Source organism: Eucyclogobius newberryi, unplaced genomic scaffold, assembly GCF_026437365.1.
Source record: "Eucyclogobius newberryi isolate DKJ021-1_F unplaced genomic scaffold, fEucNew1.0.hap1 SCAF_22, whole genome shotgun sequence".
NCBI classification, from domain to species: Eukaryota; Metazoa; Chordata; class Actinopteri; order Gobiiformes; family Gobiidae; genus Eucyclogobius; species Eucyclogobius newberryi.
The window spans coordinates 12,145,412-12,704,424 of NW_027315857.1; the positions used below are offsets into that span (position 1 = coordinate 12,145,412).

The window sequence follows — 559,013 nt, forward strand, 5'->3', positions numbered from 1 at the left end:
ACAGTATAAATCGGCAACGTGGATGTACCTGCCCATTTCAAATTATTAAGACACATACTCACTGTTGGCAAAGGCAGCTACATTAAATGAGCCCTTATTTGTTACATCACTTGCCCGAGAGACATTTAACTCACCCACACACCTACCTCGACACATTCATCTTTCAAATTACTGGCGGAAGGGATTTTTTTTTTTTTTCACATTTACCTGAGATGAACAGCTTCCTGGTCACTTGCAGAGGCTGCCTTGGGAGAGCCTGGAAGTTCTGGTAAACAAAAACGGCACACAATCAAGGCTTTAACAAGATAATAAAATAATAAAAGACTGAGTTTCTGCAGCTATTTTTTAATACTGGGCGAAATAATTAGTCCAGTCATTTTATATGGCTTTGTTATAGTGAGTCATCTTCTCACAAATCTACAGTTATACAGGTATGTATTCTTTTGTACGCGTTATCACCCTTAGAGCATAATTATGATGCTTTTCGCCCCCAAGGCAAAATGTAAAAGACTGGGCAGCATCAGAAATTACATTTATATCCATGTAAACAGCAAATCGAAGCCTTTAAAAAGTGAATTTATGGTACGGATTATAAATAAATGCCCTTGGTGTTAGTATTGCAGATTCAATCAATCAATTCAAAGAATCCACTCTATGAGATTGATTTGTATGAGATGACTTACGGTTCATAACTAAGTCCTAGCGGTGATTAAAAAGTACATGTACTTTATTTGCTCAGGGCTACGACTACAGCTGTAAGGTGGCCAGCCTCAGAGAGAAATCGACTCGCTGCTTTCTCTGTCCATTTATTATTCACAAGGGGAGGATAAATGCAGGACTGCAGAGGTAGGGCGTGGACAGTAGAATCCATGGGGCGCATGCCAAGGGAGGGGGCACAGAAAACGTGGCCTGCAGCATGTGTCAGGGCCAGTGTGAAAGGTGCAATCCAACAACAGTGTGGGCAACTGGCTGGTGATTCACTGTCAGATGTGAATGCTCAGCTTTTCCCACAATGCACCAAGCTGTAGTGACAATAGCACAACATTTTATCGTTGCAGGACAAACAGCATTTTCTACTTTCATAGCATAGTGCATCAAATGTTGACTGAAGATAAATAGTGGCAATAACATTATCTAATAAATTGTTTATTATGATCAACAATGTCTAATCTCTATGCATTGCAACGTTGATGCTAAATGTAAAGTGTCATTTGATGCTAAAAAGTTAAGTGATGCATATTTTTGTGCTAAACAGCTAAGAATATTCGACCAATGTGCAAATGTTACAACAAATGTTTTTTAAACTAAGCCTCAATCTGTGTGGCTGCAGCTACCTACATCTTGTTTTGTTTATGTCAAGGCATTCACTAAACTGCAATCTGTTTCCTCCATCTGAGCATAGCTATCTGTTTCCACATAAAAAAGCACAGGAGTCCAAAGACTGCAGGTAGGATGCAAATCAGAGGTAATAAACTCAACAGGAACAGATTGTGTGGTAATCATAAAGAACGATCTTCTTATTTTAATTACGTTGGTGTGTGTTATGTCGAGCTAACATAAATGCCTTTGTTTTCACTCTGTTGTACAATGCAAATAACACACATACACAGACAACATGAATATCTCCTCTGGCTTATTGACTTTAAGTGGATCTTCAAATCAGCAAAACAAAATATTCTTCAACTGAATAAATATAGCAGTTTTTGCCTATTTACTTGTAATTGTCATGTTGAATATCAAATAATAACTGCTTTAATATGTTTCAATGTTTGTTAATATGAGCCATGCAACCAGTGTAAAAATGTTATTCAGTTTTAGTCTTAGTTGTTTGACAAAAATTATTCTTCGTTTTAGTCGTCAAAAATGTCTTTTGTCAATATCTATAATAGTTTTAATCAACCAGAAAATATATATTTTATTTCAATTATAGCAATAATTGTCAATCATTGGATGCAAGAGAACAGCACTGCCGTTTGTTTATTTATAAAACTCTCATTGAAGTTTTGCCTGATTATCTTTTTACAAGTTTACTGAACATCAGATCAGGTATTCGCCGAATACTTAATTATGTTAGAGTCTCACAGTCAATACAGAGCTAGGGACCCATGGAATGAAGCTCCAAGGATCTTTTTCATTTTTGATTATATGTCTTTTAATTAATTTAAAGTCTTTTTAAAAGACTATCCTAAGTACCAGTGCTCTTGTTTTAAGTAATAAAATAATAAAATAAATTTTCAAATAAATAATAATAGTATTCTATTGATTAATTTATTTAATATTCATTGGTATTTTATCTATAGATCTTGTTGCCCTCCCTGTATAAATAAAAGTTATAAACTATGTACATATAGCAATGCACTACAATTCAAGATACAAAATTTTGGGGCTCTTCACGATAGTCCAACATCAAGAACTACCATTTGTTTGCTCTGTACTTGGAACCATCGGCCCAACATATTAGATAATAAGAAAAACTCTGAGTCGGCTGAGCCATTTGGAGGAAGTTGAGAATCCCTGGGTGAAATCTGTGCTTTTGACATGGAACAAGCTAATCCAAACAAATTAAAAAAACATGTTAAAATCTTAAATTGGATAGAAAAATTATAAAAACTGGACTGAATGGGACTTTTGTTTTGAACTTTCTTTTTTTTTGTTAGATGCCACACCTATCCTTTTGTTTACTTCTGGTCTTGCCCTGTTTGTTTTTGTTTTTGATAAGAATTTAAATTAAATTAAATATATATATATGTGCGTGTATGTATCTATATATATGTGTATCTATCTATATGTGTATCTAGCTATCTATGTGTGTATCTATCTATCTATCTATCTATCTATCTATCTATCTATGTGTGTATCTATCTATCTATGTGTGTATCTATCTATATGTGTATCTAGCTATCTATGTGTGTATCTATCTATCTATCTATCTATGTGTGTGTATCTATCTATCTATGTGTGTATCTATCTATATCTATCCATCTATCTATACATCTATATATGTGTATCACCATGTAACTAATACTCTGTTCTTCACTCCACAATTGGCTGGCTGCTGCAACTTGAGACACCACAGACAATACACCTGGATGCGTTAATTAGTTAGATGCAGTTAATTTAGGCCTCAGCCAATACTTACCTTATGTTTTAGTATTAACTGGACATTTATTGAACACGCTTTCAAAGAATTCCTCTGTGAATCATGGCAATAGAAAATTAATGATTTTTTTTTTTTTTTATTAAGTTGAAATACTGTGCAATGCAGAAAGTTGTTTTATGGTAATTGTTTTTAATTTATAAAGGCCAATTCATTGTAAGGCACAACATCTGATGGAGTATGAAATGTCTGAACCTAAAAGAAGTTTGTTCTTGTAGCTATAAGTGCAAGAACAAACATATTGATTCTTATGAAGTGGCCGTTAGGGCAGGACTAATCTAGCTGTATGAAATTCTAGCTGCTCTGACATTCAGAGGTGTCAACTATTCTCAAATAAATGATTGAAGATCAGTCACATCGGAGAACAAATCATCTTTTTCAAATGGCAGTTTAGCAACTAGTCAAACATAAACCACTATAACACAGTTAGTTGACTGTAATGGGGAGTAGCCTAGCTGGCAGCCTGGCACTGAAGGCCCTGAGCCCCAACAGGTTCAGACATATTTCAAAACAAAAAAGAAAATACAGCTTCAAAACATTTCCGGAATAATGTTTTGTAAACTTTTACATGGTTAATGGAACCTCATTGGGGGAACTTATTGTTTATAATTTTAAAACCTTAAAAAAAAAAAAGAAGAAGAAGAAATCGTACATACAATGGTCCTTTCTCAAACAGGCCCTTTTCACTTGCGCCGTACCCTACCACTTGACTAGTCCTTATGTATTTCAATGATGTAGTGTAGTGAATAGTGCATGCAGCAAAGAGGAGAAGCAAAAGTCTAAATTAAGACGGCTAGAATGTGGAAAGTTAGCCAAACTGAAACGGACTCTTCAGAGTGAACATTGTGCAGTCAATAAAGAACACTTCTGAAGTGCTTAAATCAACATTAACGACTGAATACAAACCGGTCTTAAACTAGTTCTTGATAAATGTTACAGGCCTTTAAATTATTGTTAATTACGCAAAGAAAGAAATAATACTGAAAGTTATTATAGACAATAGCCCATTATGTAAGGGATACCTATAATACAATCAATTGAGGGATATTAATGCCGTATCAGAAAGACCTGTCATAGGGATACAATTGGCCAACTTGATTGCTGATACTCTTGCCCATAAAAATGAACTGAGCAGCACCTCTTTTCATGCAGAATAAGCCTCTCCTAAAATCTGCTCCAGTTTATGACAGCAGCATCACTTCCATTGAAATGGTTCTTCTCTGCTTGGCATCTCTGAGCCTAAGTTATACGCTAAATCCTTTCTGCCACAATCCTAATGGACAAATGCAACATCACAAGCTGTTGACTGGGTGAATAATGCCATAATTTTAAACTTATTTTTGTGAGGTTGTCAGTACCCTGACAACAACCTCCCAAAAATAAAAAATAAAAGAAAATTGACTGAATATTTAAAACATTAATTTTACTCAATTATGCAACGTTAATAAAAGACAAATTGTATAATATTTTTAATTACATTGTAATGACTTATATGCTTCCTCGTGTAAAGTATTAGAAGTAAAACTAGACAGGAGATGGGTTTGCTTTGACCGGACCTAAAACAAATCCCAGTTGCCCATTACAATCTAAAAGTCAGTGAGTGAGATGAAAAGTCCAATGTCCCCGCCATTGTGGCTGCCTTAATACACCGTTTAAAAGCAAAGTATAGCTACTTACAGAACCACATTTAGGCCATGACAAAATGGTATCAATGTATACTACAACTACAAACACTACAAAAACAAAAACTTGCATGAAAAAGTAACAATTTATGTACTCATTTATAGTCCTGATTCAGCACCATGGCTAGCTCTACAAACTGAAATGCCTGTTGACTGGATTTCAAAACAGCTCATACTTCTTATTACTTACTGGATGTGAAGCTGAGATTCTCCCCGTCACTACACTCGTCTGGTGCCATGTGGAGGAAATGTAGTTCTAAAAGAAACCAAACAACAGTAAACTGAAAACAACTTTTTCAATACTTGGTGATGTTGTCAAAGTCAACAAAAAAACAACAGCTTGTGGCCATTATGACTCGTCGGTGGACTGCCAGATTCCAATTCTGAGTGCAGCTGTTTGAATGCAGAATTTAGTGCTTATTTCATCCATACAACTATAAAAGCAATATGTTATAATGCTGTCTGGAGATCTCAAAGAAAAAGACATGTGATTGGTGACCACTACAAAAGGTAAGACAGACAGATTCATTTGCAGCCTTGAATGAGCCCAGACAAACACAAGCTGCTGCTGTTTTGTCGTCAGGGAGAGGATGCCCATGTGGAGGGACGCTCTGCCACAAAGCAAACTGTTTATTTTCTACAAAGTGAGTGAAGTCGCCTCACATACAGAGCTATCAAAGCATCTGAGCATATGAACAAGAATAAGGAGGTCTTTCACACCTTTGCAGCCAAGAAAAAATAAATGCGTTTGGGCTGCATTCATACTGAATATCCTATCGCCAAATAAATACATATGTTTGAGAATAACACAAACAAGTATTTGCAGTAACTGTCAATAATCCTGTTTTGATATATAGTTATAAGTCAGTAGATGCATCACCTTTGTCATCATGCATGAAAGAATCCCATCAACAAAAGTGGACTTGATCTTGTGGATCTACAACACAATAGAGATTTATTTTCATCAAACAACTCTTAAGACACTACCTTGCAACCACATACTGATAACACTCTGGTGGTGCCAAGAGTCTCTAAAAGTACTGTAGGAGGTAGAGCGTTTAGCTACCAAGCTCCTGTGTTATGGAATCAGCTCCCGACCCATGTTAAATATGCTGACACAGTCTCTTCATTTAAGTCCAGGCTTAAAACGTTCCTCTTCGAAATCGCTTATGGTCAGAGTAGTTAGGAACAGAAAGATAAACCCACAGCTTCAGCTACGCTGCCCTAGGAGTAACTGTGCTGGGGGAAGTATGACAGCTTGAGCACTATCCTCTTCTTCTTCTGACTACTTATGCTATCAAACAATATTTATTTTTTGATTCCACTTGCAAACTGTTCACCGCCTTCTTTTCTTTCTCTCACTCCTGAGGACCTGTGGACCCAGATGCCCCTCCCCTGGTGAAGTGGTCCCTGCCCTGTGTGGACGGTCCCTCATCTGCCTGAAGAGTGGCTCCAGTTCGCCTCAGTCGGTCCCTCTCCTGCCTGAAGAGTGGGTCCAGCTCGCCTCCGACGGTCCCTCATCTGCCTGAAGAGTGGGTCCAGCTCGCCTCCGACGGTCCCTCTTCTGCCTGAAGAGTGGGTCCAGCTCGACTCAGACGGTCCCTCTTCTGCCTGAAGAGTGGGTCCAGCTCCAGTCTCCTCGTGTCCGTCTGTCCGTCTGTGAGAGTCGGATCTCTCCTTCACTGGAACTCCTCCAGGTTTCTACGCTTTTTTCCCAAAGAGGTTTTTTTTGTAGTTTTTCCTGGCCGAGAAGGAGAGTCTAAGGACAGAGGACCCTGGGACATCGTCCCTCGCCACCACAGACATTGTCTGACTCCATCGCCACCACAGACATTGTTGATTCATTTCTCCCTGTGGCCCTCAGAGGCAACTGTTGTTGTGATTTTGGGCCTTACAAAAATAAATTGATTTGATTTGATGATGAACATAAGATACCTGTCGATACTCCAAAATTATTTTTGGAAGAGGGTGAAGATCCTGAAGTTGTAACAACTGTTGGTAAATAATATATAATAAAAGTAGTTATATGCCATTCACAGTATGTCTATCGTATTACTGTGCAAATTAGCAGTTGCACGCCAAAGCAATGATTTGAAACATAGGTTCTAGTTGAGGTGAAATCCTACTGCAGCTTCTGATGTGGACTGCTGTTTGTTGATTGTCTTAGGAAGCTTCTTGTTTTCACATTGCTCATGCAGACGTAGTTTCTCAAAAAGAACCTGCAAGCATATAAACAATATAAACAAACAAAGATGAAAAGATCAAACACTAATATAATACAATTCTTAAAAAATAATGTGGTAGATAAGATCATTACTGTTAGTGATAAGTTGATTTTTGAGTACACAATACAGTAGGCAGATGGCATGACAGCAACAAATTGACTTGATCACCACATCTAAATAAATACTCATCCATGTAAAAATATGAAATACACATACAGTACGTAGCTGAGTGCTGCTGGTGAGCAAGAACATCTGTCCAGCTGCTTTGTGGGCCTCCTGCTCCAACTGTTTCATCTTTGTCTGACACAGAAACAAGTCAAGTGGAGAGTTAGTACTACAGGTCAATCATTTGGAAACTATTTGAAAACTCATTCAGCCTCATTCCAAAAAAAACAACAAACATCTGGTCTGCAATAACACTTGTTTGGACCATTCCAGCAGACTGACTGGAAGAGCATGCAACAGGTACAAAAGGGAGAGGAGGAAAAGCTTGTTAAAAGACATGAGTAGAGAAGAATCTGTGAGCTAGCCTAGATCAGTGTTTCCCAAGCAGGGGAACTGGGCCTATTAAAACAATTAAATTGATTCAATCGTTTTAATAGGCAATATACCAGCTTTCAGATTTACAGTTAATTAAGAAACACTGGTACACCATACTCTGAGGAGTACAAGACAAAAAAGGTTGCAAAACACTGAGCTAGATGACAATGAATGTGAAGTGATAAATTAAAAAGGCACTGAGCAGAAGGGTCCAGAGGTAAAGGCGAAAGCACTTAACACATAAGAAGCTTTAATAAGATGTTTGAGAAGCAGAAAATCCCAGAGCAACACAGCAAATGATGATAATGTAACTAAAAATGAGGAAAATAGAAATTCAGTCAATACAAGAGCTGATTCTTGTAGTTCATATAACATATTTACACACTTTTAATCAAAAGTGCTTGAATTATGAGAACATGTAATACTTCAGCTGTTTTTGGTCACACCTGAGCTCAAAGAACCAATATTGTACATTTATTTCTCAATGTTTACAAAAACAAAAACGTTTTTTGAATGCGGTGATTATAATTTTGCTGAAAACACGACTGTACCAAGTGACCTAGTAGTTTGTTAAAAATAACAAAAGCTGTTAAAAGTTTACATATTAAATACAATATAATTAAATTAATCTAAATTATTGCCAGTATTATATATACCGGTAATGTGAGCTTTGCATTTGTAGGTTGACAGTGATCCTTTCTTCTGCAGCAGCAACTACAAAAGACAGGCTTCCCTAGCCCTCATAAACCCCCAAACTCCAAACAGGGACAACAACAAGCCCCTGCCGGTACTAGCACCACTTCTGAGGCCGAGTTGTTACCATCAAGGCCCAAAAACCTACAGCAGTGAGTCCAAAGCATGTGTGGGGTTTTTAATGTAGTCAACGGAATTCATTTACTTTGGATGTAAATGGGACAGCTCCCCTGAGGACAACCACTAACCACATCACTAATGTTATGCAAGACGAAAGTCTTCAATAGTTACAATCTGTATATATTTTTTTTTACTATTTCAAAGGCTTACAGTTTAAAATATTTGTGTTAAACATAATGGTTTGATTATGTTCTTACTGATTTAATTAAACAATTTTTACTCACCCCCAGCAGGTCAGATGTTCTTCTAAGAGCCTCTTTGTCAACATTGATGTGGCCGACTTCCATAGCTGAAACAGCAGGCAGCAATAATGATAAGATTACATATTAGTCATAAGCGTATGAATAATTTTGTAATGTAAAAAATCCTATAGCAAGACTCCTTACATGCAAGCACTGGGATCATTTTCAGCTCCATGTCGACGTACAGACTCCACAGCCCCTGACTCTAAGCACACAAAGATACTAATTTAAATGAAATATTTCTGCTGGGGTAATTATTTTGTAATGAATTTAAAAGTACTACTGGCAAAGATTTTGAACATTGCTGTTTGTTATTAAAGTCAGTCTACTACACACACAACAAACCAGACACGTGTACATATGCACACAATCATGTTATTGTTACTGTGTTCTGCAGTTACCTGAAGTTTTGAACATAACTCTCTGTTCAACTTGTAGAGAGAATAGAGACCAGTGATGATTTGCGAAACCTGGTAATGAGATGGGAAAAAAATCTTGAGTTCAGATCAGGGTGTTTTCTTTCCATTAACGTAGGTGTGGACTGTCAATGCCCCTAACCTTCTTGCTCTCCAGGGCTGGTGTTGTGCGGGGATTTCTACAGTGTTTATTGAGAAGATCTTGGAAGCAGGTGGCTGGGTCTATGGGGTCCAAGAGCCAGCCTGACAGCTGGGGATCCTGGATTTGACAGCCTTCAACTACAAATACATAAAATAATTATTAGCGGTAGGTCTCAGGTCATTTCTAGCATCATTGCAGCAGCATGAACAAATGGTTGAAATAAACCATAGATTATAATTATAATATATTTGTGGCATATTTTACAGAGTAAAAGTGCATAATTGTCATGTAGTTGTATTCAATGCATGTTACGAGTCATGCCTTGTTTCCACGTGAGCCCCCTTTTGTAAAACTGCAGAAGCACATTCTTGGCTTTGTAGCACACCACCAGTTGAGAAGCTGAAAATACTCGTAGCAGCAAATCTCTGTGGGAAAGAGGAGCAAGCAACTCTTTTGAAAGCCCAAAATTTAAACAGTAAAATATAGAAAGTAACTGTACAGACTGCTGGAGCTGGTGTGTGGAATGCTGGGCCCAGGCAGGTGCATGCTCTAGCTTTAAGTAAACCACACTGTCGTTTGGCCCTAGAGTTTCCAGCACAGTGTCCATGTCAGTCTTGAACAACAGGAGAAGGCCGCACACAGTCTGAGTCGGCTTCTTTACAAAGAATAACAAAGAGAATTCAAACATATATATATATATATATGTATGCATGTATATACACATATATAAACATATAGACAGACGAACTTTGAGAGGTACGGGACCCCTATAATATATGATATTATTTGTGTTTGCACAATAATCTTTTCTTTTTGAAGAATTTAAGGGGACTTCAAAAGGTTCCGTAGAGGCTATTCAAGATTAAGTATAATATATATTCTAAAATACATTATAGGTAATACATTAGTTATTTAGACATTATTTTGACATATTCCTTCATGTATTAGCAATCAGATAATTGTCCTGCATTTGAGACAGTCAAAGGACCTTTTTCTATTATCAAGTTGTTTTAGATTAATAATGCAGTTTACAATGAAAAACAAATACCTGTACCTGTTTTGTATGTATGGGTATCACAAAACCATGTGACTTTCAAAACAGCAAGGGGTGAAAATTATTTTCATCTATGATCTTTTAATCCAACTATAAATACTCATTCAAGTTACACTTGTAGTTTTTCAACTTGTTTAGCTCGTGCCACCTACCGGCTCTGGATCCAGCTGCGTGGTCCCATCGCGGAACACCATTGTAAGCACCAGGGCCACTGACTGCTGGGCCTTCTTTACAATGGAGTCCATATCATCTTGGCTCATTTTGGATGCGTCTGTCACTCTTGGATCAGATGTCATACTTAATGTTATACATCCAGGTTTGGACTTGATTTGGATCACAAACTCTTTAGGTTTAGGACCTGGTCGATTTTTTTCTGGTCCATGTTTGCTAGGTTTAGTAATAAATCTGGACTGCTTGGGAGATTTACAATCAGCAGAAGCATAGCACTCTTTAATTTCTTCATTGCATTTTTCTTCATGTTGGCAATTGGCAATTTTATTGTCATTTGTATTTTTCCTTGCGTCTCTTTTCTGCTCTTGAGAGGATCGAGGTGGTTCCCACTTTGGGGGGGGTCGTGTTGAACCAGTTTTTGAAGAAATCTTATTTACCAATTTTGGCTGCAGTGCTTCATACTTTCTTTTCAAAGTAAAAGAAGGTTTCAAGGGTAGCGGATGGGGCAATTTAGATGTAGAATGAAGTAAATTGGAGCATTCATTCTGTGCCATAGAAGAGGAAATGAAGCAATGGGATGAGGAAGGCTTCAAAGGTGTCACAGCAGTTCTTTCTTGTGCATAGTTCATATTATCCCATTGAACCTTGTAAGGAACCTGGATAGGCAGTCGGAGAAACAGTGTTACTGATTATTGATTGCAATCATCTTCAAATAATCATCTTATTTCATTGTATGGTCTTATTGTTTCTTTTTTTAAATTGTGATCTCTGTACTCTCTACATGAAAATGAGGGTCATCCTCAATGAGATTAAATAAAGGTAAAAGCACACCTCTGTCATGGCACAAAAGTTGTAAAAGTATGACATGGAAGACAAGATTACCATAACCACTAAAATGGAGCACACTTTTGATAGATGTAATATAAAAACTTACATGAACCAAGTTCCTCTTATTTACTGCATTGCTATGGTCTAACACAAAGATGCAAAGTATTTATTTTCCCAAGAAAAAAACTTCACCCTTGGGTAACCCATGATTTTTGCATAATTTCTATTCTTCAAAACACCACTGCACACAGAATGTTAACAGTAGACTCTGTGTATTCCCTATATATGATGTGCTGTGCACAAATTCAAGTGGCTGTCAGCACTTGACACTGCATGAAGGACTTTCCTTGGGAGCATCTCCCGCATTTCACTGTAAACACAACCCGTTTTTTTGCTGACAGTCATGAACCCACCCAGGGTGCTGTGCTACAGGATATAGATAGAAAATCAAGGCAGTCCATGGCCCGTGGCCCAGTGCTGGGCAAAGCACTGTGGGTGACGGAAGGATTCTGCTGCTGATACAATGAAAATCAGCTCCTGTTTCAGGCTGTCTAAATTCAACATGGAAAATATTACAAAGTTTGGTTTGAACTTCTTTGTAGAGACATGCAGGTTGCATTTCCACCACCAGGAATCGAACACAGTGTTGTTTTATTATAATATAAAACAATTTTGCATGGACGTACTTTTAGGTTGATCAGATGTTGTTCTGCATCCTTTGGAACAGATGCATTTGTGTAAACAGCGTCATTACATTCACAGGACTCTAAAGGCGAAGTCAAGTGTGAATCCTCTGAAAAAAGATAAAAGGTTTCAACACATTTAGTAAATAGACCTTGTCCCTGAGCCCTTGTGTAAAATAAACTATGATCAGCAGCTGGTTCTATATGGAGTATACTTCTCAAAACTCAACAAACCATGCAACTTGTTCAGTGAAGTTAACTCAGAACTTTTAGAGTAGCTAAGATATAAGCTCCCACCATGACTGTTGAGCCTGTAATATGAGGCCACATCACTGCAGATTATCTGCTTTGTCTTGTCATCTCCTCTTGTGGACAGTGGAGGGAAAATGTGACAGGATGGGATGCTGATATAATATAATGTACATCACAATTCCTCTGGTATCATGTATGACCAAATGTAAAAAAAGTAATTATAGGCCAAGAGCCAATTTTAATTCTAGCTTTAACGACGATTGAACCTGGGCAAGATCCTGGTCTAATAGCAACCTCTGGTGGTGAATGTTAACAAATGCATGCAGATACATACGTTTAAGTACAAGTACCCTTTTGATTTATTAAATGTTTACACTCAACAAGCAAAGACTTACCTGATAGTAAACTTTCACTTTGGTTGTTTACAGAAGGCATCTTCAGTTTCTTGCCCTTTAAGATTAAGTCTTGGCCCTTAATGTCAATATCTATTGCTTTGCTCAGCCTGTCTTCAAGTTTAGTATCTGAACCACCATCTGGTACTGCCTCATCTGCTTCCTTCACTGTTGCCTCCTCTTCTACCTCTTCAGACTTTTCCACTTCCACCTCCATCACATCAGTGGCCCCTCCTGCCGTCAGGTAGGCATCAGCCATATACAAGAGTACATTTCTTGAATCACTTTGTATTAGTGAACTTCTTGTTGGGGGGGTGTCAGATGTTTTAATTACTGATACATTAAAGCAAACAGGCAAGTTATAGCTTTCATTTACATCTTTACTTTCTGGTATAGGTGGAGAAATCCTGTCTTCCCTCAAAGCTGGTTGCACAAGTCTCATTTCAACAACTGGAACTTGGGTGTGAGTGTCATTGTCACAGACTTGTTCTTCCTCTTCGACTTGAGAAATATTTTCACAGACATCAAGCCCTTTTGAAAACATTAGATTGGTAAGATCCAATCCACATTTCAACTCATTTTCAAGAGCTAAATTTAATCTAATTAGTTTAGTTGTTCCAGATGAATCCCTTTGTGAGATATTTTCCATTCTATCCATAGCAGGCCAGTTGTCTATCACTGAACTATTCATTTCACATAAAGATGGAAATATTGGGTCCTCAGATTTGTCTTGTTGACAGAGTGTCCTTGGGTACAATTCATTAAGACCCTCTAGCGGAAATGGGATTGTAAACGGTATTTCTTTAGAGCTGTAAGAAAGAGAAAATACAAAGCAAACTTCAATAGACAATCCTAACATTTTGCGCTAACTTCACTACTTATTTGTATGTAGATTGCATGGTCATCTATCTGCATTAATTCATTTTTCATTCGTTTACAAAACAATATCATAATCCAAAGATGGGGGCACAATTTTTGGAGTCATAAAATTTTACTTAATTTGTGTGAGTGTCCAAGCTATGACCCGGGGCAAAATGCAGCCATCAGGCTTCCTGCTACATTGGCTTAAACAACCAAAAGTAGTGCTTTTTTTTTCTATAAAATTAAAAAAAAATCTCCTAGGACAGCCAAAATAACAATAATCTTGATGTGATACAGCCTTTGTTTAATGTTCCATGTCTTATTAAAGCTGTGGAGCTTCAACTACATTGATTAAGTTCATTGTCAGATTGAGATCTGGGTTAGGGTTAGATGCTTCTATATTTTATGCTGTAAAACCAAACATTTATGCACAACTATTGGGGATATGGAACCTGAACCAGTAGCTTATGGTAGTATAGTTCCCCCATTCATAGAAAATGGGGAACATAGGTATGCACCAGTTGTCTGGGGCCCTCCAATCCGTTTACCCTATGTTTCAAAATGCAGCCCTCGGGGAAAATTGTTTCGACAACCCTGCTCTAATATCTTGTAATGTTAAAAAACGGTTTCCTTTAGTCTTTTTCTTCTTGAGGATGTAACCTGCCTTAGTAATTACATTTTTTATACATACCTTTTCCAAGTTGTCACCTGTTGTTCAGAGAGACGTTGTGGAGTTTGCAGAGACAGGGTGCATTGGTCAGTTTGAGATAAACTAGTGTCCGTCTCCACTTGTCTGTGGAGTGAGGCGTCCCAACAGGGGGAACGTGAGGCCTGAGAGTACTTCCACTGGGATCTATGTCAGGACAAGAACGCACTGGTCACTTGAATCTAAACCAGTGCAATGAAGTACATATATTACAATTTTAATGACCAATCTTACAACAAAGCACTTAAGACTTACTGGGAATTCCTCTCCTGAATTGTGAAGCTTTGAGACAAAGGCTCCCACTGGCCGCCATAATGCCCATTTCTCACTGACATATAGAATTAAAGACAATATTATACATATTTAGGAGCATGTCGACCCAACATTAGTTAGGTTGATTCTAACAACTACAAATAATATACCAATTGTTAAAATTACAGTTAGTCTCATGTCAAAATCCGATTACCCAGAAATGTTATCTTTTGATGCGTTTACATGCCCAAGAGAAATCTGATCAACACTTAGTTACATGTGTAGCAGTTAATCAATGTGTTTTTAGAGTAACTTTATTTGGAAGGCAAAGTGCAACGAACTTTAAAATACATCCTTCACTTCATTTTAGACTTTGCCACATTAGTTTGCTTTGTGAACAGAAGTAAATCTGATGACTTAATCAAACAATGATCAGATTTTTGGTTTGCATATAAAAACATAGCCACTGGTCTTCATCTTTTTCAGTATTTTAAATATTTAGCCGCTGTTCTGTACTCTTGACTCACAAAGATGATTGTCTTTGGAGTATCTGGGGTTTTGGCTAGCCGCATGTCGCCTTTGGACCTGAAGAGCCTGTAGGATCTTCTGGCCGTCTAAAGATAACGGCCCTGAATACAACCTAGAGTCGGACCTCTCCTTCACATGCCACATGAGAATTGTCTCTTCGTTTTCAGTGTGTGGTTAGTCTGTCAAAACATTAACACAGAAATAGTCTGTTTATTTCATGTCCCGGGATCTGTAAATACGGCCATTCATTCATTAAACATTACAACTGAAATGAAACATTCATTCATGTATTTATTTATAATTAACAGAACAAAACACAAAACTACACATTTCAGGATTGTTACATATTCTGTAACATTAAATCAATTTTAAAAAGTATAAAGGTATGAAATGAATACAGTAATTCAAAACCCTTAGGTGTACAAATAATTGCTAGTCTCGTATGGACATTTTGGTCTCCAAGTCTTCCACTACTTTCTGCAGTAGTCTGGCATCTAAATGGAAGTAGATATACAACTCCCTCTCCCGTCTAAGAAGTCTGTTGCGATCCAGCTGCAAACGTTTGGATTTGACATCGCTCATGATTTCTTGCATTACTTGCTGCAGACTCTGCAACTGGGACTCAGCTTTCAGGAGCTTTGTGCTCAGTTCCTGTCAAGAAAATACATGGAATTAAGGACCAACTTCAAATGCGACAATACAACCAAATAGTGGTGCCAATACAGACAAAAAAGTCATCAATAAAAGTGGCTCTCACCACTGAGCCCCGGTTGCCCCAATATTTAACACATTTTGTCCAGATGGTGCAACATAACATAAAAGCTTACCTCCAGACAACAATATACATTTACAATTGCATTTTAAAAGATTTGTAAACGGAAATGTAGCAAACTACCAGTTTTCCACACTATTTGTAAACCCAGTGGACCAAAATAGGAAGTGAGTTTAATAACAGTGCAAAGCCTTTAAGTGATGAAAATATTCAAATTAGTGCTATGCGTCTATCAAATAGTTTAATTGCATGTAGTATATCATATATTCATTCATTTGCAATTCTTGTCGTGATCACATGCAATGGTATTTATTTATTTTTATCTTTATTATTATTTTTCCCCTCCATCCCTTGTTGGGAAATGGGAGGTTTTGTCCATAGGAGTTTTTATTTATAAGAGATCTTCTACTGAGAGTGTTTTTCAAACTTCCTATAAGTGATCTGTTCTTTTCTTCTGTATCTACCTCTGTATCTACCTGCATTGCATCAATGAAATTTCCCCATGTGGGACAATAAAGGATTATCTTATATAACTATAATATTTTGGTTCATAAAGGGCCCTTTTAGTCAACAAGATTTGTAGAAATGGTCAAGAAAGGGATGCGGCTTTCACTAAAATATGCTAACCAGTATTATTTAGCAAAATAAACAGAAAAAAGCACAACGGATGAAAAGGCTCAAGAAATAACTAGCATGGTGAACAAACTTTTCAGGCTGAATTTACGTTCCAGATCTAAAATCTATATCAGAACTGTGTAGTAGCCTATTCAATAGGAATTAAAAAAGGATACTTGATTCGTAAAAGCATGCATTGCAATTTATCGGCCACTAACTAATTTTTATTTAACATCACATTTGGTTTTGCAATTATTTGTGTAGTTTTCAACCAGTGTGACGGGAAATACAAGTTACCGTAAAGTATTGTGAGGTGTGCCTTGACATAATGTCCACTTTGAGTCTTGAACAGATTTTGTACCAAAAAGATATCTCTGATAGAGATAGAGATATATAGCGTCGCCATGGATACACAGAGTAGGCAGTCCCTGTGCACTAAGTACATGCATGCGTAGTAAAGGCTCATTAAAAAGATTCATCCAAAAATATATTGTGAGGCAGAGAACTGAACGCCACTGTAGTTGCACTGTCCTGCGCCTGTGTCTTCGTGGTCCTCGGAACAACTTGCGGATTAAATTACATTAAGGCCAATGCTTTCTTTAATTGAGAAAAGGCTCGCTAAATTAGCACTAAGCTTTAGTTCCTTCTTTGAAAAATCACGAGGGAGGCATAGACCCTTAAGTGGTCCGCTCTGTGAACACACTGGGCAGGACACAGCGCAAGTGAAGCTAACGGCATGTTAATGTGCCCAGCCCTAATTCACACAAGGAAGCATGTGTGAGTGATAAAATAGCACCACCGTATACACCACTGTGCGATCAACTCTTAATTTAAAGTGTGCTTTTGGCCTCAATCTCCACGATGTATAGTACAAAAGGACTCACATTGATGGTTACTTTGTAAATCCACTGAATGTTTGTGAGTGTGCAGATAGAAAACACCCACCTGTGCGTTTGGACAGAGCTGTGGTTGGTCTGAGGCCAGTGGACGTACCTGAGGCCCTAAAACCAGCTGCTGGAGCTCTGTGTACATGGCCCTGTGCAGCGCCTCAAAGTCACCATGGAGACGTGCTCCTGTGTAGAACTGCTCATGACCAGATCCTGCCAAGGCGTCTCGAGTTGTCTTGACTTCTGCGAACAGGTCCCAGGCAGCCTGGTTTAAGGCTTCATATGTTCGAAAGGGTTCGGATCGACCACTGTTAGAGTTATGGTCAAGAATATGGAGCAATCTACGAAGAGAAATTATACATTTTGAAACCTGCCACTTATGCAGGTGAAGAGTTAATCTATATACCGGGTGAGCATTAATATTATATTTTTTAATTCCCTACCTGCTAAATGCCACATCCTTGCTACTGATAATAGGATTAGGTCTAGGATTGATTATCAGCTCAGGGTGAGCTAGTGCATCAATTCTGAGTGATGCAGCTTCATTGTCTTTCACCAGTTTGCTGCAGACTTCTTCCAGCTGCTCCAAGCAAGTTCTCCACCTTCTCAAATCCATCTCCTGAGCCAAATGCAGCAGATCAAATGATGCCTTTTGACGGAGGAGGTAGTCACGCACCTAGTAGGGTATCAAAGCAGGTGTAGAATTATGTACTGAAAATGATTTAAAGTACATATAAGAAAAAAATAACTGGAAAGTATTTAAGGTTAACAAAATGTAAAAAAAAAATTCAAGGTTTATTTTTAGAGAGAAACATGAGTGTGGTCTCTAGTCTGTAGGAATTTAACAAATATCTAAGAAATGTACAATGTGAGGTTATGCACCAGCATATATGCTTTTATTTTGAAAAAATGCTCATCAACATGAGGGGTATATTTATAGTTAGCGCAGCTGATAAAATGCATTTCTTAGCTTTGTTCAGCCCAATTCTTTTGTTTCGCTTAAATTAATTTTACAGGGCAAAACATAAATTGTAGTTTCTCCGTTGTTGCTGCAATATCTTTAATCTTTAATGAGGAAAAGAATGAGTTCAACTTAAATATGATCAAAGTCTGTATTAGTGATAAATGTGAGCATAGCCTGTAGGCTTTATTGGACAAGACAGCTTAGGATAAAATGGGGATGAGAGGGAAGGAAGGGAGGAAATGTTTGGGATTCGAACGCACAACACAGCGGCTGGCTACACATGGTGCCTGGCATGTGCTTAACCACTTGACCACCGGGCAACAGATGTCAGGTACTAACACAAAATATTTAGCAGAGATGTAGACATTTAGGTTTGGCATTAGATTTTAGCAGATCTTTCCCCTTTTTCCTTTTATTGTGAGCTCTTACAGGAGAAAACCATTTTTGTGCCACTCACTGCTAAAATTCAGAAAGCTATGGTGGAATTTATCTGCATATTAGGCATTTGTCGTTAGTTTCAGGAAAAAGGAAGGGCTTGTTATCAGTTCCTGTGTCTGTCTTTAGCAATATTATTTAAATGAAAGATTAATTGATTGTTCTTCCTCCGATGGTGATCGATGGGTGGAGGAGTTTCTCTCTCACACATACAAAAACAAAACTGAAAAAGAATATTAAAAAACTTGTGTGAACTTACCTGGTTCTGTCTTTGTGTGTAGTAGTCTTGTCGAGCTAGCTGCAGTGCCAGGTCTCCTCTCACAACCGGGACATTGACCTGACGGGCAGACTCTCTCAGGGCCACAGGGACTGGCCCTTGCAGAAGAGCCTCCAGTTCTGCTTCCACTGCCTGCAGTTCTTTTTTCAGCACAACATCACGAATGTGGAGTGAGGAAGACATTGAAATGCTCTGATTGAAATAAAAATAATAATGCATGTACAGGTGAGGCTAAAATAAGGGTAGAGTATATAATTTCATGACAATGTCAACTAATTAAATTTTGAAAATATATTAAAAAAAGTTCTACCTTGACATGAGAGGACTTCTCAGAGAGCCAGTTCAGCCCAGTTTTAAGGCTCGTTTCCTCAGCTAGAGCTTGCATCAGCTGGTAATGGGCCACTATATGAGCCCACTGGAGTCTGGCCATTTCTGTCCTCCTCCGCTCAACCACCTGCTCCTCACAGTCTTTGGCCATACTGTGCACACCCTCTTCCTCATCCTCACATGAGCTGAGGTCCAGCAGCTGAAGGCTCCCTGAATAAGAAGCCTGGACAATATCAGTGATGCCTTTGAAAAAATGCTTCTGTGTGAAGGCAGCAAGTGTTTTGGTATTAAGCTCCTCCTGTTGCAGATAGGGATCCAAAGACAGCTGGGAGAGCAGGACAGAGGGACACTGGGAGACGGTAGGTTCATTTTGTCCATTTTTTTCACGTCCAACATATGAACCGACATGTTTCACCTCCTCTGTCAGACTTTGTAAAACTGTGTTAGTGTGTGCATTTTGAGCGCCAACTGAAGCATTCATCTCCTTTAATTCACTTGCGGTCTTTTCCATTTCTGCAGCAAGCCGCAGGTCCACATCAGCCCGTGAGGTCGCCATAAGCTGTAATCTGTTATAGCGTTTTTGCTTCAAGTCCTTCTCTTTGCGCAGTGCTTTCAGCTGCGTTTCCAAATCCTCTGTATTCACTTCTCCATCTGGTGCAAACACCGAGGACGAAACAGAGTTCACGGTAGTTCCATCTGACAGCCCAATGGTTTTGAGGACATCCCCTAAAGCTGCCTCATCCAAAATAGGCTTACCAGACTTTTGTAGCTCCTGGAAGGCACAAGCCTCCTCCAAAGTAAGGGCATTGTTAGAGTTGAGAGTTCGACAAACAAAGTGCAAAAAATGAAGGTTCTCAGGAGCACAGTCAAACAGCCAGTCAAACTCTGATGCCTTCAGTGATGGAGCACCAGGGAAACCCAAGCGGCCCAGGGCCTCCACAAACTGCCCACCATCTAACATTGTAGTGCTGCAAGCTTCACACGGTGTTGAGTCGTCACAAAGTAACACAAACAAAAATATTTTAAATAAAAAGGGAGAGATTCAAATAATATACATCAGTCTTATCATAATAAACATATATTACATTTATATAAAAATGTGAATTCGTAATGTTACCCGCAAAACTCTCAAATCTTGAAAAAACAACAACTAGCATTTACAGAGACATTAGCCTATTAGCTCTAGGACGTTTCAACGTTGTTGCTGTCAACAACAGCATGGGCACGTTGTCAACTGTCGTAAAGCAGAAGTAATACATACATACATACATACATACATACATACATACATACATACATACATACATACATACATACATACAAACTGTCGCTGATATATGATTAAACGCCGTGGTGAAGTAGAAGACTTACAAAGTGAGATACTAGTCGCTTTCGTCCACGTCCAGCACGATTGGCCCGCCAAACACTCAAACTGACGTTACGTAAACGTGCCCACGTAAACGTACGTCCTTACGGTAGCGTGAAGGCGGGCTAAGCCAATCATGTAAAAAGAACTGCGCCCTTTGTCCCGCCTCTCTCCGTTTGGGTTTCATGCAATGTTTCTGCTTTGTCTTCAACCTCTACTTCTCTAGAAAAGGAGTGAGTACGTAATCGTTTCAGGGAATATTTCCAAATGTGGTGATGAAATATCAATACTTCTTCCTCGTAGAGACTAGTGAACACTGAACACTACAGATCCTAACACTGCCGCTTTTATGCATGTTGTGGTTGTGTCGCTGTGTATGGATCATGGATGTATTAACTTATGGTATGGATGCACAGGTAAATTAAAGATAAGATAATCCTTTATTTTCCTCATATGGGGAAATTTCATATATATCTAGCTATCCATTTGGCAAAGTTTTTGATTGTTTTTGGGGCTGGTTGGGGGGTTACGAACCTTCTGAGTTAATATATTTGTGTTGTGTTTTATTTATTTGTATTTAGGCCTGGAAAACGAGCGGAAGAAACATGGTTCAGGCTAAAACTTGGATCCTGACCAAACACTTTGATGGTTTTCCAAAGGACAGTGATTTTCAACTGAAAGTAGAAGAACTTTCTGAACCCAAAGATGGAGGTAATAATGATTTTAAAATTTGACATATACTGTGGTTTGAGTATAATTTTTATTTGTATTTTTCAGAAGTGCTTTTGGAGGCTGTATTCCTCAGTGTGGACCCATATATGAGGTGGGTTTCAGCTTCCTGGCAACATTTGAGGACTTTTTCCCTTTCAAAACATGGGGTACTTTTGCTTCATGCTATGGCAATTGTCCTATTTTTTATCCTTCTGAAACCCATGAGACGACTTGAAGAGATTTACTTAAAACCACACCTCATAAATTCCTGATGGTTTGGAATCACCTACATGATTCCTTGAATGTTTAAAACATTCTTCATGGAGATGGGGTAGTTTTAAGCCATTCTGTGGAGCTGTAAAGAAAAGCTAGAACATCTTCATGATAACTAGCAAGTGGTCACAGATTTATGGAGAGGTAATCCTGCTGACAATAGGAACACATGTTTTGTAAGGATGTTAATGTAGTAAAAACACCTATAATGAAATAAGGTATAATTAAAAGTTTGGTAAGGGGAAGTTTTGACAATTTACCTTCTTTTTTCATCAGGCCGTTCAGCCAGTTCCGTATGAAAGAAGGAGATGTAATGATTGGAACACAAGTGGCTAAGTAAGGAACACTAGGCCACATATTCCCAAAAACGAACAGGGTTCATGTCCTGTAAAATATGTAGCCTTTTTCCAGATTTGGAAATGTTATTGAAAGTCTAAGTGCACAGACTATTGTGACTGTATATTTTGTTCATCAATGATACAGCCCAGATTAATTGATTAAACTGAAAATTACATTTCTTAATATTTCTTGGGGGAGGACCCCAATCCTGCCTTGTAATCCTGCTTGATAAACAGGGCCTTGGCTATCGGGTACATGTTATATCCTTCAGTAACATTTTACTTCTGCCCATTTTTAAATGTAAAGTTATATGATAAAACATATTACACTCTACAATCTCACTAATTGCTTTGAAATTTGGCTACATAACTGTTCAAAACAATACATATTATTAAAATTTGCTGTGAAAGCACTGCTATTTTATTGATTTACAGAGTGATACAAAGTAAGAACCCAGCCTTTCCCTTGGGGAGCCATGTGGTGGCACCCAGCGGCTGGAGGACACACTCACTCAGTGACGGTACAAACCTCAATCCCATCATGCCGGAGTGGCCTGACAATGTGTCTTTTTCTCATGCGTTGGGTACCATTGGTATGCCAGGGTAAGTAAATACATACTTAGACTAACAACAAAATAAAATGTTGCATGTTTGTTTCACAATAAGCAATGAGGCTACCAGAGAATAGTCTCAACATTCCCAAATGAGTTCACCAGTGATCTTTCAGATTTCATGTTTAAGCAGTGAAGTAATACACAATGTTGCTGCATCAAGTCACTTTTTTTTCCAGACTAACAGCTCTGTATGGTATTGAAGAGGTGTTAGGGCTTAAGGCTGGTGAGACTCTACTGGTGAATGCTGCTGCTGGTGCAGTGGGATCTGTGGTGGGACAGATAGCAAAGATCATTGGTTGTAAAGTGGTGGGTTCCACTGGGTCTGAGGCCAAACTGGCTTTCCTCAAAGAACTGGGATTTGACCAGGCTTTCAACTACAAAACAGTTGGTTCACTGGAGGAGGCTCTGAGATCTGCTTCTCCAGAAGGATACGACTGCTACTTTGAAAATGTAAGTTATTAGGGTGATGCCTTCTATTCTTTCCACATTTCTTAATGCCCACTCTTGAAAAATGTTTTTGCACAAAATTAAATCAGGTTGGAGGAACCTTCTCAAGTGTTGCCATAAAGCAGATGAAGGACTTTGGAAGAATCGCTGTTTGTGGAAGTATTTCCACATACAATGACTCTACCCCACAAACCGGTAATCTTCTTTTTTATCCTACTTAAAAAAAAAACATTTGCACAGTTTAAGGTGTCTGAAGCCTGGATATACTGTATGGCCCAGTATTCTTAGGGAAAATATGGTTTAAATAATAAGTACAACTGATGTATTTATTTATGTTCAGGACTTTACCCTCATTTGACAATGATCACCAAGCAACTGAAAATGGAGGGCTTCATGCAGTCCAGGTGGGCCCACAAGCACCCAGCATCTCTGAAGAGACTGTTAGGCTGGGTAAAAGAGGTACGAGTTTATATACAAACACATGCAGCTAAGCCCTGACACTTACATATTTTTTATTTTACAGGGCAAACTCCAGTGTCGAGAGCACATCACAAACGGGTTTGAAAACATGCCAGCTGCTTTTATGGACATGCTAAAGGGTGGCAATATAGGGAAGGCCATAGTTGCTGTTTGAGATGAAGCATAAAAACTGCATCATTTATCAATTTACTACAACATTGTGATCAATAAGAATATTTTTTTCTGCACAGCTTTAAATGTAATTGAAGAATGTCATATTACAATAGAAAATAATAATAAAGCATCTCTGCTGAAGTCCATCCCTTTCCTCTAAGATTTGTATTCGGTCTCTCTTTAAGTAAAAATGTATATATCATCTTCAATTAATTTGTTTCTTTGGTAGAATTAGTTGTGAATATTTACGTTATTTTTTTATTAAAATAATCGTGACATGATACATTAATATTGATTGCATTAGTGAGAGCGCAAAAACAAAAGTTAGAAGGTCTGTAGGTCTATGCACAGCAGTCAAGGCAGGTTAATCGCGATCAAGTCCATCCATCCATCCATCTCCTTCCGTTTATCCGGGGCCGGGTCATGGGGGCAGCAGTCTAAGCAGAGACTCCCAGACTTCCCTCTCTCACGACACTTCTTCCAACTCCTCCGGGGGATCCCGAGGCATTCCCAGGCCAGCCGAGAGACAAATTTGATCAAATCAAAATAGCCTATGTAAGTAGGACTGAGCACAATTTTCTCTGAAAATAACAAAGGCCATATATTATGTAAAAAAAAAAAAAACTTATTTAAACCTCTACATACAAATTATTTTTCAGTTTTCTCAAATATTAATGCTTCTGGATTCTCTCTCAAGCTGAAAAAATCCTACCACAGAATGCATTACAGATCTGATGTCAGAAAAATTGCAATTAATTAATTTCACAGGTTTCATAGGTTTTCACAATAAAAACATCTGATTTCTAGTGAATAGGTTTAAAAAACAAACAGCCACTAGAGGACGTAAGTTACTTGGGTACCACACACTACACTGACCTGTCAAGTAAAGAAATAAGAAAATTATGTATTAAGGTTCAAATATAATCTGCTCAATCAGTGTTGGATCCCAGTGAAAAAAGTGAGTCTGAAGTAATGATTTAAAATGTTCAGTAGATTTAGCATTTAGGAGCTGCAACTGAGTCTTTTGCAACAAAGTCTGAGAATGGAGGGCCCGGCAGCAGCGTGGCTCTGGCAGGTGCATGAGGATGGTGCAGCTCAGACAAGTGGGTCAGACATTTAATAACGGTCATCAAAACCTCAAAAATAATTCTAAAATGGGTCAGAGTGAAGAAAAGAATCCCACATTGTGAAGCAGGTTTTTCTGGATCTTTTGGGTGTCTTGTGCGCTTTCTGGAAGGAATGCACAAAGACATGTACGGCCAAGTCAGCGGGGCGTGGCGCGGGGGGCGGGGAGGAGGCGGACCTGCGGGACCAGTGGCGGGACAAGTGGCGGGACACAGGGCGTGGTCAATGAGCAGATCCTGTTTCTTCTGCAACTTGCCGTGAGTTTCTGTAGCTGGCTTTGCTGCTCCATTTCATTCAAAAATGGTCAAGTACGTTAAGTCAAAGGTCAGTGCTACTGTTGTGTGAAATTACACTTTGTCAAGTTGTCTTATTTTACAGTCGGATCTTGTTTTGTGCTTGTCCAGAGTGACTTTGATGCCGAACTGGCGGCAGCTGGAGACAAGCTGGTTGTGGTAGATTTTACCGCAACTTGGTGTGGCCCCTGCCAAATGATCGCTCCTGAGTTTGAGGTAAGGGCCACTCGTTTGCCAGAGCCCGCCATGTGCGCTAGTCATCACATTATGGACGTGGTTATGCGCAGATCCACTGCTCTGCTCTCGTGTCCATTGCCCCGCATTCCGCCACTTTACAGTTCCGCGTTTGGATGATAATGACTGAGTTTAATGTGACGTTATCACGAGTTCAAACATCGGGACGTTTTCCTAAACCACCTGGTGAATTGTAATATCACTAAGTCTACAAGAGCTGGAATGTCCCTGGATCTTTCAAGTTGTCGTGACATCATGCAGTTCCATTGTAAGGGTGTGTACATAACGATTCAGTAGGTTGTGGACGAACTGATCATTATAGTAATTAGTAGAAAAATAACATGTAATATGAAGGATTTTTATATTCCTATTTCCTGTGTCTCCACTACCATTGACCGATAACAATTATAATGTTGCTTTATTCTTGAATCCTACGAGATCCAAGTAATATAGAAGTTGTGTGTGTTTCTAGTCTAAAAGCTGAACGTTCCATACACTTTGGATTGCCACATTGTAGACTTGAACCAAACTGCTTTTAATTGCCCTGTGTCCATATTCTATATGAATGTCGGTCCTCAAAAGGCAGGTTAAAGTGCCAGGACCTGATTTTGGACCATGACTCGGCAATATTTTGAGTTTGAACTGTCAACTCTGCCCATTTAAACGTTTCTGCCACTCTGATATTGCACCATGACGCACAATCGCCTGTCTTATCATACGGTTCTCTGTCCTCCTTGTGTTATTTTTTCCCCCCTATTTTTTATAATCTGGGAATAAACTGTCTGGGATAATGAAAGCAGTTGATATCCTGGGCAGTAAAGTTATTGCCCAACAGAATGCTCTGCTAAATGCATGGATTATGACCATTGTTTTCTCATCTAACTGTACATTGCACAAATATAAAGGGCATTTGTACTAACCATAATTAAAATCAGGAACGTTTTAGGGCAACCCACGTTCAGTGTGTTTTATGTCCTTTTTTAAACCAAGAGTAAGCATAGTTTAAGGCAAGGCAAGTTTATTTGTAGAGCACATTTCATACACAAGGCAATTCAAAGTGCTTCACACAGCAGGAAAAATGCATTAAAATCACAAAGAAATTACAGAAACAGAAATACGATAAAATTAACTAAATAAAAAAAAAAAAATAAAAAAAACCTTGCCACAAAGGGTAACGTGTTTTCGGAGTCCAACTCCTTTTTAAATCAGTCCAACTGATTGTCTAAACTAATGAACTCACATAAAAGAGAAGAGTGCAAATAAAAATCCTTTCAGTCATACGCGCAGCTAAACAAAACAGTTTTTAGCTTGGATTAGTTTAGGCAGATTTATGTGTAAAATTACTTTTATACTATACCTCCACTACTTTAAGAATACAAGAGAAGAAGTAGGGCTGTCTGCAGAAAATAGTTAATTTTTGTATTTCCCTTTCTTGTTTAGCGATTGGCAGAAGAGCACAAAGATGTTGTTTTCCTGAAGGTGGATGTCGATGAAGCTGAAGTAAGTTCCATTAAGAGTGACCTACTTTTCATTTACTACTCATTGGAACAATTGATACTAAAAAATCTCACATTGTACATTTTTTGAATAATTTTCCAATGGCCTTGGATCTAGTATGATTACAGTACAATTATTTAGTGTTTTAAAACTACACTTATCTAAGTGTATTTTTATAATTGTGATATTAAGCTTTTTCTTACGACTGAGTATAAGGGCCAACCCAAATAAAAAAAATTGCAGGGTCATAATTTATTTAGATTAAAGTCGAAGACTATTTACAAGAATAACCTCTTAATTTAACGAGGATAAACTCGTAATTTAATGAGAATAAAGTCATACATTTATGAGAATGAAGTTGCAGTCAAAATAAAGATGTAATTTTTCAAATATAAAGTTGACATTTTAACGTTAAGGGGGCAATGTTCCGATTCAAAGTGACGCTAGCAATTCACTTGAGCCACCACAGCTGGGACACAAAAGAATGGGCTTGGATGAGTAAACAAAAGAACTACACAAAAGCCTCCAATAGATGTTAGTCTGTTAAGATGTTAAGCGTTTCCTGGCCTTTAAAATTATGTCCCGCAATGCAGTTTAGCAGCACCATTCACAAACCGTTGGATCAACCCTTTGCTTTTCCATGGTCTAGCCGTAGTGTCCAAACACTAGCCGCGCTCCGTGCCACAGCCGCAGACAGGAGGAGCATCGCTGTTATATTCGAACGTTCTCTGCTCCTCTATTGCGTTGATTTTCTACTTGGTCACTTAGCGCACAATCACTGTTCATACATGCTCATTGCGGATTTTACTACAGCACCTGTAGCGACCCGAGGAGCCGTGTGCACTCTGACAAACTGTAAAACACACAGAACACCAAAACGGCTGTCCTCTCAGCTCCTCTTGTCTAATGCCAAAAAGTCATGTTTTGCGCACACACCATCATCCATACAACTCATTCCACCTCTTACAGCCGAGTAACACAACTACAGCCTAACACACCCATGTAACCCAGGCTGATGACTACAATGAGAGGATACTATAAAGACATATAGTGCTTACACGCATGAGCGCAGCTTCAACAACACGTGCATCCAACACCATGGAGATTATGTTGTTATATTCTATTCCTGAGGCACTGGCTGCACGGTGCACACGGCTCAATCGGCCCGTAGCGCTCTGTTGTAAAACCTATGCACACAAAAAACTCATGAACAGTGACTTTGTACAAAGTTTAGAAGAGTGAAGAGGCAGAAGTGGAGGGAGCAGATTATTGGTGGAAATGGTAAGGCTCCCTCGCCTGTTGTGGTTTGAGTGCGGTCAGTGTCCTGCCCAGTGTCCAGGACCTGAGCCACGCGCAGGCCATTAACCAGAAGGACATGGGGACACTGTCCGGGGGAAATGATTGTTTGTGATGTCTAAAAGACTCATTATAAAGGGCAACATCTATTGTGGGCTTTTGCGTCCTGGCCGTGATGCTGAAAGTGAAACACGTGGAGTTCCTTGAATCTTAATGTTGACTTTATTCTCATATTAATTTTTCCTCATAAAATTACAACTTCAATGTTGAAATTGTATGCCTTTTATTCTCGTAGTGCCCGCAATTTCTTTTGTTCAGGTTGTACGAAGTTTTAGAATTGTGACCACACTAAAGGACATTATAATTCCTTTTTGTCTCTATCCCTCACCAGGAAATTGCTCAAGCATGTGGAATTAGAAGCATGCCAACATTCCATTTCTACAAACATGGAAAAAAGGTACATTTAATGTTCATGTTTCAGAATCAATGATGAATTCCTTTGAAAACAATACGTATTTGTCACTTTTTCAGGTCTTTGAATTTTCCGGTGCTAGTGTTGAGAAACTTACCTCAACTTTGTTACAGCACAAGTAACTACATTCCCGGATCATGAGGCTAATATTTGTCATGTGTACAAATGTGTCACTTAATATCCAAAATGCAACTTGCTTCAATACAAACATGAAAGGAACTGTCTGTTTTTATTATTTCATTGTTCTTACAAAGCCAATTCTTTTATTCTTTTATTTTTAAGTAAATCTAGAAAAATAAAAGAATATGACCAATGTTCAACATTTTCAATTGGGCCTAAAGCCACTCTTTGTTTAAAGGTGTGCTATGCATCTATTTGGGTGGAGGGTCCACCACCTGCTTGTCTCCTGCAGATGTTAACAGGATGTTTGACAGGTGTAGTGAACATGATTACATTTCAAATTTTACAATACATTTTGCATAGTTGTGCCCAGTTTGACAATTTTTATGAAGTTTATAATTGTCCTTCCTGGTTGGGCAACAAACATGACACAACTGTAACCTAGCAACCATACTGAAAACCAGTGCCAAAATCCATATAATTGTACAAAGGCTTTGATTTGACAAACAATGGTACTTGAATGAAGACTCCTTCATTGAAAGAACTGTCAGAACATTGGTCACGTTCGTGTTTAGCTGCGCCTCGTCTTGATGATTGACGAAAGTTGAAGTGTCCAATGAGAGCGTTGAAAAAACGCCCAGCAGCCTCGTGCAGACCAATGGGGTTAAACTGGAATTTGCAATAACGATTGACACCAATCAGATTTGCAGTTTTTGCTTATCCTGAGCGCAGAAAAACGACCTGGAGTCAATTTGAACAGGTGGCCTCAGATGCAGCCCCTCGGGAACTGACAGATCTCTTGTTTAGTATGAAACTGGATGAAACTGAGAATCCTCCAGTGTCCTTCACACACCACGGACATGTAAATAAGACATGTGTCTGACTTTTTGAAATCATAATAATAATAATAATAATAATACAAATACAAATAAATCCAATACGGGTTTGGATTGATTTTTAATCAATGGAGAAAATGACTTCCAGCACACCAATATCGGGTATAAAATAAGGCAATATGGATTAGGTACAGAAACACATTGTTTCATATGTGTATTGTATTCATTAAAAATATACATATGTATAAATATATTTAAATCTAGTATAAATGTAAATAAAAATAGGAAAATTACATACTCTTATTTACAGTGTCATAAATATTACTCACGCTGTCTGTATTGTACAGCCTGGCTCTTTTCTTTCTCTTTTGGACCATCTGTGATATTAAAGTAGACTGAGGAGAGAGGAGGAGGAACTCTTAAAACTACAGGACGTTGCGTTCCTGGTCAGACCAGAGCTGGCCCAATCAGCTGTGAAAGTGCTGTCTCATTGACGTGTTACACAGAACTCCATTTTCCATCATGCATCTGGAATCGAGCGCTGCAGCTGCTTATCGACTGCACACAATATTATATTATTACAGGCGCACAGGTGTCATAAAGCTTGCTGTACCCATGACTACCCTGGTACACCCGCGCTAACGTCTCTGCCACTTACTGTAGTTGTACGTCTTAGACTTTAGACTATTCTTTAGACTTTATTCTTTAGACGAATTTTTGTATTTTTTACTGGAGAACCTAAGCAGTGTCACAGTGACGCAAACAACATGACACTTATGGCTCCTTTGATGCCATGGAACCTTCAGTGCTTTACAGCAGGTTAATAAAACCCTTAGTGACCATAATGTGAAAACCAATACACATGTTGACTGGTCAATATATTAAGGTTAAAACCGCACTGAAAATATCTCAAGCAAGCGAAGCAAAAAATCGTCTACCTAATTAAAAAAGAAAACCACTGGTTTCACCTCGTCCACATTTTGGGCTTTAATTTTGACACACACCGGAAACGATACGTCATATAAACGTCAGTATAAAAGAGTTTCTTCGGGCTGTTCTCATCTCGTCTGCTCCTCATCTTCGCCCTCGTCTCCCCGGTCTGCTGTCAAAATGGTCAAGGAGATCGGTAGTTTGGTAAGTTTTTGTCTCTTTACCCTTCATGGCAGCTCGACATACAGTATGATGATCTGGATGTTTCTGAACTGAAGGGAGATGTGATGCGTGCTCCGCAACGGCGCGTGTCCCTCGTGATGTGATTCTTGTCACCATTGAGCATAAACACTATAATAAGTATTATTCCTCCATGGTCGGGGCATTGGCACACGTCTATGCTAATAGATTGAGAAGTCTGAAATGCGGTGAATGTAGTGTATTGTAGTGATATAGAATAGTTTTCTGATTTATCCGCTAAGCATGGACTTTGCCCCAGGATCCGGGACCTGGCCCTGGGTTAGCAACAAAACCAGTTAACAAAACTTGAGTAGAGGAAACAAAACTGAAAGGGCAGAATTGACTTGGCCTTAATATAGCTGTACGTGATCTTTCCGTTATTTGAATATCATCGTGGCTCTTTCTCTCCGGTTAGCATTGTGGCTACACTGCCCTGGCTCACAGGCCAGAGACCGTTTTAAATGTTAAAACAATGAGTCTATACCTCTATATAATATGCCAAATAAAACCGTCTACTTTGTGTTTGTTTGTGTTAATTGTATACACGCACTGGTCTGTGTATAACTCCACGTAATCTGTGGATACTGTCTGTAGGAGGAGTTCAAAGCCGAGCTGGCTGCTGCTGGGAACAAGCTGGTGGTGGTGGACTTCACAGCTCAATGGTGTGGCCCCTGCAAAGCAATGGCTCCCAAGTTTGAAGTATGTATTACGTTTGTTACTGTATATTTTCGCCTGGTGGTGATTTTAATTGTTTTAAACTTTTTCAGAGACTGGCAGAAGACAACAAAGATGTTATTTTTTTGAAGGTGGATGTTGATGATGCAGGGGTAAGTAAGCCTTTTATTAAAGTCTTGAGTATCGTTATACCCTCACCTTTTTTATCTTAATTTTAGATTGTTTGGTGAATTTTCTATTTCTTTTCAGGACGTGAGTGAATTTTGTGAAATTAAATGTATGCCAACGTTCTATTTCTACAAAAATGAACTGAAGGTAAAAGGGTTGCTTTTCAAATATCTGGTATCCAACTAATATTATGGTCATTAATTATCTGATGTTTTCTTGCACCTCAGGTGGACGAGTTCTCTGGGGCAAATGAAGATACTCTAAAGGCAAAAGTGGAACAGCACAAATGAAATTCGTAAATATTCATATTTTTAGTAATCGTCCTCGTCATGGCTTCACACTCTGACTTTTACTTCTGTCACATGACCGTCTAATGAGCAGCATGTGCTTTCATTAACGGAGAATGTCATTTGCTCACCAAGTTTTTTCCATCCATCAATTCTGTTTTGAAAAATAAACAAAAGATTCACTGTGAAAAATGTAGCTAGCTTTGTTTTAAAGCGAGCATAAGGTCTCCAATAACAATATCTGTTTTCTTCTGTGAGTGACACGCCCAAGCTTCATGAGATAATAAAAATTGACATTTTCTTACTCTTCAGCGTGTCTTCTATACAATGTGTACAATACATTTGTCATTTTAACTTGATACGCTTAAGAAAATGTAATTAACGTCAAAATCTTATACAAATTACCCATTTTTAGATTTACAAGACGTTTTCTGGATCTTCACAGCTAGATGTATATCTAAATGTACATTGTATTTAGTAGTATAAAATATTTTCATTCCATTAAGCCTAGTTTTCTAAAATGTACATGCTTAAATCATTGATTTCCAGATAATAATGAGGAAACAAATTCAATTTCACACATTCAAATATATTTTGACACTGATTTAAGTATGAACTTTCTTAATGTGGGTTGAGTAGAAGTATTTTTATTTTTTTGGCTGGCAGAAAAGGTTGATTACAAAGTTTCAACACTAGTGTGTTTGTGCATTTTTCAAGTTGAGGATACTTTCCGATCATTTTGATGCTCGTCAATAGTACGTGTATTTTGTTAGAATTATTTTAAATAGTAATGTTATGGAATAACAAAATGACACAAATATTACTCCCGTGTTCAGCTACAACAATTACTGCATAAAAAAATACCAACAGAAGTATTATATTATCTAAATCTAACTGAAATATGAGCTGTATGGAAATGACCATTTAGCTTGATTTTTAGCTGTGTAGTGATGCTCTTGCATAACTTGCTCCACTCCAAACTAATTTTTATTTACAAAACACAATTGATCCATCAATTTCATCCTGGCTTCTATAATTAATAAAATCATAACTTTAAAGCTTAACTTTTTTCTCAGGCCTAAGACTAAACCACATGCAGAAAATTTAGTATATTCTGCCAGATATTTGAAATGTGCAGGACTGTGAAAACAGATGACAACATTAAAAGTGTGTTTTATGCTTTAATAAAAATGTGAAAATAGTTTACACATGTACAATGAACACATTTTTACACATCGTACATGTACAGTATAGCAGCATATGTTTAATACTGTTGGTTTTCTATGAAAAAATACAGCTTTATTTTACAACAGTTCTTGCTTTACTTTTGCAGTGAGGTGAATGAACACATGTATTATATTACACAAATCATTCTATAGAAAGACTTCACATAGAGCAGAGTGGATTCATTAGAAGTGAGAGTATACCGTTTTTCTTTTTCTGCAAAAGAATTAAAATAAACATGAGGTAGGAAATGCAGAGTCCTCCCTTGAAATGCAATGCTGTTCAAGCGGCTGTCTGTAAATAATTTTATACTCTTTGTTTAATTTCTTTAGATGAAAATAAATACTTCAGGAGCAGGTTTTATTATTACTTGTTTGGATTATAAATAAAATTTACAAAGCTAGACAGACGACCAATGTTGTCCAAGGAGCCATTTTAAGATTCCAAATGCAGTGCATAAATCATTGAATGAAGAGTATTGCTGTTCTTGGTCAAAGCTGTATTAGTCGCTCCCAAACACAGTGGAACTGTGAGTCAAAGCTTAAATATGTTATGCCTGGCCTTTTCCAAAACCAATTTTTCCTCCCTTTTTCTTCACAGTTTTACGAACTCTTCACACAGAGCTTTGAAAGCTTTAAGACACACTTGCCTTGCTTGAATAGGCACACACCTTTGCCATGAAAGCACAGCCCACAACTGGCGCAAATAACAAAGTCTGATTTAAAGATAGAATAAGATAGAATATTTTGATTACCGTCTCCCTCAGGCTTCCCTTTGATATGACCCTAAGGACATAAATGTTCACTCAAATACAGCTATAAAAACACAATACATTTGTCTTTTTTCCTAGATCTAAAGATCCATCCCTAAATCATTTTTTTTTTAAAGTTCCGAAAATGTATTAACCCAGTTTGAAAACTTGTACTGTAAAAACCTGCACTTCTAAAAAGGCTAGTTTTTCTAAAATTGTATTCGCATATTTATTTTTTTGCTTGTTCCCTATTTTTCTTTTACAGTATATCTCCTGAGATCTGTAGATCTAGATCTAGATCTGTAAATAAAAAAATCTTAAAACTTAAAATAAATAGGCCTGGTCACAAAAAAAAGCAAATAAAGGCATATTGTGATTCAGTGTGGGTTTCTCTTTCATTTATCAAGGCCCCTCACTCTCTAATAAATGCCAAAATGTAGACGTTCCCACCTCTAACACATGGAACTAAAGTTGTGTGGTGAGCCTTGCACATCGGGCTGCATCGCTGTGAAGGAGCTCATGAGCCACTCCTTCACCATGACAAGCAAAATGTGTGTAGGAAAATGGAGGAGGAAGTGGTTTTGGAAATGGTCAGTTTCTCTTTCATTCAACTGCTTTAGGTGACTAACTCAACTTTCTTCTATGCATTTAGAGGCATACAACGTTTAAGTCACAGTCCTCGTCCATTCATTTACATGTTTGTAATTACCTGGAGCAGTCGTGTCCGCTCCACCCCGGGCTGCAGTGACACCGGTTTGGTCTGACGCACCTGCCTCCATTCAAACATGGGGATGAACACACCGCTGAGAGGGAACAGTGAAACCACATCAGAGCCATAGAATTTAGTATTGCAACATCATAGTGTTATTTACTAATAGTGATGTCATGTGAGGACGGTGGTGACAAGGTTGATGATGTGGAGGGAACCCTGGTAATTAGTTTCTGGTGCATTCAGGCTCTTACCAGTGTGACACCGTGTGCCAGTCCATCCCAAAGGACACTCACAGTGGTAGGGGGCCACACAGCGGCCTCCATTTAGGCATGGCAGGATGCAAATGGCTACGGGACAAGAGAGCATATTATGGAAAGAGAAAAGTAAAAGAGGCAGAGAGCATAATGAAAAAATTTAAAACATGCAAAATCTTCAAAATGTATTATTTGGGTAGATATGACTATAATTTCTAAAAAAAATGGTTTTGTGGCATTATTATTTATTGAGTTATAGTGAAAAAAGGTCAAACGGATCCCAACTTACAAAAGTACTATAAAATATTAGTCTAGTAATATTGTTTTCTACATTATTAATGGCTAAAATCTTTTGTCAGCTTGTTTTATGTATTGTATTATGAAACTATTTCATTTTTTGGACCTCCAAAACACAAATTGTGCTAAATTTAAGAAGATCATTTTGGTTGATGTTATTAAACCCTAAAGCAGATGAAATCTTATATCACAAGCATTTACAATAGTTCTGTGCCTATTCTCTGTAGGTCAGGGGTGTGAATCATTCGAAATTTTGATGAGCCTCCACACCTTTAATAAGACTTGGAACATTAGTAATAGGTTGGTATAACATCAAAATGCTTGAATGTTTCCAATTTTACATTAAAGAGTACCAACTTGGCGGGAAGCCGGAGGGCCAACAAAAATTGGTCTGAGGGCCGCATTTGGACCCCAGGCCGTAGTTTGTTCATGCCTGCTGTAGATATTTACTAATAGAAATACCTATGTATTAACAACAGAATGGTTTTATTTTAGTAATACATTCCCACATTAGATATTAGATTAGATATAATAATGAATAAAAAAATGATTTGCAAGACCTGGAATAAATATTTGAGAGGGAACATACAGCAGCTTATCAAGCAGCTTTCAACGTCTACTTAATCAAAAATATTTTATTTTGAGATTATAATGGGATATTTTATATAAAATGTGCATTAAAAATGATCTGCAAGAAGCCTGGAGGGCCAAACAACACTGGTTCTTTGGCAAAATGTGGCTAGGATGGTAAAAAGAGAAAGTTGTATCATTTTTGTAGCCCTTATAACTTCTTTTTCAAAACATCTTGTGCTAAAGCAATATCTGTGGTCAAAATGACATTGTGTTTTTTGTACATGTACAACATGTACATTTTCACAATTAAGATATAAATGTTCTCGAACGCATTCACCCCACTTGCCTGACTCAACACATCCAGACCATTTAAGCCCCAATTATACATTTCACTTTTACACAGGGGCCAGGGATAGAACAGGAACGCTTTATAATAACTTCCATAGAAAAGAGTAAAGGGTCCCCTGGTGGTCTAGGGGTCTCAATGAAGAATGTAAAATGATTCAACTTAGGTTGAGATCGAATTTCATGATATCACATAATGCATGTCTTACAGCAGGGTTAAAAAGTGAGTTTATAATGGAAATCCATGGGGCACGTTTGGTTCTGAAGCGTACCAACGTAGGCCAAAAGTCTAGTTCAGAAATGGGAGGGTTTAGGTGAGATCTGAAGGTGTTATTTTGAAATGTTATCAAAAATAACATTATCTGAAAAAAAAAAAACCTGCTTTGCAACAGAGAAATAATATGTCTGCAAAATGTACACAAACGGCCCCCGGGAGCGTCAGAGGGTAAACTTACGCTCCTCACAAAGTCGTCCCATCCATCCCTCAGGACACGCGCAGGTGTTTGGTCTCAGACAGAAGCCTCCATTCTGACACTGCAACCAACACACTGCTGAGGAGCACACAGACATAAGTTTAATCTATCTTTATGAATATAGTAGAAGTACGTTATACCAATACAACAGACAGAACAACTTAACCATTGAGCGGAGAAAAAATATTTAAAGGGTTAAAATTACATTACAGAACACACCAGACATCCGCATTTACAGCTACAGAGAAGGGTTATTGAGACAAGGAACTAAAGCGTTCTTAGCAAATAAGTAGGTCAGGATTGTGTATCTTGGATCAGGTACAAAACACACTACCTTTAAAAAAGTAACAAACATCAGACACAATAAGCAACAAAGCTTTGTTGAAAAAAAAATGCTTTTTTAGAAATTATGCAAAAAATAAGTGTATGTACATGTGCATACTTCAGAATAAACTTGAGAAGTCAATCAATAATGAAAATGTGTTGCAAAAATATGTATTGCGGCAAATGGTTAGTTGGTTTTCAGTGAAAAGAGCTGCAAGGGATCAAGCAGACAAAAGCAGAGCATCAGAAGCGTCGGAAAAACATTAGTGTCCAGGAAGATGTCCATTGAGTGAGATGTACAGAGGGGGATACTCTCTCTACCTCTGCATGTGGGAGGGGGCGTCCAGGTGCCATTCTCTAGACACCTGCTCCGTCCTACGCCCTCCATGGTGTAGCCCCCAAAGCACGAATATACTGCAACATCCCCGAACTGGAAGACTGCCCCCCGCACTACCCCATTGGCCACATGGAGAGGGGGGCCACAGGACACCCCTGCACAACAGCCCACACGCAGCGCTTTAGTCACTTTTATGTTTGCATGATAAAAATATTCTGTTGATACTGTGAAAGATCATACAGAAACTCAGATTTAAAACTCTCTAGAACAAATTTTGAGTTCATGGTCAACATGCTAATAAAATAAAAGGCACAGAGCTGTAAACAATGAGTCACAGCAACATACATTAGGTTATACATGTTGTGTTTAAATAGAAGAAATGGGTGAAGGAAACATCAGAGGATTATGTGACAAAGGTTGCCATAGCAGCCCAAGAGGTACTCACAATTAGGCCAAAACACATGACGCCATGTTTGAAGGCACCTGGTTTGTTAGGATAAAAAGATAAAGGAGCGGAATTGCAATGAGCTCTTGTGCTTGCAGGCAGACTGAGCAGAAGCCGCACTAGTCATCAGATTAATGCAGGCCTGACTGAGCTACACAAATACTGTACTAGGATATGTGGCTACATTGCCTTGCATTTGTACCTATAAATGTAAATATAGTATAGTGTATAATATCATAACTTAAAAAGAACCCTGTACTCACTCTCACACACAGAGCTGACAGGGCTCCAGCTCAGGTCAGGTCTACAGGTGATAGTGCCATTGCCTTTGACCTGCTGACCTTTAGGACAAGTGACCCGCACCGACTGCCCCACGTAAAACGCCTGCTTGGAACCATCATTTGAGATGGGCTCTCTCCATCCTGGGGGAGCCTGGCAGGGCTTTGCTGTAGTAAACAAAGGGTTTAAAACAATTAATAGATATTACAGGTAAAAAAAAAATATTGCACAAACAAGAAACAGTGTTGCTGTGGCATCACTTTTTAAATGCAACAGGTTTCATAATTGCCCACTGCAAATTAAGCATGCACACACAAGTGTATTGTGTAACACTTAAAAAGTGGACCTAACCCTAACCCAATTAACTTCTTTGTTGTTGTAAAATTGCAGCAGAAGAAAAATTAGCGACAGCGTGGTCAATATATACAATATTTTGAACAGTATAAAAGTTTCTCACGTTGGCATGTGGGAAAAGTGGAGCTCCATGTGTTACCCCCCATGCACACCACCAGTGTCTCCCCCACCAGAATGTATCCTTTATCACACTGAAATTCCACAGCACGCCCCGTGTTCAAGCTGTGCTCTTGCACTTTGCCATGGGGAATACGTTTGGGACTGTTGCAGCCCTTGGTGGCTAAAACAATACATTTTAATTAGCAATGAAAACATTGTATTGTTATGTTTAAAACATGTTTGTGCCAAAATGACCACCTTCACAAGAGGGGACAGGAAGGCTCCAAGTACCATTGGCGAGGCAGGTAAGCGTTTTTGAGCCTGTAAGTTGCAGACCAGCATTGCAATCATAAGTGGCATTGTGTAAGTAAGTCTCACCGGTTGTGTGGACAATGGCATTTGTCACTGTGGGCGGAGGTCCACAGGTGTAGTCTGGAGCAAAGACACAAAGGAAAAACATCCATAGTTGACATTGTCAGTCATTCCAAAAGTTTGATTCATTATTCAAGAATTAATATCAAGGAGTGTAACAATGATAGTTGTCAAATAAGTTACTGAGCAACTGAACATGTAAATGTCACATATACAACCAAACCTACCAACACATACTGGCTGGGTGCCGCTCCATGTTCTGTCTCCTCTGCAGGTCTGAATAGCATCACCCTGTTAAAACAACAGTACAATTACAGATTACATATATTTGCATGCTTTCATGGTATCATGTATATTTTTATAATTGTACATCATTTTGTGTTGTTAATCTCTCCCTCTCCCCCCCTCTCTCTCTCTCATATAATCTCAATACAATATCTTTGAAATGGCTTTGGCTGCAGACGGTCTGTCTGAGGATACTGCTGTAAAGGCTAACAGGAAAGAGACCATCATCTCACTGTGACTCAGCTCTTTGGGTTGCAGAGAAGAAATCACGTGACGCTGTAATCTGATCCCCACAGACGTTTGCGTCTGTACCAAAGTGTTGCTAGAATTCCCCCTTTAGTTCATCAGTAATGATAAGGGCTAATGAATAATGGATCACATACAGTAAGTCTATAATCCAGCACTCTATCAGGAAATAGAATAAAATCTATAATAGAACCCCAGGAAGAGTAGCTATCAGTTTGGTAACAGCAAATAGTAATCTGAAAAAAATAAACAATACACAATAAAAAAGCAATATCGTGAATGTGGCTAAATTTATATTTCACCATCTTCAGCAGTTTGGAAAGCTTTGTTTGTAAAATGTGAATTGGACTGGAATTATGGCTCTACAAAAGCTACCTACTACTACCTTCATGTTGAATCCAGGAAGGCAAGAGTACATGACATAGTCTCCATAGTTGAAGCTGTCCCCCTCAATGACGCCATGGAGTAGTGGAGGAGGTGTGGGACACATCACAGGTTCACATGAAACAGAATTGATGCTTGGAGACCAGTTTCCACCCAGCTATGCACAAGATAAAAAAACTGTAATTATGTGTTAAAAAACAATGTATGTTTTACTTTCCAACCTGACACTCAATTTGTGCTGATCCCCGTAGGTAGAAACCAGTGGAGCAAGTCAAAGAAGCTGTGGCTCCAACAGGAGTGAGTAGTTTCCCAGTTATGATCAAATTAGGGAAAGAAGCATTGGTAGGGAGAGGACAAGGAGATGGGCTACATCGAATCCTGGGTTCTGACCAGGTGCCATCACTCATACAGGTTATAGAGGCTGCCTGTGTCATCAGGTCATATCCATCTTTGCAGCTAAAAGATAATGGAACTTAAATCAGACACATGGACAAAGAGACAAAAGGTCACACAAGTGGAATTACCTGTAAGTGACCTTGTATGAGTATGTGTAATTTTCTCCTGTAATGTACGCATGCTCCACATCTGGAGGTTTTCCACAACTTATTGGCTCACAGCTCAGTCTGGGCTCCCCCCATTTGCCATCTCTTCCACATGATATCTGTGCGCTGCCCTTCATCTGGTAGCCAGGACAACACTTGTACATGACAGTGTCTGGATAGGAGCCACTTCTCCCCAGGAGGACAGCATTAGGAACTGTTGATGGGGCAACACTACACCTGCCACGGCTACAAACAGGCACCCCTGGGCTCCACACTTGTCCTTTCTCACACATGGCTTGTGAGGGACCCAGCAGCTTGTAGCCTTCATCGCACTGAAAGTTAACACGACCACCACAGGTATCATCACGGCCCAGAACCACTCCATATTTTAGGATAGGGGGAGAGCAGAGACATGGCTGACACTTAGGCACACTCCCCAACCACTCACCCTGAGCAGAGCAGCGTAGGGTAGGATCTCCTACCACTTCATACCCTTCAAAGCAGACATATTCCACTACATCATCATAATTGAAACTGGAGCCATTGACAAAGCCATGGCTGATGTCTGGAGGAGGGTCACAATTGACAATGTCACAACGAGGAACAGGTTTGTCCCAAATTCCACTGGACTGACACAGAAGTGTAGCCGCTCCCTTTAGTGTGTATCCCTCATCACATTCATACTGAATTTGACTCTTGAAGGTAAAGTTAGAGCCAAGCACACGACCATGTTCTACAGTTCCAGGGGGCTCACACCGGGTAGGTACACATCTAAGGACCCCATGACTCCAGGACCCATTGGCCTGGCAAACACTCACAGATTCACCTTGTAACATGAAACCAGATGAACAGCTCAGCTTTATTTCATGACTATATGTGAAGTCATCGCCTCGACAAAATACATCCTCGGGGATCTTTGGATGACCACAAAAGACTGGTTCACATTGGGGCTTCTGCTTGTCCCATTTTCGATCAGCCTGACAGATCATTGTGGCGGAACCTATGAGCACAAATCCAGGATTGCACTTGTACTGCAGTGCCTGAGGAAACTCAAACCCCATTCCATGAACTGTGCCATTTTCAAAAGGTCCGGGGTTTCCGCAGGACACTGGACGACACACGGGGGCATTACTGGTCCAAAGAGGCCCAGAAACACAGTGCCTCACGGAGTCTCCCGTCAGCTCATAGCCCTCCTCACAGAAGTATGTGGCCATACTGCCTACAGAGGTGTCACTCACATTTACCCAGCCGTGCCCCGGACTGGCAGGACTTTCACACTCTGCTGGGACACACAGTGGAGCTGTGCCGTTCCAGCTCCCATTCTCTTGACACACCAGTCTAGTGTGGCTGGTGAGGTAACCTTTGAGGCAACGGTACTCAATCAGAGTTCCATGGAGGAAGCTTAAGTCCATGGGGGAAGATAACGGCTCGGCTCCCAGTTTAGACACTCGCACATATTCCCCAAAGTCAATGTGAGGAGGGAGACCACAGTCGGACGGCACACAGACAGGAACAGAACTGGACCATCCTGTTTCTTCACATGTCAGGTGGTCCTGCCCAACCAACTGAAACCCTGGGAAACAGCTGTAGAAAATGGTCACACCAAAACTGTGTTCCTGGCCTTCGACAAAACCATTTTCAATGGGTTGGGGAGGAGTGCAAGATATTTGCTCACAGGTAGGTGGTGCTGCATCCCATTCTCTAGAGGCCATGCATTTAAGAGTCTCTGGGCCTTGCAGACGGTAACCACGACGGCAGGAGTAGGAGGCACTGTGACCAAATTGTAGTTTTGAGAATACTAATCTTCCATTTGCAATCTGTTTAGGAACTGGACATTCAACAGGCCGACAGGAAGGGACTCCTCCGATCCAGAGTCCTTTATCCCCACAAAGCACACTGCAGTTTCCAACTAAATTATATCCACTCTTACAGCTGTACAGAGCTTTACTCAGATACATTAAACCCTGGACGTCCACTATGCCATAGGGGATCTCTGCAGGCTGATGACATTCTACAGGAACACACTCAGGGAGCGGGCTACTCCACTGCCCGCTGGCTTGACAGGAGACAGACACTTCCTCCTTCAATGTGAAACCATCCATGCACAAGTAGTTCACCACTGAGCCAAAATGGAAGGGACCCAAAGATGAAGAAGGACCACCAAATGATACTGCAGGTGGAGTGCTGCAAAAGACCATTTTACACACAGGGAACGAGTCGTTCCATTCCTGGGATGGGGTGCAGCGTAGAATGCGAGCACCTTCCAGGCTGTAGCCCTCCTCACAGGACAACTCCACTGTTCCTGTCTCAGAGTCGAGTCGTGTCAAAACCAGGTGGTTTTCCTCCAGCGGGGGCTCTGGACACTGCACTGGTGAGCAGAGTGGTTTCTTTGTTTTATCCCACCTGCCGTATTTTAGACAGGTCCAGATGGGTTCACCAATCAACTCATAGCCCTCATCACAGACATATTCTACTTTGCGCCCAACTTGGAACTCGGATCCTCGGAAATGACCATGGAAGATGTCAGGAGGACGGTCACAGGTCAAGAGGACACATGTGGGAGGGTCATTGTTAGACCACTGATGGTTAGCTTGGCAGACCCGATCAGGACGACCAACCAGTTTATAGCCCGCGTTGCAGGCATATGTCACTTTGCTATTGAAGGTAAATCGCCCTCTGGCCTGAAAGACATGAAATGCTCTATAAATTGCAATGATCGCGATCCATTACCAAAAAATCTAATATTCATGAATAACAATGTGTTTTGTTGCAAAGAATAATACATTTCTGTATGTGAAGTAGCATACCTGTATATACCCATTCTTTAATAAAGGTGGTGTGGAGCAGGACACAGGTACACAGGTAGGCAAAAGCCCTCCCCACGCTCCATCTGCTTTACAGGTTCTCCTCTTTTCTCCTCGAATCATGAAGCCCTTATCACAACTGTAGGCAACTACAGCTCCAAAACTGTAATTTGTTCCAATCACATAGCCTCGATCAATCCTTTCAGGCCTGGAGCACCTCACTGGCACACAGCTGATTTGAAAAGGTGAGGGCTCCCACTCCCCTCCCATCAGGCACCTCAGAGTAGCAGTGTTATTCAGCATGAAGCCCCCCTCACATTTGTAGCTCACTTCTGTGTTGCTGGCATACTTGGGTTTGCTTGTTGAATCAAAAATTGCATGTGGTAGGTCGGGAGGCCGAAGGCAGAAGTTTGCAGTGCATTGCGGAGCCTCCATGCCATTAGGAGGCGCCCACAAACCTTGAGCATTACATATCATTTTAGAGTTGTTGCTGGCAGTATATCCATCTGTGCAGTAGTAGTTGGCTGTGTCTCCAAACAGCTGATGGCTCTCATATGGCTCTGCATACTCTATGTCCGGCGGGGGGCCACAAGAACGGGGCACGCATTGAGCAAAGCTTTCACTCCACTGACCGGCTGGGAGACACTCTCTAGTCTCTGGACCAATCAGGGTGTATCTACAGAAAGAATAAATCTGTTGTCATTTAATCTACTAAAACACAATTCTAATAACGCAGTTTGTTTTTCTAATCACACATCCCTTCCCACAACATCTTGTTGCAGTTGTTTGTGTGGTAGGGATGACAGTATATAAAATTAGCACGTTTGCTTTTTTAATCATTTGAAAGGCCAATTTTTTTAATTATCGCATCAAAAAAAAGTGTCTAAATGCAATACCTAGATGCATGACTAGAAAATATTACTTTTAAATTCCATATTTAAAATTGTATTTTTTTTTTACATAGTTACATTCAAAGGTTTAAAAATGGAGTTATCCAGATTTAATGGGTGTTTTACTATTAAGATACACAATGGTGAAAACATTAGAAACCTTTACCCTTCTTTGCAGCGATAGAACACCTTGTTTCCCATTTCATAGTTCTCTCCAACAGTCTCTGCGTCTCTTAAAGTAGGCGGTTCACCACATTCTACGCTGACACACCGAGGGACAGGTCTGCTCCATTCTCCCGAGGCTTCACAAACCACCTCCATTGAGCCCTGTGGTCTTTGCAGGAACATTAAATTTAAGAGCACACTACAACACAATAAAAGAATCAACAGCACTGGTGGTTATTTCATACCTGTATCCCTCCAAACAGGTGTACGACACAGTTGACATGTAAGTGTTAGAGTTCAAGGTGTAGTCTGCATTTGCAACTGTCGGCAGCCAACCACACATGACTGGGTGGCAAACGGGTGGTGACCCACTCCATCTTTGGGTCGCCAGACATTGGAACTCGTAGGGGATCTGAGGTAAATAGCCCTCCTTACAACTAAATGCACAAAATAATGAATACACAAATAGTATTTCTACTTGAAATTACTAGAAATACTTGTAATATATCCTAATCATGTCAGAGATGCTAGTACCTGAAAGTCACCTTGCTTCTATAGGTAAAGTTACTTCCTGTCATAATGGAGTTTTCTGGAACGGTTGGTATTGGGCAGGAAAGAGCTAAAAGCACAGAAATCAAGGCTCTCTTAGAAACTATGTATTCATTCAATTCTATTTACAGTACCGGTATACCATTCATACATATTTGGCTTCAATAATAATGGTTAATTATCAGATTTTTCAGAAAAATAGTAATAGTCTCCTCTAGGGGATAGATAAACTAGTATATCCTGACAGTGGAAAAACCTACCTCTGCAATATGGACGTATGTGGTCCCAGTCTCCTGTCTCCAGGCACTTAACACGAGCTGGCCCTATCAGCTCGTATCCATTATCACAGCCAAATATGCTTTCACTGCCCATCAGGAAGTTGCTTCCATCTCTGTGGCCATTTTCTGGAGCACCTGGGTCTTCACATTTGACTGGCTCTGATATTAAAATAAAATCAATAATTCATTTACTCTTTACTTTTACTTATTTACATATTTTTGTTCTGCTTAATATTCATGTACTTGCCGGTACAGTTCTTGCCATCCCCACTGTATGGATGGATACAAGTGCAAGTGTAGGAACCCTCCGTATTTTGACATCTGGCATTCTCATCACAGTCAGATCCTAGAGCACACTCATCTACATCTTAAACAAAAGAGAACAATTTAAATAAATTGTATATATCTCTCTACAGTATTAGTAATTACTCTCAATGTTATTATCAACATAGGTACCAAGACACGCAGGTGGATTTCCTCCCCATTTTCCGCTGTTTGTGCAGTGTATTTTTGAATCTCCCAAAAGGTAAAACCCAGTGTTACACTGATACATGACAGAGTTGCCAGCATGGAAGTCTGTGCCCTGGAATAACCCATTCTCCAGTGAGTGGGGAGATCCACAAGAAACTCCTATTTAAACAGAATAATATAGTTAAGAGTTCATAATTTACTCATTGTTCTAGTAGTTTACCTTAACACACTTACGTTCACAAGTGGCCACAGGGTGGCTCCACTCGCCTTTGTTTTGGCACTGCAGCACAGGCTCCCCCACCAGGTAGAAGCCGGGGTCACAAGACAGTTGCACCTGAGCCCCAGGACTTAATTCCACAGTGGACACATGAAGGTGAGGCACAGCGTTTTCCAACTGTGGACAGTCTGAAAAGAGTTGTTTTTTAGCATCAATCACATGGGAGGAATTTATAGTAAACTTGAATAAGTCATCTATTTACCGGCACAGAAAATGCTATTCTGGTTGACTTTAACACGCCCCACAACTCCCTTAAGGAAGTCTGGCCAAGCAAGTACATTGCCTCTATGAGTAACATGAGAAGCTGGACAGCTGCTGGACAGGACCTTAATCTTAACACAAATAAATACAATTTAAGTTTTACCTTATTATGACAAAGTACAATATAATTACAACTAAAAGATAAAGAAAAGGAGGCACCTGCTGTGGGGTGAGGACCCTGTCCCAAATGTTGAGCTGACTGATAGATCCAACGAAGGACTCCACAGGATTAAAGCCATCGCCTCTTTGGTCCTGGTCTTGGCCTAATACCAGGGCCCCACCACCTACAAGGTTTAGACATTTAGACACTGAGATTAGATTAGATTAGACACTTATTAGCCAACCAGGTTATGATTTAATTTCATTGGGGGGGTTGAGGGGGTGATTGAAACAGAGAGTTAGTCTTATCTTTTATACAATGAAGGCCCCCCCGTTCGGTACCCCTGATAGAATATAGTACTACACCTGGGATTGTGGTGCCTACTGATAGGCCTTTGCCTCCATCTGACGGCTTTCCATTAATGTAGATTCTCCAGTCACCATCCCAGCTCCTCCATGACACTCCGATGTGGTACCACTGACCAGTGTTCACAGCAGGGCAGTCTGTGATCCGCTCCTTCCCATTTACATACAGAACCCAACTGAATCAGAGGAAAATAACTGATGCATCAAAGAGCAGTTATTTGTGGATTATGTGGAATGATTCATAAAAAGACTTACCCGTTATAGTCTATGAGCAGAAAAGCATTGTCACTGCCTTCCACAGCGTAAGAGATTGGTGTGCCATAATTGGTCGTGTCTGTGGATTTCATCCAAAAAGTGCAAGTGATCTCTGTCAGTGCTGGCATGACACCATCCATCATAACGTATCCATGGATGCCGGAAACTTCAAAGTCAAGGTTGAAAGCAGATGACATTTCTGGAAGCCAAAAGTGAAGTAAATAAATAGAAATAGTACAGATATTAAAAATAGTCCTTGTGTATATAGATGGATTACAGATCTATTTAGCTAAGGCAAAAAAGTCTCATTTGCTAAAACAATTTAGCAGTCTTGAACTGTCATCTGTTTGTCATACATATAGTACCTGTCTCACACCTGGTTCCATTGAACCCAGGGAGACAGCGGCAGGTGTAGGAGCCCAGGCCATCAAAGCAGTTAGCTCCATTTAAACAGGGATTAGGATCACACTCATTCACATCCACTTCACAGAGTCTGCCCATGTACCCCTCAATACAGTGGCACCTGTAAACAACACAAGGCACAAACACACAGGAATCATGACTATAAAATAGGCATATCTCTTATTAAGCTGCTTTCACCAAAGCTAAAATAAACCAATTATAACTATAATATAATCAGGCGTTACCTTAAGTTATTAACCATATCCAGACATGAGCCTCCATTGAGACAAGGAGTGCTGCTACATTCATCAATGTTGATCTCACAGCGATCTCCTGTAAAGCCAACAGCACATGTGCATTGGTAGCCTCCAGTCAGGTCTTCACAAACACCTCCATTAAAACAAGGATTCGAAAGGCATTCATCAATTTCCAGCTCACATCGAGACCCTGTAAAAGATATTCTTGTAATTTATCATGCTTATACACATATGGTCAGTGAATAATAAAATCCTCTAGACAAACCTGTGAAGCCACCAACACAGCTGCAGGTAAATCTATTGACTTCGTCCACACAGATACCATCATTTAAACAGGGAGAAGATGAACACTCATTCACTTCAGCTTCACATACAGACCCTAAAATATACAATACAAAAATAATTACAAGATCTTTTGTGAAAAATAACTGAAGCAATGAATTGATGGTTTTCACTTAATGTGTTCTGACCTATGATATCATCTATTGATGTGGGCCTGCTTTGGTAATAAGCTTACCTAGAAATCCAGCCTGGCACTGACACTGGAAGTCTCCCAGTCCGTCTTTACACAGACCTTCATTTTGACAAGGAGCAGAATCACATTCATCTATGTCCACCTCACATTTAGCACCTGAGAGACAAATATCACAGACATGATTAAATGGTTTTCATTTCAATGTCACCTATAACACCACAGCTCTGTCTATCATCAACTACTTCCCACTCACAGATGCAATTTCCTACTATGACAGAGTAGAATAATGTGTGTAAGGAAAAAAATATTACTTTAGAATTACCACAATAAAATGACAGAGCTACAGTATCACCTCACCTTAATTGTCTCCTCATACTGTAATAACACACACTGCCCACCTGTGAATCCTGGCATACAGGTGCAGACATATCCAGCTCCTATTTCTTCGCATGTGCCCTTATTCTGGCAGGGATTCAGGAAGCATTCATGGAAAACCTGTAGAATAAGTGAATACAGTTACTTTTCTGAGGTTGTTTATCATAAAAAGTCTGGAAACTGCTAATTAACATTTTTATTAAACTAACCTGACTGCTGGCTTGGTAGTCCTCAACCACCTCCACAATCGGAGCAGCCGTCACACTCTCCTCCTTTGGAAGAAAACTTGAGCTAAAGCCTGACAATGACACCCAAATAAAATACATACAATACAAGAAAGGGAAAGCTGGAAAAATAGCATGGAAATCCAAAATTCAAACTGTTCAACATCTGTGAACCCTCTCAACAAAAAGCTAAATACTTATTGGATGTGGCAGCACTTAACAACAGAGTTATGAAGTTCAATTTACACCACAGCAACATGTGTCATATTATTTAAAGAGGCTGAAGTGCCACAACACAGTTTGATCGCACAATTGTGGTCAACCCACTGTTTTTATAATTAATAATGCTGTTAGTGTCACTTACTAGAACAAAGCTGGATTGTTGTTGTTCCAGTGTTAGTGGTGGTCCCATAAAAGGGGCAGGAGAGGCAGTATGAACGCCCATGGTCAGGTTGATAGTAATCTCTGGGGCAAGGATAACAGGGAACCAACCCAGTCCGGGAGAAATGACCAGGTGAACAAGGAACTATAGTTTAAAAAGAAGTAGAGGATTGCAGTGTGAATATCACTCAAGAAGATCTCTTTACTAGTTGAAAAACATAATACAAGCTTCAAAATGCTGTGTTTTATTACAATCCAACTTATTCATGTGCAATTACTGTGAAATTCATGTGCAATCTATGTGCTGTCATGACACATATTCATGTGCAATTACTGTCGTGATCACATGCAATGGTATTTATGTATTTATTTATTTATTTGTCTATGGGAGTTTTTATTTATTTATAGGAGATCTTCTACTGAAAGTGTTTTTCAGACTTCCTATAAGTGATCTGTTCTTTTCTTCTGTATCTACCTCTGTATCTACCTGCGTTGCACCAATGAAATTTCCCCATGTGGGACAATAAAGGAATATCTTATCTTATCTTATATTCACAGAGAAATTAGTCTAATTAGTAAAGCAGAGCAGCGGGTGCGCCGTGAAACCCCCGGTTCAAAAGACGCATCACTACTGTGTTTATTTATGTGTAATATCTCATGTTACAACGTGGGCACCTGCAGTTTATTGATGTTTTTTGTAAATTTCGTGTGCGTGGCATTTATTCAGGCGCACTGTATAGCCCGAAAAGTACGGTCATTTTGAATGGGTCAGGTATTTTTTCCAGTTGAGGTGGATATTATAAAAAATATTTTCTCATGGTGAAATACCAAACAAATGGGAAAAAAGATTGTCCCTGGATTACCTCCACACTCTGCCTCGTCCACAGCTCCCCTGGTCACAGTTGAGGTTTTATCAGGACAGACAAGGCACTCCCTTGTCCCGTAGCCAGGCTGGAAGTGTCCCAGTGGACATGACTCGCAAATCTCCAGTCCATTTAAAGAGTGAGTACCAGGCTTACACTGCCCTGAAATATCCAAGACCAAAAATAGTTAATGAGTATGTGTCTATTACTTGTGATATGATGCATATAAATTCGGTTTTCAATTTGTCCAATGGTGGTGGTACCTTTGCATTCAGCCTTGCTGCGAGAATGGAGATACGCTGTAGATGATCCCTCAGGGCAGGACTTACACTCAAGTTGGCCCTCCTCGTCTTGGTACGACCCCAGCCAGCAACTTTCACATTCATTATATTCAAGTGAAAAGTAGGTACCTACTGGACACTGGACTGTAACACACCATTAAATAGCATTGTTTAAGTAGCATAGTAAGGAAATCATACATGAAAAACAAATAGCAGATACTAACCACACATTCTGCCTCTAAGAACTGAACCTGGCCGACAAAACAGGGAGGCCTTTCTGCTCTCGACTGATTTCGGGTCAGCAACAATCATCTGGGATGACAGATGAAAACTGGACAATGGCTGCTTAGCCAGGGTTCGCCTCAGTCTGTTGGTTAGTTGCTCCAGAGTGCGCAGGAGCCTTTTCTGATTGGCTACCTCTGTGGAATCATTCCTTGACAAAGGCAAAGGAATGCTTGCTGGGAAAATGGGTTCAGATTAGAAGATTTGAAGTACAAATATCATGAACAGTATGCTAAGCTTTGCACTTATCAAAGTAAATGTATACTTTACCTGTGATATTAAAGAAGATCTGAATCTTTTGGTCTCGTGTGGGCCCTCTGATCCTCCTGTGCCTCTTGGTGCGATGGTGAGTTGACACACTACTGCCTTGGCTCCGGATGGGCAACTGTCTGGTACTTGTAGCAAAGCCTGACTCAAAGTAGGAATAATCCTGATTACCCTGGGGACCCCAGCCTCCTGGAGCTTTAAGATGTAATTCAGGGGAGAAGGTTAGACCTTAAATTGGGTGGAGGATAGGATATATTCGTAGGCCCCACACTTACCAATTGAAAAGCCATTCTCATAGTCATAATTGTACTCCAGACAGTTTCCCTGTGACATGACCTCTAACTTGCAGGTGACGTCATCACTGCTGCAGAGGTTTGGGAGCTGATGAACAAACAGGTATTGAGGGGGCTTACAAAAGGTCAGAGTGCACGCCAACCCGGAGACAAGGTCCTTACCAAGCTTTCCAGTTTAGTGTTGAACTCTCCAGCAAATGACTTGACAAGCTCCAGATCATCACAACGAGTAGCTTTGAACAACATCTCAAATGGCTTGAATCCATTGTTTGCCACACGGTTCACTGAATTCACAAGATTTAACACCTCAGATTGAGCGAGCATCATCTGTTTGAATAAAAAACGTATTCTTACCTGAACAGTCAGGCCGGTCTGAGGAGGAGGGGGGCTCCCACACTCCATTGTAGGCACAGAAGTAACTATGTACTATGTATGTCTGAGTGAGGCTGTAGCCCTCTTTACAGTGAAGAGTACAGCGGAGCCCTGTGTCCTCTTCAGAACACACAAACTCTCCATTCACTGGCACGTATGGCTGGTCACAGGTGGTCCCTGAACAAGAATTTTGACAGCTTTAAGCGAGAAGGTCAAACCAGTAATTCACAATGTGAAGGTTTAAACTTACCTTGTACAGTTACAGTTAGGTTACAAGTGCGACTATTACTGCCGGCATCAGTGGCCGTATACTGAACCAGAGTATCTCCAACAGGAAACAACGAACCAGGAGTATGGGAACTGTTCACTATTAAGCGACCAGCTGCAGAGACATATAGAGAAAAAATAAATCTACCAAAAAATCTGTGTCCACTTAAAAAACACAAACACAAAATACAGCAACAAAGTATATGTTCCACTGTTAACATTTTAATATTATGCTATGCATTTAACATAAAAAAACAACATTTTAGTCTCTTCACAAATAGGATTTCAAAGATAAAGGCCCTCCAATAGAGGGCAGTATTGCTTCACACTTGTTCATGACTGAATCCTGAATTCTTTATCATTTTAGTAAACATAGGAGTTATGTTAGAGAACTAAAAGTTGAACCTAGGTATGTCTGGACATTTAATACAAAACAAAAATACAATTGGCCCTCCATTCTGCCCAAAGGGAGAAAAACATAAAGGAATAACAGAGCATTGGCACATGCATGCTGGTCAGTACAATATACTACAATACTGTGTATTGTACAAGTGTGACTCATATGTGAACTGCACTGGAAGCAGATGGTGGGATGTTACTACAGAGAAGGCACAAGTGGGAAAAACTGACAAATCAATAATCCTTTTTGCTCCAATTCCAATTTTGACACGTAGTAACAGTAGCAGCATCATTCCAGTGAGGCTGACACACGTCTGGCCTTCTGGGGTCTGGTGTCTACACTTCTATGCTGTTTATGTGCATCAGAGCAGCCCTATATATAGCACTGGCATCAGGGTGTGGGCCTGGAAAAACAAAACATTGACGTCGGAGTGCGTTGGTTTGACGTGGTGTGGCCCATGGCCGCCACAGGAACCTGTTATTACAGTATGTGTGTGAGACAAGTGTGTGCATGTGTATTTAACAGGAGGCACACATCTCCAGACTGGAGGAGAACCTACATGTCAGGACCTGAGATTGATATGTGAAAATATGGGCTTGCATTTAACTTGGTTTCTATAACAATGCCTTGAACATGTGTCAGAATGCTTAAAAATATGTGGACAGTGTTCTTTGTGTGCAAGTGGGCGTCAGAGCCAGTGAATTACATGGGTCTGGCTATGGGCTGGAGCCCCAAGTAGTCTGGTTTGTTGTCTGTCACCGCCACTGCTGTTTGGGTAGAGCGAGGAATGCCAGGAGAAAGCAGGCCTTGATATTTAGCCTTTGCGGGTGAATTGCCTTGATATGCTTCTTTAATCACCTTATTCCAGAGGTTGGCCTGAGCGCTGCCATCCGATGAAATCATCTTTCTGCTTGTATTAGTTAACATAAGGCTAGCAACCTCAAGAGAAAATAAGTTCTACACAGAATAACCCAGGGAAGCGGTGAATTTTTGACTCGTTGGTCATATGAACATTTTGCACAAATCAATCTACTTTTTTTTTAGCAGCGAGATTGCAGTGACCTGGCCTGAACCAAGACTGCACCAGAACTGCACCAAGACTAAACAAGGACTGACACAGGAGGACTATTATCAGGCAGGCCTGAATCAGTCCAAACCAAGACTAAACCAGAACTCTGCCAGCCACTAGCCTATAATGAAAAGAAGAAGAAAAAAGCAGCAACAGACTACATAGGACAGCAACAACAGGATAACTAAAACTTTTGAACATCTCTTTTGAATGTAGACATTGGTCAACTAATACATTAGAATATAGAAATAGAACACTGAGTTATTATTTGGGCTCCAGACTAAAAAAGTGAAAGTAATTTGGTCCTGCATACATAGCAAAAACCTCTTACTGCGGGCATCGCATGAGATTAACTGCAATTCAAAATTTCAATTGTTGTCCAGCACTACTTTATGCACATTTTCTAGAGTATCAACGGAAAAGAAGTATAATTAGTAGAAAACAGATAGGTGAAGAAGAAAAGATTATACTTGTGTGGGGTAATGAGCTGCCACCTGGCATACAGTACACTACATACCTGAATTGTCAGAAAACTGTGGCACTTCCCAGACCACTGCTGTCTCTGTGTCTATGACCTGGACCGGGGGCGGAGACCTGCACCTGTCAATCACTGGGGGCTCTGTGTCTAAAGTGATGATTTAGAAGAGGATCAAGAGCACATTTGATAAAATATGAAAAGTGTTATAAAAAGTGAATAATAGCAAACTATAGACTTCCTCTTAAATCAATCCATTTTTGACTGCAAAAGATGCAGAAGTGCTGTGTCTGGGGCATTAGTTAAACACATGTCTCCAATAAAAAACCTCAACGTTCCACCGCCATAATAACATATGGAAATGTTCACAGCTACCATGCTTGAGGTCCTCCCCACCCCGACTGCTATGATTATTGAGTGGCTGACATGGGACACCCCTGTTTTTCGCTCTTTACTGTAACCCCATTTGGCACCTGCTAAGGGGGAAGGGGCTGGCTGCTTATGTGTCAATTGGAGTTCAGAATGACAAAAATGTATTTCAAAGGGTGGGGCAGCAAAAACGTGGTCTGTGTACAGCAAAACTATTTGTACTACTTTATATACATTGATTTTACCATTTTCAAGATGTCAGGTGGACTTACCAATAATAGTGACAGTAAAAGAGCAATTTGCTTGATTTCCCGAGCGATCAGTAGCAATGTAAGTGATTGCTTCTTTTCCAATTGGAAGCAGTTGTGGAGGTGTGTACACAGGTTTCACTTGTACAGACACCTATAGATCAGGGAGTTTTGAAGTCAAATAAAAAGTGAATAATTAACTTTAATTGCTAAATAAAAAGCCCACCTCCTCCTTGGAGTTGTCCAGTGCAATAGGTACATTCCAGCTGACAACAGCAGTGTTGCGGCGCTCATCTGTCTCTGCAATAAGGTCATCTGGACACTGCATCCAAGGAGGCTCAGAGTCTGAAGAGATAAATGAATGCAATAATTACATTTACAGACACCTACTTCTTTGTACACAACAAAGTATGGAATTATGTTATTTTTATTGGGAACCCTCCAACCCTCTAAAATTTAAACTAAAAACTAAATCAATTGACTAAATAATGGTAGAGTGAAGCATTGGCTTCAAGAAAAAGTTTATATTCATGAAATGAATTGATTAGTCTTTGGTGAAGACTCCTTCTGTCTACTATTTTAAACTATTACCGGCAAGCAACCATTTATTTTAATAGCACCAACTCATTTGACTCATTTACACAATCCTGTTAAAAAGAATGCTATTATTTTACTAATTTGAAAACATATTTCAAATTGGGCGGCCAAGTGGATAGCACATGTGGACTCCACAGAGCAGTGAGTATATCTGCCTTCGAACAGTTTGCTGCATGTCCTGCCTCAGTCTCATCCCCATTTCACACGATACTGTCTAATAAAGCCTATAAGGAATCCTTATAAACCATTCCTTGAATCAATTAGTGATTTGGCATATCTAAATGCTTTATGCAGTCAATAGAAACAGAACAGTAATGTTTTTATTGTTATTGTTCATAACATTTGGTACTAAAATACTCTATACGTAAAAGTATACGCATACATAAAAAGAAAAGCATTTTTCTCTGAAACTATTCCCAAAGTATTGCACACACTTTTCATGAGTTCTACTTTTTGGTTAGACTTTTTCTTCTCAAAGAAGCTGCAGTGGCTTAATTAGGATAGGTTTAGTGAAATGAGGACAGGCCGAGATATGCTCCACCACCTGCTTCAGGACTGAGGCATCTGGAGGCCTGCATGCTATTAAACAACACTCCAGAGACCAGGCAGTGCTGAAATCCAACAGTGTGTGCTTTGAGTTAAAGTCAACCTGTTTCTCAAAGCCACAAAGAAATCACGGAATGAAACATGAAAAACCAACCAAACAACACCCTGTTTTTTTCCACATTGCATCTGCCCCTGCACATTGCAAGATTACACAAGTGAATTAATTACCTAAGCAGTGGGCTTTGAGGACATTGGCGCTCCAGTTGCCAGAGCTCAGACACACTGCCCTCCTGTTTCCTTTAAGGCTGAATCCTTGGCGACAGGTGAGTAGACAGACGGCACCAGGTGACAGAGCCCTCTTACCACAAGCAGGAGGCGACAGCAAGATGTTCTTCAGATTCACAATGGGAGGACAGCGCACCTCTAGGAAAAGATGACGAAAATAGAAAACATGTAATTTACAGTTTGACAAGAAATTTTCTGAATAATAGGTTTTAAATGTCATGTCTTTGTAATTCCCTCACTCCTTTGTGATGAATCTTACTTTTAGAACACTGAAATTAAAGCTATTTCCAGAAGCACGTACAAGAGAAATTTGGCCTGTGGAAACCAAAATGAGACCACAGGACCAAACAAAATATAACAAAAATGTATTTCAGTTACACATTCTCTCTAGCTTCAGAACCTACAGGGATATTTAACATGGCAGATTTGTATCCGATAAAGATACGTCCCTCCTCCTTGGAAAGCCAAGTGGATCCCATTCCACCACAGAGAAAACAAACAGAGTAACAAACCACAGAGAGGTGTAGTTGTGTTGAGGAGGCTGTGACAGGCTACAGGAAGGTGGTCAAAAAGATCCAAGTGCAAGTGCAAAGAGATGGGAGTTATCGATAAATACAAATTCTAGCTTTATAAATAGAGCAGAAAGCTGGTTGGCTGGAAAAGAGCTGGCCACAGAGGTTTGTGGCTGAACACTGCCATTTTTGTGTGTTTTAAGCCTGACCTGTGGCCGGCACCAGCATTTGAACTTAACTATCAGTTTTGACTTGTGTGTGCCACTTTGCTATGGGAAAGCAGATGTATCTATCTCTGACCCACGTTTTTAAGATCCTGTTATGCATGTTTGGCCTTTTAAACTACTATGGTTGCATTGTAATTTCCTGTAGTATATCTCAAGTGTAAGTCTATGTGTCTAGAATGTTCTCAAAGCAAAGATAAACTATGCAGGTTGTGCAAGTCCTGACCTTTAAAAACACAAAGGGCTTCATGGATTGCCATTTGTCACAATACTATAATATTTTTTATAGACAATACATTGTATTCTTAACATAAAATAATAGTACTTTCAAGGGATCGAACAATCAATTCTTATTGTGACTATTCAACTATAAAAATCATAATTGTAATTTGAACTATACAGACTATAACACTTTTTTGTTTGTTTTCTATAACAAAGACAGTGGCTTTGGTCAATGAAAATCTCAAAAAAGAATAAACTACAAATTTTCATAAAAAAATCACTATTCTCAAATATATCACATTTCAACCTTTGTTTGGTTGATAATAATTTTAAAAGTTTTGATGTACAATAGAAATAATGTTTTGACTAGTCAACTAATTGAAACATTCGACTTAAAATAATCTTCAGTTTCAGCCTTAGTACTTTATTTATGTCACCATCTGGTCTTACACTATTTCTGATACATTTCAAGATCATTCTAAACTGTTTAAGAAAGGTTGAATTTAGTCCTCAAATGAGCATCTAATTTGGTGGTAGAATGGTCAGATCCACTCTGCCACAAGTTGGCAGTGTGATTCCAGCTCCCTCAGGTGAATACTGTCGCTGTGTCCTTAGGCAAGACACTTAACCCGCCTTGCCCCCAGTGTCTACATACACTGGTGTGTAAATGTGTGAGTGGTTCCTTTATGGAAAGCATTTGAGTGCCTTGAAGGTAGAAAAGCACTTAAAGGTGTGCTGCCCAGTGTTCGACTGGTTAAGTCACAGCACACGTATCCCAGGCTCCAAGTGCAACCGGCCGCAGTGTCGTGAATTTGAATTCTGACTCCAACAATTTACTGCATGTCCTCCCCTCTCTCTCATTCCCCATTTCACCCTGTCCTCTCCTGTCTAATAAAGCCTACGGGCCACAAAATCTTTGAAAAAGAATAAAAGAAAAGCACTTAAAGATCTGACAATTTATCTGATTTTCAATACATTTAACAACCCTAATTACAACATTCTGGACAAACGAAATAAAAAACAAAATGCCAACAAGATTTTTAATGAGGATACTGATGTACATTACACCAACAAAATCCAGAGATACATTAAATATAGGCTTACCCACACACTGAGGCAGAATCCCACTCCACTGAGAGTTGGCCTGGCATATCAGCCTGGACTCCCCATCCAGCCTGTAGCCACGATCACAGCCCACCTGACACTCTGCCCTGTAAGAGGCGCCACCTTCCGAGCATTTCAAGAAGCCATGATGAGGTCGCGTCAGGGCCGGACAGGAACGAACTAGTGAGAAAGAAGAAAAATACAATGTACAAAATAAACAATAGCTGTTGTATCAAGAGTGTACATTATTTAAGTGTCACTAATATATATATATTGTAGATTAATTCAGTGCTCTGGCTGAAATAAATAAACAAAGGTTCATAAATCTGAAATATATTTATATATTCAAAAATATGAATATCTTTGTGTCTAATGAATTATGCTATCCTGGAGAGGCTGTGTAGAGTGTTATTTCTCATCAGCCCTCATAGGCAGGCAGTTAAGGGAGACCCCCTCCCTCAGGGCTATTCAAGCTGGGAGGTCCTCCCTGCCAATCCTAGACTTAGTGAACACATACCAGCAGACACATTTGAAAATATATACCAAAGCCACATACTATAAATCTCCAGCAAACGTGTGCATGTTTAATGTCTGCTACTGCAATGAGTCACAGTCTGACATTTAAACATAATTATCTAATAAAGATCTAATTTATCTCCACACCTCTCACTGTCTCTCATTTTTCAATTGTTTTTTCCACTGTGACCTTCTCATCAGCCTCAATTCCACTCATTTATTTCATGGGATTTGTTCACATCTGGTCTGACACCTAACGGAAGACTAGTGTAAGGAACTTTTACACAAACATGCTCACTAATCTTTTTTTTAACATCATAGCAACAACAATAGATGGTGACGAGAAATACATTCCCTGTGATTAAGTATAATTCAAATCTCCTTGATGGGTTTTATCTTGATATTTAGCATTTATATTTGGCAGCTATTACCATGGCAGGAGGCAGATGTCCCGGACCAGGTTCCGTCAGCCTGACACAGCCTGATGCTGGTTCCCTGAAGGTCATAACCCTGCTGACAGCGTACACCACATGCTGCGTCGTAATTATTGTTGCACACATTCTGGATGAAGAAACCGTGTTCAGGTGGATACAGAGGAGGACAGTACACCGCTGGAAAAGAAAAAAAACATTTTTTAAATGAATTATTATATTATGTCAAAATTAAAAGTAGCAATTATTAAAAATTGATTATGAATTATTATTATTCTAAATACATTAAAACAAATACTTATAATACTTACAGTTTGCATTGTCATTTTGATTCATACACATTTTATGATTATGAAAGTCTGAGGTTACTATGTCTTACGTTGGCAGGTCATTCCCAGCGGCTGGAACCCGGGCTTGCAGACACAGTCACTGAGAGAAGTGCTCCCTGGCTGGGACGTGTGCTGTTGGTCAGGACACACAAGGCAAGAGCTTGCACCACCTGGGCTTCCCTTGGGTTTATATGTGCCAGGAGGACATGCTGACAAAGAAAGGAAAAAAATATTTTTTCAAAAAATGACGATGAGATGAGATGATCAAGAGTTATCTGCCATGACATTTTTGATGAAATATTGGCCCAAACAGCAAATACTTTTTACAGAATTAAACAAGCAAAACTTATAAATAATGTTTTATAAGTAAACTACAAAATCAGGGGCCTCATCTATAAAAGATTGCTTAGAAATTTTGCAGAGCAAGTGAGTACCGCTAGAGGCTTACATCTTGAGTTTGGACATTGGGCTACATGTCGTGTACAGAGTCGAGTTAGATCATTTGAGTCAATCCAAACTCCAGCTTATGGTGTGTAAGGACAAATGAACGTGTTGGATCTGCGTCTTGTCACAGTGCTTCATTAAACCAAACCTCGCTCATTTGCTCCATCTGAAGGAGGAATTTTCTCTCAGGTCCGCTTGTTATTTTATAAATCAATTTACAGATTCAGAGGGATCTTCTCTGTAGGGTTGGCTTGGGAGAGTGCTGAGGGAATGTGCATGAGCTTGTGCACAAGTGCACACAGCTTCATATGTGTCATGTGTTCAGAATAATCAGAGGAATAAAAGCCTTTTTCTGTGTTTATAAGCCAACTTCCTTTTACATGTGATAATCTCTCTGAATAAAATTATTTTAGGCTAAAAGATGCATTTGCCGACGGTTTCCTGAACCAAACACTCCCTCAAACTCTCTTTACTTCTGCTTCTCTCCATGAGTGTCATCTTTTCCCTGTGTCTCCAGACTTTGCGCAGAATTTACAGGTGGGTCTCAGTTTGAGTAGAGATAAGCAACGTCCTGCGCCTATTGAAAGTTTTCTAAATACCACAGACGGCGCAGAGGGCGGCCAAAGCACTGTGGAGTGCAAAAGCAAAATATAAATGAGGCCTCAGGTCATGGCTTTATGCCATTTTTTAGTGCTTCATAGTCCGATGAAATCTTTGATTTAATCCAAATGTTCTCAATGTGTCTATGAGGAATCTTAGGTCTTCTTTCGCATAAAATAAAACATTGAAATATAATGAGCTTCATGTAATACACCTATGAGATCTATTCTCCCAAACTGGTTTGTTGAAGTCCAAGCAATGTTTTGAAGCAAATATTCATATAATCAAAAAGAATACCGGTAATCATAATAATAGGAGATTAAAAATATGTTCCATTTTGGTGCAAGTGTTATTTGACAAGCCTTACATTTAAAATGTGCATTTGTCTTGAACATCAAAATGATTCAAAATGTAGGCCATAGTTATCTAAAAAGCCTTAACAGTTTTATATCTGGCAGGTAAATAATTAAACACACTCTTATGATTAGAAGCCAAGTTGGCGTGAAGATGAAAAAATGAAACCCCTTCAAAACATATCACGGACCCCATGCTGAATCTAATGATCAGTGCAGCAGCCAAATGTGAAGTTTTAGGTCCATCGGGTTACTGCTGAGGGCTATGGAGTTTACTGCTTTCATTTGGGGGAAGGAAGTTCAGCCAGCACACCAGAGGACCATGAAACAGAAAGAGCCTGCTGTGTCTGGACTGGAAATTACCCAATGGAGCGACAGCAGAGGCTCAAAGAGAGCTACTGTACACTAATGATGTGAGGAAAGTCTACAACCAGCTCCTGTGATCTGGAACTATTTATTCAAAGCTACAGCAATATTTGGCTAATGCTAATCACTAACAATTATTTTAATGTAGATATGATAATGTGGAAAATGAAAATAAATGCAACCCAGTGGGGTATAAATGTCATTATAATTTAAACTGTAGAAAATTATTCCTGATTTCTCCAGATACTAATATGTTAAAAGACACAACATTCTAGACCACAGACCAAAACAAATGTACACTTGAGCAGATGGACTTGAGCAATAAAAAAATAGTTGTATAATGCCTTGTGGGTTTCTCTCTAGGATTAATAACGTCAAGGAGATAAGACTGCTTTCGGTAGGACTGTATATATGGAAAATAATCATTAGTAAAGCAAAAGTAATAGTAAATAGCAAATGGAACTTCACAAGGAGGCTTTCATCAGTCTCAAAGAAAGTGGACATCTGGTTTTGTGTCTGCCCCTCCTTGGATATAAAAATAGACGACGGAAACGGAGATGTTTAGTGTGTAAGCGTCTGCACAGATCGGGGTCACAGTGATTTTCCATTGTGAAAACATAGGTCATCTGAAGCAGAAAGTGTTTGGGAATCCCATCTTTGAAGAATGTCAGGAGGCTCTAAATCACCAGACCAGAGTCTCGTATAGGTCTGCAGTGCTCTCCAGCTGGACAGCCCAGGGAAAAGGGGAAAGGATGTCCACCTATGCAAGCTCCAAATGAGGAGGGGTTGGCTTCTGTAAACCCCGGATCTGTCAAGTCTCCATTATGACGCAAAGGAGTCTATAGAGATGGAATAGTTAATAGCTTTTGCGTGGAGTGCTGAAGTTGATGAGATTGATATGTCAGCACATTTAAGGTGAGACACTTAGGAGAAAAATCTTAAGATTTAATCAAAATTGCTCAAATTGCACTTTTTTAAATCTGAAAAATAAACAAAGCCAGTTTTAAATGTGGCTGTCTTGGTTTATTTGTTGACATATTAGATGCAAAAAAAATTACAGATGGGATTTTGGATATCTTAAACTCAATCTGACTGAAAATTGGCCTCACATTTCAAATTTTTCCTAATTTTTAAGACTTTGATAAATCAGGCTTAGAATGCCCAGTGGTTGATTGGTTAAGGCGGCGGCAGCACACAGTGTTGTAAGTTTGAATCCCTGCTCTGACAATCGACTGCATGTCCTCCCTGCTCTCTCATCAGTTGTCCTGTATTTTTTTTCAAATAAATAAAGTCCTTCTGCAAGCTCCGTACAAGTTTGGAAAGCTTGGTGTGTGTAAATTATATTTTAAGGGGTGATCTATATGTTCCCACGGGGGGAAATGCATTTAAGAAATGGCCTTGGAAGTGACAACGTCCCATAGAAATCTATGGATTGAAAATAATTTTAAAATGGAATGGCGCTGATAAACTAGATTGCTTTGCATTCTCTGCTGCTATTTTGAGCACTAACCCCGCAACTACTCAAAAATCTAGAAACCCTCATTGAGGCATGTCGCAGTCGAAAAATGCAATGAAAGAAAAGAATACATCAATATCCAGTCAGCAGAAGTTCACGGACTGCAACCTACGAGACAAGTTAACATGTAAATCTAAAGTTAGCTTGGAGGCTCCAGAGAGTGGGTCTGCAAGTGCACACAGCGTGGTACAGCAGGCGGAGGAGAAGAAGCGTGGAGGGACATAACGCTGGCACAAGTAATGGAAATGCTTGATGTAATGAAATGTGAGAAGGCATCAATAAGAGCCAAGATGAAGGTGGCGAAACATGGCATAAGATTTGACCAATTTGAGGCAAACATAGGAGTTCTGAGAGTTAACGTAGCTGGATGAAGCCGCTTGAGTCCAGATTCAGCTAAAACAACCTAAGACTTGTTGGAGTGCCGGAGAATGAGGAAAAGGATGGCTCGGTGGAACATTTCCTTAAAAAACTTATTCCAGAGGTCCTGGCCGGCTCTCGAGTCACAGTCCCTCAATTTACATTGGAGAGAGCGCACAGGGTTGGCCTAAACAGAAGAAATAAAGATCTCCGAGAGCCCTGATAATCAGGTTTTTGAACCACAGAGATCAGGAAAAGGTCTTACGGGCTGCAAAAAGTAAAGGAGATCCCCCACGGCGAGAAGGTTTTCTTCAGCCCAGACCAAGCTGTGGGGGTTTGTCACCAGCGAGCCGAGTTGCATCACATCTGTGAGGAGCTGTGTGAGGAGCTGTGTGAGGAGCTGGGTGAGAAGCTGTGTGAGGAGCTGTTTGAGGAGCTGTGTGAGGAACTGTGTGAGGAGCTGTGTGAGGAGCTATGTGAGGAGCTGAGTGAGGAGCTGTGTGAGGAGCTGTGTGAGGAGCTATGTGAGGAGCTGTGTGAGGAGCTGAGTGAGGAGCTGTGTGAGGAGCTGAGTGAGGAGCTGTGTGAGGAGCTGAGTGAGGAGCTGAGTGAGGAGCTGTGTGAGGAGCTGTGTGAGGAGATGTGTGAGGAACTGTGTGAGGAGCTGAGTGAGGAGCTGTGTGAGGAGCTGTGTGAGGAGCTCTGTGAGGAGCTGTGTGAGGAACTGTGTGAGGAGCTGAGTGAGGAGCTGTGTGAGGAGCTGTGTGAGGAGCTATGTGAGGAGCTGTGTGAGGAGCTGTGTGAGGAGCTGTGTGAGGAGCTGTGTGAGGAACTGTGTGAGGAGCTGAGTGAGGAGCTGTGTGAGGAACTGTGTGAGGAGCTGTGTGAGGAACTGTGTGAGGAGCTGAGTGAGGAGCTGTGTGAGGAGCTGTGTGAGGAGCTGTGTGAGGAACTGTGTGAGGAGCTGAGTGAGGAGCTGTGTGAGGAGCTGTGTGAGGAGCTGTGTGAGGAGCTGTGTGAGGAGCTGTGTGAGGAGCTGTGTGAGGAACTGTGTGAGGAGCTGAGTGAGGAGCTGTGTGAGGAGCTGTGTGAGGAGCTGTGTGAGGAACTGTGTGAGGAGCTGTGTGAGGAGCTGAGTGAGGAGCTGTGTGAGGAGCTGTGTGAGGAACTGTGTGAGGAGCTGTGTGAGGAGCTGTGTGAGGAGCTGTGTGAGGAGCTGTGTGAGGAACTGTGTGAGGAGCTGAGTGAGGAGCTGTGTGAGGAGCTGTGTGAGGAGCTGTGTGAGGAACTGTGTGAGGAGCTGTGTGAGGAGCTGAGTGAGGAGCTGAGTGAGGAGCTGTGTGAGGAGCTGTGTGAGGAGCTGTGTGAGGAGCTGTGTGAGGAGCTGTGTGAGGAGCTGTGTGAGGAGCTGTGTCCTAAATTGATTAAATTCCTTATTTGCCTCAAAATTCTACAAATAAAACCCCATCAGGACAAAGTGAAAGAAGGTTGTTTGAATTCTTTGCAAATATATCTAAAAATAAATAAATCACTTTCTAACAGCCTTTGCTAAATACTTTGCTGAAGCACCTTTGGCACTAATTACAGCCTCAAGTATTTTTGAGCATAATGCTACAAGCTTGATACACCTATTTTTGGGCAGTTTCTCCCATTCTTCTTTGCACACACCTTCCAACCGAAATAAGTTTGGTTGGTGAGCATCGGATCACAGCCCTTTTCAGATCTCACCAGATATGTTCAAGTCTGGGCTCTGGGCCACTCAAGGACATTCACAGAGTTGTCCTGTTGCCACTCCTTTGTTCTCCTGGCTGTGTGCTTAGGGTCTTGTGTCTTGTTGGAAGATGAACCTTCTCCCCAGTTTGAGGTCCAGAGTCTCTGAAGCAGGTTTTCATCAAGGATGTCTCTGTGCACTGCTGAATTCATCTTTCTTTTGTTTTTACTTGTCCCCAAGTTCTTGTCGCTGAAAAAACATCCCCACAGCATGATGCTTCCACCACCATGCTTCACTGTATGAAGAGTCTAGGTGGTCCCTACCTTTTCCATTTATGGATAATGGAGGCTACTGTACTCATAGGAACCTACTGTGCTCATAGGAACCAATGCTCTTTCTGAAGTCTTCCTCAGATCTGTGCCTTGATCCTGTCTCAAACATTTACAGATAATTCCTCGGACTTCATGACTTGGTTTGTGCTCTGACATGGGCTTTTAACTGGGACCTTATTTTGACAGGGAGGTACTTTTCCAAATCATGTCCAATCAACTGAATTTACCACAAGTGGAGGTCAAAATGTGGAAAAAGTGAAGCGCCGTGAATACATGAATATGCATGCACTGTAACTGCTAAAAAGCCTATTTGTTGTATGCATCTAACCAATATGTAAACGTTTTATTTTAGGCAACTAGTAGTTGTCTTATGCATTTAATGTTTCTGGTCGCACATACTCAAGTGTTAGTTGAGGGTGATGAGGTATGCGGGAACTGAGATCATTATATATATGATGTATATGATATATATATGAACAATAGCAGCAGAGAGCGGAGGTTTGGGTAAGTAAGTGTAATCATTCCTCACTTGTGTGGTTTGGTGCAAGGAAACACGGGAGGATTTACCCTGGAGGGCCCTTCATTGGGAATGGTGTTCCCTAAAAAAATGATTGGGTTTTGGGTTCATTGGATGTTTTTGACATGGATCCTCTTGTTTTTCATTTTGTTTTACATTTTTGGGGGTTTGTGCTTATGTTCTTTTGTTTATGTGTTGTGTTCATCAAGAGAGATTCATATTATTGGCAAAATACTAAGAATGAATTCAAAATAATTATCCAATGGCATTTAAAAAAAAGGGGGGGAAAGAAAAAAAATGACAATATATACTTACAAGAAACCCATTTAAAAGATATAGAACATTGGTTCTCAAACTTAGGGTTGCGATTTTTGATGGATTGCGTGAAGTTGTCAAGTGAAAAAGCAGTTTAATGCTCTTCCTCTACAGTGAAGTGCAGGAACAGGACTCCTGCTACCTAAGTCCAGTTCCTCCACATACACATAAAACACACTTATTCTCAAAAATGTTAACGCTGAAAGTCTGGAAAGTGAGTGATGAGACAAGCAACAGCTCCTTGCACGCATACTCACTCTTCTCCCTCTCTTGGTCAGGTTGGTTAAAGCTTGGGGATGAGTTTATCAGTTTTTCCCAAGGATAAAATACCAATATTCACCTGTGTGGGTTTCACATGGAGCCTATTCAAGGGGAATTAGCTGTGCAGATGCGGGGAAACTTGCCTCTGTCTGGCCTGATGCATGTTTGCATACATCAGATGCATGTCTGGCCTGATGCTCTTTGGAATGAGTTCCCTGTTGCACACACTGCACAACTGACTCGCACAACATGAATCTCAAAGGAAAAATATTGTGTAATATGGTGCGGGAGGTTAACGTACAGTTCTTACTGGCAGCTGACAAACAATTGGGTCAAATGGAGGAAATTGAGAATCCCTGGGTAAAATCTGTGTTTACGACCCTGAAGTAGCTATTCAAAAAATACAAACAAAGATGTCCAATCCTAATTCTACTCATTAGCCCTTTGTGTCAGCCCTACTCTTTCATTTTGCACGTTCACAAGAGACAACGGGGTAGCTTTCCCATTCCCTTTAGCAGTGAGGGGTAAGGATAACGCAAAGGGCTGTAGGGTGGAATCTCACAAGTAATTAATTATCACTTAAATTATGTTTATAAAGTTATACAAGTGCCCTTCAGAGCTGTATTTCCTATGTCCCACTGCAATCAGCTGAAAGTGGAATACATGTATGTCTCGCATTTATATGTTTCACATTATCATCTCTCTTTCACCACAGCGCACACCTCTGTCTACATGTTCTGCCACAGTGGACTTTACAAACGTTAGCCAACAGTGACATGTGAGCTAAGTCCTGGTGCGAGAAGAGATCTGCGCAGGGAGACAGCCTCTCTAACACCGCTGTGGGGCCATGGTGTGCCTGGGGTCTGCAGCGGGCTGAGCGAGAGGGTAGCGCGGGGAGACAACCTCTCTCAACCTGCTGTGAGGCTGTTGTATGTCCGGAGTCTGCAGCGGTCTGAGAGAAAGGGCAGAGTGACAGACTCTCTACCCGCTGTCAGGCCGCAGTGTGCCTGGGGTCTAAAGTGGAGCGAGAGAAAGTGATCCAACACAGACGCATGCATTGAGGAGACGTGATGAAGCAGAGATGGAGACTGCTTACCATTCTCACCGTGGACATGGACTATTTGAGCAACTCCCCTCTGGCACGAGGTTACGGTCCACTTGGACCAGAACCTCTCGCCACAAGAACATTTCCTTTCACTCTGCTGTTGGACACGTGAACACTACCTGACATTTTGAAAAGCACGTCAACATCTTATCCATTTGCACAGCTTATTTTGCACTATTGTCTGATCAAACTATATAGGCTGTGTTCTGTGTTATTTTTTGTTCTATTTATATACATTTAAATGCTGAAAAGAAAAAAAGGAATACATGTACATAAAAATGTGAGTGCAGATTGGACAATAGTGTTTCCACGTAAAAGCCTATATGTTGAGAGAGCAACTTTGTGTTGCCTGTGGTGTCGCTATGTGTCTCTCCTTAAAACACTATTACATTCAGCATATCTAGTAAAAGAAAAAAATATGAGTAAAACAAGAATTTGACTTAATTTTATTCATCTAAAAATTGTGACCTTTGATTTCAGTCAACAGAGATTTCAGTCAACGGCGCCTCATAAACCCACATAGAGTCAGGAAGGAAGGGCAAGGGAGAGAGGAAAGGGCCAAGGGTCAAGGTTTAATGAACCGTGAAACAATTTAAAATATATATATATATATATTTTTTTTTTAATTCATTGGTAATTGGGTCCCAAATTTGCCATGTAATTTGTCTTTAATAACATTCTTACGTTTTCTTGGTACTATAATGTCTGTTTAACCTCTATTGAACTGTACCATTGTCTAATTATCATTGCCCCTGCCAACACGATTACTTAAAATCAAAACAAATGAAGAGAAGCTGATTTATGTGAATTATTTTCTTTAAATTGATTGAATTTAATGTTATTTTTAGCTACTAATAAAAAGTCAGATTACATGCCACAGATCCTTATACAATCAAAGATATTGTAGGTGTCTCTGAACCAAAGTTCTTTTAAACGCAATATGAAACTCTGGACGCTGTTTCCATTGTGCCTGGCTCTATCCAACCACAGTAGAGGCGTCCACAGAAGAGTTAGTGCTAACACCACATTAACACAGTCCAGAGCCGCTGTCACTCTCACACGCCACATAAGAGGCTGATAAGTGAGGGTGACAGATAAAAACATGTTTTATAGACTCAGTTACTATGCAACCATTACAGTAAAGCAATAGATAAATATAAAACATAACAAGATAAACTATGAACTAAAAAAACACTTTAAATATTACTTTGCTCTATCATCGCTCTATTATCCACTGAAATAAAAGCTGCGTGTGGACCAAGGTGATAATAGAAAGATGGGCTTTTCAATGTAAGTTTTTTATTCAAACAATTACAAGTACCATGCTATTCAATTAAAATGTAATGAAAGATACATTCATTTGAAGTGAAACAACACAATGTTGTGGGGATTTGAGTCCCAAGGGTTTACCAACAGGCTCTATCTAGTGGAATTCCTGACATGTTTTGTGGAAGAGGCTGTTTGACTTGGCTGTTGACAGAGTAATGACTACAGGCCAATCAAAAATATTAGTCCACACACAGGTCTCAGGCTTAGTCATAATATATTCAGAAGTGTCAGATGCGGTTAAAATGAGAAAATTAAGAAGAAACAGTGTCACAATTGAAGTCTAGACCACAAGAGTCAATCCCACTTGGGCACTTTAGAGGCACATTACTCATACTTCATAGAACACCTCACATTTTAGTCAAGAGCATTAGGGTTAAAGCAGCAGCTAATATTAATGTGAGCTGTTCTGGGATTTCGCTTACTTATTAACCACAATCCTAATTGGTTTTGGAGCCAGCACTACATCAAATACAATTTCAGTAATGAGAAAATAAAGTGCTTAATAAAAGTAGTGTTAAAAACACATCTGAGGTATTTCACACCATGTTATAAAAACCATGCAAGGTGTTGTCGTAACCAACAGGCTGCTAAACTACACTCTCAGTCCCAGACAAGACAAGCATTTAAAGAAGAGCCTATGTCTGCATGAGAGAGTGCTGGAATAGAATGAAGCAGACAGAGAAAACAGTTCCAGTTGTGGTTTGAGCGTCGTAGTAATGTTTCTCCCTCTCATACAGAGCCAACTCTGTGTCTGTGTTCTCCCATTAATTAAACCATTAAACAGATTAATGAGGATCGTGGGACTCGGACCTAAAAACATCTGAGGAGAATTAAGTCGGCGTGCTTTTGGAATAATGACCTTATCACCTCTTTTCTTTGGTTTATTTAAAATCTAATTTATCCATGACTTTTGTGTTGATTTAAATTATTTAATCTAATCTGACACTGGAAAGGATTTTCATTCTCCTTATCCTTAAAAAAAATGGGCAGAAAAGGAAAGCCAGAAGGCAAGTACAGGCAGCATTAGCAGTCATTGTTTCTCATTAGGACCAGATCCTTATCAGGACTTTAACCAAGATTGTTATCTTTGTAGCAGCACCACTGTTTCTTCTGTACCACCCAACCTGCAGTCACTGTACACAAAGTGAACTGTCGAGCTGAGCAAGGTCCAATGCAGCACACTTCATCTCTCAAACAATCACACAAACTGATGGGCTCATCATTAAGAAGAGTTAAATCAGTGCCAGGTCTTCACATGTATACAGCAGAATCTCACCATAATTCTCAACAGTATTCATTGTAAAGGGAAAGAAATCCCGCACACTGTCAAACTTTTAAAATAAAAGTTTAATGGTACAGAGGCAACGTTTCGGCGTCTAGGCCTTCGTCAGGATTTTGCCTGACGAAGGCCTAGACGCCGAAACGTTGCCTCTGTACCATTAAACTTTTATTTTTGCAAGTTTGACAGTGTGCAGGATTTCTTTCCCTTTACAGTTCAGCGTCACGTACGCCCTTATCCTACGCACCTGGCACAGAACCTGATGTGCGGAGCACCGTCTTGATTTTCAACAGTATTCATTAAAATAAATATTCCTGGCAAGTGCGGCTGGTTGTTGCTTAAATTAAGTTTCTGACCATTCCAATATATTTTAGTTTAATTCATAGTTCATATCAAAGCTTCGCAAAGTGGGGGGTGAGCCCATTTAGGGGGGTGCAGAGATGTGCTAAGGGGTTTGGGCAAATGTGCACACTGTACATGTGAAGGATGGGTTTTCAGCAACAAACAAACACCCAGCCCCAATACTGGTTAAATGTCTAAGTAAAAGCGAAGCAGGATAGCCTTTAACCCTGTGCCTTGATCTCGCACATATCTGCCAATGGGTTTAGGACGAGCATCTTCTCTGTGAAATGCTTCATTCACCTCAAGGTTCTTCATAACCACCAGTTCTCCGCTGCCCCACTGCAGACAGGTAACACTGACCCTCCCACTGTCTGTGCAGCTGAGAGGAGCTCAGAGGAGAGGAGCACTATACTTGCAGAGCCATGAGTCTGTGTTGTGCCAGCTCATGGCTTCATGCAAACAAACAAATAAAAAACAGTCACAGTCAGAGAAAGCCTATTCTTATGACAAGGGCACAAAAAAATAAATGGCATTTAAAGTTTTAAACGCCCGAAGTTACTATTATTTTAGGTTTACGTAGAAAAATTTTGAGAAGCACAGGTTTATAAGACACATTTTTCACAAGATGAGACGAGGCACACAAATGGGTCCACAAATCCAGATTTGATGAGGGGTTTTTTTAAACACAAAGGAAGAGAACTACTAAGTTATGGATGAAGTAAACATATCATTGTGGATCATTTTTGAACAATGTTTGACCTTGAATAAAAGGTGAATTAAACAAATGTGTACAAACTTTAGCACTGATTTTCTATATCAATATTGGTCTAACACTACAAGTTTCCAAGTGGAGTCTTTTAAGTACAGCTGCTCAAAGATACACAATTTAACCCTTTCAAGTCCACACCAAATACAGTGAATCACATATTGCAAGATCATACTAAAGGGCACATAATCTCATGGCAATTCACATATTTAATAAATATACACTGAATTACAAGGTTCAAAACTTATCCAGAACCTTGTTTTGTAAAGCTGTGATTTGATCTTATGTTGCAGAGAAGCAGTCTCATACCTGTGCACTCGTGCTGCAGGCCCTTGCCGTAATAGCCCTTCTCACAGATGCAAGCATACTGTCCAGTGTGGGAGCCACACTTGCAGCTGGCCATCATATCACAGCAGTCTTTCCCTGCTTCACACAGAGACGAGCATCGCAGCAGGTCCTCCTGGATGTAACTGCCCATGGAAAGGTCTACGAGATCTGAAGGAGGACAAATCATTCAATCACAGTGAAGAGGATCAGTTGTTACTTGAACATATTTACATGATGTATCACACTATAAACAAAAATAAATCAATATTATAGATTTTAAGATAATCTTTAGCATTAGGCTTTATGACAAAACAACACAGAAGAAACTGGGGAATGAATTTTAGCATCAATCTTCTCTATATCTAATATATGTCTTATGACATTATTATGGTTTTAAAGTAAGTGGTTTAAGTAAGTGTGGGAAACAGATCTTCTTAATCATTGAGAGGCATTAACAAAACTGAAGAACCCATGTAAAATTAGTATCGTCAAATAAATCTAAAAGCCAACAACAAATTATGAGCAAGGTCAAGGCCTCCTTTGAGAAATATTACTGTTGGGGAAATATGATGACAGGGGCACTGAGACTTCAAAGTGGTGCCGTGCAATTTCAGAGTTTATCAAAACTGAACTTTCTTGAAAGAAATGAGTGTGAAATAATGTAAGCTTGGCACAGATGTGTCTGAAATAATATTGAATATTTTCAATGCTTATCTATAACATCATTCTTACAGTACCTTCATGCAACGCATGACGAGCTAGGGCCTCAAACTCCTCAAAGTTGTGGACAAAGTAGCAGTGCTGGTCTTTTGGATTTGATGCCATGTCATGGAGCTCTCTGATGTTTCCCTGCCATATGCCCAAAGTGAAGATCTCGACACCCCGTTCCCTCAGTGCTGCTGCTACAGGTCGAGGGTCCCCACCGTTGGAGTAGCCGTCAGTGATCAAGAATATGGCCTTACTAGCATTAGCACGGGAGTGACGGAGAATTTGCTGTATGAGAGAAGAAACATTAGTTAGAACCTAGATAATATAACAATAAATGTCTCAGATATAATAAATTAGATTAATTGTTAAAATGATAATCAAGAGCAAAATATGAATATAAGCACTAAACAGCAATGTTTTATATTACAATTATTATATCATGTTATATAATTATCTGAATTAATTTAATATTTTAATCAATTTTCAGTCCGGGTTTTGATCTTTTGAGTTATTTACTTCTTTCAATCAAAATCAAGATGTTGGATATATTATATAGGGTATTTATTGAACCCTCCAAAGCTTTTGATCTAGTGGACCATCATTTTCTTTTTGACAAACTATGCAATAGGTCTAAAATAGATGCAAATGCAATTTTGGTGTTCAGTCTGACAAATGTATAATTAACAAAGGGCTAATTCAAGGCTCCATTCAAGGGCCCTATTATTTTCCATTTGAATCAATGATCTTTTTATGCTGATATTAAAATATGTTAGATGTATCGTTCAAATCTTTAACATTAAATTACCGTTTATTTAAGTCTTCTTTGTTTACATACCTTAAAATGCCCTTTGGAGATGTAATGCTAGTCTACTCTTTGACCTTCAATTTATAAAAAATGAAGGAAAATGACAATGGTGAGGTTTCTCCACCTTTTCTCTGGAAGTAGAAGCTAGGGCAGTTTTAGGGGGCAATTGCTGTCGCCTCGGCCAAAACGAAGCCAGAAAAGGCAGAAAAAACAAAACGATTTACAGAACAAACAATAGCTGTCGGAAGCTAAAAATGCTGAAAACAAAGACCGTCAAATCCAACAGGAAATTAAAAATAATAAAAAGAAATTTGAAAAAGAAAAAAAAGAAATGCTCTTCACCAAAGATATTATGAAAATGGTTTATAATTCTCAAAATTATTAGATTGGAAGCTTAGAAAACAACAGGAAGAGAGAAAAAAAAATAATATGAGATGGGCAGCAATAAGTTAATTTTAACCAAACTAACCCATTGTTTGAATCCTTCTACAAAAACTGTTAAGCAAAATATCAGGAAACAAAGAAGAAAAAATACAATGTTTTCTGGATACTCTCAATCACCAAAGAGCAAAACAAAAATTAGGTGCTGTTATTTCAGCACCTAATTTTTAGTTTGCACTGAAATTCAAAGTGCAATCAAAAGACTAAAAAACAATAAATCTCCGGGTAGTGATGGGTTCACCTCAGAATGGTAAAAAGTTCTAAAAGATACACTTAATCCTTTTTGCTTTTATCAACTTTTAACTGGGCACTTAAAAAAGCTCAGATCCTTGCAAGTTGAAAGGAAGTAATAATATCCTTAATCCATCCAAAGAGGAGAATGATCGACTTGACTGTGCCTCATATAGACCTATTTCAATTCTGAATGTGGACCATCGTATATACACAAGCTCGGAAATATTGGAATTGAAATTGACAAAGCACTGCAGACTGTTTTTGACATTGCCACCCCTCTCAACTTTAGAATTATGTATTTGGGCCTCAAACTCCCGCCATGGAAACAACTAATAGATTCCTTCGGAACGAACTATTGGTGGCAGGAAAAAAGGCCATCACAAAGAAATGGCTGACACAAACTTCACCAACGATCAAGGACGGGAGTGACATAATAACAGACATCAGACAAATGGAAAAATTTGAAAAACTTTGGACCAAATAGGGCTTTTATTTAAGGCCGTGGCTGCAGAGCCGCGGCCCGCAGTCAAATGGCCGTGCAGTTTCAGGAACCGCGGGATTTCTCTTATAGCGTCATGGCTAACCCTAACCCTAACCCTAACCTTAACCCTAACCTTAACCTTAACCCTAACCTTAACCTTAACCCTAACCTTAACCCTAACCTTAACCCAAACCTTAATCTTAACCCTAACCTTAACCCTAACCCTAACCTTAACCTTAACCCGGCGCGGTCTAAAACGGCGCTAAAACGCAGTCAAATAGCGGCGCAGTTTCAGGAGCCGCGGCGCGCGGCCGGCACAAAAATAACATGGCAGTTTCGGCCGCGCGCCGCGGCACTGCAGACACTCCCTTTATTTAAATGTAATTTTTCCGTTTCTTTTGTTGTTTCGTGGATGTCTATTTGTATTATTTTTTTTATTTATTCACTCTCTGATCATTCTGTTTCTGTTCTGCGTTTTATGTTATACCTCTAAACACAAATATTTTTCTCCTTGCTGTGTCTGCCAAGTTATTTCCAGTTTAGTGACCCTGAACAACGTCATAGAAGACCACTAAAAACAGCCCTCAATTCTAGGGTTCCTCAAAACCCTGCATCAGCACAAGGGCACAAATGGCGAGATGGTGAGGAGAAAACTCTACAAATGTAATTATTTCTTCTTCAGACTGTGCAGCTGAAACCACGCCAGAACACTGGCAACACAACCCAGATGACCGAGTCCACCCCCGAGACCAGCTCCAGTTCTCAAACTAACTTTAGCCCTGTTTACAAACCACCACATACAATAAGACAATACATTAAAGTCGAAGAAACAAATCTTTATTTTCTTGAGAATAAACAAACCTAGACATCTTGCATCTTGGAATAAAAAATAATGGGGATATGAAATGATCCAAGAAAATAAAACCTGAAATAATATATTCTAGAATTAAAAGGTGAGCCAAGATAGTCCTTTAAGTGAAATCTATTTCCTAGTTTAGGGAGGACAGGGCATTCTACAATCCTTGCAAGAATTGATATAACAATACTGGATGTGCATTAAGAGGCTGTAGCCAATTTTTCTACATTCAATATCAAACATTAACAAACAGGTTTAAAAGTGCATTTACAAACAAAAGCTGAAAGTAGATCAGACACGCGAGACGAGGGCGTGACCGGAGAATAAAGCATGCATTGAAAGAGAGAAATCCCAGAGACTAATTGTCTAATGGTCCAAACTTGAAGCAGTTCTGGCAGCAGCGGGTAATTGCAAAATCTCTGGAGCGAGAAGCAAAGAGGGATAAGAGGGAGAAGATTGTGCTGCAGTGGTCTGGAAAGGGTCAATGCAGCCGCTTTCAGCTGTCAGCGTCAAGCACAGACCCTCCCTTATTCTGTATAGCCCACTACCTGTCACCACACTGATATGTGGGACTAGCAAATAGGGCACCCCCCGAAATGTATTTTATTTCATGTTATAATTGATTTAATATCATTTTTGTTTGTTTTAGAAAGGCAGACTGTGTTCAATTCGCTTTGATTTGCATTAGTGTAGTTCCTATGCCACACCACAAGGGGAGCTCTATTATCTCCGTATCTGGGGCGTCTGCTCAAAGAAGAACTGTTTCCTGTAACAACAGAAAGCATGACATGGACATTGACAAATGTTTGTCTTTGTTACAGGTAAAGTGGTAAAACAAATGTTTATATGGGAACTGTGAACATGAATAAGGCAATAGAGGGACAATTTAGGCCGAAATTGTCTGTAAGATTATGAAGTTGAAGCCTGGTTGTTGTTTTATTGTAACTTTGTGCTATGCTAACATTAGTATGCTAATATGCTAATCGAAACAAAGGGGATCACCAGGAGAGTTAAGAATGACACTTTTGCTTAATCTAAAAACGTTCTAAGAGAACAAACACACATGTCTGTCACAAATTTGTTTATGTATATGATATTTTGTTATTTTATGATTATTTTGAGCTATTGTACATTGAAAAAGAAGAACTGTTTCCTGTAACAACAGAAAGCATGACATGGACATTGACAAATGTTTGTCTTTGTTACAGAAGTAAACAACAATGAAAATACACTTTGAACCTCATATTTGAAGTGTGCAACAGATACATCTCTATGGACCGCCAACACTATGTGAAAACCAACCTTTTTTTTTTCATTTCATAAATACAAACAAAACAAGACCAGAGGGTAAAAGAAAAAATCAAAGTGAAAAAAGAGCAGCCCCGTTCCCGGATGTTGGCTGCTAAGCTTAGTCAGGTCTGTTGGGCTACGGTTGAATCTGTTGAATTTATCCGTCTAAATTCCAAGTTCATCTGGGGAGATATGATATTTCTGCGTGGGATCTTGGATGCTTATTTCGGGAACTTAAACTGAAGAAGAACAACACCACCAAAAGCCGCAGCGCCGGCCCCCACCCACACCAGGCCGCACTGGAGGAGCCCAGGAGTAAGATTCACTACTGATTATGGTGGCTTTGCGGGAGATAACTGATAAGATTTCAAAGTCAGTAGTGGCAAAGACAGATGCAGCCCTGGCGGAAATGCCACTGCAGCCGAAAAATAAATCTCTGATTCCATAACTTCAGTGATAAACATGGCTGCATCTAGACATCTCGCCTCGGACCAGACCAAACGAGCTCGATCATCTCATTATTCAATGACTACTCTGCGAGAGTGGTCAAAAAACACAAAACCTTTGATCAAGTGAAACTTCACCTGAGACAGAAGAAGTGGATTATGCTCTGCTTTATCCTACAACATTGGGGCTCAACGTAAAGGGAAAAATAAAAAGATTGACCACATTGGAGAACGCTTTGGCATTTAGAGAAATAGTGCCAGATATCTGAGCAATTCCACATTCCCCCCCCTTTTTACCTTTGTTCAATTAAAGGGTCCTGGACTTTACTGGAGACATGTGAGTATTTGCCCTATGTGGGAGTCCGTGGACAGGGTCACTAGCAGATAGTTAGAGAAGAGAGGAATGAGAGAAGAATTCCTGCTCCATCAGCCAGAGACCGAGCCAATGTTTCAACATCAACAGTACCACAACCACAGCCTCCACCAAAGGATTGATCAGCATCTGCTCCACCACCACCAGCAAAGGATTCATCAGCAACAGCATCAGAACAATCTTCATCACGGCCAACACTGGAGTTATTTCCCACAGGGTCCTCATCAAAGAGCTTGGACCCATCTGTGACAGGCCCGACAGCATCCCTGCCCTAAGAGCAGCCCTGGGTCCCCCCTACAACATCCACTTCCACTACAGATTCCTCACTATCCCATCTCCACTCTCACCCAGGGGCCTTCCCAGCCATCTTGAACATCTGATCAAATCAGGCATTAAGATGGTTCCACTCACGCCTACCGCCCTACCTAAATCTACCGCCCTACTTTAATGCATTTTTTTCCTGTTGTGTGAAGCACTTTTAATTGCCTTGTGTACGAATTGTGCTCTTTTTCTTTGCAAAGAATTCGAACAACCTTCTTTCAAGTTATCACTATGGGGTATTGTTTGTAGAACTTTGAGGCAAATAATGAATGTAATCCTTTTTGGAATTAGGCTGTAATTCCTCAGGTATTAACAGAATTTCACACTCCACATAGATTATTTAAAATGATAAATTCAAATGATTGTCTTGTATCAAATAGAGGCTAGAGCTGTTGTTAAAAGTATTTACAAGGTTTTCAGCATGTTTTATGTAAAGCGTCACTGATAGTGTGATATTGCATAAAGTAATGTTCAACATTTGCTTTGCTCCATAAAAATGGTTGTGGTTTCAAAGTTACTTTGCATTCACAAAACAGACACTTATCTGATTAGACTTCAAAGACTCACACCTCATTGCATTTGGCAGGGGAGATGGAGAAACCTTTCCACACCTTGAGGGGATAAAGACGTTGCCAAAGCAAGCCAGCTGTTAATCAAAGGGCTATTTATAAATGTGTGGCAGCTATGGCGAATGCTAATGAACCCAGCCCCTTACCGTTATATGATGACAGGAATAATGGCACTGGTGCCTTTTAGTTTTTGTACATTTGTACATTCTTTTTTAATCTTATCACAGACTGGAAATATAAGCTCATTATTTCTGGGCATAGTTTAGAAACCTCTGCCCTCTTTGCTCAGAACTTTAAATGCTTATTTAGACACTATCTGTGTTTGGCTTGACTGTTAAAAAGAATACAAACAGCTCTTGGGTGCGGACCAGATCAAGATACAGACAGAAAACGAAAGGCTTGACCCAACACATGACTAAATATAGGTGCATTTTCTTTTCTTTTTTTCTCTTTATAAACATTATAGGAATTATATAAGTTTGGATGAATTCAAACAGCACGAACACATATCTTAGCTGAGATAGGAAAACTGTAAAATACATTCCTCATAATGGTCGCACTGAAGTAGACATGGAATAACTTGGAATATTTTTTGCTTACTTAGATTTATTAAATATTATCTTTCCAGCAGAGTGCACTAACGTCTAACTCAAATGATTTGTTTTATTTTGTGGGTGCTGAAATTTGTAACGTTGTTCCAAATGCCACACACAATTTGATTCTTAAGCTTTACATAATAAATGAGAAATTACAGTAGTTTAGTTTAAGACTCCATTTGTATTTTACGCAGATACAAGGACCACTCTCTTGCTTCCATAGGCCAATTAGAAATTACTGTAAACTTTTTATGTATAACTAATGTGTAACTAAACATTACACAGAATCTGATGCAGACCCAGGCCCCTTACAAGTCATTTGGTGCTTTACACAGTTGTTAATGGGTAATTACTATGTGCAATGGAAAGAAATTACCATTATTATTTTTTGTATCCTTGCTACCAAATAAAGAACAGTGTGCAATTTGAGCCTGAGCTAAATGTAAAATGTCAGACTTATTCACCATCAAAATATCAGGCAGGTCATGTCTCACATCATGAAAGTGTTGCAATATAAAAATATACATATATATTGACAAAGTTTTCTGTTTCTTCCATGTACGTCTGGGTTACGTAATACGTGAGACTGTGTTGAATCATGACATTAACGGCTGACAGACCAAGATTGAGTGAAAATAAACAAAAGGCAACAGGGTGGTGAGGTGCGCTGACTCCAGGCTGCCACTTTATAACGTGCACATTGGTAACACATTAGGGACTGTCATTGTCTTCAAGCTCGAGATGAAAGTCCATCCCATATCTTCCAAGCTTACGTTAAACCGCAAAGACAGGCTTGCTTTGTTGATTGTTAATGGCTGCATTGCTCCATTCTTTCCTTCGCTGCAGGAGTTAATTCCTCCTGGCACCCGGTTTGGATGGAGATTTCCCCTAGTAAAACTGAGACTTCAAAACCTCAATGGAAAGGCTTAAACTTACTGAATCTACCGGTAAGATGAATTACCATAGACCAATGACGGAGTTTTGCGCAACATGGGAGGCTATTATTGAAAAAAGATGACAGCTACAAAGGAGTTATTATTTCTTTTGAGGTTGTACAGAATAATTTCCCATGGATTTTTAAAAACACGTGGATGTTTTAATAAATCAAGACACATTTGGCACATGCAGTTGTGCACTATCTCTTACTTAACTTTGGAACTATGCAGTTGGAAACAAATGCTTTTAGCTCATGTTTAGATACCTTACACCAGAAAGGGATGTTTATATGCCGCTTCAAGAGGAACGAAAGAAATTAAATAAGAAAACGAAATGCTATCGTAAAATATAACGTGATGCAGATGTGTGAGTTCCTTTATAGTCCCTTTAAACAAACAGATTTACAGACTTCGGGACAAATAAGTTGACTGCACAAAAGAAAGCACATCTACTGAGTTTGGCACTTTCAAATCAAACATCAACATTGCAAGAGGCTTACTAATAGACCTACAGACTGTAAAAACATGTTATTTAGTTTGCCACGACTGGAACGTAGGAACAATTTTTGTTTCTTTAGGTGCCAGTCCATGTCACTTCTGCTACTCGGCTCTGTCAGGAAGCCAAAATAAATAATTGTGCTAGAATCATTTGTATAATTTGTTGTTTAATCTGAACTGTGGGATTTTAAAGTCAGTGAATTTCATAGTTGAGATAATTACCATCACATTAACAAAATTACTAGGTTTCAACATCATGGTGGTCTAGCGGAAACATGATTTTCCAGTGAGTTCACAGCAACTATTTTATTATAATAATGCTTCTTAGAGACTGAAATACAGCAGTTAAAACTAGCACTGAAGATGCTGACAAGAGAGTGTCAAAGTGTTCTTTTGGATCTAACACAACATATAAATTACAAGAAAATGCTGTTCGAACTTCATAACGCCTGTGTCAGTATCACCTGTCAATCACTGCAGTAGCCTAAGAATTTAAGTGGAAGTGTCTAAAATGGAAATAAGTACAAGTGTTTTGGAGTGGAAAACAGAGCGAATCATAAGTGAATATTCTACACACTATAACAATGATTATGGTTAATAAAATCTCAAACTCTGACCATGTTTTAATTAGCAACCTTTTCTTTAAAAGTGCGATAACTATACGAAATGAAATATGTAATATAAATACAATATATAGCCGAGTCAACATTGGTCCATAACACAATAAACAAAATGTAAAATGGTTTTATATATAACCGATTCAGATGCCAACTTTTAGCTTTCTGTGTTTATCACTGGCTTTACCTTGTGCTTGAGACATTAGGTAGACAGCGTTCAATTTTACCTACGTTGTGGAATCTGGATTGGAATTGTCTTTTTTGGAAGGTGAAACTCGGAAGTAGATGGGATAACACAAAGCTAATAGATGGGAAATTCAGAGTATAAAAAAACATTGTTAACAGGCAAATGTGGTTTATTATTGTAGTCTGGGTCAAGAGACATAAAAATGTGCAGACATTGTGGCTGTGACACTGGCCTCAGTCACCTCATTTTCATTGACTAAGTCACTCTAACAGGACAGCCGGGGTTTGGCACCAGCAGCACAGCTTGGTTGTTCAGACCATGAGAGCATTTTCTAGGGCCAAGTAGGGCACGGTCACATATCCCAAATAGTAAACTCATTGGACACTACTCAGTGACAAGGAAGCTCTCCAGAGCTTAAAAAGTGTGAGCCGCTAATGTATCAAAGAGCAATATGATTAGTGAACAAGTTCAAAACCGAGAAGGTGAACTGTGCTACGTAATTCTGAGTTCACTACAATGAGAAAAACTGACAATATTCTTTCTAGCAATAGAGATGATATAGCAACATATGCAGGGTTCAGAATAAGCGGTATCGCATCGCAAAATGCGACGCAATTTCTCTCAAATGCGATGCGTTCGTCAGAAAAAAGTGCTTTTGTATCGCAGTTTTTGCGATATAAAAATGTGTGTTCAATTGTATAAACAAAGCGCCTAAAATGCACTGATCACTCGTCAATCGATCGTCAATAACATCATGACACACTTGACGGGTCCCGCTGCTGTCACAGATCGCGCGTAGAAGACTGCTGAGCTGGAGGAGCCACCGGGAGCGCGCGGAGGCGATGAGGCGCTTTACGAGCGTCGCGTCTCACTGACCTCACATAGTTATGTGTTACACATAGTTATGTGTAACACATAACTATGTGTAACATGTAGTTATTGTGTAACATGTAGTTATTGTCGTGAGATCAGTGAGACGCGGCGCTCGTAAAACCCCTCGCCGCCTCCGCGCGCGCTCCCGTTTTCACCCCGAGGATGTGGAATTCAAAGGGTCAAACTCACTCATGTCCAGGACAAAACCAAAACGTGTTGTGTGTGTAAGTCATTCTGATACCGACAGCTCATCGTCATGACGACTCTGGTGGTGATATGTAACTTGTGAGTGTAAAGACAATATGTAAATGAGACTCATGCAAATAGTCATCTGATGATGATGATATGGAAGAAAGTTGTAAATAAGACCATCTGACTTGGTGTTAATTAATTTGTTCAACAAATAATTTTATTTGCAAGAGTTCAAAAATAGATATATATTATAATATTTTAAAAATAGAATATTTACAAATACATTTGAAATAAATAATCTTGTTACATCAATGGAAAATATTGATTGTTTGTTACTTTTGTGTTTTGCTATGCAATTATCAAATTGCTATACAAATTTGAAAACAATTGCGGATTGTGTAGCAAGTGAAAATCCTTAATCTGAACCCTGATATGACAATCCTCAAAATTGTGCACCAAACACACTGACAGAGCCCTAAAAACAACTTGGTGTGTATTCTAAATTACCTGACCCTCTGTCAACAACTTCTCATAGATTTGGCACAAGCTGAAAGAGACACTCAACATGTGGAAATGGCTCAAAAACATTGGTCCTATTGTCAACCACGTTTTGTCAATTTGCAAACTAGTCAGCGGACTTTTGCCAGTTGGTAAAGAAGTAGCTGGGAGCTGTCTTCGTGTATTTTTTCTCAGAGTTGCATTATGCGCATGAAATAAAATCTAATGATGAAATAATTTGCAAAACCTTGGGGTCCAGCAAAGGTCGGAAAGTAGTCAACCATTTCTGGAAAATATTCAGTATCCATTTCCCAGAGAAACAGTCAAATGATAGAACAGAGAGAAAGAGCAGGCTGCTATTCAACAACATGTCAAAGCTCCTAAGCTCGATGAGACGAGGGTAACAATAACAATCACTCAAATATTTAAAATGTTTTTGGGGTTACTTAACTTAGCAAATGTTTGGAAGGCAGACGTGAATACTTCTCCACACCCAAGTGACCCAGATGAGCAAAACCAAATGTTAATGCAGCTCTTCCTTCAAACCCCAAATCAATTGAAACATCAGACACAGAAATCTTGACTGAAACCCTGAAGAGAGACTTCATCTCCTGAAGACAAGGAAGGCAGTGACATTGTAACGTGCCGTTATTATTTACTGTATCAGATTTATACCAGAAAGTTGGTTGGAACTAGTTATTGAATTGATTAATTTTCAATTCAATCATTCACCTACTCTACTACTGTCTCCTCACTTCCTGAGGTGAAGGAAATGATTGTTGAGATGATGATTGTTGAGACGGTTTTCTTACCACTTCATCACAGATAATCAGGGGATCAAACAGATGCTACTCAACATTTTGACCAAACCAGAATCACAGCAGATGTGTCTGACTTAAAACATCTGAACTGAGGGTAATTGTTATAATTTTCTTCTCCAACAGTAACATCTCATCTGCAAGTGCGTGTTTTATGCAAGGCAAGGTCCATCTCCATGGGCCTAATATAAGCAGTTTACACAAGCCAAGTTTGTAATAGACAGTGTTTTGAAAAACAATACCACATATTTGACTGTGATACGTCAAAGTCTGACCCAAATGTTCCCCTGCTCGGGCAGAGGTCTGTCTGCTCTGAGTGATGGGAGGTAAATGGAGGGAAAAGGAAAAAGTGCAGACCTGCTGGAATGAGACGGAGACCACACAAACCAGCCCCTTGGTCCAGTCTCTTTGAGTTGCTGTGGTCTGGCAGAGCCGGATAATGAAGGTCATCCTTTACAGACGAACAGCTTAGAGCATGACAAGTGTTCTGCTGCAGCTTTTAACTTATGCTCCTAGTCATTTTGCACGTGGCCCACATGAACTAATAAGAGTCACATGCCTTTATGTTGGGAATTCCCTAACAATGGAGTAAATACAATTATTTATGGAGTAAATACAATTATTAATAAATAATAATTGTGTAACTTACACAAATGCAAAGATGTGCTCTGGTTTTACAATGGATTCATTTGTTTCTAAGCATCTGATGCTGGACAATATTTGCCGTTTACCAGTTATTAAATGTGACCCCTCTTTCCACCAATTTTCCTGACATTCTACTTTGTGCCTTTTCACACAGTGCCTGAATGCAATGTCTGGTTCAACTATGCAGACAGTCTGACTCAGGAGGGCTGCCAAAACACAGTCACTTAAGAGTCTGGCATTGGGCAGCCTAATGGCAAACTCAGGTGAATTGTCACATAGATGAATTAATCTTCTCAAGCCGACTCTACAATGAATACTGCTTAGTGTTGAACTGTATTTTGAGGCACTTAAAAGCTACTCTTAAGTCCCCGTGGAAAAGGCAATAATTCTTGGATCAACAGAATTGCAAGCAATGGAATCATTAAAACATGTACTCTCGGAAGCCTTGAGACATTTGGCTCAGTTCGAAGAAAATTAATGGAAACTAAATATAAAAGCAGAAAAATGTATCAGAGTAACCTGAACTACAATCATCCAATAGATGCTTCTTAACACTCAGAAACTGTGATTTTGGTGGGGCAACAATTCTGGTCTTTAAAGTGCTACATTTTCAAGACTAAACTAAGAGCCTGTGTCGTTTACGTTTCTGCTGAATGAGACAGACACAGACAGAGACGCTGTCTGCTGGAAGAGCGCCCTGTCCCTACATGCACGGCTGGTGGAAAAATGTTTCTCTTAATGGATCCCAGCTTTCTGCAGAACTTTGACGTATCAGGCACAGCCAAAAGAATGAAATTTGCCATATTATCATTTCAACAATTAGCCGTTCTCCTCTTGGAATAGTTTGACATGGACTGGTTTTAGAGATCAACTACACACTTAATCCACATTTTGCTATGATCTGAGCACCTTGGAGGGTAGATTGATGACTAATAACAACTACAATGCTCCAAATTCAACAATCTTGGGCCATGAGACAGCTGCATCACAGTTCAGTCGGTGCACGATGACAAGCGGATGTGCGGGCTTTCGATCACTGTTAACAGACCACACATTTATGTAGCTAATGGAAACAGGCGATGGCCACCTTTTTTCTTTTTCCAGTGAGATTCAGACAGGAGATTTTTTTTTAACTACCAAAGATTATGGTGATAAATCACAGCTGGACTGTTTTTTAACACTGCTTCCTCAATCATGAAAAAACACACAGTAAATGTCAGACTGAATCCATCAGGTGAGGGCTACATTCAGGGGATGTGGTCAACCTTCTGAAACTGAGTTTGGTATCTGCTAGGCTCATTTATCTTTCCAAGGAGTGTGCACGTAGCTCTGCTATTACTCATGTGCTGCCTGGAGGAGCCTAAAGACTCAAACAAATGCCATATGAAATTCCGGAAAATTATTTTTTAATAATTAAAAAATAACTCATTAGGATTCAGGTTGATCAGGGGAAGGTTCCTGGGACTGTATGACTCAGTTCATGTATCCCCTATATCACTTAATGTATCAGCGATAACATTTTGAGTGTTTTTTAATGCAGATAAGACAGCAAGCTCCCCTAAAAAACAGCAGCCTCCTTATCAGCACTTAAACAAACAGGGTGTGTGGAGAACCTGTCCTGAGGGCCAAATTTTAAACACTAAGCTTAGGGCTGCTGTCCAAAACCATTAGTGCTAAAACCAGACCAGGGAAACTGCCACAGTCTTAAAATAACTTTAAAGTAAGGATTTAAAGTAATATCTTAACAATCTTGATTAAAAAAAAAGTAATTCTCCTATTGTCTCAAAGTTTAAATATTGCGTTTTTATGAATAGTAATTTATGTAGCTGTAGCTGTATCATGGTATCACAGACACTGGGGTTTGGGGCACATCAACATCCTCTTCGCACAAATCGGTGGTAAAATGTTTTTGGTGTTGCTTTTGTCACCTGAATGATGTACTGTGTGAAATGAAGCTCCTCTAATGATCAAATGAAGGACTGAGGTGTGACAGTTTTTGAACAGACTTTACAGCCACCTTGACTTGACAAATTAACAGATTTGCAATTTGCGTAAGAGATGTGTTTAGGTGCATGTAATCATGTGCCTGTTTCTTTTCTGTGTCTGTCTTAGTGGATAAGACCTAAAAGACATTTTGGAATGGACAGGGGTTTGACTCACCGCTGCTCGTTGGAAGGCCCCCTTGGTGAAGGTGCCTCCTCCTCTGTAGTTGATCGCTGGGATCTCCTGATTGAAAAGGGAGCACTTGTGCTGGTTGGACTTTGGCGCTGAGATGTGGTCAACCCGAGCCAAAACGTGAGTTTTGGAGGAGAAGGTGACCAGCGCAACTCTTGTGTTCTCAGGAGACACTGGGAAGTCTGACAACATCTTGCGTACAAATCTCAGCTCACTGAGGAAGTTCGTGGCTCCAACACTTGACGACTCATCTACCAAAAAGACTAAGTCCAGGCATAGGCTTTTCTCACGAAGCTCACGCAGGTTTTTCTTAAATGTCTGTCCAAGCCTCTCCACTTTGCGCTCAGCACTTTCAGAGAGGTTTCCTACAGGGGACACAGAGGTTAACGAAGACATGTGCCTTGACCTGGTCTGGAGCTGGGACTGTTGCCCAGCTGTTGTCCGTACATCCAGGATACAAAGAAGCAGAAACAAACAAGTCCATGACAGTGTCAAAGAGTTCCTTTGAAAAAACATAGTGATTTTATTAATAACAGGACAACTCGTGCAGCAGGACAATCAACGCTGAGGACAGTGCAAACTCGAAAACCAAAAGTGTCCAATCACTGTTAAAGTGTCCAGGAACATATCAGAGGGGTCCTGGTGCAGTTCCTCAAAGGCATTGCTGTAGTGAAGGTGGAGATTTGCTCTGCTTTAAAATGCTTCTTAGTCCATTTCCTTGGCTTAAGTTGAAAGCTGAAATAAATAGTCTTCCAATGCATCTGCCAGTCCCTCCAAAAAGATCTGTGTTAACTGCTTCTTCCCTGCTTCTTTCAAAGTGTTTAAGACTGAACTGCTGTAAGTCTGAAAAGGTCCCGGGTGTTATGTTCTCTGTCTCCAACTGTGCACCTCTGTGGCTGTCACTCAGCATGCATTTGATCAAAAAGCCTGTGCCCATTCAGTCCTGTTCAGATCTGCACTGCTGCTGGTTCCCCCTCTGAAGCTTCTGCCTGCACGGCCAGCCAAGCTCTGAACGCCTGCTCCCCTCTGCTCCCCAAATCATTAAAAACAGCGGAGGAGGAGAGAGGGGGAAAGTTACAAGGAAAAGGGGCCGTCCTGTCGCAGTGAAGTCATTCTCCCTCCTCCCCCTCTGCCCTATCGCTGCAGCAATTATCAATATTCTTTATCCCTTTAGTGCAGGGATGTGGATGGCACGTTGGCAACTAACATTTGTATCTTAGTATTTGTTAATATTAACCCTAACAATATAATTACATTATTATTCAAATAAAAACAAAAATCATATTTTGCCTCGCATGACAAACAGTAACAAGGTTCAAATAAAAATTCAAGCTGTGTTTTTATTTATTGGTATAACTACTATTTATTGCTTTTTAATGGTTCCTATTTGATTTTACTGGTTGTTATTTTTTTTATTATTATTATAATTGCGATTAGTGGAGCTGCATAGGCAATCTTTAATTTACATATGAACTAGTGTGCAACGCCTTGGGATTTGGGTAAAGAAATTACTGTTTAAAAATTGTATATAATTATTGGAAAATTTTCAAAAACAATCGAACCAAGTGAAAAGCGCGATTCATAAGAGTGAACATCAAACAGTGGGGGGATCTAAATTGTATGACTGAGGTGTGGAGATCAGATTTAGGAAGTGCTGTCTCTGCTGTGGAAAAGTGTTTTATCAAATCTAAACTCAATACTTCCCTCTTTCCGCTCCTCTCTCCTCTGTTTGTCCTGCTTAAGTAATAAAATACAGCATGGATAAATTGCTGTCTGGATGTGTCTATTTCCTCCAGCACCACAGGGATTTGCACAGTTAGAATTAGCTGCGTTTCAATATATTCTCCAATTATTACAGCCTCTCCTCTTCCTCCTTTCCTCCAGAGATGTTTTTCTTCCTGATACTATCTGTAACTGAAGCATAGGCAGACGCTGCAGAGGAACACTACCTAATAAACAACAAGAGCTCATATTTGGACAGAGATTTGACCTTTGCTCAACCATTAAAGTCCAACCAAGATTCAAAGAGCTATTTTATAGTTTGGAGCTACAGTAGAGAGAAGGAATGTTCAACAATGATTTTGTTTCAAAACCAGACGCATCATTTTACCTTTTCCTTCAGTCTGTGCCGTGAGATCAATTCCCAGACGCCATTGTTTTGGTGAAAGTCTCAGATCATCACATTTCACTCCAGTTCATATGTTCATGTATATTCTGTCCAATAAAGGGTAAAATGGGTAAAAGCATAACACACACATCTGAATATTAACACAATGTCCTATTCTTAGCGTTGACAGATACATTGTAGTTATGATTTAAGTAATACATTGGTTTTACGTAGCGCTTTTCAGGGTAACTCGAAGGCGCTTGCATAGTTAGAACAAACAAGAAAAGATGGACAAAAACAAGTAATGAGGAAAAGCAGGCACTAGTGGGGCCTCAAGGCTTTGAAGAAAAGGTGAGTTTTGAGCTGTTTTTGAAGGTCTCCTAAAAACACGTCAGGTTTAGATCCGACGGCTCAGTCAGGACTAAACTCTATCAACTATCTCAGGTGGATATTTACAGTATTTCTTTCATATTGCTTGAAAAGGGAATGAAACCAAGTGAACCATATTTTGTTTTGCTTTTTTCATAATCGACTTCTCCTGAGCAGGTGATATCCAGCACAGAGGCCATGGTGATGTAATGCTCACACATTTACAAGCTCTTCGCTGCGGCCAACTTCTACTGTAGATGTCTGAAAAACAGAACATAAAAACGGTCAGTTAGCATAATACTGGCCCCCTCTAATGGGTCAGTGAAAATGTGGGACAGGACCAGGCACACATGCCGATATGAAAACAGACAAAGTGAAAGGGGGATGAGCACAGCTGTGACTTCCTGCTTTTGGCCTCCAGACTTCTGTGGGGGTCCCGGGGGAAAGAGGGGGCAGCGTATGTCGATTTTCAATGGGGGTTGTGCTTTTTCAAAATTCAGAGAAATGACAAACCATCGATGAGCTTTTGCTGTACATCCTATTTCAGTTAAAGATATATACTGGAAATGTCCAAATAAAGCACTGGAAATGTGTTGTGTGATATAACAAAAGAGACTAAACAAACATGCGGAGAACAGTGTACTTACACAGTTCTGCTCAAATTTTACGTCTACCATCCGACAATTAAAGTCCTTTTCTTAGAAGTCCTTTTGCAAAAACAACAATTTGGACACAGGCAAAAGGATGTGTTACAAAAACAGCCAGACAAGCCCCACTGGAGGGAACACAGTTGAGGCCGGGACAAGTCAAAGATTACAGACCACAGTATAGACCTGCACTTAGGGGCCAGTTTTAAGGTCTTTAAAATAGATCGTCTGTGAAGGGTGTCATTCGTCCACGGTAAACGGAAATGGTCTTGACCAATTGGATGAAGGCATTTTAATAATCGTACTATTATGAAAGGCTCCTTCTTTAAGTTGTTTAAACACGGGCACACACCCAAAAATAAGAGAGGAACGATCAAGTCCAAGGTCTTTGGTTTTGTGACTTATGTTTATGTGGAACAGGCTTATACTTTGAGGGATTATTTTATATTTCTGTCCTAAAACAAACCAAAATATATGTACAAGTAAATTTACAACTTATCATTGAAAATAAATAATCCTGAATGAGTAACTTGCACTTGTAACTTCTGTAAGAATAGATCAAATGTAGCTGAAAAGTATGAGCATGGCTTTAGGAACTGAGATTGATTTTAATGCAGACTATTTTAGCTAGGTCAACAAAAGTATATTTTCTATAGAGAATATTCCACAATATTAAACGCAGGCTTGATTTTTCTCAATGAAGTGATGCCATTTGCCAATAAAATGTTGACTATTTGGGTGTGTGCAGTAACAAGCTGCTATAAAACATTGTAACATCTGAATTTGTGGTAGAAGAGTTTGTTTGGAGCAAACTTTGCTTGGATACAGAAACTGTTAACTTGCTTTTAACACTTTTTAACGTTTAATGTCTACCTTTGAAGTTTGTAAAAATAAATGTCTGTGACGGTCGTGTCATCATTTGGAAATGTTACAGAGCTATTAAAAACCCGATAGTCCACCACAGACAAGAATGACAGTGTTTTAACTCGTTAATGCTCTCATTTTGTTCCGCACTGAGTTAATTAGCAAGCTAGTCAATTATCTGCGTCATTGCAATAAAACTCAAAGCGCTTCCAAAACTGAAATGCGCACTATTCAGCTTAATTCACATATAATTTGCTACATTTTCAATAACACAATGTGGAAAACTTTCCCACTCTCAATACTACCATTTTACCTCATATCCTCAATTGTCGGCCTCGCTGTGCCGCACTGCTCTCTTCAGGAAGCCGCGTGCCAGCGCCGTGAGCGCGCGCAGCCGCAGGACTAAGTGCAATACATTGGTTTGACCACGAGGGGGCGGCGGTGCTTAAAATAAAATGTATGAATAAAATTATATGATTGTACGACGGAGTATAAGGGCCAACCAAAAAAATAAAAATGCGGGGCACTACGAGAATAAAGTCATTAATTAATGACTTTTTTCTCGTTAATTAACGAGATTTTTCTTGTTAATTAACGAGAAAAAAGCCATTAATTAATGCCTTTTTTCTCATTAAATAACGAGAAAAATCTCATAATTTAAAGACTATAAAGGCAGATACGCGGTTGTGGTTGCTTACTTATGTAGCACAGGGCTGGGTAAACGTTTATAGAGGTGGGGGGTGTTGGAGACTGAGCCGAGGATGAGGAGCAAGAGGATGTTCTAACGCGCTTTGACTTGATGGGCCTAGAAACGACAGAGTGATAGTGATGTTGTTGTTGTTGTTGTTGTTGTTGTTGTTGTTTTATGGCGGTTGGCATCCAATTGTTGCATTACCGCCAGACTTTATTCCTCAGACTTGGAAGAAGGACTTCTAAAGGATAAAACGACAAAGACGTCCCATGACCTCATGGGCTTTGTAAAACAACAAAGACGTCCCATGGCCTCATGGGCTTTGTACTTCCAAAGCAATGGAATAAGATTTTTTAAGGACTACGACAAAGTCTGAGGGGAGGAAGAACTTCTATAGGATACAATGACAAAGGCATCTCATGACCTCTTGGGCTTTGTCCTTTTCTGGAGGTCAAAGCACTGGAAGAACAACTTTTAGGACTACGACAAAGTCTGGGGAATAAAGTCTGGCGGTAATGCGACACTCGGATGCCAACCGCCATAAAACAACAACAACAACAACAACAACAACAACAACAACAACAACAACTTTCAGCACCATGTTACGTGCTCCCCCCTCAGTGTTACATAATGGTACAGTCCAGTAACAGCGCTGTGTTTTGTATGTTTAAAGCTCTGAAGCTGATCTGCTCTGAGTCCAATGCATCTGTGGAGTCTTCATAACACAAACACACCACCGCCAGGACGCAAATGGCACTTGGTTAAAAGTGAATACAAAAGCCCACAATAGATGTCGATCTTTATAATGCGGGTCTTTTAGACATTACAAACAATCATTTCCCCGGTGCAGTGCCCCCATGTCAGGTCCTGGACCTGTAACATGACGTACTCCGGTGTTGGTGCTCGCGTGTGTTGGAGCTCATGCCATGATGTATGGATGATGCATCTGGATGATGTATGAATGATGTATGGATGATGCATCTGGATGATGCATCTGGATGATGTATGAATGATGTATGGATGATGCATCTGGATGATGTATGAATGATGTATGGATGATGCATCTGGATGATGTATGGATGATGCGTGTGGGTAAAACATATCGCTTTTAGGCTGTACCAAACACGATCCGGGCGTCAGGAGGAGCTGAGTGGAAGCGCAGACGGATGTTTGTGTTCTGTGTGTTTTACTGAGTTTGTCCAAGGGATCACAAAAGGTTAGAATCCGGGCATAAAACTTAAGTGCACACAATGAGCACGTGAGAATAGTGACTGAGCAAAGTGCCCACGTAGACAATCAACTTAGAGGAGCAGAGAACCCAGAGAACGTGTGAATATAACAGCGAGGCTGCTCCTCCTGTCTGCGGGCGGCTGTGGCGCGGAGCACGGCTGCTGTTTGAGCCCTGGTGCATTACGGGTCCATCATGGAGAAAGTAAAGCCTTTTTCCAACAGTTTGTGAATGATGCGGAACAGGAAAGGTGCTGCTAAACGCGGTGTCTTGTCTTGTAATAAACACACGTAAGACATCGTTTTAAAGGTCAGGAAACACTTTAACATCTATGTCAGGCTTTTATGTAGTTCTAAACTGTCAACTCATCCAAGCCCGTTCTTGTGCGTCCTGACCTGGGGCTGAAAGTGAACTGCTCACGTCACTTTGAATCTGCGCCTAAACTACGACTTTTTTCTCATTAATTAATTACTTTTTTCTCGTTATTTAATGACTTTTTTCTCGTTATTTAATGAGTTTGATGTCGTTAATTTACGACTTTTTTCTGACTTCGACTTTTTTCTCATTAATTAACGTCTTTTTTCTCATTAATTAATGACTTTATTCTCGTAGTGCAGCGCATTTTTTCCCCCTTAGTTGGCCCTTATACGCCGTCGTATGATTGAAATAATAATAATAATAACAAATATTAATAAAGTTCATGTGATTACTTTTTATGAATGAAGGAAAATATATTAGATCAAAATAAGGAAAGGAAAAGTAATAATATAACTTTATATTATGCTGCATACATACTTATTTCTTTGCTCTTGATAAAACTTGATGGAAGTGCTCCTCAAAGGGAGAAGTAGTGTTGTTTAGTTCCCAGAATCACATCTGCTTCACTCCAGACGTCATCATCCTGTAGTTACTACTACTTCACAGTCTACAGCTGTCAAAGCACAGTGGTCGATAGGCTAGCCCTGTTTCACTCACACTGAATTGTGGACAAAGTCTGAGGAATAAAGTCTGGCGGTAATGCAACACTTGGATGCCAACCGCCATAAAACAACAACAACAACAACAACAACAACACTGAATTGTCAGTTAAATCAACCAATGAAACAGCTTTAGTCTAATATGTATAAAATGTAAATACACATATGCACATTGTCTTAATATGATCTCATCTGGGCTATATTTTGTATACATAGTTTCAAGTTAAGGCTTTTATTGTAGCCCATTATTAATTGCTGAGTATGGTCAATGGTGCTGGTTAGTCTATTTCAGCAGAATACTAACACATGTTCAGAATGCAGCATGTGTCTCATATCCACCCACCTGACAATATCTTTATGTCTGGGTGTGTAGAATGACATCAGAGAAAATAATGGTTTCATGTTTGCTGACTCTATTTATAGTCCTGGCTGTGATCACATGCAACGTAAATATTGCATAAGCCCCACCGGCCTACTACGAAAAAGTGTTGTCCTTGAAGGAGAAGAGAAGATTTATCATTCCACATGGACAAACCTCACACATTGTAATATATCCAGCTGCTTTGTAACACAGTATCAGTGATTGATTGTTTTGTTTTTGCTTTATGATCAATACTCTCCAATGAAATGGTTATATTATACAAATATACATGGAACATAATTGAAGTGCAGGGGTAAATGCTTCCTTAAGTGATTCATAAAGAGAGTTAAACATTATATTTATTGCTTATTCCTTTGCTCTATGGGCTTGGTACACAATCATATTAAGGTTTTTGTAAAATACAAAAAGAAACATCCACGTTTGGAGGTAGAAATTAATTATTTTTGAATAGATTTGATCAGATTAAAATGTAATGCTTTTGCACAGAATGATTAATTACCCTCAAGCAAGTAATCAATTATTCATCAAACAATGACAAAACCTGGAAACCAATCAAGAAATGCAAATAACAACAAGATGCAACAATCCAATTATAGTAACAGCTGGTGCATAAAAGCCTGTTCTTCATTGTTACTTTACAGCATGATTCTACAAATGTGTGAGTGTAACCGAGATGGTAGATGAATGCACCCCAGAACAGACTGGTACAATATTACCCCGAGGAGAACGCTGTCACGAGAAAAGTCTGTAAAACTACGGTGTCACATTCTACACCTTCACTGCAGACACACATCAGGTGCAGTTTACAAGGGCCATCTTCATTCAAAAATATGCGAGTATTGTGTTGTTCTGTTGGACACTGTTACTTTGAGAGAATCGAGGGGATGTGTAACTGCATGCAAACAATGACAAAGTGCGCAAATGGAGCAGCCATAGTTGTTTGCTGATGTATGTGCCACTAGGAGATTGAATTCTCACTGCAAACAAAGTGTATACTCAACAAAACTGTCTTTTCTTGTTTGATTCTGTCACACTATTTGCCCATGACACTTGGAAAATATGACACTGATTAATGTCTTGTCTTCTTATGTTAGTAATAGGGTTAGTTCAATAATTTATCTACGGGTTTAAGATGGAGTGCACTCTGGATTGTGTGAGAGTTAACTGAAAAATGGACTTGCTGTATTGCACAACAAAGTGTCACATATCCCCTAAAGAATTAAAAATATATTGTGGATGGAATTGCACGAAAATATCTCATATTGCTCTAAACTGCTGACCAGAAACAGGAGAGGAGAAAAACATGAGCAATACGATTTAGAGCATTCACAGTAAGTGGTGCAAAAACAAGGGAGAGACACTGAGAACTGGAGGTATAAGACCAGGAGTAAGATGATGAGGAGGTCCGTTCTTGAGGCGGTGGGAACTGGATTGAGCCAGACTTTCAAAACAGCTTCGTCAAGAGTTCTGAGGGGCGGGGCCAACGAGGGGAAATACTGGAAATATGCACACTTAGGGAACTAGGAGAGTTACTTTGGTGAAAACATGACCTGTTCACAATGCTCACCTAAGAAATAAGTGGTGCAGTAGCTAGTTTACTGGAATAACATTAGTCCAAAAGTCACACTAAAAGTAGGTGAACAAAGGATTAGGATGTTTGTTTGAAAAAAAAAAAAGTACGTAATCTCTGCTGTTCAGGAACCAGTTCTGCCAATGTGAAGAAGCATGTTCAGGCTTGACATCTGACACAAGAGTGAAAGTTGTTGGAATTGATTAATTTACAGCTTTCTCTTTACCCCTGCTGCTATAGTTTACTGCGCTAGAACTTGCTTGTTATAATCAACGCATTAACAAAATATATCCAAATGGCACGATGACAGCCACGCACCTTGATAATCCTGTTCTGTTTGACTGTCCCAGGCAAAGAATGCAGGTCACACTATCACAACAGTTCTTTTTGTATGTCAATTGACAGACAGTTGTCAATAGTGGTTATCAGCAAAAGCATGTGCAACCTCTGTCTGCGGATAAGGGGTGATAAAAAAATAGGCCCACTATAAGACCGCTACCTTTAGTAAGTACATTTGTAACGTGTCTCAATCCATATAACAAATTAAACGTTGAGCTTATTTACGGTACGGTATTTACGGTGCTTTACCACCTGCATCCCACAGGCTAAGACATATTCATTCGTCATTACTGTATAATCCCTATATTGGCAATCGACCCTTCCAACACAAAAGGATGCCCGTCCAGTGTATACAAAATATATATGAACAGAACAGCAGCACAAAACTAGTGCAGTAGATAAAGTGTTGTTGATGTGAGTTTAAGTGACAGTTATTTGTTGCACTGCTACTTTTACAGTGTTGCTCTGTCCATACTGTATATATCTAGTATTCATGTCTATTTTTGCAGTTTTTAATACACAAATGCTCTCTATACATACGTTTTCACAACAATAGACTGTGAATAATCTGAAGTACAACTTGGTCTGATTAATTCTTGGTCCAGCTCCTGAGCTCAGCAGATATCTGTACAAACTGTCCTGGGACGTTGCTTGTGGACTCAGTTTTTTGGGGGTTATGGTAAACACATGGCTCGTATTACTGTCTCACTGGAAGGGAACGCACACACTCAAACGCCCCCCCCAAACTCTTTACTTAGTAGTTCTCCACCACATTCAAACTTCCTTGAGTCTTGTATTTGAATTGATCTTCCTCGCTTCTATTACCCACCTTTAGCGGACCTTTAGCAACCCTTTCTTTAAATAGGTGTTTATAATTGTGAGGCTAGGGATAAACAAGACACCATATTATTGCATGACTTTCAAGGAATACATGGAAGACAAATGGGGAAAGCTTCCTAGAAACCTGGGTGGAGACATTTGAGTGTATCGTCTCCTAACATGGTCCCTATAAAAAAAAAAAAAAGGATATGGTGATTGAATTATGGGTAATTTTATCAATGTATTTAGCATAATGCATTTTTCTTTAAGTTGCTTATTTTGGGCATCTACGATACATATCATTTGGTTAAATTTATACACCATGTTCAAATCCTTTGCAAGATGACATAACATTACTCCTCCTTCCTCTGGACCAATCCAAGCTGTTTGTGGCTTTGTTTTCAGTTTACAAGCTTGATACTGCAAAACATTTGTTCTCACTTAGTGTAATCAAATTGACAATGAGATGCCTTTTCGACAGATATAATAAGATTACTCTCTAAACAAAGAGGTATAAATGAGATTAAATACATAGTTGAGACTAGCAGAACAGAATGGATTTTTGTGATAAACTCAGATAGACTTGGATTTATTTTGAGATTTATGAAATATTGTTGTGGCATTAAGTAGCATTAACAATGGCATTGGCAGTATTAGGCCTAGTAGTAGAAGTGGACGTTATTGTTAATACTAGTAGAGTATAAGATAAGATAAGGAAACAACCTTGGTTTGTCCCATCATGCAAGGAACGTATAACTTTTTATAATTTTCTTTTTTGCATTCACCTATTTATCAAGTAAAGATAAGAGTTAAATTGCAAAAAGAGATATCTTCATTATGCAAATGTTTGTCAAGTAGATTTGATCAAGGACGGATGAAATATTATTGTTGCACTACACAAAGATTAAAAGAGTAAAATAAAGCCCCAAATATTTCTATTTTTTTATTTGTATGGTATTCATTTGTTTTGCAAACTAACTCTTGATGCAAAATGTCTGCAGTTACATGTACAATCAATCAAAAAGCAGAAGGGAGTCAGATGTCCAGTGGTCTCACAATAATTCTGTTCAAACTTCCCCTCTGGTTCAAACTTCCCCTCTGGTTAAGCCTGCAATAATGTTTAATTCCTCTGATTTTAATCAAATAAATGCAGTAAACAGGGATATTTTTTATCATCATAATTGACTCTTTTTGATAGTAAACTGCAACAAAACAAGAAGAATCCCCCTCCCTCTTTGAATTGCATCTGTTGACTGTTTTGATCCCTGTGGTACCTGCCAGGCCCCCTGGCCATTACCTCTGTGTTTGCATGTTATTGCTCCTAATTTTCCAGCCACTGAGCAGCAAACAGCCTGAAACATCAGGGTTATTCATTAAACGGCCTTATCTGGAGAATCTCAAAGCTTTTTCAACCAGCAATCTATCACCTGCAGGGGAGCATGGATGCATGGGACCCTGTTACGTATGTGCTTGTTGCTGGGATGATTACAACAGTCTGTATAGTAAGGGAAGGAGTGGGTCACAGAGTATGGATTGCAACTCATTGACAACATAAATGCAATTTATATTCTCAAAAGTGTATAATTCTACTGTACACTTCTAACATAGACTACCCACTGAGGCATTGAAATAAAACGTACATAGTACAACCAACTAAGTTTGGGCATGCTAGGCCCATCTGTTGGAGTTGAAGAGCCCTAGAAGCACTTTTACCACACTGATGATTCTGAACATGCCTGGAGAGTTCATATCTCATCACCACACCTACTGTCAGACATTTCACACACAGATATATTGTCAATCAGAGCACAGTATAACAAGACCTGTATGCCTTGCAGGTCACACACACCACACCTCACCTGTCTCCAGCCTGCTAACAGCTTCCAGGCCACATGACAATTTAAGCCAGTGGAATATTACTAGGCAACATCACCCTAAAAATAACCAAGTAAAATATTTACTTAAAGTCACATTGCCTTGTAAAGTAGTAGTATAATTACAAAATTGGAACAATTAATAAACAGAATATCTATAATATATATAGTAAATGAACAAATAATATTGGTCTTGATGTAATCAGTGTGAGTTTGGGGATTAGCAGCGATCTAATCATAAACGAAAAGTAACAGATGATAACAAGAAAATCAATTACCTGTAATCCTGTAAAAAAAAAAATCTAATCAAATGGAACAGTATGCCTATGTTGAAGGGGACATATTATGTCAACTTCAAAATCAACTTCAATGAGCTTTTAAGAGTGTTTCCTCATCAAAGTTGCATTTTGATTTATTCCTGCATGTTTGAGTGAACCTGTATTTTCCTGCAACTGAGGCTCAAATGCTCAGAAAATGTTTGTTTTCCTCTACCCCCTATCCCCTCCCTCATGTACACGATTAGTACAGTGGACTTAGTTGCGATTATTCTTCAAATTCAGACTCTAAAATGTCACGTAGCCACTTTTCAAAAATAAAAACATTAAGATGACATGATGGTGAAATGACATGATAAGAGCTTATCAGTTGTGCTATTTTCAACAAGAAGTCAATGGATCTGTTTCTATTTCTAAGCCGTTTTAGATTAATAATGCATTTTATAATCAACTTATTGTAGTTTAATACCAAGGCACCTGAAACAAAATCTTATTATGTCTCCTTGAATAGGCTTTGTCCCACAATTTTACAGACTATCAGGCAGAACAAGGATGAGGAATCCAGTTGAGATGAGGATTTAAGTTTGTGGCCTAAATTTACTGTTTACAACGGCTCAATGTTGAAGCCTAATTTAACCAGGATATAAAGTCTTCTGCCCATTAAAGGTGTAAACAAACTGCCCTGCTGACCTGCTGTATTTCACTCGAGTGGTGCATGTGCAAAGTGAGTGAGTCGAGTCATCAGTATAGTATGTTCAACACAATACAAATACACACCTGCCCAAGTTTGCCAGTACATGTTTAGAATTTAGGTCACTGTTCCTGAAGGTAACCAGGTGGATTTAAGGTAAGTTCAGTTAAGTGTGCAAAAAGTCCCTAAAGTGCTATTGGGGCTGTTTAGTGCATGAAGCCTGTATTGTGGGCTTTTAACATATCGATTAGCATTTAAGTTATGTAACAGCCTTTTGTTCTGCAACACTTGTCATAGGTCAACAGTTGAACAGGAAACGCCAAGGTCTCTCTGGTGAATCTGTGTTTTTCTACAATAAAACACAAGTCTACAACACACAGAAAGTCATAATGTCATTGTTGAAAGACTCAGGTTCACAATTTTGACTAGCCTAGCCTATTATACACAAAGGTGAGGATTACAAAGTGACTTGTGCTCTTCTGATAACATGGCTCGAACTTATATAAGACTTGACATTATTTAAAGAATCTCTTAATCGTGCAGAAACAAAATCAGTTTATGGATTGTATCAATAAATCGTTTTGTAAATACAGTAGTATGCTAATGAATTATTTTATTTTATCTTGTTTAATATTGAGGTTTTTCTGGAAAGACAATTTTATCATACCCCTCTAACACAACTCCTTCAGTTTATCTGTGCATGGAGCTGACACAAAGAGCTCACTGGGCTGTGAGCTATTTGGCACTCACAAAGGTTAGTTTACATGCTTGATTATATAAAGCCTACTTTTCCTTTGACCAGTTTTCTGAGCACTCACATTATCTGCACATTTATAAACTTAATTTTAGAATTATTATTTAGGTTTGAAACTGTTTGTACTGTCATTTTAATCCATCTTTTCTTCTATAAAGCATGTTGAATAACCTTGCGGACAAACTGTGCTCTGCAAATAAACTTGCCTTGTCTAAACTGCACAAATGCTTTGATGTCCACAATAAGAACAAGAAGATAATGCAGAATGAGGGACGTTTTGGCAAGAGGCCTAAATTTAGACTCGAATGAAAGCAAACATGAACAAGTGTTTTGTTTGTTTTTGCAGATCTCTGAGTAATGAATGATAAATGTGTCTTATAATGGCTTAATTGATTATAATGATAATTAAACCCGCAGGCGGCAATGATCCGCCATCGCCACGCCAATACATTGATCGTTGTGAAGTGTTGATGGACAACTCCTGAAGATGAGTCACATCAAATGTCAGGTAAATTATGGCTAATGCCCAAGGAGGAGTTTATAAAAGTATAAGCACGTTAACATTTCGGAGATTTGGCAATTTTCCCATTGGAAAAACATGGGAGGTTTCTGTCATCACTGCGGTTACACCGTAATAATTATGACACGAGTCTCGTTGACTTTTTTTGTCAAGACGCCAAAATGGAATTTTGTGCCAAATTTCATAAAATTTCAGGCAGACTGCGTTGCCGTCATAATATTTTTTACTTATCTTGTCACCATCTACCTCTACACCGAATTTCATGATTCTACAATCAAGATTTTTTTGGCCATTTCCTATCTCTCAATATATTTTTTGTACCTTTGAAGGCACTGATGGGACAAATTTTCGAATTTTAGAAATAGAATACAGCCAGAATGCAGAAAGACAATTTTTCGAAGTGTGCAAAAAAAAGATTGGGTCAATTTTCACTGGTGAAAAATAGGGGGGTTGGTCCCGAGAAGAAGAAGAAGAAGATGATATAAATATCATAAACTATACATTTTCTCAAAGCACACATGCTTTCCTATGGTGTGGGTCCCTGGTCACTGATGGGCACCTTCGTTATTTTTGAGTGGGCAGAGCCCCGATCATCATGTAACCACCATGTAAAGCGCTCGTTTACTGCGTACTTTGTGCACACTTTTGCATGGGCTTCACCCATTTACAAAAATAAGGTTCAATTTTACTAATTAGTATGCACAGGACATACATGTGTGGAGGAGTGCATTAGTGAGTGTTTACGTTAAATTTTGTGCAGACTGTGCACACTTTCCTAATAACAATAATATAATAATAAACATTGTCCTTATCATACTAATCATAACATTCATAACCATAATCATGATCATAATAGTCATAATCATGATCATAATAAATATTGGTAGTCATAGAATAAAATTGTACAATTAATTATTTCAAACTGACTACTTGTTTTTGTATTGTGTATTAATATTAACACTTTTGCTCACACACACTGTCCGTTTAACTGTAAGTTTAAAAGAGATATCAAATAATTACAAATAAGATAAATATATTTTTAGGAAGTAGCCTACATTTTGGTGGTATTCTTTGGACCCCATGTGTGCAGTTGCTCCTTGTAAGTACTGCGCACACATGCCATGCTTACAGTGAATGGTGACATCATAGTGAACGTCTAAGTTTAGACTCTGCTGCTATATCTGGATTAATAAAGTATGAATGAGTAAGAAGACTGCTCCAAAGGTGGCAGTCATGTGTGTGTGAAGACTAAACTTAACTGAATAATAAGGACAAATGTTATGAAGGTTTGGTTGGTGCAAGAGATATAAAGTTTCAGTGGGAACAAAAAACAAAAACAAAAAAGTGACAGTGGGTGGGTCCAGTGGTCAAAACACATAGTAGTAGTAGTAGTACACAGGGGTTGTTATTCCCCATTGGATGTTCTGTTTTCATTCTAAGTAGGAAAAATACAGTAGGTCTACTCTATCCTCCACTTGGTCCCAAGCAGCTGATGGGTCTGACCCGGGAGGGAGTGGCTTGGGACGAAAAGCGGCAGGAAAACAAGCTAAAGGATTGGTGGACTGAACAAGAAAGGGTGTGGCTTATTGTACAAATTATGAACGAAAACGTGTAGGCCTATATTTGCACAAATATAAGCTCTCTGCGACAAGCTGGTCGGTTGTGTTGAGAAACGTGTGCAAAGCTGAAGTGAACGTTTTTACGCTGGAGTGTTTTATTTTGGGAAAGGATGTGTTTTTGACTCAAATCAGGAAAAAGGTGAAATTAACTTTTTGTTTATACTCTTCAAATATCTCCCCACAATCTGATAAAGAGACATTACATTTCTGTTGGAATATGCGGGGTATCAACTGTGTCAGGACTTGAGGGGGGCTTTGTTTTTAATGTTATTTTCAAAAAGCATAAAGATTACACAACATTACGGGATTGCGCATAAGAAAACGTTTGGGCACTCAGGGCATTTCTAAACACAACGCACGTGTGTAGGTCATTTTGCTGTTATTATCCACACTCATTTGGTGCTTTTTTTTTTTTTTTTTGACAACCCGAAAGCCTCCACTGTCGTAAATTGCTGACAGCGCAACTAATCAGATAAGTGCAGCGCGCAGTGGTGGAGCGCACACGGACTTACCCAGACGCACGCACAGCAACCGCGTCAACGACTGTCGCTCCCCTAAGCCAGAAGCGAGGGAGCCGGCGAGCGACACCATGTCAGACGGTCCGAGACAACGGAGCAGCACGTCGGGGTCTGCCAAGGATGCTGAGAAGGACTCTGGAGGAGGAGGGGTGGCGCTCAAGAAGGAGATCGGGCTCGTGAGCGCCTGTGGCATCATCGTTGGTGAGTCTTTTATGAAGCGTCTGTAGATCACACTGAATCATGAACGTTTAAACGCGTTGTTTCATTGTCATGTCATTCAGTGTCTTAAATGCAAACACTGAGGCATGTTTGAGACAAGGGTTCTGCAGAGGTGTGAGGATGAACTTCGTTACTGACATAAAGTTATCATTTTGTAAAGCATGCATGGTCACAATTATTTGCACTTGCTTTATTGAGAGCAAATTTGCAACCAGAAACGTCTTCTTAAACTGAGTTAAACTTTAGTATAACTTGTGGGGGAGTGAGGCCGTTTAATCAAAAGTGAATCAACAGTTGCCTTTTAATCCGTTCAAGACTTTGCATTGAATCTCAAAAAGATTAGTCCACTGGCTCACGTGATTCGTATAAAGTTAACTGCACACATATTTGTTTTATGTGCGCAGACTAAACTTTAAGATTGAATTATACAGTTGTAAATTGTCCAACATTACTTCATAAAGTTTTGCAATTTTCCTATATAGTTGTTTGTCACAATAATATTACACATTAACTAAATAGCATATTTCAAGATTGCTTAAGTGGACCAATTATTGAATTATTAAATATTTTGCATCAAATCTAGTTACTTACACACAACTAGGCCAACATGATTTAATTATAATTCTTTACCTAAATTCTAACATAACTCCTGATTGGATAAGGGTGCAAGGGTTAATGTTGAGTTGTTCAAAGAAGAAGGACTTGGACCTCATGTCACAGACTAAACACTTGATAGTGATTGGCCAATCTATAAACAATAGGCCTATTTGAATTTAACTTTATCGGGCTATATCATCATTACCAATGTTTGTATGAAGTATGACGCCAGTTTCCCTGCATGGCATGTGGTCAGTCTGTGAGATGACCTTGAGGTGATTCGGGAGAACGCTATGGACTTATTCGTTCACATGTTTCCACGGTAACAGGAGGCAAGACTGAAGAGGGAGTTCCCAGGAGGGGTGCTACGAGAGGTGGAAGAAAATAGAATGTGATGAAAGGAGTATCTCGTGAAAGTTGCTCTTATGTTGCCCCATTCAATATGTATTAATTATTTATAGACTTAACGGCAATTTGCCCGTGTGCCAACTGTGAGGCTTTATGGCAGTTCAGAGTCCATTCATGGTTTAATCAGGTCAACTTCTGATCATGTGTCTGGTTTTGACAGTGAGCATTAAGTCTTCCATGAAACAGGCACGTCGACATCAAATACTTTTATGGCTGGTGTACAAAGGACTTTATCATTTACCCACTCAGACATAAAGTCCAGAAACGTGCCAAGAATCAAGATTATCAAAGTGAACTTTTGGTTACTACAAAGACAGCCCCGCCCTGACAGTGATTAGCTGGATTGAATCAGGCAAATCTTCCTTACTGAAAAAATTAAAATTAAAACAAAGACAATCTGAACCAACAAGTGAGTGGATTAATTGCAACCAGACTTATGAATATCTTGAGTTTTGCAAGAATTCACATGCTGTGAATTAATTGACGTGCAATTGTGGCTGAGGGCCAGGTAGCGTGTCACTAGAGATAGGTAAATTGTTTGAATTAGACTTTCGCACTGAGAGCAAATGGGACTGTTTGTGTAAAGCTTTATAGGCTGATTATCAAGCTTCTCTGATCTTTAACAATGCAACTGCAAGCTTATTAGTATTCATTGTCTGCTGCTGGTGGTATAGATTTGCTTGTGCTCGATCACTTAGGATATATCATGAATAAAACACATTACATGCTGTACAATATAGAAAAAAAATCTTTCTCTTTAGATAAATGAAATACAACAAAAAACAGGATTAAAACATCTGTATGAAAATGCTTATTCATATTTCTGACTGTTAAAATTCTGCATATATATTTTTGGTGTGAAATTAAGACAATTTGCATAACACGGTAAATAATATCAACAACACATTTAATGTTGGATTTCAATTGTTGTCAGTTTGCGCTCACAGTCCCATAACAACAAATTGCAGAGACAATGAATTCTGGCAACAGTGTGTCAAAAGGAGTCCCTGACTAAAGACAAAAGGATGTGCAAGCGGCAGAAAGAAACAGGAAACTTACAGATTCCACATAAGTCAGCAGCTCTAACACTTTATGAACATGAATGAGATGCCCGGCGTATATCATCAAAGGGAAAAAGAGAGTGAGTGGATATAGGGTTGAACTAAGATATTCTAGATGTGTGTATGCCTGAAAAATGCTGCGTCACTCTACTTTTTGACATGCAGCAAAAGATCCCTTTACAAAGACCACCTGTGCAGTAAACATGTCAACTTAACAGCAGGTGGGATGCTATCACACTTCTGCCTTTTTACCTGCAAGTTACATAAGCGCACATATCTACAGCACATGATAACCATGGGATGAGTGAGTGGCGGTTGTATTGGTGGACCATGCACGTCCACAGTTGAGAGTCTGGCATGTGATCTGCCATATGTTTAGACTTAAGCCAAAGATTCTCATTGTGTTAAAGGGTCAAAATCAGCAGACGGATATGTTTTCTGATGCAATAAATAATACCACATTACCCTATGACTTCAGGACTATGGGAATGAGCGATGGTTTGAAGTTGAATTTGAAACGGAATTGAATCATTTCTGCTTCACATTTGACTTTTGAACTGTAAAATGCCACTGTGCAACATGTGCAAACTGTAATGATTCCAAACCTAACCTTTGCCCCACCACGCTAGTTTATTGCCTTTTGGATTCAGCGAGAATAGAACCATTGTCAACTCCAACGCCAATTGACCTTTGACTGGATAAAATAGATTTGACTTTACAGTTTTTTCTTGATTGGGAAAGGCACTTCACATAAAATGTACTTTCTCTCCTGAAAATGTAACACATCTGACCTTCTACGTTTGCTTGATTGTCTACTTCAAAGACTAATGAGTCGTAATTATGATGTTTATGAACAATGCAAGCCACTTAACTAAACTTAAAGTTGGGAAGTAGTTAGTTGAACCTTGGATTGTGTCATGTTGATCTTCATTTAGCTTGTCGTGATTGTGTTCTTTCTGCCATTGTGCGTTCACCTCTCTGCCGGTGGTTTGGACCCTCTACCAATTTGTCCTGTCCCGGTGCCTCAGTCTAGATACTGTCAGATTCAGCACTTTTCTAGTTCCTATTAGCTTTTATTACCAGCGCTCAGCTAATACTTCCCTTGCTATACATGCCATTATTATATTATGTAGGTCTGTTTGTTACAGATAGAATTGTCAATGCGCTGAAAAGACAAAGTCAGAAGATTTCAATGTAACACATGGGAAAGTATATGCAGTTGTTCATTGTACCACCTTGGGTATACAACATAACTCTATCTATGCAATTTAGTATTACATATCCAAATAGAATTGTATGTCATTTTTCTGGTGGAAGGTCAGCCAGCTGCTAGTCTCATGGTGATGTGCCACAGTATGGCATTAAGCGAGTCCATCTGGAAACAAGCAGGGGGCGCCACTAGGCCAAGTTTACAGGTCAGCTCGATAAAGAAGCATAAGACGAGCTTAAATACCATACTGTGAAACATTCCAGGCAAAGCAGTAACATCTCAGGAGGTCAGACTCTCCACCAGGAAAGCGACATTGTGTATCTTAAATTTGTTAATAGTTGTTAATTTACCCTTCTGTCTTGTCTTGCAGGTAATATCATTGGCTCAGGGATTTTCGTCAGTCCGAAAGGCGTCTTGGAGAATGCCAGCTCTGTGGGTGTGGCTCTCATCGTGTGGATCATCACCGGTATCATCACTGCCATTGGTGCACTGTGCTACGCTGAGCTGGGGGTCACCATCCCCAAATCTGGAGGAGATTACGCTTACGTGAAGGACATTTTTGGTGGTTTGGCTGGGTAAATATATATTATCTCATTATTATTAAATCTTCAAATTAAAAATAGCAGTGCTACCTTGTAATTGACTATGTAGCAATTTGAAAACTGCTGTGAAGTGGTTGGAGGTGTGTGTTGAGGTGCAATTCACAAATCATACTTTGAATGTATTGTGAATGAACACTAAACAATGGTAAGAATATATTTAATCATAGTAGAGCAGATTGACAACACAACTTTCCAATAAAACGCTGACCCAGTTCTCGGATAAGTAGGGGCTTCACAAACAAGATTCTGTTACAGTAGTAATAAACCTACAGTCCTATTTTCAGGCTATAGGATGACAAGAAACCAATATATTTATATCCAAAAGGGCTCATCCTTCAAAACATGCTTCAAAACAACTTTAAACTTATGTGTGGCGCACTTCATCTCACACTGCTTTCATTAAAGGCAGTGGCTGCAGAGCCGCGGCGCGGTCAAATAGCCCAGCAGTTTCAGGAGCCGCGGCACAAAATAACATGGCAGTTTCGCGGCTCTGTAGACACTCCCTTCATTAAATGTGTGGGAACATATAGTATTTTTTTTGTGCAAAACCATATAGCGTGTTTGTTTCACATACTGTGCCGGATTGTGAACATCTTAGACCATTGTTTCCAAAGCCTAGATACATTGTGTGAAGGTATTTTCGGGAACGGATTTGAGGTAGACAAAACAGCCAGTGGTTGTTTTTGCAGTAGTTACTTATTTTAAACTTCAATGAACATTCAGGTTCTGTTTTTAGATAAATAAACCTAATCCATAGATCATTTGTTTATCCAGGTCCAGGGTCTTTTGTGCAGGTATATTACTACAAAATAGTTTCATCACAGCTGTGCAAGTTCTTGGAAAAGGGGAAGCGCTAGTAAAACGGTTCCACAATGGTTCCAGTACAAAGGCTCTTTGTTGAGTCGGACTAACGCCGGTGGACAGGTTACACCCATGGCACTGTACATAAATGTACAACAAAAGAAATGCAAAGGATCTTCTATTTTTATCAGGTTTTTTGGCCTACTGCTTCAGAACAACATTTGTGAAAAGTTGTAAAAAGTGAGGTGAGACATTTAGCAAATTGTTGGAGCCTGGAATCCATCTCATAGCGGTGAGATTCTTGCCAAATGCCGTCTTCTAAACCAACATTTTCTACATTAAACTCAAAAATGCATACCAGCCGCATATAATCTGTTTAACCCAGTCAGGTGTAATGATCCCTATGTAAGCTTTCAGAGAATTTTATTGAAAAGCCACATGTTCCTCTCTGTTAGTGTCGCTCCAGTGGTCGTGGGTGCCACTTGTGACAGGGCTTACACTACTGCAGACCAATGTACCCGAATTCAATAAGGAATAGAGCGGCTAACCTAAAACCACAATCTGGCTTAAGGATATGTGGTATTGCATTCTTATAATTATTGCACATGATATGGTCACCTGAAAGACATACTACCTAACTAGTCCAATCCGTGGTCAATTTACAGGCACAAACAATTGTCGCATTGAAGAATACAATTTTTTAAGTTTGTCATCATCATTGTTTCTTTCTTCATTTCAGATTTTTGCGTTTGTGGATTGCAGTGCTGGTTATTTACCCCACAAACCAAGCTGTGATTGCCCTGACGTTCTCCAACTACGTGCTGCAGCCCCTCTTCCCCACATGCTTTCCGCCTGAGATCGGCCTGCGTATCCTGGCTGGGGTTTGTCTATGTAAGCATCACTTATACTGCAAAACAAATTGGTCTTTTATAGTGTAAGCATAATCGGTGTTTGTTTAGAGCTATTTATAGGAGTAAAAGAAAAGTTTGCTCCCAAAGTTGGTCTCTAAGGAGCTTAGACGGGTTGAATTTTAGGATGATTGCTTGCAAACCTTTTGTTCTACTTGCCCCAAATCTGACACGATTAAGACTTTTGAAGTAAATACTTTCAGATTAGAACTATAATAGACCTTTTGTTGTACTAAACAGAAGGTAGCAAACAAATAGCGTTTGTAAGCAGCCATACATTTGTTTTTTTTAACCTATTCAGATGGATGCAGTCTCAGAGTAATCTTTTCTGCATTTTAACCCTGGGGTCAACAGTCAGTCAGGAAGGAGACCTATGCTATGCTGAAAGAGCCAAAGCCGTAGTGACAAGTGACGTGTGTTAAGATAGATGGATAAATGTGACAATGTTACCTTTTAGTGCCTGGGTAAATTACACTCAAATGCTACATACCACACAGGCTCTACAGACGGACAACTCTGTGTGAAATATGTCTGTTCTCTTGCTTTGTTCCTTGTTCCATACATTAAACCCCATGCTCTGAATTGTTTACTTGGACTGATTGATTTAGTGGGGAAAAAACTTGTATTTGCTGTTAAAAAAAAAAAAAAAAAGTCAAGAACTACAAATCACAAGAAAGAACATCCTTTGGCATCAACTTGATTTTCAAATAACTGGAAAGAGAAATGCTACAAGTTTTATCATGTTTTTAAGCAGACCCACTTGAACAGTTGAAACTGTCTCCAGTTAAAATCCGCAAAGCAAACGGGTTATCAATAGCTATCGGGGAAAGCAACGAGCAAAGGAATTTAGTTTTGATGGCGTTGAAAAATTGGGTGATAGGTTGTCTGCTCCAACTGGCCATGAATTAATCTTTGTTTTTTGAAGCTAAAGATATATTTGTACCTTTTTCTATTACTGTTTTTGTGGATTACCTTACCTACCAATTCAGTCATAACTGGATTTCATATGTGCAACCAAACCAGACATGATGGTTGATTTATTGTTGCACTGGGCAGGTTTTTCCAAGGTATACCATTTCAAAAACAGTGACAAGGGGGGGTCTGTCCCTGGGGCCCCATCTCTTCCTACAGATGGCATAGCAAAGAGGTCATACAGTAACTCTGTCATGTTTTCTCTGCAAGCTTGTGGTTAACGTAGAAAGTTGAAGCTCACATGGGTGCAGAGAGTGCAGATGTGTATACTCAGCTTTAGGGCCTCTACATTTCAGAGAAAGTGAGATAGCATGGTATGTTTGTATATAATGTTTCTATTAAAAAACTATTGATGATCAGAGGGAAAAAAGCCCTGCTACTAGCATATAGTACCTTCATTATGACATATGCAAAGGATCAATACATGAATTAAATACAATATGACAAAAGGAAGTCTTTGTCCATACATGTATTTCCCATTATCTTGCATAATAATCCAGCAGTGGCCATTAATTAATAGAACCCCATTGATCTGAACCCTGAAGCATATGTTCCATCTATATTCTCCGCTCTTACTGTATGAGGGTAAAAGTACAAGCCCAAATGCAGCCATATTAATTTTCATAATTTGGTGAATTAAAAAAACAGTTTCTGCATTTTTGTACCAGATGGTCTGAAAAGATATTTAAAAAATAATTAGATTAAGGAGTCCAATAACAATGTTTCCTCCTATCTTCAGTGCTATTGACATGGGTGAACTGCTCCAGTGTGCGATGGGCGACCAGAGTCCAGGACATCTTCACTGCAGGGAAACTGTTAGCTCTAATGCTCATCATTATCATGGGCATTGTACAGATCTGCAAAGGTAAGCCCCCAGTATCTATTGCCAGTAAAAAGCTACAGAATACAACACATGCCGAAAACAAAAATACCATTGTAAACGTATTATCAGTGGAAAAAGTATGTAAAGGTAGGTTCTCCATATTTGCCAAGTCATTCTGAACATTTTGATGTGTCTTGGGACGACATCAGAGTCAGTGGGTTTTGTCAGGGCCTCATAGTTAAAACTCACAAAGCTAGAGTCAGCACCAGGCCTCTGTGGATCTGCAGTCACAACATGATGAAGGGCAGTTACCATTAGGGCCAAAGAACAGAATTCCTTGAAACAACAAGATGATCAAAGGGTTCAGTGAATGAGTTCAGTGAATGAGGGCAACAAGGGCACAAAAGCTTTTTAAAAAGATTATTGATTACTGATTGTGTAGGTCGATTGAAGTCCAACATAAAAAAATTACCTTACTTACCTTTTCATCTACAGGAGAGTACTATTGGCTGGAGCCAGCCAATGCCTTTGAGCCTTTCCAGGACTACGATGTGGGTTTGATTGCATTATCGTTTCTACAAGGCTCATTCGCCTATGGAGGTTGGAACTTCCTCAACTATGTCACAGAAGAACTGGTTGATCCATATGTGTAAGCACTGTCGATGAATACCAAAGCACACATTAGCATATATTGACTATACTTATGAACTTTTACTATATTGGTGGTCAAACCTTGTCTGTGCACTTCACTCTCCTCCTCCAATGTCTTTTTAATAAGCGATCATAATTATTTTGTGATCATTTTGTGATCATTTGCAAAAAAACAAAAAACAAAACAGAACTACGCCTTCGATTTTATACCCAAAATCCAGTTGTCCTGTCTATAAATGTTTCCTAAACGCCCCATATGGTATACAGGAACCTTCCTCGTGCCATCTTCATCTCCATCCCCCTGGTGACCTTTGTCTACGTCTTTGCGAACATCGCTTACGTCACAGCCATGAGTCCTCAGGAGCTGCTGGCTTCGAATGCAGTTGCCGTGGTGAGAAGTACTTTTGATCTGTGTCATCCTGAGATCCACCTTTGGGAGGAAAAAGACCATGACCAAGACTATGTTCCCCTCTAGTGGTGACAATTAAGTATTGACTTGCACTGAATTCATCTCCCAACATATGACACACTAATACAATAGAATAGACTTCCCTTATATCAGAACATGAACTCGATTATAGTATTAATACACCTATATGTTTATACAGACATTTGGTGAGAAACTCCTTGGTGTCATGGCTTGGATCATGCCCATTTCTGTGGCTCTTTCTACCTTTGGGGGAGTCAATGGATCCCTCTTTACCTCTTCACGGTCAGTTTGCATATTCATTATTTTTAATTGATTTATTGCTGCAATATTGTGCATGTGGTTGTATTATTATTATTATTATTATATTATTATATTATTATTATCATTTTTAAATATCACTTTCTTGTTTGCAGTTTGTTCTTTGCTGGAGCTAGAGAAGGCCACCTCCCTAGCCTTTTGGCCATGATCCATGTCAAACGCTGCACTCCCATCCCAGCTTTGCTCTTTACTGTAAGTAACAAGCAAGACAGTTGTTCCATGCCTTGTAATAGATATCTAGTTAAGACTTTTTTAACCCTCTCTTTTCTTTTTTCATCAGTGTATATCTACTCTGCTCATGCTGTGCACCAGTGACATGTATACTCTTATTAACTATGTGGGCTTCATCAACTACCTCTTTTACGGCGTCACTGTTGCTGGGCAGATTGTGTTACGTATTAAACAACCGAATATGCACCGACCAATCAAGGTAAACTAAAGTATGAATTTGAGCTCATTTGTACTAGTCACCTTCTGATAATTTTGTCAAGCAAATATCTCTTACGTGTGTCACAACATTCTTAAAAGTACATTTTTGTTGTGCTTTCAGGTCAGCCTTATTTGGCCAGTAATTTACCTTATCTTCTGGGCTTTCCTGCTCATCTTCTCCCTATACTCTGAACCCGTGGTGTGCGGCATTGGCCTGGCCATCATGCTCACTGGCATCCCTGTCTACTTCCTCGGAGTCTACTGGAAAAACAAGCCTCAGTGTTTTGACACTTTAGTTGGTGAGTCATAAGAGAACATATTTTGTGTTGGAGCTTTGTTTAAATAAATGCATGCCACTAACATGCAGTGTCATCACTTTTATTCAGACAAAATGACATACGTGGGCCAAAAGCTGTGTATGGTGGTCTACCCAGCAGAAACCAGCAGTGACAGTGATGCAGATGAAGGACAGGAGATGGCAGAAGCCAAATCTCCTTTGTCGAAAGAGGATGAAGACAATCTTAAAGCAAACAGCTAAAAAAGTGTCATTATTTTACACATATCATTCAATGTCTGGGCACACATACAGAACACAGGTTTCTGTACTCCATGCTGTTAAGTAATATTTGGTGTGGATATTACATCGTCATTTCCATGCCAAATATGGCACAGAAACAAATAATCCCATTTTTAAGGGATCCTTCAAAAGTGCAATAGATATCCTCTTACATGTGTCTTACATTTGCAAACTAACAGTCTATGTATCCCATCTAAAACCACACACTCTGTACACTCCAAAGGTTTTTTATTTTAACCAGCAAATCTATGACTATAATTTTGATAAATATTTCTTGCCTTTTCTCACAAATAACACACCAAAGCAGTATATTTTTTCAGACGTCTGTTCCCAAATCCAGTCATATAATATTCTACAGTGTTGTAAAGGCTACTGTGATTCCTTTTTTTAAATTGTGTATTGTATACCTTATGTTGTGTTATTAGTTTTGATAAGTTAATTAGTTTTGTGTATAGTCTTTTTCTATACAGTAGCACATATCGCTGGGTATATTGCAAACGTTTGTAAAGTGTGTAATTAAGGTTTTTGCCTTAAATAGATGATCTAGGGACACTACACTTGGGTTTAAATTTAATTTCTGTGTCTCTTTTAGACTTAAACCAACATTAATGTTTGTGTAAAAACTAATGGGCAAAGGCATTCTTTAGCTTGTATTTTTTCACTTTTACATATAGCTCTCTTTCGTTATTCTTTTTTTTTTTTCCAATTACATTTTAGATTTTAGTGCAATACACAGGCAGAGTGAAGTGATTTGAGTTGTCTGCCATTGTCTGAGTAGATGATAACTTCACTTCAATGCATGTGTCCTAATGTAATCACCACTACTTCACTGATACACTGCCAAAAAACGCACCATATGAGTTTAAAACATCCCTACCAGGCAGCCAGCCTATTCTACCCATATAAACAAAATGGGTGTGGCTCACTGGGCAAGCTAACAGTGCTCCTCTTGGTCTTTATCTGTTAATATCCTCCTTACAGCTGGTTTGAGATTTGCTTTCCTCAGGAATTACTCAATTCAAATGGTCACCATTTCAGCATGTATGAATGAATAAGATGAGGGTCAGAATGTGTTAGGGAACAAAGTGTCTGAAGTCCAATATGTGTTTCGGTATGAAGAGTATTAATATAAAAGACAGGTTTTATGTTGGCTTCAAATAAAAACCACTGACATAATGTCTGCATAATCGCATTTGTAACACATTGTAAACCATAATTTTTTCACTGTGTGGAATATAATAAAACTACTGTATAAATGTTTGAAGTTATGTAGTAAATGTATTTCCTCATTAGGATAGAATAGTAATATAATATTTGTGATATGAATTAAATAATGAGCTTTCTAAACTTGTATATGTCATCAACAAACGTTCATTAGTTCCCTGCAATAGCACATAGCAAATTATGTAGTGAATGGTAGGAATACATTTGCAAATACTATGTATAAAATGAGAAGAACCTGTACATTTATTACTTGCACGTTTCATTTACTTCTGCACATTGCAAATTGAAGCTTAGATTTGTTTACAAAAAATCAAAAGAAATATCAGTACCCGACAGGAAAAAACCCAAACCATCAATCACACAATGAAAAGAGTCCCTCAAGTAACAGCTTCAGGAAGATTGAGGATTATTAGTCTATAAATATACAATCAATCAAAACCATTTCTTCTCTTCTGTGATCAAGACTGATGTCTGTTTTAATTATGTTGCCATGTTGAGACCAACGTATTGATCAAATATTGAGAGCACCTTACGTTAAAAATCAATATCCAGTCATTTTGAGTCAGTAAAGCAGCATTGCCAGCACACCTTTAATAAGAGCAGACTCCTGCTTTGAATATATTACAGAAATAATAGTGCTTTCATTACCTCTTCTCACCGTTTTAGTTTGCTCATATACAAGTAGTAGGTCTGTGTGGTGCAGTGAGTTCAAAGTGATGGTTACAAAGACTTAGTATGTCTGGTAGAATAGCACTTAAGTCCTATTCGATCGTAATGAGAATACAAGATGAAGAACTGAGCCGCCCTGCCGTTTTCTCATCATTCCTGAAAGCACACGCAGTATAGTCAGTAATTAAATTAATATGTAATACACTTACTGTGTGCTTGTGTACGTGATCTTGTCTTTTTGTCATTACCGATAATATAAGATAAGATAAGATAAGATATTCCTTTATTGTCCCACATGGGGAAATTTCATTGGTGCAACGCAGGTAGATACAAAGGTAGATACAGAAGAACAGATCGCTTATAGGAAGTCTAATATAATAGATCCATTGTCATTACCGATAATATAATAGATCTATGGTCATTAACGATAATATAATAGATCTATGGTCATTACCCAAAGCTCATTACCATTGGTGAGGGTAGGAATGTAGATTGAGCGGTAAATTGAGAGCTTTGCCTTTCGACTCTGCTCCTTCTTCACAACAACAACAACAACAACAACAACAACAACAACAACAACAACAACAACAACAACAACAACAACAACAACAACAATTTACGCTAAACCTACGCACCTTTACTTTAATTAGCATCTTGTAGATTTATTTTAGAACAATGTGCGTAGTATACTGTATAATGTCGGTGTAATCCCTCATTCGTCCAGGCGTGTTCCATAGTAGAAAAAAAGCTTCAGTTGTAGTCATCTGGACTCGTACTGTTCTGTGGGCGGGTCTTACCACAGAACAGTATTAATACCGGAGTTCTCGATCTAAATTCTTTTATTGACAATGACTCTTGGATGAGAGTCGAAACGTCTATTTTTTCTAACTGAGTCCAGATGACTACAACTGAAGCTTTTTTTTCTACTATACTGTATAATGTGCGCTGTTAACAATGTTGTGCCAAAAAATGAAGTTGTGGAAGATTGGAAATATTTTATTTATAATTGGAAATTGTTGTTTTTTCCCCTAAAATGCCGATATTATAATAGATCCATGGATCTGTGCTAAAATGAAAGAGCACTTCCTGTGTTTTTCAGTAAATCGACCGACCCGCCTTGATGTTTCGGTGTAGAGTTCCGTTCCGGCCTTATTTTAATTCTGAGGTATTTATTGCTTACTTTATCACAAAAATTACACAATAGATACATATTTCATTATGCAAATGTTCAAGAACCGAAATCCCAATACATTTTAACGTGTGACATATTACTGAAAATGTCTTTATGGCAAGTAGCTCATGTCAACGTTTCCCTTTGTAGTTTTTTGTTCGCTGTGTGTCCGTGTTATAACCATGGATCGATCACTGAAAGAACTACATAGCGGATGACAGCAGCGTAACCGCCGCTCCGACGTGAACGTGGAAAGGAAGCAGAGTGCGTACCATACTTCGACAAAGCGAGTATCCTCTCATCGTCTACATAATATCCTCGAGGTAATTAAGCTTTTAGGACATGTACACTATTTATTATAGCTATTAAGACTATTTTTATGTTCTTTTAAAGGATGTTATGCGTACGTCTGTTAACAATTAACCTCGTTAGCCTACTGTTTGAACCGACCAACCTTGAATATTTTCACCTAGACTTTACCCATGTGGCGTGGTTCAATTGCTGAGTTTTTATGTTTTTGTGTGTGTTTATAGCTTGCTATTCCTGACATGGGTTATTGATATGTAATAACCATAACCTGGTACTAAAGTCCGATTGCATTTTTGGATTCTGATGACATCACAACTTTCTCTAATATAATGTTTAATACAGATAAGGGGGAGCTAAAATTGATGTGGTCATAATGCAGATTTTTGTTGTAATAAACACATTTCTTGGTCATTTTATCAAATATCAGGTTCAACATTTGTTAATTTGAATGTTGAAAATTCAAAGTAATCAATTGGTAAAACTCCCCATTGAGAGTATGACTTCACATTCAAGAATCTGAACACCACAGTGGGGTTGTAGTGATGAAAATCTAGCACTGTTGCTACAACAGAATCTTTTTCTACCACTGGTGCGAAAGCAATTTACAAGTCTAAGCAAAATATAATTACATCTTGAATGATAAGAAATATCACCTACAAACAGGACTTTGAAACCCATGAATACCAGTGAGCATTCAGACCTCTGATCTGACTGATGCTTCTTTTAACAGAACATAACTGGGCTGTGAGACTGTTTAATTTCAAAATGCCACGCATTGAAAATGATATCAAGCTCGACTTCAAAGATGTTCTACTTCGGCCAAAGAGGAGCACACTCAAGTCCAGGAGTGAGGTCAGTAAAGGCTGCTGTGTTGAGTGATTGTTAACTAAATCAAGAGTCAGTGTTTCTATTAAGATACTTCTCAATTTAATTAACATTTAGTATGTACATGTGTGAGATTATAGCCAGTGTGGCAAATAATCTAAAACATCCCTAGGCTAGTTGGTGTCAAATACAGGGAAAGAAAAAAAGACACCCACATACACAAAAGTAGGACAGTTAATTTGAAATTAGTCCTACAACCCTGTATTTAAAAGTTTAACGCCCAATTAATAAAAGTATATTTTTCAAGTATTTTGCAATAATGATAATTGTTTGGCTTTTTATCTAGCACCTTAAGTGCCACAGACTGGTTGTTGGGAAAGAATGTGTAGTGGACTTGTCAAACCACTGCACTCGACATTGGAATTTGTCAATCCATAACCCAATTTAGACCTATTCCACTCCATGTTCTCAAATCTAACATATAATTAAATAACTCAACTTTAATATGTTGTTGTCCTTCACTAATCACTTGTAATTGATTTATTATTTTGTATTTAGTTTATTTAATTGTTGTTCTGTGACTTTGAGTGTCTTGAAAGTCACCTTTTTATAATCTTATTTAAATATATTCATGTTTTACTAATAACTGTTATGATAGGTGGACTTAATGAGAAGCTTCACCTTCAGAAATTCAAATAAAAGCTACACAGGGATCCCCATCATTGCTGCCAACATGGACACGGTCGGGACGTTTGAGATGGCCGTAGTTTTACACCAGGTCAGTTTAATCGTTTGACTGTGTACCGCTCACTTCAAACCTATTTGCACATACTTCACAGGCCACTCGAGAAATAGTGCCATTGGTATATAATACAGTCATATTCCACGCAGTTGAACAATAAATTATACAGTTAATAAGACAAATAATAATATTGTTTTCCACTCTTTGTCCCCTATCAGTTTAGCCTTTTTACTGCCATCCACAAGCACTACTCTGTCGACGACTGGAAAGATTTTGCAAAGACTCACCCAGAATGTGTTGAGGTAACAATTAGTTTCATATTAGTTCTGCAGTGGTTTAGATAATATACAATCAACATTTAAAGAGTTTTTTAAAACATTTTTTTTATGTGTGGCAGAGTGTAGCGGTGAGCACAGGCACCGGTGAGGGAGATTTTGAGAAGATTTCAGCCATTGTAGCTGCATTGCCCAAGCTGAAGTATATATGTGTAGACGTGGCCAATGGATACTCTGAACACTTTGTCCACTTTGTCAAAGACGTACGAGAAAAATTCCCTTCACACACCATCATGGTAAGAATGTTTATCCGTCAGAAATAGTTCTCTAAATAATAAATACCAAATACTAAAATGTGTTTTCATTTCTAGGCAGGAAATGTAGTGACAGGAGAGATGGTCGAGGAGCTGATCCTGGCTGGTGCCGACATAATCAAAGTGGGCATTGGACCAGGTAACTATATTATTTTGCCGTACTATGTGGCAGTATTTATTTATAAAGACTTTTGAACATGGTGGTGATTTACAGGCTCTGTGTGTACAACCCGCAAAAAGACTGGAGTTGGATACCCTCAACTAAGTGCTGTCATTGAGTGTGCAGATGCAGCCCATGGTCTGGGTGGACATATCATCTCTGTATGTAACGGTTTTCTTGCAAATGTTTTGTCCGTGTATTTGCTTATAGAAAAATAACAGAATTGGTTATGCACGCAGGATGGAGGGTGCACTTGTCCTGGAGATGTTTCAAAAGCGTTTGGTATTTTTTTCACTACCTGACTAATAACTTTTTTGTTAAAAGATCATGACTTTTTTTATTCATTTTTTCCCCAAGGTGCCGGAGCCGACTTTGTGATGCTTGGTGGTATGCTTGCTGGTCACATAGAGAGTGGCGGCGAGACTATTGAAAAGAATGGCAAGAAATACAAACTGTTTTATGGAATGAGCTCTGACACTGCGATGCAAAAACATGCAGGAGGTGTGGCAGACTACAGGTCAGACTTTTTATGAACTACTTACGGTAAATAACAGAGATGGTTGTTTCTTGGAGTGTAAAGTATCATTTCTTCCGCTACAGAGCTTCAGAGGGGAAGACAGTTGAGGTTACATTCAAAGGGCCTGTGGATGAGACCATTAGGGACATCCTGGGAGGCGTCCGCTCTACCTGCACTTATGTCGGAGCTGGGAAACTGAAGGAGCTGAGCCGTAGGACAACCTTCATCAGAGTTACACAGCAGCTCAACACAGTTTTCGGCAACAGTTGAATGTCGGGCTCGAAACCCTTTTTATTGAAATGATTCACAGGGTAACACATTTCCTTTACTTTTCATTCCTTGTTATAATATTTTGTGAACTAAGTCGCCTTTAGACTATTCAGTATTTAAAGACTAATATCAGTCAATGTTTTGGCTGCTCTTGCATTCCTGATGTGTCAAACATTTATGCTTTATGCAAACTCAACAAAGGAGTTAAAATATAAGTTTGTCTTTATTGTTGAGAAACCATATTTACTGATTATACTGCCACAATTTATCAATTGTCACTTTTAATTTTTGAGCTGCACTTTGTAAAATGAAAGATATATATATATATATATATCAATAAAGTGGAAAATGTGTTCTGTATTCATTTTACTCATTTGCTATCACTGATTGACAATAAAACGCAAGTCATGTGGTATGATTTGTGTTATATTTTTGTTTCTTGGGAATACGAATCAAAGACACAGCATTTTTATTTATTTTTTTTAATCAGGAAAGTCCAAGATATTGAGAATATTCAAAACAAATTCAAATGAGTGGTCATCTATTTATCAATCACTAGAGGGAGCCAAACATTTAAAAAAAAATGCTTACTTTACAAATCACTTACTTTAGCCATAACTTTGAAAATACTGTAGACTCACAGATATCTTCAACTTACATTAACTATGGTACTGTTATTCCTGCCAATATCACAAATATTACACAAGTTTACAAATGAGCTCTGCGATGTGTATCCCTCTTGCTCGTTTACTATCGCATTTAGACAAACGATAGCCATTTTCTTTTCCCAGCTTCACAAAATGCTTCAGATCTTGGACAGTTGGGTCGATATTCTGTGAATGTATCAGTTGTCTTTGATACTGTCCTGATCTGCTAAAGTAGGAAAGCACAGAGGAGGTCAAAGTCACTTCAACTGTCTCTGGTTTGACCACTTCTCTTCTTGGGCTTGAAATCACAAGTGTGTCTGTTTGTGCAGAATTGGAAAATGTATCAACATGCTCAGTTGAAAGGACAGATATCTGATCAGCTTCACAGCTCAAGCCATAGACCGGTCCATGTTTTAAATTGTTCACACACCGTTTGTCACACACACCAATGATCCAATCGTAGTCCTGTGGAAGACTGATGATCCACCTGGTGATATCGGCGGAAGTTGTACTCTGGATTAAAAGAACTGCCGCACACTGACCCATATTACTGCAGTACAAGACTTCCCTTTTGTCTGAGGAAAGCAACATGCCAGAGGAAAACATCTGCGGCTCAAAGAGCAGGTCTTCACTGGTGGGAATGAGTTCCTGGTGATTTTCAGGGTCAACCATCTCCAGCAAAGACCCCCAGAAGTCTACAGCTTGTTCTATTATTGTTTCAGTACTAATTTCCTTAACCAGTTTTTCTCTATCAGGGCCAGGCTCTAATCCCTTCCTCAGGTCCACTACTTTGGCCTTCTCTACATCTTGGTGGACCTTAGAGTACTGCTGTAGAAATCTGTAGGTGTCCTTCTCGTTTTGAGCTGCCTGGATGCTGTTTTTGCTCGTCTGGATGGACACCATCCGAGCAGAGACTGAAGTCTGGACACTGGCCAGGGTGAGATCACGGAGGTTAGAGATAGCTTCGATCAGACGTACACTTGAGTTGGTCACCTTCGTATTTTCTTTCTTCTCCCACTTTTCCAGGCTCAAGTTATCATCATCAGTTTTAAACAGCAGCTCCTTCTGGTCAGTGAGAAGCTTCTCCAGCAGCTCTTTGTGTGCGGTCGAGAAAGTCTTCAAATTGTGTAACCTGTGCTGGTCCTCTATTGCACATGACACACACACACAGGTCAGGTCATCCAGACAGTAGTACTCCACCAGTTTGCCATGTTGAGGGCACTTAGTGGCCCCTCCAAAAGCCATGGGCTCAGTCAAAGGATGTGTTTGCAGCAGCACAGGAGTCGTGAGGTGGGCCTGAAGGTGATGCACACACATGGAGATCTCACACTTCATGCAGGTCTTCCGGGCTGGCTTTCTGTCCTCCTCTGGACACATTTCACAAAAAATAACAAGCACATCACTTGGTTTGAGATCATCCATGTTTGAAGCCAGCACAGTGTTGTAGAGTATATCGGTATGGTTTTCTTATTCCTCTTCTCTGCGATCAAAAATACTGGGCTAACATTGACACAAGCTCACAAAGTTTCGTTTTCCTGAATATCACGAGGTTTAATACACGCCCACTGCAAACACTGACGCAAATATGAATCTGCAGACCTGAGAATCAGCTGTCTCACACCAGCAGACCTGAGAAACAGCTGTCTCACACCAGCAGACCTGAGAATCAGCAGTCTCACACCAGCAGACCTGAGAATCAGCTGTCTCACACCAGCAGACCTGAGAAACAGCTGTCTCACACCAGCAGACCTGAGAATCAGCAGTCTCACACCAGCAGACCTGAGAAACAGCTGTCTCACACCAGCAGACCTGAGAATCAGCAGTCTCACACCAGCAGACCTGAGAATCAGCTGTCTCACACCAGCAGACCTGAGAAACAGCTGTCTCACACCAGCAGACCTGAGAATCAGCAGTCTCACACCAGCAGACCTGAGAAACAGCTGTCTCACACCAGCAGACCTGAGAAACAGCTGTCTCACACCAGCAGACCTGAGAATCAGCAGTCTCACACCAGCAGACCTGAGAAACAGCTGTCTCACACCAGCAGACCTGAGAATCAGCTGTCTCACACCAGCAGACCTGAGAAACAGCTGTCTCACACCAGCAGACCTGAGAATCAGCAGTCTCACACCAGCAGACCTGAGAATCAGCTGTCTCACACCAGCAGACCTGAGAAACAGCTGTCTCACACCAGCAGACCTGAGAATCAGCAGTCTCACACCAGCAGACCTGAGAAACAGCTGTCTCACACCAGCAGACCTGAGAATCAGCAGTCTCACACCAGCAGACCTGAGAATCAGCTGTCTCACACCAGCAGACCTGAGAAACAGCTGTCTCACACCAGCAGACCTGAGAATCAGCAGTCTCACACCAGCAGACCTGAGAAACAGCAGTCTCACACCAGCAGACCTGAGAAACAGCAGTCTCACACCAGCAGACCTGAGAAACAGCTGTCTCACACCAGCAGACCTGAGAATCAGCAGTCTCACACCAGCAGACCTGAGAAACAGCTGTCTCACACCAGCAGACCTGAGAATCAGCTGTCTCACACCAGCAGACCTGAGAAACAGCTGTCTCACACCAGCAGACCTGAGAAACAGCTGTCTCACACCAGCAGACCTGAGAAACAGCAGTCTCACACCAGCAGACCTGAGAAACAGCTGTCTCACACCAGCAGACCTGAGAAACAGCTGTCTCACACCAGCAGACCTGAGAAACAGCTGTCTCACACCAGCAGACCTGAGAAACAGCAGTCTCACACCAGCAGACCTGAGAAACAGCTGTCTCACACCAGCAGACCTGAGAATCAGCTGTCTCACACCAGCAGACCTGAGAAACAGCTGTCTCACACCAGCAGACCTGAGAATCAGCAGTCTCACACCAGCAGACCTGAGAAACAGCAGTCTCACACCAGCAGACCTGAGAAACAGCTGTCTCACACCAGCAGACCTGAGAAACAGCAGTCTCACACCAGCAGACCTGAGAAACAGCTGTCTCACACCAGCAGACCTGAGAAACAGCAGTCTCACACCAGCAGACCTGAGAAACAGCTGTCTCACACCAGCAGACCTGAGAAACAGCAGTCTCACACCAGCAGACCTGAGAAACAGCAGTCTCACACCAGCAGACCTGAGAAACAGCAGTCTCACACCAGCAGACCTGAGAAACAGCAGTCTCACACCAGCAGACCTGAGAAACAGCAGTCTCACACCAGCAGACCTGAGAAACAGCAGTCTCACACCAGCAGACCTGAGAAACAGCAGTCTCACACCAGCAGACCTGAGTACATTTTCATCATCAGTATCCCTTTTCCCCCCTGTTGTTATTAAACAAATGTAATCATATTTGCTCACTATTACCAGAAGTTTAAACCTAAAAGCCATTTCTACTTATGAAAACTGTGTGTCATTAAATGTTTTTGATGTATAAAATGTAACTGTAATTGTAAAATGCCCCCCCCCCCTGGTATTCCCTTAACTGTTTGTTATCTGTCATAAATGTTTTGTTATAAAGAATTTTGACAATAAAAAAGAAGGAAAAAAAAAAACAGCTCCCAATAATACTCCTAAAGTCCACTCGTATTAATGTTTATAATTTTACGTTGATATAATTTGAAAGACAAGACAAAGTAAATTTAACTGAGTAGCAGTGGTGGTCAGTAACTAAGTTGAGTACTTATTACTTTGATTACACTACCTTTGAGAGACAGATATAAAACTGTTTACTCTACCATTTTCACCAAAGTACCCCATGAATTTTGTCCCATTTAAAGCCTCATGATGCTCATTCCAGGACCTGATTTGTGAATAATGTGCTGTTACAGACTTATACACTTTCCCCTGTGCAGTTTGTTGAAACCTGTTCCAATAGTCAGTATCTGCAAATCTAACAAGCTTTGAGTTGGCTTATTTTTGCTTTTGTTTTGGATAGAGTAAATATACAGCACACAGGCCAACTAAATACCTCTTTTCAAATCCAACTAAATACATGAGTTGTCTTTCTAATAAAATATTTTAATAATTAATCATTTCTACTGAAAATCTTTCATTTCCTTTCAGATATAATAGATTATTTTGCTTATATTTGGAGTCATATTTGATGGGTGAAATTGTACTGATCATGTTTTCAAATGCTCGTATTTCGTTTGCGTTTCCACTGTATCATTACAAAAGTATAAGTATGATACAGTGGTGGCAGGTTAAAGCAGTACATGTTTAGATGAAGTAGTGGAACCAGACCAGAGAATCCACCACGTCAACCATCGCGGACCGAATTATTTGATGAAGATTGCGAAGGTCAATAAGGTGAGATTTCCAAATGATTGCAATTTCCTAACTTGCTTGATAAAAAATGAACACTATATAGCATTTTATCCGTCGTGTTTGGGTCAAGTTGATTTTTTGAAGTCAACGATCTTTTGTTAGCATAGCCATACACGAGTCAGGTAAAGTTAGCGTCTCATACACGACCAAGTAAAGTAAACAAAACAAAACAGCCCTGTAAGTTTTAAAATGTGCTATTTTACACGTTTTTTTATTTGGTAAAGTTCATAGAATTTAGTTTGGACACCGTATGCTAACTTTAGTATGCACTGGTAAAAAAAAAACATTTGAATGCGTATTAGCATTCAAATAGCATTAGTATTACCTAATCTTGTGCTAGCTATTTATACTTTATTTTATTTAAAAAAAATTCTATATCATTATTTTATTATTATTATTATTATCTCATTTTTATCTTTATCTTTATTTATTTATTTATTTTTTTATTTCATTTATCTATTTTATTTTATTTCCCCCCCTCCATTTCCTATTAAGATAGGAGAGGAGTTTTGTTAATAAGAGTCTTTTGGTTTTTGTTCATAAGAGTTCTATTAAGAGTGTGTTTTGAAACTTCCTATAATCTGTCCTTTCCTCCTGTTCTACTGCGTTGTAACAACGAAATTTCCCCTTGTGTGGATATTAAAGGATTATCTTATCTTATCTTATTGAGCCACATCTCATTGGTTAGCTAACACTTTTTACTTTACTTACTTTTATTTTTACCTGTATTTTATGGCATGATTGCTTTTGTCTTGCAGAATGGAAATTGGAAGGATGAGGCATAAGATGAATGAACACTTTCCCATCACCAGTGGCAGCACTTTTCAGAAGGCTGTGCCACAACCAACCCTGGCTCCAGCAGCTTTCAATACAAACCAGAATAGCACTGTATGCCTCCCCCTGATGTCTAAAAACCAGAAGATAATTTGGATACATTCCAATCAGATTAACATTCAAGAAGACAAAGTGGCCAAGCTTGACGAGGCCTTCAGCAGATTCCCATATTTAACCCGAATGCAAACCATCTCACTGGCGCAGAGCTGCTCCCTGCACCCTGACCAGGTGAAGGTGTGGTTCATGTCACAGAGACTCTGCTACGGCATCAGCTGGGACTCAAATGACATCAATGTGGTGAGAAGGAAAATGTTTGGAAGGATGACGCCCAAGAGAAAGCAGCAAAACTGTGAAAATGAAACCATGAAAAAGCCCAAGTTAACCAGAGAAGAGGAGGGTGATGCAGAGGAGAAGCAAAGAGGACGCAAAAGGAAAGTATTGAAGAGAAAAAATGAAGTCCTTGATCTCAATGCAACACAAAGTGAGACCACTGAAGACAATTCCCAGGCATTCTTAGGTTCCTGTTCCAAACCAGACATCACACCTTTGCAAAATGATGGTGAAAATAGTTTTAGTATTAAGGACGAGGCCCTTGATAGGAGTCCATCAGTCACTTTCCAGTCCCAGGTTGCATCTTCAGTGACATCATTACTCATGGAGAAAGAACAAATGGAAACCAATTGTCTACATCCTAAGAAGGAAGTGTCACCAACCTGCAGCAATCTCAAAATCAAAAAACATGGGTTGGTTTGCAGGCCTTTGAAGACAAAGAAGCAGCTGGCATTAATGAAGCTTGAATTTGCCAAATACCAGTATCCAAGTGGCAAACAATACAGGGAGTTGTCATCACTGTCCGGCGCTTCCCGCTTTCATTTAGTCCAATGGTTCAAGAACATGCGCTATTTAATCAAGAAAGTCAAACCAGGATGGTTGAGTGTGGAGCAACATAAGTGGGCCGTGGCCAACGTAGTGCGTGAGCAATCTAAAAAGATGATGTGGAGAAGTCCTCAAGTGGAGAAGTCCTCAAGTGGAGAAGTCCTCAAGTGGATATGTCCTCAAGTGGAGAAGTCCTCAAGTGGAGAAGTCCTCAAGTGGATATGTCCTCAAGTGGAGAAGTCCTCAAGTGGATAAGTCCTCAAGTGGATAAGTCCTCAAGTGGATAAGTCCTCAAGTGGATAAGTCCTCAAGTGGATAAGTCCTCAAGTGGATAAGTCCTCAAGTGGAGAAGTCCTCAAGTGGATAAGTCCTCAAGTGGATAAGTCCTCAAGTGGATAAGTCCTCAAGTGGATAAGTCCTCAAGTGGAGAAGTCCTCAAGTGGAGAAGTCCTCAAGTGGGAAAGTTTGACATCTAGAGTTAGAATCTGTAAGAAACATAGTCCTTGTTCCAAGTGTTTTACATTTTCTTCTCTTTTTCATTAAGTGTTAAGTTTTATTGGAATGATTGCACAGTTGTTTTTCAAATTCATTGTATGTGCAGTTTTTGAAAGTAATAGCATATTACCATTTATTTTGCATACAAGTGAATGTGTTCATTTTGACATTTCATTATAAAGATGTTAATAGCGATCAATAAAATGTAAATGTCTGAAATTATTTGGATGCAGCAATTTGCAATCTACATCTAATTCATTTTATACATTTTCCCTTTCAAAAGACATAAAGTTTGAAATTGTTAGCTGTTATTATGGTTACAGGTTTAAACCCATGGATAGGAACACCAACACGGTTCTTGAACACAAAATGGCATTGTACATAATTATACATTTGGAATTCATTATCAAACTAGAATATCTTATTTGATCGCGTATAACTTGAGTGATACTATATGTATTGTTAAACTATCCATAATAAATATAAATTCTCATTTACACAGATTGTTGTCTAATTAAGAGCTTAGCAGTGTAATATGCAAACAGCTGGTGGTTTCAGTTCCAAGTGGCGGTGTACTCTCCAACCCTCTGTGGCTGCCAAAGCTCAGCTCCTTCAATGATCCGCCGAATCAATGCCGCAGAGGTTATAAGAAGGTGTCCTGCTGCCTGAAGTAGCCCCGAGGCTACCCTGAGTGCCTCTCTAAACAGTAAGAGTCAAGTTATTGAATAAATTGTATAAAACTGTATAGAGTTACTGTTGTATATTACCTGAGAACTTTCTTTGGCCCCAAACATTGGAAATCTGCACTGACTGAATACAAGCCTTGAAAAGTTGCCTTCACACTCAGAGAACCAAACAGGTCCCTGGGGCTCATCTTGTAAAGGTCAAAGGTGACGCGAGCAATGTCTTTACCATTGCGGGGCTTGTTGTCAGGTTTAGCCACAACAGCTCCCTGTGAGAAAGATAAAGTTTTATTATTGATATAAAACATGATAGCCCAATCAATAAAGATAGCAGAGATACTGTGGCAGGGCAATGGTGTACTAATACTAAAAAGTGTAATCAGTCAGAAGAAGAATCTTAAGTATATAATTTTATACATGTCAAAACGTGAAAACAGTGTGATTGATTTTTTTATGTAATTGGTATACAGCTGCATAATTTGCAACACCAGATGTGTACTTTAAACTTCACTGGCATATAGTCCCCTCATCAGTGAAGTTACATAAGGGGATAATAACAACAGTGTTTCTCCCACCCACAAAATAGAAAGGATGGATGTTTACTTTCCCACTGTGACCATTTTCAAGTGGGTACTGATTATTATGCTTGGTACATACGGACTGAGGTTTCCAGATTTGCCCATGTTTCAAGGCCATGAGCATGGTGTTGTCGGGCAGTGAGATAAGGAACTCGTCGGAATCCACCTCTGTACCATCCTCTTCACAAAATAGAGACAAGGACATAGCTGATAGCAGCAACGCCTGGCAGGCCTGGGGCATAAAATTGATCAATGAATAAACTATCGAATATTAATAGATGTAGATTTTGGCTCACCCTCTCTTTTAGCTCCTCTAGAGTTCCAGCAACGACTCCTTTCTTAATCTCCCTGTTGGGACAGCACACCCTGAAGGGCCGCTGGGTGGGGGACCATACTCTCTTAGTTACAGACCTTTAGAATGTGAAGCAAATTATGTTGGCGTGAAGGCATTTTCAAAACATTTACACACACACACACACACACACACACACACCATGGTACCATTGCACATGATTTAGCTTAGTTTTGATAATTTTACTCACTTAATAAACGAAGAAGTGGAATCCATTCTTTGCTTTCCTCCTTAGCTTCTATTCTTGCTCTGTGGGTTGTTGTTGTTATGCTGTAACCACTTGGGATAGTGTCAGTTCTGAATAGACCAAGTTGATGAACTTTGCCCCAGGCCTGATGATAAAGTAAAGCTCCAATCAAAGTTCAACTCTTGCTTCACTGTATGGCTCCTTCCTCTTTGTAGTCATTGCAACTTGAATATATGAACAATGGAGCAAATCAACAATGAATAAACTCATAATAAACCTTTTCACGAATATGTTTTGATTCATTTCATTCATTTAAAAGCCTCCCCGAATCTGATTAATATTTAAATACTATTTAGAAATGTGGTTAAACATATAATGTTTACTAGCTTTAACATTTTTAATCGTATTTCATTTTTATTATTTGTTTCCGGAAAAGTAGCGTTCGCGGTTTATGGCGTCACATCCTGTTGCGCATTGCACTGTGTACGTTTGATTATTATCCTGGGTTCGTGCGGAGACGAGCGGAGACGCGCTTCGACTGTTTAGACACGCAGAACTCCGCCCTTGCGGGATGTAAAGGCGTGCAGTAGTCTGTATCTGCTGTGTTGACGGCGGGAGGATGTCAGACTGAAGTTTTGATTCAAGCTTGTTTTTGTTTTGTTTGCATCAAAATAATCTACTCTCTGCGATAAATATATAATAGTGCGTGGCCTCTCAAATGTTTTTGTAATCCAAACTGCACGGTAACGGTAGCTTACTGCACGCTATTTGTTGCGTAGCATTGAATCTTGTTGAGGTTGCTAAGAAAGCCAATTCTTGTGCCGTACACTGCAGGATGGCTGCAAGAAAGCCGAAGACACATGGTAAGTGTGACATACCAGTTTTGCCTATTACAGTACGTTGTATAGTACGTGCATTATGATATTTATTGAGTTTGTTTTTTGATGAGTTGACTGCACAGGTCAGAATAGCCTCCCCTTTGCAGCACTGAAGCTGCTGGCGCCTCCCGTGCGTCTGGTGTCCGCAGCTCTGTGGAAAGTAATGAAGGACAGGGATGTGATGCAGTATGGGATTGTGGAGGAATTTGTTACCTCGGCCTGTGACACCGTTTCTGGACTGCTCACTTTGAGGCACCAAGCTAAACTCGCCTTGGGATTTAGAGCACGGGTACATATTTGGGGAGATACTGTCCATTATAGAGTTCTCTAAAACCCTTCTGTAGTAAACGTAATTGACTCTTATTTTGTGCATGTGTATAGCTAATCTTGGAGTTGTGTAATAAACAGCCTGACCCGAAAACCATTGCTGTGCATATGAAAAGGATTAAAGTTTCACCTTCATCCTCCTCTGCTATAGATATGGTAAGTGCTTTGGAACATCATATTAAATGTAACATGTCAAATTTATAACAAGTCAATATTGTTTTCAACACCTTTGTTATACTTTCCTCATTCCTCAGAAAATTCAAAAGACAGTGGAAGAATTCCATGCATTAGTTTCAGTGTTGCTAACAGACAAGTCGGAAAGGGAGCGTTTTTTTAAGGTGGATAGAGCATTAAGTCTATAACGCATGGCTAGAACACTTAATATAAACTTTGATTTAATTTACAGGAAGACTTCCCTGTAGTTTATGGACAAAAATATGACCAGGAATTGGAGAAGCTGCTCTGGGAGTTTTTAATCCGTTTAGACCAGCTACTCCCAGTACCCAATCTTACACAGGTAGAAGTCATTAAAAATCTTAACCCTGTATCTGTAATTTGAAGTACCCTACTTTGCTTTTGATAAATGTGTTTGGTAGACTGTGTCATGGCTCAGTGAAGCGCCCCCTGTCTTGGAAGAGTGCGCTCAGGCAGCAACACAACCACAGCTTCTGAAGGTGCTTCTCCAGCATCAAAGTTGTTTAGGTCACCTGGAGACGGCAGGTAAAGGCACTTCTAAACAAGAGTTCTCGATGCTGCTGTTTGTTTATTATTACAGTTGCAAGAAAAAGTATTTACATATTTAGTTTTAAACTCCATCTGTGCCCTCAGCCCAGATTCAATGCAAATATGTTAAAATCAATAATCAATCAATGATTTGAACATATTTACCTTTTGCTGAATAGTAATTCTTAATTACAAAAAACAATAGACACAATTTCTTTGTTATAATTTGTTGTTTAATAATCCAAGATAATTATCCAATCCAAACGCAGAATGAGCCTCACATGAGTCTCTCAATTGGGATGCCAGTTTCAATGCTGAAATCCTGTTGGTTAAACCTGTGCGTCCTCTCTCGGATCAGAATCCTCACTACCTAAAGCTTAGCATCTGCAGCCAATCATGACTCTGCACTAGTGCAGTCTCTGCAGCTCGGTAAGAGAATTCTCGAAGTTCTTTCACATGAGGCATTGGCTGTTCACTTACTAAGATTGAGAAGAACTTGTATGTGTCCCCTATTATGTAAGTTAATGCACTGGCAACCCATGTGCAGTTGCGCCTGTATTAGTATTTAATATAGGCCCATAAATAAAGGCCCATACAGTTCCTTTTTATTTTTTTCAGATCATCAGACACATTTTAATGTTTCACACAAAGACAACACAAGCAAACAAAATGCAGTCACTAAATTATTACTTTATTTATTTTTTAAGGGAAAATAAATCCAAATCTATCTGGCACCTGTGTGAGTAAGTAATTGCACCTTGAACCTAATAACTGGCCAACCCTTGGCAGCAATAACTGGCACCAAGTGCTTGTGATAACTGGTGATGTGTCTTTTGCATCTGTGGAGTCATTCAGGCCCCCCTTTTTTTTTATTATTATTATTTTTTTTTTCCAGAATAGTTTTCTTTTTTTGTTTGATATGAACTGGGTCAAACTGCAGAATCTCAAAGTCTGCTCATTGTCTTGCAGCAGTACCTGAGCCTCTGAGCTTGAGGGAAATAAAGTTTTCCAGGTCCAGAAGTAGCAAAGCAGCCTCAGACCATCACACTCCTACCTCCAAGTGTGACTAGGAATGATGCTCTAAGTGCTGTGTGGTTTACCAGATGTAATGCACTACACAACGTTTTAGCCATAATCTCAAATCAAAATATTCTTGGGATCATCCAGATGTTTTTTGCCAAATGTGCCAACCCTCCCGTGGGTGCAATTTGTGATTGAGCACTGCCCTTAATTAAAACCTTCAGGTCTTTGGATGTTATTGTGGGTTATATGCTGTCCTGAATGAGCACTCAGGTTTTTATTTGTTTATTTTTGGAGTCTATTTGACTTCGACTGGCAGCTTCTACCACCTGGCAATTTGTCAATATTAATGCATTTATTTTTAATTTTTTTTGTACAGCATCCCTTCCTCCAAATATGGGAGACTCCATCCTTGCCTCCCTTTCCCTTCCACCATCTGGAAAACTGCCTTCAAATGAACAAACAGGATTTGGAGTATCAGATCAGTCTTCCATGTCTCTGATCGCTCACAAAACGGCATTCATCAAACCTGTGTTCGGACTCCTATCGAACGATAAAGTGCCCTTCATGATCTCGGCCTCCCAACGTTTACGGAGCAGTGAAACGACAAACTCCAATGATGGAAGCAGTGAAAGTCATCTCTCAGAATCAAATATTAAATGCACTGGGAGCAAAGAAAAGCAAGTTGGTGAGAATGTTGATCAGGTTGAAAATGGTGGAATTACTGGGCTGAAAAGAAAGCACATTGATGATGAAGACAGTGCATCAGATCAGGAAGATGTACTCAGAAAAGCCAGGTGTGTTAAAAGAAGGATGACCAGTAATGTACATCAAATCAGCGATAAGTGCAAATCGATAGAAATGTCATTTGACAGTAGGGAAATGCTGAAAGCCTGCTTGCATAACATTGGTTTGAAAATACCTCAGATCCCAGATGACAACTCGCTCTGTTCCATCTGGGTTTCCTGCCTAAAAAGTCAGCCCAAAGTGAAGGTTAAGAAACTATTGCCTAGTTCTGCGTGCAATCGGGACCAAAATGTTACAAAGCCAAGAAGCATTCCACCAGTCACCGTCGAGTACAACTGTGTGAGCGCCCAATCTCCAAGGACCAACGACAGCATCCCTGGTTCAGACAATAAAGAGTAAGGATTTTTTTTCCTGGGCAGACAGTTTATCTAATATTTTTTTTAATCTAATTTTATGAATTGCCTTCATTCCCAATATGCAAATGTTGTAAATTATACAAATAAATCAGTAGCTGAAAGGGGATCTGGAAATTGCTTGGTGTTTTCCTTTGACCTCAAGGAGTTACTGTTTTTCACAGAAATACTCCCAACCACCCACCCACACAAAGATTATCCCTACGACTCCAGCGTACAGGTACTTTTACTTTATTATAAACTTGACTACATGTTTAACTTTTTTTCACAATTTAATTTGATTTTGCAGAACATCAGGACTCCCCGGGAGGAAATGAAGACTATGTAGCTGATTCTGAGGATGAAGCTACAAAAAATTTTAAAGGACGGGTATGAACCCCTTCACGTCACGTTCAGGTGAAACTTTGCCATTCTATTATTATCAAACTCGTATGACTATTCTATTTTCCTACAGCTTTTTTCCAAACGCTATTGTAAAACCAAGCATGGCACATATGTTCCTACTTTGAGGGAGTATTGGAAACCATGTGCAGAGAAACGCACCCGGCTTGGTCCTGGCAGTAAACGACGGTGAACGGTTGTTTTAAGGGCTCTGGTGTAGCACTGAAGAAATCCCGCTTTTATATTGTTAATACATTAGTATTTCCAGTTTGTGGCTTTATCATCATGGGGGAAAACTAACAAAGCCATGCTATATTATGCAAGTAATTTTTAAGATAAATACATTGTAGATATTTTATTCTGATATCATTTATATTAAGTTGTGTTGTGTGTAAACGTTATAATCAAATTAAAATGTGTATTTTAGTTTGTTTTATTCACCATTCTTTCAAAATGAATATATTTTCACATCTGGTTTAGTTTTATTAACATAAACAGCAATTAACAGGAAACGCGCACATACAAGAGATATTCTTTCTCATATGCCAGTTGATTTAATATAGACTACTTTTGCCTCTAAATTTTTCAAGGCATTTGTTCATATGGGAGAAAAATAAATCAAAATAAGATTTGTGATTATTCAAATTAGTTTTATCTTTAAAAATAAATTAAAATAAAGCACTTTACAGTCGTCCACTCATTCCTCCAGTCACTGTAATTGTCTCTCCTGTAATATATGAAGCTTCTTCGGAGCACAAGAAGGAAATCACCCCACCAATTTCCTCTGGCTCTCCAACTCTGCCAACAAAAAGCCAAACAAGTATTTAACACATTAGCAATATATTGTTTATATAATTTAACAGTTTGCCTTAAAAAATAAATGACTACTGGAACAAAAATGTGTAGTTTGGAACATTTTAACTGTTTTAACAGAAATTGTACCTTTTAATACTGAGTTGCTTTTGAAACTCATCCATTACGTCTTCATTTTGCCACAACTAGAAACACAATATTGTGAATGTAACAATTTAAACACAAAAATGACCCTATAGTACACATCCATTCTTACAGCTGAACTGAAGCGTGTCTTGATTATTCCAGGTGCCACACAATTGACTCTGATGTTACTAGAGGCCAACTCTGGGGCAAGCACTCGAGTCAGACCGAGCAAAGCTGTTTTACTCACACTGTAAGGACCCAAGCCCTGGAAAATAAATCAGTTATTACAAAACATAGGTCACCTTTAAATACTTGTATTTATTTACCGGCATTGGTTGATATCCAGCTACAGATGAAACAAACACTATATTTCCGCCTCTATAAACAAAAACTGCAGCAATGACATCATTCTGTCTGGTGTTTAAGTGTGATGTACTCTTCTTGATGCTTACCCTCGTTTCTCCATGTGAGGCACCACCAACTTGGTCAACAGGAAAGATGCTTTCACATTAATGGACAAAATCTACAAAATCAGGCCATATAAGATTATGCACACTACAACATTTTGGCACCTGTAAAAGTATTTTTGTTCATACCTTGTCCCAAACATCCTCCGTGGAATCCAGTGTGTTTCCAAAGAAAGGGTTGACTGCTGCGTTTGATACTAAAATGTCAATGCCACCATACTTTTGAAGAGTCTACACAAGGAAGAACAATTTTGATTAATTGCTTATTCTAACACAGGAACAGTCTTTTTTCACTTTAGGTCCAAACTTATTCAGCAAGAAACCCATCACAGATTAATGATATAACATAATACATTCTATATTATTTGCACGACCCTCAAGGTGGTGCTTGCAACCCTACCATGGGCCCTACCAAGGACCTAGTTTAAAAGAGGAGGTCAGAGATAGAACCTACTGTGAGGGACATGAACTTTCTGAAAATGGTTGAAACCCCAGTTAGGTGGGGTTCACCTTCAAGAATTTATGAACTGTTTAAAGTTCAAATGGATGGCAAGGATCATAACAACCATTGCCAAGGAACTGAAACTGCGATCATCATTGGTGATTGGCTCAAACTTAAATATGAATACTATCGAAATTTTACCAGTAAAAAATAATTGCATTAAAACTTCAGTCAGACAGTAACAGTGGTTACAGCGCTTGTCACAAACCCCACTTGGACTAAGTGCTGTGGGGTTCTTAGGCTAGACTTACTAGTACTTCACCTATCTTGCCTAGTATGGATGGTGGGAAGGGGCTGATGGCACAAATTGGTAGCCTCACTTCCATCAATCTACCCCAGGGCAACTGTGACTATAGAAGTAACTGGAGTGTGGATGGCTTATAATTTAATGAATAAAGACTATTATTATTATTATTATTATTATTACCCAAACTATTTCTAGATATTTCGATTATAATTGGCCTTTAGGTCTTGCTGCCCAGTTTTAGATTTGACTCACCACTTCAATCAGTTTTTCTCTGTCCTCTCCACTACCCACATTACAAGTGGTACCAGTCACTTGGATGTTCTGACTCTGAAGCAAGGCCACAGCTCTGTCCACATTGGTCTGGCGTCGGCTGCTCACCACTACATGGGCTCCCTTCTTCCCCAAGGCTTGAGCTGCAGCCAGACCGATTCTAGGGACAGAAAAAAAGAAAACTAATTTGAGATAATTCTGTGCACATTCAACTTTTCACTTAAGTCAGCTTCTATATTTCAACCTTTACTAAAGCCCTTCACTGCATTTCACATATGTTTGGAAATTGCAAGTAATGTTAAAATATTGCATCAAAACATGAATAAGGTTTGTTCTTACCCATCTGTTGAGGCCGTTACAATGGCTACCTTTCCTACAAGACTGCTGGACATATTTCTTTTGCCAACAGGACAGATCCGAAGACAGCTGACCGCACTCCTGAACATCCCCTACAGGACAAAACAGTTTTTCCATGTTCTTGTATGGGAGTACAAAAGACACTGGGGCAAAGGGTAGGATGTATCTGTGTGTGCGTGTGTGCGTGTGTGCGTGTGTGTTATGGAGAACCAATTCCAATGGAACCAATAGTGTATGAGTAATTACTTTTTTAGTGGCTTAAATTTACACAATCTTCCCAATTATAGCAAACGCTGTCGATGTAAACAAACCACATGTAGTTGTTACCTGGTTGTAAAACACATCAAGCAATAGTATTTGTCATGCATCACAACTAAAGTGATTTAAAAAGATAGTCTCACCCACTGATGATCAACACCCGGTAAAAATATAGATAAACAAACTAAAAATGAGAAATGTTAGTTATTCTAACTCTTGAAAGACTCGATCAGTGACCCACGGAAGCCCGTACATCCCTGTTTCCGGTTATTTCAAAGTAAATTTAACACCCAGTTTAAAATAAATAAATGTATGTATAGTGATTTGGCTTCATAATTGTTGTTCTTTTATTTCACAGAAATCATTATGGTATGGAATATAATGGTTTTAAACTATCTCGACGATTTTGTGGCCTTCAAAACGGGAGCCAATCAAAGCACAGTGATCACTCTATTGCGGAAGTTGTTGCAATCTCCATAAAACTGGATTGGTGTAAACCGCTCTAAACCCGTGTCCTTTTCGCTGTCATCCAGGCTCAGTTGGTTTTGTACATCGGTACACTGCGTCAACCCCAAAGAAGGCGGAGATAATTGTGTTGACATCACCGATGATGATTGAACGCCGATGGTCGCAGATTTTCACGCCTCAAATGAAGTGATTTCGCTATCACGGAGTATATCTCGATGCAAAGCTATCCGTTTTACAAAAGGCCAGGTAAATGTACTCAAAATCCCGTGTGCACGTTCGTGGTGGTTGACTTACAGATTGGATTTCGGCTCAAGCTGGTGGCGCTATTGTTGATTTGAGTTTCTTTTTGGGAGAAGAACACCAACCAAGGCTTCGATCTGTGTTCATATTTTTGATATTCACTTATGCCCGTATTTGCGTTTTAAACTGAACCGCATGCTGAATGTGTAAGTTGTTGTATTTGCCCATTATTGTTGCAAACTTGCCTTTTTCCACGCAAACTATATTCGTGGGCTCACACATCATGTCACACATTCTCAAAGCTAAGCTAACATTAGCCTTAACGGGATTCATCTAATGTATTTTACGCTTAATGGGCGTGGAAAGTCGGCACAGGTGTTGGCGCTGTCAATAAACCTAAAGTGAGCCTTGGACGTAGGCATTTGTGTTCAGATCGTACTGTGGGTGTGTGTTAAAGCGTTGTCTTTGTGCACAGGATCCCAAATGAAAGGGCATTGGTGAAGCTCAATGATGTATCGACCCCAGATGCGGCTGTACCAGGGCAGTCTCTGCTCACAGATAAATCCGTGAGAGGCCAAAGACGACCTAAATGGATTATCCAGACTAACCACGAAGAGCGGGGATTTACTACATAGGAAATAATCATAATAATCTCTGCTACAATGTCTGTCTCTGTAAGTACCCCTTGCATGCTTTTTCTATTTAAATAAATGTTGTTCAGCAAGTCATTACGTTCACGTTTGGTCTGACTGATCAATTATGAAAAATTAATGTTTGCTATCAATGCATAGACTACCAAGATCCTACTACTGTATCCTCCTCTCCCTCCTTGTGTTGCCTCCATTACTGTTTGTAGGGGTCCCACATGGCTGAGGCTTTAGTTGTCCCCAGGGGCTTGGTTTAGAAAATGAAAGGGGGACTGACTCTTTGGCTTTAGGTTGGCAATTAAACTCCCCACAGTGAGGGACAGATGTGCCCCGTGCCCCTCCCCCCGCACCCTGGTTGAGCTCATTACCATTAGCCCGTGTCCATTCTATCATTGATCTGCTCTAACTGCTCATCTTTATCTCCACTTCATGGCTGACAGAAATTAGATTCATTATAATAGTCAGTCCATTTAGATTTCACTTTTGTACTGAACACTATCTAGCTGCTATTCCACTTCAGAGTACAAAAAGTTTCCCTATGTACTATTCAGCCTGCTTTCCAAAGCCCTGACAATCAGTCGTTTCAGTCTCTTGCTCATTCTATTAACATATGAATGATCTGGTCTGTGGCTTCTTGTCTGTTAATACACATTCATTTCATTGAGTCACTGCTTTTTAAGCCATTTCCCTGAGACCATTGCTGAACTTTTTTTGTCCTCTCTGCAGACTGTATTGGCAAAGGCCTTATTTGATAACACAGCAGAGAGCCCGGAGGAGTTGGCTTTCCGTAAGGGGGACATCTTGATGGTCCTAGAGAAAGAGCAGGCGGGTGGCCCAGGCTGGTGGCTTTGCTCTCTACATGGACGGCAGGGTATTGCTCCTGCCAATCGTCTTCGCCTTCTGCAGACTGCCCCAACCCCAGGTTCAGACGTTTACTGTGGTTCTAATGAGGACTCTGTTTATCTGTCACCTGGTCCTGCTTTTGCCCGAGTTGGAGTCAGCAGCAGTGCAGAAGATATAGACGGAGTCTACCGCTCTCCTCTGACTGTAGGAGAAGGAAGGCCAGGAGAACTCCGCAGAACTGAAGGTGGACGTCCACGTTCCCACTCGAGTTCTGGAACTAGGGCCCGACCTGAGTGGGATTTTGGCATAGCCGGGCGTCCTCGCTCACCTTCTTTAAGAGAAAGAGGAACAGACATATCAGGGACACTGTATCAATCTCCAGTAAATTCTTTCCCTGCAACGCAGCATGTAAAGCAACCAGGAAGTGTTTTGACCTCAGAGTCCGTTTACCTCACTCCCAGTGGAGTATCACGGTCCAGTGATGATTCACAAGAGGACAATACTTATTTAGTGCCCAGAGAAACTGTTACTGATGACTGCTACTTGGTACCTAAAGGTACACCCCTTGCAGATGATGATGTTTACCAATCACCAACTGGAGGAGTAATTTCAAATGGATCCTCCACTGTAAGTGGTTCATTCCAGCCCAAAGTGGCTCAAGATGCACCTGGATTCTATCAAACTCCTAAACCGCTTTGTACAAACCTTCAAAGGACTCACCAATCACCTGTTCAGTCATCGCCTAAATGTCTGCTGAAGGGGGCGTCTCTCATCTCAGCTGTTGGTAGGGGGAAGCCAGGCATTGCCATTCAATGTGGTTCTCCTTTACTTGTTCGAGCAGCGCAGGGCAGGCGTCCTGGTTCGCCTAATTCTGCCCGTAAGCCTCCTCCCCCAGCCCCTCCAGTACGAGGTGTCACTAGGAAAGATGTACAACAGTCATCGTCACTACCAGTTGATTCTAATTCTGCAGCCAAGGCCTCATCAAAGAAAGAAGACGATGTACAGAAAGTAAATGTTTCCAGGGAAGAGCCCATCAGTAACAGCAAAGAGAAAAGCACCACTGTACAGAACATTCAAGGAGAAATGTCAGACAATCAAGGCAGCGTGAACGACCAGGTAAATTGCCTCCCACTATTTGCTGATACACTTAAAGGAGAGAAATTGTGCAAAATCAACTTTTGAGAGCATGTAACCATGTTATAATTGCTTTCCCTTCTCATTTATACACTCGAAATTGAGTGATTCATGCCTGATTGAGTAATCTCTATTCCCTTTCTCAAAAAAATCCACATGCCCATTGCTCTGTACATACTTCGTTCTCAGATTAGTTTTTTCTATAACAGTGATCCACAAGATTCGCAACCCTCTCCATAGGCAGCGTGGTCCAGCTGCACAGTGTTTTGTAGTGATGACATTTGATGGCGATGCACTGCAAATAACTTTCAAGTCAGTTGTTTTGTTGGAAGTAATTTTAGTTCAATATTGAGATTTGAAATGTCCAAATAATATAATAAAGATCCATGGGTATCACCGATTGCAAGTAAAAAAAACAAGAGCATAATATGTCTTATTTAACACTGTACTAAGAGGTTGATTCACCAGTAACTTGCACATGAATATTTGATGTGTATATATGTATAATTTGATGTGAGAAACTTATGTCATTAAAGGTTTATGATACTCCTCCAAGTGGAAGGTGGAAGCGTACAGCACGCTCTTCTCTCCCTGAAGATGAAGGCATCTATGATACTCCCCGTAGTGTGCCACCGCAAAGTGATTCAGAAGTGGAGGTAAAAAAAAGAAAAAAGTCACTTAAATAAGCTGTATTAAGTAAACCTTTTTTACCCACAAAATGCTTTTACTGTTTCTAAATGCCACATACACTTTTAGTTGACCATTTCTAACATCTAACACAACAGTTAAAAGGAACCAGGCAGCCAAAGATGACTATATAAAAACATCTCCCCACAATTCTTCATGCTTCTTTTTCCCTGCCCCCTGCTCCAAGGCAAAGCCACACCTGTCTCTTCGGGAGCCTGTCTATCCAGTCCAAGGGCTGCTGCTATTTTTTCTCTTTCACACCCATCTGTTAGGGCCATGCCAAGGCCATATTGCCACCACTAACGCAAGGGCCACCCTGCCCCCAATGGATTCCTTCTTGTCAGTTGACCACATCTGCCAGCTGAAGTAGTTTTTTCTTCCACCTCTCTGTAATTACTGTAAACTAAACTGCATATTCAGATGTGGCCCACTTTTTGGTGACTGCTTATTCCATTTCAGATTAAATGTACATGGAATTTCTGTACCAAAGACTTTAAGCTTCTTCCCCTAGCAAGCCTCTACTCTCTGACCTCTGTCTGTCCAACGACAAACACTTTTAATTTATTTCAGACGATTTATTATTATTTGTATTATTGTTATTTATCTGATTTAATAGTGTTTTTTTTTGTTTTTTTTTCCTCAATCTTAGGTCTATGATGTCCCAACAATCACTCTGAATGTATGTACTTCAGATGTCCAGCACATTGGCTCAGTACCAGATGAGGTTGATGGAGTGTACAGTGTACCAACACTTCCTTTAAGCCAAGAGAGCACATCTATTACAATCGCTTCTGAAAAACGAGTGAGCAGTGGAGACACCTCTGAGCCTGACTGTGGCATTTATGACATGCCTGCATTAACTGCTGAAGTCCTTCACCTCACGTCCTCTTCCTCCTCCACATCTACTCGAAGGCTCTCTGTTTCTAGCAATGGCTCGGGCGATGTGCAATGGAAGACTGGTCTTTCGAGCCTTGTGCATTCACTTTTAACCACAGTGTCTTGTTCTCCCTCAACTCTTCCATCAAGAGACCTAGCCACTTCTTTGGCTGAAATCTTGTCCACATGGAAGGCCAATCACAATGGTGATCCTCCTCCCCCCCTTCAACAGGCTTGGGCCCGTTTATCGGACCTTTTACCTGCGTTGTCAGCAATTGGAAATGCACCTCCATCTGAAGGCCTCCTCACGTTGGTTCAGCGTTCTCTTGAAGAAAGTTCCCTTTTTTTGCAAGTGCAAAGTCGTCCTCGTCTGCCGTCCCAAGATTCGCTTTCACGTCGCCCGCTGCCTGCCCTGCCAGTGGCAGAGGGCATGTCCTCTGGTGTTGGGATGGGCCCCCGTAAAGGTAGCTGGATACAGGAGAGACCCCTGCCTCCAACCCCGCAGCCCAAGTTTCCCTTGCTACCTTCTCAGTCCCAAGTGACAGTGACTGTGAGTTCTAGTGATGGAGAAGACGACCCCAGTAATGAGTATGCAGGAATAGGTATGACTCCTATCCCTGCCCCGATATCCTCTGGAGACAGCGTGGGATACGTCAAACTTCAGGTAATTTTGCACAGCTAAACTTTTTCTTTTTTTTTTCCTCTGAATTTTACTCCAAATAAACTTTCCTGTTCCTTCTGTAGGGTAAACCTGATCTGCCTCCAAATACACTGGCTGAAAATGGACACACCATCAATGCAGAAACAAGGGTACAGCACCTTTTTTGAATTCATTAGGCTACAGGCATGTTATTCTATTCTAGTATAATAATTTAGCTTTTTACATTTCTGGTACACATGTGTTGCCTGAATCTTGGGGCTTTTTTCTAGTGAAACATTTCTTGCTGGATGCCTTGGTTACGCCATTTGACTGCCAACAATTGGTCACTTGTAAATCTTCACAATCTTTCCTTACATAGAAGGGGGCTACAGAACTACAATAGTGACAGGACAGCATAGTCATTCTTTCCTCATGTTCTCTAAAATGGTCTTGTCAAAGTCTGTGTGACAAACTTTGAATTGGGTCATTCATGTCTACCTTAACGTGCACATGTTGTCTACTGATTTTACACCATGACAAAATGTCTTTAATACTCAATTGATTGGAGCTGCGGCTGTGTGGGGTAATGCTTGCTCTTCCCCTGTCGCACTGCTTTGTCTTTTCTCATTTACCAGTAGATTTATTTATATGGATATTGTGCATCTACCTACTCTATAGAAATGCATCCAGTGACCCTAACATTTGTGTAATTGTTGGCATATACATATTGTAGTGAGAAACTGTTGTGATATACCTTGAATGGACTTATGGATTTATGAAATAATGTATTGAGTTTTCGCTTTTGATTTATTCCTGTAGATGACTCCATCACCACCTTTGCCAGTGTCTCTGTCTCTGGAAGACTCGGAGCTGCTGTCCTTTTACTCTTCTCAGAGCTTAGCCCATCTATCCTGCCTCGCAGATGCCATAGATGTTCTATTTAGTAGTGTACAGGGGAACCAACCTCCCCGTATATTTGTTGCTAGAGGAAAGAGTCTTATCGTGACTGCACACAAGCTGGTGTTTATTGGTGACACCCTTTCCCGACTCCTTTCCTCTGGAGACCTACGTACTAAGGTGTGTAGAACCACTCATCTTCTTATATCATCAAAACAAAGCTGTACCATGAATATGTGTTTTTTTTCTCTTTCTCATTTTAGATTAATACTTCAGGTGGAAGACTTTGCCAGGCCTTAAAAGCAGTTGTTGTGGCAACCAAGGGCGCAGCACAAAACTACCCATCAGTATCTGCCACTCAGGAAATGGTGGATTGTGTAGCTGAACTCTCACAGCATGCAGCAGGATTTTCAACTTTGCTTCAGCGTCTGGCAGAAATATCATCATAATAGAACTACTCAACCATTTTTTTTTTTTTTTTTTTGAAGACATTTGTTTTAAGGGGTCAAGTTACAGTGAAGTGGTTTTACCTGATCCTTCATTGTTTCTAATGTGTGGTTCATTGCCTTTGTTAATAAGATGATCAGTGTGCTTTCATGTCACACATGTGTTTTTAGTGTTAACTTATTGAATATGATTTTCATTCTGTGTGGACGGTTTAGCGATGCCCCTTTTCTGTAAGCAAGTCTTTCCTTTCCCATTACATACAGAACATTTCCTCCCTTTTTCTATTTATTTAGCCGTAGTATTTGGTCTAAATATGTTTGAAAAGGAGGCCTGATATCCTAACTTTAACACACTTGTTGCCTGTAATTCCTGAATTGCCTTTTGTGATAATTTTTGCTTTCTTAATTTTGTGTGAGCTAGAAATTAAGAGATCCTTGTTTATGTTGCACATTTGGCATGTGAAGTACTGATTATACAAATACAGAAACGATATATAACAAGCAGTGACTCTGGGGTGAGGGTGATTGTTAACTAGAAAATGGCCTAATCCTGTTCTTTTCCCACGGTCACATGCAAGCCTCATGATGCGTAAGAAACCTGTCTCCCAGGTTTAGTTGTCTGAACATGTCTGTTCTAATCTAGGCCTGCATTTACCGGTAATAACTTTTTCTTCACCATTTGCTAAACAGTTGAAATCTGAGCATGGGTTGGATCGACTACACTACAGGTCCAGACTAAAATAACTTATGTCATATCAGATCAAGCAGATCAATTTCATATACCTTGGGAATTATTTTAATTTATTGTGTTTTTCATGCCAAACGTTACTATTATTACCATGCTGTTCTTTTCCTGTTTGCCACATTATGCCACCTAGTGTTGGAGTCGACTATTACCTTTAGGTATATTACTACCGTATTACGACACAACTGCCATTCTTTAGTTGTAATTGTGCTGTAGAAATTATTTGGGGAGTTTGCAGCTGTCCTGTTTGCATGGCTTTAATTTACTTAAATTTTATATATCCCAAAGTTTACATAAACCTAACAAGTTACATTTTTAAGGCTACAAATGTCTGTTTTGGTTCATTTTGTAAGATTTTTTTACATTGTGTATATTTGTTTAATTACTGACTGAGGCAACACTTTTTTTACAGTGATGCAGGTCTGAGCACTACATGAAAAACAATTTTATTTTACTTTGGTTAAGATGGCACAATGCATTTTCGCAAATAAACAAATATTTGAATGTTTTGTGCGTTTTACTTTACTTTTCATGGATTCGAGGAAAATATTCGTTCTTGACTTGAGGAATTCGGATATAATTTGAAGAAAATCTATCAGTCGATTTTAATTTGTTGTTGTTGTTGTTGTTATTGTTTTATGGCAGTTGGCATCCAAGTGTTGCATTACCGCCAGACTTTAAATGCTTTTGAACCATATCTGAAGTCTATGCTTTGAACCCACCCACGCTTTGAACACAGGACATGCGACTCGGGAAAAGCCGAGTCTGTCCGAAAAGTCCCGAGTCGTGACGCAGGCAGCAGCCGTAGCGACGCTTGTTGGACAAGCCGTTGGAGGAAAATGGCGGACGACGATATTACGCTTGATGGGAAACCTCTACAATCGCTCCGTGTAGCGGATTTAAAAGCTGCTCTGGAGCAAAGAAACCTCCCCAAAACTGGGCAGAAAAATACGCTCCTAAAACGACTAAAAGGGGTAAGTTTTTGCTCATGAAAGCTTCTCTGTCGAGTCTTGCTAAGTTCAGCAGGAGGTAATAGACGTCGGGGGTTAACGTTGAGGCTAGTGTGATAAGCTTGAAGCGGGAATACATAAATTGGTAAATGTGTGCCATCGCACGTGAGCAGCCATCTAAGTTTGTAGTTATGCAATCACTGCTCAACTGCTTACTGCTTTACTATAGAGTTGTAATAACACAGTGCAATGTGTTGCACACCCGGTCTGTAATGTGCACCTGTCAAATGTAGGCCTGCGCCGCTGAGAGTAAACTGCGCACACAGTGTTCAGGCAGAGGCGCGCACTGTGGACGACACTCTCCAAGTAAACACATTGTTCATTTTTGGGGAAAAAGTTGCTGTTCATCGTGACTTGACTTTACATGCTCACTTATATAATATATTCCTTTTTATGCTACGTTAATTGGTAATATTTAAACTAAGTAGAGTCACTGACACAATGACCCCAAATAAGGATAAGGATCAGTGTAAACCATAAACAAAATGAACCACAATAATGAGTTGTATATATTAATTATTGAACCCTCAACAGCTCAAATGTAATATAGTTACTGAAAAAATACACACTATTGAGCTCCATAAATATTGTTCATCTATCATGTTTTGATAGTAAAACTCGGCCTACACACAGAGGGTGGCCATCTTCAGATCACAAGGGAGAATATGCAAATGTACTCTCCTCAAAAGTTGGCATTTCTAGTTCAAAGTAACAACTCGCTTTACACTTTACAGACCTTGGCTTTTAGGCCTAATGTTAAACCAATGGAGATTTAAGATGCTAAATCCTACACTTTATAGTATTCATGTCAGAAGTATTCTGATACGGAACCTCAGCCCAATTTTTGTTAGCCCTCAGGTTTTCTGCTAAATTGTCCCAAATTAATTAGTAGTACTTTCTGCTATCATAAATTAATAACAAACATTTTTATGTTATACAGATCTAAAATGAATGTTTTAATGTTGTTTATGGCCCTCCGCTCTCCAAAGGTTTCAAAATGCGGCTTCTGTGAAAAAAGTTTGGACACCCGTGCTATAGCGTAATAATGTATTTTCTTGTAGTGATACTGCAGGACTTGTTCTACGACTCTTTTGATTACTTCTTAACATTGTTTTTGCTAATGCTATGGACGTTTTTATGTTTAGTATGTCGCAAACATGAACTTTTTGGCGTTTGATCCCGAGCTCTATTCTGATTGATTGTATGATTTAATTCATGGGCCTAATTTGCGTTCCTGTTCTATCCCCATTTTTTGCAGGCTCTTATGTTGGAAAACCTGCAGAAGTCTTCTTCTCATGGAGGAATACAACCCAATTCCCAGGTTAGAAGGTTTTTGTGCTATTAATAACTTTACCTAACATGTTTAATACTTTGCTGTGTATTATTAATTGCGATTTTTAAATCCATAGATTGGAGAGGAGATGAGCCAGAACAGCTTCATAAAACAGTATTTGGCCAAACAACAGGAGCTTCTCCGTCAGAAGCTAGAAAGAGAAGCTCAGCTTGATGATGAGGAGGAGGTTGATGGTATGACGACTTTTCTATTCAATAGAATATTCGGTTAACTCGTTTTGTTTTATCACATTTACATCATAGTTATTGTCCTTCTCTCTAAACAGAATGCCACACTGGGGAAGAAAAGGACAATTTATTAGAAAACCCAGCCTATGACTCCAAGGTGAGAGGAAATTAGCAATGTTTATTACTTAATATGTAAAAATTGCTACATATTAACATTTTAATATGTAAAATTGTTTTCATTGGTTTAGATTACAGTATGGAATGACATGCTGTATTTTTATCACACAATTTTTTCTCTGTATTTACTAGCATTCTCAGGCCAAGACAGAAGATAGGCAAGTGGGGGGATCATTTGGTCATGGCCTAATGGCTTTGGGTTCTGCCCTGGGATCTGGAGATGGTGTATATGGTCTTCATGGTGTAGAATTTCAAGATCCTCCAGGACCAAAGTTTCAGCATTTTTATCCAGGACAACAGGAACTTCCAGCACCTTCTCCACCGCGGGCTGTGGCCTCTCTGTCAGTACGTGTGCTTGGGGAGCCTGATTGCCAAGGAGTTCCTCCTGCTGTACCCCGGATTCAGGAGAAAGCAAACACAGCACCCAGTGAATCAACTCCCCCTGTTCTTCACCTGAGTCGCTCTGCAGGAGTGGCATCCGCAGCCCGTGAGGACAGTGAGGAGGGGGAAGGAAGTGATGACGATAGCGATGGCGATGACTGGGGACCCGCTGCATCTCGCAGAAGCAGCAGAGTTGCCCCCCAGCCACAGCCTCCAAGTGCTGCTGCCGCCTCAGTTAGATCCAAACGAAAGCTTCAGCCTCCACAACACATCCCTCCTCCCCAGCTTCAAAGCCCGCTCCAGTTACGACATCCCACTCCTCCTCCCTCTCCTCCCCCAAACCTTTTCCCCCTCCCAGACACCCCAAAGCAGAGTCCACCGGATGCTGATCAACCCTCTGGAGAAAGGTCAAAGGGGGGCGCTCTTCCATCTGCTGCTATGCAAAGGCAGGACTCTGACACCAGCTCACGTTCCAGCAGCCCTGAGCCTCCTGCAAAGCGTCAACCTGGGCCTCTCTCTCTGCTGGTGCACAAGATGGAGTCAGAACAGGCTCTGGATGAGGCTCAGTCCACCTCAACTGCCAATATGTCAGGGGAAGAGTTGCAAACTCCAGCTGGATCTGTTAGCACTGTGGCTGTCAATGAATCTTCACCGCAAAGACTGGACAAGAGAAAGGTTGAAGAAGAAAAAGGAAAAAATGATTTGAAAAGCAATGAAAGAAAACCACCTGAAAGACAAGAGAAACAGAGGGACAAAAAGGAAAACAAAGAAGATGAAAGGCAAAGTTTAAAGTTGCCAACAAGGCAGCAGGCACCAGACACCAGCTCGGCTAAAGTAATGACAGAAGCCCAAGATTCTGATTCATCATCAGATTCTGACTCGTCTTCACGCTCATCATCTGAAACAATGGACGCTTCAACCAGGCAGATAAAGGTTTGTAACGAAGCCATATATGAATTATTACTTTTTTGCAATATTGCAAATTAGTTTCTAATTAAATAAACAAATTTCTGAGCACAGGAGGCACACCAACGACAAAGGAAAGATGAGATTGCCCGGTCTGAAAAACACCTTCGAAAAAGGTAAGTACATGTTGACAACAAGCGTAATAATAATGATTATGTACCAAGGTGTGTTGTCATGGGATTTGTTTTTAAAGGCGGTATGGACGATTTTTCGGCGATTTGAGAACGCAGGCGGAAGTGCGCATGCGCACTCCCCCTTGCGGACCGATACATCACACACGTGCGTTTGTTTATTAGCGCAACGGAGCGCATCGCATCGCTCGTCTCCCGTAGATTTCTGTCCACTTCTGCGTCAACTCGAACTGTCTTTCTCCGTCTTCATTTTGCCCCGTACACTGAGGGAACTATATTATGATAGATCCATGCGCTTAGGCACGCGGAAACGTGGGGACGAGCCTGACGCGGCTGCAGGTGAGCGGTAGGTGCGTTTTATGATTGATACGTGGCAGGACAAATGATTTATCCACGCCACGAGGAAATATGATAAAAAAAATTGCTGAAAAAAATCGTCCATACCACCTTTAAGTATATCATTTGAATATTTATTGTAAGAGCAAAACTACAAGATTTTTTTTATTTTTTTTTTTTCACATTTAAACAGTTGCAGATACACACAAACTCTCTCTGCCCAGTCACTACTTTGTACCCTCAAGTGATCCATTATTATGAATTCCAATTCTATTCCAAGTTTTGGTGACCATGGTGCAATGGTCACCTTGCTGACGTCAGTTTGATTCCTGGGCCGCATTTTTATTTTTATTTTCTGTGTGGACTCTGCCTCCTCATAGACCGTAACTTGGCTTGGTGGTCTAAGAGTAAGGGCAGAAGGTCAGATCTGTGCTTGTTTCCATGGAGATATGATTGGTTTACCAGTTTTGTTACCCAATATGATATAGAACTGATCTTTCTCAATGAAGATTGTTCTAAATGTTTGACTTTAACTTTACGGTATATCTCCACGGAGTCATGCAGAAGCCATGCTCACCACTAGGAATCATACAGTGTTGCTTTATTGTAACTTCTGTTAACTACACACGTTCATTAGTCAGTTAAAAAAAAACAATTGTCCCAATATAAACAGTTGTTCAAAACAGCAGTTTTGAGCGTTTTTGGGCGTCACACAACCGTTCACGTGAGCATGCTTTTATAGTGAAAATCATCGTGCGGAACTGGTTGTTTTATATTTTAGCGAGCGTGACTTTGGTCCCGGCAAGCCAACATGGCCGTCATGCATGCGTTGCATCCCTGATACCGACGCAGTGTACGCGAAGCAGCAGTAGACACAAACGTGACCGGGATTTTTTTTTTAATTCGTTCCCTAATTTTAACCCACAATTGACCGGAGTCATTGTCGCGAAGAGGAGGGGTTTCCTTGTGTGGTATCTTTTCACCCTGGGCGTTATGCTGTCGGAAGGCAACAAAAACGGGTAAGAATGAGCCAGAAGGCGGCACAAGGCTGCATGTAGCTGGCTCTGGTTTTCCTCAAACCAACCGGCTTGCTGTCTACGATGTTACTCGACGTTACATACCAAGATGGCAGCTGCATGTACATTAACCATGAGTTGGCTAGCTGATTCTTTTTGCCACTGTAACATTATGTCATGTACGGATCGTGAGAGCGTTACACGCTAGTCCATGTGAGCTGCGCGAGTTCGGAGCCTTTTGTTGGGTGCAGAAGCAGACAAGATTTTTTTGGGGGTGGGGGCACGACTAAATTTGCCCTTTATAATTCAGTGAATTCTTAGCACCCTTCATGTTCATACTCAACGATTTTGTGAGACTGGATGGAATACAGATTATGGCTTTCACACAGGTGGCTGAAAGTCCAGCTTGTTGAAGACATGCGGGTAAATTATTCGCAATCACCCATTGTAGTTTAGTGAAAATGCGGCATATTTGTATTTTTCAGCTGTGTAGCTGGTTGTAGCTGTAACCATCTCGGTTGTCAAGGGAGATCATTAAAGTAGACATCTGTTAGCTGTAGTCAGTGTGAATGGGTCCTTATGCTGTGATATCACTCTCTCAGTCACATCAGGACTCACCATGTCCTCTGGGAGTGGGCTAGGTGTTTCTTTTGCTTCATGAATGTTTTTGTTTTACTTACCGCAGATTTTAAATCTTAAGGTTTACAACCAGAGCTTACAACGTTAATGTATTTGTACAATTTTGAAATGCAGCCATGTCCTTGTTTGGACATGTATTCTTATTCTTAAATGTTTTGCATCTATGCTTGAAAGCAGCAATTATTTTTATTTGGCTCACAATCAAGATGAGTCTTTGACACAACTTGCCAGACCTTATCTCCTACATCAAGGACAAGAAAGGTGATGCAGCCTTGAGGCCTGTCTCCCTATTTACAGTATAAATCTGAGTTTCAGCCTCAGTTGGATATACTGGATTCCCACAAATGATGATCTAGATTTTTGGTTTTTGCCATGTGTAAAGCTAATTACTTATAGCAGTAGCTTGGAGGGTGGCTCTCCTGTGCCTTCACTTTTTGCAATATTACAGCAATCAAATGGAAAGAAGGCTTTATGTCATCATCTGCATCAACGTCACAGACGAGACAACATTTGTTTGATTGGCTGTTTCTCTTGAAATATACAAGATGGACGGTCAGTGAACCTGGGTGTCAGTTCTCTGCTGTGGTATTTATAGTAAGAGTGACCCAGATCATTGGTCTCAGCACCCTTCCTCTGCCTCCTTCACTGTTTTCCCATCTTTGTTTGTCCTGGACATCATGCTTATTGTTTGCGGTGGTTCTTCTTTTCCATCTCTCCTTCCAATGCATTCACTAATGTCCAATACATGTGTTACTCTTTAAACAGAGAACCCAGAATTGATTGAATGTGTTTGTTCTTGTATTGTTGTGTTCTACAGTGAGGTGTCAGAGCCTAGTGCAGCTGCCATCACTGAAGAGGAGCCGGACTCTGAGAGCTCCATGGCTTTGCCAGCAGCATCTGGGGCAGAGCCAGAGAACAGTGAGGGTCCTGTGGAGGAGGTAAGTTCACTCTGGGTGTGGGACGTTCAGGAATTTGTTCTGTGTCTCGCACTAACTTGTGTCCTCCTCCTTTACATCTTGGCATGTTCTTCACATTTAACCCATAGAGGAATCAAGAAACACAGCCCAAACATGCACCAAACCACACTAAATAACGATCAAGTTTGGGTTGTAATTGTATTTCTTTCATCTGATGATTAGGGGTGTAACGATGCATCGCGATTCTTAAATATCGCGATATGTATCGTACATGTGTCTCAAGCCAAATTGAGAGCTGCATGCTGAAAAACTATAGTATATCAGCGCCTGGGCCATGTCCTGTCAGCCTTCTGAGCGCATTTCTGTACTAATGTCACAAAAACAAATGCAAGCATTAAATTACTATCTCCTCATACAAGCTTGTGTCACGACACAGCTTTGACTGCTCGTGTAGTCAGAAACTATTCTCTGCACTGAGTGACACGCCGCTCTGACGGACAGAGCGCATGCGTGGACAAAGCAGACGGTGATCAACAACGTGTAAATATTTCCATCAAGTAAATATGGCAAAATATTTCTGCTGCAAAGCGCATAAACGCTTGTTTATGCAGTGAAAAAAATCTCACATGTGAAATATAATAAGCACAGGCCAAATGCATCAAGCAGTTCACCTTTATATGAAGAAGATATAGCCTAAATTTAAGTAAAATACAAGAGAGCCTATATTAAACCCTTTATGAAATAAAAACATGTCATAAACACAATTGGACTACAGTTGTGCAATTTACATGTTATCATTTACAATAACAATAAGTAAAATTTACTTAAAATGACTTCACAGGTTATTTGTAACCAAAGTGGGAATAATGACGTGATGAATCGGATGGCAGGTCCCGAATTGTGAATTGAACAGACTTGTGAGATCCCTGAATCGTTACACCCCTATAAGGACCAGATTGCGTGTGATTGGGTTGTGTTGCGATTGAGACCTCAAGACCCTTAGCTGACTTCTGTTAACCAGACTAGTAGTTCATCTCGTACACTATACGCTGCTTGTTTTGGCTATGCAGAGAGATGTTAAGTGCTGATTTTGCTAGAGGTTGTTGAACGACCCCCAAATTTCACTGCCTGCGCATCTGCTCCACTGAACTGCAGCACTCTCCTACAAATAAGCTCCTGTTGTTTTGAATGACAGTGTTTCCACAGCAGGCGCATGTCTGTGCAGTAGGACAAGGTTTTGCAAAGTGTCTCATAAGTTTACTAAATGATCTGATTTGTTTGATAAGACACAGCATGTAATTTAAAAACACTTTTAACAAGTCTGTATTTTCTTCCTCTGCTCGCACACACTTGTCATCTCCTGCACTTACTGCCACATTCTCTGCTTTATTTGCAATCTTACATTACCGTTCATTAGTGAAATTTTGACTGCAAAAAGCACTGAAGGATTCACTCCAATTTGTTTTATTACTGGTAATTATTCATATTGAAGGCCAAGTTGCTGAGGATATGTATGATATGAAGGAGACATTGTGAGGTCATTTCTGTTCCGTGTTATCCATTATATCTGTTCTATCGCCCAACTCTCATCCAGACTGCAACCATTACAGCAAACTTTTAAAAGCTTTAAATTATGTTTTGATAATCATCATTGACTTAGATTATTTGTTTTATTTAATTTATGCATGTCGGAGAAGTCCTGTACTGTCTTATAATGGAGATATTTATGTCACAGCATTTTGCTTGCCAGCTAGTCCCAAATATATTTCTATACAAAATGTGTTGCACATATTTAATGGCTCCTACTTTTGAGTCGTTTATGCAACTAGATTAACCCCCCCCTCCCGTTAGAACAGTGAGGTGGATGCTGCAGAATGTATCATTGTGTTTGCATGATTAGTTGTCTTTTTCCGTTTGCATGAGTAATGCACCTCACACCACATGGAAGGCTGTTTTTGATCATTAGATTTGTATACAATGCTTTCTCTCTGAGTTCACTTTGTCTTGTTCACTATCTGCCTTCTTTATCCCTATCCTCCCTCTGGCTTTTGTATCCCCTCATGAACACCTCTCTCACTATATATTTTATGGTGTGACTGCTGTTTAAAACCCCACTGATTGCTTTGTTATGAAGGTGCCCATGCCTCTTCCATTGCCCCTAATGGTACCTGCTACGTACTACTTCTACCATCACCACCAACACGATCACCTCCTCCACTCCTCTTCCTACTCCTACAAGTCCTGTCTCGCTAAGCCTGAGCGCAGCGCTGGTACCTGAGTTTAGGCCCAGAGTCTGCCCGTTTGTGAAACGCTGAACCAGCAGGATGTGCAGCTCTCATCAGACCAGCATCAGCAGCCACAGGGGCCGCCATGGCAACTGCAGCAGCACACAGTTGCCATGGAAACCCACACTGGTCATGGAAGCCTTTTCTGAACTGAACTATATTCAAAATAAGGGCTGAGGACACTTCAAAGGCCTACAGCGATCACATTCTGCATCCTCATTCTGGAACTTTCCCACCTGTAAAGCATTGCTGCCCTCTGCAGGTGTGAGGCTGTAAGGACAATGAGGAAAATAACCATCGCTAATTCTTTTGGATCAAAGTTTTATTCACAAGAAACAGGACACAAAAGATCCAAGACTGCAATTGTCTTGACTCGTCTCGATTTAACAGCTGGCTACATTTTGTGAAGGGACCAGTCGAATCCCTGTTCAAGTTGTTGGATGCACCATAACAAACTTTGACTTATTGCCACTGAAATGAGTTTTTCCATCCTATGGACATGTGTTGATGAACATTTTTCCTGATTCTGGATTCTGATTTGATCTGCCGCTGCATTTTTTCTGATATTATGGATGCTAGCCAGAATGCCACCGTTTGCACTTTGTGGTTTATTGGATCATAAGAAAACAACAGATTCTTATGGATTATTGTTTTGCTTTCATTCTTGATGGAGTGTTGAAAAGAACCTGCCAAGGCCTATGCTGTCCATTTCTTGAACATTGGAACTTTTAACATTTGGACATTCATCTGGATCCTTCTCAGTGCAGCCCTGCTCGTCTCACATCATGGAAGTGTACACTTGCTTTCCATAAAGACTTAAAAGTGACTTTTAGACCAACAGTCAATACGAAATACTGACCCTTGCTGAAAAAGGCAAATCAAGAGATCAGTTCCTGTCTGCTGACCATTCTGCACTCTCAAATCAAGCCCCGCCCATTCCTCTGCCTTGACTGATTGGATCCATGTTGCCTAGATACAGTGCACAATGACGTGCGGTGGGCCATAGTCGAGCCAGTAAGGAATCAGGTGTTAAATGGTACCACGATATGACTTATTCCTATAATTTACATTCAAATAGGATTAATGCTGTGAACAACTTTCTTGTATACTAAAATCCCCTTTGCACATTTAGAATTCCTTTTACATCAAACTTTATCATAAAATTTGGGTTTCATACAAATGTAAAAGATTTTTAAAAACATTAATACTGCTAAATACTGTAGGTCCTGAGACATACATTGAGGCGTTTCACCTCTGCTCATCGATTGTGCCTGCCCCAACATGTCACATGGCAATTAAACATAAATAATGCAAAGCACATGATGGGAATACACTACCCAATACCACTTTGACTAAACAGTCTTTGTAGATTCAAGTAATGGCTGCCTCATACTGTGCTTTTGCGAAGACAATGTTTCAGAGACTAGCCTGGATCTACTATTGAAACCCACTGTTTTGTCATCTTTTTATAATAGCATATTTATGCATCATCTATTAATTTGAGCTTTGTTTACCTAATCTGACCATGAAAAACAGATTTAATTTTTTTTCACTTGCTACTTCTCATTAGAAAACCGTTTTTAGTTGATCAATTTAAAAAAAAACAAAAAAAATTGGGTGAAATCAAACGCTTAAAAAGCTAATGCGTATATTAAGTCACTATGGCTACTGCGGAAGTGTCCTCCACAGCTTCCTAGTTTGGGCCATCTATTGTCAGAAGGTGACAAAGATTTGCAGTAGTTTCTTATGAAATCCCTTCATAGTCTAACTTTGAACACATCAGCTGTGAAAAACACCCACAATCTTCCCCAGCGCCCTCTCGAGTTCAGAGTGGGGACCGTGGAAGTGGCCCCAGACTCCTCGCGGAGCGATTTTCGAATGTTAGTGTGTTTTTAAATGGCAAATACAGAAACGGCCATTTTCTGTTTCTGGATTTGGATTCAACAGAGAAAATAATAACAAAACTTGGATAGATACATAGGTATTTCTGCAAATGACCCACTTGCATAGTTTATGTCTTGACTGAATATAAAGCTGCTGTTGTATGTACCCATAGAAGGGGAAACGCTGCTTGGTTATCTCGACTTCTTTGAGCAGAGGTGGAAGGCGGAAATGTGTCTGGAGAATCTGTAACGACCAGTAAACGTTAGTTTAAAATGGTTCAGTAGGAGCCTCCAGGGCTCTTGTTACTCCCCTGCCCCTCCCTCCTTCACTGTTCCTGCTTCACTCGTATCTGTGCTCATGTGTGCAACTTCAGGTTCTCATCTTGCCCCGCACCCGTGGGGTTTCTGTATTTTCTCTGTCTATTTCTGTTTCCAGAGCACCACTCCCAAGGCTTTTGCTGCCCGCAAGATATCCTTGACCAGTAAGTTATACCGATCTTTAATTCGTCCTCGGGTGCAAATCGTGAAGACACATTGATGTACCGGTACTTATAATATACCTTTTGTGCAGTACTTATTCTGTACAGGCATTAGTTGGTGACCACACATTAACCAGCCATTAACCTATCTCATATGTGCTCTGGACAGACAAGTGTGCCTACATTAAAAAAGATAAAATAATGTAACAATTAACACTCTGATTCAACTCCAGGCAACAAGATGTCCCCAGCGAGTGCAGAACGAGGAGCGAGTGAGTCTGAAGCGGCTAATGCCGGAAGAAAGCGACGATGGGGATCCAGCACAGCTGCCACTGCTAAGAAGCCCTCAATCAGCATCACCACAGACTCACTCAAGGTATCACAGAAATGAAGCAGGGCAAGAGAATGTAAACTGCACATACACAGTTAGACTGTTGCAGACAAGTACAAACTAAAACACTTCCAATGCTCAGTCAAAACAAAAATATTTACACTCTCCAAAATCTTCTCTCACCCAGCATCGTGCATCATTCTTTTCAGTATTTTGTTCAGAAAGTCTGGGTGATGTAGGTCTTGGTACCCATCCCTGCATGAGGTCCTACACTTTCCTCCATATTCATGGATAAATCAGCTTCCTGATTTATGCAGCATTTTGAGGAATTTTCTAATCTATCTTATCTGAGGCGTTCCACATTTAAATTTTTAGAAAAGTCGCCAATAAAGTAGTCAGTAATCACACCAGCCACCCGTTAGCCCAGACTACATTGCACGCGGTACAGCTCTGATGCGGTGACCACAGCCTTTCAGTAGCAATAATAGTACAAGAGTAGCTCTGCTGTGCAGTGCGATAGGGCTGCACACTTTCTTTCCGTTAAAAGGAAATATTCGGAGCCCACCGCAAGCCTTTTCTCTGTAATAACAATTAGTTATTATGTGAGCACATGGTCTCAACAGCACCACAGAGCTCCATTCCTATTGTGAACCATTCACCACAAGAATACTGCTCCAACACAGCAGCTGGAGCTGGGCCGCGTGCGATGTGAACCCAGGGTTAGCTTCTCAAACTTTCTGAAGTCCTCTGCAGACTGTTTTATGTTACTCATTTGAAATGCAGATTTAGTGCAAAATACTGTAAAACTCTCTTAAACTTACTCCACTCCTGTCACTTTTTCTACAGTCACACAAATGTCTTTAACCAGAGGTACGGGTCAAGTTAGTTCACTAAATAAGCCCATATTTTATTCAAACTAAAAGTGGGCCCAACTAATGAGTCAAATCCTCATTTAGATGTTTAGATTAGAAGAAAAGCAGTGGAAATACTTTTTTTGCCTATGGCAGTGGCCATTACTAAACTTTCACAGAGCTTCAGTTTAAGAAAATGTCCGCAAGCCAAGCTCTAGCACTTAACAGCATCTCTTTTATGTCACTTTTATAATATATAGAACATGGCAACAATTGGTTATTTGTCACAATTCAGCCTACCATTAAAATGAAATATTGTATTGCTTATTTAAAAGCTGATTTGATGTAGAATATAAAGCTGTGAGATCTGCTGTGGAGCAGAATTCTGCTTTCGCCCTGATCAGAACATTACAGACTTTCGCTCTGCACAAACCTTCACTGAATGCAGTTCCTCTCATTGCTCTAATAAGTGGACAAATTTAGTGTTGCAAACTCCAGCTGCGCTGCTCTCTGGCTGATGCAGGACGCTGGTAGGGCCAATAAATGATCATTTCATAGCAGGGTGAGATGGGGCTGAGAAAATGTATTCCCTTTTTTAAAGTGAATAATTGTGATCACAATTATCACTTAAATAATCATAATTATAAGTTTCTATAATCAAGCAGCCCTAATGTGAATGTTGTTTTTACTGTAGAGCATGTAAAATCGTAAGCAAAAGGTCTGTGGAATGACCTGATAAACTGCTGGGTAAACTTTGTTGCCTTTTTAGAATCCTAAAATCTCCATTCGTCAAGCTAAAAGGCTATTTCATTTAATTTATATTTATTTGGTCGGGACAGTGCATGTTGTTGAACATGCATGAAACACTTGATGCAAAGAGGGCGGAGTAGCAGTGGGCTAATTTTCATCCGTTGTCTCACTCTCACTTTCACAACACACTCATTCATACACATGTTTTTATTGGTAGGGGAAATAATTTTATTTTGTTATTGCCATAATATATTTTTTCTCGTTCAGTCGTTAATCCCTGACATCAAAGTCAATCAGGAGGCTGTGGTAGACCTTCCTGCAGAGGAGCTTCAGTATTCTGGGGATGAAGACACCATGGACAGCACCCACGACGACCAGGACAACGGCCTAAAGATTCAGCGCACGGTCACACAGGCAAGAAAAATGCCTCCCAAATACATTTCATACTTGGTAGTGTTATTGATCAGCCCCTTTTTTCCATCGACAGGTAGTTTCAAGCGATGGTCAAAAGAATGGAGGCAATGAAGAGGGTGAAGGAGAAAAAACTGATGGCGAAAAGCCCTTGAGAGTTTCCAAAGACGGAAGGGAGAGTAGTGTTTCTGAGGAGGCAACTGAGTCCACAACATCCCCCAAACTTGGAGAGGCCAAGAAAGGTGCAATGTTATGTTTCTCATATTAGTTTTGGCAAATTTGCACAATCTTACCACTAAGATGTCTTTTCTTTTTAGTTTCTCCCAGTGACACCCTGGTACGCCGATCCATCAGTCAGCAGAAGTCTGGAGTTTCTGTCACAATCGACGACCCCATCCGCTCAAACAGACAGCCATCACCGCCACGTGGAAAAGTCTCCAATATCATCCATGTGACCAATTTAGTGAGTTTGTGTTCAGATGTTGGGTAATCTCTTTATTATTAACAATTATTTGAATATTTCAAATACCTCAAGTTACTGAAATAAGTAGATATGAACTCAAGCAGCTTTTCCAAGGTTCTTTAGTGTCTGTGTTTATAAAGGAAGACCTTTTAATATTGCAAAAAAAAGATAATGAATAAACAGCTGTTATACCCTGTCTGTGACTAACAATGCATTGACAAGTCAAGTCAAGACACATAATGAACGTGTGTCATAGAAAAACTCAAACCTGAATGTGGATCAGGGGCAGTCGGGCAACCTGAGCACATTACTGCAACTTAGTAGAAAAAGCTTCAGTTGTAGTCATCTGGACTCAGTTTGAAAAAATAGACGTTTCGACTCTCATCCAAGAGTCATTGTCAATAACAGAATTTAGGTCGAGATTCTGTTATTGACAATGACTCTTGGATGAGAGTCGAAACGTCTATTTTTTCAAACTGAGTCCAGATGACTACAACTGAAGCTTTTTCTACTATGGAACACGCCTGGACGAATGAGGGATTACACCGACATTACTGCAACTTGCATTTTAAATTTTTTTAAATTTTAGTTTAGCTTGATCGGAGCCTCTTGTGTGTTATAATCTTGCTCTGTTTTGTGTAGGTTCGGCCATTCACCGTAGGTCAACTTAAAGAGCTACTAAACCAAACTGGAAGCGTAGTGGAGGATGGCTTCTGGATCGATAAGATCAAATCTCATTGCTTTGTCACAGTAAGTTATTGTGCTTATGTTTCTAATGTTATTTTGGGCTCCATGACACATCTTTTCAATTATCCATTCAGTATTCTAAAGAAGAGGAAGCGATTTCTACCAGAAATGCTCTGCATGGAGTAAAATGGCCTCAGAGCAATCCCAAAGTCCTCAGTGTGGACTTCAGTGAGCAAGATGAGGTTTTGTACACAACATTCTTATACAATCATAAACACGCTGAACATCACATTAAATTTGAGTCCAAATAATTACAACACTAATGCTTATATCAATGTTTTTTCTTCCAGTTGGACTTCCACAAAGGGATCCTTAAAGTCAAAAAGGAACCAGACCATAGCGTCCCATTGATTAGTGGACCTCAGAACCGTTTGCCTCCACTCATGCCAGAACGAGACAGAGAACGCGAACGAGACAAAGACAAAGACAGAGAACGGGAGCGCGACCGGGACCGAGGCCTGGGCGTGGTCCGGGACCTGTGGGCCGAGCGCCAGCGGGAGATGGAGCGGCGAGAGCGGGCCAGGGGGGAGAGGGAGTGGGACCGCGACAAGATCAGGGAGTTTGCTCGACCGGGGGAGGACACACGACGATCAAGGTCCAGAGAACGAGAGCGCAGGAGACGAGAGCGGGCCAAGAGCAAAGAGAGGAAGTCTGATAAAAAGGGTGCGTTGCTGCGTTCATCCACTTACAAAGCATTTTTGTCATTTTCCTTTTTTTAAATGCGAGTTATTGTTGTGTTTTTCAGAAAAGGGAGACGAGCCTCCAGCCAAACTTCTTGATGATTTGTTTTTGAAAACCAAAGCTGCTCCATGTATATACTGGCTCCCCCTCACTGAAGAACAGGTCAGTTTTTCTCTAGGCAATGTAGAATGTCGATATGTTCTGATTTACAACTGTTTACTTTAAGAAATTGAAAATAATTTAAAGCTTGGCAACAGTCTATTTACAGAGCTGTAGATTCAGTTCAAGTCATCACTAGGGCATCAACAGAGATGATTCAATACATGCCCCCCTAATCCGGCTCACGCCAGATTGTCTCACTTTGAATTGAGTTCTTCACATGAATCAATCTGGGAAGGTTCCCGCCAAAAGCAGCCGGGACGAAAAATCAAAATAGTTAAATCCAGTGTTCAGAAAAGCACAGTCTTTCTCATTCACAAATGTTCAAAGTTGTGTTATGTGCACATTTTTGAAAAAACGATCGTCTGTATTTCTCCTGAAATAAGCCGAAGTTTTGAATTCTGGTTAAACCACAATGCTGCTCTGTGATTGGTTCCAGTCCCGCCTGCGGGCCCTAAATGACATTTGATTGGCCCATTTACCACCGGTGCGGACTGCAAATGAATCAGCGGAAGCCTAACAAGATGGATTCTCAAGTGTTTGTGAACTCAGAAGAATTCATCTTGTTAATGCGCCCTAGGATGAGTGGTCAGTTCATCTAGTGCAGTCTCTTGGTGTTGAACATTCCACATTGAACGTTCCACATTTCATTTCACCGATTTGGTAATTTAGTTTTAGAAATGTACATTTTGCTGTGCCTGCAGTAAACTTCTGAACCAGGAAAAAAACACTACCATTAAAAAAAAATAATTAAAATCTAAAGCTAGACACAGCGGCAATCAAGATTGCCGTGACTAAATAGATGAACTGTTTAGCATGATCCTGTTTTTTTTTTTTACAGTATCTCTTAAGTTTCGTGTTATACTTTCAACAGGCAGCACAGCGAGTTTTGGCCCGCACAGAGCGCAAGAAAGAACGTGAACGAATACGTAAGGAGATGGAGGAGGAGGAGGAGAAGAAGCGCGAGGAGGAGAAGAAGGAGCGGCTTAAGGTTCGAGACAAGGAGATTGGGCCAGCTGTTGGTGGACCTCCTCGGCGCGTTTCTGAAGGGGAACGAGGCCGGGAGGGGGACCGGAGGCGGGACTGTGGTCGCGGACCCAGGCGCCTCTCAGCAGCAGGAAATCCACGACGCTCACGAAGCAAGAGCAACCCCAGGGAGCGGCGGCGCTGAGTGTCCCATCACAGGCAGCTTTAGAACAGACAGGAGGTCACTGGGGACGAGCAGTCGGTCTGAGCTCTGGTGGGGCTCCACACTACCCTGCGTTTGTTCTAATTGGTCTATTTCAAAGATGCTATGGTCTTCCACACGGTACCCACCTCGTAGAGATCACTTTCCATGAACACGCAGTTTTGTTCATGACTCTGTAGTGGTTCCTTTGTCTTCCTGCTGCAGATTACTGTCCGTCTTTGTCCTGTAGAGAGCAGTGTTCCTCCTTCTGTTTCATATTGTTTTTTTCCTCCAGAGGCCTCCCTCATTGTCCCACTGAGGGTTTAAGGTTTGACTGTTTTTAGTTTTGTGGGCACACACTTTCTCTGTGCAACTCTGTAATCATCCAAAATTCTGTACATTTGTTTTACATTGTTTTGATCAGCACTGAGATTTCTTTTACACCAAACTTTTTTTTCATAGTTTTGTTTGGCATTTTACTCAGGCATTGTCTCATCTACATTGTCAGCATGGTTTATGACCAGTACAATGTTTGACCGCCATTTTCACTTTGAGACAATTGTGAATTTCCTTTCCAATTGAAGGGTGTAATAACATGCTGTTAACCTCGGCAATAGTGTCCATTTAAGAAACTCACTTTGATTTCTTCATCATATATAATAGAAAGTAAAATAAGTTTGTCTAAGAGTAATGGTTACAGTTTTAATATTTTAAATTTTGCTTTTAGTTGAATTGTTTTAAGTGCTGAATGTGATGACTTCAAATTAATAAATTGAAATGTTATAATGATGGTAGTTTTTGTATCAGTGATACATGGAGACACATTTATTACTACATACAGAAATTACAGTGATTTCTCCCAGGTTTATGAATTAACAATCATTGTTACATTTAAGTGCAAAAGTTTTGCTAATAAGTATGTACACAACAAAAATCCCTTGTTCTTCTATAGCAAAGAGTAGCCACCTCTGGGTTGGGAGTTAATGGACAGTAGTTTGATTCCCATTCCCTTTTAAATGGTACAGTAAAATATTAAGAATTACAGCAGGCAGAACATCTGTCCGTGGGGCTGGTGCAAGCAGAAGAACCAGCTGAAATGTCTTTAACAGCAGTTTGATTTTGTAAGTTGTAGCAAAAACAGGACAACTTTAATACATTGAAATGTTAAGACCAGCTTAGACACATCCACAGGCGATCAGTGTGCATTTTGAGGGGGAATGTTTTGAGGGGCGCACGCTCTGCTTAAGTGGCAGGAGTGGCACAGTAGATGAGTGTCCAGCGGAAAGCACTGCGAGCCAGGTTTATCAGAGAGCTGCTTGCCACATTCCTAAAGGAAGAGCACAAACAGGAAGTGAGGTCATGGAACTGTAGGCAACGGTCAGTGAGTCACGGCTAAAGTCCAATTCAGTTCAAATTGGGAAACTACGGTAGTTAAAAATGCACATCCACAACTATTTGATCCAATAAAGCTAAAGCCTGTAGAGTGCAGTGTTTCTTCTAAAGATTAAACAATTTTATAAAATACTATATACAGTCAAAATTACTAATAGGTAGTTCGTTAATTGAATGTTTTGTAAAGCCTTTTCACACAGATCCAAAGGAGAGTCTATATGGAAATGGTCTTAAACACGCTGGACATTTGCTCTGTATGAAAGACAATGCTACTCTCGCTGACCCACTAAAAGTATTACTCTTGACTACCACAGGGGCCTTTAATTTGACTTAACATTTTCTCACATTTATTGCTAACATCTATTTCACTTTGACTCACCTCACAGTGATAACACTCAAAGTGATAGTCCTTGTTCATAGACACAACCCTGAGGATCTCTTCACTGCCCTGTGACAAAAAAAAAAAAAACATTTAGTACCAGAGGCAAGTGGGTTATGAAGTTTAAGGAAAAGTGAATCATTCTAAATGTATTTGTAACCATTTAAAAAAGCAGTATCCCTCCAGTCAGTGTGCATTTATTGACAGCGAAGTGACACAAGCCAAAAACAAGAAAATCAAACGCGCACTAACCTCAGACGGTAGGATAGGTTGTAAACAGGCGGCACATTTGGGAGCAAAAGTCCTGCAAAAATTAGAATGTGTCATGTTTAATTAACACATTTTCCAAAAATGACAAAACATAAAAACTCTAAACCAAGTGAGATTTTTGTTTCAAGATAAAGTCTTACTTGTTGTAATCTGTCACACAGTAGATATTGCTGTGTTGATCTACAGTGAAAGGCACGCCGTCCAGAGCCTTGGAGCAAACCACGCAGCGGAAACAACCTGGATGGTATGAATTCCCAAGAGCCTGCAGGATCTGAGACCAAACACAGAGATTATCATGTTAGATAAAGGCATGCCCGATATGTCTAATTCTAGGATGTGCTCTCAACGTGACAAAACCCCCCCGATAAAATCATTAATAGGTACACATTGCAAACATTAAACATTTTCACAATCTAAAATCATCTTCTGTGCCCTGCTTTTTTGGGAGAGCCTTTTTTTCAATGCAGTACAGAGCTTTATATAAAAGACAAACATTCCAGTGAAAACTTGTCGTGGGAACCCAAAGGGCAGCCAACGCAAAAATGTCAACTTTCTCCTGAGGGAATTCTTGAAAACGCTGGGAAACAGATTAAGTTTGTGATTCTTATCCCGCTAATAACTTTGTGTCAGATTTAAGTTGTTTAAGATCACCCATGTGTACATGCAAAGGCACACGGATCTCACCTGTTCAAGAATAAGGTGGCCACACACACTACACTTCTCTGCAGCCGCTTGGAATCCTGAAAACTGTAATTAGAGCAGAGATTATCATACAGATCTATCTGTGAGCGGGACGATGACAAATTACCATCACCTCATCTCTTACCATGTAATCTTCTTTACAGTATACAGAGCCATTGACATTGTAAAAGTCCTTGTTTCTCAAGGTGCGTCCTGAAAAACAAACCAAGAGTAGACAGAATTAGGAAAGTAAAACAAGACTGGGCTGCCGTAAAAAATTGCAATTTACATAATACAGATAAGCATTTCACAACTCTACCAATTCTGAATTAGTTATCTAGTATAATAGTGTTTATTAGATGGTACTTTGGGGAAATTTTGAAGGGTAAGTACCTTCCAGACAAGAACTATAATTGACAGATTGAACTGTACATCTGTAGCATAATTGAATTAACAAAAGTGAATTCACACAGGCAGTTCTGTGCTTTTGCTACGTATTTTTGACTGTTTTAGAGACCGCTCACCACAAGAGACGCAGGTGAAGCAGCGAGTGTGGTAGAGACTTTCCAGTGCTTGGCAGGCATTGTCTGCTCCATACACTCCTTTCCCACACTTCACACAGGTCCCTGCCGACACAAAAGGAAAACACAAATGCACACAAACAGGCATTAAGTCGAGAGTAATCGCTCAGCAGCTCTTAGCGCTTAGTTTACGACACATTCCAAAAGGATGTGTCTGAAATCCAACTCTACACAAAGTGTCAACACTTGTAAATCCTCTCTTTCGCACCACCTCGGGGATTTTCACACAGTAAACGTCCAGCTACCCATGCCAGCCTGTGTGCTCATGCAGTCGTTTGTGTGTCATCAAAGGGAAACTCCACCGGATATGACTCTTCAGATTGATAGATATCATCATCATTCCATCTGAAATGCTTCATATACCGGTAATTTAAAATAGTCAATGTTAGGCGTGGAGACTTTTAATCGACAGGTGTACGTCTAGAGTTAGACTTTTGTGGTGGGAATTAAGTCAGTCTTGTTTATATCCATGATACTGAGATTAAAAGTCTGATTTTTTTTTGGAATCCAATAAAGGAAATATATTGTGATGAGCTTCTTTGCCATTACACCCAGCCCAAACTGACTGCATCAAGGATTCTCAATGTCTTTTTGAAAATAAAACATTAAGATGAACAGAAATTACCATTTTTTTTGACAATAAAATAGTTTAACCTTTTAATCTAGCACAGGCTATTCAGATCTATTTCAGTTCATCCTGCGTCCGTTGCTTCTTATGTGGCTGCAGCGGTGCCACACAGATCGAAAATTCCTTCAGTTTGCGGCTGCTAGGCTCTTGGACAGTGCCCTTCAGTATGCAGCCAAAAACCAAAACCCGAGAGGCAGGACTCACAGTTAAATATACTGCTGGAGCTGCTGCATATAGAATAAAGGCTTGGAAAGAACAGGGCTGGGACCACTTCCAGGGACTTTTTAGGGTTTTAAACCAAGAGGAATTTTGTATACCAAACCACCCTTCTTTGACCAACACAAACTAAAATGCTGAAAACCTGTAGAGTTTTAAACCATTATTATCTATCACTGTTGCAGCAACTCATTCAAGTTTAATACTGAGGGGGATTTGGATTTTAGGCCTCCATTTGATAGCGATCACTTCACCTTTAAAGTGTGAGTTCGCAGATTAGCCACACACCTTATTTATCTTACTTAAGACAATCGTATTTTATTTTATTTTTTCAATTGAATGAAGATGGTCATTTTAATCAAGAAGCATCACTGTTCCTGACTCGGAGCGTCTCGTTTGAGCCTAATGTCTAATGGAGATCCGAGTACAGTATTGTATGTCCCCTCCGGGCACGCATACCTGAGCAGAAAAACAGGCTACAGCACACCGCCCATGCACACGCCACAGCAGCGGCATTACAGACTTAAATACACAGACACACTGCGTTACTGTGGCCTGAAGTCACTCCGCTGAAACACGCCCTGCCACAAAGAAACAATATACACATCACAGCGCACACAGCAGCCAATCACTAATCTGCAGTGACTCAGAGAGGAGGCTGAGGCTGCACTTATCTTGAGACATGTAATTTACGTTTGCGCTGAATTTTGCCGTTTAAAACCCATATGAACTCCCTAATGAGGCAAATTGAAAACATCCACCTTCAGCTGGCTTTACTTGACTGCAGGGTAGCTGTTCTCTGCTACCTTGAACTTGTCCTGATTGGTTTCAAAGACCTAAGCATTTTTCTCTTCTTTTTTTGCCTGCTTGTGCGTGCTGTAACCCAGCATGTCTCTGCAAGTTCTAAGGCCCTAGTCAATCATGCATACAGTATTTCAACTATTAATTTGTTCATCCATGCTTGCATCCAGCCACTGCACCCTTTCATTTGGAGAGAAACCTGTGATCTGACACTAAGCAGTGAGGAGGACAATAATAACACAGCCTGCAGTTTTAGGGCTCAGTTAGAAATGCATGAGATACGGGGCATTAACAGTGACGCTACAGTCCTGAAATAAGATAATTACTTAATTGCTGTTATGACTACTTTCCAGTCCAACTTTTTGTTGAATATTCAAGTCTCATAAAAACAATGTATTGTGTGTACAATGAATTTGGTGTGGGCCGGTAACTTATTTAGTGACACATTATATTTTTATCGTACAGCAAGTGACACTAGAAAAAGCCTCACCAAAGTACTCTTGTCGATTCTCCGTCCCCTCTCTTGGCCCTGTGGAGCCTGGATCCTCTGGGGCTTTGGCTGGGCCTGCATTGGAGGCTTGTGCTGGACTCGGCTTGGAGATGGCAGGAGGACATTGCTCCAGTTTAAAAGAGCCTGGGAGCCCTTCCCCTTCCAGCGCAGCATCCCGGATCAAGAGCCTGGTTAGCTCCTCTTGGTACCTTGTCCCTGGCTGGTCCGAGTATCGAGCCCTCTCCCCCAGTGCCGCTTTGCCCTGGGCCCCGACATGAATCTCATCCCACCACTCTGGACCAGTCTGGTAACACACTGCAGCAGGACTGCCTACAGCCGGAGGGTATGAGTGCCGACTGTCCTGACAGTTGGGGGGCACCCCTGCATCAAGATACTGACTCCAGGCCTCTACAGGGGTCATCCCGGGTCGACCTGGGGGTCCATATCCACACACAGAGCCAGTGGGTACAGAGGGGGACTGATGAGTGGCAGGCCCGCCAGAGGTAGAGTAGCGCGAGTCATAGCCAAGGCTGATACCACTGGTCCTGTTGCTGCTGCAGCGGCTGCCCATCGGGCTGCTGCCCCCCCCACCACCACTGGCCGTGCTGGACGCAAAACTGGACCTTGGGCTGACCAGCACAGACTCCTGAAGACTGAGAGAGGAGTAGGGGCTGAGAGCTGGTCCTGGTGGATAGAAAAATCCCCCTCCAACACCTCCTCCGCTCACCTCCGATGGCCGCTGGGGAGGATGGGACAGGGACGCGGGCCTGGTGCTCTCCCATAGGTCACTGCCAGTACTCAGCCGCTTGTAGAAAAGTGCCTCTTGCAACGAGAAGCGCTTGTGTCGCTCGGGCTCGGGGAGATATCCCGTCTCTCCCAGGCCCCTTGGGGATGAGCTGTATGCTGAGGTGGAGGGGTATGCAGGGGGCACAGACAAAGGAGGAGGCTGGGACAGGTACTGCTGCCTCATGACCAGCTGCTGGATTTCCAGGGAGTAGCGTCTTTGATTGAGAGAGGCCTTTGAGCCGAATGGGTCAAATTCAGGGCCAAAGCCAGACTCCCGCCTCAGGTGGGAATCAGCGCCTTCGCCCAGGTAGCAGGAGGCCCGCTGCTGTGGGGAGCGCCGCCTCACTGGTGCCAGGGTGGAGGGGTGCAATGGTGGCTCTGTGTCTGGGGGCAAGGTTGTAGAGCTCTGTGAAGGGGGAACAATCCCAGCTCCTGGTCCTCCTCCTGGGGGCACTCTACACACAGGGACAGATGTGTCTGTGGATGTCCCTGGGGGCAGAGTAAACTGTCCCGATCTGGAGGGTGAGGCGGTGGGAGCCGGGGGCAGAGAGCTGCCAGTGGACACAGCAGTGTTGGCGTTACTGTTGTTCGAGTTGCTGCTTGAGTCATGCTTTTTCTTTGAATTGTTGAATTTCACATTGCCAGAGTCTGTTAGCTTCAATTTCTCCAATAACTTGCTTATTGGCCTGTCCATAATGATACTTTGCGTTATGTCCTTTTATACAAACAAATCTGAAGGGAAATATTTCCTCAGATACAGTGTGAGGATGTTTATAACAATAAAATGGAAAATAAGTAAAAACTGCCCTTGAAACGTTCTCTAAGCCAAAGGACTTTTAGAATAAATACAAGAACTTTAAATAAGACTTGAGAGGCATAGATTGGGTGGTCCTCTGACTCATTTGGTTGGCCTCATGTGGAGCACACACAGACACAGGTAGACTGGGCTGGCGAGGCCATTGGTTTAGAAAATCTCAGCAGCTCAAGTCAGTCCCTTCAAGCGACACTTTCCGTGACCTATGGTCGTGGAGGGCCTTCTTTGTGGGCCCTCGTGTGGATCCACGTTTGCATTTTAGTAAAGTTTGCCAGTTAAGCATGTAATTTCAAGTTATTTAGATTGATGTACTTATCCAGTGAGGCATGAAAGTCCCGACGTATGAACGTCCTTTAAAAACACAAAGCGTCCGGTTTCAGCAGAGTCCTGCGTTGCTTCATGTGTGTCCAGTGTACACAAGGATATTCATTCGTTTGGGTTCAAAAAGTCTCACCACGCGTCTGCCATTCATCTCAGAGGCAGATGTGTTCAGAAAATGTAAACATACTGGAATGAACTGAATGAAAAATAAGGCACTGAGGTCCGTCTCCACTCGTCTGGAGGTTGTTTGATCATTCCCGTTTTTCAAAGCACAGATTCTGCCGGGTCCGAAGCTCGCTCACACAGTAGCGGAAAAGTTTTGCAGAGAGCAAAAACTGTGAAAAAAGTGCTCCTTGTGAAACTTCCTGTAGACAGATCCAAGCGAGTAAATAAAATCTCTTCCCGTGTGCCTTGCTCGGTCGACAACTTTGTTTCTTTCTTTCTTCCCCCTAAATAATTACTTACCTCCCCCTCTCTCCAGTGTGGTCAAGTCAGCCATGAGGAAAGCGCGTTTCCGGTTTTGGTTTTTCAAAATCAACTCCACACTGCTTTAAAAGTTGGAAATTATTTTACGTTTGGTTTATCTCAGACTTATACAGTAAATGTCCACATCAAAGTCCACTACTACACACTGTTACTTTTCACATCAAATTATATATTAGCTTCCTCACGATAAAACCACTACCTCTGAAATAAAGGTAATTTCAGAACACACATGTGCGGTGGCTTTTGTTGTTCTTAATGAACCAAGACGAAAATACAGACAAAATGTGTGTCTTCTTGTCAAACACGTACGTTGTTTTCGCTGAATAGCAGTTTTGTTTTGAAACCACTTCCGCCTTCCCGCACATTACCATTACCCCGACGTCACCTTGACAACTGATCTCTGCCCTTTATGTATGAGCGGCGCCGGGACACCTTTCCCCCCCAGCCCTGCTCTGTTTCGTCATTCATACGCACCGCACACTCCGCCAAAACTAGCCCTGTTCAAAATGAATTATAGGAACCTGTGGAAACCTGCGCTAAAATGCACTGCACGTTTTATAGCTGTTTAATAGCCATGGTACATCTATATATGTCAGTGTTCAAACAGGTCTATAAATCATGTTCTGTTTGGTTAAACAAGATATATCAGTTGGGGTACATATGTAATTGTTCACATGTTGTTATTCATCTTGCCAGGGTCATGACAGAATGCACAAGCTACAGTTACATTGTGTTGTGGAATAAAAGCTATGACAGGCATTACCTTTTTAATCTGCGTGGCAATTTAATGTGCACTATGTAACTTTTCTAATGGGGGTCTGCCTCCTAATTGTCTCCGTTGAGATGTTGTTGCTTTTCCTTGAATGTTTCACAGTATGTCATGAAACGTATCTTTCATGCATTGAAATGACAAAAACCCGGTGATTGGGGTACCTTCTCCACAGATCTGACTTACAACTTGGCCTGTTGGCATGGCTAGCTTCTCTTCATGGAGATAAACTGGTTTAATGCCACACTGCGGAACATTCCAGGCAACGAAATAACAGGTGGCAGACCACCAGAAAAGTTACAAAGTACATCTTCAAGAGATGGATATGAACAAATAACTAAAATAAACCTGCTTTACACGTGGTTTAAAACATACATATTTTCTGCCATTTACAATTATGATATAAAATAATTTTCATATTAAAATAATTGAAAAATGGGGCAGAAACTAAGTCAATCGGATGAACCATCACCACCAACCGGCCTGTGGTCGCTCAGGCAACGGCACTATTTTATTGTACCACCAGCCTTTGGAATGTGCGGAAGGATACAGGCTGGTGGTGCGGCAGGTGGATTTTTTGGGCGAGTGTGAGTTCTCCAAGGACGATACAGAGTAAACATCCCGCACTGTTTCTAAACCCGAGTGACCAGTGACCAGCCTCTCTGGCCGTTCGGTGGCAGTTAACGGTTACATGAAAAAACACATCCGCCTTGATAAAACACGGGTCACAGTGTGGTTCAGTCCCGTGGGCCCTCTGTCTGCCCTGAAGCCCCCACCTCTTCCCCAAACGGCCCGTGAGTCTTTCATGGCCTTGCGGTTCAGTAGAGTCACAGCAGCTTCTGCAAACCACAGCGTTTATCTCACGGCTGGCTGCGAGTGGGAACATGTCCCAAAAGCCAACATTGAAATTCTTCTGGGCTTAGTGTAGCGGCACTCTATAGACTTCAGTAGTTTATTAAAGATCAGGAGTAGGAGATAATCTGTAGACCAGGGCCTATTTATCATCAGCTGTAGCAATCAACCAATGTGACACCCACAGACCTTTAGGGGCGAAACAATGGGCCAGATTGGCACAGATGGAGCTGATTGCTGAAGCATTTATATTTAATTTGATATAATATGTCCATCTATCTGTATCCATCTAACTATCTATTTCTATATCTCTCTATATCTATATATAACAGACATAATAATAAGTAAGCAGTATAAATGTGTATATTTATATATGACATTTATACTGCTTACTTATTATTATGTCTGTTAGATCCATGGTTAGAACTGGTGAGTAATTGGTGAGTAGGCATTTCATGTATGTTTGGCGCCCTCTGCTGGACAGTGATGTACAGTGCAGTGCAGTCATCATGGCGGCTCCCTTTAGAGCTCTGTGCTTTTCAGGTGAGCCCGAGGTTATCGTCAATTTAACTTGTTTACACAGCTTTTGTGTAATCTAAATGGACTTTTTATAAGTTCCGAACCTATCAGATTGTCCCATTTGTTTTTGTAAATCCCGGTATTTTCCAATGACTGGTAAAAATCCACAGTTGCGCAGGGCTATCACTGATGCTAACAGCAGTAGCATGTGACTGAATGGTATTGTGTCATTGAGCTGAAGTGCTCATAATTATAATGGACTGTGTTGTTTCAGGACTGAGACACTGCAGGAGACAGCTAAACACAACATGTACCGTACAAGCTGGAGAAAAATGGAGGAAAGAGTAAGTTCACAACTATTCAGAGATTTCATAATGTGAATAAAATGCTTTCTAAACCTAACTAACAAAAAATACTCATCTGGAATGGGACTAGATTTGCAGATTTTAACAATTCAACAACTCTTGGATGACTGATGGATTACACTGAACACGTTTCTCCTTCTACCAAAAATACAATAATTTCTTGTTGCTCACTCTTGAATACTTTTAGGAATGGACTTTCGCGTTCAGGCTCTGAATTTGGACCCCTGACAGATCTTCCAGACTGGTCTTTTGCAGGTGAGAAATATTTTGTTCTTTTGGCAACTATAAACTTCAGTGCACGTGGATTGTTTACATTTTGTGTTGAGAAGAAAACACTGTATTTGTACCTGTTATATCCATAGATGGGAGACCAGCCCCGCCACTAAAAGGTCATCTAAGGAGAAGGCAAGAGAGAGAAAACCTAGCTGTAAGTTTAGCTGTTTGGCAGTTTGAGCAATTGAGTGCGTTCAGTTATATTTTCTTTGTGTTTTTCTCAGAGACGTATTGTGATGCTGAGCTCAGAGGTGGACAGAGGCATCGAGGTGTGGGAACAGAGACAGGAGGAGGCCAAACGACTGGAAGAGCACAGGAAATCTCAATTACTCAAACCCAAAGGAAGACTTTTAATGAAGAAGGAGGACCCAAAGAGCTAGATTCAGTATTGGTTTTGTTTGCATGTCTGGTTTTCTTATTTCGTGAAATAAAACAATTTAATAAATCTCTTTGTACAAACATGCCGTGATAGTAATTTATCATGTACAATGCACCTTAACATTGTTGCTTGACACACATCAGGAAGACATCAGAGGCTTGCATTTCACCTGTACTTGTCCTCCTATTAACATTTTTATAACACACTTGAGACAATAGTAGAATTTATGACGGATTACAGGACTCAATTGTTTATGAACCATATCTTCTGTTTAAAAATTAAAAAAAGAAAGTCTCTTAATATAATTTTACTTCCACTAGGATGCAGCACTTCTACAGCAGAAGCGGCTCCCAAGGCCCACACGCCATTTTGTCTGGTGCCTCACAGTGGAGTGGTGTTGAGCAAGCAGAGGAAGGGAGGAGCTGGTCAGCATAAGGTCCCTCTGATTCAGGTCTTCAATGTTTCTGTGTGTGTGACTGTGAGTGAGGGGTCATGCTTAAGCTCTAGTGAGATAATGTCAAGTACTTGAGTAAAGGCCTCTGCTTCTCTGGTGCTGTCACATCAACTTTTTTTGCCCACTTCTGATAAGCTGGGACTAATTTTCTTTGTTAATGAATTGTCTTACAACCAACTAAGACATACAGCTTTATATGTATATTGAGTACAAATTGAAGTATAGGACTGGAAACTAAGTAATTTTCTTTATGTATCAATTTTGTCCACTATTTCACAATATAACACACATTTTTTAACCCATTGAGGAAGTGATAGTGCATTATTTTTGTACATTTAGGTCTTACTTGCTCAGTCTCTCAGTCCTCTCCCCCTCCATGTGCCCGGGTCGTGTTGCAGACTTCAGCAAAGCCTCACTGTAATTAAGGCCACTAGCCGCTGACTTGCAGATTCTTTGCTGTGGAAATGGGGAGGTTTCTTTCCCCCCTCCTGCCCCATTCTTTGTCTTTTTACTGTGTTAAGAGCTGAATGTCTGTTGTCTTAAAGGGGTGTAGGTTGAACCAGCTGCAGGTGTTCAGGTATGAAAAAGTCTTGTAAGTGCAAAAGAGAGAAGGAACTATTAAAAGCCTGCAGGACAGAGTGGGAGGCAATGGCTCATTAGAAATAGAGCTTTAGTGTTGCCAGTTGTTCTTAATCTTTGAGTTGACCAAACTTAGAGCTTTTCTACTCTACATCTAGAGATCCTTTGCACTAAATATCTTGAACAAACAGAAATAATTCAGGACTGACTAATAAATCAACTCCTAATCCAAAAATCTGAAGTACCCTTTGTTTTAATCGCCCAAGACTTTCCCCCCCCTCCATTATATTAAGTACAGACACCACACTGCTGCACTAACACACTCCTACTAATAAATACCAACATAATTAAGAGCTTAAAGGCAATGAGCGACTTCTGCAAACTTTAGCTGAACAAACGCACATGAAGATGATAACGAGCCCTGAGTTTTGGGGGGCGCACGTTCCTGTTCAACTACTAAATTAGATGTATTATTATTATATAACCATCACTTAATATGGTTGAACATTTTATACTTATCTGATGATCACGCTGACAATTAGGACAAACTATGAGGATAAATGACCAACAGTCAAATTAAACAAAGGCAGGACAAACTTATTCCAATCTTTTCTGGATCCCACGAACATCTACCTTTCTCTTTCTGCACACACAATTTAATGTGTAGTTGTAATAAACCTGAGTTATTACTACATATACATTTGATATCCAGTGAGATGTTCACTCTGCACCATTCCACCTTCTCCTTTATTAGCGTTTTATAAGGTACATTTAGTTTCCCTTTTTCCCCAAAGACCATTATGTAGTATCGGTGCCTGGATGACTGCTATTGGCCACATAAAGGAGGATCTGAAAGATAAAAGCAGCTCTGTCCAGTGTTGGCGGGCCTTTTCGATTACACTGAATCATCATTAGTGGTGGTTTGAGGCATGCCAACTCTAAAAGGACCTGAAAGTCTAATCTAGCCCAAATATGTTTCTCTCTTCTGACTACTCCCATCCTCTCTACTCCTCCTCTGCTCCTCATGTTGTTTTGGTTTTGAGGAAATGAGATCCAGATGTGGCGTATTGTGCAGGAGTCAGCGGTGGTAGCCTGGTGAAAAGAAAGAACGTTCCTCAGTTAGGTGAGGTCAGCGAGGAAACTGTACCGAGCCTTTGAGGATTAGCCAGCGTAGTTGTCTGCCCACTCGCCAGACTTTGTGAGGAGGGGGTGTTCCTGGCAGATGTGACCGACGTGGAGGTTAGGGTTGGTGGGGTGCAGGGCGGGGCGATGGGCAGCATCCTGGCACAGAGTTGGGGGGGGGGTTGCAGAGAGTCTGATTCAGCAAGTCGTTTCAAAAGACCACTTCCTGACCTAAACGCACCCCCGCCTTTCCTTACACGTTAGAAAGCATTAAATTGCATGAGAAAATCTAAAAAAAAGGTCACTGATTGAAGCAACAACAAACAACAAAAGTCATTGTTTCGCAATATTGTAAACTAGCTACTATTTACTTTTTAGTTCACTGACTGAACCCTTATGGCCGGAGCTATTTTTCACTGTGTTTAACATTTTTACCAACATCTGTCCATTAAATCTTGTTCAAATACTGAATTGATTTGGTTTGCAAATGCGTCAAAGGTTAATTATTGTCAAGTAAAAGGTTTGTAAGCATTCTCTTGAGGAAAGCAGACTTCAGGGCTCTACTCTAATATTTGTTTTCAGTGCTTGTTTGTTCTTAGCGCCACAATGACTACCTCTGCTTCCAACATGAAAAGCTCCCATTTACAGTAGAAAATAAATGGTGCCATAATGTAGGTCACCCAAACAAAGTCTCAGGTTGAATTGCAAGCAGCTGCCACAGTCACTTCCTTCCTGGCATTGGAAGGAGTGCTGAGCTTAGATGGTGGATCCAGCAGGCCCCGAGTTCAGCACTAAAATGGCTGACAAGGAAAGAGGTGAGAAGAGAAATGGGACACCAAAAAACAATCTCACTATTTGACCTGATAGAGCAACAATGTTCTTTTTTTTCTCCTCAATTTTCATTTTTTTTGTTTTTGCAAGACCTAGTTCAACTGTCTCTGTTGATGTTTTCCTAGAGTGACTTATGGCTCCAAATAGTTACAGTACCTAAGAGAGACCAGCCGACCAGACAAATGTGAAGACCAGCTGAGAGAGGGAGCCACTGCAGGAGGAGAGTGGGGGAACAGATGTGGAAGATAAAAAAAAAGGTTGATTTGTTTTAGAGGTTTGACAGAGGCAAAAAGATCTTGCACACATGGTGAAAGATCAGGTGGGAAATGCCCAGTGGTCAGTACAAACATGTCTCTAACCAGATAACAAAAACATTGCTCTACAAGTAACAGACTTGCAGGAAATCTTCTGTTTTGTCTTCTCTGATTTGCATTTATGCGCTGGGATCTCGTACAAAACCTTAAATGTATGAATAATAATAATAATAATAATAATAATAATAATAATACATCTCATAATCTTTCAAACTTTGTATTTAGTTTTGTTCAAGAATTATTATATGAAGTAGAAAAATATGTCGTGATATTTTAGCTCAAGAATGCAAGTTTGGAAAGCTTTGACCTCTTCAAAGCCAAAGCCCACCCCTCTTCATTAAACCACAAATTATGATCTGGTTTTCCTCTGCCTTTGATTGGTTTAGCTGAATGTTACCATGACAGCAAATACCCCACAACTCTTAACTTTGTTCCTGACTTTTTTCACCCAAATGTGTGCTGCCATTGACCCTGTGTTAAGGTCACAAGACTAACTTAACCACGTCTTAAAGTCACATAAATGATCAACTAGTTTTGTTTTTATGTTTGTGGTTATCCAGCTCATACTTAGTGGTCTAACCAAATTGTTGTTTACCGTGAGTCTGACAAAAAAACGATCTTCAAAACGTATAACAAAGTCATATAGTTAATTGCAGTATATGTTTACTGTTTTTTATGAATCGTTTTGACTAACTTTGGAGAATGAAGGAAGTTGAAGAGTGAAGGGAGGAATAGAAAATGCAAAAACACATCAGATACTTGTGGTCTGGAGGAGGAGCGGCCTGAAAAAAAAGAGCGATTTTGCAGAAAGAAAGGAAATACAGATATTTGCAGATGTCCATAATTTTGCCCTGCAGCACTTCAAGTTCCTGATCACGTTTCTTCTGCAGTGTGCAAGTTTTCTTCACACATTGTTTCCATAGATTTTTACAGCCGAGTCGGGGTGCAATGTTTTTTAATACTTCTATAGGAACATTCCCTATACATACACACTCCAGGCCTCTTTTTGTAATCCAGATGCTGACTTGGAAAAAGTTCCCCCAAAAATTTGTGTTTCATCATTTTTTCCTGCCGGTTCCTCGACACATGATGCTGGCACCATGGCTAAAACATCCAGCTGTGTAACTGTATCCAGAGATCATCAGCATCTGTCTAAACTCGGGTTAAGAGAATGTGGAATGTGGAATGTGGAGTGGTCAATAAAACATCACCCAAGACTTAAATACTTCTAAAGGTAATTTTTTTTCCAACAGTGATTTGTCAGTTGACCCAAAAGAGAAAAATACATTATATTTTATAACACAAGCTTTTAAAAAACACACACAAATTTCATTTTTTTGTAGAAAAAACTTTAATTTCACTTTATTTGATGAAATACAAAAGTGAAAATAGATTTCCATTGCATTTTGTTGATCATTATAAATATCATTACCATTATCATTGTTAAAATCACTTTAAACAGAATTGATGTAGAAACTACAAAAGGTACTGAGCACTATCTATGTCCATAGTTCATAAATAGTATTATTGTGTGTAGATGTAATTTTTCTATTAAATTAGATCAAATTCATTATGAATGAAACAATTGAATGTAAACTGGGATTTATTTCACCATTGTCACCTAATGCCTCTGTCCAGCAGGACTCCCAGTGACAACGTACACAAACAAAACTTTACAGGAGAACAATAATAACAATAACCATACTTATAATAATAAAAGTATCCCAAAATAATTGACACTATTAATAAAATTGCACCATGGTTGTAAATCAGTACCGCTTTTTCACACATAATAAAGCAGCTGTGCTGACATAAAATTAACCTTTACAATCTAAAACATCAAGTTTCAGAATATATTTTTCCCATCTGACTGCTTGCTCTGAAAAAAGTTGATCTTGTTTGTGCATTCTGTTGCAATGTGCAGATATCACACAGAATAGATTTTTTCACAGACCTGTTTTGTGTTGTTTGCAAGTGGCTGTTGTGCTGAATGTTATAGGCATAAGAGCTGACATTTGAAACAATGGTCAATTTAAAAACTGACTGCACTTAGTGGTAGAAAATACAACCCCATAAAAACGTTCAGGTCACATCATGGCAGTGTGTGAAATAACAATTAAAATGCTAAAAGGAAATACAGTTTTGTCTAATTGATCAGACAGCAGTTCAGCTGGAATCGTCCAGTTAAAGCTGAGAAACATTTAAAACCCGGTTCATGACAGAGGTGATCGATGAAGTAACATCCAAACAGAACACGTAAATATTTAACATACAAATACACATTTTCCTGATTCAGTTCCTAGGGCTTTTTGCACTTTTGTGGCATATACAAACCACCAAATCTTAAAAACATTCATTCCTAGTTCTTTAGTCTCTCATTTCCACTCGTGTTCCTGCTGCTTTCCAACTTGTCTTCTAGTCCATCCTTCTGCAGTCACTCGTTCATAAAATTCACTATTTTTCTCTACACTTTGTCCAGGAGAGATCTCTGGCAGTAGAGCAGGCGCCTTGGCGTGCCGTACTTTCTGAAGAACAACAGCGCTCCCATAGTGATCACTACCAGCACCAACAGGAGGAGCGGAATAACCACTGCCACTGGCCCCGCCCCGCCCTGTGATTCGTCCACTTCTATAATGATAACTTCCTCTTCTTTGCCCCGTTTCGGCTCCTCGCTGTCGCAGCCCATCCAGTCACTGAGCACCGACTTGGGGTAACCAGACTCCACCTTCATGTACTGGTTATTGAACTTCCAGTATTTATTGGCTTTGTAGAAATAGGTGTAAGCTGACAAAAAAAGAGAGAATATTTAAGTTAATTGGCGTGTCTACTTTTTGCTGTAATAATTAGCCGGAGTGTACAGTATAACTTACATCCATCTTCACTCATGATGGCTGCTTTGATGTTGTCTGGTGCTCCACTCCATGTGCTGATGGGCTTAGGATAACCACTGTCCACCGAGCGAGTCTGCTCGTTGAAACGGTAGTATCTGTAAAGACAGAGCAACACATCCTTAGCCTATGTACTGTAAATGTTCTATTCCTTTCAAGTTATTAATAGTATTGAAGAATATAACATACACGTACAGATCATGCAGGATAGGTGAATTTGGTTAAGAAGGGGTGGGTGAAATATACATTTTGTACTAGTCAGACAATATCTTTCTTTAAACATATTAGTTGAAGTATAATTATCAGACGAATGTGAAATGACAAATGAATCACATAAATGTAGAAATATCACCTTATACCCTTATTTGAAAGCATCCAACATAAAGTTATTTTGTTTTTTAAAATAATTTGCTATATGCTGTGCTGTGTTATATTGAGTACTGACTTGTTTCCTCGGAAGTAGAACGTCTGCCCTGTCGGTGTGTAGAATAGCGCAGCGTCAATCTTGTCTTTGGGCAAACCAGTCCCCATGTCCCTCAGGCTTTTGGGAGAATCCTTATCCTTGGTCGACTCACTGTAGTCCCAGTATTTATCACCTGCTCATACCAAGCAAGAACATGTCAGAACAAAATGAATATTTTGCGGACATCACACTGCAGCTGTCATAATGCACAGGGCCTACCCTTAAAGAAGACAAATTTCCCATCATCCCTCTCAAAGGCAGCGTTGATTCCTGATGGCAGGCCTTTCCAGAAGTGTCCAATGGGCATGGGGTATCCCGGCAGGACTTTGTTGTTGCGGATGCGCCAAAACCATTTATCCTACATAGCAAACAAGTTATTCTTCCCATTTTTGTATTATTTGTAGATGGATTCCACACTTTGTCTTCAATATTTGGATGTTGGGATTTGTACCTTAAACGCAAACTTCTCTCCTCTCAAGACAGCGATAGTGTCGAAATGCCCCTCACAAATGTCAGGACCGTTCTCTGGTTTACTGGGATTTGTTGCTTTTGTGGGACGAGGCGGTGGAGGAGGAGCCCCAGATTTAGTGCCTATGGGGGAAAAAAATATATATATTTCCTTTTTAATATTGTAAACGTGAAACAAATTCCCACATTTCTGACTGAGTTGTGTCTTACCGTAAATTGCCTGGATGCCTCTGCGGTCGTCATCTGGAAGTTGGAAATTTTCTGTCTCAAACCACTGGTAAAAGGGTGCCATGATGGCCGAGGGGCTGTTGGAGTGCTCCAAACCAAGGGCATGACCCAACTCATGGACAGCCACCAGGAACACATCATTACCTTTACAGATGAAGAGCGTTAACAGAAAAAAGGGTCAAATGTTGGATACAATGCTGTGAAAAAAAGTCTATAAAATTAGGCATTCTATATCAAATTATTAGTTGTGGTAATACAAGGATCTACAGTTTTTTTTCATGTTCTGCTTTGCTTGTTTTAATTTTCCTTGCTTGAAATAACATAAATCAATGAATAAACAATGAATCAACACTCACCTCCCTGGTCGACATTCCCAGTTGTCCACGGCTCCGCTAGGTCAAAGTGCGTGTCCCCACCAATGCCGTTACCGGGGAAGTACGCATGGGCCAAGAAGCCACCTTCCCCATCGAAGGGTGTGCTGTCACCATGGAAACCCTCAGAAAATGACAGCATAATGTCGGCGAACTTGTCCACTTTGTCTCTGATCTGGCTGTAGGGTATCTCTCTGAAGGTGAGCGGGATGGCGCTCTCCCACACTTTGAAGGCTTTTCGGATGGCTTCATATGTAGCTCGTTCACCGATTTTGGGAGTGTAGTTCTGTATGCTGTGGACAGTTACATTAAACTGATGATTAAAATGTAACGTAAATAGAATTTGAGAGAAATGTGTTTTTTTTTGCTGTGTTTCTGATTTACAGTAATATAATAATATGTTTCAGCAGTAACTAACATTAGTTATTCATTACAGTATTTATAAACTGTATAGAGAAAGCATGTGCCTTTTCTGACCTGAAAGTGATTTCTGATTTGTCCCACTTCAGTCCCTGTATTGCATATCTCTTTCTCCTCAGGTTTGTTTTCAGTTCGGGGCCAAACTTGTCTGGTACACCACATCTAGGTCGGGTCATTGCTCTGGCAGAAGAAAAACAAATACAAATGTGTTATTTCATGTTATCCAGGAATACTATTTCATATTTTAAAACTTACTGTATTGTATTGGTATCTATGCTTCCTGTCACTGTTAATCCATAAAAGCTCTGCATAGCAGATATCGCTTCCTCGACAGACTTTGGAGAGCGGATCGCCTGAGCTCTGAGATCACCCGGGGGCAAGTAGCCATACTGCTGCAGCCAAGCCTGAAAAGAAGGGTTGACAATTTATACTTGTTTCTCTATTTCAAAACCAACATGACGCACGCCTAACACAAACACTCGAAAGGTTATGATTTGGTACATCTGCCCTCATTTCTCATTCAGTGAGAGCCACTTTGCCCACAGTGAAATAGGCTGTAAACATCTAAATACTTCAAACTGCTTAGTCAACATCAAAATGTCTGTATGAGCCTGTGTTTAAATGCAGGTCCTGTTTGGGCCTGTCACTGAGTTCAGATGTGTAACACAGATTTCATGACTGGTAGGACAAAAGCTCTGAATGCCAGACAGATTTCAACCAACAAAAACATTTGAAATCCTTCAGCTTTGCACACATTCACACACACGCACACACATGCCTATGGTTTTAAAACAACAGTAACCTCTCATATATGTCCCTGTATTTATGCTGAACTTGCAACAGAAAACTTTGTTGTGGGGTCGTAAGGCCGGGGGAGGAGTAGAAAGCCAAATAAAACACATATGCTGCAAGTACTGATGTCACACTGATCCAAAGTGCTGTCTAGACAAATGCAGCCAAAAACAACTGGCTAATGCTGGAAAAAGAAACATTTTAGGCAACATTTGGGATCGTCAAAGCTTAACATTTGGAGTCGTGTTGGCTGTCTGTCCTTGTAAACCAAAACCACCAAATCTATTTATCTTAACACGTGAAAAACCTGCCTATTCTTTCCACTGTAAGCTGCTGGTGGTCCAGGACTCCACACTTTTAAACACAGGCTAAGCATAGCTTAAAACACATATCACCACATTGTATACACTACTATAAAGTTTAACCTAAGAGTGGATTTAAGCTTGGCTGATTTGCCTTGGAATAATGTGTTTATGACCATCAAAGACACTTTATATTGCACTATATTCAGCCAAAACATGGGGCTGAAGAGAACGTGGCTGTCAGTCTGCGTCAACTCTCTGACCACCACCAATCACTCATTCACTCATTCACACACAACATTAATACATCGGTGAGTCATCCCAATATCATCACCAATGACCGAATTCAATCAAATGTTTTTCCTAATATGGACTTTTCAGACATGCCCAAAGTATCAAAATACATATTTGAGCAGAACCAGTCATTGCTATGTGATAAACCCTTAAAATGGTCAAATAACATAAATTATATTGTCCATCATTGTGAGCTAGGATAACGTGATTCCTGACTCACAAACAGCCACAGTATGTTCAAGGAATAAGGATCACATTTTTTAACATTTCATTCCACTGTTCAGTCAATTGAATTTTCCTGTAATTTACTCTGAATCAACCCAGCGCTAGCGTCTACTACATTCAGTTCACTTCTGAGAGCACTGACTACTGCTAGTGTGTCCGTGGCTCCAGTCTGCTTCTATAAAAACACACTACCACCTCCGCTTGGGACGCCAGATATCCCAAACTGCACCCCTTCTCCCTGGAACTCCGGGCAGCCTGAGTCAAAGCACCTATTTATTGAGGCTTGTATATGGCTGGTATTGTTGGCCGTGGGGTGGCTACGGTAGTCTGTGTGGTCAAAAGGCTGCAGACTGGTTTGGTAAACACACATCAGGCTCTGTGCAGTGAATGGAGTGACATGTGGTCCCAAAACCGAGGGGTAAATCTGGTGATGTCGGGATGTGCTATGGACATTTTGACCTCAATGTGACCCTTGTGCCATACAATGATACTTGTAGACTATTGTATAACAGTAAAGAAGCAAGACTTTTCTTACTTTTAAGTAGCATGTAGTATTTGTTTGTCCACACAAGTGGAGCTTCTTTCAATTTGAGTATTTTGAATAATGATTTTACAACATGCTGATACTGGTATGGCATGTGGAGGCTCTGCCGCCTGCTTGTCTCCATGTTATTGCTTTGCCTAGAATATTCCAATTGCTCAGCTTGTCTACATGCAGAATGATTAGTTTGATGCCATATTGTAGAAGATTTCAGGCAAGGAAGTAACATCTTTTTGGGGGCATGGAGGTGACCTGCCCTCCACCAGAAAAGTTACATAAAGTATCTTTAATGCTTAGTGTTTGAATATTCAGGTAAGATGGCCGTGCACATAATAACCAACAATAGTTAATTATTCATGGTCACAATACTTATATATATATATATATATATATATATACTGTTACCAAGACAACTGCAGTAATGCTCCAAATGCAAATGGAAACTGGGAAAGCCAAAAAGGATAAACAATTTACGATCATGAGCACCATAAACCTTTTGAGCACAACAACAGCTGCATTGTTTGTACGGAGTCCCTGTGGACTACATGGTCCAAACAGAAAGGTTTAAGTGGAGTCTACTCTTCCAAGACTGGAATAATCAAAAAGAGAACTAGATGGGTGATGCATCGTGACGTCTTACAAAGAACGGTGAATTCCACTTTAGGTCACACTTTACGTGGAAATGAGTTGTTTTCCCGCATGTTCCTCAGAGAGGAAGTAATGTAATAGTCACATATGAGAATGTTATGTTTATATTAGGCAATGCAGATAGCAAGACATGTTGGTATATAATGGTAGGCATGAAAATAGAATTCCAGCCAAATATGGTCAAATTGAAAATAACATTTGAGAAACGAAATTACTATTTTTGTCCTCAGAAACTCTACACTATGGGAATCAAAGGCATTAAAGGACAAAATGCCAAACTCCAGGTCGAGTGGAAAACAATCCGATATGTAGTTTGCTTTGGAGAAGGTAAAGACATTAATGCGATGAGGAAAAGTCAGAGAAGGGGCTATGAGTTTGAATGACTTTGAATATAAGGGACGGAGTCAGTTGTTCCTATCCCTCTGTGCCAATGGAAAAAAACTGAGAACTCCGGTGAGCAGCTGAAACTCACATTGCCTTCATTTCTTGGTGTCTGTTTGACCCATTTACCAATACAGCTAGCTCAAGGAACAGTTTTGAGATAAATCGTCACAAAGATGGTGTCTGATTACATTGTTTACTTGGAAGTAAATAAATGTTTTCAAGGTCAAATACTACAGATGTTCACTATTTTGCTGCACATATAAACATCCATTTATTTGACTTTGAAAACAAACATAAACATTAACCAGATGTCCATTCCTCTCCTGAAGCAAAACACCCGGGATTGTGTTGCAAATGAGATTGTGATTCAGCAGAGATCGACCCGTACAGGTTTTCCATGGCTGATTAAATACAGATTTTACAGAATCCAGAGCAAACGATGGTCGATAAGCTATGCCAATATTTTTGGGCCCATCTATTTACCTACTTTTGATAATTAAATGATATGATTTTCCTTATATCATCATAGCTGCTGTATGTAAGGTGCACTGTTCTATAAGACAAATTTAATAAGACAAAATATAATCTAACAATGATTGACATCCACTGGATTCCTTTTAATTTTAAGCTGTGAAGTCACATTTTGTTCAGTACACACTTCTTATGAACTGAAATTATACTGAATAATGCTGTTCCAGAGTTAAAACAAATCTTCATATATTTTCTTTAGTCAACTCAAACTAAATATACTGTGGGCCTGTGCTAGAGCTTTAAAGTTTATATTCTTAAAAAAGGGAAAATATTGGTTCTATCTCTAGTTATATATAAGCATCATCGTCTTATAATTTATGGATTCTTTAACACAATTGCTTAAACACTTCACCTTACTTTTAGTATCAACAAGGACTAAAACACAGTCATCTCTTTTGGTTTAACATCTGGCCTTCCAAAAACAAATAGAACTGTGGGCCCAACCATCCCGTCACTGTCTCTATTTAAAAGTGTCTATTGGCTCAAAACAAGGACTTCAGATGAGATAAGCTCATCCTCCCTTGAACTTCAGCAGTTCTTCATTAAACCTTATGCAGCTGATTACTTTTCCATTTTTTCCACGTGCCATGTGCCTGTCAGTGCAGTGTCTTTGAAGCAGCTGTAGTGGCGATAAAGAGAAACAGAGCCAGATGTGTTTTGATGTGTCCCTGATAAGGATCACCAGACGTGTGTCTCTTTATGGCAAGAAGAAATCTCCCGACAGATCCACTTTCATTTCTCTCACATGCAAAGTGCTTTCAAGTATTCATTTAAAAACATAAAAGTTAGACCAGGCAAAAAATATAAACTAATTAGCAGGACGTGGTTATCCTTTCAGATGTTTTATTTATCGTCTGGTGGAGCTTCCTTATCATTCAGTATGGAAAAAAGGGTTGCTCAAATCTTAACCAGCACTGATAGACCACATAATTCCTCTGTCTCTGTTTCATGATGCAAATTTCTGATTCACATCCAATTCTATCGCTATAATTCAACACCAGACAACAAAGCTGGGGTAAAATGAACAGGGAACGTCACAAATGACACTGTCCTATCCCACAAATGAGTTTATGAGTCAATAAAAATATATAATAACTAGGCTAATATTTCAGTCATAAAGTAGTCTCTAAATTACCGTAAATGAATGAGTTGCTGTCCAACCAACAAAGTAATGCCAAGAACGTATTTACCAAAAATACTGTTAAATATTCTAACTTCTACATCATAAATTATTGAAGGTTTAATTTCTTGTTAAGTTCTAGTTTCATCAACTTTCTCAAGTCCAAGTCTTTTGACCACAAGTTGTGTATTCCAGTCACAGGTGATGTAATGCCTATCCTATAATTACGGCTGATCCTCTTCTGCATCAGGGCTGGCTGCTCTAATATATATTATTTTACATTTAATCTGAGGTAAATGTCCGACTTGTTAAATTGCCATTGCAGTAGAAGAATAGGCTTGATTGACTGCAAAAGCATGGACACAGATGTTTATCCCAGCCCTGCTCAGGACGTGGTAAGTGTTGGTGTTTTTGACTGTTTGCAGACATTAATCAGTGTGGCCTCTTATAAACTGTCTGAGTTGCTTTGTGTCTGGTCTGAGTCACACTCCAGCATCTTGTGGTCAGTGACTAAAGTCTTCCTCCTGTGCCATGTATCCTATACACTACCACTACAATTATTTTACATTTAAATGTTGGAAATCAAATACAAGCTAACGCAGCTTTCAAAATAGAACTTGGTGACCCTTAACCTTTTCTAAAATAAAAGAGCAGTTCATTAATTTGAACTGTGAGAAGACAGGAAGTGATACCATATTGAATGTTTTTCGTCCCCTTTGGTAATTGGGTGTTCTTCGTGTCTTCTCATTACTTTGCACAGGTAAAGATGTATTCCCGCAATATTTCACAGTTCACAAACTCAACGTATAAGAACTGTAATCAAGAGTGACACATATCAATCTCGTTTATTCCATGTCAGTGATCTCATGCTGTGTCAGACAATAATTAGCCAAAACATTGCATGTAGTAAAAATATTTAGGGATCTTTCAAGCACAATTTAACGTAGACTACAAGAAAATGGAAACCTCAAGTGACGAGCTTTTTTATTGTTCTGTGTTCATCTGAGTGATATTTAGCCATTATTCTTGTGTGCCAACTCTACAATCTGATCTTATCTCTGTGGAAAATGTATGTATTTGGGATGAACAACTATTTGATGAACTAACTATTTTAAAGCCATTTTACAATTGGGTCAAGACTGAAGGCGCCCCTGGTGAGTGCATCCACTCATTTTGAGAGGATCACGAGACCTGCTGACATATATAATGTGTAGTTTAGTTGTTGACTTAAGTGTAGCGTCTGAAGCTGATGGACTCATGTCCTATTAAACCCTTATGGTATGTCCAGCTTGTTTTGGGGTAAACTTCCTGACCGAGCTGCTGCAATTCTGCAATTCTGCAAGAGCAGATGAAAACTATTACATTCCCCCTCCTCTTATACATAGCCACCCCTTTTTCTCAGAACAAAGCAACTCAGCTGTGGCTTGGTCAGCAAGGCTCCTCCATGACTGGAGCCCCACACAAAATAAAAAACAAAATAACACACCTTTAACACAACCTGTGAAGAAAATTAAGTTATTCGAATAATGGACAATAGATATTAAAGCACAAAGACAATACTATCAACATTTCATCATAAAACAATTAAATTTCATAGCACTTACTTCAGCTTTGAGTATATTGGCAGACACTGATGTGAAGCAGCAAAGGCCACAGGCCAGAGTTATGAGACTGGGCAGCATTGTGCAGCCTGCAGACTAGGCCCCAAAATGATACTTTTCTGTAGAGTACAAGTCCCACTACTGTCCTTGCAGCACGCGACGAGGAGGAAAAAGATTACTGCGTCTCCGTTGCACTTTTAGTATCCACATGGAAAAACTTTTCAAACTAAAAAAGTCCTATAGAAACCTTGTTAACAGTAGAATAATGAACTAAAGCATACAAAGTGCAGTGATAGGTTGGTCTAAAGTTGGCTCACATCATAGTTTGGCTGTGGCTCCTTCGCTCGGCTCTGTCTGCAGCGTGAGGACGTGGTGGAGAAACAGCGCACACACAGAGAGAGGGAGGGACAGGGAGAGCTGGATTTTCCTCTGGATCCTCCTACAGATGTGAAGACTTTTTTTGTGCGTGTGACGACAGCTCATCTACCATAACCACTTTAGTTTGCATTGCACATGTCTTTGCTATGGCTTTAAAGCACCGTTATTACTTAGTCATTCGTACTGTATCAAGCAAGAAAGGCAGACGTGACAATTTCAAGAATGACATACTTTATAATAAACAATAAATAATCAACAAAAAGTAGCAACGCAGACCAAATGTTAACATTAACATTAACTTTGTATGCCTACATTTTCTTAATGAACTGAATAGCATATACAAGTTTATGAATTAGTATTTGCTCAGTGGCGACACCTTGTGGCAAAAACTATTGTAACCGAAATAGATACTCGAATAAATAGTAATCAATGGGTTCAGTGATCAGTGTATATAAGTCCTGTCCTTGTATCTAAAATATTGTACTGTTACTTTTATTTTGACTGAAGTTTATGAATGGAAAAACGAACGTCACACTCCCGGCCTCCTGACATCACGGGCGCAGTCCCCGGAAGTGGCTCGGAACTTGTCAACACGAAAGGCCAACTGATGGTGAGACATTCCGCTGTATTTCTGTTTGTTTTTCGGTGTAGTTATTGCTTATACCCTTTAAATTCTTCATTTAATTGTTTCTTGGGTCTTTGATGCACACCCGAGCCGATTTCCCAATGGTGTCGTCCAACGAAATGTCAATTTAAAGCGGCGACAAAAGTGCTGGTATTAGCGTTAGCTTTAGCTCGACATGAAGCTAAGCGAAAGAACTGTTTGTTACTAAAGAAGGCGAGCTCCCGCTGTCTGCCGCGACCAAACTATAATCCCACGTTTCTCCACACCTTTCAGCGTCATCTGTTTTTGAGCTGCGTTTCCCCTTTAACGATATTATACTTTATTGTATACAAGGATTGTCAAAGCCTTCCAGTGCGGGGCCCATTGTCATTAATCTGAGCTGTTTTGGTTTTATGACAAGTAGTCTAACAGCTGTGTTTCTGAAAAACAGTAGCCGCGTTCTTTTCCCTTTATCCTCTGACATAATGGATTGTCTATAATCTCATATTACTGAAGAGTCCCATGGGTTAAATTCAGCTCATGATAACTACTGGTCTATAACAGGATTCTGTAAACCTAGAGCTTTTTAACATTATCTGACTAATTGATGAGCAGCTAAAATACTGTCTTTGCTCCACAGGTGATGTCTTCCTCCTAAAATGGAACTTATGTGACATTTCTTGACTTGCTGCATTGACGTTTTTTCTTGCAACATATTGTGGAGGAGCATTTTCCAAAATGTCAGTTGCTTGCAGCATCCTTGTCCTAATCTTTTCCATTTTAGGTAAGTAAAAATGTGCTGATTATACTTTCTCAATTAATGTAATTATTAATGATTTATTATGGTTGTAATTATTATGTCATTCATTCCTCACAGCATGCTGCTGTTTTGAGTTTACTCTTTCGTCTGGTAAGAGGCTAACTTATAGACGTGATATGATATATATTACAGTTGTTTACACATTATTATTATTATTATTTTTTACAGCACGCTGTAGCCGCTACCTTCAAGTTACAGACAACCAAGTGGGAGAGATCACAAGTTCAGCATACCACAGCTACTCATACCGATATGGCCCCACCTATGATTGCTGGGTCATCAAGGGCTCGGAAAACCAACCTATAGTTCTTAGGTACAAGATCACATTTTAAAAGAAATGAAAACACAAAGCTCTTTTAAGTTAGATGCCAAATTTTAGTGGTATGTATTTAATATATATATTTTTTCATTTATGTCTTTTCTTTTTTAGTTTTTCTCAGTTTTCAGTACGGTGCAGTAAAGAATGGTTGTCGGTTAAGTCATCAGTTGGCGGGGAGGCAATGGTCCTCTGTGGCAAATTGCCCCAGCCCATGGAGTTTCCTGGAGGCAATATTACTATAATTCACCATTTTCTCCCCCATTTGTTTCCCGTGTCATCATTTCGCTTGAACTATGCCAGAGGTAATAATTAATAATTTATGATTAATAAATATAAATATATTTGGCAGTTTTGCCATGCTCACCTTCTCTAAAATGTTTCAGATTCTGGTTTATGCCCTGAGACATCCTTTCAGTGCCTGGGAGGGCGGTGCATACCTCTTTCCTGGCTCTGTAATGGTCAAGTCGAGTGTCTAGATGAAGGCGTTGATTTTGGCAGTGACGAACAAGACTGTGAACGTGAAGTGAACACGCCAGAATCCACCATATACAGCCTCACACCAGCAGGCCAGAACAGCGTGGAGACGTACACGGAGAAGAACAGTGCGGTGGCTCCATCGACCACCATCGACACGGAGTCCGATCTCTGGGCTCTGCTTAAAGGGCGTGAGGAAGAGGAGAGTGATGTGGACCAGGAGCTCAGTGTGGTGACCCCCGCTCCCATCGACTGGCCATGCGGGGGACTGCTTCAAACATTCTATGGCACTTTCTCGCCCCCGATTCTCCGCGGCCCTGCTCTCTTCTGTGTGTGGACAGTGGACCCTGAGGACTCCAGGCCCCTCAGACTGGACCTACAGCAGCTCTTACTTGGCCCTGGAGACAAACTCACAGTGTTCAACAGAGAGCAAGGCAAAGGGGATATACTCAAAATGGTTAGTTTCCTAATGTGCAAAACTTAGAGAATATAAATTAGTATCTGTTGGTTTGTTGTTGAGAATGTAATTATTTAAAGGAAAAAAAAAATGTTCTTTTGATATATCATTTCAGATCACAAGCAGCTCTAATTACAAATCGATCCAAGTAGAGTCTCATACTGGTGTGCTCTCTCTGACATACCAAACTATTCCTGGGTCAGAGGGGAGTGGCTTCAATGCTACCTTCCGAGTGGGAACCTACTGTCCGCCGTGGGAAGGCCGATGTGGAGGAGCAGCGGGTGGATGCTTTACACAGGAGCAGCGTTGTGACGGCAAATGGGACTGTTCTGAGACGGGCCGTGACGAAGAGGGCTGCAGGGGCTGTAGTCGCAGTCAGTTTGCTTGCGGTGTTGCAGGGCAGAGGTCAGTGGCATCCAGCCATTTCACGGGCCGACCTGTGTGTTACCCAGTCACTGAAAGATGCAACTACCAGCTGTACTGCGCCGATGGGAGCGACGAGAAGGACTGCACCGTGTGTCAGCCTGGAACTTTTCATTGTGACAGCGACAGGTCAGCAAGCACCTTCAATTTCACTAACAGTAACTTTGTGTTGGAGAATTTCTGTCCCAAGAATTACTGATGTATATATTATTGTATATTCCCTGCAAAATTGGCAAAAAAAAGTGAATTGCAGGTTGAATCCAAACAATATCTAAATAATTGAAATATATGTTTTATAATATTACAGGTGTGTGTTTGAGACGTGGCGCTGTGACGGCCAGGTGGATTGTAAAGACGGCACTGATGAGATGAACTGCACGGTCATCCTTCCACGCAAAGTCATTACAGCTGCAACAGTAGGGAGCCTGGTGTGTGGGCTGCTGCTAGTGATAGCCATGGGCTGTACCTGCAAACTTTACTCACTCAGAACCAGGGAGTACAGGTATGAATGTTCTCCTCCTCCTCCTGTCTTCTTAAATTGCATAGGTCTTTTAAAGGTTTTCTAACGTGGGAATGTCAACTACATTTGCAGCATGTTTGCACCTATCAGTCGGCTGGAGGCGGAGCTGATTCAGCAGCAGGCCCCTCCCTCGTATGGCCAACTGATCGCCCAGGGCATAATTCCCCCAGTGGAGGACTTTCCAACTGAAAACCCTAATGAGGTCAGGAAAAAAGAACAAAATTAATTGTGCTGAATTGAAACATGATTAACCTGTGAACATTTTGTTCTTTCTTTATAGACCTCTTCTCTGTCTTTGCGAGGAATCCTTCAGCTCCTGCGACAGGATGCAGCTAACTCCCCACATCGCAGACGCAGGCCCAGGTTTGTGCGACGGGCCGTGCGAAGAATGAGGAGATGGGGTCTGATTCCCAGAACTTCATCCAGACCATCTCAGGCCTCCAGCTCCAGCCCCCCGCAGGCAGAAGTGGCTTCTGCTCCACATGGACCTGCTCAGTCCACAGCCACCAGCTCCTCTTCAGCTGTTGAAGCAGTCAACCAGCCTGTGCCTCAGAAACTGGGCTTGTTGGCTCAAACAGAGCAGCAACAAGGAGCTCTTCCACCACTGTCCCCTCCATCACCACCTCCTGCTTCCCCTCCACCTCCTCCATACGCACCCCCAGCCCCTCTTCCAGACACTCCTCGCACTCCTCCAGTCACTGTCCCTCCCAGCAGCCCTTCTCTGGCCTCTATTTTCCACACATTGGGTCTGAGCATTTCCCTGTTCAGGGCCTCTCCCTCCAACAACTCTATGGCTCTGTCTGCATCCCCTTCCTTCTCGTCGTCGTCCTCTGATGATGACGTGCTGCTCATCCCGCTGTCGGAGGACACCACCTCCACCACTTCAGAGGATGATGTGCCCATGCTCACCTGATTATCTCGTTCACATCTGTCTTCTTTCAGTAAAATCGTCTTTCCACAGTTGTTTGAACTGAAGCATGGGAAGGGGGAGCCTTACCCTTGCTGTGCAAGTCTGGTGCCTTTTGAATTACTTTGATTTGTTGAAAGTATTTTATCATTGAAAACAAACTTATGTGTTTTAGACAAAAAACATGGCTGACCTGTGTTTTGAGAGTATGTTGGTGAGTATTAATGTGCACTTAATGCTAGGCTGCACATTGAAGTAATATTTTGCACAGAATATTCTTCCCCATCTAGATATTAAGGCAGACTACTGTCAATTTTAGTGATTTCCTTTTAGAAGTATACATTTTTAATGTTTGGTATAAGTGCAGCCAAGTGAAAGCATTTGCATTTAGTCTTACTAAGACAATTATTGCAAAGGCACTCGGCATCTTGATCATCCTGATTCATAGCTCTCTGGCCATATATTTTTCCAATGAAAGTGCCTTTAGATTCACGTAGAATCATCTGAGAAGCCACATGGATATCACTTCAGGTCTTCACAGCAATCATAAACATTTTTAAAGCAGTTTTCCATGTGCCAAAATGCCCAACATTACATCTAAACATGAACACAAAATGCCAGTGAGACAAATCATGCAATATCCACTTTAAATCCAACAGTCTTAAATTAAACATTACACACCTGACCAAGAGCAAAATGTATGTTATATATTTGAGGGGGGCGTCTTTTAAGTAGAAATGTGGTTAATCTGTCTTTGAGCGTCCCTCTGCACAGTGCACACCAAAAACACGCACGTTTATTTTTTTACACCTGCATTGACACTGTTGGGTAATGAAACAAATGCATGTCTCCACAGAAAGTTGGCAATAATCTTTGAGACCCCTATTCATGTGCATATCCAATCCCCCCACTTGAATGTACAAAGCTGTTTCAAACACGTGTCATAAGACAATCTTTCTGGTGCCTGAAATAAAGTGTGGTTTGGGGTGATGTGTGGAGGAAAAGGTTGGTCGTTCCCAGGGGTTCCAAATTAAACCCACCCTCAGCTAGGAGTTATTCGGTCACAGCAGACTTGTGATGTGCCATTTGTATCATTTTTCTTTTATGGTGTTTATATTTTAGACAATTAACATTTTTATTGTTGCTTTGTTGAATGTATTAGGGTTAATGGAGGAGATTTAAATTTATAATATGACAATGAGAGAAAATAATATGATTTATTTGGGTCAACTTCACTGTATATAAGTAAATATGTGGCTGAGATTAAACAATTTGCACTTTTACTGTTTGGGTATTGCGTATTTAATTGTACTGTTTGTGGAAGAAAGCTCCGACACCCAACTGTGCTCAGGTGAGAACTGAAACTCTTTACGTAATGAATAGAAGCATTTGAAGTCATTGTTGCTTGTCTCTTTATATTCAAATGTACTTCAGAAAGCTAACACTTAAGAGTTGTGAGCGCAGAGACGGCTTCAATCCAGAGAACAGCATGACCAAGACTACACAGAGAAGTGGACAGGTAATTTCAAAGAACATTACGTTTTTCAGCATGGACTAGAAATGTAAGACTTATTGATCTACTAAAAACACACATTTCGAAATGTAAATGTTATTTTTTTCCTTTTTGTTATCAGTTAAAGTTTGGGTTGCAAAGGGCCAGAGGAAATAATTGTGCCCAGATGCAGTTGATGTTTGTCAGGATGATGATGTTTGAAACCACCCTTCAGAGCCCTGCTTAATGTTGACCAGGCTGCCAAAAAAACGTTCTCTTCAAACCCTGGTGGCTCATGGCAACTTTTGGACACTGATAATCTTTCGGCTGTGGATGTAACGACACAGATATAGAAGTGTATTTTTATGGTCTGTCCATCACCCCTGTTGAAAGACATATTTATTTGTGTTAATTCCCTATTTATTCCCATGGACAATTTCTAACTCCAAAAAATCATTCATCTTTGCAACCCTTGTTTAAGTTGAAGAGAAGGTTGCTATATACAATGACTCTATCTTATTCCGAGACACTTTTATGGTGGTGGCTGTTTCTGTTGCCTGGATTTCATGTTTCCAGACCAAAATGCATCTTTGACGAGGTTCAGACCCATGTCAGGCCAGTCAGAGCTGTTCCTCTCCAACAATCAGGTCTGTTCACTGAAGGCCACATCAGACAAGAGCAGTCTAAGGATCTACAAAAGCACATGCAATTCCAGTCACAGAGAAACACCAGGGAGACAAACGGCCCACAACCAATCCGGATTAGGACATGGTTCCCAGTGGAGAGCCATTTCCAGTCAGAGGAGGAGAAAAAGAAACTAGAAGCCGCTGTGGAGGGTGCGGTCAAAATAGTTTCATCTTTGCTCTCAGGTAACAAGCTGTAAACCTTTTTATAATTTTACATAATCACACGCCTTATCAGAATCAGTTTCATTGCCACAGTGAACTATTCACAAACTAGGAACTTGTTTCAGAGTTAAGGTGCAACAGAAAACAATGTATAATAATAATAATAATAACAATAGTAAAAAAATATAGATTATGCTAAGATAAGATAAAATACAATATATGTATTAACATAAGTCATAACTTCATGTTATGATCCTTCAATAGTTAGCAGAGTTCCTGGACCTTTACTGCTGAAGCGAGACGTCAACAAATACTGCAAGTTCCTTTGGAAAAACTCCAGTTCTTTGAACTACAACAGGTGATCCATTCACAAGAATCTTTTCATTTATTTAAGTCAAAGTTATACTTTTGTTTTCACTAGCAGAGTATTGTGTCCCAATGTTTAGATTTGCAAAGTTAAAAGATTTAATTTACTTTTTTACAAATGATGGTTTGATAAATTAAATTGTCCTCTTTGTCAAGGTGTGGGCGAGCAAATAAGACCTACAGAAACGAGACTTGCCTTGATGTGATGGTAATTATGTTTCCTCAAATTAACTGCATATTTATACATTAAAAAACTCAGGTATTTGGTCATATAGATCCCGGATGAGCACCTGGAGGGGTGTGTCATTTTTCCAGAGCTAGACTCGGCTCAAAGATCCGTGCTGAGGCCTGAAGGAGCTGGACTCCCTGACACAGACTTCCTGCTGTACCTTCATGTCCGAGCTACTGACAAGTGTAGAACAGAGGTGAACCATCACTTTAATCCATGACTCCAAACTATAAACCACAGAGTCACTGTAATTACTCTAATTTCAGTGAGACATTTTAATGGACAAAAAATGCCAGGAATTTGACCAATATTAAAATGGGATAAAAGAGGAACAAACCACTATAATTATTGATAATAATTACTTGTTCACAAGATTTCTTGTTGTTTTCTTTCCCTTGCTTGTATAATGTAGTGTATAGTGTTGTTGTCAAAGCATTGAATGCAATGAATACCTTTCATATGTTATTGCTCAGTATTGTTATTTACATGGTTTTATTTTTTTTACCCAGCCAAATGTACTGGCATATGCTGTCCATTGCCAAACTGACAGCACTGGTCGTCCTTTGGCTGGAGTTGTGGTAATCTGCAGTCAAAGGCTTGCTGGAGTTGCGTACAACCACCACATTACTGTTCAGGTATGATACATAAATTAATATATAATTTGTCAACAGTTAATTTGAATCTCCACTATTACTTTTTCTGCAGACCATAATCCATGAGCTGTTTCATGCTCTTGGTTTCTCAAAGAAGCTGTTCAGTACTTGGAGAGACTGCTCCACCTCCTCTCGCCCAGGTCACATTTAAGCTTCATAGAAAACTGCTGTGTCATGCATTTTATTCTTAGATGTATTGCTGTGACTGCAGGTTGTTCCCTTCGAGCCAAAATGATTCGCCCAGATGCTTCAGGTCAGATGAGGATTTACACCCAGTCTGTGACCTCAGCCTTACAAAAGCACCTGACGACCACTGATCCAGATGTTGGAGGGCCACTAGAAAATAAGGTACAATCACTAGGCCTTCTATTGAACCGAGCTTTTTGGCCATTTAAATGCCCATTTACAGTTTATACAAATAATTTATCAATATAATTCATTTTCTAGGCATTTATCATATGTTCGCAGGAAAACACAGCATTGCCCTCCCATTACAGGTTACAGTTTTTATTTAGAAACTAACCTAGTGAAATGTAGTCAAATTAACTCATTTACAAGTGTAGTTCCGTATGTCCCGGCCTATTCATTTGATCAGAATTGACTGCTTATGCGATGCCACAGGATGCTGGTCCTAGTGGGGTCTCGTCACACTGGGAGGCCCGGGTGATGCAGGGGTCCATCATGGCTTCAGTGCTTGATCCTTTCACTGTTCGAATCGACCCGATGACCCTGGCAGCGCTGCAGGACACCGGCTGGTACACGGCTGACCTGGAGCGGGCACATTGTCTGGTCTGGGGAGAAGGTCCGGATTCCACAATCTAAGTAATGCGTATATGAATGAAAGACATCCACAACCAAATGTGTATGTGTTTTATTAGGCCAAGGAAACAAGTTTGGCTTGCCCTCAACATGTAAACACAACTCGGCTTTCTTCTGTTCTGGCAGGTATATTTTTATGTTGTTGAATTGTTGCATGTAAAAAAATTGTTTATCACATATTTCTTATAGTGGTTCTGGATGTCATTACCTTCACCTCCACAAGGGCCAGTGCCAGTCGGATCCTTACCTGGATGGATGCCACATTTATAAACCAATCCAAAATGGAGTGAGTGGTGTACTTTCTTCTGTTCTATAGTTATTAGTTGTTACTAGTTTGCATTGATGATTACATATGCTTCCAGAGTGAGTGCTGGATGAAGGGAAATGCCCAACAGGCTGCTCAAGATGAAATGTTTGGATCCAATAGCCGTTGTTTTTTTTCTAGCCTCAATAAACAGGTTTGGTCAAATATGATTGTAAAATATAAAGTTAGTGTTTTTTGGCCTTTAACTTTTGCTTTATGTGATTGTGTTCAGGATCACGTGACAAACACTTCAGTGGTGGGTCGCTGTTACAAACACCGATGCACTGCCCTTAACCAGTACCAGATACAGGTGCATGATTCTGAGTGGGTAGACTGTCCAGCAGGAGGCGCTATTCAGGTAAAAAATAAAAATAGGCTGGTACTTTGGCAGCATAAATTGAGTTTACAGGTATAAAATGTGAGCTTGCTTACCAAAATAAGACTCTTACTTGTTTTTAAATGTTTGGTGCTCTTACTCTATCAGATTAAAGGATATCAGGGCTTTGTCTGGTGCCCTGATATGAGACTGTGTGTGCCAGACATTGCTCCTGTTCCGGTTTTGTCTCATAATACAAGGTACTTTTTACCTTCAGTTTTTTATTCATCAGTTTTTCGTTCTTACCTTACTCACTATGTTTGTCTTTTTACCCAGTGACCACAGCAAATCAAGGACTCTGAGTGTAGTTTGGTTATTTTGGACGACCTCTGCACAGCTCACAGTCTCTGTTTTAGTCATTGTTGCCTCGGCCTGTTCCCTGGTTCTGGCTGTGACCATTTCTTGTCGCTGCTGCAAGGTCAGGGTTCACAGCCTCATGCATGTTCAAACTCTGGATCAAACACTTCCATAAAGCCGTTTTTTTTGTTAGCTTCTTTAAGATTTTATGATGTTTTCTCTTGTCCTAGTTATATGTCTGTATAAAGTATATATTAAGAAAATCGATTGCTTTGTACAGTACAACAAATCATACACATTTTTATGCTAAGCATTTGTATTTGATAAAACTCATAACAAAACCATATCATTAAATCAGATTGATCAGAAAAAAAAGTCTGAATAAATATTGTCAGTTGAAACATAACATCATCTTTTACTCTTCATTGGTGTTCACAGTTTTCCCATCCCACACAGGTATAGAGGTCTGTCGAGGGGTTAGGCCACTTAAACATAATTCATAATGATTTTGACATTCTGGAAATAACTTTAAGCAGACAAAACAGAAGTTTGCCTTACATCTCTTACAAATAAGAAATTTACATTTCAATCTGCTGTGCTCCAGTAGTTTACCACACGAGGGACAGGCCCGAATGCAGGGGCAGCCTCGGACCATTTGTACATCCTTAAAATGAATAACGGGGCAGTTTTTCAGAATGCTTAGTTGCACATTGCAGCAATCCTCGTTTTCACAATGATCTGAAGCTGGAACTGCGCCTTTCCATGCTTGCAAGCACTGCCAGCAGAATTTGTAAGGATTGTTATTATTACTTGCTGTGCATTTTGGACATTGAACACACAGATTGTTGGGATCATCCCTTACAACAAGACACCTGCAGCCGGGACACTAACAGAAACAAGAAAGAAACAATAAAACACATACTACCACAATCACAATATACCTCAGTGTCATTATATTGACAAATACTCACAGATTTGACATTCAGACTGTTCTTTGCATTCCTGTAAAGCTTGTCCTCAAAGCTTTTTGTTTCTGCTGGTGTCAAAAGGGCCATTTTACGAACTTCTTCGTAGCTCCACTCTGCGTTACAGTTAGTTTGACCACAAGTAAATTTTGTAGAACCCTTTGTCAAAAAGATCAACACAACAACATAACTCTTTGGCCTTTTAATTTGTGTAAGCATTAAAACAATTCTAACCTCTTCCAACTGCTGCTGACACCAGTCGAAGAGAGACATGGGAGTCACAGTGTGGCCACAGGACATTCGTGCTCTCAGAGATTTGTAACCCATACAGAGAACTGTGACATATCGTTAAAGGATTTTAGAAATAAACAAAAAGTACAATCACAGTTATAATGGTTTAGTAAAAATGATCACTGTACATTTCACTGTTCTGTCTTAGTGTCACTTACAGTCCATTTCATCTTCTCCTTCAACAAATGCCAGCGTTTTGTCGTTGTGGTCATAACATTTCTCTGTTGTATTGAGTACTGGTTGACTATGCCAGCGAGTTATTTGACCAAGAGGGCCTGTAAAACACATAAAACTCTCACATAATCTCACTATATATTTTGTCCTCATCCTAAACCTAAAAAAAAGGAGGCCTCTTTCATTTTATACATTTTATAAATAAAGAGCAGTGGATGGTGCTGTTGTGAAAGCATTGAGATATAAACCTAAATTGCGTAGGTAAATTCAAGCTATTTATTAATTAAGTAATTAAAAGAACATATTATATTCAGATTTTGAAGGGAGAAAAAACGATTTCCTTTAGTTTCAAAATCATGGTGTTCACAATTTCACTGTCTGGTTGACATGGATAGAAGACTGATTAGGTAGAGATTCAGTTGATTGACAATTGAATGTTTGAACTGCCCGGAAAAACATGTTTCCTGTTTCTGTTCGCTGTCTGTTTGGCTACCATACTCATGTGTCATGCTCACGTGACGTCCTTGCTCCCATCTCAAGATCTGTTACAAAACAACATTCACAATTAAGTTGGACTGCAAACTCACTGTGAAGACTGAAAAAGAAACACCTGGCTCACCTTTTCGCTGGATATAATGGGAGTCCAGCTGGTCATCTATTTACCTGAAGGTGACGAAAAGATTATAAACCTGTGTGAGAGAGAAGATGAAATGAAAAAGATCACTGTTTCGGATCTCAAAGGGAAAATTAAACAGCAGCTGAGAATAAGTAAGTTTTTCTTTTAATTTCTTTTAACTGCATCTGACAGGGTAGACTACACATTTGACTTAAACGTGCTTCCCGTTTGTGACATATGTAGAGGTAATTCCACAACTGCTGCATAGCAACCATACTGTAAACTAGAGCCAAATCTTGTCTAATTTACACTATTGCCATATTTGACAAATTAAACATGACATCATCTTTATTCTATGTACTGACAACACCAAATTCTGTTTCCAAAAATGTCTTAAGAAACTGCCACTTAACTGGTGTAAAACACAACAAAACAACAAAACAAAATTAATGATGATAAGGAAGTAATACAAAATTAAAATATGAATGCCTGCCATACCCACTTTGACATCTCATTGTCAAGACATGAGCAATAATAAAGCACTATATTTTCTTTCCAGAGGAGGACATTAGATTGGTGTTTGGAAATGACACGCTGAATGAATCTCAAACTCTCACGCACTATGGGATCCGGCACCTTTCCACCATTCATACCCTTCTCATTCTCCACGGTGGCATCTGACCAAGCCTAATGACCTCTCTTTAAGTTCAATAAAATTATTTTATGGATTGTTGTTGTTATCTGTGTGATTTCTTGTCTAGCCTGATATGCAGGTTGCTGTGTAATTGTAAAGAAAAACAAATTAGCTTACCGAGTGTTCCAGAGAGTAAAAATTGGCTGACTTTCCGGACTGAATGTAAAGGTGCTTTCTGCCTCATCAGATTTCAGATTCCAGTCTAACCAGGGTCTGGGGTTGGTTTGATTTATTAACATTCTAAAAATGGTAACAGTCCTTTCAAGTCTTACGAGAAGCTGAAAACTAGTACCGGTAATTCAACATTTCAAAGACTTCCTTCTAACAGGAACATGCAAGACTAATTACTGAAAATCATTTCAACCCTCTGTCTCAAGAAGAAACATTGCATTTTAGTGACAGCTCAAATCTAGTAAGTAAAACTATCACACTGTCGTCATGTTTTTGATATAATAATTCACGTAATGTATGTATGATTTATCCTCCAGATGTGTCTTTTGTTTTCAGATTCATATTTTAGTGTCGCAAAAATGATGTCAAATTCAAATAAAGAACGGAAAAGTACGAATATTAGTGATCAAACATCTGCACAATTAGCATGTGCCTTTTGTGAAGTGTTAACGCTGTGTGTCTGATTGATAGCTCCATATGGCCTCTATAATCAGGGGATGACTTGTTACCTCAACAGTGTCCTACAGCTGCTCTTCATGACCCCACATTTTGGTGAAAGGTTTGTACTAATTACTGTATATTTGCAAACACTTTAGAAGGAAGCCATGTTCATATTTATGCAACATAGACAGTATGGCATTATAAAGTGTATAAGTTAGTGTCTGTGGTACTAGTTTGTTTTCTTTCTCAAGGTTGGATCCAAACAAGCGGACAGACCAGGAATTAAAAACGCTGTTTGAAAATCTGAAGAAGGGTTCATGTGGAACAGAGAGTATCACAAAGAGCTTTCAGATTCAAGATGGTAAGTTATAACATAGTAATGGACAGACACGGGAATTTGTAAATGTAATATTTTGCCACATTTGAATTCAAACTATTACTAAGCTACAGAGAAAGAACAATTTTCGACAAATTTAGACAAATTTCGAAACTTGACAATAAATATTTTTTTTATTTCGCAGTCCATAAACAGCATGATGTCACTGAATACCTGGACCTCATTTTAAACCGAATCAGTCAACGTGCATCCAAGGTTTGTGTCCATCTGGCTGAACGTACACAGATACAAGCTCTTAACAGTCTTAGTCCTTTTTATTTCTCTAATCTGCTTTTGCTTTTCTGATATTCTATTTTACTTTTTATGTATACGGTGAGTGTTCTTTTACTCTTACCTGTCGCTTACTTGTTTCTTGAGTGAAGCTTTGTGCTTCCTCCTGTATTAATAAAAAGTTCTGTGCAAATATGGTTTGAATGATTGATAGACTAGTAACACGCTGTCTTTAACTAATTAAACATGTTGCACACTTCTGAAGATCTTTTGTGGAATGATGTCCTACTCTACAATTTGCTGCCAAGGCCACAGCATCAATGAGGAGACAAAAACGTTCTGGACTCTTCCTTTACCCCTGAAAAACCAAATTAATGGAGTCTTCACTGTGGTGAGAACAATGACAATGTCTATGGGTGAGAAGGGTTCTTTGTGTGATGTGGTGTCATTTGTATTCATTTTGTGAACAGAATGGGGGACTCGATAGAATATTCACAACTCAGAAGTTTACTGGGGAGAGAAAAGTCTACTGCAAAGACTGTGGTAGAAATACAGATGCAGATTATGTACGTATTGAGCTGAATGTTGTTCAAGTAATTGCCCTTATGGACTTAATAACGCATGTGATGTTTTTCCCTTTACATTAGAGATAATAATTATGTCTTTGATTCTTTATTTTATTTAGAAATGTGAGACGAAGGATTTTCCTCAGGTCTTAGTTCTCCTTCTGAAGAGATTTGAGTTTGATCACAACACCAGTTCATACTTCAAATCCAACTGCGCAGTCGACATACCCACCACACTGAGTATGAAGGCAAGTCCACTCAGACTCCCGTAACTCTAAAGTCAACACAACTTCATTTTCTCTTTCTGTTTAGACTGTAAAGTATGACCTCTACGGCATAGTGCACCACTGGGGTGGACTCAGCGGTGGACACTACACAGCAACTATCCGGTCCAGTAATGATAAAACATGGTACAAGTTCAATGATGACTCTGTTGAAAGGGTAAGAATAAACCGTAAAGTCTCTCCACGTGTGTTTTGTGTCCAAATTCAGATGTTGCTTTTATTGTTTTTCCAGGCTAAGGATCCACCATCTGATATCTACAGCTCCAGCGATGCATATCTGCTTGCATATACAAAAGGTAATGTTTTCTTGTATTTACACATGGTATTAATGTACATAACTGCCATAGTGGTTTCTCTCTTTCTTCAGACCCACCAACCACACATGAAGGGATTCAACCAGAACCACCAGTAACGAGACCACCATTCAAACCATTTGAGATCGGTAATGATAAGAAACACAAGTTCTATCCAAGTGATGCATTTGCCTTAATTCATTTGTCTTTGTCTCTTTTTTTAGACCAACGCCCCCGGCCACCCTCCACTCACAGATCCAAAATTATACTGATTGTTGGTGGCGTAATGATTTTGGTGATTATATTTGTGCTGGGTTTAACCCTGGGTTTAACAAGGAAAAAAGGAAATTGACAAATGGTAATGGATGTTCTTTTACATTGTTGGTGTGGAATGTTTTCTGTTTACGTGTCCTGCTGTTCACTGTGATAGCTGCAATTTAATATAATGTGAACTCGAATGTATCCAATTGTATGAATCCATTTAAATGAAATTAGCCTACATAAAATGAAGGGTTTATGCAGGTGTGGAGGGGAACATGGAATGAAATAAAAACAGTATTACAAGAACTATTTTGAATTATGTTTATTGCGTGTGACCGAAGATACCATTACACCAATCGGTATTGCCCTTTGCGTTTGCCAAAATGGTGTGTGTGTATATATATATAGCACGTCCATTACTCTGCATCAGCTCTGGGACCAATGTTTTCATCATTCCATATTACTTGCACAACAGAGCCGCCAGTCAAATGACATTCTTGGGTTAACACACGCCTATCTCCAGATACAATCGAACATTTTGGAGGCGAAGTTCTACTGTATAATGGCAGTTGGGTGTGTAAGGCAGTCAGTGTTACAATATTTGAATCATGTAAACGCTTCAGACCGGCAGTGTCAGAGAAAAACACATACTATTAAATGTCACTAAATGTCACTGTTAAGTATTTAAAGTTTAGGATGTTTATATATATTGGTATTTAATAACGGTGGCATAGACCAGCAGGGGCCCTCAGGTCCTGTGCCACACTGGGATGGAGGTCTGTCGGGGGGCCACTCCAGCGCTGCACGGGATGAAGTAGGAGCTGGTCTTCCGACACTCAGACGTGAGCTTCAGACACACAAAGCAGAACTCCTTCCGGCAGCGAGGACAGATGATGTTCTTGCAGCCTGTTCTATCATGTTCTACTCTTTGTCCGCAGGTGGGACAGGCCCGGATGGAGGGGACCGCATCAGCCCCTTGCACCCGGGGCAGGTTGGTGAGTTTGCAGGTCTGGAGCAGCTCCAGCTCGTAGTTCTTGCAGCCTGAGTTGTCACAGCGGTCTGAGCGAGGCCCGTGTCCTTTCCACTGCTTCAGACACTGCCAGCAGAGGAGGTACGACTCGCCCTGGTTTGCCGAACATACATCGCACTTCACACACAGGTTGGTCATGTCCTTCCTCTCAATGCTAGTCTTACATTTGGGGCACTGCAGCAGACAAATAAGTGGACAAATGAAACTGCAATCACATACTTTACTTTGCATCAAAAATAATGAGTCAATAATCACATAAAAACCTATATGTGTGCAAAGTAAAGACCTTAAAGACCCTTACCCCCTGAATATCACTGTACTCCGCTACAGCCAGGCGTGCAATGTTCTCCTCAAAGTACTGCATCTCCTCAACAGTCAGAGCAGCCAGTCTGCGCACCTCTCGGTACGACAAGGGACTGTTACAGAGTCTGCCACCAACATGGGCCGAGCATTTGAATTTGTAATTACCCTTTGAAACAAAAGAAACAACATTGTAATAATGACAAGCTTAGGAAACAGTTATGATCAACTTTACTTCTTGTTATTTAATCTCAACAATCCATCATATTACCAGTAGGTGTCACCCTAGATCTTATACAATCCATGACAAAGCAAGTCTAATAGTTGTGATAATAACCAAAATGTACCTCATTTAATTGGGCGCGGCAGGCTTCAGTGAGAGATTCAGGGGAAACGACGTGGCCACAAGAGAGACGCGCTTTTAAGACGCCATCCTCCGACGCTAATAACACAACACGCTCGTTATTATAATAGCATAATATTAAACATGCATGCACAATAAAAGTAATGAGACTTACAGAAGGGATCCAAGTCATCTTTTCCATCTACCAAGTTGACTGTGCTGTCCAAAGGGTCGAAGGACTTTTCTGCTTCAGCTTCATCGGAACTCATTTTGTCGAGTCCTGTGGATCAACAAAGAGGAAACTGCCAGTAGTAGGACATTATGAGAAGCAGGAATGTCTCTCTTGCGATAAAGGTGGGGTCATGTCTATCAGTGAACACGTGACACAGCACGGGCCACCAGGTACTTCCCTCAGTGACCTACAGGGAAACTCAGCACTGGTTATAAATAAAACTGTTTATAACTGTAAAGAGCAGGTCTAGTTCAGATGACGACGTTTGGTAAGTGGAAGGAAAGGAAAGTGCATTATCATCAGGACAGATAAAAGCTACAGAAGAAGGTTACAAACACTTTAGTAAGCATAGTTTTGTATTAAAATGCACAATGTGTTTACCTTGCTTTACCTTCTTGGAATAAGCAGAGCGTGTGTCACTAAAGCTTGATAGTGTTTCTGTATCAGCCAATATCAAAAGTGAAAGACAAGACAGGATGTTGTTCAACCACATCAACTGACTTATTATATTAAACATGCAGAGCACCAACTCTGCATGTTTAATATAAAGAGTCAGATGACTTTTGTTGTCTGTTATTTGTTGTTTTCTACACTTATTATCTGACATTTAAGAAATTGGAAGGAAGTGATGTATTTTAGATAAAGACAAAGGAAATAAATGCACAAAAAATCTATTTCATTTTATTGCCCAACATTTTATTCATTGATATTCCATGAAGTTAACATTATTTAGGCCTTCTCCAGTTACATAATTAACCAAAACTTAAACAATCGTCTCACCAACAAACAAATCAACTTTTACACTCATTAATTTTGCTTATAGTGACTGTCGCCCCTCCCACAATAATGATAATATACACACAAAAATATATTTGATTTAACTTGTTCATGACCAACATATCACTGTTATACAATACACAAATTATATTATAGCTTTATATTCATGGACAAGATACAATAAAAATATGAATAAATCAAACAGGAATTCATTCTTAATGTGGCGGCTAAAACACTACAGCTGTCAGGTGTATGTACAGGATTGTGCTTTCTCTTTATCTCCCTCCACTGATGTGAGGCTTTCTTTTGCGTGACATTTTTGCATTGGACCGTCTCTTTCAGTAGAGCTAGACCTCTTCTGATAAAGTCCCTGATCATGGATTCTACGGAAGCTTCCATCATCTTTACAAACTTTTTCTCCCTTCTCATAATCTGAGATCAGCGTTTCACTATTTATATTTATCATAACTTCTTAACATAACATCTTTCCTGATTTGGGTGTATTTAACTGACCTGATCCGTTTTTTCAGACACAAATTTTTGCCTCATTTCTCATCATCACTAAACTCTTTGATTCTGCCACATAAGGGTCACACATTTGCAGACTTGAGGAGCTGCTTCCAATGTCTTGATCTTGACCTCTCTGATCAGAACCTTGCTCCTGTTTTGGTTTCTTCACCTTCTTGTTCAGCCTCGTCACATGATCCATCCCTCCTCCGCGCAGAACTGCCAGGCGTTTCTTCATTTTCCGGTTTGTTTGGATCTGGATCTTGGTCTTCCTCGGTTGTTTCGTTGATGTCTCCAGTGCCATTAAGAGGTGTTTCTGAAGTGGAGTATTTTAGAATGATCAGCATTATAATTACAGTTGTGTTTAAATGTCTGTTTCATATTCTCCTTCAGATGGATTTTTCTCTTACCTTTTAGTTTTTGGTAAAACAGTAGATAAGCACTTCGGGATCTACACGGATATAATAGTACCAGTAATAGGTTAGTAGTTGTAGTTAGATACTTGGTGACAGGAGTGTCTGCAAGTAATCCACTAAGAATAAACCTGTAATAGCTTTGACACATGAATTTGTAGGGATTTCTTTTTTATTTGCCATTTTTATACATCAACACCTCTTCGGGGCCACTGTAAATTATAGTTGATGATTCATACCTTTCCAGTGCTGGTGGAGCTTTGTGTGGAGCCTAAATAAGGAACACAGTTTTTTAACATGCTCATTGAATTTGATTTAAAACATATTTTTAAAATCTCTTCTATTCAATGGATTGATTTGTTTCTACATTTGCTTTGTTACATTCAGACTTACCACTTGAGAGTCATTAAATTGATACCATTTGCCATCGTCCTGGGACCTGATAGTGGAAATATAATGTCCATATCTCAGTTCTCCAGAATGTTCCACAAGGGCATATAGTTCATACGACTGATTCTGTGAAGAATATTGAATGAGACATAACACAGAGTACAGTCAGTAACTTCATTGACGTTTTACTTACAACTGACTATTGGGAGCATTTACCCCTGATATCTGCAGAGTGTTGGGCACGTTCACCGGCTGCTTGACTTTCACATACGTCATGTATCTGTAGTCAAACTCAAAGCGCTTTAACAAAAGCACCAACACCTCTGGATGATGTTTCACACCACAATCCTGGGACAAACACGGGTCAAAATCATGTCAGACGTCACTCACAAATATCACTGTTACTCACCAGAACAGCATCACATTTCTCATCACAGGTCTCACAGTACATCTGATCATCTCCACTGATCTCTGACGAACGGAAGAAGTCCTCAATGCCTTTTTCCTGAAAAGGCATTTCATTAATTTGAAAAAAAACTTTAACATTTCCTTTCTTGCTGTGTCTGTCAGAAAAGGCTTTATTTGCTCTCACCACGCTGTATTCATTGTTGTTGTCCACCAGAGGAAGAGGAAGCTGCCAGAATCCTGCTGGACTCTCAGTTTTAGTGTTGCACTTCTTACATGTATTTGTGTTTAAGAGCTCTCCATGGAAGATCTGTGAACAAAGACATAAATCAAACTATCTTAATAAAGAAAGAATAGAACCCAAAGCTCATATGTCACCTGGGACGCCTCTGGACTGGTCAGACGTAAGATCTTCTCATAGTGCTCTGCTGCATCACGCTGCTCATGCACTAGAGACAGACCACAATCATTACAATCATTTCAATAATAACGTATTTGCATTTTTAAATAAAGTACTCAACCATTTGTAATCTTGAGTTTAGTTGTGATTTTAGATGTGTTGGCAACATGTTCTTCCAAGTCAATAAAAAGGTCTCTCAGCTCTTTGTCAATGTGCTCCTCTCCTGCATTGTTTCTAAAAAGATAATCATAAAGCATTTGACTGAAGAACACTTTCAATTCTGAATAAATGTTGCTGACTACAAACCTTTTGACTCTTTCTCTGAAGTCCTCTGTCATGAACAGCACCTGCAGGACACTGTTCAGGTAGTCTGTAACTCCCTGGTTCACTAATCCATGGTATTTTTTCTCTGCTAATGGCGAGTCTTTTTGATGAAACCCTGTACTGACCTTACCAGCCATTTCCCCAGCCGCTCTGTAATTCTCATGTCCCAGGACTTAAACTTCAATAACTTCAAACAGTTTCTCTTTCATTTCTTTGCACTGAGTTCAAGGTGCACTGGAAAAACAGGTACCAGCTGATCGAGTGTAAGAGCTGTGTGGCAGTGGCACCATAAACTGTTCTTATCCTTCTTTCTTGTTTAATAATTTACCAGGAACTGCAGAGTATGTGTTTTATTTCATACATTTGTATTACACAAGAAATGCTAGATTACAATCTTTGTGCTCTGCGTTCAAAATGCACCGGACAGACTTGTTTTGTTGTTGTTGTTTTTTAAATGTTTCATTTTCAGGTTGAACAGTACACAATCTCAATACGAATGGGGTAAAAGAAAGTGCTTCATTTACCATTGTACAACCACAGTGCCTTCGTACATTAGATGTCTAAATTCGGGCCCTCACCCAGTGTTTGAGGACCACGTGCTTCAAACACACTTCCTCTTGAGCTTTACAGAAAATTACTTCTAAAAATATTGGAACGATTTAATGCCATTCCAGCACTCACAATATCAGGCCAAATAAATCCTTAGAACTGATATGGGCTACACATAGATTTGTCACAACCTCTGCACAAATGAACCCAGACTGGACCATATTTTAATTGACAATTGTTAATACCTTTTTAACACTCAACAAATGTATAAATTGGCACAGGTAAAGCAGGTTGTACAAAGTCATTTGGAAAAAAAAATCTGCAGAATATACCATATTTTTCAATGTTCAATGAATTTGTCTTTTTTGTCTGTTATTAGTTGTTAGTTTAGCTGTTCTACTTTTATAATCTGTAATTTAAAAAAACATAAAGACTGCAATGTAAGTGCATAGGAAGTTATGCATTTTAGTTTTGGCTAAAGTTTTATAGTCGGGCAAAAGAAATTAATGCACAAACAAACAATAAAAATGTTATCACCCAACATTTTATTCTGTAACATCTCAAAAGTAAACATGATTTTGGCCTTCTACCATCACCATTACAGACATTAATTATGATTATTGTGAATGTTGCCCCTCCCACAATATATATTATACACACCAAATATATTTGATTTGTTCATGACCAATATAACACTGTTTGTTATACTATACACATTTTGTTGCAGGGCAGAGGTCAGTGGCATCCAGCCATTTCACGGGCCGACCTGTGTGTTACCCAGTCACTGAAAGATGCAACTACCAGCTGTACTGCGCCGATGGGAGCGACGAGAAGGACTGCACCGTGTGTCAGCCTGGAACTTTTCATTGTGACAGCGACAGGTCAGCAAGCACCTTCAATTTCACTAACAGTAACTTTGTGTTGGAGAATTTCTGTCCCAAGAATTACTGATGTATATATTATTGTATATTCCCTGCAAAATTGGCAAAAAAAAGTGAATTGCAGGTTGAATCCAAACAATATCTAAATAATTGAAATATATGTTTTATAATATTACAGGTGTGTGTTTGAGACGTGGCGCTGTGACGGCCAGGTGGATTGTAAAGACGGCACTGATGAGATGAACTGCACGGTCATCCTTCCACGCAAAGTCATTACAGCTGCAACAGTAGGGAGCCTGGTGTGTGGGCTGCTGCTAGTGATAGCCATGGGCTGTACCTGCAAACTTTACTCACTCAGAACCAGGGAGTACAGGTATGAATGTTCTCCTCCTCCTCCTGTCTTCTTAAATTGCATAGGTCTTTTAAAGGTTTTCTAACGTGGGAATGTCAACTACATTTGCAGCATGTTTGCACCTATCAGTCGGCTGGAGGCGGAGCTGATTCAGCAGCAGGCCCCTCCCTCGTATGGCCAACTGATCGCCCAGGGCATAATTCCCCCAGTGGAGGACTTTCCAACTGAAAACCCTAATGAGGTCAGGAAAAAAGAACAAAATTAATTGTGCTGAATTGAAACATGATTAACCTGTGAACATTTTGTTCTTTCTTTATAGACCTCTTCTCTGTCTTTGCGAGGAATCCTTCAGCTCCTGCGACAGGATGCAGCTAACTCCCCACATCGCAGACGCAGGCCCAGGTTTGTGCGACGGGCCGTGCGAAGAATGAGGAGATGGGGTCTGATTCCCAGAACTTCATCCAGACCATCTCAGGCCTCCAGCTCCAGCCCCCCGCAGGCAGAAGTGGCTTCTGCTCCACATGGACCTGCTCAGTCCACAGCCACCAGCTCTTCTTCAGCTGTTGAAGCAGTCAACCAGCCTGTGCCTCAGAAACTGGGCTTGTTGGCTCAAACAGAGCAGCAACAAGGAGCTCTTCCACCACTGTCCCCTCCATCACCACCTCCTGCTTCCCCTCCACCTCCTCCATACGCACCCCCAGCCCCTCTTCCAGACACTCCTCGCACTCCTCCAGTCACTGTCCCTCCCAGCAGCCCTTCTCTGGCCTCTATTTTCCACACATTGGGTCTGAGCATTTCCCTGTTCAGGGCCTCTCCCTCCAACAACTCTATGGCTCTGTCTGCATCCCCTTCCTTCTCGTCGTCGTCCTCTGATGATGACGTGCTGCTCATCCCGCTGTCGGAGGACACCACCTCCACCACTTCAGAGGATGATGTGCCCATGCTCACCTGATTATCTCGTTCACATCTGTCTTCTTTCAGTAAAATCGTCTTTCCACAGTTGTTTGAACTGAAGCATGGGAAGGGGGAGCCTTACCCTTGCTGTGCAAGTCTGGTGCCTTTTGAATTACTTTGATTTGTTGAAAGTATTTTATCATTGAAAACAAACTTATGTGTTTTAGACAAAAAACATGGCTGACCTGTGTTTTGAGAGTATGTTGGTGAGTATTAATGTGCACTTAATGCTAGGCTGCACATTGAAGTAATATTTTGCACAGAATATTCTTCCCCATCTAGATATTAAGGCAGACTACTGTCAATTTTAGTGATTTCCTTTTAGAAGTATACATTTTTAATGTTTGGTATAAGTGCAGCCAAGTGAAAGCATTTGCATTTAGTCTTACTAAGACAATTATTGCAAAGGCACTCGGCATCTTGATCATCCTGATTCATAGCTCTCTGGCCATATATTTTTCCAATGAAAGTGCCTTTAGATTCACGTAGAATCATCTGAGAAGCCACATGGATATCACTTCAGGTCTTCACAGCAATCATAAACATTTTTAAAGCAGTTTTCCATGTGCCAAAATGCCCAACATTACATCTAAACATGAACACAAAATGTCAGTGAGACAAATCATGCAATATCCACTTTAAATCCAACAGTCTTAAATTAAACATTACACACCTGACCAAGAGCAAAATGTATGTTATATATTTGAGGGGGGCGTCTTTTAAGTAGAAATGTGGTTAATCTGTCTTTGAGCTTCCCTCTGCACAGTGCACACCAAAAACACGCACGTTTATTTTTTTACACCTGCATTGACACTGTTGGGTAATGAAACAAATGCATGTCTCCACAGAAAGTTGGCAATAATCTTTGAGACCCCTATTCATGTGCATATCCAATCCCCCCACTTGAATGTACAAAGCTGTTTCAAACACGTGTCATAAGACAATCTTTCTGGTGCCTGAAATAAAGTGTGGTTTGGGGTGATGTGTGGAGGAAAAGGTTGGTCGTTCCCAGGGGTTCCAAATTAAACCCACCCTCAGCTAGGAGTTATTCGGTCACAGCAGACTTGTGATGTGCCATTTGTATCATTTTTCTTTTATGGTGTTTATATTTTAGACAATTAACATTTTTATTGTTGCTTTGTTGAATGTATTAGGGTTAATGGAGGAGATTTAAATTTATAATATGACAATGAGAGAAAATAATATGATTTATTTGGGTCAACTTCACTGTATATAAGTAAATATGTGGCTGAGATTAAACAATTTGCACTTTTACTGTTTGGGTATTGCGTATTTAATTGTACTGTTTGTGGAAGAAAGCTCCGACACCCAACTGTGCTCAGGTGAGAACTGAAACTCTTTACGTAATGAATAGAAGCATTTGAAGTCATTGTTGCTTGTCTCTTTATATTCAAATGTACTTCAGAAAGCTAACACTTAAGAGTTGTGAGCGCAGAGACGGCTTCAATCCAGAGAACAGCATGACCAAGACTACACAGAGAAGTGGACAGGTAATTTCAAAGAACATTACGTTTTTCAGCATGGACTAGAAATGTAAGACTTATTGATCTACTAAAAACACACATTTCGAAATGTAAATGTTATTTTTTTCCTTTTTGTTATCAGTTAAAGTTTGGGTTGCAAAGGGCCAGAGGAAATAATTGTGCCCAGATGCAGTTGATGTTTGTCAGGATGATGATGTTTGAAACCACCCTTCAGAGCCCTGCTTAATGTTGACCAGGCTGCCAAAAAAACGTTCTCTTCAAACCCTGGTGGCTCATGGCAACTTTTGGACACTGATAATCTTTCGGCTGTGGATGTAACGACACAGATATAGAAGTGTATTTTTATGGTCTGTCCATCACCCCTGTTGAAAGACATATTTATTTGTGTTAATTCCCTATTTATTCCCATGGACAATTTCTAACTCCAAAAAATCATTCATCTTTGCAACCCTTGTTTAAGTTGAAGAGAAGGTTGCTATATACAATGACTCTATCTTATTCCGAGACACTTTTATGGTGGTGGCTGTTTCTGTTGCCTGGATTTCATGTTTCCAGACCAAAATGCATCTTTGACGAGGTTCAGACCCATGTCAGGCCAGTCAGAGCTGTTCCTCTCCAACAATCAGGTCTGTTCACTGAAGGCCACATCAGACAAGAGCAGTCTAAGGATCTACAAAAGCACATGCAATTCCAGTCACAGAGAAACACCAGGGAGACAAACGGCCCACAACCAATCCGGATTAGGACATGGTTCCCAGTGGAGAGCCATTTCCAGTCAGAGGAGGAGAAAAAGAAACTAGAAGCCGCTGTGGAGGGTGCGGTCAAAATAGTTTCATCTTTGCTCTCAGGTAACAAGCTGTAAACCTTTTTATAATTTTACATAATCACACGCCTTATCAGAATCAGTTTCATTGCCACAGTGAACTATTCACAAACTAGGAACTTGTTTCAGAGTTAAGGTGCAACAGAAAACAATGTATAATAATAATAATAATAACAATAGTAAAAAAATATAGATTATGCTAAGATAAGATAAAATACAATATATGTATTAACATAAGTCATAACTTCATGTTATGATCCTTCAATAGTTAGCAGAGTTCCTGGACCTTTACTGCTGAAGCGAGACGTCAACAAATACTGCAAGTTCCTTTGGAAAAACTCCAGTTCTTTGAACTACAACAGGTGATCCATTCACAAGAATCTTTTCATTTATTTAAGTCAAAGTTATACTTTTGTTTTCACTAGCAGAGTATTGTGTCCCAATGTTTAGATTTGCAAAGTTAAAAGATTTAATTTACTTTTTTACAAATGATGGTTTGATAAATTAAATTGTCCTCTTTGTCAAGGTGTGGGCGAGCAAATAAGACCTACAGAAACGAGACTTGCCTTGATGTGATGGTAATTATGTTTCCCCAAATTAACTGCATATTTATACATTAAAAAACTCATGTATTTGGTCATATAGATCCCGGATGAGCACCTGGAGGGGTGTGTCATTTTTCCAGAGCTAGACTCGGCTCAAAGATCCGTGCTGAGGCCTGAAGGAGCTGGACTCCCTGACACAGACTTCCTGCTGTACCTTCATGTCCGAGCTACTGACAAGTGTAGAACAGAGGTGAACCATCACTTTAATCCATGACTCCAAACTATAAACCACAGAGTCACTGTAATTACTCTAATTTCAGTGAGACATTTTAATGGACAAAAAATGCCAGGAATTTGACCAATATTAAAATGGGATAAAAGAGGAACAAACCACTATAATTATTGATAATAATTACTTGTTCACAAGATTTCTTGTTGTTTTCTTTCCCTTGCTTGTATAATGTAGTGTATAGTGTTGTTGTCAAAGCATTGAATGCAATGAATACCTTTCATATGTTATTGCTCAGTATTGTTATTTACATGGTTTTATTTTTTTTACCCAGCCAAATGTACTGGCATATGCTGTCCATTGCCAAACTGACAGCACTGGTCGTCCTTTGGCTGGAGTTGTGGTAATCTGCAGTCAAAGGCTTGCTGGAGTTGCGTACAACCACCACATTACTGTTCAGGTATGATACATAAATTAATATATAATTTGTCAACAGTTAATTTGAATCTCCACTATTACTTTTTCTGCAGACCATAATCCATGAGCTGTTTCATGCTCTTGGTTTCTCAAAGAAGCTGTTCAGTACTTGGAGAGACTGCTCCACCTCCTCTCGCCCAGGTCACATTTAAGCTTCATAGAAAACTGCTGTGTCATGCATTTTATTCTTAGATGTATTGCTGTGACTGCAGGTTGTTCCCTTCGAGCCAAAATGATTCGCCCAGATGCTTCAGGTCAGATGAGGATTTACACCCAGTCTGTGACCTCAGCCTTACAAAAGCACCTGACGACCACTGATCCAGATGTTGGAGGGCCACTAGAAAATAAGGTACAATCACTAGGCCTTCTATTGAACCGAGCTTTTTGGCCATTTAAATGCCCATTTACAGTTTATACAAATAATTTATCAATATAATTCATTTTCTAGGCATTTATCATATGTTCGCAGGAAAACACAGCATTGTCCTCCCATTACAGGTTACAGTTTTTATTTAGAAACTAACCTAGTGAAATGTAGTCAAATTAACTCATTTACAAGTGTAGTTCCGTATGTCCCGGCCTATTCATTTGATCAGAATTGACTGCTTATGCGATGCCACAGGATGCTGGTCCTAGTGGGGTCTCGTCACACTGGGAGGCCCGGGTGATGCAGGGGTCCATCATGGCTTCAGTGCTTGATCCTTTCACTGTTCGAATCGACCCGATGACCCTGGCAGCGCTGCAGGACACCGGCTGGTACACGGCTGACCTGGAGCGGGCACAGCGTCTGGTCTGGGGAGAAGGTCCGGATTCCACAATCTAAGTAATGCGTATATGAATGAAAGACATCCACAACCAAATGTGTATGTGTTTTATTAGGCCAAGGAAACAAGTTTGGCTTGCCCTCAACATGTAAACACAACTCGGCTTTCTTCTGTTCTGGCAGGTATATTTTTATGTTGTTGAATTGTTGCATGTAAAAAAATTGTTTATCACATATTTCTTATAGTGGTTCTGGATGTCATTACCTTCACCTCCACAAGGGCCAGTGCCAGTCGGATCCTTACCTGGATGGATGCCACATTTATAAACCAATCCAAAATGGAGTGAGTGGTGTACTTTCTTCTGTTCTATAGTTATTAGTTGTTACTAGTTTGCATTGATGATTACATATGCTTCCAGAGTGAGTGCTGGATGAAGGGAAATGCCCAACAGGCTGCTCAAGATGAAATGTTTGGATCCAATAGCCGTTGTTTTTTTTCTAGCCTCAATAAACAGGTTTGGTCAAATATGATTGTAAAATATAAAGTTAGTGTTTTTTGGCCTTTAACTTTTGCTTTATGTGATTGTGTTCAGGATCACGTGACAAACACTTCAGTGGTGGGTCGCTGTTACAAACACCGATGCACTGCCCTTAACCAGTACCAGATACAGGTGCATGATTCTGAGTGGGTAGACTGTCCAGCAGGAGGCGCTATTCAGGTAAAAAATAAAAATAGGCTGGTACTTTGGCAGCATAAATTGAGTTTACAGGTATAAAATGTGAGCTTGCTTACCAAAATAAGACTCTTACTTGTTTTTAAATGTTTGGTGCTCTTACTCTATCAGATTAAAGGATATCAGGGCTTTGTCTGGTGCCCTGATATGAGACTGTGTGTGCCAGACATTGCTCCTGTTCCGGTTTTGTCTCATAATACAAGGTACTTTTTACCTTCAGTTTTTTATTCATCAGTTTTTCGTTCTTACCTTACTCACTATGTTTGTCTTTTTACCCAGTGACCACAGCAAATCAAGGACTCTGAGTGTAGTTTGGTTATTTTGGACGACCTCTGCACAGCTCACAGTCTCTGTTTTAGTCATTGTTGCCTCGGCCTGTTCCCTGGTTCTGGCTGTGACCATTTCTTGTCGCTGCTGCAAGGTCAGGGTTCACAGCCTCATGCATGTTCAAACTCTGGATCAAACACTTCCATAAAGCCGTTTTTTTTGTTAGCTTCTTTAAGATTTTATGATGTTTTCTCTTGTCCTAGTTATATGTCTGTATAAAGTATATATTAAGAAAATCGATTGCTTTGTACAGTACAACAAATCATACACATTTTTATGCTAAGCATTTGTATTTGATAAAACTCATAACAAAACCATATCATTAAATCAGATTGATCAGAAAAAAAGTCTGAATAAATATTGTCAGTTGAAACATAACATCATCTTTTACTCTTCATTGGTGTTCACAGTTTTCCCATCCCACACAGGTATAGAGGTCTGTCGAGGGGTTAGGCCACTTAAACATAATTCATAATGATTTTGACATTCTGGAAATAACTTTAAGCAGACAAAACAGAAGTTTGCCTTACATCTCTTACAAATAAGAAATTTACATTTCAATCTGCTGTGCTCCAGTAGTTTACCACACGAGGGACAGGCCCGAATGCAGGGGCAGCCTCGGACCATTTGTACATCCTCAAAATGAATAACGGGGCAGTTTTTCAGAATGCTTAGTTGCACATTGCAGCAATCCTCGTTTTCACAATGATCTGAAGCTGGAACTGCGCCTTTCCATGCTTGCAAGCACTGCCAGCAGAATTTGTAAGGATTGTTATTATTACTTGCTGTGCATTTTGGACATTGAACACACAGATTGTTGGGATCATCCCTTACAACAAGACACCTGCAGCCGGGACACTAACAGAAACAAGAAAGAAACAATAAAACACATACTACCACAATCACAATATACCTCAGTGTCATTATATTGACAAATACTCACAGATTTGACATTCAGACTGTTCTTTGCATTCCTGTAAAGCTTGTCCTCAAAGCTTTTTGTTTCTGCTGGTGTCAAAAGGGCCATTTTACGAACTTCTTCGTAGCTCCACTCTGCGTTACAGTTAGTTTGACCACAAGTAAATTTTGTAGAACCCTTTGTCAAAAAGATCAACACAACAACATAACTCTTTGGCCTTTTAATTTGTGTAAGCATTAAAACAATTCTAACCTCTTCCAACTGCTGCTGACACCAGTCGAAGAGAGACATGGGAGTCACAGTGTGGCCACAGGACATTCGTGCTCTCAGAGATTTGTAACCCATACAGAGAACTGTGACATATCGTTAAAGGATTTTAGAAATAAACAAAAAGTACAATCACAGTTATAATGGTTTAGTAAAAATGATCACTGTACATTTCACTGTTCTGTCTTAGTGTCACTTACAGTCCATTTCATCTTCTCCTTCAACAAATGCCAGCGTTTTGTCGTTGTGGTCATAACATTTCTCTGTTGTATTGAGTACTGGTTGACTATGCCAGCGAGTTATTTGACCAAGAGGGCCTGTAAAACACATAAAACTCTCACATAATCTCACTATATATTTTGTCCTCATCCTAAACCTAAAAAAAAGGAGGCCTCTTTCATTTTATACATTTTATAAATAAAGAGCAGTGGATGGTGCTGTTGTGAAAGCATTGAGATATAAACCTAAATTGCGTAGGTAAATTCAAGCTATTTATTAATTAAGTAATTAAAAGAACATATTATATTCAGATTTTGAAGGGAGAAAAAACGATTTCCTTTAGTTTCAAAATCATGGTGTTCACAATTTCACTGTCTGGTTGACATGGATAGAAGACTGATTAGGTAGAGATTCAGTTGATTGACAATTGAATGTTTGAACTGCCCGGAAAAACATGTTTCCTGTTTCTGTTCGCTGTCTGTTTGGCTACCATACTCATGTGTCATGCTCACGTGACGTCCTTGCTCCCATCTCAAGATCTGTTACAAAACAACATTCACAATTAAGTTGGACTGCAAACTCACTGTGAAGACTGAAAAAGAAACACCTGGCTCACCTTTTCGCTGGATATAATGGGAGTCCAGCTGGTCATCTATTTACCTGAAGGTGACGAAAAGATTATAAACCTGTGTGAGAGAGAAGATGAAATGAAAAAGATCACTGTTTCGGATCTCAAAGGGAAAATTAAACAGCAGCTGAGAATAAGTAAGTTTTTCTTTTAATTTCTTTTAACTGCATCTGACAGGGTAGACTACACATTTGACTTAAACGTGCTTCCCGTTTGTGACATATGTAGAGGTAATTCCACAACTGCTGCATAGCAACCATACTGTAAACTAGAGCCAAATCTTGTCTAATTTACACTATTGCCATATTTGACAAATTAAACATGACATCATCTTTATTCTATGTACTGACAACACCAAATTCTGTTTCCAAAAATGTCTTAAGAAACTGCCACTTAACTGGTGTAAAACACAACAAAACAACAAAACAAAATTAATGATGATAAGGAAGTAATACAAAATTAAAATATGAATGCCTGCCATACCCACTTTGACATCTCATTGTCAAGACATGAGCAATAATAAAGCACTATATTTTCTTTCCAGAGGAGGACATTAGATTGGTGTTTGGAAATGACACGCTGAATGAATCTCAAACTCTCACGCACTATGGGATCCGGCACCTTTCCACCATTCATACCCTTCTCATTCTCCACGGTGGCATCTGACCAAGCCTAATGACCTCTCTTTAAGTTCAATAAAATTATTTTATGGATTGTTGTTGTTATCTGTGTGATTTCTTGTCTAGCCTGATATGCAGGTTGCTGTGTAATTGTAAAGAAAAACAAATTAGCTTACCGAGTGTTCCAGAGAGTAAAAATTGGCTGACTTTCCGGACTGAATGTAAAGGTGCTTTCTGCCTCATCAGATTTCAGATTCCAGTCTAACCAGGGTCTGGGGTTGGTTTGATTTATTAACATTCTAAAAATGGTAACAGTCCTTTCAAGTCTTACGAGAAGCTGAAAACTAGTACCGGTAATTCAACATTTCAAAGACTTCCTTCTAACAGGAACATGCAAGACTAATTACTGAAAATCATTTCAACCCTCTGTCTCAAGAAGAAACATTGCATTTTAGTGACAGCTCAAATCTAGTAAGTAAAACTATCACACTGTCGTCATGTTTTTGATATAATAATTCACGTAATGTATGTATGATTTATCCTCCAGATGTGTCTTTTGTTTTCAGATTCATATTTTAGTGTCGCAAAAATGATGTCAAATTCAAATAAAGAACGGAAAAGTACGAATATTAGTGATCAAACATCTGCACAATTAGCATGTGCCTTTTGTGAAGTGTTAACGCTGTGTGTCTGATTGATAGCTCCATATGGCCTCTATAATCAGGGGATGACTTGTTACCTCAACAGTGTCCTACAGCTGCTCTTCATGACCCCACATTTTGGTGAAAGGTTTGTACTAATTACTGTATATTTGCAAACACTTTAGAAGGAAGCCATGTTCATATTTATGCAACATAGACAGTATGGCATTATAAAGTGTATAAGTTAGTGTCTGTGGTACTAGTTTGTTTTCTTTCTCAAGGTTGGATCCAAACAAGCGGACAGACCAGGAATTAAAAACGCTGTTTGAAAATCTGAAGAAGGGTTCATGTGGAACAGAGAGTATCACAAAGAGCTTTCAGATTCAAGATGGTAAGTTATAACATAGTAATGGACAGACACGGGAATTTGTAAATGTAATATTTTGCCACATTTGAATTCAAACTATTACTAAGCTACAGAGAAAGAACAATTTTCGACAAATTTAGACAAATTTCGAAACTTGACAATAAATATTTTTTTTTATTTCGCAGTCCATAAACAGCATGATGTCACTGAATACCTGGACCTCATTTTAAACCGAATCAGTCAACGTGCATCCAAGGTTTGTGTCCATCTGGCTGAACGTACACAGATACAAGCTCTTAACAGTCTTAGTCCTTTTTATTTCTCTAATCTGCTTTTGCTTTTCTGATATTCTATTTTACTTTTTATGTATACGGTGAGTGTTCTTTTACTCTTACCTGTCGCTTACTTGTTTCTTGAGTGAAGCTTTGTGCTTCCTCCTGTATTAATAAAAAGTTCTGTGCAAATATGGTTTGAATGATTGATAGACTAGTAACACGCTGTCTTTAACTAATTAAACATGTTGCACACTTCTGAAGATCTTTTGTGGAATGATGTCCTACTCTACAATTTGCTGCCAAGGCCACAGCATCAATGAGGAGACAAAAACGTTCTGGACTCTTCCTTTACCCCTGAAAAACCAAATTAATGGAGTCTTCACTGTGGTGAGAACAATGACAATGTCTATGGGTGAGAAGGGTTCTTTGTGTGATGTGGTGTCATTTGTATTCATTTTGTGAACAGAATGGGGGACTCGATAGAATATTCACAACTCAGAAGTTTACTGGGGAGAGAAAAGTCTACTGCAAAGACTGTGGTAGAAATACAGATGCAGATTATGTACGTATTGAGCTGAATGTTGTTCAAGTAATTGCCCTTATGGACTTAATAACGCATGTGATGTTTTTCCCTTTACATTAGAGATAATAATTATGTCTTTGATTCTTTATTTTATTTAGAAATGTGAGACGAAGGATTTTCCTCAGGTCTTAGTTCTCCTTCTGAAGAGATTTGAGTTTGATCACAACACCAGTTCATACTTCAAATCCAACTGCGCAGTCGACATACCCACCACACTGAGTATGAAGGCAAGTCCACTCAGACTCCCGTAACTCTAAAGTCAACACAACTTCATTTTCTCTTTCTGTTTAGACTGTAAAGTATGACCTCTACGGCATAGTGCACCACTGGGGTGGACTCAGCGGTGGACACTACACAGCAACTATCCGGTCCAGTAATGATAAAACATGGTACAAGTTCAATGATGACTCTGTTGAAAGGGTAAGAATAAACCGTAAAGTCTCTCCACGTGTGTTTTGTGTCCAAATTCAGATGTTGCTTTTATTGTTTTTCCAGGCTAAGGATCCACCATCTGATATCTACAGCTCCAGCGATGCATATCTGCTTGCATATACAAAAGGTAATGTTTTCTTGTATTTACACATGGTATTAATGTACATAACTGCCATAGTGGTTTCTCTCTTTCTTCAGACCCACCAACCACACATGAAGGGATTCAACCAGAACCACCAGTAACGAGACCACCATTCAAACCATTTGAGATCGGTAATGATAAGAAACACAAGTTCTATCCAAGTGATGCATTTGCCTTAATTCATTTGTCTTTGTCTCTTTTTTTAGACCAACGCCCCCGGCCACCCTCCACTCACAGATCCAAAATTATACTGATTGTTGGTGGCGTAATGATTTTGGTGATTATATTTGTGCTGGGTTTAACCCTGGGTTTAACAAGGAAAAAAGGAAATTGACAAATGGTAATGGATGTTCTTTTACATTGTTGGTGTGGAATGTTTTCTGTTTACGTGTCCTGCTGTTCACTGTGATAGCTGCAATTTAATATAATGTGAACTCGAATGTATCCAATTGTATGAATCCATTTAAATGAAATTAGCCTACATAAAATGAAGGGTTTATGCAGGTGTGGAGGGGAACATGGAATGAAATAAAAACAGTATTACAAGAACTATTTTGAATTATGTTTATTGCGTGTGACCGAAGATACCATTACACCAATCGGTATTGCCCTTTGCGTTTGCCAAAATGGTGTGTGTGTATATATATATAGCACGTCCATTACTCTGCATCAGCTCTGGGACCAATGTTTTCATCATTCCATATTACTTGCACAACAGAGCCGCCAGTCAAATGACATTCTTGGGTTAACACACGCCTATCTCCAGATACAATCGAACATTTTGGAGGCGAAGTTCTACTGTATAATGGCAGTTGGGTGTGTAAGGCAGTCAGTGTTACAATATTTGAATCATGTAAACGCTTCAGACCGGCAGTGTCAGAGAAAAACACATACTATTAAATGTCACTAAATGTCACTGTTAAGTATTTAAAGTTTAGGATGTTTATATATATTGGTATTTAATAACGGTGGCATAGACCAGCAGGGGCCCTCAGGTCCTGTGCCACACTGGGATGGAGGTCTGTCGGGGGGCCACTCCAGCGCTGCACGGGATGAAGTAGGAGCTGGTCTTCCGACACTCAGACGTGAGCTTCAGACACACAAAGCAGAACTCCTTCCGGCAGCGAGGACAGATGATGTTCTTGCAGCCTGTTCTATCATGTTCTACTCTTTGTCCGCAGGTGGGACAGGCCCGGATGGAGGGGACCGCATCAGCCCCTTGCACCCGGGGCAGGTTGGTGAGTTTGCAGGTCTGGAGCAGCTCCAGCTCGTAGTTCTTGCAGCCTGAGTTGTCACAGCGGTCTGAGCGAGGCCCGTGTCCTTTCCACTGCTTCAGACACTGCCAGCAGAGGAGGTACGACTCGCCCTGGTTTGCCGAACATACATCGCACTTCACACACAGGTTGGTCATGTCCTTCCTCTCAATGCTAGTCTTACATTTGGGGCACTGCAGCAGACAAATAAGTGGACAAATGAAACTGCAATCACATACTTTACTTTGCATCAAAAATAATGAGTCAATAATCACATAAAAACCTATATGTGTGCAAAGTAAAGACCTTAAAGACCCTTACCCCCTGAATATCACTGTACTCCGCTACAGCCAGGCGTGCAATGTTCTCCTCAAAGTACTGCATCTCCTCAACAGTCAGAGCAGCCAGTCTGCGCACCTCTCGGTACGACAAGGGACTGTTACAGAGTCTGCCACCAACATGGGCCGAGCATTTGAATTTGTAATTACCCTTTGAAACAAAAGAAACAACATTGTAATAATGACAAGCTTAGGAAACAGTTATGATCAACTTTACTTCTTGTTATTTAATCTCAACAATCCATCATATTACCAGTAGGTGTCACCCTAGATCTTATACAATCCATGACAAAGCAAGTCTAATAGTTGTGATAATAACCAAAATGTACCTCATTTAATTGGGCGCGGCAGGCTTCAGTGAGAGATTCAGGGGAAACGACGTGGCCACAAGAGAGACGCGCTTTTAAGACGCCATCCTCCGACGCTAATAACACAACACGCTCGTTATTATAATAGCATAATATTAAACATGCATGCACAATAAAAGTAATGAGACTTACAGAAGGGATCCAAGTCATCTTTTCCATCTACCAAGTTGACTGTGCTGTCCAAAGGGTCGAAGGACTTTTCTGCTTCAGCTTCATCGGAACTCATTTTGTCGAGTCCTGTGGATCAACAAAGAGGAAACTGCCAGTAGTAGGACATTATGAGAAGCAGGAATGTCTCTCTTGCGATAAAGGTGGGGTCATGTCTATCAGTGAACACGTGACACAGCACGGGCCACCAGGTACTTCCCTCAGTGACCTACAGGGAAACTCAGCACTGGTTATAAATAAAACTGTTTATAACTGTAAAGAGCAGGTCTAGTTCAGATGACGACGTTTGGTAAGTGGAAGGAAAGGAAAGTGCATTATCATCAGGACAGATAAAAGCTACAGAAGAAGGTTACAAACACTTTAGTAAGCATAGTTTTGTATTAAAATGCACAATGTGTTTACCTTGCTTTACCTTCTTGGAATAAGCAGAGCGTGTGTCACTAAAGCTTGATAGTGTTTCTGTATCAGCCAATATCAAAAGTGAAAGACAAGACAGGATGTTGTTCAACCACATCAACTGACTTATTATATTAAACATGCAGAGCACCAACTCTGCATGTTTAATATAAAGAGTCAGATGACTTTTGTTGTCTGTTATTTGTTGTTTTCTACACTTATTATCTGACATTTAAGAAATTGGAAGGAAGTGATGTATTTTAGATAAAGACAAAGGAAATAAATGCACAAAAAATCTATTTCATTTTATTGCCCAACATTTTATTCATTGATATTCCATGAAGTTAACATTATTTAGGCCTTCTCCAGTTACATAATTAACCAAAACTTAAACAATCGTCTCACCAACAAACAAATCAACTTTTACACTCATTAATTTTGCTTATAGTGACTGTCGCCCCTCCCACAATAATGATAATATACACACAAAAATATATTTGATTTAACTTGTTCATGACCAACATATCACTGTTATACAATACACAAATTATATTATAGCTTTATATTCATGGACAAGATACAATAAAAATATGAATAAATCAAACAGGAATTCATTCTTAATGTGGCGGCTAAAACACTACAGCTGTCAGGTGTATGTACAGGATTGTGCTTTCTCTTTATCTCCCTCCACTGATGTGAGGCTTTCTTTTGCGTGACATTTTTGCATTGGACCGTCTCTTTCAGTAGAGCTAGACCTCTTCTGATAAAGTCCCTGATCATGGATTCTACGGAAGCTTCCATCGTCTTTACAACCTTTTTCTCCCTTCTCACAAGATTAGCGTTTCACTATTTGTATTATAGTATTATAACTCCATCACAATATGTTTCAGTTTCTGGGTGAACTGGTCTGCCCCATCTTTCCTGCTTTGTGTGTATTTAACTGATCTGATCTCTGTTTTTTCAGACACAAATGTTTGCCTCATTTCTCATCATCACTAAACTCTTTGATTCTGCCACATAAGGGTCACACATTTGCAGACTTGAGGAGCTGCTTCCAATGTCTTGATCTTGACCTCTCTGATCAGAACCTTGCTCCTGTTTTGGTTTCTTCACCTTCTTGTTCAGCCTCGTCACATGGTCCATCCCTCTTCCGCGCAGAACTGCCAGGCGTTTCTTCATTTTCCGGTTTGTTTGGATCTGGATCTTGGTCTTCCTCGGTTGTTTCGTTGATGTCTCCAGTGCCATTAAGAGGTGTTTCTGAAGTGGAGTATTTTTGAATAATCAGCATTATAATTACAGTTGTGTTTAAATGTCTGTTTCATATTCTCCTTCAGATGGATTTTTCTCTTACCTTTTAGTTTTTGGTAAAACAGTAGATAAGCACTTCGGGATCTATACGGATATAATAGTACCAGTAATAGGTTAGTAGTTGTAGTTAGATACTTGGTGACAGGGGTGTCTGCAAGTAATCCACTAAGAATAAACCTGTAACAGCTTTGACCTATGAATTTGTAGGGATTTTTTTTTAAATTTGCTATTTTTATACATCGAAACTTCTTCGGGGCCACTGTAAATTATATTTGATGATTCATACCTTTCCAGTGCTGGTGGAGCTTTGTGTGGAGCCTAAATAAGGAACAACATGCACATTGATTTTAAAAACATATTTTTAAATCTCTTCTGTTCAATCTATTGCTTTATTTTTTACATTTGCTTGGTTACATTCAGACTTACCACTTGAGAGTCATTAAACTGATACCATTTGCCATCGTCCTGGGACCTGATAGTGGAAATATAATGTCCATATCTCAGTTCTCCAGAATGTTCCACAACGGCATATAGTTCATACGACTGATTCTGTGAAGAATATTGAATGAGACATAACACAGAGTACAGTCAGTAACTTCATTGACGTTTTACTTACAACTGATAGACTATTTACCCCTGATATCTGCAGAGTGTTGGGCACGTTCACCGGCTGCTTGACTTTCACATACGTCATGTATTTGTAGTCAAACTCAAAGCGCTTTAACAAAAGCACCAACACCTCTGGATGATGTTTCACACCACAATCCTGGGACAAACACGGGTCAAAACCATGTCAGACGTCACTCACAAATATCACTGTTACTCACCAGAACAGCATCACATTTCTCATCACAGGTCTCACAGTACATCTGATCATCTCCACTGATCTCTGACGAACGGAAGAAGTCCTCAATGCCTTTTTCCTGAAGAAGCATTTCATTAATTTGAAAAAAAACTTTAACATTGCCTTTCTTGCTGTGTCTGTCAGAAAAGGCTTTTGCTCTCACCACGCTGTATTCATTGTTGTTGTCCACCAGAGGAAGAGGAAGCTGCCAGAATCCTGCTGGACTCTCAGTTTTAGTGTTGCACTTCTTACATATATTTGTGCTTAAGAGCTCTCCATGGAAGATCTGTGAACAAAGACATAAATCAAACTATCTTAATAAAGAAAGAATAGAACCCAAAGCTCATATGTCACCTGGGACGCCTCTGGACTGGTCAGACGTAAGATCTTCTCATAGTGCTCTGCTGCATCACGCTGCTCATGCACTAGAGACAGACCACAATCATTACAATCATTTCAATATTAAAGTTTTTGTAATAAAATAAAGTACTCAACCATTTGTAATCTTGAGTTTAGTTGTGATTTTATATGTGTAGGTAACATATTCTTCCAAGTCTATGAAAAGGTCTCTCAGCTCTTTGTCAATGTGTTCCTCTCCTACATTGTTTCTAAAAAGATGATCATAATGCATTTGACTGAAGAACACTTTTAATTCTGAATAAAGTTTGCTACAAACCTTTTGACTCTTTCTCTGAAGTCCTCTGTCATGAACAGCACCTGCAGGACACTGTTCAGGTAGTCTGTAACTCCCAGGTTCACTAATCCATGGTATTCTTTCGCTGCTAATGTCGAGTCCTTTTGATGAAACCATGTTCTGACTTTACCAGCCATTTCCCCAGCCACTCTGTAACTCTCATGTCCCAGGACGTTAACTTCAAATAGTTTCTTTTTCATTTCTGTGCGCTGCGTTCAAGGTACACCGGAAAAACAGGTACCAGCTGATTGAGTGTAAGACAGTGGATCTGAACCTTTTTGGAGATACTGAATCCCACCAGTTTCATATGCGCATTCACCGAACCCTTCTTAATTGGAAAAATCTAATATTTTTTTCAAATTCTGTGGCCCCATGCACGAACCTGACAACACACATTTTTGAAAACTATTTTGTGTGTTGTCAGGTTCATGCATGGGGCCACAGAATTCAAAACATAGGTATATTTTTTACTGGTGCACAAAATGAACCGTGCATCAGCATCAATGTGTTCAAAGAACAAAATCATCAAAACAAGATTTTCACACAAAAACAAAAACATAGTAATGAACTGCAAATCAGTGTGACTTCTGCTCTTGCCTTTCAGAGACCAGTTCAGAAAAGCCACACCTTTGCAAGTGCCACTCTCAAGTCATTTTCGCAAAACAAAGTCTGTTCCTTTTCTTCATTTTTATGTTCAGCATCCTTGAAAAGGATTGCTCACAAAGATATATTATAATAGTTATAGAAAAGGACAAGGGAAATGGCCCCAGAGGCTGACCTTTTGGGGCCATGCTGGTGCCAAGACTTAACCCTAAGGAGGGCTGAGATTCAGGGTAAACTCTGGCGCCTGTTCCCTATTCCTTTTGGCCTTTTTGGGCCAGGCTGGTGCCATGTCTTAGCCCAGATATAAGGGGATTTACTCAGGCTAGATTCTGGGGGCTCTGGCCTTGTCCTTTTGGCCCTTTTGGGGCCAGGATGGTGCCAAAACTTAGCCCAGAAAGGAGGGCTTTGATACAGGCTAGTCTGTTGGGACCCTGGCCTGGTCCTTTTGGCCCTTTTGGGGCCAGGCTGGTACAAAGACGTTGCCCAGAAAGGTGAGCTTTGATTCAGTCTAAAATATTAAGAAAGACATCACGACAGTCACAAGTCGACAACTGAGAGCACCAAATTCCCTTCAGCACAGACAGGCCAAGCGGGGCGTGTCATCACGAATCATATGAGTCGGATGTGTGTCTTGACCTCCGCCGAACCCCTGAGATTGACTCACCGAACCCCTGGGGTTTGATGGAACCCAGGTTAAGAACCACTGGTGTAAGAGCTGTGTGTGAGTATGAAGGTTATTTTGTGTTTTTATTAAGATTTTTTTTTTCCATCGATTTTTTCCACCCATAGATAACGAAAATAACAAAAAATTATCGTATTTATATACAATGAATATTTTAAGAAGATTCGATGGCAAAAAAAAATAAAAAATCAATGTAATATTTTTTTTTTTTTTTTAATGAAAACACAAAATAACCTTCTAAGCAGTGGCACCATTAACTGTGACTTTATTTTAATTACATTTCCAGGACTCTGCTCACCCTGTTTAAGCTGCACTTATGTTCTTCATGATGATGCCCTTTTTTTTTTTTAATCCTTCTTTCTTTTGTTTAATAATATGAACAGAAACTGAAGAGTACATGTTTTATTTCATACATTTAATGACACAAGAAGTACTGGAATACAGCCTTTGTTTTCCTGAACATTAAGGAAATAGAGAAGTTAAAGTAGATTCAAAACCATACTATATATACGTATATATAATCTGAAAGTACAGTATTTTAGTATTTGTGCAGGATGAAGAAACAAATCACCCAAACCAGGAACATAATTATAAAACATTCCTTACATCTGATACAATGCATGCCTAGTCATTTGTGTGAGTGAGTGTTTTCTTCCACAACAGCAATAACAATGACTAGTCCACCTCCTGCTTTTGTGACGATTTGTTTTAAGCACCACTTCTCCCTCAACCTTAATGAAAGTTTGAGGATCTTCTTCTGTTTTGGAAGACTCATTGATTGTTAAACGTTTCATCTTTTCAGCTAAACTATCAGGGGTTATTTCTGCCTCAGGATTTGTCATGTTTTTTAATGTGATTTATTTCTGAAATTATCACTAATTTTTGCATTTTGTTTTGGGTAATTTTTGCTTTTCCTTTCCATTGATTTGCACTCTCCATCTCCTCCTCTAACAGAGCTGTGACCTCCACCACGTGCACTATTCACTCTTTGTGATGGTTGGTTGTAACTGCTTCGAGTTGTTTTCTGGTTTGATCTTTCCAAGCATTGACGAGGAACATCTTGCTGAGGCTTCTGCACTGATGGTCCATTGTAATGTGCCTCTTCTTCTGACACTCTGGCAACATCCTTTATGTTGTTTTAATATTGCACATCTGCTCCCACATTTGTCATTTTATATACCGGTACGTGGATTCCTTTCTTGAAGTTCTCTAATTGGAGATCTTGTGAATAATACTTGCCTGATCCATGAAAACTATTATGCCTCTCCACTGTTTCACTTTTAGTCCATCCTTGGCCCTGATCCCTTCTACTCATTGGCTTTCCAATAATAATATTATCATGTCTCCTACTTTGACCTGGATCAACACTATGACTTGGTTGAACTTGTTTGCAGAACCTTTGAAAATTTTGTTTCGTGTATTCTGCTACTCCAGTGTCATGCTGACGGACATGTTGTTTGCCCCTCGTGGCTGAACTTTTCTGATGAATATTGTGCTTGTCTCAGCTGCTGCCTCCTTGTCATTGCCTGGTCTTTCCATTGCCCTCCATCATATTGTGGATCTACACTGTTCACTTGTGTTGACATGCCAGATAAGAATTTAGCATTATTAACGTTGGAGTCTCCGTACGATCTTTTTGCACGTGCATCTATATATTTTGCATCTTCTGGATGAAAGTTTTGACTCGTTTTGTTATTTTTACTTGGTTTCACATAAGTGTCGCCAGGCATTTCAATCGTAACGTTAGAGTTTCCGTACGATCTTTTGGCATGTGCTTCTGTATATTTTGCGTCTTCTGGATGAAAGTCGTCATAAAAGGCCTGTGTCTTGCCCAAGGACTCAGCAGAAAGCACTAAATGTGAGCACATCATTATGATTTGATAGTTAAATTACAGGGTTTAAAGGCTCAGATGACTTTGTTGATTATTGATGACATAGAGCAATTTGTTTTAAAAAACACTTCCCTCTAAACTTCCTGTGATTTTAAAAGTTACATTTTTTCTCACCATTTTCCTCTTGGTTGATGTAAAACTATTTACTAAATATTCACCATGATAATGGGAAAAACAAGCATTTCTGTGGTAGGCACTCCAGCTGCTCTTTATAGCATGGAGAAATAAAAGCATTCGCACACTAATCCAAAGGTCGGGAGTTTGATTGTCAATGTGATTTTTTGGCTCTGGCATTATATTGTGCGTACCTTTCTTCTGTCGCCGGTAAAACAGAAGATAAACATCGTTGGACCTGGGCAGATGAAACAGGAGGGATTATACATTGACTCCACATTAAATAAACTGATTAAAAACAAAACAAAACATACGTCTCTGTGGAATCCAGTTGGAAATGTTTGTAGCTCAACTGTTGAGAGAAAGAGATGCATTTTGACAGCTGTGTTTTGATTTAATTATGTTGAAAATTAGGATGATTTAAACATACCACTTGGACATTTTGGTCGTCAAAAATGTACCATTGTTCATCGTCCTGAGGTTTGATTCTTGCCATATAGTGTCCACTTTGCAGCTCTCCAAAATGATCCACAAAAGCGTACAGTTTGTATATCTTAGTCTAGAAAAATATTAAAGCGGCTAAATGTCAGTGGATTTAAGTCTGATACTGAAACAGCCTCTATAAAAATGTTCTACTTCACCTTCTTCATGTGCAGAGTGTCCGGCATCTTCACTGGGCAGTTGATTTTTACTTTTCTCACAGCCTTACCGTCAAATACCAGCTTAAAGCGCTTTAACAGGAGCACTAATACTTCTGGGTAATGTTTCACCACGCAATCCTGAGACAAATATGAGTCAGAAATAAGGGGTAAACTCTACACCAGGAATTTTCAAATTCATTTTCTCAAGGGCTAGATTTTTCAAAGGGCCAAAAGGGCTCAACACAACAAGCCACGACTGCAACATTTCGGGTTGCACAAAATATTCCCAACACTATTTCAATAAATTGAATTAATACAATAAAATACTGATGGATTTGATTTTTGAGCGGAAAAAAAAATACCAATATTGCTTTGCTAAATTACCCATGCAGTACTGAACCAGAATTAAACTAGACTAGGACCAACCAAATCTGAAACAGGACTAAACCTGAATCTAACCAAGTCTAAAGAAGAATTTAACAAGGAATAAACCAAGACTAAACCAGGTCTAAATTAGTGCTAACCAAGAATTAAACCAGTCATTTATGTTTTTGTTTTTATATTTAGAAGATAGGTTTGTGGCCAGATTAAATCGCTTGGAGGGCCTGATTTTGTCCCCGGGCCTGCTCTACACGTTTCATCTGCACTCACCAGAACTGCATCACACTTTTCATCACAGGTCTCGCAGTACATCTGGTCCTCTCCACTCTCCAATCTTGAGTTTAGTTGTGATTTTATATGTGAAGGTATCATATTCTTCCAAGTCAATAAAAAGGTCTCTCAGCTCTTTGTCAATGTGCTCCTCTCCTGCATTGTTTCTAAAAAGATGATCATAATGCATCTGACTGAAGAACACTTTCAATTCTGAATAAATGTTGCTGACTACAAACCTTTTGACTCTTTCTCTGAAGTCCTCTGTCATGAACAGCACCTGCAGGACACTGTTCAGGTAGTCTGTAACTCCCTGGTTCACTAATCCATGGTATTTTATCGCTGCTAATGGCGAGTCTTTTTGATGAAACCCTGTACTGACCTTACCAGACATTTCCCCAGCCGCTCTGTAATTGTCATGTCCCAGGACTTAAACTTCAATAACATCAAATAGTTTTCTTTCATTTCCGTGCGCTGAGTTCAAGGTACAGCGGAAAAACAGAGCTAAACAGAGTAAGAGCTGTGTGGCAGTGGCAGTGTGATTTTATTTGAATTAACTTTCAGAACTTCTCTGCTCACCCTGTTTAAGCTGCACTTATGTTCTTCATGATGATGGCCTTTTAAAAACATTTTTTATCCTTCTCTCTTGTTTAATAATATGACCAGAAACTGCAGAGTACGTGTTTTATTTCATACATTTAATCACACAAGAAATGTTAAAATACACCCTTTGTGCTCTGCGTTCAATATGCAACAGACAGATTTTTTTTTTTAAATGTTTCATTTTCAGGTTGAACAGTTTTCATACAAAACAATGCATCATACAAAGAACAAATAAAGTCAGTATACAATCTCAATATGAATGGGGTAAAAGAAAGTGTTTTATTTACCATTGTACAACCAGTGCCTTTGTACATTAGATGTCCAAATTCGGCTCCTCGCCCAGTGTTTGAGGACCACGTGCTTCAAACACACTTCCTCTTGAGCTTTACAGAAAATGAGTGGAGTTGGAGATGTCAAATCGCCAACGTGGGTTCAGGAGCGGGACCACGCCTCAACCTCTACTCCACCAGTAAACACGCCCCACTCTCTAACCACACCTCTAATTACCCAGAAGCCCTACTTATAAGGCATATTCACAGCATCTCTTGTCATCTCTCCTCTCTCGACTCCGCCCTCCAACCCCATGTCTCTATCATCTTCACCTTAACACATCACCATCTACGGGGGGAGGGTTCTGAATCGGCTGGGCTGATTACCCGAGACAGAGCCCCCGTCCTGAGTCCCAGCCAACTCTCGTTGCTCGATCGTCGCTACATCGTCGCTACATCGTAGCTCGAGCGTAGCTCGATCGTCGCTACATTGTCGCGCCCCATCGTCGCCCCATCGTTGCCCCATCGTCGCCCCATCGTCGATCCATCGTCGTCATTTATTAATAAACATTTTTTCATACTCCATTGTTGTGGCGTGGTCCCTACATTCCAGCACTCACAATATCAGGCCAAATAAATCCTTAGAACTGAAATGGGCTACACATAGATTTGTCACAACCTCTGCACAAATAAACCCAGACTGGACCATATTTTAATTGACAATTGTTAATACGTTTTTAACACTCAGCAAATGTATAAATTGGCACAGGTAAAGCAGGTTATAAAGAGTCATTTGAAAAAAAATCTGCAAAATATACCATATTTTTCAATGTTCAATGAATTTGTCTTTTTTGTCTGTTATTACTTGTTAGTTTAGCCGTTCTACATCTGTCATTTAAGAAACATAAAGACTGCAATGTAAGTGAATAGGAAGTAATGCATTTTAGTTTTGGCTAAAGTCAGGCAAAAGAAATAAATGCACAAACGAACAATTTAATTTTATTGCCCAACATTTTATTCAATACCATCTTTAAAGTAAACATGATTTTGGCCTTCTACTAAAAAAAAGACACATTTCCAGTGATATGAATAACTTAAACAATCATGTACTCAACAAACAAATCAACCATTACAGACTTTAATTTCGATTATTGTGAATGTTGCCCCTCCCACAATATATATTATATACACCAAATATATTTGATTTGATTTATTCATGACCAACATAGCACTGTTTGTTATACTATACACTTTCTTTAAATTATAGCTTTCCATACATAGACTAGAAACAATAACAGTATGAATAAATCAAACAGGAATTCATTCTTAATGTGGCAGCTAAAACACAACAGCTGTCAGGTGTATGTACAGGATTGCTGGAACTAATAAACAACTTATCTCATATTTTGTCTTTTCTTTGGTGTAATCTTTATCACCTCTGCATTTCCTTCTATTGTCACAACACACTTCTCATATTCCATCCCTGTAACCGTGACATGTCTTTCTAAATGACCTGCCATTCCACTTGAATGGACATTGCAGGAAGTGTCGAGAGCATTTTCCTGTTTAAATACTTCTTTATTTACTCCAGAACTATAGTATTCTGCCTGATTAGTTGTTGTCTTTTGTACTGGTTGAACAGTGTTGTGTTTTTCTCTGTCCCATCTATTTGATTGTTTCATTTCCATGCTATGGTGAAGATCATATTTAGTAATCAGACGACGTTCCACCTTGACCGTCTCCTCTGATTTCACACGTGCATCTATGTTGCTCCCTCCTTGGCCATTGAGACTGAAGTCTGATTTTTCAGTTATTTTCAGTTTCTCTAAATTAATATTATGATAATTTTTCTCTTTTTTTGCCTCTGACACTAATTGTTGCTTCATTTCTGACTGGGATTCCTGCTCAATTTTAACATTCTCCTCATTTAAGCAATGCTCTTTATCATCACTAAACTCTGTGTCAGTGATGCTATTATCAACTTTACCTTCACTTTCCTTCTTTGATTCTGCCACATAAGGGTCACATGTTTGCAGACTTGAGGAGCTGCTTCCAATGTCTAAATCTTGAAATTTCTGACCTTTCTGATCAGCCTCGTCAAATGGTCCATCCCTCTTCTGCGCAGAACTGCCAGGCGTTTCTTCATTTTCCGGTTTGTTTGGATCTGGATCTTGGTCTTCCTCGGTTGTTTCGTTGATGTCTCCAGTGCCATTAAGAGGTGTTTCTGAAGTGGAGTATTTTAGAATAATCAGCATTATAATTGCAGTTGTGTTTAAATGTCTGTTTCATATATTCTCCTTTAGATGGATTTTTCTCTTACCTTTTAGTTTTTGGTAAAACAGTAGATAAGCACTTCGGGATCTAAACGGATATAATAGTACCAGTAATAGGTTAGTAGTTGTAGTTAGATACTTGGTGACAGGAGTGTCTGCAAGTAATCCACTAAGAATAAACCTGTAATAGCTTTGACACATGAATTTGTAGGGATTTCTTTTTTATTTGCCATTTTTATACATCAACACCTCTTCGGGGCCACTGTAAATTATACTTGATGATTCATACCTTTCCAGTGCTGGTGGAGCTTTGTGTGGAGCCTAAATAAGGAACACATTTTTTTAACATGCTCATTGAATTTGATTTAAAACATATTTTTAAAATCTCTTCTATTCAATGGATTGATTTATTTTTACATTTGCTTTGTTACGTTCAGACTTACCACTTGAGAGTCATTAAATTGATACCATTTGCCATCGTCCTGGGACCTGATAGTGGAAATATAATGTCCATATCTCAGTTCTCCAGAATGTTCCACAAGGGCATATAGTTCATACGACTGATTCTGTGAAGAATATTGAATGAGACATAACACAGAGTACAGTCAGTAACTTCATTGACGTTTTACATAGAACTGACTATTGGGAGCATTTACCCCTGATATCTGCAGAGTGTTGGGCACGTTCACCAGCTGCTTGACTTTCACATACGTCATGTATTTGTAGTCAAACTCAAAGCGCTTTAACAAAAGCACCAACACCTCTGGATGATGTTTCACACCACAATCCTGGGACAAACACGGGTCAAAACCATGTCAGACGTCACTCACAAATATCACTGTTACTCACCAGAACAGCATCACATTTCTCATCACAGGTCTCACAGTACATCTGATCATCTCCACTGATCTCTGACGAACGGAAGAAGTCCTCAATGCCTTTTTCCTGAAAAGGCATTTAATTAATTAATTAATTTTTTAAAACAACATTACTTTCTTGCTGTGTCTGTCAGAAAAGGCTTTATTTGCTCTCACCACGCTGTATTCATTGTTGTTGTCCACCAGAGGAAGAGGAAGCTGCCAGAATCCTGCTGGACTCTCAGTTTTAGTGTTGCACTTCTTACATGTATTTGTGTTTAAGAGCTCTCCATGGAAGATCTGTGAACAAAGACATAAATAAAAATAAAAATAAATCTTAATAAAGAAAGAATAGAAGCCAAAGCTCATATATGTCACCTGGGACGCCTCTGGACTGGTCAGACGTAAGATCTTCTCATAGTGCTCTGCTGCATCACGCTGCTCATGCACTAGAGAGACAGACCACAATCATTTCAATAATAATGTATTTGTATTTTTAAATAAAGTACTCTACCATTTGTAATCTTGAGTTTAGTTGTGATCTTAGATGTGTTGGCAACATGTTCTTCCAAGTCAATAAAAAGGTCTCTCAGCTCTTTGTCAATGTGCTCCTCTCCTGCATTGTTTCTAAAAAGATAATCATAAAGCATTTGACTGAAGAACACTTTCAATTCTGAATAAATGTTGCTGACTACAAACCTTTTGACTCTTTCTCTGAAGTCCTCTGTCATGAACAGCACCTGCAGGACACTGTTCAGGTAGTCTGTAACTCCCTGGTTCACTAATCCATGGTATTTTTTCTCTGCTAATGGCGAGTCTTTTTGATGAAACCCTGTACTGACCTTACCAGCCATTTCCCCAGCCACTCTGTAACTCTCATGTCCCAGGACTTAAACTTCAATAACTTCAAATAGTTTCTCTTTCATTTCTTTGCACTGAGTTCAAGGTGCACTGGAAAAACAGGTACCAGCTGATCGAGTGTAAGAGCTGTGTGGCAGTGGCACCATAAACTGTTCTTATCCTTCTTTCTTGTTTAATAATTTACCAGGAACTGCAGAGTATGTGTTTTATTTCATACATTTGTATTACACAAGAAATGCTAGAATACAATCTTTGTGCTCTGCGTTCAAAATGCATCGGACAGACTTGTTTTGTTGTTGTTGTTTTTTAAATGTTTCATTTTCAGGTTGAACAGTACACAATCGCAATACGAATGGGATAAAAGAAAGTGCTTCATTTACCATTGTACAACCACAGTGCCTTCGTACATTAGATGTCTAAATTCGGGCCCTCACCCAGTGTTTGAGGACCACGTGCTTCAAACACACTTCCTCTTGAGCTTTACAGAAAATTACTTCTAAAAATATTGGAACGATTTAATGCCATTCCAGCTCTCACAATATCAGGCCAAATAAATCCTTAGAACTGAAATGGGCTACACATAGATTTGTCACAACCTCTGCACAAATGAACCCAGACTGGACCATATTTTAATTGACAATTGTTAATACCTTTTTAACACTCAACAAATGTATAAATTGGCACAGGTAAAGCAGGTTGTACAAAGTCATTTGGAAAAAAAAATCTGCAGAATATACCATATTTTTCAATGTTCAATGAATTTGTCTTTTTTGTCTGTTATTAGTTGTTAGTTTAGCTGTTCTACTTTTATAATCTGTAATTTAAAAAAACATAAAGACTGCAATGTAAGTGCATAGGAAGTTATGCATTTTAGTTTTGGCTAAAGTTTTATAGTCGGGCAAAAGAAATTAATGCACAAACAAACAATAAAAATGTTATCACCCAACATTTTATTCTGTAACATCTCAAAAGTAAACATGATTTTGGCCTTCTACCATCACCATTACAGACATTAATTATGATTATTGTGAATGTTGCCCCTCCCACAATATATATTATACACACCAAATATATTTGATTTGTTCATGACCAACATAGCACTGTTTGTTATACTATACACATTTTTTAAATTATAACTTTCCATACATAGACTAGAAACAATAAAAATATGAATAAATCAAACAGGAATTCATTCTTAATATGGCAGCTAAAACACCACAGCTGTCAGGTGTATGTACAGGATTGCTGGAACTAATAAACAACTTATAACTTATTTAGTTTTTTCTTTGGTGTAATCTTTATCGTCTCTACATTTCCTTCTATTGTCACAACACACTTCTCATATTCCATCCCTGTAACCGTGACATGTCTTTCTAAATTGGGGGTGTCTACAGAGCCGCGGCGTGCGGCCAAAACTGCCATGTTATTTTGTGCCGCGGCTCCTGAAACTGCTGCGCTATTTGACCGCGCCGGGTTAGGGTTGGGGTCAGGGTTAGGGTTAGGGTTAAGGTTAGGGTTGGGGTTAGCCATTAGGATACATGGCAGTGCCGCGGTTCCTGAAACTGCTGGGCCATTTGACCGCGCCGCGGCTCTGTAGCCACGGCCTTCTAAATGACCTGCCATTTCACTTGAATGGACATTGCAGGAAGTGTCTAGAGCATTTTCTTGTTTAAATACTTCTTTTTTCCCCCCAGAACTATAGTATTTTGCCTGATTAGTTGTTGTCTCTTGTACTGGTTGAACAGTGTTGTGTTTTTCTCTGTCCCATCTATTTGATTGTTTATTTTCCATGCTATGAAGGTAAAGATCATATCTAGTCAACAGACGACGTTCCACCTTGACTGTCTCCTCTGAATTCACATATCCATCTATGTTGCTCCCTCCTTGGCCATTGAGACTGAAGTCTGATTTTTCATTTCTTTTCATTTTTTCTGAATTAAAAATCTGATCATTTTTCTCTTTTCCTACCTCTGCCTCAACCTTCTGCACTGTTGAGAAAGATTCTATATCTTTGTGGTTCACAGATGTGCAATAACCAGCACCAGTCTCTTTATGTGCAGTTGTTGTGTCCTTATAATCACTTTGAACAATGGCCCCACCTACATCATCTTCCAAACCATCACCTGCCTTCTCTTTATCTCCCTCCACTGATGTGAGGCTTTCTTTTGGGTGACATTTTGGCATGGGACTGTCACTTTCAGTAGAGCTAGGCCTCTTCTGATAAAGTCCCTGATCATGAGTTCTACAGATGATTCCATCATCTTTACAACCTTTTTCTCCGTTGTCATCGTACATTTTACAACTGCTTTCACTTGGTTTCATTTCTTTTTTTGATGAACTGTTTTCCTCTTCAAACGTTACATCTACTGGACTGGACGATGCGTTCATCATATAAAGTTCTCCAGATTTTGTTTCGTCTGTGCTATACTTGATTTTATCTATGATTTCATCTGTTGCATTTGTTGTTTGCTGTTCTAAAGATCTGTCTTGGCTAAGAGGTCTATTACGACAGTAATCTATTATGGCTGGATCTATTGTGGCTGGATTTTCCCCTAACGTTGCTTCTTCCCGGTCACTCCCGTGCTCTTGCTTTTCTATTGCCATATCAACACCTGGACACGACAGCCGACCCTCACATCCTCCATTATCTTCTGATTTGATAGAACATTCTCCCCGGTTTTCTACCTCACCACGTTTTTGTGCCTCGGCCATAGTATCTTGTATGTTATTAACCCAATATTGTGAACCAGGATTAAACTCCACGACAGATCCATTCTCACCCCCACCACCTTTATCACCCTTTGCATTCACTGAAGTTACAGTTCCTGAACTAGGGCTTTTATATGCTTCTTTAGATCCTGTCATTTCTTCATTTATCGGATTTATATTTGTGTTGACATCTGGGCATGAGGGCATATCTTCACATCCTTCACAATGTCCACAACAATTCTTACTAATTTCATTTTTTTCTTTCATTCCTTGGTCTTGTTCATTTCGCTCAAAGTCTGGTTTTGTGGAACCGCCTTCCTTTTGTACCTCTGTCAGATCTGTCTGCATAATTATTTTACTATTGTGTTCATAACTTTCATTAAGACCATGATTTGACTCATTGACCAATCTTTCCTCACCACTGTTCTTTGTATTCACTAGAGTTTCACTGTTTGTATTTATTATAACTCCATCACAATACGTTTCAGTTTCTGGGTGAACTGGTCTGTCCCATCTTTCATGATTTGATTGTATTTGACTGAGCTGATCAGTTTTTCCAGACTCTAATTGTTGCTTGATTTCTGACTGGGATTCCTGCTCAATTTTAACATGTTCATTCTCCTCATTTAAGCAATGCTTTTTATCATCACTAAACTCTGTGTCAGTGATGCTATTATCAACTTTACCTTCACTTTCCTTCTTTGATTCTGCCACATAAGGGTCACATGTTTGCAGACTTGAGGAGCTGCTTCCAATGTCTAAATCTGGACATTTCTGACCTCTCTGATCAGAACCTTGCTCCTGTTTTGGTTTCTTTGCCGTGTCTTCTTGTTGAGCCTCGTCGAATGATCTAGCCCTCTTCCGCGCAGAACTGCCAGGCGTTTCTTCATTTTCCAGTTTGTTTTGATCTGGAACTTGTTCTTCCTCGGTTATTTCGCTGATGTCTCCAGTGCCATTGGCCTTATTGAGCAGTGGAGTTTCTAAAGTGGAGTATTTTAGAATAATAAACATTACAATCACATTTTTTGTCTGTTTCATATATTCTCCTTGGATTTTTCTCTTACCTTTTAGTTTTTGGTAAAACAGTAGATAAGCACTTCGGGATCTATACGGATATAATAGTACCAGTAATAGGTTAGTAGTTGTAGTTAGATACTTGGTGACAGGAGTGTCTGCAAGTAATCCACTAAGAATAAACCTGTAATAGCTTTGACACATGAATTTGTAGGGATTTCTTTTGTTGATTCATGATGATTCATACCTTTCCAGTGCTGGTGGAGCTTTGTGTGGAGCCTAAATAAGGAACAACATGCACATTGATTTTAAAATCATATTTTTAAAATCTCCTCTATTCAATGGATTGATTTGTTTCTACATTTGCTTTGTTACGTTCAGACTTACCACTTGAGAGTCATTAAACTGATACCATTTGCCATCGTCCTGGGACCTGATAGTGGAAATATAATGTCCATATCTCAGTTCTCCAGAATGTTCCACAAGGGCATATAGTTCATACGACTGATTCTGTGAAGAATATTGAATGAGACATAACACAGAGTACAGTCAGTAACTTCATTGACGTTTTACTTACAACTGATAGACTATTTACCCCTGATATCTGCAGAGTGTTGGGCACGTTCACCGGCTGCTTGACTTTCACATACGTCATGTATTTGTAGTCAAACTCAAAGCGCTTTAACAAAAGCACCAACACCTCTGGATGATGTTTCACACCACAATCCTGGGACAAACACGGGTCAAAACCATGTCAGACGTCACTCACAAATATCACTGTTACTCACCAGAACAGCATCACATTTCTCATCACAGGTCTCACAGTACATCTGATCATCTCCACTGATCTCTGACGAACGGAAGAAGTCCTCAATGCCTTTTTCCTGAAGAAGCATTTCATTAATTTGAAAAAAAACTTTAACATTTCCTTTCTTGCTGTGTCTGTCAGAAAAGGCTTTATTTGGTCTCACCACGCTGTATTCATTGTTGTTGTCCACCAGAGGAAGAGGAAGCTGCCAGAATCCTGCTGGACTCTCAGTTTTAGTGTTGCACTTCTTACATGTATTTGTGTTTAAGAGCTCTCCATGGAAGATCTGTGAACAAAGACATAAATCAAACTATCTTAATAAAGAAAGAATAGAACCCAAAGCTCATATGTCACCTGGGACGCCTCTGGACTGGTCAGACGTAAGATCTTCTCATAGTGCTCTGCTGCATCACGCTGCTCATGCACTAGAGAGACAAACCACAATCATTACAATAAATTCAATATTAAAGTTTTTTTAATAAAATAAAGTACTCTACCATTTGTAATCTTGAGTTTAGTTGTGATTTTATATGTGTAGCAATCATATTCTTCCAAGTCTATGAAAAGGTCTCTCAGCTCTTTGTCAATGTGCTCCTCTCCTACATTGTTTCTAAAAAGACGATCATAATGCATTTGACTGAAGAACACTTTTAATTCTGAATAAAGTTTCCTACAAACCTTTTGACTTTTTCTCTGAAGACCTCTGTCATGAACAGCACCTGCAGGACGCTGTTCAAGTAACATGTTGATCCCTGGTTCACTAATCCATGGTATTCTTTCGCTGCTAATGTCGAGTCCTTTTGATGAAACAATTTTCTGACTTTACCAGCCATTTCCCCAGCCGCTCTGTAACTCTCATGTCCCAGGACGTTAACTTCAAATTGTTTCTCTTTCATTTCTGTGCGCTGCGTTCAAGGTACACCGGAAAAACAGGTACCAGCTGATTGAGTGTAAGACAGTGGATCTGAACCTCTATTATAATATCATATGCGCATTCACCGAACCCTTCTTAATTGGAAAAATCTAATATTTTTTTCAAATTCTGTGGCCCCATGCATGAACCTGACACCCCACAAAATAATTAATCCAAGCAAAACAAATTTTAAAGAAAGATAATATGATAAGGTATGTTATCATAGTTACACATCATCATATCATAGTAACTCAGTGTTTTCAAAAATGTGGGTTCATGCATGGGGCCACCGAATTCAAAACATAGGTATATTTTTTACTGGTGGACAAAATGAACCGTGCATCAGCATCACTGTGTTCAAAGAAAAAGAAAAACATAATAATGAATATTTACTGCAAATCAGTGTGACTTCTGCTGTTGCCACTCTCAAGTCATTTTTGCAACAAAGTCTGTTCCTTTTCTTCATTTTTATGTCCAGCATCCTTGAAAAGGATTGCTCACAAAGATATATTATAGTAGTTATAGAAAAGGACAAGGGAAATGGCCCCAGAGGCTGACCTTTTGGGGCCATGCTGGTGCCAAGACTTAACCCTAAAAGGAGGGCTGAGATTCAGGGTAAACTCTGTGGCCTGTTCCCTATTCCTTTTGGCCCTTTTGGGGCCAGGCTGGTGCCGTGTCTTAGCCCAGATATAAGGGGATTGATTCAGGCTAGTCTCTGGGGGCTCTGGCCTTGTCCTTTTGGTCCTTTTGGGGCCAGGATGGTGCCAAAACTTAGCCCAGAAAAGAGAGCTTTGATACAGGCTAGAATCAAGGGCCTTTTCCGTGGTCCTTTTGGGGCCAGGCTGGAGCTAAGACTTAGGCAAAAAAGGAGAGATTTGATACAGGCTAGACTCTGGGGCAATTTAACTGGTCCTTTTGGCCCTTTTGGGGCCAGGCTGGTGCCCAGAAAGGGGGGCTTTGATACAGGCTAGTCTGTTGGGACCCTGGTCTGGTCCTTTTGTCCCTTTTGGGGCCAGGCTGATATCAAGACGTTGCCCAGAAAGATGAGCTTTCATTCAGTCTAAAATATTAAGAAAGAATCACAAGACGTACCATCACAACAGTGGGTTACGTCTTTTTCAAAACCAAAAAAATTGTAATGAAAACACAAAATAACCTTCTTAGCAGTGGCACAATTAACTGTGACTTTATTTAAATTACATTTTCAGGACTCTGCTCACCCTGTTTAAGCTGCACTTATGTTCTTCATGATGATGGCCTTTTTTATGCTTCTTTCTTTCGTTTAATATGACCAGAAACTGAAGAGTACATGTTTTATTTCATACATTTAATTACACAAGAAATACTGGAATACAGCCTTTATTTTTCCTGAACATTAAGGAAATAGAGAAGTTAAAGTAGATTCAGAACCATACATACAAGGATATATAATCTGAAAGTGCAGTGTTTTAGTATTTGTGCAGGATGAAGAAACAAATCACCCAAACCAGGAACATAATTATAAAACATTCCTTACATCTGATACAATGCATGCCTAGTCATTTAGAGTGTTTTCTTCCAAAACAAGTGCAAAAACATTTACACATCCTGCTTTTGTGACGATTTGTTTCAACCACTTCTCCCTCAGCCTTAATGAAAGTTTGAGGATCTTCTTCTGTTTTGGGAGACTCATTGATTGTTAAACATTTCATCTTTTCAGCTAAACTATCAGGGGTTATTTCTGCCTCAGGACTTGTCATGTTTTGATGTGATTTATTTCTGACATTATCACTCAATTTTGCATTTTGTTTTGAGTAGGTTTTGATTTTCGTTTCCATTGATTTGCACTCTCCATCTCCTCCTCTAGCAGAGCTGTGACCTCCACCACGTGCACTATTCACTCTTTGTGATGGTTGGTTGTAACTGCTTCGAGTTGTTTTCTGGTTTGATCTTTCCAAGCATTGACGAGGAACATCTTGCTGAGGCTTCTGCACTGATGGTCCATTGTAATGTGCCTCTTCTTCTGACACTCTGGCAACATCCTTTATGTTGTTGTAATTTTGCACATCTGCTCCCACATTTGTCATTTTATATACCGGTACTTGGATTCCTTTCCTGAAGTTCTCTAATTGGAGATCTTGTGAATAATACTTGCCTGATCCATGAGAACTATTATGCCGCTCCACTGTTTCACTTTTAGTCCCTCCTTGGCCCTGATCCCTTCTACTCATTGGCGTTCCAGGATTATCATGCCTCCTACTTTGACCTGGATCAACACTATGACTTGGTTGAACTTGTTTGCAGAACCTTTGAACATCTTGTTTTGTGTATTCTGCTATTCCAGTGTCATGCTGACGGACATGTTGTTTGCCCCTCGTGGCATTTGATTGGCTGAACTCGTCTGATGAATATTGTGCTTGTCTCAGCTGCTGCCTCCTTGTCATTGCCTGGTCTTCCCATTGCCCTCCATCATATTGTGGATCTACACTGTTCACTTGTGTTGACATGCCAGATAAGAATTTAGCATTATTAACGTTGGAGTCTCCATACGATCTTTTTGCACGTGCATCTATATATTTTGCCTCTTCTGGATTTCGACTCGTTTCGTTATTTTTACTTGTTTTCACCTGAGTGTCGCCAGGAATTTCAATCTTAACGTTGGAGTCTCCGTACAATGTTTCGCCACGTGCTTCTATATATTTTGTGTCTTCTGGATGAAGGTTTTGACTCGTTTTGTTATTTTTACCTGGTTTCACATAAGTGTCGCCAGGCTTTTCAATCTTAACGTTGGAGTCTCCGTACGAACTTTCGGCACGCGCATCTACATATTTTGTGTCTTCTGGATGAAGGTTTTGACTCGTTTTGGTATTTTTACTTGTTTTCACATAAGTGTCGCCAGGCATTTCAATCTTAACAGAATCAGTGTAATTATGAAATGTTGAATGTTTGTTCACATCATACACGCTTAAGTTCTCATGAGATTTTTTGTGATATCTATCTTGACCTGACTTGCTTATTTTCAGTTTCTTTGCTTCATTTTCTTCGTCCCTTGAATAGTTATTAACATTATCCCTTCCAGGTCTTTTCTTCTCGACCTTTATTTTTGGCCTGGCTGGTTGGTCTTTTGTGAGAAATTTCTTCTTGAAATCTTTTGACTGTGTTTTGTCCTCCTCATTTTTCTCTGAGAAGCTGTGCTCTTCTTCAGTCCTATTGCACGGTGATGTGGCTGGAGAAATTTCTGATGCATCACGTGTGTCCATATTTGCAAATGCAGTGTCTGGGAAGAGAAAACATACTTATTGCATTTAGAAAGCAAAGTAATCATAAACTAGTCAAAAAAGGCCTGTGTCTTGCCCAAGGACTCAGCAGAAAGCACTAAATGTGAGCACATCATTATGATTTGATAGTTAAATGACAGGGTTTAAAGGCTCAGATGACTTTGTTGATTATTGATGACTTAGAGCAATTCGTTTTAAAAAACACTTCCCTCTAAACTTCCTGTGATTTTAAAGGTTCAATTTTTTCTCTCACAATTTTCCTCTTGGTTGATGTAAAACTATTTACTAAATATTCACCATGATAATGGGAAAAACAAGCATTTCTGTGGTAGGCACTCCAGCTGCTCTTTATAGCATGGAGAAATAAAAGCATTCGCACACTAATCCAAAGGTCGGGAGTTTGATTGTCAATGTGATTTTTTGGCTCTGGCATTATATTGTGCGTACCTTTCTTCTGTCGCCGGTAAAACAGAAGATAAACATAGTTGGACCTGGGCAGATGAAACAGGAGGGATTTTACATTGACTCCACATGAAATAAACTGATTAGAAACAAAACAAAACATACGTCTCTGTGGGATCCAGTTGGAAATGTTTGTAGCTCGACTGTTGAGAGAAAGAGATGCATTTTGACAGCTGTGTTTTGATTTAATTATGTTAAAAATTAGGATGATTTCAACATACCACTTGCACATTTTGGTCGTCAAAAATGTACCATTGTTCATCGTCCTGAGGTTTGATTCTTGCCATATAGTGTCCACTTTGCAGCTCTCCAAAATGATCCACAAAAGCGTACAGTTTGTATGTCTGAGTTTAGAAAAATATTAAAGCGGCTAAATGTCAGTGGATTTAAGTCTGATACTGAAACAGCCTCTATAAAATGTTCTACTTCACCTTCTTCATGTGCAGAGTGTCCGGCATCTTCACTGGGCAGTTGATTTTTACTTTTCTCACAGCCTTACCGTCAAATACCAGCTTAAAGCGCTTTAACAGGAGCACTAATACTTCTGGGTAATGTTTCACCACGCAATCCTGAGACAAATATGAGTCAGAAATAAGGGGTAAACTCTACACCAGGAATTATCAAATTCATTTTCTCAACACACCACTACTGTAACAACATTTCGGGTTGCACAAAATATTCCCAACACTATTTCAATAAATTTAGTTAATACAATAAAATATTGATGGTATTGTGATGGATTTTTTGTGAGAAATAAACAACATTGCTTTGCTAAATTACCCATCCAGTACTGAACCAGAATTAAACAAGGACTAGACTAGGACCAACCAGATCTGAACCAAGACTAAACCTGAATCAAAACAGGTCTAAAGAAGAATTGAACAAAGACGAAACCAAGACTAAACCAGATATAAACTAGTGCTAACCCAGAATGCACTACTGCTCTGCACTCACCAGAACTGCATCACACTTTTCATCACAGGTCTCACAGTACATCTGGTCCTCTCCACTGATCTCTGACTGACAGAAGAAGTCCTCAATGCCCTTTTCCTGGACACACAAAAACAAACCACATGAGTCTGAAGATGTAGAGCTCTTCCAGGCCATAAGTATAGTTAAAACATGTTTTACTCCCTAAAACAGGCCATGAATAGGCTCATATAGTTTTGGAGTAGTAAGATTTGTATTTAATTTGGCAGCAAAACTTAAGGAATACAATTATTCTGAAGAAGTGATTCATTCATTCAATATGAAGTTGGCAGTATTTAGAAAAGAAAAAAGTAAATTGGCTTTGAACTACAAGTGCAAAGATTCTTACCACGCTGTATTCATTGTTGTTGTCCACCAGAGGAAGAGGAAGCTGCCAGAATCCTGCTGGACTCTCACTTTTAGTGTTGCACTTCTTACATGTATTTGTGTTTAAGAGCTCTCCATGGAAGATCTGTGAACAAAGACATAAATCAAACTATCTTAGTAAAGAAAGAATAGAACCCAAAGCTCATATGTCACCTGGGACGCCTCTGGACTGGTCAGACGTAAGATCTTCTCATAGTGCTCTGCTGCATCACGCTGCTCATGCACTAGAGAGACAAACCACAATCATAACAATCATTTCAATATTAAACTTTTTTGAATAAAATAAAGTACTTTACCATTTTTGATCTTGAGTTTAGTTGTGAGTTTATATGTGTAGGTAACATGTTCTTCCAAGTCTCTGAAAAGGTCTCTCAACTCTTTGTCAATGTGTTCCTCTCCTGCATTGTTTCTAAAAAGACGATCATAATTCATCTGACTGAAGAACACTTTCAATTCTGAATGAAGTTTGCATTAAACTTACTACAAACCTTTTGACTCTTTCTCTGAAGTCTTCAGTCATAAATAGAACCTGCAGGACGCTGTTCAGGTAACATGTAGCTCCTAGGTTCACCAACCCATTGTATTTAGCTGTAACTAATAGGAAAATGGGTCGTGCACGAGTCATGCTATTTCAAGTGTTTATTTAAAAAAAAAAAAAGATTGTTTCTCACCTGTTTTCTGTGTCGCCATTTCTCATTCATGCACATGTCACATACCTTTACGATAAACACAGTCCATGACAGGTGCCTTGTCTCTAATAGGTTAGAACAGTTGAACCAGTTGAACAGCGCTTGTCCCAGATCGTGCGTTAGTTTCTTTTTCCAATGCGAAAGTGACGGACGATGCGTTCAAACTGCGTCGGATAAAAGAAACGCGAGAGGTCTGTTGGATTTAATATGCATATAAAGTATTGGGCTTGTGGAATAAAAGACGAATACTAGTAATAGTGCCATCATTTATCTACCAAAATACATTTTGCATTCGTTTTTTTGACCATTTAAAATGACCGTTAACACTAAAAATGTGTACGTGCTCTCAAATAATCACGCTCTATCTGTAGTCTATCTGCAGCTCCTTATTGTGGCTATAAAAGATGTAGAATGGTCCAAAAGTCCAAAGGGGCTGACAGCATCATGTCCATTACCTCTGTGTGTGTGTGTGTGTGTGTGTGTGTGTGTGTGTTATATCATAATAGATCCATGGTGTATACTCAGAGTGTTAAGGGCTGACGTGGGGACGATGTGTGTTCTGAGGATTGTTTTTAAGTGCTGTAGTTTTCACTTTCCTTTTCTTGTAAATGCATTATGTGTCAAAAATCCTATAGCCCCTTTGAAGGCTAAATGTTGGACTAAATAAATAAAACAATTGTAATAATTATACATTGACTGGAATATATTTTATTTATACAATTTCAAATGATATATCTTATTTTGTGTGTAGATTGTTTTTCACGTTTCTTTTCCTGTAAATCATGAGTCAGCTGATAGTCAGGGAGTGTCACTCTCTGAACTTGTAAACAGATGGCAGGCAGTCTTTCCACAAGTGAAACCAATATGAATGAATCAACTCACAAAAACAGCAGCTTTTTCCAGATACTAAACATTTAATGAGAGAAACAAACATTGTAACCATGAAACAAAGATCAGTCGTGGTGCTGATGCCACATCTACACATTGTTCCCTCAAATACATCTACTGATTTAGAGACTTTAAAAGCAACGATTGTTTAAGTGATCAATCAATAACTCCCTTGTTTACACATACCACCCATGTCACAGTTTTAATGCCAGCTTTCTATTTGTCTAGCACTGTTAGAATCACAAGTTAAACATGTGTCACTAATCTGACCTCATGTTCTGCTTTTTGCTTCGTATTGCCTTGTCTTTCCTTTGGTTTAAACTTGAGTGTTTCTGTTTCTCCTGTTTGGGTCACATCCACACTCTCAACTCCATCAAATCTGGATTCATGAGCTAAAGCTCTTTCTTTACGTCTTGTATCTGTCCTCGGCTCTCTCGGCTCTGTTTGGCTGCAATCTGAGCTCTTTGACTGGCGGTTGTGACAAATGCTTCTCTTGCAGTCCTCATTGTCTGGATATGGCTGGGGAGAGGAATTAACCTCCTCTACTGGCTCACTTGTTACTCTTACCTGTGAACAATCCCCATCTATTGTCTTTTCATGTTCTCCTTGAGTTCCCATTTTCAGCCTAAAACATAATTTAATTTTTGGTCCACAGTGCTTTTGCCTCTCTCTTAGACCAGATTCATACAAGCTATTTGTCTTTTCATCCAATGTATTCATTCTCTCCCCATCTGATTGCTGGTTATAAAATTGGTCCCAGTTACTGGTCCCATGCGATTGGTTGACGCTGCTATTGTCACCTTGTGGGAGCATTGAATCCTTACATTCCGAAAAGCTCATTTTGCTAAAGGAATTTGTAAAACTGTCCATATCAATGCTGCATGTTTCCTTTCTGTCTGAAATCTTACAGTCCGCTTCTTTTCCCTCCTCAAATCTCTCTTCATGATCACGATTGTTCTCCGGGATCCTCAATATTCTCGGCGTTTGCTCATGAATAGCTTCACCGTTGTTGATGGTTTCATCCAACGACATTGGTTCAGCTCTGTCGTCCTTACTTTCAGGTGTCACAGTTGCATTACTAATACTCTCTTCTTCCCCCTCTTTCTCTTTCTCGTCATTAGTGTTTTGGTCTGCAATAGCTTCTTCTACTTCGTGAGCGGAAACTTCTTCTGTGGGAAAGGAAGTGAGTGGATTATTAAAATGTATGAGGTTTTTGCAAGTTGAGTCCTTGTTTTTCCTTGGTTCAACCCTATTTTGTCATTTAAACATATATGTAAAAAGGAAATCCCAATATTCACTGGTTTAAGTGCTTTTAGATCACGGTTCATACCTTTCTGTTTACAGTAAAATAGTAAATATGCGGCCGGGCATCTGCACAAAACAACAAAGTTATGTTGGTCAGTTGCTCTAAATGTGTTCACAATTCATGTATGTATGTTATTGTAATGGAGAATTAAGATAAATAAAACATTGGTAAACCTACTTGTAATCTGAATGTCCCTGAAAACTCTGAAGGTGCTGTGAAAAGAGGTAAATATATTATGATCAAGTAATTTCATCATTCATCTTCTAATCTTTGCACTTACCACTGAGATGTCATCAAAAGTGTAACATCTGCCTTCATCCCTGGATATGGCTCTTGCAATGTAATGTCCATAGCTGAGTTCTCCGCAGTGCTCCACGCAGGCATACAGCTCATACGTCTGCTCAAACACCCACAGTCAGAACCAGAATAATCTCTTGTACATACGCTCAACCTTTAAAGGCACAAAGATACTCCACCAGCGGCATGTGCAGAGTGAAGGGCACCGCCATCGCAGTGTTGTTTTTGACATTTCTCATATGTCTGGAGTCATACTCGAAGCGCTTGATCAGAAACACCAAGACCTCAGGGTGGTGCTTCAGCTCGCAGGACTGGAGGAAAATAGCACGAGTTAACTAGTTGTGCTCAGATGATATTTACAAATCTCAGTTACTCACTAAGGAAGCATCACGTGTTTCATCACATTTCTCACAGTACATCTGCACATCCTTATGGAAAAAGTCTACAAGACTTGTGAGCTGAAAAGATTAAGATGGTTTATAATTTTGTGAAAACATTCATACTGTATTGATTCATTGCAGTTCGGTTCAGTTGGCTCCATACCACAGAGCAGCCGTCCTCTGAGTCCACCAGAGAGAGGGGAAGATGCCAGAATCCTGTTGTGCGTTCTGTCATATCGTTACAATGCTGACATGTGCTTATGTTTTTTAGTTCTCCGTGGAAAATCTATGGAGGCAAACGAGAATCATTTTCTTATCAACTCAAAAGACTTAAACGTGTGCAGATGAAGTCAGTACTTGAGACGCCTCTGGACTGGTCAGACGTAGAATCTTCTCGTAGTGCTCTGCTGCATCGCGATGCTCATGCACTGCATAAAGCACAAACATGTTTTGTAATCAGTTACGTTTAATACAAGAGCTGCAGTGTGCGCACGAAGTACCATTGATGATCTCCAGTTTCCGTGTGATGTTGTACGTGTAAGCCCAACATTGTTCTAATTCACTGAACAGATTGCTCAGCTCACGATCAATGTGCACTGTCCAGGGATCGTTCCGTACATGACTACAGCAAAATAACACATTTAGAAACACACTATGTGCAAACCAAATGGAACTGTATCTTTCTACATACTTTTTGACGCTCTCTCTGAAGTCTTCAGTCATGAACAGTACTTGCAAAACGCTGTTCAGGTAACATGTAGCTCCTAGGTTCACCAAGCCATTGTATTTAGCAGCTAAAACGAAAAATGTGTTATTTCTTAGTTAAGGTAATCAAACCTAAACACAAATGTACCTGTTTTTTCTGACATTACAGAGTTGCTTAGTGTGAAAATGGTAAGAGTTTCATCTTGGGGTGTGTTAGAAATACCTTGGCACTAATGACACTGACTGAAAAGCACAAGGAAGTGCTGGTACAAGCTTTGAATAGCTTGAACCAGCTGGTGCTGTTTGATTATTTGCTTTGTCTGTTCCTCTTTGTTCTTTATCTATTCCACTACAATATTCCAAGTCTGGAGCCATGTTGACATCACAACTGTTTCAAAAATGTCTTGTTACGTCTACATTTTAATCCCTGAGCCTTAACAGTTTATTCCTATGGATTTTTAAATGTTTAATAAAGCCATAAATCTGGTTTAATAAAACATGACTCTTACCTTTACGTTTTTGGTAAAACAGTAGATATGCTGTCTGGGACCTGAACATGTGCAACAAGAAATCAAACGAAACCCAAAATGTTAAGAGGGACCTAAATGTGGAGATTGTCATGTGACTTACTTTTCCGTAGGATGCCACTGGAAATATTGATTCCTAGACTGTTTTACAAGGTGTACATTTTGAGCTGCTTCATATAGTTGTTTCTAGTATACATTACTTTCTTTCAGTAAAACATTTAAGCTTACCACCATGACATTTGAGTCGTCAAACGTATACCATCTTCCATCATGGTGTCCTTTGATTGTTGCTATATAACGACCAAATCTTTGCTCTCCTAAGTGCTCAACAAAGGCGTGCAGCTCATAGATTTGATTCTAGAAGAGATGGCAAACAAAAGCTGTTAGGATCCTGTGTTGTCTATACTGCATCTAATTCATCTGTTAACGTCACCTGAATGTTCAAGACTAAAGGCACATCCACAGAACTGTTGATTTTAATATAATTCCCAAGAGTCAAGTCAAACTCAAAACGCTTTAACAGAAGCACTAAGACCTCTGGAGCATGTGTCATTTCACATTCCTATGTAAAAAGGTCAATGATCATTTTAAATTGTCTTTTTTACTTCAGTAGATTCACTGTTACTCACCAGAACGGCATCACATTTTTCATCACAAGTCTCACAGTACATCTGATTATCTCTGGAGATCTTTGACGGGCGGAAAAAATCCAAAATGCACCTTTCCTGTAAAATGATTGAATTAAAAAAGTGAGTTCAATAAACGATAAATGGAACATTATTTTTATGGGCTGAATATGTGCCATGTGTATCTTTTATTTGCACTAGTCGGGACATTTTTGTATTTCTATATATTTTTGTATTTGATATGTACAGTATATGGTAAAAATGTACATGTAATGTAAATGTGATTATCCTGCAGTAGGTTTGCTGTATCCGTGGTATAAATATTATATTGTCATATTATTGCTGAGTGTGATATTTTCTGTAAATGGCATTTCAAAATGTTATATTGTAACAGGCCGTTTGTATTGACAGACATTGTGTAACATTATGACAAAGTGTGTTTGTCATCCTGGTATAATTTTGGGTGATTCCCAACTCAGCCAAACAGTACAACAACAGTACACAACCCAGATAACTTTGCAATTATGTTTATTTTCCTCCTCCTTTGTGATATTTCTTGTCGTGCTTTCGATAGTACTTTAGTTATGTCGTTTTAAACCAGACAGGACTATAAAGACTTAATTTGATTCTCTTGATTAAAGTCTGTTCTCTTACCACACTGTAGTCATCATTATTGCTGAGGGGAAGAGGAAGGTCCCAGAATCCCGCTTCACTCTGAGTCGGAGTCTGACACTTCTGACATGTATTCCTGTTTGTCAGTTTTCCATGGAAGATCTAATGACACCAACAATCGACATGAGTTTACATTCGTGTCACTTGTTATGATGATGTTTGTACCTGAGACGCCTCTCGATCGGTGAGACGTAAAATCTTCTCATAGACGTCTGCTGCGTCACGCTGCTCATTCACTGAGGAACAGAAATATTACAATAACAACCAAAGGGATGAATTAGTAAGTTATTTTGGGAACTTTACCATTGTTGATCTTCAGCTTCTTTGTGATATTGAGTGTACGAGCACGTTTTTCATCTAACTCAAGGAACAGGTCACTCAGCTCACTATCAATGCACTCTGTCTCTGGATTATTTCTCACGTGGCTGTGTAAAATAACATAATGCATTAAACATTTAATGAGGGAAATGAATATACACCTGATATAATGTATCATTAATTATACACTCAACAGGTTTATGCGTTTGACTAACCTTGTGACTCTTTCTCTGAAGGCTTTAGTCATGTAGAGCACCTGCAGGACACTGTTCAGGTAACATGTTGCTCCTTGGTTCTCTAACCCATAGTATTTATCTGCAAAAACATGTGTGGCAGTACGAGTATTTTGATATTGTTTGAATGGTAAGTTGTCCAACAACGCCACCCCAATTTAAACTGGGGAAAATTAGTAAGGCACGCAGATAAGGATTACTGATGAGACAGAGACAGTTCCATAAATTACAACATGTTTATTATTTAAATAGATAATGCTAACAATCTAAAACACATTTTAACCAAGACCATAATATTTTTAAACAATCTAACCTAAAAGCTAAAATGCTACCACTCAACACCACGCACACACACATACACATGAATAAACTCAATAAGACCGTTGGAGGGGGGGCTGAGGTTTAGCCGTGGAGGTAAACAAATGGGGCAGTAACCTAATAAGAAAACGCCAAAACAACAAAACAGTGCACCGCAAACCAAAACGCGGGAACCACCACCAGGGGAATCCACCACGGTGTCAGACCATCAGCCCCTATAACACAGAAACATGTATTAAAAGCGGTACATAATTTGAGTCCAGTGTAGGCACGGCAAAGGGATATGCAGGTAGAGCAGCAGAAAAATGTCTATATCGCGCCCATGCGCGTTAGCGCGACACACCCAGCGCAGAGCACGGGAGAGCACAGTCGGGCAGCGTGGGGGCACAATCATGCGCCGGCCTGCGCCGTCAGTCCGACCAGGAGGATGTTAGTCCGCGCAAAGCGGGTTACTCCGAGCACAGCGGCAGCAGCAAAGCGGCCAAGCGGAGCGGCAGCAGAGCGGAACGGCAGCGGCAAAGCGGAGCGGCAGCAAAGCGGCAGCTCCTACGTACAGCGGAGGAATCAAACACTGAATTTGGTTGTTAACACTAGTTTGCCACTGACCCAGGCATACTTACTCTTTGGAGCGCGACTTAGAGCTCCGATGAGGGAGAGGCGAGAGCGAACAGCTACGTCAAAGCCTATAAAACAGGAGAGCCTAAGCGCGTCAGACGATCGCGGATCTTAAAATGAGGGGCGCTTACCTAAGCTTGCGGTAGTGAGTGACCCGCATCTGTGGTTACAGGTGACTGTCCGTGCTAACAAAAAGGAGTCTAAGATTAGAAGACAGTCCACAAAATTTAGGAGGGAGACAGCGCTCCGCTTACCTGCCGTGAGGCGCTGGAGGAACGCGGAAGTGTGACGCCGGTGGGCGGGCACAATGCGAGAGGCCAGAGGGAGCGTAAAAATCAGGGGGGGCATTTTTATGAATGGCGACCGGCATGAATGGCCAATGAGAACGCGGGCTCAGATCTAAGGGCGGCCCAAAATGCGATATGGCCACACATGGTATAATCACATTTACACTTACTAGTATCGTGGTTAAAGGCTGAACATACCTCCAGACCCCCAAACCTCTGAAGGCTGACACATTCTGCCGAATAAAGTGCGGATCTTGTTCATGTTACAAGACATAAACCTCACTCACTGTGGCTGTATCAGTTTCTTTTTCACATAATACCGTGAGGGAGGAGGGAAAACACAAACCGGCTGCTTTCAGGGCGCAGAGGAATTACAAGCACCAATCAAGACTGTAGACTATATGAAGGTGCGAAATGGTGATTGTCCGCTAACCCTAACCCTAACCTTGACCCTAACCCTAACCCGGCGCGGTCTAAAACGGCGCGGTCAAATAGCCCCCGCAAAAAAACATAAAAATAAATATATATATAAAGGCAATACAAGAAATGTATACACACAATACAGGATCCGTAACACCATCAATAACATACTTTTATAGCCTATTCTATATCCATCCATCTTCTTTCGCTTTTCCGGGGCCGGGTCGTGGGTGCAGCAGACTGGACTCCCAGACTTCCCCCTCCCCAGACACTTCTTCCAACTCCATCCATCCATCCATTTTCTACCGCTTGTTCCCTTTTTTGGGGTCACGGGTGACTGGAGCCTATCCCAGTGACTTCGGGCCTTAGGCGGGGTACACCCTGGACAGTGGCCAACTTGTCGCAGGGCTGACACAGAAACATAGACATTACAGACAGTTCACTCTCACATTCATTCACTAGGGCCAATTTAGAGTCACCAATTTTTGCCTAACACATGCATGTCTTTCCTCCTTATATAATTTAACAATTTCCTGTTTAAAAATGTGTTTGCTTTTCTTTTGGCTTATTATTACTCAGATCGTGTAGTGTTCAAGCTTTAATGTTGTTTTTCCTGGTCAATTAAAATGATTAAAAAACAAAAAAAAGAAACCATGGCATGTATCAAAGGTTTATTTTATTACAACTAGAACACAAATGAACATGCGGTTACATAAGTCAGAGACAAATATCAAAGTGCGTGGGTCAGGAGCATGGCAGCAGCGGGAACAGTCCGGGTTAATTAAAGGGCCCTTCCTCCGTCCACTTGCAGCACGAGTTGTATCACCGACAAGTGCTGGATCCCGTAGTCCGTCAGGAGCTTGGTCTCTACATCCAGCCGCTCGTCTGCGAAGATCAAACTCAACCGGTCCGGTTCTGAAACGAAAGTCACAAAAGTCATTACAAATAAAGTTGTCTACCCCATTTAGGTTATTGTTAACTTAACGTTGTGCATTTACAAAAAGGAAAAAGTGAATATATATTTTTTAACAAATACCTGTGTTTGGAGGGAGTTTCGTTACTATTTTGTTCTTGAGCTGCAACACGGTCATGCTCCTCATTTGTTCGTCGGTGTTGCACAAATCTACCGTCATTCTTTCTCCTTTAAACCCGGTTACGAGCACTTGGTAGAGTCGGCCCATCCTGGTGCTGTTTTGGTGCGCGTGCTTCAAGTGTTCTGTGTCTTCTGATCTGCTGTAAGTGTCAGGCAAAGGCACAACCCGCGGATTTACCCCTTCCTGACTCACAATATACTTTCGTTTTCAAAGTTTTATGAATTATTTTTGTATTATCTTGCCTATGATATTTCTGCAAGTGCCACTTTATGTGACTTATTTGAGTGATATTTTGAAAATAAAACACTTTAAAAAGAAAAGAAAAAAGAAATCAACAACTTCTACCTATTTTTAGAAGCCTGTTATGTTTGTTTATTTAATATTCTCACGTGGTTAAAATATTTTTTTTATTTTTCGTCATTGATTTTGGGACTCTTTAGGATTTTAACTCTTATTATTTTGACCAGATTTACTTTTGCCTGTTTTTTCTGTTGAATCCACGTGACTTCTCAGCATCAGAGGCAAAACCGAAAGTCAGAGCAATAAGCAACATTCGGACAGCGGTGGTTTTATTCACCTGTAGAGTTTGGTCGACGGAGCAACAACAAAATGAGCGAACGTGATCATGAGGAGAAACGATACGACCCCAACGACACAACCCTGAAGTTTGTCAACAGACCGGATGACCTGGACCCTATGCGTAAGTGGTTTATATTCTTCTGGGGTTTGTAAATTATAGACTTTTATTGGGTCATAAGCACATCTATACGCAATAATGTCATATTCATGGTCAATACTCATACGCAATAATGTCATATTCATAAACAAGAGTGATTACTTTTGCCACTATTATTATTTTTGTCTTGTTATTTTATTTTTTTCTTTCTATTCCTTATTAAGAATATGAGAGATTTTGTCTTTAAGAGTTTTGTTTATAAGAGTTTTTCTATTAAAAGTCTATTAAGATCTGTTCTTTTACTTCTGTATCTACTTGCGTGTGGACAAATAAAGGCTATCTTATCTTATCTAGCTACATGTTTACTGTAATAGATGTTATTGTACTTTAGTACCGTTCATTTGTCTTCATATGTATTTTATTGTACATTCCCTCTACTCTATTCAGCTCCAGATGAAGGAGACCTGTGCCTGCGAGCAGAGATGTCCTGTGGCCATGCAGTTACTCCCGAGTCCTTGACTGGGTGGTGCCGCAGTCTGCTGGACCAGGTACTACATGTCCAATCAATAAAGAAGGGTTTGTTCATACTTGGCATACTTGACCAACTAATTTGACATTGCAGGGCCAGTTCAAGTTTAAGTGCCCCGCTCTGAAGAAGGGTACTCTGCAGAAGTGCAACCAGGAGTGGCCCTATCAGGAGGTGCGCAAACTGGCTGTGCTCACACCTGAGGAGATGGAACACTTTGAGGAGAATTTGGCCCGTCTAGCTGCTGCAACATATTTTGAGTACAAGACTGTGAGTAAAGTCAGTACATTGGTAATGCAGTTTTATTTATTGCTTATATTTGTACCTGTTCCTCTGCTTTTTCAGTGCCCTGGGTGTAAAACATATGTGGAGAGGAAAGATCTGACCAACCTTAATGTGGCATGTTTAGTGTGTGTAGCAGAGAATAAAGGTAACCAGTTCTGCTGGCAGTGCCTCAAACCCTGGAAAGGCCGTGCCCCTCGCTCTGACCGCTGTGATAATGAAGGCTGCACCAACCTTGAGCTGAGGCTGCTTTTGAATTGTAAGGTGACCAACCTCCGTGAGGTCGAGGGGGCACAAGAGGTCCCCTCCATCCGGGCCTGTCCCACCTGTGGGCAGAATGTGGAGCACAACAAAGCAGGCTGCAAGAACGTCATTTGCCCTCGCTGCCAGATCGAGTTCTGCTTTGTGTGTCTGAAGCGCACGCCTGAGTGTCTTCAGACCAGTTCCTACTTTAAGCCCTGCAGTGCTGGAGTGGCCCCCCGACAGACCTCCATTCCAGTGTGGCACAGGACCTAAACCTGCTCACAGGCCTTCAGTAACACCAATATATATATAGTTAATAGCTATAAATACATTGTTTATTCTGTTTACTGCTCATTTGCATCTGTTTCTGATGTGAATACAACATAATCCCTCAATCGCTTCTTTGTTTTTACAGTATATAATGTAATTTGTGTAAACACTTCCCATTGGTGTGTAAAATAAAGTTTGACCTGAAATTGCAGATGTAAAACTACATGTTTTGTCCACAATGATATAATGAGAGAGTTGAGAATTTATTGAATAAATATGAGTAAACTTTGAACTCTAAACACAATGAAAAAACATGGTTGGACAGCACTTCATTGTAACTGTGAACCTAAATAGAAAAAGCAACTTAAATGCTACTGAACCCAGTTTAGAATGTTTCGCTGCTTGAACTTATTACAAGCACCAATCACATTTTACAGCGTTTGTTTTCAGCCTGAAAAGTTTGCAAATTCCAAGCATATAACAAAAAAACGAATGAAACAAAAAACAGGTATTTGTTGTTTAGTCCGAGTACCTGAAAGTATTTACTTTCTTTTTAATATTTCCATGGTGAAGATTTTTCACATTTTGAGCTCTTCAGTGGTCTTTTGCCAGTTTTGGGGGTATATCTGTCCCCTCCCCGCTGACGCACGCTCTTTTGACTGTCCAATGCACTCACTGGTTTCACACTTGCCCTGCGATGAAGTTTTGAGGAATCCGGTTCTGTGTGGTTTCCTTTCCGACTTGAGTATAATAAGGGACTATTTGGTTGTGACTTTGACTGGCCAAATGTGTTCACGTGAGCCATGTTAAAGTCTTGAACATGACTCTCTCTTTCTCTGTTAGGCCTCGTCTCAGTCTGTTCATTTATCCAAGTAACATGTGTCTCATCAGCATCGGGTGTTTCCTCCTTATTTTCACTGAGGTTTTCAGGATTTCCGCTCTCTGTAAGTTAACGCACAACAAGAAACACATAGAGAATAAAACACATTAGATAATATATGGATTAAGTAAATAAAATAAACTGACTAAAACAGCTAAAACACAAAAGTGGTTTAATATTACAAATACGTCTCTTGTATCGAATTACATTGGTGTTGTTTTCTGATTATTCTTATTAGATACACCGTTTACAGCAGGGGTGTCCAAACTTTTTTCACCAAGGGCCGCATTTTGAAACTTAGTCGGGGCAGAGGGCCATAAACAACTTGACAATGTCGAATTTGTTGAATGACACATGTGAATAATTCGAAATTTTGCATTGGACATAATTGCGATGAGCCTCCACCTTTAATTAGACCTAGAACATTAATATTAGGTTGGTATAACATCAATATGCCTGAATTTTCCCAATTTCACAGTAAAAAGTACTACCTTTTGTTGTTTGGGCCGACATAGCAGGAAGCTGGAGGGCCAACAAAAAATGGTTTGAGGGCCACATTTGGCCCCCGGGCCCTAGTTTGGACATGCCTGGTTTACAGTGTCATGTCTCAATTCGGACACAACTGTGTCTCCCAGCACAGAAAAATGGGTGGATTTAAGGACGATCTGACAACAATATTCATTAACAATTAAATTACCTTTAGTAAAAGTAAGTTATAGAAAAATATAGTCTTGTAGTCTTGATTCCCAAGAGAGAATTTACAGTTCTGAACTTACTTTTCATATACATGAGAAGATAAGACGAGCACGATCTATAACACATAAAGGTACATTATTGTTTATTGCACTGCTGTGTATACTTTTTGGGTTGGCACACACACACACACACACACACACACACACACAGGAAAATACTTCACATTTTATAATAAACAATGCAGCGTTTGAAGGACATTGTTCAATAATAATGTAATTTACCTCAAATATGGCTTTCCTGACATGTATTTATTCTTCCTCTGTTGAGTAAAAATGTAAATACAATGAAATACTCATTAGAAAAAAACTACACATGTGGACAAAACTAGGTTACTTACCAGTTTAACTCGTTCATCGTTGAAATCATACCACTCTTTGGTTTGAGAAGAGAAAATATATGCTATGTAATGGCCTCCAGTTAGATTCCCATAATGTTTGACCATTGCATAGAGTTTGTAGGTATTATCCTGGAATAAGACATATTTGTGAATAACCTTTAAATTAGATTATTTGTTAAGGGACAAGGAGCTCAGGAGATCAGCTGTGTCATTACATACAGACAAAACATTAAAGGTATAATGTACTCTATGTATTATCAAATTCATATTACCTGTATTGTTAACGTGAGGGGCACTTCAGCCTCACAGTTTACTTTGACATTGCACTTAAGGTCAGAAATGTAGTGAAATCTCTTCAACAGGAGAGTCAGTACTTCCGGCGACTGCTTCATCTCATACATCTAGCCATCAACAGACTGCAGTTATACTTTACAGTGAATGATCTTTGTAGCGGCACAAAAATACACAAATACTTACAACAAAGGCATCTTGCTTTTGATCACATTCGGCACAGTAGATTTTGTTTTCACCACTGACTTTTTCTTTGTTAAAGAAGTCCTCAATACCTTTGTTCTGCATAATGATTCATTATTTACGGCACAATAAACATTATGATACATTTTGATTGAGAAGTTAATGGTTAGTACCACTCTGTAGGTTTGATGAGGGTCTCCTATAGACAGTGGTATGATCCAGAAAAAGCCTGGCGCATTATTTCTGGTATTACACCTGCAGCATGTGGTCATGTGATTCAGCTCCCCTTTGAATATCTGAAAATATATGGTTATGAAGCACACTATGATCATTCCTGTTTTCAAGTCATTTCAAGTCAGTGAAATATTACAAACAAACTCAAGTGTTTTTGTATCAACAAAAGGCTCTGGTCTGACTGGAAAGTACCTGCTCCAGAGCAGGAGCTAAGAAAGTCCCCAAGGTGTGGCCCCAGAGCAAAGGGTTTTATTTGTTCAAATGTGCATTAACTGGGGAATGATTAAAAAAAAAAATACCAGGAACTAAAACATTTTCCAACAGTGTGAAACCCCTGTTATGTCATCTGTACTTTGGAGGTCCATAAACAAAGACATGGACATGATTGCAATCTCAATAGTTCCTAAGTTCTCAAACAGAAAAAACAATTATACCTTAGATGCTTCTGGAGTAGTCTTACGCAATATAATTTCAAAATATTCAGCAGCATCTCGTTGCTCATAAACTGCAACAAAAGTAAATGTGTATAAACTCATGAGACTTAACTCAAGTTAAGTCTTCTTCTAATAATATATGTCAATTTCATGCATTACCATCTGCAATGTCTAATATCTTAGCAATGTCATCTGTTCTGGCCATTTCTTTCTCCAAAGTGGTGAATAATCTCTTCAGATATTGGTCAAAAGAGGTTGCATTGTCACTGCATCTGTGACAGAAGGGAAATACAATCACATTTCATTCATGAAAATATGACTGATATTTTGTTTCCATTGATAGAGATTAACCTTGTATAATTTACCCTGAAATGTAATAATTGTCTGTACAAGCGCTGCTCAACATAATACTAGTATTATAAGAAATAGAATTATATCTACAGCACTGATCCTTTGACAGCCAATGTGTAGGGCTCCCTCTGGTGGTCGTTGTGTGTACCTACATGCCTTTATACATTTTCACTGCAACCTGTTTGTGACTGTTTCCTGACATAGTTTTTATTGTCTTTCTTTTCAGATAATCACACACACACCAAGATTTACACACCCACGCACCTTTCCTCTCAAATCCATCTATAAATAGACCTCCTCCTCCCAATGTTTGCTCCCTTCAATAAATGTTCAAAGTGTGAACTGGAGTTGTCTGTTCCTTCTGACCGAGGAAGACTCAGTTGAAGATTTATCAGTAATCAGTGCATACAGGACGCACCTACCTATTTTTTAGAAGCCTGTTATGTTTGTTTATTATTCTCACTTGTTTAAAATATTTTTTATTTTTTGTCATTGTCATTCTGTCATTGATTTCGGGACTCTCTCAAAGGATTACAGGATTTTAATGATTATTATTTTTATCTGATTTACTTTTGCCTGTTTCTCTGTTGAATCAACGTGACTTGTCATCATCAGAGGCAAAACCGAAACTCAGAGCAACATTCGAACAGCGGTGGTTTTAGTCACCTGTGGAGTTTGTCGACTGAGCAACAGCAAAATGAGCGGGAGACAATACGACCCCAACGACACAACCCTGAAGTTTGTCAACAGACCGGATGACCTGGATCCTATGCGTAAGTGGTTTATATTCTTATGGGGTTTGTAAATTGTAGACTTGTATTGGGTCAGTATTGGGTGATAAGCACACATCTAGCTACATGTTTACTGTAATAGATATGTTATTGTAATTTATGTCGTGTTCTTGTGTTGACTACTTGTATAGCAGTTAAACAATTGCTAAACAATCCATTATTTTTTTAAAATTTGTATTGCAATTTCATGATTAAAAATACGAAAGTGACTAACACTCAATATTTCCCATTGATGTAACAAGATTATTTATTTCAAATGTATTTGTAAATATTCTATTCAAAAAAACACTTAACAAATTAACTTTTAAACACTTAACATTTTTCAAAATAAAACAGAAAATTAGCAAATTGAATTATGAGTTGAACAAATCAATTAACACCAAGTCAGATGACCTTATTTACATCTTTCCTCCATATCATCATCAGATGACTATTTGCATGAGTCTCATTTACATATTAATTGTCTTTACACTAGTCACAAGTTACATGACTCGTCATGACGATGAGCTGTTTGTGTCAGAATGACTTCTCTTACAGCTCTGGATTTTTACACACACAGGACTTGGTTTTGTCCTGGACATGAGTGAGTTTGACCCCTTTGAATAGCGCTCCGCGGGCGAGCTAAAAATAGCCATGTGACGTCACCGCGCCAACAGCGCGTACCCGGAAGTCAGTCAATGAAAACTGCGAGGCTATCAATTCCTGATCAATATAATACATCCATGATCAATTCCCATTGAAAACACTTCATAAAGCGAGGTCAAAACTGATTATTACGACCCGCAATACAGCCCGAACTACAGCCCGAACAGCTATACAGCCCGAACTACAGCCCGAACAGCTATACAGCCCGGAAGTTACGTAGGTTTGCTTCAGGTTTGCGTACCATGTGATCGTGCTGACCAATCAGAGAGAGTTACTTGAGCAGCGCAGAGCCCAGTGTAAGATAAAGTGAAATATTAAACAACTGGTTTTAATAAAACTGAAGGATTTTGAACCGGAAAAAAGTAAATGAACCGAGCACAGGACGAGGAGAGACCACGGAGCACTGGGCGAGGAGAGAGCAGCTGTCACTGCGTCATCATAAAATCAAGCCGTTTTCACTTATGGATCTATTAAAATATGACTCGAGCTTTACCTTAAAGTTCAGCTCATGGTCTAATGCTGTTGTGCTGCTCCTTTACTTTTACAATACATCAGATCATTTGCTCATGAATGCAATTTTGTTTTTATGCGTCAATTTAATTACATTACTACGGTGCAGAGAGATCTGGGCGGCAGTCGACAGCAGGGGCCTCGGCGACCAAATCTCCAGACACAGAGACTAACTCTGGGGACATGGAATGTCACCTCGCTGGGGGGGAAAGAGCCTGAGCTTGTGCGGGAGGTTGAGCGATACCGACTAGATATAGTCGGCCTCACCTCCACGCACAGTTTGGGCTCTGGAACCCATCTCCTCGAGAGGGGCTGGACGCTCCACTTCTTTGGTGTTGCCCGCGGGGAGAGGCGGCGGGCTGGTGTGGGCTTGCTTATAGCCCCTCAGCTCAGCCGCCACGTGTTGGAGTTTACCCCAGTGAACGAGAGGGTCGCGTCCCTCCGCCTTCGGGTGGGGGACAGGTCTCTCACTGTTGTGGCGGCCTACGGGCCGAACAGCAGTGCAGAGTACCCGGCCTTCTTGGAGTCCTTGGGAGGGGTACTGGACAGTGCACCGACCGGGGACTCCGTTGTTCTACTGGGGGACTTCAACGCCCACGTGGGCAATGACAGTGACACCTGGAGAGGGGTGATCAGGAAGAACGGCTTCCCCGATCTGAACCCGAGCGGTGTTATTGGACTTCTGTGCTAGCCACGGATTGTCTATAACGAACACCATGATCAAGCACAAGGGTGTCCATCAGTGCAAGTGGCACCAGGACACCCTAGGCCGGAGGTCAATGATCAACTTTGTTGTCGTGTCATCAGACCTCCGGCCGCGTGTCTTGGACACTCGGGTGAAGAGAGGGGCAGAGTTGTCAACCGATCACCACCTGGTGGTGAGTTGGATCCGCTGGCGGAGGAGGAAGCCGGACAGACTTGGCAGACCCAAGCGCATTGTGAGGGTCTGTTGGGAACGTCTAGTGGAGCCCTCTGTCGGTAGGGTATTCAACTCGCACCTCCGGGAGAGCTTCTCCCATGTCCCGGGGGAGGTTGGGGACATTGAGTCCGAGTGGACCATGTTCTCCGCCTCCATTGTTGATGCGGCTGCTCGGAGTTGTGGTCGCAAGGTCTCCGGTGCCTGTCGTGGCGGCAACCCCCGAACCCGGTGGTGGACACCAGAAGTAAGGGATGCCGTCAGACTGAAGAAGGAGGCCTATCAGGCCACTTTGGCTTGTAGGTCTCCGGAGGTCATCGACGGGTATCGGCAGGCCAAGCGAGCCGCGGCTCGTGCTGTCGCAGAGGCAAAAACCCGGGCCTGGGAGGAGTTCGGGGAGGCCATGGAGGAGGACTATCGGTCGGCACCAAAGAAATTCTGGCAAACCGTCCGGCGCCTCAGGAGGGGGAAGCAGTGTCTCACCAACACCGTTTACGGTGCGGGTGGAGGCCTGCTGACCTCGACTGGGGATGTCGTCGGACGGTGGAAAGAATACTTTGAGGATCTCCTTAATCCCTCAGTCACGTCTTTCGAAGAGGAAGTAGAGACCGGGGACTCGGAGGCTGGCTTATCCATCTCCCAAGCTGAAGTCACTGAGGTTGTTCGCAAACTCCTCGGTGGCAGGGCTCCGGGGGTGGATGAGATCCGCCCTGAGTACCTAAAGTATCTGGATGTTGTAGGACTGTCTTGGCTGACACGTCTCTGCAACATCGCGTGGCGTTCGGGGACCGTGCCTCTGGACTGGCAGACCGGGGTGGTGGTCCCTCTGTTCAAGAAGGGGGACCGGAGGGTGTGTTCCAACTACAGAGGGATCACACTCCTCAGCCTCCCGGGTAAGGTCTATTCCAAGGTACTGGAGAGGAGAATCCGACCGATAGTCGAACCTCGGATTCAGGAGGAGCTGAGTGGTTTTCGTCCCGGTCGTGGAACACTGGACCAGCTCTATACCCTCCATCGGGTGCTCGAGGGTTCATGGGAGTTTGCCCAACCAGTCCACATGTGCTTTGTGGATCTGGAGAAGGCTTTCGACCGTGTCCCTCGGGGTGTCCTTTGGGGGGTGCTCCGGGAGTACGGGGTCCGGGGCCCTTTGCTCAGGGCTGTCCGGTCCCTGTATGACCGGAGCAGGAGCTGTGTTCGCATTGCCGGCAGTAAGTCAGACCTGTTCCCAGTGCATGTTGGACTCCGCCAGGGCTGCCACACGGGGGGAGCTCGGAGTAGAGCCGCTGCTCCTCCACGTCGAGAGGAGCCAGCTGAGGTGGCTCGGGCATCTGTTCCGGATGCCTCCTGGGCGCCTCCCTCGGGAGGTGTTTCAGGCATGTCCCACCGGGAAGAGGCCCCGGGGAAGACCCAGGACATGCTGGAGAGACTATGTCTCTCGGCTGGCCTGGGAACGCCTCGGGATCCCCCCGGAGGAGTTAGAGGAAGTGTCTGGGGAGTAGGAAGTCTGGGAGTCCCTGCTCAGACTGCTGCCCCCGCGACCCGGCCCCGGATAAAGCGGCAGAAGATGGATGGATGGAATTTAATTACATTATATACATAGTGCTAAACTGTACATTTTGTATATGTATTTACCAAAATCTATTTATTGTCATGGCTCAATATTGTAGTGTTATTATTCAGTGTTTTGTGGTCTATCACAAATTGAAATATAAAACTATAAAAAAAATGATAATAATTTTCTTCTTTTTTTATAATTCAGAAATAATTCAGATTCTTATTAAGTACATGGAATGTATTATCTAAAATTTATTTCTTAAATTACTATTTTTTTTATCTGCCAAATGCCTATCATTCTGCAACATGTCAAATGTAATCAGATGACATGCTTATCTACATGCAAAACATGCAGAGTCATGATTGAGTCCGTATTTAGGTTTCTTGTCTGTGTAATACAGATAACAACACTGATGGACACGAAACGTAACATCGATTAGTTTATACATAGTTTATAACATTCATTTCCATAGAATTTATTATGTTATTTCGTGTTTTGGCATAAACATTTCAAGACATAGCTTCTGAGCAGTAGATCCACAGCCCTCAGATCAGTGGTGGTCATTAGTTCCATAATTTGTTCTGTTATTCAGTGGCGGCTGGTGGTACAAATTATAGGGGGGGCTATTTGACATGACCGTGTTTTTTTTTTTTTTTAAATGTCCAAAATAGAAATTTTTAACATTGACTGTATGGATACATATTTTAAATACACATTTACAACTGAATTAATTAAGTAAACACACTTTATTTCCACTTTTGTTAATGATAAGTTAGAAGTTAAGCGATACTTAAAGGTGGTATGGACGATTTTTTTCAGCAAATTTTTCATCATATTTCCTCGTGGCGTTGATAAATCATTTGTCCTGCCACGTATCAATCATAAAACGCACCTCTCGCTCACCTGCAGCCGCGTCAGGCTCGTCCCCACGGTTCCGCGTGCCTAAGTGCATGGATCTATCATAATATAGTTCCCTCAGTGTACGGGGCAAAATGAAGACGGAGAAAGACAGTTCGAGCTGACGCAGAAGTGGACAGAAATCTACAGGAGACGAGTGATGCGATGCGCTCCGTTGCGCTAATAAACAAACGCACGTGTGTGTTGTATCAGTCCGCACGGGGAGTGCGCACGCACACTTCCGCCTGCGTTCTCAAATCGCCGAAAAATTGTCCATACCGCCTTTAATGCTTAGCGTTAGCCTTATGCAAGTAATACACAAAAAAAAAACGGCGTGTTTGTTGTCATGGTAACGTAGCACGGGGTTTGACAGATCACATGTCTCGGCTCGGATTGATACGAAATCAGCCGCTTTCAACACGAATCAAGCCAGCAGACAGTTGAGCAGCTCATTCTGAGTCGTTTTGGACGTACCTTTTGTAACAGACATCTGTAGATGCAGTTTTAAGACGTAAACACGGAAAACACGGCGTGTGTGGCACTTCCGCGTAGGCGCGCGCACATGCCTCAGTCTCTAGCGTAAAAATCGTAGCTCCATTGCGTAACTCCTAGGTTCAAAAAGGCGCTTTCTGGAGCGCCCCATAGTCGCTATTTTCCTATGGAGAAAACCATAGTGACGTAGCCTAAAAATGAGGCTCTGGGGCGCTATTCAAACCGCCCCACGTCTACGTAGAAAAGTGACGCAGGCTGCACCAGGCAGCAGACCACGCGCCGCGCAAACAAAGTATACATTTATATATAATAATAATATATATGGATATATATTATTATTTTACACATTTACGCTCTAGGGAAAAAAAGCTTTCTGGGCCGCACAATGTCTTTGGCTGCAGTACCAATGGAGTGGCCACTGGGGGTGTCTACGACATGCTGCGGCTAGCCATACCCTATCCAGAAAAATAATATTAGAATATACCACATCTCCCTTTTTAACAAAACAAAAAAATAATACTCTTGTTTCTTAAACATATCCATGGACCAATAACACTTACAAATCAAACAAATCAAATGTTAATTTGATTGACGATATGCCATGTTCTTTTGTTTTCTTTCTATATATATATATTTTTTGAATCAGCATATACAACAGTGTTTGCCTTAAACAATATTATCACTTATAAACAGTTTTAGAACATCAGATTTGTTTTTGTATCCAGTCCAGTCTTTTAGGTTTAATCACCACTCTTCCAGATCTAGTTCTAACATCAGTGTTCATAGGTGAAACAGGAGTTACACTAGGTGTTATCTGCACTACAGGCAAATCAGATTTCTCATGCACCGGTGAATGTAAATGAATCAAAATGCATGCGATTACGCCTCACTGTCCCCTGTGGTTAATCCACTGTGTAAGATCTCGGTGTATAGTGACTCTGCACCACAGTGCCTGTTTTTTTGGTATCAGTCACCCACACTTGTTCTCCTGGTGATAATTTGCACAAAGGCTTTGCACGGTGACGCCTGTTAAAGTTTGTAATATCCAACATCCTCTTCTCCCTTTCCTTTTGAGCAAGTGTAGAACTGTCTGGCAGCGTAGGAATCAACTGCGAAGGAAGTGTTGGCACAGTTGTTCGCAGACGTCGGCCCATCAGAAGTTCTGCAGGGCTTTATTTGTTTTGAAGAGGTGTAGCTCTGTAGGCAAGTAGAGCTAGATAAGGATCTGCCGTTTTTTTCAAAAGATTTTTCACAGTCTGTACAGCACGTTCCGCCTCCCCGTTGAGGATACCTGGGGCTGCTTGTGGCATGTTTAAATCCATAAGCTGCAAAGTATGCAAATGTTTGTCCGGAAAACTGTGGCCCCCCCAGGTGGTTTATAACATCATTGGCTCGAGCCATTCCATGGAATGGAACGAGTCTTTGTTCTTGCCATGTTTCTTATTGGCTCGAGCCATTCCATGGAATGGAATGCGACGAGTCTTTGTTCTTGCCATGTTTCTTATTGTTATTATTCTTCTTGCATGGTCATTTTGCCACAACTCGGGCATTTTTGACCCCCTGAACATTGATGAATGTCACACATGGGGGCATAGACGCGATCGGCCCGAACTCGAAAAAAATGGAGGTTGAGAGAACGCCTGTCGCAACAGTGCCGACTAGTTCAAAAAAGAAAAAAACATGAAACGCTTAATCTTTGAGCTAGGCACACAAAACACACCTGGCAGCATCGCTCTATGATACACAGGAAGTCAGCCATGTTGAATCAAAGTGGCACCGCCACGCTTGACTTTTTTTTCTTCAAAATAGTACTTGTCTTAGGTTTTTTGTCCGATCGAGCTCAAAACAACACCTTTTGCATCTGAAGACATTGAAATTTAATAAATATTCAAAAGAATGTTGACGCGAACCAAATTGCTGAGTCAGCAATTTGGTTCGCGTCAAACTTTAACAAACTCCTCCTAGGGCTTTACGCCCACTGGCCTCAATTTGGTGTACGTCCTCTGGACAAGTGGGGCGGTCGCACGGAAAGGCAGTCGCGCGGGTGACGAGAGCCATCATCGCCGCTCCGCGGCTTTAATTAGATTTAGTTTTGTTTGAGAGCGCAATCTCCACAGACCTGGATAGATAGTCCAAAGCAAGAAGGCAGTTTTTCCTCACGGCTCAAAAAGATCTGTACCCACTCTTTGCCACGGGCGATCAGGACATTCAGTTGGCATAAGCGGGTGACTATGGTTGTGTCTTTCTTGAATGCATGCCCTGCATTGGAGCACCATTTCCATTACTTGTTTGCTCAATCCAGGCCACCATACAGTCTCTCGTGCACGAGCTTTGCATTTCACAAATCATGATGTCTTTCATGTAATTTTAGCAAAACACATCGTTACCCATAGCTGAAGGAATAGCAAGTCGTGAACCTTTTAACAACAAGCCATCTTCTACTGTGAGTGTGGCTTGGTCTGACCAGTAATTTTTCAATAAAGGCTCTTGTTTCGCATGGTCCCGCCAACCTTGGGTGCACATGTCCATTACACGAACACACACACTGTCACTTTTCAATTGTTCTTTGAGTGTCTGCATATGATGAACTGACTGGCATGTTTGCAAAAATGCTGTCCACATAATGTCGGTGTTCTCCATTAGTTCTTTGTCCGATTGAGTCATTTGAGTTTTCAATGGTGAGCGGGACAATGTATCAGCTGACCAGAGGGATTTACCTGGAGCGTAACTCTGATGGAGCGTAAACTCGGAACTTTCGGACTAGCGAACTTTCGGACCAGCGAACCTTCGGACAAGTGAACCTTTAAAACCTTCGGACTTGTGAACCTTCGGACTAGCGAACCTTCGGACTAGCGAACCTTCGGACTCGTGGGGGGTAACCAGGCTTTAAGCTAGGATTTGAAAACACCTCGTCCAAATAATTTTGTCCGGGGGCTTAACATTTTTTCGCTCTCGCCGAAATAAAGCGGCGCTTTTAACGCGGAGGCGCCTAACCGGCGATCTAGAGCGGCGCCCGCACGCCTCTCACATCATATTGACTTTCCATACTCTCGCGCCGCCTGCGCCTCTCGGCCGTGCGGATCACACTCTGCCACTTAGGAGCGGCGGTATTTTACATGGCCGTGGAGGTCCGATAATATAATACATCCATGTTCGACACACGTGGAGCTGCGGCATTTTCCAGACCACGGCTCGGCAGCCAATCAGAGCCAAGGACACAAACTTTGTCGACCAATCAGCGCGCAGCATGCACGTTTTCACTTGTAAACAATAAACTGTCATGGCGCGGACCGCGGCGGACTATCGTCAAACGCTTCCCGGCCCGATTTAATGATGGTATTCCCTTTTCTAAAATGTATTAATAAAAATTACACCGTCCTTGCACTCGAAAATGCCTGTCCACATGTCAAAATACCCCGTCCAAAAAACAGGAAGACGGCCCTCTAGCCTGGGGTACCCTACTCACAGATAGATCACTCGTTTGGCGAAATCTTTCGAAGCGATGGACCCACTTTGTCCGTTCGTGTGGTTTTTAGAAATCCATCTGGATGCTGAATGTTGCGCTGGCCTGGCAGTGCTGGGCGCACCTTTCCCTCTTCTTCACGTTTGACGCTTGACGCTTTTACTTTTTGGTTGTTATAAGCAACACAGCACTTCTGAAACCATGTCGTGTTCTTGTGTTGAACATTAATATACATTGGACCACTGCGTGCTTCAACAACATTTATTGAATACCCAACATGCCTCGTGCTTCCGCATTACGTCACTTCCAATCATGTCAGTATAAAACAATATTAGAATATACTACACTTTATACGTTAATTTGTCTTCATATGTATTTTATTGTACATTCCCTCTACTCTATTCAGCTCCAGATGAAGGAGACCTGTGCCTGCGAGCAGAGATGTCCTGTGGCCATGCAGTTACTCCCGAGTCCTTGACTGGGTGGTGCCGCAGTCTGCTGGACCAGGTACTACATGTCCAATCAATAAAGAAGGGTTTGTTCATACTTGGCATACTTGACCAACTAATTTGACATTGCAGGGCCAGTTCAAGTTTAAGTGCCCCGCTCTGAAGAAGGGTACTCTGCAGAAGTGCAACCAGGAGTGGCCCTATCAGGAGGTGCGCAAACTGGCTGTGCTCACATCTGAGGAGATGGAACACTTTGAGGAGAATTTGGCCCGTCTAGCTGCTGCAACATATTTTGAGTACAAGACTGTGAGTAAAGTCAGTACATTTCTAATAGTTTTATTTATAGCTTATATTTGTACCTGTTCCTCTGCTTTTTCAGTGCCCTGGGTGTAAAACATATGTGGAGAGGAAAGATCTGACCAACCTTAGTGTGGCATGTTTAGTGTGTGTAGCAGAGAATAAGGGTAATCAGTTCTGCTGGCAATGCCTCAAACCCTGGAAAGGCCGTGCCCCTCGCTCTGACCGCTGTGATAATGAAGGCTGCACCAACCTTGAGCTGAGGCTGCTTTTGAATTGTAAGGTGACCAACCTCCGTGAGGTCGAGGGGGCACAAGAGGTCCCCTCCATCCGGGCCTGTCCCACCTGTGGGCAGAAGGTGGAGCACAACAAAGCAGGCTGCAAGAACGTCATTTGCCCTCGCTGCCAGATCGAGTTCTGCTTTGTGTGTCTGAAGCTCAAGACCGAGTGTCTTAAGACCAGTTCCTACTATGAGCCCTGCAGTGCTGGAGTGGCCCCCCGGCAGACCTCCATTCCAGTGTGGCACAGGACCTAAACCTGCTCACAGGCCTTCAGTAACACTAATATATGTAGTTAATAGCTATAAATACATTGTTTATTCTGTTTACAGCTCATTTGCATCTGTTTCTGATGTGAATACAACATAATCCCTCAATCGCTTCTTTGTTTTTACAGTATATAATGTCATTTGTGTAAACACTTCCCGTTGGTGTGTAAAATAAAGATTGACCTGAAATTGCAGCTGTGACATGTTTTGTCCACAATAATACAATGAGAGAGTTGAGAATTTATTGAATAAATATGAGTAAACTTTGAACTCTAAACACAATGAAAAAACATGGTTGGACAGCACTTCATTGTAACTGTGAACCTAAATAGAAAAAGCAACTTAAATGCTACTGAACCCAGTTTAGAATGTTTCGCTGCTTGAACTTATTACAAGCACCAATCACATTTTACAGCGTTTGTTTTTTGGGGTTTCAGCCTGAAAAGTTTGCAAATTCCAAGCATATAACAAAAAAACGAATGAAACAAAAAACAGGTATTTGTTGTTTAGTCCGAGTACCTGAAAGTATTTACTTTCTTTTTAATATTTCCATGGTGAAGATTTTTCACATTTTGAGCTCTTCAGTGGTCTTTTGCCAGTTTTGGGGGTATATCTGTCCCCTCCCCGCTGACGCACGCTCTTTTGACTGTCCAATGCACTCACTGGTTTCACACTTGCCCTGCGATGAAGTTTTGAGGAATCCGGTTCTGTGTGGTTTCCTTTCCGACTTGAGTATAATAAGGGACTATTTGGTTGTGACTTTGACTGGCCAAATGTGTTCACGTCAGCCATGTTAAAGTCTTGAACATGACTCTCTCTTTCTCTGTTAGGCCTCGTCTCAGTCTGTTTATTTATCCAAGTAACATGTGTCTCATCAGCATCGGGTGTTTCCTCCTTATTTTCACTGAGGTTTTCAGGATTTCCGCTCTCTGTAAGTTAACGCACAACAAGAAACACATAGAGAATAAAACACATTAGATAATATATGGATTAAGTAAATACGATAAACTGACAAAAACAGCTAAAACACAAAAGTGGTTTAATATTACAAATACGTCTCTTGTATCGAATTGGTGTTGTTTTCTGATTATTCTTATTAGATACACCGTTTACAGTGTCATGTCTCAATCCGGACACAACTGTGTCTCCCAGCACAGAAAAATGGGTGGATTTAAGGACGATCTGACAACAATATTCATTAACAATTAAATTGCCTTTAGTAAAAGTAAGTTATAGAAAAATATAGTCGTGATTCCCAAGGGAGAATTTACAGGTAAAAAAAAAAAAAAAAAAGTATTTGAAGAGGATGTGACCAAGCATAATTCTCCAATTTTGTGTGATAACTTAACTCTACTATAAAGATTCAGTTCTGAACTTACTTTTCATATACATGAGAAGATAAGACGAGCACGATCTATAACACATAAAGGTACATTATTGTTTATTGCACTGCTGTGTATACTTTTTGGGTTGGCACACACACACACACACACACACACACACAGGAAAATACTTCACATTTTATAATAAACAATGCAGCGTTTGAAGGACATTGTTCAATAATAATGTAATTTACCTCAAATATGGCTTTCCTGACATGTATTTATTCTTCCTCTGTTGAGTAAAAATGTAAATACAATGAAATACTCATTAGAAAAAAACTACACATGTGGACAAAACTAGGTTACTTACCAGTTTAACTCGTTCATCGTTGAAATCATACCACTCTTTGGTTTGAGAAGAGAAAATATATGCTATGTAATGGCCTCCAGTTAGATTCCCATAATGTTTGACCATTGCATAGAGTTTGTAGGTATTATCCTGGAATAAGACATATTTGTGAATAACCTTTAAATCAGATTATTTGTTAATCAAGGACAAGGAGCTCACATCAGCTGTGTCATTACATACAGACAAAACATTAAAGGTATAATGTACTCTATGTATTATCAAATTCATATTACCTGTATTGTTAACGTGAGGGGCACTTCAGCCTCACAGTTTACTTTGACATTGCACTTAAGGTCAGAAATGTAGTGAAATCTCTTCAACAGGAGAGTCAGTACTTCCGGCGACTGCTTCATCTCATACATCTAGCCATCAACAGACTGTAGTTATACTTTACAGTGAATTATCTTTGTAGCGGCACAAAAATACACAAATACTTACAACAAAGGCATCTTGCTTTTGATCACATTCGGCACAGTAGATTTTGTTTTCACCACTGACTTTTTCTTTGTTAAAGAAGTCCTCAATACCTTTGTTCTGCATAATGATTCATTATTTACGGCACAATAAACATTATGATACATTTTTATTGAGAAGTTAATGGTTAGTACCACTCTGTAGGTTTGATGAGGGTCTCCTATAGACAGTGGTATGATCCAGAAAAAGCCTGGCGCATTATTTCTGGTATTACACCTGCAGCATGTGGTCATGTGATTCAGCTCCCCTTTGAATATCTGAAAATATATGGTTATGAAGCACACTATGATCATTCCTGTTTTCAAGTCATTTCAAGTCAGTGAAATATTACAAACAAACTCAAGTGTTTTTGTATCAACAAAAGGCTCTGGTCTGACTGGAAAGTACCTGCTCCAGAGCAGGAGCTAAGAAAGTCCCCAAGGTGTGGCCCCAGAGCAATGGGTTTTATTTGTTCAAATGTGCATTAAATGGGGAATGATTCAAAAAAAAAAATACCAGGAACTAAAACATTTTCCAACAGTGTGAGACCCCTGTTATGTCATCTGTACTTAAACAATATAACTATAACTATAAACAAAGACATGGACATGATTGCAATCTCGATAGTTCCTAAGTTCTCAAACAGAAAAAACAATTATACCTTAGATGCTTCTGGAGTAGTCTTACGCAATATAATTTCAAAATATTCAGCAGCATCTCGTTGCTCATAAACTGCAACAAAAGTAAATGTGTATAAACTCATGGGACAAGTTAAGTCTTCATATAATAATATATGTAAATTTCATGCATTACCATCTGCAATGTCTAATATCTTAGCAATGTCATCTGTTCTGGCCATTTCTTTCTCCAAAGTGGTGAATAATCTCTTCAGATATTGGTCAAAACGGGTTGCATCGTCACTGCATCTGTGACAGAAGGGAAATACAATCACATTTCATTCATGAAAATATGACATGATATTTTGTTTCCATTGATAGAGATTAATCTTGTATAATTTACCCTGAAATGTAATAATTGTCTGTACAAGCGCTGCTCAACATAATACTTAATACTTTATAAGAAATATAATTATATCTACAGCACTGATTCTTTGACAGCCACTGTACCATTTTACAACAAACCTAGAAGAAATCATCATGTAGTAATTTTGGTGCATTTTACAATATATGTAACTATTAATTTGGTTTATTTGAAAAGGGGAAAGAAACCTGCAGGCTTGTAACTGGAGCTATAAAACACTTGTCTCTGGATGGTTCTTAGGCGCCCTCTTGTGCCAGCTTTAGGGTCCGTCAAAAAGTGCAAATCTTAGTCAACCGATAGATTTGATTTTACAAACCTTTTAATTCTGTCTCTAAATTCGTCAGTCATGAAAAGCACCTGGAGGACACTGTTTAAATAACAGGTGAGGCCTGGACTGATGAGTCCATGGAAATCTGAACACAAACACAAACATCCATAACACATGATAGAAGCAGCCTACAGTATAAACGGGCTCTCTTACCTGAACCATCAAGTGTCTGTAATCGCCTCCTAATTATGTCCACAATGCCATCATTCATATTGACGTTTTCTTGACATTGTCTGGTGTGTTTGTGTTGTTTTCATGACAGGCCTAAAACAAAGATGAAAACACTGGGGTCAAATGGGATTATTACATTTGTATGGATTATTACACAGTCACAGTAATAGGCCTAGTATCACTTTGAGCCCATTGAAATCATCTTTAAACATGTAGAATTTACCCTCATGTAAATCTATTGTTGCCATCACTTAAATTCTAGACTGTAGAAATACATTTCGTACCTGCCTTGTACTTTAGATGCAAAAGAAGGCAAGATATGGATTAATTAACACAACTTGTCTGTCCTAGGATCTGTTCAAGTAGGAAAACAGGTTGTTACTTGGGTGCCATGTCAACACTTGCATCTTAAATCTGAACGAACTAAATCTCAAGGAAAAAAACGAAACAAATAGATGTGACTCCTGCAGATCAAAATAAAAACACATTTAAGGGCGTGGATCCTGATCCAAATAAAGACACAATAATCGGGTGATTTCCACACTCGAATAGGATTACTTACCATGCACAGCTCTGAGTTCCCGCCGCCGAAGAGCTAAGTTTAGTTTCACTTTCGATAAACTTGAAAAACAAGACAAATAAGGAAGAAGGCGGACGAAGCAGAGGCGTTATAAGCATTCGCATTTACAAAAAAGCAGGAGTCAGACTACAGCTCAACAGAGGTGTCTGTGTGCGCAAAGTGTTTTAAGGTAAGACTGATTAAGCCAGTCATTTTAATTAACCAACAGGTCTTAATGCCTGAATGCAAACAGCTCTGTAAACGTAAGTGTTATTGTTTCTTGAATGCTGCTGGTTGACTCTTCTTCAACCCTTCATTTCTTACAACACCTTGAATCTAGCTTCAAACATGATGATTGTATGTCTATAACTCAATGTAATGTGGTGTTATTGACGTTTCTGTGGTAGAAAACCTTGGGTCAAGAGGTCTGAGGGTCGATGTTTGACGTCACTGCTTTAGGATCAAAGTCTAAAGAATAAGGCAAAGAAGGAAAACCAAAAAAAAAACAAATCCTAAAGAATAAAGTCGGACAGTGGAGATGAATTACCAAGAGTAAAATCTGAAGTATAAAGTCTAAAGTCGTAACTGCAGTGAGTGGCGGTAATGTAACTCACCAAGCGCCATAAAACACCAAAGAAGAACGCTTTGCCTTCTGGTACCAACCACCGGACAGTCTAACGTCGAAATGTTAAAGTCTAAAAGACATACAACAGCAGTAGATGGCGGTAATGTCACACTTGGATACCAACCGCCATAAAACACGCAGTTGGCAACCACAAGCAATCCTTCTGTTGGTCTATCCAGACGAGCGAGCGATTGATCTGACAGATAAGATAAGATAAGATATTCCTTTATTGTCCCAGATCGGGGTGGAATCAGAGCTGAGCCTGAGAATGAGGCTCTGTGAGGCTCCTGAGCCCGTCCCCGTGTCTCCACATGGTCTCCACCTTCCCGGACATCCATCCGGGCTAAAGTGGTGCTCTGGCCGGTACTCAAGAGCAGTGACAGCTACACACCTGAACCAGCACCGTACAGTCCACCCAGTCTGGAGTTATCTCTCAACAGGGAGTTAAATGTTGACGTTGAACAGGTTGTGGTTTCAAATCGATTATGGCAGTTACCGCATCTGTTTAGTTGTTGACTGGGTGGAAATCCCCTGAGTGCCATTATATTGAGTTGTTGTGAGTCATGCTTTCACTTTCACAAACTGCACCATGTTACAACAAACCTAGAAGAAATCATCATTCAGTAATTTTGGTGCATTTTAAAACTATTAATTTGGTTTATTTGAAAAGGGGAAAGAAACCTGCAGGCTTGTAACTGAAGCTATTAAAACACTTTGCATGACTTTTGTGTGCAGGGCCCTTGCACAAACATGGCGGAGTCACTGAAGAGCTATGATCCCCTGGATGGCACTTTGGAGTTTGTTGAAAAGAAGGATGACTTGGATCCATTTTGTAAGCTTTTTCTTTGATTAAAATTAAATAATAAAAGGCTTTAAATTAATTATTTAATTATCAGAATGAATAAACTTCAATTTCATTGTTCAGCCTCCGAAGATGGACTGAAGGCACAGATGTCCTGTGGTCATGCTGTCACCCCTGATTCTCTGACAGAGTGGGCCCGCCATCAACTAGACCAGGTAACTGCTATCTATGAGTGATGAAAATATAGCACTGTGCCATGAACTCATACTAAAATGTTTTATTTTCTAAATAATATTTGTTTTGAATGGCCAAAAGTCCTCAATATATCATCTATAAACTGGAAGATGAACCCCATGACTAATAGTAATATTTATTTTATAGGGTATTTATAAATTCAAATGTCCTGCCTTAGTGGAGGGCACAAAACGTTGCAATAAGCCCTGGTCTTATCAAGAGGTGCGCAGACTGGCTGATTTGTCTGTTGATGAGATGCAGTACTTTGAGGAGCACATAGCTCGTCTGGCTGCCACGGAGTGCTGCGAGATTCTGCCTGTACGTGTCCATATATATCTTCGTTAAGTCAGATTTTGTTTTTTTGTAGCTTTTAAGTAACAAAATTATTTTCTTCTGTGCCCTTAGTGTCCTAAATGTAAAACTAATGTTGAGAGGAAAGAACCAACTAACCTGTGTGTCCAGTGCCCTGTGTGCACTGCTGATCAGGGGAAGTGCTATCAGTTCTGCTGGCAGTGTCAGAAGCCATGGAAAGGCCAGGCCCGGCGCTCAGACCGTTGTAACAACGACGGCTGCTCCAACAAGAATCTGGAGCTTCTGCAGACCTGTAAAACCATCGACCTGCCTCAAGTGCGGGGGGCCACAAACTGCCCCTCTGTCCGAGCCTGTCCCAAGTGTGGTGCAATAGTAGAACATAGCAGAAAACACTGTAAAAACCTAGTTTGTCCTCGCTGTCATGTTGAGTTCTGTTTTGTTTGTTTAAAGCGGAAAAAGATCTGTAACAAGACCAGTACACCATACATCCTGTGTAAGGGTGGAGTGGCCCCGAGACAGACCTCAATCCCAGTGTGTAATAAAGCTGGAGAGAGAAGAGTTTTAAATGATTTAATGGCTGCACATCTCAGAATGTTAGAAGAACTAGACATAGGTCCAGAGCAACTGAGAGCACTGGAAGAACTCTACGAGTGACCTATTAAGATCGACTTATTGACAGGTGTAGAAAGTAACTAATTACTTATACAAATTTTACTTTAATTGAGGCATTTTTTAGTGATTGTACTTTTTTGAATTTATGTTTAAACCTGCACTTGTAATTGATTATAATTTACATTTATAATTTAAAGTACATTTAAATTATAATTTAGATTTAAATTATATTTAAATGTAAATTAAATTGTACAGTATAATTGTACAGTTTGTTGTAAAGATTGTTTTTTATTTAGTTTTATGTTTTGTATTGCCTTGATTTTTATTGTGAAACACTTTGGTCACTTTAAGTGTTGTAAAAAGGCTCTATAAATAAAGGTTAATTGATTGATTTAAAATCATTCGAGCATGGTTCAATTCCCAGTTTTCAATGGGAGTTGGGGTTTGAGACAGCTTAATTCTATTTTACAGTTAAATTAATCAAGATCTTTCTAGAAGACTGGTCCAGAATGCGTTGTATTTTTCATGTATATTTTTAATTGAGTGCACTTTTACCAGCTTTTTTTGGAATTGTAACCGAATACATTATTAACCATGTAATTACTCATTGTTTTTTCAGCTCTTTACAGCCTTGTTTATTGTCAATCATTTTCATCATGACACTTAATTGTTGTAAAAAAAACAACAACAGCATGTCAGCAGAAAAACGCATACTGCTTTCTTTTTGTTTTCTTTAATGATACAAAATGTAAATATTCCATCTAGTATTATTTTTCTTTTATTTGTTGTATGATTGACTCTATTGGGTTATTAACATTTCGTGGTTGTGGTTTACTGTGCTTGTTGTTTGTTTCAATAACAAAGGTTGGTTCAATAAATAAACATAAAATAATAATAATTGTGGCATGCGCGTTTGTCCTACAGCGACAGTTTTGTCTGTTTGCGCACACCGTAGAGGGGGCTGTCGTACAACATGGCGGCCATCAGGAACGGGGTGACTCCGAGTTGTATAGCAAGGTGTATTTTGCGGCAAAGTGGGCAATCAAAACGAGGCACCAGTCCGTTTTCAGATGTCGTACATCCTGTAAGTCTGTTTATTCGTCATATGAATTGGACTTTATCAACACCTGTAAAATGACCGCTCTCTGCCCCTCCCGAGTGCTCCGTGGAGCGCGTGCTTATGTCACTAGTTATGTGACTTTGACAGGCAGTAGCGCACCTTCTGCAGTATAAATTTATCCAGGAACATTCAGAAATATAATAGCATTTTATCTCATTAAGTTTTAATTTGACATTTAGGTCTTCCACCGCAGTATCGTCAAACCCTCCGCTGATTTTGATTTGATGGCCAACGTCAAATCATCTTCCTTAATTTTCAACCCTCACGTTTAACTTGGTCCATGTTTATCTAGGGCTATGCAATTTATCAACCTTTTATTCGCGATTGTTTACTTTGCTGCGTCTTTATAGCGAGTGGTCATGGTCAATTATGTCAGTAAAAGCATGTGGTTTAGAGTTTTGGAGGAAGAAAATGAGACTTTTTTTTTTTTTAACGTTAAAGCCTTGCCCTAATCCCAACCTTCCTGGTTTTCCCCTTGTACATTTGTGATAGTTTCTCAATCGTCTATTATCTTCTTGCAGCATTTGCTTCTAAAGTCCCGACTTCACACAGTGTTTGAGTGTAGAAGTCCCGTAACAAAAACGCTACTTGGTCAAAGGCACAATGGAAAGTTCCTGTGGGTCAGTGCTGTGGCTGTACGACACAACAGCACACAGGTAAACTGAGTGAGAACAGACTTCTAAGTGCTGGTGTACAGATTTCCTATAACACCTTCTGATATTTGTAGATTTTTGTCGACACAGTGGATTCTGCTCCAGTGGTTGAAGCTGTGGACAGTCCTTCAGTTATTCAGATGACCCCTGTGTCCCTGCCTGCAGAACCAGTCCTCTCACAGCCAGTAACTGAACAGGTACATCATGTAACATTGTGGGAACTATGTGGTAAAACCAATAGTTTTACCTCAAAGTCAAGCAAGTTATTCTAAAATCCTAATTCTAAAATATTCTAAAACTCTGGAGTAGAGATAACTACAATAATTATAATTCTACTTTTCAGATCCCAGTTGAGGCTGTTTCAGTGGCATCTACTGAAGTGCACATCCCAGCTCTTCACACAGTGTTTACCACGGCCCCCGACCCTGTCCTCACACATCCAATCGCAGAACAGTTGGCTGATGTTGCCCCCACTGCTGTGGACGTCCTTCAGGCTGCGACTACTGAAACTAGTCTTGCAGAGCTCGGTTTGGCGGGTTCCACTCCAGTGGGACTCATCCAGAACCTGCTGGAGTTCATGCATGTGGATCTTGGTTTACCATGGTGGGGAGCTATTGTTGTAGGTAAGTTGTCTAAAATGTTGTTAATTTATATACCGCTTGTCTGACTTACTTAATATTTGACTTAACTATTTGACTTAACTATGATTGTTATGAATCCTTATTTCATAGGTACGGTAATGGCACGTTTATTGGTCTTTCCTGTTATTGTGAAGGGCCAAAGAGAAGCAGCCAAACTGAATAATGTCATGCCAGCGATGACCAAACTCACCAATAAAATGACTGAAGCAAAACAAAGTGGAAATAAATTTGAATGTATGTTTTTTGCTTCTTAAATCTTGCTTAAAAATCTGTTTACAATTTGGCCTTTTAAATTAAAGCATGTTTTGGTTGCAGTTGCCAAAGCCTACTCTGAATTGAATTTATTCCAGAAAAAGCATGATGTCAACCCGCTGCGTGGTTTCTTGATTCCTATGGTGCAGGTCAGCAGTTTGTTACATTATTGTAATAAAGTGTATTATAAATAAAATGCATGATTATTGTAATTGATTCTTCTTTATTCTTGAGATATTAATAGTTTCATTCTTTTATCACAGGCACCAATCTTCATCTCATTTTTCATTGCACTGAGGAAGATGGCATATCTCCCGGTGCCTAGCATGCAGACTGGGGGAATGCTGTGGTTTCCAGACCTCACTATGGCTGACCCTTACTATATCCTGCCTTTTGCTGTCACAGCAACTATGTTTTTTATTCTAGAGGCAAGTTTGTTACTTATTTAATTATTGCAACTTTTCTGGAAGTTTTTGGAAAGCAGAATCCTGAATGCCTTGCATTTGTTAAATGGTTTGCAGTTGGGAGCAGAGTCTGGTATTGACAACCCAAATCTGAAAACCATGAAGACTGTGTTTAGAATAATGCCCCTGATAATCCTCCCACTTACCATTAACTTCCCTACAGTAAGTTTCTGATATGTTTTGTTTGAGTGTTGTAGATTATAGTTCAATTGCTAACTCTCAACACTAATGATAATATTAATATCTCATATCCTTTTCTTTTTTAATAGGCTGTGTTCACTTATTGGATGACCTCCAACTGCTTCTCCTTGGGTCAAGTGGCCCTGCTCCGTCATCCATTGGTCAGAGACAAGTTGAAGATCCCTGAGAAGATTCAACATCCATCATCTGCACTCCCCCAGAATGAGGGCTTCATTCAGAGCGTGAAAAAAGGTTATTCCTGCTATTATAAGTAATTGCAAATACATAGTACATTCATATTAAAACATTTTGTACCACTGTGTTGTATAGGGTGGAAGAATGCTCAGGTGGCCCAGCAGCTTGAAGAAAGGGAGAGGAGGATCAAAAATCACCTTGACCTTGCTGCAAAAGGTATGCTCTGGATAAAAGTGTTGTAAATATCTTGTTTAAATTGGCTTTATAACATTATGTAAAAGGTTGGACGTAAGCGCTGGTGGGAGACATAACAGCAAGAACATACAAACTATTAGGCAGATCTTAAAATTCCCAAAACACCTCCCGATCACCGCCTCTGTGGATGCTTTACTTGACCTGAAACGATTGAGAACCTTTACCACCAGCAAAATATGACTAGCATATCAGATCCCCTACGTATAATGGTTGCAAATACAGACACTTAAGACCTCCAACATTCAAAATGGAAGTAAATTTACTTGCTTGCTGTAAAAAAATGTATTGCCTACAATTCACAATAAAATCAAGGAGCTATGCAAGGGTCAACTTGACCCATTTCAAGATTGTTCTGGAATTCTGGATTTAACAACCTCTATTTCTGGGCTACAAGAAATGTAAACAAGAAACTCCAACTCGAAACATCCAAGTCTTAATTGGACGTATGATCATCATGGGCCAGTGTCACACGCATGGAAGAAGCCTAAACATCCCACCAGGTTGCGCCCCATCACATCACGTTTGAGACGCACAGAAATTTAACAAATGTATAGGTCACTTCTAAAAATAAATAATTCCCCAAAGACCTCTCTATTCTTGGAAATGTGATAAGCAGTCTTCATTTAATTTTCCACATACAAAATAACAAACAAAAAAAGACCAAAGAGGTGTATTTATTTTCAACGTTCTTATTATATGATTATTAAATTCATTTTAAAAAACTGGTATTATCTACAAATGTCCTCACACAAACTCTGACCAGTCCACTTGTAGGTTCTACCAGTTTTTAATTCTTTGTTTTTACAGGCCCTCTGAGGCAGACCTTTACCCACAATCCTCTGGAGCAAAATTCACCAGTAGCAGCGGTATCGTCCAAAAATAAGACAACCAGCAGCAAGGAACGGCCATGGAAAGACACTTTGGGTTAAAACTGTATATCAGATTTGTAGTGTGGAAGACATATTATTATGTATATATTTATGGCTCAAAGAGATTGGGGCTTATCATTATCATGTCAGTGCTATTATGATTAAAATTAAATGTAACAACCACCACAATTTGTTGTGTATTATTTTTCCATACAGTATGTCACATCTTAAAAGTAAAAGTTATGATTTATATTGTTTAAGTAATTTATTATAAATATTTTTCAGCAGAAAAATGTCATGTAATATTCACAGCAGTATTTGGTCCAAAAAATGATAAAAAAGTAGCCCTTTCTTCACATATGAAAAAAGTAGTGCCTTTAGTTATACATGAGGTTGTGCATTGTCATGTCCTTTTCAGGTAAAATAAACACATGTCTAGATTTAATTAGTTAAATACTACATCTGTTGTAAATTAAATATTTTCTACTAAAATGTACAGCACTGTGACAAAATTGTAGATTGTTAAATATCCAGCAGGTAATGCATTGTATGTACTGCCAGGTAAGGAATGAAAGTAGATCCAAGATTTATGGGCGTTCAGCAGGGTGCCATTGTTGTGTCCTATTCCCCTTTGTCCATTTCAGTCAAAACAGAGAAGCACACCTTCTGAATCAAGAGCCCACATTTTGCTAAAAGAGAAAGGCACATGGTAAATAATGTGCATGGAAGAAAATACACAATAAAAATGTATAACTCTTACCTATAACTCTTCTTATCCATAGTGGCCTCTTGTGGGCTGGAGTGTAGATGCAGAGGAAGTAAACAGGCACCCCTGACAGAGCAATGCCAATACCAATAAGAGAGTTGATTGTGTCACTGTAAAGTGGCACCACTACCAAAAAGACGGTCAGGAGACAGAAGATGATTGGATAGAACAGACTGAGCTGAAGGAAAAAAAAAAAGTGTCTCAATGTTAGCCAGTATTTCAATATATAAACATCATGTATATTCATTTATACATATTCATTTATACATTAATACAACTTAAAGTCTCTGAGGTCAAGAACTAAATTGTTGTAATAGTGGTTACAATGTAGTGCTGTCTAGTGTTACAATTATATTGCTGTAAGTTTAGGCATTTTTTACAAGTAAATTTGCTACCAATACATGGTATCTTCTACTTGAGCTTTTAGACCTTTGTCCGCACATGTGCAAGGGTTCAGGCAGAGCCAGTGTTTTTACCTTTAGTGGTCTTTTGCGGTCCGGCTGCTTCCAGCGCAGATATAGTTGTCCCAAAATGGAGAGCCCCACAAAGAACCAGTAGCTGAAGCTGTAGTAGTTAATGAGCCTAAAGACATCTTCTACACATAAGTATATCAAAGCCATGACTCCCTGTAATGACAAGAGGGTCATGTTAGATAATGTAATGTAATGTTTTTCACTGTGTTTTGTGTGGCTTACATTAAAGAGCAGAGCAGGGACAGGAGTGTAGCGATGGACATGGATCATGCACAGATAGTCTGGAAGATGACCTTCTCTTGAGCCTACAAAGAACAACCTATCAAAAACAGAACATTATTAAAAGTCAAAAGTTAACACATAATGCATAAATATGTCTGTGTATCCCCTCATTAATTCAGCAAGGGTCAATAATAAAAGATGGTTGAATGGTTTCGCACCTGTAAAGATGTTGTTGTAAGAAGCTACTTGGATGAGTGACAAAATGTATTTACTCTTAAAATCTTTTGTCTAGTTCACAGAATTCAACCGTCTTTACCTATAACGGCATACAATCAAAAGAAGTTTCTCACCTTGAAGAGGCCAAAATTGAAGCATTGAGTCCACCAAAGCAGGACAGAGCCACAGCTAATGGAATAGTCCAGTTCATGACGCCAAACACTTTGTCTGCAAATGTCTATGAAATTTATGTTAAAAATCAACATAATTTTTTTTCTTTTTTTTCGCACTTATCTTATCTAAAAGCTTACCACTGCGACTGCATCACTGTCCAAGATGGCGTTCATGGGGAGGACGGTGTAGTAGGCCACATTGGTCAAGATGTAGATCACAGTCACAATGGGCATGGAAATGGCAATGGCCAGGGGCAGATTCCTGTAGTTTAAAGACACAGCCAGCAGAGGGAAGGAAAACATGAGTCAACTTCAACAGAGAATCCTCATAAGACTTATAGGTCAGAGACTGGCCCCTTTAGGTGAGCAAAAGCTTGGGTTTAGGATTAGATGGATGTTTGTCACTAAATCTCCCTGAGAACTGAGGCACAAGTAGTCATGGTTAAAGAAAAACACAGTCCTTTACTATCGTGAATCTTAGGAGTCTGTTAATTGTCTGCAGTTACTATTCTTGCTTTCTAGGACAAAACACAACAATGTCTAGTTTGACCTTCAATGATATATAATGATAACAAATATAAATAAAATTATAGTAACAATCAGTGGCTATAGCTTGTTTATGGTTAAAAAAAAGTCCAATCGCCTCTATTTTGAAATCACATAGGTTTATGTACCGCTCTGGGTTTTTTATCTCCTCTGTGACAAAGTTGAGTGTGTCCCATCCAGAGTAAGAGAAGAGGGCCGAGTACAGGGCCAGAGCTATTCCCCCTGGATCCTGGGACGAGCCGTCAAAGAGCCCCTCGAAGTTCTGTGTGTGACCTAAAAACATAAACAATGGTTACTATTACATTTAACTGTGAATGTTTTAGTCTCTAAAAATAATCAGGCTCAAATTGGCACCTTGTCCGATCTTGACCAGGCCTGTGATGATGACAGCAATGAGAGCTATAACTTTGGCGTATGTGAAGAAGTCTTGAACTCTGGTGCCCCATTTCACATAGGCACAGTTGACAAAGGTCAGCAAACCTATAGAATAAAAAACACATCATTTAGATTGAACATTTGAAAACATTTGAACAGTCTTATCGTCAGTTGTGACATTTGCTCTGTAAAGTGCACGTGTGCCAGTGCGTTTCCGAGGCTGATTTAAGGAAGCTCTGATGCTGACTGAAGCAGACTGTTGTTTTCAGAGCAGGAAACAGCTGAGCAGTTTTCACACACGCACACACACACACACACACACATACACACATACACAGAAGAACCGTCAAGCACAAGGACAATCAAGCGCTTGAAAAAGGTTGTGAAACCACTTGAGGGATTTTGTTAATCCTGATTTATCTGTGGGCTACTGTTAGTCACAGGAGAATTGTTAATATTACATCAGGTGCAAGAGAAATTTTAAGTAGTAACTAACTGGCCCATAACTAAGGTTTGAGTCCCACATGACTTGGTAAATATACACACACACACAAACATAGGAAAATATATTACAATGACTAGCATTCATTCATAATCTAGATCAGTCATTCCCAACAAGGGGTCCCTAGGTGTTGTTGCAAAAGGTCCAGACTAGATTGTGTGTTTTATAAAGGAAGGGCATGTTAATAGTTCATTAAAGTGTTTTATAATAATTACGGTTCTATCACAGCTATAACAAATCATAAAATAATAATGTTTTTCTTATAAGACAGAATAGGAAAAGGACGTTTAGTATAAATGAATGTATCTATGGGTAAAATATGGGTCACTGGGAGAAAAAGGTAGGAAACCACTGGTCTAGATCAGTCCTAACCTTAACCATAGTTACTACTTGCGAACGAATCATAACTTAAACCCTAACCTTACCCTCGTTTAACCTATATCTGAACTTTAAATCGTTTTGTCGCTCCAATAATAAGGTTTATGTCACAGGGACTTGTTTTTTGGCCCCGTAATGGAGGGTCCCCATGATGATGATGAGTGTATTTAGTCCCCACAATGTAATCAATATTCACCCAGATACACAGAGACCACCAAAACAGCAGCCAGAGCTAGCCCAACACTATCATGTTCCACGCACTGACAGAGAGACGATCATAACAAGGCATGAGTCAGTGGGAAACCAAGGAAACATAAGCAGTGGAAGGATGCAACCGCACAGAAGCAGGGCCCTGCTGTGTGGACACTGTAATGTAGACCAGTGGTTCCCAACCTTTCTTTGTATATTGTCAAGTCTTACTTTCTATATTGTCTATACTGGACTTGTTTTGTTAACGATATTGACGTCCAAAATCCTCCAAAGAATTCTAAAGTATATCAAATTCAAATGATTATGTATATTTTTCATTCCAATACGATAAAATGTGACCATTGTTTGAAATCTGAAACCATTCCAAGCACACCCTTAAAAGTGCTTGTGAACGGCTAGTTGGGAAAGTGATGTAGACGGCTGAGGGTTAGAAAAGTATGGTCTTTATGAAGCAGGGTATCTGGGAGTACAGGTGAGAGTGACGTCTGCAGTCACGTTTTGGTGGAAATCGAATATGAGAAGATAAAGATAAAGATAAGTCTGTCAGATTGTGTAACCTGTGAGGATCATACTATGGAAATGATTAATTACTAAACATAATTCATATATTTAAAGATATTTTGTAATGTAATGTCATCATCACTCTGGAAGTGAAAGCGCCAGTTCCAAATTTGCACAATCAAATGGTTTGTAATTAAATGGTGAAGTGAGATGATTCACTTGATGAATATTTGGCTGCTCAGGTCAGAGTCTGCATATGTGTCGGACTTTACCTCAAAGCTATCTGCGTTCTCAGCCCTTCTCCAGTACTTCTTATCACCAAAACTGTCTTTTTGTTCAAGGAAACTTTTCACGTGTGTGTGTGGGGGGTGGCTAAATAAGGAATATTTATTGCAAAAGAGCACAATATACTTTATCGTCATATCACTGTTTATCTGCACACTTCCATGAAAAACAAATCTAAGCAAGTGCTGTGTTTGGCAAAGTTCTGAATTTGCATTGATAGCACTAACTAGGCAATGATTATATTTCCCTTAGCTGGATTAATTGCTAACTAAGAGTTCTAGTTCCTTTTTTAAGTGCCCACTTTAGCTTTGTCACCATATTTTGCTTCTCCTGTCTGAGAAGAGCTCATGTGCAAAGTCTCATTTATCATAATGTGACACAATTCCAGTGACTCACTTTAGCATCCAATAAAGATCAAGGGAAGTACTTACATATACAGGCCGCTGCCAGGAACCTGTTAGCGATGTAGGGTGCGATACAGGTGGGGAAGATGGGCTGCACCATGTAGTTTGAGAAGGTGATGGCAATGACCGCCTGACTGGTGGGTTCAATGATCAACAGCGAAGTCCACAACCGGATGAAGGCAAGGAAACCCCCAAAGGCTTCTAGTATATAGGCGTAGGAAGCACCTGATTTGGTGATGGTGGTCCCCAACTCTGCATAGCACAAAGCCCCAAATACGGAGAAGATGCCCCCAACGGTCCATACCACCAGGGACAGGCCATAGGACGCACTGTGGATCAGGACGCCTTTTGGAGAGACAAAAATGCCCGAGCCAATCATGTTCCCCACGATAAGACACACACCGTTTAACAAGGAAATCTCCTTCTTCAGCTTCATTGACTCCCCTGAGGGCTCGGACTTTACTGATGAGGAGCTGCCATTCGAGGTCAAGCTTTCGGACGCCATTGCTCAAAATAGTCTGATTTTAATAAATACAAAATGTTCAGTCTTAGTTGTTTTTATGGGTCTCTCTTGTGACTTATTCCAGGTAATCTGCCATTGTGTGTGGCCACCTGTGGAGGCAAAATAGGTCAGGTTAGGGATGTTGTCTCCATAGCAACCGTTAGATAGCAGTGTAAATAGTTGTGTTGATGCAATCAGTCCCCGATCTAATCAAACACAAACACATTTACATGTTCGACTCAAGCAAAAAGACAAAGCACTCACAGCATTTGGTATACTGCAGTACCATTAAGTTGCACGGCAAATGGCCTTTTAAGGTTGAGTGTATTGACAGAGCAACAGGCAGAGGAGCAAACACGCACCACATGCCTGACAATACTAGCAGTTCTTCGTTAGTAACCCCTGGTCTAACTATGGAAAAGCCTGGCTGCTAAAAAAATCCACTGACTCTCACTCAAGAGCACGGAGTTTTACATGTCAGCACTATTGCCTGTCACATGTTATCTTATCCAAAGTTCATTATTCATCAGCATGGAAAAACAGATGTGCAATACACACATATTGCCTACAAACATGGATAAATGGGATTCTCAGTGATTCTTCTATTCAGATCCACCGTTTCACAACCAGGGGAAATCTCAAAGCCCATTTCCTGCGCCACAGAGAGCAGAATCCAGAATTGTCCCTCTCTCTGTTGCCGCCAGCACTGTCCGAGCAAACTCAAAGTGACTCAATGAGAGCTGTGTCTGGTATAAAATAAAATTACTTTTCTAGTCGAGGCATCTACACTGAAGACATTGGGGTTATTTTTTTTTTTTATCACAAACTTTGACAAAGTTCAGCTTGACTAATTTATGGACTACAGTATGGTAAAGTAGCCCACACAACTAAGTCATACAGCAGACCAAGCCTCTCTTACCTTGCCTTGTAGCACAGGAGTAGTGGCACTTGAAGTGAAGGAGCGACAGCCTGTAAAACAGAGGTCCATGTGATCCAAACAGCAGATACTGAGCGAGGTGAGGCCCTTACAGGAAGAAAGAGCAAGGTCCAAATGCAGCTGATAAATTGTCATCCTTAAGTGAATCAGGGCTCGATAATTAGATAATGAGATAATAAAAAGAATAAATAAAGAATAAAAATAAATAAATATATCAATACATTATAAATATATATATATATATACAGTATATATATATAATTAAGAAAGATCATTATATATCTTTAACACTACTTCACACTTAATATGGCAGCCTGCTATTCTTATTACAAACCAAATGAAACCAAATTACATTCTAGAACAATACCGAGATAGGTATAAAGTAGTTGGACTGTTTATGATTTTATTATGACATTATTGCACGTGAAAGTTAATGGACAACTAAAACATAAGTCAGATTTGTGTTTCAATTTTGCAGCTTGGATGACCATAGCTAAAGATCTGTTAAATAGTTACATAGTTTACTTACCCTCTCCAGTTGCGGTTCAGATTTGATCAGGGTGAAAACATGTGGCTCAAACTTGTGTCTTCATCCGTCTCATTCAGAAGTTGGTCCTCGTGCTCTGACTTTACGCAGGCGGTTCCTCTCGTCTTGACGTAGAGCGCGTCTCTCAGCGGATGAACCTGTGGCTTTTATGCACTTGTGCTTCTCTCTGCTTAATGTCTCTGCTTAATGTCTCTGCCAAGGAGACGACCCGGGGACCTCGAGAGGCGCCGGAGGGCGGGTAATAGCCTCGCATTGTATTTGCTGAATGATTTATCACCTTATCATAGGTTTTTACTCTAATTAGAGTATCGCGCACGTTGAACACAAAAAGCACCCCGATAATTACACAGCATTTAATTATCCCATAATATGCACACAATGTAGTCTTTATTTATCTACCAGATGTTTTTCTTTTCTCTTTTTTTTTTACAAACAAAAAATAGGCCATGATGTGCAATCTCTAGCTTTTGAACTGTATAAGGTAGATCTATGTTTGTAATTTTAAAATTGTCTGACTGACTTTAATCTACCTTTTCGACAGACAAATAGTAATTACATATGATTAAAATATACAAAAACAATACACTAAACAAACCAGAATTATTCCCTACAGATTTTATGACATTTGATTTACTGATCCCTCATGATCACGATAGATCCATGTCATGCACTCACCAGATCTAAAGGTTATAGCTCCCTCTTGTGGATATGAGGAGCCTTTTCATGTACCTGTTTACCTTTTGTACGATATTGAATTGTTATTTATAACTATGTTTACGTTTACCCCATGTAGCCTAATGATTAGTTGTTGGCTTTATAACCCTACATGAAATGCCAAAAATAATTTAGTTTCTTTAGATTCTTGCTTAAATTTGGTTTACTTAAAAGCCACACTTATTATCAAGTTAGATTAACCTTTCATAATCCACTCTTCTAGTATACTATGGTATGTTAAAACAAATAAGCACAAACAAATGACATTTTATTGTTTCTCTTTTCTTATGTAAAATTAGGACAACACATGACTTTTGACCTATGCAAATGTCCATCCTTTATGTAATGATTAACGACTATATTCTGATATTGATTAATGTTAATCCTTTGTGAAGATCAAAACTACTCCCATTCACACCTGAAGATTCCCTTCCCCCCTCAACATCACTTGGACAAAATGTATTGTAAAATGAATATGACTTTTTTTTGATGAAGACACATCTCGACGCATGTGGACAAACTTCTCACACATGGCTCCTTTGTTCGTCCATCTCGGCCTTGAGCATTCTTTCCTGTGGTAACCAGTTGTCATGGTTATGGGGCAGGGGGAAAAACTACAGGGATTAAAGACTGCCATTTTGGGGACAGCTGGGCCAGGTTGTTGCCCCCTGTCCCGCTCCCAGTCACTTTGGTGGGGGTGGCATTGTGTATGGATTAGAGCTTCCTGTGTGTCAGCTCATTACACGAGCATGGGATGGGGAGAAGGCAATAGAGTATAGGGAGGGGGGTGTACAGGGGTGAGGCAAAAGAGTGAGTGAGAGAAATGAAAGAGAAAATAAAAGAGGGCGCATTTGAAAGAGTATGACACAGAGAGGGGAGGGATAGAGGTGGTGGCCTCTACAGCTGCACCCTCAATTGCACTCATACAAGCAGTGATTATCCTTTTCACACACGTATACGCACACACAGTGTTGGAACTGCAACATATTAAAAGACACTGGCTGAAGAAAATCAAGAATTAGGAACAGCACACTCAGACAAAGGGCACCCCAATCCAGACACCCCGAGCCGGGACAACAAAAAGGGAAGAAAAAAAACGGTAAAACAGTAAAAATGCAATTGGTAAATGAAAGATTTGGTTTGCAATGAATATGAAACAAGTAACAAACAAACTCTTGTCACGTCTCCATTGTTTTATTTAACTGTTACACATCGTCATGGAAACATATTTTGTTTTGTTGCTACAAGAAGGGTTTACAAAGGGTAAAGCATACAAATACTATACAGGACTAGGCAGGAATGCGCAATGAGTGCAGAAAAACTCTCAAGTGCTTTGAGAGAGGAGCAGAGGGCATAAAAAGGGATTTAAAATGGACAAGTCTTGTCCTCGTTTCTGGTTCCAGCATGTATCCAAGTTGACAACAGAAAGTGTATCAACCAAGAACGTTTACAATCATAAGTGTACATAGACAACTGCTGCTAGAAATATTAACACAAAAGAACTGTTCACAGCATTACTGTAGAAAACAATCATTGCCATCATCTAGGGAATTCAGTTGATATTCTGGCAGCATGTGACACAGTGCAACCTACAGTGCAACTCAGCACATCAAAACATGCATTTAGCAGCAACACATTAAGAAAAAGGTCATTAAAAATGCAGGACAAATATACAACTTTGGCCCATACAAATGTGGCCTTATTTGGTATTGACTTCATTTAAACAACTCTGGATCCTTTTCATCACATCAGCTTATACTGGGTGTTACAGGGTCAAGTGGTGAGAAGGTCTGAGATGTAAATGCACAACTCATTTTGAAAAGTATAAAATAAGGCCTCACTGTGATCTTGGAAATACAGAAATACCTAGAAAAATACTACATTCACTTTTTTCCCCAATTCAACTATATGAATACTGCCGCTCTATCCAGCTAATGTAGAAGATAAACATATATATTACAAATGAATAAACCTAAAAATGAATATCATTCTAGAGTTTTAACATTCCCATGTCAGGACATTTTAATAACTGCCTCAAGCATTCAACTATGCTTACTTTTTACACAGTTTTACCCATGCACTCTTCTGTCCCATTTGAGCTTGCCATAAGTGGGACAGAATTAATGCTGTCACCTTTAGGAGATTCAGCCTCTACCTGCTTTTCTTCTAGCTGCTCGGGTTTGACAGTGTCTGTTTTGGGCTCCTCCTCAGTTTCATTTGGCTGAACCTTGGTAGGGGTGCTCAGGGAGACTCCAGGGTGGCTTCTCATGTGACTCTGTTATTTAAAAAGGAAAATGGTTATAAACTACAAATAACTGTGCTGTTTAAAGCAGTGACTAGACCAAAACTTACCTTTAGTCCGCTTCTGCTGGCATAAGCTTTGCTACACTGGGAGCAGCTGTAGGGCTTGTCTGGGCGGGCAGGCTGTGCTGGTGGAGGAGCCACAGCACTGCTACTGCCCTCCTCCGTTGGACTGTCCTCTTGTGCTTTTTGATCTTCTGCTTTGATCCCCTTTGTGGATGATTCTTCCTCTGCCTTTTCCACAGATTGTGGGATATTACTGGGACTGGCAGGAGGGGTGAGTGATGTGGCATTGGTTGGCTCTTTTTCTGAGCCGACTTCATCATTACCAACTTCATTGGGAATCTTTTCTTTCTCTGTTGTAGATTTGGAAACACAGAGGGACAGAGGAGCATCTTCTCCATCGTCTATGGCTGTATTAGTGCTTGTTGGAGGTACATTCATTGAGCCAGTGCTGTTTAACTCACTATTTGTCTCCTCTTCAGAATATGGAGAACTGTTATTAGGGCTAACATCCACCGGGGGGTCCTCGACTCCTGCTGAGGGAGGGTTTTGGGTCAGAGGTGAGCTAACACTTAAAACTGAACCTTCAGATTCTTTCATTGATGTCGGATCAGTAGCCTGCTTAGACACAGAGCTAACTGGAGATCGTGGCCCTTTTGTCAACGCCAGAGGAAGAACCTGCTCTTTAGATGACATGTCATTCACACAATCATCCAAACCAGCATTTTCTGTATCCAGGCCATCTTCAAGCGGCACTTCTTCATCAGGTGGGATTTGCCCTCCAAGGTGCAAGCGGATGTGGTGCTGAAGAACCAAGGCATTTGTGAACTTGCGTGGGCACAGGGGGCAGGAGTTGAGGGCACGTGCATTGGGTGGGCGCGCACGGTGAGTAGCAAGGTGAGCTCTCAGGCTGCCCTTGGTGGAGAAGGAACGACCGCAAAGCTTACAAGGGAATGGACGTTCTCCTAAATGTGTGGCTTGATGCAAACGCAAGGCTCTGGGACAGCTGAGGACCCGCAGGCAGACTCCACATTGGTTAGGAGCGGGTGCTATGTGAAGAGAAGCCATGCTGCTGGTGGCATTTACACTGGGGCTAAGACCAAGTGCTGCTAACATCTCTCTCCGATATGCACTTGTGGACAGGTCCTGGCCATTAGCATCACCATTGGCTTCAGCTGATGAGGAGGAGCCCCCTTGTGGTTGCTTCTCTAGTTTCTGAACAAGTCGTTGCAACTTGGAGGTGTCTGAGGTTTGGATAGAGGTAGTAGAAGAACTAGAGGAGGAAGTTGATGGCTTAGGGAAAGGTGGGAATGGAAAGGGCAGTTGGTGGTGGCCAGCAAGGTGGCCCGGGGGTCGAAGAAGTGCAAGATGGTGAGGAGTGGTCCCACCAGGGAAAAGGATTTTGGGAAGTTGGGCCAGCTGGGAGTATGGAGACTGGAGGCTGGTGTGAGGGGGGGTGTTTTCATCAAATCGCTGCTGTTTTGCACTCCTTGCCGAAGGCGAGGAAGACGTAGATGAGGAGGATGACGGCAGGACAGTGGTAGAAGCACTGGCTGCTGCTGAGGCTCGGTTCAACTGTAAAAGTGAATGCGCAGTGGAGAGTAGCGCCATGTCAACTGAAGGTGGCAATGGTAGGGAGGAAGGTGAGGGGCGTGATGTTCCTCCAGAGAGAAACCCCAAAGCCATGTTGTCTGCCATTCCAGGAATACTGCCCTTGACTCCATTATACGCCTCGTCATCCTCAGCCCTCCGCTTCCGCCTCCTGTGAGCGGCACTAGGAGCAATTTGAGTTTGCTCGGACAGCGCTGGCGGCAACAGAGAGAGGGACAATTCTGGATTCTGCTCTCTGTGGCGCAGGAAATGGGCTTTGAGATTTCCCCTGGTTGTGAAACGGCTCAAGCAAACGGGGCACTGGTAGGGTCGTTCTCCCGTATGAGATCTCAAGTGGATCTGAAGAGAAGAATCACTGCTTAACACCTTCCCACAGAAACGACACATGTGATGGGGACGCCCGGATAAAGATGCAGAGCCCAAGGAGGAGCTGGGTTGGTCTTGGGAATGGCTAGTAGTAGGAACAGGAGCTGAAAAACTTATGACGTTGCTGTGACCAAATGCTGAGGAGTTGGGTGGTTTTTCATGATGGTAGTGTGGTGGCAGGCCTAAAGACAAGGACAGTGGGTGTAAGGAAGCAATCGAAGAGCTTATAGTGGATGAAGAAGAGGTAGAAGATGATGACGCTCTAGTTCCATTGGCACTGCTTAGCTTGGGTGCAGGTGCATGCGAAAAGAGAGAGGATGGTAGCCCATTTAAAAGAGAGGATGTTGTCGTTACAGGAGTGGCTGTTGAGGGGTGAGTTGGTGATGAAGAGGTTTCACATGTAGATCTCTGGTTACTGTCTGAACCATTAACTTGCTGGCCATTTTGTTGACCAAAAACAGCCCCTCCGAGCCTTAAAACGTGCCTACAAATTTCCTCTGTTATCTGCATCTGGTGGATTTGGCGCTGTTGTAAAACCCGCAGCTCCTCCAAAAGCAGTGCCAAAGTTGGAGGCACTTGGAGTTGATCCTGCCCTGGAGAGACAGATGCTTGCAGCAGTCCAGGACTTATGCTGTCACGGTGGGATGGCACACAATTAGAGGATAAGGAGGAGGAAGACGTTGTGGTCATTGCAGAGCTGGCCATTGGTGGGGACGTCATGGATGAATGCGAGTTTCCTTGACTGCAGCTGGAGGTTTGGCCCAAAGCAGGTGGCGAGTGGGTTTGGGAGGACAGAGAGGGGTGAGGGAAGTCCGGGGAGAGGGAGGAGTGCGTGTTAGGCAGAGATGTGGTGAAGGGTGCAATGTTGTTGGGCCAGTGGGGAGGAGGAGAGCTCTCGCTGGGCAAAGATGGCGCGTGGAGCCCACCAGGGGATGGGCGTGGGGCCAGAGGCGGCTGGCAATCCTGAACGGAGGTGGGAGATGAGGAAGATGATCCGGATGAGGTTACTTCAGAGCCAAGAGATGTAGAGGGCGACTTCATGCCCAGGTGGTCATCTTAAAAAAAAAAAAATACAAACTTTTAGAACACAGTAAAGAGTGGAATAATACATGTGCTTACATGTGATGAAAAGTGCTTTACTCAATTATTTTCTCTTGGAGTTATGCACATTTGTAAATCCACAAAAACTTTCTTACCCATTACAAAGTGTTTATTTTACAGCTTCTAGTTATTGTTAAGCATTTTTGTAAGCAAATTTGTGCACATACCAGCAGATCATCTTACACCTTCAAACAAAATCCCTGCTTGGAGCTTGCCCCGAACAAGCAAATAAACAACTAGGGGAACTCTGCAGTATGAGTCTTTGTAATGTCTTGTCTCAATCTGTGCTCTCCCAAGCAAAACTCTTCAAACATCTTGCACACACAAAAAGCTCACAGACCACCTTGCTGCTATGGCAACACATTTTAGAGGACAATGGGCATCACCAGGCCAACCCATAACCCCTCTTAACCCGCCCCCTCCCTACAGCAGTTACGTCTTTCATCTCTCTATTTACCCTTCCCCCCTTACGTCACAGTAGAGGTCAAGGGTCAGGCCATACTAAGGGTCCTGGGCACTGTCCAGACACTCTGATTGGTCAATTTATCTGACCTCTGCGGCTATGGGGTCAAATTCTTTCAAAAAATCTTGAGCGCAGAGTGAGAAGGAGTTAAAAGAAGGAGAAGGGGGAGGGTAACAACAATGGTGAGACAAACTAACTATTCCCTCCTGGAGAGTTATAGTGATGGAATGAAGACTGTACCTTTGTGGATTAGTTTATAGTTGACTTCTAAGTAAACAAAATGGGAGTGTATAAATTATAAATACTTTTGTAGTTAGATTGAGGGAAATGTAGATATATACATTTCGGAGTTTAAATTTGACAGAAAACATGCAAACTAACATCTAAATCCTCACTCAGCCTTTTATTTCTCATCCATTGGTCTCCCCCCAACTGTGTAGGAGTATACAGTCAATAGAAGTGGGGGTGAAGAAGGGGGAGGTGTGAGAATGAGGAAGGTGGGGTGCTTATGAGAGAGAAAATGCATGGACAAACAGCAAAAGAAGAGCATAATAGAAGGGTGGAAGATTAATCTTTACCAAAAACACAGCCTCCCCCTCCCCCCAACCGGCCACTTTATTGTTAACAAATAAGAGACTTCTCCACCCTAATCAAAGACCTCCAGTAGTCAGTGCAGTCTGGCCTGTTGGTTTCTCTGAGGAGGGGCAGCACATGAAAATGGCCACAGATGTATAGGCTACTAGTTAATCCAGATCTATTCACTATGTAGGGACTCTTTATTGGCCCTGACAAAAGTGGCCAGGCATCCATTAGTAGGGCCCATACAGTCAGTGACTAAGCACAGGTTTTTTTTCCAATTCATGGACTTGATATTGAGTCAGGTGCACAAAGCAAGTTTTTTTTTTAAGAGAATAAATAACAAATACTTTAGAAAATTCTATAACATTTTTTTAGACTCTTCTCTATGTTAAACCGTGCTTTTTCAGTATCAGCAGACAAAAGAAATTGCACGTTTTATTCAGAAAATCCTCTCTACTAACTAAGGTAAACCCCGGTCAGCTAGGCTACGTAAACTTTCCCGAAAAGTTTCAGCGTAAACTCACATTGCAAATCTCCAAACACGAACGTCCAAACCGTGCGCGTAAAAGACCCCGGCTTGCGCGTAAATCCGAGACGGAATCAAACGCGTGCATAATTACGAAAAGTTTCTCACCGTGAGCTAGTAGTTTTGGGCCCCCCGGATCCGAGTTAACGAGATGCTGGGGACGCTTCTGTTTCCGGCGTGACATGATTCACGGCGAGTCAGACGGAAAGGGGGGCATCAGTTGAGGGACTGGAAACAGGCACGAGCCCCTGGACGCATACAAAGATCAAAAGTAGCACATTTGGGGGCCACAACACAAATTTGGTATGAGTTAAAAATAAATAAAAAAAATATGCAATGTGTTTTCTTAGAGGAAATTGAGAAGTCTGGACACAAGTCTGGATGTCCTGCCTCAGTCCAGCTCCGTGCCATATACTGGGGAGTGCGTGTGTGGCTGTTCCTAAAGTCTCCCCCCCCCCAAAAAAAAAAAAAAAACTTGTCCAATTTGCGCCCCTCCTCTCACACTGCTGTCCCGCTGCATGCACATACAGCGAACACACACACTCACATGCACAGAACCACTCCTTGTTCTTCTGTGATATTTGCATTTCAATGGCGAAGCACACAGCCTCCCAGATTCCCCTTTCCCCCTTCATTCCCAGCTTTATTTTGGCTTTACATACTCACTCGGCGGCAATGCATCTTTAACAGAACATATCAAATGAAAGACGGTTCAACAAAAACAACACAAATGAAAGACGGTAAAACAAAACCATGCCATGTGTGGATTTTAAACATTGCTAGCAACAGGTGCCTTTATGACAGGGCAATTCATCAATTTAGATTGTACACAAATGGCTTCTACAGTAGCACTTTGTTAGTTTATTAGTTCAACAGGTGTTTAGGGGAATGCGTAAAAGTCATAAACGACAGAGTTGGTGCGCTGTCACACGTCCCTTTGATTTCCATAGGGCCAATTATGAACTAAAGTGCAGAGTGGACATTGAGGGGCCACGCTCGTATGTAGTATTGCGTGTGTTATCGCCGTCCAAAAGTATAATACCCACCCTTCCACCCTGAGCTACCCCCCTTGTCCAAAAAGCATCTTACACTGGAGCTCTATTTAAAAGGTAGAGAATAGATGGGGATCTTTGACAATGGCCCGCTGGACACAGTTGAGTGAGCATCTCCCCTCTCTCACTATGAACCCCCGGATCCACTGCTGCTCGCCACAATGCGCCTCTTTCACCCCCCGCCTTTACTTCTGTACCACGTGGAGGAGCGGATAAAAGAGAAAGACAGAGAGAAAAAAGTAGGAGGTGTAGGAGGAAGAGTGGGTCATATTTAAGTAGCCTAGGTGTTTCGCAGTAGGCTACATGCCGCTGTTATGTTCGGCCGGGCACATGATGGTATTTGACGAAATAAAATTAAGAAACACTAGTTGACAAACAATAGTAAAAAAAAAAGAAAATTATTTAAATACATTTGTGATCATTTATTTACCTCTTTAGTTTATTTTGATTAAACGGGTCAGCTATAATCAGACTGGACTGGAGAGCTCATCTGTTGAGTGTCAGCCAATCAGAGTGAGGAGCAGGCTAATTACTTAGCGTCACCTGTGAAGCTAGGAAACGTTAATAACCGGTGAGTTATAGTTTGACCAAAAAGTATAATAAAACGTGTACAAATTTGATAGTTAATAGTAAGATGGTTAATAATAGGCAGATTTCATGGGTCATGTATGGATTATGACAAAAAAAGTACACGTTGAAATAATGAAATAATGTTTAAGCTAATATTGGCTAATAAATAGCGCTAGCCTGTCCAATCGGGCACCAGGTATTATTTTGATAATAGGCCTAAAACAATAAAAGTAATAACTGGCCCATTATGGATAACGAATATTAGGACAAACGCATTTTATCTGACTTTTATAGGTACACTCTTTAACTTTTCTGGCGGAGGGTCAACAACGAGTTTGTTTCCTTGCAGATTGTATTGTTTTGCTTGTTCCACAGTAAATATCTGTTGCATTTATTTTATTATAGATCAATGTTTCTATTGCTCAATGTTTCTCTTGCTCTCCACAGACCTGACCTGTAACTTGGTCCGGGGAGTTTTATAATATACTGTGGAACATACCAGGAAAACAATAATATCCTCATAAAGTGTTTTGTTTGTTTGAAGATAAATGCTGTGTACTTAAGGCTATGTTTGAATAACCTGGTTGAGTCGGATGTTGTGTTTTTCAGCTATGGCGATGACTCTGTGTGATGACACACTTCTCTGTAACTTCCCCAAGTGTCGGACAAAGCTCAGTGGTTTTGCGTGGGTCACGGCCTGTTCCCATGTGTTCTGTGACCAACATGGTTCTGGAGCGTTCAGCCACTCACCTGCCATCTGCCCGGCCTGCTCCTCTGCTTTGTCTGGGAAACTGGACATAGTTCGCGCTGAGCTGTCCCCCTCAGAGGAATACAAAGCCATGGTCCTGGCAGGTCTGCGGCCTGACATAGTTCTGGACATCAGTGCAAGAGCCCTCGCTTTCTGGAGCTATCAGGTCAGTCTATAGAAATGAACTTTGTGAAGTTCTACAAACCTAATTTGGTTTTCAAAAAACACATTTAATTTTGAAGTACACATTTACAGGTTCACCAGGAGCGCATGTATCAGGAATACAGCTTGTCCAGGGCTGAGGCTCAGCTGAAGCAAATGGATAAGGTCTTGACACAACAAAATCAGAGCAGAGGGTTGGAGCTCTCTGCCATGAGAGGAGAGATTGCATCCTTGAAAAAGGTAACACTGTACTGATAAGCACAAAAGCAGATTTAAGTCTTATTATACAAAACTATTCAAGAACATTTTTGGAACAAATTGGCATTACATTATTTAATCTAATATCATTGTTTCGTCTGTCCAGGTAATGGAGGAGTACAAGAGGAAGTACAGTGAGGTTTCTGAAAGGCTGATGGAGAGAAACAGACAGTATCAAAAACTACAGGGGCTTTATGACTCACTCAGGCTGAAGAACATGGTGGTCGATATGGGAGACCGAGAGATGCCTCACCAGGAACAACATCATGACTTCAGTGCAGGTAAAAGCTTCCTGCTGTTAAACTGACTGCAGAGAGTGAATTACATGATTGATCAATAATTCAGCTTTTATTGTGGATTATAGAGCAAGTACAAATGATTAGTGTGTTGATTGAGTAGAGGAAATGGGCACTGTGGGTGACTGTAGGTGGTTTGTAGTAAAGAGCTGATCATTCGAAAAGAGTTCTAGAAGTACTGCTTATTGTCTGCATAAAGGATTTAACAATGAAAGACATCTGTCAACTTCCCATGCCTTGTGTCTCCAGGGTTGGGTCGACTCACAACGCCCCAAAGGAGTCCACAGTTCCTCTCTGCAGGCCACGATGGGGACAGTAGGTTCTTCTCATGTCTCGAGCATGATGGAGCCAAGTCATTCTTTCAATTCAACACCCCTGCGAAGGACCGGGGCCGGACTCTGATCAAGAAATACTGAGGTGGCATTAACTGCAAATCTGGAATTTTCCCCAAGTGTTTCCTTAGGACATAGTCTTAATGTTTGTTTTGCTTTCAAGTTTGTTTAATGGTATACTATATGATATAGATCATTATCTTGTTTTGTTGTACTACGTATGTACATGCCATAACACAACTGGCATATTTACATAAAATGTACAGTTGGTGTTGTTGTTGTTGTTGAAAATTACACCAACTATCTCTTGATGTTTTGTTATTCACTACCAAGAGATCATCAACTGGCAACAGAAAAGCAGGTAAAATTAAATTATAAAAGTACAAGCTGAACATTTAAAGGGAGGAAAAAGTTTAATTGGAAATCACAATGTGTCCATTGCAGGCTCTTTCTTTTGCAAAAAGCATCCACCAACAAAAAGTAGAAAAATGTATAAATACAGAAGTTAAGTTTTACTTAAGACAATTGAAAGTTGGGTCTATTTACAATAAACACACAGAACAAGCACTAACATTTAATGTTTCCACACATAATAATTATTCATTCATAACATGCCATGCAGAACTCATTCGCTCTGGGGCTTGTAGCTGACAGACACAGCTATTTGACTTTGGATGTTTTGCTTCTTTCCGTTTACAATAAGGAGCAGCGGAGTGTCCACACGTATACTTCGGAAGTCAAATGACTGTTGGAAAATAAAGAGACAGTTCAGACAAATACACCCTTTGGTTGGGTCAAGTATTAGATTATATGCTAATGCAGACATACCTTATCTTTATGTGTTATACTGTGACGTTTGATGTGAGGTTCAGGAATGACAACAGTGTCTCCAATGAGAACTCCCCAGCTGTCTGCAGTATTGTACACCATCACCACTATGCATGATTCTTCACTGTCCACCATGCCAAAAGTACTGCAGAAAACATACGACTCACTTTCCAGTTTTTAACATTATATAGTGGTACAGTTTAATTATTAGGTATTTGAAGTCAATTACTTACAAAGCCATTCGCCCCGCCGAAGCCAAGCTGAACACCACTTTCCCCAGAGCAGCTACTCCAACGTTGTTTCCGTGGGACAGAGTAGAGAGGGTTCGTGGTTCCAGGCTCCCGACACGACCAGTGGGAGACCGGAACTGAGGGGAAGAGCAGGGGCCCAATGCTGAAGTGTTGAGGTTGGAGAGCATTGTACGTAAACGCCGTGCTTTCACTTTTCCCTGAAGAGAAAGGAGGTACTTTTTCAGACACAACTGTGCTTTGGTTCCATCTTGTGGACAAAATGTCAATAAACAGATGTATGCAACAATACAGTACAAAACAGCAAGGTTTACATTGGATCGTTTTGTTCAAATGTATGTCAGTTTTGTCTTTGCATGAAATGTATGCTTCTCTGGAGGTGAGGATATTGCAAGTATTATTTATGAAAAAAACTATGTACACACTTTATGGTAGCAACTATGTTCATGTTGCTGTAAATATACAGTGGCTTCTAATGTTCATACTCCTGGAACTTTTCCACATTTTGTCACTCACAACCACAGACTTAAATTGCATTGGTATTTTTGGGTGAAAAGCAACACAAAGTGGCACACAATTGTGCAGTAAAAGGAAAAGTATACATGATTCCTAGATTAGTACAAAAAAAGAAAAGAAAAGTGCAATGTGCAAAAGTATTCAGCCTTAGCCTTATTCAGAGTCAATACTTTGTGGAACTGCATTTCTCTGTGATTACCTTCTTTTTGGGTTTGTCTACCAGCTTTGCACACTTACAGACTGAAGTTGTTTCCAATTCTTCTTTGCCAAACACCTCAAGCTCAGTCATTTAATAGAGAGTGTCTGTGAACAGCAGTTTTCAGATCGTTCCACAGATTCTCAATAGATTTTAGGTCTGGACTTTTACTGGGCCATTCTAACACAATATGTTTAGTTTTAACCCACTCCACCAACAGGTTTTCTTCTTTGCCCTGTATTTGGCTCTATTCATCTTCCCATAAACTGAGCCTCCCTGGCCCTGCTGAAGAAAAGCAGCCCACTGCAGGATGTTGCACCACCATGTTTGAACACACCATCCCCACTGTCAGAGTTATCGGTATGTGCCATGTTATTTTTTCTCAGCGTTTTGCTTTTAGGCCATAAGCTGATTCTTCCACATGTTTCCTGGGCCCCCCATGGCCTCTGGCAAACTACAAACAGGGCTTCTTATGGCTGTCTTTTCCAACAATGGCTTCTTCTTGCCAGATTTGTGTAGTGCATGACTAATAGTTGTCCTGTGGACAGATTCCCTGTCCACCTGAGCTGTGGATCTCTGCAGCTCCTCCAGCGTTACCATGATGGGCCTCGTGAATGCATTACTGATCAGGAGAGCACTGATCAGCATTGCCTTATGCCTGTAAGTTTTGGTAGGTTTGTGGTTGTTCCATACTCTTTCCTTTTCCGGATGATAGAGTGAACAGTGCTCTGTGAGATTTTGGGAAATCTTCGTATAACTTAACGACAAAGATTTCCATGGCTGCATTTAAACGGAGATTAGATGACTCACAGGTGGACTCTATTGAATCATTAGGTCAACATTCAATCTTTCCACAATCATCAGGAAACTTCTGTCAGATACTGGTCGCACTCAGGGAAAAGGAACAGAATACTTTTGCATGCTGCACTTTTCAGTTTTTTATTTTAAGATATTTTTTCCTCCCACTTCACAATTGTGTGCCAATATATAATATGTAAAATTGTGTGCCAATATATCAAATAAATATGCAAATACAGTTATTTGTCAAGTTTGCGGTTGTGACGTGACAAAATATTCATAGGGCTATGAACACTTTAGCAAGCCACTGTATGTAGATGTAGACCAACACAGTAATTGGTACCTTGTTCAGTATGAGCTCTGTCACTTTTTCCAGGTATTCTAGCAGCTGCTTCTCTCTTTCTGGAGGGTCGTCCCAGCTTGGGTCAAGGGAGGCAGCGCGACTGTAGCCCCCCAAAGCAGAGCCAAACATCTCCTCGTACTGGAACAACGTGGCACGGTTAAAATGCAGCTCGGGATAACAGGAGGCTGCTTTGTCCACTTTTTCCTATGAAAAGACAAAACCATCGTTATATACTTCAGCGGTTGCAAATCCTACACCCAGTAAAGAATATATATTTGAACTTACAGATTGTGCATATGAACTTAAGGCTTGTTGAGATAACTGGGGATTTTGTCCACAGGTGAAAAATAGGGAAACATAAGCGTTTCCCAAAATATCTGTAAAACAAAAGCATACAATCTAAATTCAAACTGAGCACTTAAAATGGAAAACCTCTGATTGAGAACCATGATCTACTCACACCAGGATGTCCCATCGGTGACATCTAACTGAACAGCTTGTCGAGCCATGTCCACACTCTCCATCACCTGTTTGTTGTGACTTTCACTGTTAGTAGATGGCAGTTGCCTCAGCACCATGGAAAGGTTACGGAGGGACACTTTGTTTTTGCTCTACAATGCAGAAGAAGAATTTTAATATTATATTAATAAAAACATTGTGCAGCATACCCGCCAAATGTTACCTGCTGCAAGGCTCCTGTAAAGCAGTTCTTGGCACCAGTAAGGTCCCCCTTTTTCCAGTATTGCTCTCCTAAAATATTCCAGCCCTCTACAAGTGTAGGTTCTAGTTTTACAGCCCGAGAAAGGCTCTCCTCAGCAATGGCACTAAATTCTGGAGATACATTTAGACATCTACCTTTCTGTAGCAAAAACTCAGCTTTATGCTTACATCGATCTGTGGACAAAGAGGAGCACATTGTAGGTGATTTACAAGTCAGATAAGTAGCTCTCAATAAGTGATCAAAACATTACCCTCATACTCCTGAAGCCTCTTCAGTATTTCTTCTAACTCTTGTGCAACATCACTTTGTTTCTTCCCAGCATCGTCCACACTGTGAGTCTCAAAATAACTGTCTCTGAATTTATAAAGTCCATCCACCAGATCCTGTATCGCAGAAGACAAAAAAAAGAAAAAGAGAAAACAAAATGTACATGTATATTAAAATTTTCTTAAAAAGGTTTTACAATTGTATTTGATCATAATAATTGTGTTTTTGGTAAAGTACATAAACATGTATTGGTTTGATTGGGTCTATGGCTGAACTGGGTCTATGGCTGAATAATGAGTGTACGAGTAACATTTACTCCGACAGGATTATAATCTTTATCTTATTTATAAATGCAGGCTGCTATTACACTGCAGCAACACAATATGGGCTTGCTTGATGCAAACAGATTACAACAGAAATAGCAACTGTGAGGTCGATTGTATCTAAACCTAACTGAAGCATAAAATAAATGCTGAATTACCTTCACTATTTGCAGATCGTTTCCACTCTTCTCGTCTTCCGCCATCTTTACACACAATAACCCTATTCAAGCTACTACAGAGAGGGGCTTAGGGCGCGGGGAGTGAAGAAATATTGTCTTATTGGGATAAAAGAGGTACAAAAGACCACCTTTGTTTCTTTAAATCACATTATTTCAGAAAAGCCAACAGATAAATAAAAAGCTTTTAATTTCAGAAATGCCGGAAGTAGTATGTCCGTGACTTAAACAACTCCGACACAAACCTGTGCTTCGACACCAACATTGTTCATATTGTGGACATACAAGGCATATTACGTTGAAGCCAATACATTTTATTTATTTTGCCATTAAATGTAATCCCTAATTGAGTTTCATACCTGAAGCTCACAACTCTTTCAATAGCGGAACCATTGATTTAAAAATACTGCTCGGAGTGTTTTCAGTGTGGTACCATGCATTCATCCTCTGTTATTCTTTTGCTCAAGGCAAAGTAAAATCCAGCCACATTTTTTATTGAAGTACAATCTGCAAATTTGAAACTGTGATATTTTTTGTGTCATAAAAAATCATGTCAGACACATGGAGCAATATCCAGGCGCACAAGAAGCAGCTAGACTCCCTGCGAGAAAGGCTCCAGCGACGTAGGAAAGACCCCGGGCAACTCTCCACGGGTATGGCAAGTCAATTATTACTGTTACTGTTTTTGCGACTGAATGTTGTTCTTTTCTCGAATATTTACTTTCTGCTCAATTATAATGAAAAAAGTAGAAGAAAAATTGTCAATGACATTGACAATGTCAACCAACTCCAACTACTTCCTTTTGTTGGCCAGGCTGTTATTGTTCCATCAAAAATGTATTTACCCACTTAAACTATACATCATTGCAGATGCCACAGGCAGCACAGATGCCTCCACGGCGCGCAGTGATAGTCCTGCTCCTCCTGCCCTTGTCTCATCATCTCAAGAGGAACCTGAAAAGCCTCCTGACCCAGCATTGGAGAAGAAACTGCTCGCACACCTGTCAGACCTCAGTCTGTCTTTGCCAATAGATTCCCTCGCCATAACAAATGAGCTGAACAGTGTATGTGATGCATTCTGTTGAAGTGTTCTAGATCTAATTCGCAGTTTAACTACAGCTGACATGATTGTTTATTTTTCTTTTGGGCAGTCAGAAGGAGCTGTGACTCATGGATGTATCCAAAGTTTGCTGCAAAAATTTGCTGCACAGGAGCTTATTGAAGTTCGGCAACCATCTTTGACAGCTATAGGCTCCTCCTCCTCCACAATTGTTGTTGCAGTGGACCATCCAAAGCTTTGGGCTATGATTGGAACAGTGGTTGGTGCCCAAAGGACAGGAGTGAAGAGAAAAGCAGATGACCAGACACACCTTAAAAGAGCATCAGGCTTCTCTCCATCCCACAGCTCTGTATCCCCTCCCCACACCTCTTATACACCTCCTATATCTTCTTTGACGCCAGCGTCTTCTATACAAGCTGCAGGACCTTCATCATCAGGGAGTGGGGCTGATAAGAAAGGGAGGAGCAGTAAAAACCTGTCATCTCATGTTGACATGGAGATTGAGAGTCTTTTGAATCAACAGTCCACAAAAGAGCAGCAGAGTAAGAAGGTAAGATGTCTTGAATCACCATCTACTAATTAAGCCAGTGTGTTGTATTAATTTAAGAGCAATCTCGATTTAGGTGAGTAGAGAGATCCTTGAGCTCTTGAATGCCAGCACTGCTAAGGAGCAGTCCATAGTGGAGAAGTTTAGATCTCGTGGTCGGGCTCAAGTTCAGGAGTTTTGTGACCATGGAACAAAAGAGGAGTGCATGCGTTCTGGAGAGACGCCACAACCCTGCACAAAACTCCACTTTCGGTTAGTGTTCTCTTTTTGCAGAAATATATTGCATTGTTGTGATTGCAGAAATATATTGCATTGTTGTGATTTCTAATTCATCATCCTTTTTTCTGTCTATCTGACATCAGCTGTTATCTATTTGGGAAGAGTTATAATGTTTAAACAAAATGGCCTAACTGATTTATAATTTTTCCAGTCGTATCATCAACAAGCACACGGATGAGAGCCTTGGTGACTGCTCTTTTCTCAACACATGCTTTCACATGGATACCTGTAAATATGTCCACTATGAGATCGACAGTCCTCCAGAGGCTGAAGGCTGTCTGATGGGGCTCCAAGGTGGGAACACTGAGCTTAGCCTTCGCTCAGATGACGCAGACGGCGACGTGGGCACACTCTTCCCTTCCCAGGTATGATTAATGGAAACTGATCTTGATCATTGAACTATTAAATTGAATTTAATATTTTACACTTGTTATTCCTCTCTGTGTTAGTGGATTTGCTGTGACATTCGCTTCTTGGATGTCTCTATCCTGGGTAAGTTTTCTGTCGTCATGGCCGACCCGCCCTGGGACATCCACATGGAGTTGCCCTATGGCACACTGACAGATGATGAAATGAGAAAATTGAACATCCCCACTCTGCAGGACGATGGCTTTCTCTTTCTCTGGGTTACTGGCAGGTAACTATACCTCGAGACCAAAGTTAAGCTTCAGGCACAGAAATAAATCTTGTTAATTCCTTAAATTGGCATGTGTTCGTCTTATAGAGCTATGGAGTTAGGCCGGGAATGTCTCAGTCTCTGGGGGTATGTCATTCCCTGCTTTGCTGTTTTCTTGTGTACTGTATCTAAAATTACTTTGAACTTGTTTTGTCTCTCAGGTATGAGCGTGTAGATGAAATTATTTGGGTAAAAACCAACCAACTTCAGAGAATTATCCGTACAGGGAGGACTGGCCATTGGCTGAACCATGGCAAAGAGCATTGTCTGGTAAAGAATTTTAGCTCTTTGTGGCATTTTTAAAGTTTTCAAACTTTCAAAGTTTGCAGTTTTCAATTATTGTTTTTGTACATTTTTAGGTTGGTGTAAAAGGAAGCACTCATGGATTTAATCGAGGTTTGGACTGTGATGTCATTGTTGCGGAGGTATCTGGAGTTGCTGTATATATTTTTCAAACACATTTATCTTTAATTAGGCCCATTGCTTGATTTTCTTTGAATACTTCATAGGTTCGTTCCACCAGTCATAAACCTGACGAGATCTACGGCATGATTGAGAGACTTTCCCCTGGCACTAGAAAAATTGAATTGTTTGGTCGACCCCACAATGTCCAGCCAAACTGGTGAGTTAATCTCGTTTTGTTTTTTCTTATGGACCATCTCTATGCATTCACAAATACATACTTTTTTATTCAGGGTAACTCTTGGAAACCAGCTTGATGGCATTCATCTTTTGGACCCTGAGGTTGTTGCTCGCTTTAAAAAACGCTATCCAGACGGTGTTATCTCCAAACCCAAAACTATGCCTTGATAGAAGTAACAGGGTGATCATGGTTCATGAAAAGCCATGATTAATCTGCAAATGGACTATTTTTTATAGTAATGTCATGACCCTTTTTAATAAATGGTTTTCAAGGACTATTGTGGTGGCTTTCTTTGACAATTACATTGTTTAACTCTGGACATAGTACCTAAAATAATCCATGCTGTAAATTACTTTAAAGAAATTTTATCCGTTTTAATTTACTAAGCCCATAAAATATTTAGCATTCAATTAAGTTAGAAACATTTAATAAATGAGTTAATAATCTGTACAAAGAAATGTGCCTTGAAGCACTAATATCTAAAAAAATAAAGAAGAAAGCATCCTGACTTAATTTGTTATGACATATTATAGCAAGAGTGCATTGGAAAATGTAAAATTCTTTAGCTTTTGTGACATTTTCAAAATTAGTATTCCATATTTAAAAATACAAAAAAAGCACTTTATGGTTTTGAACACTGTAAACACGATATTTTCAACCTCTCCTTTGTCCATTTGAGAAGTGAAGCCACTCATCACTCACCCCATACATTGTTACAAAACTGAAACTAGTATCGACTCACATTTATCATTCATACATAATTATTCTTGCAGTCCATTTATAGTTCAGTAGGTGGCATCCACAGCATTGATGTTGCTGTCCAGCTGGTGCCTAAAGGACAGCCGGGCCTTGGTGGAGAAATATATTTGGGACCCTCTTGTCAGACTTCCATCACAGTCACTGCCCCAGGACGTTGTGGAGGACAGGCGTGGCGTCATCTCCTCTATGGGAACTGTTGAAGAAATACATTGATTATTTGACGATATTTCTTTATATTTAGTTTATTTCTTTATTTAATTATTCATACATTCACATTGTTAATAAGCCTTTTCTATTGTCTAAATAATGTTGTCGTTCTTGTACCTGCCGCTGGGGGGCACTGTCTACTTTTGCACCGCTCTTTGCATCGCCTGTAGAAGGGAAAGCACTGCAACATTTTCACTCCCATGCCAGCAGGAAAGTCTGTAAAGAGAAGACAAACCTCAGTAAATAACACATATTTTATCATTTTACATGCGTTTTTTTTCTCAGGGTTACAAGTGAATTATGATCGTAAGCAGGTAGGCCTATGTAAGCTGATAATATGCAGCAGTGACCCAGTCAGCATCAACAGAGCCATCATCACCTTGCACTCGTCTAATCTCAGGAGAGGACGTCAATAGAAGGAGGTACACACCAAACGGATTACTGTAATTTATCCCACTGACATGATGAACTGCAAGTGGACTGAAAGGGACCACACAGAGGTCTAAATCACAAATTTCAGGCCATTTTGTCAAATCAAATGAGAAGTAGTGTGACCACCCCTAACAATTTAATAATAGTAATGATTAATAATAATTCATTTAATTTATGGCTTTGCTCTCATTTTACACTGGCACTTAATGCCATGTTTTCCAGGTTTGAAACGTCAGGTTACTGCCCCTTGTGGCTACTCTTTGCAAAAAACATACAACCGAATACCATAGAAATCCAGATACTGTATGACAACATTCATATTGCATATTTGTGGGCGCTGTTCAACTTTTCCATTGGAATAAGCCAACTAGTGTGAAACTGTATTCAGATTTGGTGAAAACAGAATTAATTCAGTCAAACCAGGTTAAACATGGGTGTGGTAGAATTAGGACAGGGACCTGCATTGCACATTGTACATTAGTAGCTGTTTATGTAAGGTTATGCAAAGAAATTAATCATCAATGTGCAATCAAGCTTGTACAACATGCGTTACAAAATTTCAAATGGTCCTTTTACTTAATTTGGAGTGGAGTTGAATCACTAGTGTGACAAAGTGGGTTGGATACTTTAAAGTGATTTGGAGCAGTGGAGAGCTCACTCAAATCTGCATCACAAAATATAGTTTACTCTAAAAATAAAAAGTGCTAATCCTCTAAACCCCATTGTTCATTAATCTCAAGAGGAACAGGACTTAGGTCTCGCATAAGAGCTGTGCGTTGGCCCCCCTCTCGTCCTCCCCCCTGTGTCCCCCCCTGTGTCCCCCTTCTGTGTGCCTCCAGTCTGTTTGGCTGTTTCATGAGGACGTGACAGTTAACACACACAGAGACAAGCCAGAGTAGATCACGTTGCAGATGAAAAATGCTTGTCAAATCAACACCACTCCAAAAACGCTGTCTGATTCTGAGTCATTGATGTAAAGTGAATCAGGGCTAATTGACAAATATGGATAGAAGAACTTAGAAGAGGAATGATAACTATGTACTAATAAGGTTTTCATAATACAGTCTGCTGGTACATAAAAACAGGCCTGGTCAGTGGAGAGGAATTTCAGGCTCTGGTGATGTTTGGCTCTGGGGGTCTTAGAGCAGGGGGAAAACAATCCCACGTGGGCAGGCTGGAGCGCACGTAAGCCAAAAGCATGTGGGGATAGTAGTCCAAACTTACCACAAAAGTTTAAGAAAATACAATATTAGATGTGTTTTATGTGGTAATTTATGCATAGAAAAAGAAATGATTTCTAGTTTGAACTTGTGCCTTGGCCTCAGGGAAAAATTAGCTGTTCCCCGTGTTTTATGTAGCTTTAATTAATGCTGTGCAACTTGTTGTATTGAGCCCAACCTGGTTTAGATTTGTGTTTGGTATGTAATTACATAATATGATTTCTTTTTTTGATGATTCCTATCAGAAAACAAATGCAACCAAATAGCATTTGCATTTCAAATCACAGTACCAAATGTAACAATATTCGACAATTGATCCTTAGGACTGTGGCATATTCATGGGTTTCAGAATGATGAGAAATTAGAATGTTGTCATTGCCATTAACAATTTAAAAGATAATATCCTATTTAATGAACCTTGCTTTTGCATTTGTTATTTGAACTGACAGATCCAGCAAGTGAGCCCATATTGTTTAGGCCATGATATACATTTTGCCTTTTAAACCCTTTGCAGAGCTTGAGGCTTATCAGCTATGCAAACAGTGTCACAGGGCAGCAGATTGCCCGCAGTTTGAACGTCCTACTTTTTTTTTTCCCGGTCTCCCAAAGGTGGGCTTCATGCAACAAGCGCTGAATGGGTCCCTGCCCTCCACACAAAGCCCCAAACAAGCCTGCCAGCCCGGATGACGCACACACTTTCAGCTTACTGAGAGCCAGAGAGCAGTTTGCCACATGTGAGGTCATATTTGCAGTCTTTTCCGTTCACATTCTCAACTCTACATACTGTAATTCATAATGTCTTGATTTATAGTACTGGAACAATATTTGGTTATTGTTTGTTTTACCAGGCATTACTTGAAAGTTTTTCCTTTTGCTTCTTTAATGCTTAAATCACTTGAAATCACTGCATTTAAACATAAACATTTTGACTGACGATAATTCCAAATAGTATTATTACCTTTATGATGATATCATCAACAATATCAAGTCAAAAGTAGTTGATCATTTATTTTTCAATTCAAGCTACCAATCTTCAATCTTTTCAAAACAATAACATACATCTACAGTATGCTCTAAGCATTCTAATAATGTGACAAAAGAGAATTATTTGTGGTAAAGTTAATTAAGCTTCCATGGAAAGCTTTGGCCAACCGGTTAATCTGAGCATTTCATTCAGAGCCTCGCCAATCTCTTATCTCCCCATCAACAGGAATAAACAGTCAGCAAAATAAAAATAATTTTGTATATACAGTACTTCAATGAATGACTACCCTTTTAGTAAATGATACCCAGTCTTAAGCCACTGAGGTGTTGAAGATAAAGTTTGACAGGACGTTTCCAGTAGTGCTATTGTCTCAGCAGCATACAAGACAATGCACCTCCTACTGTGACACACCCCCAGTTACAAATCCCAGTTACAAAACTTAAAACCAGTCCAATTCTGTATCTGTCTTGCTTGATTTCATTTTCTTTTTCAGTCAGATACATCACATACCTGTACTATGTAACTGTAGACTTCCAAACACCAGTATCAGATTTGTCGTCGTCAATGTCCCAGGTGGCTATGCAAAATGATTTCCTTCTTCCAGATGTAGGATTTGTGCACTGCTAATATCAGCTCCCCTTGCCAGTGAGTCTGTCCTTATTGGCAACGGTCAAATGGAAAGGTTTTGTGTGTGGCGCGGAGTGAGTGAACTTTAAATAGCTAATCCTCGGAGTATAGTGAGTGAACACGCCTCCTCTCCCTGCCTCCCTACCTCCCTCCCTCATGCACTTAAAGGATGACTTCTCCCTAGTACTCTGTTTTGCCTCCATCACAGATACGTTTGTGTAAAGTCACAACATGAAATAGTGCTATAAATATTCAGGTTTTCCTTGAAGTCACAACTAGAAAGATAAATGTCATGCACTCCCGGAATTATTCCTTATCTCCTTTGTAGTATTAAGACATGGACAATGCTGTCAATTGTATTTAAACTAGAACTTACAAAGCTTTTGGGTAAAGGAACAATGCACGATCTTGCAGCCAAACTGGACATGTATGTAAACAATGTCATTACTTCCCATTTTAAGTAAAAGTGAAACACAAACAAACCAGAAAACATAACACCTACATTTTGTCATATCACTAAGACAAGTAATAAGACCACATGCTGTCATTATTATATATTTAAACAGAATTGTATATTAATGGGGTGTTTTTTAAGAGAAGTCACTGCAACTTATAATAGAGTTTAGACCTTTTGCCTTTTTACAGTGTTCAGTGGATCAAACCTACCAAGAAGGATCTACAAACAGACAATCACTCAGTTGACCATTGTAGACTAAATATTCAAGGTCACATCTTTATTTTTTGTTTCCCCACTCGCTGTCTTGTCATTAGGAGCTCCACATTTTATGAAAGTGGTTTATTGCACTGGTTTATTGTTGTGGTGGAAATTTACCCAGGGTTAGAGTGACTTGGCTGGTAAGCGATCACCCAGGAAACGCTGTGTGTCAAGCGACACGTTGTTTCCAAATCTCTTAGGAACTGCGGTTGGGACTTGCGACATTATCATTTGCATTTGATAAATGAAAGTGTTTTTTTGGTTTACATAATCTGAAGCACTTAAAAAATAGATTTAATGAAATGGACAGGGTCATTTTGGTGACACTGGAGGAGCATGTATATCACTGATCCTAAAAATCACGAATCATAAAATTGTGTTTCGTAAATTCATTTAAAAATGACCTGTAACTGAGTAACAATAAGGGTATTAATTATTTAGATGTGTGTTGCTTTTTAATTCAGTAAATGATGATGAATTGTGTCTATACTCTATTGAAGAATGTTAGCTCACATTCCTATGTTAACATATTTCCTTAAGTCTCACAAAAATGTTATGAATGGATTTTAATCCTGCTTAATTTAACGTTATAGATTTCAACTTGCTTGTGGCTTTTCCCTTTCAAGGTTGCTGCAGAAAATAATCTGAGAATGCTGTGATATAGATTTTGATGTCTATTTTAGACATTGTCTTCTTTTGAATTGTTATAGCCTCATTTGACAAAGAAAGTGCCTCGAAAATGATTTGTGTAATCCTGAGTACAACACGGCTTAAAGTACTTCTGCCTTCACACAGTCAAGTGGACCCTTCCTGTTGTCAACTCTGGCGCTCTTTCCTCTCCTTGTAAGGTGACAGCCTGGCCTGCAGATGCAATGCAGAAAGAACTCACTGTGTATACAATATGTAAAATCACACATCTCTGTCTCTGCCTGACAGAAGCACTGGTCAGGTGCATTGTGCATTTCGATGCAGTGTGGTAATTCAATCCCAAAGTGCCACTGCTCCACTGGCCCAGAGACAGGAATAACCAAGATATAAATGGAAAAGTGTCACACGTGTGGCAGGGGGTGTATTCCCAAAGTACACATTTGTATACATTATATTCAAATGACATTCTCCTGCTGTGAAATAAACTAGACAAATAGAAGATACTTAAGGAAGAAGATGTAGTGTTTATTACGTCATTATTGTATTTGCAATAATGACAATTTAATACTAATAACTTTTATAAAAGACACTTGATTGATACTGCTATAAAAATGGTTGGTGTCAGTTCAGTGGTTTTAGTTCCATGTTTTCAGTAGTTATGTGCTGCCACATTTGTGCTAGTTAGATTTAGTCATTGCTCAACAGATAATATTGTAATATGGTAGTCACTGGACATGGAGCATGTGCACATCTTGTCCATCAGCAGGTCATCTTTCGCAGAACATACTCTACTTTCACTGTCACTTACATTACGGTACATTTTATACTTGCCAATACAATTCGCCAATCAAATCCCAAAACAAGTTATTGCAGGATCCAGCCAGTCTGAGCTACTCTCGTCTCCTTCGGCCCCTCCCCCTCATCAGAGCACCAAATGTCCCCCAGCAGGCATTGTTGATGTTTTTGTTGACATTGGCTCACGTCTCACTTTGAGGGGGACAGCACTGAACTGCCTAACGACACTTAAGGCTCTTTTTTCCTTGAAGCTATCTGTATGCTACATAGAAAAGCATTCCTCTGTGCTCATGGGAAACTACATTATAGGAAATAGGAAACAGGGCAAATATTGAGAAGACTCCTTCTGAGAAAAGCAACGAGATAGACTGTAATATTGTAGTTTTAAAATGTCCTAATGTTCATAGTGAGGTCCTATAACTACACTATTGATAAAGAATAAAAAAAAATTCCAACAAACTAAACCAAGACATCAGGACCAAACAAAAGCTGAACCAACATTGAGAGAAAAACTATAAATTTTAGTAGTAGTAGTTAGTAAATAAAGGAAGTGTGGGCTATAATCCATATTTAAAAGAAGAATAAAACCAGGTATATAAAAGACAAATAGTCTTAATCCAGGATAGACTGGACTCTAGACATAAACCCAAATGTTCTGTATCAGTATGGTTGAACATTTGAATGTAAAATGTCATATTTTGACCGCTCTCTCTGCAGTGTGACTAAGCGTTTGTGTGTGTGAGTTTGGCTTAATCCTGTCATAGTGTGGTTGGTATAATTACACGGCGGTGGACTTGCACACAGCTGACTTATCACTTTGGTCTGGCTGAGGTAAAATGTCTGTTTATTTGCAGGCTGCAAGAGGGATTTTTGCATGACACTGCATTTGTTCATAAACTACAGTCCTATAATACACAATGTTGAAAAGTACATTTATTTCAATATGTATATATATATCAGTATAATATATACATAGCATTCCATAGATTTACTTAGATTACACTTCGTTTTATGACTTTGATATCACACTAGTCACTGGGATACAGTATAATAGTTTTATCAGTCCAGAGCCTGGCGGAATGGAAAAGGCTGCATCAGGACGAGAAAAAACTGTTTTATGGTAGTGATAAATCATTAGTATGATTGTATGATTGTATTATTCATTTGCCTAGTTGTTTTAGTAACCAAGTAAGAGAAATGCTGATTTTGAGTGTGTAGAACTTTGTCCATTCAGTTTACACTGCTCCAGTTCATACTGGTCAGTGTCTCTCCATCTGCTTTCTTCATGTTCAGTCGAGCCTAAAAAGAGGGCCAATTAGAGGGGGTATATTTTAGGAAAGAGCAATAAAGCTGGTTTCCCCTGGTTCGCTCTGGATTGGATTGGTACGGTCCAAAATGGTCTCTACTGTCTTAAATTAACCGATCCTGAGAGGTTCTAACTTCAAAAGTGTTACAACTCTTTGTTTTGCCACAAAAGCTTAATAGTTACTTCTGGATTCTTTCTCTGCTGCTGCAGTTTGCATGAGAAAAGCCCCTATGCTGTGCCACTCCAACACAAAATGCTCCAACACTGGGTTGAATTCAATTAATTCAGATAATGTAGTAATCGAGGCCCTGGAAAACATTAAATAAGTCAATCCTTCAAGTGTAAAATGTTTCAAATAAATTAGGATCTTGCATATACTGTATGTTCAAATTTTTTCTTTTTTTTTTCTTCTGAAAATGACAAACTAATTTTCCCCCCAAATCTTATTAGATTATTATAAATAAATTATCGTAATGATTGATTTCAAGCATTTTTACCGTGCCCCCTTGTTAAACATCTTATCTTGTCTATATTTAACTTATGGCAGCCAGGAGTTGTCCTCTAATTGGAAAGTTAGGTAACAATTACCACGAATGCGCTCCCTGGCAACAAAAGATTATGGGCTTAACTTGAACCCTATGTTAACATGGACCAGTTTGAACTGTTTACTGTGTGAGCAGCTGTAGTGAGTACACATCGTCCACAGGGGGCGTACAGAACTTTAAGGCTTGTCTCAGCCATGGATCTATTAGCGTACTACAATCCTGTTAGACCTGGCTGTCTGGCTCCAGGTACAGCCTGAGGTCAGTGATTGACAGCGTTACTCACTGTCCCATAAAGGATAATCAGGGTTAGTGAATGACACCACAGAGGGGAAGTCATTTTGTTCTGGTGCCTGTCTGTGTCAAATAACACAAAGTGTACAAAGAAGGAACAATGTCTTTTAATATCAGTAGTTTTACTGCGGCAATTAAGTACAGTTACATTTTGAAATGAGCCAAGATAAAACAAAGAGGCTTTGCAGGCAGTATAGTATTTATGTCTAATTTTCTTGTTGTTTTCTACAAATCCCTCATAGAATCCATTCTCACATTCAATATTTGGTTCACTCAGTCTCACCCACAGCAATATTCTCAAGAAAATTAATATATTGAGCAGCAAAAAAAGTTCATAATGATTGTGGACTGAATGCAATATGATTATGACTTATTATTTGAATGTATACATCTAAACATGTTTACATTCAAATGTATTGCCGCTGCTGGTATAACATACATTGAACATAACAAAAGATACAAAAATGACAGATTAGTAGCTGTAGTTTCACAGTTTTTTCTCATTTGAAATCCCAATAATATGGTTGACTAAATCAATTATACCTTCACTGTCAAAAGGTAAATGGAATATGGGATTTTAGATTTGATAATGATGATGAATCACGTTATCTTGAGTCAGATTTCTTCACAGTCCACTTTCATCCTGCAATGGAACAAAGTCACATGTTATTGTATGTTTAAACAGAGTATATAGTCAATAGCTTACAACGCTGTTAATGGATCAGCATTCTGTTAAAGGCTCAAGGCCAGCTCATCACTATTAAACATTCACCTTATGTCAAAAGTGGTCTTTCAATCGACAACCTCAGCAAAGTGTTTTTAGGCCTGATTTGGTTCTTATGTAACGCTGTCGCTTATTGTTCTACCGGTTGCTCCATTGTGCCTGACATTACGCAGTGACTGAATGGGTTCACTCACTGTAGCGAGCGCAGCCATTTGGTGCAGCGCTCTTATCAATCCTATAATAACAAATCTGCCCACTTCCTTGCATTTACAATATCAACATAAGATCAAAGTGTTTTCCCTTTTCCTGTTTTGTAAGAACAATAAATACACTCAAATCACAGTAAAAACAAGTTTTTTCTTTCTTTCACAGAAATACTCCCTACAAAGACCATATACTGTTGGCCACTACGTTTGTCCCTTTACTGGTCTTGTATGATTGAAGTAAACATACATCAAAATCTACTTAAGTAAAATATTGAAGGGCATGTTTAGAATTGTACTTTTATAGTAAAAAGTTTAAATGTTTTGTGCAGATCTATGATAACTATTATAGAGTGAATTGTGTTGATCTCGATAAAGAATGGTCCTGATTTTTTGTCAAACTATTTCTCAATGCTTCTAGACTTTTTATTATATGTATATTTTGTTTGCACAAATCCAAGACTAGAACTCAAAACCTTTTTGCTGGATGTCACCATAAACTCTAGAGTAGAAAGTACTTCCTGCTTCCTGATTCCTGCTCTCAAATGTAATAAAAAGGTATTCTCTGTAAAATGTACTTAAGTAAAGTACAAATACCTACATTTTGTTTTGTTACTTTCCATCTCTGGTAATATGTGTATGGAAAGATTTAGTCACTAACCTCCTTTCGGTCTCTGCAGTCCCCGCAGATGCAGCCTATGCAGCCGTTTACGGTCTGGATGCCACAGAGCACCAGTTGCACAAATCCCATGGCGAGCATGATGGAGAAGAGGACCACGTGCCACATCACTATGTTTTTAGGGTGTGCACATTCACTCCACATCTCCTGGTTCACAAGGTAGCTGCCATTTCCCCTGTGAAGGTCAAAATGTATGACATAAGGTCATATAAGCACACTTTTGTTACAGACAGATATAAAGCAACATAGTAAATGCTGGGTGAATATATATCAGGACCTCAGTCATAATGATCCACTCACACACCAAATGAAACAACATAAGCAAGCTGGAGAAATGTCTTGCCTAAGGATACAAAACACTTGCACTTGTCTGAGCTGGGATTTAACATGTGGGTGTGTGTGGAATGCACCTCTAACCACTGAGCCACAGCTTTTGGTCCCAATTGTGTTGACTTTACCCAGTGAGAGAAATGCATATGCCAAAGCAGAACAACATTGTGCAATCAAAAGGGGAAATATAAGCTGTCAAGAGGAAGAAAACTCAATACTTTACTTTACAAAAACACCATGTGTAATAAGCAAATCAATTAAAATTGTCTTTGATCACTTCCCAAGATTTACATGTACCATTGTAACATTGTTAAATACATGTTTATATGGTAATGAACAACATATTGGAGGATTTCACGCCAACAAAGCCTAAATTGTTTTTAAAGCATCACAATGTATATAACTTGGTGTTATATATATAAAAAATAACCCGCAAAAAACGATAAAGTGCCATTTAAAAAAGTCTTCGGAAGCTTGAATTTTACTCTTTGTCTAGTAATGTAAGCCAAATGTATTTTACTGCAATCAACATATCCTTGATAAATTCTACTCGACATCATTTCCATCGATAATATCTATAGAAGATGGAAACGATAATAAAAATACTTCTTGAAACAGATATATGTTTTTGAATTTGAACTCTGCATGTATGACTTAGGGTGAACACAACACATGTATAGAAAGGAAGGGATAGAAATTGGAGGCTCGCACCCAGGAAATGTTATTTTATAGTTAATAACTGTTATAACATCATAAGATTTTCCGTTTTTATCAATCGTAACACAGAGAGAGAGAGAATGGAATAGCAATTCAACATTTTACCATAAATTAAATTCATGTGACACCAGTGAAAAAGTGGCATAAGAGGGACAGGGGCCTACATGGATGTGCAAGACAACCAGAAGAGGGACAGGTGGTACTACATTTAGAACTACATTTAGCTTTAGCTCTTGGTCTATACTCCCCTCTGGTGAGTTATTGTGTGTACTGCATCCTGTTGTACACAGTTTATCATCCTTGATAAGACCAGAAGCAGTGGGTTTATATTACTCACTCTCCAGTGTTTTCAAAGGGATAATCCCACTTCCCAGAAGCCAGTTGACACTTTGGCCCAATAACCATGGCTGCTGAGGCCACACTTAGGCAGTAGATAGATCCCAGCAGGCCAAAAGCCGAGCAGAACACAGAGTTGAGCATCTGGTGGAAGAAGAATAAACACAGGAGATTGGTGTTTTATTGGAGTAGACATATTTTGCTCTTTGTTGTTTGGATAAAGTGAGCTTCAATTCCTTTTATAAAACATTTTGGTGTATTTTTCCCATGTCATTCAAAATAATGATTAGAATAATTGAGCATTGTGTATTTATGATATTCACAGCAGCTGATCAACAACATCATTGAACTCAAATGTTCAGATTCACAACTCAGCCTCAACTATCTTGACTGTCCACCTGTCACTTAACATCAGTTGTCCAGTAATTTCAATTTACTCACACGGCAACGGTTCCCGCAGCAACCATATCCGCAGCAACCCTTGCCCCCGGCTCGGATTGCGGAACAGCTAGGGCACAGCATCTGGATAATGAAAAGCAAACACTCAAACATAGTGCGTGGGTTAAAAATAACTTTTTCTTTTTTACTTTTTCTATTTTTTGAAACACAAAACAAACATACAATAAACAAACACAAACACAACACACACACACACACACACACACACACACACACATGGAGGGAGGGGGAAGCGTTCTACTACATCCAGACACAAACAACATTATAAGTATTTATGTTTCTTATTATTAACACAAATAGCCAGTTTTAGTTTTTAAAGTCCATGTTGAATTCCGGTTAGGCCTCGTCTTCCTTATCTCTTTTTCAAATATTTGTGAATTCTAGGTCTGAAGAGTAATAAAATAATAAATAATGAAATGATAAGACTTCTGGACTCTTATCATGTCCGTGTCACGCACAAACAAGATTAAATATTTAATAATAGTATATTTTCCAACTGCCAACTCATGACTGCAGAGTATAGCCATATATTTATAGACAATAGAAGCTTTTCAGTAGTTGGCAACTTATCAGTTGCCATGTTACTAAGGAAGAGTTTAAACACAGTAACAATAGTGATTCATAATAATCAATGAATCATATATACATCTAATCAAATATATACATTGCATGTCTTATTATGTGACATATTTTGAAAGACTAAATATGTTCTACTTTTGTTCTGTGATGTTACACGCATCAAATAAAACTGAGCACATTAAGTAAATGTTGATATTTGAAAAAACATATATTTCAGGGTTTTTATAAAATATAAACTGATAATATCTGAAAACTCCTCCAATTATTATTTCATAGTATTATTTCAAATGGTGATGGTATACTCACAAAAAGTCCACCCCCGAGCAGACCCCCCATGAGCCAGACTTGCAGTGAGACCTGGTCGGTGTCGAGCTGCTCTCCATTGGGGAAGAACAGCAGCACATTGGAGATGATACAAATGAAGGCTGAAGGTAGAAGGATCAGTCCAATTAGACGCGCACACTTCCCTGTACAACACATGGTGGTTTGTTCTCCTCAAACTCCAAACTAAATCCTTTAGTTGACAGGTATGGGAATCAGTGAGGAGTGGTGCAGATAGTGCAGTGGTTCAGCTTTAAGTCCTGCTGTAAACGCCCGGAAACTAAGCTTCTTTCAGGAAGGACTGTATGAACAAAGGCCAAGCGACGATGTGGCTATCGGGAAGAAGGACGTCACCATTATTAGTATTTTATGACTTCAATAAATCACCTTTGTTAGATGGCGAGACAAAAAATACGTTACGTCCCAAGCACACTAAAGTACAAAATATCCATGTTCATCTGGCCAGTGAAGGTCTTTGTCACAGAGGTAAATGCCCTTTGATTCTTGCTGATAATAATGACAGCTGCCTTTATCTCAAACATCAGCAAACATGATACAAGAAAGGATTTGGACCTTATTTACACAAAAACTGACTCATGTATGGGGAACGGTTTTGTTGTGGTGTATTACAGCGATTACCAGCGGGTGTGAACAGATGTACAGTGTGAAGAAAATCTCATTTGGCCACACAAATAATCGAAAGGTCTGCAGTCCGATCCCAGCTCCAAGGTTATACTTTTCCCTATCTACCAACCACCACCACCACCACCAAGCACTGGTGAAGGATGAAGGGACAGTGGAACAAACTGTAAATCATCTTTGAGCATCTTGGAAAGTGATATGTAAGATTAAAAAAAAGAAAATGATAATAAGGTATTAAGCTCAGATCGTTATCACTATTCCCTTGTTGGGAAATGGGAGGTTTTGTCTATAGGAGTTTTTGTTTATAAGAGTTCTTCTATTGTTATCTGTTATTTTCCTCTGTATCTACCTGCGTTGCAACAATGAAATTTCCCCATGTGTGGACAATAAAGGATTATCTTATGTCTTATGTCTTAATTTCTGGCAATTTTCTACTTAAGCTTAAACACTCCTAAACTTAAACATTCACATTTCACATACCAAAAATATTTAAGAGACCAATAACTTTCATAAGTGAGTGTGGCCTTTTGATTTCAGCTTTTGGATTTGTGTGTTTCAATTTGTTTAAGAAGAACTGGGGGGAAAGGATACTGATGATGACAATGTACTTTTATGAATATAGCCATTGCAAAATATAAGAATTAAATTAATTGCCATTTTCGTATTATAGTCTACATTTGTGTCATGAAAACCAAAAATAATATGTTAAAACATTTTAATCTAAAGTTGGAATCAATGTGAAGTGACATAAATTGTAAACAGTCTTTGCAAAAGTTTTAATAATAGCGCACATCCATGTAAGTCACCCAGCTGGTCTCGACAGGCGGCTCACAAAGGTTGGTGACGCTAAAGGTCAACCAGCCAATAACGTGAAGGTAAACAAAAGTGGCTCGCTGCGGTCAGCACGCTGCTCGTGGTCAGCTTGCTTGGACTGGAGGTCTCTACTTCAAACCTCGGAAAGTCAAACTTGGTCCGGTCCACGCGTGAGAGCCCAGCATGACAGGCGAGTCCCGTAATTCATATGAACCCGCTTTCAGTTTGAGAATATGAACGATACATTAGCTATGATGGTCGTCAAAGTAGCATCGGCATTGTACTTATCGCTGTACCTAATTATGTGTTCTGAGTTTATTGCAGATCAAATAAAAGAGCTCGTTCTGAAGTGCCAAGAGGCAAGAAGTATGGCATACTGCCCATACAGCAAGTTCCCTGTCGGTGCTGCGTTATTAACAGCAGATGGCGCTATAATCACAGGTATAGATCATTATAGCCACGTCTGTGTGTGTCTATATTTCAGGATTTATTTATTTTTTCCCCCAGCTAATCAAATATAGCCTGCCTTAAGATATTTTCTTTTCTTTCACATATTACTGCTTAGGACCACCATGAAAAGACACAAAATGAGTCTGTATTTTAGGGTTAATAAATGGCTATAGAACACGATGTGCATATGCGTAATTATTTGTTTTTACTAAATTGAATGTGTTTTAGGTTGTAATGTGGAGAACGCCTCTTTCGGCTTAACAGTGTGTGCAGAGCGGACAGCCATCCAGAGAGCAGTGGCAGAAGGACACAGACAGTTCACAGCAATAGCTGTGACATGGTGAGGATGTTAATAGTAGCAATACATTGACAATCATCACAGAATGGGCACTGGGCACAATGTTTTTACCATCTTGTATTCAGTGATATCAAGGACAGCTTTGTTGGGCCCTGTGGAGCATGTCGCCAGGTTCTCATGGAGGTAATCAAGAGATCATTCTTAAATTATAGTCAATGTTGTTTTCACTCAGAAAGCCTAATTTGTTTTTTCATTCACATTTTTATTCTCAGTTTGGATCAGAATGGGCTGTGTATCTGACCAAACCAGATGGCTCATACAAAGAAACTACCCTCAATGAGCTTCTGCCTTATGCATTTTCTCCTGCTCACCTTGGAAAGAAATAATGCACTCATAAATGTGTCTTGATATGCATGTTTTGTAAATGTAACTTTCAATGCCACTATTTACTTATGCTTAATTGATAGTTCTAAACTAGACTACTTACATATAGTATGCTTGATATCATGTAATAAAAGTGAGACCAGATAAAAGTTGCTTGTAAGCTTTTTTAATGTTCATTAATGAATTAATGAATTAACGAATTAATCAATTAATCAATACATTTATATGATTTGATTCCACAATAACAATTCGTTGCATTTTACTTCATAAACAAAGTTAAGGTGTATCATGTAAATTTGTCTTCTTCTTCTTTGTTGTTTTATGGCAGTTGGTATCAAAGTGTTACCACCATCCACTATAGTTCTACGCCTTTATGTTGAGTTTAGACTTTATTATTGAGTTTAGACTTTATTCTTTAGTCTTTATTTTAAGTGTTAGAGTGAAAGAATAGTGAAACAGAATATTCGCGTAAGAAGGCGCAAATAGTCACGTGCCCTAAAGTGGGCGTGTCTGGGCTGTATTTCCGGAAACATGGAGGCTGTGGTGAGCGATGTTGTCGCCCCCGAGGATCTTCTCGTAAGTATTTTCTTGTAATACGTTTAATATAGTCAATATCACATACTTTTATCAACGTATATATAATTGTGTGATCTGTAGTTTAAGAAATATTGTGTAACCTGGACTATCAATTTCCTTGTACAGATTAAAGCTAGCTCATGCTAGTTGTTGCTTTCAACTACGTCTTTGATTTTGCTGTGTTGTCTCATGGTTGAAATCAGATTGATTGTATTGTGATTGTTAGTTTTATGGTTAGGTTTTGTGGTGCCTTCGTCTTACACGATTGACCTTTGTTTTTGCCAGAAATTTGAGAAGAAGTACAACAATGAGCTGCTGAAAGGAGCAGTGTCCAAAGAGACCAAATTTGAGTACGCGTGGTGCTTGATTAGGAGCAAATACACGGATGACATCAGAAAGGGAACTGTGCTCTTGGAGGGTGAGTTCATGACAATTATTTGATATAGGAAAACCACATTTCTTTTTGGCCATTTGATCACATTTTATTTTGCAATATACTTTTTTCTGATAAATACGTGGTCAAAAGTCCGACAAAAATAACCAGGCTATTTACACTTTAAATTAAAACCTTATCAGGCAGTGTTTGCTACTAGTGTCACCATGGTAACAGTGAATCTAGGCTAGATTCTCTGAGATGTGACACTTCAAACTCAAGCGTTTTGTTTTTTTCATATTGTAAGTAATATAAAAAAAAAAGTGTTTTTATTTTGTTTATGAGAGCAGTGCCTTTGTTCTAACCCTAACAACTCTTTGTTTTTCTGCTTAGAACTTGTTCAGAAATCATCCAAGGATGACTCCAGGGACTTCCTGTTTTACCTGGCAGTGGCCTTCTACAGACTCAAAGTAAGTCCCACATTTGCGCCATTGTCTACGTGACTTGAAACAGATGGGTTTAATTATTAGATTCACCCTAATTAATAGTAAAGCTGTTATCCTTGTTAGGTAACATTTCCTTTCATTGATTGCATCCATTTGTCTTTCTTCCTCTCCTAGGAATATGAGCGTGCGCTGAAATACATCCGGACCCTTCTGAAGAATGAGCCTGGAAATAAGCAGGCTCTTGATCTGGAAAAGCTCATTGAAAAAGCTTTAAAGAAAGGTATAGTTGAAGCAGTGGAAGTTAAATTCACTTAACTTTTTATGAAATAATTTTGACTATAATGGGGTACTATTTATTTTACTGCCCTTCTTCAGATGGACTGGTGGGAATGGCAATTGTCGGTGGGATCGGACTGGGCGTGGCTGGTTTGGCAGGCCTCATTGGGCTGGCGGTGTCAAAAGGAGCGGCCAAATCGTAACATGGAGCTTGGGTTGGAGTGTCTCATTTTTGCTGGACTGACACACTGATTGACTCCTTCCTGCTACGTATAAAATAACCTGAAGAGAAAGTTTGATGTGGTTTACTACTACTGCACCCTAATGATAAACATCGTATTGTGGGGCCAGGAGTGTCTATAATCAACATATATTACAAGTTACGTTAATCATTTTGCACATGTTACATTTACGTACAAAAGGAGTGGTACAGCCTGCTTTATTTAATGATGATTTGCATGCATCGTTAACATTTAGTTTGATAACCTGTGTAGAAAACAAGGTGGTTGTAGAATGTGATGTTTGCAGAGTCATAGTAAGTGCAATGGAGAGTATAAATATTGCATAATCTTGAATGTGTCGTTTAATTTTCTGAAATGTACTTAAATTAACATTGTTATCTGCCCCATCTAATTTAGTTAATGTTTATTTACAGAAAACTAATAAATCTGCTGTGCCATAAGTTAAGATTATAACTACCTGTGTACTTTTTATTTGCACATTATTGGACATTTGGAAATGATAACGAAACATGTTTAGGTAAAACTATAAAACAACACTAGCGCTTTTGTCGGGCTCGAACAAGGAGGGTTTTGTTGAATCAAGGCCTTTGTTTCCACCCTGTCTAATACACCCACATTCAAGTTATATCAATTTATTTCCAGTTGTGTGTTGTCGGTTCAGAAATGGAATTGCATGCAATGTTTTATGCTGAACAGATGGAAAGAAGGGAAGTGAAGAGGTTTGTGTTGACTGTTAATGCAAAATTAGGAAGATGCAAGGTGTCTTTTGAGTTTGATGTTGGAGACAAAATAAGTCAAACAAAAAGAAGTGCCACTTTTATATAATAATACATTTCATATGACTCAAAGTCACTTTACATTTGAGCAGGAAAACTGTTCCTCCTTATTTGAAAAGGCTTTGAAATTCCCATGACATATTTTGCCTTGGCACTCAAAAGACAATAGTGGCAGATTCCTAGAGATTACATTGTGGCTGTACATAAAAACATCTGGCTTGTTTATGGAATCTGTGCCAGCAATGACCAAGTCCTACGCTTGTTCTCTATTGTGTTGAGGAACATCAACTATTTGTTTAACGGCAAAGCAATCCAAAAGCTGTAAAACCCAGCAGCGATCTAAAAGGAAGTCTAGTCAACATCTATGTTTAAATCTCCGGGTGCTATAACATTGCGGATGTTGTGGAGAAGGTAGAAAGGAGGTTTGGGTCTGGTACGGGCGATAAATATGGGGACTTGAGGGTCAGGAGTTTACATTTGAAAGTCCAGCATTCAATTGATGACAGATAACAACAGATTTAAGCAAGTCAAGATTGTGCCTTGAGCGGGACCCCTGCCACAAGTGAAGCTTTTTAATTTTGCATCCATGACATGCCATTTTAAATTATGATGTCTTTGGTACATAGTATTGAGTTAGCTTAAATAAATATAATTATGGTGTGATGTTTCAGTGCCGATGTACATGATGTTTTTATGTGTTACTCAATGGAAATACACTAGGCCTTATCAATTTGTGGCCTATTTATGGATACACGTTTATGGCACTTTGATTTGGATATTAATGACTGGTCCATTATTGTGTTGATGGTTAATGACAGATTAGGAAGACGTAAGGAGCTTTTGATCTTAAGGTTGTTGACTTTTAAGAACGTCAATCGAAAAGCTTGATTTAAGATTCAGCACAGACCATTTCCAGGAGCCAAATATTTTTAACATGCATTTCTGATGGAAGCTTTGCCACTTGCTTGTCTCCATGAACATGCTTTGCTAGAATGTTCCACAATAAGCCACGCCAAGCTACAGGTCAGATCCATGGCAACCCTTCTCGCTGTAAGATTGTTTTTCAATAAACATACCATACCATATTCAGTCACAGATTTTTTTTTAATCATTAATGAAGTTTATTTTGCCTACTTATATAAAAATGTGTTTGGCCTATTTTAACGGCTCTTGAGATTGAGGATGTTCTAGTTTTGACACCAGCAGTGAATCGAGTGCTGTGTTTTACAATAGGAAGGCTTAAGGAGGCTATCACAGGCGGCTTTATCAGTGTTACATATTAACCCATTTGACAGCACCGAAACTGGTCCAGGATGGATGACGGGGGGAAAAGTCCTTTGGTTTGAGTACGGGTGAATCTGTGGACTAAAGTGACATCCACAAAAAACACTAAAAACAAAATTGCAACAAAGATTAACTTAAATCATCATGACCGCACTGTGTTGACTGAATGATTTATCAAAATCTGTGTAATTTGGATGTGCTTGAGTGGGTTACAAAGGCCAATGTGCACAAGGCGCTGTCATGACAGGGACAATATCTGTAAGCACTTCTGAGAAATGTGTGGAAGAGCAATATTGGTTAAATAATAGCCCATAAGGGCAATTTGAAGTTGAACTATAATCCAGAGTTATTGCAGCCAGGGACAAACACTTTGGTGTTTCTTTCTATTTAACACATGTATTTATGATTTTCCTATGTTACACTTGTGGGTTTGAGCCGAGTATATGAAATCAGACATATGATCAGATAAGATTAGACTAGATGAGATTTAATGACACTGTCAATTTCTGTTATCTCAGTCAATTGTATGCACTCTGTACTTGTCATATGTTACCAAATGTGTGTAATAATTGTACATGCAAATCCATTACAGCTTCAAAGAGAATAGTGTGAGACCAGATTGTAGTCAACACACCTGTGCACAAAAATGTGTCCCTCAACGTCACGTTTCCTTCCCGCTGTGTCCACAACGCAGTTTTCTTGGAAAGAACTTAAAAAGATTTACTTTGTTCTGGGTATTACTTTTTACAAGCATTAGAATAATACGATTTATAAGATTTGTTTTCTTAAGTGAATCGGCCTCATCAAACATGACAAACACAGAACGGACAGATGAGCTGTAAAAATAACTCTTCAAACAAACAGTGAGGCCATAAAGAAGATTTTCATGGGGCTAGTAAATTTACACTATTGTAGAAAGAAATATATGTATATACAGATTATTATTTATAACAAAACGAACAACAAAAACAGGCAAAGTAAAAAAACAAATGCATTAACCAGTCAAAATATGCACAAAAATAATACAGACGGACATATCAGAGCCCACAAGACATTTACCGTTGTATTTTACATTATTTATTAAATTGGGTATTATTATTGACGCTGCGCTTTTTTGATGAAGGCAAAATTCAGTTTTATTGGATAAATAAGAATACAAAAATGTTGACCCCACAAACCTTTTTTTTTAATCTACAGATATATATTACATACTTGTACCAGAGAGTTTACTTTTTGGGAAGATCAAATACAATTTTGAGGCTAGAAAACAGTATTTTGTTCAAGCTTTTCAAAGACAAACAAATTTACTGACATTTCTTCTTAGTATTTTTTGTTATAAATGCTTACAATCATTAACATTTAGATTTTATGATTGTTAATCTTAAAACTGTTATGATCTGGTTCACTTGGCTTCCAGTTGCCTCAATTCCTAGAATTTTGAACATTCTGATGACATAGCAGTATAAAAGGTCTATTCCGTATGGCGGTAGTGGTACCGATAGGTATGGGCAGGTGGTAGAGGGTTTTATCAATCAAAGGGAGTTGGTTTGTCTGAATGATGGGAGTGGGACCCGCTATGATATGGGGACCGGTAAGGAAAGTGCAATAGATCTTACGCTTGTGTCCAAGGAGTTAGCTGGTGTTTGTAGTTGGGAGGTTCTTGGTAATCTTTCTTTTGGTAGCGATCACTATCTAGTCCGCACCGAGATTGGCTTTGGGAGCTGTGTGGTCAGGGGGACGAGGATCCAGAGGTGGCAGTTGGCAAGGGCGAACTGGGGGGCTTTCCTGAGGAAAGCTGATGATGGTTCTAGGGTTCTGCAGGAAGGAGGATTGACTCAGGTGGATGATCTCAATAGTGCAATTGTCTCGCTCATCACGCAGTCAGCGGTAGGCACGATTCCTAAGAGTGGTGGTAGTGGACATAGGAAGCGGGTGCCGTGGTGGAATGAAGCATGTGGTCAAGCTGTTAGGGCGAGAAATGCGGCGTTTCGCCGGCTAAGGGTTACCCACACTGAGGGTGCCCTCATTGACTACAAGAGGGCCCGCGCTGTTGTGCGGAAAACTGTGAGAACGGCCAAGAGTGCCTATTGGAGGCGGTATTGTTCCAAAATTGGGAGAGAAACGCGTCTCGGCGATGTTTGGGGGATGATTAAGCGGATGCATGGGGTTGAGCGCCGTCATGGGACCCCGGTCCTAATACTGAATGGTGTTGAAGCAGTCAGCGACGTTGACAAAGCTGAACTGTTGGCCAGCACCTTTGTGTCGGTGCACAGCTCTGACAATCTCTCACCTGCGGAAAGGCACTACAGGGAGAGTACTCTGGCCCAGAATTCTGAGCTGATTGGGCACCAGCCTTCGACTCAAGATGACCTTGACCTTCCGTTTAGTTTGTTTGAGCTAAGGAGAGCACTTTCTAAGGCGAAACAGACAGCCCCGGGTAAGGATGAGGTGTGCTATGACATGCTCTCTCATTTGACTGATGACACGCTTGGGCTAGTCCTGGGTCTTTTCAACCGTGTTTGGGATTCAGGTTGTGTTCCATCTGCGTGGAAACAGTCTACGGTGGTGCCGGTTCTGAAGCCGGGTAGGCCAGCGTCTGACCCTTCAAGTTATAGGCCGATTGCCTTGACGTCGCAGCTCGGGAAAACGATGGAGCGCATGGTTACCGAGCGGTTGGATTACTTCTTGGAGAGTCAGGGTTTGCTTCCCGCGCACCAGAGTGGTTTCCGTAGGGGCAGGAACACCATGGATTCCGTGTTGTGTTTGGAATCTGATATCCAGCTGGCCAGGGCTCAGAAAGAAAAGGTTATTGCGGTGCTCTTCGATGTGGAGAAGGCGTACGATATGGTTTGGAAGGATGGGCTCCTCATTAAGCTGCGGAAGTGTGGTGTGAAGGGTAAACTGTTTAACTGGGTCCGGAGCTTTCTGTCTGGCCGGCGTATCCAAACCAGAGTGGGCGCTGCTTACTCTGGGGTCTATGGGGTGGAGAATGGGATCCCGCAGGGGAGTGTGTGTAGCCCTATCTTGTTCAATGTTATGATTAAGGACATCTTTGACGACGTGGATGGGTCTGTTGGGAGGAGCCTTTATGCTGACGATGGCGCTCTATGGGTGAGAGGGAGGAATCTCCGGTTTTACGAGGCGAAACTGCAAAGGGCAATACAGCAGGTGGAGCAGTGGACCCTGAAGTGGGGGTTTAAACTGTCCGTACGGAAGTCTCAAGTGATCTGTTTCTTCAATGGGCATAGGGACGTCTCCCTTCGACTGCATGGGCAGGTGCTCGAACAGGTCAGGGAGGTGAGGTTCTTGGGGGTCACCTTTGACGAGAGGCTTAGTTGGCGTCAGCACATTGATGAGGTCAGTGGTAAATGCAAAAGGGTGAATAACTTGCTTCGTTGTCTATCCGGCCAGGACTGGGGGGCCAGCAGAAGGTCGCTCCTGGGTATTTATCGGGCCGTCATGAGGGCGGCTATTGATTATGGCTGTATAGCCTACATGTCTGCGGCTGAGACTAACTTAAAGAAGCTTGATGTGGAGCAAGCCCAGGCCTTGCGCATCTGCTGTAGGGCTTTTAGGACCTCCCCTGTCTCGGCGCTGCAGGTTGAGTTGGGGGAATCGCCGTTACGGCTCCGGAGGCTAGAACTTCTGTTGGCTTACTGGGTGAATGTACAAGGTCATACGAGCTCTCACCCGGTGAGGGACTTTCTCAGGGTTGATGGGGGGCAGAGTGAGGCTGGCGGTATGGTTTTTAGCCAGGTAGGAAATGCAAAGGCGCGGCTTGCGGGGGTTGGTGATCTGCGTGTGAGCCCGTCGGTGGCTTTGTCTGCTATAGCTCCGTGGAAGTTTGTCCCGGCTCCTGTTGATGTTAGCTTGCATGGCAAGCTTAGAGGAGTCGCTGGGAGGGCACCGCAGTTTGCCGTTCAAGCGCTCATCGATAAGCACTCAGGTGATGTGTTTATTTATACCGACGGGTCTAGGGATCCTGAGAGTGGGCGTACTGGCGCCGCTTATTTTGTGCCTGACCTGGGGCTGGCGGTCAAGAAGAGGTTGACAGATCGCCTTTCTGTTTTCACGTCGGAACTCATAGCGATACGGTTGGCATTGGAATGGGCGGAATCTGCTTTGCAGTGTTGCGGCATTGTGGTGGCCTCTGACAGCCTTTCTGCATTGCAAAGCATTAAATCTGGGAAATCGGATTGCAGACAGGATGTGTTGAATGGCATCTTCTGTCTGATGCTCTCCCTGTCCAGGAAGGATGTGAGGGTTTCCTTCATTTGGGTCCCTGCGCATGTGGGGGTGGATGGTAACGAAATGGCTGATGCACTGGCTAAACGTTCCCTTCGGCGGCCATCAATTGATGTGGCGGTTGAGTTGGGCAAGTCTGAAATCAAGCCCGTTATCAAGAGTCATGTGGTCGGCCTTTGGTAGGAATTTTGGAGCCACTGTGTTACTGGACGGCATCTCCATCACATACAGGGTAGTGTGGGTCCTTGCGGGTCTATGGGCAGGAACGCGTGGGAGGAAAGGGCCTTCGCCCGCATGAGGATTGGCCATACTGGACTCAATTGGTCACTGAGTAGGATAGGCAAACATCCGACCGGTCTGTGTGGTCACTGTCGGGTGCCAGAGACTGTCGAGCATGTGCTGATTTGCTGTGAGGCTTATGATAGGGAAAGGGCCGGGTTGGCCTTGTGGTTTCGGAATAATGGGCGGGAGTTCAATCTGCGGAACGTTCTGGCGATCCAGTCACAGGGTTTGTGTCAGGCTGTGGTTGCTTACTTATGTAGCACAGGGCTGGGTAAACGTTTATAGAGGTGGGGGGTGTTGGAGACTGAGCCGAGGATGAGGAGCAAGAGGATGTTGTTGTTGTTGTTGTTGTTGTTGTTGTTGTTTTATGGCGGTTGGCATCCGAGTGTTGCATTACCGCCAGACTTTATTCCTCAGACGTTTCGTAGTCCTCAGACTCTGTCGTAGTCCGTAAAAGTACTCCTCCCATCGCTTTGGCGTTACAAAGCCCATGAGGTCATGATGTGTTTTTGTGACTAGAATAGTTGTTGTGTCAGAGACCAACCGGCTTTATTCCAGGGAGACTCTTCTTCACCTTCCTCGCCCTCTTTGACGTTCGGTGCTTTGGAAGTACAAAGCCCATGAGATCATGGGACGTCTTTGTTGTTTTACAAAGCCCATGAGGTCATGGGACGTCTTTGTCGTTTTATCCTTTAGAAGTCCTTCTTCCATCACTTTGGCGTTTCTAGGCCCATGAAGTCCAAGCGCATTAGAACATCCTCTTGCTCCTCATCCTCGGCTCAGTCTCCACCACCCCCCACCTCTATAAACGTTTACCCAGCCCTGTGCTACATAAGTAAGCAACCACAGCCTGACACAAACCCTGTGACTGGATCGCCAGAACGTTCCGCAGATTGAACTCCCGCCCATTATTCCGAAACCACAAGGCCAACCCGGCCCTTTCCCTATCATAAGCCTCACAGCAAATCAGCACATGCTCGACAGTCTCTGGCACCCGACAGTGACCACACAGACCGGTCGGATGTTTGCCTATCCTACTCAGTGACCAATTGAGTCCAGTATGGCCAATCCTCATGCGGGCGAAGGCCCTTTCCTCCCACGCGTTCCTGCCCATAGACCCGCAAGGACCCACACTACCCTGTATGTGATGGAGATGCCGTCCAGTAACACAGTGGCTCCAAAATTCCTACCAAAGGCCGACCACATGACTCTTGATAACGGGCTTGATTTCAGACTTGCCCAACTCAACCGCCACATCAATTGATGGCCGCCGAAGGGAACGTTTAGCCAGTGCATCAGCCATTTCGTTACCATCCACCCCCACATGCGCAGGGACCCAAATGAAGGAAACCCTCACATCCTTCCTGGACAGGGAGAGCATCAGACAGAAGATGCCATTCAACACATCCTGTCTGCAATCCGATTTCCCAGATTTAATGCTTTGCAATGCAGAAAGGCTGTCAGAGGCCACCACAATGCCGCAACACTGCAAAGCAGATTCCGCCCATTCCAACGCCAACCGTATCGCTATAAGTTCCGACGTGAAAACAGAAAGGCGATCTGTCAACCTCTTCTTGACCGCTAGCCCCAGGTCAGGCACAAAATAAGCGGCGCCAGTACGCCCACTCTCAGGATCCCTAGACCCGTCGGTATAAATAAACACATCACCTGAGTGCTTATCGATGAGCGCTTGAACGGCAAACTGCGGTGCCCTCCCAGCGACTCCTCTAAGCTTGCCATGCAAGCTAACATCAACAGGAGCCGGGACAAACTTCCACGGAGCTATAGCAGACAAAGCCACCGACGGGCTCACACGCAGATCACCAACACCCGCAAGCCGCGCCTTCGCATTTCCTACCTGGCTGAAAACCATACCGCCAGCCTCACTCTGCCCCCCATCAACCCTGAGAAAGTCCCTCACCGGGTGAGAGCTCGTATGACCTTGCACATTCACCCAGTAAGCCAACAGAAGTTCTAGCCTCCGGAGCCGTAACGGCGATTCCCCCAACTCAACCTGCAGCGCCGAGACAGGGGAGGTCCTAAAAGCCCTACAGCAGATGCGCAAGGCCTGGGCTTGCTCCACATCAAGCTTCTTTAAGTTAGTCTCAGCCGCAGACATGTAGGCTATACAGCCATAATCAATAGCCGCCCTCATGACGGCCCGATAAATACCCAGGAGCGACCTTCTGCTGGCCCCCCAGTCCTGGCCGGATAGACAACGAAGCAAGTTATTCACCCTTTTGCATTTACCACTGACCTCATCAATGTGCTGACGCCAACTAAGCCTCTCGTCAAAGGTGACCCCCAAGAACCTCACCTCCCTGACCTGTTCGAGCACCTGCCCATGCAGTCGAAGGGAGACGTCCCTATGCCCATTGAAGAAACAGATCACTTGAGACTTCCGTACGGACAGTTTAAACCCCCACTTCAGGGTCCACTGGTCCACCTGCTGTATTGCCCTTTGCAGTTTCGCCTCGTAAAACCGGAGATTCCTCCCTCTCACCCATAGAGCGCCATCGTCAGCATAAAGGCTCCTCCCAACAGACCCATCCACGTCGTCAAAGATGTCCTTAATCATAACATTGAACAAGATAGGGCTACACACACTCCCCTGCGGGATCCCATTCTCCACCCCATAGACCCCAGAGTAAGCAGCGCCCACTCTGGTTTGGATACGCCGGCCAGACAGAAAGCTCCGGACCCAGTTAAACAGTTTACCCTTCACACCACACTTCCGCAGCTTAATGAGGAGCCCATCCTTCCAAACCATATCGTACGCCTTCTCCACATCGAAGAGCACCGCAATAACCTTTTCTTTCTGAGCCCTGGCCAGCTGGATATCAGATTCCAAACACAACACGGAATCCATGGTGTTCCTGCCCCTACGGAAACCACTCTGGTGCGCGGGAAGCAAACCCTGACTCTCCAAGAAGTAATCCAACCGCTCGGTAACCATGCGCTCCATCGTTTTCCCGAGCTGCGACGTCAAGGCAATCGGCCTATAACTTGAAGGGTCAGACGCTGGCCTACCCGGCTTCAGAACCGGCACCACCGTAGACTGTTTCCACGCAGATGGAACACAACCTGAATCCCAAACACGGTTGAAAAGACCCAGGACTAGCCCAAGCGTGTCATCAGTCAAATGAGAGAGCATGTCATAGCACACCTCATCTTTACCCGGGGCTGTCTGTTTCGCCTTAGAAAGTGCTCTCCTTAGCTCAAACAAACTAAACGGAAGGTCAAGGTCATCTTGAGTCGAAGGCTGGTGCCCAATCAGCTCAGAATTCTGGGCCAGAGTACTCTCCCTGTAGTGCCTTTCCGCAGGTGAGAGATTGTCAGAGCTGTGCACCGACACAAAGGTGCTGGCCAACAGTTCAGCTTTGTCAACGTCGCTGACTGCTTCAACACCATTCAGTATTAGGACCGGGGTCCCATGACGGCGCTCAACCCCATGCATCCGCTTAATCATCCCCCAAACATCCCAGAGACGCGTTTCTCTCCCAATTTTGGAACAATACCGCCTCCAATAGGCACTCTTGGCCGTTCTCACAGTTTTCCGCACAACAGCGCGGGCCCTCTTGTAGTCAATGAGGGCACCCTCAGTGTGGGCAACCCTTAGCCGGCGAAACGCCGCATTTCTCGCCCTAACAGCATGACCACATGCTTCAGTCCACCACGGCACCCGCTTCCTATGTCCACTACCACCACTCTTAGGAATCGTGCCTACCGCTGACTGCGTGATGAGCGAGACAATTGCACTATTGAGATCATCCACCTGAGTCAATCCTCCTTCCTGCAGAACCCTAGAACCATCATCAGCTTTCCTCAGGAAAGCCCCCCAGTTCGCCCTTGCCAACTGCCACCTCTGGATCCTCGTCCCCCTGACCACACAGCTCCCAAAGCCAATCACGGTGCGGACTAGATAGTGATCGCTACCAAAAGAAAGAGTATCAAGAACCTCCCAACTACAAACACCAGCTAACTCCTTGGACACAAGTGTAAGATCTATTGCACTTTCCGCACCGGTCCCCATATCATAGCGGGTCCCACCCCCATCATTCAGACAAACCAACTCCCTTTGATTGATAAAACCCTCTACCACCTGCCCATACCTATCGGTACCACTACCGCCCCACAAAGCGCTATGCGCATTAAAATCCCCACACCACACGGCCTTTCCCCGAACATCCTTACCGATACTATGTAAGGACTCTAACGTTAACTCACCACACGGATTATAAAGGTTAACCACAGTAACAGCTTCACCACCCAGCCAGACCCTCACCGCCAGGGCCTCCGGCGCTTTACTCACACTGACAACAACGTAATTTAGGTCATCTCGGACAAACACAGCCACACCTCCGCCTCTACCCTGCTCCCTATCATTCCTAACACACACATACCCTTGTATCCCAAAACCCCACCTAGGTCGTAACCAAGTCTCCTGCACGCACATAACGTGAGGCTTGTTCAACAAGGTAGAGACAAAATGCTTAAATTCCTGGCCATTAGCACGAAGACTACGCGCATTCCATTGCAAGACAACCACCGCCATTATGAGCCCCCGGAACCTGACGGCGCATCGGGAGCCCCCCCACTCCCACTGCCAGAATGGGGCAGGGCGCCCTCCCGCAGCGCATCCTCTATCTCCGTCCACTCGGGGCCCCCAGCTCCAAAGTACTTCCCTGCAGCCTTAGCGATGATCTTAGTCTTTTCGGATCTCTTCTTGGTTTGCCCAGTACAGTTAATCACTTCCACTATAAAGAGGAAGAAATCCTTCCTCTTCACAACCAGTACATCCTCCGCACCCACAGGGCCTCTGCCCGTGGAAGCCACACTCACAGGCATCCCAGTGGGGACCTCCCCCTGGCCGCGGGCAACGCTGCCCCCTCCCCTGTCGCCTAGGACACCAGCAGCACTGGCAGCCCCCACTGCATCCACCGTCACCTGACTACCAGACACCTTCTTGACCGCATCCGCGTAGGATATGCCTTGAGAGGCTCTAACTTTTTGCACCTCAGCAGCCCTCTTGCTGAACACGCATCCCCCGTAGGCAGAGCTATGCTCTCCCCCACAGTTACAGCACTTGAGTTTTGCTCCGTCGTCACACTTCCCATACTCGTGGTCTCCTGCACATTTACCACACTTCTGCTTCCCTCTACAGACCGTTGCAATATGCCCAAAGCGCTGGCACTTGAAGCAACGCAGGGGCGGCAGAACATATGGGCGTACGCCATAGCGCATGTACCCAACGCACACCACACGAGGCAGGATCCCACCTTCAAATCTAATCATTATCGACAGGCTGTCACACCTTACCCCATCCCGGGTCATCTTCAACCGCCTAGCATCCACCACCTTAGCTCCAGTCAAATTCTCCTTTATGTCATCCACAGATGTCGTCGTAGGGACGCCTACTATAACTCCCCTGACCGTGCCTCTTACAGCATCAGACACAAGAATGTCCTTCCCCCCCAGACACTTAGCTTCAATCGCCTTCCTTTGCTGAGCCACGTCCTTGCACACGACCAGCAGCGAGCCATCCCTAAGGACACTCGCATGCTTGACCACTCCCACAGCTACAGTCAGGCTCCTTGTCAACGCCATCGGATCCCACCCCTTAAAGGACGCATTATCCTGCGCGAGCTTTATGAACACCTTACACTCTGAACTCACATCCCCGACATCTGCAACCCCCCCGCCCTGCTCCTTACTGAGAGAGCCCTCCATAGACGAGCAAGAAGACGCCCTACGCTGCACAGGATCAGTGGCTCCAGGGGAGTCCTCCCCGCTGTTCATATCGTCACCGACCAGGTCACGCTTCCTCTTCTTCTTCTTCCCCGTCATACGGACCGAGGCGTTCCTCTATGTTGCCGTAATATCCAAACTGTTGTCGTTGTTGTTTTTTATGGCAGTTGGCATCCAAGTGCACGAGGTATTGTTGTTGTTGTGTCAGAGACCAACCGGTGTTGTTGCATTACCGCCAGACTTTATGGGCCTAGAAACACCAAAGTGATGGAAGAAGGACTTCTAAAGGATAAAACGACAAAGACGTCCCATGACCTCATGGGCTTTGTAAAACAACAAAGACGTCCCATGACCTCATGGGCTTTGTACTTCCAAAGCACCGAACGTCAAAGAGGGAGAGGAAGATGAAGAAGAGTCTCCCTGGAATAAAGCCGGTTGGTCTCTGACACAACAACTATTCTAGTCACAAAGACATATCATGACCTCATGGGCTTTGTAACACCAAAGCAATGGGAGGAGTACTTTTACGGACTACGACAGAGTCTGAGGACTACGAAACGTCTGAGGAATAAAGTCTGGCGGTAATGCAACACTCGGATGCCAACCGCCATAAAACAACAACAACAACAACAACAACAACAACAACAAAGTCTGAGGATACAATGACAAAGGCATCTCATGACCTCTTGGGCTTTGTCAAAGCACTGGAGGTCAAAGCACTGGAAGAACAACTTTTAGGACTACGACAAAGTCTGGGGAATAAAGTCTGGCGGTAATGCGACACTCGGCTGTCGACTGCCATAAAACAATAACAACAGCAACAACAGTCTAAGGAATAAAGTCTGGCGGTAATGTAACACTCGGATGCCAACCGCCATAAAATAGCAACAACAACAACAACAACAACAAAGCACCGAACGTCAAAGAGGGAGAGGAAGATGAAGAAGGGTCTCCCTGGAATAAAGCCGGTTGGTCTCTGAAACTTCAAGCGCTCATCGATAAGCACTCAGGTGATGTGTTTATTTATACCGACGGGTCTAGGGATCCTGAGAGTGGGCGTACTGGCGCCGCTTATTTTGTGCCTGACCTGGGGCTAGCGGTCAAGAAGAGGTTGACAGATCGCCTTTCTGTTTTCACGTCGGAACTTATAGCGATACGGTTGGCGTTGGAATGGGCGGAATCTGCTTTGCAGTGTTGCGGCATTGTGGTGGCCTCTGACAGCCTTTCTGCATTGCAAAGCATTAAATCTGGGAAATCGGATTGCAGACAGGATGTGTTGAATGGCATCTTCTGTCTGATGCTCTCCCTGTCCAGGAAGGATGTGAGGGTTTCCTTCATTTGGGTCCCTGCGCATGTGGGGGTGGATGGTAACGAAATGGCTGATGCACTGGCTAAACGTTCCCTTCGGCGGCCATCAATTGATGTGGCGGTTGAGTTAAGCAAATCTGAAATCAAGCCTGTTATCAAGAGTCATGTGGTCGGCCTTTGGCAGGAATTTTGGAGCCACTGTGTTACTGGACGGCATCTCTATCACATACAGGGTAGTGTGGGTCCTTGCGGGTCTATGGGCAGGAACGCGTGGGAGGAAAGGGCCTTCGCCCACATGAGGATTGGCCATACTGGACTCAATTGGTCACTGAGTAGGATAGGCAAACATCCGACCGGTCTGTGTGGTCACTGTCGGGTGCCAGAGACTGTCGAGCATGTGCTGATTTGCTGTGAGGCTTATGATAGGGAAAGGGCTGGGTTGGCCTTGTGGTTTCAGAATAATGGGCGGGAGTTCAATCTGCGGAACGTTCTGGCGATCCAGTCACAGGGTTTGTGTCAGGCTGTGGTTGCTTACTTATGTAGCACAGGGCTGGGTAAACGTTTATAGAGGTGGGGGGTGTTGGAGACTGAGCCGAGGATGAGGAGCAAGAGGATGTTCTAACGCGCATGGACTTCATGGGCCTAGAAACGCCAAAGTGATGGAAGAAGGACTTCTAAAGGATAAAACGACAAAGACGTCCCATGACCTCATGGGCTTTGTAAAACAACAAAGACGTCCCATGATCTCATGGGCTTTGTACTTCCAAAGCACCGAACGTCAAAGAGGGCGAGGAAGGTGAAGAAGAGTCTCCCTGGAATAAAGCCGGTTGGTCTCTGACACAACAACTATTCTAGTCACAAAAACACATCATGACCTCATGGGCTTTGTAACGCCAAAGCGATGGGAGGAGTACTTTTACGGACTACGACAGAGTCTGAGGACTACGAAACGTCTGAGGAATAAAGTCTGGCGGTAATGCAACACTCGGATGCCAACCGCCATAAAACAACAACAACAACAACAACAACAACAACTATTCTAGTCACAAAGACATATCATGACCTCATGGGCTTTGTAACACCAAAGCAATGGAAGGAGTACTTTTACGGACTACGACAGAGTCTGAGGACTACGAAAAGTCTGAGGAATAAAGTCTGGCGGTAATGCAACACTCGGATGCCAACCGCCATAAAACAACAACAACAACAACAACAAAAATGTAACAAATATTTTAAATAGATGTTGTTTCTGACAAAGAGGTTGTGTTCATATTCCAGAATTTCATGCTGTCACAATTTCCAATCTAATTATTAAATTATTCATAAATGTTGAATCTTATTATTTTTCAGGGATTGACTTCACAGACTTGGCTACCTTCTTTGCTTCCTGTTTGTAAACAACATTATTGCGATCCCCATTCAAACATTGGAATATTTTGTTGTGAATTGTTAATTGCTATGGCAACAGTGCTGGACTTTAAGATAAGATAAGATAAGCCTTTATTTGTCCACACAATGGGTTAATTGAAGTAAAAGAACAGATAACCTTAAAATAAATAAACAAAAATACTCTTAATAGAAAAACTCTTATAAACAAAACTCTTAAAGACATAACCTCTCACATTCTTAATAAGGAATAGAAAGAAAAAATAAAATAACCTAAGACATACATGATATAATAATAGTGGCAATATATATTATTTACAGCAGTTATATGCGCATGAATATTACATTAAGGACATTTCCAGCGCTAACAACCATTTATGACTAAAGATGTCAAGATTATTAGGTTAAATCACAATCGTGATTATTCAGGTCACACAATAATCATAAGGACAAAAAAAAAAATTGAACCATTTTAGTTTGAGTTTTTTTGGTTCTATAGTCTTTAAAAAAGACTGCTAAAAGATAAGATAAGATTACCTTTATTTGTCCCACAATGGGGAAATTCCAGAGTTGCAGCACAGATTGGGTACAGAAACAGATTAGGCACAGAAGTATAATACAAAAACAGATAACTTATAAAAAACCTCTTATACTCTTAATAAAAATAACACTCTTATTTACAGCTGTTATATGGACAGAGGACAGGATGATTGACATTATGCCACAGTATTGCACATGATTATGACAGTATTGCACATGATTATGACAGTATTGCACATGATTATGACAGTATTGCACATTATGAAAAATGAATGACACATTTTCAGGGCTAACAGTGTTTTTGTCATATTTAACTTTTAGACTTTCAAAAAGTTTAATTTTGTAAAGTTGGTCACAAACTTGAGGAAAAGTAAGATGTTAGACAATGGGAATGAGAGAGAATGAGAGATTTCACTGTTGTTTTGTCTCAATAATCATGAATACCGGTAATGGTGATGTTTATTTGCTCAACAATATTAGCATTAAAATTTGATATCGTGACAGTAACCTGAATGAAATACAAATACAAAATAAAGGATTTAAACCAATTAAAATGGCAAACAATCCTAAACAAAAGTGTTTTACTTCCCTCACGCTAGACCTCCAAATTGAGCTCACAGGTTAATTACCTTTTTCCAAGCCCAAGAGCCATGATTTATGTTAGCCTTATCTATATGTGTCGTGGGTTTAGCAACAGTGCTGCCCTGACTATCAGTCAGGTAATTCATATTCATATTCACAGACACATCATAGTGAACCCGATGGCTATCGGAAGTTTGTTAAAGCCAAAGCGAGTTGACACTTTTCCAAAATAATCTTACTAAAGCCAAGGTGTGGTGCTTAGTCACAGCGACCTTGTATCTGCAGCCTTGAAGAGTACAGATCCAAACAATAAAACATTGATTATAACTGCCCTTCATATCGACATAATACAATACATCATCTATGAAACAAGACTTTCCCATTACTTTCCCATTAGATGCACAAGGTTCCTTCTGTCTGTCAATTATCAAGATCTGTTTTTGTATTTAGTATTTCATTTTTCAAACATTCGTAATCTGGTTTGATGTATAAGAAGCCCAACACAGTGAACAGTGACTTCAAACTTAAAAGCTGATGCAATTCATCAACAACAACAACAGTCTAAAACATTTGTACATTCATAATCACATATGCAGCCACCACTGTAGGGTTAATTTCAGTTCCCATCCAACACATTTTATTCACTATTGTTTGACACACTGTTTGAAGTTGGTTCCCATTTCCCATATACAACGAGTGGGAAAATATTTAAAATGAGCTGCCAGCAAGTGGGACACTTGCACACATTTTTGACACAGTGAGTGAAGTCTAAAAGTCATTTTTTGCAAATAAAAAAGTCTTATTTTAAAATAATTCACAAAGAGTTTGCAATTCTTAATAAAGCAATAAAAAATAATGTAAGAATTAAGACCAGCAGTTAACCACTGGACCCAAGAGTGCCGATAAACACCTGTTCAGTTTCAGGGGTGTAAAAATTCAAAGGAAAAAAACACAGTGTGCGAGAAGGGAGGAGTGTTCTCACATAAATGATTATACATATCTGCTGAGGTGGAGACATCTCACACCATCAGAGGAGAGAAAGGCACTGACAACATCTTTACTGCCACTCAGGCCTATCAGACTCTATTTTTGGTTTATTTTGCATTTGGAAAAAAAGACCTGGCTTCTCCTCTGCGGCTACTAGACCTAAGGGGGTCATGGATCCAATTGTGGAAGTGGTAGCTTTTATTTTGAGCTTCGTCGGTTGGGTCATGGTGGGGCTGACCCTGCCCAACCGCTACTGGAGGACTTCAACGGTGGACGGCAATGTCATCACCACGTCTACCATCTATGAGAACCTGTGGATGTCCTGTGCAACCGACTCAACCGGAGTCCACAACTGCAGGGAGTTCCCTTCTCTGCTAGCTTTGAGCGGTATGTTTAAGTTCACTTTAAAGGTTTACTGTGCAACTTTTCTGGGGTGGTGTCTGCCACCTGCTTGTCTCATTGGAGATGTAATTGCTTTGCCTGGAAAATAAGTCACCAAGCCAAATTACAGGTCAGATTAAAACATGATTCATTTTAATGCCATACTGTGGAACATTCCAGGCAAAGCAATTACATCGCCATGGAGACAAGCAGGTGGACACCCCCTCCCCAGAAAAGTTACATTGTGCACCTTTAAAATGCTTTTTTTTTTTTCCTTTGTTACACCACATATTTGATTGTTTGATGCATTTATTACATCAGATCACCACCAGCTCCTTGTGCTGTTAATGACACAACCGCTGTGACCCTCTCTGCCACTGTCGCCCCATAAAATATTGTAAAAATCAAAAACTGCAATGTCAAAGTTGAAATATGTGTTGCATGTCTGTACAAGCTCTTACATTTATGCACATCACAAGACGGCTAACCAACCTTCTGAAGGAAAGTTATCTACCCTGGCTTGTAAAAAGGAGATAGCTAATATCTTGTGTCGGCGGGTTTTCATGTTGTGTCCAGGTTACATCCAGGCGTCTCGTGCCTTGATAATAATTTCCATCGTGTTGGGCTCCTTTGGCCTGGTGGCAGCCCTGATTGGGATTCAGTGCTCAAAGGCTGGAGGGGAAAACTACGTTCTCAAAGGGAGGATCACCGGGGCCGCTGGGGTTATGTTCATCTTACAAGGTAAGAGCATTATATTAAGTTCATAATATCATTTCAGCAGAATATTTGTTTCAACCGTTTTGGCATACAAGTTCTTAATATCAATTATCAATTATCAATTATCAACATCCGCTAGCCTTATATGTAACCCAGGTGCAGGTCCCAAGCTCATAAACACAGATATTCCCCATATCTGTTTTGAAAAGGGTCATCTTTTTTAAACTTTTGCAACAGCCAACAAAGACCTGAGTACATTATTTCAATTCTGAATGAAATCACAAATACAATGCAGATAAAATCATGACATTTTGATGTTTTTCACTTAAAAGGTATTTGCACAATGGTGTCTGTGTCATGGTATGCCTTCAACATCACCCAAGACTTCTTTAATCCTCTCTTTGTTGGAACAAAGTAAGTAATTTGTGCTGGTCGGTTGACAATAAGTATACATACGGTGTGGGATTTCCAGCTGACATGAGTCTTGATGCGGCAGGTATGAAATAGGAGAGGGCCTGTACATCGGCTGGTGCTCTGCGGTGCTGGCCATCGCGGGTGGGGCCTGCCTCACCTGCTCCTGCAAAATGGAATCAGACGAGAAACGGTGAGTTCAACCATCCAAGTCTGTATTTGTTTAGATTCTAGTTGATAAGACTACACAGAATATACTAGCCAACACTGCAGTACAAATGTTATTGATTCAGTTCCATCCAAACGTTTACTAAAACAAAAAATAATGCATTTTAGATATGAAGTATCAAGTATAAAAGTATCAAGTATAAAGGACATCAATAAAATAACTAATGGTTAACAAGAACTTGCCTTCTAACTTTTTTAATATTATATATTTCTTCATAACACGTATATAACTAAGTAGGCAGAAGTATCTATTCTCAATTCTCATGATGATAATCTCTTTTTTCTTTCATATATATATATATATATGTTTATATATATATATATATATATATATATATATATATATGTTTATGCAGCATATATATATTATACATGATGATAATCTCTTTTGCCTTATATATATATATGTTTATATATATATATATATATATATATATATGTTTATCTATATATATATGTTTATATATATATATATATATATATATATATATATATATAGATGACCTTTCCACAGTAACTGCACCTAATTTCATAAAGGTGTTTTTACCTAAATGAATGTGGATTCAGGATCTATTGCATTAGGTAAGAAAACCTAAACGATTGATTTTGTCTTACCACATTATAGCTCACTAACCTGAAAAAAAAAGACAAGCAGTGACAAGGCTTAACTCTTTTGCGCCTCTTAGTGGTGAATATTAAAATTCTAAGACATCAGATAGTTTTATCAAATAAATCAAAAAAGTTTTTTGCAAATTTACTAATTTACATTGACTACAATTAAACTTTTTAGAGTTGATTTATCTTCCCTTTTATGTGTGTTACATCTTCATGTTGGTGTTTCTTTATTTTCTTCTTTAAATTCTTATACCAGAATTGGTGTTTATGTTTTGTCTCTCTTACTAACTTATACAAATACACAACATTAAATCTGATGTCGCATCTACAGTGAGAGATTGATAAAAGTGATTTTTTAAAAAAGTAGCCATTAAGTGCCTGAATCCTCTGCACTTATCTGTAGCCTTTAAGGAACGGTTCACATTACTCTCTTTTTATTCTCAAGTAACACAATCTTTTTGTGTTGTTTTTGTGTGTTCAGACCGTTTCCGTATCAAAGCAGGGGGACTGCCTATTCTGGGGCAGCCCGCAGTGCTGCTACCAGTACTTATGGACGCAATGCCTATGTCTGAAAGAAGGATCAAGGCTGGACTCTGGGAAGTTTAAGGTCTACAAAATGTGCATGAGGTTTCCACTGGAGTTGTAAAATGTTGTACGAAGTTTTAGATTTTTTTTTTACCAAATCATGTTGGCATGCAAATGACATGCATATATGTGCTGTACAGTTTTATAGTTTATTAAATAAAAAAAATGTTCTTTGTTGTTGTTATTTTCTTTTCTTTTCTTTTATTTCTCTTACGTTTTATATTTTTTTATCCTTATCATTTTTAAAGAACAAAAATAGATACATAAACATGAAAAATCAAACAAAACACGACCAGAGAAAGAAAAATAGACGTAAATCAAAAGACATCCCACACATCAATAAACTACAACATCAACTGAACCAAAACAAATGTCCTACTTTGCCCACAGTCTGTCAAATTTGTCAATTTTCAAATTGAGTTTGAATGTGATTTTTTCCATTCGTCGAATGTCCATTATGATGTCAGTCTAGTCCTTAATTGTCGTTGTGTTTTGTGTCATCCATTTTTTTGTGATTGCCTTTTTCGCTGCAGCCAGAAGAATGCACCAGATATAGCTGAGTCCTGAGGCCAAAATACATCGTTCTGAAATCAACTGGAATGGTGATGTCATAAATTGTCTGTAAGGCTTTGTTGATCTCAGTCCAAAACTTGTGAACAACAGGACAATCCCAAAACACATGACAGTGATTTGGCTCCTGGCTGCCACAACAGTCTGTATTTCTCTGTGAGGCATGGGCACTTTGACACACTTTTCCAACAGAATTCCCTCCAAATATGTGATCCTGTGGTTCTCCAGTGAGATGTATATATACATTCCCATTCCTCATCAAGGGCTGACAACAACAACAACAACAACAACAACAACAACAACAACAACCATAAATGCATGCAAACATCAATTGAACTGAAATGACAGCAAACAAACAAGACCAAACTGATTCTACAGAATATTTTGTCCATTATTATTTATTTTACTCTGTACTAATTTTGTTTGTATTTAATTCATATTCTTAAATATTCAACAATAGTCCAGTAAGCTTTTGTAATGTTTAAGTTGGCCTGTGTGGACCTGAAATTGGCCTTGCAAGCGAAAGTGCGAGTCAAAAAATCGCTCCAATAAGAGCAGCCCACGTTTTCGGCCTAACGCGGAAGCGCAGCGACGGACCAATCCTGGAGATGTGCAACAGAAAGGGAGCGCGGCAGCGGGTGTCCAGTGAGCCCGACACGGGAAGGTTGAATGTAGGCGCTGCCTTGCTTAGGTTATAATGTTTAAAAGTCAAGTGAGGACTGTTTAAACAGACAAATATTTAAGAATTCGTATCATTGATTAGAGGAACCTTTTCGCTGAGGGGATTTTTCCGCACGGACCTTTGACACAGTAGGACTGTAAATACACCGTCGTTTCAGATTCTGCTGTTGTTCTTACAGAAAAGGCTCCGAAATGTTTGCAAGAACACCAGTGTAAATGACGTAAATATTTAGTTTAACGGTGGTGAGGGTTGTTTGGCTGTCTCAGTGCGGTTAAAGCCGGTAATGGAGGCTTGTCGACGGGCTGGAGTCAGCGGAATCCTCTGCTCGCTGTCACTGCTCTGTGTGCTCCTGGACCTCCAGCTGGACGGTGAGTCCGGGGCTCGGGTTACAACATGTTTAAAAGGGATACTGCTGTCTGGGTGGGTGAGGATCTTTTATGGTTTGTACTCTTCCAATGTCATGTTAACTGACACGGGATGGTGCAATTGAGATTATCTTCATCATTGCGTGTGGTTCGAAGTTGTGTCCTTGCTGTGTAGACACTGCCCTCCTGCAGAGCGTTTGATAAAGTATCTTCCAGATAAGGCTATCTTATGTTTGTAGATATACATTTTAGGACATTTAGCGTCTTTGGGTCACTGAAAAGCGCTATATAAATAAAAGTTATTATTATTATTATTATTATTATTATTATTCAACCACGGAGTTAAAAGTTAATCATTGTACTTATGGTAAATTAACTAAAATAGTCATTTTTCCTTTTTTCTTTTCTTATATATATATATATATATATATATATATATATATATATATATATATATATAATTCTTCAGGTTTTTCAGTTTAATAATACACACAACATAATAACAGGGGACAGGACCTGAGAGCAAAGAAAAACAATAATACAAATAATGGAAAATAATAATAGCACAATATGATAAAACATAAATAAAGTTACAAGTCAACAACATGCATTTCCCCTCTCGCCCTAAATATTTCAGTTTTTTTCCATCTTTAATCTCTCATTTGTCCAGGGAGTGTTTCTTTGTTGGAAAAGATTCAGTTGTAGTCATCTGGACTGACTAATTTATTTATTTTTAACTGCAATGTTATTAATAATGAATCAATTGATTAAATAATTATCACATTTCACATTGATAAACGTAAATAATATCATTTATTCCACTGCTTTAATCTGTTTTTGCACGGCAGGTGTCCTAGGTGCAACTCAAGTGGAGATTGAGCACCACTTGGAGATGGGCCGCAAACTGCTGGCCGCTGGTCAGCTGGCTGAAGCCTTGTCCCACTACCACTCTGCTGTGGGTAAGGTTTCACAGGCATGCACTTTTCTCATGGGCCATTAACTGGTGCTATAACCACTTTTACAATTTCATCTTTATGTTTTATTAGACGGAGATTCTAAAAATTACTTGACTTATTACAAGCGAGCAGCAGTGTTCCTAGCCATGGGAAAGTCCAAATCTGCACTGCCAGACCTGACCAAGGCCATTCAGCTCAAGCCAGACTTTTTAGCTGTATGTACAATTCTACTAAACTCTGCTTAACTGGTTGCTATCTTTATAATCATAATTTATCTCCTTTTTTCTAGGCCAGGCTGCAAAGAGGGAATATACTACTGAAACAGGGGAACTCTCAGGAAGCCCAAGAAGACTTTGAGATTGTGGTATGCTTTATTCCATTAGCTTTGTCATTTCATCTGGGAGAACTGGTTTCCCAGTTCGAGAACTCTCCTGTCTTTTACTGTTTATAATAACCTGAAGAAATATCTCTGAAGGTATTGTCTGTTTTTCTCCTGCAGTTACAGCGCAACCCAGAAAGTGAAGAAGCTCATGAGCTATTGAGGAAGACGAGGGAGTTGGAGGAGCTGCAAGAGGAAGCAAATGCTGCTTATCACCAAGGCGACTACAGCACCACAGTCAATCTGCTTGAACGGGTCATAGAGGTGTGTATTTTTTGTCTTACAAGACCCGGTGTTATAAAACAATGTATAACTTTGTATTTAGCCTATGAAGGTCTAACAAAACATGTGTTTAAAATAAAGTTCTAACAAGTTATTGAAACTTTCTCTCTCCTGTAGATTTCACCATGGGACCCTGAATCGCGGGAACTTCGAGCTGACTGTTACATCCGTATGGGAGATCCACAGAAAGCCATCCAGGATCTGACCCCTACCACAAGGCTCCGCAACGACAACCGTGCTGCATTCCTCAAGCTGAGCCGGCTGCACTACAGCCTTGGAGAACACCACGACTCTTTAAAGTACTTGAATGAACACATTATGCAAAGTGCCTGTTCTTTTCTTGCTCTCACGCTCTACTTTACATATTGTTTGCGTGCAGCCAGATCAGAGAGTGTTTAAAGTTGGACCAGGATGATAAAGAGTGTTTGAGCCACTACAGACAAGTGAAAAAGCTCAGCAAGCAGCTTGACTCGGCTGAAGAGCTCATTCAAGAGCAGAGGTTTGTTCTCCCACAATTTAGATTTTTGTACTACTTTGGTCAAAATCGTCTGGCTTAATGTAGATGTGTTTCTTAGGTTTCATGACGCAATTGGAAAATATGAATCCGTGATGAAGACTGAGCCAAATATCAAGCATTACACCAACCTGGCAAAAGAGAGGATCTGTTTCTGTCTAGTTCAGGTAAATATGTTATGTTTGCATTTTTCTATTTTAAATGTATGTAACATTTTTCTGGCTTTTTCCCCCCAGGAAAAAATGGCACTAGAAGCTATTGATGCGTGTTCAGAAGCTCACGAGAGAGACCCACGCAATGCTCATATTCTTAGGGACCGAGCAGAAGCTTATATTCTCAATCAAGACTATGAAAAAGGTAAGACCTGTGTGCTTTTAGAGCATTATCCAATGTGTTAAAATGTCATTTTTGATGTTGTATAATATTGCCCTTTAGCTGTGGACAATTATCAAGAGGCGAGAGAATTAGATGGCGACAGCAATGAAATACGGGAAGGGCTGGAAAAGGCACAGAGACTACTGAAACTTTCCCGCAAAAGAGACTACTATAAAATCCTGGGAGTTGGCAGGTAAAGAATCTAATTTATACTGACAACAAGAACTTTACCACATTATAAAGAAAGCAATTGCTTGAATCAAGTTTTATTTTCTTTAGAAATGCTAATAAGCAGGAAATTACTAAAGCCTACAGAAAGCTGGCTCAACAATGGCATCCTGATAACTTTCAATCCGAATCAGAGAAGAAGGAAGCAGAAAAGAAATTCATTGATATTGCATCTGCTAAAGAGGTCCTTACAGACCCAGGTAAGAGGCATCTGTAAATAGCAATGTTTAGCATATGCCATTTGTATTGGAAATTGAAACAATATTGTACGTATTTCCAGAAATGAGGCAGAAGTTTGATCAGGGCGAGGATCCACTTGATCCAGAGAACCAGCAGGGCGGAGGCGGCGGACACGGTGGACAAGGCTGGCCTTTCCATTTCAACCCATTTGAGTCTGGTGGCAGCTTCCATTTTAAGTTCCAATACAATTAAGAGACAAGCTCTTTACTGATTTTCTTTCTCAAAAATTGAGTGTGGGACATTGGATTGTTATGCTTTTATGGACTTCTACAGACTCCAGAGTTGTTTTTTAAAGACTGACTGCTGGCTACAAATACAGACTTGCAACAGCTTCAGCTGAACTGGCCGGCGTTTGTGTTTAAGGAAAACTATGCCTTGTTCTCATTCAAAACTGTTGTGTACTATTTTACCAATTGTTTTGTTTGTGCCATTTAACAGCACATTTCTAAGGGATTGTCTGCTCCCTTGTTTTAAAAGCTAGTTTGCAATATTACAGGCTTCCTTTTTGCAGTATTCCAAAAAGTTGTCATTTTAAGTTTGCTGCTCAACACTATTGACATTTGTGTCTAGGATGCAGAGGATTTTGGAAATCTGGTTGAGGTTTCTTCAATCAATTACCTGAAGTCATGTTTCCAGCACATTGGAGATTGTGTATTTCTTTTTGGGAAGTTTAAATTGAAAGGATCCATTGCAACATCAACACCTGAGGAAGTAGTTCTCTATACATAAGATAATTGCACCATTACCTTTTTCAACTGGTCAAATAGCCCAGCAGTTTCAGGAGCCGCGGCACGGCCATATAGCCTCATGGCTAACCCTAACCCGGCGCGGTCAAATAGCCCAGCAGTTTCAGGAGCCGCGGCACAAAATAGCCAAGCAGTTTTGGCCGCACGCCGTGGCTCTGTAGACACTCCCTTTTCAACCACTCCATTCAGTTGTTACTGTAGGCTTTTTAAAAGCCTTTTAATTACCTGGCAGATTATGTGACTCCAGTAGCTCAGAGCCTCATTCATGTAAAGGTCAAACTGATCTGTGTACTCAGATTAGTAAGTGTTACTGATCTTAAATTGAGCACATCTAGGAACATACTGCTAATTGATGCAAATATACCCTTTTAAAAGGTGCATTTAAAATTAAAAAAAAAAATCTTTAAGTTATTTTGCCAGCTCTACATTGTGGACGCTGTTGAACTGCTTTAAAATATGTAACAACTGCTCGATTGTGTGAACCCTATGTGATGTGTATTTAAATTGGTTACATTGTTTTTACGGTTGGGTGGGTACTGAAGTGGCAAACTCAATATGCCACATGCAACTGGGCTGGTAAGCTCTAAAGGTAAATAAAATGTTTTCAAAAAATGATGTCACTGGCTTCTGTATGGTACAAACCACTAATGACGATTTTATTGTACAATCCATTGAAAAAAAACAACACAAATCATAAGTATCAACTGTTGAGGAAACTTTGAAATTGGGATGAGTTATGAGAAAAATGAAACCAAGTTATTGTCCTTCTCATTTGGTTTCTATCAGCCACAGTCTAGTGCGCACTCAAGAGTGTCTTCCAAAATATGTCAGTGGTTTAAAACAAAGCCTTTTGTGTCCTCCAGACTGTCTACCTCCACTTCAATGGAAACAACATGGTGACCTGGAATCATAGCCAGTCCTAGGACTCGGGGTTCACCTTGGGAAAATGTGTCTAAGATGGAAAGAAAAGTATTTTAATAAAAATATAACATTGTTAGTCATTTTTATTTGTAAGTGGACAATTAACATACATCTAATACTGCTGTAGGTTGTTAAGACCTTTGCATGTAACAGTTAGGCTTTGGAGCAGACTTGCCTGTAGATTTAAGGAATTCTTGTGCTGATCCAAGGATGACATTACAGTCTCTGTCTGTGCAAAGGAAAAGTCCAACCAGAGTCCGTCCATCCGTCATTCGGATTCTCATATTCTTGTTGAGAAGTCCTTCTAGTTTCTGTCTGGCCTGGGACGACGAGGACACTTGTGGCTGCAGAACCAGAAGAAAAAGATGCAGTGACACACCTACTTAAATACTGTATTTGTACATTATTAACTTAACGTTGTTGACATTGATTTGATTTATACATTATATAATTAAAACGATATAAAATGTTCACATCTACGTTTCATAATGTAGGTTACACATTTAAGAAATAATATAAATTATAATGTATATGGGAAATATGGGGGAAATTATTGCTGGCTTGCAATACGTTTGCCTAATCAAAGACAACACCACAAAAAAATAAAATTACTAAATAATACATCCCTAGTAATGCATCGGTATCAGAACGTATTACATTTAACAAGAAGCAGTGGCTTACGTGCGTCGAAGGACCATTTTCTTCGAACATTGCTGCCATTCCCGTCCTTCTTCTTCTCCTGCGCTTGGTTTGTCTTACACGGAAGCATTTCTCTGACGGACCGTGGAAACCGGATGTTATACATAGAACCATAAAGAACAAAATAATATCAGTTCATAAACTTAAAACATAAGCCTATATTTTTAGTAGTTTTATTTTACTGTCACGTTGTATCATTGTGTGATAAAACCAACAAAATCAACCTTTTAGCGCTTGTGGCTGAAAAAAATATATTTTTTATGATCTTACAATCTTACAATCAAGAAATCAGTCGATGATAGGTGAGTAAAAATCTACTGAAACAAAAAGTTGGCAAAGAATGTCTAAAGTTTTGGATGAAATTGAATTATTATTGAACAATTGATTATTGTCCCTCAATGAATTAATTCTACATTCATACATTGATTAATAATTTTACACTTTTTAGTTAGTGCAAGGTGGTTACTCTGTTGGATTTGTGAGGAAATTAGCTTATCAAACACTTGACCTTTTAATGTGAACACATTGGCCTACATGGAGAGAGATAGTTTTGTCACATAGGCCAACAATGTTACAAATCACTGTGAAATAATGTGAAATAATTTGAAAAGAATCCTTTTTTCGCTATGAAATTGTAAGCAATCGAGACATGACAAAAAAATACAGTTCATACATTTTCATGGGGCATATGGCCTAAGCGAATTTTTCTCTTTTTTTCTCAGTATTTGAGGCTGATGCTGTGCTCTTCTTGTTCAGATCCTCAGGATGAAGCAGAGATGTCTCAGCACACCACTGTCCTGCATACTTTCCTGTTCCTCTCTGTGACAATGCCACACCACACAATCAGACGGCCAGAGCGCTCCAACTCCACTGTGGCACAGTAGAGTGGTCTTCTGCAACTCGGCTGGGATATTAAACTCGGCTTCCTGAGTTGGTACAGCTGCTGCCTTGACTTCTTCTGGTCTGATGTCACGTCCTCATATTTACTCCCAGATTCTCTCTAGATCAGATAAGACAGATGATACCTGTGTAAATATTGTATTATTATATTTAGTTATTTATTTTTATAGAGTTTAATAGAGATTTTGTGTATGAATGTGGGGTGGGGTATTGATTGCTCATGGCCTTGGCCGATGTGACTGTTATCTGCTTTATCACTGACTATTTCCCAGGGACAAACTGTGGGCCTCAGTCCATTTTTTTCACTTCCTGGTGAATTATATAACAAAAGCGATAACCTACTTTTTACTTCATATCTGAAAAAATACATTTTTAAACCTAATATCAAGCATTTAAATGTGTCTTTTGACTCTAAACCTAAATGAAGGTCTGTCTAACCTGGGCTAATGCACAGCAATACAGTTATACAGCAATACAGTAATTCACTGTATTGCTGGTTATGGCCTGGTACCACATGATACAATATATATCCTATTACAGGGTGTATGGTATGATACTCTGAGCTTGATACGATACACGTGTCCTCCTGATACTTAGATTGCCAAGTGTTGAAGATGTTCATTATGTAGAATAACAAAATGCACTGGAATGTTCATATTTCTCCATTGTCCTATGAATAAGACACCTTTTCAGTCCAGCTGATTCAGCCGTAATGCTCTAGTCAGCAGGTTAATAAGGGTAGATTAATTATTGTACAATATCTATGGTGTTTAAAAGTGTCACAAAATGCATCTCTGTATCAATACACATATTGCCAAGAAGTACTGTATGTCACGGTATATTGCTGTATAAATATTTTGAGTACAGTACAGCCCTAATTGACAAAAAGTGTGGTCCTTGGAAACCCCTGCTTTATCATCTGCTCTCTGGGTTACCTCAGTTCACACAGCTTGGCTCTGAATGGTGCACAGGAGCCGTGTCTTCCTCTGTGTCACACGGAATAAAATCTAGGTTAGAGAGTGTGCAGCACCCAGGGGAGGCGTTTTTCCCTCTCATCCTCAGCATGTCTCCCTGCCATACCAACAGGGGGTCCAGAGAGGGAGGGGGGGTGTCACTGCTTCACACTGGAGCACTGTGTCAGGCCTGTAGCTCATGAGAAGTACCCCAGCTTCATTTGTGCAGATACATAGTAAAACATTTGAACACTGTCAAGCCTGACACTGTGGCTATTTCTGCTGCTGTCTCACCAGCCTCTCCTTTGGCAGCTACAGTCTCCTCTGTCCAGAGGCTTAGCAGGCATCATAGCCTTACATACGCATCATCTTCTCTTCCTCTGTGAAGGTCTTGGCAGATGTGGCCATTGGATCAGACACTAACAAATTTCTCTCCTCTTTTGCAGCAGCAGGGAGGCCGACACCTGTTGGAGCTGAGCAGGACACATGGAGATAGGTCATTTGCTGTCTCAGAAGAGCTTGTCTGCTTGATGATGAGGCGCAAACCAGTGACCGCCAAGGGCTCCAAAGGATTTAACCTTCTCAAGAGCATAGGTAACTTTATCACAATGTATACTTTATACAGTTTTTACTGTATAAAGTTCAGACATGATCTTTGGCTTAATGTCAGTTCAGATAATTGTTGACTATTGTATTTCATTTGAAAAAGCCATCCATAGCAGTGTAAAGTCAGCTGTAATGTTTAATGTAAGTTTAAGAATATTTCTGTGTTACATTTGTCTTTAAACACACTGAATCACAATTAGTTCTCCCTCATCCATCCATCCATCCATCTTCTTCCACTTATCCGGGGCTGGGTCACGGGGGCAGCAGTCTAAGCAGGGACTCCCAGACTTCCCTCTCCCCAGACACCTCCTCCAATCCCTCCGGGGGGATCCCGAGGCGTTCCCAGGCCAGCAGAGAGACATAGTCCCTCCAGCGTGTCCTGGGTCTTCCACGGGGCCTCTTCCCGGTGGGACATGCCTGAAACACCTCCCCAGGGAGGCGCTCAGGAGGGATCTGGACTAGATGCCCGAGCCACCTCCTCTTGATGTGGAGGAGCAGAGGCTCTACTCCGAGCTCCCCCCGTGTGACTGAGCTCCTCACCCTCTCTCTCTAAGGGAGCGCCCTGCCACCCACCGGAGGAAACTCATTTCGACCCCTTGTATCCGCAATCTTGTCCTTTCAGTCATTACCCAAAGCTCATGACCCTAGGTGAGGGCAGGAGCGTAGATCCCGAGATACTTCAACTCCTTCACTTGGGGCAAAGACTCCCCACCCACCTGGAGAGGGCAAGCCACCTTTTTCCAGTTGAGAACCCAGCCGCTTTACACTCGGCTGCAAACCGTCCCAGTCCGAGTTTGATGAAGCCATCAGGACAACATTGTCTGCAAACAGCAGAGATGAGATCCTGTGGTCCCCAAACCGGACACCCTCTGACCCCTGGAATTCTGTCCATAAAAACAATGAACAGAACCAGTGACAAATGCCAGCCCTGGCACCAACAAGCACTGGGAACACCTTACTGCGGGCAATGCAAACAAAGTTCCTGCTCCGGTCATACAAGGACCGGAGCAGGAACTGAGCAAGGGGCCCCGGACCCCGTACTCCCGGAGCACCCCCCAAAGGACACGGTTGAAACCCTTCTCCAGATCCACAAAGCACATGTGGACTGGTTGGGCAAACTCCCATGAACCCTCGAGCACCCGATGGAGGGTATAGAGCTGGTCCAGTGTTCCACGACCAGGACAAAAAACACTCTGCTCCTCCTGAATCCGAGGTTCGACTATCGGTCAGATTCCCTTCTTGAGTGCCCTGGAGTTACCGGGGAGGCTGAGAAGTGTGATCCTCTGTAGTTGGAACACACACCCTTGGTCCTAGTTCTCCCTCATCTATAGTGAAAATGTATTACCCCTAAAACATCATATTGACGATTATAATAGAAAAGTAGCCTATCATGCTTTATTGTGTTTGATCCGGATCATGCAGTGAGCTTTGGCTGTGTAGTGCACATTTCAATCCCTTTTGTCCAAACAGGAGCGTCCTGTGCAGCCACCCTGCTCTGGCTGGGGTCTAGGGATTCCCATGGCCTTACTGCCTTCCAGTTGACACGGGCTGCTACTTTGGAGAGCGTCCTTGTACAGTAAGTGCTCACTATTTCACCGACTGGATTTGTACACCTGCATTTGGGGGGATGGATTGTGCTCTGCCAGTCGGTTAATAGCAGCGTTTGAACGGGGCGAACAGCAGTTTGTATTCCCCCTCTCTTGTTTTCTTCCTCACCACAAGTAGTTAATTTTTAAGCAATACAATCTGATGTAAGTCTGGGCATGGCTGCGGCAGATTTTCCCAACCCCCCTCTCGCGCTCATTCCCTCCCCACCACTCACACAACCCCGCGGCTCCAAAATAATTCTTATACAGCGGTGGGGGCTCCGGAGACTGTAACGGTGGCCATGTTTGATAGATTTGTGCAATGCAGAGAGCAGAGAGGTGTCGCGTGTTGTGATCCCGCAAGTGACAGTGACATCAGATCAATCTCGTGCGTGCGTCTGCGGCCGGGTTCGTGACTGATCCTGACTTTGAGGGGGGGAAGAGAGAGAGAGAAAGAGAGACAGGCAGAGGAGGAGGAGGAGGAGGAGGGGGCAGACGGGAAAAAGAAACAAACAACTAACAATATAACTTACACGCAGCCACACCCCCCTTTTTTTTTTTTTTTTCTTGTAACAATGTGTACGTTTTTGTGGAGGGAGGGGGCGCGGGGCGAGAGAGAGAGACGGGGAGAGATAGAGAAAGGAGGAGGGGGTGCGTTCTGAAATAATATAGTCAGCCATTTTTTATGTAAGGGGATTTTTTCTTATTGGGGGGGTTGTTAAAAAATAAATATAAGAGGGCGGCCATCTTTGTTGCTCTGCCTAGTGTAAAATATTCCAAAACGCCCCCCACTTTTTTCTGTGCCGATTTGAATATTAAATAAATATCATATAATCGGACAAGAATTCCGCTTTTTGAATGCAAGGACGGCGCCAATGACGGGAATATAATGTCATCTCCTCTGCGCTCCTGTGAGGAAGACGAGGGCATGGTGGTTAATTCCGAGGGAGGGGATTTTGATGAAGAAGACGACGAGGGAGACCTGGACGAAAACGCGAGCGACATAAACTCACCGGCAGCGCTACGGGAAACTGCAGCGACCGCCGCCGCCGCCGCCGCCGCCGCCGCCGCGCCAGGTACAGTAGATGTAGCTGGCCGAGCAGCCGGGGGCGCGCAACCCAAATGAAAACACTGCACGTTTTGGCTACAATGATCCGCTTAAAAGTCGCGCAAAAGCTGCATTTTGTGTCCGTGTGTGTGCCTCCCCGGGATAGTGTGGCTGTCTGCGCGAGCGGGACCCGGGTTTGTGCAGGAAATCCCGTGCATATTGTGCAAGAGTGTTTCCAAAAGATGCACGAAGTTTCTCCCCGATAACGCGTCATTTCGGTTCCCCGCAGTGAGACTCGGGTAATAGCGGACAAAAAGGGTGCACGCGCGTGACAAACCGCTTCACGCAGGTTGTCACCGATCACTAAAACATTAGACATGTGTTTGTGTGCTTTTATATCCAAGTTGTTCTATTGACTCCCTCGTCCCTTGCAGCTCATCTCTCCAAAGTTCAAACTAAGTGTCCGCCCGCTGTAGGACCCTCCTGGTCCTGTCCCTTGGCCTTTGGCTCCCGCAGACATGCATGTCATGCTTGTATGTAAATGAGCCTGTGCGAGCCTAAAACGCTCTCGGCGTGTGACACTGGCAACAACATGGACTCCCACTGCCCCGGGCTACACTCTCCTTCATGGAGATGATGTCTGGGGCTGTGCACACTTAAAGCCGGTGACTGGTGTGAAATCCCGGTGTGAGGAGACAAGCAGCCCCTCTGTGCCTCTTGACGGCTCAATATGGGACAATGTTGCTTTTCCTTTCTTTTTATTCTATGGGAAGTGTCTAATCCCATTAGTAGCAGCTTAGCACACCTCCTGACGAAGTGGCCCAAAACATGTCAAAATGAAATTGTAGTTATAAGTTTGGTTCATGCAGTTTCTCTAATTGTGGGGCCAGACTGACCTGCAGCAGATTATTAATTGATTACATGTGACGTCCTGGAAGTTTCTTGTTGAAGTTACAGCTGAAAGTGCACAGAAAAACTCTGTAACTAAACTGTTATACATTCGCGCTTGTCATTGCAAACAACCATCGCTTGTAAGGTAATTTAGCCCGAGACACGCGGCCGTGCCAGACAGATGAATGCCGGGCTCCCGTGGAGGGCCTTCACCCTCTGTCGACCTCTTGCCGCGGCCACATCAGTGGCTGTTGTCCCCGTGTGAGAACTACAGAGAGAGAGAAGAGAGGAAGTGGTTCTAGTCCATCACACCACGGCACGAGCGGCCTTTGCATCACCGACTCCTGCGTGCGCTCTGCTGCCGCCCCCGGCCTGTGTTTAGCGGCAGCACGCGGCACGGAGAGGCGGGGAGCGGGGCTGCTTGTTTAATGGGCGAGGGAAGGGAGGGGGATCAGTCGGTGCTGCTGGTGGGAGTGCGCACCGACAAAGGCAGGCAAACAATAAAACTGACAAAACGCAGCCTGTAGCAAACAGACTGTATCTGGGCTCTGCTTTAAGCTGCATCTCTCTGAAGATCATCGACACTTAAACAATCTCCGGTGCCTCTTGTGTATCTCTGTGACTCAGGCCAGATTTCAAGTTTAATTGCTTTCCCTCAGGTTATGATATTGCACCATGGGAATTTGGTTAGTTGCTCTTTTGCTCAGTCAGACAATATCACAATATTAGAAAAGCGGTGATAAGTTGAGCAGTCTGGCTGTATCTAAAGGGCCACTATAGACTAACTTTTCTGGTGGAGGGTGAGCCACCCGCTTGTGTCCATGGAGATTTTATTGTTTTTTCTTAATTGTTTCGCAGTACTTCATTAAGTTATCTATGTGCATTGATTGAAATACTGGGGTTTTTATTGCAAAAGTATAATTGGCCTTTTTCAGACACTGTACTTCATTCACTCCAGACAGCTTCTACTGTAGCCACAGTCTGACGGAAGCGAGGCTCCTCGGCCCCTCTGACCGCCACCAGCTGCTCACACACACACCAGATTCATACTTGGCCGTACGGGTGAGGTGTCTTGTCTAAAGGCACAACAATAGTTTGCTCTACAGCCACACCTGGTTTTCCCAGCGGTCTCCCATGCAAGCACTAACCCCTTGCTTCGTTTTTGAGATCTGATGATGATCTGAAATGACTTACTGTGAGTGGACTTGCCTTTTCATAGATCTGACCTATAACGTGGCCTGCTTATCTGAGTGGAAATATGTATTTTGAAAGACTGAATGGATTTTTTCAAAAACCCACTTGTACAAGCCTGTTGCATTGTAATGCCACGCGCTGCTGGATCCACTTATCATTCTGACAACCGTATCTAATTGAACAAGTGTCATCGTTCAGGGGTGGTCAAAGGTCACCAAAGCCACCAAGGCACGTTGTTTTTCTTCCTTCTTTTTAACCCTTTCGTGTTTGACTCATTTCAGGTGATGAGTGTGATTTATCAGACAGAGAGGTTCCTAAGAAAAAAGGCCGTCCGAAGAAAAAAAAAGACATCAAGAAGAAAGAAAAAGATGGCAAACCAGTTAAAACAAAAAAGCGAAAAAAGATTGTACGTCTGTTTGAGATCCTTTTATTTTTTTGATCGTTTTTTTGATAGTTGTTTTGAATCCTATGATAAAGTTTGAACCTGTATTCTGTTTTCTAGGACAGTGATATAGAAAGAGACTCAGACAGAGAAAGAGACAGGGACTTTGGGAACAATTCGGACAGTATAGGCAGTGACTATGGATCCGGAGAGAAAAAGAAAAAGAAGAAACATAAAGAAAGGAAAGAAAAGAAAACAAAAAAGAAGAAAAAAGTTGATGGAGACCGGGATAGCAGCCAAGAGGAGACTACAAAGGTAAACATTTTTGCTACCCACGTCAATTATCTGTATTTTTATATTATGAATCATGATTTATTCATGTTTTGTCCTGAAGCAACCTATTGAGCAGAAAACCTCAACCCAATTGGCAAAAGAGTGGGGTCTGGAGGATGTTGATCATACCTTCACAGAGGAAGACTACAGAGAACTCACCAATTACAAAGCCTTCAGCCAATTCATGCGGTAATTCTCGGACATTACATTAAATTACATTACATTTGTGATAAAGATTTAGATCAAAGTGCATATTTTAAATATACCAGTCTATACAGCATCTCACTGTGACACAAAGGCTCAGCAGGGTGGGATTCCACATTAGTCGTGATAAAAAGCTTGGGGATCTTTGAACATTATACTTTTGTGCTATGCTCTTTTGCACAAGTTCTTCAGTATCTTAATCAGAAGCTGGCTTATTTTGGATTTCACATTGAACTAATTAGTCAAGCATTCAGGTTTAAATTAGTTCACATTTTCTTGAAATAACCATGTTTGTTATGGTCAGGCCAATGATTGCAAAGAAGAATCCGAAGATCCCCATGTCAAAGATGATGACCATTCTGGGGGCCAAATGGAGGGAGTTCAGCTCAAACAATCCCTTCAAAGGAAACGCTGCTGCTGTTGCGGCTGCTGCAGCCGCTGCTGCCATCGCTGTTGCCGAGCAGGTCTCTGCAGCCACTGCTTCTCCAGAACCACCTCCACAGCCACCACCCATCCGCAAAGCTAAGACCAAAGAGGGCAAAGGTAAACTGCTCAAACACCTCCAAGATATTAGGTAGTAAATGCTGTGAAATAGCATCTTAGTTGCTATAGACATTAAATAAATCAAGTAGATCCTTACTGCTATGACACAATATTCATCTAACTTTATTTTTAGCTGTACACAATACACATAATCTCATTTATTCTATGTTTTCCCTTACGTTATATTCTCCAGGGCCAGGCTATAAGAAGCGCAGCAAAAGTCCACGTGTCCCAGATAAGAAAAAAGCTCTTGCTAAGGCTAAAAAGATGACACCCATTCGTATCAAGCTATCCCCTATAGGAGCCAAGAGGAAAAGGAGTTGCTCTGTGAGTATTACAGACGCATAATTGAACGGGTTTGTTATAAAAATGTATTTTTCACACCTACAATGTTTTTCCTTCAGAGTGATGATATGGATGAGGATGAATCTGAGCAGGAGGACTCTAGTGTCCACAGTTCCTCGGTTCGATCCGACAGCTCCGGACGGGTCAAAAAGAACAAGCGTGGACGACCTGCAAAGAAGAAGAAGAAGACTAGTAAGCATAAAGCCACAGGTCAATTATGCATATGCACGTATGTATGTTATCAGCTACGGCAAAGAGAATATGTTGTATTAAAACAAGCTCGCCACACATATTGTAGACCTGCTCGCAGTTCCTGGCGACGAGGAGGCAGACGGCTACGAAACGGACCACCAGGACTACTGCGAGGTGTGTCAGCAGGGTGGAGAGATCATCTTGTGTGACACTTGTCCCCGAGCCTATCATCTTGTCTGTCTGGAGCCTGAGCTTGACAAGGCTCCCGAGGGCAAATGGAGCTGTCCACACTGTGTAAGTAAAACCAACACAAGCACCCATTCCAGCATAATTTCTCTGCAGACCTCCTTTTGCTGAGAATGTCAAATATATAGAGTGGGCTGGTTGTTGCATTGTCAAATCTCAGTCATGTGACAGCAGATTATCCTCTTGAATCTCTGTTAGTTCATAAAAGTTGGCTATGACTTATACTATAAATAAAATGCCCTTGTTGTTGTAAGATGATCTCATGCTGTGACCTATTTTCATCATTGTGTCCCTTCGGAGCTGCCACAAAGTGTTTAGTTTCAATCTACTGAAGACGAATTAGGCCTCTTTTTCGAGTTAATTAATATTACACTGTAACATGCAGTATATAGTAGGGCTGGATGTCTTCCGTTGATTAATTGATTAATCGGTTGTTGGTGTTTCAAAATTAGTACTTTTGTAAAATCATTTTAGATGATAAGGATTTTTATGGGACAACAGCAGTGAGTTAGCAAACGATTTGCACAAAAATACGCGTTTTTTGCATATTTTAGTCTTGTGAGTGCAGTTCGGGTCCGATTGGATACATAAAAACACTCAATAGTTCTGAGAGTTTATGTCACGCACCGTTTTTAGTTAGCTAATTGATTGGCAAGGCAGCTCTTTAGTACAACGAGAATTTATTTAGTGGACTACAGCCCTTGCATATAGATCTTTATTTTCCTTTTTGATAATGGTTCTCCGGCTTCCTCCCACCGTCCAAAGACATGCATGTGTTAGGTAAGATTGGTGACTCTAAATTGGCCCTAGTGAATGAATGTGAGCGTGAACTGTCTGTAATGTCTATGTCTCTGTGTTGGCCCTGTGACGAGTTGGCCACTGTCCAGGATGTACCCCGCCTAAGGCCCGAAGTCACTGGGATAGGCTCCAGTCACCCGCGACCCCGAAAGGGAACAAGCGGTAGAAAATGGATGGATGGATAATGGTAGAAGCCCTGCATCTTCACAGTGACCTTTCACCGTAATCAGTGTTTGTATTGTTGAAAATGGCTATGTGACAATCTTGGTATGGATAGAGCAGTGGGCGGAGACAAAAGGTTGGTGAAAAGCACTCGCGCCTCACCTGCAGGACAATATAAGATAAGATAAGATATTCCTTTATTGTCCCACATGGGGAAATTTCATTGATGCAACGCAGGTAGATACAGAGCTAGATACAGAAGAAAAGAACAGATAACTTAAGATAGGCTTGAAATACTTTGAGAAAGCTAATGATGAGGGAACACAGTTTTAATGGTTAAAAGCCCACCCAAGCTCACATAATATTCCCCCTTTAAAGAGGTTTGTAATGTAAAAATGACAAAAATACATAATACTTTTTTTTTGCCGCACTTGCCACTGGGAATCACCACAATCTAACCCTGTGATCGTCAAGTTTATAACGTTCCAATCTCAGCATACCTCCACCCATGTGTCAAATCCAAACCAGCTCACTACCCTACCGTAAAAACGACTGTTAGTGTAAAAAGCTTGAATTCTCTCACACAGACCTTACCTACTGTTTGTGTTTGGCTTTATCAGGAAAAAGAGGGCATCCAGTGGGAGGCTAAGGATGATGATTTTGAGGATTTTGAGGAGGACAGCGAGGACCGGGTGATTTCGGAGGTGAGCGTTGGCATGGTGACCGGGAACGAAGAAGAGGAGGACGATCACATGGAGTTCTGTCGAGTTTGTAAAGATGGCGGTGAACTGTTATGCTGTGACACTTGCACCTCTTCTTACCACATCCACTGCCTCAACCCGCCGCTGCCAGAGATCCCCAATGGGGAGTGGCTGTGTCCCAGATGCACTGTGAGCTGCTCCTCTTTCTTTTATTTCATTATTGTTTATGCCCTATTCAGGACTCACTGTGCTTCCTTCACTGGGACTAATTTAGTGATACTTAAAGCTCCCTAATGTAGAATTCATGTGATTCTAATGGATTTATGATGGAAGCAGATATCATTTGGTTCTCTCTTTTCAGAATGGGGTTTAGGGACAGGGAATACTTTTTTATGTATGATAAATTGAGCACTATGACTAAGCTGAATCTTATCTTTTAGACTAGAGTGACATTTATGGTATTTCGTTTTAATTTGACACATTTCATTTTTTAATATTTTGCCATTTTTAAAGAAACCCAATGGGGTTTCATGGTGAAATATTACACTAAAAGGTTTTTCCGCTTGCATGTTTATTGTCTTCTTAGTGTCCACCTATCAAAGGTCGTGTTCAGAAGATTCTCCACTGGCGATGGGGTGAACCACCTCCTCCCATCCCAGTAACTCCTGCTCCGGATGCGCCCCCAGATGCCCCCCCTCCTCCCCCCATGAAAGGTCGACCTGAGAGAGAGTTCTTTGTGAAGTTTGCTGGTCTGTCCTACTGGCACTGCACATGGATCACAGAACTGCAGGTGAGAAAATCCACCTGTACCTGCCACGTACGACGCTCATGGGCATTATTACTGCATAACCCATACACTTTAAGTGTAACTCTCTAATTAATGTTTATGAATAAAGTTGATCTGAATACTTCATGTTTGTCGCACGGTGTATTCACTTTTGTAACATCTTCTGCAGCATGAATGCTTTTACTTTAATTGTACAATTTTTATGTGGTGTATTTCTCCAGCTGGAGATTTTCCACTCAGTGATGTACCGAAACTACCAGAGGAAAACGGACATGGACGAGCCACCAAGTCTGGATTACGGGTCAGGAACTGAGGACGAGAATGGTGTAGTGAAGAGCGAGAAAAGAAGGGCCAAAGATCCACAGTATGCTTTGTTAGACGATAAATACTACAAATACGGCATCAAGCCAGAATGGATGATCATACATCGCATCATAAACCACAGGTAACACATCTTTGTCACTGTATGTATTTGTATGTAATGTCTTTATTTGAACCTGTTTTGTCTATCTTCCAGTGTGGATAAGAAGACCATCTACCACTACCTGGTGAAATGGAGAGATCTGACGTACGACCAGTGCACCTGGGAGAGAGATGATATGGATATCCCTGACTTTGAAATTTACAAAGCTGCCTATTGGAGACATAGGTAAGACTTTGAATAAATTGTTAATACACTGACTTTAGCCCCAGTTTTGGATTCAACTGTAATGTTCATACCAAATGACCTGAAGACTTACCTCTGTAATTGCACCATATATTTTTACACAATCAGCATTTAAAAAAAAAAAGTCATCTGACGACCTGTCACTCTGTTTTCATATGTGTAATGCATACAGTATGTGTATGTATGTAATATTCCCAAAGAGCTAACAAGAAAGTGTTCTTCTCTTCTTAATTCATTTTACCTTGGAGAGACTCAAACACAGAAAGGACCGTTTAGCAAGCTTTATTACGTGGGTTCTTTGGCGCTCAGACCCTGGCAGAAGACATTGCGATTATGGGCGCTCTATAATATAATTGTATTAGATGTCTCCCCCGGGGCCTGGAGACTGGTTGTGGTACATATGAGGAGAGGGTAGAGAGGATGGTGAGGACGATGTAAGGCAGGGGTGGACAATTCTTTATCCTCTGAGGGCCATATTTGAGTCGAGTTAAGTGGTGGGGGGCCAGAGTGTGTTAATTGGTGTTACAAATTCTTATCATAAGCACTTTTTTGTGAAATACAGGGTATTGAATCGATTATTTCATTTATTTCATCTAACCTCTATTAAGGACACAAGTGCAGACACATGTTACATAGAGAAGAAAGTTAAAGAATAAAAACTAAAATCTTGAGGGGGCCGAATTAAAACAGGCCGAGGGCCACAAATGCCCAGATCTGATGTAAGGGATGCAGAGGAGGAGAAGGGGAGGTGGTGGGTTGCAGTACGGTCTAAAGCGACCGAGCCAACTGCATGAGGGTTTAAATGGGGCAGGCTGTGCGCTGCTTGGGAGCAGAGGAGGTGCGCCGAGCTACAAGGAGGAGTAATTTGGGTGCGTTGATTGAGGCTGGAGAGCAGGTGGCCCTGGTGTAGCAGTGGACGAAGATTGGGTGGAGTTAGGTCTTCCAGGCTTCATTTGTGCTTTTTCTGATAGGGATAACATCACGAAAGAAGATGACCCAGACAAGCCCAAGAAAATTAGAAACAGAAATCAGAATGAAGAGGATGAGGACGGCTCTATTCCTTCTCCAGTCAATGATGTAAGTGTACAAAGCATTACGAAAAATACAGCTAATTAATTGCCAGCATTTACCCAACCTTTCAATTAATACGCGTTCTGTTTTAGCCAACAATAAAATACGAGGAACAGCCAGACTTTGTCACATCAACTGGGGGCACTTTGCACCTGTACCAGCTGGAGGGTCTGAACTGGTTGCGATTCTCGTGGGCTCAGGGCACAGACACCATCCTAGCCGATGAAATGGGTCTTGGCAAAACTATCCAGACAATTGTCTTCCTTTACTCGCTTTTCAAGGAGGTACTGAAAACGGAGAAAGCTAAGAAACACGTTGTTCAAAATATCTGGGAGCAATGCTCACTATTCTCTCTGTTTTTAGGGCCATACAAAGGGTCCGTTTCTTGTAAGTGCCCCACTTTCCACCATCATCAACTGGGAGCGAGAGTTTGAAATGTGGGCCCCCGACTTTTATGTGGTCACATACACAGGGGATAAGGACAGTCGAGCAATAATTAGGGAAAATGAGTTCTTTTTTGATGATAATGTAGTCAAAGGAGGAAAAAAGACATTCAAAGTACGGGTGAGTGCTTAGATATGTTTGAATCATATGGGCATGTGGAATTAATGAACTCTTTTTTCATATACGCTTTGCATAACATTTATTTTACGTCCCGCAGAGAGAGGCTCCTATCAAATTCCATGTGCTGCTGACTTCCTATGAACTAGTGACTATCGACCAAACAGCCCTCAAGTCAATCGACTGGGCCTGCCTTGTGGTGGATGAGGCTCATCGCCTGAAGAACAACCAGTCAAAGGTAGTGTTACAAGGATGAATTCATTGTTTTGTTAACTTTTTTATTTAATTGTTAACCTTTGTATAATATGTGTGTTCTGCACAGTTTTTCAGGCGCCTGAATGACTATAAAATCAACCATAAGCTGTTGTTGACGGGAACACCTCTGCAGAACAACCTGGAGGAGTTGTTTCACCTGCTTAACTTCCTCACCCCCAATCGCTTCAAGTATATTCCAGCTCCTTGTTTTACAACTGCACATCTGCCACTGCTGTTTTTTAAATCATTCCTTTGACTCTCTATTTCTAGTAATCTCGACGGCTTCCTTGAAGAGTTTGCTGACATTTCAAAAGAGGACCAGATCAAGAAGCTTCACGACCTGCTCGGACCTCACATGCTGCGGCGGCTCAAGGCTGATGTCTTCAAGAACATGCCGGCGAAAACTGAGCTTATCGTCAGAGTGGAGCTCAGCTTCATGCAGAAGTATGACACTGGGGAGGGAGGGAGAGTCTTACTAATAGACCGTAGTAAAAGCATCTCAGACCAAAAACATATTTGTAATCTTTATGTATCAAAAATATACTATACTCAGACAGAGTATTGTGTCTTTTTTTGTGATAAGGAAATATTACAAGCTTATTTTGACCAAGAATTTTGAGGCTCTCAATTCAAAAGGCGGAGGAAACCAAGTCTCCCTGCTCAACATTATGATGGACCTAAAGAAGTGCTGCAACCATCCCTACCTCTTTCCCAGTGCTTCCATGGTGAGCTCAACTCTACTGCGCTACTACCTTTGATACTCTGACATTTAAGGGTGAATAACATTGGTCGCAGTGACACCCTGTGGTGAAAACTTGAAAATTTCATAGTCTTGTCTTTTTTCCTTTTTTATAGGAAGCCCAAAAAACTCCCAATGGTGCTTATGAGGGGTCAGCTCTCGTTAAGGCGTCTGGGAAACTCATGCTGATGCAGAAAATGTTGAGGAAACTAAAAGAGCAGGGCCACCGAGTTCTGGTTTTCTCTCAGGTACTGCCCAATCCCAAAACACAAATATCTGTGACCACAGGTTGTACCACACCCACCCACCAGATGGCCACCATTCACCACAGATGTTCAGTTATTCCCTTGACAGTTCTTGGGGCTCAGCTGCAGACTAGGCTCCAGCTGATTTGGGGCATCACATGTAGAGAAAAAGGCATCACAATTATGTGTTTATTTGTTTGTAGATGACTAAAATGCTGGACTTATTGGAAGACTTTCTAGACCATGAAGGATACAAGTATGAGAGGATTGACGGAAGCGTCACAGGAGCTTTGAGACAAGAGGCCATTGATCGTTTTAATGGTGGGATAATGACAGATATCTCTGCAAATTCTACTGATATTATTTTGTTTTACTTTAACTGTAATGGTTTATTGTAATGTTGAATTAACACACGTTTTTAAATCTCCCAGCTCCTGGTGCTTGTCAGTTTTGCTTCTTGCTATCAACCAGAGCCGGAGGTTTAGGTATCAACTTGGCCACCGCAGACACTGTCGTTATCTTTGACTCTGATTGGAACCCTCACAATGACATACAGGTAAGACTGTTTCGATACTATGAATAAATGGGATGTAGTAGTTGTCTTGACATAATCCTTCCTCATTCCAAAGGCATTTAGTCGCGCTCACCGAATTGGACAGGCCAACAAGGTGATGATCTACCGCTTTGTGACCCGAGCGAGTGTGGAGGAGCGCATCACACAGGTCGCCAAAAGGAAGATGATGCTCACCCACCTGGTGGTGCGGCCAGGTCTGGGCTCCAAAGCAGGCTCCATGTCCAAACAGGAACTTGACGACATCCTCAAATTTGGAACAGAGGAGCTCTTTAAGGATGAAGGAGAAGGTAACACAAGCTTGCTATGAATTATTATGTTATCGCAATGAGAATACCTCACATTCTAATGTCCAGCATATTTATTTTGTTTAAATATTTTTATACAATTATGTTGGCTTTTAGATTTTCCTCAATTTATTTTCAATATTTTTTCTAATAAATATATTTTTACATACATATGCATATATATATACTTCAAGGTATGAAGAAACCCTCTGCAGATAAAGCTGAGGATGAGGGCAATGTAATTCACTACGATAGTACTGCCATTGAGAGGCTGCTAGACCGAAGCCAAGACGCCACAGACGACACTGAGGTTCAGAACATGAACGAGTACCTCAGCTCCTTCAAAGTGGCCCAGTACATGGTCCGAGAGGAGGATAAGGTAAGAACAGTGGCACATTATTGTATGTTGTCAGTTACTTTTATATGACCAGCAAAGAAAAGTCCAGCTCACGTAGAACTCCCAAATATGCAGTCAGAGCTGATTTACTGTTACTGTAACAATTTAAAGATTGGATTATATCTTAAAATGTAAAATGTGTGAAGACGTGTCCTCCATGGCCCTTGGCTCCCTGTATGATAATGAGAAGTCATGCCTCCTTCTTTTGTGCCTGTACTGGCTGGTGTAGTGGTAGAAAATCCGCCTGGGGATTTATTCCTAGTTCAAACCTTCAAATAAAACAGCGTCCCCAAATGGTGATGTAGAAAATTCACACAAAAAATGCCCTCTGGTGTTCAAAAGCGGAGTTGTTATTGTATTGATAATTCTTCACATAGAGCACCTTTAAGGACCGACGTAATCGTACTGTATGATTCTGTTCCTAAGATCGAAGAAATTGAGCGGGAGATCATCAAACAGGAGGAAAACGTGGATCCAGATTATTGGGAGAAGCTGTTGCGGCATCACTACGAGCAGCAACAAGAAGACCTGGCGAGCAAACTGGGAAAAGGCAAACGAAACCGCAAGCCTGTCAACTACAACGATGCAGCACAGGAGGATCAAGGTAGGGATGCCGTTTGGTTTGGACTCGGCAATCTTGAAAAGTAATTTGGAGTATAAAAGCTTTTGAGTTAACGTTTGACTTACAGTGTAGTAATAGCATTATGTCTGTCGTAAAAGAAGAGTTTAAAATTCTTCCGGGCGGCCAAGGTTTTAAAAGTCAAGCCTTACTTTTGAGCCATTTGGTTTACTATTAGGATTTATGACATCCATGATCCCCCACAGTTTGCTAAGAAAATGTGCTGTGAGGATGATTGGCAGTGGCCCAATAGCTCTCCACTGTCTTGTTGCAGAGTGGCACGCTGACATTTCAGACAATCAGTCCGAGTACTCAGTGGGCTCCGAGGAAGAGGATGAGGACTTTGACGACAGACCAGAAGGTAAGGAGGCGATTAGAAAGAGAGAGAAACATCAAACAAGAGGGACAGCTGGCTGGCCTGAATTACTGTGCCATATTGATTTAGTTGTTATAGTTGTCTGGCATAGAGTTACAGGACAGAAGCCAAGAATGCATGCAACCATCATCTACTCCAGAGAAACGGCCAAGGGAGGACTTGTAAAAATACCTTTTTGGCAACATACTCCTTTGTTTTGTTGCTGACTAAAGCCATAATAGGTACCAGTATTTTATTTATCTCAGAAATGCAAAAATGTCCCACTAAACTGCAAAAAAGAACCTTAGCTTCACTTCCTGTTACAATATTAAGACACTTAAATTCATTGGCTCCTAAAACATTTGTTAAATTGACATTGGAACATTTTGATAGTCTTGCCATAAAGAAACAGGACTTTTATAGGTATTTACAAATAAGGAGTTATACTGCCCTTCTTTAATATCTTTAATAAAGCATATAAATCAGAATTCTTGAAGGGAATGTATTGCAATTCTATTACGTATATCAGAAATAAATAGGGAAATGAAGGAAATTGTGTTATGAAATTGTCTCAATGAAAAAGCACATTAGCTCTTCACTATCATATGTTTTGGGACTGTTCTATTATTCATAAATACTGGAGTGAGATCAATAAGGCACTGCAAGCTGTCTTCAATACTGATATTCCATTTTAAAATGTCTATCTTGGTCATAAAACACCAACGATGGAAATTACTGATGGATACCTGTGGAATGTACTTTTGGCTGCAACAAAAAAAAGCAATAACAAGAAAATGGAAGACAGGGACGGAGCCCACTATCCCACTAGCCCACCTTGGACTTTTACAGAATAAAACACAGATAAGTCGGGGGACACATGCCTGCCTGACTGACTTTCAAGTTTTTCATTTGTTCTTTGGGCTCTACTCTTTTGCTATTTTGTCTTTTCACTCTGGTCTTATTCTGTTTGTTTTTATAATTAAAATAAAAGAATATAAATTGACATCCATCTTTGCAGGTCGGAGGCAGTCACGTCGGCAGCTCCGTAACGATAAGGATAAGCCTCTCCCTCCTCTCTTGGCTCGAGTAGGAGGCAATCTCGAGGTCTGTTCATCCTTTCTAATCAAGATCATTTTTTACGATACTACAGCAACCTGTCAACTATGTTTTATGGCAAACCTGCCCTCCAAGATCTTTCTCTAACAATCTAATAATGTGTGACTTTAATGGCAGCAGAGCTATTATATGATCTGCTAGTCCAAACCATCCAAGCTCATTTATCATCAAGATAATTGGGATATGACATTAATAGTCTCTGTTGAATTAGGGTTTATTTTAGTAGTAATAAGCAGTCATACTTGGAATGGATGAAAATCTGAACAATGGGGTTCAAATGAAATGCATATTGTGCCATTATGTTCGTCTGAAGGTGCTGGGCTTCAACACACGGCAGCGCAAGGCTTTCCTGAATGCTGTGATGCGCTGGGGGATGCCATTTCAGGACGCCTTCTCCTCTCAGTGGCTGGTCAGAGATCTGAAGGGAAAAACTGAGAAAGAATTCAAGTGAGTTACAAGAGCCAAATAACGCAACGATTAGGACTTTGATTGATGAACACTATACATTTGTGTTGTCCAGGGCATATGTATCGCTCTTCATGCGTCACCTGTGCGAGCCAGTGGCAGACGGAGCTGAGACGTTTGCAGACGGTGTTCCCAGGGAAGGCCTCTGTCGCCAGCCCGTCCTCACGCGGATCGGTGTCATGTCACTTGTCAAAAAGAAGGCAAGCACACTACTGCTTCCTTTTAAACAAATGGCCCAAGAGTAAGCCATTTTTGAATGCACCAAATACAACTTCATCAACACCTTTCTATCCGACCAGACCATTTCAGTCTTTGAAGTGGCTATTTGCTGACCTTTTCTTTTACTTAAATTAGACCTTGGTGATTAAGTAAACTGGTTTCACCTTGTGTTTCATATTATGTAGACTGACTGGTAGGATATTCATTCCTACACTCGTTCTGATTTTGACAGATTGTTTAAATGAAGTACTGGCATGTATTAGTGTAATAATCCTGGATAACCTTCTCAGTGGGCATGACTTAACTTTAAATGACATATTGAATGCCTCAACAGAAAGTTGTTTGCTTAAAGCAAATAGTAGATTAAATGGCCACTGCCAGATGCCAGTAATTTATGCAATTATGTTGCTAGTTTATTTGAAATTATCATAACAGCTCATCTTGTTAAAACATGCCACACTTGTGCCACATGATGAAGTGAATGATATTCTGCCAAGCTGCAAAACATGCGGGTGGTGACTTTAATAGCAAGCAATTAGGACCAGCAGTGGAGCCAACATTTTATATTGCTCTTATTTACCGTGCAGATTCAAGAGTTTGAGCACATTAACGGGAGGTGGAGTATTCCAGAGCTCAAACCTGAAATCCCTGTGGACAAATCCTCCTCACGGGCCTCTTCTCCTGCCATGAAAACGACTACTCCCACATCAGATGCTAGCTATAACAACACACCGTGCACTTCAATGCCAGGTAACAGAACAGACAGTCATATGTCTGTGTCCAGCAGAGGGAGCTCTGAGCTAAGGACAATACAATTCAACTGGGATTTACTGATTTGTGTATTTAATACATATTTGCAGCTACTCCAGCTCCATTAGACAAGACTGAGAAGAATGGAAAAGATGCAGAGAAAGAGGAGGAGGAGAAGAAGAAGGAGGAAGAAATGTCAGACAAGGAGAAAGAAAAGGACGAAAGCAAAGAAGAGAGCAACAAAAGTGCTGAGGCAGAGGAGGTGAGAAATATGCATATATTTTTGTTTCTCAAAACGTTTACATATGATGTCCCAATTAATGTGTTGAAAATAACCCTTCACACCACAGGGAAAATACTTCAGTCTGGTTAACAAATGTAGTGAACTTAAACGTACTGAAACCTACTCTTAAATATACTGAAGTAAAAGGTATCCAGTGAAAAATGTACTTCAATTCCTTAATTTTGTTATTTTTTCACCAAAGGTTTTTCATGATAATAACTATGACAATAATCCCATACTGTATGCTTTGGTAGGTCTCCTCAAAAGACTCATCACACACTGGATCTCCTAATCAAAAACTTGAAGGCAATGAAGAAGGCGAAATTAAAGAGGTGGAGAAGAAAGACGAAACAAAAGCTGCATCAAACGAGCAGACAAAAGTCCAGGAGGAAAACGATGGTGACACTAAACCTGCTCCAAAACAGGATGTCAAAGACCACAAGACAGGTAAAACGGCATTCAAACAGAGCTTTGGAATGTGATATAATACAAACGCCTCCATTATTAAATATGTAAAGTAATATTCTGGGCCAAAAAATGTAAGAAATCATTTTTGTATTGTTTTTAGATGAAGAAAAAGAAGCAATAGACGAAAAGGAAAAAGAGAAACCAGAGGAGACAACAGAGGCAGCTGATACCAAAGCCAAGACAGAGGCGTCAGACACAAAAAAAGGTTTAGCACCGTTAAAGACAAAACATTTTAATAAAAGGAGCATACATTGCTGAGAATTGTTTTTGTCCCACCCAGAAGAGATCAAAGGTGAAAGGGATGCTGTGAAAGAAGTGAAAGCACCAAAAGACGACTTACCGAAGGGGAACGGGAAGCCTCCCCCAGAAAGGCCTCGCTTTATGTTTAACATCGCTGATGGGGGATTCACCGGTGAGTTAACCTTTAATTTTCAGGATCAGTAGTTTTCTAGACATTTTGCTTTACAGTTTTGTAGTTCTCAGTTTAATGACAAGTCAAATACCTTCAGAAATGGCAGAACTTATTATTTAGTTTATCGTGGAGGTGGTTCACTTTCAATCACTTTGCTCTGGACATTTGTAGCAGATAACTGTTGATTTTGTACCCACAGAGAACTGATTTATTGATAAAGAAATTGAATTAAAAAACAAGACGAATAGCAGGTCCGTTTTGTACATTACGCTCGTAGCCAAGGCCTAAGCGAGCCTCCATACCAGAGCGCTGATCCAGAACTATCTGTTCCTTGATCACAACCCAGAAAAGCTGCGTGCGTGTGCAGTGGAAACACCTGCAGCCAGGTTTGATGAGCTAAGCACTTCTCTCTCCTCTCAGAGCTCCACACTCTCTGGCAGAACGAGGAGCGCGCCGCCATCTCCTCGGGGAAGATGAACGAGATCTGGCACCGGCGACACGACTTCTGGCTGCTGGCGGGGATCGTGGTGTATCCTAAACAGCGGTTGCCCGAGCGATGACCTCCGCTCTGTTTATTTTTCTACAAGCCCAGTGTAATAAGTCAACAAGTCTGACCACAGCTCAATAAATACCTAACAGTTGGAAGTCAATGAATCGGCGCGTCTAATGCATGTTGTTCTCACTATGGCCGTAATTATGACCGTGCTGTTTTTTTTAGAGAAGGTCAAGAGTTTTGACTAGTTTACAAGATCGTAAGACTCAGCCAAAACAGACAGATGTGGGCTTTTTCTTCCATTTAAGATATTCAAGCCACAGCAGAAAAAATATTTACTGTAACATGAGCAATAGTCTAATCATAGGACAGATATAGAAAATTCAGATTCTATAAAAAGGAGGTACTGTATTATGTAAAATCAACTTTAATGACCTTTTGACCAGTGTATATCGGTGTTCCCTGTTTATTGTAAACGTCTGTATTGTTCTGCATTTCAGGTTTGAGTGCTCAGAAAATTCCTGTTTTCCCCTATCCCCTATCGCTGTCCACTTCTCTGTACCTACTCGCGATTATTCCTAAAAATCTGACCTAAAAATGTTTGGTTAGAACATGAGACGTTACCATTTCCACCATTAAAAAACAGTAAATAAATCAAAATTTGCTGCTTGCTACTCTGAAACGCTGCGAGTAGATGTTTGTGCTGCAGGTTTTAACAGGAAGTCAATGGACATTTCTATCTCAGTATTGCATTTTACAATTAACAAAATGTCAATGAATGATCTTTTACATACATGTATTACATTTTCATTCTAAATACTTGTGCAATTAATCTACTAATTGTAAATAATCAATGATAAAAATAATCATACTTTTATTTTGATCATCGTTATTGTTACTTGCACTATAAAGACTCTAAAATACGTCTGAAAACATCTTTTTATATCAAAGAGTGTACCTTTAAATCGAAATCTCAAAAGAGAATGAACAATTTCTTACTTTCATCTACAAAACAATTAAAGATGATCTATCTAGAAGCCTTCAGTCAACCTATTTCAGGCTTTATTTGGTTGAAAATTGGTTGTAAAAGTCATATTTGTTATTAGCCCTTGACCCTAGCCCCAGACATGGATATGCGAGATGGCAGGACATCCAGAACGACGCCCCGTTTGCCATCGTCAACGAGCCTTTCAAGTCACAAGCAAACAAGGGCAACTTCCTGGAGATGAAGAACAAGTTCCTGGCCCGGCGATTTAAAGTACGACTCTTGGCAAAAATGAGCTGAAAATACACATGACAAGACTTGATCCGAGGATACTATTTTACATGACCTTTCCTACTTACTGATGACAAATGCCCTTAAACTACATTTTGACTCATGAGTAATGCTGACAGCTGCATTTCTCAAACAGTGCTCATCCTGTTTTTGAGAGGCTAACATGTTTCAGATCCTGCCTCTACATCCTCATTCACTGTATTTACTGCTGTGTCACTCACTTGTTTTGCTAAAGAAAAGATCAAGGATGAGCTAAAGAGGATCACTCAAGGTATCAGTCTGTGTTGTATAAGAAGCAGTGAAATTAAGAGATTGCAAAATTGTTACCACTCATTCAAGTCTTACCCCCAAATTTGCTTACACGAACAATAGGGATGATCCGATATAGATTTGTTTATCCAATACTAACATGTTGCTTTTAACACGATTATATTGTGACCTGAATAATCACGATTATGATGAATAATCTTGAAAAAGACAAATCTGAGAACAAGTCTTGAGGCTTTGCAGAGACTGGGGCAGATAGGCATGACTATTGGTACCAAATATCCGCTAAATGTTCGATATTGGGTCGATACGATACCCAGGAAACCCTTTAATATTGATATACTGTTATTGGGACCGACATATCACTCATCCCTAATAAATAATGTCATCCCAGTTAATTGGCACTCGTATTTTGTAGATTATTTCTGTTTAGCACCTGATTTCTTCTCATTGTAATCATTTTGAAAATAGAAAGTGCAGTGCTAAACGTATGGACTAACTTTTTCAATAATCTGTCTAATTCTTGTGATTGTTTCAGCTGTTGGAGCAGGCTCTTGTGATTGAGGAGCAGCTGCGGCGGGCGGCTTACCTGAACATGACGCAGGACCCCAGCCACCCGGCCATGGCCCTGAACGCCCGCTTCACCGAGGTGGAGTGCCTGGCCGAGTCCCACCAGCACCTCAGCAAAGAGTCTCTGTCAGGGAACAAGCCGGCCAACGCGGTCCTGCACAAAGGTCAGACATGACAGCAGACACTGGAAATAAAGTGTGAAGTGTACAGAGCATTTTTCTCAAGGCAAGGTGTTCAAATAAATGCTGTAAATCAGGTTATCTTTTGACTGGATTTATGGTTTATATCTCCTATTACTGGGCCAATCCACATGAAATCAAAACTAGTGAAAAGGTCAATGTCTTCTAATAATGTCATAAATAAACGGGAGTTGAATTTTTTTTTAGAATAGCTGCAAAAAGTGGTGCCATTATTCAATCCCATAAACATAATTCAATTGAAAGGACTTTTAGACATAAGATTACGGAAATATGGCAGGTTTGTGGAACCAATCCCGAACAAATAATGATTATTAGGTTCAACATTTGTGGATGATATGTGTGGATATTTCCTTCAAAAACAGAGCATCTCCCATAGAGTTGTTATAGCGTTGGCCCCTGTCCTTAAAATTATAACGTGATCAAATTCTGGAACATCAACGCAGCCTTTTAAAATACACATGTTATGATTCATAACATGTGTATTTCTGACTGTAAACCTAGAATGAATGCTCTTAGTGGAAGTGAAGGACGGTTCAAATGCCAAAGACAGATGTTTCTATGGACACTATACCTTACCTTAAATAAGTATGCATTTCTTTTTTAAATACATATAATGTGGAGTGCTGTTTTTGTTATAGACAAATCTATTTCCTCTTATGTTTCTCTAAAACATTTGGGTTTTCATCCTGTTGGAAGCTTTGCAGTTCTGGTTACTTTTAAGTACCAGTCCCCATCTGATCACGTTCACACAGAGTTGGAAGTAAGGGAAGGATCCACCCTTTTTTTAAGGTCCTTCTTAGGAGCAGGTACTTCCTAGTCAGATCAGGAACCTTACAGCACATGCCCTGACACTTAAATAAATATATTAATATTCCACGATCTATATATGCAAATGTTAATGCCAGTCATTATGAACACTAGCTAGTACCTTGTGACTTCAAAGGGAAGCTGTAGAATTATTATTAGAACTGTTTTATCTTAAATATAGACCTCTAAATAAATCCCAACCGGAAGTCCTTTAATTTAATCCAGCAAAAGTCCACAAAAAACGCCAAATCCAGTCCTCAAAGCTCAGATGAGCTTACATGCTGTTAAGAGATTGTTCCAAAATACGTCTTAACCAGCTCCTCTGCGAGTCTTGGCATGCTTGTATTGTTTGAAAAGATTACTTGCCCAAACACTACTGTGCTTGTATTTCTGCACATTAAAGCTCATAAATGTCCATAAACATCATTATCGAATTGCAGCGTGGCTCCACTAGTCTGTAATCAGTGTTACATTTGATGAAAGGCAATGATGATAGAAAGACAGAATAATAAATTATGGGGACATGGTTCTTTGCCAAAATATAATGAAACAAAATGTATGGAAATAGAACATTAGATAAAAGGAAAAATGCTTATACATACTTTTTTTTTTGAGACATATTCTGAGCAAACCATGTTGCCTCATTTGAATGTAATGATACAGTGTATTTTATTCCAGCACAAAATAACCACCTTCCCCCAAAAAATGTATTGTATATACTGTAATAATCAAAAGCCGCTCACTAGAATTTTGGCAGAGAACGTTTACTTTTCTTTTTTCTTTTTCTTTCTTATTTTGTATCTGCTGCCTGGAAACAATGCCAACTTTGACAACTTTCTTTTATAGAATTGGCTTTGTATAGACACCAGATCCAGTTAAACTATTTAAAGATGAATTAAACAATACATTAAAGATATAGCATCAGGTGGAAACACAGCATTTTAAGAAAATACACACAAGAAAAAACATTTCACACGAGAAACAAAAAAGAGCATTGAAGTTCTTATGAAGCTTTTAAGTCTTCCTGATGATGTGAGACAGGCCTCTACTTTGACAATGTTCAAATCATTCAAATCCAGGCTCAAAATTATTCTGCTCAGTTGTGCATATGTTTTCTATCAACTCTTCCCTTTATTTGATTTTTTATGATAAGCGTGAATGTTTGTATTTGATGTGTTTATTTGTTTTGTCACTTTATTGCACCCTTTCATTACTTTGTGGACAAACCGCGCAAAAACTAACAAACCTTGCCTGTCGTTTCAGTGCTGAACCAGTTGGAGGAGCTGCTGAGTGACATGAAGGCTGACGTTACCCGGCTACCCGCCACCCTGTCCCGCGTCCCACCCATCGCCGCGCGGCTGCAGATGTCCGAGAGGAGCATCCTGAGCCGACTGGCCAGCAAAGGCACGGAAACGCACACGGCCCCGGTCAGTGCTCGCTCCACTCTCGCCGCCCGGTTCAAACCTGGTGCCAACCACAAACACTGCACATTATGTTGTATTATATTGTCACCAAACGCTCAGCTTAATCGGCACATTCATCTGCCAGTTTACATCACTCGACTTCCAAAAAGTAATTAGTGCTACTCTTTGTGATAGCCCATTCCTCCCGGACCCTACGCGACCCCCCCAAACTACGGAGCACCTTTCACCCCCGCACCCCCCAGCGCCCTGCACCTCGGAGGGGCCAACTACAGCCAGATGCCGCCCGGATCTTTCATATCAGGTCAGTGAGAGGCAGTAGGCTATGGACCATAAATAATTGGAAAGCTCTGCAGACAATCTTGTTTCAAATCTAAATGCGCTTATCTGCAGCATCAAGCAGCACACATCTGGGGTGCGTACTTTTGAAGTTTCTAAAATATATGCTTTGTTTGTATTGTGTGTTTATGTCTTTTGAACAGCCAAGTCAAGTAGGTATAATGTTCTACCAACACAATCATTCAAACATAACAAAATGAGAGGTGTTGGAGTTTCTTGGCATTTGACAGCTGTAGATTTATGTTTTTCTTCTAAAGACTTATGGTGGATAACTATTACTGTGTCTAGTAGCAGAACTGATTTATGAGTGCATAGAGTTTGACCCATCATTTGAATAGTAAGTATTGAATGTGATATTCTAGTGTTGAAATATCTTTTAATAAAAATAAGCGGGCCTGCTAGAACCATGATTGAAAGGAAGTTATCCATATAAATCACACTGTCATTATGGTTAGGATCTGTACGATTTTACAATAATTTATTTTGGAAAGGACATTTTAATGTTAGTAATTCTCAGATTTGCTGTTTGATCTTCAAAGATGCATTACCTAAAATCAATCTGTCTAGGCCTATTACGTCTACCCATAATAGCGTAGCAATAGCATTGGCAGCTGAGTAAAAGTCAACTGTTTCCGAGCTTTGGCACGGTAGGTCAAAGGCTTTGATTCCTCTGTTGGGTACCATAAATCCAGTCACAGTTTTTAATCACTATATTTATTTATTGTTACTTTTTAATTAGAGAAACTGAAAGGAATGCTAAACGCCTAATAATATCCAACAGCATTACATTAGATCACCACTGACGACATATCTAAAAAAGTGTAGTCATCTGTAGTAGAACGCAAAGTACTTTTTCAGGAGTATGTGTGGTTTCAAAATGTGTACACTTTAAGGTCAACCTTTTAGAAGCAGCAATGGCTTGAAAAAGAGTACCAACCAGTAGCCTTGAATAGTTTGGGAGCTGCATGTCAGTCAGTTTGCCATCGTGAGTGTTCATTACATTTGACAGTACACAGAGGAAAACTGTCTGGACTTGATTACTTGGCATGTGATCATGGGCTAAATCAATCCAAATTGTTTCTTCTTTTTGAAGATATAAACCCAAGTCTTTTCGCCTTTATATGGTCATATTGTTGTGGAGAAACAAAGGGTGAAAGACAGTCAATGGAAATGTCGTATTAAAAGTGCTTAGGTTTCATTTTAATAGCCAGACGTGTGGGGAATGGATTTACCTGACAGCCTGCAAAGTAGCCTTATTTAAACACCTCAGGTCGACACTTCCAGCTCCTGCAGCAGCTTAGTTGTGAAAACCTCAAAGTCCAGAGAAACACCATAATCAGGAAAACCATCTGCAGTGGACGCTCTGAAGTGGCTGCCAGATAAACACCTGAAATAGACATTACCAAAATCCAACACAAACCGCTCCGGTGCGTTTCGGCTTCATCTCGTTACATGTCCAACTTCTAAACTCGCACAGCACATAACACAGACACATTGTGCAAGAGTAAAGTGCTGTCTGGAGGCCTATGAAACCTGTCTACCTCATGCTTGCTTTATCATGGCTCTTTTCTCGTGTGGAGCGCTACTGTTACTTTTTCTTGTTATGGTAAATCCTACTAATTATTCAGAGGTCATTCCTTTTTTCTGTTCTTTGCCTCTGTGGTCTGTCAAAGCTCCAATACAATTTATTTTCTTACAGTTACTTGGTCAACAGCCTGTAATTGTGTGTCAGTGTTTGCAGATGTTTAGATAGCAGAGATATTGCAGAGATAACTAGTAAAACCCGATATTCCCCAATAGCTTTACCCTGAAACCACAGCAGTCAGCTCTCCCAGTGCAGCGATGGCCCCCCTAGCTCTATCGTGATTTATGTAATTGTAGACCGAAACATCTGTCAAAGACATTGCATTTTGGAAAGCCTGGGCCTATCTCTGAAAATGTCATTATGCTCAGCCTGTCTGAGTCTGGCCATGCCAAGAAAACATTCGGACTTGGTGGCGAAAGTATTTTGAGAGGAAGAGAAACCACAGAAAGAGTTTGGTTGTGTAAACGCCATGTTGTGACTTGCAAGGCGGCCGAGGTTTGGGTTGAGCCGCTCCGAAATAGTCGCGTGTCCATTGAATTCACTTTGAGGGGCCTCTCTGTGAGGAGGTTAGCATCCTGAACTCTGGCAGCAAACGAGACCACGTTTATGGACTTGATTGGGATCACGCTGGTGCTTGACCATGTAAGGCCGAGTCAGAAATACAGACATTTTCTGGGGTTACAATAACAAATACTCTGATTGAGAGACCTCCTTTAGCAGCCATCTCCAGGGAGAGGTTCTCAACTGCACTTGAGTACACAAAACAAATCTATAAAAATATGCTCCGGGCCATGGTGCTTTTACTATTTTAGCTCTAATGTCTTAACTTTGAACAGGCCGACCTCACAAATGAAGGACTATTCTGTGTTTCTAGATGTGTTTCATTTTTGTGAATTATACTTTTGGAAAAACTGTTTCAGCCGCCATTACGCCACGCCGAGAGCCACACATCTGCAGTGTACACACTCCTTGACCTCTGACCTCCCCAGAGAGGCTGTCTAAAGTCCCTACGGGGCGCTCTAAAGTGTCTCTGCGACTCGCCACTACAGTCTGCCGCTTCTCTGCCCCCACAGAAGCCGGCGGCGGGTCCTCGGGAGGGGTCTGCCCGAAGACCAAGGAGCACGACGTGGGGCAGAGGCAGCGCGTGGTCGACCTGTGGAAGGACGGCAAGTCAGAAGGGGCCATAGGGCTAGAGCTGAAGATGCCCAAGTCCACGGTCCACAGCATCATAGTGAAATACCGCCTTAGCAACACTGTGGAGAACCTTCCACGCAACGGGCGACCAAAGAGACCCTGACAAGACAATTCAGGAATGTAAGAGCATGCAAAAAGCCAACTCAAAAAAGGGAGGACATGTTTGATGGAAACCTGAATGTACCGGGACAACGTAAATAAAAAAAAAACGACTCAAGGATGGAGCACTTTGACACGACTGGAATGTAAGGAATAAAAGGAGAACAGAGCTGACAAGAGAAGAAGCGCCGCCGGAGGAAGTTATCGGCGAAAGAAGCGGCAGCACTTTGATCCGTGGAAGAAAAAAAAAACAAGCAATCAAAAGCATGGAGAATGAGGGAAGAGGAGGGAAATACAGGCCCCAAGCTTTAATGATGTGCGTGGGGGGCAAAGCTACTGTCAAGTCCTCCAAGCAAGGAAAACGCAACACATTTCATTTCACAAAAAACATTGCAACTTCACCTCTTAAATTTGACCAAATATACTTTTAATATAAGATTCTCTCCATTGCCTATTTTCGGAGGCTTTTTGGCTTTTCTCCCTCTAAAGAGATTTCCCAGTGGGTCAATTCTTCATGGGTCTGACAGGGTGAACAAGGCTGTCCCCGGCTTTTACCCTGCACTCCCTCATTCCTCCACTGTCCACTCCTCCGGCTCTCCCTTTCTCACACAAGCAGCCGTTTGTGCACCGGGACCTCACACAAGTCCTAAAAACTGCAATAATTTCACTTTTATGTCGACTCAGTGGTGACATTGCCTCTTCTTTCATGACTTTTACCGTGGCATTATTGAAGCAGAGATTTAAAGGTGCACTATGTATTGTTTGCGGTGGAGGGCACGCCATTCGCTTGACTCCTTGGATATATTGTTGCTTTGTCAAGAATATTCCACAGATATTTTTTTTTTACTATTTTAGCTGAGATTAAAAAGAAATGACTCATTGTTGCTGCCCAATTTGCATAATTCTATTTAAGTTCCTATGATTATTTCATGACCTGTATAATTAGAATTATCCACATTAACTTTACATTCCTAGTTACAGGTCAGATCTGTGGAAAGTGACCCCTGCTCACAGTAAGAATGCATGCAAAAAACAAAGCAAAAGAAATGCGTTTAATGCCAGGCAAAGCAATAACATCTCTACGGAGACCAGCAGGTGGCGTACCTTCTACCGTAAAAGTTACGCAGTGCATCTTTAAACACAACATCTGTAGCATTTATACCAGTGATGTATTCAAAGCATAAAACTACAGCACTTTATTCAGGGAGCTTAAAGGGGAATATCACTGGACCAAAGAACGCAGACGAGTATTGGTCTTTTATAATCCACTAATTCCTCCAAAGTTGCCGGCACATAATTAATGCTCTGTCCCAGCGCTCTCCAAGAAGAAGACTTTGAAGAGATATCTTTGTCCAGACTTCTCCAGCTTCTTTATTGTGACAGCGTGATGGATTCCACGCTGGAAAATGTCCCCCCGATTGCCGAGAAAATAAAACACTCTGGACTCTGTCAGGGTACTTTTTTTTCCGTCTCTTTTCCAGCCCGGCGTGCACACTGTGGAGCTGTACATCAGAGTGACATCCCACAGTCGCAGTAGAACCAAATCCTCTGTTTCCTACTTTTTTTTTTGAGAGAGAGAAAAGGCAGATTAGGTTCACAGTCCAAACATTTTTAAGGATAATGAATGTTTTGTAGCTGCTGCTCTGTGGTATTTCCCTTTAAGCTTGAAGGATGTGAAGTCCAAGGATGTGTGGTCGTAGTGCGGCCGGCGGTGACGGTGTGCAGTACGTGTCTTGATCTGATGTTTATTTTGTGCATGTTTGGTTTGGTGGAAATATGCAGGGTTTAACATTTCAACAACATGTTTCCAAGACATAATGTCTTCCCTTTTAAACTTTTTATGTCATGAAATCTTGTCCATATAAGATTAAGTATAAATGTAAGATTTAGGAGAATTCATCTTCAAATTGAATATAACCTTATAGAGACCATAGAGATGTCTAAACTGGCCAAAGGCATAGGTTCTACAAGTCAAATAAGGCAGCTTGCCTCTACCTAAACTAAATTGTGTTGTACTTCCTCTTGACATTTGTCTAGAAGCCAATATTTCCATCTAGAGTAATAGGTCATTGGCAAGTTGTAGTTTAACTGCAGACATGGCTTTGCCACTCCATGCATTGGTATAAAGTTATCTATAGGGGTTCCTAAAACTCAAATAGACCAACCTTTCATCATGATGAAAATGTATGTTAGTTAGAAAAGCAGTCATATTGTAACTTTAGCTTGAACAATCCTGATCATTTCCCTCACATATATTAATAAGTACATTGTACGGTTGTATGGTCTACCTCATGAGACTGTGCTGTTTGAGGTCCTGAGGTGGTTGACAGTTCAGACTCACAAGGTTGTTCCTGATGAAAGGTCTTGGCATTGACACTCACACAAAGCCTCTCAGTAAATGCAAAAATGCAGTGTTTTCTGCCAAGATGGCAGTGTTCAGCTCTATCAGACAGCCCGGACCTACAGCAGAGAAAACAAACCAAACACTGACTCCTGTTATAGACTTGAACTGCTTTGTCAAACTCTGGAGTGTTACAGAGAGCTGTCTGTAAATGACTGGATTAAAGTGTTACTGTAAGCACTAGCACTGCCAGATGGAAATGGGACCATAAAATAAATATAGCACTAAAATGTCCTGTACAACTGTGAAGAGATCAAGGGACTGGTATTAAAAGAGGAGACGAGCCTCACTCTTCAGCACAATGAGACACTATATTTGTCCTTCGAGTAAAATTAAAACATGTTTTAGTGTTTCTGGCATAACACACGTGATTTTTACAATCTTCAATTGTAACCTCAAATGCCTTCTTACAGCCAGGGCCAATGCCTCATGTTCTGAGACTGATGCTCAGAACTGATGACAGCCTTTTTAAGCTTCACTTCATATAAAATGTCACTGGTTCAGCCGAGCCAGACGATCTGTTCATAATAAGCCTGGAGTCTTTGAGATGGCGTTTCCATGGCGGCTAGAGAACGTGCCCCTGAACAGTGGAGAAGAATCTAAAGCTTTGCATACAGCCTCTGCTATTTTAGATTAGCTGTTAGGAATGGCCTGGTGGAAATGCTTTTGAAGGGTGAGCGCTGCAGCCTTGACCAAATTCACAGACAAATAAGTTTAATCAATAGAATATCAAAATGTAATCAAGATCTGAACCCCGCAATTATATGCAATTAAAGTGTAATCTTTCAGAAATGGCAGATGTTTTCATTTACATCTTAAAAGCAATAAAAGAGTTCAAGAGTTGTGATAAAATCAGCCGCTAATGACAAAGCAGCTTATTTAAAATTACTTTCTGGCGTGTGATGTTCATTCAATAAAAGTTTAGAAAATTAGATACTAATCAATTCTAAACGTAGTATCCAATTAGAAGTATCGATACTGACAAAATGTGATCTTTCCCGAACATGTTTAGAATTATCTTTAGCTTAATCAGAAATAAGACCACATGGTAACAGGAAGAAAGTATTATGATTTTGTTTTGAAAATAACAGTCTATTGTCTTAAAAAAAGAACATTTTGGTTTTTGGTTTAAATTGTGGCATTAAAATTGGTATTATCGAGTATCGAGCCTATTCTTAGTATCGAGCACAATGTTAGTATCATGACCACACTTTGTAGAAGCATTTCATAAATCATTGTTTACAGTATTTCCCATTAACTCCCTATTCAGGTCTGACTAATATATCCAGCGATTGATTCAAACACTTACATGGTTGCTACATAAACTCCATACATTATTCAATATTACTGTTTAATCCTTTTGTGTCCGGTGAAATCTCCTCATGTAAACGGCCTGCTCTTTCACCTCGGGTTGTTTGGCTTTTATCAGACCCACTCACTCTACCTCTCTCCTCCCTCCTCTCCATCCCTTGTGCTGGCCTCCGCTGGCCCAGAGCCATATGTTTTCCCAACAGCAGTTCCCCCCTCCTTTGGCTCTGGAAGTGCACACAGGCAGCGGTGGATGTCTTCAGCTTAACACGGCTCTTATCGCGCGTCTTGATCGGCGCGGGGGTGTTACGGCAGTTTATTTTCTCCCCTGGCACTGGCGAAAGAAGTACGCTGAGTGTCTATTCTTGGCTTTGTTTTGAAAAGAAGTTGGCCTGCTCCACTCCCTTCTACAGATTCACACTACACTGCGCAGACAAGGGAACATCTAATCCTTCACTGTCCCGTTGCCGACTCGTACCAAGAAGTTGAATTATACTGAGCGTCTGTGATAACCGCTGGCACACACTAGGGATCGTCAGTTCAAGTCCAATTTTTGTTTATAGTAGCTACAGATGGCACTTAATGTACATAAGACACTGTATGTAATTATGAAATATTTTATGCCTGGTTTCTCATTAAAAAATATACAACATCATTTTTTATTTGATTGCAAGTCGTTGCTTTATCTTTTGATTACTTTTGATGCGGCTAAATATGTTGTCTTGTGGGTTTTTGGTGGGGAATGTTGCGTCTCGGTGTGTGCACTGGTCATAATGAATACATGTTGCGAGATAGGGCCAGCGCCTAGGAGGTCTCTCACCAAGTGCTTCTAGTTTTTCTATCATGTTTTAGTGGATGTTATAGCAGTTCCCCGACCCCTTTCCAAAAATCCAATTTGCAACAGAAATGAAGGCTTAAGTAAGAGTATGTCCATCCATCCATCTATCCATTTTCTACCGCTTGTTCCCTTTTGGGGTCGCGGGTGACTGGAGCCTATCCCAGTGACTTGTCTTTATTTAGTATTCTCAAATATTTTTGTTCTGTCTGTACAGTTTCCCTAAATAGTCGAGCGGCAAGCCTCGTTAACAGATGTTAATGATAACATCAGAAACACTGGACAAAGACTAAAGCTTTATGTTGATGTTAAACACTGAATTCAGTGACGGAGGTTGTTGAAATATTTGAGACTTTGCGATGTGCTGGTCAAAACCAACCATCCCAACCAGTTTCTTTGGACTGATATAGGACATTTTTAATTGCGATTACAGAAACATGTGCAATTCAAAAAACAATTCATTATATTCGGTTTCTAGTTATATCGGTGGTTGTACTATCTAAAGTCACATAAATCACTGACAGTTTAACTTTTGACTGTCCATAAATAATAGTTTGAAATGATCATGATTTAAATTGTGACTTTGATTTATTCTTTTATATAATCAAGCAGAACTAGTCTGAAATACATCTTAAAACCATGTCTTTACTTCTTACTGCCAAAACAGAGAGCCAAACACAAAGATGGCCACCTCAAAGACAGTTTTGATCCTCCTGGTCTCAATGGATCAAAGAATATTAGACTAAAACTGTAAATCTTATTTATTGTGAGCCACATCTTGATCTGATATGTTTGAGTTAGATTCTCTTTAAAGTCACCTCTGAAATGAAACACCAGAAGACACTGACTTAAATCTACAGTTTTATATCTCTTTGTGACTTTCCAGCACTTTTTCTGAACTGTCTTATTATGCTTTTAGGAATTGGTTTAATTTCATTATTGGGTTTTTTCTGTAGTGCAAAGTATATTGTTTATGTTGTGTAGGAACAGAACACTGCATTATCAATTCAAATTGTATTTACCTTCAACTTAAAGGAGGAAATAGAATGCAAAATCATCTTTAATGAGCTTTTTATTCATTTTTATTTCATTAGTTTTTCTCAAAGTTGCATTTTTCCCAGTAATCCTGCATTTAACTGCAACTGAGGAAAATGTTTCCACTTACCCCCTATCCCCGCCCACATCCCTCTACTTAGTAGCGAGTATGAGAAATATTGGTGAGTGATACATGGGTTGGGTTCTAAAACGTCAAGTAGCCACATATTAAAAATGAAAACATATAAATGACATTCCACTGCTTGTTATGTCACTATGAAGAGGCGGGGCTTATCAGTTCTGCAGTTTTGAACAGAAAGTCAATTTATTAAGTTTTTAGTCATTTTAGATCAATATTGCGCCATTTTACAAAGAAAAAAACGTAAAATTAATATCTACTTTTATTGTAGTTCAATTCCAAGTACTCCAAGTAAAAAAGCACAATATATTGCCTTTAATGTAACTTTATAAAAATTGTCAAAATTGTTTTGAAGCAAATAGCTAGCATTTTAGGATGTAGTTCCCAACTTATTTGTGCATTCTTAATCTTAGCATCACAGTGTCACTACATACAAGTGTTCCTTAAAGTGGTGTAATATAATTTTACTTTGACCCAACATCCAACAGTAATAATGACATCACCGAATAACACTTGCAACTGGATCTTGTTACGAACATATGGAGAGACAGTGGGCAGATGTATCGCCGTTCCACACTTATTTTATAGAGCATACATTCCCTAAAGTGGAAGCAGAAAGTTGGACGGGCCAAACTAAAATCTGCTGTTTGTTTGTCGTCCCGCAGTGTTGAACGGGCCTCCCATGTCTGTGAAGAAGGAGCGCGAGGCCGAACTCCTCATCAACCGACGGGAGCAGCGCAGCGGCGAGGTCATCTGCATCGACGACTAGACCCCGCCCCCACGCAGCGTTTGACCCATTGACTGAAAGAGGCCGTACCTTATTTTGATTGTACTAGCTCCTATAGCCACTTTTACAGAGCTGTAGATTTGGGAAACAATCTCTCTCTCTCTCTCTTTTTTTTTAGCACTAACTGGTACTCCTCCATGAAACACACAGTATTCCCACGCACACGTGCACTTACTGTCCGCGCATACAGTCCATCAGATTCTTGTGACTATTTTCTGCCTCAAACCAAGACTCCTCATGACGACCAAGGCCTCCAAAACGGGCTTGGCGTTTCTCTAAGGATGCTATTTACAGTACTAACCTCGCCTACTCACAAACGTCTTTCCTTACGACTCGACAGGAAACTGCATGAAAACGCATAATTTCTCCATCCCTTGAAGCATGCTCTAGACATAATATAAAGTGAAATAACAATAAAAAATAACAGCTGTGCCTACAATTGTTTTAATACTGTCTATTTTTTCTGAGATGCTATTTCTCAGTCTTGGGAGTATTCGAGCACAGCGCCTACTTTTTGCATTTTTTCAACGGTACTTATAGATAAGCAAGGTGTAATAATTTTGGGTTTCTTGCTGCCGTCCCGCAACGCTCCACTCTTCACCGTTTTGAATTTCATTCTTGTACAGAGCTGTGAGGTTTCTCTGGGGCTGCAAGGCGTACGTGCCAAGCCTCGACAATGCTATTTTTCAGAAAATATCTCCTATGAATGTTTATAACCTTTCATAAGTAAGTCAGTGTTATCAAACCTACTCCTCTCTTCAGTGTTATGTTTTCCATATTTCTATTACTTTCTACCAATCCTGTGATATACTTTGCATATTTAAGCATTTGTGATTATCTCTTGTGTTTTTATCCTACACAATTCTTGAGTATTGTTGTCGTCGATGTTGCTGTTTGATTCCCCTTGCTACTATTTGAGAAAGAGCTTCTACCAAAAGAGACATTTTTTGTAACTGTGCGACAGGATGCACTTAAATTTGCCATGTTTGTTCTATAACTCCAAGAGAACGAAGAAGTCGGCCTGTAACTTCAGAAGTGGATATTACACATTTTTCTTGCTTACATTTTAGATTTGGGGCTTGCAAATAACATGTATGAAACTATGTAACCCTAAAGGCTACTATAAGCAAACAAAAATGTATCTTATTGAATTTCAAGTATACTTATACTTAAAAATCCTATAGGCTGGAAACCCATTTTATACAGTTATCATTAAAAAGCGCCTTAATTATCATAGCTGGAAATGTAAGTCATCAAATTCATTTATGAACCTGATGTCAAGTGTAAATCCTAGTGTAGTTTGAGTTAATTTAACTAAAAGTGTTGAGTCTAAGAGTTATTCCCATGCGTTTTGCACGGTTCAAACCAGGAAATTCAGTCCAATTTCCGAGGTTGTTGCAACCCCCCAGCTAAAATGTTTCATCGCAAAAACTAAAGCACTTAGTTCTTTTTCTCCATGTTACTCCTCTTGTCATCTGGGCAAGATTTTGTGTTCATTTTGGGGTATCTTGTGTCACTGTGTATGTAGTGATCAGTGAAAACATGTCAATAATTACGCATCTTTTATTTTATTTTATTTTCCTTTTTTGTTTTTAATAAAACTGAATGAATCAATGCTGAGGCTTTGTCACCTCTTTTCAATACACAATCACAATGTCACAATTTGTCAATCACAAAACTGCAAAAAAGAACTTCTGGCTATGTTAATCTAACGTAGAATAATAAAGTCAATTTGAGTATTTGTACTGTAGGCTCGATATGATTTATATATACAAATCTGTCATCACAGGAGGAATAGCACTTAGGAAAAATGATTCTATTGCTATTTATCTATAGGATATTTCATCTTTTATATACACTAGTTATACATCTTTCCTTCCAAGTCTGAAAAATCACCTGTGCCTCCAGCCCTTTAAAGATTTGACCTCTATGAAGGCAATGATTTTCTGTTTTTCTCCAGAACTTCCTGTACTTAAATTGAAGTAGAGACTAACCACTAAAGCCATATAGTTTAAAAAGGGGTTAAATCATTTGATCCCAGTCGACAGATGGCCTGTTGGTGGCACTTCGGACCAGATGTCAACACTCACATTAACAACAATCTTCTCCACACTAAACTGATGAACAAGTCAGAGAGGTGGCATCAGTGAAGAGGAGAAATCCAACTGCTCATGAAGAAAGCGACTTGTTGATGACTTAAAAGAGCTACTGTTTGGCACGAAACCATGACTCAGCTTTAAACTATGCTTGTTTTGGATATCAACAGGCTTAATAGCATTAGTTTAATTCATTTTATTTTGTTTAACTTGCGCATCACAAGCCGATTCCCAAATTGCCTTTATCCACAGCAAGCAGTCATTTTATTATCCGCAGTAACAATCCGTAATGATAGAAAATGCTTAGATCTTGAGATATTATTTCAAACAAAACACTGCCGTATGCCTGTACGTGTCATCCATCTGTTCCCACGACGACGGCGGAGGTAGATTCTCGTCATGATGGGAGGCTGAGATGACTGTAACTCGACGCCTTTGCCTTCGCTCGGTGCTCCGCTGTCCAGAGCAGATGGTTTGTGAATCATGGTGATACAGAATATGTCATCCAGTATTTTTGTGAATTCATTCTGTGTCATTTTACAGATTCATTCAATTTATTTAGTGTGGGCCATGGTGATTATGGAAGAACAGATCAAATTAAAGGTCCAATCACTATTGAATAATCAACTCTTCCAAGCAGATGGTCTCGAATACAGCATAAACATTAGACCCAACCGGTAAGAATATTTAGTTTATTGTAAATGTGCTTTAAAAAGGTAAAAAAGAAATCTGGCATTTCGTACATCATTATATAAAAACATTTTTACAAGACTTTACAAAATGCAATAAAGGTTGACATTTCAACAAACAGGAATAGGAGCAGAAGTGTGTGAAAGTGTGAGTGGCTGGGGAGGAGGGAGAGCAGCCACGCTTTTTCCTCAAAGACTCTGAGCTATGTGCTTCAGGGTCAAATTCAGGAAGTGAAAATGTAGCCAGCTGCCAGTGAGCGGGACACACTGCGGTCTGCTCAGTGCTGATGGAGAAATAGGGCACGAGGCTGTGTGACCAAGACACAAGCAAACATTAGGAAATCAATGTCTACACCCAAGATTTTCCGTTCAAAAGGCTCAAGTTTGGCCCTAATTAAAAAACTCCTTTCGCTGCAGTAAAGTGCTCAGGAGAAACCATTGTGGTCTGTCCACAAAACTACTTATAAACAAGAGTGGGAGTGCTTCAGCCCTTTGCTCAAAATACACACTGTTTGTGTTGAAGGAATATGACAGAAAGCAGCTTCAGCATATTAAGGAGACATTAAAAATATAATCAATCTTTTTGAGGGAAGCCAAAGCCAAACAAACATCAGCATAGCACCACAGTGAATGATGAAGCACTACGTCTGGTCTGAGACACGGAGTGGCCCCGGTGGCTCTGAAAGTGTCACACCAAAGACCAATCTATAGTTTCAGTAACTTAACAGATTTTATAAATGACAATCTGATGTTTATGCAAGACGTCTGAAGTCTTAAGTGGTGGCTCTGCTTATTTGGATGTTACACATTTGGTCCCTTGTATGTAAAACAGAAATCAGTACAGATTGAATAAACAGCTGCTCAGTACTAGAACCAGTAAGTACCTATTATAGCCTTGGGGAACATTGTCTCTAAAGGATATCACAAATATAATATGATTAAATATAATGAAAACACATTTTGAATGACTAAATTTTACATAATGTACCTTTAAATCAACGCTAAGTGTCCTTCTTTACAAAAGAAGTTTTTTTTCAATAAAAGTTGTTTTTCATAAAATATCACAAACATCAGGCAAAACAGCAAATTCACATCCATGTTATGAAAGCAGCTCTTGAATATCTTTAAATATGATTCAGATAAAAGAGAGGCATTGGACACAAACACACATATTGCATTGAAGGAGTGCCAACTATTTGGTAAAAAAAACACAAGAGTATAAAGAGGGGTCTGGACTGAGATGTGACGTGAGCGCACTATCTCAACAAAATCAAAGTGGAAGGTGCATGCACAGCTTGACTGCCTGAAGTCTCTCTCATGAAAAGAATGTAAGCACAATATGGACCACGATACAAAGGCTAAGATGAAAATCCGTGTTCTCCTCGATTCATATGAAGCCCTTATCTAGAGAATAGTTTCCATCACATCTGTTCCCTCAGACATTCATCCAGGCATTTGGTCCATTGTGCTTTGGTACCTGTCCAAAGACTATATTGAGTTCCAAAGCAGCAGTGCTCAGTCCAGAAACTGTCCAGAACAACTTCCACAAATGGCAGGCTTGCCTTTTAAATTAACATCAGCACTTTGCAATGGCCCAAAAATTTGTGACCACAAAAAAGGAACTGCCGTACAATAGAAGTTTCCCCACAACATTTTTCCTTCAGTAAACTCTCAGTTGACTTTGAAGATGCTGAAGACGTGCGGAGAGGCGGAGGGGTTGCCCACAGTGTGCAGTCTGAAGGAGGGTCCCGTGATGGCCTGCAGCTCGGCGCCCCTCTCCAGCCGCAGCAGCCCGGACACTTGGCATGGCTTCAGGAAGTGGAAGTTATGGGGCCCGGCTGAGGGGGTGGTCCCGTAGCCCTCCATGCACTGCAGCTTCTGAGGCCTGTGACCCACTGATACCACGTCCAGCTTCACATACTGAGACTCCTGCTCATTAAACAGCACCTAAGAACGGTGAGAACGGTACATCACATAAAGGGTTTATTATCTAGGACGTCAAGAAATTGCACAAAATTACCAATAACCCCTAATCAAGAGGGCCTACTTTTCCTAAAACGCCCTCATAAAATGTCTTTGAGTTCAAACTGACGCTGTTTCTGGCGTGGCTCTTTGTGAAGGAGGGACTCAGTAGTATTGGCTTCCGCTGATCCGTCTGAATTAATCTAGTAATAAGTAGTCACACTTTGTGCTCTGCACAAAGGAAAATCTGATATATAAGATTTATTGGACAGGACAGGCCAGCCCGAAATGGGGATGAGAGAAGGGCAACTGCCAGAGCTGGGAATCAAACTCACAAGGCTGTGGCCAGCAGCACATAGAGCTGCCACACCACCCACCCATCACCAGGTAGCATATTAGCAATTTTGAACCACCTTTGATGTCACCAGATCAAGTTACAGGTCAGATCTGTGGAGAGGCGACCCCACTCACTGCTGCCACCTCAACTCTAGAACTTTTTTCTGACTTTCTCCAGACCTCACATCAACTTGAGAAGACGTGGGATAACTCTTGGATATTGTATCCTGAAACCTGATCATGTTTTTGAAATGCACTACACCAAGTCCTCTAATTGCTTCCCACACACACGTCTTAGGCAGGGTAGAGAAAAGGAGCAATAATTAACTCAATCAGAAGTGGAAGTAATTTCCCCTGAAGAGCCAATAAGACTATCCAGATCACAGTTCCTCTGCTTTTTAAGTTTAGCACTGCCACACTCATTTACTTCAGAGAGAAAATGGGTCCTGAATCCATTCAAATACACATAACCAGGGGTGGAAAGTAACTAATTCCAAACACTTACGTTAGATTTTGTGACTAATTGCACTTTTTGAGTTGTTTAAATCTGTACTTGACCTTTTTATTGTAATAATCCACATGTGAAATCAAGTGACTGAGTTCAGCCCATGTACCGATTGTCCCCGTCCATGACTGTCTCACGCCTCTTTTCTGAACAAACACGTATAACAGCACGGCATCGCCTGCTCTGATTCAGAGAAGATGTGGATTGTGGTTTAAAACAACTTAACTTTTGTATAAAAGACGGACCTCAAATGCTACTAACATTGTGTAAGAAAATAACTGGTAGGTAAAAGAGTAGCACTATTTGTATGCGTTATTCTTACTCATTTACAGCACTTACTCAAATACTTCTCTGAGTACTTTTCAGACACCATATTTTTACTCCTTCTTAAGTAATATATTTTATACTCAGTACTCTTGCTTAAATAAAAGTATAGCTTTCTCTTCTCATTGTGAGTAAGCTTTATGTGAATCTGTGTTGCTCTTTCAAGTATGATTTCAGTTTTCTTCATTCTTTTTTGGTATATCCATTGAGAATCCACATTATAAATCAAATGACTCTCACTTATAGCCCGATACCCGACATACCTGGCAGAACAGGAAGTACACGCCTGCTTTCTCCACAGTGAAGGTGCCCAGATCTTTGTTGTACCTCACTGCTTTGGTCATATTCAGTGTCCTCTCCTCCCAGCCTTTAATCACTCCACCATCTCCCACTGCCATGCAAGAACCTCCGTTATTAGAATACTGGTGCACACACATGTATCCACAAGTGATCAACCGGCCTTACCTTGCTGAGAGGACACTTTGGTTACTGGTGGGACGACGAAGAGCCATTTAAAAAAAGAAAGAAAAGGGGAAAGTCAATTAAGATTTTATTAGTGCAATTCTATAAGGCCATATGATTGAAACCACTTCAGCAGATGCTACTCGAGACCACCGTAAGCAATCTGCCAAGCCACTTACTTTCAAAATGAGACGCGGCTTTTTTTCCATTCCCACTCCTCCCGCGCAGCACTCCCCCTTCAGAAGGCGAAAATAAAAAAATTCTTTGAATGAAGGCAATGAAAATATGTCTGTGGTTTTTTGATAAAACAATCACTCCCATCTGTATCTGTCTAATAACATACTGCGTTCATTTGCAGCCATTACGACTCGACCTGGCTGCTTCATAATGCGGTTTGCAGACAGGCAAGGATTTCCTTTCACGTGCTTCAATATATTTCCTCAAAATGTTATTTTCAGTCCAAAAGCGTGTGGCTCTCTCTTTCCTGTGGGGGCTAATCTTAGTGCCAGCTGGTGGCCGTCATGTAGAAAATACACATCGCAGCGGAAGTGAGAGAAGATGGAGAGAGGGCAGAGAGAAGAGACAGAAGACAAAACAAATGCTTAGTGGGATCTTAGATGTTTGGCCCTTAATGTGATCCTTATTTACTAATAGGCTGATACTAATGGCTTAGGATGAGCAGCAAAGCAAAAACTACTGCAAAAGGAGAAAAATGAAGTGCCGGAAACGAGAGGTCTTTGGCCGAGCCGGGAGTCGATTAGGACAAAAGTGAAGCAAACTACAATAAATAAAGACCTAAAGACGGCGCTGGAAAATGTGTACTCCTGTTACCCACCACGGTTTATTTTAGCCATGCATTCAGGCCTCAGGGGAGTCATTAAAAGACAAATATAACCCAAACACTGTATGTATGAACTGTGAAATACATACTTTATGTTTGGAGACAGAGCGGCCAAACACCGGGTCTCCACAGTTGTAGGAATATTAAGCCCCTGCTAAAATAACTCACAGGTGGGTGACCCCAAGCTCAGGATCTGCTCTGGGCGAGCTAAAGCCCCCGGGCCGGCCAGACTTTCCTGAATCAAGCTGTCAGTCATCAGGAGAACATAACAGCAGTGTCCTGCACGAGCGGTCAACTTTCCACTCACTGGAAAAAGCACTTTCTTTCCAGTGATAGCCGCGGGCTGCTTAATGCGTTTTGGAAGACTAGCTCAGCTATCACTTTCTGCTGAAATACCTGCAGGATGTCAGAACACGAATACTCCTAATAAATCCTTTTGTCAGCTCTGGATAGCAGAGCCGTTGAAGGAAAACCTTTTATTTCTTAAGATAGTTGATAGTCACTTTAAAAAGTTGCTTTTTTCCGTGTTTTTTTAATTGTCTGGCCCGTAGACTATTCTAGACAGGACAGCATAGATGAGAGCAGGGAGGGCATTCAGCAAACTCTCAGAGCCAGGAATCAAACTCATGACATTGAGGCCGGCCACACAGAGTCTGGCGAATGAGCTGCAGCATTAACCACTGGGCAGCACACTGCTTTTTGCATTGCATAACTAATATCCTTGTAGTGCTGGAGGAACTAGATATCCATTTATATTGTTGGACCTGACAGAAGAAAATCAAGGTTCAAGGTTCAGTACAAAGTTAGAATTAATAAATGTGAGTTTTTTTACTGGACGTTACGATGTTTATTGTTTCATCTCAAGTGTCTAAGTTTAAGAAGTCAAAGTTGTCTTCTCAAATATGACTCCATAGGAAGGAACTTTAAAAAACTGTCCTGACTTGGAAGAGGTCACTTTTGGACAAACCACAGAATCTCGTGACGCAAGCGGCTGCTATAAATACACAACAATCACAGGTCATCAAATATCTTTCATAACAAATCATATGAGTGTAAGTGGCGTGCTTATGGCGAGAGGAGAAATCAATGTCTTTGTCCTGAAGCATGCAACAAAGCCTCACTGCGCACCAGCTGTTTTTTTGTTCCCGGGCCATTCTGGCCAGCCCTGTAATTTCTGTAACAGCCATTCTCCTGCCTACTTTTTCCTGTGTCGACTTTTAGCAGTGGGCTGTGTTTGTGGGCTGCTGGAGCTGACCGTAGCGGCATGTGGACCAACACTGGGCAGTGTTTGCGTTAAACGTTCTTCCCTCAAAAGCACAACCGCGCACATAAGTATTGTGTCTGGTGATGTGGGCCGCGCGGCACACGCGATTGGTCAGAGCCGTGTGGGACAGAAATGCAATACCGTCTCTCTTGACCCTCTGGCCGACCAGCAGCTCTCTCTTCTCCAAAATGAGTTGAACGATGGCCTTCCTCTGTGTATTAACCTGTTGAAAGACAGAGAGAAGTTCACTATTAACAAATGTGCGATGGGTTTATTATGACTTTGAGCTGGCACTGCTCCCACAGAGCCAGACGGCCTCTTCCAGCCAGTCACATAAACAGCTTTTCCACTCTCCTGCCTGCCCCGGCTGCAGCTCCAACTTCAGAAAAGGAACTTCCTCAGGAGAGACGTTGCGACACCTAATGTTTTCAGCGTTTCAAATTCCTCACTTCTTACTGCAAGAAATGGATTTTGTCAGGGCCAGAAAGGATATAGGCTGCTTGGCGTGAGGCCCATCAGTTGACCGAAGGAAACCCATGTGAAGTAAGAAGAGAAGTGCATTCACTGCTACTGTGCAAGTATAGTCTCGAGACTGACTGGCTCTGATCGGGACTTGGCTCTGGGTCAAAATGGACGGAGAGTGGACCCCTCGGGAAAGACTCCAGCATCAACACTCGGCGTTTAGGGTGTTAGGGCACAAATGTGTGCAGGTCTGTCAACAGCACAGCAGCCAACCTGTCGTCTAATCCCAACTCCACTGGAACCCTGCTTTGCAAATACTCCAGAGGAATTTCCATCAGCTCTTTGGCTGCCTCCGCGAAATAATTTAGTTTGTGATGCAACTTTGAAGAGTCCGTATGTACTGCTTATGACATTAAAAAGAAGCTCTTACCTTAAATTCCAGAGATTATACAGTTTGCCAAAGGCTGCTCTGTCTTATTTACCATTCCAGTGTTAAAGGCATTTAGAGCAGCTAGATCAATATTAACATGAAATTATTATTACGTTAAATTCTAAATAGCCAAGAATGTACAGGCGCTGTAAGTCAATATGTGAGTAACTGTTTGTGGAGAATATGGTCACACACAGAAGTGACCCACAGCAGTTTATAACACAGGTAATACCACAAACAAAGTGCCCCACAGTTGGATACAGCCCAACATAATATTTCACAGTCGCTCACTACTCCCCCTATTGGCCCTTCATGGTACAAGACACTGTGCTGTGACGTAGGCACCATTGCTACTATAGTACTTTAAACTTAAGGGCCACAAGGTCACTGTAGCTTTTTTTAACAAATAAAGACATGTCCCTGAAACATTCTGGATTTTTTGAAATACTGTCTATATTTTAGAGCCTCCCAAACCACATGGGGCCCCTAAAGCTAACTGGCCCCTGTTAAAAGTGAAAAGTTGCACATCTTATTGTCATCTGTCTGTGTTGAAGGCTGAAGGTCAGAAGTGTATACCTGCTGCGTGATGTAGTGTGATGAAGTTAGGCTGTGGCCCACCTCAGTTTAACTCCCAGCCTCTGAGCGCAGTCAGTTGGGTACAACACACTCACATGCCAAATATTTGAGGTTTTCCAGTCAATTGAGATAAAAACCTAGACCTCCACAGAACTGGCACCAGAGTAATTAAACATGGCGGGGTGAGCGGTGACCACAAAAATAACACTGACTGCACGAGTTGACTGCTCTTATTGGTGAGCCATAAAAGTGCCAAGTGGTGAGGCAGGAAAACTGTGCGTGCAGGGGGCATATGTGGAAGAGCATTTTTCCACTTTGGCCCCAAGCAAAGAATCCCAAAACCGCAGCCACTAAAGACTTGCACAACAAACACTTAAAGCACAGTAAAGTTAAAACTATTTGGTGTTTGACCAGAAGATTATTTTGTTTATCTTTGGTACTAACCTGCTCCAGTCGATCCTGCAGGACTTTAAAGGACTGAGAGAGGTCCCGGGTCTGGCGCCAGGTCCACGCCGTGAAGAGCGCACTGCATGCGGCCAAAGACAGTGCCACGAGCGCCAGAGAAGCCCAGACGAGGCGCAGTTTGCGCACCCGTCTCCTCTGCACGATCCGATGCATGTTGCGTGCACAGACTGCGCCGCTACTCGCCGCTGCACACCAAACCAAAGTCCTTCTTCATCCCCATAGCCGCAGAAGCACTGTACGTGTCCATTTGAGCGAGACGCACAACCGCCAACTACTTCACAACTGAACTTTGTCACAGAAAGTTCTCCTTATGTTGTCCGCTCCAAATCCACCATCTTCAGCCGCGCAGAGTGCACAGGACGCGCGGGGAGTGCACGATGCAACTGTTGCATCCTTCTCCTCGCGCTTCGTTGACTCAGCTCTGTGCTCTTCCTCTAACAGCTGAGGGAGGCCGCTCACACACGCACTACAACCAGACTCGTGTGATGCTGCGCTCAGCGCGTGCAGCCGCCGCTAAACTCAGACTGAGTGAGTCCAACAAACAGACAACGCGCCTGAGCGTTCCGTGCTTCGCACACAATTTCATCTGAGCTCAAGCCTCAAAGTATGTGCCCTCTGAATAACACGAATAAAGACACCGCGGTGACCACACGGTGGCGCCTGTGCGCACAAAACAACATGTAGCGGTATTATTGCGTTTGAGGATCAAACAGACTTCAAGTCTTTGATGCATCAAGCAAAGTGTGTGAGGCATAAAAGGAAAAAGGAAAAAAAATCAATACTTATATTATACTTCCTCTGTTCTGTTATATACTAGTAATATACTATTATATATTTTATATATAGCACCATTCTTTTGTATGTTTATTATGTGGTCAAAATAAACTAGATACAGAGCATGAGGTCTAGCCACAATTGCAACTGAAAATATATATCCAAAGTAGATAGAAAACAGCTCTGTGTAACTAACAAGTAAACATTTACAACTTAAAATAGCAAAAATTCAAAAACTCTAAATACTGTTCAGTGATATGTTTTAATAACAGTGGTTTCCGACACACCACACAAGGAAGTACACGAGGCATGGAGGCTTATTATTCACTTTCATGAAAGTGAAATTGTACAGTATAATCATTGCAAACTTTTGTCCTCGGCCCAGGCATATGTCTACACAGTTTTGAACAAAATATACCTGAGAATAAAATATTTAAGACATACAACATTAGTATTAACATCTCACTATTGACTTGAAAGTAAATATTGCTAGGTTCAAAGAAAGGCTCGACACGTTGACTTTTTGGCCATATTTTGGGTTCAAACTGGCATCCAACCTCTGAAAGCTTAGGTTTGCTTGCTGTAAATCACTTGAAGAATGCATGTGGGAACCTTGAGATGCTGATTTCTGACGTTTCAAACAAGACAAATATAAATATGTGCATGCGGGGAACTTTTGGAAGAGACCATGGCAGACAATTACATTTAGTTTTCCAACGCGAGGTCGGTTTGTTCAAACATAATGAGGAAAAATAACACAGAACAATTCCTACTTTTGGTAAACAACACACAGATTCCAGCATTCCCAAACAGTCTCAGTGGCTCCTATTGTTTAGAGTGAGAGAAAAGACAGTCAGTCTGTTCTGATTACTTTTCTGGACATGATACATAAAGATCTCTTTTAAAAATCAAACTGGATTTAAAACAGTGGCTCGGACCGGGTTTGTGCCATTCTGGGTTTAATGAGACAGGTTTAAAGACAAAAGCAGTTATCCAAGACCGCTATTTTCAATTCAGTCTGTGAAACCAGTCCAATGAACCCGAATGACTCCATTGTGGTCTATTGTAATATTATACCAATAAATGTAGCAGTGCAAATACAGCATTGTGCAACAATAACAACCATATTTTCCATAAAGTCTATATCTCTTTTTGCATAACAAGGGTTTTGTGCACCAAGGAACATTTATATATTCATGTGTTTGTGCTAAAATAGGAAAAAAAAGCATGTTGAATATTGATCACTACTTTAATACAGTAAGTGACTTAAATATAAACGTGAGACATCGAGTCAGCTACAGTCCAATCTCATAACTGTATTATGTAATTAATGTATTTAAATAGGAATGAAGTTTGTTTCATAAACATGATTTTTATGAGCAGATACGATTATTGCTTAAAATATTTAGTCTTTCATTTTAGTGGTATTAATAGTTCAAAATGAAATCACACATTTGTGCGACATATACAGTAGGGCTGCAACTAACTATTATTTTCATATCGATTAGTCTAGCGATTATTCTTTCGATTAATCAATTAGTTGTTTAGAACACAACAGGCTAATGAATGTGAGAATTTTGCTAAATTTACCCAGATAAATCTGAACTTAATCCATTTGAGGACGTCCAGGTGGAAAACATTTTCAGACAAAATTGTGTTTTCATTCAAAACACAATGTTGGCACTGTCTGAGTAATAAAACCTCTTCTCTCAGCTCATGGCATGTTTTGGTGTCTGCGTATAGACCAGTTAATGATTATTCAAATACTTAATTAGTCGATAACTATTTCTAACAAATATTAACTTGTTGCAGCCCTAGTACCTGTATAAAGTAGACTAAGATTATCACGTATTCACCTTTAGACAGTGACGTGTGTGCGCAGTTGGAACGTTGCCCTTGTCCTTTTACAGCTGACCACTAGATGGAGCCATTTCCCTGTGCTGTGTGGGTAAACCTGGCTGCTCGGCCTGGGTTTTGGCCTGGTTAAGGCTGGGCTAGGTGTTCCAGGGCCTCTCCCTTACAGCACATGTAGTGGTATCCCATCTCTACTGTGACGTCAGTGCACCCCTGACTGAAGTAGAAGTCCAGCGAAGACTTGTTCCACTCCAAAACGGTGAAGTTCAGCTGTTGGCACCCTGCAGCCAAACCCAGCTTTACGACACAAAACAGAATACAAAACGATTAGGACAAGGTGGCCATTTAAGGAACAGATTTAGTTCATTCCGAGCGAGTACTTACAAATAATAACATTGGCATTTTTGTTTAGCAAGAGTGGCAATAAAAAGTCTAAATTGTGAGGCGAATGGGATATAACTAATAACAACTGTTCACTTACCTGTGCAACTTTACTCATCAGCGCTTTACCAATGCCTTTCCCTAAAAGAAGAACACAATATTAACTGAACCTGCAAAATTATCATTGGCAGGGCTGTATAAATATTTGCTTTGGAAAAAAAAAACACTGCACCTCTAAATTCAGGCATCACATACAGGTCTTCCATATAAACCGCTCTGCCTCTCCACGAGCTGTAGGAGAAGTAATAAAGTGCATAGCCCACCTTTGTATGGCCTGAAAGTGAAACGCACAGGTCAAAACTGTTCAAAGCAATCACATTTGAATAACTTTCCACTTTTTTTTTAAGTCTTGGGTGTTGCAACGTTTCAGGAGCAGGGTAGCATCTGGGTTAGGCCCTTATTGGAGTTATTTAGTCTATTGTGCAGCATTTGAATTAAAATATGTGAGGGAAATCAGACAAGACAAGGGAAGAATATTCTAACTCCACAGCCTGTACAAGCAATACTACAACATAATGATTCTCTAAATGTTATAGTAACATTGTATAATAACTACACTTAATAACACATGAACTACACTTAATAACACATGAACTACACTTAATAACACATGAACTATTGGATGTTATTATTTGTAGTTTGGTAAGGAAAAGGGGTGAGATTTGCAACATTTATACTGCTTCCCATTCCTCTTTGATATATGTTGAAATGTACTGAAGAATTGTTACTAATATTGTTTTCTCTTGAACATGCTCAAATAAATGTATTCATTCATGAATAAATTATTTTTAAGAATAATTCCATCTTAACTCCTCCTAACCTCTTAATTAAGCAGTTACTGGAACATAACAGAGCAAACAAACAAAATCAAGACATCCAATGAAATAAAACAAATATGGGTCCCATCTAGTCCAAAGTCTGTCAAAAAAGGTTTATTTCCAAATTAAGTCAGAATGATTTTTTTTTCCAATGTTTTAAATGTCGTTCATGATGTCTCTAATTGACAGATTTCAGAGTGAAAGCCACTCGTCACAGCAGAAGCTCTTTGGATGTGTGGAGAATTCACTCCTAAAGCTTTGGTCCAGGTGACAGAATTACGTTTTTCTTTCTTAATAAACCATGTGTGCATTTTTTCACGCTTTATTATACAGTGACCAATTTGACTCATCCTTCAAAGAGGCTAGGATAACTCATGGGTGGGCTGTGGAAACAGGGAAAAGTCAAGTGGTACAAAATGGAGAGATCAAGCATATGGAAAAGTGTTACATAAGAGTCACACTTACACAACAGAGACCTTCTCCAGAGATACAGCACTTTGCAGAACAACAATCAACATTGGCACTCACCTTCTTTGGTTTTGTGCTGATCAGGAATCTCAACAATGATCCCGTGGAAAAACGGATTTTTAGAGAATCCATCCTGCTCCAAATCTGGTCACAATTTGGTTAAAGTTAAGTTTCAACACTCAAGCAGCAACAACAATATGCATCTGTTCCTTTGTTTGTTTCATTTATAAAGACACATTAGGTTGTTGTTTTAACCTTGACAAAAGGTAAAAAAGGGCCTTTATAAACAAATCAAACAAAAAAGAAGACGTAATGCTTAATGAGGTACATAAAACTATATATATATATATTCATACCTCTTTGTGTGATTTTTATTTGGTCTGTGACTTTCTCATACTCTGCCAATTCCTGTAAAGAAAGACATTTGTCGTTGAACTACAAATTACATTATCAATACGGTTATATTGACCTGGAAACCAATTCAAACATGTTACAATAATCAATCCACGAGGGAGCGCGTCAGGCACGTGGTGAACTTTGCCCTTCACGCCCACGCGCTCAGGGGCCGCGGACTCACCGTGATCATGCGCGCGATGTCCTTGCAGTCGTCCACGTTGGCGGCGCGGATGGTGAAGTCCATGATGTCGGTAAAAATGTGATGATCCGGTGATGAGGCGCTGTGGTCACGGACGGATGCCACGGAGGATGTTGACGACAAGAACGCGACCATCGGAAATGACGGGGACGTGCCCCGGCCGCGCGGTGCGTGGTTGCGTGGAGTGACGTAGAGAGAGAGCGCCTACAATTATCTGTTCAACGAAGTCTCTCAGACACGTCAGATCTGCAGGCGTCGTGTCTATTAATAACTAGACCTATATTTCCCAGTCCTACAGTTTGGTGGTCCTAACATAACCGAGAGGAAACGGGTTTTATTTGTACAATAATAAAGTAGGCCTGTGTCATATATTCGTTTTTATACAAGCCTAAATTTGGCAAAACACTGGATTATGCATCACACATGGACAAATATTACCGAGTGACTCAATGTGTTTTTAGGAGTAAACTTTGACACAAGCCGAGACTGCGTTTTGTTGGTGTAATAACACTTGGGGCCTCTAGGGGGCCCAGTTGGCCACAGTAAGGAGCCAAATACCACATAACGTCTGAGTACAGAGTACAGAGTGTGGATACAAAACACTGCGTTTGTGCAAGTGTCCCAGTAACATGTGTACAGGCTCTATAGAATATCACTTATTTAAATATCACTTTAAATGTACTCACTAAATATTTGTTTAACTTCTACTTATAATAACTTGACTACTAACTGAACTGCAATTTGGTCTTCTTGGCTACAAAGGCCTATACAATGAACTATTAGTAATAGACTACTGCTACTACTACTACTGCTACTACTACTAATGCTACTACTACTACCACTTCCACTACTACATCTACAACAGCATCAACCACTGAAACGCCTTAAACTCAGTGTTCATACTTTGCCTAAAAGACTATATATATCCTCCTTCCAGGGATGGTAGTTTTGTGTAGCCGTATTGTGTAATTGGGGCAACTAGGATCTGGGTGATTACCAGTGTTGGGAAGTAACTGAATACATGAACCAACAATACATTCAGAATACCAATTTTAATTAACTGCATTCCGGTGCAGATACTCTTCCTTTTGGCTGTCTTCAGAATACAGTCACATTGTTGAAGTTATGTTTGATCATAACATTTTCAATAAATACATATATAAAAACATAAATGCATAACATGCATTGTGAGTTTGTGAGCTTTCCAACTGGGCTTTATGACGACACAATTTAACAAAGAATCCCAAAATAATCATCATCAAAAATATGTTTCATCCAAATGTGATTCCGTTGCAAAAATAATTTCCCCTTGGCAATGAATGAAGAATTATGATTCTGATGAACGCTCAAGCCTGAAATCTGTGAAGGAAGTTAACTGAAAACAGGATGATATGACTAATATCCCCCTCCATGGCCTAGAAATTAAAATATCTGTGATTGGAGTGAGTGGGAAGTATCTTTGAACACTAGAATTTTGGATCACAAACACAAGGAGATGGCACACGTCATTATTAGAATTACTCATGCTTTGGCACATTATGGTCTTTTTAAAATAAAACATGACTGTGTGAAAACACAGTCATGTTTTATTTTTAAAAAAAAAAGACCATAATAAAACATGACTGTGTGAAAACACCTCTCCTTGAACCGACACCTTAACGTGGTGGAGGGGTTTGAGTGCCCGAATGATCCCGGGAGCTATGTTGTCGGGGGCTTCATGCCCCTGGTAGGGTCTCCCAAGGCAAACAGGTCCTAGGTGACGGGTCAGACAAAGATCGGTTCAGAAGCCTCTTATGACGACGACACGAACAAGGCCGTTTACGTCGCCCGGATCGGCGTCACCGGGGCCCCATCCTGGAGCCAGGCCTGGGATGGGTGCTCCATGGCGAGCGCCTGGTGGCCGGGTCTTACCCCACGGGGCCCGGCCGGGCACAGCCCGAAAGAGCGACGTGGGGCCGCCCTCCCGTGGGCCCACCACCCGCAGGAGGATCCATAAGGGGCCGGTGCAGAGAGATCTGGGCGGCAGTCGACGGCAGGGGCCTCGGCGACCAGATCTCCAGACACAGAGACTAACTCTGGGGACATGGAATGTCACCTCGCTGGGGGGGAAAGAGCCTGAGCTTGTGCGGGAGGTTGAGCGATACCGACTAGATATAGTCGGCCTCACCTCCACGCACAGTTTGGGCTCTGGAACCCATCTCCTCGAGAGGGGCTGGACGCTCCACTTCTCTGGTGTTGCCCGCGGGGAGAGGCGGCGGGCTGGTGTGGGCTTGCTGATAGCCCCTCAGCTCAGCCGCCACGTGTTGGAGTTTACCCCGGTGAACGAGAGGGTCGCGTCCCTCCGCCTTCGGGTGGGGGACAGGTCTCTCACTGTTGTGGCGGCCTACGGGCCGAACAGCAGTGCAGAATACCCGGCCTTCTTGGAGTCCTTGGGAGGGGTACTGGACAGTGCACCGACCGGGGACTCCGTTGTTCTACTGGGGGACTTCAACGCCCACGTGGGCAATGACAGTGACACCTGGAGAGGGGTGATCGGGAAGAACGGCTTCCCCGATCTGAACCCGAGCGGTGTTCAGTTATTGGACTTCTGTGCTAGCCACGGATTGTCCATAACGAACACCATGTTCAAGCACAAGGGTGTCCATCAGTGCACATGGCACCAGGACACCCTAGGCCGGAGGTCAATGATCGACTTTGTTGTCGTGTCATCAGACCTCCGGCCGCGTGTCTTGGACACTCGGGTGAAGAGAGGGGCAGAGTTGTCAACCGATCACCACCTGGTGGTGAGTTGGATCCGCTGGCGGAGGAGGAAGCCAGACAGACTTGGCAGACCCAAGCGCATTGTGAGGGTCTGTTGGGAACGTCTAGTGGAGCCCTCTGTCAGTAGGGTATTCAACTCGCACCTCCGGGAGAGCTTCTCCCATGTCCCGGGGGAGGTTGGGGACATTGAGTCCGAGTGGACCATGTTCTCCGCCTCCATTGTTGATGCGGCTGCTCGGAGCTGTGGTCGCAAGGTCTCCGGTGCCTGTCGTGGCGGCAACCCCCGAACCCGGTGGTGGACACCGGAAGTAAGGGATGCCGTCAGACTGAAGAAGGAGGCCTATCAGGCCACTCTGGCTTGTAGGTCTCCGGAGGTCATCGACGGGTATCGGCAGGCCAAGCGAGCCGCGGCTCGTGCTGTCGCAGAGGCAAAAACCCGGGCCTGGGAGGAGTTCGGGGAGGCCATGGAGGAGGACTATCGGTCGGCACCAAAGAAATTCTGGAAAACCGTCCGGCGCCTCAGGAGGGGGAAGCAGTGTCTCACCAACACCGTTTACGGTGCGGGTGGAGGCCTGCTGACCTCAACTGGGGATGTCGTCGGACGGTGGAAGGAATACTTTGAGGATCTCCTTAATCCCTCAGTCACGTCTTCCGAAGAGGAAGTGGAGACCGGGGACTCGGTGGCTGGCTCATCCATCACCCAAGCTGAAGTCACTGAGGTTGTTCGCAAACTCCTCGGTGGCAGGGCTCCGGGGGTGGATGAGATCCGCCCTGAGTACCTGAAGTATCTGGATGTTGTAGGACTGTCTTGGTTGACACGTCTCTGCAACATCGCGTGGCGTTCGGGGACCGTGCCTCTGGACTGGCAGACCGGGGTGGTGGTCCCTCTGTTCAAGAAGGGGGACCGGAGGGTCTGTTCCAACTACAGAGGGATCACACTCCTCAGCCTCCCGGGTAAGGTCTATTCCAAGGTACTGGAGAGGAGAATCCGACCGATAGTCGAACCTCGGATTCAGGAGGAGCAGAGTGGTTTTCGTCCCGGTCGTGGAACACTGGACCAGCTCTATACCCTCCATCGGGTGCTCGAGGGTTCATGGGAGTTTGCCCAACCAGTCCATATGTGTTTTGTGGATCTGGAGAAGGCTTTCGACCGTGTCCCTCGGGGTGTCCTTTGGGGGGTGCTCCGGGAGTACGGGGTCCGGGGCCCTTTGCTCAGGGCTGTCCGGTCCCTGTATGACCGGAGCAGGAGCTGTGTTCGCATTGCCGGCAGTAAGTCAGACCTGTTCCCAGTGCATGTTGGACTCCGCCAGGGCTGCCCTTTGTCACCGGTTCTGTTCATAATTTTTATGGACAGAATTTCTAGGCGCAGTCAGTGGTCGGAGGGTGTCCGGTTTGGGGACCACAGGATCTCATCTCTGCTGTTTGCAGACGATCTTGTCCTGATGGCTCCATCAAACCCGGACCTGCAACATGCACTGGGACGGTTTGCAGCCGAGTGTGAAGCGGCTGGGATGAGAATCAGCACCTCCAAATCCGAGGCCATGGTTCTCGACCGGAAAAAGGTGGCTTGCCCTCTCCAGGTGGGTGGGGTGTCCTTGCCCCAAGTGGAGGAGTTCAAGTATCTCGGGGTCTTGTTCACGAGTGAGGGAAGGATGGAGCGTGAGATCGACAGGCGGATCGGTGCAGCGGCTGCAGTGATGCAGTCGCTGCATCGGACCGTTGTGGTAAAGAGGGAGCTGAGCCGAAAGGCAAAGCTCTCTATTTACCGGTCGGTCTACGTTCCTACCCTCACCTATGGTCATGAGCTTTGGGTAGTGACCGAAAGAACAAGATCGCGGATACAAGCGGTCGAAATGAGTTTCCTCCGCCGTGTGGCTGGGCGCTCCCTTAGAGATAAGGTGAGGAGCTCGGCCACACGGGGGGAGCTCGGAGTAGAGCCGCTGCTCCTCCACGTCGAGAGGAGCCAGCTGAGGTGGCTCGGGCATCTGTTTCGGATGCCTCCTGGGCGCCTCCCTCGGGAGGTGTTTCAGGCATGTCCCACCGGGAAGAGGCCCCGGGGAAGACCCAGGACACGCTGGAGAGACTATGTCTCTCGGCTGGCCTGGGAACGCCTCGGGATCCCCCCGGAGGAGTTAGAGGAAGTGTCTGGGGAGAAGGAAGTCTGGGAGTCCCTGCTCAGACTGCTGCCCCCGCGACCCGGCCCCGGATAAAGCGGCAGAAGATGGATGGATGGATGGATGGATGTGTGAAAACAGCTACCGGTATTACATTCTTCTGGATGGAAAAGGCAACATTATGAATGTTATTATGAAGGATGATAAGCTGATTTAACTGGATATTAATAAATAAATATATACACATACATATAAATACACATATATATTTATATATATATATATGTATATATTTTTTCTATATTTATTATTATCCAGTTAAATGAAAATAGATAACTAGAAATAAATTGTGCTCAGCCGTTTGAGTCAAATACCAACCTGAGTTTGTTTTGTGATTTTATCTCTTTAATATATATAATTAAATAATGTAATGTATGTTCTTTCTCTCAGTTTGTCTTGGTTAAACAGCAGAGTCATGGCTGCGGGCGCAGACAAACAGCTGGGACGTAGCTGTGCGTAATCGCTTGAAGGAATATCTTTTCACTGATTCAGCGTCACGTGTGGCTGGGTCGGATCCTCTCACCTGATTTTGGACACAATTTTAATTAGATACTACATTTTAAGATGGTCTACCAACATTTTAAGATGGTCTACCAACATTTTAAGATGGTCTACCAACATGCTTGGAGGGTATTGATCCAAAGTGTTTGGATCAATACCCTCCAAACACACTGCAATAGGTTAAATGTATTACTTAGAATATACTACAGATGGCCAGAGTACAGTGACTTTCTGTACAGATGTGGGTGTGGAGGATATGGTGTGTCAGTCCAACCTTCTCCTGAAAAGAAGGGCGCACACAGGTTATTTTTAGCTCTAACGGGTCTGAACCATGAGTCTGAGCTTGGATTATTCTCCCACATGTGGTTTACGCACGGAAATGAGCCGTGCGGAGAAGCCTTGGCAGTATTTATAGTCTGTGCGTGTTTTATGCGGTGTCAACAGTAGAAATGAAACCGTCCGCATAGTTAAATTTTTTGTCTGCGTGTCACAAAGAATGACGTCATTTGGCCGCGCAGCCCCCCGCGGAGCTCGTGGGCGCGTCAAGCGTAAACCGGCCTTAATAAATGCTGCGCTTTTATTGGAAACAAGCAGAAACCCGACCTCTTTGCCACCGGTTTCATCAGTGCGTGTGACGTACGTGAGTCCCCCGAGCGCTTTCCACAGACACGCGCACTTCCAGAACTCCAACAGTCACGGAGTGAACGGTTTAGAAGTGAGCAAAAGAGATGCTTGTACTGCGTGCTACTATCATGATGTTATAAAAGAAGTCTGTGGCATTTAAGTGCATTTCGTATTATTAATAGAAGCAATTTAGTTGACTTATTTATTTATATGTCGCCCATGTACAGTATAAAGCAGGCATGTCCAAACTAGGGTCCAGGGGCCAAATTTTTGTCAGGCCAATTTTTGTTGGCCCTCCAGCTTCCTGCTATGTCGGCCCAAACAACAAAAAGTAGTACTTTTTACTGTGAAATTGGGAAAATTCAGGCATATTGATGTTATACCAACCTAATATTAATATTCTAGGTCTGATTAAAGGTGTGGAGGCTCATTGCGATTACATCAAATGCAAAATTTCCAATGATTCACTTTGTCATTCAACAAATTCGACATTGTTAAGTTGTTTGTGGCCCTCTGCCCCGTTTAAGTTTCAAAATGCGGCCCTTGGTGAAAAAAGTTTGGACACCCCTGGTATAAGGCCTCTTTATCATTAAAAGGTTTATGAGAATCTAGCCTATACACAATTTGGAAGTAATACTCAATTTTGTTACTCAAGTAAAAGTAAAGCTACAGTACAAGAGCAAAATATTAAGTAAAAGTATGACATGAAAAATCTACTTTTAAATAAAAGTATTGAAGTACACCATTAAAAATGTGCATTCAGAGACAAATTTTGAAAAGTGTGATTTTCACTAGCAAGGACCACGCCACAACAATGGATGATGGATCGATGATGGAGCTATGATGGTGCTATGATGGAGCGATGATGGAGCGATGATGGAGCGATGATGGAGCGATGATGGATAGATGATGGAGCGATGATGAAGCGATGATGGAGCTGTGATGGAGCGATGATGGAGCGATGATGGGGCGATGATGGAGTGATGATGGATCGATGATGGAGCGATGATGGAGCTATGATGGAGCGATGATGGATAGATGATGGATCGATGATGGAGCGATGATGGAGTGATGACGGATCGATGATGGAGCGATGATGGAGCTATGATGGAGCGATGATGGATAGATGATGGATCGATGATGGCGCGATGATGGAGCGATGATGGAGTGATGATGGATCGATGATGGAGCTATGATGGAGCGATGATGGATAGATGATGGATCGATGATGGAGCGATGATGGCGCTATGATGGAGCAATGATGGAGCGATGATGGAGCGATGATGGATAGATGATGGAGCGATGATGAAGCGGTGATGGAGCGATGATGGATCGATGATGGAGTGATGATGGAGCGATGATGGAGCGATGATGGAGCGATGATGGAACGATGATGGATCGATGATGGAGCAATGATGGAGCGATGATGGATCTATGATGGATCGATGAGAGTTGGCTGGGTGGAGACTCAGGATGGGGGCTCTGTCTCGGGTGATCAGCCCAGTCGACTCACAACCTCCCCTCCATAGATGGTGATGGTGTTACGGTGAAGATGATAGAGACATGGGGTGGGAGGGCGGGGTCGAGAGAGCAGAGACAACAAGAGATGCTGGGATTGGTCTGTATATATATATATAGGCCTTCTGGGTAATTAGAGGCGTGGTTAAATAGTGGAGGTGATGTTGCTGGAGAAGTAAGAGGTTGAAGCTTGGTCCTGCTCCCGAACCCCAGTTAACGAATCAACTACACTTGTTTTTAGGCCCGAGCCCCAGCAGGGCGGAGGGCCTATTGCTCCCGCAACGCTGCCGAAGGCAGCGTTGCAACTGTCTGACCAAACATGCGGGCGCAGCCCGCATGTTTGGTGCCCCGTCGCCCCTGGCAAGTACAGTGAACTAGCCCATGCCGAAGGCATGGATCATGCATACTTACTCCTGCTATGACAGAAATAGTCAACAATTTGTGAATGGGCGTAGCCCATTCACAAATTGTTGACAACAGCAGCGCGAAGCGCTGCATTCCTCCAAAAACCCTCCTGGCATCGTCCTGTACGCGAGAATCCATGCCGCAGGCATGGGCCATGCTTGTATCTGCTCAAATCAATGGAAGTCTATGGGGAGTGGGCGGGGCATCCCGACGGAATGGGGAGTGACGAGCGCGTAAGCGCTCGTAATGATGATTCCACCCCATGGCGGCATGGGGAAGGCTTAGAGCTTTCAAACGATGTATAATTTGTTGTTATAGTGGAAACGGCTATATTGTTTTTGCTAAAAATATTATTATTTTTATTTTTCTTGTTCTTCTGCTTTTTGAGCTCTAATTTGACCCCCTGAACATGCTCAAAAACTCACCAAACTTTGCCCAAAATTCAGAATCGGCGAAAAATTTAATTTTTTCTGGGCCATTTTTTTTTTCGTTAAAAAATGGCGCGACAGCGCCACCGACAAAAGTCAACCTTGTCGTAAAGCTACGAAATTCGGGACACGCATTCCTCTCGTGAGGACAAAAAAAAAATATTACTGTGGCCACGCCCCCAGACTTACCCTATGGCCGCCATCTTCCTTTGAAAATGAAAACAAGCTGAGTTAGCCATTTTGTTTACGTCAAACTTTGACGAACTCCTCCTAGGGCGTTTTGCCCACCGACTTCAAAATCGGCGGACGTCCTCTGGACAAGTGGGACATCTAAAGTTATCCAATTTTTTGAGATACCTTTTACGGTCTGTGTGCGGCGCAGCCGCAAAGTTGGACAACTTATTTTGGAATATTGCAGATCTAAAAATTGTTCCCATTTGATCAAAACCAGTCCGATTAGGACCAAATTTGAATCAGTTGTTAAACTTTCTAGTTTGGACCAGTTTAGGCTGACAAAATTGAAATGGGCGCGATAGCGCCCCCTACAGAGTGACCTTTAAATTAACATTGAAGGTCAAAAATTAGTTTTACCAAAATTGTCTAAACTTTACTCAAAATTCTACTTTGCCGTCCCAATCACAAAAGCCAATCACAAAAATGCCTAATTTTTTACGGCGTAGTCGTAGCGATGACAGAAACCTCCCATGTTATCCCTATGGGAAAACCACAAAATCTCTCAAATTACCACATTTTTATGTTTTACACTTTAACGAAGTCCTCCTAGTGCGTTTTGCCCACCAACCTCAAAATCGGGGTACGTCCTCTAGACAAGTGGGGCATCTAAAGTTATCCAAATTTTAAGGATAACTTTTACGGTCTCTGTGCGACGGAGCCGCAAACGTTTCCCAGAATTCTGACTATTTGGCCTTCAGAGTGGTCTATAAACAATAGAGTTTTTCCAAATGACATGATATTTTGAACAAAATTCTAATTTGCCATCCTGATCATAAAAGTATGAGAGCCAAAGTCATATTTTGTACGGCGTAACCGTAGCGTTGACAGAAACATCCCATGTTATCCTTATGGGAAAATCGTAGAATCGCTCAAATCACCACATTTTTACGCTTCACACTTTAATGAACTCCTCCTAGGGCGATTGTCCGATCAAGTTCATATTTGGAGAATATCATCTACACAAGCGGGGCATCAAAACTTATCCATATTTTGATTCTAAGTGCTACGGTCTCTGTGTGGCGGACCCGCAAATATATGTCAGAAATGGGAAAACAGCGAAATCTCTAAAATGACCACATTTTTACGCTTCACACTTTAACGAACTCCTCCTAGGGCGATTGCCCGATCAAGCTCATATTTGGGGGAAATCATCTACACAAACGGGGCATCAAAAGTTAGTCATATTTTGATTTTAAGTGGTACGGTCTCTGTGCCGTGGAGCTGCAAATATACTGTCACAAATGGGAAAAACGCCAAATCCTTGAAATGTTCACATTTACGCTTCACACTTTAACAAACTCCTCCGTGGGCAATAGCTCGATCAAGCTTTACTTTGGGAAATATCATCTACACAAGCGCGGCATCAAAAGTTATCCATATTTTTATTCCAAGTGCTAAGGTCTCTGTGCGGCGGCGCACACTGGATTGGCCATGTCCAATGTGTCCCCGTCTGTCAAGTTCTTTTTTAATTCAACACACAATAAGGGCGCCATCTTTATCAAGTCGAAAGCGCAGAGTCGGAAGGCCGGCGGCCCGCGAGGGCCGTTGGATGCCGCTTGCGGCTTTAATTATATTTTGGTTTGCTCAAGTTGAGATGCTAAATCAAACCATGACTGTGCTAGAAATAAGCCCCCAGCCATTCCAGGCAGTTTCAAACTGTAAAAAGTACTTTTTAGTAAAACATATCCACTGTATAAATTCATTAAGATAGCTAAAGATTTTACTTAAGCCCAGTACTTTTACTTTTGTAGGCAAGGCAAGTCAATCAAGCTGTTCAAGATGACAAATGACACACACCTGATCGGGTAGAGCCTCAGTCTTAATTCTGATAAAACGCTCCCAGTGTAAATCAGATTTGATTTATTTACCACTCTTAAAGTCAATCAATAATAAACATCCGCTTACTGAAATTAAGAACAAATAACTTACCGCAGACATTATTTTATTCAGACCAATTAAATGGGTTAAATAATGAATAAATTGGCTGCGTTTTGTTCTTATGAAACGAGCCCCATGTAAAATGTAGACTATAGGCTATAACATGCTTCATTATAAAACCCTTTCCTTGCCTTATTTTTACTTTTGTGCTTTGTTACTTTACACCACTGCCAATACAAAATATGTGATATGGAATTAACAAATTTAACCTATCTAATTTCTGTTTTTTACCAATTCTTCACATTGCAAAGAACAAAAGCTACAAACTGTCACTGTGGTGCTGACGTGCAGGGCTCATAGCTTAACCCGCTATTGGTACATAATTGGTTAAACATAACTTACTTTAGCATAAAAATGAATTACTTATGTTCTATTTTAATATGTTTTATGCTGAACTCGGTCACACAACATCGTAACATATTTTGCTTCTTCCGCTTGATCTTCATATAAAGCCACCGTTTATATGTTTTATTTAGCTCAAATAAAAGGATTTGTTGCGTAACTCCTGACTTTATTCACACCTCCAAGTGCATGAAAGGGAACAGCAACTTTGAAGGTCACACTTGGAAAGAGCGCGTCAATTATGAGTTAAAGTTCATTTTCATTTCCTGCCTTGGCAAATCGAACTCTTTGGGCGTAACTCCGTCCTTTGAAGGTTAGTGAACAGCCAGTCATCAAGAGTCAACAGTTTTTAAAGGACTGGAGTGTTAACGCTTGTCTGACCAGGAAGTCTTCCCTCTTCCTGTTTTGATTGGTCCTGTTTTGGTATAAATGGATAAAATTAATTGGATAAAATTGGGATAACAATGCCGTCAACACCGTATTTATCTACTATTTAGCCCACCTTGTATGGAAATCAGTCAAAAATCTCAAACTCCACAATTAGCCTTAACATGGCTGCGGATAGTTTGAAGCTAAACAAAGTTGGGGCAGCCAAGATTAGGGATAAGACTATTCAAACAACTTGACGCCTTCGACTTTCCTTATCAAGACTGCTGCCACATGGGAAAACACTGCCCACCAAAGCTCTGTTATATCATTGGCTGGAATAAAATGCTCCCTATTAGACTAACAATAATACATATGCTTAAAGGAGTTCCCCTCGGACACTTGTATTAAAACCAAACTTTATGCGTAAGTACAAGACAAAAATTAGCTCATCAGTGTGACGTGACCCCTGACTTAAAGATTACTAAGGGCCCAAAAGCAGACAGTGTGTCATTCCTTATTCTCACATGGCACCCTCCACATCCTTATATGGAGAAGAGCAGATGTTTTGTTTGGCTTTTTTTTTTCACTCCTGTAAATTCCCCGAGGCACGCTGAGCAAAGGGAAGTGACTAGATATTGAAAGGTCTATAATAATAGTTCTATTTCAACAAAGGCCGACCGCTTTTTCTCCCCGTTCCTGATTTTGCATTGTTGTTTATCATTTTGAAGACTGAAAGGCACTTGTAATAATTGACAATAAATATGCATGTTTAAGTAAAGTGTGTTTTTGTCTTTTAGTGGTAGATGTTCATAAAAGTAGAGTTACAGAAGGAGAAGTTGTTCCAAAAGTAGACATTGAAGAGCCAGTAGTAATCTGTAATGTGTCTTAAATAAAAGTACTGATACAGCAAAGAAAAAAGTAAAAGTAGCACACAAAAGTAGCATGCAAAAATCTACTATGGTAAAGGTTTTGAAGTGCCTGGTTAAAAATGTAATTTAAGTGGAAAAAGTAATATTTTGAGAACTCTTAAATGTTAAACGTGGCAATTTTGATACTTAATTTTGCAGATTTTTGGTCCACAGTAAGAATTTGTACCAATTTCCCTATTTTTCTAGTAAATGTGTTGGTGTATATTTCTGTTTACTCGAAGCCAGCACTTGAACTCAAGACATTTATGCAGAATGTGACCATGCATGCGCTAAAAATAACTGCTCAAAGGAAAGTACTTTAAGTCCAATTAAAAAATGTTATGGAGTAGAAAGAACAGATAGCTAAGTTGAAAATATCCACCGTAACTAAGCAAAAAACTTGATTGAAGTGCAATACCTTTACTCTTGTATTTTGTAGTATAGTTTAGTAATAAATACTAGTGTTCTGCGTTCATTGTGTGTTTGGCTCTCAGCTATGTGAACTTCCCGAGCTTGTGTTACTTGGGACAGGAATCCTAAGCAAATGAATAACAAGTCAGGTAGAATTTCGGGAAAGATAGATATGCGCTTGGGTTACTGTAAGGAAAGACAGTTTATTTTGATCAAAGCTAAATTAAGTTCTCTGGCGGGAAACTGGCAAAGATCAAGTTATAAATCTTGCATAAATTACTCCCCTCACTCATCATATTTACAAGCATCATATTTCATGGGAGAGCGGTGTTTATTCTTGTTTTTATCAATTGGGTCAAAGTTAAAGTCGAGCCAATTTACACTCAGATTTGCAACTGTAAATTCACAATGACTTTTGAAGGACTTAGTGTTATTCTCGGGTGTTTTTACAATGCATCATGAGACTGTGTGACATGTCTGTGCAGAGCAGAGTTAGACAATGTTTCAGCCGCGTTTTATAGTGAAGTACCTGAAGTGAAGTACAATTCAAGTGTTCAAGGTTGTACATGAAGTAAAGTGTAAACATTGAGCATGTTGTATTTCCTTCTATATGACGAACAGTATGATTGTGACTTGTTTGTACTATAATACAGCTTTATTTTTTACACATTGAAATATGTTTTTTGTAAATTACTTTGATAAGTGACATGAGCAAATACTGTCAAGTAAAGTCTTTAAAGTAAAACCATAGCGTAACTCAACTTCACGGACTTCCACTGGAGTTTAAATCTGTCTTTGGTTCACCATCACATGACACAACCAAAACCAATCAGTCATCAAGCTTTTCAATAAATAAATAAGTATTATAAAATGTCTGCTGTGCACGAATGACTACTGAACCCAATAAAACTAACGTGTGTTTGTTGTATCAGTGTTTCTCCATACACGTGCACTTACAAGAGGGGTTTGGAACGGATTCAGATTTAAAAAAGAAGGTACACGTGAATATTATTTGAATTTACATAAAGGTTCTTTGTAGTAAAATCATCAAAAGAATGTTTTGGAGGTGTTTCTATATCATTAAAACAAGAAAATAGCATATTACTAACCAATTCCCTATTAAAACCTATTTATTTGCCTGGTTTGGGGCGACTATATGTCATTGTTTTAAACATGTGACAACGTGAAAGAACCACCGTCCGCACATCAGAGCTATAACTGCTGCTGTGAGTCTGATATTGAAGCCAGTTGTGATGTGCACGTAGCGTATCTCCAGTCCAAACAGTGTGTCCACATATGCTGCTGGAGCAACATCCTGAGGAAATCACCTCCCACTTAAAGCTTTCTGTAATGAAGCATCAAAGCCTGGATCAGCGCCAACTGTCAAATGTATAAGAGTAGAAGAGCCTTTAGATGGGAAGACTTTCAATAGAACAGTTCTTTTGTTGCCATATTCATTGCTTTTGTTGAACTGAAGTTGATAATACAAGAAGGAGTTTAAGGCCAGCAGACAGAACAAAAGAAACATCTTAGGTTCAAGTGAGCCATTTCCTGTTCTGATATTCAACGCCTGATGCTGGATTCTATGGGACGGCGTAACTGAAGAATAGGGAAAGTCCTGGAATCACAGCGCACAGCTCCAGATTAAGTAATCCACGCCCTTGTGAGGAAATGACTATTGCGTTAGCTGAGAAGAAATAGAGGACCTAAACAAAAAAGGAAGAACATTTGAAATACAAACTCTAAACTCCTAAAGTCATTGTAGCATTATGTCCTTCAACAAGAGGGTCCTGGGTTTGATTCGGCAGTGGCAGTGTAGTGCATAGTGTTGTTGTGTCCTTGGGCAAGACACTTTGAAACACTGTATGTTCATTGAAACCAAATCTATTAATAATAATCATGATGACTCCTCGGACTTCAGAACATGTAATGTGGTCATTTTCCATAAGAATAATAAATATACCATAATTATTATTTCGGAAATATGTTTTTAATGTGCATTTTAAAGAACGCTTCTGTGATCCGAGGATAGAACCCCCTTCAGCACCAGGCAGCCTGTGTGAACGACCTGTGCAATTACCATTTTATGATGATGAAGATTAATAATTGTTCTGTAAGACTATTAAGGTTGTCATTATCCTATAGCATGTTATGTGCTTGCTATTTATTTACACTACTTTTTATATTTGTTGGGCTTTATCCAGTCCAGGTTTATTCTTGGAAAATGTCTAGTCCTGGGTCTTAATTTTGTGAGTTTTTAAAATTGGTCTTGTCTCGGTCTCGATCTTCAAAAGTCGACCCTCAGTGTCAACACTCAGGGGTCTTGGTCTCTGGACCCTGTGGTCTCGGGTTGGTCTTGGTCTTGGTCTTGGTCTTGGTTAGTGCAGTCTTGACTACTACTAAATGTGTCAAATCCATATCCTACTTTTTATAATGTGCTAAGACAATTGAGGTGGACAATATTGAATGTCAATCCAACAGAAAATGTGTTAAAACTTGTCTTTAAATGTTTGAGTTTAGGTTAAATTATCAGACAAATGTGAAATGTTTGTAAAATGAATCACAAGTGTAGAATTATATAGTTTATTTTTTTATATAAACAATATACTCAATATTCAAATTATGCATGTCTTAACAACAATACTTACAACATTATCTAAATGTCAATATGTTGCCCATATTCAATCGTATTATGCACTTTTGACTCTGTCTCGCCTGCAGCGCAGGAAGAAAAGAGTTTGCGTAGGTTGATGCCTTTTAGCGTAAACGTGATGCCTTTTAGTGTAAATGTGAGTCAAAGTTCTTGCCTATGACCTTTTAAAAGCAAATATTTAGCTTATTTGCTGTCTTTGTGTGTAAATTGCTGTTTATCTACTCAAATTAGTTCCTGTTTTGCAATATTTGTTATTTAACTGTCTTTATGTCACTCATCTGACAGTCATTATCAATCAGATCAGTGTACAGAGATGCCCTTTGTTTGTTTGTCTGTTTGCAACTCATGCTCACAATGGAAACTTTGTACCAGGTGACTCCAGGGCAGATCATTTCATCATTACATAATCGCTTCGTGGAGAATCCTCAAGATAGACCCAGATTTTTGGAGAGTGGCATTCGGGAAGGAGACAAAAAAACTGGAAAGGTTAGACTGGTTAGATGACGCAAGCGTTACCGTTCCAGTCCCAATCATAGGCAAAGTGTGTCAAACGTTTGAGAACAGTCCGTGGTTTCAGCTATTGACATTTAAATACATTTAAAGAGGCCAAGTGACACAGTGAAACAACAGCAGCATCATAGCGGATGTAAATCCTATCTTTTACTTTTTATTTATCTTTTTATGCTATCTCTCTGTGATGTGTTTTGTCATGTTTTTTTTTTTTTTTTTTAAACTATGAATATATATAAATATATATATATATATATATAAACTACAATTCTTCATCCAAAGTAAGAAAATACAGCAAAAACTTTCCAGTAAATATTGTTTTTATGATTTTGTAAGTAAATATATACATATTTATCAAATTAAAAACAAAATTATCATTTTTGTATTATTTTTTTTAGTAGACCTGTCATGATTTGAGTTGTCACAGTTCTAAAATTGAAAATTTAATAATGATACTTAATTCTTGATACCAATTTCAATATAACATCTTTTTGGGCCAGTGTTTTAAACAATAATGAACTGACAAATTCAAAACAAAATAATACTTTCTGTGGTCTTATACTGATAAAGATACATTTAAAAAGGGGGCCTCAATAGGTCAAATTTGTATCGATACTTTGTCAAATGAGTATTTAGTTTCGATACTAGTTAACCATTAGTATCTGATTTCTGGTACTTTTGACAACCCTATAGTCTTGATAACACATTTTTAAGTGTGATACAGAAAATATAACAATAAACAATAATATATTTGAAACTACTTTACGCCACAGACAGCATGAGAATCTCCCAGAAATCTGTAAAATATTGTTAAAAACATAAATAAATAGCACAATGAACCACTTTTTTAGTTAATTGGTGACAATGATAATTCAAAAAAGTTACATATTTAACTCTCTACAGCTCTATTCCAAGAAAAAGTTCCCCAAAGTGCAAAGAAAAGTTTATAGTGTTCTTTCTATCACACATTGAACGATATGTCGAGACAGGCCTAGTATTTATATATATTATTAGTTATTTTAATGAAACTAGCACTGCAACTAAAACGCATTGGCATTGGAAAATGTACTTAAAGGTGTCACGCGCTTGGTCCGTTTAAATAAATGTCTTGCACAATAATCAAATAACTTTCCACTTGTGATGGGTCGACTCTTCCTCGTTGTTCAGACACACTCAATTGAATTTATTGACACACTGGTATCCAATTGCCTGGCATCTCCTTTATGCAAGACCCACATGTGGGTAAAAGTTCAACGTGTCACTCAAATAGTATAGTTTTGAATGTGGACAAGGAACCAGTTGTAACAATGGTTTCCTACTTGAAAGGTTTATGACATGGCAAACGTTTGGGACTATATCAGTGACAAGCAGCGGTACCAGCTAGTCCTGATTTATAGAGGGGAGAAAAGGGGGAAGTGGGCATGAGATTACAAAATAAGAATAGCTCTTTGCTTCTTAGGATGTATTCTTCTTGTAATTGCACATTTTCAGGTGAACTCAAAAGTACAGCCAAAGCAGAGTGGTAAACATACACTTATTTCCAAGAAGACATTTTTTTCTCCACTAAACTGGGAATTCTTTCTGAGAAAAATGGAGCACATGCTTGTTGTCGCTCTATTTATAGAGTGAAATTGAGTCTGTATAAAATGATTATTCTCTCATTCCCTTCTTTAAGTGTCTGTGTTGTTTCCAGAGTCACATCATTTTCCTTTACATTTGTAGTAGTCTTTTTTACTGTTGCATTGAGCAGTAATAGCCTCCCAAGAGGACTGAAACCCTTCTGGTTTCACTCTCGAGTGGCAGCAGCTTATTTAGTCTAATCAGTTCATTAGGGAAGCTGCCATTAGCTTATATGCACATGGTAAACAATGTGCTAGAGCTAGTGAATATGTAGTGTTAGGACAGCCATTTCCAGTCAGTCTGCAGCACGCGGCCAAACGTGTCGATCCGAAGATCCCCAATCATGATTCACACTAAAGGTATTTCAAGTATTGGGTATTGAGTTGATATAAGACTGTATAGGACTTTTTGAGGCGGCGGACATCATATTGGCCAGAAAGACCCTCTATGGTCCAAACATTTCTAATGTTGGTGTAGTAGTATCAAAGAATCAAAAACTTTAAATTATTAGGAATGTATATTGTAAGAAATGGTAGTATTTAAGTAGCCTAATGGTTCATGTTTTACAAATTTTGGGGAGACCACCAGCACATGACCCCAGTTTGAGAATTGTGGGGGAGGACAACCTTTGGGAAGCCCCCTGCAGAACTTCTGAAGCCCTCCCAAAGCCCTGGACTCCACTTTGGGGAAGGTCTATACATTATTTTTTATGTTATGTTGACAAGCCAATGTTGCCTTTAGCTGGTGCCAAACCTGGATAAATGTTGGAACGATGGTGAAAAAGTGATTTCATGAGCAGATGAGCCTGCAAAATGCTGCAGTTCAGCCAAGTCATTGTAATTCTTCCTCGGGCTGTTCAGATACATTATGCTGATGATATGCTGTTTTTATGCTTGTTTTAGGCAAACAGGTATATGCGTCAGCCGCATAAATCTCTTTTACAGAAACTGCAGGGGCATCTGTATTTTGCCACACTTATGCTAACTCTGGTCTAGAGACGTTGAGGTGCGTAAGGAGGGCGGAGTGTCTGAGATGGTCCATTATGTCACTGGTGCCCCAGAATAGTTCCACTGTGCACCGGGCGGGCGTGACGTGCACAACTTAACTGTTGTTGGGCCGGTCCCAGGCGAAACAGGGGCTCTTCTGTTCCCCCTTGCCTGCCACAGATGTATGCACACATGGTAGTGGTTAAGGTTTTCCTCTGCCACTGTGCCTCCAGCACAAACATAAGGGGCAGAGCTGCACCAGTGAGGCCAGTGGTCCCATTAACAAGGGCCAGTGACGCAATATGATGTTAATGAAGGTAGTGGCTTTCAGATGATTTTAAACTGCAGAGCAGTCACACAGTACCTCAAACACACCACTGTTTGCTTTAGCCCCTATATGTCAAAACTGAAAATAGTTCAGCTGTTTGTGTACATTTCTGAAGTTACCTTCACACTTGGGAGACAGTTATGGCAAAGTACAGAGGCTCAAGAGAAGTGCACCCATCAGACACGTATATGAAGTCTATTTGCCTCTTTATTTCATACCAAAACAAGACACATCATGACACATTATCGGGATGTTATGAAGCATCATTATTATGACCTTGTTTTGTTCAGAGATGGCTCCCAGGGTGTCTTTGACAGTTTAATGGAGTGTGCCATACAGTGTACACACGCTGAATTATGACTTTACCAAAGAAAACAAGTTATCAGTAACAATTGAGTTCCAGATGTCAAGTGCCAACTCTAAATTAGTATGGGACATGGTTTATTGACAGTGAATATTCTTAAGCAGACTCTGAGTCCTGTTGTTGTTAATGTTCTGTACTTGACTCTACTGACCAGAACAAGACTAGGTCTTTAGCTCAATAAACAAAAGCAGAAGCTCAGCATTGATAACTTGCTACCCAGTTTTTCTAGTTCTCTCAAACTTTGATATGAGGTAAAACATGTTCACATCCCCCACCTGCTGAAGGTGGCGGTCTGGTCAGACCAGCAGCTTGTCAGAAATAATATTGCACAAAATAGTACATTGACCGTTATTTCTTACCTGCAGCAGCGATATGGCTGGGGTCCAGTTTGTCTGGACACTTTTACATGCAGTTACTTCTTACTTGGGGGGAAATCATGAATAATAATAACAACATGAGAACATAGACTAATGGTTCTTAAAATGAGAAACACCCACTGGTGCACAGTTGAACACAAGAAAGAGAGAAGAGGCATCTCAGTCATCAAAAGACTGACGTTTCAGAGGAAGCATGAGGCGTCTTTAGTCTGAACACTTTTATTAGTGAACGGTTACTTTCTCTTGTAACGTTGTAACTCCTGGATCGTTGCTGTTCCCCCTGCAGCCCCCCCCCCCCCCCCCCCCCTTCCTCCTCTTGTCCAATCAGCGCGCTCCTTCGCCCCGCAAACACAAGTGACGCGCGTCCACGGGTGTGACGTGCGCGCACCCACGCTCTTTAAAGCGTCTCTCCGCCGCTCCGTGGGCCACAGCTCACACACGCAAAACCCGAGGCAGAGGAGCAGGATTCAGGCGGTAGAAAAGTCACTGGCGAACGATCAAAGTAGAATATCTGGAGGAAAAGACGACTATGAGACACGCGAAATTGGAATTTACTGAGATAAAACAGGCGCAAACGTGCAGACCTCACTTGACGCTGCGTGAAGCCCACGAGGACACGACTCTGAACAGGTGAGTTACACGTTTAGTCTTTGATGTATCTACTTTCTCCATTCAAGTTATGAAAGTTACTGAAGTTATTATCATTTGATCTATTTTGTTGTCTTTTTTTTGCATAGGTCAGTTTGTTTTATGTATGTTTTGTTGAATTTAAGGTCAACAAAAGAAAATAAAGTTACAATTATGATCAAATTATTAGACTTTTAATACATTTCAAATTATTAGAAGTATTTTAAACTCTTGTGAAATAAAATCTATTTCCATGTTGCAAATTCCCCCCTACAAATTTTCAAAGAACTTTAAATAATTTGTATTTCTTTGTAAATTCAACCTTGTGTCTAAAGTTTTATTTGGGAAAGAATCACATTTAATTGGACGTAAATGTAAGTGTTAAATTGAACTGGCGTAATTTCTCCAATGACACTTCCAAGGCTGTGCTCTTGCCCTGTGCCACTGGTTTGAACTAAAGGCTTCTAATCAGAGTGAAAGTTGAGTGACTGCTTGTTTGTAAAAGGCACACTGTACTGTGTCCATCTCAGGGGCCTGGGGATATAGTGGCTTTACAGTGCGGGCCCCCTCCCACTAAAACATGATGTGACACACTCTCCAAAGCATGCCATTGTTTGAAGAAAAAACATTTTGGTGGGAATGCAAAGCCGTTTCCTGCGCGCTCACAATGGCCATCTCCTCCGAGCTCTCTCTGCTACTGGCTTCTGAAGAGGGCTGGAGGATGTTGAAAGAATGGCCAAGAAAAGCGAAAGGGGAAAAAATAAAGTGGAGTCACAATGGAGAAGAGGCGTTTCTGTGAATTTGGAGGATGAAGCGCAATGGGAGGCCAGATGTACTCGTTGCATAAGATTAAACGTTTAGAGGGTCAGACAAACCGGCCAGACTTCAATAGTTAAATTCTAAAATTATGCCATTGATGTGAGGTGAGAAAATGCCTTGGACACATAGGAGTGAGGGGACAGTCATGTTGGCCCCAGACTGGTCAGCTCTGGGAAAAGGCTGCCAGGAAAAGTCCAGATTGGCTGTGAATATTTAATAGCCAGTGTCCGTAGTAAATGAATATTGGTCAGTGAATGCGTCACTTTTGTAACTGATCTTGTTGGTGGAATTCGCTCGAGTTCATTCAGGGCAGAACAAGTGCAACAAGTGAACTGAATATGGAACAACAAAAATGTACTGACCCTCAATTCCATGATGACAATTAAAAGCATAACATATGGGGGAGATGAAAGCCAGCATGTGATATTGATGTGCCGAGCTAATCTCCCTGTCCGTGTTTGGTTCATTGCAGATCACATTATTGGATGTAACGCCGCTCTTTGTACTGCGGTGGCAAAGGGGGAGAAGGACCAGCACCAAAACCACTCTGACCTCTCTCCACCTTCAAACCAAACGGTCATGTCTCTGGGCACGTTCCAGCTCATGCAGACCCTGAAGAACTCTCCGGCTGCGCTCCGCCGCCGCTTCAAGCGAGACCGCCTGGAGACCCTCTCTCACGGCGACCCGCTGTTCAAGGTGCACTACGTAGGCACCGTGAAGATCTTCTCACTGGACAGGGAGCAGGCTCAGGACGCCATTCAGCACTTGCTGGACGGCATCGCGAACGGGAAGAAGCTCAGCAAAGACCACGCGCTGGTGGTGCGGCCCCGATACGTGGAGGTCAAAGAGCTGAGCACGGGCCGGCAGCTCACAAAGACTTACCTCCAGGACATTGCCTACTGTGCAGCCGACGCCACCAGGCCAAACGTATTCCTGTACATCTGCAAGCACCACGGGCAGCAGCTGCAGTGCCGGGTCTTCTGGTGCAGTCGGGCAGAACGGGCCAAGGACATGACGGCCTGCCTGGCACTCTCCTTCCAGAGGGCCCTCAGCGACTCGCAGGACGGCTCCAATACACTGGCATCAAAGACCAAGGGCGAGTGCATCGAGGAGAGCACCAACTCCAACACGAAGAGCTACACACTCCCTGCCAGTATCGGGAAAGGTACGTCTCTGATTATAGCACTATATTTAGCACTTTCTCCTGCTCTAAAGGATGAGGTTTCTGACCTTGCACCCTGAGGTAAATTTTGAAATCTAGAACACAGGGAAGTAACGGTAAATGAGAAGCGCTCTTGGCCGGCTCAGTCAGTCGTTGTGACGCACAGCTTTCACTCCTAGTCTGGTCATTAACATTTTAACGGTGAACTTTGCAGCTGCTAGCATCACTGACTTCTTTCTCCATTTGTTTCAGTTCGCTGGAAGAAAAGGGGCTCTGTGTCCCGTAGCCCTCTCCGAGCCATCACCCGAAGAGGCTCTGCATCCGACAGCTGGAACTGAGCTCCTGCCTTCAAATAAGCGACTATCAGACTAAACCTCAATATGACTGCGCTACAGGGGACAGACTAGACAGGACAAGGGAAGGCCTGAATGTGGAAGTCGGGTTTTAAGGTTTTCTGTCGACTCGTGCGGTGCCTGCTGCATCACAAGATGACACCACCAGTCTACAACAGTTTTCTGGAGACTTTAGAGTCACTACTCTGCTGCTTTTTGAAGTACTTGAAGTATGCAGGAGCACAAACATCTTTAAGTTGACACAAAGATGTCACTTTGTTTTTGAAGGATTATCTTTATTTAACTGACATTTTTGACAGCATTGTGTCCAAGTCCTGAGGCACTAGAAAGCCTCATGGTTTCCAATAAACAAAATCTCACTTAGTCATTAACTTAAGAGTAAAAGATGCACAATGTTAGATAAATTGAGGACAAAACATTGGTTCTTGCTGAAAAGTGTAGTTCTGTAGTTTACTAGAAAAGTTATTTGTGACAGTGCTTCAGAATCAATGCCAATTATAGAGAAAACCGCTCATTTGACATGAACTGTTGACCGTCCATTGCGCTGAATTTGCATTTATGTGGACAGGGCAGCCGGCCATGACGCAGAGGGCCTGTTTGTGCCCAAACACTGGGAACGCTGTGTTCCTTGGTCTGTAGAGCTTCAGTGAGGAATGTGCACCCATGCACCTGCATTCCTCTTGGGGGAATTTGAGATCCAATACTTAGGAAGGCCTAGAATTTTTTCCTGTCATCCAACCATGACTTTGCATATCAGATGGCTACAGTGTGCTTTTTGTTATATTGGCAAGCCTTAAAAGGTGCCCTAGTCCAGTTAAGATGACACTCATGGGCACTGACGTGTGAACCATTGCATGCATAACACTCATGAAGGTGATTTAAGTGTCGCGTTTACAAATGTTTAACAGACATGAGGGTCTGTGGGGCCCCTGAAGCTGCCATCAGTGTTTCAGACCAAAACTAAGCTAGACGAGGTGCCTGTGGTTCTCTCAAGCCACTAGGTTTTGATCTGTTGATTTTTATATATATTTTTTTCTATTACAAAAGGCACATCCTTTGTGAAGAGTGTTTATGTGCCTGCTCAAAGATATTTTATCAATGTACTGTTTTTAATGTTATGTACATATTTAAATATTAATTTTATCGAGTATTAAAACTTTTTTATACAACATTTGTTTTGTGGTTGCTTTTTAAAAACAAACATCAGCTGTCTAGTCATACTTTAACTCTAGTAATAATTTGTGGTGACTTTGGCCCTGCAAAGCGGCGGTGGTTTGAGGTGGTTTGAGGTGGCAGGGCATGACTCTGAGCAGGTCCATGGAGTTTTCAGTCTTATGACTCGTGTTCCCAGGACGTGTGAGCAGTGCTTTTGAAACACATGTGACCACAATGTCAACTGTAAGAGCACAGAACTTGACACTGCCCGCCACTTCCCCATTTGTAGCTGATGGAGACGTCCTGCTGCTAGTTGCTTTTCATTGTTCTAGTGACTGAAACGTTTTTCTCGATTACATCATTCATCACCCTCCAGGATAATTGTACTCCACAACTACCAGTACTACGAATAACCTGCTAGCCCGATAGGTGTCCGCACACTATTTAGACCGTACAGCACATGTTAAATGAGAGAGGGGGGGGGAAGTAATATTGTTCACATTTTGCTTAGTTGTGGTTGTGATTGAGCAGTGTGGGCTGGTCTTCAGGTGAGTTTGCTGTGGTGGGACTTGTGGTGAGCCTGGAGCCCTCTCTTTGCTGCTGCACCTCCAGAAGAGATCGCACATGGACGCGCCGCAGAGGCTTCACCTCCTCTACCACTAGGATGACAAAATAATACATACTAAATACAAAAAAAGAAGCAGTTCCTACAATATGACATGAGTGTAGATGAGAACAGACATCCAGCGTTTGTTATACAGCTAAATGGCGGCATCTGCTGGTTTCCTTAAGAAACAACAAACGCTATGTGAAACTGAAGAGCCAAAATATGTGCTCTAAGAGTACCGTTATGTCAAAATGAAAGTATCATGTAATAGTCCAATGAAGTACCAAGAGTTAAAAAAAAAATGTTGGTATATAAGTCTCACACAGACTTTAAATCAAATTACACTGTCAAATATATATTTAACTCAAGAGGAAAAAGATGGTGTTGGAAAACTTTGTAGAAGTACAATTTATTGAAAGAGTATTACCCACAGTATATTTTCATTGTGTTCTGTTGTAGAGTGCATAATCAGACACACTTTTGTAAAGGGATAAAGTAGAGTATAAAGTATCTAATTTTTACTTAATATTTTCAACTACATATCATTTACAATATACATTTGCAAATATCTCAGAAGGTAGAGGTTACTCGTGTTTCTGTAATAATAAAAGTAATAATCTGCATTGTTTTACTGTATATGGCCCCATTACCTTTGTCATAGTGCAACTCATCTCGATTCCCACAGACAATATACGTCTCCAGAAAGTTGAGTAGAGCTCCACTCACAAGAAAGCGGTCGGTCAGGGGAAGACTTTTAATGTAGCGCAAGTCCAGGGCGAAAGGATTAGAAGGGGACGGGGCGGTGCAGAGAGACACCAGCTCGCTCACAACGTCCCACACGCGGATTCCTGCCACAAAATGACAATGTTTTTCATAATAATAATTCTGTAATGTCTAGTGAGAGCGAGAGTAGGTTTCAAGCCCAACGTTAAATCTTTTTCCATAGCCCACCCAGACAAAAACGACAACATCTGCATGTGATTTGGGCTGTGGAAAATGGGGTAATTATTGAATGTGCAGGATAAAACGAAAGCTTTCTCCTGTTTGCATTCCTGACATTGTTTCCTTACCTTGCGTTTGCCAGTCAGTAATGGACTTGAGCTTCATGGGCGTATCTTTGACCATTGAATCTATGCCTCCGATGTTGACAAGGCGCTCATGGTTGGAGCGAATCCAGGCATAGGGCCGGCCATATTTTACATAACCAGCGACTAAAAACAAAGTGCAATTGACTTCCTAAAGAAAAATGCTCTGTTAATGTCAGGGCAACGTGGATAACTGTATATTTAAAGGTGCACTATGCAACTTTTCTTTTATTTCTCCAAGGAGACAATTGGTCACAGTAAGAATTTGTGTTTATCAAGGTCATATTTAGCAATAAGGAAGGAAAAACATATCCATGGTGGCAGGCCCCGCACCAGAAAAGTTACACAATGCATCTTTAGGTCTCACGGTATTTGTTTTATTGCTGTGTTTATTGCTTGAGAACTTACTGGTATTGCCATCTCTCTTTCACTGGGCGAGGCAGGGAGAAGATGTTCTTCAATGTGAAAATCCCTAAAATAGAAAAGGTTACAATATTTCAGGGATGTTGAGCAACTTATATTTAGCCAACACTGAGATGAGAAACTGAGAACCGTGAGAACTTCTGCAAAATGGGTGTGTCCTTCCCAGAGGTGAAGAATTTCTCAAAAGCTGTTCTAAGTGAAATTACTGTTGCATGAATGAATATTGCTCAAGGCGAAGTAAACGTTTGTGTTACACTAAAATTTCTCCAATTAAACTTGTACAGAGTCAGTATAAATACAATGTAATTTATGGATAGCCATTGATTTATATGGAAAATTGTAACTTTTAAAGCGATTTTCTCAAAATAATTGACAGAATATTAAGATCACTATAGGCCCCATATTTTTGAACACTTCACATTATTTTTAAAGAACTGATGATTTGTTTAATTCCCAACTTGTTTTATGAAAAAAGCAGAAAAGGATGAAATTGTCTGAGAATTTAAGATTTTAATGATATAAATATTTGACTGCTCTGCGACTACTACACAGACCAAGCGGGGGATTATTTCCACTACTAGAATGAACTCAGAGTCCGACCAATTTCCGTTGCACCGGCGTGTTTACACTTAACACTGCAGAGGTGGAAAATTAAAAATAAGCCACAGCTCCCACTGTGTTTGATGTAAACTATGCTAGCCCACGTCACTGCCCACCTGACTGGAGCGGCCCGGCTCTTGTGCACCCTGGTGTTGTGTCGGGGCTGCTGTGGGTCTCCAGGCAGGGGGGAGCTGCACCCACTGCTGGCCAGGCTGAGGGAGCTGCTGCTGGGGGAGGCGTCACTGCTACTGCTGCTGGACGAGGAGGCCCTGGAGACCACATAAGCAGGGGAGCGCCAACCCTGGACACACGTCACAAAAGGTCAGAGTCGGTGATAGAAGCAAAGTGAATAGACAGAAAAAAGCAATAGAGTAGAAACCAGAGAAACATTTAAAAGAACTGACCAAATCTTCATTGACAACTGTTAATAGTAGTTCCTCTTTGCCTCTGAGCCATGGTTGAAAGTATTTAAAACCCTACAAGAGAAAAGTATTTCATCACTGATGGTTTCCACAAAACATATTTTTACTGCAGTGGTGTTCAAACTGTAATGCACTGTGTATCACTGCTGGTATGCATGGTTCTATTTGAGTCAGTTTTATCCACATTTTGTCCTCCTTTGGGAATGTTATTATAGAAGTACTGTGGCTGGTACTGTGGAATCCTATATTAGACCAGCTTTAGCTTGAATATTCACCTGAAATAGCCCTGTTATAGAGCTGGTTAAAGCTGACACAATAAGCAAAATAAACTTTAATGATCTTTTAAACAGTTTTTCTTCATCATTAGTTTACTCAAAATTGTATTTTAATTCCTACATGCTTGAGTAATCCTGTATTGTCCGACAACTGAGGCTTTAGTGCTCAGAACATTCCTGTTCTCACCCACCCCTTATACCCGCCCACTTCCCTGTAAATGGTTGTGATTATTTCAAGAATTAAAAATCCGAGTGAGAGATGTTCATTTATCTAAATGTTGCATACCCACAAAAATATAATGATAAAATGTCCCTATCAACAGGCAGAGCGTGTTAGTTCTGCAGTTTTGAACAGTCAATGGGCCTGTTTCTATTACTGAGCTGTTTTAGATCAATTGCAGTTTACAATGAACAAAATATAAAATTATGATCTACCTATGGTAGATCATAATTATAAGTATATATATATATATATATATATATATATATATATATATATATATATATATATAAACGTTTGAGAGTTAATTTGATCAACTCGTTATTTATTTATTATCAAAGATTATACGCTGTTATCATTTTAACAAAATGTCAAACCTGTAATGATCCAAGAAGAGCCAAATCAGCCAGAAAGTGCTGTAGTCTCCTTTTCTGCTCCAGTTCTCTTTTCTGATCGATCACACACACACACACACACACACACACACACACACACACACACACACACACACACACAAGGAGACAAAGCCTTTATTGTTGTTGTAGCACTCCCAAACAGCGATGCTACAAGTATCCTCCTGTATCCTAGCAACGCGTGCAACGCCTCCTCAGCATCCGCAAGGATAAATCTCGTGCATTTTTTTAAATCACATCTGTAAAACACCTACATCCAACAACTAGCTTCAAACGCGTGGTGGTGCATAACAAACTGTAGATAAATGTCCGGTGGATAAATGAGCATTGTAACACAGATCATTACTTACACTGGCGATGCTCATCGTGCAGAGATCGTTGTTGTGCTGTGCTCTTTATGTGCGCGTCATGGCTCTGTTTGCGACACTCATGTGTGATGGACTGTATCCAATGTTACTGGAAAATTAAAATAGCTCTGAGAGTTTTGCGTCGCGGTCATCGGGACAGTAAACCATTGTTATGTCTCTTCGGGTGTTGTCCAGCATAATTTGGTATAGGAGAAAATGGCGCCCCTAGTGGATATAGGCTTTTATTAGAACTGCTTTCGTTCTAGTTTACGACAGTGTTAATGTAAAATGACCAAACAATCCTATAGTTTACCAATGTTAATAAGGGGTCTTCTAAGCAGCAATAAATGAAGAGAAAAAATAAAGAAAAAAAATCGCATAACGTTTAACACATTTCATTGCAGGAATTCAAAGGATTATATCAAAGAGGCCTACACACCAAACTATACAACACAATAACAATAACAAAAACATAAATAAATAATAATAATAATAATAACAATAACATTAAATAAATCATGCAAAAATCTCTTTATTCATCAAGAAGTCAGTGAGCATTTCAGTAAGTTCCTTTGTGGAATCCTAATCATCATAAAGTGCACTGCAGTTTGTCTCTAAGGCTGTTGTTTCATCTTCATGGAAGAAACAAACAATTGAAAAACTAGAAATAAACAAAGAAGGTGCGGATTTCTTTGGGTGAGACTGTGACAGTGAACGTTTCATTTGTGTAGCTTCTTCTGTTCTCTGAAAAAAGAGAACATCCAGGTTAAAGAAGAGAAAATTAACAATTGATTTGTAATAAATGTCACTCACGGGTTTGTAAAGGGTCTGCAGTTTTCCACTTCCACCTCTGTAGAGTGTTGATGTCCCATGTTCCAGTGAGGGACCGCTCCTCTAATGCTCTCACTTTCCCTAAGCCCTGCAGCACTTCCTGTTCAGAGTCACATGACCACACATTTGAGTGATCATTAAGTATGTACAATATTTCACAATGTTATTTGACCTGTGATTATTACCTTAATGTTTATGGTAACTGCCTTTGAAAGCTCAGGGTCTTTTCCTTCCTCAAATAAATGCATTACTCGAATTAGGACGCGATCATAGTCTGGTGCTGTGAAGTGTCTTTTACCTGTGATGAAAATATGAATTGTTAATAATAAATATTTACTAGGACTGTACATTACTATAAAAACATACTGGCGTTGATACGCAGTGAAAATGTGTCCTATCACAATTATGCAGACAACACTCAGATCTATGTTTCACTATCGGCAGGTGAATATGGACCAGTAGATTCACTCTGTCACTGCATCCAACAGATCAGTTTGTGGATGCAAAACAACTTTCTCCAGCTGAACTCAGACAAGACTGAAATAATCGTTTTTGGCCACAGAAACAAAGAGAAAGTGTTAGCGGTCACCTCCAGAGTCTCGCTCTAAAACCTACAAACCAAGTTAGAAATCTGGGGGTAATAATGGACTCAGACTTGAACTTTAATAGCCACGTCAAATCAATAACATCAGCAGCTTTTTACCATCTAAAAAACATTGCCAAAATCAAAAATATAGTGTCAAAACCAGATTTAGAGAGACTTATCCATGCGTTTGTCTCCAGTCGATTAGACAACTGTAACGACCTGCTCACTGGCCTCTCCAAACGAGCTGTAAAACAGCTGCAGTACATCCAGAACGCTGCTGCTCGGGTCCTGACCAGAACCAGGAAGTATGATCACATTAGTCCTGTTCTCAGGTCTCTGCACTGGCTCCTGTGGCTCAGAGAAGAGACTTTAAAGCAGCTCTGCTTGTGTACAAGTCTCTCCATGGCCTAGCACCAAAGTACATCTCAGACATGTTAGTGCCATATGAATCATCTCGGACTCTGAGGACCTCAGGGACCGGCCTCCTGCTGGTGCCAGAGTCAGGACAAAACATGGGGAATCTGCGTTTCAGTTTTATGCAGCTAAAATCTGGAACAGTCTTCCTGAAGATGTGAGACAGGCTTCTACTCTGACAATGTTCAAATCTAAGCTAAAAACAGTTTTGTTTAGCTGCGCATATGACTGAAACATTTTTTTCTTTGCACTCTTCTCTTTTGTTTGTGATTTTATAAGTTTAGACAATCAGTTGGATTGATAATTTTTAATTTAGTTAATTTTATTGTATTTCTGTTTCTGTAATTTCTTTGTGATTTGAATGCATTTTTCCTGCTGTGTGAAGCACTTTGAATTGCCTTGTGTATGAAATGTGCTCTACAAATAAACTTGCCTTGCCTTGCCTTGGTTTGGTCCGAACACAAAAAAGAAAGAGAGAATAAAAAAAGAACACAACAAGCTTGATATATGATTGTGCAGCCTCACAAATGAACAAATATGAAGCAAACTAACCTTTTTCTAATTGTTTAATATGAGCTGCATGGTTGGAGCTGTAGTTCCAGCCTGGGACACTGAAACTGAGCAGGTGGAGATTAGGAGGGAGGACAACTGGAGGAACCAGAAACCCTTGTCCAGCCTGAAGTTTTATTGATGTCTCTGGAAAAAAAACACAAAACACAAAAAACAAGTTGCAACAATGTTACTTCAACACCCAGATTTATTTTGATTTTGAAACTATCTCTAGGACATAAAATGCCAACAATAGAAATGATTGATAGATACCTGTGGAATGTACTTTTGGCAGCAAAACAATAAAGCAATTACAAGGAAATGGAAATCAAGGACTGGGAAGAAATAAACCTGGACATTGACAAATTTACCAGACCCTGGGTAAGATAGGACCGATATAGGGGCCTGACTGATATTTTTATTTTCTGGTTTACATTCTGGGCTACGCTGTTTCCTTTTGATTTTGTCTCTTCGCTCTCTGATCTTGTTAGGCCCGAGCGCCACAAGCTGGCGAGAGGCCTATTAATCTCGTAAGGCCGTGCGAAGCACGGCTGCCAAAGTGCGCACGTAGTGCGCACGAAATCGAGCGCGAAGCGCTCGCCCACTTCCAAACACTCACTAACGCACTCCTTCACTCATGCACGCCCCGTGCATACTAATTAGTAGTAGGAAAATGGAACATTACCGTTGTAAACGGGCGAAGCCCGTGCAAAAGTGCGCACTAAACGAGCACTTTACATTGAGATGACGACCGCGAAGCGGTCGTCATCCCCATATAAAGCACTCATTTGCGCTAAGTAGCTCACGAATACGTTCCCCATCTCTTGCATGTTCCGTGCATATAAGCATGTAATGCAAAAATTGAACATTATTACTGTATAGAGGGCCAAAAACACAAAGTGGGCGGAGCCCACTCAAAATTAACGAAAGTACCCGTCAGTGACCAGGGACCCACACCATGAGGTAGGAAAGCGCCCGCGCTTTCCGAAAATGTATAGTTTATGATATTTGAAAAATGGGAAACATTGTTTTCGCATCGGAATATTCTTCTTCTTCTTCTTCTTCTTCTTCTTCTTCTTCTTCTTCTTCTTCTTCTTCTTCTTCTTCTTCTTCTTCTTCTTCTTCTTCTTCTTCTTCTTCTTCTTCTTCTTCTTCTTCTTCTTCTTCTTCTTCTTCTTCTTCTTCTTCTTCTTCTTCTTCTTCTTCTTCTTCTTCTTCTTCTTCTTCTTCTTCTTCTTCTTCTTCTTCTTCTTCTTCTTCTTCTTCTTCTTCTTCTTCTTCTTCTTCTTCTTCTTCTTCTTCTTCTTCTTCTTCTTCTTCTCTTCTTCTTCTTCTTCTTCTTCTTCTTCTTCTTCTTCTTCTTCTTCTTCTTCTTCTTCTTCTTCTTCTTCTTCTTCTTCTTCTTCTTCTTCTTCTTCTTCTTCTTCTTCTTCTTCTTCTTCTTCTTCTTCTTCTTCTTCTTCTTCTTCTTCTTCTCGGGACCAACCCCCCTATTTTTCACCCAGTGAACATTGACGAAAAGTCACAAAAATGTTCACACCTCTAAAAATCGTGCCTCTCTATATTCTGGCTATTTCCCTTTTCTAAAATAAAAAAAATTGGCGCGTCAGCGCCCCCAAATGTACCAAAAATGCATTGAGAGATGGGAAATGACCCAAAAAAAATCTGATCGTAGAATCATGAAATTTGGCGCAGAGGTAGATGGTGACAAGAGAAGTAAAAAATATTATTACAGCAACGCCGTCCGCCCAACCAAATGTCGGCCATATTGCTTCAAAAATGGCTAAACATGACTTCGGAGTTTTTCCAAACGTCGTACTTTTACGAACTCCTCCCAGGGCGTTGGCCCTAAAAAGCTGAAATTTGGTGAAAATGCTACTGAGGAGTGGGACATCAAAAGTTATCCAAATTACATTGATACCTCTCACGGTCTCTGTGCGGCAAAGCCGCAAACTGTAGCTAGAATTTCAGAAATCTCCCATATTTAAAATTTCTGCCGTTTGCGCGGATAAAGTCCGAATTGCGTCAAATTAGAATCAGTTGTTAAACTCTTTGCCCTAAACCTACTTGAAGTGAAATAAATTCATTTGGCGCCACAGCGCCCCCTACAGATTTTATATGGAGGTTAAATGTTTAGTTTTGCGAAATTATATGAAATTTGACTCACAACTCAATTTTAGCATCCCCATCAAAAAAGTCAATGAGACCCATGTCATAATTGTTATGACGTTGCCATAACGATGACCGAAACCTTCCATGTTATTCCAATGGGGAAATCGCCAGAACATGTTTACACTTTAGACTTTCACAAACTCCTCCCAGGGCGTCAGCCCTATTAACCTGAAATTTGGTGAGACTCATCTTCAGGTGTGGACCATCAAAAGTTATCCACATTTTCATTCAAAGAGTCACGGTGTCTGCCAAGAATTCAAAATAAAATAGCTTTTTGATGGTAAAACAAAGGGGAGAAGATTCAGATTCAGCAGCGGTGTGGCGGCGGCGTGGCGAGGGCCGATCATTGCCGCTTGCGGCTATATTTTTGGTTGTTCTCTTTATTTTTTATAATAATAAAAAAAGCACTTTTTGTTTTAATGTTATGTGAATTTTGTTTGTCATGAGAATTATTAGATGCTTTCTTCACTCACTGGGATGGTCTATAGCCATAACCACAGGCCTGTGCTGCATCTCTATCGCTTCCTTGTGGTAAACCTTTGTGGTGACATTCAGAGAGCCCATTATCATCCACAATGTAGGGCGCACCACCGAGCTGTCATTGAGGGTCAGGTTGTAACCCAGGTTCCAGGGTAAGTTGTTCCACAGACGACGATGCAGCATCACCTGTGAAAATGATTAAACACATTTCGTAAACCTTTTTATATAATGTGTGGATACATTTTTTCATTTAGCTCTATACCTCTATTTGTCCATTGCCTTGGCTAGAAACACCATGAGCTCTATCACTGATGAGCACTAGTCTGCTTTGGTCGTCCTCAATGAATGCCGCTCGAACCATTGGGTAATAGTTCTACAGTTGTATTAAATGTGCCAGTTATTTCTTCATAGCAAAACAATAAATACCAGGCATTTGACTTTTTACTTACCCTGGCTGAAGTGTTATTGGCAAACTCCCTGTGTGTCCTCTTCATCATCTGGTAGCCATTGTCATCTGTGTACAAAGTCTTGTTGTTTGTAAGAGAGGTGGTGGTCCTAAGAACGACCTCTGTGTTGATCTGCAGTGGACCCACAAAGTAAGTTTGCTCCAGTCGATGGCACTGCACTTGACTCGTGTAGCATTCCGGGACACGCGTGGTGATGGAGAAGGCATAGTCCTTATCAGTTTTATTCCTGACAGAAAACATAAATAAAAATGGAACCTTTTTGTCATTGAGTTCACACATCTGCCACGTTTCTCTATTTAAACTTTATAATTACAATGTTTTGTTTCATGTGCAAAGGTAAACACATGCGTTTTCATGTAAACCAAACATAGTATGTTTGTCTATGTACCTTGTCTGAGCCAAAAGTAGAGGAAGCTTAGGTTCAGGTCTAAAAGCACAGAAAACCAAACAAAGACTACTAATAACGCACAATACTCACTTGTAGAAATACTGTCTAATTTCCGTCACAATCTTCCCAGGTATAATCTCCATTCCCACAGCATCATAAGCCCGTGTTGCTGTATTCTTAGCGGTGAAGATATAGTTATCAGAGATGGGCCCAGATTTGACGTCTCCGTTTGCATGGTACTCCCAGAAATCTTGCTTCATCTTAACTCTCCGTTTATCCTCACTAGAAAATAACAAAACCCAAGAAAATAAATGTGCTTTGTTAAATATATTTAACTGACTTGAATGCATCCAAATGATTAAGTATAGTAATAAGACATTTAAACATCTTACAGATAGGTAATGCTGTGCAGTAGATTGGTGTCCTGGTCAAACATGAGCTTATAACACTCATTGAGAACAGGCAAAAGTCTTTTTCCAGTTTTGGTCCACTCCTGTATCCCTATTCTATCAAATAAAACCCTCTTGGCCTTATACGTCCAGCCACAACCTCCCGTTACAGAGCAACGCTTCTCTGAAAACCTGATCACATATTTCCGGTGCTGAAGACCACCAAGCTCTACCATGATGAAGAGGTCATAGGTGACATTGGATTGAGCAGTCGTCTGGGTCTAGATTAGAGCATGAGCAGTTGTTATTTTCATACTGGCCTCTTAACATGTTATTTACTTGGTGAAAGAACATCATGTACAGGATAACTACCTGTGCAGGAACTGGCTTCCCATTGTCATCAAAGACTGCAGCCATTGAAAAGTTAACAGTGATATTGATGATGGTAGTGATGTTCCAGGCTAATGGGTTGTAGACAATGATATGTTGTTCTGGTGCTTCATGAACTCCTTCTATTGAAATATATAATAGGATTTTTTTTTTTTAGTTTAGTAATATTTGAAAAATGAATATTTGGTAAAGAAAAAAAGGGTCTATTTAAATATTATTTTAATTCGTCAAAATATAGATGAAGATTTGTGACACATAAAGCGATAAACGTATGAGGCGGTCATTTAGGTACCTTTTCCCTGGTAGTCGCTAAGGGAGGGTGAATTGAGTTTGTGTGGGAGAAGGAAGAGCGTAGCCAGTAGTTCATCAACCCCCATCATGGCCTGGGTTAAATGTTGCATGTACATGTCCGCCACTTTGGGTGATTCTGTGCCAGTGATGCCATCATGGTGCTGGACCTGCAGAACATTTTAAATTTAATATATTTTTGTTTATTTTTAAAGTATTCCGTTGAAAAGTGTTTGGTGACATTTACTAACCTCTGACACAGCCCAGCGCAGTGCTTTGAGCTTGTCTAATGCCCAGTCTTTAGCTACTGGTCCATCCGGGTAGCTTATTCTGTATTGAGTAAAAATAGTCTCTGCTGCATGAAGCTTGGAACTAGCCTGTCTTGCCACTCCTTTCAAAACATTTCTAGAAGCATAAAATCCAGTCCAGGCTTGCTGTGACTCTAAAAAAACAATACATTATATCAATAAGACAATATAGCTATATATCTAGTTTCAGGATATTTCATTTCAATTGCTTACCTGTAGAATAAGGCAAAAAGTCTTCACTACCACGGATCTCCCACTCCAGATCAGAGTTATGAATTGTTTTAAAATATTCACTAAGTGTTGCATACTGGACTGTCACTCCTAAGTCTTTACTGTTCTGATTGATGTAGTTCATTAGAGGATCCATGTTCTTGAATTGCACAGATGAATTATAAAACTGTTTGTCACAGCCCTTTAAACACAAAACAGTAACGACATTTAAAAGTATTTAAAATATAATTATTTCAATACACATAATGAATCTCTTCCCTTACCCAAGGCCACAGGACATGGTTGGTCCTAAACCAAGCTGCCCTCTGTTTAATGTTATCAACCATGGTCTGAGCATAGGCATGAATGGTCTCCTTGGTTACAGGAAGACTCATATTGGGGTAGACACCATCTTTAGGAGGGTCAGGAAATAATGCAACACCGTTCCAATAAAATCCAGAACTAAAACACAGAAATTTAGCTAATTTTGGAAAACTGTATATTTGATGTCATGTCTTTCATGAACTATATGAATAAATAATAATCTTAATTTTGTATTGATTTTCAGTACTTAAAATACAAAATGTCTATCAAATATTAAACACTTTAAAATCAGGTTCATTGGTAAACTATCCATACACACACATAATAACAACACAATTATGATCAGTTATGAAGACGTAAATGCCCTACCTATTGGAGAATGGGAGGTAGGATGGAGTGCAGTAACTAAACTGGTCCATAGTGTGAGTGAACATCTCCTGCTTTTTTAGTGAAGGAGAACCTCGCCAAACAAACTGTAGTTTCTGTTTGAACAAAGAAAATTGTGTCAGTAAACACATAGTAATAATGCCTTACCACACAACAATGTCTCGATACCTACTTTGTCCCCCTGCATAGCATCTTTGAGGTCATAGTCAATGCGGGAGATGAGGTGAGCGTTGAAACCAGTCAAAGCAAACAGGACAGGAGTGGTCGCTGAAGCTCCAAAAGGATCCACATGCCACGAAAACTGTGGACGCACACCAAATGTCTCGTACAGGAACCCATGTCCCTCTGTGGAACACAAAGAGAAGAACCAGGCATTAACATAACCCAACTTCATACCTGATCCTTTTACCTGTCATTTGTAGTATCTGATCATTCAAATCGGTCACAGCTTCATCGTGCATTACTTGGCCCCCAATAATAAACTCGAGTCGTCCCTCTTTCACAAGCTGTCGTACCTAAGGATAGAAAATGTCATCATTTGAGTGAGTGAATCGTTAGCGATCCAGAAACAGAATACAATGCAGTGTTTGTCATAGATTCTCTGAGGATTTTTCCTTTTTTCCTTTTGGATCCTTAAGATTTGTATTCGTCCAAATACTTCAACTACACAGACATAAGAACTCCCCCAGCAGTAGAAATGTTTTGGCTGTAGATATTTACTGTAGTACAAACTTTTAAAGCTTTGCCCTGAGATATTTCTACAACTGACAAAGGAAATTAAACAACAAAAGAAAACTGCAAATTTCCCGTAAGCCAAAAGCACACATCATTTTATCCTATATAATTTGTGGCGAATATAATTACATATTATCATATTTAGACTGTGGGGGACAATTAGACAATGGTGGCATTGGTCATCATAGTCTCTTCTGTTAATGGGAAACACAGCAATGTATCATGCAACACCTTTATTAAAGCAGTTATAACAATCATACTTGTTTCTTTTGTGAGTCCGTGGCGACAGTGTCCCACCAAAGTCGAAAAAACTCCTGCTCCACCGCAATAAACCTGCGATCTTTGGCCTTGGACAGTTCCTCAGTCACACTGCTGTACACATTGGCAGCATAGGCACGCATACTCTCCTATAATGACACAACAGCATGCCTGAATATTCGATTTGCCTAAGATTTAAATTTACGTTGACCGTGGCATTTTTATTAGATGTTTAGATTAGATATAATCAAAGCATAGGTCCAGAAACTCTTACTTGAACAGTGTAAACCCATCCAACATCCATGTGACTGTGAGGAATAACAAATGTCTGAATTGGCATATCATCCACTGTCGTTCCGTAAACATAACTGCTATTTACAAAACACATCAAAACGACTAAAAACCTCATTTTAACCATTCTCTGAGAGCGTTTACGAACAACACCTGACCTAAACCCATGACCTGAACCCATCCACTTCCTTGTTATTGTTGTGCTTTGACACGTGACGCTGACGCAAGTGCTACGGAAGCCCTGACTGACCAAAGTCATGTGCGCGCTTTCGTGACCTCTACACCGGATACAGTCTGTGTTATGCACGCAACAACATACAATTAAGAGCGTTTGTCATCTCCCGGGCCGTAAAATGTCTAAAAATACACGAATAGCGCTCATATTTGGAGGTTTTGTGACGGCAGTGGCGGCTGCGCTTTACCCCATCTTTGTCCATCCGCTGACGCACAGAGATGATTACAGTAAGTAGTGGAAAGTGTTTCTGGTCAATGGCATGATTATCCTTTACTAAAACTACCAAAAACTAGACTAGATATCTCATACGTTCCGTTTTATTATCAAGAAACTACATTTTTTAACCGTGCTTGGCTCAACTACAAACTTATGCAAGTGTCATTGTGCAACCATTGTCCTTAAAATATGTCCTGATATATTCAGCTTTTCCTCAGCTGCTGCTCAGACTAAAATGAATTACTTAGGAAAGAGAATTGAGACCTACAGTTAATCCCAGACCTGCTTATTCCCAATATTGATGGTGTTTATGTGCAAGATGTGACACTTTAAGATTACACCTACATCTTTTTCGTTTCAGCAACAATCCCAAAGACCAACTTGCATATTTGTTCAGAATTAGTGGTCAATAAAGGTCAACCAAGGCATTTTACACTCCTGATTGCTGTTTGTTCTGAAGCATCTTGGGAGTTATTATAAAATCCAAAGCATCCATTGAAATAAGTAGTCGAATATGGCTAGAATAAAACCAGCTGTCCAGCCACAGAAAGTTTGAGTCACTGGGTCAATGATGAACTCATGCCAGGAAAATGCAATTAAACTTGTGTGGCTGTATAGTGTCCAATTAATTGCTAGTTTTTTCCGTTAGTAATGACTTTAACTTTGGAATAAGCCTTTGTGTCATAAATCTTGTTTATAGAGTCGGTTTCTGACCACAGTTGAATATTATTTGCCATTGTTCTTTCTTTTCTAGGGGCAGTGCAAAAAGTGAATAGAGCGGGAATCAATCAGGCAGATGTCCAGCCAGTGGGTAAGAATGTCATTTATTATAGTTCCATTGTTTTGTTTGGCATACAGAAACAAGGGGAAGAAATGTGCTTCAAAGGACAAAGAAAGAAATACATACTGGAAAAATATTGAAATCAAATCACATACTGCACAACATTTACAAATAGCTTTTGCTCTGCGCTAAATGGTACTGACTGGAGTGTTTTAGACCAATTCTATTTCAACGTATGATTGTATTTGATGATGATGATTTGTATTTTCACACTTCACTACGACTTTAAGTTATGTAAGGTATTTCTAGATTTTTAAAAGTACTGCATCTCTTTTTTTTAGGGATGAAAGTATGGTGTGACCCGTTCAAACCTGCAGAAAAATGACTACTACCAATTCCTCCCTGTTCCAGAAGCTAAACTTGGATTCAAGAACTGATCATATTTAAATGCCTTGTGTTTGACTGCTGTGTGTAAATACAAATAAAGGATTTTTATAATGAATATTCCCCTTTCCCTCTTGTTAAATACTCAGTTACCATAGATCACCACAAGATGGCACTCACAGTCTTTCTACTCAACAAGCTCAGTGTTCAGTCATTGTCTTGGATATTTTGGAAAAAGGGAATTACGTTTCCAAAGGTTCTGCCCTGGAATGCAGTCTGTTGGAAATTATGTAAAAACACTGTTATGTTTATTCACCCCATTGACAAGAATCTCCTCTGAAGTTTTATTTAGATTGGGTAAACTTGAGAGTGGTAAAATGGCTTCAGCAGAACAGGGGCAATGTCCAGTAAGATGAGAAGAAGGTTCCAAAATGGAAACAGTAAAGGCAGAGTTACGTGAGGACACATCTTTTTTAATGAATACAAATATTTTTTTTAATTTGGACACACAGCACTGAACAGCGGCGGTGATGAGTGCGGTTTTGTGTACTACTTGGAGCAACACTTGTAAATATTTATTCTCAAACACAAACGTTTGAATACGTACAATATTTCCATTTTCGGGGATGACGCTCTGCAGACAATCATAAAACAGATATTAAATAATGAACACCAATTGCAAGATTGTGTATGTGGTTTTAAAATATGAATCTGCTAAAGGCAATTTATATTCAACCTTTTGTACTAAGTTGTACAAATTTTGTAATGAGTTGGAAAGTTTGTGGCTGCACATTGTATTACCATTTTTCAACCCAACCTTTTTTTAAATAATTTTATAATCTATATAATCGTTAAAAATAATAATTGATTTAATTAAACAAAAGAGGTAACACATTCAAATTATAATTACAGTTATATTAGCCTTAATAAAAGCCTGAACAAAGAGTTAATTTTCAATGACAATTTCTAACCCCAATCCTTTAATTAAGCCATTACCAAGACTGAATGATTCAGAATAAAACATGTGTTCATTATAATTTGTATTTGTTAATGCTAAGGAACATTAAAATGCAGTTATTATAAAGTGGTGCCAAAAATGATCATACAAATATGAAATTATTAATAATCATCATCATCATCATCATAAAAACATAGCTTGAAGATACTTTTACAGAGTGCATAATTGGGATTAACTATTGAGCACATTTTTGCCCGTCACTGTAGTATTATTCCACTGTAGTGGGCTCTTAGTGCTCTGCTCTGACTGTCTTCAGAATCTGTGATCCAGGCTCCCTTAACAGGCCTATGGGTGCTATAAACGCAGACTATTCCAAAACTACTCTTTTCCCTGTACTTTTGTGGTTTCCTTACATTCTCCATCATCCCCACTTAAAGCCTGCTCCATCAAAGTCCTGTCGAATGAAGGATAGATTAAGAAAGAAGTAAAGCATGTGTTTATGGTACTTCAGAAGAGGAGCATTTTAGCATTACCCTTAAATCTCTTACAGCCCTCATTGCAGCTTGTACTTTTGCACTTTTAGGACCACTTACAAGGCGTCCTGCCAAACCTGACTCCACACGGGCCGGAGATGTCCACTCTCCCTCTCAACTCCGCCGATCAACAATCCCCATTGTTTATGAGAGCTTGTTATTGTTGGGTCCAATACAGAAACAAAAGAAAACTCAAAAGCCCGTCTTGCACTGAAGCATCCAAAGTAAAGAGAGAAAGGGGGTCGATTTAGGAAAAGAAGCAGAAATTCCTCTCATTCCCTGCTGGTGTTTTCCAGATTCCTCCAGCGACAGCTACTCTGCCGTTTGAGTGAAGTAAGCAACCCGAGGGGAAGTTGAAGTGTATGCAGAGAGGAAGAGAAACGCATTCTTGAGGGGACGCGTCACCCACTCACAGAGTAAAGACTGTAAGACACTCAATTGCATTGCCTGGAACAGGTTGTGCAGCATGGTCTTCTGCCATGTGTGATGGAAAAAAGGAGTTTCAAAACAGAAAAAGAAGCCTCAGTATTACCATATATTTTACATGGTGTTGGAGTCCCACAGGGCTCAATGTTAGGCACAATACTTTTTCAATGTATGAGAATTTTTTAAAAATCTCAATGTTTTCCTGTTATTATAATGAAATAATGAATAACTGCAACAACAACAACAACAACAATATATATATATATATATATATATATCATTTTTTTTTATTTTATTTTTTGTCTGATAAATAAGTAATTAACTCAAGATGCAAAAAGCAAATAGAAAAAGACCATTGAATTTCTTTCCTTTCTTTCATTTTTTAAAATTTTATTTTACAAAGGCTCCATTTATCAGCCCTTGCTCTATACTGCTTGAGTCTATAACATTCTTTGACCACCCAGATGCCTATAGTTCATTTTGAACGACCCCTGTCTTGTTGAGCCAAATATGCAGATAGACACCCTCTGCTATAAAAAGTTCCATAGGGTCTCAGTGCACTACAAACAACATGAACTCTGCATTGCTACCCTTTTATTACTCTCCCATTAAACTATCACACAAATCTTCCTCGCCTATTGAAACTGCAGTGGAGAGGGCTGCTGTGTCGTCACTCAGTCGTTTGTTCGGCGTGTGTTCAAGAGAAGCACATAATTGCTCAGGGTTTCTCCCTAATTGCCATAGTGATAAGGGTTGACTGGCAGAACAAGGGGTGGGGCAAATGGAACGTGCTCGGGGAGGTGGATGTGTGAGTGAGTGGGGGGACAGGCACCTCACTTGTACCATTTGATAAAAAGAAGCAACATCGTGTGGCAAAACAAGAAGTGAGAGAATGAGTGCTACTTGACCAGACAATCAGTAATTGAAGACAGAACAGTGCGGCTTTGTGTTTGGAGTGTGAGGGAGAATTTCTTGTCCTCTGTTCCTTAAATGTTTACTCATGAATACACAATGGTCTTCAAGAGGAAAAAAACGACTATTTGTTACAGGCTTGTTATATATCTGACTTTGCTGGACGTCTAAAGGATTTTTCTTTACATTTTATCCTCTCCAACAGCTTCTCACACATGTCACAGTCCAGTACCGGTACTTGGTGACATGTCTGGACACAGGATTGCTCAGAAAAGACACTTGACTCTTGTCTCCCTGCAGACACAGCCGGGTGACGACTTGGGTAGTTCACACGGTAACCAACCCTTTCCTCCATATTTGAAAAACAAAACAAAAGTACCTGTGGCATTTTGAAATATACAACATACCGTAGATCCTTTCTGCTAATAGCCATTTTGACAGGATCAATAATATTTCTAAGTTTGATCACACAAGATTTTAATTCCTGCTTAGCAACTTGTGACAGTTTCTTTACGGTTGGTTTTGGTTCTGCTCTGCTTCAGTTTCAAACTCGTGTTTTCCGAAAGGTAAACCAAACATTGTTACCATTCCTGTGGATCTGTTATCATATATCGCTTTCCCCCATTGAGATCTATTGAAAGCATATTTTTGTGATGCTTTGGATTTTCTGGAAAATCAATAAATGGCCACAATACAACAGCACATTCCAAAACACACTGAACTAACCCCCTGCAAACCAAACATTTGACTTCTCCACTCCACCGCTGGGCCTTGTTAAACAATGTGCTGGAGAGCTGGCCACATTCTTGGGTCAGCAGGCTCACGGCTGTGGAAACAGATAGTATGAGTCTAAAGAAACGTCTAGGAAAAAAAGGCACCGTCGGTCTGTGCAGAAGGCAGTGACAGTGTGGTCTGGTACAGCTAATGTTACGTGAAGTGAGTGACATTCAGCTGGACCAACATGTTTGTCCTTTAAGGAGAAACACAGTAGCCAACCAAGACTAAACCGTGATTGTGGAACTTACTGGAAGTCCAAATATTGTTCCTTTCTGTATTATGTTCAGAGTAAGAAAGGTTGTAAGAGATTGTTGGCCACATTTGACCTTTAATGATGCAATGATGTCATGTTTCATTTGCCTTGTTGAAAAAATGTAATTCATTAATTGGACACATTTTTAATTGAAGTAATAAATTATGCTTAAGATAAGATAAGATAATCCTTTATTGTCCACACATGGGGAAATTTCATTGTTGCAACGCAGGTAGATACAGAGGAAAATAACAGATAACTTATAGGAAGTTTAAAAAACACTCTTAATAGAAAAACTCTTATAAACAAAAACTCCTATAGACAAAACCTCTCATTTCCCAATAAGGTATGGAGGGGAAAAAATAAATAAAAATAAAAATAAAATAAATATGAAATATAAAATAAAAACAGTGACCTCTTGTGGTGTGATCTCTTGTGGTATGATAAATAATTTAACAATATGGAATTTTAATGTTTAGCTCAAATACATTTACCACGCATCAACCACCACCAAAATATAATCGTTTTTTAATCTATTTTTCATACAGTAATTCATTTATTGTATTGATTTATCCAAAATGAGCATGCAAAAAAATGATTTGGAAATTCTTAAATGTGATTATTGACATCACTGGCTCTTAACCCACCTTTGAATCCTTAATAGGAAAAGTATAGTTCAAGTTCAATTGTGGAAAGATTCGGTCCATTGTGTTCTATTGGAAAAAGCTTGTTATTTGGACAGAGGCAGACATCCTTATCCACTGTTCCGCTTTCTGTGTGCGACCAAACTGTTACTAAAGCCACAATCACATGGAAGCGGGTTGATTAAAAGAGCCGGTGAAACCCACACATTGAACGAATACATAAACGGACTGAAATATTATTGTCACTTGTCCTAAACACACACGATTACCGTATGTGGTCGGAGTTAGCAAGAGGGAATGCTGTCAGTCATATTTTGTGGCAGGTTTTCCTTTTTACAGCCGCTTCATAATCTTCCAAATTTGCACTAAAACAGCAGGCTGGCTGTTGATTTAGGCAGCGTTACTAACAAAATGTGCCAAAGGCTTTAAAATGTGAACAGTGGGAAGTGAAGAAGAGTGATTTACGGTGGACTTCAAAACAGGATACAACCATTGGTGAAATGAAGTTTATCAAAGCCATTGCCTTTTTATATAATGCGTCCTTTGTATGGTTTTTGTTCCAATGTCCTGGCACTACACATTTTATTTGAAAGGAAGTCAAAAAGCAGATCAACCAATACACACCAGATAAAAAGGAAGCTCTGATTCATCCAAACTATGGCCGAATGTCAAATGAAAAAAACTAAAACTAAAACTTATTGTTGGCTCTCAGGTATTGGCCCAAATCAACAATGTACCTTTTTTTTAAATTGCAATTGCCAAATAACAGATACTGTATTTTGATGTGATACATGTTTTTTTTAAGCATTACTAAAGGTGTTGTGGCTCATTTATCATGACAAATGTAACATCTTGAATGATTCAGTTCATTGTCATCTCGTCTGTGGCCCTTGCCCCGTTTAGTATATGTTTTGAAATGCAGCCGCAGGGAATAGAGTCACAATAATCAGCCATTCAATTCAAACTGTTCATTGTGACATGCTAATCTAAGTGCACACTTACTACAGGTGACATTCCTTACAGCACTAGCAAGAGTGGAAATGTGATTTGGTTCCTGTTATTGGACCTTTGTAATATGACAATTCAATATAAAGCTGTTTATGAACCTGAGATATGTTTTGTTTCCCATGGGAGACCTGATTTCAGAGTGTCCACAGAAGATATGGGTCAATTAAAAATGTATGTAATAGTCTTAAACAAGGTTTGACACCCTTCAAATACACTGGTAAATGTAGATTATTATTTGTTGGGAAACCAAATTATTGTTTCTAGGCTTGTATGTCTAAAAAATTAAATTAAACATTAGAAATATGGCTATTTTATCATTTTGTGAGTAACCTTTTTTTGTGTTTGCGGGTCGGGAATTCCAAAGATCTTTTTTTAGTAAAAGTGGATGTATAGCTTATGTAGCCAAACATTTGCCCAGCTCAAAGAAGAATTCCTGTATTTGTCCCATGAGCCTTTCACGTGACAGATGCTTAACCCATCAGAAATTCAATGTTCAATGATGAGTTAGGACTCATTCTAGCATATTAGCCTTTTTTAAGGTAAAAGACCAGATCTTCCTCTGTGTTCCTCATGGGTTTTCATTAGTCTCGATGGATGACAACACAATATATTACTTGGCGCACAGCGGGAATTCTGGGAAAGTCATGGAATTTTGGACGGCCTGACGGAACACAGGCTGTCCGCTCTTGGCCCATTCCGAGAAGAGACGAAGAAGAAGGAGGCGGAGGGAGGGATCCTAATGCAAAGTGCCTGTCGTCGTGTGGTGGGCCTTAAGGACTTCCTCGGGGAGCTGACCCAGAACAATGACAGGTTTAGAGTCCGCCATCTCCCTGAGCCAAAGACCAGATTTGAAGCACCACGGTGGACGGATAATTAGGAAGTCTAGTCATTTAATGTCAATGCATCTAACATGTGTGACTAAAAATGTAACTTCCAAGAACAAAACCAGTTCTAGTCTAGTTTTTTTTTGTCTAGTTCAAATGAAATTCAGACCTTTCAAGTCAGGACACAATGTTTGGTGAAGCAGCTGGTTTTCTTCAAGAGGAAGAGCCACTAAAATAACCAAGCCAAGAAAATGTAGCTTTACAAACTTGGACTTGTCTTCAATAAGTCGTGGTTTGTCTTGGAGCACTTTCCAAGTACTTGAGACAATTGTAAATCTTAAACTTGTTAGTGCACGACTTGATTCTTGACTTCATTTGGACTAAAGCATTACAATTGGATGTATCCATGCTGACACTGAGGGTGTTTTAAAGATTGTGAAATTTATAGCATTTGCTTTTGAGTTGAACCAAAACCTTTTGAAAGTAGGACATTTCACTTTTGGCCTGTTCCCACATGAAATTAATCAGATGTGTTGGTAAAGTTACGAGATAACTCTATTTGTTGACTTGCACTTTCATGTAAACTTAAAATGCCCTTATGTTGGCCCTTTAAAACCCTAATTTATAACACTATCAAAACTGCTGAGCTCGAGGTCATAAATTTTACTTTGCACAGTTGCATACTCTGACTCCACTTTGGGCAAAATGGATTTTTCTTTCCACAACTTCCCCAGAACTTCATTATTCCGTCCATGTGTCCGCTTCGGTGATACGTGCAATGAAGGGTCAAAAATAAACCTTGGTCATGTCGTTTGCGTATAGCCCTAAAACCAAAACCGCAGGGATTAAATAGCACCCATATGCACTGATGTCAGAAGGAAATTTACAAAACTGATTGAATTGCAAGCACAAACCTCACTCTCATATTTGGTCCAAAGGGTATATTGCTGCTATTTAATGCCAAAGCCATCTTGACTTGAAAAAAAGAACAGTATCCCACCTGAGCTAGCAGAGATCTCTCCCCCTGGGCATGTAGCTTATTTTGTGGTCTCTTGTTCCCTGCCTTCTTCATCCATCCTCTCATTTTGGGAGAGAGGACAAACCACATGTTTCAGAGTGGAATCCTGAATGCGGAAAGCCAGCTCCAGCTCTAGTCCTAGGCCCCTTGCATTACTTAGCTCACCCCTGTCATTAAAAACGGGCCAGGATGGTTTGTGTTGGACGGATGCCCTTTGTTTCGCAGGCAGAGACAGAGGATGTGAGGGTGAGGTAATGCCAGGACCTGTGTCGTGCCGATGGAGTCCTGGTGGATCACGGCTTTGGTGGGGAAACCTATAGGTAGAGTTAGAGTTATTACTTTAGTAGAATTTAAAGGGGAAGAGCATACTTTTTCTGATGGAGGTAACTAGCTTGATTATTGCTTTGCCTAGTTGTTCCATGGTACTAACTTCATTCAATTCAACTTGGCAATGACTTGGCAATGTCCCAGCATCCCGTGTCCTTAGACCCTCCTTCTTGGCCAGGAAAAACTACAAAAGCTGGGGGAGTTCCACAGTGAAAGATAGATCTGACTCCCTCAGACGGACAGGCAGATAGACAGTGGAGTTGGACACACTCCAGTTCTTCGAGGCAGATGAAGAACCATCCAAATGGAGTAGAGACAGTTTCTGCAGGGAGTTGAGGAGCATCTGGGTCCACAGGTCATCGATGTGCCTGTTCTACTCACGGTGCGGAAGTGGGAGAAGAACAAGGCAAAGCAATGAAGTAATTGCAAGGGAAATTAGATAACAAATATTGTTTGATAGAATAATTAAGTTAGAAACAGAGGATATTGCTCAAGCTGCCATACTTCTCCCTGCGTAGTTGCTCCTAGTGTAGCGTAGCTGAAACTGTAGGTTTTTATTTGTGTTCCTAACTGGCCTGACCATAAGCGATTTCAAAGAGGAACGTTTTAAGCCTGGTCTTAAATGAAGAGACTGTGTCGGCCTCTTTAATATGGGCAGGAGCTGATTCCAAAACACAGGACCTTGGTAGTTAAATGCTCTACCTCCTACTGTGCTTTTAGAGACTCTTGGAACCATCAGATGGTCAGCATTTTGAGAGTGAAGTTCTCTGTTTGGATAATATGGTTCTATAGCATCTTTGAAGTACGATGGGGCCATGTCATTTATGGCTTTGTAGGTCAGGAGGAAGATTTAAAATTTTATTCTAAACTCGACAGGAGCCAGTGAAGAGACTCCAGCATCGGCGTAATGTGCTCTCTTCTTTTAGTTCCTGTTAGTAATGTTTTTTATGGAGCTTTTTGGACACGCTGCGCGCAGGGAGTTACAGTACAGTTGTAATGTCTAATCTAGACATTACAAATGCGCGGATAAGTTGTCAGCATCGCTTTTAGGCAAGATTTTTCTGATTTTAGCTGTATTACACTGATGGAAAAAGGCTGTTTTACAGGCTTGATTTATATGCAAGGTTTCTTACAGTAGAACTGGAGGCTACACTAACATTGTCCAGTGTAACTATCTGCTCAGATAAAGGGTTAAGAAGCAGATAATTAAGTGTCATACTTGATCGCTCTGATCAGGTTTCATTGATAAATACAGCTGTGTGTCATCTGCATAGCAGTGGAAGTTAATGCCATGCTTTCTGATAATGTTACCTAACAGCAGCATATAAACAGTAAACAGAATTGGACCGAGTACTGAACCCTGTGCCATGCCATAAGTTACTTTAGAAGAAGGTGAGGAGTTCTGGTTTACATCGGTCGATGGTGTCAAACGCTGCACTGAGGTCCATTCTGCAGCCTACTAGTGCAGTTAACTAGTGCAGTTTCAGTGCAGTTAACTAGTTCAGTTAACTAGTGCAGTTTCAGTGCAGTTAACTAGTGCAGTTAACTAGTGCAGTTAACTAGTGCAGTTAACTAGTGCAGTTTCAGTGCAGTTAACTAGTTCAGTTAACTAGTGCAGTTTCAGTGCAGTTAACTAGTGCAGTTAACTAGTGCAGTTAACTAGTGCAGCCTACTAGTGCAGTTTCAGTGCAGTTAACTAGTGCAGTTAACTAGTGCAGCCTACTAGTGCAGTTAACTAGTGCAGTTTCAGTGCAGTTAACTAGTGCAGTTAACTGGTGCAGTTAACTAGTGCAGTTAACTAGTGCAGCCTACTAGTGCAGTTAACTAGTGCAGTTAACTAGTGCAGTTAACTAGTGCAGCCTACTAGTGCAGTTAACTAGTGCAGTTTCAGTGCAGTTAACTAGTGCAGTTAACTAGTGCAGCCTACTAGTGCAGTTAACTAGTGCAGTTTCAGTGCAGTTAACTAGTGCAGTTAACTGGTGCAGCCTACTAGTGCAGTTAACTAGTGCAGTTAACTAGTGCAGTTAACTAGTGCAGTTTAAGTGCAGTTAACTAGTGCAGTTAACTAGTGCAGTTAACTAGTGCAGTTTCAGTGCAGTTAACCAGTGCAGTTAACTAGTGCAGTTAACTAGTGCAGTTAACTAGTGCAGTTTCAGTGCTGTGGTGGGCTCTGATCCCTGACTGGAAAACTTCAAATAAGTTTATTATTTTCCTGATGGTGGAAAGGCTGTTTAACTACAACTCTTTCAAGGTTTTTAGCGACAAAGGGAAGATTTGTAATGTAATGTAATTTACCAATAGGTCAATAGGTCAGATCCAGATTAGACTTTTTCAAAAAGCAGTTTAATGATTGCATGTTTGAAGGACTCCAGCTCCACGCCACAAAGTGTGATAAAATGTGAATATATGAGTATATTTCTGTGATGTATTTTATCTGCATAATAGTGATATTTTATCTGCATCATTAGTCTAAGAGAAGAACGGGTGTGTGACAGCATTTGTTTGTGAAGGGGTCGTAAAGATGGGCCAAAGGATGTTTACCCTAGGGGGGGTGATAACCCAGAGGAGTCTGGGTAATGTTTACCCAAGGCTTGATCTCTACGGAAAAATACCAAGTGCCTTGATGTGAAGCTGACCAATGAGAAATGTGACCCGCCTATTCCAGAATATCTAATAAAACCAACCAGCATGGGAAAAAACGAGGTGAGACGCGGGGGTGAGACGCAGGAGGGTCAGCCAGGCTCCTTACAACGGCCTGGCTGACACAGTCCCCGCGTTTTCTCCCATGCATGCCACACAAATGTCTGATGTTTCTGTGTCGTTTCATATTCTAGGTTGAATTGTGTTCTCGATGTGTTACGGAATAGCATCGGTGTTTGTCTGATTCCATGACACAAAGCCAAACTGTATCAGATCTGTGGAGAGGTGACCTCAACTCACAATAAGAATACTCAAGGTTACTCAAGGTATTCTTGGCAGTAAGATAAATAAAAGCCCAATAGTTTAAATATAGATTATTCACTGTACAATTTCTAGCTTTAGATCTTTAACATTAGTCTACGATCCATTGCACCTGGTCAAAACATGCTAGCATCTGGTATCTTATGTAAACTCAACATAAAACTCTCGGTGCATGCGGTTTGCTTGTCTGTCTGCTAAAGCATGTGGTTGGAAAAGTATGGCAGTTTAATGTAGCGTTGGCTCTTTGTTGCCGTGTTTCTTTAGTGGCAGGATGGCTGAATGAATCGTTTGGACAGAGACTGAGGTATCAGAGAGCGCGGTTTGGCTCGGTCAGCGGGCCCAAGACAAGAGCGACGGAAAACCAACTTGTACTTGTGGCTTCTGGAGTTCTAATGTGCTCAGAGGAGCCAGTCTAGGTCATGCTACCTCTGCTAACATATAAAACGCACCACAGACTAAGGCTACCACGGTAAGTAATTATACCAATCACTGACTAGTCCAACTTATTTAAAGCGCCTGGTAAACCCCTAACATGCTATAACTAACCTTTTAATTTCATTAAAGGGGCTGTCCCTGATTTTTGTCATAAAGTAACTTTTGTTTTGCCCCAGAAGAGATATGTTGTAGCAGCTCTAAGCATTCTATTAGTCCTCAGAGGTTGGAACTCGGACCTTAGAGAGACGAGTTTCTGTGTTCCAGTTGTTAAATTGGAAAAACAATGAGCTGTGGATTACAGTTTATGTACAATAATGACTCAAAACGAGTAATACAAACCAGACAATCGCTCAAATCAGCCAAAATTCCAATTAAGTTGCTTTATTAACCCGGACAGTTTATGAAGCATTTTCTGAGAGTGAATTTTTCTTTTGTTGATATTAGCTCTGTGTTAATGTTTGCAACATTAGCACCACAGAACATTTAAAACTGCAGAGGCTCATGGCAGCACAGGAACAAGTTCACAGACAGAGGGGAGACAGAAGGGAGGAACTAAAGGTAGAATAGCAGAAGAACTATCAATATTTTACCAGTTGGATGTTAAACTTTATTCAAACGCAGGGCGCAGTCAGGTTGGATTGTCTAACTTGGTTAAACTCAGGGTTCTGAAACGTTGGCTGGGTTTCCAAGAAGGAATTCCGAGACGTGAGAGTGTTTCAGTGTGAATGTACAAGCTGACAACCGGAATGCATCGAGATCGACATGTGCGCTGACTGTCTGCATGTAATCAAATCAAACTTCATCCTCCGCGAACCAGGAAGTACCATGTTAGCGTGGGAGTTGTTGTTAGTGAGTTGTTACTGTCAAAGCAAACTGGCCTCTGAAATGTGTGAAAAATGCTTATACCCACTGCAATGAATAATTAGGATGCTCAGACATTTTTTTTATGTTTTTAAGACAGTAAAAATAAGGTACAAGTCTAGTTTTATGCAATATGCAATAACTTAGATATGTTATTTTGTTTGGTTGATAATGCATTAAATAGATGACAATTTTTTTAAAACCGATATATGTAGTTTATTCATTCATTCATTTTCTACTGCTTGTTCCCATTAGGGATCGCGGGTGACTGGAGCCTTTCCCAGTGACTTTGGGCCTTGGATAACAGTTAATAACTTATTGGTAGGTGCAAATAGACCTAAAAGTTCTACACTGTTGTATAATGTTCATTGTTCTGTAATTGTTCCATTAGCCTTAGGAAAAGATCATGCAATGTTGAATACCTAGAAAGCTGCTGAACCAGTCGAGTGAGACAGTATGAAGGTGTTGACATCAGTCATTATGAAGTCGGTTCATGACTTTTTACATAAGCATTTTACTGCCAGCTCTAAATGCACCACATTTCAGATTGTGACAGACAATCTTTTTGTGTTGTGAATAATGCTTTAATTATGTCTGTCAAAGCAGTAATCATAGTAATGTGCATTCATTATTATACGCATAACCCGATATACCAAAACAGTGTAATTCTATCCACTGAAGCAAAGATTCATAGGATTCATAGGATAGAATTGTTATATCAGCTGTAATTGTTGATTTGAAAAGGCGCATTGTAATCGACCGTATACGTTATTGCAAATACTTTATACACTGCCACATTTTGTTACTGCATTTTCTGCCTAAAGTTTATAGTTTGAATTACTTTGTACAGTTCAGAAAATATTTATTGCCATTGCCAATGAACAAAATTCACAAACATAGGAACTTGCTTTGGTGATTCGGTGCAACATACAACAATGAGCAATAATAAAACAACATATATCAAATCAAAAAGGGCATGCATTAAAGACAAATAATTTAAATTGACTGTAGGTAAACTGTACTGTAAATAAAAATAGGCTTACTATATGCACAAAATGTACAGTTAAATTTACAGATGTAGTGCAGATTGTGAACAGTGCAGTGAGTGATTAAAGTGTAGTTAAAGTGGCGTTTAAAAGTGTTCATGACGCACGCACTGCCTCCAATCTGTCAGGAAGTCAGTGCTCCACCTGCAGGTGGAGTCAGGCACGTTGAGCTAGGAGAGCTTGTCCTGGAGCAGAGCAGGAGGTTGCTGTTGAATGCAGAGCTGAAGTCCACAAACAGGATCATGGCGTAGGTTCCCAGGGAGTCCAGATGCTGCAGGGTGAAGTGGAGTGCCAGGTTGATGGCGTCGTCCACAGACCTGTTGTCTCTGTAGGTGAACTGCAGGGGGTCCAGCAGGGGGGAGGTGAGGGACTTGAGGTGAGATAAGACCAGGCGCTCAAATGACTTCATGACTACAGACGTCAATGCCACAGGTCGTCCAGTGATTCTTGGGGACAGGGACAATGATGGACGACTTGAAGCAGGCTGGCACATGGCATGGCTCCAGGGAAGAGTTACAAATGTCTGTGAAGAAGGGGGTCAGTTCTCCTGCACAGTGTCTTTAGGTGGCGGAGAAGACACTGACTGGTCTTAACTTTTGTGAACTTGAACTCACATCGAGAGGTATGCAAGGACTATTTGTATCTTCATTTACCCCTTGTGTTATGAGTTGGTCCGTGTATCTTCCGTGTATCAACAGTCTAACAAATAAAAATATCTTCTAAGAAAAAAAGAAAAAGATGTCGGTGTATGTGATTATCTGGCAGATCTGAATTAAAGAACATATAGACTTTCTTTGAGCTGATAAGCATCTTTTGAGCCAATACCAATATCCGATATTTGGCTTGCTGCTGTTGCTGAGCTGCAGATACGAGCTCTCAAATCTATTTTAAGTTGAAGTTAAGTTCCAACATTAACTTTTCACTTATTACTAAACAACTATTAATGACAGAAATGTATTTATTGGGGATATAAAAATATGAATATCTCCATTTTTAGCCTAATTGCTCCTAAAAAACACAGCAAGAAAAACATCAGCACCAAATATCTGTTATTTTTCTACATCTGCCAATACTGATATTGTAACTGATATATCACCCATCCCTAATTTTGACCCCTCTCAACAACTTAAGCAAGAAAACAGCAATTATGGTAACACATCTGCCCCAAAAATCCCATTTAGGAAGTGGTCCTGCTGTGCATCCTCTACATTATCCCACATATTTACTGCACCCTTTATTATCGCTGCCTCCAATAATATTTAAATGGAAGGGGACTGATACGAGCAGTGTTCCAATAACACAGATTAAGTGGCCAGAGGAACGTCAGCCCAAGTAAACCCGGGCCAATGTTGAGGAACGTGGTGGTGCAACCGGAGAAGTTCTTTGGGAATAGCCAGAGGGGATGACGAGGGCTAGTTTTTCCAAGAACTCCTATCTGCTGCGATATGTAGTGAGATTTGATGCCAGTGCTGTTGTCTGCATGTGTGTGTGTGTGCAACAGGGGAAGTGGATAGAGGGCTTACAGAATGGCTAAGTCAGGAAAACAAGGCTGATAGAAACCCTACACCACTTTGGCAACCACACACAAGGCCTTTCTTTCTGCACCCGCTCACTCAGCCTCCCTCTCTCCATCGCTCTCTTTCTCTCTCTCGAAGCACGCCTGTCCTCCCCTTTGCGCTGGAATCAGGACAACGGGCCAACAAAAGGAGGTCTTAAGGGAGACTGGAGTGACCTTGTTGGAGAGTCGGGCCTTTTTAACTATTTTGTGCTGCTGTTTTCCTCTTTATATAGCCTCTTATATCATCGAGTTGACCGCCTGTGTATTGCAAAAAGATGGTTTTCAAAATGATGCATTGACTGTATTTGCTTCATGTTAGTCTTTTGGCATCCTGTGTATTTTTTATTTTATTATTTTTAAATTATTTGTTTTATTTAACCACTTTTTATAAATCATCATTAGAATTATAAAAAGCACACTGTATAAAATTAGGTTTCTTCACAAGCTTTTAATTTATCATTTTCCTTTGAATACACTGTAAATCAAGTGAATTAAACCCCCCCTCCCCCACAGACATACATTTATACATTTTAAAATAGCAACTTTGTTCAGCAACTGGACGTGCAAATGAATGTTCAGTGTTTCATCTGATGTGTCACGCTGAGGACTCAAGGAACCTAGGAAATTAAAATTCATCCGCAATCTGTAGGCGATAATGAGTCGCTCACACTATTAGCACCTGGAAATCACATCTTCCCGCTTTTGTCTTGAAACGCTCACTTGTTTTGAATCGGTCCAAATGTACCCAGTGTCCATGTCTTTTGTAACACCTCTTATCCTTTTTCCACACAGCCTCTTGTCTCTGTCTGTCAGGCTCTTTCCTTTATGAAAAACACTCAGTTCCTCTCTTTACGCCTCTTTTCCTCCCCCCAACACATTTCCCTCCCTGTGCATCTGCTGGACCTGTCCCACCTGCCACAAACATCGCAGACAGTGCAGATACAGGCGGTTAATTGGCTACATGTCCTTGATCAAATACACTTGCTGAAATGAATGGATTTAGTATTTCATTACAAAACTCACTTTCTACAGATACAAAACAAGGATAATGGCTCATATGCAGTTTTGCAGTTGCATTGATTGTAACTTGGCTAAATTTAGTTCCATCTTCCAGTAAAATAACTCGTTTTGAGAAATGCCTCGTTCAGACTGTCTGAGCTACTTTAGACATTATTACACAGTTTGTTCAGTTTGTTGTACTTTCACTTCTTTATGATTGTTGGTCCACTTGCACTTATTTGTCCTGTCCTGATGAGCCAGTTAATTTAGTCTAATTAAAGCTGGACTAACATTGCTTTATTGGGCTCTGCCGCTTGCGTGTCTAAATGGATCTGTTATTTTACTTGGATCATTTAACATTAAACTGACCTTGACAATGTATGTTTTCTAAGATATTTTTGAGCAATAAAAACAACTGAATTGAATGAATGCAGAAAAGTAACAAATTGTACATTTGCTACACTCATTTATAGAAGACAATTTGTTAATAATAATAATCAGATTTTGTGTTTTTAATGCTGGCCAATTTCTTAAATATGTTTGAATATTTTTAATTTAATTTTTTCTTTGCTGAATTTGGCAGTATATATTTTCAAAGTTCATTATTATTATTATTATTTCAGATTAAAACATATTTGAAAAAAATCTAAAAAATATATTTTAATTATATCAATGCATATATTTTCAGATCCTCAAATTCAACTGTTTAAATTAAAATTCACATACATTTCTAGCATACCAAGGCATTAGCGATCAATCAAAGTGAGTAAATCCAACCTAGTAACAACCAGGAAATGTTGCAGGGAACCAATAGTGTTTATCTGCGCCTCGTCTGGGGAATGGACAAGAGTTGATGGTTGCAACAGAGGCGGAGCTAAAGGTCTGCTGTAAAGAAGATAGTCAAAAAATAGTCAACTGGCAATAATGAAGATAATCAGGAGCATAGAAGGTCAGGTAAAAAAGTAGGAGGAATTGAATAAAACAATAGTAGTTTCAGACTGTTCAGTGCTTAAGTGAAAAAGGATCAAACCATTGCCTGTAAATCAATAAATAAACTTTTAATTATAATCATAATGACACACAGGGGTTGCGGCGGCTGCTCCAGCTGGTTGAGCTGGCGGATCTGAGCAGGTCTTGCTTATCCTGAATGTGCCTAAGCTAGTTTGTCAGAATCACCCTCATCAAAACCCGCCCACAGAAGAGAAAAGCCAAAAGAAAACAGCCTCTGTCCTCCTCAGTCACACACAATAGTATCAATGTGTTTGAATGATTGAAAATATATGCACTGAATAAATAAAAAGTTTTTTTTTTAAACTAGAAAAATGTAGCTGTTGAAATTCTGAATAGAAATGATCCAAACATCTTTTTTCAAGGTTAAACATCTGATGACACTAACACTATACTAATACAACAAACTGGCATATACAAATTGCCTCCAATTGTTTCAAATATTTCAAATCTTACTTAGAACTACACTGTTTCCTGCTAGCTCTTATTTGTTTTCCTCTATTTTTCACTCTCCATGGCACCTCATTCACTATCAGTGTTTTTCCCCCATCCCGCCTTATCATCCAGGTCCCCCACAGTTCCGTTCCTCAGTCCTGCCTGGTCCATGCTGCGTTGGTGAGGGTTAGTGAGTGGTCAGACCCGTCTCTAGGCATCCACTACTGCAATGATCCTCAGCCTCGGGCTCAGAGTATCCCTTTTTATGTTTGTATGTGTATGTGTGTGTGTGTGTGTGTGTGTGTGTGTGTGTGTGTGTGAGAGCGGGAGTGTGATTGGCAGAGTGCCCACTGCAGACTCCTGTGGTGAAACTCCAGCTCTGAAGAGGTTTTTGGATCATTGCCCAGTCTGACCCTCTCTGCACTCTCTATGTCTCTCTCTCTCTCTCTCTCTCTCACACAGACACACACACAGACACACACACAGACACACAATCACACACATGCACACACACACACACACGCACACACAGACACAGATGTTGGCTAGTATTGCACTAACAAACCGATAAGACTTGAGGAAACACAAAGCAGACCGCAGAATCTCTCTCTCTAGTGGTAAAGGCGACTCTCTGTGGGCTGCAATGTGTGATGTGCTTCTAGTCAGACGTGTTTGGGATTTTGTATTTACTTACATTTTCAAATGGACAACTTTCAAACACAAACGGAACATAAATTAATCAGGAATAGTGATTCAATAATTCCTGAGTATGGTGTAGAAGTAAATTACTGTTCTTGAAAACTGTACTGTATGTCGGGCTGGGAGAAAAATGTATTGATACTGTGAGTAAAAATAAATGACTAATTATAATGACAAATAATTGATTAACACCATAGGCCTGTTAAAAGCTGATTGAGTTTGAGCTAAGTTTAAGCTTAGTTTTAGTCAACTCAGAGTTTGTCTGTTACTGGGAAAGATGTTTAGTTTAGTTGTGAATCTCCACAGTAACAGGCTCCAGTTTCTGCTGATCTGATTTAGAGTTAGAAAAACTAACATGGACCAATCAGCTGTGAGCACAGGGACATGTGACACATTCTGACTCAAACCTTTGGACCAGGATCTCACTTATTTAAAAAAAAAGCTTTTAGTCAAATGTTTTGATTGTACATGCATTCCATACATATGAATATGTTTCATATAATGTATAGCCTTATGCATCAGTCCTGTTGGAAGAATAGTTGACGAAAATTGAAAAAAGTTTATATCCATCTTCAGGCAACACAGGAACAGAAAGTTGCTCAGTTTGCATTGTTTTGCTTTCGTCAACTCAGACGTTACTCCAAAACTCAAAAAAAGTTCATCTGGATTCTACCCGCAGGCCACTGGTTTTCACAGTTCTGACTTCTTTCAAGGATGAGGGGGAAAACACACAGTATATGAAATAACGAGACAAAAGTGAGCTGTTGCCCACCATGGTCTTTCCTTCCTCTGACTCCCATTTCACAGATAAACGCTGCGCAATCCAAATAACGATGTTTGCATGACGTGTAGAAAACCATTGTTCCATCAGGCAAAACATTCACTTCAGCCTATATTTTAGCACGCGAGCATAAGACGTTTTCAGTCTGCAAGTCCAACAGGAACGGCATGTTTTTTATCAGTCCTCTGGCACATCTTGCACAATCGTGTCACACTTTCCATGTAACTTAGGGTCAACTCGCTTCCACTCTATCATACGTGCTGCTCCGAGCCTCCGGGCCACACTTCCAAACGGGAAAAGTGTGCTTGTTTATGTTTTAGTGGTTCTGCTCTCTGCTCACCTCCTTTATGTCCTCTTAATAACTTCCTCGTATTTGAAAGTGAAGAGAGGATGGATTAGGAGTTAGCACGACTCCCCGTTGGATCTTTTCTGCAGATGTGGCCCTTCAGGTTTGACCATTCTGCCTCTGACACTTGGACGGCTTGGACTCTGTGGTTACGGTACATGAGATCACCCTGCGTCGGAATAAGAGCGGTGACATCAGGGTTTGGCTCATCGCTGGTGCGGTGAGTCAGGATGAGGCAGAGGTAAACCACGACGAAGACAGGAAAAGATGGCGTTTATATTGAGGTAGTAAGACGGGTTTCATAGTAGGACATGGCTAAAAGAGGCCTGATGGTTATAAACACAAGTGCATCAATAAAAATAAGTAGAGGAAGAAGATATAGAAGAGAATATTTGAGTGAAACCTTTGCCATTTTGTAGCTTCCTGGATTATAAAAGAAGGGTTCGTGGTTAAGTAGTTAATTAGTTGGCTTTTTTATTGGCTTTAGTGGCTACGCTAACCCAAACCCAAATATACAAAGAACAATGCACATTGTTATGTTTTGTAAAGGGTTTCCAAATGAACATTTCTGGCTAATAATGTAATCAAGCACTGAAACCTGACACAACCTTTCAAATCTAATCTATTCACTTATGTTTACTTTGTCGTCTGTTAAAAAGCCTAAAGAAAATGTTAGGCCCATAAGAAAATGTCTGGTAGTAAGACGTCAGCTGCAGGATTCCATGAAAATAGAAAGTTAAAACCATGGACATAAATAAGTGCACAGTGGTGCTCGTGCTAACCGTCAGTACCTGATTTGGCACTGTTTTTCAAACAGTGCATGCCCAGATACTTTTGCCGTACTGCTGAAGTTTCTATAGTAAAGTACTTGTGACAAACCTTATTTTTGAGATTTGTTTGATTAAATTTACTTTTGGAATAGAAACTGTTTTCCTGAAAAAAATCGTGCTCAGAGTCCATAAATATTCTGTGAAATAGTCAAATTTTGATATAACTATATTGAGCACTTCTTGAGACCACAGAATAAACGTGTTTTAAAGACTTGAACATGTTTAATATGCATCCTTAAGTAAGAATGTACCAAATTGGGCCGGTGTTCCAAATTGGGTAATGACACATGATCACAAAGCATCTTGGCTAAAACCTTACTCGTTTGGGCTTTAAAAAACAACGGTTAATTTCACCACCATGTTTTAGCATTTTTTGTATCCAGGGGTAATAACAGTAATAGCTTTTATAACGCTAATTAACATTTTTATTACATTCCTTTTATTTGAATCGTAACATTCCCCTTATTAAAACACAACCCTCTCTCATCACCATAAACTGTTATAGCACCTGGAGCCAAACACAGCACATCACATTGACCTTTTGACATCTGAGACAATGCCATTGACCTCTGACCTCTGACCTCTCCACCCACAAACACAGACTTTCAGTTTATGGCCAATAACCTCTTCGGCCCAACTGAAGTTTACAGTTTACAGAAGTGACGTTGACAATGATATTCTTCTCATACCACTCCATTTGTCTCCTATGTTTTTTAAGTGCAAAATGAAACAACAGTCTATTCAAAATGTTACATAACCTATAATTTTATAGAACATTTACTCTCTGAGAAACAGGAAGTGCGCTGTTAAGTTTGTTAGCTTTACCATGACAGTCTCTAACAGTTGTGAAAAGCACTTATTAACTCATTGCGGTGAATAATTACGATGTTCAGAATGCATAAGCGCTGCAACAAGTTAAAAATGGACTAGTTCTGTTTTTCATGTTTTCAAGTCATAATGATCATGTTTTGTTGATTGGATATATAATTTTCTTTAATATATCTTCCGCCTTAGTGTGATGAAAAAAACAGACAAACCGCATTCCACATTTTGAGTTTGCCTGCACCGTAACCCCCCCAGTCACCTTCCCAACATGGCCGCTGTCATCGTCTGAATCGCCAGCCCCCGACGGTCACCAGCCCACTTCATTAACCTTGAGAGGGTTCACGTCTGCCTATCCTCCCGGTGATGTCATGTTCACAGATGGGGGGCCTTTCAGGGAGCTGTGCAAGTGTGTGTGTGGATTTGACCGACGCACAAGTAGGGCTTTGAGTGTGGGAGGGTCCTATTTGTTTGTTTTGCCCTCCAGACATGTCCCAGGGCAGATTAAGGGATTTAGCTGTAGGGGGTGGCATAGGAGGGCCGAGAAATCCTCCCCTCATCTACATGCATGGTCTATCAAGGCACATAAAAAGCTAGATATCTTATATGTTCACTAGAGGTGGCATGGTTAGACAAAAACAATGACACAACATTCCTGTAAAGACGTAATACATCTTATGTTGACACACTGGTCTTAATCCCCAACTTCTTTAAGAATCTCTTGGCCCCAAAACCTTGTGGCTTCACCAGATTTAGCACGCTATGGTTTTTACATGGAACAGAAACACCACTATAAGAGGAAGTAATGTCAGTCACATCGCGTGGTTTAAGCAGGAAATGTAAGTTTTGGCATTAACACAGTTTTGGCTCTTTATCTGGTAATGCTGACAACCCATTCTCATGTTCTCATTCTCAGTTTTCAGCTACGGTGACACTTATTTGAGCATCAGAAGTTTCTTTTTTCACTCAATTTGGAAAAAAATATATATATAAAGAGAAAAAAAAACATTTGGAGGAGTCGATGCAAGAGAATACGCTAAATCTATTATGTATTTTTGCTAGAAAAATGGCCAACCACTGCAACACCATAAGTTATATGCTGTCAACTTCATTGTACTGCCTCTAAGCTACAAATCCCAAACCATGGGCCCCTCCATAACCCCATCCCGCCACGTGCACGGGCGCGTGTGTCATTCTGGAGTGGGGTTAAGGAGAGGAAGGAGGGGGCGGGGCTTGCCGGGTGGCCGCTGCAAACAAAACGAATCAACGCCAAGCTCAAATCCAACCGCGGGACGCCGAGGTCCGTGCACCCGCGGCCCTGGTGTGGTGTGTGCCCCTTTTGTAATGTATATGCGCAGTTCACCGTGGGGGCCCTTTTCATGTGACAGGCCATTGTCAAGCCCCGCCCACGCGACACGGAACCAAGTCGGACTCCCAATTGTTTTATGGAAATGCGCGCAGGGCCTGGCCGGGTGTCTGCCAGGCGAGGGTGGGGTGGAGAGCACTGATGGCGTTGGGTTGGAGAAAAGAGGGAGGGGGGGGGGTCATGAGGGGGGTCTTGAGGGGGGTCTTGAGGGGGATCTTGAAGGGGGGGGTAGATGTGACGCTGACCCGAGCGAACGCCCCTGACCCCGAGCAGATGGCCGGGCAAGCCTCTCTCTTCTGAGCCAGAATTAATAGCGTGTGCCGTGTCACATTGTCTGACTGAGGCGGCCTAAAAGTGCCCCCCCCCCATTCTGCACACACACACACACACACACACACCAGTCCTTCTCTCGCCTCTAACCATCTTTCATTTCTCCCTCTTCTTTGCATCTCATACACTCGCACATCCGTCTTCTCGGCCCACACACTCGCCCTGACCCTCGTTCTTACCTTTACATGCAGAACAGTGTCCGCCTGCGATCGGGGCGCAGTATGTCCTTAATAGTTGTTTCTATAGCCTGTTTATTTCTTTTGGATTGGTTGGATTGTAGACTATTTTTATTCATCATGTTTGTGTGTTCTCCTGAACCAGAGCTTTGACCAGTCGTGCTTGCACAGTTTGGGGTCCTTCTAATGGCTGGCTGCTTTATACCTGTTGTTCAGCACTGAATAAAAGCCTTCTATACATTGAAAAAAAAAACAGGGTACTTACTTCCTTCAAACTTGTGTTCTCTGTTGTCTTCAGTCTTCTAATCTGTCCTCAGCTTTAGGTCAAAATGAGCGATTTGGTTGATCCAGACCAACCTGAATACATTTCTATTCTATTATTTTTGACATGAATCCCACATTAAACACTGTATAATAACAAAACAATGAAAATGAAAATTGTGTCCCTTCCCAATCCCGTGAACGAGCAATGAATACATGTTTTGAATTGCTGCACAAAAAATAAAAAACAGGATTCTTTAAAATACACACCATATAGTCTCTTTTATTAATTGAAAGCAGGCTATACTTTTGAAAATTTCAATCACAAACAATATGAATATTACAGTTGGGGCTTGGTTTTGCTTCAAATGTGTAAATAATATTTACACATTTGAAGCAGTGAACAGCGCGGTGGGTTGGAGGAAGCGGGGGCAGCCCATGCAGCAGGGGGCATTGGAGGCGCAGGTGCCTTAATTGTCCCGGTATAAAGCCCCCTGCGAGTGGGCTAACCTGTGAATGAGTGCTTTTAAAGAGAAGGCTGAACAAATGAACGGGTGAAGAGAGTGGCTGAAGAGCGAGAGCCAATGGGGAGTCTGGAGGAGGTGAAGGAGGTCACAGAGATAAATGTCACGATGGAGACCAGTTTAACTCTAAATGACATTATAAACATATTGTGTAATGTAATCACCAAGATAACCCAAGATAACACGACAAAACAGACACTTTTCTAATGCAGGGTCTGTTCCTCGCTCGCCTCTATTATATGGAGATTGTATTCATTGGAATGTTCTCAATTATTAAACCTATTCAGTCACAGATGTTTTTATCACTAAAAAAAAGAAAATAAGAGAAAAGATCAGTTTGATGCCACAAAGTAGAAAAGCAAAGGAAAACAAAAGTAGGTGGTGGATCCACAAGAAAAGTTACAGATGAGACCACACTGCAAAATACAAGAGAAAATGACAAAATCTTTTTAAGTTACAAAATATTTAAAAGCAGATGTATTTGAGGTGTATTGACGGTATTATTTAACCAAATTTCACTAAACTATCCTTTTTCAGTAAAGAAAAAAATAGATTAAATACAGTGTCATCAATTCTATAATCAGTGCCTCGTGACCCCCACTTTAATAATAATAATAATAAATATAGCCGCAAGCGGCAATGATCGGCCCTCGCCACGCCGCCGCCACACCGCCGCCACGCCGCAAGAGGAGGGGGCGCTAACGCGCCCCAATTGTCCTTTTATTACGCCTACTGCTGAATCTGTGACGCTGTCACATCTTCTCCCCTTTGTTTTACCATCAAAAAGCTATTTTATTTTGAATTCTTGGCAAAATGTGCAGCTTTGCCGCACAGACACCGTGACTCTTTGAATGAAAATGTGGATAACTTTTGATGGTCCTGAAGATGAGTCTCACCAAATTTCAGGTTAATAGGGCTGACGCCCTGGGAGGAGTTTGTGAAAGTCTAAAGTGTAAACATGTTCTGGCGATTTCCCCATTGGAATAACATGAAAGGTTTCGGTCATCGTTACGGCAACGCCATAACAATTATGACATGGGTCTCATTGACTTTTTTGATGGGGATGCTAAAATTGAGTTGTGTGTCAAATTTCATATAATTTCGCAAAACTAAACATTTAACCTCCATATAAAATCTGTAGGGGGCGCTGTGGCGCCAAATGAATTTATTTCACTTCAAGTGGGTTTAGGGCAAAGAGTTTAACAACTGATTCTAATTTGACGCAATTCGGACTTTATCTGCGCAAACGGCAGAAATTTTAAATATGGGAGATTTCTGAAATTCTAGCTACAGTTTGCGGCTTCGCCGCACAGAGACCGTGAGAGGTATCAATGTAATTTGGATAACTTTTGATGTCCCACTCCTCAGTAGCATTTTCACCAAATTTCAGCTTTTTAGGGCCAACGCCCTGGGAGGAGTTCGTAAAAGTATGACGTTTGGAAAAACTCCAAAATCATGTTTAGCCATTTTTGAAGCAATATGGCCGACATTTGGTTGGGCGGACGGCGTTGCCGTAATAATATTTTTTACTTCTCTTGTCACCATCTACCTCTGCGCCAAATTTCATGATTCTACGATCAGATTTTTTTTGGGTCATTTCCCATCTCTCAATGCATTTTTGGTACATTTGGGGGCGCTGACGCGCCAATTTTTTTTATTTTAGAAAAGGGAAATAGCCAGAATGTAGAGAGGCACGATTTTTAGAAGAAGAAGAAGAATATTCCGATGCGAAAACAATGTTTCCCATTTTTCAAATATCATAAACTATACATTTTCGGAAAGCGCTCGTGCTTTCCTACCTCATGGTGTGGGTCCCTGGTCACTGACGGGTACTTTCGTTAATTTTGAGTGGGCTCCGCCCACTTTGTGTTTTTGGCCCTCTATACAGTAATAATGTTAAATTTTTGCATTACATGCTTATATGCACGGAACATGCAAGAGATGGGGAACGTATTCGTGAGCTACTTAGGGCAAATGAGTGCTTTATATGGGGATGACGACCGCTTCGCGGTCGTCATCCCAATGTAAAGTGCTCGTTTAGTGCGCACTTTTGCACGGGCTTCGCCCGTTTACAACGGTAATGTTCCATTTTCCTACTATTAATTAGTATGCACGGGGCGTGCGTGAGTGAAGGAGTGCGTTAGTGAGTGTTTGGAAGTGGGCGAGCGCTTCGCGCTCGATTTCGTGCGCACTACGTGCGCACTTTCGCAGCCGTGCTTCGCACGGCCTTACGAGATTAATAGGCCTCTCGCCAGCTTGTGGCGCTCGGGCCTAATAAAAATAATAATATTTTTAGCAAAAACAATATAGCCGTTTCCACTATAACAACAAATTATACATCGTTTGAAAGCTCTAAGCCTTCCCCATGCCGCCATGGGGTGGAATCATCATTACGAGCGCTTACGCGCTCGTCACTCCCCATTCCGTCGGGATGCCCCGCCCACTCCCCATAGACTTCCATTGATTTGAGCAGATACAAGCATGGCCCATGCCTGCGGCATGGATTCTCGCGTACAGGACGATGCCAGGAGGGTTTTTGGAGGAATGCAGCGCTTCGCGCTGCTGTTGTCAACAATTTGTGAATGGGCTACGCCCATTCACAAATTGTTGACTATTTCTGTCATAGCAGGAGTAAGTATGCATGATCCATGCCTTCGGCATGGGCTAGTTCACTGTACTTGCCAGGGGCGACGGGGCACCAAACATGCGGGCGCAGCCCGCATGTTTGGTCAGACAGTTGCAACGCTGCCTTCGGCAGCGTTGCGGGAGCAATAGGCCCTCCGCCCTGCTGGGGCTCGGGCCTAATAATATTCCGATGCGAAAACAATGTTTCCCATTTTTCAAATATCATAAACTATACATTTTCGGAAAGCGCTCGCGCTTTCCTACCTCATGGTGTGGGTCCCTGGTCACTGACGGGTACTTTCGTTAATTTTGAGTGGGCTCCGCCCACTTTGTGTTTTTGGCCCTCTATACAGTAATAATGTTCAAATTTGCATTACATGCTTATATGCACGGAACATGCAAGAGATGGGGAACGTATTCGTGAGCTACTTAGCGCAAATGAGTGCTTTATATGGGGATGACGACCGCTTCGCGGTCGTCATCTCAATGTAAAGTGCTCGTTTAGTGCGCACTTTTGCACGGGCTTCGCCCGTTTACAACGGTAATGTTCCATTTTCCTACTACTAATTAGTATGCACGGGGCGTGCATGAGTGAAGGAGTGCGTTAGTGAGTGTTTGGAAGTGGGCGAGCGCTTCGCGCTCGATTTCGTGCGCACTACGTGCGCACTTTGGCAGCCGTGCTTCGCACGGCCTTACGAGATTAATAGGCCTCTCGCCAGCTTGTGGCGCTCGGGCCTAATAACTTTTATTTATATAGCGCTTTTCAGTGACCCAAAGACGCTGAACATAATAAAAAAGGGGGGGTATTTACAGACAGGGGGGACAACACGTACAATACACATTAATATACAGATAAAATGAACAAGACAGAAGAAGTAGAGAGAAAAAGATGGGGATGTAACAGGGGGTAGAAGAGTAGGCAATGGGGTAGAGGAGGCTAGGGGTAGGGGAGGTCGTAGGCTTGGGTGAAGAGGTATGTTTTTAGGCGGGATTTGAATGTTGTACTTACACTTACACTTTGGGAACCATTGATAAAGTGCACTTTAAAGGAAAAGCACATAACCCACCCGGATACATTTCTATTTATTCTATTAATCAAGCTGTCATTTAAAGGTGGGCTGTGTGCTTTTTCCGCTAACTGCTTGTCTGCAAGGAGAAATGAACAGTAGGAATTCAACTTCAAAGCGTTTATTTAACTACGGGTGTTATTATTACTAAAAAATCCCAGTCATTCTAACGGTCAGCAGGGTCGCTCTCCACAGATCTGACTTGTAACTTGACATGGTTGCCCCAAATGCTTGTGTCCTTGGAAACCAAAACAGCGAAACACCGAATATAAGGAGATAAGCGAGTAAATGAAGGAACATTACTGTTTAGTAAGACACCACTTATGTGAGCTAATATTTTCCAGGCAGAGCTGGACTCTCTCCTCTGCTGTTCCCTTGGTGCTTTGCCAGTACCAGGATGATGCAGCAGGTCAAGGGTATGTCACCTCTCTGGTCTTATCACCAGAGCTCTTCCTGTCCCCACCTCCTCTTCCTCTCCGAAGGGCCCCAGACTGAGAGAAGGGGCCCACAGTCCTTTAACCCAAATCACGTGCATCCGTACAATCGTCACCTTAAGGCCGACTGTAGACTATGGGTGTTTATGGGAAGATACTTTTTTTTTACCTCCTCTTTGATCCTTGAAGCAGAAAAACAAACAGCAACTCATCTTTAAGCGTTTGCAAAAAGATCCACAAAAGGCCTGATAACTTTAGTAAAAATGTGTGGAAAATATACTTGTAAAATGCACAAGCTGGTGAGGGAAAAGGTCATGGTTGGAGAAGTTCCAAACACCCAAATGTGCCTGTGAGTTGTACTTGTTGCCACATTCTGAGTGACTTCTCTATGTTGACTTTATCAGCTGCTTAACTGACAGGGGCAGTGAGCCAAGCCAAACTCTGTTATTTAGCTGGATGTAAATATCCCATGGGGTTTGTGCAAAGTGGATAACTTTACTTTTGTTGGAAGCTTCAATGTTATGACATTCTTAAACATTTCTGATTAGCCTCAAAATAATTTACATTTTTGGACAGAATTGTTTTTCTGAAAATGCAAAGTTTACAGATCAAACTGACCATTTTAGGGCGAAAGGTTTAACCACATCCTGATAACATAACATTCAAAGATGTTTGTTCTTAAAACCTGTAAGAAAAAGCTCCAGAAATGCCATTTGTTTTGTAATACTATGCTTATTTTTCATCTAAAGAATCAATTCAGATTGCATGTCATGTCTGATGCTGACAAATGCGTTTGAAAATGTGACTCTTGAGCAATGCTGCTTTATTTACGGAAAGTGAAACTTTGAGCAGAATAAAGTTTATTTGCAAATCCCTTCCTTAAGGGGCTTAGTTGTAGGTGGTGAAGGATTGATGAGGATTAGAAATGTGTCCACACCAAGGGCTTTCTTTTAAGAGACATTCAAATAAACAGACACCTTGGGTGTTAGTACGTACATTTCATCAGTTAAATCACTTTATATCATATTCCATTCTTGTCATGGAATCAGAAAATGTCCTTGGGAGGAGACATACACCGATGCTATTCCGTAACACATTGGGAACACAATTCAACTTAGAATATGAAACGACACAGAAATATCAGACATTTGTATGGCAAGCTTGGGAGAAAACGCCGGGCTGTGTCAGCCAAGCCGTTGTAAGGAGCCTGCTGACCCTCCTGCGTCTCACCCCGTTTTTTCCCATGCTGGTTGGTTTTATTAGATATTCTGGAATAGGCTGGTCACATTTCTCATTGGTCAGCCTCACATCAAGGCACTTGGTATTTTTCTGTAGAGATCAAGCCTTGGGTAAACATTACCCAAACTCCTCTGGGCTGTCACCCCCCCTGGGGCAAACATCCTTTGGCCCATCTTTACGACCCCTTCACAAATGCAGTTTGTCACACACCCGTTCTTCTCTTAGACTAATGATGCAGATACAATATCACTATTATGCAGATAAAATACATCACAGAAATATAATCATATATTCACATTTTATCACATTTCCCTCCTGTTTATCAAAGCATTAGTCACTGTCTCATGTGCCAAACACATTACTCTTTTCAGTTTTCAACATGTCTTTCATATAGGTGTTAAAATGACACTTTTACACTCAAAAAGTTATGCACAGTTCTCAAACATTGATCACACTCCTTTTCTCTCGGCCCACAACATGTCTACATGTCTATATTACTGTCCTAAATTTTGAGTCAGATTGGTCAATTTCTGTAATTTGACAAACAGACAATTTATCTGTCCATACTTTTGTGCGGTGTGATGGGAAATATAGAAGTACAAGCGGAAAGCCCTTAAACCCGCTGCTCTCTGGTCAGTCAGTTTGACTCGTCAGAGACCTCTCTGGACACCCCAATAGAATCAAATACGTTGTATCAGGTGCTACTGGGACCAGATTGTCCACCAACCTCTCGACCTTGACCCTGCGGTATGGTTCTGGGTGATGCTGGTCACAAAAGAGATTCATAGGCACAAGTGCCTTCTCAGCACTGTGTCTCCACACCACCATACGTCCTCGCTTGGTTTCTTAAGAGACCTTCTTCCGCTGCTCGCTTCGGTCACACCTATGACACATATGAACTGGTACATTTCCCATCTCAATTCATAATCTCATTAACATTGCATGTAGTTATGTTGTAGCAGATAAAAAACTCTCTTAGTTAGTGCAAACAATAGTGGCTGTGGTGTAAAATGCCATTGTGTTTCTTCAGCTACTGTCATGTCAATTATACATTGTACATTATACATTTCACATGATACATCATGCATAACCTTTCATGTTGATCACTTATTTTCTTCCCTCTATATTCCATGTCTGTGTATGTTGATCGATTGTCCCGATTGTCCCGATTGTCCCGATTGTCCCGATTGTCCGGTGCATAATACAGGTGTTCAGCACCCATATTACCGTCATCGCTGTGATGATGATAATTGTTGATTCTTTTCCACAGAGTATGGTACTCTGCGCACCGTAGCCTCTGGCTCTCGTTCATCGTAGCAGAGTATAGTACTTTGCGTACTGTAGAATCTGTCTCCCGTCCATTGTAGCAGAGTATCGTACTCTACCGTAGACTCTGGACAAAACTCATACAAACCAAGTCCTGCGTCTGCGATGTTATGGATCTGGTGCTGTGTTGTCCAGACATTTCTCTCACTTTCCCATGAGAGCACCCATGTTCTCGTCCCTCCAATGGTCGGTGTGAGGACGACACGGTGTGGCTCCGTCCACTAGGCTCGTTTCTGTAAACACCACATCTCCAACACGTTTTGCTGCGGTGATAAGCAAAGTCTTTTCGACAGTATAATGTATTTCAAACAGTTTTCTTGTTTAAATTTTTTTTTTTTTAGTAATTATTGATTCGGAATATTTGTTTACACGTACATATCCCTCCTTTTTGAGATATGGCCTTGCCCATTTCTCAAACTTCTATACAATTCTACATTTAAACAAAATTCAATAATCCAGATAGTTTACAACGTTCACTAATCCAGGATGTAATCAAGGAAGAGGTGGAATTGCGTCTGTCACTCCACTCCGCAATGTCACCTCTTGACCTTTCACAGTTCAGTGGTCACATCCCTGGCTGAGCCCCCCCTTCCACGGCGCTAGGCTCCCACCCTGTGTGGGTCAATCCGACACTGCCCCTGCGATCTGTAACTTGTAAATCTGTTTTACCACCATTTGTTTCAAACTCCAAATGTTTCAAACTGTAAATGTTTCAAACTCTAAATGTCTGGTTTCCACGTGTGCGCGCGCGCGTGTGTGTGTGTGTGTGTGTGTGCGTGCGTGCGTGCATGCGTGCGTGTGTGCAATACAAATGCATCAAACAATAATAATTATTTCAATAATTCCCCCGTTGAGCTGGCCTTAAGGGTCAGTTCACAACTTTGAATCCTTCACATAATTAATCATTTCACATCTCCTCTGTGGGCGTGGCCTGAATAAAGTCACACATCTAATGTAATATGTGCTTCAGGTGAGTTTCAAACTCAATCTCTCACACCTGCTCATGTGGTGCTTTACAACATTGTGTATTAGTTTGTTCTAGCAAGTCTATATGTGTATAAAAAATCAAAATGATTCTAAACCTTCCCCTTGTCCATAAGGCACATCTCTTGTATCAACCTGTTTTTCCCCTTGTTGCCTACTTTCTTTGTCTTTCCTTTGTCACGTCGCACATCTTCCTTTCTGTCTTCCCCTCTCTGTCTCTCTCTGTCTTCCTCCCTGTCTCTCCCTGTCTTCCTCTCGTAACGGAGGAAACACCCATTTCCAAATTTCTAAACCTTCTTTTTCTTTCTCTCTTTTCACTTACTCTTACCCTCACTTGTAACCTGCTTTTACTTTCTCTCTTTCTTGTAGTCTAACCAGCTCTTGCCTCCGTCCTGAGTCCTATAATGTTTAGTTCCTGTTATCACTGGTTTTCATAACTTCTATAGCGTCTAAATTTAGATGATATTGTCTAATTTAAATCTATTCAGTTCTTGATTGAATCTCCACAATCCTTCAGGCATTTACTTTAGAATGTCAAATTCTTTCCCTGTTAATGTTAACTTTTCCTATTACTCATCAGTCAACCCCCCCTGAGGTGTTGCCGTTGATACTCAAAGATAACAACATCTGCTCCATCCTGAGTCCTCTCCAGATTATTTCCCAGTCAATAGCCCCTTATCTCTGACTATCTTTTATGACTTGGTGTCCCTGTTGTCACCCTGTTAGTTAATAAACACAATGTATGTCCCATGTTTCCCCACTTCTGCGTCAATTGCCCTAGTTAATGACCCATTCATGTCTTTCCTGGGAGGGCATTGGACGTCACTTTTTAACTTATTTCCTCACTTACGTCTACATGCAATACGAGGTTTCCTCATGATAATAAAAATAAATAAGTTACTGATATAACTTTTACTATCACTTTACTTTCTGCCCGTTCTACTCCTATGTCCAAAAACATCAGTAGTCACCCATTTACCCATACTATCACTTCCCATTTCCCATGCTGGTTGGTTTTATTAAATATTCTGGAATAGGCTGGTCACATTTCTCATTGGTCAGCCTCACATTGGTATTTTTCTGTAGAGATCAAGCCTTGGGTAAACATTACCCAAACTCCTCTGGGCTGTCACCCCCCCTGGGGCAAACATCCTTTGGCCCATCTTTACGACCCCTTCACAAATGCAGTTTGTCACACACCCGTTCTTCTCTTAGACTAATGATGCAGATACAATATCACTATTATGCAGATAAAATACATCACAGAAATATAATCATATATTCACATTTTATCACAATTCTTCATATCAGTTGCTTTGTAGCAAGTCTAGCTTTCACCCCGGCAGTGTTATATATACAAGTTCATGTTGAGTGCTTGTATACAAAATCACCTCAGACATCCTCAAATTCATCCAATTCCTTCAGGTCCGTCTTCAGGTTTTTCCCAGCACATTTTTGTTTCCAAAAAAGAAGACATCAAGCTGTGTTCATATTTGTATTCATGATCCAACTTGCTTTTTAAATCACAATATCCCAAGGCAACGTTCATTTTTTTATTTATTTATTGTGGTTTGGTCAAAAACAAAAGGCGCTCAACATTCAACCACAAAACAAAATTAGAGATACATTTATGTTATTTGACCAGGTGCGGTCGGAAGCCAAGGCTTATTGTGCCGACCCGTCTCTCAAACTCTCAACATTTGTTTGAAATATAGTGACAGGAAACAAAGTCAAATCAGCCTGGGCCGGCACGTTGCAATGCTTTGGCACTTATGAGAATGACTGCTGTTCCACCCTCTCCTTTTGGAAAGTGCATGGTTACTGGGTTGTTACTGGTGGAGACATGCTGCTTTATGACCTTTGTGAGCGTATCCTGTTGTTTCTGATGATAACCATCTCATTATTGGATTGATGGGTTATTGTGTTTTGCTCAAAGGCTCATATCTAAACCCATTATGGATAAAATACAGTGACTGTATAATGAACTTATCTGCTACAAATAAAATATCATATCATAATCTGAACACTTATGTGATAGATACTCCTCTTCACACATTATAAGTATAGATTTAACTTTTGACTAAATTTCATTAATTAGTAAAAAGGGAGTTTCTGATTTGACTGTCACAAGGAGCCACTCGAGGAGCTGTTGCCCCTTTACACTAAAATATGAATACAAGGTTGATACACTTTGTTGTTCCACAGGAAAAATTGTCCACTGCATTTGACCTATCCTTCAATGCTGATGGAGCATCTTGTCAGGCTAAGGGGCTTTTAGAGTGGAGGTACTCTTCCTACCCCTTTCCATGTTTGTCTCAACAAAGACAACGTTTTATTGCCATTTGAAATTTTTTTGTTGAGATTGGATGTTCTATCAAAAGGGGGCTATGGGCCTGCCACCCCAGGCCCCCCTGGTGCCCTCCCAGGCCCCCCTGGTGCCACGTCACTAGTGCTCTAGGTTTTGGCTTGGTCAGGACTATTTACCTCTTGTGCTAGGGGTAACAAAGATACTAGATTTAAGGCCTTTATAAATGTATGTTCTTCTGTTGAAAATGCTTGAAGGATAGTCATCGAGGTGCAGTTTGCCTATCCTGGACCAATCCTGGATGAATGAGGGATTACACGACTCATGTTGAGTAATACTTGTCAAACAGGTTGCAGAAAATACAAATATACTTATTCAGGATAAGAATCTTCCGCACCTACACCCATTATTTTACAGTACAGACTATTCTCTACACCTCTCTCTAAGTCATATCTTGTTGCTTATTTTCCGATGTCAAGCGCAGGCTGACTCAGAGCTGCAGATAGCGTGCTTGTTTTCTCTTCGACACACACACATATGCACATATTCTTGACAGCTTGAACTCTCCGTGAACCGCACAGCCACAGGAAAGAGGGGAAGCGTCTCTTCCCTCATGCTTCTGATTCTTTCAAAAGCTTTGCAAAACGGTTTCCCTTGACAGTCTACAAACTTATCACCCTGTCGCTCTGACTGTCTGTGATGATCTTGTGATACAAAAACGGGAAGCAGCAGAGGGAGGAGAAGGTCTTTTGATGGTGGACTTTAAGCCCCCATTCATCAGACCGTCTGACCTCTGACGCCCCTCGGGACTTCCCTGGCGGCTCGGACAGCTGGACATGAGACCAGGATGCTCCAGGACGCCCTCTTTCCTTGGCTTTGACTGATTTTAGACAATTCTATTCAGTGGCGGCTGGTGGTGACATTGCAAGTGTGGGATGAATAACAAATAAGGCCGAAACCAAACTGCTGTTTGAATAGACACAAAAAGCAAAATGCAAAGGCTGCAAATCTTAAAAACAGAAAATATTACCCAAATGGTGTCAAACCTACTAACTGTGTCTAGACCTTCACAAACATGTAAAGAATAACACCAGTAAATACACGGCAAATACAGATGTAGAAATTAAACTATTATCCATGGATTTCAGAATTATGAGAAAATGGGAAAGTTGCCTCAGCGATTGACAATGTGAAACAAAATAATATATCTTTTGAATGGAAAAAAAGTCTTCAAAATGTTACATACAAAAGGAACTGAAACCAATGAATACAAGCAAATCATCACATGTTAAACTATTGTGTGAACAAAGGTCATATCTGATGTCATGAAGCGCCTGAGTTTAGCAATCCACATTCTAATTTCCGATCATTCGTGTCTTGTGTCTGTCTGGCTTTTTACCCAGAGTCTCTCGACTTGCCATCATTGTGTGTCACTTCTTCTTGCTCATTTTCAGGAAGCCCACTCCCCCCCGTCCCCCCTCGTGTATCAAGCGACTTCAAGTTAAGCACTGCTAATCAGGAAACTGCACTTCTTTGATTGGCCAGCTTTCCTCTTTGTTCTCATTTTCAAATATGAAGATAACAATAATTTGGAGTATCTTATAATGAGTTTTATCTTACCTTTGTGCAGGGAAATTTGGTGCACGCTTGTCACATGTAGGTCACATCTAAAGATAACCAAAATTGCAGTATATTTTTGGCACTTGGGACGAGCTTTCTTTTTGGCAATCTGTCGCTTTCTTTGTGAGCAGCGAGCTTAAGCAGTCGAGTGAATGGATTTATAAACCTAGGGCTTATGGCTTAGTCGTGATTACTTGAATTGACTGGAGTCTAATAAAAGAAATATTTTTTGGCCTTAATGAGACGGCAGGCGTTAGAGGAGCACAGGCAGGGGGCTACTTTTGGCTTAGCAACCTAAAAGTGGAACAAAGAAGTATGGAAAAAGCAATAAAACTTATATTGTGTGGGAAATGTTTACTATTCTTAAATGTTTAAATCACGTGGATTAATAGCAAGAGTTATTGATGTATCTCTGATTCCTGAGTCATGGAGAAGATGGTGGAAAATGCACTGTTTGGACTTCTGAAAAGATAATGCCAGATAAAACAGATATTAACATCTTTACAATGTGCATATCCTTCAAACATTCTTATTTGAACGTATATATTAACATTATTAAGCTACATTTAAAAGTTTATTAAAAATCTTGCTGAGTTGTCCCTATTTTGTGCGCGTGTAAATTGTCCCTGCATGAATAGTGTTTCCTTTTTAGAACTCAACTCTACTACTTCCTGTCATTTTTCAACTTTTATTTTCAGCTTTTTTTTTCACAAAGTACCTCCTAAATGGTGAAGACTAATGATGGATTTGAACAAGGACTATCCCACCAACAGACAGAAGACTTTTCCAAATATAATACTACACACCAAAAAAGTAATAATTTGAAAAATGTGAAAATGTCATATGCACCTGGTTTGAGCCCAGTTCAGTTCTAATACTTGTCCTTGTTTAGTTTTGATCTAGTCCAGGTTTAGTTACAGGTTTAGTGCCAGTTTAGTCCCTATTTTAATGCGTTTTTTTGTGAAAATGAGAACGCATGCTAAGCTAAATTTGAATGCAACTAACTTATGTCGGAGCGAGAGCTGTCAAACCCATCAATGTCACTGCTAACTTGAGTTCTTTTCATTTAATATCTACTGTAAGTCTGTCCGTGAGATTAAAGTTTTGTCTTTTATGCAGACAATTTTAATCTTGTGGTGAGAGTCACTGAGGTGGCCAATTGACTCTCAAAAAAGCAGAAGCAAGGAAAAATGTGTGAGGGTTGGCTGCGGTTCCAAACTTGATTGTTCTTTTTTTAACTTGGAAAAGATGATTTACACAATAGATTTTTGTTTATTGCATAGATTTATATGTCTACTGTATAATAAAAAATGCACATATGCTTTCACTTCACTCATCTTGGCTTTTTCTTCCAGTCTTTTGCACCAGAGATAAAAAAAAAAAAACTAAAAGAAAACTTTTGACACTTGGGAAGCTCAAAGTGAGTCGTAAAGTGAACAAAGAAACCTAAATATATTCAAATTAAGGTAAGCGAGCCAGGAGGAGTTACATGAACGTTTACGGCTTTCCCGCCCCGCCCAATAAAGTCACCCTGCAAGTTTGCTGTGAGAATGGAACAGATAAACTTTTGGAAATGCACTCGACTAAAGATAAAGTCTAAAGGTTTTCAAATAATAGCCTTCCTTGTGCTTGGGCTAAAGTTTGGGTAAGTCATGGGACTCCTCAGTGTGATGCACTAATCTACCCTGTATGGCCCATTCACATGTGTTCACACCATTGTTTCCACTTTCTAAACAGGAACTCCAATGTTACCCATGGGAAATGTCAATTTGGTGTACATAGGCTGCAGAAATCCTCCACTCATTCTAGTGCTTATGCTGTGTGACCTTGAAGTCCCATCACCTCTTCTGATTATTGTTTACATACTTGCAAGGAGTGTGGAAAATACAATATTTTGAGAGTGCAGCTGGTATTACACTGTTACACATGTTCTGACCTACACAACTGCATCCACAACTATTCAGTTACATAAGTAAATTGTACTTTTCCAGACTGCATACTTTTACTCTCACTTGAGTACTTTATATTTGACAGTCGATGTATTCTCATTTGAGTGGTCCATGGTAGAAAGGTTTCAAAGTTAATCATCTGGAACCTGTTTATACATAATATTTGGCAGCGTATACCTGTGTAAAAGTCTACAAGTGACAAAAGCTTTATGTTGATTTATATTAAATTGTTTAAACATTTGTATTTCCTGTTATTACCACTCGCTCTAGACATTTTTTTTTTTTCATTTTTGTGTCTATCCTTTGAAAATACCAAATTCGATGCATTATTTACAGTTTTGTCCTTAAAATTAAATCAACTTCAATAGCCTAAACCAGATGTTATTCCCAGGCAGTAACTCATTCAATCCCTCTTACTTGAGCAGTAGTTTCTTTAAGTACTTTTATGTTTTTTGGGACCACAACTTTTTTACTTAAGTACAAACTGTTTCTACTCCACCAACTCTGACGACAACCCTGGGAAAACGCTACTGCGCCTGTGCTTGTTTTTTTCTTTTCCTAAACGGATTGGTGGAGTAATTTATTTCCCGGTAAACACGTGGGAATAGTATTCCAGCGCCGCAAGATAAACAACCACGCCACTATAACATACTCTCGCGATACCGGACGCTCCCCCCAGTGCTCGCCTATTATGAGAGTTTTCCAAGTCTCGCGGGATCTCGGAAGTTTCCCACGCCTGTTGTTGTGGCGTCTGCCCTTTTCGCTCACTCTCTCTCCCCGGCCGCCTCCTCCTCCTTTCCTCATCTTCCTCACCCACCCCCTTTCTCTCCTCGTCTCCTCGTCCCCGCACCTCAGTCTGCGCGTGTTTGTCTCGGCGGATTGTTGGACTTGCGGGGAAGGAGAAAAGGATATCGCGAGTACTGGAGTTTTGGTGAGAGTTTGTGGAAGATGGCGCCTGTTGTGACAGGGTGAGTCTGAGATTCGGGGTCGGCGCTGGCGGCGGGGGGGGGAAGCCGAGTTCAACAAATTGCACAACTTGTTACGATCAAAAAACGGGCTTTGTGTGCGTGACTTAGTTGTCGCGCGGGGTTCTGCGTTTCCCCCCCACGTGCACACCCCGCACTTCAAGCAGCGATAAGTGGGTTCTTTGTTCCGGCGTGATCGCGTGTGAGTGTTTTCCTTTGCCCAATGTCTTGACTCGCTGCGGCGGTGCTGCGCGAAGCTAGCCCCGGCCAAAGCGGTACTTCAAGCCGCGGTGGTGGTCTCTTTTCCCCCGCGACCACGGCGAGCTGTAGCTAGCAGCGAGCGCGATATCGTTGTGCTACACAGTCCCCGACACCTGAAGCATGTTCCCCGGAGGCTTTTTTTTTTGTGTTGCTCTGTCTGGACATTTTTCCTCCACTCTTGCACGAGCAGCGCCCCTTTTGTGCGGAGTCGTGCATTTGTTTTCGGTGCTGCATAGTCCCCGGACAGCGCGGTTTACGTTCACCGCTGTGGCCCGAGCACGTAATGCGGGAGCTGCTAGCGGACGCGGGACGGGGGCTGGAACACGCCGCGGCTTTTTGTGAGCACGGTGTTCTTTTTTACCGCTGTGTAATGAAATAGTGACACCGCGAAGCACTTCCCTATGCACACAACGTGCTCTGCCGAGATTCCTGGAGCGTAGTACGGACCCGCTGCACGTTAATGATCCAAGTGTTCACTCGAGCCCCGTAACCCGGGGCTGTGCGGGCTCAAAGGCGCTCTTAAATAGTGCTGTAAAGAACTATACATGCCTAACGATAATATCCATAATGTCTAAAGATGTAGAGTGCGTCTAAGGACAGAGTGGAGATAAAGGGGAGCAGCCTCTTTGCGTTGCGTCTGTAACAGCTTTGCACGTTTATCAAAAAGCTTCCAGTCATCATGACCCAGCTATGAACTGTCCGACTGTATTTGTTCTACTAAACGGAACCTGGAGGCTACACACTGGAAATGTCCAAATGCATGTTCTGTCGCTCAGTCACTCGTGTCTGCTGCACTCTCTGATATCACGTTACACGTTTGTTTTGGTGATGATTCTGATTTATCACATTTCTCCTGGCTATTTTCCTTGGATAGGCTCATCATTTGACATGGAGAGATATTTGCTGTGCTATAATCCTGGCAGACAGCTCTGGGTAACAGACATTTGCAGGAGGCTTGTGTTGTTTGGGGAGGGGATGTTTGCATGTTCGTTTGGGGCTTTCCAGCCTTGAGCTGATTTCAGTTGAGGGGGAGCAGGGGGGAGGCAGAGGGCAGGCGGGTCAGGTCTGGGTGGCTGGCCACCTGTCCAGATGATATCTGCAGATTCATGTGTGTTTGGCTGTTTTGATGTGGGGTCGGTGCATGTGTGTTGGCTTGGGCTTGAGGTTTAACAGAAAATTAAAGTGCCATAAGGAGGTCTTTATTAGCTGAAGGTAGGTCACTCACTGTAACGGCCGAAGGCATCGCAGGCTGACCACTGCATGTTGGCTTTGCACAGGGAGGGGCTGCAAACACTACTGCTAATGGGATTATGACAGGATAAATGGTCATACAGAGTGCCTTTGATAAGACCACTTTGTGCATGAATCAAAGCCTGGAACAGAAAAAAGGGTCAACTCTTTTGAGCATATTTGTGGGTCATATCTTTCCAGATAAAAAAACAAAAAGTGCCCGAAGATACATTATTGTAATTTCATCATAAAAAGTAGCAGTGATGGTCTGTTTTAGACAGGTTATATTTAATTCATATAATTAATTGATTTGTGTCATCATGGGTAGGCAATAACACAAATGAATAGCATTTTTTGGAGTGTCCCAATAATTACATTAAGATGATATTATGTCTGTCTAACAGAAATGTTTTAGATTTATTAGTTGAGGTTTAATTATCAGACAAAGAAAACCTTTAAAAAAATGCTATCCTTTTTTTTGTATCTTTTTAAACCATTATTGACATTCAAGTTTTGCATATCTTCTAAATTTTGATATGTTGCCCGCCTCTAATTTTAGTCAGCCAATTATGAAAGATCCTTTTTGTGTTGTTGACTCACCTGAAACACTAGTTTATTTGATGCAATTCGATAAACAAATGGTTTACTCCTAGTTAGTGAGTGTGTAATGGTAAAAGGCGGGTCATTTGAAACCGCTCCTATGCTTTATAATGCATGTATTTATCTGCTATTTTCAATTGAAGCATATTTACAGTTTGTTTTGAGTGATAAAATATGATGTATAATGTACTTTATAGGAATCAAAGCATGGCTTATTCCAACATGTGCACAGCTGACTCCCACAAATCACAGCCGTCCCAATGCTACATTATAATTTCACTTCCTCTTTCTTTTACTGTGTTCAAAGCAACATAAAACAAAATGCTTGGGGTAAAGACAGTGCTGCTTTCATACTCTCTGCCTGCCGTCGCCTGAAACTTACAGCGCAATAGCTGAAAGAGCACCTCTGTTCACCTGGGATGATAAAAGCATGAATCACTTATTTCCACACCACTCTGCCTGCAATGTTCCCTCGAGGGGCGGGATTCCGTTCAGCTCCAGCCTGGCCCTCCCACTGCCACAAATCCTTAACACGGATTTTCAAGTTTCATAACTACAATTTGTAGTGGTTTGATTCCATTCTGCCAGATCCCAACAACACATCTGGAGATCTCCGTATGTATCCGCATCCTCGCTGCATGCAACAGCGCTCGGAGCAGACTAGGCGAGGCATACAACTGCTCGGCGCAAGAATCAAAGTTAAAACACAAAAATAAGAATCCACACAGCAGTTGGAGCTCCCAATTTTTTGATTCACACCACATGCGATGCTTTGGGCTACAAGCTTCTTCAGACACGGTGTATCAACTAGGAAAAACAGACACATGTTTGGATGTACTCACTCATTTTCGATCAACAATGATGACAAACTATGGTCCCTTCACTGCAGACTAGTTTGTTCTTTTATTGTTTTGGTCCTCTGCGTTAAAGTACAAAAATCTGTTTAATGTGTTTTATTTGCGTTGCAGAGAACAAATTACTATCTTGTCATTTTTATTAGCAATTATAGCGTCAACGTTTTATTGTTGATGCTACATTATTAGAAGTCCCAGGATGTCTCTTAGCCCCTTGTTCGCACCTGGGACAAGAGTGGTCTGACTGGTTCTCTGGAGAAGTGAGACAAACAGCAGCAGCGTACTCCGCGTTACCTGCACATTTAAACACGTCGATGTGGTCTTTGAGCCGGAACACGGACATCTTCACCCTCGTGTAATGATATCGCAGAGCCTTTCTCTGTGCCACAAATGCCCGTCGTATCCTTTGAAGTGATTGCACGCGTGGTTTGAGCCGCCACTGATACAGAGATGAATGGTGTACGGAGGGTGGAAGGTGGATAAGTGTGCGCGCGCATGCATGTTCCTCCCCGGGGTCCTCTCCTCTTCACCGAGTCACCTTTATGAAAAGACAGGTTCAGAGGGAGCAGCAGATGTCGACGCACTGACCTTTATGGTGGGCTAGAGTTAAAAGGAATCCCTCAGAGGCGCCCTGTCCGTACACGCATGCTCACGGCTTGCCCAAAACTAGCCGATATGAAAAGATAAAAGCGTTTTTTAGCAGACTTATACATTTATAATTGCATTCTTCATCACCCGTATGAAGAAGGGCAGATGTTTCAGCCTGCAACTATTTTCCGGACCTATGCTGCTTTCAGGTGCTCCTCCGGATTCTGAAATGAGTAGTCGAGATTGCGAATTGTTTGCATTTGTGTGCTTTTTATCTCGGAAAGTCTGCTCTTCAACAGTGTTTAATAGACCTAATCAGTAAGTGTTGTTGTTGTAGTTGGCTTTTTCCAAAGCTAATTGTCTACCAGGCTAGTTTGGTAATTAAACAGTAATGTCGCATCTTTTGGCAAAAATATGTTGCTTGTAAGTACCCCCAATTGTAAACCCCTAATTGTAATAATGTTCAGTCAAAATACTAAAATGTTTAAGATAAATGAACAAATCAGCTGATTATCTACTACCTTTTCAACAGACGACAGTAATCTATTGCCACAGACGTTTGGCATTGTTGTAATCTGTTTTTCTGTTGACCTCGTCTCCTATTTTGGAATGTTTAGTGTGTCATAGAACGGATTGAAATTGTTATATTGGATAAACTTACAAAAGAGAAGATCCAAGCTCACCTCCAGAGCCGTGAAAGCGTTCAAAGTGTGCCGGCATCACGCCAGAGGGAAAGTATAGCACCAACTCAAATGTGCCCGTGCCAGACATCTTGAAGGGGTCTGAATCTCCTGTGTACAGTAGCCCATTGTTGGAAGGCTGCACATATATCCATTACTCCACATGATTGAACTATCCCCTGAAGCCTATAGTTTCATATTCAACTTACTGTAGTGACGAGTTGCCTGCTTGTGTCTGTCCGTCTCAAGGGAAAGACCACACGAGACTCCTCTGGGCAAAGTAACAGCATTTTTCATTGGTTTAAGTCCAGTGTCCTTTTTCTCATGGTGCAAACCAGATATACCATCACAGGATATACTTTTGCTTTTACATTTCTCACATGTTTATATTTTCGAAACAAATATTTCACACAAATTATACAGTCTCCGTTTGGAGCCAAAATTCAACCATCATTTTTTCCACCCATGTATAAAAATGTTTAAAACAGTTTAAACACTGTCTGAACTGTAAAAGCAATTTCAATGTACATGACTCACTTTTTGGAGTTCGTCGAGCCAAGTAGTTGAGATCTGCTTTATGAACTTTGACAAACCACCGTAATAATAACTCTACAACAATTCTAATTTTCTAATTTCAAGAAATTAGTCCGACAGACATGTTATTTAAGTGCCATTCAGGACAAAAAGTGCACCCACACGCACTCCATTTTTACTGGTAATTAGGAATGAAAATATTGACAAAATCTGATCCTAAAATGTAGAAATGTACTTGAACCAGTCAGAGCAAAGAGAATTGTTTCACTTTTTCCTGTCTGTAATGGATTTCTGATTCTGCTGTTATGTTACCTATTATTTACTTGGAGCGCACTAGGCTGAGCTCGTAGTTAGTTTAATGCCCTATAGACACTACTGTTCCGCTGCGTAGTTCACAGCACAGAGCATTTTCATGTAAATTTAAACTCGGTGTGGTTTTGAAAACAAGCCTGCGTCAAGTTTGATAGAAATCCAAGGCTTCATCGTGGTGGTGTTGGCACAACCTTAGATACGCGATGGACAAAGCGTTAACACAAGCTCTACATGACAAGTGCTGGAAGGAAGTTACCTTTTCACTTACTTATTTTGGAAGCGTATTGCTGTTTGGAACAATATCCTAAGGAGTTGTGGCTTGTATGTCAGCAGTTTTTACCCCCACTGTCTGTCTGCATTTAGAATGTTTCATTCAGAAAAGCTTTTTTCCATCTTGTTCACTTTTATTCAACTTCACTGAGCCTTGCTGCATCCTTACTCATGAAAAGTGCAATAGAACCATAAATTAACATTTTTCATCACCACATATACTTATGCAAGACATGAAATTCAACCCGTGTTTTAACTTGTGTTAATGGTTTGTTAGTCTGTCAGCAAATTTACTTTTTAAAAGTATTTTGCCAATAGACTCGTAAATCATTGTACTTTCTTTGCCAATGGAGGGAGCAATTACCCATAGCTGAACCAAAAAGTATATGTTGATCGAAATATTAAGCTGCTATGTGGATCCGTTTCATCCTTGTTTTAAAAAACAATGTGCTGGGGAAGATCAGAGTGGCTTGAGGTATTGCCAGGTGTGTCTTGGAGAAAGATGCATTTCCCTTAGTCATTTGTATTTTTGGAGAGTCCATAACAACTTTCTGAACCAGAATGAAAAACCATTGCCAAAGTAATATACACAAGATCTGATCCTGTTTTTTTCTTTTTTGAGTGGAATCAAAACTTTGCACGATTCAGCAGTGGAGCAGGTTCAAATGAGGACAGATACGTTATGTTTATGACATTTAAAATCAAAATCTTACTGGTCTTAATTTAGAATATTGTAAACATAAAAGGGTTTCCATCGCATCAGGAGCCATACAAACTGAACTGGGACATCGCTAGTGTTGCCTTCTAGCCTTTTAATTCGAGATGACTATTATAAATCTATCTTTTGCTGTTGTACACTCTCAGCGGTATTGTGGTTAATAATCTCAGTGATACAAGAGCAGAATGTGCTGCCTAAGCTTGGAGGAGAATCCACCAGAGAGGCTGGCTTAGAGAGAGGAAAGTGTTGTTTTCCTATTCTGCTGGCCCACATAATTGCCTTATTATTCTCAGCAGTGCTTGTGCAAGCCCAGATCTATTGTTGAAGCCCCTAGCCGCTGTCAGAACACTCATCTGCTCTACGACCGCAGCACCCGGACGACACGTCCAGTATAGGAAGCTGACAAATGTACACAGGATTGCCCCTGTTGGGAAAGCCCCTAACGACACCACCACCGTAGCAGCCTCCCACCACTGTAAGCAGCCACCGCTATTGCTGTAATAGATAAGCAGGGAGTGGCAGGCAATAAGTAGTAAAGCTTCCTGGAAGAGCCCTCACACTGGCCTTAGGATTTTAAGCACTGCCATAAAACAGAATACACACTCTCGACACTAAAACGTAGCTCGGAATGTTTTTGTGTACCCATGCATGCAGGTTAAACTGAAGCTGGCTGCGTTGTACTTCGTTTTTTGCATCTACTGTACCTATCTAATTTCTGTTTACTTTACCAATAATGACTCCACTACAAAGCGAGGCCCAGTATGTGTTTGGCCTAAACTCCAGGGCATGTCTTTCCCCCCCGGAATATGATCTTCTGAATATCTCAACAGTTTCTCAACAGCAGTTTATGTTCTTATGTTCACTTTATGTTCTTAAAGGGTCTGTACCCCATTTTCCCCCCAGTACATTATATTGTAAACTCATCTATTCGGGTAAAAACAAGACCACAGTGCTTTCTCTGTGCACAAACCGCGGCTTCTATTTGTCCATTTCACTTATCACAAGTAAATCATCAGGGGGGGACGGGGGACCGCTGGGGGTGTTTGCACGGGCAGGACGACTGATGTCCGTGGAGGTAATGTGTGATGAGGGGGAAAGGGCAGCAAGACGAGCAATGGGACTGCCAGGAAAACGAGCACGCAGGGACTACACAGGCGGACACTCAGACAAGGTCGGGAAAACCAGGAAAGGCCCACTCTTTATCTGCAAGCTCCTTCGCATTGTCTGCTTGTTTGACTAGGGCTGCTCTGAGCTCCGTCAAAGAATCCGCCTGGTGGCATTCTTGTGGCTCATGACGTCAGGCAACTCTAGCCTTCACTTGGAATCACAATGAAGTAATCGGCATGTGTGTCATTTTATGGAACAGTTGAATTGATCGTGGTTATGGAAACAATGTGCTCGCTCTCTTTTGCACTCTTAAGAGAAGCTTTTTACTTGTTGTGGTTGATCGTTTCGCCCCTGTAGCTACAGTTTCACAGTCCCTGCTAGTGCCATTGTTTTGGAAGCGCGGTTGAAGAATGTACGTGAGGTTTGACATGAGCTCACAGAGGAAACCCATTTGTTTTCTTTGCAAAAGTGACCAATAGTCTAGCCGTTCATTATTCAGACAACAATGTCAAATCGCATCCTAGATTCGAGCAACGTCATTTTGTCTGTTATCGAAGTTGCATCATTTCTGAAAAGGAACAAATGTCAAGAACTTCGGGCGCCTTCCTCATCAGATCAAAAACAGTGAAACCAGACAAGCTTAGTGCTGACACAGTCTTTGCGACGGTGGCAGTCCCCATTTCGTTAGGGTGTGTAGATGATCGTCTCGCAGCATGTGGGCTAAAGGTCATGGTTCTCTCTTTCTCTTTCTGCCTGGAATTCTATTTTCTCTTTGCTTGCAGCTCACCAAGGCCTTTTGGTGGCTTTGAGGGCTGACTGAAAGTGAAGTTAGTCTGGAGCTGACACATGCCCAAGGATTTTTACAAGAAACTTACATAGAAATAATTCATCAGTTGGATTTATGGGATTTTGTCTTCAGCAGTACACTGCAATAGTCGAACACCTTTTCAGTTTTGTTGGTCTTGCACTGTAAAGTAAAATTACCACTTTTAAAACACAATTTTGACTGTTTTGGCGCTCTCTCTGAATATGGGCCATAAAATATTAATGATCAAATGCCATACAGTGGGTTTTGAGAGGGGACCTAGCTTCTGTGCAAATAATTTTAATGGGTTACACTTGATATACAACGTGAATGAATTACCCATTCATCTATTAAAATAGTTTGAGCCTGGACATGTGGTCTGGCCAGTCATTTTCCATACTGCAGGTTGAAGTTCGGTTCCATGGCTGAACTTAATAAATGGTATTGAAATTAACATTCAAGATTCACTAAGCATCCAACAGTTTCCTTTGTTTGAATAAAAGACATATCGTGAAACTTGATTACTGATTACTTAATGATAATATTATAAAAGATGTTGCCAACAGTAATTTGATCTCACCTTTAGGCTTGCAGAGAACAGTGATTTGCTTGTCCATCAGCAGTAGCTTGGAGGATGCTTGAGCAGAAGTTGTAAGTGCAGCTCAGACCTTGAACTATGTGTATAGTATAGACTTTCAATATTGACTCACCAAACAGAAAAGGCTCCCTCATTTGGCACCAGGAAAGGGTTAACATGGGACTCCTCTATCAAGCTTTTGTTGTCTCTGGATACACACTTTTATTTCCCTAACACACACTGGTTTACCTGGCACACAACTTGACACGCATCAATGTATAAATATGAATAGACAGCTAACCACAAGCCCTATCGTAGTTATATAAGGCTTATGCAAGGCTTTGTAATAAATCACCTGGTGTATTGAAGTTGTCAAAGGCTGCACGGAGGGTGCTGACAGTTGTGGGTTCATTTTGGTAATCAGGGTAAAAATACGGTGGCACCGCTGTATTCAGGGGGATAAATGTCCGCTGAAGATGAATGGGAGGGAAATTTAGGAAGAAGGCCGCAACAAGGTAGGATAGTTGAGAGCGAGACCACCTTTTCTAAGGAAATGGCAAGCATCTGCTCAGTACAGACATTCAAATGTACTGCGGTGAAAATAGGATGTTACGCCATTTACAAAAATACATCGCTTTTGTTCGAGTTACCACAATGTTGTTAGAGTTGTGTATTTTGGAATCATAAACCACAGCCTGCTAAGAATTATGACTAATATTTTCCCTTGCGTTCACATGTTTTTTGACGAAGGCATGCTAATCTAACGCGACGACTAGAACGAGTTGGTGAAGTTCAGAGTTTGTGGTTGCTGTGGTTTGTTAACAACAATAGCAATGTTTCTGATTTGACTTGCTAGGCTCATCATGCCAGAATCCAGAATATCTGTCTTTTGCATCCCTAACTTACTGGCATGGTAATTTATCTTGTTGTGAACTTTGCCATAAATAAGTCCGTGTCGCTTAAATGAGACGTTTTACCCCCAAGCTTTACATTGGGTGTCACTGCTGTCTCGCTGCCCCCAAATACTACCTTTTTTTTTTAACCTCGGGGCAATTTTCGCACTAAACCTATCCACCGTCGAATGTCTATCGTCACAATGTTTCCCCCTTTTGGGTCCCTACTCTGGTTCCAGCAGTGACTCATCAGCCCGACAGTGTAAAGGCAGGCCGGGGGCTCAAAAAAAGCGAGGTTCATTCAGGGTTCACGGCACACTCTCCCTTCTGACAGTCTCCCCCAGCGCATGACATCTTTACCCTCAAACCCAAGCCACTCTCCAGTCAACTTGTCACCTCACCAGAATGTTTCCCGTTTGATCGCCAACGTCGAATTCTGTGGGGTCACTCCGGTCTCAGCGTATCTCGTGTCTCCCGTGGCTGTATTTATTTAAAAGAGCCACCCCGTGTCTTCTCCCGTCGCTCACTTTCATCTCTCTGCATTGCTAATGTGAGATTTGCAATCAGTGTGAGCTGTTCAGGATTCAAGAGCTTCGCTGCCAGGTAATTTTTTTTTCAACCCTTTGCTCTCATTCAAAGTACAGTTGTAGCGAATGGTTGACCCAATTAAATGCACTTCCCTATATTCAAATTATTTCTGGAAGATACCTGCAGTGGCGTTTGTCTAATTTAGAAAGGGAACAAATGAAAAGCAGAAATTGCGCCCACATATCAACCAGCGGCTTGTTTTGGCAACGTTTGGTGAGTGACTGTCTTTGCAAATTGCTAACACTTTCCTGAGGTGTCGGAAGCCATGTATTCATTTTGAAATGAGTCTCATTTGTAAAACAGTGCGCCATTGAAATTTTCAGTTGGTAGTTCTCCCAGTAAATGGAGAATTTGGAAAAAAATAAATGCAAATTAAATAAACGTGTCTGAGATTTTGATTTCTAAATGTCTCAAAAAGTGGTTTGACCCTCTGAGGCTTCTGAATTCTGTAAAATGCAGAGTAGTTCGTATATTTTGTTTATCTTTGGGTTGAGTGTGCTGCTTGATTATAGCAAATTGAAATATTTCCCAGTGAGATAAATATTGTGAACATACTGTGATTGTGTTTTTTGTCCGTTGAGCTACCAAGTCTAGCTTTAGCTTTCCCGAGTTTAGGTGACCTTGACTTTTTTGTCTTTTTTTCAAAGCAACTAGGCAAGGTATGGGTGGGCAATACACTAGGTAAAAAAGTTGTTAGTAATCTTAAAATATATCAAAAAGATTTAACTAAAGCCATCTAGAGCTCCTGAGACTAAAGACTACAGTCTGATTGGTTCAATTGAGCTGATACTCAAAGCGCTGGGCTGCATACACAGAAAAGTACTGAATCACAATATGACTATCAGCAGATTGTCTCATGGATCAGACCACTATTCATTTTTTATACCCATATCACCCAGCCCTTGGGCACTAAGTGTACATGAACACTTCCCGATACTTTGGTGTGCAATTAGAACTCTGAAATGTCAGTTAATTCAAATATACACCTAAATTGATTCCTCCTCTGCGGCGTAGGCTCTGTAATGCATGTTCAAAGTGTTGTGCGCGCTGCCTCTCCCTGTAGGACCCCTGTTATCTGAGGCTTGAATGGAGCCAGGTGGCAGGCAGTGTGGAGAAAACAGGATTCACAAAGGAGACTTCATTAAAGATAGAACAAGCATCAAGGGAGCGTGTCTGTGCGCCCGGGTCGGCTCCAAACTGCGCGCTGGAAATTTCATTATTCACTACATTTGAGACGTATATTATACAGTAGTGCAATGGAGGATAGACTGAGCTTGCTTGGTGCCAGAGTCTAGATGTCTGTATTGATTGTGTGCCAGACCGAAAAGTAGTTTTTATGTAGTTCGTCCATATGGAGCATTGATGTTTGTGCGGTGAAGAAGGGAAGGGAGGGAGACCCAACATGGACGCCTTTTCTTTGGCTTTTCTGCCTCTGTCATTAAGCTCTCCCATGTCAAAGACAGATGGAACGGGTGCTCTCAGAGTGTGTATGTCTGCGTGTGTGCATGTGTGTGTGTGTGTGTGTGTGTGTGTGTGTGTCGGGTAGCCACTTTACACACTGATGTGATCCACCCAGCCGAGCGCACACACACCCACCCTGCCCTTGATTCTGCCCCCAGCGGGACATAAAGGGGCAGATACCAGACCTCTGCCATCTGTAGTCAGTCAGCCTCCAGGGTTGGACAGCTCATCAACAGACAGCCAACTTGTTCGAGTCTTTTCAAACCGTTTCTGCTCATGGTTCAGATGCTGCTTTACTGTGATCTTTCCCATTGGTATTTTTGAGATACTCATGAGTGACTGGAATGTACAGTATATGACCAAAACAGTACATTTCATTCATGCATTCATGGCATGGCAACAATACCAAACTGGTTTCTTCACGGCTACATGCCCATCAAGTCCATGTTGTAAAAACAGTGGAAGAAATAGTTACAAACTGGTTCTCTGTTCTCTGGTTCTGTCTGTGCAGTGATTGGCTTTCAGCGGGCAGCATGCAGCTAACATGCAATCAGAAGTCAGGAAACTGCCAGTAAAAGAGGTTCCTTACTAAAAATGTTACTGCAATGCCCCCAAAAATCACATCTATAAGTTGTCTTAATGAACAGTACTGGAGGTATTGTTTATTCTATTGTATTCTGTGCACCGCAACAGTGAGACGCTCCGCAACATTTACTGGACACGTGTGTACTGCAACTTTACATTTAAATTAAAAAAAAAATTGAATAACCGGCGACTCAAATTGCCAGAGAACATTTGATTAGCGTTTTGTGATTTATTACATCAGATAAAGCATTTACCCCTGAACTAAAAGACAACAATTCTTTTACTTCTCTTTCCCCCCCCTCAAAAGTCGCATTTTATCACAATTTCTCTGTTGCTTCTCCCTTTTGACCTCTGGCGGTTGCGCTGAATTACATCACTTTGTCTCGGATTGCTGTGATTTAATGGGACCTGGGGGGGACACGGTTTGGTTTCAAGCCAAGAGGAGATGAAGAGCCCCGTAAATCTGTAGGTGAATCAAAAGAAATGCGACAAAAACACACCAATGTCACGTCGGAGTCAAAAACAAAAGTTACTATCACAGTCATTCCCAAAAGATCACGGCCGCTTGAACAGTGTTGTACAGCAGCTTTTCAGACATCAATTTGTTTGTCCCCTGCAACAGTTTACTATAATTGTCAGGCTACACCAGAAAGCCAGACTCTGAGAGAACCATTTGCCATTACTTTCTATTGTTGTACATGTTGTCAAGGATTCTCCCTTTCTTCTATGCTTCCTCGAGGTTGAGTTAGGATACAGGCTTTAGTGCTTAAACTTGGCTGCCGTATGTACCTGCAGTTTCTCTCTCAATGATTAAATATGTACTTGAAAGATGTGTGTGTAATGGAACCCACACACAGAATTACACAGCGCTCCGAGGAAGTGAGCGTGTCCCAGTGCCAGCAAACCCTTTGGCGTTGTGCTTGTGACATCAGTATGCAGGTATTTTTTTTTTCAACAGGCTGCCAGTGCAAATGCTGCTAGTGGGCACACTTTTGAGAATCGTGTCCCTTCAAAACACGTTGCCTGGTGAGACTTTTTATTTCCACCCTTTTTCCTCTGTCTGGTGTTGTATACAGGCTAGAGTATCTTTTGGTAGGTAAATTTAGGAGCTCTGGAGCAGGCCAATGAAAATTATACATGTTGAATTATTCAGGGGAAAAACTGTGAGACCACTGCAAAGCTAAAATATGAAGTTTCAATAGAGTGAGTGCTTTCAAATAAAAAACATTATCAAGACGTCAAGTACTTTGAAACTTTATAAATCAATGCCTTGGTGAAGAGCCTATTACTTCAAGCTTTTTTACTGCTTTATTCTGCATTCAAGTGTCTGATCTGCAATTAACTGGCACATTCTTCCAACATATATATATATATATAATATATTGGACAATTTGTCCCCTGGAACAAGCATTTTCAAAACAAATTGGCTATATTTAGCTTAGGTTTTGTGTTTGATGTTACAAGAGTGGCCCTGGGCGATGCTGGGCCAGTGGAAGCACCAGGGAGCACCAGTGTTGATAATGAGGTGTACAGCCACTCTATGAGCTGTGATATCAGCCATCCGCCCTCAGGCGAGGAAACCAGACACCTTTTTATAGGCCTAATCCTTCACTCTGCCGTTTGTGAGCTGTGCGCTGTCTTGGGGCTGTGTGTCTATGTGCCGTCAGTCAAATCGCTGTAAAGTCTGGGTAACTAAGAAGACATGTACACCAAATACTACTGTACTTCAACTATAGGTTCAAGTTCCATTGCTACGTTTACAGTTAGCATTAGCCTCATGTCCAAGTGGCTCTGTCAGGTTGGGCGACTCAATTAAGGCAAGGCAAGGCAAGTTTATTTGTAGAGCACATTTCATACACAAGGCAATTCAAAGTGCTTCACACAGCAGGAAAAATGCATTCAAATCACAAAGAAATTACAGAAACAGAAATACAATAAAATTAACTAAATTAAAAATTATCAATCCAACTGATTGTCTAAACTTATAAAATCACAAACAAAAGAGAAGAGTGCAAAGAAAAAAATGTTTCAGTCATATGCGCAGCTAAACAAAACTGTTTTTAGCTTAGATTTGAACATTGTCAGAGTAGAAGCCTGTCTCACATCTTCAGGAAGACTGTTCCAGATTTTAGCTGCATAAAACTGAAACGCAGATTCCCCATGTTTTGTCCTGACTCTGGCACCAGCAGGAGGCCGGTCCCTGAGGTCCTCAGAGTCCGAGATGGTTCATATGGCACTAACATATCCAAGATGTACTTTGGTGCTAGGCCATGGAGAGACTTGTACACAAGCAGAGCTGCTTTAAAGTCTATTCTCTGAGCCACAGGGAGCCAGTGCAGAGACCTGAGAACAGGACTAATGTGATCATACTTCCTGGTTCTAGTCAGGACCCGAGCAGCAGCGTTCTGGATGTACTGCAGCTGTTTTACAGCTCGTTTGGAGAGGCCAGTGAGCAGGCCGTTACAGTTGTCTAATCGACTGGAGACAAACGCATGGATAAGTCTCTCTAAATCTGGTTTTGACACTATATTTTTGATTTTGGCAATGTTTTTAGATGGTAAAAAGCTGCTGATGTTATTGATTTGACGTGGCTATTAAAGTTCAAGTCTGAGTCCATTATTACCCCCAGATTTCTAATTTGGTTTGTAGGTTTTAGAGCGAGACTCTGGAGGTGACCGCTAACACTTTCTCTTTGTTTCTGTGGCCAAAAACGATTATTTCAGTCTTGTCTGAGTTCAGCTGGAGAAAGTTGTTTTGCATCCACAAACTGATCTGTTGGATGCAGTGACAGAGTGAATCTACTGGTCCATATTCACTTGCCGACAGTGAAACATAGATCTGAGTGTTGTCTGCATAATTGTGATAGGACACATTTTCACTGCGTATCAACTGACCTAACGGCAGCATGTAGAGGTTGAGCAGAAGGGGACCCAGGACTGACCCTTGGGGCACTCCACAGGTCAGGGTCATGTGGTCTGAGACACAGCTACCAATTTCAACAAAGTCCACCAATGAAATTTCCCCATGTGGGACAATAAAGGAATATCTTATCGTACTTCCTGTCTTCCAGATAGGACCTTAACCAGTTTAGGGCAGTGCCAGTGATGCCCACCCAGTCCTCTAGTCTCTGTAAGAGGATCCCATGATCGACAGTGTCAAAAGCAGCACTCAGATCTAACAGAATTAAGACTGAGGCTTTGCCCGTGTCAGTGTTCAGGCGGATGTCATTTGTCACCTTGACAAGAGCAGTCTCAGTGCTGTGATGATTAAGTAAAATGTTTTTAAGATAAATATATTCTGAAAAACTTTTTTTTACGTTTATAATTTAATGTCTTGTTTGTAATTGATGACGTCACACTAGGAAATTACCTAGCAAACACTGAGCAAAAACTCATCTAATGGTACAATTATTTTTGACTTGGAATACATGAGCGTATCTTATTTTGTTGAATTATGGTTTAGAAGGTCAAAAAAGTTGTCTAAATTATGCATAAACTTAGACTGGAATGAGTATCCCTAGTGTGATGTCACTTTTTTCAAAAAAATTTTTTTTACTGGTTACAAAATACCTACTCGATTGGTGTGAAACTATCATTTATACGTACAACAGGTATAAATAAATAATGTCAAAATTAGAACATCGCAAAAACCTGTCATATATGAAGTTGGTGGGCTTTGGACAGCCATGCAAATAAGTAAATGGTGACAGAACAGAGTCTTTTCTAGCTGTCCTTTTAGTCAGTAAATGGTCTTAATGGACCACATTTTAAGGAGTGACTGGACAATTTAATCTGCCTTTTTACGTATAAAGATCCTTTCTATTCATATTTTGTTGTTTTTTGCATGATTGCCAGTTTCGCGCCCCCTTTTAAGTTGATCAATCAATGTGTTTAGTTGACCAAGAATATCTTAAGTCGACTGCAGCCCTGGTCTTTTCCAATGCAATTTGACAGTACAAGCTTTTGAAGCTTTTAAAGCTTCTTGCGACTGTCTTGATCAGCTGAGCATTTTAGTCATTTGCGTAATTGATGTCAACAGTCAATAGGCATAACGCTATCACAAATCATTCAGTTTAAATTGGTAAAATCTCATCTGTTCCACTCATGTGACTCCCTGCTCCCCCTGCTCGTCAGTTGACCTCAGAGGTCAAAGCCTAACCCTTGACCTTGAGCATATGAATGAATGGGGTCTGGCATCTGTGCGTGTTGTGTTTTGGCCTCCTGGGGGTTTCTTTGACCAGGAAAAAAAACAGCTTATGGACGTTTATTTTTCAGTCATGTAGATATAATAAAACATGACTGCAATAATCTGCTTGCCTTAAAAAAAAAAAAAGGGAGGAAAAAAAAAGAAGTTCCGCTTAAGGGAATTAATAAAAGGCTTGCCTTGCACATAATTACAAAGCCCTGTGGGATGTCTCCCTGTTCCAGTAAAGAGTTTGGTGCGGTGGTTGCTGTGGTTGTTGCGGTTGGTGTTCCCCCAGGTTGAAAGCCAAATGAGCGCTCTGATTGGACGGCTGCTGGTTGCCCAAAAAAAAAATGGCTGGGTCAGGTAAGGGTGTGAGAGCTGTTGGTATGTTCACAGACAGGGCGTGTGACTGATCCGCCTCTGCAGATTTGCGCTTCCTTCTCTGGCTGTAGGTGTTTATTGATGAGGATTCATAAAGCAATTGGAGAAAGAGCTCATTCATGTCCATTTATTTCAGCGGCTGTCCAGTTATTATTTTTGTTGTACTTATCAGCAGCAGCACATTGATGCACTAAATTTAATTCTGCATCCGCATGTTTATTGTCTACAACACACAAATACTTATGTTTGCTGTGGGTACAGAAATGCTCATGTCCTCTTAGGTCTGGTTGTATAGAGAGATGGATTTATTTCTTGGTTAAGATCTCGGAAACATTGTGCACACTCTTCAACTTGACATGAGGGGCTTGGACCCCCCCAAAATCACTTTCCATGTACTTTCTTTTTTTAGTTTTAGTGGATTTGTGAATTCAAGAACGCACAGTAAACTTTGGTATTGCGAGTTATCAGACACCTTTCGGAGCACGAGAGTTACTTTGCTGACATTTGTGTCAGACGTTTGTGTCAGAGGTGCCATAGACATGTTGGCGTGTGTATTTGGGGCGTGGCTGCCTCGTTTCCCCCCCATGTGCGGTTTGGACTGTCAGTCACAGCTGTCAGATTCTCGGGTTCTCGTCGGCAGTGCGGGTTCACACTCTCAATCAGCCCCCCATCGCCGTGCGCTAACATGGCAGCAGTGGGAGGTGTGCGGGTGTGTGGTCCACGCTCTATTCATAGATCCTGCCATCTCGCCCTGTCACCACTGTCTCATACGCCACAGGACGATGGTTCTCAAACTGTGGCACGGGAGCTGGTTCTAGTTGTACACAGAATCCATTTAATTTAACTTCATTTAGAGCCAAGTTTATCCACGTTTTCTTGTGTAGCAACTTCTGTAGCAGTGTAGTCCAATTTTAGACTTGGTTTATTCCTATTTTAGACCAATTTGATATCATATTGCACATGGGTGTCTGTTTAAAGTATCAAATTAGTTCAGGCTACCCTTTTGCATGGATATTTTATTTCACTACCCAAAAATATATGATGGTAACACATCTTCATCTATGTGTCTGTCTATTCTAAACTGATGAAAAAAAACTGTACGTTTGTGTAGGACTGAATACTTCCTGTCATGCTCATTAAGAAATACAGCCTTTTATTCAATAGTTACTTTTCAGAGGGGTAAGAATTGGAGACAAAACTGCACTTAAAGTAGAGCAACATTAAAAAAAAAAGTTTAAATGTCATTCAGAAACATAAGTGTAGAAGATGTCAAGTTTCCCCATGTAAAACGAAAAGAGAATTCCCCTCAGATTTCATGATTTGACAAGCAGATTTAGTCTCTCGAGATGCTCTTCTGACTGCAGAGCTTGTGGTTGCATGTGTGAGTTTCTTTACGGGCCTGAGGGGAAGCTGGGCGTGGCGTTTCACCCTGTCAAAAAGTTGTATCTGCATGTCGTTAGAGGTGTTGTTGACTTGTTGAGGCTTACAAAATATGACTTCATGCTTGTTTGGTAACTCAATATTTATTGTTCTCTGGAGTTACTAATGGTCTGTGTTAGCATTGGGTTAATTGGGTTGAATATTATACTTCCAAGTAACAATAACTTTTGGTGGAATGATGGCACTCAATCAGTTTCAAATTGAAGTGCTTTCTCGTTTAGATATGGGAAAAAGTAAAAGTATAAATAATGTGCAATGATGCTGTCATTTTGCAAAAAGGTACAAACCTCACCGCACCAACAATAGTTCCTGTCATACTTACTGTCGACATGGCACGAGCCGAATTCCTCCACTTTTCAGAATCTTGTCACAAACGTAAGCTCACACTTGCCGCGGTTATATTTGGAGCTTCCTTCTGTCACTCATAAACCAGTCAGGCTTTTGACAAAAAAAAGGTGCCCGGGGGCTTGAAATGAAATGGAAAGGTTCAGAGCTTCTGAGAAAGCAAATAGACAAGGCCCCAATATATGGAAGGTAGAGGTGGGAGATGTATTGCAAAATGGATAATATCGCAATGTTTTTTTCCAGACATGTGTAAAATAGTAGATTAGAAATGGAACAAGTTCAAATTACCTAAAAAAAGAGTTTAATAAAATGAACAGACACTTTTAGTCTTCCAAACAAGGGTATAAAGTAATATTTCTGTTATAGACAGAATGCGAAAAAAAAGAGGTTTTAATTTTTGTCTATCGCCCCCCTAATGCAAGGTTTGTTTTTTGATACCTTACTGACTAGTAGTAACATTGCTATATATTAGAATATTAGCAAAGTATTTTTTTCTTATGCCATACTTTGATACAATAATACCAGTAATGTCTTTTGTGAGGAATTCCACTCTGTTACGAGCCTCATACTGTGAACGACACGTGTGAAATGTCTTGCCCAATGGCACAACAACACGACAGAAGCGACCCTCCAAATATCAAAATCAACTTTAGTGAACTTTTAGCCATGTTGCGTCAGTATTTCCTCATCATTCGTTTCCTCAAGGTTGTATTTTGGTTGATTCATGCACGTTTGAGTAATCCTGTACTCTCTTACAACTAAGCTCAGAAAATTCCTGTTTTCACCTACCCCCTATCTCCGCCCATCCCTGTTCATATTTGCGATTATCTGAAAAGTTATAACTCCTGAGTGATACATATAAGGTTCTAAAACGTCACATAGGCACTTTTCAAACACAAAAACACGTACATGAAAGTCAACTGCTTGTGACAGTGGAAGTTCTGCTGCTTTGAACAGGAAGTCAATGGATCTGTTTTGATTGCTAAACCGCTTTAGATCAATTTTTAGGTTTACAACGAGCAAAATAATCATTGTGTACATAGGTGTTATAGCTCAATACAAAGTACCTGGAAAAAAACATAATAAGTCTCCTTTAAACTGTGACAAATGACTCAATAGACTGACCTAATAGTGTTAACTTTCTCATTTAATTCCTCTTGTTACGTCCATAGTAAACAGGAAATGGTCAGAGGAAGGAGTCGGGGAAGAGAGAGTTGTTGTGGCGGAAAACGAAAAGAAAAAAAAATCCATTTTACTTGGAGCTTCCTTTTTCCCCTCAGTTGACCCCGACCTGCAGTGACTGACAGCCCCATGGAGTTTAAAAGTATTGGGTTGCACGCTCATTCAGAAAGCCGACAGGGGTGCGACTCAAGAAGCGGCCTCAGAAGAAGCAGATGCAGCAGTGTCCCGCCGCACGCATCGACGCACCGCTGTGGTTTTCCTTGGTCGTCTTGTTGGTGTTTGTTTGTCGAAGTTGTGAAGCTGCGTCTTTTCTCAGAGGTGAAGATTACGGTGGTTTTTCACAGAACGCTCGCGCACTTGTGACCTCCACTAACACCACTTCTGAAAACCTGAAATTGCGGTCTACTGATTTTAGAAGTGAGCAATGCAACATAAACGGGGATGAAGTTCACGTTGTGTTGTTAAGCATTTGTGTAGGACTGTAACTAATGCTTATTTTAGTAGTCGACTATTATTTTGATTTGTTGGATTACTAAAATGATTATTTCTATTGTACATGGAGACTTTTTGAATGCATTATTAACCAAATATGGTGACTGCAGGCTTCTAGATGGAGTATTTATAAATTCATAATTAAATCGGAAGTTGTTTATTCTGTTGGTGTGCGTTTTTGAGGTGATCAAAAATATTGACTGATTATTTTCAGTTAATTAGTTATTGCAGCTGTATTTGTGGCACGATGTTCAGGGCTTTTAATCCTGAATTAGTAACATTTATTTTTTGAAGAGGGTCATTTTTGTATATGGACACATTCATAGCGATTACTTTTTTTTTAACGGTCGCTGTTTTTTTACTTGGCTAACTCAAAAAGATTGCATTTTTGAGTTGTCAGTCGATATGGCGAGGGATATGATACGGCACTGCATTTCCATCACACAGACATAGAAGTGGGCAATATTTTAAATCATTTTTAATATTGTCAATGTTAAGCTAGTGAATGTGAATATTGTGCATATATTGTTTATAGTAAAAAAGCTATTTTTTTATTATTATAATCGTTCAAAGGAGAATATTGTGATATTTCTTCACTTTATTGGGTAATTTTACTGTCCATTCATGTTTGTTGGACGTTTAAACCTCAACTAATACTTTTAAAGACACATTTGAACTTGATAGTTAATCCTTAGTTTGTCCTCCATTTCATCATTTATACATTTTCACAATACAAAATGTACCCTGATGCTCTATCTTTCCTGATTCATGGACATCCTTTAAAACCGGTGTTAAAAGTTTTCTAAAATTATGTTTTGATTATGTACCTGAACAAAATGCATTGGAATTCCATGTGTTAAATATCAGAATACAATCGTACTATGACCAATAGACCCTTTCAACTGAGCAGAATCAGCCTTAGTGCAGCAGTCACAGTTTAATAATTGCTTAACTCGGCCATTTATCATGAATTTATGTTGTTAGAAAGTATCACGACACATCTCTGTATCGATGCACGTGTTACCAAGACGTCTGTCGCGATATATCACTATTTTGAACTAGTTTGAACACACTGTTGAATTGACTAAAACGGAACTAAACCAGCGACAAAACCAGGACTAATATCTCATAACTAATAACTCATATCATCTGAATATCTTTATGGATATTCATTTAAACCCTTGCATACCAGAATCCAAAAACAACAACAATAACCCTTTTGTTCCATAACATTCAAAAACAATTTTCTACAAACAATTCAAACTGGGTAATTGCATCAAGCCCCTTCGCACGGTCCATCCTCATTGCACCACCGCGCTTCTCCATCTTTCTTCCTCGCTTCTAAATTCCGGCTTCCCGCAGTATCCTTCCTCCCGCGCGGCCCGTTAGCGTCGGAGGGGGCTAAGGTTTAACAGAAGGAGCAAGCGGGGGGAGAAGAGAGCCGTCTGGAATCCATTAGCTATCCCAGGCATCGCTGTTTCACTGTGGGAACCTTATCGATTGCCCTGCTTCATAATTATTCCACCTCCACCAGCTCTTTCTGCCTCTTGCACCGATCATGCATCCACTTTCTCTCACTTTCGCTTGCCCTCGGCGTCTTCCCAGCTATTTCATGCCTTTTATTGTTTCCACGCCTCTCCCTACCATTTTGCAGCACGTCCACGGCGCTAACTCCTTAATCGACGGCGTGACATGCTATCTGTGTGTTTATTGATGGCGTGTAAGATGTTCCGACACACTTATCAGCAGCAGGCGCAGCTTCCACTTCCTCCACACGGGGAAAGTCTGTCCATCACTGCTGTCGTTAGGAAGGAACATGACTAAAGAGTTTGCAACGCTAAAGAAAGCCCAGGCAAAAAGCGTTGATGTAATTGATCTGCAACTTAAATTGTGTTGAATTCTTCAGACTCTTTTCCAGCGTTGTCGTAAAAACCATACCGTGGCATTTTAACTAGAGATAGGTCGATTGATTTGTCTGGCTGATATTTGGATTTTTTGGCATTCAGTATCATCTATTGACCTTGAATCTTCTGCACAGGCCCATATTTTGTTGGTACTAAACAGTTGCACAAAAATACACATACAGCTTTATTTGAACACGTTGGTGTGAATAGGGCACTGCACAAAATGTTAATACTTTGTTTCAGTATTATGAAACAAAGTAACTTTGGTTATATAACTTGGGTAAATTGACCATATATTAATTTCCCCCCAAAATAATGCCCCGGATTTCTCTGAATTCTAAACAAGATATTGGTCGATATCTAATTATTATAATGATTTGAGTAAGAGGGGGTCTAATGCCTTGGCAGACGTCTTTGATTTCTTTGTTTGTTTTTGTACTTCTACTTATTAGAGATGTAATGATATGCAAATGGCACCGTACGATATTATCACAAGTCATTTCACGGTACAATAGTTATTGCCGCATTGTGAATTATAGAAATTCTAGCATTTGTGCAAATGATTACTGTCATATTCCAAAGAATGATATCATATTTCGGTCATTGTTGCATCCCTACTCATTATGTTAACTCAAACGTAGCTTAATCTGCTTTTAATCTTGAAAAGTTTGTGTGTATTATTGGGGAAAAAGGATGACAGACTAGAAATATCCTAAATGGAATTGACTTGTCAGTGTACATTTCTTGGAGTGGTCAGTGTGCTGTGGCTTCACGCCTCATGCTCACATTAACTTTGTCCTTTCTGGGTAAAAAAAAAAGAAAAGGTCAAAGAGCGTCTCACAGCTATTACATCAGTCACTGGCGCTCAGTCAACAAAACAGACACATCCTGCATTAATGACACATCTTCCTGTTTTGTCCTTGTCTGGGTCACAGCGAATAGAACAAAAACTCAAATTGGTGTTCTGTTAAAGATAAATGGAAGTTCCACGCAAGTTATGAAAGTCCATCTCATTAACTTTGAACAACTGTAACGTCTGTGTCAATTTGTCTTCTGAGGATATGACCATGGGAATTATGACTGCACTCAGCAGAAGTTATGAGCTCTAACGCATCAGTGAAGAAGAAAAAGCAGAAATTACCAACCAAAAAAAAGTACATTCATTGGTCATTGATGTGTCACAAGTTTGCATGTTTTGTTTTTGTATAGTGTGGGTTTCCTCTGCAGACGTGTGAGAGTGCGGCAGTATATTCAAGCTCTAGAACAGTCTTGACACCGCATTTTGAGCTATTATAACTTTTAAGTACAAAAGATATTGGGAAGAAGATACTTTTGGGCAAAATAATCTCTAATTTAGGATAGTACCAATGAAAGGCGTTTAGTATGCTTTAAAATTACAATGTGGAATAATTAAACAAATTCTTATTTTATTGTTGAACATATATCGATAATTCACATTTTCAACCCTATTGGAGTGTCATATGTGTGTTAGTGGCATCTAAAGAATAGTGCTTGTGTGTATGCTTCAGTATTTATGCAAATTATCCACATGTTTTTGTGGTTTAAAATACTCTAAAAGGAATCGAGGAAGCATTTTGAGCTCGTGAAATGGAGACTGTGCCAACATGTAGATTACTCAAACATACAATGAAATAAAACGTAACTCTCGGGCCCTTTAATATGTCCTACTGTTGACGGCTCTGTTGCACATCCATGCCTAAACTCACACTTCGCAGTCGTCCTGTCTCTTTCTGTGAGCGCTCTTTCTTCATTACAGTTCTGTGCTAAAATGCGAAAGCTCTATTCAACTTACTCCAGTCATTTCTACCCCCGAGCTACAGCATTATGCACCGTGGAACTGGCAGCAGCAACGGCAAATTATCAAGTCAAACTGTCCCATTTTTACAATTCAGATTGCCCCTCGAAGCCAGAACACTTACTCTATCTGTTCCATATTTTATGAGCGCGCTACTTAAAAGTTACAGAGCCTCAGTCGACTGTAGGGCCTGGATCCTAACCACATGTTGAGCTGAGCTGACCTTTTAAAACAGCAGGTTGTAAAATCCTAGATAACAAAGATGGATGGGTGTTGACAATTGCTCCATTTACGCGCTGTAAATCAACCGTGGCCTATTGTTTTCTATTAGCTCGCTCATCTCGTCAAAGGGAATAGAAGTCAAATGGGAGTTTCTAAGGGCGATTCAGCAGGTGTGCGCTAGTGTTACCTAAAGAAAGCTGGCTGCTGAAGTGAGCGGGTGGCATGGAAGACAAAGGCAGTGTCTGAGTTCCAGTGTACACTTGTGTTTGTGGTCGATAAGCAGCCCACTCACGTTGTTGTTGTCGCTGTGTGTCTTTGCAGGAAGTTCGGGGAGCGCCCTCAGCCACAGCGCCTAACAAGGTGAGTCTGCACACAGAGCACACTTACCCAACTGATGCACATTTTTATTTTGGGAGTGGTAAAAGTGACATTGGCTTTCCTGTTTTCACAATGTCAAAATAAATTTAAAAATGAGAATATTGAAATTGGGTCACAGTGTAAAAATGGGTTCCGAAAGAAGACCTCCTCCAAACCGCTGGCCTAGATATGTTTTTTGACAAGGTTTTGTGAAGCGTCATGGCAAGATTATTTTTACAAGAAATGTTTGTGTTTGTATGCCGTATGCATCTACAATTCAAGCATGAAAATCAATCTATAATATTTAGCATTAGGACTGTAACTGTCAATTATTTTAGGTATCGGCTAGTAAGCATTTTGATTAATCGATTTCAATTGTTCACATTTTAAATACAATTTTAAATACATTTTTAACCAAATAAAGGTTGAATGGCAACTGAAGGCAACTAGTTAATATTTACAATGTATGTGTATTAGTAAAAATCTGTAAATTCTTTTTCGAGCGTCATTTTAAAATAAAGGTATTTTTGTATTTCATATGTATTTTAGAGTCTCTGTAGTAGGCAGGTATTACAGTTATCAAAGTACAATTTTTTTTTTTTTTTTTTTTTTTTACAGTCGACTTGTCACAATTTGTTAATTAACCGCTGCCGCCTTATTCTGTATAATTAAGAATTAGATGCGCAAACTATTTCAATAAAATATAGTTTATTGTGGGTATTTGTATAATTTTATTCAGAAATATAGACGAAATGTTGTAATACTACTACAATTTAGTACATTGACTCAATATGATAAACAAAAAGTTGAATATGATTCCTCATTACTCTATCGCTTGTGCTTACTTAAAATAATTGGTATTATGAAACTACTTTTACACACAGTTGTGCTAATCCCAAAGCCTTGTGTCCTTGTTGGGTCGTGTCAACGCTCTGCCTTGTGCACGTTTTTGATTAGGCACACTTCTCTTGTGGTGTTCCCAGTCAGTGGCTGCAGAGCTGGATGAAAGCTGAATGTTGATGGATGGTGCTGCGGCTTTGCTTCTGGAATCCTCTGCACGTACTTGTTTGCTTGTTGGTGTTTGTCATTGTTTCTGGGAAGCGGCTAGCCTTTTTCACACGTGGCTCTCTCGGGGGGGGGGGAAATGAATGGCTGCATATTGTCCAGATTTGGATGGAGGGGCCCCAAGCTTCTTTTGATGTGTCGCTGCTTCATTCATGTCCTGCCAGTCCGACGGGCTCGTTGGCCAGAAATATGACAGTCAACCAACACTGTAGCTAAAAGGCACACAACAGATCTCCTCAGTGCATCATGTTACTCTTCTTTGTCCTCTCTTGAGCCTGCTTGTTCACTTGCACTCCCTCGTCTTTACTCATTCAACATCTTCCACCATTTTCTGTCCGGCAGCAGCGCAGGCAGTCCTTCTGGGGCTTTTTAGGGCAGCTAAAGCACGGGGTCCTGCAGGGCCGCCCTGTCAGGAAGGTTACTCGACTGGAAATACAATGCAGAGACACACAACCAGTGAAAGATGTACACACTAGTACACACGAGCACACACGAGCACACACACTAGCACACACGAGCGCTCTCTAGCGTACACTAGCGTAAACGAGCACACACGAGCACACACTCTAGTACACACTAGCGCGCACTAGCTCACACTCTAGTACACACTAGCGCGCACTAGCTCAAACTCTAGTACACACTAGCACACACCAGCTCACACACTTGTACACACTAGCTCACGCTCTAGTACACACTAGCTCACGCTCTAGTACACACTAGCTCACGCTCTAGTACACACTAGCTCACGCTCTAGTACACACTAGCTCACACTCTAGTACACACTAGCTCACACACTAGCACACACTAGCTCACACTCTAGTACACACTAGCGCGCACTAGCTCACACTCTAGTACACACTAGCTCACACTCTAGTACACACTAGCTCACACTCTAGTACACACTAGTGCGCACTAGCTCACACTCTAGTGTACACTAGCTCAGTCTTGTACACACTTGCTCACACTCTAGTACACACTAGCTCACACTCTAGTACACACTAGCGCACACTAGCGCGCACTAGCTCACACTCTAGTACACACTAGCTCACAGTCTTGTACACACTAGCTCACACTCTAGTACACACTAGCTCACACTCTAGTACACACTAGCGCGCACTAGCTCACACTCTAGCACACACTAGCTCACACTCTAGTACACACTAGCTCACTCTCTAGTACACACTAGCTCACAGTCTTGTACACACTAGCTCACACTCTAGTACACACTAGCTCGCACTCTAGTACACACTAGCTCACACTCTAGTACACACTAGCTCGCACTCTAGTACACACTAGCTCACACTCTAGTACACACTAGCTCACACTCTAGTACACACTAGCTCACACTCTTGTACACACTAGCTCACACTCAAGTACACACTAGCTCACACTCTAGCGCGCACTAGCTCACACACTAGGATCCAGGGAGTGCAGCACTTAAACATTCTGTGCACATGAGTACTAGATGCTTTCTGGCTTTGGGCTCACTCTCAGATGCACTGGCCCAGTGTGGAAAGCTTCTCACATCAGCAGTATTTTATAAAAGTGTGAACTTTCTGATCCTAAAATCTGTCATATTCTGAAAACTATAAGTTAAGGAAGACCTGATTCAAAAATAAAAAATCCGGTTGATCTACTAAAAACCCAGACTCTGCTCAGACGCATGAGATTTAGCCGCTGACCTTATTTATTTCTAGCTAACACTGGATTAAGTTGAATGTATTATCTCCACTGTATATATTGTACACTATGACCCCTCTCCCCAAGGACTTCAGATGCAAATGAGTCTGATACAAGCATCTCTGCTTTTATGCTTAATGGAAATGTACATTGTCCTAATAAAAAAAAAAAATGAAAAAAGAACCTTAAACGCAAAGTGTAGTGGCATCACAACCCGGGATGTCTTTGGTGTTGGTTATGAGGTTATTATCTGACAAGTTGCTGAAACTTACTTCAGAATATTACAACTATTGCGGTGTAAGTTATTTTGTTTGGAAGTGACTTTGTGATAAATGTATTTCCACATTCTTCAGTTCAATAAATTGAGTTTATGTGGTAATTTGCCTTCACAGTGAGTGTTCCTTGTCACACTTCAAACCTGCGATAGGTGGAAGAGTTCTTATGCTTCAGGTGATGATTCAATGTGATGGTGTATAAATGATTCCTTGATTCAACAAAACTCGACTCTTCATGTTCTTTCTACCAGACGGCTCCTCATTTCCATGGCTCTGTGCAGTCCCGCACTGTGTTCATAGGTCTCTTGTGTCAGCGTGCTCTGCTGTAGACCAGTGGCAGATGTACTGGACAGATGCTGCAGCACATTCTCACACACATGAGAGTGAAGTGTCTGCTCATCCACACTTCTAATACACCCAGCTCGCATTACTTTACTTTTCTGCTAATGCAAATTTGGACTTCAGAACCCTTTCTTGTGGTACTTTGACTAACTTTTAACCATTATGCTGGTTGGAATCATTTATCTTGGTGTGTACTATATGATTTTGTATAGTGGTTTTCAAACTATGTTTGCTATAACTATGCAAATATTTGCTCAAAATAAAGTAAATTTAATCCACATGTTTGTCCTCCTCTGGGTTTGTCCTTGTTTTGAATTAGTGTAGCAATTTGGTAGTTTTATTTTAGACCTAGTTTCTCCCTTGTATTTGATCAGTCCTGTTTTAGTAGTGCATAGGACACGGGAAAAGGACCGGTTCAGGAACGGGCCCTAGAATAGGCCCTGGTGGGCCTGACCAATCACAGCGCAGGATTGTAGTTTGGTTAAAAGTCAAAAGAATGAACCACGAACAAGCACGGCCATGCTGACATACTTTGACCTGTTTTAGCAGATTTCCAGACTATTTGGTTTTTTGTGTGCATTTGAGGATGGGGAAGAAGTCTGCCCTTTTCTTTGACTGGATTTAACATCAGTCTGATTTCTCGGCTTCCTCTTGTTGTGATGCTTTTCGACCATTCAGATTAAATTCAGACATCCTAAGATTTTTATAGGAGATCTTCTACTGGGAGTGTTTTTCAGGCTTCCTATGAGTTATTTGTTCTTTTCTTCTGTGTCTATCTCTGTATCTACCTGCGTTGCATCAATGGAATTTCCCCATGTGGGACAATAAAGGATTATCTTATCTTATCTTATCTTATCTTAAAATCGTCAGGACGTTCCGCCCTCTCCTGACTGCTTTGGGCGAGAACCTGTCGAGATGGATCAATGTGTAGAACTCAATTCAGAAAGATCCACATTATAATCTGGCATGAGCCGGGTTAAGATCTGGTTCTCAGAGGGACAAATACTTTCTTAAACATAATTATGACCATACAGGAAATCACAATTTGTGTTGGCTAGGAGACACGCTGTGCTTTCTCGCTTCTTGTGTCATGTAACCTCATGTGTAGTGAAGGCGACCAGTGTTTCCCTTTTGTTTATGACTCATAACTAATATGCCAACTATGCAGTATTTAAATGGATTAGTTCCTCATTTAGAGATAGGACATAGGTCAAATTCTATTTGTAGATTCCACTACTTTGACTTTACTCCACATGTATTTGCGTATATATCTGCAGTCTCCTGCCTTTCATGCTGCTCTATTACACAGCTGTTAATGCTGCATTTAATGCTTCTGTGGCTTTGATGCGAGTCATGCGCTTGACACAAGTGAGGACTGTTCTCCAGGCATTAGACTTTCTCTTTCTTCATAAAGAACTGTTTGTATTTTATTACAATTGTATAACTTTGCTTGTTTTTACTACATTAATTTATCTTCACACTTGACATTTGCCAACTGGTGGCGTCCATCCGTTGTTACAGCCCTATCTTGTGTTGTTGCTCAGGGGGGGATTCCCAGTGTATTTCCCCTGCCTTTTAATTTATCTGGCAGATAACACTTTGCCTCAACAATATGGCACTGTTGCATGTCTAATTTTTATAGATCCATTGTTTCTTTTTCATGTTTGGGATGTTTTGAATATTGATGTTTGAGAAGAAATTCAGCTTGACATATATAGGGTATTGGTTGTAAACATTAGGTTTCACAAAAAAATGGCATCTTGGTGTGCTTGGGGCCTTATTTTGTGTTGTATTGACGGACCAATTCTGAATTTTGGGTCAAGAATTTTTTTTGCGTTAATTTATTGTCGCAAGCAAAGAGTCAGGTTAAAAGGACATCTCAAATAATACTTGTTATCGGGAGGTATGCGCTTTTCACCCGGTCTGGCCTGGAGGGGCCGTCAGTTCCCCCTTTTTTGCACTCCCGAAGCTCCCAAGTTTTCCAAGTGAAAATGTCCTCCTTACACAGTGACCTTTCACAGCTCTTTGACCTACATTGCCTTTAGTAAATCACTTTTTAAAATCCATTCAAACATTCCAAAACTGAGATTAAATTATAAAATCATGTAAATTGAATTCAAATTGAACTTCCCATCTCAATGTTACTTTTTCAAACTGCGCCTAGTTGGCCTACAGAGGGAAATAATATGTTCGTTTTTTTGTGAAGATATTCTGATGTTGTGATATTGTAATTGTGTAGCTGGATAGTCTATTTACTCAACTATGTGGATAAAGTGTGCATTCCTCTCTTCATCTTGTCTGTGGAGTTCCCCAGGGATAAGTAATAGTCCCCCTGTTATTTTTTTACACTAAGTTCTTGTTTCACTTGAGCCCTGGAGGAAGCGGCCAAGCATCAAGTGTGCTTTACTTAATGTGTCTCATATTTCCTTTTAACTAGTGCAATTGTGTGCACCTTTTTTCAGGCTTGGCTTGGGGTAACAAAGTGATTTTCTCCATGTGGTGAATCGATGCTATCATGTTACTTTATAATGGCCTCAAATGTTTGGAATTCAAAAATTGCGCATTCTTTCTGGCTTTTTTTTTTTGCTGGTGATGTGTGGATGAAAGTTCTAAACTTTCCGTGTCATTCCCGTCTAAAGTGAGAAACCTGAGCCAGTCGGTTATGAAATCATACTCTTTCCGACCCCCGCCTGCACCCCCCCTAACACAGACATGCACGACAGAGGCCCCACACTTTTCATAACAAAGGCTCTGTCCAGAATGAGCGTGCGGAGGGGGGGTGCGTGGTGAGTGGGACGCCCTGTACACAGCTCGCATGTCAGGTGTCATGGACATATGTGCTTCAGCTCCGTTTGATAATGCCTTTGCGGCATCTTAATTAGGCTTTGGAGTTTGAGCTCTGACTTGGCAGCTTTTTTCTTTTTTTTGTCAAACTGCTGTGGTGAATATTTAAAGGGAAAGATCAGATTGGGTGGAATTTGTGGCAGACGTCTGTGTTGTTCAGCACATTTTTAGTTTGGAGATGCCGACGGGAGCGCCACAGCTAAATTAAGTTCTGTGGTAAATGAGGGAATATTGTCCAGACAAGAATTGACAAGCCAGTGTAGACTGTAGGTTTTTAGATCTGTACCAGTATTATATCTGTTCCAGTATCATATCTGTACCGGTATTGGGTTTGGCCAATATACACTGATTATTACAAATATCAGTATAGTCCATTATTTAAAAAAAGGCAGATATTTAGCACCTACTGTATATTTTTTGCAGCTGCCCTAGTATGTTTGTGCCCATTTATCGTTCCCAGATTGTCCACAATTAATCAGATTTAATTTGATTGAATGAGAAAGAAATTGAAATAGAAGGGCAATTAGGTAAAAATGATAAAGGTATGTCCACACAATCATTCCACAAATGATTTTAAATGCAATATAAATACATTCTAATATTATTTTTACCAATGGGAAAGTTTATTTGTGATCTTAACTTCAACTTGACATATACTTGTGAGCCTTGCTAAGGATTTTAAAATCTAAATATTGGTATCCGTCAAAAGGAAAGCTGAGGAAATCCATATTGGACCAAGAAGAATGTACTATATTTTATTTACTTCTAAAGCAAACATCATTCACCTTTTTAACGTGTCAGAGTTATAGCCTGTAGATAAGATACAATTTTTTGTATTTCTTTTTTGTTAATGTAAATATAAAATCAACGGTCAATCAACATTTAACTTGTACCCATAATTCTTTACATTTTGGACGAATAAGGAGGAGTGTTATTCGTAGTTAATTCTAGTTCAGATTTTGTAACATTCTGACCCCAGTGGAGAACTTTTTTTTTTTCTTTTTTCTGCTGTTTTCCTTTCCTTCCTCCCTCCCTCCCCTTTCCCTCTGCGCTCCCTCACGTCGCTTCCCCTTTGCACCTCGCTGTCCCCCTGAGCCGGTCATTTATGGTTCAGGCCGGTCCGCCGAGATGTGGCTTTTTTGGCTAGTAGCTTACACAAGCCTTCCAGAGGTCAATGCAAGTGTACGATCCATCTGCTATGTGTTCTTGTGTTTGCTTTGAGTCGTCCTGTGCTCAATCATCACCTTTTTCCTAATTGCACCACGTGCCTACTGATCACAAAAATGAGCTAACGACCCCTCTTTTTTTTTGCATTTTATTTACAGAGAAGCAATGCGGAATTACCTAAAGGAGCGAGGCGACCAAACTGTCATGATCCTGCATGCGAAAGTTGCACAGAAATCCTACGGCAATGAAAAAAGGTGAGTGAAAGGCAAAGACACAGCTGCTTTCGAGTGAGATATGGAGAAGTTGGCCCTGGACTGTAATCCCCATCCACCTCGCAAAGGAAGGTCACGAACTCCACGGTAGAGCGAGGATTCTTACAGATAGAGCTGAGCGTGGTTAGAGGTGTAGATGCTTACAGGAAAACACTTGTAACAGTTGGCACAAGTGACAAAAACGTCTTGACTTCAACCTTACATTGTAGGGCATCACCTTTAGCATCAGTAACTCTCTGTTCAATATAATGTTCAGTCAGAAATGTTTAGAGCAGCGAGTAATTGTGACGGGTTCGATTTGTGTTACCCAGGTTTAATCTAATAATACTATGTAATAATAATACTATAAACGTCAGTCGTAGTGTAGTCTTCTGAACCAATGTTTGCCTAATTGCACTTCTATTTCAATTTTGACCGTAATCTGTGCCAAATATCACCCAATTTTTCACTATTGCCAGTTAAACATATTGATGAAAGTTGGTCAATATTGGCTTAGATGGCATCGCATTTTGTTTAATCGAGAGAATTGCAATTATACCACTGCCTGTCCAAAAAAAAGCCTACCACTGGATACCTGCTGCATGGGTTATGATTTTTGACCTGCAACACAATATTTAAACCCAACTGATGCATTTCTGAAACGACCACGTGGAAAGACGAATCCCGTGGTCATGGGAAAGATGTCGGTGTGTTTGAGAAGGGTCAAATCATTGGCCTCAAGCAGAGAAAACATCTGAGGAGAAGCAGAAGCTAATGTACTGCAGATCTGAACCCCAGTGAGAGTGAGCTGGAGAAGGCTTTGTGCAGTGGTCACTCTCACATCATCAACACAAGATCAACTGGAGAAAAATAATGCAACACTGGATGGAAATATATCTTTTAATATTGCAGAAGCTCTCTCTGTGGTGAATTATCCTGATATTAATCTCAATATTTTGCCCGTGATAATTGTGATGCAAAATGTTAATACCGTCCCAAGTCTAGTTCACATAAGCAGAAAGGGAAGTACATCTTCCTCTGCCTATTCCCTCTTCACTCCCCTTTGCTCCGGACACCTTTTTACCACTCCTCCTCCTCCTCCATCATCTTCCTCTCTCCCGAGTCTGTTTTCTTGGCCGTGTAGAACAGCGCTGCCTGCACTCTCATCAGGCCCATCTCAGGCTGAAACGATGATGAGTTTGGAGACACCACAGAGAGTCGTAGCTCACCGGGACAGAGGCAGGGAGGGGAAAGGGGAATTCCTCGTGTGTTTAGTCACAGTGACACAGTTGAGTTCTACTACAAACAGTGCAGCATGTGTCTGCTTCTACAGGTTTGTCCAGCTTTTGTTGTACACGTATACAATATGTTCACGGCAGAGTTAGAGGAGGACACTAGACTGACACACTTCTACTCCTACAGCCTTCACCTCACTGCTATTATGATGTATTGCTCTTTATGTTAGGGCTGCTCAATAAATCTATCTTGTATCTGTAGTTTAGTTTTTACTTCTATTCATATGCACACAGAATCTTACTTCTTAAACGTAAAAGCGGTCCTACTCCATGGCACTCTGTCTAGGTAAACAAATGCAACTACTACTTCTATTAGTAGTAGCCGTGCGGGCTTAAAAGCATTAAAAAAGTGTTGAATTTGATGCAAAAGTTGATCATGTATGGCCTTAACGGCATTAAATTCCACGCAAAATGATTACATTCATAATGCTTTAAAAAATGTTTGCTTCTTGTATTTGTCGTAGTGATGTTATATTTTTACAGCACTACAGTACTAATATTGCATTAAATTCCACCTAACGTGTTAAGATTACAGTTAATGTCTTAACACATCTTAATGTATTAATAGTAGTGTTTTCAGGAACATCTTTTCTTTCACCGGTAAATGTAAATAAGATGTTATATTTCTCTCCTGATGTTCAAACCATGTGCTAAAACAAGTTTATTAGTATCAGAAATATGAAACGACCCACAAAAGGGCAGAAATATCACTTTTGATACCCTTTATTCAGAAACGGAAGGCTTTTTATTTTTTAAAACAAAAGTGATCTACTCGATATTCAAATTTTGCTAAACAACATTCACAATATGATCATTATTTTGATAATTTACTTCCTCTAACTGCCACCACCCACTCTTACACTTCCACCGCAAAGTGTCGCTTGGAACCACTGGTACAACTATTTTAACCACTACTATACGCTGAGTGGGCGAGCTGTCCTTGCCACTTCAGGAAAAAAACAAGTCTTTTTTTTATCAGCAAGACTAAAACACTTTCTACCCAATACCACAACTAACTAGGCAGCTATGCACGCCGCAAAGGGATTTGTCTTAATTACGTCCTTTTTTTACAAAAAACATGCACACACACAAACACACTCACACACACATGCTGTCTGGCGCCTCTGATGTCTTGTCTGCATCTTGTAATAAACGGCACAGAAGTGAGCTGCAAATTATTTTTTGTGAAAAAAAAAGCCTCATTCTAGTTCCACTCACACAAGAGCATCACTTCATTGATGAATGCATTTGTATACTTTCTCCCCCAAAAGAAAGAATATAGTAGACCGTTAGCATGCCTGATATAAGAACAGTAAATCCTTAAGAAAATGATGAAATGTTGACCTTAGGATGAAGCCATATCAGCCTCAGTATATGTGGTTGAGATATCTTCTGTCCTGGTACAAGTCTGCCCTCTTCTGGTGTGAGATGTCACATGCAGCACGATGTCACGGATGAAGATGAAGCATGTTTCTCCTCCTCTTGTTCCACTGACACTAAAGCTGAGCTCTGCCCCTGGTGCAGGTTCTTCTGCCCCCCTCCCTGTGTGTACCTGATGGGCAGCGGCTGGAAGAAAAAGAAGGAGCAGATGGAGCGGGACGGCTGCTCTGAACAAGAGTCCCAACCCTGTGCCTTCATCGGCATCGGCAACAGCGACCAGGAGATGCAGCAGCTCAACTTAGAGGGAAAGGTAGTTCTCCGAAAACATACTTTTTTACTCCTTTAAATTCGAGTGTAATGTCATGTTTTTTTTAGGTTTGACTTTGTCGATTGTGTATTTCACAGAACTACTGCACAGCCAAAACCTTGTACATATCCGACTCTGACAAGAGAAAGCACTTCATGTTGTCTGTGAAAATGTTCTACGGCAACAGCGCAGACATCGGCGTCTTCCTCAGCAAGAGGATCAAAGTCATCTCCAAGCCCTCCAAAAAGAAGCAGTCCCTCAAGAATGCTGACTGTAAGTTGGTTTACACAGTAATGCTCGTTTATTTTAATTTAACCATGTATCTGATAAAATGGTCACGAGGATACAGTATTGAACTTAAATACAGTCACATTAAAAACACTTGCACATCTTGAGCAGGGGCAGCCAAAATAAATAGCAGAAATGTTGTGTAATTTAATAAAATGTATATGGAAACCTAATCTAGGTGCTGCCCAGTGATCGAGTGGTCTTCTCTCCTGTCTAATAAAGCCTACGGGCAACAAAATCTTAAAAAAAAACAAAGAAAGAAAACTTGGTCTAGACTGAGAACGACATCGTTTGCTGTGCTGGAAAAGTGCTATAAACATGAAATCAGATTTGTGGATCTTCTCGATAGAATGCTAGATGTATAGATAGCTGGATAGATAATACATACTAGATGGATGGATATTTTAGTAATCCTGAAGTAAATCCTCTTGTGCTCGTCAGCTAGTCCCAGGGTTGCATTGTACAGACGTCTTCTAAATCAACTAGTAATACAAAATTTGACTGACTTATTTAAATGACATATGAAAAGGTTATTGTTGTGGAATGAACGCCCATACAAAGCACAGAACTGACCCCGCGTCGATATGATAAGCACAATGACACACCATTCTTGACAGTGTACATCCTCTTGTGTCCACCAGAGGGCACTGCAGGCCCCAGTTCCCCTGTGGCGCTCTCAGCCTTCTTCATGGCTGCTCTGCCTTGTCCTTTTCCCAGGTTTGACCCTGGGGTTTGACTTTGTACGTTACATAAGTGTCTCCGTGTTTGTTCTGTTGACAGTGTGCATCGCATCAGGGACTAAAGTGGCCCTGTTCAACCGGCTGCGCTCCCAGACGGTCAGCACCCGTTATCTGCACGTGGAAGGGGGGAACTTCCACGCCAGCTCGCAGCAGTGGGGCGCCTTCTACATCCACCTATGTAAGTCTGCAAGTACCTCAAAAGTAAAGTGCTATTCCTGATCTGTACTACTGAGGTTTGATATGGTTAGATGAGCAACAAACTGTCCTGACCACTACTACTATTACTACCACTCTTACTACTACTAATACTCTTACTACTACTTCTTCTACTACAACTACAACTACTACACCTTCACCTGCTACTGCTATGACTACTACTACTACTACTACTACTACTACTACAACTACTACAAAGTCCTCAATTCTTGTTATGGAATGAGACATACACCGATGCTATTCCGTAACACATTGAGAACACAATTCAACTCAGAATATGAAACGACACAGAAATATCAGACATTTGTATGGCAAGCTTGGGAGAAAACGCTGGGCTGCGTCAGCCAGTACGTTGTAAGCAGCCTGGTGACCCTCCTGCGTCTCACCCCGTTTTTTCTCATGCTGGTTGGTTTTATTAGATATTCTGGAATAGGCGGGTCACATTTCTCATTGGTCAGGTTCACATCAAGGCACTTGTTTTTCAGCTGGTATTTTTCCTAGAGATCAAGCCTTGGGTAAACATTACCCAAACTCCTCTGGACTGTCACACCCCCTCCTGGGGCAACATTCTTTACGACACCTTCACAAACAAATGCTGTCACACACCCGTTTTTCTCTCAGACTAATGATGCAGATAATATATCACTATTATGCAGATAAAATACATCACAGAAATATAATCATATATTCACATTTTATCACAATTCTTGTTTTACTTTGATTTGTCCTTTTTATCAAACAACCAAGCTCAAGGACTTGAAGAGGAAATTTGAGATAATGATGAGAAATAATTTAATTTGTTTTAGTTGTCAACAAGCAAAGATTTTTCTCGTTTAATTATTTTTCTATTGTATATTGACACTTTTAAAATACTATCAACCAAATAAAGGTTGAAACATGGTGACCGAAGCTTCTTGACATTTTTGATTTAATAAAGCCTGTGAATTTGTTATTAAAGTATTTTCCTCTGAGTCTGTATGGTTCAGATAACGTGCTTATGGGTTATTTAATGAAGCGTTAAAGTGGGTAAATGCTCTCATGGGGTCAGAGATGGCACTAAAGCGGCCATCGTTGTGTCTTTGTCGCAGTGGACGACGAGGAGTCTGAGGGAGAAGAGTTCACTGTGAGAGACGGTTACATCCACTACGGTCAGACGGTCAAGCTCGTGTGCTCCGTCACCGGCATGGCCCTGCCCAGGCTGGTAAGAACTATTTACAGTATTAAGGTTATTGGTCCTTGGTGGAGATTATACAGTTTAGAGTATTAAAGTAGCATTATAAAACTCAATAAAATAGTTCAGATCGAGCGGTTAAAGCTTTAGCCTTACTCCACGTTACTTCCTTCTCAGATCATCCGTAAAGTGGACAAGCAGACTGCGCTGCTGGACGCCGACGACCCAGTGTCCCAGCTCCACAAGTGTGCCTTCTACCTGAAGGACACTGAGCGCATGTACCTGTGCCTTTCCCAAGAAAGGATCATCCAGTTTCAAGTCTGTGTCTCCGCTCAAAGTACAACCGCCTGACTCTTCTTCTGCCGTTTCACGCTTAACTGTGTTGTTTCCTTTCCTTCAGGCCACGCCATGCCCAAAGGAACCAAACAAGGAGATGATCAACGACGGCGCCTCCTGGACAATCATCAGCACAGACAAAGCTGAATACACTTTCTATGAGGGAATGGGCCCCGTCCACTCTCCGGTCACCCCTGTGCCTGTGGTGGAGAGCTTACAGGTACGCCATAGAGCTACGTCTGCATCGTAATATTAATATGACAAAAGACCAATCAGAGCTCTGACCGAAGCCCTGTTGTTTTCAGCTAAATGGTGGTGGGGACGTCGCCATGCTGGAGCTGACGGGGCAGAACTTCACCCCACAGCTGCGGGTCTGGTTTGGAGACGTGGAGGCGGAGACCATGTACAGGTGAGTCTCCTGACCTCCCATGTCTGTGTTTAGAGGATATTTTACAAGCTTCATCCCAGCAATGGACCACGCCTGTGATAAAGAGCCCCAGAGTCAGACTTTGAGGGACTGTTTCCATGTACTAAAGTCAAATCAGTATCAGATATATTGCCAAAGCAGCTCTTGAAAGTCGTGAAAAGTGCTTAAAAACTCATTGCGGTGAATCATTTGGAGTGGTCGGCAGTAAAGATCAGGTCGAGCACCTTTCAGACGTGTGCGTGTGCTCCCCCTGCAGGTGTGCGGAGAGCATGCTGTGCGTGGTGCCCGACATCTCTGCGTTCCGTGAGGGCTGGCGCTGGGTGAGGCAGCCCGTGCAGGTGCCCGTCACCCTGGTGCGGAACGACGGCATCATCTACTCCACCACGCTCACCTTCACCTACACCCCGGAGCCCGGGCCCCGGCCGCACTGCAGCGCCGCGGGGGCCATCCTGCGCACGGGGAACTCCAGCATCCTGAACAACAGCAGTCAGGACCCTCCCAACGTGTACGGCCCCGCAGGCACCAACCCGGGGGTCACGTCCACGTCCTCCAACGCCGCGGCCGTGGTCTCCTAACACACAACTCGGCGCACACAGACTGCAAAGGACGAACGGACTCCCTTAAAGTGCTGAATTTTTTGGATGCAAAGAAAAAAAGGCGGGGCAGAGGAGCGGGAGGGGTCTGAAAGAAGTCCCGCTCCTGCCCGTCCACTTCCTGTGGGGGAGGGCGGGCTCAGAGCACCAGCACCTTTCTACAGCTGTGAGAACATCTGCCGCCAAAAAGATCCGACATGTTGGGAATGCCGCTTTAGCCCTGTCTACCACTTGTTCTTTACTGTTCCCATTGTGGTTTCCCAAGCAGGTGGATGTGATGTTGTCAGATGCAGAGGGACACTCAGACGTGCCGATTGCATAGTTTTTATGGACCAAGGATCTTGTATAAGCTTTAGTAAAGGTACATTTTTCTCCATACCTTTTTTGTATTAAACATATAGTACACTTTTGTTACCAAATAGTTTCTACTCTTCCTCTGAGCTCGGGCCCTGTGTTCCCTGGTCCAGAATCCCAGCCTGTATTTTACGTGAACTTCCAAACGCCTGCTCTTCAGTCTTCAGAAGTTCACTTTTGTTTTGATACTCTTCTTCTGTTGGGAAATTTCAAGTCTTGGTTGTGTATTTACATAAGCGAAGGTTGTTTTATTTGTTTTATAATTGGGGAATAACCTCAGAGGGCCTATTTTTATCATTGGTTTTTATGAAGTCTTTAAAAGAAAAGCTTTAAGCAATGCCTTTGCCTTGCCTGCAATACTTTTACGTGGCTATGTCTCGAAGTGCTGTCCATCTGACAGGAGCCATAGCAGAACCCAAGACTTCCATGGTTACGAGACATGTTCAAACTAATGTAATAAGTAGTCATTGACTCAAACTAGCCTTAGTACTGTATATTGACTGTGTACACAGTGGCCCCAATCACATATCTAATGGCGTGTATCTGTCGCTCTGTTGGTCACTGTCACGTATCAGTAAGATGGAGGACTGCAGAGGTCTTCCCGTGTGCTCCACTTCAGCCGCTCTTACTCCAAAAAGTGGGGTGTGATGAACAGACACTTTTCAATTTGATGTGGCCTTACCGATAACTTCAATTTCCAAATGTGTCACCTTCTATCTGCTGTTTACTCACCGTGGAAGAACCTGTGCATAGCACAGACCCGCTGTGGCCTGGCCTCTTCTCAGCGCTGTTGTGCCGAGCAGCCTTCTCTTCAGTTTAAAGTCCAAACCTGTTTTTATGACCATGTGGTGCCCGGCACCTTCACTTTGGTACAGTATGTGTGAGCGCTGTAAGCTCTGTCCGCCTTCTAGCCTTTACAAAGCTCCTGTGGTTTTCTCTTCTCTCAAACTTACACTATATGTACATGTAACGTCACTGTTCCGTAGTTGCACTCACAGCGCCTCCTGTTGGAGTAAAAAGGCCTTCTAACTGTATTGTTGAATATTGCATTTCCAACAGCAATACTGTACAGGTCATTTGTGTTTTCATTGTTTGTCCGCCTGAGCACTAGTTCACCAGCCAGCAAATATAAATATCAAATATATATATATGTATGTGTGCGTATGCGTGTGTCTTGCATAGTTGCTGTAATGGAAAAATGAGTCAGACTCGCTCCATTTCAAATTGTGAAGCCCAAAAACAAACTTGAGGTTTATGTCTTCCACCAAAACCCAAATGTCTGCTCAAGGCAAACACACGTTCAGAGGCGATGTGTCCAGTGTTGTGTCCATCTGTGCTGCGTCCAGCCGCTATGGGACAAGAGCTGCTGTCACTCGAATGTTTGTTAAAGGAAGTGTTTCAATCCGTCAAACAAATAAGAGAAAGAACAAACTGGATTTTCTTGTTAAAAAAAAAAAAAAAAAAAAAAGTCAGATTAAGTTATGCCCCACAAGTTGATTATTAACATTAATGTTTTATATTGTATATTTTTAAATTATTGGTACTCCCTTGTCCTCTTGTCTTATGTCACAAAGAAGTGCATTATGGCCCTTGCCGCCTCGTTTGGCGTGAGGTCATCTAGTTGACCACTCCAGTCGGTGCTGCAGCGCGAGTGTAGCATCCTTAAACACAAAGTCTTCACGTTGACCTTTACAACGAGGCCGACCCTTTAAAAACTTTTTACTCTCCAAAAACTTAAAACAAACTAATGTCTTTTTCGTTTCTCTCAGACCCAATCCGACCCTCCCGTTTACACGCGGAGCGGCCCTTTTTGGGGTCCGTCCTTCACACTTATCCCGGACACACGGTTACATTGGCTCTCCGAGGGGCGGCGACGGTCCTAGTGCGACGTCGCCCTGACAATCCGAGCTGGTTTACAGTTTGAAATAAAGGCAGTTCTGCTATAGAAAACAAACAAAAAAGGGGCGATTATGTTACACGCCTTTTGCCGAATCCTTCACAAAACAAACCGCTTCTGTCTCGCTCTCTCCACACGTCCGGTTTTATCATGTTCTCTTCTTCTGAAAGCAGCTGTTCATTTGTGTTTTTATTTTTTTATTTTTCAAACGAGCTCTGAACAATGTATGTATCCTCTAATATGCCAAATGTCTTTTTATAATGTAGTTTTCATGCACTGCTAAACGAACAGGGCCGAGTGAGTGGCAGCTTTAAACTATTAAAAAAAACTAAAGAGTGTGGAGCCCTTTTGTCGCACTCAGCCTTACTTCTCCTTAAAGACTTTTTCGTGGCTGTTTGCACTAGACGCTACCATTTTTAACGTTTTCCCCCAGACTTTTCAACAGTATTTTCACGTGTACATTTGGGATATTCTCGCTTACCCACTTCCTAAAACTTCCGATCTCGTCTGGCGTAGCTTGGATTTCACCTCGACTCGTTCTCGTTCTCATGTCCCGGCTCTTCACTTCCTACACTCTTCACTGTAATAATGTATTGATCTAGTAAAAGTGGTGCGCAGAGGTGTCATTGTGGTAGATATACTCAAAAGGGTCGCTGATGGTAGAAACCTGTGCCGTTTGTTAACATTTTAGCAATAAAGAAAACAAAAGGGGATGTGTTTTTTTTCTTTTTTAATTTTATATATAACATTAGTTTGTTTTTTGTACATATTGCAGCTCCAGATCATGCTCAAAATCTGTATGTCATTAAAAGAAGAAAAAAAATAGAGAAAAAAAACCAAAAACTTGCAATATTGGCATAAAAATGAGAATAAAAACGTGATATAAAATTTTAACGGTGTATTGTTTTTAATTGATATTTACACTTTTAACGGTTTTGCACATACATCCAGGTAAACTTCATTTGAGTGTTTTTAAAGGGACAGTAAATTGTATAAAATGCCACAAAAGTCTTATAATTACAATAGAGCTCGGGATTGCGTCAGTAGAATGTGTTTTTTTTTTATAGGCTTTATTAGAGGATGAGAGCGGGAAGGACATGTAGCAAATTGTCTGAGCCGTAATCAAACTCTCAAAGTACAAAGATTCTGGCATATGTGTTATCTACTCTGCCACAACACAGTTCAAAGCTCTAACTTAAACCGAATGATCTGTTCTTAAACATATTGTGTGATGAATGTGTATGTGTAGCGACAGCGGTTTATAGAGTTGTTTCACGGCTCTTATATTCATTTTTTAATGCTATTTTTACTGATGCATCTGTTTTTTTACACTGCTGCTGCTGAAAAAAGAACAAGTTCCAGTTGTTTTGATGTTCCATCCCGAGCTCTATTCTTGGAGGTGATTACAACCCAGTTCAAACCCGTCTCGATCATCTTCCATTATGTAGAATCTTTACATTGTACTCTAGAAGAAACGCCATGGGAAAAGTCTTAATGTTTTTTTGAACCTGCTCACTTTGAATCGCTCTTTATCATGGTATTTCTCAGCAGGAGAAAATGACTGTACTTCTATGTCATTTTGTTTAAATGTCTGTACATCACTTAAAGTGCATATGACAGGTTTGACTATGTCTTTGACTACGACACGATTATATTTAAGATTTTTGTATGGATTTAGCCTATTTTTCTCCAGTTTGACAATTGTTTATAGTTTATACGTTTATAATTCTACTTCCTTGAGCTGCAGATGTTCAACGATACTGTAAACAATGGACAAAATCCATGTAAATTACACCTGATAACACCTTTTTATTAAATGTACACTGTCACTACACTACACATTTCTGAAGGAATGGGGCTCATTGATCACATAGGCAGAGGGATTCTGTTTGAGAACTCTTAATGTTTCAAATTGTCTTCACAATCTGCAACTTGACTGATATAAAACTATGATAAATATTTATCAAATGTTCTATCTCACCAAACCATGTCAAACTTAGAAAACCATGAGAACATAGTCATATGCACTTCAAAACCCATTCAAGGATGTGATTCTTTGTGAATGCAATAGAATTCTGAATTTAAAACACATTATTCTGACTATTACACTCAAAATTCTGACTTTTAATCTTCATATTCCTCAAACCAAGATTTTTTTTTAAATTCTCACTTCCTTTTTTTTCTGCCTGAAAAGTGCTTCCGTAGATATCTCTTCTCTCTCCTCCACTACATTTTGAACTGCTCTGAAAAGCATAAAGAAGCTCAATTTAGGCCTAAAGTCGACTTTATTTTACTTTTACTTGTATTGCATTATATTTGTGCCTCTGTACGTGTACTTTAACATACGTAACAAAGCCGAGTACTAGTCAGAATCCACCACTGCATCTACTTCACGAACATAATGCACTATCCCTCTAAAAGCTCACATATATAGGCACACACTAGAGCCAAAGATGTCTTATATTCACTTGTTAAGGCTATACTATCAACACAGATCCATTAAGATGTATACAAAAAGCATTAAAAGGGCTGCTCTTCTTTTACATTCAAGGCAATGACATGAGCTCAGTGTCTGCGGTCATCGAGCTTTCATCACATACCGCTGCAGGTTAAATATGTTACAATAGGCACATGCACAAAATGTATAGAGTCCATTCAACACAACAACAGCTTTCACCTAAAAACAACAAAAAACACACAGTTGCTACATTTACGCTATGCTTTTTTTAGACTCCAGCGGGTGGATATCGGATGCTAATGCCGGGAATTTGCTCTTTGAAGCCGAGTATACAGGTGTTTAGAGTCCCACGACAAGATAAGGCTGCTCCAGTTTCTCATAACAGAAAGGGGACAAAACACACATGAGGTCAAGGGCGACAGCTGAACTCGAGATGCACTTCAGTGAGGCTGTTTTCAAGCGACTGAGTAATGGGAGCGAGCAAGCGCCTTTGGGAGCCATGACTTAAGACCCGCTGCGGAACGTTTGACATTGGGTCTTTCCATATGCTCAAGAGCGAACGACCAGGTTTAGGTTCAAACTCGGTGCAGTTATTATCATCATCGAGAGACGTTTTTGAAGAAATGTATGCTTTTTTTTTCAATTTGTTTGTGTTATTTACTTTATGGTTTGATTTGATTGGTTTTATTGTGTTGGATGGAACCTGTAGATACAGAAGAACTCTGTTCTTCTGTATCTACCTCTGTATCTACCTGCGTTGCACCAATGAAATTTCCCCATGTGGGACAATAAAGGAATATCTTATCTTATCTTATCTTATCTTGTAAGATCACATTGAGCACTTATTATACTGTTTGTTGTTTTTAATGTTGGGTTTTTGGGTCCATGCAGTACTTTGGAAACTGCTTCTGTTCATAAATGTGCTGTATAGATAAAGTGCATTTGGATTAAGTTTAGGTCAAAATAGGGCTAAAGATTTATAGAGTTTCATGAGACATACATTTAGAACAATTTGTTTAACAGGGTAAGGATTTAAAATATGGTTCCTTGGTGAACTATTTATAAGGCATTAATACGCACTCTTTATTTTGTATAAGCATTTCTCACTGTGTTATTGAAAATAGTTTAATATCAGCTTAGTAATGGTCTTACAAACATTTTGTATTTATACACATGGATGCCTTCTGTTAATGGCCTTTTATAATTTATAAGACACAAGTTCTTCTCATACACACTTGTGTTGTAACCAATGGACAAGTTGTAAGTTAATTTAACCAGTTGTGCTCAAAAACCCTATTTATTTTTATGTTTTAGGATTGTAGAAATGTCTCTGATTTGATCCTGATAAGGCAGTATAAGTATAAATCCCCTGGACCAAATAATGGGACTGAATTGAGAAAGGTAGGCTATGTGCTAAGTGCTAAATACACTGACCAGCTACAATAAATCACATAAATAATATAAAATGTTTAACAAAATACAAATTTGACTTCATAGTTTTTTTTCTCAAGTCACTCAAAAAACTGGTCTCACTGGTTTGGCAATCGCTGACACTGTCAAACTTTGACTTTTCGAACCACAGAACATTCCCGTTCAGCTGCTTTACACGAAAAACACCCTGCTTTTGTCATCCCTTTAAGTCAACACCACGTTTTGTCGACACTTTTACACAAACGTCCATTTCCCCCCGATGAGGACAGCCTGTGGTGAGATGCCCATCCTTCACACGGCCCGTACAATCTTAACACATGCCATCCCCACTTCCTTAAAACGTCATTCAATGCTTTAAGTCATCTCATTCCAGGTGGACGTTCGCACCCCGGTGTATGTACACTTCGTGCTGGCCCCACTTGGCGGCGTGTGACCGTTTTTTTCAGGTCTCGCCCTTTTTGTCCCCTCGACTTTGCCCGTCCCGCCGGCCCTGGCCAGAGAACCGGCCCCTTGCTTCTTGGCGCAGCAGCTGAACGTGGAGAGCATGCCCTGGCGAAACCTCTTGTTCATAAAGCAGTAGATGATGGGGTTGACGCAGGCCGAGGTGTAGGACAGGAGGTGGATGAAGGAGATGGGCGCCCCCGTCAGCTGGTGGGCCGAGCGCCGGTCGAAGGCCTGCCAGGCGTTGACCACGAAGACGGGAGTCCAGCAGACGAAGAACAGGAAGACGATGACCAGCAGCATGCGGATGACGCGTTTCTTGGCCATCAGGTTGGCCGTCGGGCTGGAGCTGCACACTCGGCCCACCACCGTCTTGTTGCCGGAGAAGGGTCCGGAGCTCTTCTTTTTGTTGGACGGTTGGAGGTAGCAACCGTCGCTGTCGCCTGGTTTGAGGCTGCCGGAGCTGGCTGAGGGAGATATATCGGTCATTCTTTTGTCATTTTCACGTGTGATGTTTTACAAAGGAGCTTGTCTTGGTTTGGTTCACGCTCTCCTGTGTCTGTCGCTCCTGTGTGTGCGTGTCAATAGATAATGAGTCGACAACGTGAGCTTTTGGAATGAGCCGCACAGTTCTGCAGCTGTCAGTTTGATGTGAGGAGTATGAGCAGCTCAGGTAGGCTAACCAGTTTATGTCATTATGCCATTTGTTGGCCTCTTTCTTCAGTAAAAACTCAAAAGTGTCCAAACGTTTTTCATCAAAGGCCGCATATTCAAATTTAGATCAAGCCTGAATTTGATTTGAAACTTAGATATCATGTGTCATGCCAAAAAGTACTTTATTGAGGATGTATCGGCCGAGGATTTTAAACTTGCAGTAAAAAAAGTATGGGCCATTTAGGTCTGAGGGCCGCATTTAGACCCCAGGCCATAGTTTGGACTTAATCTATTGTGGATTTCAGAATGAGGAAAAATTAGGACCGTTACCTTAGAAATTAACACATGAATACCAAATATTCTATACTTTTGTTGTAGGGTGGTCCTTCCTAATGAATAGACCTATTGATGGGTTCAGATTCTAAATGTGATGATGTCATACTCTCAGAAGAGGGGGAGGAGCCAGTTCCTTATTGATTACATTGTATTTTGCCATGACATTTTCAAAAGGAAAATTCACATTAATGACATGATAATTTCTATCAGTGACTATCAGCCCCAATAATTCACTGTATTAAAACAGATATCTGTTTTTTAACTATATTTATTTCAACGGCCCATATCTATAATATAAGTATTATCGTCCCATAAATGTTTGTGATGTCATCTGACACTTAGCGATTATACACAGAAGAAGCTGTGACTCATGTCTGATATTTACCTCAGGCATCTTTTACCAATCTTCAGGCGCTGGTCTTAGTCTCAACTTGATCTAACTCAAAAAAGCTTGTTGTCGTCTCATTGCTTACAGTAAATCAAGAATGTATTTACAACGCTTCACTTTTTGGCAGCATCATGCTGTGGGGAGGTTTTTAAGAGGCAGGAACTGAAAGACAGTTCAAGGATCAACAGAAAGATGAATTCAGAGACATCCAGAGACTCTGGACCTCAGACTGGGGAGAAGGTTCATCTTCCAACAAGACAACCACCCTAAGCACACATAATAACAAAGGAGTGGCAACAGGACAACTCTGTGAATGTCCTTGAGGGGCCCAGAGCTCTGGAGAGAACTGAAAAGGGCTGTGATCCGACACTCACCAACCAAACTATTGGGGTAGGAAGGTGTGTGCAAAGAAGAATGGGAGAAACTGCCCATAAATAGCTGTAACAAGCTTGTAGCATTATGCTCAAAAAGAATATAATGCTACCCCATTGTCATTATGGGGTTTTGTTGAATTTTGGTCAAATACTGAATTTAATCTATTTTGGAAGGCTTTAAAATAACAAGATGAGTAAAAAGTGAAGTGATGTGAATACATTCCAGATGAGATGTAGAGACACTATTAACATCTGGCCGTATGTTTCTCTAACTAGATGCATCATACATTTTGCCATAGGAAACATATGTAGGTCAGGCACTCAGATATGCACTTAGGGATCTGTGGCTGTTTTGAGTGTGTTTCATTTTCATACCCCGACTCGCCTTCCGGCTCGACAGCTCGAACTTGATTCCCCTGTAGAGCTCCGCGGAGATAAGGCCGTACGCAGTCATCATCACTATGCCCGGGATGAGGAAGAGGAGGAGCAGCAGGGACACATACCTACAGGCGAGCACAGTCAGACATTGTGATAAAATGTGAATATATGATTATATTTCCAGTGATGTATTTTATCTGCATAATAGTGATATTTTATCTGCATCATTAGTCTAAGAGAAGAACGGGTGTGTGACAGCATTTGTTTGTGAAGGGGTCGTAAAGATGGGCCAAAGGATGTTTACCCTAGGGGGGGTGATAACCCAGAGGAGTCTGGGTAATGTTTACCCAAGGCTTGATCTCTACGGAAAAATACCAAGTGCCTTGATGTGAGGCTGACCAATGAGAAATGTGACCCGCCTATTCCAGAATATCTAATAAAACCAACCAGCATGGGAAAAAACGGGGTGAGACGCGGGGGTGAGACGCAGGAGGGTCAGCCAGGCTCCTTACAACGGCCTGGCTGACACAGTCCCCGCGTTTTCTCCCATGCATGCCACACAAATGTCTGATGTTTCTGTGTCGTTTCATATTCTAGGTTGAATTGTGTTCTCAATGTGTTACGGAATAGCATCGGTGTATGTCTAATTCCATGACAGACATGACACAATCCCATGCAAGAAATGTATGAATCTGTTGATGATTTGGCTTCAAATTAATTCAAATGTTATATTATGCTTATTTCAGATACTTATTATTGAAATTGATAGATCATTATTTTATATTTTGTTCATTGTAAATGACAATTTTAATCTTAAACGGCTAAATAATAGCAAGAGTTCAATTGACTTCCTGTTCAAAACTGCAGACCATGTGACTCTAGATTTTTATTTACATTTTTAATCATCAATGTATCACTTACAGCTAAGCACAGGAATGTGGGTGGGGATAGGGGGTAAGTGAAAACTGAAATTTTCTGAGCACTCGATTGTCAAGACAATTGCAGGACAATTACAGGATTACTCAAAGTGGGAATCAATAAAAATACAACTAATGATGAGGAAACAAGACTAAAAGCTCATTAAAGTTGATTTTGCATAATATGTCTCCTTTCACACAGGCACTATTGCTTTTTGCCTTTGCGTTCTACATTAGTGAACACTCACAGTCGATTCTTGTTCTAACCGCTGAAAGTCCTGATGAAGCCAACAAGACAAGATCACAATTTGACTCCATTTGCCTCCAGACAGCTGCTAGAAAATCTGTCTATTTAAGAATAATGAACAGGACGGGGGAAAGGAGGCAGCCTTGTAGGACTCCAACATGCACTGGAAACAGGTCAGATCTAAGACTGGTCATTTACTGCTCAACAGAACCCAACGCACCTGAACAGCTTGTATAGAGTTTAACCAGTTCTTACATTTAAGTGCATAATATGACAGTGTTTATTTTTGTCTTTGTTTGGTGGGACGCTACTTTTATTAAATGTTTATCATAATTTTACATCAGCGAAGTGACAGCTTGCGAAGAAAAGTTGAAAAATGTCAGTTTGAAGTTACAGGAAGTAGCGCTGAGTTCTACAAGGGAATACCTCTATCTATGTCATCAATGAGCGACGGTCCATCCATACAACATACAGGAACAATTCATGCACAAGGAATGCTTTTTGCATTCTGACAGTTTAAAGATTCATTTATCAAAAATAATGATGTTGTCATGTATTTTTATTCGTCTAATCATAAATATTGAGTAATTTAGACAAGCTTTGGCTAATATTTACAGTCTGGTTGCTACATGTCCAACCACAAAGTCAAATTATAAACTTTAAACCAAAGTTATACGGTAAACTAGCTAAGATTTTTAGTCACTCTTAATCCCGTTGACTACATTTGATGAAACTTTACAGAGCTACATCCCAAAAACCCAATTCAAAGCTCACCACGACTGCTGGATGATGTCGTTGGGCCACACCAGGCGACACATGTGCCCCGTGCTGTTGTTGAGGCGCGTGAAGGGCTTGAGCGCGCTGGAGATGGGGTACGGCAGCATCAGCACGAACGAGGCGGCCCAGGTCGCCGTGATGACCTTGGCGGCGTGGGATTTGGTCTGCCAGCTCCGCGAGGTGAGAGGGTTGCAAATGGCACTGTAGCGCTCCAGGGAAATGGCCACCAGGTTGAACGTGGAGACGCTAACGGACACGCCTGTGAAACGAGGTGAGATACGAGTGCGTTTGCAACTCTGTCAGGGGCTTTTGTAGCGGCTTTTGTCCTAGATGCACCTGGTGGAATATATTATTACCAGTGCAGGCAGAGGGAAGAACAAGTGTACGATTTATGTATGTAAGTTTAGCCTTAACGTGCAGAACTAAACAGCATTATGAAGAATAGCAAAGCGCACAAACTGCGGTCATGTTGCAGTTTGTGGAAAAAAATAGAGCAAAAAATGATAATAAAAGCAAATTACTGATAATACTGTAGAGCTGAGTTCAATAAGTAACAGTAATAGATAAAATGAAGAGATAATTTACACACAACAGACACATTTATGGACAGTTTAACCATTCATTTAACAAATTAAAGGTGTTATCAGGTGTTATTATTTGTCAGATCATGGATTGTGGCATCACATATCAGTGGAATAGAATTTTCAGTTGGCGTAATGTTAAACCAATGGAGAATTGAAGATGCTAAATACTAAACTCATTGTTCATTCATAAGTATTCTGACTCTATAGAGCAGGGGTGGGCAATTATTTTCCTCCGAGGGCCATGTTCGAATTCAGGCAAGTAGCGGAGGGCCGGCCCGCAATAGTTGGTGTGAATTTTTTTATTTATTTTATTTATTATCAAATAAAATATAACTTTTCTGTCAAATAAAGGCTATTCAATCTATTATTTAATTCATTTCACACCATATTTATTAAGGATACAAGTGCAGATGGATGTCTAAGGGCAAAAAAATAAAAAAAAACACATTATTATAATTTTTTCTATATTACTTGGCATGTATGGTGGGCCGGATTATAAAGACAAACGGGCCAGATGTGAACCGCGGGCCGTAGTTTTCCCACCCCTGCTATAGAGTGATACATGTCATTTACCAGTAGTAGCTTTTTTGTCTCCTTTTACGATGCTTTGGCCAGTGTGTCTCAAGGACGTTTAGCACACCAGTAAAAAACATGGCGGATTTCCATGGAGACTGACATTTTTTGGATGTTCCATTCTGACCTCTATTGTGCAAGTTCTATGGATTTTGGCTTGTGTATAGTATGGTTGCCACGTAACCGCTGTGGAATTACCTCGACCACAGCTGTTGTCCAACCTGGAAGTAACACTATAAACCTCACCAAAATAGTCAAACTGAAGAAGAAATGGACAGAATGTTTTGTGAAATCTTAATGTGCTTTAATGGCTAATTTAATCATACTCTTTTTATTGTATTATTTCCTCTCTGATCAAAATCAAGCTGACAACTTACATAACAATACAACTGTGCTTTTTTATATTTGTTTGCTTTGTATAGAACTTTTACTTGTTTTTGTCTTCTTTTTTATTGCATGGAAAGCACATAGTTGATGGTGTTGGAAAGCATTAAACGAATACAGTTTGTGTGTTAGTTAGTTAGTTAGTTAGTTAGTTAGTTTGTTTGTTTGTTTGTTTGTTTGATTTATTCATATCAAATTACATGTTTTTTGTAATATTTCCTTTTAGTTTTGTAAATATGTCGTTTTAGTGCATTATATATAGGTTATTATAGATTTGCTGTCAAAACAAGCACAAACACATCTCATTTAAATGTATGAAACAGAAGAGAATCAGTCTGCATGGTTGAATCTTGCACATTTACATACTGGACCTACACAAGTTTATTAATGACTTCTGTCCCATATGAAATGAACCGTAAACATAGGCTAAATTAAATGAGGTTTGTGTTTTAGTTTCATTTTACGTGTGATATTTATTCATGAATTAGCCTCTGAACATCATGCATTCATCATTATTGACCCTCGTCCTCGTGTGTGTGACACGTAAAGCCTTGAACAGCAGCGTGGGCCGATTGTTCACGTCTGAATGGGATTTGAACGCCGTGTTATTGGCCCCACAGCCCTGGGCCTTGAACCACGTCTCTGCTGTTCTGATGCTCTTGATGCTGCGCGCACACAACCCTGCACCTTAAAACTCATCTGCCTCCACCGCGCACTGTAACAACAACATCATCTGTAAATGTTTTTTCAATTATAAAAGAGTTCCACCCGTGAGGAGCGCCACGTAAACACGCAAAATGAATGAGCCAATAACCGCCAAGACGATTCCCTTATCTCATCCAGCTGCAGAGACAAATTGAACTTGTAACTAGATTTAAAAGAAATATTTAGGACGAAACACCATTTGTGTTATTGTTTTGCATAGCTCCAAACACATTTTCAGTAGTTATAAAGTGTGATGTAATGCAGAAAATGCACTAATCTGATTAACATAGATGAGTCGCTGTCCCAAAGCAGAAGCTCTGCAAGTCATAAGTCTTAATCACTGTCACCATAAAGGAAAAGAATATGTAATATTCCAAGTTGCAAATCTGATTAGTTGGAAATGATAAGCAACGGCTGAAATTTGGTTATTAAACTTCTGTTTGTGTCATGAATAACCCTGGTGGCCGACAGAAAAACTGCAAGATATTGTGAAATAGTTTTAGATGTAAATAAACATTGTGCTGGCCCTGAGTCTTCATCTGCAGCGAGTAAATGTGAACCAAACGGCACCTCGGGCTCTGTTTGTACTCTACACATTATGTGTCGAAGTCAGCCTGAGAACCTCCTCATCATGGAGCTCTCACATGACACATCCAACACTGAGGTGCTTTATGTCAGGGGCCCCCAAATCTATTAGGCCAGGACCCCCAACATAACCCTGCACTGCCCCGGGACCCCCACTACAACATGAAACTGATGCTTGTAATCATTTTTAAACCACAAAACATTTTAAATCATGCTAAATTGTTGTGTGTTTTTTACTTAATTTCAGCTAAATTATGTACATTTGTTTCATTAAAAAGTAGAACAAAACTTATGTTATAATTTCGTTCCCACATAATCTCACGACCCCATATTCATTCTTTGTAACCCCCACAATACTGTCCAAATGATTAACGTTTTGTTATTTTGTCTGCAAAGCACCACAAAAAATGCCTTGACTTATTATTCTTCCTAAACAAAATGTCCTGTTATTTACACACTTCACCAGTGTTTCTCAAACTGTGGGACTGCTTCCAGTGGTACTTAGGCCCTTTGCAGTTCTTGTAGGCCAATACCTTTAATTTAGAGACACATGGTTTTGTTTTGTTTTGTAGCAACCGATAACGTAATAACATGTAATAATGTCCAATAATGTCAAAAAATAACGTCCAATAATGTTCGATAATGTTCCAATAATAATGTCCAAGAATGTCCAAGAATAATGTCCAATAATGTCCAAAAATGTCCAATAATAATGTCCAAGAATGTCAAAAAATAACGTCTGATAATGTCCAATAATAATGCCCAATAATAATGCCCAATAGTGTCCAATAATGTCCAATAATAATGTTCAAATATAGCCGCAAGCGGCAATGATCGGCCCTCGCCACACCGCCGCCACGCCGCAAGAGGAGGGGGCGCTAACGCGCCCCAATTGTCCTTTTATTACGCCTACTGCTGAATCTGTGACGCTGTCACATCTTCTCCCCTTTGTTTTACCATCAAAAAGCAATTTTATTTTGAATTCTTGGCAAAATGTGCGGGTTAGGGTTAGGGTGCCGCACAGACACCGTGACTCTTTGAAATTAAAATGTGGATAACTTTTGATGGTCCTGAAGATGAGTCTCACCAAATTTCACGTTGATAGGGCTGACGCCCTGAAGAGGAGTTGGTGAAAGTCGGTAAAGTGTAAACATGTTCTGGCGATTTCCCCATTGGAATAACATGGGAGGTTTTGGTCATCGCTACAGCAAAGCCATAACAATTATGACATGGGTCTCATTGACTTTTTTGATGGGGATGCTAAAATTGAGTTTTGTGTCAAATTTCAGATAATTTCGCAAAACTAAACATTTAACCTCCATATAAAATCTGTAGGGGGCGCTGTGGCGCCAAATTAACTTATTTCACTTTGTGTAGGTTTAGGGCAAAGAGTTTAACAACTGATTCTAATTTGACGCAATTCGGACTTTATCTGCGCAAACGGCAGGAATGTTAAATTTGGGAGATTTCTGAAATTCTTGCTACAGTTTGCGGCTTCGCCGCACCGAGACCGTGAGAGGTATCAATGTAATTTGAATAACTTTTGATGTCCCACTCCTCAGTACCATTTTCACCAAATTTCAGCTTTTTAGAGCCAACGCCCTGGGAGGAGTTCGTAAAAGTATGACGTTTGGAAAAACTCCCGAGTCCTGCTTAGCCATTTTTGAACCAATATGGCCGACATTTGGTTGGGTGGACGGCGTTGCCGTAATAATATTTTTTACTTCTCTTGTCACCATCTACCTCTGCGCCAAATTTCATGATTCTACGATCAGATTTTTTTGGGGCATTTCCTATCTCAATGCATTTTTGGTACATTTGGGGGCGCTGACGCGCCAATTTTTGTTATTTTAGAAAAGGGAAATAGCCAGAATGTAGAGAGGCACGATTTTTAGAGGTGTGCACATTTTTGTGACTTCGTCAATGTTCACTGGGTGAAAAATAGGGGGGTTGGTCCCGAGAAGAAAGAAAGAAGAAAGAAGAAAGAATAATATTCCGACGCGAAAACAATGTTTCCCATTTTTCAAATATCATAAACTATACATTTTCTGAAAGCGCTCGCGCTTTCCTACCTCATGGTGTGGGTCCCTGGTCACTGACGGGTACTTTCGTTAATTTTGAGTGGGCTCCGCCCACTTTGTGTTTTTGGCCCTCTATACAGTAATAATGTTACATTTTTGCATTACATGCTTATATGCACGGAACATGCAAGAGATGGGGAACGTATTCGTGAGCTACTTAGCGCAAATGAGTGCTTTATATATATATATATATATATATATCCCAATGTAAAGTGCTCGTTTAGTGCGAACTTTTGCAACGGTAATGTTCCATTTTCCTACTACTAATTAGTATGCACGGGGCTTGCGTGAGTGAAGGAGTGCGTTAGTGAGTGTTTGGAAGTGGGCGAGCGCTTCGCGCTCGATTTCGTGCGCACTACGTGCGCACTTTCGCAGCCGTGCTTCGCACGGCCTTACGAGATTAATAGGCCTCTCGCCAGCTTGTGGCGCTCGGGCCTAATAATAATGTCAATAATGTCAAAGAATATGGTCCAATAATGTCCAGTAATAACGTCCAATAGTGTCCAATAATAATGTCCAATAGTGTCCAATAATGTCCAATTATAATGTCCAATAATGTCCAAGAATAATGTCCAATAGTGTCCAATAATGTCCAATAATAATGTCCAATAACGTACAATAATAATGTCCAATAATGTCCAATAATAATGTCCAATCATGTCCAATAATAATGTCCAAGAATAACATCCAATAACATAATACATTTGGCCTATTTGAAAAGCCCATAACGTTCCCTGTTTCTAAAAGCTACTTAAATTTGGGTTTAGTCCCATTTAGACCAGTTTTTCATCTTATTACAGCCCTTTAATATCTTGTCTTAATTTTCTTTTAGATCTGTTGAGACTCGCAAAGCCAAATATTCCCTCAGGTGCTCATGGTTTGAAAAGTTTGGAGCCGCTTTACTTTCAGTTCACCCAGTAACTTCTCAGTCTCTGCACCGCTGCATCAGCTGATAAATCATTTGAGGCTTTATTGTGACAATTATAAGTTTTAGAATTAAGGAGACACGGTGACAATGATTTATTTACGCACTGCCAGACACAAACTTTAGACTGTCATTGTTATTCCTGTCATACATTGAAAAAGTGCAGTGCTAATCTTCCTGAAGCTTTAATTTATGATTTGCGCTCCTTAATTTACCATTTAAATGACCGCGTGCTGTGCCACTCTCACACTCACTGCAAGTCATTTAAATTAGCTTCCACTCTAGCTTACTTACAATATTCCCTCAAACAATTTGTCAGCGTGACCTGCTGCTGCGAGCGTCGGGATGGCGATCGCAGGTAAGTCCACTACCGAGCGACTGCAACAAATCATTAAGTCAACATTGTCCACGTTAGCGCTCTTGTTCTGGACGATTTCCTTTAGGTCAAATCTATTAGACCAAGCTGACATTTCGCTGAACAGGAAAGGATGAAACGGAAATGAGTGCTTTGAACGGCATGGCCCGTGATGACTCCAATTACCTGGCCTCAAACAGAGAGTAGAAACGAATTATTGGTCCAATAAATGCAGTAATAGTCTCATCTATTTGAGTTGAGACGAAGCGGTCCAGAAATTGCCAAAAGATTCGAGGAAACCATCGGATCGACCCTTATATGATTACGCTGACCCTCCGCCTTGAATACTCTGTTAAGTGCTGATGAAAAGAACTCCAACGGAAACCAATTTCCCCAATTTAACTCTCTAATCTGTCAAGAGAGTCGTACAAAATAATATTAGACATATTTTTCATACCATAAAGCTTTTGAAAAGGAAAATAGAGGTACTTCCGGGCGTTTTAAACCTTATCTATCTGAAGGCCAAAAAGAAGAATGCAAATAAAGTGCAGTTTCACTCAGTTTTCAGCTATACGGGCTATATCTGGTTCATTAATCGACAAACTCCACATGGATACGACATTGATGAAAGGAAATAGAGTGCTGGATGTGACAGTTTAGGCAGTTTAAAGATGGGTTTAAACATTAAATCTGACTGGTGCGTACTGGCTCCTGAGGTCCAACACTTACGGGCGATTACATCTGTTCCGATGGGCGACTGGCACTGCTACCAAAGTGTTTCGGATGCTCCTCAAATGTTTTCCACCCGAGACTTTGGAGCCGAGCTGTTCCACTGCTCTCTGGACTGTAGTCAGAGGTTATACAAAGCCCGCTATCCTTCTCCGAACTCTCTGACAGATAAGATACATGCAAAAGCTTGTTGTCTAAATAAAACTTAGACCTTGTGGAAGCTCTCGGAAGTGTTATGTCTAAAGGTGCAGATATGTCAGTGGGAAAGTGTGAATGAGAGTCAAATGCAACTTTTCTAATGACGAAACAACACTTGTGAATCACAGGAAGTTAACTCTAAATCCTAAAAACAACAACAACAAGAACAACATATTTATCCATTGCTAATAGTAGAAAATCCGGGCCTTTTGTGCTAATCTGATGCCAGTGTTAATTGGCATATGGTGATTTATTGGGCAGATTTATCATACGAATTCAACTGTGTGACTGGGTTTTAATCCAGTCAATCTCAATCAATGTGTTTATTATGAGGAAGCAAATTTTGATGAGAAAGTGTTCTCTCTATTTTTGCATTCTTTTACTTCCTGCTTGGTTAGTTTTGGTCGTAAAATAACATTCTGTTCAGCACAATTTTTTTTTACAGTTTTGCCTCAAGGTAACTGCAGCAGAGAGTCAAATAGAATAGAGCTCATATAATGAAACGTAAAAAGACGCAATTAAAAGAAACAATAAACCTATGATGGAACATAAACAGGTGGATGAAGTAATCAATTGTACTTACTTTCTTAAGTAAAAGTACAGATACAGCAGCGGAAAAATACTAACTTAATCAACTTCACACACTTTTTATAATTCAAATGTAGTGATCCTGTTAAAGAACAGTGCTGATTTTCCATCAACAGAAGCAACAAAATCGATCACTTTATTGTCCTAGTCATTTTTATTCATATATTTGTGTTAGTTGAAGTAAAAGTAGAAAGTATCCGATTCAAAAATAGACTTTAGAAGCACTGTACTTTCCCTCGCACTTTGTTACTTTCCACCACATGAGAAGAGAAGTACTGACCCATGAAGTACATGACGAGTTTGCAGATGCCGGTGCCGAAGATGAAGTCCCTCATGAGGTTGGGGATGAGGGTGAAGGGGATGCACACCAGGGACACCATCAGGTCGCTCACAGCCAGCGACAGCAGGAACAGGTTGGTGACGGTCCTCATGCGCCTGTTCCTCACCAAAACGGCGATGATCATGCTGTTGCCCACCACGCTCAGGAGGAAGATCAGGCTGTAGAGGGCGATCCGCACGCTCTGGTTGATGTCTGACGGAGTGAGAGGCAACGCGTTAATGGCTTTATGTATATTGCACAACAGCAGTATTTTCTGTTCAGTTTGAAGCCTGTTTTCATAAGCAAATACCACAATGTGTTGCTTTGTTTTTACTAAAGTATGTGTGTTCTGAAAACCATCACGTGGAAGAGTATCTGCAGTTAAAAATAAGTGTTCTGAATGTGTATTTTTAAGTTACTTCCCAAGATTGACTAAAGTTGAGTCATGGACAACATAAACATTTCGTCATTTCAAACGTTTCAACATATTTTTGGTGACAATTTCAAACAAAAATGTATTTCTTTTGAATGGGAAAGCTTAAACCAATGAATATCTCTCAGCAGTTTTAGTTGTGGCTACGTTGTACTTTGCGTTAGTACGAGTGATGAATGGTTGTTAAGACCACACTTTTTTGGTCTTTCTGTTGGTCAAGTGTTAATGTTTCTGGAAGAATCACTGAATATACTAATGTAACTAAAACTAAAGTACTCAGTGAAGATAAAGGTGTCAAACTCTCCAATAGAAAAGTAACACAGTGCATCAATATAGAACGAGCCAAAAAATGCAACACAAATCCCTTAATTTTGTCTTGCTTGGACTAGATGAATAATTGCTCAATCCACAGGAAGAAATACAGAGCATCACAACAATAACACATTGTTGTTTGAATAACCTTTGCCTTTAAGTTATCTGCTTTTTATCTGCCACATCATGTTCACCTGTTCCCACTGAATGCTCTTTTATCTCTCATGATAGATCAGTATATGGTATACCTCCTGTCGGGTCTGATCAAATCAAATCAAATCAATTTATTTTTGTAAGGCCCAAAATCACAACAACAGTTGCCTCTGAGGGCCACAGGGAGAAATGAATCAACAATGTCTGTGGTGGCGATGAAGTCAGACAATGTCTGTGGTGGCGAGGGACGATGTCCCAGGGTCCTCTGTCCTTAGACTCTCCTTCTCGGCCTGGAAAAACTACAAAAAAAACCTCTTTGGGAAAAAAGCGTAGAAACCTGGAGGAGTTCCAGTGAAGGAGAGATCCGACTCTCACAGACGGACAGACGGACACAAGGAGACTGGTGATGAGCTTATTACACATACATTTACATGCCATGCCATATGCTCTGCTGTCAACCACACTTTAATAGTGGAGTCAGTGTCACTTATGTTCAGACACGTTCTGTTATTGTAAGTCAACTAATAAGCTCATAAATCACTTAAATGGTTTAATCATAAATGTTTCAGATTTACAGTTTATGAAAACCTTTCTTCACTGGTTTAAGGAATTAAATATACTGGGGCCAACATTTAATGTCAGGAGAATATTGCACTTTAAAATGTGAACAATAGAGCTAAAAAAAAAAAAAAAAGAGAGAAAAAACCCACAGAATAATAGATTAATTAATCTTTCTGACATTGTGCAAATAGCCTATGCCACACTTGCATTTGTCTCCTTGCAGACGTTATAATGCTGAAGTAAACATGTGTCATCCTATAGGCTATACACGTTTATCCTTCACTATAAAACAGCACGATGAAAATAGTTTACGTGTTTCTGTGCCACTCAAACGGCCTTGACGTTGCTCCTGTTCTAAGTTGTGTAACAGCGTGTTGTATCACTGAGGAGACATGAGTGCCACAGACACAGCTCACACAGCAGTCTGTGCGTAATGCGCGCTGGCGCAGACATGCCCAAAGCACAAATCTCTTTGGATCAAATTAGCCTCAACTGAATGAATCTCGGAATTACGAGGGTGAATAAAGGCCTCAGCAGATCTGCTCCTGCATTAACGAAACAAAACTACTTTACCTTGAGGTTCGGGTGGAGGGTCTTCCTGACTCTCACAATCTGAAATATTCTTTATTCCCAAATTACACAAAATCGTATTCAGATCAGTAGAATTGACGAGCATGTCTTGGATTGTAATTGTCTCCATTTCGCGTCCTCTTCTTGCAGCAACATGCAAAAGCAGGTAAGATGAGTAAAAAAGAATCCGTCACATGCTACCAAGAAAATCAACACAAAGTGATTTTTTCGAAAAGGAACTTTGGTGGATATCGCAGTGTGTTGCGTGCGCTCCTGGTGCGCTCCTGATGCGCTCCTGGTGCGCTCCTGGTGCGCTCCTGGTGCGCTCCTCGTGGCTCTGGTGTAGTGTCTGACAGGCGCGTGTGGTTGTGCGCGCAGCCCGCCTTCAGGCGCAGCACTAGTCAGCATCTGCCTGTCTATGTACTAAAGCTCATCACACACACGAGATGTGGCTGTTTGACTTCAGCCACGAGAACTAAGATCACGCCTTTTTTTAAAATAATAGTCCATTATTTCCCCAAATCAAAAGCCCTGCTATTTAAACAATGCCATTTGATTTGGTGGCAGAGATGCTGGAATAGAACCCTCTCCTTTTATCATCATTCACGTGAAAGGATCCTGTGACTCCCTGGTCACTCATAACCAACTCCAGATCTTATAGCTCGAAGTATAGTTACTAGTGAAAGCTGTTGTTTATGTCGGCATGGGAGATTGGTTTATTTCCATCAATAAATAAACTATAGCCTACCATAATAAACAGTACAATACTGGAGGTTATGAAACTATTTCCAAGTCTGTGATGGAATTAAGCCTTCACAGACTTACCTTCCCAAATATGCACACATGAAATACTCGGTCTATATTCAGTCTATGATGTATGAGTCATAAATCATAAAGTCACCTAAAAAGAAAAATAATAACAATAATAATTTTTGATTAAGGCATGGCATTGATATTTTGGTTTTAGCCAATTTGACAAATATTTACAGAAATGTTGATCCACAATAGTTTTTGTGGCATACATATAGTTCATAATTATCCATAAGTTACTTTTTGTATCTTCTTAATAGAAAAGTAAACACACTGGAAATTGCTGCTTATTTGTTGTCATAAAGACTTAAAATAATTAGTTCCTCATTAGATCAGATGTCAGTTAACCTTTGAAAATGTTATGGTCGTCTTCATTTTGCCTCCAGGCAGCTTCATTCTGCAAATTTGAACATTCTGATGACATGGCCTTGTAAAAGGTCTATACGACATGATTTGGAAAATAGAAAAATGTAACGAAGTTGAAAGCAATGAGGTACTAAAGTAAAGTATAGTACTTAAGCATCACTGTTAGCTATAATATGCACTTTACTTAGGTAGTTTTTTTTTACTGTGGATACTTTTACTTCACTTCACTTGAGAAAGCATGTATATTCTACTCCACACATTTTTAACTGGACTGCAAAGTAGAATGTACTTTTCATTTGGTTTGAGGGGTTATTTTTCACATTCATAATAACATTCTGTCTAAAAGGTTTGAGTTCAAGCCCTACAACAACATACGCTCACAAAATTATCTAGAAAATGTTATTCTCATTCATTTTTAAACAGGTGCTTCAAAACATTTTACTTAAGAAGCATTTTAAGTTTTACTCGAGTAAATATTTGCAAAAGTATCTGTACTTTTAAGTAGTTTTTAAGTAACAAACGTGACTAGTTCTCATTTACTGCAAATAAGATCCATGGCCATGCATAAAAGAGACCGGAACCAACTTGCCAAAGGAACCAATGTTTGATGTTGTTTCTTCCGTACCGTTGCTAGGTAATGTGTGCAGTGGGCTTTTGCTGCTGCTGCTCTGGATGCTGCACCATCATTTACACGCCCTCTAAAACTAAAATAAAGCTGCTCCATCACCGCCAATAATGAACGAAGACACCGAGTTATCGCTGACAATTGCTCAAATCGTGCAACGCCTGAAAGGAAGTCATTTACACTCGCAAATAGAGCGACAAGCCAAAGTAAGGAGCGTTAGCATGTGGCTAAAGCTAAGATGCGGAGCGGCGCAGGTGCCTGTCAATCAAAAGGGCTGCTGCACGTGTCATTCCATTCTGCATGTTTCTCCTGACAACTGTTAAATCTAACTCATTGTTTTAACTTGTTTTTCTTTCTTTACGTGCAGGAATGTTTACATCAACCCGAGATTAAACTGGGGTCCCTTAAGGAAGATGTGCGCAATTTCCTCAAAACGTCAGGTGAGAATCAAACCTGCAGCAGTGAGATTTAGACAAATGAAAGTTTATGAGTCAAAATATTAAAAAATACTCACATCAGTGATTTAAAAACTCCAAAGACAAACCAAACTTGTGAGACCAAAATTGTCCACTGATCGCACAATTCATAAAGTTTATTTTCAAATGCAATACTTGACTGATTTAATCATGTGCAATACCGTCATATTCATGTGCAATTACTGTCATACTCACACGCAATTAATGTCATATTCATGTGCAATTACTGTCATACTCACACGCAATTAATGTCATATTCATGTGCAATTACTGTCATACTCACACGCAATTAATGTCATATTCATGTGCAATTACTGTCATACTCACACGCAATTAATGTCATATTCATGTGCAATTACTGTCATACTCACACGCAATTAATGTCATATTCATGTGCAATTACTGTCATACTCACACGCAATTAATGTCATATTCATGTGCAATTACTGTCATACTCACACGCAATTAATGTCATATTCATGTGCAATTACTGTCATACTCATAAGCAATTAAGGCCATATTCAGGTGCATATAACTGATGTAAATAAGAGCGTTTACTTACCATTAGTATTAGTATTATTTAGTCTTATGCTAGCTATTTTTACTTTACTTTATTATTATTTACTTTATTTTATTATTATTTTATCTTTATCTTTTTATTTTTTTTATTATTTTTTTTCCTCCATTCCCTTTTAAGATATGAAAGGAGTTTTGTTTAAAGAGTTTTTTGTTTGGTTTATAAGAGTTCTTCTATTAAGAGTGTTTTTTTGAAACTTCCTATAATCTGTCTTTTCCCCCTGTATCTACTACGTTGTAACACTGAAATTTCGCTTATCGCTTATCGCTTATTTCTTTGTAATTATGTCAAAATCTCGTCTTGTGAACCCAAACTTGTCTTGTGGAAATTAGTTTCGTCGCTCTACAATCAAATTCTGACCTGTCGATGTTGAACTATAGGAATTGTAGAATGTTGCAATGTGAGATTGTGTTCACGTAAATTAAGATGATTCTCGTTAACCATCTTTCTTGTTCACCCTTACAGGCTGGGAGAGAAGGCTTCAGAATGTAGTGTACAGGGAGCTGCACGTGTAAGACACACCCAACACTTCATGCACTACAAAATATATGTTTTTTGTAATACTTAATTTAGTTATTGACTCAAATACGTGTGACTAACATTTTAACAGAAGACATAATTTTCTTTTAAAGTTGCTGTTGGTAAGTCTCGCTAAACGAAGATCCCTATTCAAGGAATTAGAGAGAAAAAGAAAAAAAAAAGAAAAAAAAAACTTTCATATTGTTAGTTGTTCCAAATGGTCTTTATTGTACAATATGTGAATCATTTGATATTCACACAATGGGAAATTCTTGCTTTAACAAAACTAGAGAGACACTTTAATGGTGAGAAAGTTCTTCACATGTTTCAATGTGTCTCAACTGTGTTAACAATGAAGTGCTCTCTGGCAAATTAGTTTTTATCTTATCGTCCTCGTCAGACTAGTTTAACTGGTTAAAAGGTTCCTTTACATTCCATCTATATGCAATAAATCTAACTCAGGCATTTAACACACACATGCTGGCATTATGTGGCTTATTGTTAGACTCTTTCTGTCCCTTCACGGCTTATGAAAGACGAAACTAAGAGAGGTAAAGACTTCACCATAACAAGCAGAACAACTCTCACAATGAAGTGTGTAGTAAATCTAACAAGGCCCACAATGTGCTGATGGATAAAGAGCTTGCACGGCTAACGTGTTTGAAATGCCAGTGGTGTTGATTGACTTGGTCGTAGATGGCACAAACATAAGCCAATGCTTCATGTACATGTTCTCATTAATTACTTGTTAATTATATTGTCATACGATTCTGTTACTATAAAAAATAAAAAAGCCTTGGGCAAATGGACATGTTTTGTCCAGCAGGAATCCCTGAAACTACGGGAGAGCTCAGTGTACATCTAAAAAACATAATACTTCTATGTAAACATTAACTTGAGCTTTTTGCATCTTAAAAGTAACATTATTTTACTTGGTGGGAAATCTCATTTCATGTGTTCAGAGAATCCCTGCTTATGTGTGAATGGTTCTAAGAAGCTTTTCATTTGTTTAAGCCCATTGTTCTTCCACAGTGAAGTAAAAAGCAGCACGTCTTACCTGGTCTCCTGAGCTTACCTCTTAATGCATTGCTTTTAAAGCATGACGCTAACTGACTAATGCATCTCTCTTTTTGCTATTAGTCAGCTCTATGTGCTCTTACACTTGTTTACTTTACACAGAATGTTGTTTAAGAAACCAGGCCCTTGAGTCATTCAATATGCTTAAGGGGAAGAAGACGAGGGGGATAAAGGTGACATCTGGAAGTTTGGGACTCTTTTCCAAATATTTTTTATCCTTTATTTGGTTTCGATTTCACATGCTTTGAAATGACACAACATGGTAAATATATATAGAGTCAAAACTTACAATTGCCTCAATATTTTGTGTAAATCCATTCTCCTGCTTGATCTTGATTGACGCGTCGCTCTGCTGGGCCATGTTTTGTTTGTGCTTACTGCAGGCAGCAGCCCCCCTGTCACCCCGCGGCTCCCCCGGAGCACCTCAAAGAGCCACTGGCCTATATGCGCAAGGCCCAGGTCAGTCTGTCCACTCACATCCTCATCACGGCTCCTTCATCACCACCTTCCTCACTCGGCCTCTGTCACCCAACTACAAACAGCACATTTAGTCACAGCCATCTACATAGGACTCTGGAGGCCCGGAATATGTTGTTTTGGATTTAGAACTTCAGATAATAGAATTTCAAAGTAGAGTAGTGGAAATGGTGGGATTAGTGCCACTTGTGAACAGCTGCATGGAAGACTAGCGGTTATTGTTGTTTTGTGGCTGAAGTTTTGTCCTATTATCATTGGAGTTAAATAGAACAGCTTGCATATAATTGGATTGGATGTTTTTATTGGGAAGAATATCTGAACTGGAAAGCAAACAAATCAGTTTGAAGAGGACATATTATTCTTGTGTCTCCTACATACATCTACGTCAGGCTCCAAGGAATTGTTATTTCTGCTAATCGTTTAATCTAGCTATTATACTTCAATGAATGGGTAGTTGTTTGTTTTGCAAATACATTTAACTCAGATAAAGCTTTAATGACTCCGCTTGAGGACATCCTAATGGAGTATATTTACAGACTGCATAGGTTTTTGTGTGATTTTGATGCAATTACTGCACTGTCTGAATCATAAAACCTCTTCTTGGCACAGAGTATGAATAACAGAAAAAATTAAATCAAATCTGAAAACAAAGTTGCTCTGGGGGCCGGGAAAACGGACATCTTTAATGCTGAAAAATAAAGCTTACTCAAATATGCATCAATTTATTTGTCGAGCACAATTAACACAAAATGCAATTCAAAGTTCTTTAGGCGAGAGTTTTTTAACAAGTTGTTTCTCGAGCCCGCTGACGTCAAAAACGGAGATCCTAAATTTATTATTATTTTTTTCTATTTTCGCAGTTTTTTTGTTGCAAAAACCTCTATAAAAATAAAAATGTATTCTGCACCAGCAACTCCGACCGAGTTATATAACTTTCGTCCGAACGTCGGAGAGCTTTAAAACTCTCGCCTCACGGCTTCCTAGATCGACCATAAATCCATGAGATCGACCGGTAGATTAACATGAAGGATGTGAGGTGGGCGTGGCTTTGGCTCGGGCTCCCATTCATTGAACTTGTGTTCGAACGAGGAAATGAAGAATACACGTCTTGACCGATTATATCAGAATCATTTTGTCGTTGCCATTTAAATAGCATAAGTCCTCCTCATGTGTACATTTCCAGCTCGTCTGGAGTCACGTTCTCATCGGATCGCGTTGTAAGGACGCTACTTGTCCTGATGAGTTGATCTGAGCTGCGTGTCCACGACTCGAGTGTGGGAAAAATTACTACGCCGTTGGATCAAATGACTGTGGCCAAATTTAAGCTGCTCAATAAGACATTTTCATTCATTGCACACTTTGTGTTCCTGTCAAGACTCAATAAAGTTTATCAAACCGACTTGTTTGGTCACGGGATGATTCATTTTCTGAGAAGCTGTCAGTCTGGGACTACTTTCTGTCTGATCACCAATGGCAGCGGTCCATCTCTGAAACCTATGGAAGGAATGTTTACTTTAAAAACAGATTACAATGGATGTAAGGGTGTTAAACAGGCCATCATAGTACTCCACATTAAAGGTGAAGTTCATTCATTCACCAGGCTTAGGGTTTATTGTGCAGTTGGCCAACATTTAATCAAAAACATTGTGAACAGGATGCACACCAGTGGTGCATCTATTATCTTACATCATTGACATTTTGCTGAAGCCATCTTTTTTGAATGCTTTTGTACCGCTCAGTATAATAAGGGTTATTTTCAATGTCTTGCATTGATAACTATAATTATGTAGATAATGTGTGGACAATAAAGGATTATCTTATCTTATCTTATCTTATGTAGAGAGGTGGTAGTAGGGCCTATATTCTAAGAATCCAAGAAATGTATTCAAAATAAAATTGTATTTTTAAATTCTCCTCCGATTTCTGGATGGTAGAGAAAGATGTGATTTGATAATGTGAAAATGTAACTTAAAAAAAAAAAAAATCCGTCCTCCCCTCTTAAAAGATGCCAAGAAAATCCGTCAAACAACAAATTAAAAAACATAAAAACATGAATCTGTTTAGAATAAATGTCTTTCGGTCATAGACATAACTAAACATCACAACACAGTTTTTTTTTACTCTGCCAAGATGGCTAAAGTTAGCTCTGCTATGTGGTAGAGCCATGGTGGAAGGGTAAAACGAGGTGGAATGTGAAATGGAATGCTCTGGAATCCTGGAATAGTGTCTTTGTTAAGGTTGGCCCTAAAAAGAAGGCATCTCAGGGCTTTTACAATGTTTAAGGAAAGTTCAGTTATCTTATCTTTATGAGAAACTTCATACAAAATCATGCTTCCAAAAGAACTGAAGATTAAAAAACTAAATGGAGCAACTTTATTGAACACCTAAAGGATAAAGAACAAAGGTGAAATCAAATGAACAAAACAGAGCGTAAAAGGAAGAGACTGTCCTGATGGTTCCCTCACGTCCTAAAGACCTGGACTCTGACAGGAACGTTTGTAAATGGATTTGATTGCTGAATTCTGGACAATATGCCTTCGGACTGAAATGTTTTGGATTGTTGACATGTCCAATAAACTCTTGGAAAAAACTAAATAAATAAAATAAGTGTTTTGAATCATACGGGGCCCTTCCTCCCTGCAGTGTGTAACTGTAGTGTGTGCATGGTGTGTCCCCCACAGGCCAGCTGGGAGAAACGTGTCCTCAAAAGCCTCAACAGCATGAGCACTGAGCTGGGAGTACCACTGGCTCGAATGGTAACGCTCTTTAACTTTACTTTAGAAGGTTCCAGTCATATATCACGGTTCATTTTGTCCACTGATATGCTTTGTATGAATGTTTATCATAGTTTTACATCTGTCAAGTGGCAGTTTGTGAAGACAATTTGAAAAATAAGTTACAGAATACAGAATGTCTATGTCATGAATGAGTGACATTCCATCGAATATTCTGGGACAATTTACACAAAACGGACACATTTTTCAAGGTGTTCTCAGTTGTTATTGTTTGTTTAATCAAAACTAATGTGTAATCTATATGGATTTTGGCTTTTGTTTACAGAATTGTTGCTTGGTAACAGTTGTAGAATTCCCTCTTTGTCACATCTGCTGCACACAAACAATTGGTGAAATCATAATTATAAACTGAGGAGAAAAAGGGCAACATAATCCTACATATAATCTTGTTCACTATATTTAGTTAGCTATGTTATATATGCTCTTTAAACGGTACTGAAATGTGTTCCAATGTCTGCACTTGTAAGTTATGAGAGTGTTTATTAATTTGTCTCATAGGACATTTTGTCTTTTGGATTCTACTTTTGATTTGTTTTGACTGCAGATAGTCTGTTGAATTCTCTGTTTTCCCACCCACACAGAGGCCGGCAGTGGAGCAGAAGGAACTGACCAACAAATGGAACGAGATGGGCACAGACGAACCAGGTCTGGAGCTTTGAAAGATTGTTGTTGACTTTTGTACATTAGTCAGATGCAGATGCTCTGGTCTAACGTAGAGTCATTTCCCCTGCAGGGTTAATACTATAAAGTACTATGTAGTTCATTATTTTAGATTTATATTTGTCATTTCTTGGCCATTATCGTTTTAATAGTGACATTTCACCATTTTATTTACATGTTACTATGTTTTAAAATGTGACTTTTTATAATGGTATATGTATGACCCCTAGGACAGAGAAGTGGGTGGAGATGGGGGGTATGTGAAAACAGACATTATCTGAGCACACGTGATTACTCAAACATACAGGAATCCCTTGAATTTGGTCACAATATAAGCATTGTAAATTAGACTGATAATAAGGAATATACTTGATTTAGCTTCTTTTTTAAAGTCAAGGTTTTATACAATAGAACAGGGGTGCCCACACATTTTCGGCTCACAGGCTACTTTTATATTCAACAAAGCCCGAAGATCTACCTATAGATCCAAATTATTGTATAATTTAGTATAATTTTTATTTTCAGTATTAAACAGGTTTTTCATTTTTGTTTGACCATAATTAGGCTATAGAAACACAATGTAGGCTTTCATTATAATATTGTTTATCATATACAAATGTGCAGAGAGAGAAAATCTGCTATTTAACTAGACCATTTAATACAGCTGAGTATATGAAAATAAAATATACTGACCACAACTACACTAAATGATAGAATAGATAGATGATGGTATTGGGCACCCCTGCAATAGAGAGACATTTTCTTTATTTTTTGTATGCCTTAAAAAGATGTGGTACATGTGATACATTTCTTTTGTATTGGTTTGTTGTAGTAAATGTTTAAAATGTCAATCCCGTCTGTCCCACGTCAGTATATAATCGTCGGTATGAATGGGCAGGTAATATATGAAGCTATATGAACGAGTTTGTATGTAATATTGTCTGCTGAAAGGAATGTTGCAACTCTGTCTAGCCTTTAAGGGTTGCCATGGCAAACAAACCTGCTACAAACTGTTTCTGTCCATGGAATCAGACACAAACGCCCTTTAAATTATAAACTACATTTTGCGTAATAAACCAAAACATTCTATTAGCCCCATGTACTGAACTACATAGTACTGAATAACTCCAAATCCTTTTAAGCGGCCAGTGCATTTCACTTTACAAGCACCTGTTGCACAAGATATTTTATTGAGGAAGAACAAAATATACATCTTAATCTTTGGTGAGTAAACGCTGTGTAAATGCAGCACAAAAAGCATGGTAACCCTCCCATTCAAACACCACTATCACTCTCGGCAATAACAGTGTGTGCTCTGCGCCGTCTGGCCACTGTAAACACCGACTTTTTCAATCTCGAGCCTGTCCAGACGTCTTGGAGCGAGCAGCACCCTTCCTTCCGCCCCGAACCTGATCCTGACCACACATACACGGCTGACACGTGGATTTACTCTCTGGAAGTCCCACTTAGAGGCAGCCGAAGGTGCACAAAGCCCCGCTCCGCCGCCCTTTTGACCACAACACACCGCTTTGTTCTTAGTACACATATGATAAAGCGTCCCGCATGCCTCAACGCATTTGTATAGTCTCGATATAAGAGCCGTCCCATCTGTCCTGGAGTTGGAGGTATTTCTGTAAACTAATACTTGTGATGTATCGCTGCAGATTTGAGTCGCTTCAGGCCGGTCTATGCCCCCAAAGACTTCCTGGAGGTAACTATCCCATTGTCGATTATCTTTAGAAATCGGTTCCGATTTCGACACTTTGTACAAACTGCCACACTTTGGTTTATACAGGTGTGTCCCATGCTCCGCTTTGTTACCATTTATTTATGTAACGCTTAGGAGTGTGCCAAAAGACGAGCAAGAATGTGTAGCGTGTGCGCGTGCCAGACAGGATGGTGTTTTTGAGCGAAATGATTAATTCTGACTTTTTAAATGCAAATATAGGTTGAAATGTGGTGATTACAGGCTTCAAGACAGAGAATATGTACAAATAAAGTGTATTGTAATTAAATTATTGTTCTTTTTAGATACTTTTGCTACAACGTTTGTTATATAAAGTATTTTCGTTAGCTTTTTAGTGTTTGTATTGTCCACACAACCAATCCAATGCCCAAAATACAACAAACTGACAGCACACACAGTTGAATTTTTTTTTTTTGTCTCTCTCATGTCAGTGATTTATGTTCATATTTTGCTATAAAACACAACATTTTGCGTATCAGGTTGTAGTCGGCTTGAGAAATCCCAACCACGACAACAACGAGGAGGTGAACGTTCAGAGCCACTGGGGTTTGATCCAAATTCCCCTCAACGTCCGGGACATCCCAAAGCTGGTAGGAGCGCTTTTTGCCTGCGTGAGCGTTTGGGAATTTTAACCTTCTCTTTGTTTAAATTTTTCCCCCTCAATTCCAGAGACGGGCCTTTTCAGAGCTGAGCCTGAACACGGGGCAGCTGGGGATTGACGATCACGGACACGTTCACCCTGGTATCAAGTGTTTGTTTTGTTTGATGCAGCGTAATTATATTTTTAGACGGGGTTATTTCAAGCGGACCCTTTAAGGCCTTTAAAGGTCTTATTATTGGCGTCATAAATCTGTCTGTGTTAATTGTACACATATCTGCTGTTTCCCGCTCCTGTGCCTCGCGTCGCTCTGGCTTTCCTCAAACTCTATCTCTGTTTGGAAATCGATAGTATTATTATTGTTGCCTCTTTAAATAGTATCTTATCCTTTTCTTTTTTTAACTCCTAGCGATTGCCTTCGTTTAAAAAAACATAACCAGATTATTTTGTTTGTTTCTCTTTGGTTGCTATGAAGATCTGTTTGAGAACGAATATGTTCAAATCGGGAAGAAAGGTAAGATAACAGTAACTTTGCTACAGTAAAAGGTGCACGGTGTAACCTTTCTGGTGTGGGGAGCGCCACCTGCTTGTCTCCATGGAGATGTTCCACAGTACAGTGTCACTTCCACAGTACAGCGTCACTTCCACAGTACAGCGTCACTTCCACAGTACAGCGTCACTTCCACAGTACAGCGTTACTTCCACAGTACAGCGTCACTTCCACAGTACAGCGTCACTTCCACAGTACAGTGTTACTTCCACAGTACAGCGTCACTTCCACAGTACAGCGTCACTTCCACAGTACAGTGTTACTTCCACAGTACAGCGTCACTTCCACAGTACAGCGTCAGTACAGCGTCACTTCCACAGTACAGCGTCACGTCCACAGTACAGCGTCACGTCCACAGTACAGCGTCACTTCCACTGTACAGCGTCGCTTCTACTGTACAGCGTCGCTTCTACAGTACAGCGTCGCTTCCACTGTACAGCGTCACTTCCACAGTACAGCGTCACTTCCACAGTACAGTGTCACTTTCACAGTACAGCGTCACTTCCACAGTACAGTGTTGCTTCCACAGTACAGTGTTACTTCCACAGTACAGCGTCACTTCCACAGTACAGTGTCAGTACAGCGTCACTTCCACAGTACAGCGTCACGTCCACAGTACAGCGTCACTTCCACTGTACAGCGTCGCTTCCACTGTACAGCGTCGCTTCTACAGTACAGCGTCGCTTCCACTGTACAGCGTCACTTCCACAGTACAGCGTCACTTCCACAGTACAGCGCCACGTCCACAGTACAGCGTCACTTCCACTGTACAGCGTCGCTTCTACAGTACAGCGTCACTTCCACTGTACAGCATCGCTTCTACAGTACAGCGTCGCTTCCACTGTACAGCGTCGCTTCCACAGTACAGCGTCACTTCCACAGTACAGCGTCGCTTCCACAGTGCAGCGTCGCTTCCACAGTGCAGCGTCGCTTCCACAGTGCAGCGTCGCTTCCACAGTGCAGCGTCACTTCCACAGTACAGCGTCACTTCCACAGTACAGCGTCACTTCCACAGTGCAGCGTCACTTCCACAGTGCAGCGTCACTTCCACAGTACAGCGTCACTTCCACAGTGCAGCGTCACTTCCACAGTGCAGCGTCACTTCCACAGTACAGCTACAGCGTCACTTCCACAGTACAGCTACAGCGTCACTTCCACAGTGCAGCGTCACTTCCACAGTACGGCTACAGCGTCACTTCCACAGTGCAGCGTCACTTCCACAGTACAGCTACAGCGTCACTTCCACAGTACAGCGTCATTGTGCAGCGTCACTTCCACAGTACAGTGTCATTCCACAGTACAGCGTCACTTCCACAGTGCAGCGTCACTTCCACAGTACAGTGTCATTCCACAGTACAGCTTCACTTCCACAGTGCAGCGTCACTTCCACAGTACAGTGTCATTCCACAGTACAGCGTCACTTCCACAGTGCAGCGTCACTTCCACAGTACAGTGTCATTCCACAGTACAGCGTCACTTACACAGTACAGCGCTACTTCCACAGTACAGCTACAGTGTCACTTCCACAGTGCAGCGTCACTTCCACAGTACAGTGTCATTCCACAGTACAGTGTCATTCCACAGTACAGCGTCACTTCCACAGTGCAGCGTCACTTCCACAGTACAGCTACAGCGTCACTTCCACAGTACAGTGTCATTCCACAGTACAGCGTCACTTCCACAGTGCAGCGTCACTTCCACAGTACAGCGTCACTTCCACAGTGCAGCGTCACTTCCACAGTGCAGCGTCACTTCCACAGTACAGTGTCATTCCACAGTACAGCGTCACTTCCACAGTACAGTGTCATTCCACAGTACAGCGTCACTTCCACAGTGCAGCGTCACTTCCACAGTACAGCTACAGCATCACTTCCACAGTACAGTGTCATTCCACAGTACAGCGTCACTTCCACAGTGCAGCGTCACTTCCACAGTACAGCGTCACTTCCACAGTGCAGCGTCACTTCCACAGTACAGTGTCATTCCACAGTACAGCGTCACTTCCACAGTGCAGCGTCACTTCCACAGTACAGTGTCATTCCACAGTACAGCGTCACTTCCACAGTACAGCGCCACTTCCACAGTGCAGCTACAGTGTCACTTCCACAGTGCAGCGTCACTTCCACAGTACAGTGTCATTCCACAGTACAGCGTCACTTCCACAGTGCAGCGTCACTTCCACAGTACAGCTACAGCGCCATTTCCACAGTACAGTGTCATTCCACAGTACAGCGTCACTTCCACAGTGCAGCGTCACTTCCACAGTACAGTGTCATTCCACAGTACAGTGTCATTCCACAGTACAGCGTCACTTCCACAGTGCAGCGTCACTTCCACAGTACAGCTACAGCGTCACTTCCACAGTACAGTGTCATTCCGCAGTACAGCGTCACTTCCACAGTGCAGCGTCACTTCCACAGTGCAGCGTCACTTCCACAGTACAGCGTCACTTCCACAGTGCAGCGTCACTTCCACAGTGCAGCGTCACTTCCACAGTACAGTGTCATTCCACAGTACAGCGTCACTTCCACAGTACAGTGTCATTCCACAGTACAGCGTCACTTCCACAGTGCAGCGTCACTTCCACAGTACAGCTACAGCGTCACTTCCACAGTACAGTGTCATTCCACAGTACAGCGTCACTTCCACAGTGCAGCGTCACTTCCACAGTACAGTGTCATTCCACAGTACAGCGTCACTTCCACAGTGCAGCGTCACTTCCACAGTACAGTGTCATTCCACAGTACAGCGTCACTTCCACAGTGCAGCGTCACTTCCACAGTACAGTGTCATTCCACAGTACAGCGTCACTTCCACAGTGCAGCGTCACTTCCACAGTACAGTGTCATTCCACAGTACAGCTTCACTTCCACAGTACAGTGTCATTCCACAGTACAGCTTCACTTCCACAGTACAGCGTCATTCCACAGTACAGCTTCACTTCCACAGTACAGTGTCATTCCACAGTACAGCTTCACTTCCACAGTACAGTGTCATTCCACAGTACAGCTTCACTTCCACAGTACAGTGTCATTCCACAGTACAGCGTCACTTCCACATTACCGCGTCACTTCCACAGTCGTCACTTCCACAGTACAGCGCTACTTCCACAGTACAGTGTTACTTCTGCTCGCCAATACCTTGAAAATATTCTTACATCTCCATGGAGACAGGAAAAATTAGAAAGGTTACATAGTACAGCTTTAAGAACCTTTCATCATAATGTATTTACCATTGGGGAAATAAACTACCACAAAGTAAGACATTATTACTAAGAATATTGAGCACTTGCCAACGAGCTTTTAGACGAGCGACATTGGGATTTTGACAAACATCATATTTTCTTGTCGATATTTATACCATTCTTATGTCTATTTCTGCTTTCTGAAGATTGCTGTCAGAATGCTAAATTTATCCCCCGTCGGTCTTTGAAGAAAAATAATTTGTGGAAATATAATAATAATGAAGCTGTATGAAATGTTCTTGATTAAATGATTAGACGGCTCTTTGACTCAGCGCTGCGCTATTACACTGGAGTAAACATTGGGCTTATTATTGGTCAAAACTAAACTGAGCCTCCTGCAGTTCCAGGCCAAAGGCTCGGCACTCCCAAATAGGACATTTACAAGGAATGTGGGTTTATGTTACAAGTGCCCAGCATCTGAGATCAATGACAGCATGTTTTTACATTTGTGATTTAGGGCAGAATAGAATTGTTAACCTCCCAGTATTTTCCAAGTGTTACTTTCAGAAAGTTATGTAATAATATTTTTTTAGGATTGTGTTATTACAAGTAAAAGCATAACAAAGCAATGTGTGTCGAGTCGGTTTAATGTGTACAATCCGCTGATGTAACGGGGATAGTCTTGTTTTCTGAGGAGTAAAAGAGATCAGACCAGAGACAATGACAGGTTCTCATGTCTAATCATTACTTAGTTTGGTCAATATTTATCATATTTTACAAATCAGTCCAGTGGCAGTTTGTGAAGAAAAATTTAAAAATAGCTGTTGAGATGGACAGGAAGTAGAGCTCTGAAACGATAAGCGACAGGCCCTCAAAAATGAAGAGAATTAACACGCAACTGACACTATTTTCCGACAGTTTTAAACAATGATTTGACTGAATAAAGATGTTATCAGTTATTTTTCACATCTGCTGCCCATGTCCAACCAGGAAGTATGATTATAAATATCATCCAGATTGGAGAAAAATGGGCAGCGAAATGTGTCGTATGCACTTTAACCATCGCAGAGTGCCATAAAAATAATAGATTACGTACGTGTTTACTACATTTTGCTTTTGAATTCCATAAATAGCCTTTTGCACACTCTATGGGCTCCTGTAGCTCAGCAGAGACGTACCTGAGCTCTCAACGCCACGCATCGACTGAGTGAATAAATAATGTATAAGTGCTTGTCCGCTCACATGTCTTGTGCGTGCAGTGCTGGAGGAGCAGGACAGTGCAGCAGCGCAGCAGTACAGCAGGCAGGGCTGTCCCACCGGGCTCCGAGCAGATCTGTGGGCGCTCGTGCTCAACTCCACCAACCAGCCACAGGTACAGCCCCCCCCCCACACACACACACACACACACACTCACTTCTCCCCCCCGAGCCCGCCTGTCACTTATCATTTGTCAGAGACCTGTCGGACGTACAGCTGCTGTGATTCCCAAAGTGAGGGCAGCCTTTTGACATAAATTGTGTACCGGTATATATTTTTGCTGGTATCTTAAAGAGCAACTAAAACAGGACATAGTTTATCTTTAAAGAGAAATGTCAAGCTGCTTTAGGCTGTTTCAAGCTTCAGAATCTGTACAAGCGTGAATGGATGTTTACTCTGAATAATGATGTCACGATTTAATATGATAGTGTCACAAGTATTAATAGAAACTATATTTACAGTCTTTATGAAATCAAACTTTCTAAATGAAAAGTGTGATTTCATCCTGGTCTGTATCTGGCACTAGATGTAACCCTGAGTAATAATTGGCTCATTTATTGTTTGTTGACATTGTAAACAAACCTATAGCAGCTTTTTAAGGTATAAAGATATAAATGTTTTTGTTCTGTCTTGGGAAATTAATATATTTCCTCAAGTGTTTCCACACTAGAGCCTGTTTTACATATGTCATTTATTCACACGACATAAGGGCTCGGTGTGATTCTCCTGAAGGTGTTCATCTCTGCTCCTGTAGCCTGTTCCTATTGGACAAATGCTAACGCTAACATAATCAAATGCTAGTGTTTTAGTGCAATCAAACCGCACTGTCCCCTGCTGCTGGTGCTGGTGCTTCTGCTTCTGCTTCTGCTGGTGCTGCTGCTGGTGCTTTTGTTGGTGCTGCTGCTGGTGCTTTTGTTGGTACTGCTGCTGGTGCTTTTGTTGGTGCTGCTGCTGGTGCTTTTGTTGGTGCTGCTGCTGGTGCTTTTGTTGGTACTGCTGCTGGTGCTTTTGTTGGTGCTGCTGCTGGTGCTGCTGGTGGTGCTGGTGTGGCAGAGAACGCCTGTGTAAAGTACAATTGAAATCCTGGTGCCTGTAATAGCCGGAGGTGCCTTTATAGCGACTTTGGGCTTCTTTTTTGTCATTTGTCACTTGTCACTTCTGACAGTCATGGGTGGAGTTTTTTTTTACCTTGCTCCCGAGTGGTGCCGTTACATAAAAGAGATGTTTTTTTAGCTTTTTTCTGTTCAGTTTCATAATAATAGTCGGAGTAAGCCCTGAAATACAGGCTTTTGACTCAATATGTTCTGTATTCCAATGATAATGATCGAACAATATTGTATTAGTCCAACAGAAAATGTCTTTATTTTAATATACTAGTTGAGGTTTCATTATTAAACTTATTACATTTTTATCGGCTCATTTAGGTGTTTTTATATTTTGCATATCTTCAAAACAACATTCACAATATACGACTGGAGCCTGGCTCTAGTTTCTGCACAGACTCTGCACACCAGACTGTGCGACAGGTGCTGACGAGGAAGGTCAGGTCAACAAGTAGTTTTACCAGTTAGTCTGAAAGTCTGGAAAGGCGTAAAAATCCATCCATCCATCCATCCATTTTCTACCGCTTGGTCCCTTTTTGGGGTCGCGGGTGACTGGAGCCTATCCCAGTGACTTCGGGGCCTTAGGCGGGGTACACCCTGGACAGTGGCCAACTTGTCGCAGGGCCAACACAGAGACATAACAGACAGTTCACTCTCACATTCATTCACTAGGGCCAATTTAGAGTCACCAATTTTACCTAACACATACATGTGTTTGGACGGTGGGAGGAGCCGGAGAATCCGGAGAGAACCCACGGTAACACGGGGAGAACATGCAGACTCCACCCAGAGAGATTATGTGATGTTGGTCTGGTCCGGGAATTGAACCCATGATCTCCTTCTTGGGAGGCAAGAGCGCTAACCGCCTTTGCCACCGTGCAAACGCAAAGGTGTAAAAATCCTTCATGATAATTGCTGCATCTCCCATAACTCTGCAAGACGATGGTACAAACTGAACAGCAGCTCATTGCACATCCAGTAATAAGACAGCACGAAAATAAAATGCTGGAATCTGTTTTAAACCAGCCCATTGTGAAGCACAACTTAAATCAGCTCCAGTTTGACATACAAATGGCTCTCGACTCGTCTGTCAGGAGAGCCGTGTGAGTTTGTGCAGGGCTGATCACTTCCAGGCGGCGGCTCACATGTCTAACAGGACACTTTCACCGCTCCATCCTCCCGCTCAGCCCGCTCAGCCCGCTCATCTGTAACCACCTGTCTGACACCGCCGGAGACACTCGGAGTTAAGCCATGCTGTCGGAAACGCGGCGTCCATCTGTTAGCGCTGGTTTAGTTCTGCTGTCATTACTGTCAAGAGCGCCATTTTCACTGCTCTTCTAATAGGATTTGGGACGATGTTCATCTGTAATTGTACTAATGCTAAATAGTTTGGTTTGTTGGTGAAATATGAAAAACTCTACTCAATAAAGCACTAACTAACTTATTCAATTCACAACAGTGGGTTACGTGTTGAATCATGTGCTTACCTTTATATTTTTACCTTATTTGAAAGTTTATATCAGCTTTTTTACTATAAACGATGTGTTCTATATTTAAATGTTGCATGTCTTCAAAACTACATTCACAATATTATCTAAATTCAATATATTGCCCACCGCTTCTGCCGTTTGTGTTCCGTTTTAACAAGCATGAGGTTTTAAGATTTTGAAAGTATATTTTACACGAATTGTCCACTTGCGTTTCAGGACGTGATGTACTACGAGCAGCTGAAGGCCGGAGTCATCCACCACGACCTGTTGGTGGACAACCTCATCTACAAGGTAAGAGCTGACAGTGCGGCGCAGGAAGTTCATCACTCTGCTGCCGAGATAACACGTCCTCTGCTCGTCTCACAGGACGTCAAACTCACAGCCAGCAACGACGACTACTACTTTGTCTTTGAAGACTTCCTCTATCAGGTACACGGGCCGGCCGCGTTCGTCTCCGTGTCGTAATTGTCAGCAAAACGACTCGATTCTTAGTGTTTGTATTAGCTTTTTACTGTGGCCCTGTCTTGGAAAAAAACTGCTGCTTTCTTCAATTTTGGTTAACATTTTAGAGTAAGAAAATCCAACATGACCCTGCTTTTGGATATAGTTTAATATCCAGCTACTAAAATATTGATAGTGTTATTTTCCCATCATTAACTGTCCACCCGCTGTGTGTGTACCTGCTCCTGCTCAGCGGTTCAGCCTCTGCACTTATAAATATTGTTTTGCAAAAAAAGAAATTTCACTCCGAGGTTTGAAACCCGACGTCTGAGGACACCTTGAACGCAGAATTAGATTAAAATATTCTCACTAAATGTACTGAAAGCCGTCTTTGTGATTAAACTTGTCCGTATCTCGCAAGGGAACATCGCATCGAACTATGTTGTATTAGTCCTTTTTCCTTGCGCGGCTAATGGCAGATAGGTCTATAGACACAAGGTAATCCGGTTTATTTAGCAGCTGTGAAAATGTCAGAGCTTAATATGGCATTGAAGAACAGGAACACTGCTATCTGTGTCAATATTTATGGATGACAAATCTACCAAGCAGTGAAAGCATCTAGTCCCTGATGGAGTATGGGCAATGTTAGTAGATATGGCGCACTGATTACTTTCTACTTGGTTAGTAGGCAGGTTTCCCATGTGTTAAGTATGCTTGAGTATACGGGTAATACTGTAATGGTGTGGCTATTGTGTCTAATCTGAAGCGTAGTAATCATTCCCTTTCCTCTACAACTTAGTGTAGTTACTTAAAGGTGGAGGTAAACAATGCGTCCTCTTTACAGACCGAAAGAGAATCCCACCACGTGAATAGAAGAACTGTAAGGGAAGGACAAAGAGTGGGGTTTGTTAAATGATGTCTCGGAGTTGGATGTCAGTGAGAGAAAAAACGGAAATGGTGTAATCTTTTAACAAAGAAAGGTTAGAACTATGGAGTTTAGAATCTTTCAAAATTACAGTCAAGAAAGCAGAAAATTATAGCATCCACCTCCCGTTACATTTAAACCACCTTCTATTACCATCAAACTAGAAAATATGTATAGACTTTAACCATTACATTTGTTCTAAACTTTTAAACACCAGTTTAATGCCTTGGTGTAGGTCTGCTGGCTTAAACACTGTATATTATTTTTATGTATAACATTTATACAAGAGGTCCTGCCTTTCACTGTAGCAAGCAGAATATATTCATTTATTTGTTTTTTATTGTTGAAAAATTGCTTCGTAACAGTTTAAAAACGTACTTGTTTGACCTGGAGTTTCTTTAAATAATCACAAGTACAGAACAGTGGGTGTAGATGGGGGGTGGGTGTAAACAGACTTTTTTGAGCACTCAAACCTTGAATACAGGATAATACAGGATTACTCAAACATGCAGATATT

General features: G+C 40.6%; 61 protein-coding genes and 7 long non-coding RNA genes across 77 annotated transcripts in view; 34 read left to right on the forward strand and 34 right to left on the reverse strand.

Moving 5' to 3' along the window:
• poln (polymerase (DNA directed) nu) overlaps positions 1-9,596 on the reverse strand; it is a 31,494-nt gene extending 21,898 nt beyond the window's left edge. The window contains exons 1-11 of the mRNA XM_072459432.1: positions 9,590-9,596; positions 9,278-9,414; positions 9,121-9,189; positions 8,864-8,924; positions 8,702-8,766; positions 7,281-7,364; positions 6,966-7,058; positions 6,775-6,831; positions 5,720-5,776; positions 5,030-5,095; positions 208-265 (exon numbers count right to left, since the gene is read on the reverse strand). Coding sequence (XP_072315533.1) covers positions 208-265; positions 5,030-5,095; positions 5,720-5,776; positions 6,775-6,831; positions 6,966-7,058; positions 7,281-7,364; positions 8,702-8,766; positions 8,864-8,924; positions 9,121-9,189; positions 9,278-9,414; positions 9,590-9,596 — 754 coding nt within the window. The remainder of the gene's footprint in view (positions 1-207; positions 266-5,029; positions 5,096-5,719; positions 5,777-6,774; positions 6,832-6,965; positions 7,059-7,280; positions 7,365-8,701; positions 8,767-8,863; positions 8,925-9,120; positions 9,190-9,277; positions 9,415-9,589) is intronic.
• A 2-nt stretch (positions 9,597-9,598) lies between these two features.
• On the reverse strand, positions 9,599-11,150 carry LOC140372029 (uncharacterized). The gene is made up of 3 exons (XR_011928512.1): positions 10,484-11,150; positions 9,781-9,932; positions 9,599-9,702 (listed from the first exon to the last, which is right to left on the reverse strand). It is a non-coding gene; the product is annotated as an uncharacterized lncRNA (long non-coding RNA).
• A 4,220-nt stretch (positions 11,151-15,370) lies between these two features.
• Positions 15,371-20,288, reverse strand: haus3 (HAUS augmin-like complex, subunit 3). Of its 2 annotated transcripts, none has more exons than XM_072458653.1 (5): positions 19,265-20,288; positions 18,937-19,146; positions 17,722-17,954; positions 17,385-17,619; positions 15,371-15,655 (listed from the first exon to the last, which is right to left on the reverse strand). In XM_072458653.1, the coding sequence occupies exons 1-5, from the start codon at positions 20,240-20,242 to the stop codon at positions 15,437-15,439; spliced, it is 1,875 nt and encodes a 624-aa protein (XP_072314754.1). In that variant the 5' UTR covers positions 20,243-20,288; the 3' UTR covers positions 15,371-15,436. The 2 variants fall into 2 exon arrangements, with proteins under 2 accessions (XP_072314754.1, XP_072314753.1); XM_072458652.1 differs by having other exon boundaries at positions 17,337-17,619.
• A 940-nt stretch (positions 20,289-21,228) lies between these two features.
• LOC140371882 (prostaglandin reductase 1-like) lies at positions 21,229-23,725 on the forward strand. The gene is made up of 8 exons (XM_072459108.1): positions 21,229-21,358; positions 21,425-21,470; positions 21,908-21,967; positions 22,405-22,572; positions 22,760-23,033; positions 23,120-23,225; positions 23,371-23,489; positions 23,554-23,725. Exons 1-8 carry the CDS (start codon positions 21,253-21,255, stop codon positions 23,662-23,664), a joined length of 990 nt encoding a protein of 329 aa, XP_072315209.1. The 5' UTR covers positions 21,229-21,252; the 3' UTR covers positions 23,665-23,725.
• A 1,261-nt stretch (positions 23,726-24,986) lies between these two features.
• Positions 24,987-28,710, forward strand: LOC140371488 (thioredoxin-like). The gene is made up of 5 exons (XM_072458655.1): positions 24,987-25,112; positions 25,193-25,297; positions 26,756-26,815; positions 28,500-28,565; positions 28,640-28,710. The coding sequence occupies exons 1-5, from the start codon at positions 25,089-25,091 to the stop codon at positions 28,700-28,702; spliced, it is 318 nt and encodes a 105-aa protein (XP_072314756.1). The 5' UTR covers positions 24,987-25,088; the 3' UTR covers positions 28,703-28,710.
• Positions 28,711-30,541: 1,831 nt separating this feature from the next.
• Positions 30,542-32,140, forward strand: LOC140371487 (thioredoxin-like). Its single transcript, XM_072458654.1, has 5 exons — positions 30,542-30,670; positions 31,301-31,405; positions 31,474-31,533; positions 31,631-31,696; positions 31,777-32,140. The coding sequence occupies exons 1-5, from the start codon at positions 30,647-30,649 to the stop codon at positions 31,837-31,839; spliced, it is 318 nt and encodes a 105-aa protein (XP_072314755.1). The 5' UTR covers positions 30,542-30,646; the 3' UTR covers positions 31,840-32,140.
• An 864-nt stretch (positions 32,141-33,004) lies between these two features.
• On the reverse strand, positions 33,005-86,214 carry svep1 (sushi, von Willebrand factor type A, EGF and pentraxin domain containing 1). The gene is made up of 49 exons (XM_072459318.1): positions 85,077-86,214; positions 71,271-71,526; positions 70,516-70,701; positions 58,664-58,822; positions 58,285-58,464; positions 57,338-57,517; positions 55,219-55,413; positions 54,074-54,192; positions 53,872-54,001; positions 53,273-53,380; positions 51,270-51,401; positions 51,002-51,196; positions 50,810-50,931; positions 50,630-50,735; positions 50,358-50,549; positions 50,030-50,263; positions 49,788-49,949; positions 49,525-49,686; positions 48,645-48,806; positions 48,266-48,354; positions 48,080-48,176; positions 47,724-47,837; positions 47,472-47,585; positions 47,195-47,396; positions 46,913-47,070; positions 46,548-46,746; positions 46,293-46,468; positions 45,987-46,111; positions 45,769-45,898; positions 45,524-45,694; positions 45,275-45,448; positions 45,066-45,185; positions 44,801-44,977; positions 44,526-44,610; positions 44,237-44,428; positions 43,993-44,160; positions 42,940-43,612; positions 40,115-42,813; positions 39,812-40,046; positions 39,592-39,747; positions 38,903-38,966; positions 38,562-38,735; positions 38,308-38,484; positions 37,835-38,017; positions 37,111-37,281; positions 36,448-36,543; positions 34,775-34,870; positions 34,521-34,614; positions 33,005-33,276 (listed from the first exon to the last, which is right to left on the reverse strand). The coding sequence occupies exons 1-49, from the start codon at positions 85,605-85,607 to the stop codon at positions 33,246-33,248; spliced, it is 10,851 nt and encodes a 3,616-aa protein (XP_072315419.1). The 5' UTR covers positions 85,608-86,214; the 3' UTR covers positions 33,005-33,245.
• Positions 86,215-101,251: 15,037 nt separating this feature from the next.
• Positions 101,252-112,517, forward strand: slc7a8a (solute carrier family 7 member 8a). Its single transcript, XM_072458609.1, has 11 exons — positions 101,252-101,536; positions 105,201-105,405; positions 106,973-107,124; positions 108,853-108,978; positions 109,432-109,585; positions 109,855-109,978; positions 110,196-110,299; positions 110,431-110,527; positions 110,616-110,765; positions 110,886-111,063; positions 111,151-112,517. The coding sequence occupies exons 1-11, from the start codon at positions 101,407-101,409 to the stop codon at positions 111,300-111,302; spliced, it is 1,572 nt and encodes a 523-aa protein (XP_072314710.1). The 5' UTR covers positions 101,252-101,406; the 3' UTR covers positions 111,303-112,517.
• Positions 112,518-114,616: 2,099 nt separating this feature from the next.
• On the forward strand, positions 114,617-118,108 carry gmpr2 (guanosine monophosphate reductase 2). Its single transcript, XM_072459069.1, has 10 exons — positions 114,617-114,728; positions 115,445-115,566; positions 116,198-116,317; positions 116,500-116,583; positions 116,679-116,852; positions 116,928-117,009; positions 117,085-117,191; positions 117,270-117,312; positions 117,388-117,547; positions 117,631-118,108. The coding sequence occupies exons 2-10, from the start codon at positions 115,480-115,482 to the stop codon at positions 117,815-117,817; spliced, it is 1,044 nt and encodes a 347-aa protein (XP_072315170.1). The 5' UTR covers positions 114,617-114,728; positions 115,445-115,479; the 3' UTR covers positions 117,818-118,108.
• Positions 118,109-118,515: 407 nt separating this feature from the next.
• On the reverse strand, positions 118,516-119,912 carry LOC140372153 (uncharacterized). Its single transcript, XM_072459434.1, has one exon. The coding sequence runs from the start codon at positions 119,884-119,886 to the stop codon at positions 118,516-118,518; it is 1,371 nt and encodes a 456-aa protein (XP_072315535.1). The 5' UTR covers positions 119,887-119,912.
• A 2,782-nt stretch (positions 119,913-122,694) lies between these two features.
• Positions 122,695-124,751, forward strand: homezb (homeobox and leucine zipper encoding b). The gene is made up of 2 exons (XM_072459435.1): positions 122,695-122,768; positions 123,545-124,751. Exon 2 carries the CDS (start codon positions 123,546-123,548, stop codon positions 124,749-124,751), a length of 1,206 nt encoding a protein of 401 aa, XP_072315536.1. The 5' UTR covers positions 122,695-122,768; position 123,545.
• Positions 124,752-125,537: 786 nt separating this feature from the next.
• Positions 125,538-126,930, reverse strand: cideb (cell death inducing DFFA like effector b). Its single transcript, XM_072458776.1, has 5 exons — positions 126,795-126,930; positions 126,549-126,663; positions 126,332-126,484; positions 125,759-125,943; positions 125,538-125,690 (listed from the first exon to the last, which is right to left on the reverse strand). Exons 1-5 carry the CDS (start codon positions 126,818-126,820, stop codon positions 125,546-125,548), a joined length of 624 nt encoding a protein of 207 aa, XP_072314877.1. The 5' UTR covers positions 126,821-126,930; the 3' UTR covers positions 125,538-125,545.
• Positions 126,931-127,395: 465 nt separating this feature from the next.
• tinf2 (TERF1 (TRF1)-interacting nuclear factor 2) lies at positions 127,396-131,580 on the forward strand. Of its 3 annotated transcripts, none has more exons than XM_072458896.1 (10): positions 127,396-127,660; positions 127,741-127,958; positions 128,051-128,152; positions 128,251-128,334; positions 128,403-128,513; positions 128,593-128,716; positions 130,119-130,881; positions 131,064-131,119; positions 131,189-131,268; positions 131,354-131,580. In XM_072458896.1, the coding sequence occupies exons 1-10, from the start codon at positions 127,627-127,629 to the stop codon at positions 131,471-131,473; spliced, it is 1,692 nt and encodes a 563-aa protein (XP_072314997.1). In that variant the 5' UTR covers positions 127,396-127,626; the 3' UTR covers positions 131,474-131,580. The 3 variants fall into 3 exon arrangements, with proteins under 3 accessions (XP_072314997.1, XP_072314998.1, XP_072314999.1); XM_072458897.1 differs by having other exon boundaries at positions 127,396-127,654; XM_072458898.1 differs by having other exon boundaries at positions 127,396-127,654; positions 127,753-127,958; positions 131,354-131,579.
• Positions 131,581-131,806: 226 nt separating this feature from the next.
• Positions 131,807-134,154, reverse strand: dhrs4 (dehydrogenase/reductase (SDR family) member 4). The gene is made up of 8 exons (XM_072458899.1): positions 134,045-134,154; positions 133,688-133,865; positions 132,816-132,917; positions 132,672-132,742; positions 132,546-132,597; positions 132,350-132,484; positions 132,223-132,278; positions 131,807-132,078 (listed from the first exon to the last, which is right to left on the reverse strand). Exons 1-8 carry the CDS (start codon positions 134,149-134,151, stop codon positions 131,964-131,966), a joined length of 816 nt encoding a protein of 271 aa, XP_072315000.1. The 5' UTR covers positions 134,152-134,154; the 3' UTR covers positions 131,807-131,963.
• Positions 134,155-134,855: 701 nt separating this feature from the next.
• On the forward strand, positions 134,856-142,447 carry efs (embryonal Fyn-associated substrate). Its single transcript, XM_072458526.1, has 8 exons — positions 134,856-135,034; positions 135,504-135,702; positions 136,402-137,634; positions 138,189-138,308; positions 138,989-139,879; positions 139,960-140,025; positions 140,675-140,932; positions 141,016-142,447. Exons 2-8 carry the CDS (start codon positions 135,691-135,693, stop codon positions 141,199-141,201), a joined length of 2,766 nt encoding a protein of 921 aa, XP_072314627.1. The 5' UTR covers positions 134,856-135,034; positions 135,504-135,690; the 3' UTR covers positions 141,202-142,447.
• Positions 142,448-142,751: 304 nt separating this feature from the next.
• Positions 142,752-159,267, forward strand: acin1b (apoptotic chromatin condensation inducer 1b). Its single transcript, XM_072458588.1, has 17 exons — positions 142,752-142,917; positions 144,212-144,274; positions 144,363-144,480; positions 144,573-144,631; positions 144,784-145,965; positions 146,053-146,114; positions 148,938-149,058; positions 153,642-153,687; positions 153,918-154,060; positions 155,884-156,030; positions 156,104-156,269; positions 156,345-156,490; positions 157,133-157,240; positions 157,312-157,419; positions 157,528-157,900; positions 157,983-158,080; positions 158,952-159,267. Exons 1-17 carry the CDS (start codon positions 142,783-142,785, stop codon positions 159,246-159,248), a joined length of 3,372 nt encoding a protein of 1,123 aa, XP_072314689.1. The 5' UTR covers positions 142,752-142,782; the 3' UTR covers positions 159,249-159,267.
• A 769-nt stretch (positions 159,268-160,036) lies between these two features.
• Positions 160,037-167,083, reverse strand: ajuba (ajuba LIM protein). The gene is made up of 8 exons (XM_072458590.1): positions 164,684-167,083; positions 162,492-162,593; positions 162,113-162,180; positions 161,971-162,033; positions 161,427-161,557; positions 161,269-161,320; positions 161,017-161,085; positions 160,037-160,572 (listed from the first exon to the last, which is right to left on the reverse strand). Exons 1-8 carry the CDS (start codon positions 166,161-166,163, stop codon positions 160,441-160,443), a joined length of 2,097 nt encoding a protein of 698 aa, XP_072314691.1. The 5' UTR covers positions 166,164-167,083; the 3' UTR covers positions 160,037-160,440.
• Positions 167,084-169,167: 2,084 nt separating this feature from the next.
• On the forward strand, positions 169,168-170,303 carry mrpl52 (mitochondrial ribosomal protein L52). The gene is made up of 5 exons (XM_072458774.1): positions 169,168-169,254; positions 169,505-169,574; positions 169,783-169,850; positions 169,958-170,022; positions 170,093-170,303. Exons 1-5 carry the CDS (start codon positions 169,221-169,223, stop codon positions 170,246-170,248), a joined length of 393 nt encoding a protein of 130 aa, XP_072314875.1. The 5' UTR covers positions 169,168-169,220; the 3' UTR covers positions 170,249-170,303.
• A 5,179-nt stretch (positions 170,304-175,482) lies between these two features.
• mmp14a (matrix metallopeptidase 14a (membrane-inserted)) lies at positions 175,483-185,175 on the reverse strand. 2 transcript variants are annotated; one of them, XM_072458522.1, is made up of 10 exons: positions 184,827-185,172; positions 178,641-178,789; positions 178,443-178,565; positions 177,951-178,258; positions 177,577-177,738; positions 177,350-177,489; positions 177,118-177,256; positions 176,881-177,031; positions 176,418-176,533; positions 175,483-176,331 (listed from the first exon to the last, which is right to left on the reverse strand). In XM_072458522.1, exons 1-10 carry the CDS (start codon positions 184,902-184,904, stop codon positions 176,012-176,014), a joined length of 1,686 nt encoding a protein of 561 aa, XP_072314623.1. In that variant the 5' UTR covers positions 184,905-185,172; the 3' UTR covers positions 175,483-176,011. The 2 variants fall into 2 exon arrangements, with proteins under 2 accessions (XP_072314623.1, XP_072314621.1); XM_072458520.1 differs by having other exon boundaries at positions 177,350-177,738; positions 184,827-185,175.
• A 586-nt stretch (positions 185,176-185,761) lies between these two features.
• On the forward strand, positions 185,762-191,008 carry lrp10 (low density lipoprotein receptor-related protein 10). The gene is made up of 10 exons (XM_072459461.1): positions 185,762-185,811; positions 186,446-186,589; positions 186,683-186,715; positions 186,794-186,938; positions 187,056-187,246; positions 187,328-187,875; positions 187,991-188,427; positions 188,606-188,800; positions 188,891-189,020; positions 189,099-191,008. The coding sequence occupies exons 2-10, from the start codon at positions 186,544-186,546 to the stop codon at positions 189,729-189,731; spliced, it is 2,358 nt and encodes a 785-aa protein (XP_072315562.1). The 5' UTR covers positions 185,762-185,811; positions 186,446-186,543; the 3' UTR covers positions 189,732-191,008.
• Positions 191,009-191,758: 750 nt separating this feature from the next.
• LOC140371824 (ciliated left-right organizer metallopeptidase) lies at positions 191,759-195,336 on the forward strand. Its single transcript, XM_072459034.1, has 14 exons — positions 191,759-192,086; positions 192,330-192,423; positions 192,588-192,639; positions 192,707-192,856; positions 193,170-193,295; positions 193,366-193,453; positions 193,558-193,661; positions 193,935-194,115; positions 194,192-194,258; positions 194,322-194,418; positions 194,495-194,590; positions 194,669-194,794; positions 194,921-195,012; positions 195,089-195,336. The coding sequence occupies exons 1-14, from the start codon at positions 191,921-191,923 to the stop codon at positions 195,282-195,284; spliced, it is 1,635 nt and encodes a 544-aa protein (XP_072315135.1). The 5' UTR covers positions 191,759-191,920; the 3' UTR covers positions 195,285-195,336.
• A 106-nt stretch (positions 195,337-195,442) lies between these two features.
• Positions 195,443-196,649, reverse strand: LOC140371778 (uncharacterized). Its single transcript, XR_011928489.1, has 4 exons — positions 196,524-196,649; positions 196,309-196,409; positions 196,081-196,233; positions 195,443-195,995 (listed from the first exon to the last, which is right to left on the reverse strand). It is a non-coding gene; the product is annotated as an uncharacterized lncRNA (long non-coding RNA).
• A 524-nt stretch (positions 196,650-197,173) lies between these two features.
• LOC140371867 (uncharacterized) lies at positions 197,174-197,884 on the forward strand. The gene is made up of 2 exons (XR_011928499.1): positions 197,174-197,307; positions 197,715-197,884. It is a non-coding gene; the product is annotated as an uncharacterized lncRNA (long non-coding RNA).
• Positions 197,885-198,213: 329 nt separating this feature from the next.
• On the forward strand, positions 198,214-200,140 carry LOC140371854 (ubiquitin carboxyl-terminal hydrolase 47-like). Its single transcript, XM_072459082.1, has 8 exons — positions 198,214-198,261; positions 198,357-198,410; positions 198,492-198,579; positions 198,713-198,822; positions 198,983-199,053; positions 199,334-199,459; positions 199,539-199,634; positions 199,754-200,140. Exons 2-8 carry the CDS (start codon positions 198,380-198,382, stop codon positions 199,904-199,906), a joined length of 675 nt encoding a protein of 224 aa, XP_072315183.1. The 5' UTR covers positions 198,214-198,261; positions 198,357-198,379; the 3' UTR covers positions 199,907-200,140.
• A 778-nt stretch (positions 200,141-200,918) lies between these two features.
• LOC140371622 (E3 ubiquitin-protein ligase DDB_G0292642-like) lies at positions 200,919-202,461 on the reverse strand. The gene is made up of 4 exons (XM_072458792.1): positions 202,321-202,461; positions 202,150-202,244; positions 201,804-201,971; positions 200,919-201,676 (listed from the first exon to the last, which is right to left on the reverse strand). Exons 1-4 carry the CDS (start codon positions 202,412-202,414, stop codon positions 201,221-201,223), a joined length of 813 nt encoding a protein of 270 aa, XP_072314893.1. The 5' UTR covers positions 202,415-202,461; the 3' UTR covers positions 200,919-201,220.
• A 607-nt stretch (positions 202,462-203,068) lies between these two features.
• Positions 203,069-205,765, reverse strand: LOC140371764 (ubiquitin carboxyl-terminal hydrolase 47-like). The gene is made up of 10 exons (XM_072458974.1): positions 205,576-205,765; positions 205,391-205,503; positions 205,248-205,318; positions 205,057-205,179; positions 204,874-204,969; positions 204,681-204,812; positions 204,468-204,590; positions 204,314-204,345; positions 204,072-204,112; positions 203,069-203,977 (listed from the first exon to the last, which is right to left on the reverse strand). The coding sequence occupies exons 1-10, from the start codon at positions 205,728-205,730 to the stop codon at positions 203,802-203,804; spliced, it is 1,062 nt and encodes a 353-aa protein (XP_072315075.1). The 5' UTR covers positions 205,731-205,765; the 3' UTR covers positions 203,069-203,801.
• Positions 205,766-206,862: 1,097 nt separating this feature from the next.
• Positions 206,863-209,604, forward strand: LOC140372155 (low-density lipoprotein receptor-related protein 10-like; the record flags this gene model as incomplete). Its single annotated transcript, XM_072459436.1, has 4 exons — positions 206,863-207,023; positions 207,202-207,396; positions 207,487-207,616; positions 207,695-209,604. Coding segments are annotated over 4 exons (1,119 nt in total), but the record flags the coding sequence as incomplete, so codon positions are not given.
• A 729-nt stretch (positions 209,605-210,333) lies between these two features.
• Positions 210,334-213,932, forward strand: LOC140371809 (ciliated left-right organizer metallopeptidase-like). Its single transcript, XM_072459018.1, has 14 exons — positions 210,334-210,682; positions 210,926-211,019; positions 211,184-211,235; positions 211,303-211,452; positions 211,766-211,891; positions 211,962-212,049; positions 212,121-212,257; positions 212,531-212,711; positions 212,788-212,854; positions 212,918-213,014; positions 213,091-213,186; positions 213,265-213,390; positions 213,517-213,608; positions 213,685-213,932. Exons 1-14 carry the CDS (start codon positions 210,517-210,519, stop codon positions 213,878-213,880), a joined length of 1,668 nt encoding a protein of 555 aa, XP_072315119.1. The 5' UTR covers positions 210,334-210,516; the 3' UTR covers positions 213,881-213,932.
• A 461-nt stretch (positions 213,933-214,393) lies between these two features.
• LOC140371808 (uncharacterized) lies at positions 214,394-215,244 on the reverse strand. Its single transcript, XR_011928494.1, has 4 exons — positions 215,119-215,244; positions 214,904-215,004; positions 214,676-214,828; positions 214,394-214,590 (listed from the first exon to the last, which is right to left on the reverse strand). It is a non-coding gene; the product is annotated as an uncharacterized lncRNA (long non-coding RNA).
• Positions 215,245-215,768: 524 nt separating this feature from the next.
• On the forward strand, positions 215,769-216,479 carry LOC140371871 (uncharacterized). Its single transcript, XR_011928500.1, has 2 exons — positions 215,769-215,902; positions 216,310-216,479. It is a non-coding gene; the product is annotated as an uncharacterized lncRNA (long non-coding RNA).
• Positions 216,480-216,808: 329 nt separating this feature from the next.
• On the forward strand, positions 216,809-218,736 carry LOC140371861 (ubiquitin carboxyl-terminal hydrolase 47-like). Its single transcript, XM_072459091.1, has 8 exons — positions 216,809-216,856; positions 216,952-217,005; positions 217,087-217,174; positions 217,308-217,417; positions 217,579-217,649; positions 217,930-218,055; positions 218,135-218,230; positions 218,350-218,736. Exons 2-8 carry the CDS (start codon positions 216,975-216,977, stop codon positions 218,500-218,502), a joined length of 675 nt encoding a protein of 224 aa, XP_072315192.1. The 5' UTR covers positions 216,809-216,856; positions 216,952-216,974; the 3' UTR covers positions 218,503-218,736.
• Positions 218,737-219,514: 778 nt separating this feature from the next.
• LOC140371621 (E3 ubiquitin-protein ligase DDB_G0292642-like) lies at positions 219,515-221,057 on the reverse strand. The gene is made up of 4 exons (XM_072458791.1): positions 220,917-221,057; positions 220,746-220,840; positions 220,400-220,567; positions 219,515-220,272 (listed from the first exon to the last, which is right to left on the reverse strand). Exons 1-4 carry the CDS (start codon positions 221,008-221,010, stop codon positions 219,817-219,819), a joined length of 813 nt encoding a protein of 270 aa, XP_072314892.1. The 5' UTR covers positions 221,011-221,057; the 3' UTR covers positions 219,515-219,816.
• A 607-nt stretch (positions 221,058-221,664) lies between these two features.
• Positions 221,665-224,337, reverse strand: LOC140371835 (ubiquitin carboxyl-terminal hydrolase 47-like). The gene is made up of 10 exons (XM_072459047.1): positions 224,177-224,337; positions 223,996-224,108; positions 223,855-223,925; positions 223,664-223,786; positions 223,484-223,579; positions 223,291-223,422; positions 223,083-223,205; positions 222,943-222,974; positions 222,700-222,740; positions 221,665-222,605 (listed from the first exon to the last, which is right to left on the reverse strand). Exons 1-10 carry the CDS (start codon positions 224,329-224,331, stop codon positions 222,430-222,432), a joined length of 1,062 nt encoding a protein of 353 aa, XP_072315148.1. The 5' UTR covers positions 224,332-224,337; the 3' UTR covers positions 221,665-222,429.
• Positions 224,338-225,212: 875 nt separating this feature from the next.
• LOC140372156 (uncharacterized) lies at positions 225,213-228,828 on the reverse strand. Its single transcript, XM_072459437.1, has 7 exons — positions 228,778-228,828; positions 228,127-228,264; positions 227,916-228,044; positions 227,800-227,837; positions 227,680-227,723; positions 227,192-227,331; positions 225,213-225,305 (listed from the first exon to the last, which is right to left on the reverse strand). The coding sequence occupies exons 1-7, from the start codon at positions 228,817-228,819 to the stop codon at positions 225,213-225,215; spliced, it is 624 nt and encodes a 207-aa protein (XP_072315538.1). The 5' UTR covers positions 228,820-228,828.
• Positions 228,829-230,641: 1,813 nt separating this feature from the next.
• Positions 230,642-233,223, reverse strand: LOC140371738 (uncharacterized). The gene is made up of 8 exons (XM_072458945.1): positions 233,158-233,223; positions 232,957-233,079; positions 232,772-232,867; positions 232,579-232,710; positions 232,366-232,488; positions 232,212-232,243; positions 231,970-232,010; positions 230,642-231,873 (listed from the first exon to the last, which is right to left on the reverse strand). The coding sequence occupies exons 3-8, from the start codon at positions 232,811-232,813 to the stop codon at positions 231,044-231,046; spliced, it is 1,200 nt and encodes a 399-aa protein (XP_072315046.1). The 5' UTR covers positions 232,814-232,867; positions 232,957-233,079; positions 233,158-233,223; the 3' UTR covers positions 230,642-231,043.
• A 1,435-nt stretch (positions 233,224-234,658) lies between these two features.
• Positions 234,659-239,004, reverse strand: LOC140372157 (uncharacterized). Its single transcript, XM_072459438.1, has 10 exons — positions 238,850-239,004; positions 238,669-238,781; positions 238,526-238,596; positions 238,335-238,457; positions 238,152-238,247; positions 237,959-238,090; positions 237,751-237,873; positions 237,611-237,642; positions 237,414-237,454; positions 234,659-237,329 (listed from the first exon to the last, which is right to left on the reverse strand). Exons 1-10 carry the CDS (start codon positions 239,002-239,004, stop codon positions 234,904-234,906), a joined length of 3,312 nt encoding a protein of 1,103 aa, XP_072315539.1. The 3' UTR covers positions 234,659-234,903.
• A 4,214-nt stretch (positions 239,005-243,218) lies between these two features.
• LOC140371827 (ubiquitin carboxyl-terminal hydrolase 47-like) lies at positions 243,219-244,809 on the reverse strand. Its single transcript, XM_072459038.1, has 6 exons — positions 244,648-244,809; positions 244,456-244,568; positions 244,313-244,383; positions 244,122-244,244; positions 243,758-243,853; positions 243,219-243,372 (listed from the first exon to the last, which is right to left on the reverse strand). Exons 1-6 carry the CDS (start codon positions 244,782-244,784, stop codon positions 243,226-243,228), a joined length of 687 nt encoding a protein of 228 aa, XP_072315139.1. The 5' UTR covers positions 244,785-244,809; the 3' UTR covers positions 243,219-243,225.
• An 814-nt stretch (positions 244,810-245,623) lies between these two features.
• LOC140371826 (uncharacterized) lies at positions 245,624-252,345 on the reverse strand. Its single transcript, XM_072459037.1, has 20 exons — positions 252,219-252,345; positions 250,783-250,882; positions 250,553-250,674; positions 250,415-250,485; positions 250,232-250,351; positions 249,581-249,676; positions 249,385-249,513; positions 249,180-249,308; positions 249,055-249,092; positions 248,934-248,974; positions 248,411-248,513; positions 248,220-248,341; positions 248,077-248,147; positions 247,883-248,005; positions 247,717-247,797; positions 247,519-247,650; positions 247,323-247,439; positions 247,220-247,254; positions 247,067-247,107; positions 245,624-246,905 (listed from the first exon to the last, which is right to left on the reverse strand). The coding sequence occupies exons 1-20, from the start codon at positions 252,292-252,294 to the stop codon at positions 245,983-245,985; spliced, it is 2,670 nt and encodes an 889-aa protein (XP_072315138.1). The 5' UTR covers positions 252,295-252,345; the 3' UTR covers positions 245,624-245,982.
• An 842-nt stretch (positions 252,346-253,187) lies between these two features.
• On the reverse strand, positions 253,188-253,669 carry LOC140371788 (uncharacterized). Its single transcript, XM_072458998.1, has 2 exons — positions 253,477-253,669; positions 253,188-253,355 (listed from the first exon to the last, which is right to left on the reverse strand). The coding sequence occupies exons 1-2, from the start codon at positions 253,619-253,621 to the stop codon at positions 253,222-253,224; spliced, it is 279 nt and encodes a 92-aa protein (XP_072315099.1). The 5' UTR covers positions 253,622-253,669; the 3' UTR covers positions 253,188-253,221.
• Positions 253,670-254,025: 356 nt separating this feature from the next.
• On the forward strand, positions 254,026-255,583 carry LOC140371959 (E3 ubiquitin-protein ligase RNF19A-like). The gene is made up of 4 exons (XM_072459199.1): positions 254,026-254,234; positions 254,658-254,758; positions 254,833-255,006; positions 255,082-255,583. The coding sequence occupies exons 1-4, from the start codon at positions 254,144-254,146 to the stop codon at positions 255,532-255,534; spliced, it is 819 nt and encodes a 272-aa protein (XP_072315300.1). The 5' UTR covers positions 254,026-254,143; the 3' UTR covers positions 255,535-255,583.
• A 198-nt stretch (positions 255,584-255,781) lies between these two features.
• LOC140371957 (ubiquitin carboxyl-terminal hydrolase 50-like) lies at positions 255,782-258,914 on the reverse strand. The gene is made up of 9 exons (XM_072459198.1): positions 258,806-258,914; positions 258,647-258,717; positions 258,152-258,274; positions 257,982-258,077; positions 257,777-257,905; positions 257,505-257,633; positions 257,389-257,426; positions 257,188-257,222; positions 255,782-256,473 (listed from the first exon to the last, which is right to left on the reverse strand). The coding sequence occupies exons 1-9, from the start codon at positions 258,849-258,851 to the stop codon at positions 256,085-256,087; spliced, it is 1,056 nt and encodes a 351-aa protein (XP_072315299.1). The 5' UTR covers positions 258,852-258,914; the 3' UTR covers positions 255,782-256,084.
• Positions 258,915-259,679: 765 nt separating this feature from the next.
• LOC140371732 (E3 ubiquitin-protein ligase RNF19A-like) lies at positions 259,680-269,652 on the forward strand. The gene is made up of 4 exons (XM_072458940.1): positions 259,680-259,770; positions 268,673-268,773; positions 268,848-269,021; positions 269,095-269,652. Exons 1-4 carry the CDS (start codon positions 259,695-259,697, stop codon positions 269,545-269,547), a joined length of 804 nt encoding a protein of 267 aa, XP_072315041.1. The 5' UTR covers positions 259,680-259,694; the 3' UTR covers positions 269,548-269,652.
• A 135-nt stretch (positions 269,653-269,787) lies between these two features.
• LOC140371734 (ubiquitin carboxyl-terminal hydrolase 12-like) lies at positions 269,788-273,265 on the reverse strand. The gene is made up of 10 exons (XM_072458942.1): positions 273,101-273,265; positions 272,557-272,669; positions 272,405-272,475; positions 271,899-272,021; positions 271,729-271,824; positions 271,524-271,652; positions 271,252-271,380; positions 271,136-271,173; positions 270,939-270,973; positions 269,788-270,488 (listed from the first exon to the last, which is right to left on the reverse strand). The coding sequence occupies exons 1-10, from the start codon at positions 273,226-273,228 to the stop codon at positions 270,100-270,102; spliced, it is 1,251 nt and encodes a 416-aa protein (XP_072315043.1). The 5' UTR covers positions 273,229-273,265; the 3' UTR covers positions 269,788-270,099.
• A 711-nt stretch (positions 273,266-273,976) lies between these two features.
• Positions 273,977-276,581, forward strand: LOC140371617 (E3 ubiquitin-protein ligase RNF19A-like). Its single transcript, XM_072458786.1, has 5 exons — positions 273,977-274,032; positions 275,203-275,299; positions 275,393-275,484; positions 275,651-275,821; positions 275,909-276,581. The coding sequence occupies exons 2-5, from the start codon at positions 275,218-275,220 to the stop codon at positions 276,467-276,469; spliced, it is 906 nt and encodes a 301-aa protein (XP_072314887.1). The 5' UTR covers positions 273,977-274,032; positions 275,203-275,217; the 3' UTR covers positions 276,470-276,581.
• Positions 276,582-277,362: 781 nt separating this feature from the next.
• oxa1l (OXA1L mitochondrial inner membrane protein) lies at positions 277,363-281,245 on the forward strand. The gene is made up of 11 exons (XM_072459376.1): positions 277,363-277,511; positions 278,069-278,203; positions 278,275-278,397; positions 278,544-278,823; positions 278,932-279,075; positions 279,157-279,242; positions 279,357-279,521; positions 279,615-279,719; positions 279,827-279,989; positions 280,068-280,148; positions 280,995-281,245. Exons 1-11 carry the CDS (start codon positions 277,401-277,403, stop codon positions 281,114-281,116), a joined length of 1,515 nt encoding a protein of 504 aa, XP_072315477.1. The 5' UTR covers positions 277,363-277,400; the 3' UTR covers positions 281,117-281,245.
• A 121-nt stretch (positions 281,246-281,366) lies between these two features.
• slc7a7 (solute carrier family 7 member 7) lies at positions 281,367-288,245 on the reverse strand. The gene is made up of 11 exons (XM_072459377.1): positions 288,076-288,245; positions 287,529-287,578; positions 286,135-286,719; positions 283,807-283,932; positions 283,581-283,725; positions 283,045-283,168; positions 282,868-282,971; positions 282,518-282,614; positions 282,299-282,448; positions 281,817-282,000; positions 281,367-281,745 (listed from the first exon to the last, which is right to left on the reverse strand). The coding sequence occupies exons 3-11, from the start codon at positions 286,610-286,612 to the stop codon at positions 281,678-281,680; spliced, it is 1,476 nt and encodes a 491-aa protein (XP_072315478.1). The 5' UTR covers positions 286,613-286,719; positions 287,529-287,578; positions 288,076-288,245; the 3' UTR covers positions 281,367-281,677.
• Positions 288,246-289,982: 1,737 nt separating this feature from the next.
• On the reverse strand, positions 289,983-296,000 carry LOC140372089 (uncharacterized). Of its 2 annotated transcripts, none has more exons than XM_072459373.1 (3): positions 295,866-296,000; positions 291,160-294,143; positions 289,983-291,082 (listed from the first exon to the last, which is right to left on the reverse strand). In XM_072459373.1, the coding sequence occupies exons 1-3, from the start codon at positions 295,939-295,941 to the stop codon at positions 290,867-290,869; spliced, it is 3,276 nt and encodes a 1,091-aa protein (XP_072315474.1). In that variant the 5' UTR covers positions 295,942-296,000; the 3' UTR covers positions 289,983-290,866. The 2 variants fall into 2 exon arrangements, with proteins under 2 accessions (XP_072315474.1, XP_072315475.1); XM_072459374.1 differs by lacking the exon at positions 295,866-296,000 and adding an exon at positions 295,756-295,839.
• A 1,342-nt stretch (positions 296,001-297,342) lies between these two features.
• LOC140371741 (E3 ubiquitin-protein ligase CCNB1IP1) lies at positions 297,343-299,369 on the forward strand. The gene is made up of 5 exons (XM_072458949.1): positions 297,343-297,380; positions 297,989-298,293; positions 298,383-298,529; positions 298,654-298,828; positions 299,093-299,369. The coding sequence occupies exons 2-5, from the start codon at positions 297,991-297,993 to the stop codon at positions 299,257-299,259; spliced, it is 792 nt and encodes a 263-aa protein (XP_072315050.1). The 5' UTR covers positions 297,343-297,380; positions 297,989-297,990; the 3' UTR covers positions 299,260-299,369.
• A 200-nt stretch (positions 299,370-299,569) lies between these two features.
• Positions 299,570-303,869, reverse strand: ttc5 (tetratricopeptide repeat domain 5). The gene is made up of 9 exons (XM_072458498.1): positions 303,574-303,869; positions 303,076-303,208; positions 302,787-302,998; positions 302,565-302,715; positions 302,390-302,481; positions 302,105-302,308; positions 300,237-300,451; positions 300,004-300,148; positions 299,570-299,920 (listed from the first exon to the last, which is right to left on the reverse strand). Exons 1-9 carry the CDS (start codon positions 303,616-303,618, stop codon positions 299,801-299,803), a joined length of 1,317 nt encoding a protein of 438 aa, XP_072314599.1. The 5' UTR covers positions 303,619-303,869; the 3' UTR covers positions 299,570-299,800.
• Positions 303,870-304,005: 136 nt separating this feature from the next.
• mettl3 (methyltransferase like 3) lies at positions 304,006-307,064 on the forward strand. Its single transcript, XM_072458497.1, has 11 exons — positions 304,006-304,244; positions 304,462-304,655; positions 304,743-305,201; positions 305,275-305,450; positions 305,629-305,842; positions 305,927-306,114; positions 306,202-306,240; positions 306,315-306,423; positions 306,513-306,578; positions 306,663-306,775; positions 306,849-307,064. Exons 1-11 carry the CDS (start codon positions 304,142-304,144, stop codon positions 306,961-306,963), a joined length of 1,776 nt encoding a protein of 591 aa, XP_072314598.1. The 5' UTR covers positions 304,006-304,141; the 3' UTR covers positions 306,964-307,064.
• Positions 307,065-307,568: 504 nt separating this feature from the next.
• Positions 307,569-311,108, reverse strand: LOC140371387 (uncharacterized). The gene is made up of 3 exons (XR_011928462.1): positions 310,910-311,108; positions 307,880-307,978; positions 307,569-307,748 (listed from the first exon to the last, which is right to left on the reverse strand). It is a non-coding gene; the product is annotated as an uncharacterized lncRNA (long non-coding RNA).
• A 1,311-nt stretch (positions 311,109-312,419) lies between these two features.
• On the reverse strand, positions 312,420-402,799 carry sat2a.1 (spermidine/spermine N1-acetyltransferase family member 2a, tandem duplicate 1). Of its 2 annotated transcripts, XR_011928495.1 has the most exons (7): positions 402,658-402,799; positions 402,437-402,488; positions 402,141-402,224; positions 400,967-401,068; positions 400,835-400,875; positions 400,370-400,650; positions 312,420-312,431 (listed from the first exon to the last, which is right to left on the reverse strand). XR_011928495.1 is itself a non-coding variant. In XM_072459032.1 (6 exons), exons 1-6 carry the CDS (start codon positions 402,718-402,720, stop codon positions 400,483-400,485), a joined length of 510 nt encoding a protein of 169 aa, XP_072315133.1. In that variant the 5' UTR covers positions 402,721-402,799; the 3' UTR covers positions 398,743-400,482. The 2 variants fall into 2 exon arrangements, 1 of the variants encoding a protein (XP_072315133.1); XM_072459032.1 differs by lacking the exon at positions 312,420-312,431 and having other exon boundaries at positions 398,743-400,650.
• On the reverse strand, positions 315,412-320,001 carry tm4sf5 (transmembrane 4 L six family member 5). Its single transcript, XM_072459110.1, has 5 exons — positions 319,660-320,001; positions 318,757-318,837; positions 318,317-318,459; positions 316,915-317,107; positions 315,412-315,969 (listed from the first exon to the last, which is right to left on the reverse strand). The coding sequence occupies exons 1-5, from the start codon at positions 319,831-319,833 to the stop codon at positions 315,952-315,954; spliced, it is 609 nt and encodes a 202-aa protein (XP_072315211.1). The 5' UTR covers positions 319,834-320,001; the 3' UTR covers positions 315,412-315,951.
• LOC140371885 (cytidine deaminase) lies at positions 321,364-322,388 on the forward strand. Its single transcript, XM_072459111.1, has 4 exons — positions 321,364-321,570; positions 321,808-321,919; positions 322,003-322,060; positions 322,150-322,388. Exons 1-4 carry the CDS (start codon positions 321,381-321,383, stop codon positions 322,261-322,263), a joined length of 474 nt encoding a protein of 157 aa, XP_072315212.1. The 5' UTR covers positions 321,364-321,380; the 3' UTR covers positions 322,264-322,388.
• Positions 322,740-324,627, forward strand: fis1 (fission, mitochondrial 1). Its single transcript, XM_072459028.1, has 5 exons — positions 322,740-322,837; positions 323,123-323,255; positions 323,604-323,680; positions 323,831-323,936; positions 324,032-324,627. Exons 1-5 carry the CDS (start codon positions 322,793-322,795, stop codon positions 324,133-324,135), a joined length of 465 nt encoding a protein of 154 aa, XP_072315129.1. The 5' UTR covers positions 322,740-322,792; the 3' UTR covers positions 324,136-324,627.
• Positions 341,336-344,354, forward strand: cldn15a (claudin 15a). The gene is made up of 5 exons (XM_072458760.1): positions 341,336-341,699; positions 342,270-342,434; positions 342,743-342,824; positions 342,907-343,014; positions 344,146-344,354. The coding sequence occupies exons 1-5, from the start codon at positions 341,483-341,485 to the stop codon at positions 344,234-344,236; spliced, it is 663 nt and encodes a 220-aa protein (XP_072314861.1). The 5' UTR covers positions 341,336-341,482; the 3' UTR covers positions 344,237-344,354.
• dnajc3b (DnaJ (Hsp40) homolog, subfamily C, member 3b) lies at positions 345,533-349,348 on the forward strand. The gene is made up of 12 exons (XM_072458647.1): positions 345,533-345,869; positions 346,715-346,825; positions 346,913-347,037; positions 347,112-347,186; positions 347,322-347,465; positions 347,601-347,782; positions 347,863-347,982; positions 348,059-348,164; positions 348,234-348,354; positions 348,433-348,565; positions 348,652-348,800; positions 348,881-349,348. Exons 1-12 carry the CDS (start codon positions 345,785-345,787, stop codon positions 349,030-349,032), a joined length of 1,503 nt encoding a protein of 500 aa, XP_072314748.1. The 5' UTR covers positions 345,533-345,784; the 3' UTR covers positions 349,033-349,348.
• naa38 (N-alpha-acetyltransferase 38, NatC auxiliary subunit) lies at positions 349,770-351,304 on the reverse strand. The gene is made up of 3 exons (XM_072458648.1): positions 351,189-351,304; positions 350,683-350,851; positions 349,770-350,538 (listed from the first exon to the last, which is right to left on the reverse strand). The coding sequence occupies exons 1-3, from the start codon at positions 351,225-351,227 to the stop codon at positions 350,414-350,416; spliced, it is 333 nt and encodes a 110-aa protein (XP_072314749.1). The 5' UTR covers positions 351,228-351,304; the 3' UTR covers positions 349,770-350,413.
• On the forward strand, positions 355,815-388,927 carry chd3 (chromodomain helicase DNA binding protein 3). 4 transcript variants are annotated; one of them, XM_072458658.1, is made up of 40 exons: positions 355,815-356,327; positions 358,666-358,790; positions 358,887-359,081; positions 359,161-359,288; positions 359,608-359,846; positions 360,040-360,173; positions 360,251-360,401; positions 360,490-360,677; positions 362,210-362,479; positions 362,877-363,080; positions 363,299-363,522; positions 363,595-363,726; positions 364,716-364,821; positions 364,908-365,099; positions 365,179-365,379; positions 365,477-365,614; positions 365,699-365,820; positions 365,902-366,075; positions 366,215-366,356; positions 366,487-366,618; positions 366,819-366,936; positions 367,047-367,171; positions 367,245-367,476; positions 367,668-367,852; positions 368,297-368,474; positions 368,764-368,850; positions 369,863-369,948; positions 370,274-370,407; positions 370,481-370,625; positions 371,232-371,394; positions 371,505-371,656; positions 371,932-372,124; positions 372,246-372,350; positions 372,426-372,557; positions 372,978-373,086; positions 374,176-374,308; positions 375,132-375,327; positions 377,434-377,597; positions 377,769-377,895; positions 380,589-381,178. In XM_072458658.1, the coding sequence occupies exons 1-40, from the start codon at positions 356,141-356,143 to the stop codon at positions 380,810-380,812; spliced, it is 6,372 nt and encodes a 2,123-aa protein (XP_072314759.1). In that variant the 5' UTR covers positions 355,815-356,140; the 3' UTR covers positions 380,813-381,178. The 4 variants fall into 4 exon arrangements, with proteins under 4 accessions (XP_072314759.1, XP_072314760.1, XP_072314761.1 ...); XM_072458659.1 differs by having other exon boundaries at positions 372,429-372,557; XM_072458660.1 differs by having other exon boundaries at positions 360,251-360,383.
• On the forward strand, positions 381,741-384,577 carry LOC140371494 (uncharacterized). The gene is made up of 2 exons (XR_011928476.1): positions 381,741-383,169; positions 383,221-384,577. It is a non-coding gene; the product is annotated as an uncharacterized lncRNA (long non-coding RNA).
• tnfsf12 (TNF superfamily member 12) lies at positions 390,084-398,346 on the reverse strand. The gene is made up of 6 exons (XM_072458884.1): positions 397,705-398,346; positions 395,934-396,015; positions 393,867-393,923; positions 393,691-393,714; positions 393,489-393,616; positions 390,084-392,045 (listed from the first exon to the last, which is right to left on the reverse strand). Exons 1-6 carry the CDS (start codon positions 397,876-397,878, stop codon positions 391,770-391,772), a joined length of 741 nt encoding a protein of 246 aa, XP_072314985.1. The 5' UTR covers positions 397,879-398,346; the 3' UTR covers positions 390,084-391,769.
• Positions 402,800-422,542: 19,743 nt separating the features above from the next.
• Positions 422,543-426,283, forward strand: LOC140371744 (low density lipoprotein receptor adapter protein 1). Its single transcript, XM_072458952.1, has 3 exons — positions 422,543-422,755; positions 424,044-424,736; positions 424,986-426,283. The coding sequence occupies exons 2-3, from the start codon at positions 424,151-424,153 to the stop codon at positions 425,069-425,071; spliced, it is 672 nt and encodes a 223-aa protein (XP_072315053.1). The 5' UTR covers positions 422,543-422,755; positions 424,044-424,150; the 3' UTR covers positions 425,072-426,283.
• A 442-nt stretch (positions 426,284-426,725) lies between these two features.
• On the reverse strand, positions 426,726-430,819 carry LOC140371716 (uncharacterized). Its single transcript, XM_072458906.1, has 8 exons — positions 430,637-430,819; positions 430,251-430,322; positions 429,361-429,432; positions 429,073-429,257; positions 428,342-428,405; positions 427,919-428,084; positions 427,499-427,696; positions 426,726-426,900 (listed from the first exon to the last, which is right to left on the reverse strand). Exons 1-8 carry the CDS (start codon positions 430,649-430,651, stop codon positions 426,749-426,751), a joined length of 924 nt encoding a protein of 307 aa, XP_072315007.1. The 5' UTR covers positions 430,652-430,819; the 3' UTR covers positions 426,726-426,748.
• A 333-nt stretch (positions 430,820-431,152) lies between these two features.
• On the reverse strand, positions 431,153-440,306 carry man2b2 (mannosidase, alpha, class 2B, member 2). The gene is made up of 19 exons (XM_072458617.1): positions 440,084-440,306; positions 439,812-439,958; positions 439,226-439,331; positions 438,989-439,161; positions 438,799-438,911; positions 438,390-438,567; positions 438,109-438,307; positions 437,839-438,029; positions 437,592-437,757; positions 437,282-437,421; positions 436,913-437,190; positions 436,611-436,802; positions 436,115-436,358; positions 435,928-436,038; positions 435,659-435,851; positions 433,017-433,160; positions 431,650-431,762; positions 431,447-431,564; positions 431,153-431,377 (listed from the first exon to the last, which is right to left on the reverse strand). Exons 1-19 carry the CDS (start codon positions 440,279-440,281, stop codon positions 431,295-431,297), a joined length of 3,087 nt encoding a protein of 1,028 aa, XP_072314718.1. The 5' UTR covers positions 440,282-440,306; the 3' UTR covers positions 431,153-431,294.
• Positions 440,307-440,375: 69 nt separating this feature from the next.
• On the forward strand, positions 440,376-441,824 carry smim20 (small integral membrane protein 20). The gene is made up of 3 exons (XM_072458618.1): positions 440,376-440,562; positions 441,306-441,362; positions 441,674-441,824. The coding sequence occupies exons 1-3, from the start codon at positions 440,454-440,456 to the stop codon at positions 441,715-441,717; spliced, it is 210 nt and encodes a 69-aa protein (XP_072314719.1). The 5' UTR covers positions 440,376-440,453; the 3' UTR covers positions 441,718-441,824.
• A 37,318-nt stretch (positions 441,825-479,142) lies between these two features.
• rbpjb (recombination signal binding protein for immunoglobulin kappa J region b) lies at positions 479,143-521,257 on the forward strand. The gene is made up of 11 exons (XM_072458490.1): positions 479,143-479,351; positions 503,700-503,738; positions 511,267-511,362; positions 514,179-514,344; positions 514,440-514,614; positions 515,410-515,547; positions 516,674-516,786; positions 516,934-517,074; positions 517,157-517,312; positions 517,398-517,501; positions 517,776-521,257. The coding sequence occupies exons 1-11, from the start codon at positions 479,332-479,334 to the stop codon at positions 518,092-518,094; spliced, it is 1,467 nt and encodes a 488-aa protein (XP_072314591.1). The 5' UTR covers positions 479,143-479,331; the 3' UTR covers positions 518,095-521,257.
• Positions 521,258-524,515: 3,258 nt separating this feature from the next.
• On the reverse strand, positions 524,516-539,083 carry cckar (cholecystokinin A receptor). Its single transcript, XM_072459285.1, has 5 exons — positions 538,823-539,083; positions 536,752-537,003; positions 528,762-529,023; positions 526,821-526,948; positions 524,516-525,160 (listed from the first exon to the last, which is right to left on the reverse strand). The coding sequence occupies exons 1-5, from the start codon at positions 538,947-538,949 to the stop codon at positions 524,607-524,609; spliced, it is 1,323 nt and encodes a 440-aa protein (XP_072315386.1). The 5' UTR covers positions 538,950-539,083; the 3' UTR covers positions 524,516-524,606.
• Positions 539,084-540,629: 1,546 nt separating this feature from the next.
• Positions 540,630-559,013, forward strand: part of tbc1d19 (TBC1 domain family, member 19) — a 23,608-nt gene continuing 5,224 nt past the window's right edge. Inside the window, exons 1-13 of the mRNA XM_072459158.1 lie at positions 540,630-540,826; positions 540,988-541,060; positions 542,139-542,184; positions 543,653-543,728; positions 546,428-546,502; positions 547,123-547,186; positions 548,866-548,912; positions 549,428-549,538; positions 549,618-549,690; positions 550,022-550,060; positions 554,540-554,652; positions 557,347-557,421; positions 557,497-557,559. Coding sequence (XP_072315259.1) covers positions 540,731-540,826; positions 540,988-541,060; positions 542,139-542,184; positions 543,653-543,728; positions 546,428-546,502; positions 547,123-547,186; positions 548,866-548,912; positions 549,428-549,538; positions 549,618-549,690; positions 550,022-550,060; positions 554,540-554,652; positions 557,347-557,421; positions 557,497-557,559 — 951 coding nt within the window. The 5' untranslated portion in view covers positions 540,630-540,730. The remainder of the gene's footprint in view (positions 540,827-540,987; positions 541,061-542,138; positions 542,185-543,652; positions 543,729-546,427; positions 546,503-547,122; positions 547,187-548,865; positions 548,913-549,427; positions 549,539-549,617; positions 549,691-550,021; positions 550,061-554,539; positions 554,653-557,346; positions 557,422-557,496; positions 557,560-559,013) is intronic.

Coding starts and splice junctions, on each gene's coding strand:
- LOC140371809 (XM_072459018.1), top strand. CDS start 210,517: ATGCAATTCCAGTCACAGAGAAACACCAGGGAGACAAACGGCCCACAA. Junction 211,892..211,961: donor ACCACCACATTACTGTTCAG/GTATGATACATA, acceptor CTTTTTCTGCAG/ACCATAATCCATGAGCTGTT. Junction 213,015..213,090: donor ATAAACCAATCCAAAATGGA/GTGAGTGGTGTA, acceptor ATATGCTTCCAG/AGTGAGTGCTGGATGAAGGG.
- LOC140371882 (XM_072459108.1), top strand. CDS start 21,253: ATGGTTCAGGCTAAAACTTGGATCCTGACCAAACACTTTGATGGTTTT. Junction 21,359..21,424: donor TTCTGAACCCAAAGATGGAG/GTAATAATGATT, acceptor TGTATTTTTCAG/AAGTGCTTTTGGAGGCTGTA. Junction 21,968..22,404: donor ATTGGAACACAAGTGGCTAA/GTAAGGAACACT, acceptor ATTGATTTACAG/AGTGATACAAAGTAAGAACC.
- slc7a7 (XM_072459377.1), bottom strand. CDS start 286,612: ATGGCGTCCGAAAGCTTGACCTCGAATGGCAGCTCCTCATCAGTAAAG. Junction 282,615..282,867: donor TCAATTTTGGCCTCTTCAAG/GTGAGAAACTTC, acceptor TGTTTTTGATAG/GTTGTTCTTTGTAGGCTCAA. Junction 282,449..282,517: donor TCCCTGCTCTGCTCTTTAAT/GTAAGCCACACA, acceptor TTGTCATTACAG/GGAGTCATGGCTTTGATATA.
- svep1 (XM_072459318.1), bottom strand. CDS start 85,607: ATGTTTTTTCAAAGGAACTCTTTGACACTGTCATGGACTTGTTTGTTT. Junction 50,736..50,809: donor ACACTAAACTGGAAAGCTTG/GTAAGGACCTTG, acceptor TTTGTTCATCAG/CTCCCAAACCTCTGCAGCAG. Junction 38,736..38,902: donor CACCCAGCCAGTATGTGTTG/GTAGGTTTGGTT, acceptor TCTTTGCTCCAG/ACTACACCTGTGGACCTCCG.
- LOC140371488 (XM_072458655.1), top strand. CDS start 25,089: ATGGTCAAGTACGTTAAGTCAAAG. Junction 26,816..28,499: donor TGGATGTCGATGAAGCTGAA/GTAAGTTCCATT, acceptor ATCCCTCACCAG/GAAATTGCTCAAGCATGTGG. Junction 28,566..28,639: donor TCTACAAACATGGAAAAAAG/GTACATTTAATG, acceptor TCACTTTTTCAG/GTCTTTGAATTTTCCGGTGC.
- efs (XM_072458526.1), top strand. Junction 138,309..138,988: donor AAAGTGATTCAGAAGTGGAG/GTAAAAAAAAGA, acceptor CCTCAATCTTAG/GTCTATGATGTCCCAACAAT. Junction 140,026..140,674: donor CCATCAATGCAGAAACAAGG/GTACAGCACCTT, acceptor TTATTCCTGTAG/ATGACTCCATCACCACCTTT.
- lrp10 (XM_072459461.1), top strand. CDS start 186,544: ATGTCAGTTGCTTGCAGCATCCTTGTCCTAATCTTTTCCATTTTAG. Junction 186,716..186,793: donor TGAGTTTACTCTTTCGTCTG/GTAAGAGGCTAA, acceptor TATTTTTTACAG/CACGCTGTAGCCGCTACCTT. Junction 186,939..187,055: donor AACCAACCTATAGTTCTTAG/GTACAAGATCAC, acceptor TTTCTTTTTTAG/TTTTTCTCAGTTTTCAGTAC.
- ttc5 (XM_072458498.1), bottom strand. CDS start 303,618: ATGGCGGAAGACGAGAAGAGTGGAAACGATCTGCAAATAGTGAAG. Junction 302,999..303,075: donor GAGGCTTCAGGAGTATGAGG/GTAATGTTTTGA, acceptor CTTTGTCCACAG/ATCGATGTAAGCATAAAGCT. Junction 302,309..302,389: donor TAAGTTCATATGCACAATCT/GTAAGTTCAAAT, acceptor GTCTTTTCATAG/GAAAAAGTGGACAAAGCAGC.
- LOC140372157 (XM_072459438.1), bottom strand. CDS start 239,004: ATGGCTGGTAAAGTCAGAAAATTGTTTCATCAAAAGGACTCGACATTA. Junction 238,597..238,668: donor TAAACTCAAGATTACAAATG/GTAGAGTACTTT, acceptor TTGTCTCTCTAG/TGCATGAGCAGCGTGATGCA. Junction 238,458..238,525: donor CCAGTCCAGAGGCGTCCCAG/GTGACATATGAG, acceptor CTTTGTTCACAG/ATCTTCCATGGAGAGCTCTT.
- LOC140371744 (XM_072458952.1), top strand. CDS start 424,151: ATGTCTCTGGGCACGTTCCAGCTCATGCAGACCCTGAAGAACTCTCCG. Junction 424,737..424,985: donor CCCTGCCAGTATCGGGAAAG/GTACGTCTCTGA, acceptor CATTTGTTTCAG/TTCGCTGGAAGAAAAGGGGC.
- LOC140371959 (XM_072459199.1), top strand. CDS start 254,144: ATGAGCGAACGTGATCATGAGGAGAAACGATACGACCCCAACGACACA. Junction 254,759..254,832: donor GCCGCAGTCTGCTGGACCAG/GTACTACATGTC, acceptor TTGACATTGCAG/GGCCAGTTCAAGTTTAAGTG. Junction 255,007..255,081: donor CATATTTTGAGTACAAGACT/GTGAGTAAAGTC, acceptor CTGCTTTTTCAG/TGCCCTGGGTGTAAAACATA.
- tnfsf12 (XM_072458884.1), bottom strand. CDS start 397,878: ATGCATCGGATCGTGCAGAGGAGACGGGTGCGCAAACTGCGCCTCGTC. Junction 393,617..393,690: donor CAAAGTGTCCTCTCAGCAAG/GTAAGGCCGGTT, acceptor CTTGCATGGCAG/TGGGAGATGGTGGAGTGATT. Junction 392,046..393,488: donor TGTACTTCCTGTTCTGCCAG/GTATGTCGGGTA, acceptor CACCGTTCTTAG/GTGCTGTTTAATGAGCAGGA.
- dhrs4 (XM_072458899.1), bottom strand. CDS start 134,151: ATGTTCAGGAGTGCGGTCAGCTGTCTTCGGATCTGTCCTGTTGGCAAA. Junction 132,598..132,671: donor CCTCACATGGAGAAACGAGG/GTAAGCATCAAG, acceptor TTTTGTTTATAG/AGGCGGAAATATAGTGTTTG. Junction 132,485..132,545: donor CTGGATATCAACCAATGCCG/GTAAATAAATAC, acceptor TTTATTTTCCAG/GGCTTGGGTCCTTACAGTGT.
- cideb (XM_072458776.1), bottom strand. CDS start 126,820: ATGGATTCCACTTCTTCGTTTATTAA. Junction 126,485..126,548: donor TAGAGGAGCTAAAAGAGAGG/GTGAGCCAAAAT, acceptor TTTATGCCCCAG/GCCTGCCAGGCGTTGCTGCT. Junction 125,691..125,758: donor GGGCCAAAGAAAGTTCTCAG/GTAATATACAAC, acceptor CTTACTGTTTAG/AGAGGCACTCAGGGTAGCCT.
- mrpl52 (XM_072458774.1), top strand. CDS start 169,221: ATGGCGGCTCCCTTTAGAGCTCTGTGCTTTTCAG. Junction 169,255..169,504: donor TAGAGCTCTGTGCTTTTCAG/GTGAGCCCGAGG, acceptor GTGTTGTTTCAG/GACTGAGACACTGCAGGAGA. Junction 169,851..169,957: donor TCCAGACTGGTCTTTTGCAG/GTGAGAAATATT, acceptor TTATATCCATAG/ATGGGAGACCAGCCCCGCCA.
- LOC140371885 (XM_072459111.1), top strand. CDS start 321,381: ATGATGGTCGTCAAAGTAGCATCGGCATTGTACTTATCGCTGTACCTA. Junction 321,571..321,807: donor AGATGGCGCTATAATCACAG/GTATAGATCATT, acceptor AATGTGTTTTAG/GTTGTAATGTGGAGAACGCC. Junction 321,920..322,002: donor ACAGCAATAGCTGTGACATG/GTGAGGATGTTA, acceptor TCTTGTATTCAG/TGATATCAAGGACAGCTTTG.
- LOC140371716 (XM_072458906.1), bottom strand. Junction 429,258..429,360: donor CAGTTGTCAATGAAGATTTG/GTCAGTTCTTTT, acceptor ACGTGTGTCCAG/GGTTGGCGCTCCCCTGCTTA. Junction 428,406..429,072: donor AGCCGGGCCGCTCCAGTCAG/GTGGGCAGTGAC, acceptor TTTCTATTTTAG/GGATTTTCACATTGAAGAAC.
- tm4sf5 (XM_072459110.1), bottom strand. CDS start 319,833: ATGTGTTGTACAGGGAAGTGTGCGCGTCTAATTGGACTGATCCTTCTA. Junction 318,838..319,659: donor TGCTCGGGGGTGGACTTTTT/GTGAGTATACCA, acceptor TTCATTATCCAG/ATGCTGTGCCCTAGCTGTTC. Junction 317,108..318,316: donor CCCTTTGAAAACACTGGAGA/GTGAGTAATATA, acceptor TGACCTTCACAG/GGGAAATGGCAGCTACCTTG.
- LOC140371788 (XM_072458998.1), bottom strand. CDS start 253,621: ATGGGCCGACTCTACCAAGTGCTCGTAACCGGGTTTAAAGGAGAAAGA. Junction 253,356..253,476: donor GAAACTCCCTCCAAACACAG/GTATTTGTTAAA, acceptor CTTTCGTTTCAG/AACCGGACCGGTTGAGTTTG.
- oxa1l (XM_072459376.1), top strand. CDS start 277,401: ATGGCGGCCATCAGGAACGGGGTGACTCCGAGTTGTATAGCAAGGTGT. Junction 279,076..279,156: donor AAGTGGAAATAAATTTGAAT/GTATGTTTTTTG, acceptor TTTTGGTTGCAG/TTGCCAAAGCCTACTCTGAA. Junction 279,720..279,826: donor TTACCATTAACTTCCCTACA/GTAAGTTTCTGA, acceptor CTTTTTTAATAG/GCTGTGTTCACTTATTGGAT.
- gmpr2 (XM_072459069.1), top strand. CDS start 115,480: ATGCCACGCATTGAAAATGATATCAAGCTCGACTTCAAAGATGTTCTA. Junction 117,313..117,387: donor AGATGTTTCAAAAGCGTTTG/GTATTTTTTTCA, acceptor TTTTTCCCCAAG/GTGCCGGAGCCGACTTTGTG. Junction 117,548..117,630: donor GGAGGTGTGGCAGACTACAG/GTCAGACTTTTT, acceptor CTTCCGCTACAG/AGCTTCAGAGGGGAAGACAG.
- LOC140371957 (XM_072459198.1), bottom strand. CDS start 258,851: ATGGCCAGAACAGATGACATTGCTAAGATATTAGACATTGCAGATG. Junction 257,427..257,504: donor ACGATGAACGAGTTAAACTG/GTAAGTAACCTA, acceptor TTTACTCAACAG/AGGAAGAATAAATACATGTC. Junction 257,223..257,388: donor TCAGGAAAGCCATATTTGAG/GTAAATTACATT, acceptor TATGTGTTATAG/ATCGTGCTCGTCTTATCTTC.
- naa38 (XM_072458648.1), bottom strand. CDS start 351,227: ATGGCAGCAATGTTCGAAGAAAATGGTCCTTCGACGCAC. Junction 350,852..351,188: donor AAAATGGTCCTTCGACGCAC/GTAAGCCACTGC, acceptor CTGGTTCTGCAG/CCACAAGTGTCCTCGTCGTC. Junction 350,539..350,682: donor AGAATTCCTTAAATCTACAG/GCAAGTCTGCTC, acceptor TTTCCATCTTAG/ACACATTTTCCCAAGGTGAA.
- slc7a8a (XM_072458609.1), top strand. CDS start 101,407: ATGTCAGACGGTCCGAGACAACGGAGCAGCACGTCGGGGTCTGCCAAG. Junction 108,979..109,431: donor CATTGTACAGATCTGCAAAG/GTAAGCCCCCAG, acceptor TTTCATCTACAG/GAGAGTACTATTGGCTGGAG. Junction 110,300..110,430: donor TCCCTCTTTACCTCTTCACG/GTCAGTTTGCAT, acceptor TCTTGTTTGCAG/TTTGTTCTTTGCTGGAGCTA.
- cckar (XM_072459285.1), bottom strand. CDS start 538,949: ATGGAGACAATTACAATCCAAGACATGCTCGTCAATTCTACTGATCTG. Junction 537,004..538,822: donor CCCTCCACCCGAACCTCAAG/GTAAAGTAGTTT, acceptor TCACTCCGTCAG/ACATCAACCAGAGCGTGCGG. Junction 526,949..528,761: donor GACATCATCCAGCAGTCGTG/GTGAGCTTTGAA, acceptor GCTCGCCTGTAG/GTATGTGTCCCTGCTGCTCC.
- chd3 (XM_072458658.1), top strand. CDS start 356,141: ATGTCATCTCCTCTGCGCTCCTGTGAGGAAGACGAGGGCATGGTGGTT. Junction 365,100..365,178: donor TTTACTCGCTTTTCAAGGAG/GTACTGAAAACG, acceptor CTCTGTTTTTAG/GGCCATACAAAGGGTCCGTT. Junction 374,309..375,131: donor TCCTGGCCCGGCGATTTAAA/GTACGACTCTTG, acceptor TGATTGTTTCAG/CTGTTGGAGCAGGCTCTTGT.
- LOC140371764 (XM_072458974.1), bottom strand. CDS start 205,730: ATGGCTGGTAAGGTCAGTACAGGGTTTCATCAAAAAGACTCGCCATTA. Junction 205,504..205,575: donor TTCAGAGAAAGAGTCAAAAG/GTTTGTAGTCAG, acceptor TTATCTTTTTAG/AAACAATGCAGGAGAGGAGC. Junction 204,113..204,313: donor GCTCCACCAGCACTGGAAAG/GTATGAATCATC, acceptor ATATCCGTGTAG/ATCCCGAAGTGCTTATCTAC.
- LOC140371854 (XM_072459082.1), top strand. CDS start 198,380: ATGATGTCAAATTCAAATAAAGAACGGAAAA. Junction 198,823..198,982: donor GAGCTTTCAGATTCAAGATG/GTAAGTTATAAC, acceptor TTTATTTCGCAG/TCCATAAACAGCATGATGTC. Junction 199,635..199,753: donor GAAATACAGATGCAGATTAT/GTACGTATTGAG, acceptor TATTTTATTTAG/AAATGTGAGACGAAGGATTT.
- cldn15a (XM_072458760.1), top strand. CDS start 341,483: ATGGATCCAATTGTGGAAGTGGTAGCTTTTATTTTGAGCTTCGTCGGT. Junction 342,435..342,742: donor GGTTATGTTCATCTTACAAG/GTAAGAGCATTA, acceptor TTCACTTAAAAG/GTATTTGCACAATGGTGTCT. Junction 342,825..342,906: donor CCTCTCTTTGTTGGAACAAA/GTAAGTAATTTG, acceptor TTGATGCGGCAG/GTATGAAATAGGAGAGGGCC.
- LOC140372089 (XM_072459373.1), bottom strand. CDS start 295,941: ATGTCACGCCGGAAACAGAAGCGTCCCCAGCATCTCGTTAACTCGGAT. Junction 294,144..295,865: donor CCCAAAACTACTAGCTCACG/GTGAGAAACTTT, acceptor TTTTTTTTTAAG/ATGACCACCTGGGCATGAAG. Junction 291,083..291,159: donor CCAGCAGAAGCGGACTAAAG/GTAAGTTTTGGT, acceptor TTTAAATAACAG/AGTCACATGAGAAGCCACCC.
- LOC140371622 (XM_072458792.1), bottom strand. CDS start 202,414: ATGAGTTCCGATGAAGCTGAAGCAGAAAAGTCCTTCGACCCTTTGGAC. Junction 201,972..202,149: donor GCCGCGCCCAATTAAATGAG/GTACATTTTGGT, acceptor TTTGTTTCAAAG/GGTAATTACAAATTCAAATG. Junction 201,677..201,803: donor AGTACAGTGATATTCAGGGG/GTAAGGGTCTTT, acceptor TGTCTGCTGCAG/TGCCCCAAATGTAAGACTAG.
- LOC140371617 (XM_072458786.1), top strand. CDS start 275,218: ATGGCGGAGTCACTGAAGAGCTATGATCCCCTGGATGGCACTTTGGAG. Junction 275,485..275,650: donor CCCGCCATCAACTAGACCAG/GTAACTGCTATC, acceptor TTTATTTTATAG/GGTATTTATAAATTCAAATG. Junction 275,822..275,908: donor AGTGCTGCGAGATTCTGCCT/GTACGTGTCCAT, acceptor CTGTGCCCTTAG/TGTCCTAAATGTAAAACTAA.
- haus3 (XM_072458652.1), bottom strand. CDS start 20,242: ATGTTAGATGGTGGGCAGTTTGTGGAGGCCCTGGGCCGCTTGGGTTTC. Junction 19,147..19,264: donor AGAAGTCCTCTCATGTCAAG/GTAGAACTTTTT, acceptor TATTTCAATCAG/AGCATTTCAATGTCTTCCTC. Junction 15,656..17,336: donor AGCTCTGTCCAAACGCACAG/GTGGGTGTTTTC, acceptor TTTTCTTGACAG/GAACTGAGCACAAAGCTCCT.
- LOC140371835 (XM_072459047.1), bottom strand. CDS start 224,331: ATGGCTGGTAAAGTCAGAACATGGTTTCATCAAAAGGACTCGACATTA. Junction 223,787..223,854: donor CCAGTCCAGAGGCGTCCCAG/GTGACATATGAG, acceptor CTTTGTTCACAG/ATCTTCCATGGAGAGCTCTT. Junction 222,975..223,082: donor AGTTTAATGACTCTCAAGTG/GTAAGTCTGAAT, acceptor TTCCTTATTTAG/GCTCCACACAAAGCTCCACC.
- mettl3 (XM_072458497.1), top strand. CDS start 304,142: ATGTCAGACACATGGAGCAATATCCAGGCGCACAAGAAGCAGCTAGAC. Junction 305,843..305,926: donor GCACACTCTTCCCTTCCCAG/GTATGATTAATG, acceptor TCTCTGTGTTAG/TGGATTTGCTGTGACATTCG. Junction 306,776..306,848: donor CACAATGTCCAGCCAAACTG/GTGAGTTAATCT, acceptor TTTTTTATTCAG/GGTAACTCTTGGAAACCAGC.
- dnajc3b (XM_072458647.1), top strand. CDS start 345,785: ATGGAGGCTTGTCGACGGGCTGGAGTCAGCGGAATCCTCTGCTCGCTG. Junction 348,355..348,432: donor CAATCAAGACTATGAAAAAG/GTAAGACCTGTG, acceptor ATTGCCCTTTAG/CTGTGGACAATTATCAAGAG. Junction 348,801..348,880: donor AGAGGTCCTTACAGACCCAG/GTAAGAGGCATC, acceptor ACGTATTTCCAG/AAATGAGGCAGAAGTTTGAT.
- man2b2 (XM_072458617.1), bottom strand. CDS start 440,281: ATGGGTTCAGGTCATGGGTTTAGGTCAGGTGTTGTTCGTAAACGCTCT. Junction 437,191..437,281: donor GGAAGCCAGTTCCTGCACAG/GTAGTTATCCTG, acceptor GCTCTAATCTAG/ACCCAGACGACTGCTCAATC. Junction 436,803..436,912: donor CTGCACAGCATTACCTATCT/GTAAGATGTTTA, acceptor GTTATTTTCTAG/TGAGGATAAACGGAGAGTTA.
- ajuba (XM_072458590.1), bottom strand. CDS start 166,163: ATGGACAGGCCAATAAGCAAGTTATTGGAGAAATTGAAGCTAACAGAC. Junction 162,181..162,491: donor CTTCACCTGCGTCTCTTGTG/GTGAGCGGTCTC, acceptor TTTGTTTTTCAG/GACGCACCTTGAGAAACAAG. Junction 161,558..161,970: donor GCCACCTTATTCTTGAACAG/GTGAGATCCGTG, acceptor GTTTGGTCTCAG/ATCCTGCAGGCTCTTGGGAA.
- sat2a.1 (XM_072459032.1), bottom strand. CDS start 402,720: ATGGACTTCACCATCCGCGCCGCCAACGTGGACGACTGCAAGGACATC. Junction 401,069..402,140: donor TCAGCACAAAACCAAAGAAG/GTGAGTGCCAAT, acceptor TTTCACTTTCAG/GCCATACAAAGGTGGGCTAT. Junction 400,651..400,834: donor TGATGAGTAAAGTTGCACAG/GTAAGTGAACAG, acceptor TGTGTCGTAAAG/CTGGGTTTGGCTGCAGGGTG.
- LOC140371827 (XM_072459038.1), bottom strand. CDS start 244,784: ATGACTCGTGCACGACCCATTTTCCTATTAGTTACAGCTAAATACAAT. Junction 244,569..244,647: donor TTCAGAGAAAGAGTCAAAAG/GTTTGTAGTAAG, acceptor TCGTCTTTTTAG/AAACAATGCAGGAGAGGAAC. Junction 244,245..244,312: donor CCAGTCCAGAGGCGTCCCAG/GTGACATATGAG, acceptor CTTTGTTCACAG/ATCTTCCATGGAGAGCTCTT.
- LOC140371732 (XM_072458940.1), top strand. CDS start 259,695: ATGAGCGGGAGACAATACGACCCCAACGACACAACCCTGAAGTTTGTC. Junction 268,774..268,847: donor GCCGCAGTCTGCTGGACCAG/GTACTACATGTC, acceptor TTGACATTGCAG/GGCCAGTTCAAGTTTAAGTG. Junction 269,022..269,094: donor CATATTTTGAGTACAAGACT/GTGAGTAAAGTC, acceptor CTGCTTTTTCAG/TGCCCTGGGTGTAAAACATA.
- LOC140371824 (XM_072459034.1), top strand. CDS start 191,921: ATGCAATTCCAGTCACAGAGAAACACCAGGGAGACAAACGGCCCACAA. Junction 192,857..193,169: donor CTGACAAGTGTAGAACAGAG/GTGAACCATCAC, acceptor TTTTTTACCCAG/CCAAATGTACTGGCATATGC. Junction 195,013..195,088: donor GTTTTGTCTCATAATACAAG/GTACTTTTTACC, acceptor CTTTTTACCCAG/TGACCACAGCAAATCAAGGA.
- LOC140371861 (XM_072459091.1), top strand. CDS start 216,975: ATGATGTCAAATTCAAATAAAGAACGGAAAA. Junction 217,418..217,578: donor GAGCTTTCAGATTCAAGATG/GTAAGTTATAAC, acceptor TTTATTTCGCAG/TCCATAAACAGCATGATGTC. Junction 218,231..218,349: donor GAAATACAGATGCAGATTAT/GTACGTATTGAG, acceptor TATTTTATTTAG/AAATGTGAGACGAAGGATTT.
- LOC140371741 (XM_072458949.1), top strand. CDS start 297,991: ATGGCGATGACTCTGTGTGATGACACACTTCTCTGTAACTTCCCCAAG. Junction 298,294..298,382: donor TCGCTTTCTGGAGCTATCAG/GTCAGTCTATAG, acceptor ACACATTTACAG/GTTCACCAGGAGCGCATGTA. Junction 298,829..299,092: donor ACATCATGACTTCAGTGCAG/GTAAAAGCTTCC, acceptor TTGTGTCTCCAG/GGTTGGGTCGACTCACAACG.
- LOC140371734 (XM_072458942.1), bottom strand. CDS start 273,228: ATGTGTTATGGATGTTTGTGTTTGTGTTCAGATTTCCATGGACTCATC. Junction 272,022..272,404: donor CTACTCCAGAAGCATCTAAG/GTATAATTGTTT, acceptor ATATATTTTCAG/ATATTCAAAGGGGAGCTGAA. Junction 271,381..271,523: donor CCCTCACGTTAACAATACAG/GTAATATGAATT, acceptor GTCTTATTCCAG/GATAATACCTACAAACTCTA.
- smim20 (XM_072458618.1), top strand. CDS start 440,454: ATGTCTAAAAATACACGAATAGCGCTCATATTTGGAGGTTTTGTGACG. Junction 440,563..441,305: donor GACGCACAGAGATGATTACA/GTAAGTAGTGGA, acceptor TTTCTTTTCTAG/GGGCAGTGCAAAAAGTGAAT. Junction 441,363..441,673: donor GGCAGATGTCCAGCCAGTGG/GTAAGAATGTCA, acceptor TCTTTTTTTTAG/GGATGAAAGTATGGTGTGAC.
- acin1b (XM_072458588.1), top strand. CDS start 142,783: ATGGCGGACGACGATATTACGCTTGATGGGAAACCTCTACAATCGCTC. Junction 142,918..144,211: donor TCCTAAAACGACTAAAAGGG/GTAAGTTTTTGC, acceptor CATTTTTTGCAG/GCTCTTATGTTGGAAAACCT. Junction 158,081..158,951: donor TCCCCCTCACTGAAGAACAG/GTCAGTTTTTCT, acceptor TACTTTCAACAG/GCAGCACAGCGAGTTTTGGC.
- LOC140371826 (XM_072459037.1), bottom strand. CDS start 252,294: ATGTCTTGTAACATGAACAAGATCCGCACTTTATTCGGCAGAATGTGT. Junction 250,486..250,552: donor GAAGCTGAAGATCAACAATG/GTAAAGTTCCCA, acceptor TCTGTTCCTCAG/TGAATGAGCAGCGTGACGCA. Junction 248,148..248,219: donor GAAACTGGAGATCATCAATG/GTACTTCGTGCG, acceptor TGCTTTATGCAG/TGCATGAGCATCGCGATGCA.
- homezb (XM_072459435.1), top strand. CDS start 123,546: ATGGAAATTGGAAGGATGAGGCATAAGATGAATGAACACTTTCCCATC.
- LOC140372153 (XM_072459434.1), bottom strand. CDS start 119,886: ATGGATGATCTCAAACCAAGTGATGTGCTTGTTATTTTTTGTGAAATG.
- fis1 (XM_072459028.1), top strand. CDS start 322,793: ATGGAGGCTGTGGTGAGCGATGTTGTCGCCCCCGAGGATCTTCTC. Junction 322,838..323,122: donor TCGCCCCCGAGGATCTTCTC/GTAAGTATTTTC, acceptor TGTTTTTGCCAG/AAATTTGAGAAGAAGTACAA. Junction 323,256..323,603: donor GGGAACTGTGCTCTTGGAGG/GTGAGTTCATGA, acceptor TTTTCTGCTTAG/AACTTGTTCAGAAATCATCC.
- LOC140372156 (XM_072459437.1), bottom strand. CDS start 228,819: ATGTACTGCGAGACCTGTGATGAAAAGTGTGATGCAGTTCTG. Junction 228,265..228,777: donor AAAAGTGTGATGCAGTTCTG/GTGAGTGCAGAT, acceptor TATTTGTCTCAG/GATTGCGTGGTGAAACATTA. Junction 225,306..227,191: donor AAATGCCTGGCGACACTTAT/GTGAAACCAAGT, acceptor TTAATATTTTAG/ACTGAATCAAAGCTCACCTT.
- rbpjb (XM_072458490.1), top strand. CDS start 479,332: ATGGCGCCTGTTGTGACAGG. Junction 479,352..503,699: donor ATGGCGCCTGTTGTGACAGG/GTGAGTCTGAGA, acceptor GTGTCTTTGCAG/GAAGTTCGGGGAGCGCCCTC. Junction 515,548..516,673: donor CGCCTTCTACATCCACCTAT/GTAAGTCTGCAA, acceptor TCTTTGTCGCAG/TGGACGACGAGGAGTCTGAG.
- mmp14a (XM_072458520.1), bottom strand. CDS start 184,904: ATGCTGCCCAGTCTCATAACTCTGGCCTGTGGCCTTTGCTGCTTCACA. Junction 177,257..177,349: donor GAGAGAAGTTTGCGTTTAAG/GTACAAATCCCA, acceptor TTTGCTATGTAG/GATAAATGGTTTTGGCGCAT. Junction 177,032..177,117: donor GAAATTTGTCTTCTTTAAGG/GTAGGCCCTGTG, acceptor TGGTATGAGCAG/GTGATAAATACTGGGACTAC.
- LOC140371738 (XM_072458945.1), bottom strand. CDS start 232,813: ATGTACTGTGAGACCTGTGATGAGAAATGTGATGCTGTTCTG. Junction 232,711..232,771: donor AGAAATGTGATGCTGTTCTG/GTGAGTAACAGT, acceptor TGTTTGTCCCAG/GATTGTGGTGTGAAACATCA. Junction 232,489..232,578: donor ACACTCTGCAGATATCAGGG/GTAAATGCTCCC, acceptor TATTCTTCACAG/AATCAGTCGTATGAACTATA.
- LOC140371621 (XM_072458791.1), bottom strand. CDS start 221,010: ATGAGTTCCGATGAAGCTGAAGCAGAAAAGTCCTTCGACCCTTTGGAC. Junction 220,568..220,745: donor GCCGCGCCCAATTAAATGAG/GTACATTTTGGT, acceptor TTTGTTTCAAAG/GGTAATTACAAATTCAAATG. Junction 220,273..220,399: donor AGTACAGTGATATTCAGGGG/GTAAGGGTCTTT, acceptor TGTCTGCTGCAG/TGCCCCAAATGTAAGACTAG.
- tinf2 (XM_072458896.1), top strand. CDS start 127,627: ATGGCTGCAAGAAAGCCGAAGACACATGGTAAGT. Junction 127,661..127,740: donor GCCGAAGACACATGGTAAGT/GTGACATACCAG, acceptor TTTTTTGATGAG/TTGACTGCACAGGTCAGAAT. Junction 127,959..128,050: donor CCTTGGGATTTAGAGCACGG/GTACATATTTGG, acceptor GCATGTGTATAG/CTAATCTTGGAGTTGTGTAA.
- LOC140371487 (XM_072458654.1), top strand. CDS start 30,647: ATGGTCAAGGAGATCGGTAGTTTG. Junction 31,406..31,473: donor CAATGGCTCCCAAGTTTGAA/GTATGTATTACG, acceptor AAACTTTTTCAG/AGACTGGCAGAAGACAACAA. Junction 31,534..31,630: donor TGGATGTTGATGATGCAGGG/GTAAGTAAGCCT, acceptor ATTTCTTTTCAG/GACGTGAGTGAATTTTGTGA.